Source organism: Dendrobates tinctorius, unplaced genomic scaffold (genome assembly GCF_039654945.1).
Source record: "Dendrobates tinctorius isolate UK_male_01 unplaced genomic scaffold, ASM3965494v1 ptg000214l, whole genome shotgun sequence".
Taxonomy (NCBI): domain Eukaryota; kingdom Metazoa; phylum Chordata; class Amphibia; order Anura; family Dendrobatidae; genus Dendrobates; species Dendrobates tinctorius.
This window is the reverse complement of record NW_027361881.1, coordinates 4,165,347-4,630,000: the sequence shown is the minus strand read 5'-3', so window position 1 is coordinate 4,630,000 and position 464,654 is coordinate 4,165,347. Positions and strand designations below refer to the sequence as shown.

The window sequence follows — 464,654 nt, the reverse complement described above, 5'->3', positions numbered from 1 at the left end:
GTGGTGGCTGCAGACAGGAGCTTATCATGTATCTCTGTATACAGGGAGCTCCCCCTAACGGTGACTGCAGACAGGATCTTATCATGTATCTCTGTATACAGGGAGCTCCACCTAGTGGCGGCTGCAGACAGGATCTTATCATGTATCTCTGTATATAAGGAGCTTCCCCTAGTTGTGACTGCAGACAGGATCTTATCATGTATCTCTGTATACAGGGTGCTCCCCCTAGTGGAGGCTGCAGACAGGATCTTATGTATTTCTGTATATAGTGAGCTCCCCCAGTGGTGACTGCAGACAGGATCTTATCATGTATCTCTGTATACAGGGAGCTCCCCCTAACGGTGACTGCAGACAGGATCTTATCATGTATCTCTGTATACAGGGAGCTCCACCTAGTGGCGGCTGCAGACAGGATCTTATCATGTATCTCTGTATATAAGGAGCTTCCCCTAGTTGTGACTGCAGACAGGATCTTATCATGTATCTCTGTATACAGGGTGCTCCCCCTAGTGGAGGCTGCAGACAGGATCTTATGTATTTCTGTATATAGTGAGCTCACCCTAGTGGTGACTGCAGACAGGATCTTGTGTATTTCTGTATACAAGGCGCTCTCCCTAGTGGTGACTGCAGACAGGATCTTATCATGTATCTGTATACATGGAGCTCCCCCTAGTGGTGGCTGCAGACAGAATCTTGTGTATCTCTGTATACAGGGAGCTCCCTGTTATGATTGGGTCACCGAGGAGGAAAGCAAGACCAGGCTAAGCCACAGAAAACCAGAGAGGTTGGTAACTATGCAGATTGCAGATCACTGATTGTATCCACACAACTAGCAGTAGCCGTGGAGCGTACCTACGATGATCCTAGACGCCTCAACACAGCCAGAGAACTAAATAAGCCTAAAGCAAGAAAGGGGAAATCTAAACTGCCCCAGAGCAGACCCCAAAGGAATAGATAGCCCCCAAACATATATTGTCGGTGAGACAAGATGAAAACACAAACGCAGGTAGGAAAATAGACTGAGCAAACGATGGGGCCCACACTAGCTAGACAGGACAGGAAAGGAAAGACTCTGTCTGCAATCACACAAAAAACCCTGCAAAAAATGCCCAACACGTCTGATAGAAAAATACTGAAGTCACTAGACTTCTCCCAGTATGTCAGCACTCTGGTATATTCTGAAAGCAGAGCAAAAAGAGGCCAATCTAATAAGGGACAAAAACAAACTGGCACAAGCAGTAACATAAGGATGGAAATTCAGCACAGCCCCAGCCGGGGCTGGCTGACCACACAAAACTGAAATAGACAAAACCAGATCAAATGTGAACAATAGCAAAAGAACACTTAGCTGAGCATGCAGGGACTGAGCTGGAAACTAAGACTCCAGTACTTGGTCAAATGGAAGGGTTATGGCCAGGAGGATAATTCTTGGGTCTCTGCTTCTGACATTCATGCTGATAGATTGGTTCGTGCTTCTCACCGGGCCCATCTTGATCGGCCTGGTCGCGTGGATGAGGGTTCGGTGACCCCTCCTCAAGGGAGGGGTACTGTTGTGAATTTGCTTTCTGGCCTACCTCTGGTTACTAGTGAAGGTAGTGGAGCTGGTTATATTGACAGAGGGGTCACGAGTTCTCTTTCCGGGCTCCCTTTGGTGGTTACTGGAGGTAATGGAGCTGATCTAATTAACAGAATCCTGCCACCTGATAATGAGAAGGATGACTGGAGATCTCAAGTTTCTGACTGGATTTCAGACAGCTGACTCCCTCTATCCCTGCTGGTGATTTTTTCTGCCTCCTGAGGTCTTAGTTTCCAGCTCCCTCCCTGCATGCTCAGCTAAGTGTTCTTTTGCTATTGTTCACATTTGATTTGGTTTTATCTATTCAGCTTTGTGTGGTCAGCCAGCCCTGGCTGGGGCTGTGCTGAATTTCCATCCTTATGTTACTGCTTGTGCCAGTTTGTTTTTGTCCCTTATTAGATTGGCCTCTTTTTGCTCTGCTTTCAGAATATACCAGAGTGCTGATATAGTGGGTGAAGTCTAGTGACTTTAGGGTTTTTCTGTCAGATGTGTTGGGCATTTTTTGCAGGGTTTTTTTGCATGATTGCAGACAGAGTCTTTCCTTTCCTGTCCTGTCTAGTTAGTGTGGGCCCCATCACTTGCTCAGTCTATTTTCCAACCTGCGTTTGTGTTTTCATCTTGTCTCACCGACAATATATGTTTGGGGGCTATCTATTCCTTTGGGGTCTGTTCTGGGGCAGTTTAGATTTCCCCTTTCTTGCTTCAGGCTTATTTAGTCCTCCGGCTGTGACGAGGCATCTAGGATCATCGTAGGCACGCTCCACGGCTACTGCTAGTTGTGTGGATAGGATCAGGGGTCTGCAATCCGCTTAGTTACCAACCTCTCTGGTTTTCTGTGGCTTAGCTTGGTCTTGCTTTCCTCCTCGGTGACCCAATCATAACAGCTCTCCCTAGTGGTGACTGCAGACAGGATCTTATCATGTATCTCTGTATACAGGGAGCTCCCTCTAGTGGTGGCTGCAGACAGGATCTTATCATATATCTCTGTATACAGGGAGCTCCCCCTAGTGGTGGCTGCAGACAGGATGTTATCATGTATCTCTGTAAACAGGGAGCTCCCCCTAGTGGTGGCTGCAGACAGGATCTTATCATGTATATCTGTATACAGGGATCTCCCCCTAGTGGCGGCTGCAGACAGGATCTTATCATGTATCTCTGTGTATGGGGAGCTCCCCCTAGTGGTGACTCCAGACAGAATCTTATCATGTATCTCTGTATGCAGGGAGCTCCCCCTAGTGGTGGCTGCAGACAGGATCTTATCATATATCTCTGTATACAGGGAGCTCCCCCTAGTGGTGGCTGCAGACAGGATGTTATCATGTATCTCTGTAAACAGGGAGCTCCCCCTAGTGGTGGCTGCAGACAGGATCTTATCATGTATATCTGTATACAGGGATCTCCCCCTAGTGGCGGCTGCAGACAGGATCTTATCATGTATCTCTGTATACTGGGAGCTCCCCCTAGTGGCGGCTGCAGACAGGATCTTATGTATCTGTGTACATGGAGCTCCCCCTAGTGGTGGCTGCAGACAGGATCTTACCATGTTTCTCTGTATACAGGGAGCTCCCCCTAATGGTTGCTGTAGACAGGATCTTATCATGTATCTCTGTATACAGGGAGCTCCCTCTAGTGGTGACTGCAAACAGGATCTTATCATGTATCTCTGTATACAGGGAGCTCCCCCTAGTGGTGGCTGCAGACAGGATCTTATCATGTATCTCTGTATACAGGGAGCTCCCCCTAGTGGTGGCTGCAGACAGGATCTTATCATGTATCTCTGTATACAGGGAGCTCCCCCTAGTGGTGGCTGCAGACAGGATCTTATCATGTATCTCTGTATACAGGGAGCTCCACCTAGTGGTGGAGGCTGACAGATATATAGATCATTCGTAGTTCTGCGTTGGAAAATATCTCTCTAACCACTCCCCTTACACCCCGCCCCTAAAGTATATATATTCTGCGCACACTGTTGCATTTGATAAAATAGTATCAGTTTTCCTTTCACCCTGTGAAGACTGGAGCAGGAAGCAGAGTCTGGCACAATCGCCTTCACAGCGACAGTTTCATTACAACATTGTGATTCCGGCAGCAGCACAGATCAGTGACCGTTTCTTTCTTTTCTGATCGGTTGTATGATAATAACGATGTCTACAACCCACACAGGAAACTTAGTGAGATGGCTGCGGATTCATACTGAAACCAAGGAATATAGGGGGACTGTGATAGGTAATAATATAGGGGGTCTGTGGTGGGGAAATATAGGGGGACTGTGATAGGTAATATAGGGGGGCTGTGATAGGTAATAATATAGGGGGGCTGTGATAGGTAATAATATAGGGGGGCTGTGATAGGTAATATAGGGGGTCTGTGATAAGTAATAATATAGGGGGCTGTGATAGGTAATTAGGGGGGGCTGTGGTGGGGAAATAATATAGGGGGCTGTGATAGGTAATATAGGGGGTCTGTGATAGGTGATAATATAGGGGGCTGTGATAGGTAATAAAGGGTGGCTGTGATAGGTAATATAGGGGGCTGTGATGGGTAATAATATTGGGGGACTGTGATTGGTAATATAGGGGGACTGTGATAGGTAATAAAGGGGGCTGTGATAGGTGATAATATCGGGGGGACTGTGATAGGTAATAATATTGGGGGACTGTGATAGGTAATAAAGGGGGCTGTGATAGGTGATAATATATGGGGCTGTGATAGGTAATATCGGGGGGACTGTGATAGGTAATAATATAGGGGGGCTGTAATAGGTAATATAGGGGGCTGTGATAGGTAATATAGGGGGGCTGTGATAGGTAATATAAGGGAACTGTGATAGGTAATAATATAGGGGTCTGTGATGGGTAATATAGGGAGCTGTGATAGGTGATAATATAGGGGGACTGTGATAGATAATAAAGGGGGCTGTGATAGGTGATAATATATGGGGCTGTGATAGGTAATAATATCGGGGGGACTGTGATAGGTAATAATATAGGGGGGCTGTAATAGGTAATATAGGGGGGCTGTGATAGGTAATATAGGGGGGCTGTGATAGGTAATATAAGGGAACTGTGATAGGTAATAATATAGGGGTCTGTGATGGGTAATATAGGGAGCTGTGATAGGTGATAATATAGGGGGACTGTGATGGGGAAATAATATAGGGGCTGTGATAGGTAATATGGGGGACTGTGATAGGTAAAAATATAGGGGCTGTGATGAGGAATATAGGGGGACTGTGATGGATAATATAGGATCTGTGATAGGTAATAATATCAGGGGATTGTGATAGGTAATATAAGGGGACTGTGATAGGTAATATAGGGGTCTGTGATGGGTAATAATATAGGGGGACTGTGATGGGGAAATTAAATAGGGGGCTGTGATAGGTAATAATATAGGGGGCTATGATGGGAAATGTAGGGGCAGTGATAGTAATATAAGGGGGCTGTGATAGGTAATAATATAAGGGGCTGTGATAGGTAATAATATAAGGGGCTGTGATGGGGAAATAATATAGGGAGGCTATGATGGGGAAATAATATAGGGGGCTGTGATGGGTAACAATATAGGGGGCTGTGATAGGTGATAATATAGGGGGACTGTGATGGGGAAATAATATAGGGGGCTGTGATAGGTAATATGGGGGGCTGTGATGAGTAATAATATAGGGGGACTGTGATGGATAATATAGGGTCTGTGATAGGTAATAATATCAGGGGATTGTGATAGGTAATATAAGGGGCTGTGATGGGGAAATAATATAGGGGGGCTGTGATAGGTAATATAGGGGGCTGTGATGGGGAAATAATATAGGGGGGCTGTGATAGGTAATATAGGGGGCTGTGATAGGTAATATAAGGGGACTGTGATAGGTAATAATATAGGGGGCTGTGATGGGTAATATAGGGGGGCTGTGATAGGTAATAATATAGGGGGACTGTGATGGGGAAATAATATATAGGGGGACTGTGATGGGGAAATAATATAGGGGCTGTGATGGGGAAATAATATAGGGGGGCTGTGATAGGTAATAATATAGGGGGGCTGTGATGGGGAAATAATATAGGGGGCTATGATGGGGAAATAATATAGGGGGGCTGTGATGGGTAATATAGGGGGCTGTGATGGGTAACAATATAGGGGGCTGTGATAGGTGATAATATAGGGGGCTGTGATGGGGAAATATAGGGGGGCTATGATGGGGAAATAATATAGGGGGGCTGTGATGGGTAATATAGGGGGCTGTGATGGGTAATAATATAGGGGGCTGTGATAGGTGATAATATAGGGGGCTGTGATGGGGAAATAATATAGGGGGGCTATGATGGGGAAATAATATAGGGGGCTGTGATAGGTAATACGGGGGGCTGTGATGAGTAATAATATAGGGGGACTGTGATGGATAATATAGGGTCTGTGATAGGTAATATCAGGGGATTGTGATAGGTAATATAAGGGGCTGTGATGGGGAAATAATATAGGGGGGCTGTGATAGGTAATATGGGGGGCTGTGATAGGTAGTATAAGGGGACTGTGATAGGTAATAATATAGGGGGACTGTTATGGGGAAATAATATAGGGGGGACTGTGATGGGGAAATAATATAGGGGGGCTGTGATGGGTAATAATATAGGGGGGCTGTGATGGGGAAGTAATATAGGGGGCTATGATGGGGAAATAATATAGGGGGCTGTGATGGGTAATATAGGGGGCTGTGATGGGTAACAATATAGGGGGCTGTGATAGATGATAATATAGGGGGCTGTGATGGGGAAATAATATAGGGGGGCTATGATAGGGAAATAATATAGGGGGGCTGTGATGGGTAACAATATAGGGGGCTGTGATAAGTAATAATATAGGGGGGCTGTGATAGGTAATAATATAGGGGAGGCTGTGATAGGTAATATAGGGGGTCTGTGATAAGTAATAATATAGGGGGCTGTGAAAGGTAATAATATAGGGGAGGCTGTGGTGGGGAATTAATATATGGGGGCTGTGATAGGTGATAATATAGGGTGCTGTGATAGGTGATAATATAGGGAGCTGTGATAGGTAATAAAGGGGGATGTGATAGGTAACATAGGGGGGCTGTGATAGGTAATATAGGGGGCTGTGATGAGTAATAATATTGGGGGACTGTGATAGGTAATAAAGGGGGCTGTGATAGGTGATAATATATGGGGCTGTGATAGGTAATAATATCGGGGGACTGTGATAGGTAATAATATAGGGGGGCTGTGATAGGTAATATAGGGGGGCTGATAGGTAATATAGGGGGCTGTGATAGGTAATATAGGGGGCTGTGATAGGTAACATAAGGGAACTGTGATAGGTAATAATATAGGAGGCTGTGATGGATAATATAGGGAGCTGTGATAGGTGATAATATAGGGGGACTGTGATGGGGAAATAATATAGGGGGCTGTGATAGGTAATATGGGGGGCTGTGATAGGTAATAATATAGGGGGACTGTGATGGGGAAATAATATAGGGGGCTGTGATAGGTAATAATATAGGGGGCTATGATGGGAAATGTAGGGGCAGTGATAGTAATATAAGGGGGCTGTGATAGGTAATAATATAGGGGGCTGTGATGGGGAAATAATATAGGGAGGCTATGATGGGGAAATAATATAGGGGGGCTGTGATAGGTAATATAGGGGGCTGTGATAGGTAATATAGGGGGCTGTGATGAGTAATAATATAGGGGGCTGTGATGAGTAATAATATAGGGGGACTGTGATGGATAATATAGGGTCTGTGTTAGGTAATAATATCAGGGGATTGTGATAGGTAATATAAGGGGCTGTGATGGGGAAATAATATAGGGGGGCTATGATGGGGAAATAATATAGGGGGCTGTGATAGGTAATATGGGGGCTGTGATAGGTAATATAGGGGGCTGTGATAGGTAGTATAAGGGGACTGTGATAGGTAATATAGGAGGCTGTGATGGGTAATATAGGGGGACTGATGGGGAAATAATATAGGGGGGACTGTGATGGGGAAATAATATAGGGGCTGTGATGGGGTAATATAGAGGGGCTGTGATGGGGAAATAATATAGGGGGGCTGTGATAGGTAATATAGGGGGACTGTGATGGGAAAATAATATAGGGGGCTGTGATGGGGAAATAATATAGGGGGCTATGATGGGGAAATAATATAGGGGGCTGTGATAGGTAATATGGGGTCTGTGATAGGTAATATAGGGGGCTGTGATAGGTAGTATAAGGGGACTGTGATAGGTAATATAGGAGGCTGTGATGGGTAATATAGGGGGACTGTGATGGGGAAATAATATAGGGGGGACTGTGATGGGGAAATAATATAGGGGGGACTGTGATGGGGAAATAATATAGGGGCTGTGATGGGGTAATATAGAGGGGCTGTGATGGGGAAATAATATAGGGGGGCTGTGATAGGTAATATAGGGGGACTGTGATGGGAAAATAATATAGGGGGCTGTGATGGGGAAATAATATAGGGGCTATGATGGGGAAATAATATAGGGGGGCTGTGATGGGTAATATAGGGGGCTGTGATAGGTAATAATATAGGGGGACTGTGATGGATAATATAGGGTCTGTGATAGGTAATAATATCAGGGGATTGTGATAGGTAATAATATAGGGGGCTGTGATGAGTAATAATATAGTGGGACTGTGATGAATAATAATATAGGGGCTGTGATAGGTAATATAGGGGGCTGTGATGGGTAATATAGGGGAGCTGTGATAGGTAATAATATAGGGGGGCTGTGATGAATAACAATATAGGGGCTGTGATAGTTAATAATATAGGGGGCTGTGATGAATAACAATATAGGGGCTGTGATAGTTAATAATATAGGGGGACTGTGATGGATAATATAGGGTCTGTGATAGGTAATAATATCAGGGGATTGTGATAGGTAATAATATAGGGGGCTGTGATGAGTAATAATATAGTGGGACTGTGATGAATAATAATATAGGGGCTGTGATAGGTAATATAGGGGGCTGTGATGGGTAATATAGGGGGGCTGTGATAGGTAATAATATAGGGGGGCTGTGATGAATAACAATATAGGGGCTGTGATAGGTAATAATATAGGGGGCTGTGATGGGGAAATAATATAGGGGGCTGTGATAGAAAAATAATATGGAGGAAGGTGTGAAATGCCATATTAGGGGCAATGTGTACATCCCTGATACGTCCCTTGCTATATTGGGTACATTTATGGGGTCCTGTGTTCGGTTTGATGATTGCACGCAGGGGTCCCGGCTATTGGGGCTCTGTTATGTGGCAGCCTCCATGTTGGGGGCACTAATATGTAATTTCATAGCAGCCGATGGGCGCTGGCTCTTTTGTCTCCTGATACAATTTCTGGAAATCATTAGTTGTACTCAGTTTTACAAGACAAAAATGAACTAAATGATGCTGAAGACAATGGTGATGGTGATGATGATGGTGATGATGATGGTGGTTGTGATTCTCTAGATGTCATGTGACCTGAATACCATGTGATGAAATGTAATATTGAGGGGGTGAACATGGATGTGAAACCATTAACCCCGTGTGGTGAGTGGACGTCACAGTCACATGGAGCCGCTGATTTGCTCACATGGTGGATTTCAATAGATGTTCCAAAAAGAGAAGTGTCGGGGGCAGCCCTATTGTAGCCATGTAATTACCGGGGGTCTCCCTGTGCGGAATCTTTGTGTTGTTACATTTTACTGATGTCTGATTGCGACATTCAGATTCACCCAGGAATTTACAGAGATAAAACGCGCAATAAAGCAACAGATCGGCCTCATCCCACCACCCTTACATGGGGCTTCCGCTACTTCTCCACATTTCTTCCCTTTCTGAACACTTACATAAGGATTGTCAATCCCGGTATTAGGTGTGTTGCTCTATTTCTGCTGTGCAGGCAGCGACCTTGTGATTTCGCGGCTCCAGCCGATGATTTCTCCTTTCAATGTGACAACACTCAGGCTGCCGCCCCAATGGACGACAACATTGACCTCCACAGCCACAATAAAGCAGCGATTCTCAGGAACTGATTGTGACGACACAGCATTGTATCTTTATGAACCAGACGTCTATTCTTAGCAATCCCGGAGGAATAGACTGTTATCTATATGTTGACTGTTGAATTTATGCATTTTTCCTTCAGTAGGTCAAGAGTCTGAAATGTTGAAACTTTTTTTCATGCAGGGTCATTGCACAATGATGTTTTCTGATATTTTGATTACACATTGTCCAGACCAGCCAGTTTGTTGACTTGCAAAACAGAGGAGGAAAAACTATGCAAATAGATTACATAATCAAACCATGCAAGTTGGTCTCCTCACCATTCTTCCCCTTTACCTGAGAATGCTGGCTTGAAGGACATTTGTTAACTATAAAAAGGAGAGATGTCTCCAGATATACAGAGAGAGACATCCAGTCAGTCAAGAGATCCAGACATCCAAAGAACCAGAGACTGTCTACAGGACAACAGTCAAGACATTATGGCTCCACCACGAGGGATACAAATTTGACATTCTACAAAATGCCAATTTAGGGGATCACAGCCTCAGCTGGAAGAGCACAGATCTGCTCCATTGACCATTGTGAATCTATGGATACGTTTGTGGTAGTCAGAATTTCAACCCACCGTTGGCCTGAGCCCTATGGATACCTTTGTGGGGGCCAGAAATGGGGCAGGCCGGTCGCTTGGCTTCAGGATATGTTGGGAGAAGCCAGGTTGTGACCCTCCGGTCACCTGGCCTTGTACCTGAATGGACTGCCATCTTTCTACGCTTGTCGTTACCTCCTCTCTGTGTGCGTGCCACAGGTGGGGTAATCGGCCCTGGAAGCTCAAAAGTAGCAACTGCTGTTATCCCCGCGAGTCTTCGGAAGGGTGAGACTGTAATTTGCACCATCTTGGGGTATTTTGCTGGGACTGTTCTATCTGTTATCTGCCTGTTTGGTGATTCAATAAAGAATTGCAACACTACCTCACCCTGTGTTGTCTGAGTAGTGTTATGCCCACGGTAAAAGGAGGGCGGGTGTTCGGTGGGGTGATCTCAAGTCCATGCAGTTTTGGCTAGCGGACCATGGCGTCCACTGACCCCCCCCCCCCCACACACACACACACACACACACACACACACACACACACATACCCGTGTCTCCACACTGATCTTATTCTCTTTGTTGGCATTATGGTTATGGAGCAAGATAGAATTGGGTTTAGGTTATGGCTGAGATTAGGATTGGGTTATGGCTGAGATTAGGATTGGGTTATGGCTAGGATTAGGATTGTGTTAGGGTCCTGATTAGGATTGGGGAAATGGTTGAGATTGGGATGGATTATGATTAGGATTGGGCTATGGTTGGGATTAGTATTGGATTATGTTTGGGATTAGGATTTTGTTATGATTGGGATTAAGATTGGATTATGGTTGGGATCAAGATTGGATTATGGTTGAGATTAGAATTGAATTATGGTTGGGCTTAGGATTGGATTATAGTTAGGATTAGGATTGTGCTATGGTTAGGATTAGGATTGTGTTATGGTTGGGGTTAGGACTGGGCTTTGGTTAGGATTAGGATTGGGTTATTGTTGGGATTAGGATTGCATTATGGTTATGATTAGGACTGGGTTATGGTTGGGATTAGGAATGTGTTATGGTTGGGATTAGGAATGTGTTATGGTTGGGATTAGGGTTGTGTTATGGTTGGGATTATGATTGGATTATGGTTTTGATTAGGATTGGGCTATGGTTGGGATTAGGATTGTATTATGGTTGGGATTAGGACTGTGTTATGGTTAGGATTAGGATTGTGCTATTGTTGGGATTAGGACTGTGTTATGGTTAGGATTAGGAGTGTGTTATTGTTGGGATTACGATTAGATTATGGTTTTGATTAGGATTGGGTCATGATTGAGATTTAGGATTGTGTTATGATTTGGATTATGATTGAGCTACGGTTGGGATTAAGATTGTGCTGTTAGGATAAGGATTGTGTTATGGTTGGGATTAGGGTTGGATTATGGTTATTGTGAAGAAACCAGATTATATCTTCATTAACCAGATGACTATTTTTAGCAAACCATAAAGAATATGTTATTATCCTTTTGCTTGTGTAAGCGTGTAGTAGTGACTTGTAAGATGATATTCCATATAACATATTGTCCTCTTATCTTTGATGACTAGTGATGTTTGCTGTTATGATAATTATGCATGGCGATATGGAGTCAGTTTGTTGACTTCGAAAGCACCATAAGGTGGAGACACGGGGGATAGGCGGGCGCCCAGGTCCGCTAGCTTGGAACCACATGGACCAGGGATCGTCCCGCCTAACGCCCGGTCTCCCTTACAATGTGTGCGTAACGCTACTCAGACAACACAGGGTGAGGGTAACACAGTGCGGCAATGCTTTATTGAACCAAAAAACAGGCAGATAACACGTAGAACAGTCCCAGCAACATCATGGGATGGTGCACATTAGAGTCTCACCCTTCCGCTGACCCGCCAGGATAATGGCAGATGTTACTTCAGAGCTTCCAGGGCCGACTACCCCACCTGTGGTACACAGAGAGGAGGTAACGAAAAGCATAGAGTGCTGACAGTCCATACGTGGTACAAGGACAGTTTACACGAGAGTCACCACCTGGCTTATACAAACATCTCCATGGAACCACTGGAAAATGATTGTCCTTGGTTAGATCTGAACCAATAACCCGAGCAGTGGAAACCTACAGTGCTAACCTGTCGGGATAATGTTTATTATTCCATATATTACAGCTACTATGTGCTACTGTTTATTGGTGCAGGAGTCTCTGTCTCCAACAATAGTGTTATATTGTCAATAATACACTGTCTAAAAAAAAGAGCACCAGGACGTTCCCGCTCACTGTTCACACTGTGTGTAGCTGGAGCAGGTTCTGCTGTCACTTTACAAGCTGGCAGACGAGATGCTAAGATCCCGAGCTGTAAGAAATAACAGTTGTAAGCTGCCTTATCTGTGTCCATGAATAAATATAGCATCACTGTTGAACAGCTGGACTGTACACAGACTAATCCACTGGCAACATAACCACCCAGCCACCGTGCTGTCCAAGAGCTGCTTACTGGCTAAGTGATGAAAATGTCTTCCAACACCTATGAGAAGGGTGTGAGGAGAGAAACTAGTTCCCATTGCAGCCACTCACTTCAATTATTAGTGTGCCTGAGAGGTGGAATCTCAGCGTGCTCTGTCCAAGCTGAACCCATGACTTCAACAATATTACTAACCACTGAGCCACCATGCTGCCCAGGAGATTATTTATAGGCAGGTTATCAATATGACTACCAGCAACAATAGCAAAATCATGAAAGAGAAAGCTAGACGCCCAAGGCAACAAATCAGTTAATTGATTTTAATTTCTGAAGTGTACCTGAGAGGTGGAATCTCATTCTTGTGGGTCAGAGTTGAACCAATCACTCCAGTGCTAACCACTGAGCCACTGTATTATCTGGCAACAGCCACTGTATTACCCAGCAACTGCCACTGTGCTATACTATAAGCATCACCAAGCCACCACCATGCATCACTGTAGGAATCAATAAGCTCCCACTATGCTTCACTGTAAACATCCTCAAGCCCCCCGCCATGCTTCACTGTAGGCAGGATGTTCCTTTCAGTGTATGCCTCATTTTCCCTTCTCCAAACAGTAAATAAGGACACTGACACTTGGGTTACTGCATAATTACACTAACACTTTGGGTACAGGGTAGTGACACTGATACCTTGAAAAGGGAGTAATGATGCTGACAATTATGGAACAGAATAATTACACACTGATTCCTGGGATATATGATAATGACACTGACATTTGGGGTTCTCCTCTTTCTGGCTGGATCTTCATCTAGTTCTCATCACCCATTAGAGACAATAACCCTGAGTGAAGAATGAAGCTACATTGCATCTCGTTGTTTGTACCTCCCCTTACTGGTTGAGCATGGTGAATCTTCTGATTTTTCTTCTCTGTAGTTTATGCTCATCCTGGAGCTGGTCATGCTGATGATGTGATCTTCTCCTCTTTGCACAGTGATAATTATCAACAATCTAAATGTAGACAATTTTTTTTTTTTGAGGTGTGATATTTATACGAGGTCGAGATCTATACTGTCCTGCAGTCCAGAAAATTATCTACTATAGCAATATGTAGTATATAACCGCAGCTCACATACAAACCTGCACTGGAGAATAAAGATATGGGACCGGCCGGACCCGGTGGTGAACCGCCCACTGACCCAGTGCCAGGATAAGGCGGTGTCACCATCCAGTTTTGGATTCGTGGCAGCTCGGGTTCCACTTTGATTTATATGGAGCTTTTTTCCTTTCAGGACCAGCGGGGGTTAATAACAGTTTCCCTTGCTGGAACCCTGCTGCAACTGCAGAGTGTCTAGGTCAGCTGATGTGGGTGGTCACCACTTCCACATCCTTTACATAGTCACCTGATGCATCAGCTGACTGTCGGTGATAGAGCATTCTATAGTGACCAAGCCTGGAGGAAGGAGCTCTCTGGCTGCTGTGGTGTTACAGCTGGTTTTGTGGTCTGGGTGCCTTTCTTCTGCTGTGCAGCTTTGTTTGGTATTTTTGTCCTCATCTGTCTCGTGTTTGTCACTGACCCCTGTGTCGTTCCATCTGCAGGGATGATGCTAGCGCCCTTGTCGGCCAGTGCAGAAGCCAGGGCAGTGCTAGGTGACAGCGATGGGCGAGGTTCCTGACGGCGGTGGGGGGAAGGACCCACTTAGGGTGTTAGAGGAGAGCAGGGTCAGTCTCAGGTTTGAGCAGGAGGTGTCCATCCCTCATTTCCCTATCAGTAGGGCCTTCCTCTCCCCATTTCCATCCCGTTGTGTGTGTGTCATGCCATCTGCTGAGCTACACCCTGTGGGGTCAGTACACAGTGTGACAGGCGGCCGCAGGGTACAGCGCTTTGTATATGGCATCATACATATGCATTTGCAGGACTGGATTGCTTGACATAAATAAGGCAAAAATGGTAAACTGGGAAGGAATACCCATTTAATCATTTAATTATTGTGATATCAAAAGTTCTCTGCTTCATTCCTATCTGTCCATAATGCTTCCATCACCCATCTACATCATCTATCAGCCATCCATCTTACGGAGCCTAGTGCGGCTGTAGAGGACCTGACTGTCGTCTCTCGGTCCCGTTTTGTCCCTCTTTCTCCCATATACATTTATACCAGTTTCTCTTTGCTTCTCTTGGCACCGCTGGGCATGAACACGACTGATGGAGATGATCTTGTTGAAGCTGCTTCACACCTCTTTCTTATTCATCTCATGCGCTGTGCACAGGCTGCAGCTGGCAATAAGAGACAGTCTGCAAGAGGGACATCTTGGAACTCTGACTAGCGAAGTGAGGAATTTGGCTATTGCTGCCAGAACCCATAAAATTGATCCCATCTTGAAGAGACGTGCTGGGAAAGGGGCAATTGTGGATAAAGCCACTCGGTGAGGCAGCGCCTATTTAATGATTGAGCAATTGCTTGAGCTGAAACCCTTCCAACCCTCAGGTAACACTGCATGAAGGTCAATGGGCACAGGTGGCTGAACTGAAGGGATTCATCACCCATTTACAGCGACTAAAAAGTTACGAGCTGAGGATTTAACTCCTGGCATTTTTATAAGGGAGTGGAAGAACTTGTTGTTTTGCCCGTCCCAAAGAGGAGGTTTAATCGCAGATGGCATTACTGCTTCAATGAAGCGGAGACAGACACTGCTATTAGAAAATAAAATTCTTCTGGCCGCTGTTTATGTGGACCCGAGTCATCGTATACTGCTTGATGATCAACAGTTTACTAAAGGAAAAGAAGCTCTGAATGAGGGAGCAGTTAGGATGAGTGGCCTACAGGACGGCCAAGAGCAGGAGGACTCGGGTCCTGCCAGTGCTGCTGCTGCAGTTCCTTTATCCTCATCAGATGAGGAGTTTGATTTCCACAAGTATTTGGATGACATGGAGCAGGCAAAGCGTTGCCGCAAGGAAAAAGATTCCACTCCCATAGAAACAGATTGACCAGATTTCAAACATTTTTCACTTACTCTCAAAGAAGTAGAAGAGTTCAATCGTTCATCACAACTGACTGTGCGCGAGGCGATTCCTCTACACCCTGACATTGTTAGAGATGTCCCCTGTGGTCACGGCTTTACCACCAGCACAAGTTACTGTAGAGAGGTTGTTCTCTGGCCTTAAAATACTGAGGTCCGATGTGAGGTCATCTATGGAGGAGGATCTGATGGAGGCGATACTATTCCTCAGAACAAATTCAGGACGTTAATGTTGAAAACTTTTTTCCCACTTACTGCATAGTGTATAATAAATTGTAAATATGCAAAAGTTTTTTGTTCTAAAGTTGTATTCCAATAAATGTATTTTATGTTCTATCTAAACGGCTTCATTATTGCATCATAATAATGATTAACAGCCTGATGTCACCATTTCACTACAGGGAATTTATCACTTATGAGCCCTGTATGAGGGAGTCGGAGTCGTGGAGTCGGAGGTTTGGCTTACCGACTCCACAGCCCTGATTTTGTGTGACTGTGCGGGTTTCTTCCCATGTTCTGAAGACAGACCTGTAGGAGATATGACCCCTGATGGGTGCAGTGATGTCTGTAAAGTGCTGCACAATCAATAGGCTTATTTATTATGCTTCATAAGAACCGTCTCACTTTGCAGACATTATTACCCCATCATGACTCACATCCTATCAGTATGTCTTTTGAAGTGGAGCTGCTCATACTCTGCTCCATTCATTGTTTATGGGACCATATGAGAAAGCAGAGCTGCATTATTTCCAGACAGTCCCATTGACAATGAATGCAGTGGAGGATAAGCCTGCGCACCTCTGCTCCATTCATTGTTTATGGGACCGTCTGAAAATGCAGCGCTCCATTACTTCCAGACAGTCCCGTAGACAATGAATGCAGTGGAGGATAAGCCCGTGCACCTCTGCTCCATTCAAGAATGGGATGGATCTAGGACGCTTGTGCACCGAGCTCTGGAGACCGTGTCATGGAGATTATTACGTGATGTTTTCTAGTACGTGGATGTGTCAGAAATGTCCCACAGTGAACGGCCGCCCTCGCCGGTCTCTTGTCTGAGGACACAGAGACTAAAAGCCTTTTGGTCCCATCCCATAGATCAGTGCACAGCCTGCTGGTGCTGGTGGTGAAGCTCCCGTGGGGCAGCATGGTGACACTGGGACTTTCTTTGTCTTGTTGCTGTTTTCATTGGTTCATCTCTGACCAAGAACAATGAGATTCCTCCTCTCAGACCCATCTCAGATAATGAAATCAGTGACCACAAGGGAACCTGCTCTTCCTTCTCCTGACCTGTCGGTGGGCACTGATAGACATATTGATGACCAGGCCATCAGGTAATGCTATGGTGGCTCAGTGGTTAGCTCAATTACCTTCCAATGCTTGGGTCCTTTGTTCTACTCTGACTGAGGTCGGAGTAATTCCTCCTCTCAGGTCTTCTTTAGAAATTGCACATGGAGCTGCTCTAGTTTTTCCTGATCTTCCCATTGGAGCTGCGAGTCATCAATGATTTTGCCGGTGGTTCTCTCGTGAGCAGCACGGTGGCTCAGTGGAAAGTGCAGGTGATCTGCAGCATGGGAGTCCAGGGTTCAAATCCCACCATGGATGACATCTGCAAGGAGCCTGTATGTTCTCCCTGACTGAGCTGCCACCCGTGCTCCAAAGACATATAATGGTGGTGTTACCTGTGCAGCATCCAGGAGGGCTGCTTGCCTGCCCCCTTCATTGGGCAAGTAGCCTGAGTGGTGTCAGTCCTTATTGGATGAATGTCCTGATACAAGAAATTGTCTTGTATATATGCGGCTCAGCGGTGCCTGAGCTGTGAAAAGGAGTTTTTTGGACTTAGTAAAATTTTAGCCCCCTCATGTCCCTAGATGCAAATGTTCCTCCAACCCTCAGAATACAGGTAACACCATCACTGGCCCCTACCTGTAGGGCTTTGGAGCATGGGTGGCAGCTCAGTCAGGGAGAACATACAAGATCCTTGCAGATGTCATCCATGGTGGGATTTGAACCCCGAACTCCAATGATGCAGATCACCAGCACTTTCCACTGAGCCACCGTGCTACCTGGGTGTTACATGATGGCTAGGTCATCAACAGCCAGAACTGAACTAAGGACCCACTCAGCTCAGTGGTTAGCTTGATCACCTTTTAACGCTTGGGTCCTTAGTTCAATTCTGACTGAGGTCGGAGTAATTCCTCCTCTCAGTTGTACTTCAGAAATTGCACATGGAGCTGCTCTAGTTTTTCCTGATCTTCCCATTGGAGCTGCGAGTCATCAATGATTTTGGCGGTGGTTCTCTTGTGAGCAGCACGGTGGCTCAGTGGAAAGTGCTGGTGATCTGCAGCATGGGAGTCCAGGGTTCAAATCCCACCATGGATGACATCTGCAAGGAGCTTGGGTGCAGTCAGGGAGAGTATACAAGCCAGTGATGGTGTTACCTGTATTCTGAGGGTTGGAGTAACATTTGCATCTGTGGACATGAGGGGGCTAAAATTTTACTAAGTCCAAAAACTCCTTTTCACAGCTCAGGCACCGCTGAGCCGCATATATACAAGACAATTTCTTGTTTCAGGACATTCATCCAATAAGGACTGACACCACTCAGGCTACTTGCCCAATGAAGGGGGCAGGCAAGCAGCCCTCCTGGATGCTCACAGGTAACACCACCACTGTATGTCTTTGGAGCATGGGTGGCAGCTCAGTCAGGGAGAACATACAAGCTCCTTGCAGATGTCATCCATGCTGGGATTTGAACCCTGGACTCCCATGCTGCAGATCACCAGCACTTTCCACTGAGCCACCGTGCTGCTCACAAGAGAACCACCGGCAAAATCATTGATGACTCGCAGCTCCAATGGGAAGATCAGGAAAAACTAGAGCAGCTCCATGTGCAATTTCTAAAGAAGACCTGAGAGGAGGAATTACTCCGACCTCAGTCAGAGTAGAACTAAGGACCCAAGCGTTAAAAGGTAATCGAGCCACCGTGCTACCTGGGTGTTACATGATGGCCAGGTCATTAATAGCCAGAACAGAACTAAGGACCCACTCAGCTCAGTGGTAAGCTCGATCACCTTTTAATGCTTGGGTCCTTAGTTCTACTCTGATGGAGGTCGGAGTAATTCCTCCTCTCAGGTCTTCTTTAGAAGTTGCACATGGAGCTGCTCTAGTTTTTCCTGATCTTCCCATTGGAGCTGTGAGTCATCAATGATGTTGCCGGTGGTTCTCTTGTGAGCAGCACGGTGGCTCAGTGGAAAGTGCTGGTGATCTGCAGCATGGTAGTCCAGGGTTCAAATCCCACCATGGATGACATCTGCAAGGAGCTTGTATGTTCTCCCTGACTGAGCTGCCACCCATGCTCCATAGACATACAGTGGTGGTGTTACCTGTGCAGCATCCAGGAGGGCTGCTTGCCTGCCCCCTTCATTGGGCAAGTAGCCTGAGTGGTCTCAGTCCTTATTGGATGAATGTCCTGATACAAGAAATTGTCTTGTATATATGCGGCTCAGCGGTGCCTGAGCTGTGAAAAGGAGTTTTTGGACTTAGTAAAATTTTGGCCCCCTCATGTCCATAGATGCAAATGTTCCCCCCACCCTCAGAATACAGGTAACACTATCACTGGCCCCTACCTGTATGTCTTTGGAACATGGGTGGCAGCTCAGTCAGGGAGAACATACAAGCTCCTTGCAGATGTCATCCATGGTGGGATTTGAACCCTGGACTCCCATGCTGCAGATCACCAGCACTTTCCACCGAGCCACTGTGCTACTCACAAAAGAACCACCGGCAACATCATTCATATGACTTGCAGTACCAATGGGAAGATAGGAAAAAATAGAGTAGGTCTACGTGCAATTTCTAAAGTAAAACTGAGAGGAGGAATTACTCCAACCTCAGTAAGAATAGAACTATGGACCCAAGTGATGAAAGGTAATCAAGCTAACCACCGCACCACCATGCTGCCTAAGCAATGCCATATGGCTAGATCATCAATATGTAAATCATTGCCCACCAACAGGTCATGAAAAACTAAAGCCGGTCCATTTGCAATTTCTAAAGAAAACTGAGAGGTAGAATAACTCCGACCTCAGAAAATGAAATCAGTGACCACAAGGGAACCTGCTCTTCCTTTTCATGACCTGTCGGTGGGCACTGATAGACATATTGATGACCTAGCCATCAGGTAATGCTATGGTGGCTCAGTGGTTAACTCAATAACCTATTCAACACTTGGGTCCTGAGTTCAATCCTGACGGAGGTCGGAGTAATTCCTCCGCTCAGTTGTACTTTAGATATTGCAGATGGAGCTGCTCTAGTTTTTCCTGATCTTCCCATTGGAGCTGCGAGTCATCAATGATTTTGTCGGTGGTTCTCTTGTGAGCAGCACGGTGGCTCAGTGGAAAGTGCTGGTGATCTGCAGTATGGGAGTCCAGGGTTCAAATCCCACCATGGATGACATCTGCAAGGAGCTTGTATGTTCTGAGCTGCCACCCATGCTCCAAAGACATACAGTGGTGGTGTTACCTGTGCAGCATCCAGGAGGGCTGCTTGCCTGCCCCCTTCATTGGGCAAGTACCCCGAGTGGTGTCAGTCCTTATTGGATGGATGTCCTGATACTAAAAATTGTCAGCTGTGAAAAAGAGTTTTTGGCCTTAGTAAAGTTTTAGCCCCCTCATGTCGCTAGATGCAAATGTTCTTGAGACCCTCAGGATACAGGTAACACCATAACTGGCCCCTACTTGTAGGTCTTTGGAGCATGGGTGGCAGCTCCTTGCAGATGTCATCCATTGTGGGATTTGAACCCTGGACTCCCAAGCTGCAGAGCACCCATGCTTTCCACCAAGCCACTCAATGGCAACTTTTATTCCCCATTGACTTGCATTGGGGTCGGGTTTCGGACGAAACTCCAACTTTTTTTTTGCCCTAGTCGGACCAGTTACATCTGAAACAAATTTTGTTTTGTCAAACCCGATCCGACCAAAGTCGCTCAACTCTAGAGGTAGCCACTGAACTGCCCGAGAGTTTATTTCTGCCCAAATCATCAACAGGACTCTCAGCATTTATGGGACGGTCAGAAAAAACTAGAACAGGTCCCATTACAATCACTGATTACAATTTCTAAAATACACCTGAGAGGAGGAATCTTATCACCTTCAGTCAGAGATGAACCCAGGACAGCAGCATTAGACAGCGGCAATGCTAACCACTGGGCTATCACACTGCCTGAGCACTGACCTCTGGGTAAGTCATCTATATGACTCCCTGCACCTATGGGAAGGTCAGAAAAAAATAGACATAGCTGCCCGACACATCTAACCAATCTGCTAATTGATTTCAATTTCTAAAGTGAGCTGGAGCAACCAGCGGGTCCCAATCCTGGCTTTCTCCAAACGTATCCATAGTTCAGCGATGGTCAATGGAGCAGATCTGTATTTTTCCAACCGGAGCCAAAACCCCTCTAGGTTGTTTCCTGTAGAATACTAGATCCGTGTCCCTTGTGATGGAACCATGATATTGGCTGGTGTCCTTCTCTGGTCCTTTGGATCTATATGTCTTGGCAGAATCTCTGGCTGTCTCTCTCTTCCCCTCTCTCCGTCTCTTTATACCAAGGCACGTAATCTATTTTTATAATTACCCAGTGTCCTTCAGTCCAGGCTCACCGAAAAGGGGAACAATGGAGATGAGATCAAGTAGCATTACTTGATTATTTACTCTATTTGCATAGTTTTTCCCTCTCTGCTTTCGGAGTCAACAAACTGGCTCCATAACGCCATGCATATTATCATATCAGCAACCATCACTAGTCATCAAAGATAAGCGCACACCGCATTATATGGAATATCAGCTTACAGGTCACTACTACAGGCTTGCACAAGGATAGATAACATATAGATAACATATTCTTCTTGGTTTGCGAAAAATGTCATCTGGTTAATTAAGATATAATCCGGTTTCTTCACAGTTATGATTAGGATTTGGCTATATGGTTGGGAATAAGATTGTGTTAAGGTTGGGATTAGTATTGGATTATGGTTAGGATGAGGATTGTGTTATGGTTAGAATTAGGATTAGGCTATGGTTGGGATTAGTATTGTGTTATGGTTGGGATTAGGATTGGGTTATGGTTGGGATTAGGATTGTATTATGGTTGGGAATAGGATTGGATTATGGTTGGGATTAGGATTGGATTACGGTTGGGATTAGGATTGGATTATGGTTGGGATTAGGATTGGGCTATGGTTGGGATTAGGATTGGGCTATGGTTGGGATTAGGATTGGGCTATGGTTAGGATTAGGATTGGATTACGGTTGGGATTAGGATTGGGTTATTGTTGGGATTAGGAATGCATAATAGTTGGGATTAGGATTGGGTTATTGTTGGGATTAGGATTGTATTATGGTTGGGATTTGGATTGGGCTATGGTTGGGATTAGGATTGGGCTATGGTTGGGATTAGGATTGCGGTTTGGTTGGGATTAGGATTGTATTATGGTTGGGATTAGGAATGGGTTTGGGGCTTGCACCAGTTTGAGGTTTCAGCCTCTGGAAAGTTGGAGGAACCTGCGGTTTTGTAATTGAAGTTTCTTCCAGTGATGGAGGCGTCTGCACCGATCACTTCTGCTTTCCAGGAATTAACTAAAGTGCAGCACATCCGCTGTACAGGGAGTGCGGAGGTGTCCGGCCATTATAGTGACCGCTGCTCTGTAATATTCCCAGTCCAGGCTATGGGATCCTCGGACGGGGCCGAACCTGGTCTGAAATTCTGCCATGACTGCCCCATGATGGTCTCACACTGCCACTTACCTAGTTGGGGGTCTCCATGACAAATACAAGGTATTTTACCTAAATACTTCTGTATATACTGCACAGTACCACTCCTGTATATATACACTGCACAGTACCACTCCTCCTGTATATATAAACTGCACAGAACTACTCCTGTCCTGTATACATACACTGCACAGTACCACTCCTCCTGTATATATATACTACACAGTACCACTCCTCCTGTCCTGTATATACACACTGCACAGTACCACTCCTCCTGTTCTATATATACACACTACACAGTACCACTCCTCCTGTATATATACACTGCACAGTACCACTCCTCCTGTATATATAAACTGCACAGAACTACTCCTGTCCTGTATACATACACTGCACAGTACCACTCCTGTATATATACACTGCACAGTACCACTCCTGTCCTGTATACATACACTGCACAGTACCACTCCTGTCCTGTATACATACACTGCACAGTACCGCTCCTCCTGTCCTGTATATATACACTGCACAGTACTCCTCCTGTCCTGTATATATACACTGCACAGTACCACTCCTCCTGTCCTGTATATATACACTGCACAGTACCAATCCTCTTGTATATATACACTGCACAGTACCACTCCTCCTGTCCTATATACACTGCACAGTACCGCTACTCCTGTATATATAAACTGCACAGTACCACTCCTCCTGTATATATACACTGCACAGTACCACTCCTCCTATATATACACTGCACAGTACCACTCCTCCTGTCCTGTACATATACACTGCACAGTACCACTCCTGTATATATACACTGCACAGTACCACTCCTCCTGTATATATACACTGCACAGTACCACTCCTCCTGTCCTGTATACATACACTGCACAGTACCACTCCTCCTGTATATATACACTGCACAGTACCACTCCTCCTGTAAATATATACTGCACAGTACCACTCCTCCTGTATATATATACTGCACAGTACCACTCCTCCTGTCCTGTATATACACTGCACAGTACCACTCCTCCTGTATATATACACTGCACAGTACCACTCCTCCTGTATATATACACTGCACAGTACCACTCCTCCTGTATATATACACTGCACAGTACCGCTCCTCCTGTATATATATACTGCACAGTACCACTCCTCCTGTCCTGTATATACACTGCACAGTACCACTCCTCCTGTCCTGTATACATACACTGCACAGTACCACTCCTCCTGTATATATACACTGCACAGTACCACTCCTCCTGTAAATATATACTGCACAGTACCACTCCTCCTGTATATATATACTGCACAGTACCACTCCTCCTGTCCTGTATATACACTGCACAGTACCACTCCTCCTGTATATATACACTGCACAGTACCACTCCTCCTGTCCTGTATATATACACTGCACAGTACCACTCCTCCTGTATATATACACTGCACAGTACCACTCCTCCTGTATATATATATACTGCACAGTACCACTCCTCCTGTCCTGTATATACACTGCACAGTACCACTCCTCCTGTCCTGTATATATACACTGCACAGTACCACTCCTCCTGTATATATACACTGCACAGTACCGCTCCTCCTGTATATATACACTGCACAGTACCACTCCTGTATATATACACTGCACAGTACCACTCCTCCTGTCCTGTATATATACACTGCACAGTACCACTCCTCCTGTATATATACACTGCACAGTACCACTCCTCCTGTAAATATATACTGCACAGTACCACTCCTCCTGTATATATACTGCACAGTACCACTCCTCCTGTCCTGTATACATACACTGCACAGTACGGCTCCTCCTGTATATATACACCCTGCACAGTACCACTCCTCCAGGAAATATACACTGCACAGTATCATTCCTCCTGTCCTGTATATATACACTGCACAGTACCACTCCTCCTGTATATATACACTGCACAGTACCACTCCTCCTGTATATATACAGTGCACAGTACCATTCCTCCTGTATATATACACTGCACAGTACCACTCCTCCTGTATATATACACTGCACAGTACCACTCCTCCTGTCCTGTATACACTGCACAGTACCACTCCTCCTGTATTTATACACTGCACAGTACCACTCCTCCTGTCCTGTATATATACACTGCACAGTACCACTCCTCCTGTATATATACACTGCACAGTACCACTCCTCCTGTCCTGTATATATACACAGCACAGTACCACGCCTGTCCTGTATATATACACTGCACAGTACCACTCCTCCTGTATATATACACTGCACAGTACCACTCCTCCTGTATATATACACTGCACAGTACCACTCCTCCTGTATATATACACTGCACAGTACCACTCCTCCTGTCCTGTATAATTCAAATTCAAAGAAGCTTTATTGGCAGGATTAAATTCACATTAGTTTTTGCCAAAGCAGGTGTACAGAAGGGAATAGGGATAGGGACTGTAGGGATTTTGGGAAGGGGCTGTAGGAAAGGTGGATGGGGCAGATCCAGGATGGGGCTATAGAAGTCCATGGCATATGGAAGGTGGATGGGGGCAGATCCAGGATGAGCTCACTCAGCCATTAATGTCTAAACTGCTATCAAAAGTGAGTACACTCCTAAATGAAAATGGCCAAATTGTGTCCAAGGTGTGACTATTTTGTATGGACACCATCATTTTCAAGCACGGCCTTAACGCTCTTGGGCACAGAGTTCTCTAGAGCTTCATCGGCGGCCACTGGAATCATCTTCCACTCCTCCATTCAGCCGATGGATGTTAGTGACCTTGCACTCCTCCACATTCAGTCTGAGTAGGACTCAATGATGCTCAATAGAGTTCACATCTGGAAATATGCTTGGCCGGTCCTGCAGCTTTACCCCTCCAGTTTTAATATATATATATATATATATATATATATGAAGAGGCTATTATACTGTATGGAGGACTATGTGGAATGCATTATACTGTATGGAGGATTATGTGGGCACATTAAACTGTATGGAGAACTATGGGGAATGCATTATACTGTAAGGAGGACTATGTGGGCGCATTAAACTGTATGGAGAACTATGGGGAATGCATTATACTGTAAGGAGGACTATGTGGGCGCATTAAACTGTATGGAGAACTATGGGGAATGCATTATACTGTATGGAGGACTATGTGGGTGCATTAAACTGTATGGAGAACTATGGGGAGCGCATTATACTGTATGGAGAACTATGGGGAGCGCATTATACTGTATGGAGAACTATGGGGAGCGCATTATACTGTATGGAGAACTATGGGGAGCGCATTATACTGTATGGAGAACTATGGGGAGCGCATTATACTGTATGGAGGACTATGTGGGTGCATTAAACTGTATGGAGAACTATGGGGAGCGCATTATACTGTATGGAGAACTATGGGGAGAGCATTATACTGTATGGAGGACTATGTGGGTGCATTAAACAGTATGGAGAACTATGGGGAGCGCATTATACTGTATGGAGGACTATGTGGGTGCATTATACTGTATGGAGAACTATGGGGAGCGCATTATACTGTATGGAGGACTATGTGGGTGCATTAAACTGTATGGATAACTATGGGGAGCGCATTATACTGTATGGAGAACTATGGAGGCTATTATACTGTATGGAGGACTATAGGGAACGCATTATACTGTATGGTGGATTATGGGGAACACACTGTACTGTACGGAGGACTATGGGGAGCAGATTATACTATATGGAGGCTAATACACTTGGAGGGTTAGGTGGGAGCCCTTATACTGTATGGAAGCAATTATACAGTGTGAAGGTTTGTACGGGTCCATCATATTGTGTGGAGAGGTGTGGGGCCATTATTCTGTTTGTAGACCCATTATACTTTGGGGAGGGCTGTGTGGGGGTCAGAGTTGGGGGATTGTACCATGTTGGGGTCACCATACTTTGTCAGGGTAGTTGAGGGCTGGGTTACAGTAGGGTCATCATACTGTGTGTGGAGGATTACACTGTGGGGGGATCATACTGCGCTTGTGGAGCACTTTCATTGCACTCAAAGTACGATGTGAACAAAAGAGGAAAATTGGTCTCCAGTAGGGGGGAAAAATAGAGGACACACAGGAGGGTCAGTAATGGTGACACATACTGCAGCGGTGCCTCTGTATTGAGGTATTAGCAAGATGAGGGGTTGTGAATATTGGGGATACATGGGGACGGTGCAGGAAATATGAGAACTCAGACGTGTCTGTGCTGTAATCTCTGCAGATGAGTCCTGGCTGGAGAAGTCGTCATGTCGGTCTGGGCCAGATGGAAAAGTTAACGATTCCATCAGAAAGATCATCAGCTTTAAGTCCCCATCTATAACTGTGCAGTAATCTCCTAAATGTGCTGCAGGACTGGTATCTACCACTGACCATATGGCGGTAATGTCAATGTTGGTCTTTGTACAGAGACTTTTTTTAGTAACAGAGCTGTCATCTGCTGAGGTTCTCCTACATCCACCATTAGGGGGCACCACCATAGTTGTAATCAGGGTGACCTGGTTATGACTCCTCTACGCCTCTGACACTGCACAGCATCGCATCTATAAGATGACACTGAACAATCATCGTTTTTTGAAAATTGTTACATTTTATTTTTCTTTAATTAGATACACAAACGTCAAATGCAAAACTCAGCGGTGAGAAGACGACGCAGGTGACGGACAGCACCGCGCCATTCTGATATCACAACGTGACAAACAATAAATAATATAAACCTCAGCACAACTTCATATATTAAATATTATTAAATAATTAAATAAATATTTATCTGCTATATTGTTAAAAAATAAATCACGTCTCCTCTCCCCGGGACCCTGATCCAGAGACGAGCGAGAAGAGATTAATGGCAATCAGCTATATTATAGCAGTAAAGTTTCCGAAAATGGAGATCACACTGTGCGCCTCACGGGGGGGGGGGGGTTCAGCAAATGCTGGGAGTTATAGTTCCACAACAGCTGCCAACCTATGGAGGCTTAATAAACATGACATTTACGTATTGAATCAAGGTAACAAAGATTCGACCTGCGAATCATCCTGGATGTAAGGGTTCACTTTACACTGATAGCAGGGAATTGCTTAACTAGCAACTCCCTACTGGGAATCCTATATAGTGGGTAATTGAAATACCCAAACACAAGTTATTAGGGAATTGCTAATTCAGCAACTTCCCCCGAATACATTACACAGTGACGATCAGACATATCGTGTTCTAAAACAAACAAACTTTGTGTGACATAGTCACGACCGGGTGTCTGGATAAGTCGTAGGATCAGGGCTCCATAGGAGCAGATTAGTCGTACCGCGGCACGGAGCAGGTGCACGCCACCGGGACACTGATGTATTCCAGCGCAAAGGTGGACAGGGCGTCGTCGTGCGGACAGCTCTTCTTACGCAGAACCAGCATCGTCTGCTTCACCAACACCGAATTCAAGGCTGACGTTTCGATCCCGGATTCGGAGCTGATGCAGTAATTGCAGAGGCAGTGAGCGAAGGCCAACTTCTGAGGATAACGACTCTCATCGGTGTCAATCCTGCGGACGTGAACGAGAGCGGTTAGAAGAGATGGACCTTATACTACTACAGCTGCAAACATCTATTAGTTCATCCCCAGAGACCTAATCCCATTTACTGCTACCCAATGCCAAGCTGTAACTAGCTAAAGCCTCCAGGATAAATGTCGTGGCTTACACCGATTTCTGTGGAGGGTACGTACCGGTAGGTCCATGGTGAGATGGAGCGCTCGTTGGTGGTTAGTCCTTTTTGCAACGTTTTCAGTTCTGGGCAGGTGGCTTGTGAGGCTCTCCGGCGTCTCTTTCTTCTACTCTCCAAGTTCTCCAGATGAGACACCATGTTCACGGCGGTGTATCTGTCCCAGCGCATCTTGCCGCTAACAAAGTGATTGAGGACCTCTGATGGTTTCTCTTCCAGGTCTTCTTCGCTGAAGCAGTAGCTGCTCTCCGGCTGGGTATGGTGGTGATTATGGTGGTGGTTATGTTGGTGCTTCTTGGGCTTCGAATGCTTCGCATTGCAGACGGTGATGGAGCAAAGTGCCAACAATAAGATGACCCACTGGAGAAAAAAAAAAAAAAAAGCAGAAATAACAAAAAATTAGAAGAAGTCCTTTACTTCCCCCCCAAACCTCAATATGTAAGATCTGAACAGCAAACTTTTCCTCCCTTAAATATTCTGACCCCAAATGTGCATCGCTCGGAATATAGCACATGAACAAAAAACGTTTTCCTAAAAAAATGGTGTAATTCCAAATGTGGCCTCTAGATGTCACAATCTACATAACGTTAACATAATTCCTGCCCAAGGCTCCATCATTTTGCATAGACCCCATATCCGGCGAGGGGCGTCTGATGGGGATCCCACTGATACAGGGGGAGAGCGGTCGCTTACCAGACTGTGCATGGTGGCTGCGGTCTTCTCCCGGAGTCTCGCTGGTGCAGCAGATGTGATGCTCTGGGTTGGTTTGGGATGCTCAGTTGAGTTCTGCTGTTGTCCTGTGGCTCTGACATTTTATATACAAACCTGAATCCTCCCTTGGAAAATCCAGGTGAAGAGAAGTCTCCACCTCCACCTTACGTAAAAGGGAAGTTTGATTTTACACTCATGCGACTTCCTTGTCACTCGCAGGTAAAGCTTCGGATAAGAGAACTCGCTGCATTCCATTCACTGCAGCCGCCTCGTCTATTTATAATTTAGCTGAATATATATTTTTTTTTTTCCGCTTTCCTCAATGAGGCAGTTTGTAAATCTCCCTGCAGGCTGCAGTGTCGTTCCCCCGACGAGCCCGGCGTAATGACCCTGGGAACTCTGCGGGGCAGAGAGAATTTCCAATCACAACAAACAATTGGGACATTTTGGTTTTGTAAAATGAGGCCATAAAACAAATACAAAAAAAAACAAAACTATTTATAAAATAAAGAAGCAAAGAAAGCTGGACTAAAACAAAGAAAACAAACCAAAAACTATACAGAAAAGAACAAAAAAAAAAAAGTTTGGAAAAAGTTATGAAAAAGTTTAAAAAAAACAAAAAAACAAACAGCAGCAAATACAAGATTAATTTTTTTTTTCTAAAGGAAAACTTTTGGGATTTTGCCGTCGTTTCAGCTTTAAAGGAGTCAATTTGTAACCTTTTTGGATTCCGCAGAGACCTCGGAGCGGCTCCATTTTGCGGCTCTGCTCTAATAACGTTTTTTTTTTTTCTTGTTCGCCGCCTCCAAATTTATAGGGTGAAGACAAAAGTGGGGTTTGGGCAACTTTTAGTAAAATCTCCATTGTTTAGAATTTTAATTTTTGCCCCGTTGACGCCTTTGCAAGCGGAGCGGCCGTGCGGTGGAGACGCCGTCATAGGGACTCAGGAAAAGTCCTTATAGGAGCACAAATCATGCGAAAACCCTTCCCCCCCATTTTTTAAGCTATTTTGGACTCCCCCCCCAGGATCGGCGGCTTTGGGCAGAAGACCGGTTTTTCTGGTAGACCACAAATGAGGCCAGCTATGGCCAAACACCAGGCAAACGATCTTCCGGTCTGTGACGTCAGTGGCCCCATGGCAACACTTCCTGCATTGGTCACAGCTTTTTAAGCCCAAGTTACCACCTGGCACTACTATGGGAATTTTTCTGAATGTGGCTTTAAGTTGTGACTTATAAGTAGGTATTAAAAATAAACTTTTTTTGGTGTAACTACAACTCCCAGCATGTCGTCATAGCCTGCGTAGAATACGTTTTCACACATCGGATTGTCCAATGTATTTTTTTTTTTACGTTTCCAAGTGTTGATTGTGTCCCTCTGCCAACACTCCCCGTCCATCATCATGCCAGTCCGGGTGCCATGTGCGGCGTTAATTAGGGTCAGCGATTAGTGTTTGTCATCGGGTAACACAATGAAATAGCTGTGACCTAGCCTGGCATTTCCAAATACCTCGGGGCCAGGCCTCCGCTATGAGAACACTTCCTGAGGGCAGTGTAATGAGGGGCGGCTCGCCTACAAACAGAAAACTTTTTTTTTTTTTTTTTTTAAATCAATATTCCAGGTCGGTCTGGCCGCAGTAGTCAACAAATATTAAAATGTAGTGCAGAGATTGTACTTTGCAATAACATTTTACGACTCTGCGTTCATAGCCTGTGGTTGATCCAGAAGTGGTTAGAAATTTTCCACCATTTGCCTTCTGAACAGAAGGAGCTAACTGAATACCTGTCAGTGAGCTCGTTCTGAGCTATTTCTCTGAGCTTCCTGCAATGTTCAGAAACCATATCTTTGGTCCAAGTGTTGTCAGTGGAAAAAAACTGATAGAGCCCGAACATATGTTATTCATTATGAGTGTTTTTTTTTTTTTTTTTTCCATGTACCACCTTTAAGAAAAAAAATTAAAAAAATCGCAGCATCCTGTAGTCTTACCCATTAAAGTTTTTTTAAATTAAAAAAAAAAAAATTGGATCCTGTACACATTACTCATATAACATTTGATTTTCTTTTTTGTATTTTGGAGGTAATGTCCCTTTAAATTGGGAAGGTTAAAGGCATTTTCCTTTTGGGGATTTTGTGATGGGTCCCACAGATTGGGGCTAAGGTGGGTGCTGGTTACAGATGTGTGGAGGGGGACCAAGTCTTATAAGGAGCCCCGCCGCGGACAGTCTGGATCTGAGCCGTGAATCGAGGATGTAGAAACGGCTTTACAAAAAGCTGACAGTAAATTGTGCAGTTGTAGTGACTAACTCAAGATGCAATAGCAAAAACAACCTGAGGCCGGGAGTGGCGCTATTTCAGAAATGGCGTCTATTCCGTTGGCTGCTGCAAGGAAGACCTGAACATTCTTATCTTCCCTGAACCCTTCGGGGGTTAATCAGTGCCGCCGACCCCTCTGTACCCCAGTATTTTAGGAACCCTCAGCTGCTTCCTCCTGGAGGTAGAGGGTGATTACATTAGGAATGAGTCTGGGATCGGACAGGAAATCTCAAAATTCTTCATTCGTGTAGCGGACCATTACCGGGATTCTGAAAGGTTCTCTCCTTCAGTTATTTCTCCCGTTCTTACGATGGTGGTCTCCCGTCTGGCCGAGACCGCCCGAACACTGAATGGAGTCATTGTTATTTCCTACATATGGAGCAAGGTAAACTGAATATTTCACAGCAGGAAATGTTTTATCAAAATACTTTATTTTATGGATAAATCTCCTGTCCCCCCCTCCCCAAAATGTGAACAGGCAGACGGATCCCACCGACAGAGCACTGCACCGGCTGTTGCACCGCGCCGCTCGCTCTGGTCCTCACCGGATAAAACGGGCAAACTTCTACAAATAAAAACCTCAAAATTCTCATCAAATAAACCGGGGAGGGGGAGAGTTAACAGGTGATGGAGACCCTCAGATCGCATCATCTTAGGGGGCAATCAGACAGATAAAGAGACAGCGTCGGGGGAGACTTGCAGCAGTTTTGGGATTGGGCCGTAAGACCAAAAAAAACGAAGTAACCCAGAAAATAAAAACTTCAACGACTCCTCCGGAAGAGTGACGTCACATCGGTCACGCTGCGTCTGCTGGATGCCCCTGCTCCACATATCGCCGCTTCGCTTGCTGTAGGTTCCTAGTGGCCAGACTCAATCAGTGGCTCCAAACCACAACGGCACATGTAGGAAAAAAAAAAAAAGTGTCTCTGTGGACGTTCCTGGGGGCCCAGGGCCCCGCCGCTATACTTTTCCGGGTATTTTGGCTCTCTTGCGAGCGATGGCGTCTTCCACGGCTTTGAGTTGTTTGAGAAGCTCCTCTCTGCGGGATAACGTGCTCGACTTGCCGGCTTTGGCAGCGGCGGCAGAAGGGGCCACCTCTGGAGCTTTCCCTGGGACGCTGGTGACTTTGCTGGAACCCTTCATTGGCGGAGAAGCCGGACGTTTCCTGCAGCAGAGAAAAAAAAAAGAAAACAAAAGCACGAATTACGGTTAAAAACAAAATAAATCTTAATCCGTTAACTGCTCAACTAGCAATTCCACAACATATCAAGATGCAGCCATGTAAACATCTAAGCTGAGGGTTTGCTACAAGTCTACAGTCTAGAAGGACAGGGCAATCGCGCACACGCAGAAAGGCCAAGCAGCAATACTGCGTACAACCTGTGCACAGGGGAGGCGCTGTGTGGGGCACCTTTCACGTACCTGTCTGGCTGAGTGAGAGGCGGCTTGAGACTGGGCATCCGCTGGCGATCAAATTTCGGCGATGGTGGTTTTCCCATTTGCTTACGGTCTCGCGTTGCTGCTGAAAAGAGGACAAGGAAAAAAAATTATTAACGCATCATGGCTGGAAAAATGGTAAAGGCGGCTCATGAAGCATGTGATCAAGACGACAATAGTGCCAGTGCACGTCTGCTTTCCTCCTGCAGCAGGTATGGACCCCGTACATGGTAACGTCTCCGCAGTACAGGTGATAACTCCCCGATCGCTGGGGGGGGCGGCCTTGCTCGGTCATTGTATATGGGACGACTGGCAGATAAAGCGCAGCCATGACGTAGACAATGAATGGAGCGTTTGTTCTCTGTATCAGTGGGGGTCACAGCAGATGGGCATCCCCCATTAATCCGCATCTTTTTATTGATCCTGTGCACAGCTGAAGACCCCTTGTAGGAGACCCCTGCACCTCGAACATCACACAGGCACAAGATAACGTGTGTGACACGTCCTGACAATCTGCGCCCGGATCTACTTCTAATTATAGAAATCTTCCGCTTTCTATATATACTCCGCGCTCCGGATTTAGTACAGGAACCTTTCCTTTCCGGGTGACAGGAGCTTATTTTATCCTCTGCAGATTTCACGTAGCGGAGAAGACCCCCCCCCCCCTCCCCCGCTGTGTAAACTGCACAGAAATCACAAAAGGAGAAAAATAATCACATCGGCCCCATGTCTGCTCCTCCTGAGGAATCCAGTAAGACGAGAGCCGCCATCTGTGCAAATCAGGATCGCAGAATGTCAGGGTCTATGTTACAGTCCCGACTCCCCACCATCCGCACGTCTGTCCAGTCCTGCCCTTGCTGGCCGCCATGATGTATGGAGGTCTCCTCCCTACACAGGGGCTCAACAGGTGCGACGGCGAAAGCTCCAGAATCAGCGGATCTGCACAGGGAGACTATCTGTCCGTCACTGTAGGTGGGGGGCACTTTTCTCCAAAGGCTCCTGGGCAGTCAATCGCTGTAGATGGGGGGCACTTTTCTTCAAAGGCTCCTGTGCAGTCAATCGCTGTAGATGGGGGGCGCTTTTCTTCAAAGGCTCCTGGGCAGTCAATCGCTGTAGATGGGGGGCACTTTTCTCTATAGGCTCCAGTGCCTTCAGTCACTGTAAATGGGGGGCACTTTTCTCCATAGGCTCCTGGCCGTCCGTCGATGCGCACTTACCTCCATAGGCTCCTGGCAGTCCGTCGATGTGGTGGGGGGTATTTTTCTCCATAGGCTCCTGGCCGTCCGTCGATGTGGTGGGGGGCACTTATCTCCATAGGCTCCTGGCCGTTCGTCGATGTGGTGGGGGGTATTTTTCTCCATAGGCTCCTGGCCGTTCGTCGATGTGATGGGGGGTATTTTTCTCCATAGGCTCCTGGCCGTTCGTCGATGTGATGGGGGGCACTTATCTCCATAGGCTCCTGGCCGTTCGTCGATGTGGTGGGGGGTATTTTTCTCCATAGGCTCCTGGCCGTTCGTCGATGTGATGGGGGGTATTTTTCTCCATAGGCTCCTGGCCGTTCGTCGATGTGATGGGGGGCACTTATCTCCATAGGCTCCTGGCCGTTCGTCGATGTGGTGGGGGGTATTTTTCTCCATAGGCTCCTGGCCGTTCGTCGATGTGATGGGGGGTATTTTTCTCCATAGGCTCCTGGCCGTTCGTCGATGTGATGGGGGGTATTTTTCTCCATAGGCTCCTGGCCGTCCATCGCTGTAGGTGGTGGGCACTTTTCTTCATAGGCTCCTGCGCCGTGTGTCGCTGTATACGGGAGGAACTTTTCTATAGGTTTGTGCCCCGTTTAATGCAGAGCACAGTACGTGTCGGTCCCATCGCTCCTGAGGACTTCACCTGAAGATCTTTCTATGACATTACTTTGCACATTTCATACCCACTTTCCAATGTTCCTTCTATCGATTCGCCTCCTTGGACCCCCATCGATTCTCCTAGAAGGCCGTCGACAGCTCAATCAGTCGGACGTTTCGTGATCACATTTTTAAGTGTTGAAGCTGCAGCGGTCAGGGATGTCATCGCCTTTAGACTGCTTGTGCTTGGTGATCATAACATGTTTAATCTGACCGCTTGTTATTGTGAATAAGAAACCAGGACACAAACTGCATGAAAACTCCCCCCAACGGCCGATTACAGCCATGTGAACACGGACTGATGCAGATTAATCTCAACAGCAGCGACATTTGGTTTCCCGTTTTGTCTTGTTTCCTGACAAGTTTTCTGTATCAAACATTTGCTTTATATTGGTGTTGACCCTGGTCGAGCAGGCACCACCTGTTCCCACATTACACCCCCCATATCTTACCTCGCTCGGGGGATATGTTGGCTTTCTTGGTAGGGGGCGAGCCCGGCCTCTCCTTGTCTGAGGGCTCATACCGCTTCCTGTTTCCCTTATCAGTGTTCTGTATGGAGACACAATGATGAGAGTTATGATCCGGTATATCGGTCACAGCTTATGGACCGAATCTGATCCCGGGGCCAAAAAGATGGAAATTACCTCAAATTGTTATTGCTGGTTTGCTGTGACCCACCAAGTTCAGAGTGATAAATCCTTGGGGGACTACTACCCTCATTATTGCAGGGGTTCGGTGTACGACTGAGTCCAGCAATATTAAACATACAGTGGTGTCCTAAGAACTAAAACCGCTGCGACAAACACGTCTGACTTGGAATTGAGCACCAATATGGCCGCCACAAAACTTTCCAAAACTTTGTACAGAAAGTTTTGCTGTAACGCAGTGGCCATATTGACGGTCACCAGGGTTTCCTAAGAGGAGATTATCGCTCCGACTACTTTGAGGATTTGGATACGAGACTGGAGCATCAGAGACTTTCCCCGTTGTCATGAGGATGGAGCAGGAAAGTACGGGCCGCTGCTCGGCGCATCAGTGATGTAACGGGATTTCTGTGCAGTACATCCTCCCGCTTGGCCAACAGCCAGCGAATCCTCCGTTGAATATTTCTGCTCTGGTTAATGGGAAGTTACTGACGTAACGTAAATGAGGAAACGTAACCCTGCGGAGGCCGAAGAATTGCAGGAATGTCATAACTTCTGTAAATGTGTGACTAACGGCAGTGCCAGGCGCGTTACATCACCTTGCTCAGAAGCGTCAGCTTGATGTCCTTGTGGGCGCTGAAGCCGCTCTGGGGCTGGGATGGTGCCACCGGGGGCTGGGGAACCATTTTGCTGCTGCTGATGGGTTTCGGCAGTTTTACTGGAGCAGCTTTTGGCGGCTGTGCTGCAGGGATGATGGCGGCAGCCGTGGGATCGCGGGTTCTTTTGTCTTCCTTAGGCCGCGGATCGTTCTTTTTGTTTTTTTCAGATGCTACAAAGAATGGAGAGAATGGCAACATTAATGAACTGGAGGGAGCAATGACTATGGAGGAATGTGGGTGGGCTATCCGGGGGTAGTAAGTTACCTTTTTCCTTTTTCGGCTGTGAAGGCGTTGGGGATCGGGAGCTGGCGGAGGAGATGGGACTGGCGAGGTCGGCGTACATGTCTTCGGAGTCGGCGCTGCGCACAGAACTGCTGGAGGAGGAGACGCTGGAGACAGACGACACGCTGCTGACGCTCAGAGACCTGCGGGCAGAGACCATGCCATTACCCGTCATCTCGCGCCCCTAGGAGGCACGTGTCGTCTGCACCAACCGCCAGACGAAAGATTACACTTTGCAATTCAATTCTTCACCATTATCCACACATCCGCTTGCTGTCAGTGAATATGAAACATACATCAAATGTGAATGGGTGTAAAAACAATGGAGAAACCTTAATAAGTGAGGACTAGGACGCCCACAATCGCCGGGCCCGCTGCACTGCAGAGGGATCACTTTCCTGCCCGTCTCTTTCCCTTCTAACAACATTTTGCTGAATGAATAATGTTTACAGTTTTCTCCACCCCAGATGGCGAGCGACCTTCATTCCTCCCAGTTTTCTTCCTGGACTCCCAAATTATACAATGGTTTTCTATGAAATTCCCCAATTTATTCTTTATGAAACGATGCAGACAAAGCAGATCGGCGGCGCAGGGAGCGGCAAAATTCACTGGTGTTTTCCTGGTGATGCATCTGACACCGGAGAGAGGAGTGTTACTTGTACCCAGTGTGTTCCCCTACACAAGACTACAACTCCAAACCTCTCCTGCATGGGAACTACTTTTCATGCACTGCCCAGGTTGTTTTTCCTTGTGTCTTCATGCTGGGAGTTGTAGTTCCACACCACCATATTAACGCATAAATGTATTGATGTCTGATAGAGATCACAAGGGTGGGAAACAAAAAAAACAAACATACCTAAATTTATACCAACGCAGGGAAAAACTGACAAGAAAAGGAAAGTGACGATATTCTTGTATATTTCTAAGATATATAGCAGCGGAATAAAGTGCGGGAGACGCGACAGGTAGAATGCCCCATTACAAAGCACACAGCTGTTGAGGACACGCTCACCTGGATTTCCTGCTCGTGTTTCCAGATGTGAAGCAAAAAAAAATAAAGACAAAACACAAGAGAAGCGATTACAGCGAGCGTAGAAAAGCGGATCACAGTAGATCCTTTATGATCACAGGGATCTAGGACACGCGTCTAAGATCTCTGTGACAGAGCGGCTCTGGTCACATCAGAAGAGACACTTCCTAATAATGTACAGGCAATCGCTTAAGTGGTAACTGCTTAACACGGCCATGATTAACTCAACGCCCCTAATAATATGGCTCCATCCTATTACTACCAGGCTCTTACCGCGGGGGTCGCCCCTCACCCGATATTCGGTGTAGAGGGTAATATTTAGGGGACGATGGCGGCGGAAACTCCACCAGTATCATCAGGTCCATATACAATGAAGGTCCAGAAATCCCGGACACACGTCACTGGTATCATCACTGCCACGTTATACTAACTGGCTCCATCCGTGGACTCCTCTACAGTCTACAGTCTGGTCCTGCCATCATACCTGGATTTTCGAGACGCAGATGGAGAAGGCGAGAGTGATGCAGACGTGGAACGTGATGATCTGGAGAGCGAACGAGACCCGGAGCTGGAGCCGCTGTAGCTGCTGCCGCTGATGCTGCCGCTGACGGTCCTCCTGCAGCAGATGACAGTGTGATACATTGGACGACAGGTCAGTAAATCACTTGGGTGGTCGTTACGTTTCTTACCTTCTTGGCGGCGCTTTCCTTTTTGGCTCTTTCGTTCTGCCGATTCTTTTCTCGCCAGTCTTGGCCGCTTCTGGTCCGACCTTTGGAGGTTTTACTGTTGCAGTGGTGGGGGCGGCAGCAGTGGCGGTTGTGGGGGCAGTGGCGGTGGCGACGGTGGCAGCTGCTGCCGGAGGGGGGGCAACCTTCTTCACAATTAACTTCTCCCTGAACACAGAAATATATTACAGCCTTCTGGCGACCATCTAATGTGTACAGACCACCAGCTGGTGACGTCAGCAGAGGGAAGGATTGCGCACGTTTCTGTTTGCTTTCTGTGAAAGATAGGCCATGTCCGTCAGTGGTTTACTCCTTCTGCTCACAGATACACGTGCACGATCAGCTGAGTCGAGCGTTCATCTAGATATGGATAAACTAAAGGAAAGGTAAATGGAGACCAGGAGACTCAGCCGGAGTCCTAGAAGTGCGCCCATAGCTTAAGAAATACAACCGCATTTCTATTGCACTGGTGCATCCTGCAGTGTAAAGAATGGAGGTTTTCATGACTACACTGAGCAGCATGCCTCCAGTTATCCTCAATATACTTCCATTCTGCACATTACTGTATCTGCTGTAGGTTAGAGGATGCAATGTATGCCATGGGGGGATACAGATGGTGAGTACAGCCATGAAGTATGTACCTAATACAAAGCATGATGGCTGCTGCTGTGCATGCGAGCTCGGTTCTCCCTTATTTCGGACTCACCCTTTAGCGGCGGGGGTGGCAGCTGGGGTAGGTTCTCCCTTGCCTTTTGTGGTGGCTTTATGTGGAGATGGCCTCGGTGATGGAGATGGCGATGAGGAGAAAGATCTAGACCTAAAGATGGAGAAGCAGGTGACAAAACAAAGGTGGTAACTCAGCAGCAAGTGCGAAGGTTATGTAACGAACTGGGGAAGAAGAGATGTATAAGGTATTAAGGCAACGAAATCTGCAAAGTGCAGGAAACACGGGGCTGCACTCACTGCAATGTGTACGAGGCGACAAACACCGGCGGCTGGGTGCTGGAGAACACGACATGAGGCTCCAGATCAGCTCTGCCTGTACTACAAGCTGAGGAAGACCCCGTTATAGAGGAGAAACAATCGACATAAAGGAATCAGCTACAAAAAAGGGGTTGAAAGAGAGTCTCATGGGGGCGAGTGGTGCAAGTGACGTGTCTGCCATCAGTACAACGTCATTGGAAAAAGCTCGCCTCTGATGTGGAAGTGAGCGGATGTCGATGGCACCGAGTGACCCCTTTATACTGCATGGGGTAGCCCTTCACTACACAACTGCCCCCAGTTAGGCAGCAATCTATAGCCACACACGGTGGCGTAGTGCCTTCCTAGTGTCAGTGCACCCCCTGCTATGTGTCCGTCATACAACGCCCTACTTAGCGATTGGGGGTGAAATCCTACTCACCGCTTAAATTAACAAAAAAAATAAATTAATAATAATAGAAAAAAGTTGACAAGTTTATGCAGAAACCAGGAATACAGGCTTCACACCTGAAGTGTCAGTTGCCGGTAACCAGGCAGACCTGTCGGACCGGCATTATTTTCACAGCGAAGATTTTGCCTTTTAGATTCTGAGTTATACAAACAGCAAAAAAAGAAGGAAAAATGTAAACATTACCTGGAACGGCTGCCGGAAAACGAGCTGCGGCTGGAGTAAGAGCTGTACGATGAGGAGCGAGAATTCGAGGATCCCGAGTATGAAGACGAGCGAGAAGAGGATCTGAGAAAGAAACGTCACAAATCATCAAATCAGTACAGGAAAGGAGAGGACTTCATGTTTTACTCCTGCGCTTGCAGTCAATAAATGGAAACTTCAGCGGCAAGGATGCCACATATCTCCCAGCTGAGGGTTTGGCCCATTAACAGCATGGACTCCGAACTGATACACTGCAGGACATTTACCAGGGCTGTGTACAATTGTAGCAAACGCTCAGTTGTGAATAACACTTCGCTATGGCACAAGTCTTGTCCAGGGTTCAAGCTATTGCACGCAGGTGTCAGTCGGCGATATATAACGACATGGTGATGTGACCACAAGGTACGGATCAGATCAGACCAGACTGAGCACCGCAGAGCGATCAGCGCACATTTACCTGGATGAATTGGATCCAGAATCGGAGGACCCTGAGGTGCGGCGCCGCCTGCGCCCCCTGCTTGGAGAACCAGACATGCCAAGTTTCCTTTTTGGGGATTTTGATCGACGCCAGGGGTCCTTCCACTCATCGGCCCTTTTTACGGACGTGGGACCAGATAAATTAGGGGCCACAGCAGATGCAGAGGGATTAGCAGCTGATAAAGTAGCAACAGCAGGAGAATCTTTCTTCAGGGCTTCATTAGGGCGACTGTGGGAACAGAAACAAGAAAACAACATTTCAGTATATTTCTATATTATGTAAGAAATCAAAGCGGCGACATCCCAGAGAACAGCCGCGACATCCCAGAGAACAGCCGCGACATCCCAGAGACCAGCCGCGACATCCCAGAGACCAGCCGCGACAACCCAGAGACCAGCCGCGACAACCCAGAGACCAGCCGCGACAACCCAGAGACCAGCCGCGACAACCCAGAGACCAGCCGCGACATCCTAGAGACCAGCCGCAACATCCCAGAGAATGCCTCCTACCCATCACTAGAGATCAGCGGTGACATCACTGAGAATGTCTCCTACCCATCACTAGAGATCAGCGGTGACATCACTGAGAATGTCTCCTACCCATCACTAGAGATCAGCGGTGACATCACTGAGAATGTCTCCTATCCATCACCAGAAATCAAAGGTGACATCACTGAGAATGTCTCCTATCCATCACTAGAGATCAGCGGTGACATCACTGAGAATGCCTCCCATCCATCACTAGAGATCAGCGGTGACATCACTGAGAATGCCTCCTATCCATCACCAGAGATCAGAGGTGACATTAATGAGAATGTCTCCTATCCATCACTAGAGATCAGCGGTGACATCACTGAGAATGCCTCCCATCCATCACTAGAGATCAGCGGTGACATCACTGAGAATGCCTCCTACCCATCACTAGAGATCAGCGGTGACATCACTGAGAATGCCTCCTAGCCATCACCAGAGATCAGCGGTGACATCACTGAGAATGCCTTCTATCCATCACTAGAGATCAGAGGTGACATCACTGAGAATGTCTCCTATCCATCACCAGAGATCAGAGGTGACATCACTAAGAATGCCTCCTATCCATCACCAGAGATCAGCGGTGACATCACTGAGAATGCCTCCTATCCATCACTAGAGATCAGAGGTGACATCACTGAGAATGCCTCCTATCCATCACTAGAGATCAGCGGTGACATCATTGATAATGCCTCCTATCCATCACCAGAGATCAGCGGTGACATCACTGAGAATGCCTCCTATCCATCACTAGAGATCAGAGGTGACATCACTGAGAATGCCTCCTACCCATCAGTAGAGATCAGCGGTGACATCACTGAGAATGCCTCCTAGCCATCACCAGAGATCAGCGGTGACATCACTGAGAATGCCTCCTATCCATCACTAGAGATCAGAGGTGACATCACTGAGAATGTCTCCTATCCATCACCAGAGATCAGAGGTGACATCACTGAGAATGCCTCCTATCCATCACCAGAGATCAGCGGTGACATCACTGAGAATGCCTCCTATCCATTACTAGAGATCAGAGGTGACATCACTGAGAATGCCTCCTATCCATCACTAGAGATCAGCGGTGACATCACTGAGAATGCCTCCTATCCATCACTAGAGATCAGAGGTGACATCACTGAGAATGCCTCCTATCCATCACTAGAGATCAGCGGTGACATCACTGAGAATGCCTCCTATCCATCACTAGAGATCAGAGGTGCCATCACTGAGAATGCCTCCTATTCATCACTAGAGATCAGCGGTGACATCATTGATAATGCCTTCTATCCATCACTAGAGACCAGCGGTGACATCATTGATAATGCCTCCTATCCATCACTAGAGATCAGAGGTGACATCACTGAGAATGCCTCCTATCCATCACTAGAGATCAGAGGTGACATCACTGAGAATGCCTCCTATCCATCACTAGAGATCAGCGGTGACATCACTGAGAATGCCTCCTAGCCATCACCAGAGATCAGCGGTGACATCACTGAGAATGCCTCCTATCCATCACCAGAGATCAGAGGTGACATCACTGAGAATGCCTCCTATCCATCACTAGAGATCAGAGGTGACATCACTGAGAATGCCTCCTATCCATCACCAGAGATCAGCGGTGACATCACTGAGAATGCCTCCTATCCATCACTAGAGAACAGCGGTGACATCACTGAGAATGCCTCCTATCCATCACCAGAGATCAGCGGTGACATCACTGAGAATGCCTCCTATCCATCACCAGAGATCAGAGGTGACATCACTGAGAATGCCTCCTATCCATCACTAGAGATCAGAGGTGACATCACTGAGAATGCCTCCTATCCATCACCAGAGATCAGCGGTGACATCACTGAGAATGCCTCCTATCCATCACCAGAGATCAGCGGTGACATCACTGAGAATGCCTCCTATCCATCACCAGAGATCAGAGGTGACATCACTGAGAATGCCTCCTATCCATCACCAGAGATCAGCGGTGACATCACTGAGAATGCCTCCTATCCATCACTAGAGAACAGCGGTGACATCACTGAGAATGCCTCCTATCCATCACCAGAGATCAGCGGTGACATCACTGAGAATGCCTCCTATCCATCACCAGAGATCAGAGGTGACATCACTGAGAATGCCTCCTATCCATCACTAGAGATCAGAGGTGACATCACTGAGAATGCCTCCTATCCATCACCAGAGATCAGCGGTGACATCACTGAGAATGCCTCCTATCCATCACCAGAGATCAGCGGTGACATCACTGAGAATGCCTCCTATCCATCACTAGAGATCAGAGGTGACATCACTGAGAATGCCTCCTATCCATCACTAGAGATCAGAGGTGACATCACTGAGAATGCCTCCTATCCATCACTAGAGATCAGAGGTGACATCACTGAGAATGCCTCCTATCCATCACCAGAGATCAGCGGTGACATCACTGAGAATGTCTCCTATCCACCACTAGAGATCAGAGGTGACATCACTGAGAATGCCTCCTATCCATCACTAGAGATCAGAGGTGACATCACTGAGAATGTCTCCTATCCATCACCAGAGATCAGCGGTGACATCACTGAGAATGCCTCCTATCCATTTTCTGCTAGGCCTCATTTCTAGGACTGTCCTCTTGCCCGCATCATGTATGTATATAGGTTTCATACTTGGCAGATGCTCGCGCTGTTTCTGCAGAACTCTTTGCTGCTTATCTCCGCACAGTTTTGTCATTCAAGTCACAGGCAAATTTACTATTTTGTGGGCGAGCGGTGACTCCCGTATTCCTCACAGGGGTCCTGTGGGCCACAGCTTTTTGCAGGTTGAGGAGATGATGTTTCCTCTGCAGTGATGTAAGAGCTGATTGTCAGGGGAAGCTCTTACATCACCCATGGAGGGAAGGAAACAATTCCCGGGAAGCTGCGGTGACAACATCACATAATTACCTGCCGCATCGACACCGACAATATGCAAATACTGATTGTGTGGGCAGGTCGCCTCCGCACTATGGCTGCTGAGCCTCCTCTGTCTGCCTCTAGGTGCAGGGATACTTGCCCAGTATTAGAAATTGGGACAATGAGACACTGCTATCTATGGGGGCTGATATGTGCTGTATAGGCCTTGTGCTCTGTTATCTATGGGGGCTGATATGTGCTGTATAGGCCTTGTGCTCTGCTATCTATGGGGGCTGATATGTGCTGTATAGGCCTTGTGCTCTGCTATCTATGGGGGCTGATATGTGATGTATAGGTCTTGTGCTCTGTTATCTATGGGGGCTGATATGTGCTGTATAGGTCTTGTGCTCTGTTATCTATGGGGGCTGATATGTGCTGTATAGATCCTGTGCTCTGCTATCTATGGGGGCTGATATGTGCTGTATAGGCCTTGTGCTCTGTTATCTATGGGGGCTGATATGTGCTGTATAGGCCTTGTGCTCTGCTATCTATGGGGGCTGATATGTGCTGTATAGGCCTTGTGCTCTGCTATCTATGGGGGCTGATATGTGATGTATAGGTCTTGTGCTCTGTTATCTATGGGGGGCTGATATGTGCTGTATAGGCCTTGTGCTCTGCTATCTATGGGGGGCTGATATGTGCTGTATAGGCCTTGTGCTCTGCTATCTATGGGGGCTGATATGTGCTGTATAGGCCTTGTGCTCTGCTATCTATGGGGGCTATGTGCTGTATAGGTCTTGTGCTCTGCTATCTATGGGGGCTGATATGTGCTGTATAGGTCTTGTGCTCTGCTATCTATGGGGGCTGATATGTGCTGTATAGGCCTTGTGCTTTGTTATCTATGGGGGCTGATATGTGCTGTATAGGCCTTGTGCTCTGCTATCTATGGGGGCTGATATGTGCTGTATAGGCCTTGTGCTCTGCTATCTATGGGGGCTGATATGTGCTGTATAGGTCTTGTGCTCTGCTATCTATGGGGGCTGATATGTGCTGTATAGGCCTTGTGCTCTGCTATCTATGGGGGGCTGATATGTGCTGTATAGGCCTTGTGCTCTGCTATCTATGGGGGCTGATATGTGCTGTATAGGCCTTGTGCTCTGCTATCTATGGGGGCTGATATGTGCTGTATAGGTCTTGTGCTCTGTTATCTATGGGGGGCTGATATGTGCTGTATAGGTCTTGTGCTCTGCTATCTATGGGGGCTGATATGTACTGTATAGGCCTTGTGCTCTGCTATCTATGGGGGGCTGATATGTGCTGTATAGGTCTTGTGCTCTGCTATCTATGGGGGCTGATATGTGCTGTATAGGTCTTGTGCTCTGTTATCTATGGGGGCTGATATGTGCTGTATAGGCCTTGTGCGCTGTTATCTATGGGGGCTGATATGTGCTGTATAGGTCTTGTGCTCTGTTATCTATGGGGGCTGATATGTGCTGTATAGGCCTTGTGCGCTGTTATCTATGGGGGCTGATATGTGCTGTATAGGTCTTGTGCTCTGCTATCTATGGGGGCTGATATGTGCTGTATAGGTCTTGTGCTCTGTTATCTATGGGGGCTGATATGTGCTGTATAGGCCTTGTGCGCTGTTATCTATGGGGGCTGATATGTGCTGTATAGGCCTTGTGCTCTGCTATCTATGGGGGCTGATATGTGCTGTATAGGTCCTGTGGTCTGCTACCTAGGGGGGCTGATATGTGATGTATAGGCCTTGTGTGCTGTTATCTATGGGGGCTGATATGTGATGTATAGGCCTTGTGCTCTGTTTTCTATGGGGGCTGAAATGTACTGTATAGGTCTTGTGCTCTGCTATCTATGGGGGCTGATATGTGCTGTATAGGTCTTGTGCTCTGTTATCTATGGGGGGCTGATATGTGCTGTATAGGTCTTGTGCTCTGCTATCTATGGGGGCTGATATGTGCTGTATAGATCCTGTGCTCTGCTATCTATGGGGGCTATGTGCTGTATAGCGTCTTCTGCTCTGCTATCTATGGGGGCTGATGTGCTGTATAGGTCTTGTGCTCTGCTATCTATGGGGGGCTGATATGTGCTGTATAGATCCTGTGCTCTGCTATCTATGGGGGCTATGTGCTGTATAGGTCTTGTGCTCTGCTATCTATGGGGGCTGATATGTGCTGTATAGGTCTTGTGCTCTGCTATCTATGGGGGCTGATATGTACTGTATAGGTCTTGTGCTCTGCTATCTATGGGGGCTGATGTGCTGTATAGGTCTTGTGCTCTGCTATCTATGGGGGCTGATGTGCTGTATAGGTCTTGTGCTCTGCTATCTATGGGGGCTGATATGTGCTGTATAGGTCTTGTGCTCTGCTATCTATGGGGGCTGATATGTGCTGTATAGATCCTGTGCTCTGCTATCTATGGGGGCTATGTGCTGTATAGCGTCTTCTGCTCTGCTATCTATGGGGGCTGATGTGCTGTATAGGTCTTGTGCTCTGCTATCTATGGGGGCTGATGTGCTGTATAGGTCTTGTGCTCTGCTATCTATGGGGGGCTGATATGTGCTGTATAGGTCTTGTGCTCTGCTATCTATGGGGGCTGATGTGCTGTATAGGTCTTGTGCTCTGCTATCTATGGGGGCTGATATGTGCTGTATAGATCCTGTGCTCTGCTATCTATGGGGGCTATGTGCTGTATAGCGTCTTCTGCTCTGCTATCTATGGGGGCTGATGTGCTGTATAGGTCTTGTGCTCTGCTATCTATGGGGGCTGATATGTGCTGTATAGGTCTTGTGCTCTGCTATCTATGGGGGCTGATATGTACTGTATAGGTCTTGTGCTCTGCTATCTATGGGGGCTATGTGCTGTATAGCGTCTTCTGCTCTGCTATCTATGGGGGCTGATGTGCTGTATAGATCCTGTGCTCTGTTATCTATGGGGGGCTGATATGTGCTGTATAGGTCTTGTGCTCTGCTATCTATGGGGGCTGATATGTGCTGTATAGATCCTGTGCTCTGCTATCTATGGGGGCTATGTGCTGTATAGCGTCTTCTGCTCTGCTATCTATGGGGGCTGATGTGCTGTATAGGTCTTGTGCTCTGCTATCTATGGGGGCTGATATGTGCTGTATAGGTCTTGTGCTCTGCTATCTATGGGGGCTGATATGTACTGTATAGGTCTTGTGCTCTGCTATCTATGGGGGCTATGTGCTGTATAGCGTCTTCTGCTCTGCTATCTATGGGGGCTGATGTGCTGTATAGATCCTGTGCTCTGCTACCTTTGTGGGCTATCGGGGTCTTGCAATGTATCCTAGTAGAGGACTTTCCCAGGTCAGATGCTCTTTGGAGCCGCTCACGTGGTGCTGTTGTGATCACATGCGGCGGCTGCCAGCATTATATGGCTGCATTGATAGTGAAGAGCTGTGACAGTGCCGCGCTGCGAGCGGCCGCGACAGTGGACGGGGTGGATGAGGGCGCTGCACAAACAATCTAATTCCTCCAGGAAGAAAAATAATAGTCAGAAAAACAAGTGAAGGTGAGTAATTAGCAGAGGAAACAGCCGTCAATCATTCACTGCCTACGTAAGCCCGAAGGAGCAGAGCTGGGGCTGCGATCGTTATCTTCGGGCGCTGCGCAGAATACGCGCCGAGTCTTAAGAAGTTCCTTCATAAACAATAGATGTTGACGTCCATCGCTTGGCGCTGGGCAGGAATACGACACAACATACCGGCATTACATAGACAAGCGCGTCAACAAAGGCAGAAGAATCACAAGTCATGGGCGGTAATCAGCGCGCGGGACAAGATTACATGAATTATCAGTGTTTTATGGTCCGAGGTGGCGGCAGATCAATCCCTCATCACATCCCGAGTACACGGCTGCAAAACACCAATAATCACCGTGTCCGCAGGCCGCTCGCCATCTGATGAGACAACATGGCGGAGCGAGCGTGCATAACTGCGAACATGTGCAAGGAAGCGAATCCTGAAGCTGCACGCTCAGGACAATTACTTGCATGGCAATTGCACGTTTCACCAATCTAGATTACTGACCTAGAAATGTGCAAGCTTCATGGGAAAGATGGGGGGAGAATGGCTTGACTAGCAATCCCATATATTCAGGCCTTTATCTAAACTCCTCGACCAGCATTATGCAAACTCAAAGCTAATGAAAAAATTCCTCATGTGGTTATTACCTAATTCCACCAGATCCCAACGGTTTGATTGGTAATTCCCCAATTTCTCTATATATCCGCTCCAATTCACATCCGCTGAATCGATTCCCACCGATTAGAATTGCTAATATGGCAATCGCATTTCACTGCTCTATCGAAGAAAAGATTTGCATTTCTCCGGAGAGGTAGAGATGCTGAAAATTCCCTAATCCGATGCCATGGTCAGGACAGTAAGGTCACATACAAGATGCAAGCGACAGAAAATGCAAAAATTGTCGCAATGTGACAGTATCGGAAAACATTGCACCCGATGCGGCAAGACGAGACGGCTGTGATACACGGGGGTGAAGCCGCGCATCTGAGCAGAGCGACGTTGCCAATACTGCAGCGCGAAGGATGTGTCATTTACTGCTGCACAGAGGAGCCGCCGCCACGCTGATCGCTGGGATTCTGAGAGCGGAGCGCTTACTGCACCAATGAAGGAGCATCCACCCCCCCCCCCCCCTCCAATGCTGTGCCGCCATCACTCTGCTTTGGCATGGGCTTTGGGGCTGAACTCCCCACACTGCCGAAAATTTCTGCCACTTTGTTAGTTCCACTTATCTGAATGGGACTGTACCAGAACTGCCCTAAATGAGGGGCTTATAGGGGTCCGAGAGATCAGCAAGTTACCACCTATTCTGTAGACTGGAGAGAAGTCACTAATTTTGGAAAATCATTTATTTTTTTTAAAATCTCACATCTAATAATCCGGAAAGTCTGTTAATCTGGCACGGAACAAGCAGCAAAAAGTTGGAAAAAGTGGCAACCAACCAGAGGACTCGGGTGCAGACCGCACAGTTACATTACACTTTGGGTCATTTTGCTAATAAATCTGATAATTGAGAATATGTGATGACCCCGGGGCCGATCACTCTCACACGAGATGAAGATGAGGCAATTAATCGTGCACTAGTACGGGTTTACTGCCATGTTTATTGCTCTGTCAATACGTCCCGAGCGGAGCGGATATCACGGCTGTAAATTCTGATAAACAGGAGCATCAGCGAGGAACATGGGTGCAGACACTGCGTCCAACTATCTACCCGACAATAGTAACTACTCGTCTCCCCCGCAGACCAGCCATGTCCACTGTGTCCCTGCGTGTTCATTCAGACACTGAGGGGGGTTTCCGCCAATGACAGTTATTACCTTGTAAAGTTTACAGATTACCTGCGTTATTGGTCTGGGTCACTGCCAAATTTATGTCTTTACTGTAGATTGTATAGTCGTGTTTATTGCTGTATCCTGGGACATGGACACTGCAAGATCTCAGAATACAACTACAGCCACACTGCTGAGGGGTACCTGCCTGCTAGACCAACACTGCTGGGGGAGAACCCTGCCTGCTAGCCCCACACTGCTGGGGGGTACCTGCCTGCAAGCCCCACACTGCTGGCAGGGAACCCGCCTACAAGACCTCCACACTGCTGGGGAGAACCCTGCCTGCAAGACCCCTCACATTGTTGGGGGGGGGGGGGGGACCTGCCTGCTAGCCCCACACTGCTGGGGGGTACCTGCCTGCAAGACCCCCCCACACTGCTGGCAGGGAACCTGCCTACAAGACCTCCACACTGCTGGGGGGGAACCTGCCTGCTAGCCCCACACTGCTGAGGGGGGAACCTGCCTGCTAGCCCAACACTGCTGATGGGGAAAACCTGCCTGCAAGACCCCTCACACTGCTGGGGGGAACCTGCCTGCTAGCCCCACACTGCTGAGGGGGGAACCTGCCTGCTAGCCCCACACTGCTGAGGAGGAAAACCTGCCTGCAAGACCCCTCACACTGCTGGAGGGAACCTGCCTGCTAGCCCCACACTGCTGGGGGGGAACCTGCCTGCTAGCCCCACACTGCTGGGGGGGAACCTGCCTGCTAGCCCCACACTTCTAATGGGGAACCTGCCTACTAGCCCCACACTGCTGGGGGGGGGGGAACCTGCCTACTAGCCCCACACTGCTGGGGGGGGAACCTGCCAAGACCCCCCATACTGCTGGGGGGAACCAGCCTGCTAGCCCCTACACTGCTGGGGGGGGACCTGCCCGCTAGCCCCACACAGCTGGGGGGAGGACCTGCCTACTAGCCCCACACTGCTGGGGGGTACCTGCCTGCTAGCCCCACACTGCTGGGGGGGTACCTGCCTGCTAGCCCCACACTGCTGGGGGGGTACCTGCCTGCTAGACCCACACTGCTGGGGGGGGAACCTGCCTGCTAGACCCACACTGCTGGGGGGAACCTGCCTGCTAGACCCACACTGCTGGGGGGGAACCTGCCTGCTAGCACCTACACTGCTGGGGGGGAACCTGCCTGCTAGACCCACACTGGTGGAGGGGGGACCTGCCTGTTGGCCCCACACTGGTGGGGGGGGGACCTGCCTGCTAGCTCCACACTGGTGGGGAGGGAACCTTCTTGCAAGCTTTTTAACTGCTGGGGGGGTACCTGCCTGCTAGCCCTACACTGCTAGGGGGGAACCTGCCTGCTAGCCCCACACTGCTGGGGGGGGGTACCTGACTGCTAGACCCACACTGCTGTGGGGGGAACCTGCCTGCTAGCCCCAGACTGCTGGGGGAAACCTGCATGCTAGTTCCACACAGGGAGGGGGAACCTGCCTGCTAGCCCCACAATGCCGGGGGGAACCTGGCTGCTAGCCCCAGACTGCTGGGGGGAATCTGCATGCTAGCTCCACACTGGTGAGGGGGAACCTGCCTGCTAGCCCCACAATGCCGGGGGGAACCTGCCTGCTAGCCCAACACTGCTGGGGGGAACCTGCCTGCTAGCCCTACACTGCTGGGGGGGGGGAACCCGCCAGCTTACCAAACACTGCATCATTGCCGAGGGTGGTGCATGGCACAATCCGGTCAGACGTACCCCAGAAGAGAGACCCATCACCAGCACAACAGTAGCAAAATGAAGAAAGGTTATCAACATGACGGAAAGATTTATATGTTTATAATAAATTCTACATATTTCCATCACATTTTCTGGATCAATCCCTCGAGGCTTGTGAGGCCTCTGCTTGCTGTCAGTTAATAGGAATCTTCATGAATTGCTCTTGATCCGGATCGGTCCTGGACATACGGTGTGTTACAGTTATCAGTTGTGCCTTGTAACGAGCTGCGTGTCCATCATATGATCAGAGCAGATTCCTATCCAGTGGGATACAAAGAAAGCAAGCAGAGATCTTGAAACCCTTATCTTCATAAATGGTTATTTGTCATAAAAGGGTCTTAAATACAAGCAATTTTGTAATTCAATGTTTATGAAAATATTCAGCCATTTTTGAGATAACACTTGTTTACAGTTCGTCACCTTGGAAACCGACCGCTGCTGGGAAAATATGTGCAGTGCTTACAAACTTTTGTATTGCTTTTGTAAGCATGGTTCTGAAGCTGGTGAGATTGCTGGAGCATGCAGTTATCTCCTAATCTTGCCTGGCTTCATAGTCGTGCTTACAAGTTAAGACAGTAGCAGTGGTCGGTCTCCTAGGTAACGAGAACAAAAAGTGTTAAAATCTCATGAATGACTGCAATTTTTGATAAGTAGCAAATTACAAAATTGCTCGTTTTTACAAGGACTATCAGACCTCTGATCCCTCGCTCACATTATGCTACAGAGACGCAGGATACTAAATCATGCTCTAGAATGCGGCCTCTTCTGCAGTCACACGAATTGCTAGAACTGAATGGCAGGACACGATTACAGCCGCAATGCTCAGAGGCGGCTGTCTGCACAGGGTTCACGTCAGGATGATGTGAGCCCGCAGCGTACCTGCACACAACGCCCCCAGTGGTCAGCTGCAGCATGGCGGTGACATCACATGGGTGCTGTGAAGTGAGAATTTCCACTGATGTAGGTGGCCTGCATTCCTGCACTGCTCAGAGAGATGACATTTTATCACGTAGACAGATATTTGATCCAAGTAAATTGAATGCAGCTAAAAAAAACAACAAATAAGCGACAAAGGAGCGAAAGAAATGACATTACATGTGAGCCAGCCACGACCACGTCGCGCCCCAGACACAACCATACACACGTGCAGTCGGCAGCGCATCTATAGAGGGAAATGGGTAGCTCATCCTCACACTGTCTATTAATTCCCACCCATCCTCTACAGCGGGAGAACGAGGCAAATAATTAGGGATTCCATCAGAAGCCGTGGCTCCAAAGGTATCTACATCATAGCAATAAAGAAAAGGACAGGAGTCTAAGAACTGATGTGGGAAAGGAGGTGTCAAGAGTAGAGATGAGGGAATTTGTTTGGATTCCCTCTTATTCAGTAAGCTATAGTGCTCACCGAATAAGCTGCAGAGGGAACCCGGCCTCCTGGATTGCGACGGCTGATCAGGTGATCAGCGCCGCAGCTGCACGTGTCAGGGCACTGCGGGGGGCACAGATATACAATGACATCAGTGGTAATCACTGCGGAGTGATAACTGCGCGGGGACAGATATGCGATTGGATCAGTGGTGATCGCTGCGGGGGGGACTCAGATATACAACAATGGCATCAGTGATTTTGCACACCCCACTACAGAAGGTGTGAAGACCAAAACAAGGTCAATTTCCGTGGCCCCAATGGAGGCAGGAGAGTCCGGACGCCATTGGATTATGAGGGGTAACATGCCCACTGGCCACATTCGGTATACAGGGGGGGCACACTTGTTGCAGATCATCTATGCAGAAGTCACAGGAAAAATATCGTTGGCACTGATTCACGCTGTTTTTGGAACAATAAATAAAATGACGGGAAAATCTCTTTATAACACTGGTGCATTCACCGGAAACGTGCTGTAAGCTGCAGTGAGACATACGACCTGTACTCCGGAAGCAGCACATCAATGTCATGCAGCATGGATGCCACGCAGCATGGATGCCACAGGCCGAGCATTGTTCTGCCAGCCGATATCTCCCCCCGATGGCGTCACGCTGCGTGTTACCAGATAACATTTGATCGCTGCTTGTTCCTGAAGGAATCATTTCCTGTGTTTACAAAGTAATCGCTGAGCGGCTTGGAAATAAACTCCATCCAAAACGCTGGACCCTCCACTGAGCACGCAGCAATGAGCGTACCGGCCCTTTAAGTAAGCACACCAAGGGTCACGGAGGTTACTGTGCTCCCGAGTGACCGGGACACAACCGGGTGCCCGTCCACACCTGCCGACGTCACCGCTAAATATTAACTCGTGCCAGGCTGCTATTTTTACCCATCTATATCAGCCCAGTGATCTCACGCTGGAACCATCTACGTCCTGGATGAGATCCAGACCCGATAATAATCCGCCCCGCCTGCGTTACAGCAGACGTCTGATAATCCAGAATGAATGGGCCCGGAGGACACACTCAGGATTATCGGCATTACCGGCTCCAGGCCCGCCGGCACTAATGGCTCTGGGCCCCCCGGCACTAGTGGCTCCAGGCCCAGGGCCGAGGTACTGCCGTGTACTGGAACGTCCAGTCCTCACTGTGCACAGGAGGAAACAAGTCATGTAATAAACTCCGCAAACAATTATTTCATAGAGAAAACAGGAAGTGGAAAGATCGGATTTTACTCCAATGTCATCGCCCGGGCAGGAGGAGCGGCCATGTGTCCGACGCCGTCCACACATCCTCCCTAAGAAAAGCTGGTGAAATCCCAGATTGGTCAACAGTGGACGAGGAACAGGCTGCAGGCTAAATAGGAGGCACACGCCCTGATGTCACACTGTGCCCGCTGCTACGGGGCGAGTATATAACACAGGGCGAGCGGTGCCAGCAGCAACAAACCGCACATCCCTCTGTCAGTCACCATAAACGTCAGCCACGTCCAGAAAACACGGACCTGGAAGTGTAAGAAAAAGACAGCCCATAATAGTTATTCCAACACTATACCCCATATACAGTGCAGCCACCGCATACCTCAGAGCTGCACTCACTATTCTGCTGGTGCAGTCACTATGTACATACAATACATTACTGATCCTGAGTTACATCCTGTATTATCCTCCAGAGCTGCACTCACTATTCTGCTGGTGCAGTCACTGTGCACATACATTACTGATCCTGAGTTACATCCTGTATTATACCCCAGAGCTGCACTCACTATTCTGCTGGTGCAGTCACTGTGTACATACATTACTGATCCTGAGTTACATCCTGTATTATACCCCAGAGCTGCACTCACTATTCTGCTGGTGCAGTCACTGTGTACATACACTCACTGGCCACTTTATTAGGTACACCATGCTAGTAAGGGGTTGGACCCCCTTTTGCCTTCAGAACTGCCTCAATTCTTCGTGGCAGAGATTCAACAAGGTGCTGGAAGCATTCCTCAGAGATTTTGGACCATATTGACATGATGGCATCACACAGTTGGCGCAGATTTGTCGGCTGCACATCCCTGATGCGAATCTCCCGTTCCACCACATCCCAAAGATGCTCTATTGGATTGAGATCTGGTGACTGAGGAGGCCATTTGAGTACAGTGAACTCATTGTCATGTTCAAGAAACCAATCTGAGATGATTCGAGCTTTATGACATGGCGCATTATCCTGCTGAAAGTAGCCATCAGATGCCTGTTCTTAGCTGAGAGGAGTGGTACCCAGTGTGGTCTTCTGCTGCTGTAGCCCATCTGCCTCAAAGTTCGACGCACTGTGCGTTCAGAGATGCTCTTCTGCCTACCTTGGTTGTAACGGGTGGCAATTTGAGTCACTGTTGCCTTTCTATCAGCTCGAACCAGTCTGCCCATTCTCCTCTGACCTCTGGCATCAACAAGGCATTTCCGGCCACAGAACTGCCGCTCACTGGATTTTTTTTCTTTTTCGGACCATTCTCTGTAAACCCTAGAGATGGTTGTGCGTGAAAATCCCAGTAGATCAGCAGTTTCTGAAATACTCAGACCAGCCCTTCTGGCACCAACAATCATGCCACGTTCAAAGGCACTCAAATCACCTTTCTTCCCCATACTGATGCTCGGTTTGAACTGCAGGAGATTGTCTTGACCATGTCTACATGCCTAAATGCACTGAGTTGCTGCCATGTGATTGGCTGATTAGAAATTAAGTCTTAACACACAGTTGGACAGGTGTACCTAATAAAGTGGCCAGTGAGTGTACATTACATTACTGATCCTGAGTTACATCCTGTATTATACTCCAGAGCTGCACTCACTATTCTGCTGGTGCAGTCACTGTGTACATACATTACATTACTGATCCTGAGTTACATCCTGTATTATACTCCAGAGCTGCACTCACTATTCTGCTGGTGCAGTCACTGTGTACATACATTACATTACTGATCCTGAGTTACACCCTGTATTATACCCCAGAGCTGCACTCACTATTCCGCTGGTGCAGTCACTGTGTACATACATATTCAGGATTGAGAGTCCTCAGTAGTTGATACCTTTTAATGGCTAACTGAAAAGATGGTAATACATTGCAAGCTTTCGAGACTACTCAGGTCTCTTCATCTGAATCAGGTCTCTCAATCCTGAATATTTTTCTATCCACTGGCTAACACGGTACAAAGATATACATCTTTCCTGTGTACATACATTACATTACTGATCCGGAGTTACATCCTGAATTATACTCCAGAGCTGCACTCACTATTCTGCTGGTGCAGTCACTATGTACATACATTACTGATCCTGAGTCACATCCTGTATTATACCCCAGAGCTGCACTCACTATTCTGCTGGTGCAGTCACTGTGTACATACATTACATTACTGATCCTGAGTTACATCCTGTATTATCCTCCAGAGCTGCACTCACTGCTCTGCTGGTGCAGTCACTGTATACATACATTACTGATCCTGAGTTACATCCTGTATTATACTCCAGAGCTGCACTCATCATTCTGCTGGTGCAGTCACTGTATACATACATTACTGATCCTGAGTTACACCCTGTATTATACTCCAGAGCTGCACTCACTATTCTGCTGGTGCAGTCACTATGTACATACAATACATTACTGATCCTGAGTTACATTCTGTATTATACTCCAGAGCTGCAATCACTATTCTGCTGGTGCAGTCACAGTATACATACATTACTGATCCTGAGTTACACCCTGTATTATACCCCAGAGCTGCACTCACTATTCTGCTGGTGCAGTCACTGTGTACATACATTACTGATCCTGAGTTACATTCTGTATTATACTTGAGAGCTGCACTCACTATTCTGCTGATGCAGTCACTGTGTACATACATTACTGATCCTGAGTTACATCTTGTATTATACCCCAGAGCTGCACTCACTATTCTGCTGGTGCAGTCACTGTGTACATACATTATATCACTGATCCTGAGTTACATCCTGTATTATACCCCAGAGCTGCACTCACTATTTTGCTGGTGCAGTCACTGTGTACATACATTATATCACTGATCCTGAGTTACATCCTGTATTATACCCCAGAGCTGCACTCACTATTCTGCTGTGCAGTCACTGTGTTCATACATTACATTACTGAGTTACATCCTAAATTATACCCTAGTTTAGTCCATAACAATGAGTGCAGCTCTGGAGTATAACATACGATGTAACTCAGGATCAGTAATGTAATGGATGTACAAAGTGACTGCACCAGCAAAATTGTGAGTGCAGCTCTGGAGTATAATACAGGAGGCAACTCAGGTTCAGTAATGTATGTACACAGTGACTGTACCAGCAGAATAGTGAGTGCAGCTCTGTAGTATAATACAGGATGTAACTCAGGATCAGTAATGTAATGTATGTACACAGTGACTGCACCAGCAGAATAGTGAGTGCAGCTCTGGAGTATAATACAGGATGTAACTCAGGATCAGTAATGTAATGTATGTACACAGTGACTGCACCGGCAGAATAGTGAGCGCAGCTCTGGTGTATAATACAGGATGTAACTCAGGATCAGTAATGTAATGCATGTACACAGTGACTGCACCAGCAGAATAGTGAGTGCAGCTCTGGAGTATAATACAGGATGTAACTCAGGATCAGTAATGTAATGCATGTACACAGTGACTGCACCAGCAGAATAGTGAGTGCAGCTCTGGAGTAGAACACAGGATGTAATTCAGGATCAGTAATGTAATGTATGTACACAGTGACTGCACCAGCAGAATAGTGAGTGCAGCTCTGGAGTAGAATACAGGATGTAACTCAGGGTCAGTAATGTAATGTATGTACACAGTGATTGCACAAGCAGAATAGCGAGTGCAGCTCTGGAGTATAATACAGGATGTAACTCAAGATCAGTAATGTAATGTATGTACATAGTGACTGCACCAGCAGAATAGTGAGTGCAGCTCTGGAGTATAATACAGGATGTAACTCAGGATCAGTAATGTAATGTATGTACACAGTGACTGCACCAGCAGAATAGTGAGTGCAGCTCTGGGGTATAATACAGGAGGTAACTCAGGATCAGTAATGTATGTACACAGTGACTGCACCAGCATAATAGTGAGTGCAGCTCTGGAGTAGAATACAGGATGTAACTCAGGGTCAGTAATGTAATGTATGTACACAGTGATTGCACAAGCAGAATAGCGAGTGCAGCTCTGGAGTATAATACAGGATGTAACTCAAGATCAGTAATGTAATGTATGTACATAGTGACTGCACCAGCAGAATAGTGAGTGCAGCTCTGGAGTATAATACAGGATGTAACTCAGGATCAGTAATGTATGTACAGAGTGACTGCACCAGCAGAATAGTGAGTGCAGCTCTGGGGTATAATACAGGAGGTAACTCAGGATCAGTAATGTATGTACACAGTGACTGCACCAGCATAATAGTGAGTGCAGCTCTGGAGTAGAATACAGGATGTAACTCAGGGTCAGTAATGTAATGTATGTACACAGTGATTGCACAAGCAGAATAGCGAGTGCAGCTCTGGAGTATAATACAGGATGTAACTCAAGATCAGTAATGTAATGTATGTACATAGTGACTGCACCAGCAGAATAGTGAGTGCAGCTCTGGAGTATAATACAGGATGTAACTCAGGATCAGTAATGTATGTACAGAGTGACTGCACCAGCAGAATAGTGAGTGCAGCTCTGGGGTATAATACAGGAGGTAACTCAGGATCAGTAATGTATGTACACAGTGACTGCACCAGCAGAATAGTGAGTGCAGCTCTGGAGTATAATACAGGATGTAACTCAGGATCAGTAATGTAATGTATGTACACAGTGACTGCACCAGCAGAATAGTGAATGCAGCTCTGGAGTATAATACAGGATGTAACTCAGGGTCAGTAATGTAATGTACACAGTGACTGCACCAGCAGAATAGTGAGTGCAGCTCTGGGGTATAATACAGGATGTAACTCAGGATCAGTAATGTATGTACACAGTGACTGCACCAGCAGAATAGTGAGTGCAGCTCTGGGGTATAATACAGGATGTAACTCAGGATCAGTAATGTAATGTATGTACACAGTGACAGCACCAGCAGAATAGTGAGTGCAGCTCTGGAGTAGAATACAGGATGTAACTCAGGATCAGTAATGTAATGTATGTACACAGTGACTGTACCAGCAGAATAGCGAGTGCAGCTCTGGAGTATAATACAGGATGTAACTCAGGACCAGCACAGCTTTTCCCCTCGGACAGCAGATATTAATAACGTTTGGTTGCTCCTCCTGGGGATGATCTGGAGATAAGACCTTGATGATTTTATCCATTACATCTACATTTCTTATCTGCACTTGTGTAACGACTTCCAGGATTGATCTGGTTTTGGTGACTTTGACGACAACAAGATACAAAATAACGTTATAGTCTTTTCTATTATTCGATTATGCAATAAGGGAAATGACTCACATCCGGCCGAGCGGAGAGAAAAAGTAGATTTCTACACTAAACAATTCCAGGTCAGTCTGGTTCACTGCCACCTTCCAAGGGGGCGAATAAAAAACACATACAAGATAAAAATATCACTAAAAACTTACTGAGAAGGTATCAAAAGGCAGTAATGGTAACAAAAGCAACCAGGAAAATGGACGGATCAGTGACGTCCTGCACTGATGCCAGAGGAGCGCCGACGTCCTGCACCGACGCCGGAGGAGCGCCGACGTCCTGCACCGACGCCGGAGGAGCGCCGACGTCCTGCACCGACGCCGGAGGAGCGCCGACGTCCTGCACCGACGCCGGAGGAGCGCCGACGTCCTGCACCGATGCTGCTCACATAGCCATTTGCTACACAACCTGGCAGCAGGTTACTAGTCCTCTGGTGATAATCTCCAGTTTATAAACTGACTATCAGAAGTGCAGCAAGCAGCCCCATTAGTGACATTGCTGGAATCAGGGTCTCCATCTCTATATTATGCTGCTGTCAGATTAGGTGACAATAAATAGGCAGACAGATTGCTTTAACACCAAGCAGCACGCTCCATGAGTGACACAGAACACACAGATCCACGGCACACGGCCACGCCTGAGCGCAGACACTTCCTAGGCTATTATTAGCTCCATCTATTAATAGATGCACGGCTGAACAGACCAAAGGCGAGAAGTGCTGAGCTGGAAAGCTGAGCGAGCAGGTCAGGAGCCGCCGCTGCCACGCAGGGAGAAGCGCCCGTATCACCGAGGATGATAACTATACAGATCAATGCACAGCCGGCACCGACACCAGGCTGAGAGTGTGCAGCCACAATACATTATCAGACAAGTGAGCAAACGAGCGCTCAGCCAACCGCTGGGCAAGGAAACGCTTGACCAGTAAGTGAGCAAACGGCTCAGCTGACCGCAGGGCAAAGAATCGATCAATCGACCAATAAGTGAGTAAATGAGCGCTCAGCCAACCACAGGGCAAGCAAATGATTGCTCGACCAATAAGTGAGCAAACAACGGCTCAGCTGACCGCAGGGCAAGCAAACAATCGCACGACCAAAAAGTGAGCAAACAACGGCTCAGCTGACTGCAGGGAAAGCAAACGATCGTACAACCAATAAGTGAGAAAACAACGGCTCAGCTGACCGTAGGGAAAGCAAACTATCGCACGACCAATAAGTGAGCAAACAACGGCTCAGCTGACCGCAGGGTAAACAAAGGATCGCACGACCAATAAATGAGCAAACAACGGCTCAGCTGACCGTAGGGAAAGCAAACGATCGCACAACCAATAAGTGAGCAAACAACGGCTCAGCTGACCGCAGGGAAAGCAAACGATCGCACAATCAATAAGTGAGCAAACAACGGCTCAGCTGACCGTAGGGAAAGCAAACTATCGCACAACCAATAAGTGAGCAAACAACGGCTCAGCTGACCGCAGGGTAAACAAAGGATCGCACGACCAATAAATGAGCAAACAACGGCTCAGCTGACCGTAGGGAAAGCAAACGATCGCACAACCAATAAGTGATCAAACAACGGCTCAGCTGACCGCAGGGTAAACAAACGATCGCACGACCAATAAATGAGCAAACAACGGCTCAGCTGACCGCAGGGAAACATGGATTTTTGTGAGTACTCACCGTAAAATCCTTTTCTCCGAGACACTCATTGGGGGACACATACTGTGGGTGTATGCTTCTGCCGCTAGGAGGCTGACACTAAGTGAAAAAAAGAGGTTAGCTCCTCCGCAGTATACACCCTCGCCCCTATTGCGGGCGGAAATCAGTTTGGTGCCAAAGCTGTAGGAGAACAACAAATCATACAGGTACAACATGTCCAAAGGAAAACACCACCCTTATATCAAATAGGTGAACAGATATTCATTTAAACAAAACAAGAGCCAACTGGCTAATAGGGTGGGTGCTGTGTCCCCCAATGAGCGTCTCGAAGAAAAGGATTTTACGGTGAGTACTCACAAAAATCCATGTTTCTCCTTCGTCTCATTGGGGGACACAGATACTGTGGGACAGCCTAAAGCAGTCCCTGGGTGGGAGATTGACTCACCGATCCAAGCTACATGCACCTCTTTTTTAAAGGTGCGCCACCGTTGCTTGGAGAATCCTTCTACCCAGACTCGCATCCGCAGAGGCCTGAGCACAGATATTATAATGTTTGGCAAATGTGTGCAGGCTGGACCAGGTTGCTGCCTTGCAAACCTGTTCCGTCGAAGCCTGGTGCCGAAGCGTCCAAGAGGCGTCCACTGCCTGGGTAGAGTGCGCTCTGATCCCTGCTGGAATCGGCGTGCCTCTAATGCGGTAGGACTCCTAAATAGTCAAATAAATTCATGTGACTATGGTCGACTTTGAGGCAGCGAGTCCCTTCCTGCGCTCTTCAGGGAGCACGAACAGCATGTCCGTCTGGCGAAAGGGTGCCGTCCGCGACACGTACCTCCGGAGGGCTCTTACCCGGGTACAACGTGTGAAGAGCCTTTTTCCACCCGGTGCCCTGGTGCTGGACAAAATGAAGGCAAAACAACGTCTTCATTAATGTGAAAAAGAGAACACGACTTTCGGCAGAAAAGGAGGGCTGGTCTGAGGACCACCCTATACTTATGGAAAGTGAGGAACGGAGCTCGGCAAGATAGAGCTGCCAGCTCACAAACCCGCCTGATGGAAGTGATGGCCACTAGGGAAACAACTTTCCAGGAAAAGTACCTAAAAGAGATATCCTAAAAGCGGTTCCAGTGGAGCTTCCTGCAGACACTTAGGACCATGTTAAGGACCCAGGCGTCCATAGGCGCCTTATAGGGAGGGTATCAAGTGCGATACTCCCTGGATGAAAATTCTTCACCTGCAAATTGGTAGCAATTCTGCACTGGAACAGGACGGATAAGGCCGATATTTGTCTTTTGCGGGAACCTGGGGCAAAGCCCGAGTCTAATGCTCTACCGACTGAGCTATCTGGGCTCTCTAAGCCCGACTGGAGAAAAGCCAAGATGTCAGGGATCGAGAATCTCAGTGGAGAAACACCGCGGCCTCGACATCAAGCAAAGAACACCTTCCAGGTGTGGTGGTAAATTCATGCTGAAGCAGGCCTCTGGGCGCTAGTCATTGTAGCGACCACCTTGCTCCCGAACCCTGCCTGGGTTAAGATCCCAGATTCAACGGCCATGCAGTCAAACACAGGGTCCCTGAGTTCGGGTGGCACATCGGCCCTCGAGACGGTAGATCTGGGCGCTCTAGCAGGCGCCAAAGAACGTCGACGAGCAGCTGCATTAGATCTGCGTACCACGCTCGACGGGGCCAGTCTGGGGCCAGCAGAACCGCCGGCCCCCCTTCCGTCTTGATCCCTTTGCTGACTCTCGGGAGTAGTAGCAGTGGGGGAAATAGATATGGGAGGCGAAACTGGTTCCATGGCAGAACCAGCGCGTCCACCGCGACTGCCTGCGGGTCCCTGGCCCGAGCGACATATGTGGGCACCTTGGCATTCACTCTGGAAGCCATCAGGTCCACATTCGGAGCTCCCCACAGTTGACAAATCCGCTGAAGAACTTCGGGATGTAGAGACCACTCTCCGGATGCAAGACCCTGCCAGCTGAGGAAGTCTGCTGCCCAATTTTCCACGTCAGGGATGTGGACAGCCGAAATCACTGAGTGGTTTGCTTCGGCCCACTTAAGAACGTGCCCCACCTCGCGCATGCTGTTCTGGTGCGGGTGTCCCCCTGACGAATTATGTAAACCACCGCCGTGGCATTGTCCGATGGAATCCGGACGGGGCGGCCTGCTAGAAAGTGATGAAACTTCTGCAGAGCCAGCTGAATTGCTCGTATCTCCAATAAGTTGATCGGGAGACGTGCCTCCTGTGGCGACCACCATTCCTGGGTTGTGTGGTGGCGAAACACCGCTCCCCAACCGAGGAGACTGGTGTCGATTGTCATTGTCAGCCCATGACCTGAAGGGAAAAATTTCCCCTAGGGCGGAGAGGGAACTGGTTATCCACCATCCGAGTGACTGCCTGACTTGAGAGGACAGTTGGCACCGCCGATCGAGCGTGAAAGGATTCTTGTCCCAGGCTGACACTAGGCGTGCTGCAGGGGGTGAAGATGGAACTGGACGAAAGGTATCGCTTCCATTGCTGCCACCATTTTCCCTAGGATCTTCATCCCGGATCGGATGGTATGAGGGACTGGTTGGCGTAGTGTCCGGACACCCTGCCGAAGACTAGCACCCTTACCCTGAGGAAGAATTACCAAACATTGGCAAGTGTCGAAGATAGGAAGGAGATCCTCTGAGCTGGGACGATTTCTTTGTATTAACCAACCATCTAAGCGGCAAGAGTAGCGTGGCCCTTGACCAAGAGGATGTCCAGACAAGGCAACACGCCTAAGGCTCGAAAATGCAGTGTAGCCATGACAATTGCCATAACCTTTGTGAACACTCTGGGAGCTGTGGCTAACCCGAAGGGTTGCGCTACGAACTGAAAATGTTGAATGCTGATGGCGATGAGGAGGAAAAAATGGGAATATGCAGAGATGCATCCTGGTTGTCTATTGAGGCCAAGTATTCTCACTGCTCCATGGCCGATATGACTGAACGGAGAGACTCCATCTGGAAAGGTCTGATCCTGATGAATTTGTTCAGAAGCTTCAGGTCCAAAACAGGCCTGATAGACCCGTCCCTTTTTGGGAACCGCAGAACGGTTGGAATAGAACCCCTGAGCTCTTCCGTGTTCCGGCACTGGAACAATGACTCTGTTGTGCAGGAGCGACTTGATGGCTCCCAATAGAGCCCTTACCTGGGCATCCATCCTGGGAAGCCGGGAAAGAAAAAAAAAAAAAAAAACATCTTGGAGGGTGTCTGACAAATTCTATTTTGTAACCTGAGGACACCAATTCTTTTACCCATACGTCGTGAGCGATGTTGGCCCAGACGTGGCGAAAACAGAATAGGCGGCCGCCCACCTTGCTGGTGTCGTCTGGTAAAGACCTCGAGTCATTTGGCCGATGATCTTTAGGATCTGGGTCCCCTCGATCTGGCCTGTTGAGCAAGCATTTCCCTAATGGGTTGGCGCTACAGGAGACCTGCCGCTCCCTATCCTAGTTGGGGGGGCCCGAGGTGGCGGAATTGGCCCCGTAGTCCACCCGGAGTCTTTAAACGCATGACTCCGGACCGGTCTGCTATTCGGGTCCCGGACCAGGCTCAGGCTGCTTAGCGGCTGCCTCCTGACGAGTGCAGTCACGCTCGGCCTAGAATGGCCGGTGGCACTGGGAAAGGCCCGAAAACGTGCCTGAACCGGGTGACGAAAACCGGTTTAACCTTCTGTTGATGGAGAAAACCGCTCTTTTCTCCTGTGGAGTCGAAGATAAGTTGATCCAACTTTTCTCCAAATAGGCGGCCGCACTGATAAGGCAGGGAAGTCAAGGACTTCTTGGAAGTAGAAACGGCCAGCCATGTCCTCAACCATAGGGAGCGAGTGCAGACCCTGACGCCTCATATACTAAACGAGCTAGGCTCTCAAAAAGGCAGTCCGTGGGATCTTTAATCGACAAAACCCTAGGGACAGATAACAGGGTCTTAGTGGCCCGGCGTGAAACCGGAGGATCCACTATCGGGGATTCCATCCATTGTTTATGGAGGTCTGGAGCAAATGTATACCTCGTTTCGAGTGCCTTCTAACCCGAAAAAACGCCGGTCTGGACGTTCTCTGTGCCGCTGCACTATGTCCTCAAACTCAGGGTGAGAGGGAAAAATTCTGTGCGGCCGCTTCACTCGTTTACATGCCACTTTATGCCCCGTAGCCGCTGCGGGATCATCCTCAATCCCCAGGGTCTGATTGACGGCTTCTATGAGGCTGTCCACTGTTTACGTGACCCTGGAGTGTCCAGGTCAAGAGGCTCGTCTGAGTCGCAATCTGAGGTCTGCTTGCTATCAACCACTGGTGACGGGGAGCGAGAAGCAGAACTTAAGGATGCCAAAGGCACCAGATGGGCTGGGCAACACCGTGTGGATTCATTTCCCCCGGGTCTGCCTGGAGTGGGAGCGGCCCCTGCAGGCCGGAGCCTCCTGTGAGGTGGAGGTTCCCTCTAAAGGCGGCGAGACACTGTCCCTGCCCCTATCTGGGGCTTGAAGGGATTCTATTGCTCTCGTAAGCGACGCCATGTACTGTGACAGTGATCGGACCCAATCCGGGGGATTTGACATATTGGTCGCGGTCGCAGGGGAGGGCTCCTGGGCGCGTTTGGATTCTCAGGCTTCGCATAAACGCTTGCTCTGCGCCCGCGGAAACGCAGCCCGACAAGAGATGCATGCAGCGTAAAAGAACGCGCGTCTTTGCTTTTTTCGGACATGCTGTATCTGTCCACTGCTGGGGATATGGGGAAGAGGTAGCCCCTCGTTTTTCCCTATAGCGTGGCCTCTCGGGCAGCACTTACCCCAGTCCTGCGCCCCCCCCGACCTGGATGCTTCCTTTAAATCGCGCACCAGACATATGTGGGCACCTTGGCCTGTAAAAACCGCTCTAGGGGCGGCACTTCCGCTTTGTGGCCTAGCCCGTGTTCCGAAGCCAGGGCCTCGATTTTACCGCCGCCCAGTGCGGGGGGGGGCTGCCAGAAGTGACGCGCGGCCCTGAGGGTGCAACTTCCGGCCGCGGCTTAGCTCCGGCTGAAGCCGCGGGCTCAATTTTTCCCTTACCCGACCGGGGGGGGGGGGGGGGACGGTACCAAAAAATGGCGCTTAACGGCGCGGCGTTCCTCTAGGCTGCCGCCTGACAATCCAGCCCTTCTCTTGCAGAGTTAGTGGTCGCCGAGCTGTGGGCTCCAGCCCGAAATCTTCGCGGGAGCCCTCCCCGACCCTCTCCTCACTGATGATCCTCTCAGTCCGCAGGTATGTGAGGGGGTCTTTGATAAAAAATAGGATGATGCAGGCACCCTAACTCCATCTAACCCCTTCAGGGGTGAGGAGAGGGACCGTCCGCACTAGTCTTGTGCCTCTGTGCAAGCCCATGGTTTCAATACCTAGGGGTGGACAGGGCTAAGTCTGGCATAATGTCCCACGTCGCGGGAAAGGTTACGTGGAGGGATACTTGCACATGCTCGCCCGTTGATGGTTTAGGGAAATCGGATCCTTTCAATAGGATGCGTTGCCCCTGTCTAATCTTCATAAAATAACAAATAAAAATAGAAGTCTGGGGAAAAGTCCCAGATATGTCCCTTGGTGCGGGAAAGTATACACGGAGGCGATACTCAACGCGTGCTCGCCCGTTGATAGTTTGGGGAGATCGGACCCTTTCAATAGGATCCTTCGCCCCTGTCTCCTCTTCATAGTAAACTAGAAAAAAATAGTCTGGAGAGATCCAGACTGTGTGTGCCTCCATAGGACACTAAGCAAAAAACTGATTTCCGCCCGCAATAGGGGCGAGGGTGTATACTGCGGAGGAGGAGCAAACCTCTTTTTTTCACTTAGTGTCAGCCTCCTAGCGGCAGAAGCATACACCCCACAGTATCTGTGTCCCCCAATGAGACGAAGGAGAGAAAACAATCGATCACACGACCAATAAGTCAACAAACGACAGCTCAGCCGACCCCAGGGCAAGCAACTGATTGCTCACTTATCAGTCCAACAGCCACATAGCCGACTGATCGTTTGAAAAAAAAACCCTAAATAAATAATTGTGTCAACATTAGATCCAAGGAATCAGTAAAGGTTTGGAGGGGATCAGACGGCCCCGAGATGCCCAACCGGCAGCAGAACAAAATCATCATCTGTAAACCAGCAGTGTACAGTTACGACGAGGCTGCAACCCAGGACCATGTGCTATACATTTGTGTCAAATGGTGCCAAGCATGCTAATATATACGTTTTTGGGTTTTTTATGTATAACAACTGTACAAAAAACGTGACATTTGAAGCTTCTCCTCCCATAGAAAAGCAAAAAGAAGAAAATGTCAGAGTGTAACCAGAACTATAAGAGACGCTACATAATACAGGAATTTCATACACGGAGGAAACGCCGCACAGAAATCAGTACGAGGAAAGCGCCATCAGCTTTACCAGCGCACGGGTAACGCGCCATCGGCTTTACAGCGCACGAGACAAGCACCATCGGCTTTACCAGCGCACGAGGAACGCGCCATCGGCTTTACCAGCGCACGAGGAAAGCACCATCGGCTTTACCAGCGCACGGGTAACGCGCCATCAGCTTTACCAGTGCACAAGGAAAGCGCCATTGGCTTTACCAGGGCACGAAGAAAGCACCATCGGCTTTACCAGTGCACAGGGAACGCGCCATTGGCTTTACCAGCGCACGAGGAAAGCGCCATCAGCTTTACCAGTGCACAGGGAAAGCACCATTGGCTTTACCAGCGCACGGGTAACGCGCCATCGGCTTTACCAGCGCACGAGGAAAGCACCATCGGCTTTACCAGCGCACGAGGAAAGCGCCATCAGCTTTACCAGTGCACAGGGAAAGCACCATCGGCTTTACCAGCGCACGGGTAACGCGCCATCGGCTTTACCAGCGCACGAGGAAAGCACCATCGGCTTTACCAGCGCACGAGGAAAGCGCCATCAGCTTTACCAGTGCACAGGGAAAGCACCATCGGCTTTACCAGCGCACGGGTAACGCGCCATCGGCTTTACCAGCGCACGAGGAAAGCACCATCGGCTTTACCAGCGCACGAGGAAAGCGCCATCAGCTTTACCAGTGTACAGGGAAAGCACCATCGGCTTTACCAGCGCACGGGTAACGCGCCATCGGCTTTACCAGCGCACGAGGAAAGCACCATCGGCTTTACCAGCGCACGAGGAACGCGCCATCGGCTTTACCAGCGCACAGGGAACGTGCCATCGACTTTACCAGCGCACCAGGGAACGCGCCATCGGCTTTACCAGCGCACGAGGAAAGCACCATCGGCTTTACCAGCGCACGAGGAAAGCGCCATCAGCTTTACCAGTGCACAGGGAAAGCACCATCGGCTTTACCAGCGCACGGGTAACACGCCATCGGCTTTACCAGCGCACGAGGAACGCGCCATCGGCTTTACCAGCGCACGAGGAAAGCACCATCGGCTTTACCAGCGCACGGGTAACGCGCCATCAGCTTTACCAGTGCACAAGGAAAGCGCCATTGGCTTTACCAGGGCACGAAGAAAGCACCATCGGCTTTACCAGTGCACAGGGAACGCGCCATTGGCTTTACCAGCGCACGAGGAAAGCGCCATCAGCTTTACCAGTGCACAGGGAAAGCGACATTGGCTTTACCAGCGCACGGGTAACGCGCCATCGGCTTTACCAGCGCACGGGTAACGCGCCATCGGCTTTACCAGCGCACGAGGAAAGCACCATCGGCTTTACCAGAGCACGAGGAAAGCGCCATCAGCTTTACCAGTGCACAGGGAAAGCACCATCGGCTTTACCAGCGCATGGGTAACGCGCCATCGGCTTTACCAGCGCACGAGGAAAGCACCATCGGCTTTACCAGCGCACGAGGAAAGCGCCATCAGCTTTACCAGTGCACAGGGAAAGCACCATCGGCTTTACCAGCGCACGGGTAACGCGCCATCGGCTTTACCAGCGCACGAGGAAAGCACCATCGGCTTTACCAGCGCACGGGGAACGCGCCATCGGCTTTACCAGCGCACAGGGAACGCGCCATCGGCTTTACCAGCGCACCAGGGAACGCGCCATCGGCTTTACCAGCGCACCAGGAAAGCGCCATCGGCTTTACCAGCGCACGGGGAACGCGCCATCGGCTTTACCAGCGCACGGGGAACGCGCCATCGGCTTTACCAGTGCACGGGGAACGCGCCATCGGCTTTACCAGCGCACGAGAAAAGCGCCATCGGCTTTACCAGCGCACGGGGAACGCGCCATCAGCTTTACAAGCGCTCAAGGAAAGCACCATCAGCTTTACAAGCGCTCAAGGAAAGCGCCATCAGCTTTACCAACGCACGGGGAAAGCGCCATCGGCTTTACCAGCGCACGGGGAAAGCGCCATCGGCTTTACCAGCGCACGGGGAACGGCAGCCCAATGTTTAACTTTAATAAGCGAGGCCGGGTCTCTCCCCACCACACCAAATACTACATAATGCAGAGACGTCTGCTAAAAGGGGTTCAGAATAAATTGGCAGGCACAGGAGGGTGGGTTTGGGGACTGCAGACCCCCTAATACATGGCTGTTGCACTAGTAATGTAAAAATATGATTACTATATTCCCTTTATGAACACTCAAGTGCACACCTGAAAATGAATACTTTAGACCAGCGGCATAGTGGAGCGTCAGCCCAAACAGTGCACTTCCAACACCGCACACAGAAGCAGCTTTGACTTTTGCAGCATCAGAGGAACATAGCTGAAGAGTAAAGAGCTTGTAAGCGCTGCGCTCCTTACCTGGCCGACAGACCAGCCGCCTCTGCAAATAATAAAAAAAAAACCATTCCTCCGCTCTTGACAGCAGAGAGGATTTTTGCTTTTTTTTTCCTCAAGAACTTTACAATTTTACCCCATTTAAAAAAAAAAATTAAAAAAAATCCAGTTTAAGAATCACAATCAGCCTGCCTGCTGACTGTTTCTGTGCAAGATTAAATACATATCTAAAGAACTCCAGTCTGGGAAGAAGAGAGGGCTCAGCGGATTAGCAGATGAATACCATGAAAGCTTCAATAGATGTTAGGTAATGTGTATCTGACTTGTGACTGTGATGGAGAGGGGGAAACAAAGAGAAAAAACAAGCCGGGCAGGTCGTAAACTCCTGTCAAATAAAGAATAAAGCACACGTGCGGAGGGGGAACCACGCACTGAAAGAGGCAGTGTCACAAAGAGCAGGTAAACCAGAGGAAAGTACAAGGGCCGGCTGATGCACGGCTTGGGAAAGTTTCCTGTAAGCTCCTTTAGCCTCATTACAACCAAGTTTACGACTGAAAATAGAAAAGAAAAAAGTAAAAACCAAGAGGGAGCCCGAGGCGCTGATCCACCTCAGTACAGAGAAGCTCTACACAGCTCGCTGCAAGCATACGACAGGAGCGCTCCGCGGTGTTAAAGGGAAGGTGCCATCAACCCCTGCCATCTTTTATTTTTGCGCTTTCATTTTTTTCCTACCCAAGAGTCATAACCATTGTACTGTGGACATTGACGTGTGAGGCCTCTTTATAGCCTCAGCTGTGTTTTCGAACGAGACCAGTCATCTTAATACACCATCATGACCGAAAGTGTCGGCACCTTTGAATTTGTTACAAAAATGAAGTATTTTCCCAGAAAATTATTGCAATTACCCATGTTTTATTATACACGTTTATTTCCTTTGTGTGTATTGGAACAACACAAAAAAAACAAACAGAAAAAAGCAAATTGGACATAATTTCACACAAAACCCCCAAAAATGGGTCTCACAAAATTCTTGGCACCTTTTCAAAAGTGGATAAATAACTGTTTCCAGCATGTGCTGCTCGTTCACACTCACCTGTGGCAAGTAACAGGTGTGGGCAATATGGAAATTACACCTTAAACCAGATAAAAAGGGGAGAAGTTGACTCCACCTTTGCATTGTGTGTCTGTGCTTGCTGCACTAAGCATGGAAAAAAGAAAGAGAACTGTCTGAGGACTTGAGAACCAAAATGGTTGAAAAATCTCAAAAATCTCAAGGTTACAAAGTTCATCTACAGAGATCTTGATGCTCCTTTGTCCACAGTGTGCAACATAATCAAGAAGTTTACAACCCATGGCACTGTAGCTAATCTCTATGGACTTGGACGGCAGAGAAAAATTGATGAAAGGTTGCAATACAGGATAGTCCGGGATGGTGGGTAAGCAACAACCAAGGTCAAAAGAAATCCAAGCAGTCCTGCAGGCTCAGGGTGCATCAGTATCAGTGTGGACTATTCGTCCACATGTGAATGAGAGTAAACGCTAAGGCACGAGACCCCGGAGGACCCCACTGATGGCAGAGAGACATAAAGCCAGACTGATGTTTGCCAAAACGTACAAAATAAGCTAAAATCCTTCTGGGATAGCATCTTGTGAACAGATGAGAAGACAGAGCTTTTTGGTAAAGCACATCATTCTACTGTATACCGAAAACTGAATGTGGCCTACAAAGAAAATAACACAGTACCTACAGTTAGGTATGGTGGAGGGTCACAGATGTTCTGGTGTTGTTTTGCTGCCTCTGGCACCGGGTGCATTGACTGTGTGCAAGGCATCATGAAATGTGAAGGTTACCAAAGGATTTCGGGTGGCAATGTAAGTCCTTTTTTGGAGTTTTGTGTAAAATTAAGTCTAATTTGCCATTTTTTCCCCTCTTTTTTGTGTTGTTCCAATACATAGAGGAAATAAACCAGAGTAGAACAAAACGTGTAATTGTAATAATTTTCTTGGAGATATACTTAATTTTCTGGAACAATTTCAAGGATGTCAACACTTTTGTCATGACTGTGTAATGTACTGAAAAACAGCAAAAAAAATTAAAAAAAAAAATCGTAAGTGGGGTGAAATTAAAGAAAAACAATCGAGATTTCACCCTATATGGTTTGTTTTCCTTGCCTTTAAATCAGTCAGTTGACATTTTCTGAGAGCTAGAACTATTTTTCGGAGTTGTACTCAGGACTTGTTATATTTTTGCCTTTTGAGATGTATTTTTTTTTATACCATTTAGGTGTCAATACGACTTGATGATCTCCATTTATTACATTTCTTGGGGGGATGTAAAATTGTCATCTTTGCCAGGTGGCTCCTTGTTGGCACACACCAGATTAAGAGCCCAGCAGTCTAGTCTGTAAATGCAGCTCCGCACCTGGCAGCACAAATGAATCTGGCAGGAGACGACCACTAACCTCGGCAGCAGTGGAGACTTTGTCCTCGCTTTGTCCTTTTCCTTGTCTTTTTCTTTCTGCCGCTCCTTCTCGTCCCTTTTGCTTCGATCTCTCTCCCATTCATCTTTTCGCTTCTGCCGATCCTTCTCTCGCTCCCGTTCTCTATCGCGCTCTCTTTCTCGTTGGCGGCGACGCTCTCGATCTATGTCCCTCTCGCGGTCTCTGTCTCGTTGTCTGTCTCTGTCCCTATCACGATCTCGCTCCCGCTCTCTTTCCTGCATAAAAAGCAAAAAAATAAGTATAAAGAGATCAGAGTGCAAAAAGCCATCTACATCAAGAGACTGCAAAAGTCAGCGGCTCAGGAAAGCAAGGAAGCAATCTGCCTCATGTACAGTGACTGCCCAGTAGAATAGAGAATGCAGCTCTGGAGTATAAAACAGGATGTAACTCAGGATCAGTAATGTAATGTATGTACACAGTGACTGCACCAGCAGAATAGTGAGTGCAGCTCTGGAGTATAATACAGGATGTAACTCAGGATCAGTAATATAATGTATGTACACAGTGACTGCACCAGCAGAATAGTGAGTGCAGCTCTGGAGTATAATGCAGGATGTAACTCAGGATCAGTAATGTAATGTATGTACACAGTGACTGCACCAGCAGAATAGTGAGTGCAGCTCTGGAGTATAATACAGGATGTAACTCAGGATCAGTAATGTAATGTATGTATACAGTGACTGCACCAGCAGAATAGTGAGTGCAGCTCTGGAGTATAATACAGGATGTAACTCAGGATCAGTAATGTAATGTATGTACACAGTGACTGCACCAGCAGAATAGTGAGTGCAGCTCTGGAGTATAATACAGGATGTAACTCAGGATCAGTAATGTAATGTATGTACACAGTGACTGCACCAGCAGAATAGTAAGTGCAGCTCTGGAGTATAAAACAGGATGTAACTCAGGATCAGTAATATAATGTATGTACACAGTGACTGCACCAGCAGAATAGTGAGTGCAGCTCGGGAGTATAATACAGGAGGTAACTCAGGATCAGTAATGTATGTACACAGTGACTGCCCAGTAGAATAGAGAATGCAGCTCTGGAGTATAATACAGGAGGTAACTCAGGATCAGTAATGTAATGTATGTACACAGTGACTGCACCAGCAGAATAGTGAGTGCAGCTCTGGAGTATAATACAGGAGGTAACTCAGGATCAGTAATGTATGTACACAGTGACTGCCCAGTAGAATAGAGAAGGCAGCTCTGGAGTATAATACAGGAGGTAACTCAGGATCAGTAATATAATGTATGTACACAGTGACTGCACCAGCAGAATAGTAAGTGCAGCTCTGGAGTATAATGCAGGATGTAACTCAGGATCAGTAGTGTAATGTATGTACACAGTGACTGCACCAGCAGAATAGTGAGTGCAGCTCTGGGGTATAATACAGGAGGTAACTCAGGATCAGTAATGTAATGTATGTACACAGTGACTGCACCAGCAGAATAGTGAGTGCAGCTCTGGAGTATAATACAGGATGTAACTCAGGATCAATAATGTAATGTATGTACACAGTGACTGCACCAGCAGAAAAGTGATTGCAGCTCTGTGGTATAATACAGGAGGTAACTCAGGATCAGTAATGTAATGTATGTACACAGTGACTGCCCAGTAGAATAGAGAATGCAGCTCTGGAGTATAATACAGGAGGTAACTCAGGATCAGTAATGTAATGTATGTACACAGTGACTGCACCAGCAGAATAGTGAGTGCAGCTCTGGAGTATAATACAGGATGTAACTCAGGATCAATAATGTAATGTATGTACACAGTGACTGCACCAGCAGAAAAGTGAGTGCAGCTCTGTGGTATAATACAGGAGGTAACTCAGGATCAGTAATGTAATGTATGTACACAGTGACTGTACAGCAGAATAGTGAGTGCAGCTCTGGGGTATAATACAGGATGTAAATCAGGATCAGTAATGTAATGTATGTACACAGTGTTTGCACCAGCAGAATAGTGAGCGCAGCTCTGCAGTATAATACAGGAAGGTAACTCAGGATCAGTAATGTAATGTATGTACACAGTGACTGCCCAGTAGAATAGTGAGTGCAGCTCTGGAGTATAATACATGATGTAACTCAGGATCAGTAATGTAATGTATGTACACAGTGACTGCACCAGCAGAATAGCGAGTGCAGCTCTGGAGTATAAAACAGGATGTAGCTCAGGATCAGTAATGTATGTACACAGTGACTGGACCAGCAGAATAGTGAGTGCAGCTCTGGGGTAAAGTACAGGATATAACTCGGGATCAGTAATGTAATGTATGTACACAGTGACTGCACCAGCAGAATAGTGAGTGCTGCTCTGGGGTATAATACAGGAGGTAACTCAGGATCAGTAATGTAATGAACACAGTGACTGCACCAGCAGAATAGTGAGTGCAGCTCTGGGGTATAATACAGGAGGTAACTCAGGATCAGTAATGTAATGTATGTACACAGTGACTGCAGCAGCAGAATAGTGAGTGCAGCTCTGGGGTATAATACAGGATGTAACTCAGGATCAGTAATGTAATGTATGTACACAGTGACTGCACCAGCAGAATAGTGAGTGCAGCTCTGGGGTATAATACAGGAGGTAACTCAGGATCAGTAATGTAATGTATGTACACAGTGACTGCACCAGCAGAATAGTGAGTGCAGCTCTGGGGTATAATACAGGAGGTAACTCAGGATCAGTAATGTAATGTATGTACACAGTGACTGCACCAGCAGAATAGTGAGTGCAGCTCTGGAGCATAATACAGGATGTAAATCAGGATCAGTAATGTAATGTATGTACACAGTGACTGCACCAGCAGACTAGTGAGTGCAGCTCTGGAGCATAATACAGGATGTAAATCAGGATCAGTGCATAGAGATGAGAGAAGAGTGACTGCAGAGGATTGTTGCAGCCACTTTGCTGTTACGTACTCTATAGCGATACGGCTCTGCCTCTGTGTACTGTACACGGAAGTTTTCATACTGCCCGCCACGCCAGTATCTCTCCATGTCCAGGTCATAGTAGGGATCAGCAAAGGGATCGGGGCTGAAACAAAAACAATAATAGACAGAACAGTTAAGGAAATGTAAAGCAATGTACATTACAAGAAGAGGTTCAGCCCACGGCACATGTCGTGTCATCAGCACAAAATAAAACTGTAAAATGGTCACGAGGTGTAAACAAAACAGTCTAAGCATTTCCTCCATGTGTCCCTGTGGAAAGTTTTTGACCCTCGGCTATTTACAAATGCCTCCTGGTCCATAAAATAATATGGCTTCTACAAGAAGATGCAAAAAATAGACATCATCATAAAAGGATTTATACGGTGTCCCATGCTGATAAACAGCTGTAAAGAGGCAGTGACTGGATGCCGTAGACGACGGTGGAAGTTTACTCCACACCCTCTATAGTAAATCCACGTGGTTAAAGCTCTGGGTAATTTCCAAATCCTAAACATTGTACGTCAGAGGTCTGGTGAGTGCAAACCAAGCGTAGGATCTTGCCTGTGTGAACTGCGGCTAACAAGTCCAACACTCAGAGGCCATGTGGATGCACAGTCTGCAGTGCGGGGGCTTCACAGAAGGATTACCCCCCCCCCCCTTGAATGTGACCAAAAAGGAACCATTTCGCAACTTTTTCTCCATATCCGGCCACTCTGAGAAGCGGGAAGAACTTGTCTCTAAGTAGAAAGGTCAAGAACGCCCAAATTTATCATGCTTTGCACCCCTGAAGTGCCTGAGTTACGATAGATGTGGGCGCCAGACCCGGAGCGTCGCACATATCTTGTCGCGGTGCACGCCTCTTACTCCATCAAGATGCCAGTCTTCAGGAGTCAGGTCTGGACACTGCTCTCAGCAGCAAACAATTTGGAAAGCATCTGGTGGGGGTCTCTGTATCCGGCCCCCCACGATCTGTGGCATCTGTATCAGCAGCCACGCACATCAGAGTAAAGACGGCTGACACCATTGATATCGGCTTATAGGTGTAAGTATATAGCGGTCCATGTAGCTATGTTACTGACAGCAGCCACTTACCCTTGTGTCACAGTTTCTCGAAATTCTACTTCTCTGGAAAAGAAAAAAATAAAGATTAAAATATAGAAATATGTAATATTTTATCTTTTATATATGTGCACTACAAGTACCAGCAGCAGCTTGTGGGTAGAAGCGTGGTCGGTTCTTGTTACTGAGCCCCGTCACCTTACAGATTATTGGAGGGTAATGCGGCCATGTAAACAGGAATCTTATGTTACGGACCTTAATAAGATAAACATATACTGAACCCAGACACGGCGCCACGTGTGAGCGCAGATCGTCTGTAGACACAGGACATTACTTGTCCTTTCAGAGAAAACAAAGAAAAGTTTATGTGAGATGAGAATCCTGGATTGTCCGTCACACTGATGTGTTTGGGTCGTTATTCCCATGGTTAACAGCATAACTGCAGAGATCCCCTCCAGGACCTAAGAGCAGTAATGTGCGGCAAGGACACAAAGTGGAGAAAACTTCAAGAAACACTACCGGGTCCTCCAGCGACATTCGAATGGTAATTAGCCAATGGTCCGAGTCAGCAGATTCCAGCAGCCGCACCAGGAACCTGTGAACTTTCTTGGCCGGCATCCGATGCATTTATGGCGTCTACAAGGCCCCCTGAGACGACATGACCTCATGTGGGCACGTAAACGCCAAAATGTTGGCCTCCAAGCGTCAATTGGGACAGCTGACAGGTCCCCAGCGCGGCTGCCACAAAATACCCATGTGGACACTGCACTGGGGTCCTGCAGACCTTTTTTCTCTTATCAATGGCAGCTTCACCATTTTTTTTTTCTTATTCAAAATTTTATTGTTTTATAACACACAAAGAAAACAAACATAACAGGTTCAAAAGAACACACCATACGGAATAGTAACTACAGAAATAGAGAATTGTGTAGTAACATGAAAACAAACAACCCTATCAACAGGAGTCTGCAAAAGACAATTCAACCTGTTACACTAAATAACAAGAGGAGGAGAAAAATAGGGACCGTGAGGACGAATCACTAAGGCAGACAGAGCATGAATACCGGCACATTAAAAATCGTAAAAGGGTAAGATAGCAATTATCTTAGCATATTTTGGTACATTGATGAGGATAAGAAGGATTCCCAATGAAACCATTTTGCAGCCACTTTGTTAGCTGCCTAGGGTCACAGGACTTCCAGTGTCCTGGAATTACCACCTTAGCAGCCTGAAGAAGGTGCCTCAGTAACGATTTCTTAAAGGCATTCCTAGGTATGGGAAACATAAATAGTAGAATTGCTTCCGGGCTTTTAGGGATTGACACTCCCCTCTCAGAAGGCCGCGCCCGCCCGCCATACATGCGACATCGAACCCACATGGGCCCCACATCACCAGCACAAGTTGAATACTCCCGGGAACCATTTATGTAAGACAAAAGGAACACGACACCATCTAGATACTATTTTATAACTGGTTTCCTGAGCTTTAGTGGCTACATTAGATTTATGAGATGGACACATTTATACCATTGTTCTCTTGTAAAGGTTTGATGGAGCTCCCTTTCCCATACCTTACAAAAAGGGGGAAGCATATCCGGATCACTATCTAATAGAAGCTTATAGATACCGGAAATTGCATGCGCAGAATTAGTGGGAGCCATACACAGGGACGCAAACGAAGAAAGGGGGCGCACCCATTCTAAACGAATGGCAAATGTAGAGAAAAAAGGCCCTAGTTGAATATTTTCAAAAGAATATCTCGCTTTCGGTGGACGATCACCTAAAATTGCTGAGAGGGGATGCAATACACCCTGAGGGGCCACAGTATAAAGATGCAAGGGGTTTTTCTTGGAGCTACCCAGAAAAAGACTTGAGGAGACACCGGACGGAAATTTTGGGTTATCTGTTATTGGGGTCAGTCAAGGGGAGTGGGGAGAAGACGTCGGGGGTTGCATCAGACTAGTCATCCAAGATGCATAGTCCCTGACTGGTTCCCTTTAATCGGAGGAGGTTCCTGCCTGTTTCTCTCCTCTCGGCCTTCTGCTCATGTGAGATGCCACTCTGGATTATAGCTCTATTCTGGATACACGTTCCAGATGATAAAACTTTATTACGGAACTATAAATTGCCAGATTATGATAATAAAACAATGAACTTTTATTTTCATTGCTTTGGTTCTATGCAAGAATTCATCGGCATCTTAAATATCCGAGGGCAATGGGAAAAAGAGACCACAACGGGGGAAAAAAAAAAAAACGGGAAAAAGAGACCAAACTGATGATTTATAAAGAATAAGTGAATAGAAAACAAAAAGGACAGTGTAGAAAGAATCCGTGGCACATATGGTGGGACATACACACCCAGATACATGGCACATACAGTGGGACATGCGCACCCAGTTACGCGGCACATGCGCAACCAGTTACGTGGCACATAAGGTGGGACATACGCAACCAGTTACGCAGCACATACGGTGGGACATGTGCAACCAGTTACGTGGCACATAAGGTGGGACATATGCAACCAGTTACGCAGCACATACGGTGGGACATGCGCAACCAGTTACGCGGCACATAAGGTGGGACATACGCAACCAGTTACGCGGCACATACGCAACCAGTTACGTGGCACATAAGGTGGGACATACGTAACCAGTTACGCGGCACATACGGTGGAGCATGCGCAACCAGTTACGCGGCACATAAGGTGGGACATACGCAACCAGTTACGTGGCACATACGGTGGGACATGCGCAACCAGTTACGTGGCACATACGGTGGGACATGCGCAACCAGTTACGTGGCACATACGGTGGGACATGCGCAACCAGTTACGTGGCACATACGGTGGGACATGCGCAACCAGTTACGTGGCACATACGGTGGGACATGCGCAACCAGTTACGTGGCACATACGGTGGGACATGCGCAACCAGTTACGTGGCACATACGGTGGGACATGCGCAACCAGTTACGTGGCACATACGGTGGGACATGCGCAACCAGTTACGTGGCACATACGGTGGGACATGCGCAACCAGTTACGTGGCACATACGGTGGGACATGCGCAACCAGTTACGCGGCACATACGGTGGGACATGCGCACCCAGTTACGCGGCACATGCGCAACCAGTTACGTGGCACATACGGTGGGACACGCACAACCAGTTACACGGCACATACGGTGGGACACGCGCAACCAGTTACACGGCACATACGGTGGGACACGCACAACCAGTTACACGGCACATACGGTGGGACATGCGCAACCAGTTACGCTGCACATACGGTGAGACACGCGTAACCAGTTACGCGGCACATACGGTTGGACATGCGCAACCAGTTACGCGGCACATACGGTGGGACACGCGCAACCAGCTACGTGGCACATACGGTGGGACACGCGCAACCAGTTACGCGGCACATACGGTGGGACATGCGCAACCAGTTACGCGGCACATACGGTGGGACATGCGGAACAAGTTACGCGGCACATACGGTGGGACATGCGCAAACAGTTACGCGGTACATACGGTGGGATATGCGCAACCAGTTACGCGGCACATACGGTGGGACATGCGCAACCAGTTACGCGGCACATACGGTGGGACATGCGCAACCAGTTACGCGGCACATACGGTGGGACATGCGCAACCAGTTACACGGCACATACGGTGGGACATGCGCAACCAGTTACGCGGCACATACGGTGGGACATACGCACCCAGTTTCACGGACTTCTCTAGTGATCCGATAATTCCAGTCCCGTAAATAGTCGTTCTCCTTATCAAACTCCCTCTCGTCTTCCCCGATGGTGACGGTGAGACGCTTCTCCTCAAAGTCGGGCTCCTGCTCTTTTCTCATTGTGGCTTTCTTCAACACCTAAAACACAGATAAATATTAAAAAAAAAATAAACATTTTTAAGGGAAACCAAACTCTCCAAATCTCAGACCCGGCTGATGATGGCTTATCTATTCAGCCATCATCTGTCTTCAACAGCCACGGGTGGAGCAGAGCGCCCGTGATGGGATTACGGGGCAGCAATGGGATGTCATGACAGCTGGGGGACTTCTGATGACCCCCATGCCTGTCATTACAATACTCCTGTGAAAGCCAGCTCATCTCAGAGACAGTGATTTTCTCTATACATAATGATGCTGAAGCCCTGCTGTGTATAGTACAAGCAATCCTATGATCACAGCTTAAAATCCCCTAAGGGGACTATTAAATCCAGCAAGAAGTGAAAAACAAAGCTTTTAAAAGTATGAATATATACAAAAGCTCAAGAAAATTTATATATACACACACATATTTGGTATTGATGCGTTCGCAAAAGTTTGACATATCAAACTATGATATAAATTAAATATACGATTGCTGTCTACGTACTCATATATTTAATTTACTCATATAGCCAGGTCAGTTTTACTGTATAGCGAGCATGGAAAATAATAATTGAAAATCAGGGGGAAAAAAATGTGGAATTGCACTTTTTTTTTTGCAATTTCAATGCACTTGGAATTTTTTTCCTTCTTCCCAGTGCATGACATAATAAAATTAAAGGTGTCATCCAAAAGTACAAGTTGTCCCGCAATAAACGAGTCCTCGTACGGTTATATTGATGGGGGGGGGGGGGGGGAGAGTTCATGATATGAGAAAAAAAAAAACTGCCTGGTGGTGAAGGGGTTAACCAGTCTGTGCTCCCAAGAACAGAGGGATTTTCACATTTTCTTGTTACGACTCATGATCTATGTTGCCGGCCACCTCTGCAGTCCAACAGCGGTGGCCGACCAAGTGTAGTGCTTACAAGTTCTTTTCTACATCTCTTATGACTTCTGCTCTGAAGTTCGCCGGATCAAAAAACTCAGCCAACTTCAGTGCAGAGGTAAAGCGAGGGCCTCCATGAACCGTCCATCGAGCAGGAGCGGGAAGGAAGGCTTGGGAGCAGAGCGCCCCCGGTGGTGAAGAGGACAACCCCTTTAAGAGTTTTTGTAAAGTTCCTTTATTTCTACACTATAGAAACCCTGCCGCATCGGCGGATTCACTGCGCTCTTTATCTGCAGGAGAGCATGCGAACCCGATGACAGGATCAGTTAATCTGTCACAGAAAAAACAACCGTAAAGTCGTCATCAGCATTAAAAAAAAAATTACTTTACCTCTTTGGCGTGACGGAGGCCTCTCTCCCAGGCACTCTCTGTCGGGGGGTCCAAGACTGGGGGGAGTAGTAATTCCTCAGAGGCTGGAGCCCCCTGAAGAAGAGAAATATACAGTTACATAAAGTAAAGACTCAATGCAAAAAAAAAAAAAAAAAATCACACTTCTGCTCAAAGGACAACCCTCCATGGCAATGTGTGGGGGCGGCACAGAATATTACCATGGAGGTGAACTGCGGTCCCCGAAAATTTCGAAAGTAAGGAGCTGCACCCCGTATTAGCCCAAATGACAGGTCCTAGGTCCGCAGGGGGTACGGACACTTACCCAGGGGTTCGGAGCCAGCGGCGCCCCTCCAGCAGAGGTGCCGTTCGTGGAGAAGGGGTCGGGTTTGGTGATGAGTGAGTAATTCCCCTTATCGTTCATGCCGGGGTGTAAGAAGCGACAGCTCATCCCCCACGTGCAGTTTCCTAGAAGAGACACAGGTAATAAAACATGCAGTAAAGTTCCTGTAGTCCGGCACCGACCAGACCCAAAAGGCACTAGGTTATCAAAGATTCTGGATTATCAGACACTACCTGTTTCCTCGCCGGTTCCTCCGCTCCTATGAAATTTCCTATAAAGTTGCAACTCAGGACTGGAAACGAGTTCCGGATTATCAGACTTTCTGGAGTACTGGGTTCCAGATTAAAGGGCACTGGCCGGATAAATGCGATGGACCTGGCTGAACCAGAGGCCCATCGCGTCTCATACTCCGATCACAACCAAAGCTGCACCTGGACCCTCGCAGACGTCCCCTTCTAGGTCACTTCCAATTAAAGTTTCAGCTGCAGCTTTGGATGTGTCTAGTGAACACAACACCTCTCTATCTGTAGCCAATGAACGGGTTGCGCCCCTCGCTGGGTTTTCTCTACACGAACCAGCAAGAAATATGTTTTTACGTTATGCTTTTAATATTTTACCATATTATGCCTGCAGTACCAGACATGACCATGGTGAAAAGTGGTGCCATTTCTGGAGGGGGAATAATACGGGATGTTTGGTGAACCCAAATAATGGCTGCAGCCAATCACTGGCCTTTAAAGCGATACAGGTGTATGCCAGGGACTGGCTGCAGCGGTCGTGTGGTCGGCTGTCTTTGCCCATTGGCCAAATTCCTTTCATTAGGAACCACTCCTGTAATTTGGGGATTTCTGGATGAATCCATCTCCGGGACACAAATAGACACACACATCATGACAGTTTTATTCTAGTAAATGGAAACAGTCAGCAAGGGTGACGACAGACCCGCGCCCAATCAGTGGCAGCGATCGGCGGGACGCGTCTGTGGGTGACTCAATTACAGGTGACTTCATTTAATTTTCATCTGAATGGAGAAACAAGGTGCAAAAGTGAAGTAACCCTAAAATTCGGGATGAAGCGTCTCTCTAGAAACCGGGTGTGACGTCACCGGCATCGTACATGAAGTGTCGGCTGAGTCACGGGCCGGTGTCACAAGAGCGTACATTACTACCTGGCAGGACAGGATATTGCGCCACCGCACAGGTATGTCCAGTAATCACCAGAGGCAGCACACTGACAGCACAGATTTCCCCAAAAATCAGAAACTGTAAAACAGTCTAAAAATATACAGGCCATCCACGTGCTGCAATCGGACGCCGTCGTCATGGTATAGGGTGACGTAAACGGGGGATTTCAGGAGACAATAGGCAGCGTCGGCTCCCAAGTGGCTCCTGAGGGCCCATCTGCCCTCAAACATCTTCAGGGGAGGCTCCTGCCAAAATAGGGAGCAGATTTCACCGACAAAAAGCAGGAAAAGGCTCCAAAATCCCACCCATACTCAGCTACACCGTGCCGACTCCCAAGGGATCAGTGAGCTCATCTCCTGAAATACTCTGTGCTGCACAAAGGACCATGCTTATATGTAACTCTCAGTCCATAACCACCCTCAGAAAATACCCCGTGCTGCTGTGAGGCCATGAACCCTATTAGTCTTCAATGTCCCAAAAACTCAGCTAGCTCATCTCCTGAAATACTCTGTGCCGCTACAGTAACCCTGTTCACGCTGCGACTTCACTCAGAACACTCTGTGCTGCTGACAGGACCCAACTATTATCCAACTCTCAGGCTGCCATTTCCCACATTTCTCTCCTGAAATCCTCTGTGCTGCTGGTGCTCCTTATCAGAGAGCAGGCAGTCCTCTGCACTGGAGCAGGTAATATAAGTATATGCTGCACATTCTAGTTGAAGGTCACCCAATCGCCCCCTTGTTGCCGGAGGCAGACTACAATTTGTTAATTGATGATGTCTCCCACAGTAAAAAAAAAAATCCCAGAAGGTGAGAAGTGTGACCTGAGGCGACGTTTCCTGCCCCCTGTGCCGACGTCTCCTGCACCCTGTGCCCTGCAGCTACGTCCCCTGCACCCTGCGGCGACGTCTCCTGCACCCTCTGCCCTGCAGCTACGTCCCCTGCACCCTGCGGTGACGTCTCCTGCACCCTGTGCCCTGCAGCTACGTTCCCTGCACCCTGCGGCGACGTCTCCTGCACCCTGTGCCCTGCAGCTACGTTCCCTGCACCCTGCGGCGACGTCTCCTGCACCCTGTGCCCTGCAGCTACGTTCCCTGCACCCTGCGGCGACGTCCCCTGCACCCTGCGGCAACATCTCCTGCACCCTGCGGCTACGTTCCCTGCACCCTGCGGCTACGTCTCCTGCACCCTGCGGCTACGTCTCCTGCACCCTGCGGCTACGTCTCCTGCACCCTGCGGCTACGTCCCCTGCACCCTGCGGCTACGTCCCCTGCACCCTGCGGCTACGTCCCCTGCACCCTGCGGCTACGTCCCCTGCACCCTGCGGCTACGTCCCCTGCACCCTGCGGCTACGTCTCTTGCACCCTGTGCCCTGCAGCTACGTTCCCTGCACCCTGCGGCGACATCTCCTGCACCCTGCGGCGACGTCTCCTGCACCCTGCAGCATTTCCTGCACCCTGTAGCTACGTCCTCTGCGCCCTGCGGCGACATCTCCTGCACCCTGTGGCGACGCCCCCTGAACCCTGCGGTGATGTCTCCTGCACCCTGTGGCGGCGTCTCCAACACCCTGTGCCCTGCAGCGACGTCTCCTGCACCCTGTGCCTTGCGGCAACATCTCCTCCACCCTGTAGCGACGTCTCCTGCACCCTGCGGCGACATCCCCTGAACCCTGCGGCGTCTCCTGCACCCTGCGGCGACGTTTCCTGCACCCTGTGCCGATGTCTCCTGCACCCTGCGGCAACATCTCCTGCACCCAGTGCAGTGCGGCGATGTCTTCTACACCATGCCCTGTGGTGACGTCTCCTGTACCCTGCCGCCCGTCACTTTTACTCTCCCAGCATTCAGACAGCTGATAATAATGTCCAGTGGTGACTGAGGCAGAGGCGGCTACAGGACAGGGCTAGAAATACTGCATAATCAGGCAGAGCAGTCAATTAGTGTCCTTGGAAAGATGGGGGACAGGAGCCCATGTTACCAATTCAATGATGACGCCAAGAACCCCAGAACTGGAGCATCAATCTGAAATCGAAACATGGGGAGTGGCAAGAGACGGAATCTATCAGCAGCTCTCAGCCAATCAACAAGTCTAAGAACTGCTGATTGGCCAAGAACAACTGCTGCATAGTCCAGCCCATAACGGGCGGCCAACTGTCCTTTCCAGCTGGATGCCAGTCACCGAATACTCCAGCTACGACTGGCAATATTCATAAAGGAGAAGCCAGAGCACTGGGCTGACACAGAGCGCAGAGGCTGGAATGACGAGGAGTTGTAGGAGGTGGGACAAGGGTTAATGTGGGAGGGTTATTGTGTGATGGGACATATATAAGGGAGTTTAGGGCTGTCGTTTGCCACTTTCCTGCTCCCTGGGTCACACAGCAAGCCACCCTGTTATTTTACCTCAAGAGGTCATCGGTGGATCAGCTCCTACAATCGTTGAGGATGGCTGCCAGCGGTCACCCCCTGAGCTAGTTAGACGAGAAGGTGGCATGGAATATTGGAGGTGGAGTCAGTATGGCAGCGACTTCATCGCCGCTAAACCAGCGCCCTCGTCAGTCTCGGCCCCCCACTCAGCTGTCCCCTGACTAGACTTCACGGGCTAGGCATAGGAGACCCTCTGCCACGTGCGCCACGATCCAGCCTCCCTGCCAGGCCCTGCAGGAATCAAGGTGCACGGCCTAGCAGTTAGAATGCGCTTGCTCGCGATGGGAATCATCAACGGCCTGCATCTACCAACAGTGAGGACACGGTCCAAAGTCACCCTTCAGCGATATCAGACTGCAGGCTAGCTGCCAGTGGTTCCCCCTTGGTACCCCAGCTTGTTGGTCTACCCTCTACCTTAGGGCCATTCCCCCAGGGTCCCCCATGTTTTACAAGACCCCTTCACTTGTCTACATCTGCTGGGGATCCATCTGCTGGGACTTGTGGCACTGAAGTACACAACAGCTGTCTGGATGCTGGCCAGTGATGTGAAGAGTAGTTTGGGCAGGGGGGGGGGGGGGGGCGGGCGGTGGTGGCACCTATTAAGATCGGACGGAAACCAATAAGGGCGAGAAGATTCATTTGGATGATAAAATGCGGGGCGAAGTTTGTGTTTGCTTCGAAGGCCCCATAGGTGCCCAACCTTAAAAAAAAAAGTCAAGAGAAAAGTTTTGGAAAGACGAGTATGTCAAAATTTTCTCCCTTGTACCCCTTATGAAGTTTAATTTGGACAAAGGAAAAAAGGACGATAATAAAAAAAGAGAAGCGTAGAAGGCGATGGATTCCGCAGACATTCACTAACTGGATACAAGCTTTTGGGATTTTAGCAAAGTGTTACAGGGAAGAAGGCGTCAGAGTTGTTCCCTTTTTTATTTTCATTCCATAGGTGAAGCGTATAGGGTTTTATGGGGGTCAATGGTGATCCGTGCGGCTGGAAGCGGAGGAGAAAGGGTTGGGGTGCCCTCCTCAAGTAAGGACTGGAATGCGGAGGAGAAAAGGTTAGGGTGCACGCCTCAGTTATGGACCTGGGTGTTCGGGCAGCCGTCTTTCTGCCGGCATGTGGACGCCATACTAGTCTGTGTGGGAGTCATGGAAAGGATCATTTGCTTGGGTGTTGTCTGAGGATGATCACGAAGAATTGTGGTTGCTATAGTTGAGAGGGATCAAAAAAGGTGGTCGATGTCAAAGGTAAATCGTGTGATCTCTGGGTTGGCCTTTGGTTTCAAATTATGGGGTTACAGGGATGTAATAAGAGAAATGAAGCATGATTGTTTACGGCTTTGGACATTCTTTTCCGGGATCAACACGGTTTGGTCCAAGATCGGTCCCCAGACGAAGCGGCGAAACGCTCGGTCAGTTAAGTTAAACAAGGCTCCAATAAAGGTGATCAGGGCAATTTCACACTTTGTTTCTCATAATGAGGCGTGGCGGTGCCGCATTGTTATGTAGAAAGTGGTAACGACAAATTTTGGTTAGCGGACGGGGCACATCTGAATCCTGTGGGTATTCATTTACGGGCTATGGCGTCAGAAGAAGGCATCGAGAATTGAAAGATAAGGAGGTCTCGAGCACTTGAGGGTTCATTACTCTCATGGTGGCATGTATCGGGGTCCTTGAAGTTGGTTTTAACTTGTTATGGGGGACTCATCAGGACACAGATCCCAGTGTCACGAGTTTGTTGTTTGGTCTGGTGAATGGTGCGGCTTACGGCAAAAGGATGTCGAGTCCCGGGTTACCAGTTATCCGCTAATGAACCTTTGGTGCTCCTGAGCCTGTGGGTCGCGGCTGGGAGCAATCATGGTTCTTGGCTTATGGTCATTTTGGGGTCACCAAATCTTATGACTTTATCACGCCTTAAATATGGTTTATATGTGTTTGTAATGTTTGTAATAAAGGCGGCAATGGCCAATACTATCCAACTTGTGCCAGTTGTGGCTAAGGGTGGGAGGCTATCCGGACCACCCCAGAGTCGACCATACCTCAGAAACGGGGAGAATGTCACGGGCACCGTGTGGTGCAATTTAGGACACTCATCCCTTTCCCCTGTAATGGCCGTCCTGACAGCAGCTGCAAGGTGAGACACACGACTGGTCCTATCTGCACTTACACTTACAGCGCCCGGAGGCAGCGAGCTCTCGTCAAAGTTATGTCTGCCGGCCGACCAGTTCCTTACCTTTCATGAAGAAGCGGCAGGTTAGCCGGGGTCGGGTTTTTCTATCGTTCGGATCTTTCACTTCGCCTTCCTCCAGGTCGTCATCCTGCGGTAAGAAATGAATTGTGTGAAGGGTCTGGATATAAGAAAAAATAGCAAAAACGCTCAGGACACAGATGAGACTGTTCACACCTGGTTACAAACAAAAAGTGTAATTTGCCCAGTGTATGCAAAAAATACACTATTTGGGGGTGTGGAGAGCTAAGGAGACGTCAGGGAATACTCCCATCATCCACAAAAATGAGGAGTGAACATCACCAGTACAGCCGCTCATTACACCAGCCACATAGCATATGTATAGAATGACAACTCCTGAAATACTCTGTTCTGCTGACAACCCTGCTCCATCCAGTAATTCACTCTGTCCTTATTACTGAACAGGTAACTTCCCGCCATAACCCAGATCTTAAATACTCTGTGCTGCTGTGAATTTTTAATCTGCCTAGTTAACAATCAGAAGACATGTGACAAAGTGATGAAACGTCGGGGTGATTTACAGCCGTCTAAGATCACAAACTGGTCCGAAGGGTAAAGAGTAAAAAAGAAAAAACAAAAAACTTTCCATCACTAGATCCCTCCACTACCGCTTTCATGGTGACAATACTGACACCTGGTGGCACAAAAATCAACAGCCCCATCAGTGTGTCTCTACCGAAATTGTGAAGTCTTGAGCGGCCCCTGCTGCTGAAATCAGGAACTGCACCAGTAATAAAAAAAAATTACATTCTATATTAACCCCTTAATTAACGGAGCTTTTTTCGGTTTTGCGTTTTCATTTTTCACTCCCCTTCTTCCCAGAGCCATAACTTTTTTATTTCTCCATCAATATGGGCAGGTGAGGGCTTATTTTTTGCAGGACGAGTTGTACTTTTGAACAACATCATTGGTTATAGCATGTCGTGTACTCGAAAACGGGAAAAAAAATTCCAAGTGCGGTGAAATTGCCAAAAAAGTGCAATCCCACACTTGTTTTTTGTTTGGCTTTTTTGCTAGGTTCACTAAATGCTAAAACTGCCCTGCCATTATGATTCTCCAGGTCATTACGAGTTCTTAGACACCAAACATGTCTATGTTCTTTTTCACGTAATTCGTGAAAACAAAATTCCCAAGTTTGCCAAAAAATAAATAAAAATTTGCGCCATTTTCCGATACCCGTAGCGTCTCCATTTTTCGCGATCTCGGGTTGGATGAGGGCTTATTTTTTGGCGTCGAGTTGACATTTTTAGGGATGCTGCCATCTCCCATGGTGGCTTACAATTCACCCATTCTCCGAGACCCACGAACAAACATGGTGGTGGAGTCGGCATACTCCTGTCCCCACAATGCACTTTCCAGGTCATCCCCCAGTTCCATCACTCTCATTCCCTTCTTTTGAGGTCCACACCATCAGGCTCTTCCCTCCCCTCTCCCTCAGAGTAGCGGTCATATACCGGCCCCCAGGCTCACCCACCCAATTCCTGGACCATTTCTCTGCCTGGCTGCCGCACTTCATGTCCTCAGAACTACCAACCCTTATCCTGGGAGACTTCAACATCCCCATTAACAGCCCCAATTCCACATCTGCATCCCAGCTTCTATCACTAACCACCTCTCTAGGCCTCTCACAGCTCTCAACCTCTGAGACACACAAGGACGCCTACACCCTTGATCTGGTCTTTGTCCGGCTTTCCTAAATCTCCTATCTAAAAAACTCACCGCTTCCACTCTCTGACCACAACATTCTCTCCTTCACGCTCACAAATCCTCGTCCCACCCCAGCTCACTCCTACCTACCACACATTCAGAAATCTACAAGCCATTAACCCTCAGACACTCTCAGACTCCCTACACTCAGCACTGTCCCCAATCTCCTCTTTTTCCTGTCCTAATCTGGCTGTTCATCACTACAATGACACTCTTAGAAGCACCCTTGACCAAGTAGCTCCCCTCACCCTCACAACCTCCAAGCACCGAGTAAAACAGCCCTGGCTCACATCGCAAACTCAACTTCTCCAGCGATGCTCTAGGTGTGCTGAACGCCGATGGAGAAAAACCCGCACACCAGAAGACTTCATCCACTTCAAATTTATGTTAAGAACCTATAACGCTGCCCTTCACCTCGCCAAACAGACCTACTTCACCACACTGATCTCCTCACTAGCCAACAACCCCAAGAAACTTTTTGACACCTTTCACTCCCTCATCAGGCCAAAAGCGCAAGCCCCTTAATTCAGACATTTGTGCAAATGACCTGGCCTCCCATTTTATAGAGAAAATAGATAATATCTGTCAGGAAATCCGCTCCCAACCACCAAGTGCTGTGACTCCATTCCCTACCTGCATCTCCCCTAGCTCACTTTCCACATTTGATTCCATCACAGAAGAAGTCTCCAGACTCCTCCTCTTCTCGTCCGACTACATGCACTACCGACCCCATTCCCTCACATCTCCTCCAGTCGTCACAACTCACCTAACCACAATCTTTAATCTCTCCCTCTCCTCGGGCATTTTCCCATTCTTCTTCAAACACTCTATCATTACTCCATTATTAAAGAAACCTGATCTCGACCCATCCTGCACAAACAACTACAGACCAGTCTCCAATCTCCCCTTCATCTCTAAACTTTTGGAGTGCCTAGTCTACTCCTGCTTTACCCATTACCTCTCCACTCCCTTCTACACCCTTCAAAGTCCGGCTTCCGAACCCTACATTCAACTGAAACTGCACTCATCAAAGTGACCAATGACCTTCTGACAGCAAAATGTAACGGAGACCACTATCTGCAGCTTTCGACACTGTTGACCACCGTCTCCTACTCCATAGGCTCCAGTCACTAGGCATTAAGGACATCGCTCTCTCCTGGTTCTCTTCCTATCTCTCTGACCGCTCCTTCAGTGTTTTGTTCGCTGGCTCTACGTCATCTCCTCTTCCTCTCGCTGTCGGGTACCTCAGGGCTCAGTCCTTGGCCCCATTCTCCTCTCTCTACATGGCCCGAATTGGACAGACCATCAGCAGATTTGGCTTTCAGTACCATCTTTATGCTGATGATACACAACTATACACGTCATTCCCCGACCTTACCCCCGCTGTACTACAGAACGCCAGTGACTGTCCGCAGTCTCCAATATCATGTCCGCTCTGTATCTGAAACTCAACCTCTCCAAAACTGAACTTCTGCTCCCACCGTCTATTAACCTCCCTAAATCTGACATTTCCCTCTCCGTGGGTGGCACCATAATAACACCCCGGCAGCAGGCGCGCTGTCTGGGTGTTATGATTGACACCAATCTCTCCTTCAAATCCCATATACAATCTCTTACCCGCTTTTGCCGCTTACACCTAAAGGACATCTCCAGAATTCGCCCTTTTCTCACCATGGAAACAACAAAAATCCTCAGTCGCATTGATCCACTCCCGCCTGGACTACTGCAACGCTCTATTAACTGGCCTCCCCGCTACTCGACTTTCCCCTCTCCAGTCCATACTTAATGCAGCAGCCAGGGTCATCCATCTGGCTGATCGGTACTCGGATGCGTCCGCTCTTCGCCAATCGTTACACTGGCTGCCCATTCATTATAGGATCCAATTCAAAGTACTTGTTCTCACACACAAAGCTCTGCACAGTGCGGAATCCCCCTACATCTCCTCCCTCATTTCTGTCTATCGGCCTAGCCGACCGCTGCGCTCTGCAAACGACTCAACTATCCTCTGCCCTAATCCGTACCTCCCACTCCCGACTCCAAGACTTCTCCCGTGCTGCGCCAATCCTCTGGAATGCTCTACCCCAAGAAATTAGGACTATACACAATTTGCACTGTTTTAAGCGCTCTCTCAAAACACATTTGTTCAGAGCGGCCTATCACGTTCACTAATCAAAGTCATTCTATGTGTAAGTGTGCGTGTGTAGCCCATTCACTATCTCCAGCCATCCCTCACGATGGCTGGACCATCATTGTAAATACACCATTGTAAATACACACCTGTACTTTGTATCTCCCCCACCTCATTGTAGATTGTAAGCACTCACAAGCAGGGGCGGCTTATTTCGTCTTATTTTACTTTAATTACTGTATTGTTAACGTTGTTACTTATGACTTGTGTTTTGAAACTGTTTAACTGTAAAGCGCTGCGGAATATGTTGGCGCTATATAAATAAAGATTATTATTATTATTATAAGGATATCATTTTTGTGCAGATACGATCTTTTGATCGCCCGTTATTGCATTTTAATGCAATGTCGCAGTGACCAAAAAAATGTAATTCTGGCGTTTCGATTTTTTCCCGCTACGCCGTTTAGCGATCAGGTTAATCCTTTTTTCATTGATAGATCGGGCGATTCTGAACTCGGCGATACCTAATATGTGTGATTTTTTTTGTTGTTGTTTTATTTTGAATGGGGTAAAAGGGGGGTGATTTAAACTTATATTTTTTTTATTTTTTAAAACATTTTTTTTTTAAATTTTGGCATGCTTCAATAGCCTCCATGAGAGACTAAAAGCTGCCATAGCCTGATCGGCTCTCCTACATATATATAGGCGATGAGCCGATCACCTGTATGTATCTGAATTACAGCATTGCTATGAGCGCCGACCACCAGGTGGCGCTCATAGCAATCCAGCATCAACATCCATAGAGGTCTCCAGGAGACCTCTGGTTTTTATGCCAAAGCATCACTGACCCACGATCCCATGACGGGGGTCGGCGATGTGCGTATTTCCGGCCCGACAGCCGGAAGCGCTGGTTATATGCCGCTGTCAGTGTTTGACAGCGGCATTTAACTAGTTAATAGGCGCGGATGGTTTGCGATTCCACCTGCGCCTATTACGGGCACATGTCAGTTGTTGAAAACAGCTGACATGTCCGAGCTTTGATGCGGGCTCACCGCCAAAGCCCTCATCAAAGCGGGGGATCAGAAAGGGGTTAAAAATATAAAATTAAGAATGCAGACGGATATAAATACAAATTTATACAGCAATTTTAAAAGCTTGCTTATATATTAAAAAAAATTGAAAGAAAAGATGTATGTGAAGAAGTTTCTTGGGACGCGTTCATTTCCTTTCTTTACCGTGTGATCGGTTTCCGTCCCTCCCAGGGACCAACTCTCAGCACAAAGAAACAGAGAAGCTCCTGCGAGCATCCTGACCCTTCCGGGATTATTCGCTTGCCCTTTACGTGGGATAAGTAAGTATGGCTTAGCTGATGTGTCTGGATGTACACTAAAGAGTCGACAGTGGGGTATGGGGGGCTTGCACCCCACCCGATCACACTTTTACTTGCACCAGGGCTTGATGGCAGCTGTGATTTTTGATATATCACAGCTGACATCAACCACAACCATCACTGCCCCAATTGCCACCACACCAGGGCAATCGGGAAGAGACGGGCAAAGGTCCAGAAATGGAACATCTCATGCTATGCGCCATTTCTGGGGCGGCTGTGGGTTGGTATTTAGGCTGGGAAGGTCCCAATAACCAGAGACCTCCCCAGCCTGATAGTATCAGACCACAGCTGTCTGTTTTACCACTGCTGGTTATCAAAAATAGGGAGGGACCCCATGTCGTTTGTTTCATTTAATTATTAGCTTCATACATTTACAAAAAGTTACAAGTGCAAGGCCCTAATTATTATATATAATGGATATCTATTTGCCTAAGTAGAAATATCAAAAATCACAGCTGAAATCAGCATCGAGGAACTGCAAACTGTACATGATCTAAGTAATTCAGCACTAGAGGGAAAAAGGAGGAAGTCTAGCGAGTCTGCGCATGTGTCGGCCATATTGGAGACCAACAATGAACAAATACGAGCAAAAACGGGAAGACTAGAGCATGTCTGCACATGCGTGTCGGCCATGTTGAAGACCAGCAGCCACGTTCTTGTGTCCCAATCCGTCATGCATGCCCGCACACGCGACATCAGAGTCTGGATTTTGCACATGCGCCATGTGCTTTATGCGGAAGAACCAACATGGGACTGAGGCCCGCATCAATCATCACAGGTTCCCGATAAGAAGAGACTTTATTTATCGGGGTCTAAACACTTTTTCAAATTTGGACATAAAGACAGACTTGAGACGTCGCATTACAGATCATGTTCCCCCTAGAGAAGAGGCGAGAACAGGGAAAAGCTTCCAAAAATAAAAGACTTGGAATGGAATCATGAGTTAGATACGTTGGATGCAGACAAGATACAACCCATTCTGTGCGTCTTTGTTTCTTGGATTATTTTAGGTGATATAGTTTCTATTTTTGCAGGTTTTTTTGTATATATTTTATATTTACTTATTTTTATTCTTTTCACAGATCACCCAGACTGATGGCGCGAGTGCGGACATACGTAATGGATTGGGACATGAAAAGATGGCTGCTGCTCTCCAGTATGGCAGACACACATGTGCAGACATGCTCTAGTCTTCTCCTGTATTTATATATTGCTGGTCTCCAATATGGCCGACATGCATGCACAGACATGCTAGACCCTTCCTTTTTCCCCTCTAGTGCTGGCTTACCTTGATAGATTGATTTTGGCGGGTATTTCGATAACTAATTGCGTCGTGTGCAAGTCTTACTATAATCACTGACACGTAAGGACAATGGAGACATGGATGTATACATGGATGTAAGCCCGCAGTGTGTGCACTGCTCTGCATGCAATTAACCCATTGTATTCTCTACGAGTTATGGATGTAACTGATGTTTGGATTGATGCATGTCACCACTGCTGGAGAAATGTCCTCAATTGGACAGAAAAGTTTCCGTCACTATGGGCTATTGCCTTTTTTCCAATTTTCTTTCACTGCTGCATTGTACTCCGGTACACGTCACATGGACGGCACACAGATGACACCGGTGCTGGTTTTTCCCAGTACCGGACGTGTGAGGAGGACCTTACACGGAGCGTTCCTTAACGTTTCCCACCAGTACCTAACAGGATAATCTTACCTTGTCCATTCAGTCTCTTTTGAAGCGGCCACAAGTGATCGGGGCTATGGAAGTAACAGGTCGGGGCACAGTGTTATCTTAACTCCTTCAGTAATCAGTTCCCCCTGTGGCTGCCCCGTTCACAGCACTAATAGCGGAGCTGGAATAACTGGGCTTACCCCAATACTGTTGGAAACCCATGAAATAGTGAGGTGTAACCCTCCAGCCACTCACATCAATCTCCCCTTCATCGATCTCTCCGTCGTCATCCTCCTTCTTCTTGTCCTTCTGCCCCTCGTCCTTCTTATTGAGCGGAGATCCTTCTCTGTCTTTCTCTTCTTCGTCGTCAGCCACAAGTTTCTCTTGGTCGTCTTCCAGGTTGGGTCCTGCCGGTTCTTCTGGGACTTCTTCGTCATAGTCCAGTTCGTGCTCATCCAGTTCTCGAGTCACAGAAGAAGCCTCATCGTGAAGGTCGTTGCCTCGTTTGTGGTCATCATCGTCCTCGTTCGGAGAATGCGGAGCGTCTCGGATGCGTTCGTTCTCGGAGCCCAGAGACTTGGTCTCACTCAAGCGATCCTCGTCGTCGGAGGGGAGAGGGGACTTCACAGGGCGGCTCTCAGGCTCTTCTGGGCCATCTTGGTTCCTTTCGGTAAGGTCTATGCTGCCTTTCTCCACTGGAGGGGAATCGGGGGAATCTTGGAGGGGCTCAGAGTTGGACACAGACATGGCTTTATCCTCCGGGAAAGACTTTGGCGAATTCTTATTGTTTGAGATGGGGGAAGAGTAATCTCCGGAGCCCGAGAAAGGTTCGGACAAGTCATTGAGAGGGCTCATATCTTCCGCTGGGCCCCTGTGGCTGTCTGCATTCTCCTCCTCCTCCTCCTCTCCGTCCAGCTCATGGTCTGAAGACTGATCCCCGTCATCGTCATCCTCTTCATCTGTCAGCTCAGGTAAGATTTCTTCAGGAGAAAGTGGGTCCCGTTCAGGACTATCCGGGGAGGCCATTTATCCAACGTACCTGGAAAAAACAATATGAAAGCATAAAATAGAGGAATGCCGGATCCAGATACGTCTCAGCCATTACCGAAATATATGCTTGCTGTCAGTGAATGGAACATTTCCTGTTTCAATGGAACTGAAAAGTAGTTTGCTGTAAAAAATATCAGAGCAGGAAAAATGTTAGTGCAGCTTCTATCACAGGGGAATGTCCAGACCGGATGCAGCTGGAGCAAACCCTCAGCTGTGCAAAGTATTACGTTTTCAGTGCATCCATTCATTAAACTTTGCACACAACAGTTAATACATGCAGCTCCTTGCAGACTTGTGTCTCCATGATTGCAGACTTGGCTTATGGCTGAAAATTAGAACAAAAGGACTGCAGAATCCTTGTCCAGCGGCCATGACAGTAGTCGGTAACTTCTGGGTTAGAGTCCTGGTATCCTCCCCCTACCTGCCGCCATTTCCTCTGATAAGCAAGCCCAGTGGTGCAACACGTGCACAACGTATCACTAATCGTACTCCAGCACTGTCTCGCTGCGCCGTTGTGCAGTAATACCCAGCGCAGCATGCAGGCAGAGCAGCACTAGCAATGCGCCCCCTACAGCCAAGGACAAACACTGTCCTGACACTAAAGGCCTGTCCTAAGGAACGTCCCCTTAAAAACGTTCCTTCTCCCTGAAGGTGATGGACATAAAAGAGAAAGCGCAGGGTTTGCTTGTTGTCTGAGGGCACACAGGTGTGCACAGGGGCAGACAGGGGTCTCTGCTGACAGGTAATAGCTGCACCCATCCTGTGAACATGACAGGTGTGTCCCTGTACCGAGGGGACATGTTTGCTGTATTTTTCTATGCTGTGATGGATAACTTACATCCAGAGATCCGGCCACCGATGAAACAGTCAAGCAAAAAAAAACAAAAAAACAAAACAGGAATTACTATTGTGAGATAATTGATCCCGATGGGAAATTAATCCAAGGAAGCAGCAAAACCCCAGACGCACCGAAGCCAAGAGCGGGGAGGGGAACAGTGCCAGACAGGGGGTCACAGTCGCCCGATAGCAGCAGGGAGGGTACACATGTACTGCTCATCCGCCATGCCGGTCAGCGGTGCATCAGAGGTGATGAGCCCTGCACCACATGCGCACAATCACGCCGTGTATCAGGGATGTATGCGCAGGAGCAGGGCAGGCTTCACACCGTGTGTCAGGGGTGTATAGTAAATGCGCAGGAGCAGGGCAGGCTTCACACCTTGTGTCAGGGGTGTATAGTAAATGCGCAGGAGCAGGGCAGGCTTCACACCATGTGTCAGGGGTGTATAGTATGTGCAGCACAATCTGCGCAGGAGCAGAGGAGGCTTTACACCGCGTGTCAGGGGTGTATAGTATATGTGCAGGAGCAGGGCAGGCTTCACGCCGTGTGTCAGGGGTGTATAGTATATGCGCAGGAGCAGGGCAGGCTTCACACCATGTGTCAGGGGTGTATAGTATATGCGCAGGAGCAGGGCAGGCTTCACACCTTGTGTCAGGGGTGTATAGTATATGCGCAGGAGCAGGGCAGGCTTCACATCTTGTGTCAGGGGTGTATAGTATGTCCAGCACAATCTGCGCAGGAGCAGGGGAGGCTTCACACCATGTGTCAGGGGTGTATAGTATAAGTGCAGGAGCAGGGCAGGCTTCACACCGTGTGTCAGGGGTGTATAGTAAATGCGCAAGAGCAAGGCAGGCTTCACGCCGTGTGTCAGGGGTGTATAGTATATGCTCAGGAGCAGTGCAGGCTTCACGCCGTGTGTCAGGGTGTATAGTATATGCGCAGGAGCAGGGCAGGCTTCACGCCGTGTGTCAGGGGTGTATAGTATATGCGCAGGAGCAGGGCAGGCTTCACATCTTGTGTCAGGGGTGTATAGTATGTGCAGCACAATCTGCGCAGGAGCAGGGGAGGCTTCACACCATGTGTCAGGGGTGTATAGTATAAGTGCAGGAGCAGGGCAGGCTTCACACCGTGTGTCAGGGGTGTATAGTAAATGCGCAAGAGCAAGGCAGGCTTCACGCCGTGTGTCAGGGGTGTATAGTATATGCGCAGGAGCAGTGCAGGCTTCACGCCGTGTGTCGGGGTGTATAGAATATGCGCAGGAGCAGGGCAGGCTTCACGCCGTGTGTCAGGGGTGTATAGTATATGCGCAGGAGCAGGGCAGGCTTCACGCCGTGTGTCGGGGTGTATAGTATATGCGCAGGAGCAGGGCAGGCTTCACACCATGTGTCAGGGGTGTATAGTATATTGCCAGGAGCAGGGCAGGCTTCACACCTTGTGTCAGGGGTGTATAGTATATGCGTAGGAGCAGGGCAGGCTTCACACCTTGTGTCAGGGGTGTATAGTATATGCGCAGGAGCAGGGCAGGCTTCACAACATGTGTCAGGGGTGTATAGTATGTGCAGCACAATCCGTGCAGGAACAGGGCAGGCTTCACACCGTGTGTCAGGGGTGTATAGTATATGCGCAGGAGCAGGGCAGGCTTCACACCGTGTGTCAGGGGTGTATAGTATGTGCAGCACAATCTGTGCAGGAACAGGGCAGGCTTCACACCGTGTGTCAGGGGTGTATAGTATATGCGCAGGAGCAGGGCAGGCTTCACACCGTGTGTCAGGGGTGTATACTAGTATGTGCAGCACAATCCGTGCAGGAACAGGGCAGGCTTCACACCGTGTGTCAGGGGTGTATAGTATATGCGCAGGAGCAGGGCAGGCTTCACACCATGTGTCAGGGGTGTATAGTATATGCGCAGGAGCAGGGCAGGCTTCACACCATGTGTCAGGGGTGTATAGTATATGCGCAGGAGCAGGGGAGGCTTCACACCTTGTGTCAGGGGTGTATAGTATATGCGCAGGAGCAGGGCAGGCTTCACATCTTGTGTCAGGGGTGTATATTATGTGCAGCACAATCTGCGCAGGAGCAGGGGAGGCTTCACACCATGTGTCAGGGGTGTATAGTATAAGTGCAGGAGCAGGGCAGGCTTCACACCATGTGTCAGGGGTGTATAGTATAAGTGCAGGAGCAGGGCAGGCTTCACGCCGTGTGTCAGGGGTATATAGTAAATGCGCAAGAGCAAGGCAGGCTTCACGCCGTGTGTCAGGGGTGTATAGTATATGCGCAGGAGCAGGGCAGGCTTCACGCCGTGTGTCGGGGTGTATAGTATATGCGCAGGAGCAGGGCAGGCTTCACGCCGTGTGTCAGGGGTGTATAGTATATGCGCAGGAGCAGGGCAGGCTTCACGCCGTGTGTCAGGGGTGTATAGTATATGCGCAGGAGCAGGGCAGGCTTCACGCCGTGTGTCGGGGTGTATAGTATATGCGCAGGAGCAGGGCAGGCTTCACGCCGTGTGTCAGGGGTGTATAGTATATGCGCAGGAGCAGGGCAGGCTTCACACCTTGTGTCAGGGGTGTATAGTATAGCTCGCTGCCTCGGAGTAATCCTTGATGCTGATCTCTCCTTCAAACCACATATCCAAACCCTTTCCACTTCCTGCCGACTTCAACTCAAAAATATTTCACGCATCCGTTCATTCCTCACCCAAGAATCTGCAAAAACCCTAGTCCATGCCCTCATCATCTCTCGCCTTGACTACTGCAACCTCATGCTCTGCGGCCTCCCCTCAAACACTCTCGCACCCCTCCAATCTATTCTAAACTCTGCTGCCCGACTAATCCACCTGTCCCCCCGCTATTCCCCAGCTTCTCCCCTCTGTCAATCCCTTCACTGGCTCCCAATTGCCCAGAGACTCCATTACAAAACCCTAACCATGACATACAAAGCCATCCACAACTTGTCTCCTCCATACATCTGTGACCTCGTCTCCCGGTACTTTCCTGCACGCAACCTCCGATCCTCACAAGATCTCCTTCTCTACTCCCCTCTTATCTCCTCTTCCCACAATCGCATACAAGATTTCTCTCGCGCATCACCCCTACTCTGGAACTCTCTACCACAACATATCAGACTCTCACCTACCATCGAAACCTTCAAAAAGAGCCTGAAGACCCACCTCTTCCGACAAGCCTATAACCTGCAGTAACCACCGATCGACCAAACCGCTGCACGACCAGCTCTACCCTCGCCTACTGTATTATCACCCATCCCTTGAAGATTGTGAGCCCTCGCGGGCAGGGTCCTCTCTCCTCCTGTACCAGTTATGACTTGTATTGTTTAAGATTATTGTACTTGTTTTTATGTATACCCCTCCTCACATGTAAAGCGCCATGGAATAAATGGCGCTATAACAATAAATAATAATAATAGTAATAATAATAATAGTATGTGAAGCACAATCTGCGCAGGAGCAGGGCAGGCTTCACACCTTGTGTCAGGGGTGTATAGTATATGCGCAGGAGCAGGGCAGGCTTCACACCTTGTGTCAGGGGTGTATAGTATATGCGCAGGAGCAGGGCAGGCTTCACACCTTGTGTCAGGGGTGTATAGTATATGCGCAGGAGCAGGGCAGGCTTCACACCTTGTGTCAGGGGTGTATAGTATATGCGCAGGAGCAGGGCAGGCTTCACACCTTGTGTCAGGGGTGTATAGTATATGCGCAGGAGCAGGGCAGGCTTCACACCTTGTGTCAGGGGTGTATAGTATGTGCAGCACAATCCGTGCAGGAACAGGGCAGGCTTCACACCGTGTGTCAGGGGTGTATAGTATATGCGCAGGAGCAGGGCAGGCTTCACACCGTGTGTCAGGGGTGTATAGTATGTGCAGCACAATCCGTGCAGGAACAGGGCAGGCTTCACACCGTGTGTCAGGGGTGTATAGTATATGCGCAGGAGCAGGGCAGGCTTCACACCTTGTGTCAGGGGTGTATAGTATATGCGCAGGAGCAGGGCAGGCTTCACACCGTGTGTCAGGGGTGTATAGTATGTGCAGCACAATCTGTGCAGGAACAGGGCAGGCTTCACACCGTGTGTCAGGGGTGTATAGTATATGCGCAGGAGCAGGGCAGGCTTCACACCTTGTGTCGGGGGTGTATAATATATGCGCAGGAGCAGGGCAGGCTTCACACCATGTGTCAGGGGTGTATAGTATATGCGCAGGAGCAGGGCAGGCTTCACACCTTGTGTCAGGGGTGTATAGTATATGCGCAGGAGCAGGGCAGGCTTCACACCATGTGTCAGGGGTGTATAGTATATGCACAGGAGCAGGGCAGGCTTCACACCATGTGTCAGGGGTGTATAGTATATGCACAGGAGCAGGGCAGGCTTCACACCTTGTGTCAGGGGTGTATAATATATGCGCAGGAGCAGGGCAGGCTTCACACCATGTGTCAGGGGTGTATAGTATATGCACAGGAGCAGGGCAGGCTTCACACCATGTGTCAGGGGTGTATAGTATATGCACAGGAGCAGGGCAGGCTTCACACCTTGTGTCAGGGGTGTATAGTATATGTGCAGGAGCCGGGCAGGCTTCACACCATGTGTCAGGGGTGTATAGTATATGCGCAGGAGCAGGGCAGGCTTCACACCTTGTGTCAGGGGTGTATAGTATATGCGCAGGAGCAGGGCAGGCTTCACACCATGTGTCAGGGGTGTATAGTATATGCGCAGGAGCAGGGCAGGCTTCACACTTGTGTCAGGGGTGTATAGTATATGCGCAGGAGCAGGGCAGGCTTCACACCTTGTGTCAGGGGTGTATAGTATGTGCAGCACAATCCGTGCAGGAACAGGGCAGGCTTCACACCGTGTGTCAGGGGTGTATAGTATGTGCAGCACAATGCGTGCAGGAACAGGGCAGGCTTCACACCTTGTGTCAGGGGTGTATAGTATGTGCGCAGGAGCAGGGCAGGCTTCACACCATGTGTCAGGGGTGTATAGTATATGCGCAGGAGCAGGGCAGGCTTCACACCTTGTGTCAGGGGTGTATAGTATATGCGCAGGAGCAGGGCAGGCTTCACACCATGTGTCAGGGGTGTATAGTATATGCGCAGGAGCAGGGCAGGCTTCACACTTGTGTCAGGGGTGTATAGTATATGCGCAGGAGCAGGGCAGGCTTCACACCTTGTGTCAGGGGTGTATAGTATGTGCAGCACAATCCGTGCAGGAACAGGGCAGGCTTCACACAGTGTGTCAGGGGTGTATAGTATGTGCAGCACAATCCGTGCAGGAACAGGGAAGGCTTCACACAGTGTGTCAGGGGTGTATAGTATGTGCAGCACATTCCGTGCAGGAACAGGGCAGGCTTCACGCCGTGTGTCAGGGGTGTATAGTATATGCGCAGGAGCAGGGCAGGCTTCACACCTTGTGTCAGGGGTGTATAGTATGTGCAGCACAATCCGTGCAGGAACAGGGCAGGTTTCACACCGTGTGTCAGGGGTGTATAGTATGTGCAGCACAATCCGTGCAGGAGCAGGGCAGGCTTCAAACCGTGTGTAAGGGGTGTATAGTATATGCGCAGGAGCAGGGCAGGCTTCACACCGTGTGTCAGGGGTGTATAGTATGTGCAGCACAATCTGCGCAGGAGCAGGGCAGGCTTCACACCATGTGTCAGGGGTGTATAGTATATGCGCAGGAGCAGGGCAGGCTTCACACCTTGTGTCAGGGGTGTATAGTATGTGCAGCACAATCTGCGCAGGAGCAGGGCAGGCTTCACACCATGAGTCAGGGGTGTATAGTATATGCGCAGGAGCAGTGCAGGCTTCACGCCGTGTGTCGGGGTGTATAGAATATGCGCAGGAGCAGGGCAGGCTTCACGCCGTGTGTCAGGGGTGTATAGTATATGCGCAGGAGCAGGGCAGGCTTCACGCCGTGTGTCGGGGTGTATAGTATATGCGCAGGAGCAGGGCAGGCTTCACACCATGTGTCAGGGGTGTATAGTATATTGCCAGGAGCAGGGCAGGCTTCACACCTTGTGTCAGGGGTGTATAGTATATGCGTAGGAGCAGGGCAGGCTTCACACCTTGTGTCAGGGGTGTATAGTATATGCGCAGGAGCAGGGCAGGCTTCACAACATGTGTCAGGGGTGTATAGTATGTGCAGCACAATCCGTGCAGGAACAGGGCAGGCTTCACACCGTGTGTCAGGGGTGTATAGTATATGCGCAGGAGCAGGGCAGGCTTCACACCGTGTGTCAGGGGTGTATAGTATGTGCAGCACAATCTGTGCAGGAACAGGGCAGGCTTCACACCGTGTGTCAGGGGTGTATAGTATATGCGCAGGAGCAGGGCAGGCTTCACACCGTGTGTCAGGGGTGTATACTAGTATGTGCAGCACAATCCGTGCAGGAACAGGGCAGGCTTCACACCGTGTGTCAGGGGTGTATAGTATATGCGCAGGAGCAGGGCAGGCTTCACACCATGTGTCAGGGGTGTATAGTATATGCGCAGGAGCAGGGCAGGCTTCACACCATGTGTCAGGGGTGTATAGTATATGCGCAGGAGCAGGGGAGGCTTCACACCTTGTGTCAGGGGTGTATAGTATATGCGCAGGAGCAGGGCAGGCTTCACATCTTGTGTCAGGGGTGTATATTATGTGCAGCACAATCTGCGCAGGAGCAGGGCAGGCTTCACACCGTGTGTCAGGGGTGTATAGTATATGCGCAGGAGCAGGGCAGGCTTCACACCGTGTGTCAGGGGTGTATAGTATGTGCAGCACAATCTGTGCAGGAACAGGGCAGGCTTCACACCGTGTGTCAGGGGTGTATAGTATATGCGCAGGAGCAGGGCAGGCTTCACACCGTGTGTCAGGGGTGTATACTAGTATGTGCAGCACAATCCGTGCAGGAACAGGGCAGGCTTCACACCGTGTGTCAGGGGTGTATAGTATATGCGCAGGAGCAGGGCAGGCTTCACACCATGTGTCAGGGGTGTATAGTATATGCGCAGGAGCAGGGCAGGCTTCACACCATGTGTCAGGGGTGTATAGTATAAGTGCAGGAGCAGGGCAGGCTTCACACCATGAGTCAGGGGTGTATAGTATATGCGCAGGAGCAGTGCAGGCTTCACGCCGTGTGTCGGGGTGTATAGAATATGCGCAGGAGCAGGGCAGGCTTCACGCCGTGTGTCAGGGGTGTATAGTATATGCGCAGGAGCAGGGCAGGCTTCACGCCGTGTGTCGGGGTGTATAGTATATGCGCAGGAGCAGGGCAGGCTTCACACCATGTGTCAGGGGTGTATAGTATATTGCCAGGAGCAGGGCAGGCTTCACACCTTGTGTCAGGGGTGTATAGTATATGCGTAGGAGCAGGGCAGGCTTCACACCTTGTGTCAGGGGTGTATAGTATATGCGCAGGAGCAGGGCAGGCTTCACAACATGTGTCAGGGGTGTATAGTATGTGCAGCACAATCCGTGCAGGAACAGGGCAGGCTTCACACCGTGTGTCAGGGGTGTATAGTATATGCGCAGGAGCAGGGCAGGCTTCACACCGTGTGTCAGGGGTGTATAGTATGTGCAGCACAATCTGTGCAGGAACAGGGCAGGCTTCACACCGTGTGTCAGGGGTGTATAGTATATGCGCAGGAGCAGGGCAGGCTTCACACCGTGTGTCAGGGGTGTATACTAGTATGTGCAGCACAATCCGTGCAGGAACAGGGCAGGCTTCACACCGTGTGTCAGGGGTGTATAGTATATGCGCAGGAGCAGGGCAGGCTTCACACCATGTGTCAGGGGTGTATAGTATATGCGCAGGAGCAGGGCAGGCTTCACACCATGTGTCAGGGGTGTATAGTATATGCGCAGGAGCAGGGGAGGCTTCACACCTTGTGTCAGGGGTGTATAGTATATGCGCAGGAGCAGGGCAGGCTTCACATCTTGTGTCAGGGGTGTATATTATGTGCAGCACAATCTGCGCAGGAGCAGGGGAGGCTTCACACCATGTGTCAGGGGTGTATAGTATAAGTGCAGGAGCAGGGCAGGCTTCACACCATGTGTCAGGGGTGTATAGTATAAGTGCAGGAGCAGGGCAGGCTTCACGCCGTGTGTCAGGGGTATATAGTAAATGCGCAAGAGCAAGGCAGGCTTCACGCCGTGTGTCAGGGGTGTATAGTATATGCGCAGGAGCAGGGCAGGCTTCACGCCGTGTGTCGGGGTGTATAGTATATGCGCAGGAGCAGGGCAGGCTTCACGCCGTGTGTCAGGGGTGTATAGTATATGCGCAGGAGCAGGGCAGGCTTCACGCCGTGTGTCAGGGGTGTATAGTATATGCGCAGGAGCAGGGCAGGCTTCACGCCGTGTGTCGGGGTGTATAGTATATGCGCAGGAGCAGGGCAGGCTTCACACCTTGTGTCAGGGGTGTATAGTATGTGAAGCACAATCTGCGCAGGAGCAGGGCAGGCTTCACACCTTGTGTCAGGGGTGTATAGTATATGCGCAGGAGCAGGGCAGGCTTCACACCTTGTGTCAGGGGTGTATAGTATATGCGCAGGAGCAGGGCAGGCTTCACACCTTGTGTCAGGGGTGTATAGTATATGCGCAGGAGCAGGGCAGGCTTCACACTTGTGTCAGGGGTGTATAGTATATGCGCAGGAGCAGGGCAGGCTTCACACCTTGTGTCAGGGGTGTATAGTATATGCGCAGGAGCAGGGCAGGCTTCACACCTTGTGTCAGGGGTGTATAGTATATGCGCAGGAGCAGGGCAGGCTTCACACCTTGTGTCAGGGGTGTATAGTATGTGCAGCACAATCCGTGCAGGAACAGGGCAGGCTTCACACCGTGTGTCAGGGGTGTATAGTATATGCGCAGGAGCAGGGCAGGCTTCACACCGTGTGTCAGGGGTGTATAGTATGTGCAGCACAATCCGTGCAGGAACAGGGCAGGCTTCACACCGTGTGTCAGGGGTGTATAGTATATGCGCAGGAGCAGGGCAGGCTTCACACCTTGTGTCAGGGGTGTATAGTATATGCGCAGAAGCAGGGTAGGCTTCACACCTTGTGTCGGGGGTGTATAATATATGCGCAGGAGCAGGGCAGGCTTCACACCATGTGTCAGGGGTGTATAGTATATGCGCAGGAGCAGGGCAGGCTTCACACCTTGTGTCAGGGGTGTATAGTATATGCGCAGGAGCAGGGCAGGCTTCACACCATGTGTCAGGGGTGTATAGTATATGCACAGGAGCAGGGCAGGCTTCACACCATGTGTCAGGGGTGTATAGTATATGCACAGGAGCAGGGCAGGCTTCACACCTTGTGTCAGGGGTGTATAATATATGCGCAGGAGCAGGGCAGGCTTCACACCATGTGTCAGGGGTGTATAGTATATGCTCAGGAGCAGGGCAGGCTTCACACCATGTGTCAGGGGTGTATAGTATATGCACAGGAGCAGGGCAGGCTTCACACCTTGTGTCAGGGGTGTATAGTATATGTGCAGAAGCCGGGCAGGCTTCACACCATGTGTCAGGGGTGTATAGTATATGCGCAGGAGCAGGGCAGGCTTCACACCTTGTGTCAGGGGTGTATAGTATATGCGCAGGAGCAGGGCAGGCTTCACACCATGTGTCAGGGGTGTATAGTATATGCGCAGGAGCAGGGCAGGCTTCACACTTGTGTCAGGGGTGTATAGTATATGCGCAGGAGCAGGGCAGGCTTCACACCTTGTGTCAGGGGTGTATAGTATGTGCAGCACAATCCGTGCAGGAACAGGGCAGGCTTCACACCGTGTGTCAGGGGTGTATAGTATGTGCAGCACAATGCGTGCAGGAACAGGGCAGGCTTCACACCTTGTGTCAGGGGTGTATAGTATGTGCGCAGGAGCAGGGCAGGCTTCACACCATGTGTCAGGGGTGTATAGTATATGCGCAGGAGCAGGGCAGGCTTCACACCTTGTGTCAGGGGTGTATAGTATATGCGCAGGAGCAGGGCAGGCTTCACACCATGTGTCAGGGGTGTATAGTATATGCACAGGAGCAGGGCAGGCTTCACACTTGTGTCAGGGGTGTATAGTATATGCGCAGGAGCAGGGCAGGCTTCACACCTTGTGTCAGGGGTGTATAGTATGTGCAGCACAATCCGTGCAGGAACAGGGCAGGCTTCACACAGTGTGTCAGGGGTGTATAGTATGTGCAGCACAATCCGTGCAGGAACAGGGAAGGCTTCACACAGTGTGTCAGGGGTGTATAGTATGTGCAGCACATTCCGTGCAGGAACAGGGCAGGCTTCACGCCGTGTGTCAGGGGTGTATAGTATATGCGCAGGAGCAGGGCAGGCTTCACACCTTGTGTCAGGGGTGTATAGTATGTGCAGCACAATCCGTGCAGGAACAGGGCAGGTTTCACACCGTGTGTCAGGGGTGTATAGTATGTGCAGCACAATCCGTGCAGGAGCAGGGCAGGCTTCAAACCGTGTGTAAGGGGTGTATAGTATATGCGCAGGAGCAGGGCAGGCTTCACACCGTGTGTCAGGGGTGTATAGTATGTGCAGCACAATCTGCGCAGGAGCAGGGCAGGCTTCACACCATGTGTCAGGGGTGTATAGTATATGCGCAGGAGCAGGGCAGGCTTCACACCTTGTGTCAGGGGTGTATAGTATGTGCAGCACAATCTGCGCAGGAGCAGGGCAGGCTTCACACCATGAGTCAGGGGTGTATAGTATATGCGCAGGAGCAGGGCAGGCTTCACGCCATGTGTCAGGGGTGTATAGTAAATGCGCAAGAGCAAGGCAGGCTTCACACCGTGTGTCAGGGGTGTATAGTAAATGCGCAAGAGCAAGGCAGGCTTCACACCGTGTGTCAGGGGTGTATAGTAAATGCGCAGGAGCAAGGCAGGCTTCACACCGTGTCTCAGGGATCTATAGTATATGCGCAGTAGCAGGGCAGGCTTCACACCGTGTGTCAGAGGTGTATAGTAAAATGCGCAGGAGCAAGGCAGGCTTCACACCGTGTGTCAGGGGTGTATAGTATATGCGTAGGAGCAGGGCAGGCTTCACACCTTGTGTCAGGGGTGTATAGTATATGCGCAGGAGCAGGGCAGGCTTCACACCTTGTGTCAGGGGTGTATAGTATGTGCAGCACAATCCGTGCAGGAACAGGGCAGGCTTCACACCGTGTGTCAGGGGTGTATAGTATATGCGCAGGAGCAGGGCAGGCTTCACACCGTGTGTCAGGGGTGTATATTATGTGCAGCACAATCCGTGCAGGAACAGGGCAGGCTTCACACCGTGTGTCAGGGGTGTATAGTATATGCGCAGGAGCAGGGCAGGCTTCACACCTTGTGTCAGGGGTGTATAGTATATGCGCAGAAGCAGGGCAGGCTTCACACCTTGTGTCGGGGTGTATAATATATGCGCAGGAGCAGGGTAGGCTTCACACCATGTGTCAGGGGTGTATAGTATATGCGCAGGAGCAGGGCAGGCTTCACACCTTGTGTCAGGGGTGTATAGTATATGCGCAGGAGCAGGGCAGGCTTCACACCATGTGTCAGGGGTGTATAGTATATGCACAGGAGCAGGGCAGGCTTCACACCATGTGTCAGGGGTGTATAGTATATGCGCAGGAGCAGGGCAGGCTTCACACCTTGTGTCAGGGGTGTATAGTATATGCACAGGAGCAGGGCAGGCTTCACACCATGTGTCAGGGGTGTATAGTATATGCGCAGGAGCAGGGCAGGCTTCACACCATGTGTCAGGGGTGTATAGTATATGCACAGGAGTAGGGCAGGCTTCACACCATGTGTCAGGGGTGTATAGTATATGCGCAGGAGCAGGGCAGGCTTCACACCTTGTGTCAGGGGTGTATAGTATATGCGCAGGAGCAGGGCAGGCTTCACACCATGTGTCAGGGGTGTATAGTATATGCACAGGAGCAGGGCAGGCTTCACACCATGTGTCAGGGGTGTATAGTATATGCACAGGAGTAGGGCAGGCTTCACACCATGTGTCAGGGGTGTATAGTATATGCGCAGGAGCAGGGCAGGCTTCACACCTTGTGTCAGGGGTGTATAGTATATGTGCAGGAGCCGGGCAGGCTTCACACCATGTGTCAGGGGTGTATCGTATATGCGCAGGAGCAGGGCAGGCTTCACACCTTGTGTCAGGGGTGTATAGTATGTGCAGCACAATCCGTGCAGGAACAGGGCAGGCTTCACACCGTGTGTCAGGGGTGTATAGTATGTGCAGCACAATGCGTGCAGGAACAGGGCAGGCTTCACACCTTGTGTCAGGGGTGTATAGTATGTGCAGCACAATCCGTGCAGGAACAGGGAAGGCTTCACACCGTGTGTCAGGGGTGTATAGTATGTGCAGCACAATCCGTGCAGGAACAGGGCAGGCTTCACACCGTGTGTCAGGGGTGTATAGTATATGCGCAGGAGCAGGGCAGGCTTCACACCGTGTGTCAGGGGTGTATAGTATATGCGCAGGAGCAGGGCAGGCTTCACACCTTGTGTCAGGGGTGTATAATATATGCGCAGGAGCAGGGCAGGCTTCACACCTTGTGTCAGGGGTGTATAGTATATGCACAGGAGCAGGGCAGGCTTCACACCTTGTGTCAGGGGTGTATAGTATATGCGCAGGAGCAGGGCAGGCTTCACACTTGTGTCAGGGGTGTATAGTATATGCGCAGGAGCAGGGCAGGCTTCACACCTTGTGTCAGGGGTGTATAGTATATGCGCAGGAGCAGGGCAGGCTTCACACCATGTGTCAGGGGTGTATAGTATATGCGCAGGAGCAGGGCAGGCTTCACACCTTGTGTCAGGGGTGTATAGTATGTGCAGCACAATCCGTGCAGGAACAGAGCAGGCTTCACACCGTGTGTCAGGGGTGTATAGTATATGCGCAGGAGCAGGGCAGGCTTCACACCGTGTGTCAGGGGTGTATATTATGTGCAGCACAATCCGTGCAGGAACAGGGCAGGCATCACACCGTGTGTCAGGGGTGTATAGTATATGCGCAGGAGCAGGGCAGGCTTCACATCTTGTGTCAGGGGTGTATAGTATATGCGCAGAAGCAGGGCAGGCTTCACACCTTGTGTCGGGGTGTATAATATATGCGCAGGAGCAGGGCAGGCTTCACACCATGTGTCAGGGGTGTATAGTATATGCGCAGGAGCAGGGCAGGCTTCACACCTTGTGTCAGGGGTGTATAGTATATGCGCAGGAGCAGGGCAGGCTTCACACCATGTGTCAGGGGTGTATAGTATATGCACAGGAGCAGGGCAGGCTTCACACCATGTGTCAGGGGTGTATAGTATATGCGCAGGAGCAGGGCAGGCTTCACACCTTGTGTCAGGGGTGTATAATATATGCGCAGGAGCAGGGCAGGCTTCACACCATGTGTCAGGGGTGTATAGTATATGCACAGGAGCAGGGCAGGCTTCACACCTTGTGTCAGGGGTGTATAGTATATGCGCAGGAGCAGGGCAGGCTTCACACCTTGTGTCAGGGGTGTATAGTATGTGCAGCACAATCTGTGCAGGAACAGGGCAGGCTTCACACCTTGTGTCAGGGGTGTATAGTATGTGCAGCACAATCCGTGCAGGAACAGGGAAGGCTTCCCACCGTGTGTCAGGGGTGTATAGTATGTGCAGCACAATCCGTGCAGGAGCAAGGCAGGCTTCACACCGTGTCTCAGGGATGTATAGTATATGCGCAGTAGCAGGGCAGGCTTCACACCGTGTGTCAGAGGTGTATAGTAAAATGCGCAGGAGCATGGCAGGCTTCACACCGTGTGTCAGGGGTGTATAGTATATGCGCAGGAGCAGGGCAGGCTTCACACCGTGTGTCAGGGGTGTATAGTATGTGCAGCACAATCCGTGCAGGAACAGGGCAGGCTTCACACAGTGTGTCAGGGGTGTATAGTATGTGCAGCACAATCTGCGCAGGAGCAGGACAGGCTTCACACCATGTGTCAGGGGTGTATAGTATATGCGCAGGAGCAGGGCAGGTTTCACACCTTGTGTCAGGGGTGTATAGTATGTGCAGCACAATCTGCGCAGGAGCAGGGCAGGCTTCACACCATGAGTCAGGGGTGTATAGTATATGAGCAGGAGCAGGGCAGGCTTCACGCCGTGTGTCAGGGGTGTATAGTAAATGCGCAAGAGCAAGGCAGGCTTCACGCCGTGTGTCAGGGGTGTATAGTAAATGCGCAAGAGCAAGGCAGGCTTCACACCGTGTGTCAGGGGTGTATAGTAAATGCGCAGGAGCAAGGCAGGCTTCACACCGTGTCTCAGGGATGTATAGTATATGCGCAGTAGCAGGGCAGGCTTCACGCCGTGTGTCAGAGGTGTATAGTAAAATGCGCAGGAGCAAGGCAGGCTTCACACCGTGTGTCAGGGGTGTATAGTATATGCGCAGGAGCAGGGCAGGCTTCACATCTTGTGTCAGGGGTGTATAGTATGTGCAGCACAATCTGTGCAGGAGCTGTGCAGGTTTCACACCGTGTGTCGGGGTGTATAGTATGTGCAGCACAATCTGCGCAGGAGCAGGGGAGGCTTCACACCATGTGTCATGGGTGTATAGTATATGCGCAGGAGCAGGGCAGGCTTCACGCCGTGTGTCAGGGGTGTATAGTATATGAGCAGGAGCAGGGCAGGCTTCACACCTTGTGTCAGGGGTGTATAGTATGTGCAGCACAATCCGTGCAGGAACCATGCAGGTTTTACACCTTGTGTCAGGGGTGTATAGTATGTGCATCACAATTCACACAGGAGCAGGGCAGGCTTCACACCGTGTATCAGGGGTGTATAGTATGTGCATCACAATTCACACAGGAGCAGGGCAGGCTTCACACCGTGTATCAGGGGTGTGTAGTATGTGCATCACAATTCACACAGGAGCAGGGAAGGCTTCACACCGTGTGTTAGGTGTGTATAGTATGTGCAGCACTATCCGTGCAGAAGCAGGGCAGGCTTCACACCGTGTGTCAGGGGTGTATAGTACATGTGCAGGAGCAGGGCAGGCATCACACTGTGTGTCAAGGCAGTGCAGCACAATCTGAGCAGGAGAGGTTTCATTCCGTGTGTCAGGCGTGTATAGTATAAGTGCAGGAGCCAAGGAGGCTTCACACCGTGTGTTAGGGGAGTATAGTATGTGCATCACAATCCGCGCAGGAGTCGGGGAGGCTTCACACCGTGTGTCAGGGGTGTATAGTATGTGCAGCACAATCCACGCAGGAGCCAGGGAGGCTTTACACCGTGTGTCAGGGGTGTATAGTATATGTGCAGGAGCCGGGCAGGCTTTACACCGTGTGTTGGGGTGAATAGTATATGTGCAGGAGCAGGGCAGGTATCACGCCGTGTGTCAGGGGTGTATAGTATATGTGCAGGAGCCCGGGAAGCGTCACGCCGTGTGTCAGGGGTATATATTATATTCTATACTCTTCACCCAGAGTGGCCGATATATTACTGCACAACCAACTATTTTTCTCCGTTTTAAGGCCTTCTTTTTTAGCAAACTTCTTCTTTAAGATGCGCCTACTTAGAAGTTTCTTGTCGGTTGTTCTCTGTTCGCCATTTGTGGTTGATTCATCATTTATGACTTTTGCAAAACTCCCCAAATTTGAGTGCAAATCTGCCGTCCTCCCCTCAGGATGATTGTTTTTATTGTTTGAATGCCAGACATTTTTGGCTTAAATGTTAAAACCAGGGGGGTCATTAACACCGGGGGGACCTCGACACCGAGCTGGTAATTAACATGAGGGAGGACCCCAACACCAGACAGGTCATTAACACCGGGGGAACCGCAACAACGGGCTGGTCATTAACATCAATGAGGGGGGACCCCGACACAGGGCAGGTCATTAATACCGGGGGACCCTGACACCAGGCAGATCATTAATACTGGGGGGAACATGCAAAACACAATTAATTCACATTAATACTGGGGGGGACACTCACACCAGGCAGATCATTAATACTGGGTGGGGGGGACACTGACACCAGGCAGATCATTAACCCCTTCACGACCAAAGACGCCACATAGGCGTCATGAAAACTGGTACCAATCTGACCAGTGACGCCTATGTGGCGTCATAACTTTAAAGCCCCCCTGCGGGTCGGGTGACCTAGGTCACTGAAAGGTCACCCGACCAGATACAGGGGACTTTGTACTTCACCACAGGGGGTGTGGCTTTGCCCCCATGTGGCTAAGATCGCTCTGATTGGCTGTTAAAAGTGAAACAGCCAATCAGAGCGATAGTAATATTTCATCAATGAAAATTGATGAAATATTACTATCCAGCCATGTCCGACGCTGCTGTAGCATCGGACATGGCTGGTGACACCGATCCGACCCCCCCACGGTTAACGGGGGCCATCTGCCCCCTGCCACTGAATGACAGCGGCGATGTGCTGCCGCAGTGATCATTTGTCCCCCGCCTTCCCTCCGCTCCCCCTGCCTTCCGATCGCCCTCCCACCCCCCGGTACCAGACAATGGGTGCCACCATATTGGAAAATGGCGGGCGCATGCGCAGTGCGCCCACCGGCTGCAATTTCCTTTCATTCATTTTGATCACTGTGATAAACTCTCACAGTGATCAAAATAGAATGAAAAGTAAATAAACCCCCTGTTTATCACCCCCATAGGCAGGAACAACTAATAAAATAAAGAATTTATTTTTCCATTAGGGTTGGAAAGAGGGTGAGGGCTAGGGTTGGAATTAGGGCTAGGGTTGTGGTTAGGGGTGTGTTGGGGTTAGGGTTGAAGTTAGAATTGAGGGGTTTCTACTGTTTAGGCACATCACGGGGGTCTCCAAACGCAACATGGTGCAACCATTGATTCCAGCCAATTTTGCGTTCAAAAAGTCAAACGGTGTTCTCTCCCTTCCAAGCCCCGACGTGTGCCCAAACAGTGGTTTACCCCAACATATGGGGTATCAGCGTACTCAGGAAAAATTGCACAACAACTTTGGGGGTCTAATTTTTCCTGGTACCCTTGGGAAAATAAACAATTGGGGGTTAAAATATTTTTGTGAAAATTTTTTTTTTTTTTTTTTTTTTTTCACGTCTCTGCGTTATAAACTTCTGTGAAGCACTTGGGGGTTCAAAGTGCTCACAAGGCATCTAGGTAAGTTCCTTGGGGGGGGTCTAGTTTCCAAAATGGGGTAACTTGTGGGGGGTTTCTATTGTTTAGGCACATCAGGGGCTCTGCAAACGTAACGACGACCGCAGACCATTCCATGAAAGTCTGCATTTCAAAACGTCACTACTTCCCTTCCGAGCCCCGACATGTACCCAAACAGTGGTCCCCACCCGCACATGGGGTACCAGCGTACTCAGGACAAACTGGACAACAACTTTAGGGGTCCAAATAATCCTGGAACTCTTGTGGAAAAAAAAAAAATTGCTGGCTGAAAATCATTTTTTTGAGGAAAAAAAAATATTTTTTATTTTCACGTCTCTGCGTTATAAACTTCTGTGAAGCACTTGGGGGTTCAAGGTGCTCACCCCACATCTAGATAAGTTCCTTTGGGTGTCTAGTTTCCAAAATGGGGTCACTTGTGGGGGGTTCCACAGTTTAGGTACATCAGAGGCTCTGCAAATGTAACATGATGCCCGCAGACCATTCCATCAAAGTCAGCATTTCATAACGTCACTACTTCCCTTCCGATCCCCGACGTGTGCCCAAACAGTGGCTCCCCCCCACATGTGGGGTACCAGCGTACTCAGAACAAACTGGACAACAACTTTTGGTGTCCAATTTATCCTGGTACCCTAGTGAAAATAAAAAATTGCGCACTAAAAAATAATTTTTGGAGGAAAATTTTTTTTTTTATTTTCACGGCTCTGCATTATAAACTTTTGTGAAGCACTTGGGGGTTCAAAGTGCTCACTATGCATCTAGATAAGTTCCTTAGGGGGTCTAGTTACCAAAATGGGGTCATTTGTGGGGGAGTTCCAATGTTTAGGCACACAGGGGCTCTCCAAACACGACATGGTGTCCGCTAACAATTAAAAATAATTTGCATTTCAAAAAGTCAAATGGCGCTCCTTCCCTTCTGAGCCCTGCCGTGCGCCCAAACATTGGTTCCCCCCCACATATGGGGTACCAGCCTACTCAGGACAAACTGGACAACAACTTTTGGGGTCCAATTTCTCCTGTTAGCCTTGTGAAAATGAAAAATAGCGTGCTAAAAAATCATTTTTGAGGAAAAAAAATTATTTTTTATTTTCACTGCTCTGTTATAAACTTTTGTGAAGCACTTGGGGGTTCAAAGTGCTCACTACACATCTAGATAAGTTCCTTAAGGGGTCTAGTTTCCAAAATGGGGTCACTTGTGGGGGAGATCCAATGTTTAGGTGCACAGGGGCTCTCCAAACGTGACATGGTGTCCGCTAACGATTGGAGCCAATTTTCAATTCAAAAAGCCAAATGGTGCTCCTTCCCTTCTGGGCCCTGCCGTGCGCCCAAACAGTGGTTTATGACCATATATGAGGTATCAGTGTACTCAGGAGAAATTGCTCAACAAATTTTAGGATCCACTTTATCCTGTTGCCCATGTGAAAATGAAAAAACTGAGGCTGAAAGAAAATTTTTGTTGGAAAAATTAAAATGTCCATTTTTTCTTTCCACGTTGCTTTAGTTCCTGTGAAGCACCTGAAGGGTTAATAATCTTCTTGAATGTGGTTTTTGAGCACCTTGAGGGGTGCAGTTTTTAGAATGGTGTCACTTTTGGGTATTTTCTGCCATATAGACCCCTCAAAGTGACTTCAAACGTGAGGTGGTCCCTAAAAAAATGGTTTGTAAATTTTGTTGTAAAAATGAGAAATCGCTGGTCAACTTTTAACCCTTATAACTTCCCAACAAAAAAAATGTTTCCAGAATTGTGTTGATGTAAAGTAGACGTGTGGGAAATGTTATTTAGTAACTATTTTGTGTCACATAACTCTCAGGTTTAACAGAATAAAAACTCAAAATTTGAAAATTGCGGAATTTTCGCCAAATTTCTGATTTTTTCACAAATAAATGCAAAAATTATCGACCTAAATTTACCACTAACATGAAGCCCAATATGTCACGAAAAAACAATCTCAGAATCGCTAGGATGCGTTCCTGAGTTATTACCTCATAAAGCGACACTGGTCAGAATTGCAAAAAATTGCCTGGTCATTAAGGTCAAAATAGGCTTGGTCATGATGGGGTTAATACCGGGGGGACCCCGACAACAAGCAGGTCATCAATACTGGGGGGGACCGTGACACCGGGCAGGTCATTAATACCGGGGGGACCCTGACACCGGGCAGGTCATTAATACCGGGGGGACCTGACACCGGGCAGGTCATTAATACCAGGGGGGACCCTGACACCGGGCAGGTCATTAATACCAGGGGGGACCCTGACACCGGGCAGGTCATTAATACTGGGGGGACCTGACACCGGGCAGGTCATTAATACCGGGGGGACCTGACACCGGGCAGGTCATTAATACCGGGGGGACCTGACACCGGGCAGGTCATTAATACCGGGGGGACCTCGGCAACGGGCAGGTCATTAATACCGAAGGGACCCTGACACCGGGTAGGTCATTAATACCAGGGGGGACCCTGACACCGGGCAGGTCATTAATACTGGGGGGGCCTCGGCATCGGGCAGGTCATTAACACCGAGGGGACCCTGACACGGGGCAGGTCATTAATACCGAGGGGACCCCGACACCGTGCAGGTCGTTAATACTGAGGGGACACTGACGCCAGGCAGGTCATTAATACCAGGAGGACCCTGACACCAGGCAGGTCATTAATACCAGGAGGACCCTGACACCGGGCAGGTCATTAATACCGGGGGAACCCTGACACCGGGCATGTCATTAATTCTGAGGGGACCCCGACACCGGGCAGGTCATTAATACCGGGAGGACCCTGACACCAGGCAGGTCATTAATACCAGGGGAACCCTAACACCGGGCAGGTCATTAATTCTGAGGGGACCGCGACACCGGGCAGGTCATTAATACCGGGAGGACCCCGACACCGGGCTGGTCATTAATACCGGGGGGACACGGACACCGGGCAGATCATTAATTCTGAGGGGACCCCGACACCGGGCAGGTCATTAATACTGAGGGGAACCCGATACCAGGCAGGTCATTAATACTGAGGGAACCCCAACACCGGTCAGGTCACTAATACTGAGGGGAACCCCGACACCGGGCAGGTCATTAATACCGGGGGGACCCTGACACCGGGCAGGTCATTAATACCGGGGGGGACCCTGACACCGGGCAGGTCATTAATACCAGGGGGGAGCCTGACACCGGGCAGGTCATTAATACCGGGGGGGACCCTGACACCGGGCAGGTCATTAATACCGGGGGGGGGACCCTGACACCGGGCAGGTCATTAATACCGGGGGGGGGACCCTGACACCGGGCAGGTCATTAATACTGGGGGGGGACACTCACACCGGGCAGGTCATTAATACTGGGGGGGGACCCTGACACCGGGCAGGTCATTAATACCGGGGGGACCCTGACACCGGGCAGGTCATTAATACTGGGAGGGACACACACACCGGGCAGGTCATTAATACCGGGGGGGACCCTGACACCGGGCAGATCATTAATACTGGGGGGGACACTGACACCGGGCAGATCATTAATACCGGGGGGACCCTGACACCGGGCAGATCATTAATACTGGGGGGGACACTGACACCGGGCAGATCATTAATATCGGGGGGACCCTGACACCGGGCAGGTCATTAATACTGGGGGGGACACTCACACCGGGCAGGTCATTAATACCGGGGGGGGGACCCTGACACCGGGCAGGTCATTAATACCGGGGGGGGACCCTGACACCGGGCAGGTCATTAATACCGGGGGGGGGACCCTGACACCGGGCAGGTCATTAATACCGGGGGGGGACCCTGACACCGGGCAGGTCATTAATACTGGGGGGGAACCCTAACACCGGGCAGATCATTAATTCTGAGGGGACCCCGACACCGGGCAGGTCATTAATACTGAGGGGAACCCGATACCAGGCAGGTCATTAATACTGAGGGAACCCCAACACCGGTCAGGTCACTAATACTGAGGGGAACCCCGACACCGGGCAGGTCATTAATACCGGGGGGACCCTGACACCGGGCAGGTCATTAATACCGGGGGGGACCCTGACACCGGGCAGGTCATTAATACCGGGGGGGACCCTGACACCGGGCAGGTCATTAATACCGGGGGGGAGCCTGACACCGGGCAGGTCATTAATACCGGGGGGGAGCCTGACACCGGGCAGGTCATTAATACCGGGGGGGACCCTGACACCGGGCAGGTCATTAATACCGGGGGGGGACCCTGACACCGGGCAGGTCATTAATACTGGGGGGACCCTGACACCGGGCAGGTCATTAATACTGGGGGGGGACACTCACACCGGGCAGGTCATTAATACTGGGGGGGGGACCCTGACACCGGGCAGGTCATTAATACCGGGGGGACCCTGACACCGGGCAGGTCATTAATACTGGGAGGGACACTCACACCGGGCAGGTCATTAATACCGGGGGGACCCTGACACCGGGCAGATCATTAATACTGGGGGGGACACTGACACCGGGCAGATCATTAATACCGGGGGGACCCTGACACCGGGCAGATCATTAATACTGGGGGGGACACTGACACCGGGCAGATCATTAATATCGGGGGGACCCTGACACCGGGCAGGTCATTAATACTGGGGGGGACACTCACACCGGGCAGGTCATTAATACCGGGGGGACCCTGACACCGGGCAGGTCATTAATACTGGGGGGGACACTCACACCGGGCAGGTCATTAATACCAGGGGGACCCTGACACCGGGCAGATCATTAATACTGGGGGGGACACTGACACCGGGCAGGTCATTAATACCGGGGGGACCCTGACACCGGGCAGGTCATTAATACTGGGGGGGACACTCACACCGGGCAGGTCATTAATACCGGGGGGACCTGACACCGTGCAGGTCATTAATATTGGGGGGACCCCGACACCAGGCAGGTCATTAATACTGGGGGGGGACCCTGACACCGGGCAGGTCATTAATACCGGGGGGACCCTGACACCGGGCAGGTCATTAATACTGGGGGGGACACTCACACCGGGCAGGTCATTAATACTGGGGGGACCTGACACCGTGCAGGTCATTAATACCGGGGGGATCCTGACACCGGGCAGGTCATTAATACTGGGGGGAACACTCACACCGGGCAGGTCATTAATACCGGGGGGACACTCACACCGGGCAGATCATTAATACTGGGGGGGACACTGACACCGGGCAGATCATTAATATCGGGGGGACCCTGACACCGGGCAGATCATTAATACTGGGGGGGACACTGACACCGGGCAGGTCATTAATTCCGGGGGGGACCCTGACACCGGGCAGGTCATTAATACCGGGGGGGGGACCCTGACACCGGGCAGGTCATTAATACCGGGGGGGGACCCTGACACCGGGCAGGTCATTAATACTGGGGGGGGACCCTGACACCGGGCAGGTCATTAATACCGGGGGGACCCTGACACCGGGCAGGTCATTAATACTGGGAGGGACACTCACACCGGGCAGGTCATTAATACCGGGGGGACCCTGACACCGGGCAGATCATTAATACTGGGGGGACCCTGACACCGGGCAGATCATTAATACCGGGGGGACCCTGACACCGGGCAGATCATTAATACTGGGGGGGACACTGACACCGGGCAGATCATTAATATCGGGGGGACCCTGACACCGGGCAGGTCATTAATACTGGGGGGGACACTCACACCGGGCAGGTCATTAATACCGGGGGGACCCTGACACCGGGCAGGTCATTAATACTGGGGGGGACACTCACACCGGGCAGGTCATTAATACCAGGGGGACCCTGACACCGGGCAGATCATTAATACTGGGGGGGACACTGACACCTGGCAGGTCATTAATACCGGGGGGACCCTGACACCGGGCAGGTCATTAATACTGGGGGGGACACTCACACCGGGCAGGTCATTAATACCGGGGGGACCTGACACCGTGCAGGTCATTAATATTGGGGGGACCCCGACACCAGGCAGGTCATTAATACTGGGGGGGGACCCTGACACCGGGCAGGTCATTAATACTGGGGGGGACACTCACACCGGGCAGGTCATTAATACTGGGGGGGACACTCACACCGGGCAGGTCATTAATACTGGGGGGACCGGACACAGTGCAGGTCATTAATACCGGGGGGACCCTGACACCGGGCAGGTCATTAATACTGGGGGGGACACTCACACCGGGCAGGTCATTAATACCGGGGGGACACACACCGGGCAGATCATTAATACTGGGGGGGACACTGACACCGGGCAGATCATTAATATCGGGGGGACCCTGACACCGGGCAGATCATTAATACTGGGGGGGACACTGACACCGGGCAGGTCATTAATACCGGGGGGACCTGACACCGGGCAGGTCATTAATACCGGGGGGACCCTGACACCGGGCAGGTCATTAATACTGGGGGGGACACTCACACCGGGCAGGTCATTAATACCGGGGGGACCTGACACCGTGCAGGTCATTAATACCGGGGGGACCCTGACACCGGGCAGGTCATTAATACTGGGGGGGACACTCACACCGGGCAGGTCATTAATACCGGGGGGACCCTGACACCGGGCAGATCATTAATACCGGGGGGGGACACTGACACCGGGCAGATCATTAATACTGGGGGGGACACTCACACCGGGCAGGTCATTAATACCGGAGGGACCCTGACACCGGGCAGATCATTAATACCGGGGGGGACCCTGACACCGGGCAGGTCATTAATACTGGGGGGGACACACACCGGGCAGGTCATTAATACCGGGGGACCCTGACACCGGGCAGGTCATTAATACCGGGGGGACCCTGACACCGGGCAGGTCATTAATACTGGGGGGGACACTCACACCGGGCAGGTCATTAATACCGGGGGGACCCTGACACCGGGCAGATCATTAATACCGGGGGGACCCTGACACCGGGCAGATCATTAATACCGGGGGGGACACTGACACCGGGCAGATCATTAATACTGGGGGGGACACTCACACCGGGCAGGTCATTAATACCGGAGGGACCCTGACACCGGGCAGATCATTAATACCGGGGGGGACCCTGACACCGGGCAGGTCATTAATACTGGGGGGGACACTCACACCGGGCAGGTCATTAATACCGGGGGGACCCTGACACCGGGCAGATCATTAATACTGGGGGGGACCTGACACCGGGCAGGTCATTAATATCGGGGGGACCTGACACCAGGCAGGTCATTAATATCGGGGGGACCTGACACCAGCAAGGTCATTAATATCGGGGGGACCTGACACCAGGCAGGTCATTAATATCGGGGGGACCTGACACCAGGCAGGTCATTAATATCGGGGGGACCTGACACCGGGCAGGTAATTAATATCGGGGGGACCTGACACCAGGCAGGTCATTAATATCGGGGGGACCTGACACCAGCAAGGTCATTAATATCGGGGGGACCTGACACCAGGCAGGTCATTAATATCGGGGGGACCTGACACCGGGCAGGTCATTAATATCGGGGGGACCTGACACCAGGCAGGTCATTAATACCGGGGGGACCTGACACCGTGCAGGTCATTAATATCGGGGGGACCTGACACCAGGCAGGTTATTAATATCGGGGGGACCTGACACCAGGCAGGCCATTAATATCGGGGGGACCTGACACCGGGCAGGTCATTAATATCGGGGGGACCTGACACCAGGCAGGTCATTAATATCGGGGGGACCTGACACCAGCAAGGTCATTAATATTGGGGGGACCTGACACCAGGCAGGTCATTAATATCGGGGGGACCTGACACCGGGCAGGTCATTAATACTGGGGGGGACCCTGACACCGGGCAGGTCATTAACACCGAGGGGACCCTGACACCGGGCAGGTCATTAATACTGGGGGGGACCCTGACACCGGGCAGGTCATTAATACTGGGGGGACCCTGACACCGGGCAGGTCATTAATACTGGGGGGACCCTGACACCGGGCAGGTCATTAATACTGGGGGGGACCCTGACACCGGGCAGATCATTAATACTGGGGGGGACCCTGACACCGGGCAGGTCATTAATACTGGGGGGGACCCTGACACCGGGCAGGTCATTAATATCGGGGGGACCTGACACCGTGCAGGTCATTAATACTGGGGGGGACCCTGACACCGTGCAGGTCATTAATACTGGGGGGGACCCTGACACCGGGCAGGTCATTAATACTGGGGGGACCCTGACACCGGGCAGGTCATTAATACTGGGGGGGACCTGACACCGTGCAGGTCATTAATACTGGGGGGACCCTGACACCGGGCAGGTCATTAATACTGGGGGGGACCCTGACACCGGGCAGGTCATTAATATCGGGGGGACCTGACACCGTGCAGGTCATTAATACTGGGGGGGACCCTGACACCGTGCAGGTCATTAATACTGGGGGGGACCCTGACACCGGGCAGGTCATTAATATCGGGGGGGACCTGACACCGTGCAGGTCATTAATACTGGGGGGGACCCTGACACCGTGCAGGTCATTAATACTGGGGGGACCCTGACACCGGGCAGGTCATTAATACTGGGGGGACCCTGACACCGGGCAGGTCATTAATACTGGGGGGGACCCTGACACCGGGCAGGTCATTAATATCGGGGGGGACCTGACACCGTGCAGGTCATTAATACTGGGGGGGACCCTGACACCGTGCAGGTCATTAATACTGGGGGGACCCTGACACCGGGCAGGTCATTAATACTGGGGGGACCCTGACACCGGGCAGGTCATTAATACTGGGGGGGACCCTGACACCGGGCAGGTCATTAATACTGGGGGGGACCCTGACACCGGGCAGGTCATTAATACTGGGGGGGACCCTGACACCGGGCAGGTCATTAATACTGGGGGGGACCCTGACACCGGGCAGGTCATTAATACTGGAGGGGACCCTGACACCGGGCAGGTCATTAATACTGGGGGGGACCCTGACACCGTGCAGGTCATTAATACTGGGGGGACCCTGACACCGGGCAGGTCATTAATACTGGGGGGGACCCTGACACCGGGCAGGTCATTAATACTGGGGGGGACCCTGACACCGGACATAACGTGACCTCTGAGCCCCATAACCTGCACCCCACTATCTACAGGTACTGACCCCAGGACACAGACTCCCAAATACTGAGGCTGAGAGCAGTCGAGGAGGCCAAGATGAGGAGTCTCCCAGAGAGAGCAGCCCCGGACTGTGGCAGCGGCCATGACAGGAGCGCCCCGGAACAGCACGGGCCGCCGCCTCCAAACATCCCGCTTACCTGAGGCCGGAGGGCCGGCGCCGGGCTCCTCGCTCACACACAGGCGACACCGAGTGACGGGATCCCGCTCCTGGTGCGGGCGGCCACACAGACGTCATCAACCGGCGCCGGCTGCTCTGGAGAACCAGCGCCGTGTGGGAGCTGTGACGTCACCACGTATGCAATGCATGGCGCATGTGCGAGCGGAGGCTGGCGGGAAATCCCTCAGCCCGAAGAGCCCAGCTCTCTCCAGGATCCCCAGACGCGGAGGGTCTACAGCTAGTGCTGTGAGGATAGGACTGTGCTGGAACCGCTAGCTCCAGCAAATCCTGCCCCGCCATCCCCGGGGCGTCTCCAGCACCGCTAGACTCGGCAACACCAGCCCCGCTATCCCCGACATCTCCAGCACCGCTATCCCCAGCGTCTCCAGCACCGCTATCCCCGGCGTCTCCTGCACCGCTATCCCCGGCGTCTCCTGCACCGCTATCCCCGGCGTCTCCTGCACCGCTATCCCCGACATCTCCAGCACCGCTATCCCCGGCGTCTCCAGCACCGCTATCCCCGGCGTCTCCTGCCCCGCTATCCCCGACATCTCCAGCACCGCTAGACTCGGCAACACCAGCCCCGCTATCCCCGGCGTCTCCAGCACCGCTATCCCCGACATCTCCAGCACCGCTATCCCCAGCGTCTCCTGCCCCGCTATCCCCGACATCTCCAGCACCGCTATCCCCAGTGTCTCCTGCCCCGCTATCCCCGACATCTCCAGCACCGCTAGACTCGGCAACACCAGCCCCGCTATCCCCGGCGTCTCCAGCACCGCTATCCCCGACATCTCCAGCACCGCTATCCCCAGCGTCTCCTGCCCCGCTATCCCCGACATCTCCAGCACCGCTAGACTCGGCAACACCAGCCCCGCTATCCCCAGCGTCTCCAGCACCGCTATCCCCGGCGTCTCCAGCCCCGCTATCCCCGGCGTCTCCAGCCCCGCTATCCCCGGCGTCTCCTGCACCGCTATCCCCAGCGTCTCCAGCACCGCTATCCCCGACATCTCCAGCACCGCTATCCCCAGCGTCTCCTGCCCCGCTATCCCCGACATCTCCAGCACCGCTAGACTCGGCAACACCAGCCCCGCTATCCCCGGCGTCTCCAGCACCGCTATCCCCGGCGTCTCCTGCACCGCTATCCCCGACGTCTCCTGCACCGCTATCCCCGACATCTCCAGCACCGCTATCCCCGACATCTCCAGCACCGCTATCCCCAGCGTCTCCTGCACCGCTATCCCCAGCGTCTCCTGCACCGCTATCCCCGACATCTCCAGCACCGCTATCCCCGACATCTCCAGCACCGCTATCCCCGGCGTCTCCTGCACCGCTATCCCCGGCGTCTCCTGCACCGCTATCCCCGGCGTCTCCTGCACCGCTATCCCCGGCGTCTCCTGCACCGCTATCCCTGACATCTCCAGCACCGCTAGACTCGGCAACACCAGCCCCGCTATCCCCGGCGTCTCCTGCACCGCTATCCCCGGCGTCTCCAGCACCGCTATCCCCGACATCTCCAGCACCGCTAGACTCGGCAACACCAGCCCCGCTATCCCCGGCGTCTCCTGCACCGCTATCCCCGGCGTCTCCAGCACCGCTATCCCCGACATCTCCAGCACCGCTAGACTCGGCAACACCAGCCCCGCTATCCCCGGCGTCTCCAGCACCGCTATCCCCGGCGTCTCCAGCACCGCTATCCCCGGCGTCTCCTGCACCGCTATCCCCAGCGTCTCCTGCACCGCTATCCCCGACATCTCCAGCACCGCTATCCCCAGCGTCTCCTGCCCCGCTATCCCCGACATCTCCAGCACCGCTAGACTCGGCAACACCAGCCCCGCTATCCCCGGCGTCTCCTGCACCGCTATCCCCGGCGTCTCCAGCACCGCTATCCCCGGCGTCTCCAGCACCGCTATCCCCGACATCTCCAGCACCGCTATCCCCGACATCTCCAGCACCGCTATCCCCGACATCTCCAGCACCGCTATCCCCAGCGTCTCCTGCACCGCTATCCCCGACATCTCCAGCACCGCTATCCCCAGCGTCTCCTGCACCGCTATCCCCAGCGTCTCCTGCACCGCTATCCCCGACATCTCCAGCACCGCTAGACTCGGCAACACCAGCCCCGCTATCCCCGGCGTCTCCTGCACCGCTATCCCCGGCGTCTCCAGCACCGCTATCCCCGGCGTCTCCAGCACCGCTATCCCCGGCGTCTCCAGCACCGCTATCCCCGACGTCTCCAGCACCGCTATCCCCGACGTCTCCAGCACCGCTATCCCCGACGTCTCCAGCACCGCTATCCCCAGCGTCTCCTGCACCGCTATCCCCGACATCTCCAGCACCGCTATCCCCGACATCTCCAGCACCGCTATCCCCAGCGTCTCCTGCACCGCTATCCCCAGCGTCTCCTGCACCGCTATCCCCAGCGTCTCCTGCACCGCTATCCCCGACATCTCCAGCACCGCTAGCCCCAGCGTCTCCTGCACCGCTATCCCCGACATCTCCAGCACCGCTATCCCCGACATCTCCAGCACCGCTAGACTCGGCAACACCAGCCCCGCTATCCCCAGCGTCTCCTGCACCGCTATCCCCAGCGTCTCCTGCACCGCTATCCCCGGCGTCTCCTGCACCGCTATCCCCGGCGTCTCCAGTACCGCTAGCCCCGGCGTCTCCAGCCCCGCTATCCCCGACATCTCCAGCACCGCTATCCCCGACATCTCCAGCACCGCTATCCCCAGCGTCTCCTGCACCGCTATCCCCAGCGTCTCCTGCACCGCTATCCCCAGCGTCTCCTGCACCGCTATCCCCGACATCTCCAGCACCGCTAGCCCCAGCGTCTCCTGCACCGCTAGCCCCGACATCTCCAGCACCGCTAGCCCCGACATCTCCAGCACCGCTAGACTCGGCAACACCAGCCCCGCTATCCCCAGCGTCTCCTGCACCGCTATCCCCGGCGTCTCCTGCACCGCTATCCCCGGCGTCTCCTGCACCGCTATCCCCGGCGTCTCCTGCACCGCTATCCCCGGCGTCTCCTGCACCGCTATCCCCAGCGTCTCCTGCACCGCTATCCCCGACATCTCCAGCACCGCTAGCCCCAGCGTCTCCTGCACCGCTATCCCCGACATCTCCAGCACCGCTAGCCCCGACATCTCCAGCACCGCTAGACTCGGCAACACCAGCCCCGCTATCCCCAGCGTCTCCTGCACCGCTATCCCCGGCGTCTCCTGCACCGCTATCCCCGGCGTCTCCTGCACCGCTATCCCCGGCGTCTCCTGCACCGCTATCCCCGGCGTCTCCAGTACCGCTATCCCCGACGTCTCCAGCCCCGCTATCCCCGACGTCTCCAGCCCCGCTATCCCCGACGTCTCCTGCACCGCTAGCCCCGGCGTCTCCTGCACCGCTAGCCCCGGCGTCTCCTGCACCGCTAGCCCCGGCGTCTCCTGCACCGCTATCCCCGGCGTCTCCAGCCCCGCTATCCCCGACGTCTCCAGCCCCGCTATCCCCGACGTCTCCAGCCCCGCTATCCCCGACGTCTCCTGCACCGCTAGCCCCGGCGTCTCCTGCACCGCTAGCCCCGGCGTCTCCTGCACCGCTAGCCCCGGCGTCTCCTGCACCGCTATCCCCGGCGTCTCCAGTACCGCTATCCCCGACGTCTCCAGCCCCGCTATCCCCGACGTCTCCTGCACCGCTAGCCCCGGCGTCTCCTGCACCGCTATCCCCGGCGTCTCCTGCACCGCTAGCCCCGGCGTCTCCTGCACCGCTATCCCCGGCGTCTCCAGTACCGCTATCCCCGACGTCTCCAGCCCCGCTATCCCCGACGTCTCCAGCCCCGCTATCCCCGACGTCTCCAGCCCCGCTATCCCCGACGTCTCCTGCACCGCTAGCCCCGGCGTCTCCTGCACCGCTAGCCCCGGCGTCTCCTGCACCGCTAGCCCCGGCGTCTCCTGCACCGCTAGCCCCGGCGTCTCCTGCACCGCTAGCCCCGGCGTCTCCTGCACCGCTAGCCCCGGCGTCTCCTGCACCGCTAGCCCCGGCGTCTCCTGCACCGCTAGCCCCGGCGTCTCCTGCACCGCTAGCCCCGGCGTCTCCTGCACCGCTAGCCCCGGCGTCTCCTGCACCGCTATCCCCGGCGTCTCCTGCACCGCTATCCCCGGCGTCTCCAGCACCGCTAGCCCCGGCGTCTCCAGCCCCGCTAGCCCCGACGTCTCCAGCCCCGCTATCCCCGACGTCTCCAGCCCCGCTATCCCCGACGTCTCCTGCCCCGCTAGCCCCGGCGTCTCCTGCACCGCTAGCCCCGACGTCTCCTGCACCGCTAGCCCCGGCGTCTCCTGCACCGCTAGCCCCGGCGTCTCCTGCACCGCTAGCCCCGGCGTCTCCTGCACCGCTAGCCCCGGCGTCTCCTGCACCGCTAGCCCCGGCGTCTCCTGCACCGCTAGCCCCGGCGTCTCCTGCACCGCTAGCCCCGGCGTCTCCTGCACCGCTAGCCCCGGCGTCTCCTGCACCGCTAGCCCCGGCGTCTCCTGCACCGCTAGCCCCGGCGTCTCCTGCACCGCTAGCCCCGGCGTCTCCTGCACCGCTAGCCCCGGCGTCTCCTGCACCGCTAGCCCCGGCGTCTCCTGCACCGCTAGCCCCGGCGTCTCCTGCACCGCTAGCCCCGGCGTCTCCTGCACCGCTAGCCCCGGCATCTCCAGCACCCCAGTCCTAGCATCTCCAGTACCGCTAGACTCAGCAACTCCTGCACTGCTAGTCCCAGTGTTATGGAAACTTGGTTAGTTTAAATCTATCCCTGTGTGTGCTGCGGCCATTCCCAATTAAAACTGAGTATTTTGAGCGCTCAAAGAAATGACACTGTACACATAGTTACAGGATAGCATTCCCTCAATACTCTGCAGGTTTATTGCACATACATGGTTTTATAATTACTTATAGAAAGGGGTGGTTAGTCAATTAACCTAAGGTTGAGCTTCAATATAATTGGTTGTTTGAGTATATGGAATATATTGTGAACAATGCATGACAGAAGGCTGGATAAGTAACTAAAGTGTAACACTTGAAGCCAGGACAAAATTGAGACATCAGCTTGGACATCTGGTGTTACTTCCTCTTTTTCGATGTCTGGAAAATACCAAAGAGCTAGTCTGGTTTGAGCTAGCTGGGTCATTCTGAGCAATTGATTATAGGGTACATGTTAGCTGTGATTATATATGCAAGTGAGATCTATATGGAATGTATATTTTCCATCACACCGGCATCTCCTGCACCGCTAGTCCCAGCACCGCTAACCCCAGCGTCTTCTGCACCGCTAGCCCCAGCATTCCTGTTACAGCAAGTCTCAGTAGCACTACCAGTTCCACTATTCCCAGCACTACTAGTCTCAGCTGAACTAGACATAGCCCATAGTAGTACTGGTGGCACATGTCCGTCCACTCAGACCCCGTGCATTATTACAGGTGCATGTTCACCCTGATCCGTCCATGTACGAGGCCAAAGATTGTTTGCTTTTTGGCAGCAGATATACTAAATGATGAATTTTGTGTCTTCTCATTTTCTTGGTGCTTTCCACAGACCTGTCGTCGCCCAATAATTTTTCCTTTTGCACCTTTTTTTTTGTTTAGTTCTCACCTGCTTTCATCCACGACTTATTCTTTTTTTTATTTGCAACTTTTTTTTTCTTTTTTAAAACCGTCTTTATTGAGTGTAATACAAAGTATACATATAATGTCCAATAACCAAACGGAAGAACATTTATGCAATATTATTAACATTAGACGGCATTTTTCAACTATAACACCCCCACTCCCCCGGGCAGACTCCATAACTTCGTAACACAATTTCAATCGAGTCTAACAGGGATATTACCTGCAAGCCGCTCTCTCATATACCAGTTGGTGAGCTGGAAACAACTATGTATCGCCTGGCGTGTGGAAGATGTCTGAGTATTGATAAAAGAGGACCATGTGAAAAAAAAAGCGTTCAGTGTCTTTTTCTTTATTAAAGGGAATCTGTCACCCTTTTTTTGGCATTGCAGCTGCTGGCATAGACATCGGGGGCTTATCTGCAGATTTCTGTAATGCTGTAGATGAGCCTCCGATGTAACCTGAAAGAGAAGGAAAACACGTTATATTATACTCACCGAGGTGGACGGTCCGATGGGTGTTGCCGTCCCGTCCGGCGCCTCACTTCATGGAATGACATCCTCTTCTCCCATCCTGTAATGGCGCAGGCGCATTGCTCTGCCCTGTTGAGGGCAGAGCAGAGTCCTGCAGTGCGCAGGCGTCGGAAGAGGTCTCGTGCCTGCGCACTGCAGAATTCTGCTCTGCCCTCAATAGGGCAGAGCAATGCGCCTGCACTGGAGCCATTTCAGAATGGGAGAAGAGGACGTCATGACATGAAGAAGGGAGGTGCCGGACCGCCCACCTCGGTCAGTATAATATAACGTGTTTTTCTTCTCTTTCAGGTTACATCGGGGGCTTATCTACAGCATTACAGAATGCATTACAGAAAGCTGTAGATAAGCCCCCTATGTCTATGCCGGCAGCTAATAAGGGATAAAAAGGGTGACAGATCCCCTTTAAGTAAGGGTACCGTTACACCTAGCGATCCCGACCAGCGATATGACGCGGTCAGGATCGCTGGTGCATCGCTAGGTGGTCGCTAGTGAGCTGCCACACAGGCAGATCTCAGCAGCGACATCGCTGGGGACGGGGATCGCTACTTACCTGTCAGACGCGGCAATCCTGCGTCCTCCCGCCCGGCTCCACGCGTCGCTCGCCAGCGCCGCAGGAAGTGACCGACGAGGAATGGTCCAGGAGCTTCTCGTGCGATCAGCGATAACCAGCGGGGGAGCCAGTCGGAGGTAAGTATCACATGCAGCAATATCGCTATAACGTCACAAAATCGGTGACTTTACAGCGATATTGCTAGCGATATCACAGTGTGTAACGGGGGCTTAAGGCCTCTATCTAATCCATTTTGAAGAGATATGTTACTTTTGCAGTAAATAAGCTTAAAGAAGGTGTTACATCCTGTGCCCACAAATGGAGAATGAATGCTTTTACGTGTGGCTGCCGCCCATATGAACAGTATGTGGCGCTGCTGGACAGAAAGCCTCACCAACTGGTCCTGTGCGAGAAAAATGAATATGGCCCACTCCGGGGAGAGATAGATATGACGAAAGTGTTGATGAGATGTTGCAGAAGTGTATCCCACACCTTCTTTATTTTTGGGCAGTCCCAAAGGCAATGGAAAATATCAGCTGGAGAGTGTAAGCATTTAGGGATAGTCCCCTGAGGGGGACATTTTAGACTTTACCTCCGGGGAGATGTATGCTCTATGAAATATCATAAGAGACATGGTTATGTAACTGTCATATGATAATATAGAGTTAATACGCAGAGTGGCTTTCAAAAGGTCATTTACCTGACAGTTTGTTAATTGAGCAACCCATTTTCCTGGGCCTGGTGAAGAGTCTGACCAATGTATAGAAGGCTTTAATGATTTATATATAAGACTCATAGAATAAGTTCCCATTTGGGCTTTAATGGATATTAAATTTAGAGGGCGTGTTGTAGCATCATCCGGTATGTCTCGCAATATTGAGCTTACGTAATGCCTAATTTGAGAGGTAGTAAACTTGTCTTCTGTAAGGATTGGGTATTTGAAAACCATGTCCTCTAAGGTAAGAAGGCATTGATTATTTGTTAACGTATCTCGGACCAGTCTACACCCATTGTTTCCAAGCACCTTGTAAATGGGAGGTGACTTGCCTTGTAGAAAAGTGGGGTTACCTTGAAAAGGAAGAAACATCGAGATGTGGGGGTCAAGACCACTAACTCGTCTAGCTTGACGTCATCCCAAGATTACCGACCATAATAGAGGATTATCTCTAACCTCCACTGGAATTTCAGCATTTCGTAGGTGAAGCAATGCTGGGAGGCTGAAGGGTCTACACATGGCCTCACCTATTGGGGTATTAGTGAAGCGATTAAAGGCGTATATCCAATCAAGGGAATGGCGAAAATCAGCCGCTATACTGTAGAGACGTAAATTTGGGAGATTAAGTCCACCCAAAGATTTGGGTTGCTGTAGCTTAAAAACACTAATTCTAGAGCCCCCTTCTGAGCCCCAAATAAATTGGCGGAAGGCTCGTGTCAGTACCCAATCATCAGCTTTAGAAAGTAGAACCGGGAGTGTCTGTAAAGGAAAGAGTATTTTAGGGAAAGAGATCATTTTAATTAGATGGACTTTACCTACAAAGGATAATTTAAGGGATTTCCAGGATGGAATTTCTTGTATAACTACAGAAATAAGAGGCTGAACATTTAATTTATAGATATCATGAGGATTTGATGGTAGGTCAACGCCAAGAAAAGGTAAAGAATTTATCCTCCACTTAAAGGGAACGGCCACTGTTTCTGAGCAGTTTTAAAAATAGCTAAAGAATGAGATTTATTAAAGTTTATACAAAAATCCCGAAACTGTTCCAGATTCATTAACCCCTTCATGACCCAGCCTATTTTGACCTTAATGACCTGGCCATTTTTTGCAATTCTGACCAGTGTCGCTTTATGAAGTAATAACTCAGGAACGCTTCAACGCATCCCAGCGATTCTGAGACTGTTTTTTCGTGACATATTGGGTTTCATGTTAGTGGTATATTTAGGTCGATAATTTTTTAGTTTATTTGTGAAAAAATCAGAAATTTGGCAAAAATGTTGAAAATTTCGCAATTTTCAAATTTTGAATTGTTATTCCGTTAAACCAGAGAGGCATGTGACACAAAATAGTTACTAAATAACATTTCCCACATGTCTACTTTACATCAGCACAATTTTGGAAACAAAATATTTTTTGGTTAGGAAGTTATAAGGGTTAAAAGTTGACCAGCGATTTCTCATTTTTACAACAAAATTTACAAAACCATTTTTTTTAGAGACCACCTCACATTTGAAGTCACTTTGAGGGGTCTATATGGCAGAAAACACCCAAAAGTGACACCATTCTAAAAACTGCACCCCTCAAGCTACTCAAAACTACATTCTAGAAGATTATTAACCCTTCAGGTGCTTCACAGGAACTAAAGCAACGTGGAAGGAAAATTTTTTTAAATTTTTCCAACACAGATTTTCTTTTAGCATCATTTTTTTTCATTTTCACATGGGCAACAGGATAAAATGGATCCTAAAATTTGTTGGGCAATTTCTCCTGAGTACACCGATACCTCATATGTGGTCATAAACCACTGTTTGGGCGCACGGCAGGGCCCGGAAGTGAAGGAGCGCCATTTGACTTTTTGAATGGAAAATTAGCTCCAATCGTTAGCGGACACCATGTCGCGTTTGGAGAGCTCCTGTGTGCCTAAACATTGGAGCTCCCCCACAAGTGACCCCATTTTGGAAACTAGACCCCCCACAGAACTTATCTAGATGTGTAGTGAGCACTTCGAACCCCCAAGTGCTTCACAAAAGTTTATAAAGTAGAGCAGTGAAAAAAAATCATTTTTTTTTCCTAAAATATTTTTTAGTCCACAATTTTTTATTTTCACAAGGGTACCAGGAGAAATTGGACCCCAAAAGTTGTTGTACAGTTTGTCCTGAGTACGCTGGTACCCAATATGTGGGGGGGAAATCACTCGTCGGGGCTCAGCAGGGAAGTAGTGACATTTTGAAATGCTGACTTTGATGGCATGGTCTGCGGGCGTCATGTTACATTTGCTGAGCCCCTGTGTGCCTAAACATTGGAAACCCCCCACAAGTGACCCCATTTTGGAAACTAGACCCCCAAGGAACTTTTCTAGATATGTGGTGAGCACCTTGAACCCCCAAGTGCTTCACAGAAGTTTATAACGCAGAGCCGTGAAAATAAAAAATCATTTTTTTTCCTCAAAAAAAAGATTTTTAGCCCGCAATTTTTTTTTCACAAGGGTAACAGGATAAATTCGACCCCAAAGGTTGTTGTCCAGTTTGTCCTGAGTACGCTGATACCCCATATGTGGGGGATGACAATTGTATGGGCACACGTCAGGGCTCGGAAGGGAAGTAGTGACATTTTGAAATGCTCACTTTGATGGATTGGTCTGCGGGTGTCATGTTATATTTGCAGAGCCCTTGATGTACCTAAATTGTGGAAACCCCCCACAAGTGACCCCATTTTGGAAACTAGACCCCATAAGGGATAAGGAATATATATATTTTTTTTTATTTAGCGATTTTTTTAAAATTATTTTTACACTTTTTTTTTTTTTCACTTTATTATGTTGTCCCAGGGGGGATATCACTGTACTATGAAAGATCGCTGATCTGTCACAGTGATCTCTGATGTGACAGATCAGCGATGTCCCCCCTGGGACAACCTAATAAAGTTAAAAATAAAAAAAAGTGTAAAAGTAATTTAAAAAAAAAAATATTCCCTAATTCATTTTTTGGAAAAAAAAAAAAAAAGTGCACATATTTGGTATCGCCGCGTCCGTAACGACCCGCCCTATAAAACTGTCCCAATAGTTAACCCCTTAACCGAACCCCTTAAAAAATAAAAAACGAAGCAAAAAATGATTTATCATAATGCCGAACAAAAAGTGCAACAACGCGCGATCAAAAAGACGCATATAAATAACCATGGTACCGCTGAAAACGTCATCTTGTCCCGCAAAAAACGAGCCGCCACACCGCATCATCAGCGAAAAAATAAAAAAGTTATAGCTCACAGAATAATGCGATGCAAAAATAATAATTTTTTATATAAAATTATTTTCATTGCATAAAAGCGCCAAAACATTAAAAAATTACATAAATGAGGTATCGCTGTAACCGTACTGACCCGAAGAATAAAACCGCTTTATCAATTTTACCGCACGCGGAACGGTGTAAACGCACCCCCCAAAAGAAATTCATGAAACGCTGGTTTTTGTTCATTCTGCGTTCCAAAAATCGGAATAAAAAGCGATCAAAAAATGTCACGTGCCCGAAAAATGGTACCAATAAAAACGTCAACTCGTCCCGCAAAAATTAAGACCTCACATGACTCAGTGGGTCAAAATACGGAAAAATTATAGCTCTCAATATGTGGTGATGCAAAAACTATTTTTACAATAAAAAGCGTCTTTTAGCGTGTGACGGCTGCCAAACATAAAAACCCGCCATAAATAGTAAATCAAACCCCCCGTTATCACCCCCTTAGTTAGGGAAAAATAATAAAATTAAAAAAATGTATGTATTTCCATTTTCCCATTAGGTTTAGGGCTAGAGATAGGGCTGAGATTAGGGTTAGGGCTGAGATTAGGGTTAGGGGTGTGTTGGGGTTAGGGTTGGAGTTATAATTGGGGGGTTTCCACTGTTTGGGCACATCAGGTGCTCTCCAAACACAACATGGCATCTGATCTCAATTCCAGCCAATTCTGCGTTGAAAAAGTCAAATGGTGCTCCTTCCCTTCCAAGCTCTGCCATGCGCCCAAACAGTGCTTTACCCCCACATATGGGGTATCAGCCTACTCAGGACAAATTGCAAAACAACTTTTGGGGTCCAATTTCTCCTGTTGCCCTTAGGAAAATAAAAAATTGGGGGCAAAAATATCATTTTTGTGGAAAACAATGATTATTTTATTTTCACGCCCGGGCGTTATAAACTTCTGTGAAGCCCTTGGGGGTTCAAAGTGCTCACCACACATCTAGATAAGTTCCGTGGGGGGTCTAGTTTCCAAAATGGGGTCACTTGTGGGGAGTTTGAATAGTTTAGGCACATCAAAGGCTCTCCAAACGCATGACACCCGCAGATCATTCCATCAAAGTCTGCAGTCCAAATGTCACTCCTTCCCTTCCGAGCCCCGACGTGTGCCCATACAGTAGTTTTCTTCCACATATGAGGTATCAACTTACTCAGGACAAATTGGACAACAACTTTTGGGGTCCAATTTCTCCTGGTACCCTTGGGAAAATAAAAAATTGGGGACTAAATGATCATGTTTGTGGAAAAAATACGATTTTTTTATTTTCACGCCCGGGCATTATAAACTTCTGTGAAGCACTGGGGGGTTCAAAGTGCTCACCACACATCTAGATAAGTTCTTTGGGGGATCTAGTTTCCAAAATGGTGTAATTTGTGGGGGGTTTCCGCTGTTTTGGTACATCAGGGGCTTTCCAAACGCAACATGGTGTCCGATCTCAATTCCAGCCAAAACCGTCAAATGGCGCTGCTTCCCTTCCGAGCTCTGCCATGCGCCCAAATAGTCGTTTACACCCACATATGGGGTATCAGCCTACTCAGGACAAATTGCACAATAACTTTTTAGGGTCCTGTTACCCTTGGAAAAATAAGAATTGAGGGTGAAAAGATCATTTTTGTGGAAAAAATATGATTTTTTAATTGTACGGCTGTACGTTATAAACTTCTGTGAAGCCCTTGGGGGTTCAAAGTTCTCACCACACATCTAGATAAGTTCCTTGGGGGGTCTAGTTTCCAAAATGGGGTCACTTGTGGGGGGGTTTCCTCTGTTTATGTACATCAGGGGCTCTCCAAACGTGACATGGCGTCCGATCTGAATTCCAGCCAATTTTGCATTGAAAAAGTCAAACGGCGCTCCTTCCCTTCTGAGCTCTGCCATGCACCGAAACAGTCGTTCCCCCCCCACATATCAGGTATCAGCGTACTCGGGAGAAATTGCACAATAACTTTTGCAATCCAATTTCTCCTGTTACCCTTGGTAAAATAAAAAAAATTGAACTTGAAATATTTTTTTTGTGAAAAAAAGTTTAATGTTTTTTTTTTTTTTTTAAATATTCAAAAAATTCCTGTGAAGCACCTGAAGGGTTAATAAACTTCTTGAATGTGGTTTTGAGCACCTTGAGGGGTGCAGTTTTTAGAATGGTGTCACTTTTGGGTATTTTCTATCATATAGACCCCTCAAAGTGGCTTCAAATGTGACGTGGTCCGTAAAAATAAAGTGGTGTTGCAAAAATGAGAAATCGCTGGTCAAATTTTAACCCTTATAACTTCCTAACAAAAAAAAATTTTGGTTCCAAAATTGTGCTGATGTAAAGTAAACATGTGGGAAATGTTACTTATTAAGTTTTTTGTGTGCCGTATCTCTGTGATTTAAAAGCATAAAAATTCAAAGTTGGAAAATTGCGAAATTTTTGCCAAATTTCAGTTTTTTTCACAAATAAACACAAGTTATTTAAATGAAATTTTGCCACTAACATGAAGTACAATATGTCACGAGAAAACAATGTCAGAATTACCGAGATCCATGGAAGCGTTTCAGAGTTATTACCTCATAAAGGGACAGTGGTCAGAATTGTAAACATTGGCCCGGGAGTTAACGTGCAAACCACCCTTGGTAGTGAAAGGGTTAAACAACAAAAGGTGACAGAGGACATCCCTGCCTTGTCCCCCTGAAGATGGAAAAGGGTTGACTGGATACCATTAAGCCAAATCGAAGATTGGGAGTTAGTGTAAATTGTGCGTATGAAATTAAAAAATGTAAAACCAGTCTATACTTCAGAGTTGTGATAAGATGAGACAGGACACACGGTCAAAAGCCTTAGGCCTGTTTCACACTTCCGTTTTTTCAAATCCGTCAAAATCCGTTGTTTTCCGTAAAAAAACGGATCCGCCATTTTTTGCAGGATCCGTTTTTTTTGTCCCATAGACTTCCATTACGGTTACCGTGGATCCGTCAAAAAAACGGATCCGTTTTTTTAAAAACGGATCCGTTGGCATCCGTTTCCGTCAAAAAAACGGAAACGGATCCGTTTGGCGGACACAAAAACGGAAGTGTGAAACAGGCCTTATCAGCGTCGAGGCTGACCAGTATATTCTGCTTGGCCTTAGCCTGATAACTATGTGTGATGTCCGCTAACGCCGTCGTGATATTGTAAGTGATAGACCAACCATGGACAAAGCCTGTTTGAGATGAGGTAAGAATATCAGGAAGCATAGACTGCAATCTATTAGCCATGATTTTGGTGAGCAATTTAACATCAACATTTAAAAGGGAAATCGGGGGGTACGAGGCAGGGAGAAGCGGACCTTTGCCCGGTTTTAGTAGTAATGACAGACAGGCTTCATTAAATCGATCCGGCAGAGAACCCGAGTCCAAAGTATGGTTAAAAAGAGAGGTGAGGTGTGGAGTTATTAAGGGTTGTAATAGTTTATAAAACTCTACCAAGAACCCATCCAGGCCAGGGGCTTTATGCAGTTTTGAAGATTTAATGACTGATCTTACCTCCTCAGAAGAAATTGGTTGGTTTAGGATCTTCCGCTGAGAGTCAGCAAGTCTTGGTGGGCAAGTCTTGTGTAGGAATGCATATCCATCCTCCCGAGAGTCTAGGGATGGGCCATAAAGATCTGCATAGAAGTCTCTAAAAAATGCACAAATTTGGGTTGGGTCACGAGTGATAGAGCCATCGGGTAAGGCAATATTGGGAACCCTAGTAGCTGCTTTGAATGGCTTTGTTAAAGATGCCAGGAGACGGCCTGGTTTGTTACCCCAACTAAAATAATGGTTACGTTGATGAGCTAATTGGTTGTGTGCCTGCTCATGTAATAGGGTATTTAAATTATAAACCCATATTCCACAGAGACCACAAATTGAAAGGCATAGTCCCAGAACTACCATTTCTCTCCTACAAACAACCCCCTAACTTAAGGAATCTCCTTGTCAGAAGTGTGCTCTCATCACCATCAATGACTGGCACATTCCCATGTAACAATAAAAAATGCAAAACTTGTACCCACATATTACCAACAACTATAGTCCGCGTACCAAACACAAATCAGGACTATAACGTCATGGGTTCCTTTTCATGTACATCCTCCAATGTGGTGTACATGATACAATTCACAAGGTGCCCTGCAACTATCTATATTGGGGAAGCCATGCAAAAACTACAAACAAGGATGAATTTAGTGACACAGACATACAATCAGGAATGAAATGGACACGCCTGTGGGAAAACATTTCTCTGGAACTGGACATTGTATGACAGACTTAAAGGTCTTAATACTAAAAGGTCATTTTAAGAATGACAGAGAGAGAAAAATTTGGGAATTCAAACTTATAAGGATGTTCAATACTTTGACACTAGGACGCAACTTAACACCGGGATTTATGACTCGCTACATGGACACAGTTCACACTTCCACCAGAAGGACTCCAGATAACTAAAGGCCCCGTCACACTAAGCGAGATCGCTGCTGAGTCACAAGTATTGTGACTGTAATGTAAAATGTCTGTAAGGTAGGACTTTCTAGAATCCTCAATTCTTTCCAGAAAATCGCCTTGTCACACAGCAGCATCCCCCCTCTCCTGATCAGCTGTGTGCCCGCACTGGTAATAGGACACTTCCTCTATAACCATTTGGCCCCTCTCCACAGAAGGGAATGCTAATTAGTTAAGGGAAAGCATTTCCTTTGTTCTCACATCTGTGGCTGAATGAAACTATGGGTGATATTAAAGAGACTGTACTGCAAAAACCATACACCGTCGAGATATAATAATCATATCACTGTGTAGGCAATGAAGCCACCTTTCTAAACCCCTAAGTTTCACGATTCTCGGACTTCCAGAAACTGAGATATGGATTGCTCCCAAATGGAGGGTCTTAATTATGGCATGCTTGGTGTCTTCGGATTCTATTCGGTAAATCACAAACAATGATGCTCTCTCTATGTGTGTTGGTACGGGCTTTTCTCGTTTAGATATAGTTATTCTAAGTTTTGTAGCCAAATCATAACTTGAAGAGAGGGAGGTTGGACCTCTCCAGACCGCCCATTTCGTGAGGTCACAGACCCTAGGCTATAGGTATTCCATAACAAATTCGAGTCAGGTCAGCTGGAGTCCTCCTGCCAGAGAGACGTGCCGATGAGTGGGAACGTTTGGTTAAGCGCTCCTCCCCCAGCCACATGGTCTGTCTAATACCAACTACGCACATGTGAGTGTTACTTTCTGTTCTTTCATCCACGTTGTTTTATATTTGTATTTGTACATATGTAATGTCTCAACTTTATAGCAACTTTTATCTAAGTAATTACTGCCCACATTTTGGGAATAAATGATAAAAAATCTATTAGCTCTGTCTCCATGCTCTAAGAAACGAACTATGCGCCTTTTTTAGATAATCGCTACTAATTTGGGGTTTGTCACGGACCCTCTTAATTAACTCTTTGATTAAGTAAAGCGTGGCTGGTGGCAGCGTGGTGTGCATGGCTGGCTAGGCTAGCTGGCAGTACGGATGGGTGTTATGATTGAGTCACCATAGGAGGCAAAAACAGAAATGCTAGCTAAGTCCTGAAAACCAGAGAAGTTGGCAATTATCAAATTGCAGACCCCTGAACCTATCAACACAACTAGCAGTAGCCGTGGGGGGTTCCTACGATGACCTAGACCCCTCGATCACAGCTGGAGAGATACATAGGCCTAAAGAAGGAAAGGGGAAATCTAACTGCCCCAGAGCAGACCCCAAAGCAATAGGCAGCCCCCCACATATAATGACGGTGAAGCAAGATGAAAACACTTACACAGACAGAAAGACAGGCTGAGCAAATACGGGGCCCAAAAACTACCTAGATAGGAACGGATAGGAAGGCTGTTGTCTGCAATCTGCCAAAACCCTATCAGAGACAAAAGCCAACAAGCTGATATAAAAATGGCCCTGAAGCAACTAAGCTTCAAAAACTAAATCAGCACTCAGGTACTTTCAGAAGACAGAGCTCAAGGAACACTGCACACTCCAGCAGGGAGTGGCAGAATCCAAAAAGCAAGAAAAACAAATCTTAGATGCAAAAAGGCAAAACAGAAAACTTAGCTTTAGGAGAGCAGGAATCAGACTGGTGTCCAAGAGTCCACAGAGAAATCACCCGCAGGGCAGAAAGGGCGTGGGCTGCCTTAAATCCAGTCAGTGACTCCACTCAGCCAATCGTCTTCATTAGTCCCAGGTGCCTGATAATCAGGCTCACTACCTTCCTTCACTAGAATAGGGAGTTCACCAGGCCTCAGTGACGGAGGGGAAAATGAACTCACAACAGATGTGTCTTACATGCTGAATGAGGGGCTGCGGCCACAGCATTGATAATTCCCTTACTGCAGTAGTCTAGTGGCCCGTGCACAACAAGCAGCCTGTCCGGCGACTAATTATCCTAGGTGCAGTTCCCTGACTGACCTGAGGGTAAGGGGGCACCGGAGAGCTACGAATTCCAAAGTGGAACTGAGAAAGTGGGATATACATAAATCCCCGCAGTTCTTGGAAGGTTGTTAGCAGTGGTGGGGCATCCAAAATACCCCCCTGCGGTAAATTGTTAGAGCAAGATTAGCTTGCTGTATTTTTGTCATGTGGTGCCGGTGGTGGGATAACTAAGATAAGCCCCCACTGTGCCTGTGATAGTCGTGTGCCGGCAGTGCGTCACGTCCCTCTGTCCGCTGACAAACCCGTGTCGGTGGTGGGATCGTGACGTTTTGGTGGCACCGGCTGCGCCGTTCGTCACAATTTGGTGGCAACGGCGTGCCTCCTGCTTGCGTTCACATATTGGTGGCAGCGGTGGGCTGTTCGTCACATATTGGTGGCAGCGGTGGGCTGTTCTTCACATATTGGCAGCGGTGGGATTCGAACCCACGCCTCCAGAGAGACTGGTGGGCTGTTCGTCACAGTGACGTAATAGCGATCTCACCAACAATATCGCTGTGCATGACACGGATCAGCAACCAGCCCCCCTGCCGGGTATCGCTGATCGTGCCGGAAAGGTCTGGACATTTTTTTGGTCGCTCATGTCCCACAGCGTAGCATGCATCGTCATGTTTGACACCTAGCCCAACGACCTCGTTAGCGACTCAGAAGTGAGACAAAGGCGTGGATTTGTGTTCCCGTTTCCACGCCTCCCTCTGCTCCGATTGGTGGTCGCTACAGCATCCTGATTGGCGGGCTTGCTTTTAAAAGAAGGTAACATAATAGCGCTTCAGTTCTTTGTTCCTGACCCGGGTGGGTCCTAGTTCAGATCCTGTTTGCGTTCAACGGCTATGACTCCACATTTTCTCATCTACTTTTTCATCTGTATTCAAAGGTGATTCTATAGCCTGTGTTTATGGTAGGCATATTTTTTTGGGTCTCAACAGCGTTCCACTTCTTTTAAAGGCAAGGCCGCCAATCAGGACGCTGTAGCGACCACCAATCAGAGCGAAGAGGGCGAGAAAAAGGGAACGCAATCCCCGCCTGTGTAAATACAGCGTCTCACAATCCATCCCTCATCGATCTGTGAATCATCAAGAGAGCCTGCAATGTGACAGGGTCCCAACGACCGCCGACATCGTTACAAAGCTCACTACGGCACGCCAGATCGTTGCTCCGTCGTTGGGTACATCGGACTGTTTGACAACTCAATAACGACCACATAGCAATGCGGCAACGATCCCTGCCATGTCGTATCGTTGTCGGGATCGTTATAGCGTCGCTATGTGTGACGGGACCTTTAGAACATCATTCCCACTGCCTCTCCATTTGTAAGAAAATGCTAATTCGATTTCCTTGACTCATCTTTAGGAGGCATCACACCTCCCACCTAATGAACAAATGTCCTACTGTAGTATCCCTTAAATGTTGTGCTTTTTTCTTATTAATCCATTTGTTATCTTGCCTGAAGAAGGCGCCTCTGTGCTCTGAAAGCTTGCAAACATTATTTTCTGGTTAGCCAATAAAGGTATCACTCTGAGAATACTTTTGTCATCATTGGGCGGAAAAGTATTCACTTCGATTTTTCAGAAAATTCTTAATTTGGGGTGTGACATTTAAAAAAAAAAATAGTTTTCTGCTGCCTATTACAGCTCCATCAAAGCAGATCAGATTCATGTAAAATTTCCGCCCGCTCTTGAGTTTTCTTTACACTGCGGAAATCAATCGGCTCTAATATAATCTGAATTCAGACCGTTTTTTTCATGGGCCCATACACTTGCATTGCCGGTTTTGAGCTGACTCTTGGATCGAAATTAACATGTCTGCAATATTTTCCGCAGAGCACTCGGTACGAGTAATAAATCGCCCGTGTTCCTTGCCCCGTAGACTATCACACGTACAGGTGGAAACCACGGATAGCACTCGTACACGAAATCGGACGTGTGAATGCGCCCTATGTTGTATTTTTTTTTTTTGCAATAGTCGCATTTCGGTGGCAAGTCACAGTAAAATCCCTTAAACATCGTTGGTCTCTGCTGCACTGCGACATCTATTACTACCATGTGGCGCTGCACTAATACGTTCCACCACCCCATGGAATCGCTTGAATTGGGGAACATTGTTACCTCGTCCTCCTTTGTGATAAGCGCTTGCACCTGCCAAATATCCGTCTCCTTGATAAGTGGAAAATGAGGGTTGGTCGCTCCCTTGGGCGCCTTGGCATCTTTTCCTAGCAGATCTCCAGAGGCTGTACAGTCTGCCGCTCTCTTTGTTTTTCATTGTTGACCTGTAAAAGCCAAACGTGGAGCACAAACTAATGATTCCGTGCAACAACCTCACGAGGGAGGTATGAGTTATCGAGTGAGCGAACAATACTGCACACAGGGACACTGGTTGTAGCAGGGAAAGGAAACATTTACAATTCCATTGATCCACGAGTGATTTTGTGCCGTAATCACTGATGTATGGACGCCCAGCAGGAATGTGCCCACGTAGCGGATTGTGGGATTGCCTGCCGTTCCCTGCGGTGGATCATAGAAGCCAAATTCACATTCTGTGAAAAACAATCTGCAGCATGACCTTCACATTCATTCAGCAGCGCAACAGTTTCTGCTGCAGATTTCATCCTTTACCGAGCGACGTCGGCAGCGTTTGTGCAACAAAGATTATGACAAAAATAGTACAAATTTGGAAACTTTGTGACTGCGGAGGACGTTGCAGCCAAAAAACGTGCAGCTTTTTGTGCCGTCCCTTAAAAATTTAAAGAGGGTCTGGCTTTGTAAAATGGGTACGGGGTCGTCCACTGCACCACTAAATTACCAGAAAACTGCCATACTTTGTAGCCAAAATGTACTGCATCTCATAGCGGCACAGGCAGCCTAGAGATGAGGTGGACCGCTCAGTAAATTCAGCGCACCGTACTTCGGCAGCTTTTAGTTCTCAGAGGACTAAAAGGTGTAAAATTTTCCATCTTGGGTTTACCACCAGTTTATGACCAAACTCAATACTACTGCACCTTGTAAATAGAATGTAAAAGTTGTAGCAAACCCAAGAAGGCCAGGGATAAATCATAGCTCTGCAGGTACATGTGCTTGGCTGGCTCTGCATGTAACCAGGCTAGATGTTCTTAGTGTAAGCTGGGGAGAAGCTGACCAGACTGGATTTGTGTTGGAGCCAAAGAGAGACAAACCAGAATCTCGAAGAATAGTGTGCACCAAACAAGTTATATTCTTGTACATAGGAGCAGTATTATAGTAGTTATATTCTTGTACATAGGGGGCAGTATTATAGTAGTTATATTCTTGTACATAGGAGCAGTATTATAGTAGTTATATTCTTCTACATAGGGGGCAGTATTCTAGTATTTATATTCTTGTACATAGGGGGCAGTATTATAGTAGTTATATTCTTGAACATAGGAGCAGTATTATAGTAGTTATATTCTTGTACATAGGGGCAGTATTATAGTAGTTATATTCTTGTACATAGGGGGAAGTATTATAGTAGTTATATTCTTGTACATAGGGGGAAGTATTATAGTAGTTATATTCTTGAACATAGGAGCAGTATTATAGTAGTTATATTCTTGAACATAGGAGCAGTATTATAGTAGTTATATCCCTGTATACAGTGAGCAGTATTATAGTAGTTATATTCTTGTACATAGGGGGAAGTATTATAGTAGTTATATTCTTGAACATAGGAGCAGTATTATAGTAGTTATATTCTTGAACATAGGAGCAGTATTATAGTAGTTATATCCCTGTATACAGTGAGCAGTATTATAGTAATTATATTCTTGTACATAGGGGGTAGTATTATACTAGTTATATTCTTGTACATAGGGGGCAGTATTATAGTAGTTATATTCTTGAACATATGGGCAGTATTATAGTAGTTATATTCTTGTACATAGGAGCAGTATTATAGTAGTTATATTCTTGTACATAGGGGGAAGTATTATAGTAGTTATATTCTTGAACATAGGAGCAGTATTATAGTAGTTATATTCTTGAACATAGGAGCAGTATTATAGTAGTTATATTCTTGAACATAGGAGCAGTATTATAGTAGTTATATCCCTGTATACAGTGAGCAGTATTATAGTAGTTATATTCTTGTATATAGGAGCAGTATTATAGTAGTTATATTCTTGTACATAGGGGCAGTATTATAGTAGTTATATCCCTGTATACAGTGAGCAGTATTATAGTAGTTATATTCTTGTACATAGGGGCAATTTTTATTATAAAACCCAAACATAAATACAATTATAATAAAACAAAAATCATCCAGTATTACAAAACACAAACCACTTAGGTAATATATACACAGCACTAATAATCAGATCATATTCATAAATAAATTAAAGTGTCCACACCTGGGGATGGAAAAAGTTAGAGGAAAAACAAAAAAACAAAAAAAACATTATCATATTTTCTAACTGAATTTTACGTTTCTCCATAACGTTATGTTTCTTAGACTCCTTCCAACTTCTAGTGATTTTATCCACCGGAGTTCTGACATAACCTGATTGGCTGCAGCGGTGTGATCGAACGGCTCATTGTGCAGTGACACCCGGGTTCTCATGTGCCAGTGATAGTATTTGATGACACTGATTATAATGTACATTGTCTCTCTGTTGATGTTACTAACAGTGGAGGGGACACCATAGATTATGTCAGGATACTTTAGGGACCGCAGTCTGATTTTTAGATTATCTGACACTTCCTCCCAGATCTTCCTCCCTCCCCAGCAATCACATATAAAGTGTTCCATAGTTTCCTCCTGCTGACAACCAAGGGGACAATTCCGATCAGAGACACACAGATGTTTCAGGTTCCCTCTGACAAAGAGCCGACTATGCAGTGAAAGCCAAGTGACATCAAACAGTTTAGGAGGAAGCAGTTTCCCGTTTAGGAACCTAAGGCTTTCCTGCAGGGTGGTGGTGACACAATCTCTCAGGGCCAGTGGAGAGTAGAAGAAAGTCCTACATACACGAGCATACAGGTCTCTTCTCGTACTGCTCTCAATGTAAGACCTCTCCAGTCCCCACCTCCTAACACACTTCAGACCATAGTCCAGATACTTGGGGAGGTGGTCACCTGTCCATCTCCTCCTCTTGAGACTGCCGCCCCGCACCCAAGATTCTGCAAAAGGCAATATCCAGTACCTGATACTATTTACCCACAGGAAGCTACTGTTTGAGTCCATGTTCCCAAAATTCACCTTTAGAAACAAGGAGTCAAAGAAAACCCTTGGATTCAACATATCCAGCCCACCCTCTCTCCGCCATAGGTATGTTATTCCCCTCTTTATCAGGTTCATCCTATTCCCCCACAAGTGCTGGAAGAACAGGCTGAAGAGCCTCGCTGAGAAAGATTCTGGTAAAGGGAAAATGACAGAGACATACAAGAAAACGGGGACCAGGTAAGTCTTCAACATTGTGACCCTTTCTCTGTAGGTCAGCCTCCAGTTCTTCCATCGCTGAACCTTTGCATTTCCGGTTTCCAATTTCTCCTCCCAATTTAGCGTGGCATTATCATCCCTCCCAAATTTAACCCCTAGGATCTTAATATGGGTGGAGGCTTTGGAAAACTGCGGCAGATCAAAGCTGGGCTCAGTATCTAATGTCCACAGAGCTTGACTCTTTTCAAGGTTGACCAGAGACCCGGAGGCCTCTGAGTAGCTTCTGATGGACGCAGATAACATCTGCACCTCACGAGGATTGGAGATCACCAGCGTCACATCGTCCGCATAGGCAACAACATTCAGAGGCGGGCAGTGGGGGACCGGCACCCCCTGAAAATCGCACTCCTGCAGTGACCTCAGAAACGGGTCTAGGGCAAAAACATACAGGAGCGGACTCATTGGGCAGCCCTGTCTCACCCCCGCCCCAACTCCAAAAGTGTCACCCTGCCAACCATTAATCAGAGGAAAGCTCACCGCCTCTCTGTACAACGTCTTCACCCAATCCACAAATTGTCCCGGAATACCGTACTTTGACAAAGTGGCCCACAGATAGTCATGATCAACCCTGTCAAAGGCTTTAGCCTGGTCCAGACTAACAACATATCTCCCACACCGCAGAGCTTTACATCTCTCAAACATCTCGTATCGAGATGACTGCTCCAGAGATGTTCCGCCCTTTTACTGTGCCAAACTGAGAGCCTGCCAACAGTGCCGGGGACAAACAGACTAATCTAGAAAATAGGATCTTTGCTAGAATCTTCCTGTCCACATTCAAGAGGGCAATCGGCCTCCAGTTCTTGATGTCACTCGGCTCTTTACCTTTAGACAGCAGAATTAACGAGGACACTCTCATGGATGGAGGCATCAGGTGATTTTCTAGACAATTTCTATACACATCCACGAGAATTGGAGCCAGGAGGTCTCTGAATTTCTTATAAAATTCTGCTGTTATACCATCTGGACCTGGTGCCTTCTTCAGATATAACTTATCAATAGCCTCCTTAACTTCTTCCACCGTTAATTCTGCTGTCAAAGGAGAAAAGTCCAGATCATTAGTATCAGGCGCTGGAGTTGCCTCCAAGAATTGAGTCATCTTATCTTTATCCAAAACTTTCCTCTGAAACAAGTCAGCATAGTAAGATCTCACCACCTCCAGGATACCCTCCCGTGAATCCTGCAATACACCCTGGGAGTCAATGAGACCCATGACCATTTTTTTGGCCACCCTCTCCCTGCAATTCTCAAAGGGATCAGGGGCCCCTAAGGACCCATAATCCCGTTCAAGAACCAGGGAGGTATACCTGCTATACTGATATTGCTTTATCTCAGATTTCAGCCGGTCGATCTTCACTTTGTCATCCCCGCCCGCCGAATACAGTGACTCCAATTCTTTGCGCAGCTTCAGGTACTGGCTGTACTTATTCCTCCCTTTATTAACTGACAGTCTCTTTAAGAGGGATCTGATATACTCCTTGACGTCCTCCCACCAGTCGGTCATGTTGTCATAGAAGTCAACCCTGTCTAGATGAAGCTGGATAAGGGAGTGAACACGGCTCTGAACATAGGCATCATCCAGGAGACTGGAATTGAGCTTCCACAACCCTCTACCAATGTCCGGACGGTTAGAGGAACCCAAAGAGAAGCACAAGGCGAGGTGATCAGAGTAAGAGACGACCTTCTCACTCAGGGCGCCGACAGCCTCAGTAGGACTGACAAAAGCAAAATCTATCCTACTGCTCCTGTTGGAACATGAATACGTGAATTTTGGCTGTCGCCCACCCTGTGTGAAAACGTCGGTCAATCCTGCCTGCATTATGACGTTATGTAGGACCTTACCGTCCCTGGTCACTGCCCTGCCCGAGAAGCTGTCACCTGATGTCATTATGGCATTAAAGTCCCCCGCCATCACCACTGGAAGAGAAGTGAAGAGGTAAGGCTTGACGTCATTAAACAGCTGGATCCTGTCAGTCACTGTCTGTGGCCCATAGATGTTAATAAGCCGGAGTCGCCTCCCATGGACAGTGACTTCCAGGACCAGACATCTTCCCATGACCACCTCCGTCATCCTATGCACAGTCACATCATTGGTGTTAAACAGGACAGCGACCCCGGCGTAAGGCTCCACAGCCAGTGACCAGAAAGAAGGACCGGACCGCCATTCCCTCTCAGCCTCTCTCATAAGCCCCAGAGATGTCAGTCGTGTCTCCTGCAGGAAGATGACATCTGTGTCCAGATATTTGAGATGTTCATACACCGTGTGTCTAGTTCTCCTCAGCTTAATGCTATTCACATTGCTCGATGTCACTGTCAATGAGAACCCCGCCATCACAACACAATATAGAAGGAGCAGAGTAACAGCCATCATCATGAGTCAGAGATGTTCTGTCCACCACTAGTGTCCATGTCAGACTCTACCTGAGGGTCCACAGATAAGGGCTTCCGCTTTGGCGGGGGATGGTCCTCTATGTCCCTGTCACACTCAGCATCAACTTTCCTCAACTCTTCCTCATAATCGTCACCATTGGAGTCAGATAAAACTCCATACTTGTTGGACACGACCATCACTCCTGCAGAATTCTGAACCTTCTTACTAGCAGTCTGACCAGTGTCAAATTCTGCCTCAGGTTTACGGGAGGATGTGTTCTTTTTCTTCCTTTTATTATTATTAATGCTCCAGTCATCAGATACAGACAGCGATGCTGAAGGGGGGGCTATCTGAGGCTGCTGGACCTGATGGACGACCTCCATGTTCCCCTCTGCACCCTGCTTCTCTGGTACTGCCTGAGTGGACTCCTGGTGGGCATCTGAGCTGGTCAGCATCTCTCCTGACATTAAACACTCCTCCTCATGTGTCCCTGCCACCACATCCTCATCCTCCTGAGCCTCTGCCCCTGCCATCACTAACTCATCAGGGAAGACTCTGCAGATGTTGTGCCAGGCATCTGGACAGTCCCTGTGAGGGTGGCCCATCCTACCACAGAGGTTGCACCTGACGTCCCGGCAGTCCGCAGCGACATGGCCGATTGCCCCACACAGACTGCACTTCACCACAGTACAGGCGTTAGCCAGATGACCTTTCCCACCACATTTGAAGCACTTTCTGGGTTGCCCGGGATAATAACACCTTCCCTTCTCCCTCCCAATGAAGAAGGAGTTGGGTAAGTGGGCAGTGATGTTATTACATTGCCGCAATTTTACCAAGATCCTCCACCCCATTGTCCAGATACCATCCTCATCTCTGACCTTGGTGAGTCCAGAGACGAGGTCACAGTGTCTCCGGAGCCACACCTCGATGTCCTGTGGAGGAACGGCCTCATTCCAGAAGGTGATATTCACTGTGACAGTGTCCGGCATGGAGATAGGAACCAATACAAACTTATTCCAGCCCTCAGCATCTCTGAACTCGGGGTAATTGGCCCAGAATCTATCCTGGTCAGACATGAGCTTGAAGCCGACCTCGTAGCCCTGCCTGTCCTGAAGATTAACAGCCGCGGAGACACCATCACATGTTTCTCAACGCAAGCAATGACTAGCCAGGTCTTTCCCCGGGAAGGAACAACCACGGGAAGGGCAGTCTCCAATGAAGGAAACCACCTATGCCAAAACATGGTATCCATCCACAGACAGCTGTTTCGGGGTATTGCCCCTCATCAGTGTGGAGTAGGAAACTGGCTAGTAGGAGCAATGCCTAGTGAAAGGCTATGAACATAAGGATGAGTGACCTCATGGAGATCAACATCCAACACTGCGGAGACACCATCACATGTTTCTCAACGCAGTGATCTAGAGCAATGCCCCCATCCCTTATGGGAAATATGCAAAAGCATGTAAATCAACAGCCGCGGAGACACCATCACATGTTTCTCAACGCAAGCAATGACTAGCCAGGTCTTTCCCCGGGAAGGAACAACCACGGGAAGGGCAGTCTCCAATGAAGGAAACCACCTATGCCAAAACATGGTATCCATCCACAGACAGCTGTTTCGGGGTATTGCCCCTCATCAGTGTGGAGTAGGAAACTGGCTAGTAGGAGCAATGCCTAGTGAAAGGCTATGAACATAAGGATGAGTGACCTCATGGAGATCAACATCCAACACTGCGGAGACACCATCACATGTTTCTCAACGCAGTGATCTAGAGCAATGCCCCCATCCCTTATGGGAAATATGCAAAAGCATGTAAATCAACAGCCGCGGAGACACCATCACATGTTTCTCAACGCAAGCAATGACTAGCCAGGTCTTTCCCCGGGAAGGAACAACCACGGGAAGGGCAGTCTCCAATGAAGGAAACCACCTATGCCAAAACATGGTATCCATCCACAGACAGCTGTTTCGGGGTATTGCCCCTCATCAGTGTGGAGTAGGAAACTGGCTAGTAGGAGCAATGCCTAGTGAAAGGCTATGAACATAAGGATGAGTGACCTCATGGAGATCAACATCCAACACTGCGGAGACACCATCACATGTTTCTCAACGCAGTGATCTAGAGCAATGCCCCCATCCCTTATGGGAAATATGCAAAAGCATGTAAATCAACAGCCGCGGAGACACCATCACATGTTTCTCAACGCAAGCAATGACTAGCCAGGTCTTTCCCCGGGAAGGAACAACCACGGGAAGGGCAGTCTCCAATGAAGGAAACCACCTATGCCAAAACATGGTATCCATCCACAGACAGCTGTTTCGGGGTATTGCCCCTCATCAGTGTGGAGTAGGAAACTGGCTAGTAGGAGCAATGCCTAGTGAAAGGCTATGAACATAAGGATGAGTGACCTCATGGAGATCAACATCCAACACTGCGGAGACACCATCACATGTTTCTCAACGCAGTGATCTAGAGCAATGCCCCCATCCCTTATGGGAAATATGCAAAAGCATGTAAATCAACAGCCGCGGAGACACCATCACATGTTTCTCAACGCAAGCAATGACTAGCCAGGTCTTTCCCCGGGAAGGAACAACCACGGGAAGGGCAGTCTCCAATGAAGGAAACCACCTATGCCAAAACATGGTATCCATCCACAGACAGCTGTTTCGGGGTATTGCCCCTCATCAGTGTGGAGTAGGAAACTGGCTAGTAGGAGCAATGCCTAGTGAAAGGCTATGAACATAAGGATGAGTGACCTCATGGAGATCAACATCCAACACTGCGGAGACACCATCACATGTTTCTCAACGCAGTGATCTAGAGCAATGCCCCCATCCCTTATGGGAAATATGCAAAAGCATGTAAATCAACAGCCGCGGAGACACCATCACATGTTTCTCAACGCAAGCAATGACTAGCCAGGTCTTTCCCCGGGAAGGAACAACCACGGGAAGGGCAGTCTCCAATGAAGGAAACCACCTATGCCAAAACATGGTATCCATCCACAGACAGCTGTTTCGGGGTATTGCCCCTCATCAGTGTGGAGTAGGAAACTGGCTAGTAGGAGCAATGCCTAGTGAAAGGCTATGAACATAAGGATGAGTGACCTCATGGAGATCAACATCCAACACTGCGGAGACACCATCACATGTTTCTCAACGCAGTGATCTAGAGCAATGCCCCCATCCCTTATGGGAAATATGCAAAAGCATGTAAATCAACAGCCGCGGAGACACCATCACATGTTTCTCAACGCAAGCAATGACTAGCCAGGTCTTTCCCCGGGAAGGAACAACCACGGGAAGGGCAGTCTCCAATGAAGGAAACCACCTATGCCAAAACATGGTATCCATCCACAGACAGCTGTTTCGGGGTATTGCCCCTCATCAGTGTGGAGTAGGAAACTGGCTAGTAGGAGCAATGCCTAGTGAAAGGCTATGAACATAAGGATGAGTGACCTCATGGAGATCAACATCCAACACTGCGGAGACACCATCACATGTTTCTCAACGCAGTGATCTAGAGCAATGCCCCCATCCCTTATGGGAAATATGCAAAAGCATGTAAATCAACAGCCGCGGAGACACCATCACATGTTTCTCAACGCAAGCAATGACTAGCCAGGTCTTTCCCCGGGAAGGAACAACCACGGGAAGGGCAGTCTCCAATGAAGGAAACCACCTATGCCAAAACATGGTATCCATCCACAGACAGCTGTTTCGGGGTATTGCCCCTCATCAGTGTGGAGTAGGAAACTGGCTAGTAGGAGCAATGCCTAGTGAAAGGCTATGAACATAAGGATGAGTGACCTCATGGAGATCAACATCCAACACTGCGGAGACACCATCACATGTTTCTCAACGCAGTGATCTAGAGCAATGCCCCCATCCCTTATGGGAAATATGCAAAAGCATGTAAATCAACAGCCGCGGAGACACCATCACATGTTTCTCAACGCAAGCAATGACTAGCCAGGTCTTTCCCCGGGAAGGAACAACCACGGGAAGGGCAGTCTCCAATGAAGGAAACCACCTATGCCAAAACATGGTATCCATCCACAGACAGCTGTTTCGGGGTATTGCCCCTCATCAGTGTGGAGTAGGAAACTGGCTAGTAGGAGCAATGCCTAGTGAAAGGCTATGAACATAAGGATGAGTGACCTCATGGAGATCAACATCCAACACTGCGGAGACACCATCACATGTTTCTCAACGCAGTGATCTAGAGCAATGCCCCCATCCCTTATGGGAAATATGCAAAAGCATGTAAATCAACAGCCGCGGAGACACCATCACATGTTTCTCAACGCAAGCAATGACTAGCCAGGTCTTTCCCCGGGAAGGAACAACCACGGGAAGGGCAGTCTCCAATGAAGGAAACCACCTATGCCAAAACATGGTATCCATCCACAGACAGCTGTTTCGGGGTATTGCCCCTCATCAGTGTGGAGTAGGAAACTGGCTAGTAGGAGCAATGCCTAGTGAAAGGCTATGAACATAAGGATGAGTGACCTCATGGAGATCAACATCCAACACTGCGGAGACACCATCACATGTTTCTCAACGCAGTGATCTAGAGCAATGCCCCCATCCCTTATGGGAAATATGCAAAAGCATGTAAATCAACAGCCGCGGAGACACCATCACATGTTTCTCAACGCAAGCAATGACTAGCCAGGTCTTTCCCCGGGAAGGAACAACCACGGGAAGGGCAGTCTCCAATGAAGGAAACCACCTATGCCAAAACATGGTATCCATCCACAGACAGCTGTTTCGGGGTATTGCCCCTCATCAGTGTGGAGTAGGAAACTGGCTAGTAGGAGCAATGCCTAGTGAAAGGCTATGAACGAGGGGCAATACCCCGAAACAGCTGTCTGTGGATGGATACCATGTTTTGGCATAGGTGGTTTCCTTCATTGGAGACTGCCCTTCCCGTGGTTGTTCCTTCCCGGGGAAAGACCTGGCTAGTCATTGCTTGCGTTGAGAAACATGTGATGGTGTCTCCGCGGCTGTTGATTTACATGCTTTTGCATATTTCCCATAAGGGATGGGGGCATTGCTCTAGATCACTGCGTTGAGAAACATGTGATGGTGTCTCCGCAGTGTTGGATGTTGATCTCCATGAGGTCACTCATCCTTATGTTCATAGCCTTTCACTAGGCATTGCTCCTACTAGCCAGTTTCCTACTCCACACTGATGAGGGGCAATACCCCGAAACAGCTGTCTGTGGATGGATACCATGTTTTGGCATAGGTGGTTTCCTTCATTGGAGACTGCCCTTCCCGTGGTTGTTCCTTCCCGGGGAAAGACCTGGCTAGTCATTGCTTGCGTTGAGAAACATGTGATGGTGTCTCCGCGGCTGTTGATTTACATGCTTTTGCATATTTCCCATAAGGGATGGGGGCATTGCTCTAGATCACTGCGTTGAGAAACATGTGATGGTGTCTCCGCAGTGTTGGATGTTGATCTCCATGAGGTCACTCATCCTTATGTTCATAGCCTTTCACTAGGCATTGCTCCTACTAGCCAGTTTCCTACTCCACACTGATGAGGGGCAATACCCCGAAACAGCTGTCTGTGGATGGATACCATGTTTTGGCATAGGTGGTTTCCTTCATTGGAGACTGCCCTTCCCGTGGTTGTTCCTTCCCGGGGAAAGACCTGGCTAGTCATTGCTTGCGTTGAGAAACATGTGATGGTGTCTCCGCGGCTGTTGATTTACATGCTTTTGCATATTTCCCATAAGGGATGGGGGCATTGCTCTAGATCACTGCGTTGAGAAACATGTGATGGTGTCTCCGCGGCTGTTGATTTACATGCTTTTGCATATTTCCCATAAGGGATGGGGGCATTGCTCTAGATCACTGCGTTGAGAAACATGTGATGGTGTCTCCGCAGTGTTGGATGTTGATCTCCATGAGGTCACTCATCCTTATGTTCATGTCCTGAAGATTAGACACCGCCAGTATCTCATTTGCCACAAACCCCATCTGGCCGCAGAGCAGCTCTCTGACCACATACCTGCGTTGTGGCAGATCCTCCTTGGCACCTATGTATTTAAACCGCACCACATTAATGCGTTTGAATGTCTGGCCGGTATACCTGGCGCTGGAAGTGAAGGATGGGGCGCCGCGGCTCCAGGCATTCCTGGGGGGCACCTGCCGGGTCACACTGGGCTGACTGACAGGGAGAGGGCCTGCAGCGGGGGGGCTGTCACACCTTGTGGACTAGATGGCAAAGGGGGATAATCACACATATCTTGCACATTATCATGAGCAGCATCATTATCATCAGACAGTGCGACGTCCAATACAGCATGTGAAACCCCTCCAACCCCCGACCCCATGGGCACAGCATCCCCAGCCACAGTCTGTGCCTCAGCCTCATCAGCACAAACAGTCTCAGAAATACTGTCCTGCTCCTGTGTGGGGCATTCTGGGACCTGTGGTGCCTCTGCTGGAGTCTGCAGTGTGTGCTCCTGTTCACACTCGGCTGCCTCAGCAGCACAAACAGTCTCACATACACTGTCCTGCTCCTGTGTGGGGCACTCTGGGACCTGTGGTGCCTCTGCTGGAGTCTGCAGTGTGTGGTCCTGTTCACACTCGGCTGCCTCAGCAGCACAAACAGTCTCACATACACTGTCCTGCTCCTGTGTGGGGCATTCTGGGACCTGTGGTGCCTCTGCTGCAGTCTGAAGTGCGTGCTCCTGTTCACACTGAGCTGCCTGCTGCCGCAGTTGTTTTCCCTCCTGGAAGCAGAAGCGGGCAGCCTGTAACACTGGCCGTGTCCGCTGCTGGGGGGTCCCGTCCTGAACATCAGGGGTCCTGGCCTCTACAGCACAGTCCTGCTTATAGGAGGCGAACCGCTCGTGGTTCCTGTAGGTCTCTGCCAGGGGCCCCATGCTCTCCAGCACAGATTCAGTGTCCTGCACAACACTCGCCAGCTGTACACCCAGTGTGTTCAGTCTCAGGTCATACGCCTCATTACTGGCAGGATTAGTGATCGTTAGGCTATAGATGAAGTCTACCTCCATTTGCAGCGCTTTTTTTTGCTGCTGTAACTCACCCAGTTTTCGGACAAGTCCCAGTATCTCATCCGCTAGCTGCAGCTCGGGTGCACGCGCCGGCCCCACAGGTTTAGTCTTGACCATGGGTACAGGGGTTTTAAATCCTGTCTTGTGCGGGTCCACCACGGATGGTTTTGTGGCCCCTTGGCTGGATTCAGGCTCCGCAGCAGGTTTATCGCTGTCACCTGACTGTGACCGTGTGCGTCCTGACCGCGCCATACCGCCATGCTGCTGTAGGTTCTCCTGCATTGTCTGCCTTTCCAAAGACGTCCGTCTCTGCCTGGAAGCAGCAGAGGTGATCAGCACAGCTGGGGCCGATCTCACCTGTGCACCTGGCAGGAGCTGCTTACTGACTGGGGAGCTACAATGCTTCACATTCTGCTGGTTTCCATCACTCACAGAGACTTTTCCTTCTTGCTTCTTTGCTGGAACTGGAGAAGGTTTTCCTCCCAAAACTTTGGTCACAACCTTTTCCTCCTTCACAGAACTGCTGCAGCTTTGACTCGCTGCATTCACTGGTCTCACAGCGGCTTTGGGATTAACATTCCCATTAGTAGAAGCCTGAGAGGCTAGTCCCAGTGTAGGCCGGGAAGCCTGGGCCTTGCCAGGGGAGCTTCCCCGCCCAGGGTGGCCCCTCCCTGGGCTTGCTCCAGACATCAGGAGAACCACTGACACACAACCTCACAGCTAGGAGGCAGTATTATAGTAGTTATATTCTTGTACATAGGGGGCAGTATTATAGTAGTTATATTCTTGTACACAGGGGGCAGTATTATAGTAGTTATATTCTTGTACATAGGGGAAGTATTATAGTATTTATATTCTTGTACATAGGGGCAGTATTATAGTAGTTATATTCTTGTATATGGGGGCAGTATTCTAGTAGTTATATTCTTGTACATAGGGGGCAGTATTATAGTAGTTATATTCTTGTACATAGGAGCAGTATTATAGTAGTTATATTCTTGTATATAGGAGCAGTATTATAGTAGTTATATTCTTGTACATAGGAGCAGTATTATAGTAGTTATATTCTTGTACATAGGAGCAGTATTATAGTAGTTATATTCTTGTACATAGGAGCAGTATTATAGTAGTTATATTCTTGTACATAGGGGGCAGTATTATAGTAGTTATATTCTTGTATATAGGGAGCAGTATTATAGTAGTTATATTCTTGTATATAGGGGGCAGTATTATAGTAGTTATATTCTTGTACATAGGAGCAGTATTATAGTAGTTATATTCTTGTACATAGGGGGCAGTATTATAGTAGTTATATTCTTGTACATAGGGAGCAGTATTATAGTAGTTATATTCTTGTATATAGGAGCAGTATTATAGTAGTTATATTCTTGTACATAGGAGCAGTATTATAGTAGTTATATTCTTGTACATAGGGGGCAGTATTATAGTAGTTATATTCTTGTATATAGGGAGCAGTATTATAGTAGTTATATTCTTGTATATAGGGGGCAGTATTATAGTAGTTATATTCTTGTACATAGGAGCAGTATTATAGTAGTTATATTCTTGTACATAGGAGGCAGTATTATAGTAGTTATATTCTTGAACATAGGAGCAGTATTATAGTAGTTATATCCCTGTATACAGTGAGCAGTATTATAGTAGTTATATTCTTGTACATAGGGGGCTGTATTATAGTAGTTATATTCTTGTACATAGGGGGCATTATTATAGTAGTTATATTCTTGTATATAGGGACCAGTATTACAGTAGTTATATTCTTGTACATAGGAGCAGTATTATAGTAGTTATATTCTTGTACATAGGGGGCATTATTATAGTAGTTATATTCTTGTACATAGGAGCAGTATTATAGTAGTTATATTCTTGTACATAGGAGCAGTATTATAGTAGTTATATTCTTGTACATAGGGGGCAGTATTATAGTAGTTATATTCTTGTATATAGAGGGCAGTATTACAGTAGTTATATTCTTGTACATAGGAGCAGTATTATAGTAGTTATATTCTTGTACATAGGAGCAGTATTATAGTAGTTATATTCTTGTACACAGGGGCAGTATTATAGTAGTTATATTCTTGTACATAGGGGCAGTATTATAGTAGTTATATTCTTGTACATAGGGGGCAGTATTATAGTAGTCATATTCTTGTATATAGAGGGCAGTATTACAGTAGTTATATTCTTGTACATAGGAGCAGTATTATAGTAGTTATATTCTTGTACATAGGAGCAGTATTATAGTAGTTATATTCTTGTACATAGGAGCAGTATTCTAGTAGTTATATTCTTGTATATAGGGGGCAGTATTCTAGTAGTCATATTCTTGTATATAGAGGGCAGTATTACAGTAGTTATATTCTTGTACATAGGAGCAGTATTATAGTAGTTATATTCTTGTACATAGGAGCAGTATTATATTAGTTATATTCTTGTACATAGGGGGAAGTATTATAGTAGTCATATTCTTGTATATAGGAGCAGTATTATAGTAGTTATATTCTTGTACATAGGAGCAGTATTATAGCAGTTATATTCTTGTATATAGGAGCAGTATTATAGTAGTTATATTCTTGTACATAGGGGGCAGTATTAGTGCTGATCCTGAGGCTTGAATGTTACCTTCATGCTGATTCTTGTCCTGTGTGGACACTTTCTTGTTGGCAATGCAGTTTGTTTTTTTCTCCAGCAGGGGGCAGACTGTGCACACACCTGTGCTGGGTGCAGGTGATGTAAGATTTCTGTGCACTCTCGCTTTCTCGGTAATACAATAATTTCTGATTATTGGCAGGATTTACTGTGTGGCCTCTGAGACCCAGTAGTGATGATGGATAAGCACAATGTAAAGCAGGTCACACAGTCTGGTAACCGGATTAGTGCGGACGCTGGACATCTGCTGCTCTTCTGCCAGCTCTATTACAACTTTCCTTCTTATAAAGACGACACTTACAAATGTTTTTAGGAGTTTATTGTCTAATATACCCGTCGAATATACAGATAAGCTATAAATCAGCAATTATCGTCACACGTCATCTCAGAGCTGAGAGTTTGTTACAATTGAATCCAGCCTAGACATCCATCTGTGAGTTTAGATGGGCTGTTTCGGGGGGGGGGTCTTCTTTCAGCATGCCCCTCGGATAGGTCATTAATATCTGATATCCAGGTGCCCCCATTAACATCAGGTGTCGGACCCCACTGATCTGATATTGATGACTTATCCTATATTTACCAGCCTGAAATCTTGACTGATACATTGTAGCAAACCATCAGGAAAATGGTGAAAAATTGAAGCAAGTTGTATCAAAAAAGCAAAAAACCCACATCTCGATCTGTTGAGATTTTTTGGATGTTCAGTGGAATCTGCGGATTTCGGTACATGGCGGCGCCGTCTGGCCGCACGAGCTTCTCCCTCTGACTCCTCGGGGGGATCTGCGGCTTCTCTTCAGTCCTCCACCATCTAGATAATTTCTGCCACAACAAAGGTGCCATCAAAGGGACATTTTTCACTTTGCTCTTACAGAAGTTCTCCGCCTCTCGCTCGCACTCACCGCCAATTTTCACAATATCAGAGGGGGCCGCGGAGGGACACAATTGGACGCGTTTTGCTTTTTCTTTGCTCCAAAAAGGTGCATTAATGTTGCTAAGAGACAAATCATCAGCGAGTTTCGAAATGGCGCCTGACAGCTGGCAGGCAAATCCTCTGGCATCTGGAGCGCTGCACTGTGTTAGAGACAGTAATCAGCCTCCTCTCCTATTGTTCCCTGTTATCAGCCACTTGGGAGTCTATGAAGTCAGCATTTGTGTGGATTTTCAGCTCCTTTAATTCTGCCATTAGGAGTTACCGGAGGCCCCAGAATTTCAATGTATGGTAGAGTTTTCTATAGTCTTGTGTCCTCAGGACAGTAGTTACAGTGCGGTGACCAGCAGGGGGCGAGAGAGCGCAGGACATGACTCCTCCAAGGGAAATCAGCTGTTCCACCCCAAGGCATGCTGGGAGGAAAATTCTTAACGAAATATCTGGGCTAGCACACCCCATTTTATAAAACGGGTGACACTGAGAGGTGGTCTGTGACCAAGAAGCCATTCCGCCACCACTATTGTTAAAATTACATGCGACCGGCGATGCCCTTTAAGGTCTATGGTCCAGGCCGTGACATAGGTTTTGTTTGTTGTCAGAGTGAGGACTATTTTCCTGTCTCTGACAGTCAAGATTAATTACCAGGAATATTACCGCTAATCAGAGCGCTCTGCGTCTCAGTGCTACAATTACAGAGCCGAGCTGGGTAATTAACTGGTAGCATATTTACATCAAAAATCGCTTGTCTCCTCCGAGCGGCGGATGATTGCATGTTCCCCTGAGGCGGAGGATGACAGCTTCACCTGCCAGGGACTCCACAGGTTTAAAGGGGCCCGGTAATGATGCGTGCAGGACGGCGCGCGTCAGAGTATACAGGAGCGGCGGCACCATAAACTAGATTCTGCTTTGCAAAGATCCCTGCTGATAGTGAATGGAGACTTTGCTTAAGGCATAAGGACAAGTATCTAAAGATCTGCCATGTGCCAGACTGCTACATTTTACCTGCACTGATACACTGTAACAAAATGAAGATTGAATAGACATGTTCGCTGCTGATGTGAAGCATATAGTGATGAGCGAGTATACTCGTTGCTCGGGTTTTCCAGAGCATGCTCGGGTGCCCTCCGAGTATTTTGGCGTGCTCGATTTCCTTTTCGTCGTCTCAGATGCCTGATTTGCGGCTGCTGGACAGGCTGAATACATGTGAGGAATGCCTGTTTGTTAGGGAACTCCCTCATGTATTCAGGCTGTCCAGCACCCGCAAATCATGCAGCTGAGACGATGAAAACTAAATCTCCGAGCACGCCAAAATACTCGGAGGACACCCTAGCAACGAGTATACTCGCTCATCACTAGAAGCATATTATTGTGTAGACTGGATACATTGTAAAAAACCCTCAGCTGTGAGGAGTATCAGATCAGGAGGCCTGGATGCAAACAAGAAATGCCTGATTCATTGCATTATTTTGCATTACTTTGTTGTCTAGTTCTTCCCATTTTTTTTTTTCTGCGTGAGCTTTTTTATGCAATTGCTCGCCATTTTAAGGGTAGAAAACTTTTTTTGCACACATGAAGACCATCGTGCGACATTGTGAGGGATTTTGCAACTTTTTGCTCTCAAAAGAGGCAAAATAAAACAAAAGATAGCATCTTTTCTTTTGCACAAAAATTCATCAAAAGCGCGCCAGCTTTGGAAAATTTGGCACAAACAAAATATGACAACGAATAACAGAGCAAAAAAAGAAAAAGTCAACTGATAAGTCGGCACCAAGCATTATACAAAAGATGCAGGACTTTAGTGAAACTTCCCTACAACTTCGGACTCCGATTTAAGAAAACTAATGACATATGTCAGGGCTTTGATGATCGAAGGCTCTAGTGCCGAGACCCCACCAACGGCTGATATAAGGGGGTTGTGTTTGGCTCTGCACCAAAACTTTATTACGGCGCCAAAAATCTTACAATAGATGCCATTGTAAAAAAAAGTTGCTTTGGAGACCTTGACACCCTGACGCACGTCGGATTTACAAAGCAAACGCTGACATAAAGACCGATGGTTAATAATAAAGGAAGCGGGAAAGTTGTAGAACACCATTAGACGACGCAGAAGCCGCCTCTTCTGTCTCCGCGCTCGGCGTTCTCCGCCAGGCGAGATGTGACATTCAGGATGGGTTAATGAAGATCAGATTACTCCGCTCAGACACCGTGCTAATTTTCATCATTAAATATTGACCTTTACAAGTTCAGCCGTGCATTAAAGGGAAAGTTGACGTCGAAGAAAGGGATTATTGTCAGGAAGGTCACGGATATACGAAATCTGCTTAAAGCGAGTTTCCCTGCATCTATAAATAACCATTAAATGGAAAGTTTTCTAACTTTCTAATAGACATTGGATGTTAGTTCGTCACCATTTTGCAAGAACTCTGCTTCCTGTCATGGCATAGGAATGAATCATAGTATCGTAGAGTTGGAAGGGACCTCCTGGGCCATCTGGTCCAACCCCCTGCTCAAAGCAGGATTCGCTAAATCATCCCAGTCAGATGTCTGTCCAGCCTCTGTTTGAAGACTTCCATTGAAGGAGAACTCACCGCTTCTCGTGGCAGCCTGTTCCACTCATTGATCACTCTGTCAAAACGTTTTTTCTAATATCTAATCTGTGTCTCCTCCCATTCAGTTTCATCCCATTGCTTCTAGTCTTTCCTTGTGCAAATGAGAATAAAGTTGATCCTTCTACAATGTGACAGCCCTTTAGATATTTGTAGACAGCTATTAAGTCTCCTCTCAATCTTCTCTTTTGCAAACTAAACATTCCCAAATCCTGCAACCTTTCCTCATAAGACAGGGTTTGCAGACCGGTCACCATTCTGGTCGCTCTTTTCTGAACTTGCTCCAGTTTGTTGATGTCTTTTTTAAAATGTGGTGCCCAAAACTGGACACAATATTCCAGATGAGGTCTGACCAAAGAGGAGTAGAGGGCAATAATGACTTCACGTGATCTAGACTGTATGCTTCTGTTAATACATCCTAGAATTGCATTTGCCTTTTTTGCTGCTGCATCACACTGTTGACTCATATTCAGTCTGTGATCTATTAGTATACCCAAGTCTTTTTCACATGTGCTGTCACTTAGCCCTATTCCTCCCATTCTATATATGCTTTTTTCATTTTTATTACCCAGATGTAGTACTTTGCATTTCTCCCTGTTAAAAACCATTCTGTTAGTTGCTGCCCACTTCTCCAGTTTATTTATATCTTTTTGAATCCTCTCTCTCTCTTCTCTAGTATTAGCTATCCCTCCTAGCTTTGTGTCATCAGCAAATTTAATCAGTTTACCCTCAATTCCTTCATCTAAATCGTTGATAAAGATGTTGAACAATACAGGGCCCAGGACAGAGCCCTGTGGTACCCCACTTGAGACATTCATCCAACTGGATGTGCAGCCATTTACGACCACTCTTTGGGTCCGATCACTAAGCCAGTTATGAATCCACCTAACAGTTGCCTTGTCCATTCCATACTTAGTCATTTTTTCAATAAGGATTGTATGAGAGACTTTGTCAAATGCTTTGCTGAAGTCAAGATATACTATATCTACAGCATTTCCTTGATCCACCCAATCAGTGATACCGTCATAGAAGGAAATTAAGTTAGTCTGACATGACTTATTAGTTACAAACCCATGCTGACTCTGTTTAATCACTTCATTCTTATCCAGGTACTGACATACATGTTGTTTAATAATTTGTTCAAAGATCTTTCCTGGTATAGAAGTCAGACTCACCGGCCTATAGTTGCCTGGGTCCACCTTCTTCCCCTTTTTGAAGATAGGAACAACATTTGCTCTTCTCCAGTCTTCTGGCACTTCTCCTGTTCTCCAAGAATTTTCAAAGATTATGGAGAGGGGTTCAAAAATTTCTTCTGCTATCTCCTTCAGTACTCTGGAGGACCATCTGGACCTTATTGTTTGCTGCAGTAACATCACTATAGACCCCATACTTCTCACAGATGAGAGTTTGCTACAATTGTATCCTATCCTCTGTGAGCTACAGCAGAATGATGGGATCTGTACTGTTACATTGTAGCATATCATGTGCAGCTGGTAGAGGACTGGGGGCTTCCAAATTGTGTGATCACGGATGTAGCCATTCATTCACAGCAAGCAGAGCTCCTGAAAATCGCAGGTAGTTAAAGGGTTATTAGCAAAAAAAGTTATTTCCCATACACAGGATGGGCGATAACATGCAGATCACAGAAGATCTGACTACCGGGTCCCCATAGATCCCAAAAACGGGCGATATTAAGAGGGGTGGAAGTGCAAATGTTTGGCCTCTGCTCCAGGTCTAAAAATCTGACTACGGAATTTGCTCCGGAAAAATTTGCTCCTTAATCCGCAGCAAAATCCGAGGCTTAAACTCAATTTTCCTCAACAAATTTGCAGTTTAAACTGCGGCAGGTTTAGATGACCAGGAAAAGAAAACACTTATAAGAAAAATGGGGCTCGCTTTGTTGCAAATTTTGCACTGAAATCCACCTAGAAATTCTCTATCATCTACAAATTAGGGTAAAATCAGGGCCCTTGGAACAAGCGGATCACATTCCCGGAAGCTGTTCATTTTCTCACTTGGTTAAATCCTTTATTTTTTCATCTTTCAAGATTTTCTAGACAGAAAAGTCCTGATTTAATCTTCCCGTCACTGAGGATTTACTTACAGTAGTTTCAGCACTCGGCGGTAGAATCCTTGCTGCGCAGCCCCCCGGACGCCATTTCTCTGCCCGATTTTACGTCCCCCGAGGCCCTTGAATAATAGAATGTTTCATACACGCCGGCACAATTTTGTGACCATTTGAGCTGATTCTCATTTCTGAGGAAGCGGAAAGATCAGCGTCAGGATTACAGCAGTGATGGCGCCGCTTCTCTCCTCACTTAGGTGCCTTTAATAAGCTGGGTGACAATCAATATGGGTGACACTGTAGCCACAGAAGGATGTCACCCGGCTTCCCTGGGCTCCTGAATGTCATGTGTGCTTATCTATTCAGAGGGGATTATCAGCAGGAAGGTTTGTTATTCAGGAGCTTGTAAAAGTTGGGTGACAACTCCCACCTTCCTGCGATATGTAGTTTATGGAACAACCCCTTTAAGAAAGCTCTACGACTTATTGATGATATTTCCGTGTTCTTTTATTTTCAGAGGCAGATGTGCGCTGACATACGCTGATGGACGCTGCTCTCCTTCGGTATGTGGCTTCATTATGACTCTCGGAGTTTATTAGATTCTCCTCAGTTGCAGTAATCAGAGTGTAATCAGCAGCGACAGTCATCAGCACAAGGATCCGAGACTGCGACCGTCTGTGAGAGATCAGCATATTCCTCACGGCTCCAGTGACACTAAACAAAATCCGCCACTCTGTAGCTCCGCAGAGAAACAGACCTTGTCAATCGGTAAGTGAGGAAAGCCACCCCGGAATAGCTCCTAAATAATGGTGATGTCCAGCGCCTATGTAATGGTCATTTTTAGTGCCAAAATAAATGATGTACAATGCCCAGAACAATGGTGATGGACGGTGTCGGATCAGTAGCGATGTACAGCACCCAGAACGATGATGATCTAAGGGCCCAGATAAATGGCAATATAAAGGGCCCGGATTATGATTATTATTTATTATTTGGCAATGTACAGCCCCCCAGATAAATGGTGAGGAACTGTCAGATCAATGGTGATGTACAGCACCCAGATCAATGATGATGTAGAGTGCCCCAGATAAATAATAATCTTTATTTATATAGTGTCAACATATTCCGCAGCGCTTTACAGTTCAACAGTTTCAAAACACAAGTCATAAGTAACAACGTTAACAATACAATAATTAAAGCACAATAAGCCGCCCCTGCTGGTGAGAGCTTACACTCTACAATGAGGTGGGGGAGACGCAGAGGACAGGTGTGTATTTACAATGGTATATTTACAATGATGGTCCAGCCATCTTGAGGGAGTGAGGGATGGATGGCGATAGTGAATGGGCTACACACGCACACTTACACATAGAATGACTGTGATTAGGGAACGTGATAGGCCGCTCTGAACAGATGCGTTTTGAGGGAGCGCTTGAAACTATGCAAATTGTGGATAGTCCTAATTTCTTGTCAGATCAATGGTGATGTACAACACCCAGATAAATGATGTACAGTGCCCAGATAAATGGTGATGTACAGCATCATGCTAAATAGTCATGTACAGTGCATAAAGTGATATACCATATCCAGAGAAGTTGCGATGTACAGCACCCTGCTGAATAGTCATGTACAGTGCCCAGATAAATGATGTTTCATACCCAGATAAATGGTTTTGTACAGCGCCCAGATGGATGGTAATATGCAGCGTCCAGTGCACATGTAGTGTAATCCTGTGCACAGACACCGACTCTATAGGGCTATACATAGTCCCTGGTTAGTGATCTGCAGTTCTCAGTTACATCGGATGTAGTGCAGCTCGATATTGTCATATAGGCTCACATGATAGCAACCAGTGTGGAGAGCCAAGGAAATCACAGAGCTATAAAGAGCCCACATCCGACCAAACACTGTCCCATAGTGCTGTATTGTGCCCTGGTAGAGCCTCAGTTATCACATGCTGCCACTTTGTGCTGATGTATCGCCATAAGGAGCCATATAGTAATTACATATCTGGTTCCAGAGATTTCAGAAGTGGCCGGTAACAATGTATCGAGTGTCATCTTTTTGGGGTCCTGACATTGATGACATTTGCTGGAAATACTCAGGTCACTGCTCCCACCAAGGTCAGCGCAGTCCTCTGCTGCTGAGGGCATGTCCAGGAGCCTTTTCTTCATTTGATAACTGCAGTTATCGCCCTCTGGTCCCAGGGACCACCCATGTGTGTCGCCACGTGATGAGCCCCCCCGGGGAGCCCCCATTAGTCTATCATGTCTTCCCCTCTCCATCCCTTCGGGCCACGACGCAGAAAGCTCTATTATTTATGCGCTTCTGCATTTTGCTATTTTTCGGCCCAGCGGAAGCAGCGTCAAAGCTTAAATATTAAATTTACTGCTCCGTGAACCTTTGTGCCTGGAAAATGAGGCCTTCAGGACACCAGGAGTGCCGCACATCTTCTATTTATAGTCAAATTCACATAGTTTCACTCTATTTAGGGATCCGCCATAAAAATAACCCGAGAGAGGAAACTCAAGAAAACAGGCATCCAGAAAAGTACAATCTGTGCTCGAAATCACTTGTTACTTTGGTTTCAAAGAAACTTTGGCTGTTTTATTGGAATAAGGTCTTGAGGGGGCAGTAATGTGTCACCTAAGTGTGACCACTGGGGGCAGTATTCCACTGTATTACATAATGATGACCACTGGGGGTAGTATTCCAATATATTACATAATGACCACTGGAGGCAGAATACCAATATATTACATAACGATGACCACTGGGGGCAGTATTCCAATATATTACATAATGATGACCACTGGAGGCAGTGTTCCAATGTATTACATAGTGATGACCACTGGAGGCAGTATTCCATTATATTACATAATGATGACCACTGGGGACAGTATTCCAATATATTACATAATGATGACCACTGGGGGCAGTATTCCAATATATTACATAATGATGACCACTGGGGGCAGTATTCCAATATATTACATAATGATGACCACTGGGGGCAGTATTCCAATATATTACATAATGATGACCACTGGGGGGCAGTATTCCAATATATTACATAATGATGACCACTGGGGGCAGTATTCCAATATATTACATAATGATGACCACTGGGGGGCAGTATTCCAATATATTACATAACGATGACCACTGCGGGCAGTAATGTGTCATGAAAGTGTGACCACTAGGGGCCGTATTCCAGTGTATTACATAATGATGACCACTGGAGGCAGTATTCCAATGTATACAATAATGGAAGACAGATGGGGCAATGTCCTTCTGGCATCACCTGGGTATGTTATGTCACCTACCTATACAGTCGCCCTTCATGGCAGCGGGATTGTTGTATGTCAGCGCCTCCATTTGCAGGAGAATGGTATGAGAAACAAGACAAAGAAATCAAGTTGATGACTTTTCTCCAAAGTCTGATCCATGGAGGCCGCAACGAGCAACGCATAGGACAGTAGGATGCCAGATATGACCTCTGAAGGTGTCCAGTGCTGAGAAGTCACGGCATTCAGGAGCCTGAGAGAGCTGAGTGGCAGCCACTCTGGGAGCTGTGGTGGTGGATATATGGGTTGTCACTTAGTTATTGCAGACTTGTCCATGTATCTCCCTGTTCTCGTGAATCCAGTTTAAAAAAAAAATCCCAGAGAGCATAGCAGGAATTAGACTGGTATTTTTCTTGACAATGAAGGGGTTAACTTGACTGTGGTCATGTAAGGAAGGATGCAATGCTCTGCAGAGAGTTTAGCACCATGGACAGGGGTCCTGGGGACGGATCAGCACCATGGACAGCACAGAAGCTCAGCCAGGACTGCAGGTCATCAAATGGAGAATGATGAGGTTATATACCAGGTAGGGGTTACTGGGGCACCTCAGCTCCTCCACAAGGTGATCTCTCAGTTATCCACCCAGTAGAGCAGAGTATAATGGGTATATACTAGCTGGGGCTCTCAGAGAGGAGGACAGGGTTACTGGGGCACCTCAGCTCCTCCACAAGGTGATCTTTCAGTCATCCACCTCCTAGAGCAGGGTATAAGGGGTATATACCAGCTGGGGCTCTCAGGGAGGATAGGGTTACTTGGGCACCTCAGCTCCTCCACAAGGTGATCTGTCAGTCATCCACCCCCCTAGAGCAGGGTATAGAGGTTATATCCCAGGTGGGGCTCTCAGGAAGGAGGACAGGGTTACTGGGGCACCTCAACTCCTCCACAAGGTGATCTGTCAATCATCCACCCCGTAGAGCAGGGTATAGAGGTTATATCCCAGATGAGGCTCTCAGGGAGGAGGAGAGGGTCCCTGGGCACGTCAGCTCCTCCACAAGGTGATCTGTCAGTCAACCACACAGTAGAGCAGGGTATATGTCAGGTGAGGAGGACAAGGTTACAGAGGTACCTCAGCTTCTCCACAAGGTGATCTGTCAGTCATCCACCCCTAAAGCAGGGTATAGAGGTTATATCCCAGATGAGGCTCTCAGGGAGGAGGACAGGGTTACAGAGGTACCTCAGATTCTCCACAAGGTGATCTGTCAGTCATCCACCCCTAAAGCAGGGTATAGAGGTTATATCCCAGGTGGGGCTCTCAAGTATGAGGAAGGAGATCATTGGGGTCTATCAGCTGCTTTTGAGTAGATCTGTCCATCATTCTTACACTACAGCAGTATATATTGATTTTTTTTTATCAGGTGGTAAGGAGATAGCTCTCAAGAGAGTAGACCTGTCAATCATCCACTCATTAGAGGAGGGCACAGAGTTGGGACCATGATATAAGTACTGGATCACAGGGTTTTTCAGCTGATTCAGAACAACTAAATGAAACAGCTGTCAGTCATCCATTCATTATAGCTAAGTGTATAGGGGTTGATCATTCTGCCACTACAGCAGAGGCTGTGTGATCATCAAGCCCTAAATGAGAGTTACAGTGACTTGCAAAAGTATTTTACCCCACCCACCCCCCGGCATTTTTTGTGTTTTGCTACCTAACAACTTGGAATTTCACTGTTTTATTTGTTTTGCATCAGTTCATGTAGAGAACGTGCCAACAACTGTGAACATTTGGTTTTGGGTTTTTTTTTAAGCAAACAACAAATAGGACAAAATAACTGAAAACTTAAATGTGCATAACTATTCACCCCCCTAAAGTTAGTACTTTGTGAAGCCTCCTTCTTTTAGTGGCAGTTACAGCTTCAAGTTGCTTTGGATAAGTCTCTATGAGCTTTCCACATCTTGCTACTGGGATTTTTGCCCATTCCTCAAGGCAGAACTGCTCCAGCTCCTTCAGGTTCAATGTTTCCTCTGCTGAACGTCAAAGTCTGACCACAGATTCTCAACTGGATTAAGGTCTGTGCTTTGACTAGGCCACTCCAAAACATTTACACGTTTGCCTTTAAACCAATCAAGTGTTGCTTTAGTCCCTGACTTGTTTGGAGATGTCCTTGGAGATGTATAGAGATCTCCTTGATCTTCATGGTGGTGTTTGGAGATCTCCTTAGTCTTCATGGTGGTGTTTGGAGATCTCCTTGGTCTTTGTTGTTTTGATTGGATATCTCCTTGGTTCTTGTGGTGTTGTTTGGAGATCTCCTTAGTCTACGTTGTTGTGATTGGAGATCTCCTTGGTCTTCATGGTGTTGATTGGAGATCTCCTTGGTCTTCATGGTGGTATTTGGAGATCTCCTTTGTCTTCATGATGGTGTTTGGAGATCTCCTTGGTCTTCATGGTGGTGTTTGGAAATCTCCTTTGTCTTCATGTTGGTGTTTGGAGATCTCCTTGGTCTTCCTGTTAGTGTTTGGAGATATCTTTGGTCTTTGTGGTGTTGTTTGGAGTTGTACTTGGTCTTCCTGGTGTTGTTTGGAGATCTCCTTGGTCTTTGTGGTGTTGTTTGGAGATCTCCTTAGTCTTTATGGTGTTTCGTTACTGGTGCCTTTTAGAAAAGGTAAAGTGTATATACTGACCCACATATGGCACTTAGATTGCACACAGGTGGAAGTCCTGTCATTAAGCATGGGACTTATGAAGGGAATCGCTTGCACCAAAAAATTTTTAGGGGCTTCATAGAAAAAGGGATTAATACATATGCACATACCAATTTTTAGTTATTTGATCCCATAAATTTAATTCATGCCTATATTTTTCTCACTTCACCAACTTAGACTATTTAGTGCTGATGCATCACACACAAATCGGATTACAAAAATATTTAAACACAGGTTGTAATTTAGCAAAATAGGTAAAAATCCAAGGGAGTTAATACTTTTGCAAGCCACTGTATGTCACAAGTGTGCAGGCAGCTTGACGATCTGCTGGAATCCTGCATGTGATCCAGTGCACTCTTGTATTCCCCATACTCCATGCTCAGTAGCATACCCATACACATCATGTGCTCTCTCAGTCATACAGATTAGCCTCCTGCAGTCTCGGTAGTGACCCCCTGATTGAGCATGGTGGAGGGAGGGGGTGAGGACTCTGCGCTCCTATAGGCTGTTGTGCAGAGGAGAACCATCAGCTGGTGTGAAGCCCCCTTATAACTGTCAGCGCAGAGCATGAGGACGGGGAGAGGGAGCGCTGGAGGCAGCAAGCAGCAGCTCCGACTCTGCCCAGCGAGAGAAGCCACGGACAGGTAAGGCAGATTGACTTTCCTTCAGTCCCAGCGCCTTTCCCCCCCATCCTGCAGGACTCATCATCCACTTCCTCTCTCCGCAGCAGTTGTTCGGTACTTGGATGTTGTGGAGTTTTGAGCTTTTTAATTGAATACATTTTTTATGATCCTTCTCCCCGTTCACATTTGCTTCACAGAGAGATTGGAATAGAAAACCGCTCAACCCGGTAATGATCCTTGCCGTCTCCCCCTCCCCGTCACCCATCACGCTGCTTTATGGAAATTGTTTTATGCCCCTCGCTGTGATAAAACGCAAGGCTTCTGCGTATTCTCCAACATTATGGGGGGGGAGCGAACATTGGGGTCCATGTGCCGGAAAGTGATTCATCCCTCCATTCCCTACAGACAAGCAACAGGCTCCGTCCTGCCCGGAAAGAGAGGACTCAGCTTATACTGGGACGGGGTAGAGGTGTGATGGGGCCATTTTACCCACCTTCTTCCATTAATACTGAGTCAGACCCAATCATTATAGGTCTGGGAAGAAAAATAATGCAAAAAAATAGACAAAGGGAATGGACTCTGTGATCCTACGGTCGGAATGTTGTTAACTAAGAGACTCCATTACTTGTGGGTGAAGTGATCTAAGTCCCCTAATGCCCCTGAACATTCAATACCCAGATAAGAATATTCACAGAATGCGTCCATTCATTGGAGACACAGCCGAGGGAATGCCTGCACTTCTCTATGAGTGATGGAGTCGGAGCAGATACAGAGGATTCCAGTCTTCTTTCCTTCCCTCCATCTCACATTTCACAAGAGGCTAATGCAGACTTGATCAAAGATGTTCTGCAGTTGCCAGATGACTAACAATTGCACAGTGTCAGTAGTCACACGAGTCATCCCCGGACTCCCCATGTAACATGCATTTCACTAATGACAAGTGGATGCCAGAGGATCTGAGCACTGCTTATCTCCATGGATGACATCCAGCCTTATGGATCCTTATTTCCACCCCACATCAAGAGGTGGCGCTATAGAGTTTGTCATTGTACCCGGAAGCTACAGGGGGTCCCTCAGCCTCATATGAGACCAGCACTAGAACTGTGATTGTCATCAGAAACATCACAGATAAGTCAGTCCTTGCTCGGTGCTCTGTTTTCTGCAGCGTTTTATAATCCACCATGAGTACTTACAATTGTCTTCCTTACCGTTGATTTGTATCACTGCGTGCAGCTCTGTGGAGAATGGTGGCACCATCCAAATACTAGACCTAGCAGGTTTTTCTAGTTTCAGAAAACGCCTGTCCACAGGCTTTAATAAAAAAAAACAAAAAAACCCCCAAAGTTTTTTACTCACCCTCCCCAGGTCCGATGCTGAGTATTTGCTGCTGCACTCTGTGCCTGTTACTGTCTGCAGCGCTGACAACCGGTTGGCAGCCAATCAATGGACTCAACGACCCTGAGCAGCTAATACCGTCATCTCCGGCAGAGCTGTTGAGCTCCCCGATTGTCTGCAGCACTGTCAACAATAATAGGCAATGAATCAATTGCAACTATTTGAAAAAAGCTTTGCTCAAATTTATGTCAGTCTTACTTTTTTGAGCAAATGTATGCAACATTTTAGCGAAATATGTGACTTTTTGCTCTAGAAAGTTACCAAAAAAAATAAACTGACAAAAATAAAAATTTTTCCTTTTGTGCAAAAATCATGAACCATGTGCTCCATTTTGAAGAATTTGGTGCAACAAATGACGAATATCACAAGAGAGATAAGGAAAAAAAAAAAAACACAAATGGTCAATCAGTCCCTTTGTTTCTGCCCTTATCCCATGGAGATATTGAGAAACCTATGATCAACGGTATGTGGACACTTATTCTTTGCATTACCCCCATATATTAGATTGTCAGATGCCAACACTCCATACCACAGTGCCCTGGTTCCCTCATCCTCGATCTTGGTAAAACCAGCTGTTAATCCTGAGCCTCCTGGTTCATAAATGTACCGCTAGTACTGTGCTGACATGTATGCCTGTGAAAGTTACAAGAAGACCATGTATATCATAAGGCTTGCGAAGGAGAAGGCTTTTGAGAGACCTATGTCTGTCCCAATGTTCTAATTCTGCATCATAAAGAAGCGGGACCCTCCTGCCAACCAAGTTAGTGAGCCATTACAAACAGCAGCCTTTTGCACTTGATTTATATATTGTAAGAATCCCTGAGCTCCCCTGATTCTGACTCTCTTTTCCGTTTTGTGCTGCGTCGCTCCATTGCAGAGATATTCACATTTATATCTTTTGGAGCGCAGTACAGGAAATCTCTGATTGTAGTCCACGCTTGTAGTGCTTTTCATCAGAGTCTTCTTCTATGATTTGACCCATCTCTCCCAGATGGTGCCAATTAGAGCTCAGAAGCGTTTAAGACTGAGAGATCAGCTGTCAATCTGCAATTCTCAGCCTCTTGAAGAGAGGGGTAAAAAAAGATGACTGAAGAAATGCAAAGTTGCGCTACAAGCAGAGATTTCCCATACTGTGATCCAAAAGATATAACTATGAATATCTCTGCAATGGAGCGACACAGCACAAAATGGAAAAGAGTGACAGAATCAGAGGAGCTCAGGGATTTTTGCAAGATATTTACTTCAATTTTTTTTCGCAAGTGACATCAACACGCGACCTGACCATGACTGGAGAAGCGGAGATGAGAAACTGTCTGAAAACAGTTTTCCTAACCTAAACCACAGAGAAACGAGGATGAGTTGACAGATCGATAATTAACAAGCATATGGTTCTGACATTTAGCGCGTCTCCATTGCCTTCAGCATTGGGGCTGTCAGGAGTGGAGTCAGGCGAGGTGCAGCTCTGGAGCGGTGCTTAATTAACTGGAGCTGAATTAAGTGGCGCTGTCACCGCGCGCAGGTAGGAAACTTGTCATGAGGCCGCCAGTCAAAGCCTGTTAAAGTATTTATGAAGTGATATGTCATCAGAGTGTGGAGAATGAGTCCGGATGGACGGCCGCGACGGTGAAAATCAATGGCGTTTGTGTTAAAGGGCAATGATTGAAACCTTGGAATCAATGCTCCTGCCGAATCTCTGCCGTCGGTTACGAGCAGCAGCTGCGACTACAACAAATGTGAGATTTCCATTCTTATGTCAAGTATCAGACACCATAAAACACGGACTGTAGATATAAGATCCTCGGGCGTCCTCGTGGGTCTAACAGGAATATTCAATTTCAAAGGTTTTCTGGATTCTTGTATAATAAAATGGAGCTAATGTAATTTCAATCGATTGTCGTTTTAAAGATCTCCGCTTGCTGTAACTGAAGGGAAACAAAAAGTCTAGTATGCATTATATTATATGTCCAATAGTTTTACCAGCTAAGGTTTGGGATAATCCTCTTTGATGTAAGCTGCCCGGATCCTAGACGTCTAATCTGCACCGATACATTGTAACAAAGTAATAACCAGGAGAAAGAGATGAGCTCATTAGGAGGCCCAGGATGAACGTGGTCATAAATCTGAGCCGGAGAGTAAATAATCATTATCAGCGATGCCACATCTATGGAGCGCCTGCTATCGGCTGTTATACTGTCTGTTTTCTACCAACTTGGCCAATGGTTGGCATCTCTGCTCCTGGCACGTTTGCCCAGCTGGTGTAGGGGTCTTGAAGGTAATGCACATATTCTCACACTGCACAGTGGGGTATTTCTGCATCACAAACAATACGTTATGAGTCATTACTGCAGCCTGAGAGTTATCTGGAAAGCAGCAAATTTACAAAAAAGTGTCAATGGAAATTATTTCTGCTGTCTCTCTAGCGCCCCCCTACAGGCAGTGAGCCAGTAACTCGGTGTCCAGCACCCTCTGTAGTCGGCTGTTTCGGTGCTGCTGCTCATGGTCGGTGCACGGTCGGGCAGTAGTGGGCCGTTGACGTACGATTGGCGCAGTCTTTGGAAGGCCGGTATCTCCTAGCCTCACCGCATCCTCTGTATTATTGCACAGATTTTGGCTTCTCTGTATTAACCCCTTATTGTCCACAATGCAGACAGCTCATGAAGGGTTAGATAAGATCTAGCGTGCAGATCACCGTGCCTTCTCGCCGCAGACTGACGTATTGGGATCACATCCTTGGTCGATGCGCAAGATGTGTGTGTGAAATACGGATTATGTCACCATCGAAGAAAATAAAGAAAAAAACAAGATAAAATAGGAGAGAAGGTTTCTACCCAGAAGACAATCAGTGCGCTGCCCTCTGACATATAATTCCATGTTTCATGTACGCCAACCGCTGTGTGACAAAACTGCGCCAACCCCTAGAAAAAAGCGGGATTATCTGCTGACGAGCCATGGTCCTGCGGTGGATGTTGGCCGAGTGTACGGCTGCAGACGACATATTGTGAAGAGTGAAGCTCTGGGTACAAACACTTTACCTGGACCCACCATATTCTGCCTGTCATGATCCAGAGTGGATCTGACAGGTTAAATGTACATAATGAACTTTTTTCCTTTGGCTGTGAACCAAAGTGGTGTGATTGCCCCCCGGTGGCCATTAGAATTATTGCACTGTGGTGTTGTTTGTTCTAAGTTGCCCCAGTGGTGGTGAGTGGTATCGCACTTTAGTTTTTTGGTTTAATGTGCACGTAATTACCAATCAGGTGTGAGGCTCTATAAGAGTGTCAGGTGTGTTTGGTCACCGTTGGTGATATTGTGAGTTCGTCATTTGGGAAGCAAGCCTGGGTGATGAAGGAGCGGAACAAGAGTCCTGGGCAGCCCAGCCAGAGGGGCTGAGTCAGCTATGGAGTCTGCAAGGAGTGCTGGCATGGATTGGTGGAGTTCAACAATGGTGTCTGGAAGAAGGGCTGGCATAGCGTGGTGGAGTCGTAGTTTATGGTGTCGGCAGGAAGTGCTTGCATGGCTTGGTGGAGTGGCGACTATAGTGAGAGTTGCACTCAGCATGCTGGACTTTGTTGCTGAAAACTGGACTCAAGCATGCTGGACTTGTTGGCAGATAAGTTGGACTCAAGCATGCTCGACTTTTTGGCAGAAGCTGGACTCATTTTTGGGACTCTGTTTACTGGGAAGCTGCAACTGGTGGTGGACTCTGCTCCAAGGCTGCACTATGGTGATGGATCCGGTTATGGTGATGGATCCTGTTGGAGAAGATGCACACAGGTGGTGGGCTCTGTTGCTGGGAGCGTAAGCAACAGAGCAAAGCTAAGTGGTGTTCCCCCTGTATTGTCATTTTCCCTTATGTGTGTTTAGTGCAGTGGTGGGATTAGTTTCCGCACCGACCAATTCCCTAGTGAGGGTTTTGGTGCAGGGCGAGCTAGGGTTAAAAGGTATCCTGTGCGTCGCCCGGTGCGGATCCGGCATAGGGAACGTTAGGAGTGCAGGGACACTGGCTCAGGGGAGTGCAGGAGGTCTCCACTTCCCCGTTTCCCTATCGCAGGGTCCTCCATTGTTAATGTTACCCAGGTTTCCCCTTTATTATTTAAATTTGCCTTACTGGAGGCGGGGTTTCCAGATTTACGTGTAATACCTAAATTCGCCAGTTGGAGGCGGTGTATCCAGCTGCACGTCTTATTATTTAAATTCGCCCCACTGGAGGCGCTGTATCCAGGGTCACGTGTGTCATATGGGTTCGCCTTGCGGTACTCGCTGCGTCCAGACACACGTGATCATGACACTGCCATCTGAGATTACATCTCATTGTATAGGTTCTAAATAAGAGGCTTTTCCTGTGTCCAGGGGCATACATAGAATCATGGGGACCCCGGAAACAAAAACAACCTTAATATTCGTCAGGATCACAGAAGAGGATATTTCACAACTTTGCAGCCCTTACAAAATAATTTTCCTTCTATATAGTCCTCCATACAGTATTATATACACCCCAAAGTCCTTAATACGGGCACCACATAGTCCTCCATACAGTATTATGGGCACCACATAGTCCTCCATACAGTATTATGGGCACCACATAGTCCTCCATACATTATTATGGGCACCACATAGTCTTCCATACAGTATTATGGGCACCACATAGTCCTCCATATAGTATTACGGGCACCACATAGTCCTCCATACAGTATTATGGGCACCACATTGTCCTCCATATGGTATTACGGGCACCACATAGTCCTACATACAGTATTACAGACACCCCAAAGTCCTCCATACAGTATTATGGGCACCCCATAGTCCTCCATACAGTATTATGGGCACCACATTGTCCTCCATATAGTATTATGGGCACCCCATAGTCCTCCATACAGTATTATGGGCACCACATAGTCCTCCATATAGTATTATGGGTACCACATAGTCCTTCATACAGTATTATGGGCACCATAGTCCTCCTTATAGTATTATAGACACCCCATAGTCATCCATACAGTATTATAGACACCACATCGTCCTCCATACAGTATTATGGGCACAACATAGTCCTCCATACAGTATTATGGGCACCACATAGTCCTCCATACAGTATTATGGGCACCACATAGTCCTCCATACAGTATAATGGGTACAAAATAGTACTCCAAGCCAAGTCCATGTCTCATCAGAGCTTCTTTATATACTTTGCTGAGGTCATTTTTATACCTTCAAGGACCATAAAGGGGCTACCAGCTCCCCCCCATGATTCTGTCCCCTCTGTACTGCCATGTGGGGAGACGGTGATCGTCCACAACCATCCATACTTATATTTTCATGAAACATCTAATGTTTTCACACCTTGTCCGAGGCATCGCACTATGTGACACTTTTCAGCTCGGCAGCAGAGATCCTTTCTTTCCCATATTGCTTGAATTCTGCTGCTCCTTAATAATGTGGATAGTCCTTCATAAGAAGTTTTACTTATATTAGGCACCTGGGAAACTAATTATCACAGGGGTCCGAGATTGATGTCAGTGATCCAAAGACCCTGAGACACAAACCATCCCAGAGGATAAGGGGAAAACAAACAAAATTACTTCTTTATGACACATAAGTCCAATCTGTATAATAATTTTGAATGTGGTGTATTTGGGGCCCCTTTGGTGGTTTGGTTTTACATTGTGGCCCATAAGCTTCATGTTAGAAGGAAACGACTTTGACTCCAGAACTTTAACGATGCGGACCCCGAGCTGACGCCGCATCTGTCTGATACAATCTTAATAATTGATCTAATGGGGGATACTATGTAACTACCCTGAATACTCACTCTTGGAATCGGTATTGCCATAGGGTGATGTTTAGGTGCAGGGATGGGACTGTCGTATAATGCAGACATATAGCTTCAAGGGAAGAGAATGGCTTAACTAGGAAAGAAAGAAAGATCCGTATGAGAGCGATCATCGGATTCAAGAAGAATAAACCCATCAACCGGGGAAAAGCTCAGGACAAGATGGACAATGACAGCCCGATATAGGAGCAAAGAGGCGCCATATGCATGCTGTCCGTCCCATAGGTTCAGATTTGCACTATGATGGAGACTATTGTCCAGAGTCACTGAGTCTTATATGAAACCAGGACGAAAACCTGCACAATGCAGTGTAAGGGTTAACGGGAGGTGTAGAAAAGAAATCTATAAATGGTGAAGTGTCCGGATTCTAAGAGACTCATCGTTAGTAATAAATCTCTCAAGTGCCAGCAGCCGAGCTCCTCACTGATCCTGATCTGGTCTTCTCCGCAGTGCGTACGTAGCGTGAAGCCTGACAAGGCCGCAAATGTCACAGATGGCGAGGAAAACAATTGCATCTTCAATAGCACAAGTGATGATGTTACGTCACACCCAGAACTGTTCTCCCTGCTGGTTGCCCTTGGAAACAGACTACAATGTATTTGTGTAGTCAGACATGTGACCCAATGGCTGAGAGCTATGGAGGATCTAAGCTGCCATCAGGCACTGAAGCAAGTAGAAAACTGTAATTGCAGCTTTGGATGTCACTGGAGCTTAGAACATGCTGCGGCTTTGGATGTCACTGGAGCTTAGGACACGCTGGGGCTTTGGATGTCACTAGAGCTTAGGACACGCTGCAGCTTTGGATATCACTGGAGCTTAGGACACGCTGCGGCTTTGGATGTCACTGGAGCTTAGGACACGCTGCGGCTTTGGATGTCACTGGAGCTTAGGACACCCTGCGGCTTTGGATGTCACTGGAGCTTAGGACACGCTGCGGCTTTGGATGTCACTGGAGCTTAGGACACCCTGCGGCTTTGGATGTCACTGGAGCTTAGGACACCCTGCAGCTTTGGATGTCACTAGATCTTAGGACACGCTGCAGCTTTGGATGTCACTGGAGCTTAGGACACGCTGCGGCTTTGGATGTCACTGGAGCTTAGGACACCCTGCGGCTTTGGATGTCACTGGAGCTTAGGACACCCGGCGGCTTTGGATGTCACTGCAGCTTAGGACACCCGGCGGCTTTGGATGTCACTGGAGCTTAGGACACGCTGCAGCTTTGGATATCACTGCAGCTGAGGACACCCTGCGGCTTTGGATGTCACTGGAGCTTAGGACACGCTGCGGCTTTGGAAGTCACTGGAGCTTAGGACACGCTGCGGCTTTGGATGTCACTGGAGCTTACACTGTGTTCCAAATTATTATGCAAAACATATTTCCTCATATTTTCTCTACATTACCTATATGAATTGCAGTCATTGTTATTTTCCAGTCATCTAATATTCTAGTATAATTTCAATGTTTTTGAACAAACTGCCTATGAAAACAGTATATTTTTAAAAATAAGAAACACTCAAAATGCATGTTCCAAATTATTATGCACAGCAGAGTTTTCAACCTTTTTATTTTTAACAAAAAAATGGTGAATTGTGAAATTAGAAGCATTATCAGCTTATTACAAAATGAAATCAAACAGTTTTCAAGTCAAAACTTTCTTCTCGGTGATGTTACATTTGCACATAGGAGCCCTTGTTGGAAAGAAGCTTCTGAACTCTCGTCCATTGAATTTGTCAGTTTTTGGATGGTTTGTGCTCACTTGTTTTGCATGTGGACAGAATCCCCTCCCAGAGCTGTTGCTTAGATGTGACCTGCCTCCCGCCATCATAGACACTCCTTTTGAGGATGCTCCAGAGGTTCTCAATGGGGTTGAGGTTAGGGGATGATGGTGGCCACACCATAAGTTTGTCCTCTTTTATGCCCATAGCAGCCAGAGATGCAGATGTGTTATTTGCAGCATGAGACGGTGCATTATCAGGCATGAAAATGATCTTGCTGCGGAAAGCACGGTTTTTCCTCTTGAACCATGGCAGGAAGTGCACATCCTTTTTCTTTCCCATTTTGGCAAAAAATGTAGGCTGCTTAATAATGTGGAACAGCCTTCTTAAGTAGTCTTGCCTTTATTTGGACACACCTGCCAAACTAATTTGCACAGGTATCTGCAATTGCTTTCAGTGATATAAAGAGCACTGACACACATCACCATCAATGAGTTTACATGACAAACAAAAAAATTCTAACCTTATCACTCTGAAACTCTTTTTGCATAATAATTTGGAACACAGTTTAGTCCAGAGAGGAGAATAAATAGGGACTTTTTACACTTTGAGATACTACTCCTTACTTTTCCCCACACAGAAAACTAAGAAAATTAATTTGCTTTATTTGGTGCTTCATCATTTCTTCTTTTATTATTACACTTTATATAACTTAGGGTTAAATTTGTCTCTAAATCTTAGAAAATGATTCCAGATTTGAGCCAATAACTATTTTGCTTTTCCTCTTCCCAGGTGTTGACTTGTTGGATCGGTATGTCCGCCCCATCCATCTCCCAGGACTCGCCATGACATGGCCGTTCTCCAGTTCCGACCCTGAGTCCGCCATGGAGGTCGTATCATAGATCAGTCTTGAGAATCAATTATCCATCAGGTTACAACATGGAGAACGGCAGCAAATTCGACAACCCGACCAACATCTCCTTGGCCAACAAGGACTTGGTTTCCAGCATGATCGAGTACAAAGCCATATCTGTCTTTCTTGTCCTGCTGATCTGTGGCATTGGTATAATAGGGAATATTATGGTGGTCCTGGTGGTCTTCATAACCCGGGACATGAGAACCCCAACCAACTGTTATTTGGTCAGCCTGGCGGTGGCTGACTTGATGGTCTTGGTGGCGGCTGGACTACCCAACGTGTCAGACAGCCTGGCAGGAACGTGGATCTACGGGCACGCTGGATGCCTGGGGATCACCTACTTCCAGTATTTGGGGATCAACGCTTCGTCCTGCTCCATCACAGCCTTCACCGTAGAGAGGTGAGTCCATACCTGACGTGTGAGACTACTATGCTCCTCCAGGTCGGTGGTCTCCAACCATCCATGGTGATATCATATGTTTTATCATCCCTCTATAGGTACATCGCCATCTGCCACCCGATAAAAGCCCAGACAGTGTGCACGGTGTCCCGTGCCAAGCGCATCATAGCCGTCGTCTGGTTCTTCACTTGCATTTACTGCATGCTGTGGTTCTTCCTCGTGGATATTCAGGTGAACAAGGACCAACAGGTGGAATGTGGCTACAAGGTCTCCCGCAACCTCTACCTGCCCATATACTTGACAGACTTTGCCATCTTTTACGTCATCCCGCTGTTCGTGGCCACCATTTTGTATGGACTGATTGGTCGGATCTTGTTTCTCAGTCCGATCCCCAATCACCCGGAGAGCACCACGGAAAGATGGCGGGAGAAAAGCAGCAAGGAGAAGAACGGGACCGAAACTGACAGCGGCAAGACGAACAATCGGAATCGACCTAAGGGGGCACTGTCCTCAAGGAAACAGGTACGTCCTAAACTTCTAGGCAGAAACGGTCGCTCTTTCTACAGAAAGTCACGGTGTAGGGGACACAGTGATGAATACTATCATGGTGCACCCCACGGGACAGCCAGAGGTCTGTATTATATGGCCGCTCCGTGGGAGGACTGTGCATTATTCTTAGGCAGGCATGGAAACAATCATGCAAAATAGAAGTGACCTTTCCATAATTTTTCATTGTTTGATTTCCAGTCCGCCGTCGATCCTTCGTCCGCTTGTTGCTTTCCTAATCTACTCCATAAGGCCCTCGCAAGAATATTCATCAGAGTTTTGTTCCTTCTTTTGCCTCGTTATTGCCGTGTGACAATCACAGATCGGGACAATGGCCTTTTCCTGCATACAATTACCATTTATGAGTCACAATCAGTCATTGGTGGCCATGAATATGGATGAGGTGCAATATTGGATATTATTCCGCCATTGTTATCCGTCTTTCATGTCAGACCCCGGCCGGGATGGAAACTTTTTATAATGTCAAGACAATTTCTAAGCAGTGAATGCAGAGCGGTAAAGCCACAAGTGATTGACTCATAAATTACCGCCGAGGGTGATAATCGGGCGGATGCGTCACTTCTGGGGATAATTGTACATTTAAGGAGAACTTGCTGCACTAAACTCCCCCATTACCCTCTCACATATTTTACCAATGACCATTTACCCCCAATCAACCTCCAATATATCTTTCCAAATTGTGAGCAGGAGGAGTCGGAAGAGACACAGATGTGAGTGTAAGGCCCAGGAGAAGATGAGTCTGTGCACGGCACAGCTGCTGCAGCACCTCGCAGGCCCTCAGCTATCTTCAGCCCCCTAAAATAAAGTGCTCACTAAAGCACTATTCTCCCCAGGTCCATAGAGCCCGTCTTTAGGGGAAATCAGCACCAGGACCGACACCGATGTGGTAGTTATTGGGGTGAATGAGTCACCCTTTAGGACATCCATGTGCAGTAATAGAGCATCCTGACTTCTGCATTAACCATCCGCCACGCTTCCACAATACTCGTCAATGAGAGGCCAGTCTCACATTGTGTCGGGACGTTTCCATGGAGGAACGCGCGTTGCGCACACATCCTGTCCTCATCTCTATTTAACAAGCTCCATTACAGTGGGGTTGGCCGCCATTGATTTCCTGGTTTCTGCTCCTGTGCCGCATTTTATATTGGAGCCCAGCAAGGTCGTCCCCATTATTTCCACCAGGGTAAACCATTGACTTTTAGGAAATAAACAGAAATTACACAATAGAAGTTCCAGCACCTGAAAGCAGATGGCGGCCAGCAGCGAGACCCTGGCCCCTCCAAACAACCAGTAATGCGGATTAAATGGGGCACGTGAGGTTCACTTCTAACAAAGAGCCGCGCGTTATCAGTCATTGAACAGGAGGAGGAGGGGAGCTGTGACATCTCCTATTGTGAATAGTGGATCCTGTGTTATCTGCTATATATAGAGGTTTTATCAGTCATTGTACAGGAGGAGGTGAGCTGTGACCTCATCTATTGTGAATGATGGATCCTGTGTTATCTGCTGTATATAGAGGTGTTATCAGTCATTGAACAGGAGGAGGAGGTGAGCTGTGACATCACCTATTGTGAGTAGTGGATCCTGTGTTATCTGCTATATAGAGGTGTTATCAGTCATTGAACAGGAGGAGGAGGAGGGGAGATGTGACATCATCTTGTCATGATCACGTGTGTCAGGACGCAGATGTTTCCGCAAGGCGAACCCATAACACACGTGACCCTGGATACACCGCCTCCAGTGGGGCGCATTTAAATAATAAAACGTGCAGGTGGATACGCCGCCTCCACCTGGCGAATTTGGAAATTACACGTTATACATAAAATCTGGAAACCCCGCCTCCAGTAAGGTGAATTTAAATAATAAAGGGGGAACCTGGGAAACTTTAACAATGGTGGGCCCTGCGATAGGGAATGGGGGACGTGGAGACCTCCTAAGCTCCCCTGAGCCAGTGTCCCTGCACTCCTTACGTTCCCTAAACAGGCTCCGCACCTGTTGCCGCACGCGTACCTTAACGCCCTTGCTCACCCTGACCCTAAACCCTCACTAGGGAATGGGTCGGTGCGGAGACTAATCCCACCACTGCACTAATAACACACATGAGGAAAGAGACAATACAGGGGAAACACCACTTAGCTTTGCTCTGTTGCGTGCGCTCCTAGCAACAGAGCCCACCACCTGCGTGCGTCTTCTCCTCCACCCGGATCCATCACCATAACAGGACCCTTCACCTTAGTGCAGCCTTGGAGCAGAGTCCACCACCAGTTGCAGCTGCTTAGTACCAGAGTCCCAAGGATGAGTTCAGCTTCTGACACGAAGTCAAGCATGCTTGAGTCCAGCTCAGCGGCCAAGTCCCACATGGTGAGTGCCACTCTCCATAGTAGCCACCCCACCAGACCATGCAGACACTTCCCGCTGACACCATCACTGCGACCCCACCACGCCATGCCAGCCCTTCGTCCAGACACCATAGCTGAAACACGTCCCCCCAGGCTAAGCTGCGCAGGACTCCTCACCAGCTCCATCCTTCCTCCAGGCTCTCCAACTCAAAGTCACCACAAACTCACAATATCACAGGCAGTGATTGCACACCCCTAGCACACCTTTATAGGGTGTCACACCTGATTCATAATTAAGTGCACAAACCTAACCTAAGGTGCAATACCACAACCACCACCGGGGACAGCCAAGACACCTTGGAACTTTCCAAAGTAAAAAAAGTTCACCCAGTGCAATTTAAAACTGTCAGATCATGACAGTACCCCCTCCTTAATGAGGGGCCTCTGGACCCTCAAGACCACCCCTCATTAGGAAAACACCTACAGCGGGGACGCCCAGACCCTGAGTTCACCCCACCATTACCTGACACGTCAGGTTTATGACAAACGCACCGCTGGTATTGGCAATAAAGTTCATTTTGGAGGCACCACTCATCTCCACAGCGCCGACCTGGGGAATGAGTTTATGTATGTGTATGTTTGTTTGTTATGAGCTGATCAGGCTCCACAACACACTTCCACAAGATGTTTTTTGGTGGCACCCATACATGCTCGTTCACACACAGGTCCGGACCTGAACGTTTATTGCACACATACATATGTCATAACTTGGTGAACTCACTCCGGACTCAACAGAGGCGTCCCCCTGTGTCACCACACTCACACCCCCACTATTCACCAAGGGACACCACCCTCCAACCCTTTCACCATGAGGACTGCGCCTCCCAGGGTTGGTTAATGGCGAGGGTTGAGACTTGTCCCTACTCCCCCGCAGCACACCTGCTGCACACACCAGGAGGAGAAGGGGACGGGAAATGGAGGAAATATACACTCGCTGGTCGCCTCCATACGACCAGGAGGGGCGGCTTCTTCGATGGTATAGAAGATTTGGCGTAAACCCCGCGGACTATCACACAGTCAGCTCACCACAGGGGCGTACCCCTTCACCTCGGGGAATACCAGGCAGCTCCGTGGGGCACCATTCCTCCCACCTGCCTGGGTGCGCCCGCATGCATGAACCAGTCCTGCTCCCCAGCAGCGACTCTAGGGGGCTTTTAGCCAGACCGCAGCCGCCATTTTTTTATTTTCTGGTTAGCTGAGCAGAAGCCCCAGACCCTGATAACTGCTGCTGCAGCGGCACTAACAAACCTTGCCGCTCCCCACAACTCAGTGAGGCCCGGCAGCAAATACCATAGGTCTCCACATGGCCAAGGCTCACCAGAAAAAAAAAAACTGTATGGCCTGTGATAATGTCATGATCACGTGTGTCAGGACGCAGATGTTTCCGCAAGGCGAACCCATAACACATGTGACCCTGGATACACCGCCTCCAGTGGGGCACATTTAAATAATAAAACGTGCAGGTGGATACGCCGCCTCCACCTGGCGAATTTGGAAATTACACGTTATACATAAAATCTGGAAACCCCGCCTCCAGTAAGGCGAATTTAAATAATAAAGGGGGAACCTGGGAAACTTTAACAATGGTGGGCCCTGCGATAGGGAATGGGGGACGTGGAGACCTCCTAAGCTCCCCTGAGCCAGTGTCTCTGCACTCCTTACGTTCCCTAAACAAGCTCCGCACCTGTCGCCGCACGCGTACCTTAACGCCCTTGCTCACCCTGACCCTAAACCCTCACTAGGGAATGGGTCGGTGCGGAGACTAATCCCACCACTGCACTAATAACACACATGAGGAAAGAGACAATACAGGGGAAACACCACTTAGCTTTGCTCTGTTGCGTGCGCTCCTAGCAACAGAGCCCACCACCTGCGTGCGTCTTCTCCTCCACCCGGATCCATCACCATAACAGGACCCTTCACCTTAGTGCAGCCTTGGAGCAGAGTCCACCACCAGTTGCAGCTGCCTAGTACCAGAGTCCCAAGGATGAGTTCAGCTTCTGACACGAAGTCAAGCATGCTTGAGTCCAGCTCAGCGGCCAAGTCCCACATGGTGAGTGCCACTCTCCATAGTAGCCACCCCACCAGACCATGCAGACATTTCCCGCTGACACCATCACTGCGACCCCACCACGCCATGCCAGCCCTTCGTCCAGACACCATAGCTGAAACACGTCCCCCCTGGCTAAGCTACGCAGGACTCCTCACCAGCTCCATCCTTCCTCCAGGCTCTCCAACTCAAAGTCACCACAAACTCACAATATCACAGGCAGTGATTGCACACCCCTAGCACACCTTTATAGGGTGTCACACCTGATTCATAATTAAGTGCACAAACCTAACCTAAGGTGCAATACCACAACCACCACCGGGGACAGCCAAGACACCTTGGAACTTTCCAAAGTAAAAAAAGTTCACCCAGTGCAATTTAAAACTGTCAGATCATGACACATCTATTGTGAATGGTGGATCCTGTGCTGTCTGCTGTATATAGAGGTGTTATCAGTCATTGTACAGGAGGAGGTGAGCTGTGACATCTCCTATTGTGAATAGTGGATCCTGTGTTATCTGCTGTATATATAACACTTTAGTTATTTCCTAGTACATGTTATAGAAGGAGCAAGGAGGCAAAGCAGACAAGTCCACTACACCTTTCCTATCCCTATGATCCTGCACAGCAAATGCAGCAGCTTCAAGGTTATGTTCACCCAGCATTTAGGGCATATTCCAGGCAATGCCCTGACTGTGAAGCCCTGGCAATATATCATATATGTCATAGATGTCATCTATAGGCACCATTGAAACAAGAGCATAACGTTCCGCTGCAGGACAGGGCTTACGTTTCTCCCTAGCCTCCTCACTTCTCCATCCAATTTCTTTACCCCGTTTTTCGCCTTTACCGCCTTCGCTCTGCCCTGATTTGCCTCGTTTACACTTTTTGTGCATTTTTTTCTTTAATGACCATCTAATTTCCTACACACACAATATCTTTTCTTTGTCCTCCTTCCCGTCCTCCTTTAGGGGCTTTCTTCTCTATACATTGACTTCCTCTTTAGCCTTTTTGCAGCATTCTGTCATTGTACCCCCTTTTTCTTGGTTTTTGTACCTTGAGAAGGCTGTGAAACGCATTGATTACAAATAAATCCCTTTTCTTTCTATGCCAAGGCTCCTTCTTCACCGCAGCGCTGCCCACCTAATGGGACAAGGCCTACATCTGTCAGCTCTATAGGGGTCCGGTATATGTGGGGTGAACAGAGGCTACGTGAGCAGCACAGTTATGCTGCCATATAAGTAGGGGTGAGGAATGTGCAGCCAGGGCTGGTAGGGTGTCCCACTCAGATCCACGCCTAGGGCCCCCACTAGTGTCTGGACGCCGCTGAACACAATTCTTCCTTAATACTCCTATATTCCGCACACGTAGACTGGATGATTCCCTCTGCCGGCGCGGAAGCAGATTCTCATCCCCCACATACAGTTCCAGCTGGCCGCAGCGAGGGGCTGCGCGGAAGACACCGAGCAGTGGGATTGTTTCTGCAGCGTTCAGTGGATGACTTCCAAGTCTGACAGATAAATATCAACTCGGCTTTAATGGAGTGTTTGATCAGCGTCTTATAATGGGGCAGTGCCGACGCGCAGGGTCATAGCTGGTCCAGGAAATTAGTGGTACAGCTATGGTCTTCGGGGGGGCGTACACGCCTTGCAGGAGTTCAGTGCTGGTACATATTTTGGGTACTGCCTGGCTTTTTGTGTCCCAGCAGCGGAGTCCTATATCTACTCTATATCCAGGTACGTTACTGTATATAGAGTAGAGATGAATAACAGGACGCCGATCCAACAGGAATGCCATAAGTCCATGGTCAATGGACCGCAGCCAGGCCAACCTTCTACCACCGGCATCCCGTGTGCATTGCGGCGCCAAGACTTCCAACCAGAAGAGGCGTCAGAAATACTGACGTCCGCAGGACTCTGGTCTGGTGGCCATGGAACATCCACTTGGCTGCTGTACCGGGGGTCGTGCAGATGTTTTTGCTGAGCCCTCCCATGGAGCGACTCCCTGATTGTCTCATAAGACTAGGAGGAAAAACAAAGGCGGAAAATCTGTTTTTCACTTGATTTTGGACGGCACAAAACATTTCTCTTTCTCGACTTTCGTGCTGCTTATATCTCCTCGTGGGCGCTGCAATGTCAGCCAGCTTCCCTGCTACTCATTACTGTGATCTTCAAAATGTAGCGGAGAAAGGGTCCTGGAGACAATGTGAAGCCCCCAGAGACAGTGCAACATGTGATACATTACTAGTAACCTTATCACCAGCACGGTCTCTTGGGCCAGAATGGTGCTATCAAAATTACTCTCGCCTTGTCTCTCTGATTTTCCGAATGACCTGTGGCAGGAGAATTATCGGAGGGAAGGCATATGCCAGGTTGAATTTCCATGAGGCCTGGAGGGCATCCAGTATGTCTGGATGATCTGACGGAGACAGGGAAGCAAACACTTTTATCTGTCTGTTCTCTTTCGTGGCAAAGAGGTCCACCTGAGGTTGCCCCCATAGAGCTACTATGTCCTTGAAGACTCGGCGATTGAGGCACCACTCCCCTTGCCAAAGTGTGTGACAGCTTAAGAAGTCTGCCTCTTGGTTGTTCTCTCCCCTGATATGGAGGGCCGAGAGGGACAACAAATAATTTTCAGCTAAGTTTAAGGTTCTGGCTGCAGAAGACATCAGAGTCTCTGATCGAGTACATCCCTGTCTGTTTATGTAGGCCACTGTAGTGGTGTTGTCCGACAAGATCCTGACATGCTTCTGTTGGAGCGGTGGAAGAAAATGGTGTAGAACGTAATATACCGCCGTTAATTCCTTTAAATTAGACGAGTAGCCCCTTTCATCTCTATTCTACCTTCGTTGACAAAAGCTATTCCCCATATGGGCTCCCCAACCGTGGGGGCTAGCATCGGTGGTTAGGATACAGGATGGTACTATGACCCATGGAACTCCTGAGGACAGATGGTTATCATTTCGCCACCATTCTAGAGAAGCCAAGACCTCCTGTGATAAGGTTATCTTGCTCTCGAGGTGACCACCATGTCGCTTGTCCTCTTGGAGGATCTGATGCTGCAGTGTGCGGACGTGATACTGGGCCCACCGGACTGCTGGGGCACAAGAATTGAGCGACCCCAATAGCGACATTGCCCCTCTCATAGACATGCGTGGTCTACTTATGGCTGCCTCCACCTTCTCTTTTGTGAGTGTAATTTTTACCTGAGGGAGTAGACATCTCTGGATTGTGGAGTCTAACTGGAACCCTAAGAACATCTGAATGGAATGCGGAACGAGTCTGGACTTCTGAAAGTTGATGATCCAGCCTAGATCCTGCAAAGATGAGATTGCGTCAGCCACGCGTCTAGTACACTGGGTGACCGAGTTCCCGATAATTAGGAAGTCATCTAGGTAAGGTACGATTAGAGTGTCTTTCTGACGGAGATAGGCCATGACCTCTGCCATTACTTTGGTGAAGATTCTCGGCGCCGTAGATAGGCCTTATACTGAAAATGACGGATCTTGCCTTTGAATACCACAGCCACTCTTAGGTACCTTTGGTATCTATCATGAATAGGAAGATGATAGTAAGCATCCTTCAAGTCAATCCCCGCCATTACACAGTTCGGAAAGAGAAGCTTTATGGTGGATCTGATTGATTCCATTTTAAACTTATAATTTTTTATAAACGTATTAAGCTTCCTCAAATTTATAATTGTCCTAAACGTACCACCTGGTTTGGAAATGAAAAACAAAGGAGAGTAGAACCCTCTACCTTCCTGTCCCTCTGGGACTTCTACTAAAACCCCATTAGATAGTAGGCTCCGAATCACTACTTCGAGGGCCTCTTGTTGAACTATAGAGTTAAGGCGGGTTATGATAAAGAAATCATAAGGGATCTGAAGGAATTCTATTTTCATTCCCTCTTTAATTATACTTAGAATCCATGGACTCGAAGTTATTTGTTCCCATTTTGAAGAAAAAAAATTTAATCTACCCCCTACCAGGGGGACTGATTGTTCAGTATTTATTTTCCGTTCGGAATGTTGAACCCCTAAACATGCTACCCTTCTACTTTTCTTCCTTTGTGGGCCATCTTCCAAACGGTCGCCTTTTAAAGGTTCTCCTGTAGAAAGGGATAGAAGAATCAGGGAAGGCCTTCTTCCTTTCTTTCGCTTTGGCGAGTATATCATCTAGGGCTTTCCCAAAGAGAAACTCACCCTCGCACGGGGTTGCGCAAATCTTAGATTTTGATTGCGCGTCCCCCTTCCGGCTCTTCATCCATAGTGCCCGCCTGGCGTTGTTTACAAGACCCGCCGATCTTGCTGCCAGCAGCAGAGTGTCTGCCGATGCATCGGCCATGAAGGCTGCCGCCCCTCTAATTAATGGAATAGCGGCCCGTAGTTTTTCCCTAGACACCTTCTGCTCGATTTGTTGATCCAGTTGGTCCAACCATATGAGCATAGACCTGGCGGTGCATGTGCTGGCTACTGCTGGTTTAAAAATGCCTGTGGTAGACTCCCAAGACCTTTTTAATGATGACTCCGCTTTACGGTCTAGCGAGTCCGCCAATAAGCCTGCGTCCTCTACCGGAATAGTAGACTGCTTCGAGGTAGAGGCTACAACGGCATCAGCCTTTGGAACTTTGGTCCATTTTAATAGCTCGTCATCGCTAAATGGATATTTCCTTTTTGAGGCCGATGGGAGAAAACTTCTCTGATCGTGTTTTTCCCACTCTCTCTTTATTAGGGCCTTAACTGCCGGTATTACTGAAAACGCTCTCCTCTTTTTTTCCGCCAACCCCGCAAACATTATTTCTTGTGTGGTTTGGGCACCCCTTGTCTCCTCGCACCCCATAGTGTTCCTCACGGATTGACTAAGTTATCCACACAATCCAGGGGAAAACATGATCATCCCTCAATATCCGATGATGACGATGTTGTGAGTGAAGAATCAGAGATTACCCCTTGTTCTTCCTCTGACTCTGAGGGTCACTTGTTTCTTGCTCCTAGTTTCTGGGGGAGTACTGGCATGGGTGATAGCCTGTATTTCCTCCCTATTTATGGCCCGGATGTCCTTTGATGACACTGCCGACCCTTGTCGAGTCTCTCTGGTGCATTGTTTACAGAGCTTTTTGGGGTAGGAGTCAGGGAAAGGCTCAGCGCATAAAGCGCATTCCATGTGTTTGGATTTCTGTTTTTTCTTCCCCTGGAAGAGGGGAGACATGGCGAAGGGAGGTGGGGAGGGAGAGGTCAGCTTAATAGGCTGAGTATATATATTGCACACTCACCCATGAAGCTTTTTATTACCGGATCAGATGGCTGAGATTCTGTCCTAGGTCTTGACTCTCCCACCTCGCTAATGCGGGCGGTGTCTATCCTGGTAGCGCGGTCCCTGGAGGAGCTGCCCCCTGCAGAGTCTCCTGCTGGAGCGTGCGCTTCTGCTGGGGAGGACATGGCTTCCTGCCGCTGAACTGCGGCGCTTGTTTAAATAGATCTCTTTCCTCTCTCTTTTTTTTTTTTTGTGTCCCGGAAGCTTCTCCTCCTCCCCGGGTTCCCACGCATGCGCCGTCGCGCTCCTCAGCCATCCTGCCCCGGAAGTTCACTCATTACTTCCGGGGCTTAGGAGCCTCTGCGCGGTCGGCTACCGCGCCGCCGCACTTGTATGCGGCCCGCCTCTCTCCACGCTGCCGCCACCGCTGCCTCTCCTCTTTTTTTTTCTCTTCGCGCCACTGGCGCACTTACCCTGCAGCGGCAGCTTCTGTGCGCTTGGTGCCACCTGGTGCGCTCCTAGGTGAGAACGGGCGGCCCCTCCCGGACCCGGTCATCACCTCCAGCTGTCAGACGAGGGGGGGAGCCGTCTAACGGAGACTCCCCCGACGCTGCTTCCGAACCGCAGCCCCTGCCATTCTCAAGGACACAGCACAGGCGGCGTGCCTTTGGCCCAGGTATGTTCTTTCTGAAGGATCATCCTAAGGTTCCCTGGGAACAGGAAACCAAAACTGAGGACGTAAGGCGGACCGCCCCCTTTTATCTTTCTGTAGGGTTTCCTGTTCCAAATGGGGCGGATCCGATACCTCCAGTGGGTGCTGTCGTGGCGAAGGGTAAAAGTGAGTGCAGCTCTGGGGTATAATACAGGATGTAACTCAGGATCAGTAATGTAATGTATGTACACAGTGACTGCACCAGCAGAATAGTGAGTGCAGCTCTGGAGAATAATACAGGATGTAACTCAGGATCAGTAATGTAATGTATGTACACAGTGACTGCACCAGCAGAATAGGGAGTGAAGCTCTGGGGTATAATACAGGATGTAACTCAGGATCAGTAATGTATGTACACAGTGACTGAAACAACAGAAGAGTGAGCGCAGCTCTGGAGTATAATACAGGATGTAACTCAGGATCAGTAATGTATGTACATAGTGACTGCAGCAGCAGAATAATGAGTGCAGCTCTGGAGTATAATACAGGATGTAACTCAGGATCAGTAATGTAATGTATGTACACAGTGACTGCACCAGCAGAATAGTGAGTGCAGCTCTGGAGTATAATACAGGAAGTTACTTAGGATCAGTGCAGGAGCATATCCCTGAACACTCCCCCCTCCAAAACTGAATTTAGACGTATGTGCAGCAGGCGTACACACTTGAATATGAAGCATGGCAGCGTGCATTGTCACTCCACCGACATCATTATACAGTGGCATGTAAAAGTTTAAGCACCCCTGGTAAAAATGACTTATTATGAGCACTTAAGCAAGGTGAAAATTAAATTATCTCTAAAAAAGCCTAAAGTTAAGGATGACACATTTCCTTTGTATTTTAGGCAAAACATTTTTTATATATTTTCATCTTTCAAATGTTAAAAATTACAAATGAAAATGGGTCGATGCAAACGGTTGTGCACCCTTGGAGATTTGTGTGCTCAGATAACTTTGACCAAGGTTTCAGACCTTAATTAGCCTGTTAGGGTTATGGCTCCTTCACTATCATCGTTAGGAAAGGCCAGGTGATGCAAGTTTCCTGTCTTTGTAAAAGCCCAGCCTCTTCTAACCTTGTGCCAAAAAACAGCAGCCATGGGGTCTTCAAAGCAGCAGCCTAGCACTCTGAGAATGAAAAGTGTGGAGGCCCACAAAGCAGAAGTATATAAGAAGATAGCAACGCGTTTTCAAGTTGCCCTTTCCGCAGTACAAAATATAATTAAGAAATGGTCAAGCTGAGGTTTGGAAGATCAAGCAAAATTTCAGTGAGTTGCTCGTAGGATTGCTAAACAGGCAAATCGGAACCACCACTTGACTGCAAAAAAACTTCAGAAAGATTTAGCAGACTCTGGAGTTGTGGTTCATTGTTCTACTATTCAGAGACACCTGCACAAATATGGTATGGAGTTGTGGTTCATTGTTCTACTGTTCAGAGACACCTGCACAAATATGGCCTTCATGGAAAAGGCATCAGAAGAAAACCTCTTCTGTGTCCTCATCATAAAATTCAGAGTAAGCAAAAGAACATTTAAACAAGTCTGAGGCTGTCACAATGTAATAGTTTGAAGGGAAAGAAGCCTGAAACTGTCCCTGGAACTGGAAGCCTAACTATCCCTCTCAAGGGGGTACTCTTGATAGTAGAGAGGCCTGGGTCTCCAACCTTACTATGATCCTGTTAAACCCTAATCTGTCCCCTCCCCCACACTATGAGGCATGGGACAGAAATGTAAGGGAAACAATACACAAAGACAGACAAGGATAACTAAAATTCACTATCCTACAAAAACACTCAACAAAAAATAGGGAGGAACAAACAAACTAAATAGGAATAAGGATGAGGAGATAAACACTCAAAGACTACTGCACACATAACACTTTAACTACTCAGCTCAACAATTTCCAGGAAGAAGATTCTTTCACCAGCTAGGAAGAAATGCCCAGAGCTAGTATATATAAAGAGAGTAAATCCACTGCAGCTGAGAATCAGGCATAAGCCCTGACAGAACGCAGTGTGAAGGCACCGTAACAAACTCGTTCTTATATTTTGGGGCTAGAGAGACACATTTGGTGGAATATTTCTCCTGTCCTTCATTACCGAGTGGTGCTGGAGGATGGGCCGATGTGTGGTCTATCCCGCTAAATGCTTGGCTTAATGTAGGGATAAAGATGTAGGACAATAGAAACAAGGAGTTTTCCGGCGCTTGCAGGTCACATGCGGAGCACAAAGCTTTTCCGACAGTTGCCCGATCCCCTGAAATCAGTTCATGAGAGGTCGGCCGCAACAGAGCGCTCGATATCATGTCCCCGGGGACGGAGCAAACAGGAGATTAATGTGGAGAAGATCCAAGAGCTGAGTCAATCGATTACCCCAGAGCTTTCCTCATTCCCCGCAATGTCCTGATTGTTGTTCTGTGGACGCACAAATCTGCGCCTGGAGCTTCTGATGAAGCTTCTCTTGGTGGCTTATCTTGGGTGACACTTATTGACTTGGGGCCCTGGATTCGGATCAGAACAAGGCCAACACCTGCTTGGATCCTGCACGTTCTCCCGGTGTTTGCATGGAATACCTCCAGGTTTCAGTGTTTCCTCTCATACCCCAAAACATACGGATATGTAATTGGGAAACTTAGATTGTGAGAACTGGAGCTGATGTGATAGACTCCCATCTCTGTACAGTTCTGCAAAATATGTGGTTGCCATATAGATCAGCAATATAAGCAAGATCAATCTAACACCCTCTGCCATAACATTGTATATGGACCTGGATTGACTTTAGGGTGCTACCCCTTTAAGTAGAAATTTTAATGCACTTTGCATAAGTTAATACTATTTCTTTACAGTAAAATCAGCTTTTTTTCTCCACTTATGAGCCACTTTTGCTTCCCACCTCCTGGAGTATTTTTTCTTTCTGAAATACTGCTAAAATCCAATCTGCTCAAGACAAAACACACTGTCCGCTAAATGAGGGGGTCAGATTACAGCTCCCTGCTGAGATGACAGGAAGGGGAGTGAAAGAAATAAAAGAAAGAAACACAAAAGTTGCTGCTGTTTTTTTGTATGTGGCTTACCCCAGAGCTGGATTCACGGTTACACCTCCCCGTATTGCTGCATAATGTTCTCCATGTTGATGCTATGTAGTAAGTGTTTATTTCAACTTAGAGTTAGAACTTAGAGCTGGATTCACGGCTACACTGCTCCCTACTAGTATATAATGTCCTCAATGGTGATGCTTTCTAGTAAGTGTTTATTTCACCTTAGAGCTAGATTTACAGCTACACTGCTCAGCACTGCTGTATAATGTCCTCTATGGTGATGCTTTCTAGTAAGTGCTTATTTCACCTTAGAACTGGATTCACAGTTTCACTTCTCAGTGCTGCTGAATATCGTTCTCCATGCTGATGCCTTCTAATAAGTGTTTATTTCACCCCAGAGCTGGATGTACAGTTACGCTGCTCAGTAGTGCTGGGTAATAACCTAAATGCAGCAGCTTTCTAGTATGTTTTCCCTTACTCCAGTGCTGAAATCACAGCTGCATAGCTTAGTTTAGAGAGAGGAAAGTAGGAGTCTATTGTCTTCGTGTGCTGTGTATGGGAGACATCATAGCAGGGAGTCTCTTCCCACTAGCTCAGAGGAAGGTGAAAATTATAGAGAGTCCGCAGAGGGGGAACCATTGGAAAAGCAAAATGGAAGTCATATAATAGCCAAAAATGCTCAAACCCTAATGTACACATGAAGCAGCTAATTCTGAAAAGTCACGGAAATCTACATCTTAAAGGGGCAGTCACATGTCTCCCAACAATCAATGACCAATCAGTCAGAAGTATCTAGAAAACCTTCCTGCACCTCCTCCAGAGATAAAGGCTTTGATTGAAACCAGATCTTCACTGCTGCAGGATCTCCAGAAACCCTGTGGGTTCTACAATGGCAGCTATTAATATTTTCCTGTGTCGGAGCCTTGGATGCCATGGAGTCGGTTCCTGGTATTGCAGGACAATATTGGTATTCTCCAGTTGTAGTTATGGTGAGATTCAGGATTCAGGCGCTGCAGGATATGTGGAGAACATTATGGACATTCCCATCTCCAGGCTGCACTGAGGTTCTGCTGCTCTCCGGCAAGGAACAAGTTAAAAGGAAGCCGAGATTCATTTCAGACCTCACATAGAAGACGTAGATTTATCTGCAGCCCATCAAAGAAAATACTGAGGAGGACGGGACCCCGCGGGATGGAGCCAATCAATTCTGGGCTCCATGTAATTACAGAGGCAGAAAGCATGACTGTATAGAAATGGAAGAAAGTCCAGAATTCACCCCACGTCCATCCATCTGTCTCATATCTGTCTGTCATCTCTAAAAGTCCACTTACATATAATGTGACATCACTGGTTCTGATGACATCATACAAGAGTCCGTTTTGTTGAGTTGTTATGGCCTTTCGACTTCCTTGTGTCTCCACCATTGATGTCCCTTTCTCTGCTTCCTTCGTAGGTCACTAAGATGTTGGCGGTGGTGGTTGTGCTCTTTGCGCTCCTTTGGATGCCCTACCGAACTTTAGTTCTAGTAAATTCCTTTGTGGAGAATCCATACTTGGACCCCTGGTTCCTTCTGTTCTGCCGCATCTGTGTTTACGCCAACAGTGCCATCAACCCCGTCATCTACAACCTTATGTCTCAGAAATTCCGCACAGCTTTCAAGAGGTTGTGTAAATGTGGCCAAGTGGAGACCCAGAGGAGGAACACATACATGACCACCACTAACTACAGCATGGTGAGGGATCCCAGCAACGCCAGGTCCGAGATCATGGAGAAGCCACCACTAGAGAACCCAACCGTTATCCCCAAACAGTCAAACAACCCAAAGGTGGAAGGGGAATTGTATTATAGTATTGTCTAAGGTCACTGCGCGCTCCATGCTCCATTCCACCAGTAAAGGGGACGATCTATTGTAGGTCCAACAAGACATCAGTGACTAAAGAACCACAGGGTCCAGGACTCTCAGCTAAACCCAGTAAAACCAAGCCACAGTTCTGACATCCTTGCGAATCCTGACAATGTGTGCAACTATTGTTATAGCCACACATTATAGCTACACACAGCTTTAAAATGTCCTGATGTTAACTCATAGAGTCAAGAAGGTGGCCTCATGTCATTGGGTTGCCCATGGGGTCAGGTGGGTAGCCTCATGTCATGGCATTGCTCATGGTTTCAAGCGGGTGGTGTCAAGTCATAGGGTTGCACATGGAGTTAGGCGAGTGGCCTCAGGTCATGAGGTTGCCAATGGCTTCAGGTTGGTGGAGTCAGGTCATGGGGTTGCACATGGAGTCAGGTAGGTGGCTTCCGGTCATGAAGTTGCCCATGGGGTCAGGTGGGTGGACTCAGGTCATGGATGTGCCCATAGGGTCAGGTGATGGGGTTGCCCATGGAGTTAGGTTGGTGGCGTCAGGTCATGGTGTTGCAAATGGAGTCAGGCGGGTGGCCTCAGGTCATTGGGTTGTACATGGGGTCAGGTGGTGAAGTCAGGTCATGGGGTTGCCCATGGAGTCAGGTGGGTGACCTCATGTCATTGCCCATAAGGTCAGGTGGGTGGCCTCAGGTCATGGAGTTGCCCATAGTCAGGTGATGGGGTTGCCCATGAAGTCAAGTGGGTGGCGTCAGGTCATGGTGTTGCAAATGGAGTCAGATGGGTGGCCTCAGGTCATGGGGTTGCCCGTGGGGTCAGGTGAGTGAAGTCAGGTCATGGGGTCGCCCATGGAGTCAGGTGGGTGGCTTCAGGTCATGGAGTTGCCCATGGGGTCAGGTGGGTAGCCTCAGGTCATGGCATTGTCCATTGGATCAGGTGGGTGGCGTAAGGTCATGGGGTTGCACATGGAGTCAGGCGGGTGGCCTCAGGTCATGGGGTTACCCATGGGGTCAGGTGGGTGAAGTAAATCAGGTCATGGGGTTGCCCATTGAGTCAAGTGGGTGGCCCCAGGTCCCCCCTCTATTAACACATCAACAGCTCTATGGTCACTGAGGATTGATGGCATTTGAAGGCTTCAGTGCTTTTGTAGGAATGTGACCCATCATGGGCACCATTTGGGACCCGCCTTGATACCAGCAGGATATGGGTCCCTGACTGATTTTGCTACAGGTCCGAACTCTTCAGTGTATGTTCTTAGTGACCAATATTTTGTCTCCTCTGACTAGTTCCTACGGGGAATGTTTCGTGTGCATTAAAGTCTTCATCTACCGGAGCTCAGGTCAAATACGGTGCAAATTGGTGAGACCTTACATCACGTGTCAGGGATTCACCCACCAAAAGTCCTGGTGTCCTGTGATCGCCCCCTGCCCTGCTGAAGGACTGAAGAGCTGCATTGAGGCATCTGCTATTTTCTATTCCTTAAATTTCACTTAAGAAGCAATTTCAGGAGATTTTCTCCCTTATTTCAGATTTATTAGGGTCTTTATAGAAGTTAATGCTGGTGACAGATCTCTTTAAGATTCTCATGTCGCCCCTGGAACGTTTTGTCCACTTAAGATGCCCGACCCCAGACCTTGTAGCTGGACTATACCTCAGAGACGTGGAAGGTGCCTCCATGTATTGTCCAGGACACGGCAGTCATGGATTTTTAATTTTTTTATTTTGCTTAAAGAGTCCAGTGGGCGGTCCAATCTGTGATTGGCAACCTTCCTTGTATAGGTATGCTTACAGAAATAGCGGTCACTGATTAGGACCGCCCACTGGACTCCCAAGCTTAGAATAGGCACAGAAAATACAAGCTATGCCCCACATATACATTAGATACCTGTGGGCCAAACGATCGTTAGGGGGTTATCCAGAGCCGCGTGGTTTTGGCATTCTTTTTGTGATTCTTTCATTCACTGCAACATTAGACCAAAGATATTAAATCTAATGAAGAGCTCCCATCTTGGCCGCAGACAGGTTACACAATACAAAAGCCTCAAAGTGTTCTCATGTGTCCAAGTGCAAGAGGGTGTAACTGTAATGTTAAATCAGGTATTCATGGACAGTTACAAGAGATGATTATTCGTTAATTGGCATAGATACATCTCTCATAAATTGTTACTTTGACCTTGAGCAAGTAAATAAATCTCCTTATCCTACCCTGAAACCATCAACAAGCTGCTGTTTACGGATCCATAGTCATCTTTAAGTTTCTCCTTTTGCTACTTGAGTACATTGTGAAGATTCTTTTTATAGCCGAGATGCTTTAAAGCAGTTCAGGCTCTTAGGTTTCTACCAAGTCTTGGATGCACAGTAAGGTATTTTCTCACCTTTGTGCACTCAAAGTACTAAGTAGAGATACAAGTTTCGGATCCCTTAACAGTAGCTTGTAGGTGGATCGGGCATTTCTCTTGTTCTATACAGTATAGTAGGACCAAAGAATGGCTGTACCGACGCGGAGACTTTTGTGTATTCATTTTGTTTTTATGCTATGAAGAATTCAACCATGACGGGGATGAAGCTTGGTGTCCGAATATAGTAAAGACAACTGTATGTAGCTGCTGCCTATATTTTTAAGTATTAATACGATGTCATGTAGTTCCTGTACATATTATATGAGAAGCGGTGTCTTTAAAAATAAAAAGTTTTCCCTCTGTTACATCTGCGGGTATTCATTTCACATAAAGGAACTCCACAAATATGACAGAATGTTCGACTCATTCCATCCCCTCCAGCAAAGCAATGGTGGAAGCGTAAAGTGAAAATGTATAAATCCCTCAGTTCCCCATAACAGCAACATCCAGTGCCCCCATAATAAGTGATATCCACAGTGCTCCCCATAATAACAGTAATATCCAGTGCACCATAATAACAGTGATATCCACTGGGCCCCATAATAACTGATATCCACAGTGCTCCCCATAAAACAGTGATATCCACAGTGCCCCTATAATAGTGATATCCACAGTGCCCCCATAATAACAGTAATATCCACAGTGTTGCCATAATAACAGTAATATCCACAGTGCTCCTATAATAACAGTAATATCCAGTGCCCCATAATAAGTGATATCCACAGTGCCCCATAAGTGATATCCACAGTGCTCCCCATAATAACAGTAATATCCAGAGCCCCATAATAACAGTAATATCCAGTGCCCCTATAATAACAGTAATATCCAGTGCCCCTATAATAACAGTAATATCCACAGTGCTCCCATAATAACAGTGATATCCACAGTGCCCCATAATAACAGTGATATCCACAGTGCCCCCCATAATAACAGTGATATCCAGTGCCCCATAATAAGTGATATCCACAGTGCTCCCCTTAATAAAAGTAATATCCAGTGCCCCATAAGTGACATCCACAGTGCCCCATAAGTGATATCCACAGTAATATCAAGTGCCCTATAAGTGATATCCACAGTGCCCCATAATAACTGTGATATCCACAGTGCTCCCCATAATAACAGTAATATCCAGTGCCCCATAATAAGTGATATCCACAGTGCCCCGTAATAACAGTGATATCCACAGTGCTCCCCATAACAGTAATATCCAGTGCCCCATAATAAGTGATATCCACAGTGCCCCATAATAACAGTGATATCCACAGTGCTCCCCATAACAACAGTGATATCCCTAGTGCTCCCCATAATAGTGATCTCCACAGTGCCCCATAATAGTGATATCCACAGTGCTCCCCATAACAGTGATATCCACCGTGCTCCCCATAATAGTGATCTCCACAGTGCCTCCATAATAACAGTGATCTCCACAGTGCTCCCCATAACAGTGATATCCACCGTGCTCCCCATAATAACAGTGATATCCATAGTACCCCCATAATAACAGTGATATCCACAGTATCCACGTAATAACAGTGATATCCACAGTGCCCCCCATAATAACAGTGATATCCACAGTGCTCCCCATGATAACAGTGATATCCACAGTACCCCCATAATAACAGTGATATCCACAGTACCCCCATAATAACAGTGATATCCACAGTACCCCCATAATAACAGTGATATCCACAGTGTCCCCAGATCAGTGATAGCAATGAACTGCCTTACACAGGAGTTTGTTCTTCTCCATTGATCTCTATCATTATTGATGACCGCCGCGTTGACCCCTGGTGGCTGAAGGGTTAAAACCTCAATCAAAACAATTTTGTGAAATCTGCTCCAATATCTGAGAACAACATAGAATTAATGAAACAATTCAGACGCTCGACATGAAAGGGCTGAAATGTTTATTAATGACAGATCCCAGCGCTAATAATCTCAGCACGCTCGTCATTAATTCATTTAATCGCATTAGTCACTAGAGCTAAGGGAATCCAGGCAGGAGGCGAGCGAGGAAGTATTCACAGCAGTGCTCAGTGAGCGCGGAGACTTGAGCTCAGTCCTGCCATGGGAGGAAATTCACATAATGGAAGATTGTTCAGGGCCAGTATCACAGACGAGAGGCTTAGGCCGGGGTCACACTAGAGAGGAATACGGACGAGTGAGAGGCGATAAAAGCACGCATTACACACGGACCAATGATTCTCTATGGGGCAGCTCCCAACAGCCGTATAATTCCCGTCCATATTCTACGGTGCGTGCCAATCGCAGCATGCTGCGATTGTCAGCGTACTACGCCCGCACTACGCCAATGAACGTATGGGTGCGATAAAAATACGCTTTACACACGGGGACCACACATGTGACTTGCGAGAAATACGCACCCGGTGTCTTTTAGAAAAGCCGGCAATTCAGTGCGCGATACAGTAAAATCACACTGACAGGTTTAATAAAGAAACAAAAGAATAGATATATACACATAGATACACATAGAATACACACATATATATATATATATATATATATATATATATATATATATATATATATTGTGAGGTAGCGCTGTCATTCAGGGTTGGGGAACAAGTGCTTGGCAGCGAATAATCACGTCTGGCACAGGTTTTCATAAAGCAATATCACAGTCCATGAGGTTTACTCATTATCATAAACCAAAACGATATGCAACAGTCTTACAGCAGGGGATCTTCACACTAGAGCTCTGCTCCCCTATAGCCCTCCTAGTCACACAGGCTGTGCTTCATCTAACCAAAAGGCCATACAGTCTCTCAGTTGCAGTCCCATCTCCGGGTTACCTTGCATGCTGCTTTACCCTGCAAACGTCTATCCCTTACTCTCAGGGAACTGTCAGGCACACATCGCCATTAGTCACAGCGTCCAGACGTGCTGTCAAGCAGGAAGCCACACGAGACCTTCCAAACAGACCTATCAGGTCTCTGCGACCCCCCATGTGACCAGACCTCAGGTACCTTATATGGTCCATACCCACACCCACAGGTGATCACATGGCTATGACCTCACCCAAGGTACTATTGCACACAGCCACACACAGGCTTCCCTGACACATTGTAACAGAACGTACTAGTCAGCAGTACCTCTGATGATCATTATGATCTTTCAGTATCCTACACCTATCAGGGCAATGGAAATGTTTATACGGCTGTCCTGGGACACCCACACAGCGCCCCCTAGCGGACACAGCGGTCACTGCACCACTATATATATATATATATATATATATATATATATATATATATATATATATATATATAAATAAACTGTGTTACAAATTATTATGCAAAAAGAGTTTCGGAGTGATAAGGTTAGAATTTTTTTGTCATTTAAACTCATTGATGGTGATGTGTGTCAGGGCTCTTTATATCACTGAAAGCAATTGCAGATACCTTTGCACATTAGTTTGACACATGCCCCCCGATGAAGCCTAGCGCGAAACGTGCGTAGGGGCTTTGGGGCTGGACGCTACGCACATGCACTTCTTTTATGGGTAAGCATGATCACTTTTCTACAAAATCCCCCATGCTTTTTTTGCACATAGCACTTTATTGCAAAGCATTTGTATGAATTCCCCATGCTTTGTGCTATGCACTTTATTCTGATAGTAACACTTGACGTTTAAGTGTGAGACTTTTCTGCGTGGGCACTAGTTTTCATGCATTTTCTTGGGGCTTTGAAAACTTTTTTGTACTATTGCATTTACCATACATGTGCGGTGCATCCATCCCCTCTTTTTTGTAGTGTCATATCCGACATCTGATCATATGATTGTATTTTGTAATGTACACTTTTTATGCACCTGTATTAATAAAGAGCGAATAATTTTTGACATTATAACCAATTATTTTTATTGACTCCATGGCGTCATACTCCGTCTTCTATGTAGGTCTATATATTTCCAAGGGAGTTGCCTTTTTGTTCATTCCATTATGAACGTCCTTTTTTCTAGATAGGAAAAAGTACCATGTTCATTGCTATGTTGGACTATGTTAAAATATATATATATATATATATATATATATATATATATATATATATATATATAAACTGTGTTACAAATTATTATGCAAAAAGAGTTTCGGAGTGATAAGGTTAGAATTTTTTTGTCATTTAAACTCATTGATGGTGATGTGTGTCAGGGCTCTTTATATCACTGAAAGCAATTGCAGATACCTTTGCACATTAGTTTGGCAGGTGTGTCCAAAGAAAGGCAAGACTACTTAAGAAGGCTGTTTCACATTATTAAGCAGCCGACATTTTTTGCCAAAATGGGAAAGAAAAAGGATGTGTCGGCTGCTGAGAAGCAACAAATTGTGGCGTATTTAAGTCAAGGCATGACTACAATCAACATTGCCAAGACACTTCATCGTGATCATCGCACAGTCAAGAAGTATGTCGCTGATTCCCAGCACACACGTGTGCGTGCTGATAAGGAAAAAGTGAGGACTCTTTCCAACAGGCAACTGCGTCAGGTTAAAAGAGCAGCTGCAAAAATGCCTTGTCATAGCAGCAGACAAGATTTTGAAGCGGCTGGTGCCTCCAACGTCCCCCGAACAGCAAGATGCAGGGTCCTTCAGAGGTTTGCAGCTGTGCGTAAGCCATCCTGTCGACCACCTCTATCCACTGCACACAAGCAGAAACGGCTCCAGTGGCCAAACGACACCTGAAGACTGATGAGTGCCGTGCAACGCTCGATGGTCCAGATGGATGGAGTGGAGGATGGCTGGTTGATGGACACCCCATGGAAACACGGCTAAGGCGCCAACAAGGAGGAGGTGGAGTAATGTTTTGGGCTGGAATCATGGGGAGAGAGATTGTCGTCCCCTTTAGGATCCTAAAGATGAACTCCATAATCTATATGGAGTTTCTAAAACAGCACTTCCTGCCATGGTTCAAGAGGAAGAACCGTGCTTTCCGCAGCAAGATCATTTTCATGCCTGATAATGCACCGTCTCATGCTGCAAATAACACATCTGCATCTCTGGCTGCTATGAGCATAAAAGAGGACAAACTTATGGTGTGGCCACCATCATCCCCTGACCTCAACCCCATTGAGAACCTCTGGAGCATCATCAAAAGGAGTGTCTATGATGGCGGGAGGCAGGTCACATCTAAGCAACAGCTCTGGGAGGGGATTCTGTCCACAGGCAAAACAAGTGAGCACAAACCATCCAAAAACTGACAAATCCAATGGATGAGAGAGTTCAGAAGCTTCTTTCCAACAAGGGCTCCTATGTGCAAATGTAACATCACCCAGAAGAAAGTTTGGACTTGAAAACTGTTTGATTTCATTTTGGAATAAGCTGATAATGCTTATCATTTCACAATTGACAATTTTTTTGTTCAAAATAAAAATAAAAAGGTTGAAAACTCTGCTGTGCATAATAATTTGGAACATGCATTTTGAGTGTTTCTTATTTTTAAAAATATACTGTTTTCATAGGCAGTTTGTTCAAAAACATTGTAATTATACTAGAATATTAGATGATGGGAAAATAACAATGACTGCAATTCATATAGGTAATTTAGAGGAAATAGGAGGAAATATTTTTTGCATAATAATTTGAGATATATATATATATATATATATATATATTTCACAGAGTTCTTCATAGCAGAATAGCTGCTAATTCAATTGCTTCTGTAAAATCATTCCCCAACCCGACATGAAATGACACATGGTCACATACAGTAAACCATTTCATTTACTGTTTTTTTTTTTATATGTCCCTGACTAATAATTAGATGAGGGTTTGTGTGCAAAATTTGGGAGGTGTTGGTGTCAATTTAAGGGGTTAATTCGCTGTAAAAAAATGCGTGTGCTCCCGCTGTAATTTGTCAACCAGAAAGGTTAAGCAGGTGAGTGAGGGCAGATTTTAATAGCAATGAGAGGGACCATTGTTTTTGCCCCTAAGGCTACAAAAATCTGGTCCCTCTCATGGCTATTAAAATCTGCCCTCACTCACCTGCTTAACCTTTCTGGTTGACAAATTACAGAGGGAGCCCACGCATTTTTTAACAACAAATTAACCCCTTAAAATAACATCTACGCCTCCCAAATTTTGCACACAAACCCTCGTCTAATTATTAGTCAGGGACATATAAAAAAAAAAAACATGAAATGAAATGGTTTACTGTATGTGACCATGTGTCATTTCATGTCAGGTTGGGGAATGATTTGAACAGAAGCCGGCAATTGAATTAGCAGCTATTCTGCTATGAAGAACTCCGTGAAATATAAATATATATAATATAGTGTATCTCAATGACATGTATGTATATATATATATATATATATATATATATATATATATATATACACACATTCTATGTGTCTAGATCTATTCTTTTGATTCTGTTAGAAACCCTGTCATAGGGCTCCATTATATGTACATATTGCAAGCCGGCAAGAAAATCTCGGCATACGGATGCCATACGGATGCTGACATGCGCAAAATACGTGACCACACTTTGCTTACGGACGACATACGGAACACTATTTAGGGGTCATTCACCCGTATTACGCATGTAAAATACGGACCGTATTTTGCGTTGGTTATTGTGACCCCGGCCTTAGATACAGAATACCGTATCACACAGGAGAGGATTGGATACACAGCTCAGCAGTCAGTATCACACAGGATAGGATTAGATACATGGCTCAGCAGTCAGTATCACACAGGATAGGATTAGATACACGGCTAAGCAGTTGGTATCACACAGGATAGGATTAGATACACGGCTCAGCAGTGGGTATCACACAGGATAGGATTAGATACACGGCTCAGCAGTCAGTATCACACAGGAGAGGCTTAGATACACGGCTCAGCAGACAGTATCACACAGGACAGGAATAGATACATGGCTCAGCAGTATCACACAGAAGAGGATTAGATACATGGCTCAGCAGTCAGTATCGCACAGGAGAGGCTTAGATACACGGCTCAGCAGACAGTATCACACAGAACAGGAATAGATACACGGCTCAGCATTATCACACAGAAGAGGATTAGATACATGGCTCAGCAGACAAGTATCACACAGGATAGAATTAGATACACGGCTCAGCAGACAGTATCACACAGGATAGGATTAGATACATGGCTCAGCAGTCAGTATCACACAGGAGAGGATTAGATACACAGCTCAGCAGTCATTATCACACAGGATAGGATTAGATACACGGCTCAGACATTATCACAAAGAATAGGATTAGATACACGGCTCAGCAGACAGCATCACACAGGAGAGAATTAGATATACGGCTCAGCAGACAGTATTACACAGGATAGGAAGATACACGGCTCAGCAGACAGTATCACACAGGATAGTCACACAGGAAAGTATTAGATACACAGCTCAGCAGTCAGTATCACACAGGAGAGGATTAGATACACAGCTCAGCAGTCAGTATCACACAGGATAGGATTAGATACACGGCTCAGACATTATCACAAAGAATAGGATTAGATACACGGCTCAGCAGACAGCATCACACAGGAGAGAATTAGATATACGGCTCAGCAGACAGTATTACACAGGATAGGAAGATACACGGCTCAGCAGACAGTATCACACAGGATAGTCACACAGGAAAGTATTAGATACACAGCTCAGCAGTCAGTATCACACAGGAGAGGATTAGATACACAGCTCAGCAGTCAGTATCACACAGGAGAGCATTAGATACAGGGCTCAGCAATCAGTATCACAAAGGACAGGATTAGATATACGGCTCAGCAGTCAGTATCACACAGGATAGGATTAGATACATGGCTCAGCAGTTGGTATCACACAGGAGAGTATTAGATACAGGGCTCAGCAATCAGTATCACAAAGGACAGGATTAAAAATAGGCTCAGCAGTCAGTATCACACTGGAGAGGGTTAGATACACAGCTCAGCACACAGTATCACACAGGATAGGATTAGATACATGGCTCAGCAGTTGGTATCACACAGGAGAGTATTAGATACAGGGCTCAGCAATCAGTATCACAAAGGACAGGATTAGATATACGGCTCAGCAGTCAGTATCACACAGGAGAGGGTTAGATACACAGCTCAGCACACAGTATCACACAGGCTAGGATTAGATACACAGCTCAGCAGTTGGTATCACACAGGAGAGGATTAGATACACGGCTCAGCAGTCAGTATCACACAGGAGAGGATTAGATACACGGCTCAGCAGTCAGTATCACACAGGAGAGTATTAGATACACAGCTCAGCAGTCAGTATCACACAGGAGAGGATTAGATACACAGCTCAGCAGTCAGTATCACACAGGAGAGTATTAGATATACGGCTCAGCAGTCAGTATCACACAGGAGAGGGTTAGATACACAGCTCAGCACACAGTATCACACAGGATAGGATTAGATACAGGGCTCAGCAATCAGTATCACAAAGGACAGGATTAGATATACGGCTCAGCAGTCAGTATCACACAGGATAGGATTAGATACACGGCTCAGCAGTCAGTATCACACAGGATAGGATTAGATACACGGCTCAGCAGTCAGTATCACACAGGAGAGGATTAGATACACGGCTCAGCAGTCAGTATCACACAGGAGAGGATTAGATACACGGCTCAGAAAGTATCACACAGGATAGGATTAGATACACAGCTCAGCAGTTAGTATCGCATATGAGAGGATTAGAAACACGGCTCAGCAGACAGTATTACACAGGAGAGGATTAGATACACGGCTCAGCAGTCAGTATCACACAGGAGAGCATTACATACACAGCTCAGCAGTCAGTATCACACAGGAGACTATTAGATACAGGGCTCAGCAATCAGTATCACAAAGGACAGGATTAGATATACGGCTCAGCAGTCATTATCACACAGGAGAGGGTAAGATACACAGCTCAGCACACAGTATCACACAGGATAGGATTAGATACATGGCTCAGCAGTTGGTATCACACAGGAGAGTATTAGATACAGGGCTCAGCAATCAGTATCACAAAGGACAGGATTAGATATACGGCTCAGCAGTCAGTATCACACAGGAGAGGGTTAGATACACAGCTCAGCACACAGTATCACACAGGCTAGGATTAGATACACAGCTTAGCAGTTGGTATCACACAGGCTAGGATTAGATACACGGCTCGGCAGTCAGTATCACACAGGATAGGAATAGATACACGGCTCAGCAGTATCACACAGAAGATTAGATACACGGCACAGCAGTCAGTATCACACAGGACAGGAATAGATACATGGCTCAGCAGTATCACACAGAAGAGGATTAGATACATGGCTCAGCAGTCAGTATCGCACAGGAGAGGCTTAGATACACGGCTCAGCAGACAGTATCACACAGGACAGGAATAGATACACGGCTCAGCAGTATCACACAGAAGAGGATTAGATACATGTCTCAGCAGTCAGTATCACACAGGATAGAATTAGATACACGGCTCAGCAGACAGTATCACACAGGATAGGATTAGATACATGGCTCAGCAGACAAGTATCACACAGGATAGGATTAGATACACGGCTCAGCAGTCAGTATCACACAGGAGAGGATTAGATACACAGCTCAGACAGTATCACACAGGAGAGGATTAGATACACAGCTCAGCAGTCAGTATCACACAGGATAGGATTAGATACACGGCTCAGACATTATCACAAAGAATAGGATTAGATACACGGCACAACAGACAGCATCACACAGGAGAGAATTAGATACACGGCTCAGCAGACAGTATTACACAGGATAGGAAGATACACGGCTCAGCAGACAGTATCACACAGGATAGTCACACAGGAAAGTATTAGATACACAGCTCAGCAGTCAGTATCACACAGGAGAGGATTAGATACACAGCTCAGCAGTCAGTATCACACAGGAGAGCATTAGATACAGGGCTCAGCAATCAGTATCACAAAGGACAGGATTAGATACATGGCTCAGCAGTCAGTATCACAGGATAGGATTAGATACACGGCTCAGCAGTTGGTATCACACAGGATAGAATTAGATACACGGCTCAGCAGTTGGTATCACACAGGATAGGATTAGATACACGGCTCAGCAGTCAGTATCACACAGGAGAGGCTTAGATACACGGCTCAGCAGACAGTATCACACAGGACAGGAATAGATACACGGCTCAGCAGTATCACACAGAAGAGGATTAGATACATGGCTCAGCAGTCAGTATCACACAGGAGAGGATTAGAAACACGGCTCAGCAGTCAGTATCACACAGGAGGATTAGATACACGGCTCAGCAGTTAGTATCACACAGGATAGGATTAGATACATGGCTCAGCAGTCAGTATCACACAGGAGAGTATTAGATACACAGCTCAGCAGTCAGTATCATAGAATTGTAGAGTTGGAAGGGAACTCCTGGGCCATCTAGTCCAACCCCCTGCTCAAAGCAGGATTCGCTAAACCATCCCAGTCAGATGTCCGTCCAGCCTCTGTTTGAAGACTTCCATTGAAGGAGAACTCACCACTTCTCGTGGCAGCTTGTTCCACTCATTGATCACTCTAACTGTCAAAAAGTTTTTTCTAATATCTGATCTGTCTCTCCTCCCATTCAGTCGTCTGCTTCCTACCTTTCCGGCACCACTACATCCCAGTGCCAACCACATCTACACTGCCCTGGGACTATAGATTCACCTGTGGGGAGCTTTTACATCTTTGCTGCACCATACCATCAGTCCCAGCGGATCTGCATGCAGCGTGGGCTTAACACCTCCCTTGCCGAGCACCACAGGTGGCGTCACAAACTATTCATCTAACTACATTCTACCATTCACATCTTCCTATTACTTGGGCGCCCAGGGCCACGGTCCGGGTCACCGCTGCTGTGACACATCCCACTGATACCGGCCCGGTACCGAGTACCCCACATCCCTGGGAGGGCGACCCAGAATAAATTCTTCAGGCTGCTCAAACGGGCAGGGAGAAAGTTCATCATGCTCTGAGAGCGGAAGGACATGGGACTCAGCGGGGACCATGGCCTGAGGAAACTGTCACGCTCGCGTCTGGGCAGGTTGGTGCAAGCCGGGGGGTTGTGGCCCCACTGTGCCACAAACCAGACTACCCTGGAAGGGGCGTGAGTATGACAGCTACCTTGGTCTTCACTGGTGCCTCTGATGAGCCAGCTGCCTGGTGCCACTCCAGGGTGGTGTCTGGCTGTGGCTGCTGATCCCACTAGGGGACAAGGCACTTGGACTGGTGCGACTGACAGGCAGGTAGGCACGGCAAGCACTGCTGGTACCCACGCAGGCACGGCTGAGACACAGGGTATGCTGGCACGGTTTGAGACACAGGGTAGGCTGGCACGGCTTGAGACACAGGGCAGGCTGGCACAGCTTGAGACACAGGGCAGGATGGCACGGCTTGAGACACAGGGCAGGCAGGAGTGGTATATGAAGGAACAGGTAGACACCTGTTGACACAGCGGGTGCCAGTTCTGATAGAGGCAAGAATGACTGGAATATGAAGGAACAGGTTTTGGGCCTGTTCACACAAGAGATGCAGGTATGGATACAGGCAGGAGTGCGGAGTAGGCGGAGCCGCAGGAGTGCGGAGTAGAGCAGGAGAGCAGCAAGAGGTTCTGCAGATGCTGGTGCCACAGAGGAGTCACGGCTCAGCAGTCAGTATCACACAGGATAGGATTAGATACATGGCTCAGCAGTCAGTATCACACAGGATAGGATTAGATACACGGCTCAGCAGTCAGTATCACACAGGAGAGGATTAGATACACGGCTCAGCAGTCAGTATCACACAGGAGAGTATTAGATACACAGCTCAGCAGTCAGTATCACACAGGAGAGGATTAGATACACAGCTCAGCAGTCAGTATCACACAGGAGAGCATTAGATAAACGGCTCAGCAGCAGTATCACACAGGATAGGATTAGATACAGGGATCAGCAATCAGTATCACAAAGGACAGGATTAGATATACGGCTCAGCAGTCAGTATCACACAGGATAGGATTAGATACATGGCTCAGCAGTCAGTATCACACAGGATAGGATTAGATACACGGCTCAGCAGTCAGTATCACACAGGAGAGGATTAGATACACGGCTCAGCAGTCAGTATCACACAGGAGAGGATTAGATACACGGCTCAGAAAGTATCACACAAGATAGGATTAGATACACAGCTCAGCAGTTAGTATCGCATAGGAGAGGATTAGAAACACGGCTCAGCAGACAGTATTACACAGGAGAGGATTAGATACACAGCTCAGCAGTCAGTATCACACAGGAGAGCATTAGATACACAGCTCAGCAGTCAGTATCACACAGGAGAGTATTAGATACAGGGCTCAGCAATCAGTATCACAAAGGACAGGATTAGATATACGGCTCAGCAGTCAGTATCACACAGGAGAGGGTTAGATACACAGCTCAGCACACAGTATCACACAGGATAGGATTAGATACATGGCTCAGCAGTTGGTATCACACAGGAGATTATTAGATACAGGGCTCAGCAATCAGTATCACAAAAGACAGGATTAAAAATAGGCTCAGCAGTCAGTATCACACAGGAGAGGGTTAGATACACAGCTCAGCACACAGTATCACACAGGCTAGGATTAGATACACAGCTCAGCAGTTGGTATCACACAGGAGAGGATTAGATACACGGCTCAGCAGTCAGTATCACACAGGAGAGGATTAGATACACGGCTCAGTAGTCAGTATCACACAGGAGAGTATTAGATACACAGCTCAGCAGTCAGTATCACACAGGAGAGGATTAGATACACAGCTCAGCAGTCAGTATCACACAGGAGAGCATTAGATATACGGCTCAGCAGTCAGTATCACACAGGAGAGGGTTAGATACACAGCTCAGCACACAGTATCACACAGGATAGGATTAGATACAGGGCTCAGCAATCAGTATCACAAAGGACAGGATTAGATATACGGCTCAGCAGTCAGTTTCACACAGGATAGGATTAGATACACGGCTCAGCAGTCAGTATCACACAGGATAGGATTAGATACACGGCTCAGCAGTCAGTATCATACAGGAGAGGATTAGATACACGGCTCAGCAGTCAGTATCACACAGGAGAGGATTAGATACACGGCTCAGAAAGTATCACACAGGATAGGATTAGATACACAGCTCAGCAGTTAGTATCGCATAGGAGAGGATTAGAAACACGGCTCAGCAGACAGTATTACACAGGAGAGGATTCGATACACGGCTCAGCAGTCAGTATCACACAGGAGAGCATTAGATACACAGCTCAGCAGTCAGTATCACACAGGAGAGTATTAGATACAGGGCTCAGCAATCAGTATCACAAAGGACAGGATTAAAAAACGGCTCAGCAGTCAGTATCACACAGGAGAGGGTTAGATACACAGCTCAGCACACAGTATCACACAGGATAGGATTAGATACATGGCTCAGCAGTTGGTATCACACAGGAGAGTATTAGATACAGGGCTCAGCAATCAGTATCACAAAGGACAGGATTAAAAATAGGCTCAGCAGTCAGTATCACACAGGAGAGGGTTAGATACACAGTTCAGCACACAGTATCACACAGGATAGGATTAGATACATGGCTCAGCAGTTGGTATCACACAGGAGAGTATTAGATACAGGGCTCAGCAATCAGTATCACAAAGGACAGGATTAGATATACGGCTCAGCAGTCAGTATCACACAGGAGAGGATTAGATACATGGCTCAGCAGTCAGTATCACACAGGAGAGTATTAGATACAGGGCTCAGCAATCAGTATCACAAAGGACAGGATTAGATATACGGCTCAGCAGTCAGTATCACACAGGAGAGGGTTAGATACATGGCTCAGCAGTTGGTATCACACAGGAGAGGATTAGATACACGGCTCAGCAGTATCACACAGATTAGATACACGGCACAGCAGTCAGTATCACACAGGATAGGATTAGATACACGGCTCAGCAGACAGTATTACACAGGATAGGATTAGATACACGGCTCAGCAGTCAGTATCACACAGGAGGATTAGATACACGGCTCAGCAGTCAGTATCACACAGGAGAGGATTAGATACACGGCTCAGCAGTCAGTATCACACAGGATAGGATTAGATACACGGCTCAGCAGTCAGTATCACACAGGATAGGATTAGATACACGGCTCAGCAGACAGTATCACACAGGATAGGATTAGATACACGGCTCAGCAGACAAGTATCACACAGGATAGGATTATATACACTGCTCAGCAGTCGGTATCACACAGGATAGGATTAGATACACGGCTCAAGCAGTTGGTATCACACAGGATAGGATTAGATACACGGCTCAAGCAGTTGGTATCACACAGGATAGGATTAGATACACGGCTCAGCAGTCAGTATCACACAGGATAGGATTAGATACACGGCTCAGCAGACAGTATCACACAGGATAGGATTAGATACACGGCTCAAGCAGTTGGTATCACACAGGATAGGATTAGATACACGGTATCCCATAATACAGTGTACAGTATCCCGATGCGCCATGGCATCAGTCACACGTATGTCAGGACGGAGGTTTCTCCTTCTCGTGTCCCTGTTTCTCCCATTTTCTCCTCCCTTTCTCACCGACTCCCGGTGTCTCGGAGCTTTTCTTGTCCTTTGACCTTCAGCGATTGATCAGTGACAGCGGACGACCCTGTTTTTTGTCTTCCGCCCGTTTTACACGGATCCCGATAGACGTTATTGGCGGAGTGTGATCCGCCAGACGGACGAGGACATGGACCGGAGCCGCTCTGACAGCCGGTGTGTGCGGATCGGTGAGACTCTAAGCATCCCACAGAAGCAGCAGGGCGGGATATGTACGAATGGTCCACGTCGCAGCATTGGGCCACGTTCACCCTCATTGGGTGCAGATTCTGCAAGTGAATTTTTGTTTTCTCGGCAGCATCTTCCAGGAGCAGCGAGGCAGAGGCAGACCTTCCATTATCACATTATTTTGGGTTCAGGAAATTGACTCGTTTCATTTTTATAGATCTGAATATTTGGGGCTGATTCTTCACATCCATTTTGGCGAAGGCCCGAAATCTGCAGGTAAAACCAGCGGCCTGTAACAGCTTCTTTCACAATTTGTTCTATTTCCACAATAAAAAAAATAAGAGAAATCAGACATAAAAGTTAAGGAATAAAAGGGGAAAATCTGCGCGGACTCAGAGCTGCGGAAACAAACGCTGCGGATTGTAGTCTACAAAACGGCACCAAGAACGCAACGTGAGAACATGAACCTGCAGTGCTGCACCTGGAGCTACAGGGGGCGACACCTGCACCTGTGATACCTCATGTGGGGGGGCTGGTGCACTGGTCCAAGTCATCTGCAGCTCGTATCTTTTATTTTAACCTTTTTCTGACTCTGCAGAGTTATCGAAAGATGGAGACATATCAAGAGAAGAGAAGCAACACGTCAGAGAAACGTGCTTAATAATAATGGCGACAGTTAAACATTCATGATGCTGAAGGCTGACTAACATCATCTATATAATCTGAGGAGAACTGCTCCTTAGCTACAGGGGAACTACAAGTCCCAGCAGTCACTTACATAGGTGCGCCACCCATCCTCTCATGTAAAAGAGCTCGCCTCCACAGTCCGCATCAATTGATCACGCAATGATTTCTGGGATTCGTAGTTTAACTGTCGCCGTCTAGCGTTTGTTACAGCATTCTTTGGACAACAGTTCCCAGAAACCATTTGCGGTACATGGATCTCTGGGAACTGTAGTTCACTTCTGCTGATATCTAATGCGCATAAGTGATTATTAAACTACGACTCCCAGCAATCATTGCGAAAACTGCTGGCTTGCCTCAGATTCTGTACTATTTCTAGGCGGGAAATGCTCCTGAGGGTGAATGATGCCCAGGTGGTTCTTCTCTCTTTGTGGTGAATGGTGCTGATAATAATGGTTTCTGAGGTAAATGTCACCTTTATTGTTTTTTATTTGTGTAATCTGCCTAAGAATGTGAAAACACAACTGATATCATTGGGTATACCTGTGCTGTGAAGTAAGTGTCCCCCATAAATGCATCCCACAGCCCCAAATGCTGGAGCGCCCCCATTAACTCCTTCCCAATGCAGCAGCCATTTTTAATTTTTGTTCATTTTACCATAAAATCTAAAAAATGGAAAAATAATTCACAGTGCAGTGAAATGATTGAATAAAAAACTTTCGCTGTTTTTTGTTTTTTTTTCACCACCTATTTATGACATTCATTGTGTGGTAAAAATGACCTGGTGACACGATTCTCTGGGGTGGTACAGCTATGGCAATACCAAATTTTAATTTTTTTTTTGTGGTTAAAAAAGAAAAAAAAAAAAGTCACCATTTTCTGGCACCTGAAACTGTATATATATGTATTCAAAAAAGTTGAGGCGGCACACCGAAGCAAAGATGCAAACTGCTCTTGTTAATAGCCCCCGTGGCGACCTTTCTCCAGAACTTACAGAAGTGCGGGTGCAGAGGATTTAAGGAATAAACATAATTGATCATTTCAACTATCTGTCCATTAGTCAGAGGACATGACTCACCCCATCCTGTCATGGCACAGTACGCCAGAAGCTGGCGACCTGCAGCAAGCGAGGCGCACATCATAGAAAAAGCTAGACCATCAATCCCAATCGTGCAATTATTATAACCGCAATTTTACCTCAGTGTTTGGTCAGTATTTTACCTCAGTGTTTGGTCAGTATTTTACCTCAGTGTTTGGTCAGTATTTTACCTCAGTGTTTGGTCAGTATTTACCTCATTATTAGGTCAGTATATTACCTCAGTGTTTTACCTCATTATTAGGTCAGTATTTTACCTCAGTATTAGGTCAGTATTTTATCTCATTATTACGTCAGTATATTACCTCAGTGTTTGGTCAGTATTTTACCTCATTATTAGGTCAATATTTTACCTCAGTATTTGGTCAGTATTTTACCTCATTATTACGTCAGTATATTACCTCAGTGTTTTACCTCATTATTAGGTCAGTGTTTTACCTCATTATTAGGTCAGTATTTTACCTCATTATTAGGTCAGTATTTTACCTCATTATTAGGTCAGTATTTTAGCTCAGTGTTTGGTCAGTATTTTATCTCATTATTACGTCAGTATATTACCTCAGTATTTTACTTCATTATTAGGTCAGTATTTTACTTCATTATTAGGTCAGTATTTTACCTCATTATTAGGTCAGTATTTTACCTCAGTATTTGGTCAGTATTTTATCTCATTATTACGTCAGTATATTACCTCAGTATTTTACTTCATTATTAGGTCAGTATTTTACTTCAGTGTTTGGTCAGTATTTTACCTCATTATTACGTCAGTGTTTTACCTCATTATTAGGTCAGTATTTTACCTCATTATTAGGTCAGTATTTTACCTCATTATTAGGTCAGTATTTTAGCTCAGTGTTTGGTCAGTATTTTACCTCATTATTAGGTCAGTATTTTACCTCAGTATTTGGTCAGTATTTTATCTCATTATTACGTCAGTATATTACCTCAGTATTTTACTTCATTATTAGGTCAGTATTTTACCTCAGTGTTTGGTCAGTATTTTACCTCATTATTAGGTCAGTGTTTTACCTCATTATTAGGTCAGTATTTTACCTCATTATTAGGTCAGTATTTTAGCTCAATGTTTGGTCAGTATTTTACCTCATTATTAGGTCAGTATTTTACCTCAGTATTTGGTCAGTATTTTATCTCATTATTACGTCAGTATATTACCTCAGTATTTTACTTCATTATTAGGTCAGTATTTTACCTCAGTGTTTGGTCAGTATTTTACCTCATTATTAGGTCAGTATTTTATCTCAGTGTTTGGTCAGTATTTACCTCATTATTAGGTCAGTATATTACCTCAGTGTTTTACCTCATTATTAGGTCAGTATTTTATCTCATTATTACGTCAGTATATTACCTCAGTGTTTTACCTCATTATTAGGTCAGTGTTTTACCTCATTATTAGGTCAGTATTTTACCTCAGTGTTTGGTCAGTATTTTATCTCATTATTAAGTCAGTATTTTACCTCAGTATTAGGTCAGTATTTTATCTCAGTGTTTGGTCAGTATTTTACCTCATTATTAGGTAAGTATTTTACCTCATTATTAGGTCAGTATTTTACCTCATTATTAGGTCAGTATTTTACCTCAGTATTTGGTCAGTATTTTATCTCATTATTACGTCAGTATATTACCTCAGTGTTTTACCTCATTATTAGGTCAGTATTTTACCTCATTATTAGGTCAGTATTTTACCTCAGTATTTGGTCAGTATTTTATCTCATTATTACGTCAGTATATTACCTCAGTATTTTACCTCATTATTAGGTCAGTATTTTACCTCAGTGTTTGGTCAGTATTTTACCTCATTATTACGTCAGTATATTACCTCAGTGTTTTACCTCATTATTAGGTCAGTGTTTTACCTCATTATTAGGTCAGTATTTTACCTCATTATTAGGTCAGTATTTTACCTCAGTATTTGGTCAGTATTTTATCTCATTATTACGTCAGTATATTACCTCAGTGTTTTACCTCATTATTAGGTCAGTATTTTACCTCATTATTAGGTCAGTATTTTACCTCATTATTAGGTCAGTTTTTTACCTCATTATTAGGTCAGTATTTTACCTCATTATTAGGTCAGTATTTTACCTCATTATTAGGTCAGTATTTTATCTCATTATTACGTCAGTATATTACCTCAGTGTTTTACCTCATTATTAGGTCAGTGTTTTACCTCATTATTAGGTCAGTATTTTACCTCATTATTAGGTCAGTATTTTACCTCAGTGTTTGGTCAGTATTTTATCTCATTATTACGTCAGTATATTACCTCAGTGTTTTACCTCATTATTAGGTCAGTGTTTTACCTCATTATTAGGTCAGTGTTTTACCTCATTATTAGGTCAGTATTTTACCTCATTATTAGGTCAGTATTTTACCTCAGTGTTTGGTCAGTATTTTATCTCATTATTACGTCAGTATATTACCTCAGTGTTTTACCTCATTATTAGGTCAGTATTTTACCTCAGTATTTGGTCAGTATTTTACCTCATTATTAGGTCAGTATTTTACCTCATTATTAGGTCAGTATTTTACCTCAGTGTTTGGTCAGTATTTTACCTCATTATTAGGTCAGTATTTTACCTCAGTGTTTGGTCAGTATTTTACCTCATTATTAGGTCAGTATTTTACCTCATTATTAGGTCAGTATTTTATCTCAGTGTTTGGTCAGTATTTACCTCATTATTAGGTCAGTATATTACCTCAGTGTTTTACCTCATTATTAGGTCAGTATTTTACCTCATTATTAGGTCAGTATTTACCTCATTATTAGGTCAGTATTTCACCTCAGTGTTTGGTCAGTATTTCACCTCAGTATTAGGTCAGTATTTTACCTCAGTGTTTGGTCAGTATTTTACCTCAGTGTTTGGTCAGTATTTTATCTCAGTGTTTGGTCAGTATTTCACCTCAGTATTTTTCTTTTTTATTGCAATTAGTGCAGTTTCTCTCAGGATCAAATGTCTTTATGTGCAATATAATCACTATAATGTGTGATAACTAACTGATAGGAACTGAAGGAGTTAAATTGAGTTCTGTCTATGTTGCATTCTCTTGTTTAAAACCTTATCTGTTCTTCGAGGAGATGTCTCAGACATCTCCCTTGTGAACCAAGGTCAAATACCTCTGCTTTTTCGCCTAAATGACTTTCTTTGTCTAAAACAAGTTGTAAAATCATTTGTACTGCGCATGTCTGTAAAATGTTTAAATTCTTTACTATAAAAGACGGAAGCCTAACTGATAAGCCAGAGGCGTCTTGGAGGCATCCTGAGTTGTACCATACAGCTGGTGTCTGTGTAGTTCTTCTCCACGGAGCTGATTTAATTAGAGACATATGATGCTTCACACCCAAGAACATCGGTCCTTCAGATGAAAGAGTAATCTGAGGGATCCCGACAGTTTCCTGGCGCCCGAAACAGGGACCTGATATAGGCACCTCTCCAAGACTACCCGATCTACAGACCACTCCAGTTACTGATGAAATTGTGAACAGCAGACCTAAACACCTGGCCAGGTAAGAGATCAATTTTTCTCTTCTCTGCTCTTCATAATCTATCATTATAACTAAGGTCCGTATAAAGGGGAATCTAGTAGAGGAGGGGGCCGTAAAATCAGGTCCATATAAGAACTCTGAGGAAATCGGGTGTGACACGCATATGTAATTTCTGCTCGAATGAGAGGTTACTGTAGGTTCTGTGTGTGCACAGCTATTTTTAGAAAAAGAGCTGATGCAAATCAAAATGGGAGAGGTCTGACATTATGGAATATAAGGCTGGGTGAACAGTTCATACTGCGCAGCCCGGACGGACAAGTTTTTCACAATAGACGGTTCCGCACTAGGAATAGAGGAGGTTGTTGAATGGCTACTTTGATTTGAAAGGTTGTGGAAAGTAGACAAATAAGCTGCACAGTAGGTATTCGTTCAAAGAGTGGTGATATTGCCTAACTGGGCCATGTGACAGCGTCCTTTCGGGGAGGTCACCGCCTAAGCTTAAATCAACACCCTTTACGAATAAACCTTGTGACAGATAAGAGTGTGACCGAATGAGCACAGGACCGTGAAATGAGCCTGTGACAGGATATGACTGAAGAACCCCAGTAGATGGACACTTTATTTACAATCCTGTGTGTTGTGGGAGTATTTCTGTTCGGATGCTACATAGCATATAAGTACACGAAACACGTAGTACACCGAGGAACAGACACTCCATTTAGCCTGTTAGCACCTTAGGAAGAAGGTAACGAGGTATAGTAGAGCCTAGTCTTGAGCTTACCCAATACACCACCTAAGGCAGGGGACTAACAGGAAGACAACAAGAGAGACAGGATAAGAATAAAAGATAAGATGGGGAACAGTCAGGGAAAGATACCTGAAGAAGGAAATCGGTTATGTGATATAATTGAGGATAGATATGGAAGTAGTGCAGCAAAGAACCTGGAAAAAGTATTAATCAAATCCAAAGTGCAAGATAGGCAGGCTGTGTGAATCCTTGTATATATGTCTATGAGAACCTCTGAATAAGATGAAAGATGAGTAATTGAGTAAAAAAAAAAAAATCAGTGAATGAGCACGTATGAATGAATCATCACACATCATTTTTGTGTCAAGAGATTTGTGACCTTTCTAGTTGTGGTGGAATCCCGGACAGATGCGTTATAGATATTTCAAATCTACATCTGAGACTGAATGAATTGAGTAATGATATAGTTCGTGTTATATGTGGCATTACATTGTAAAGTTTCCTGAATGCATTTGGCCAGAAAAAGGGCAAGGCATGGTTAATCTCATTATACAGTTATCTGCCCTTACAGTGAAATCCCGTGATTTTGAGTTTCTTTGTAGAAATTGATTTTGATAAGTCTAAAGAACTACAGAATTCTGTGAAGGACGACGCTGCATTCTGATGGGAGGGGGGAATGATACCGCTGCGTAGTTTTTCTTCTCCCTTCGCTCTTATCTCTGCTGAGTGTGAGCTGTGCTCAAAATTCTCTGTAATTCTATCCGTAAGGTACAAGCTGAAAGATTTGTGCATTTTAAAGCAACAGTACTTAATTGAAGATTGGAAGTTAAAAGTAAGATTTGGTGCCTAATTTAGAAGGGAATTGTAAGTGATTGCTTGGTCATTAATGTGTTTGAACCTGCTTCTAGTTGTGTGATTGATTTGTATAGCAAATTGTGTCAAATTACAAAAGACAGAGAAGGAAGGAAGCAGTAAAACAAGTGGGACAAATATTGAAAAAGGCAAAAATACCAGAGTGTGAATGTTTGGATGTACAAAAAGGCACAGACAAGGGAAGAAAATAGCAAGTGAATAAATGATGCTTGAGAATGTGCAGCAGTGTGGAAGGTGTATTATGAATGTTTGATTGACAAAGTGTAACCAGAGACCCAGACAAAACAGATGGACTTGTAAACACTGTGGTCAGACTCAGACAAACCCAGACTGAATAGCTACTTGTGTGACCTGTGCTACTGACCTAAGAGAATTGCACTAAATCCTATCCAGACAAGATCATAAGAAGCTGACATAATAGTGTGGATAGTGGGTAGTAGGGACATTGGCCCTTGAGGAGTAAGCTGACAGTAGACATCAGACGGCCAACCCCATCAGGACCTAGAAGTGTGACTAGAATAAGAAAGATACAGGTGTATTATCCCTGGAGCCCCTCTGACCAGCTAGCTTTGCTGAAGCAGCTGCCTGCCCCTGAAGACCAACCATTCCCGTTTTACAGACACATAAAGGAAGTACAGCAAACATATAAGTGTACCTGGGCAGACCTAGAGAGGTTGATGAGTTTAAAGGCAGGTGACGCACTAGATCATATAATTAAGACACATACAGATGTGACAAAGAATCAGGCTTGGGGCATGGATGATAAATCTGCACGATCTGGGGAGACGTACTGTGAGTCACTAAGACAATGGGCTGCAGTGGAACAATCAGAGCAGTCTGTACTCCTGACTAATGTGACACAGCAAAGAGGAGAGAGAGTAGAGATATACCTTGGACGGTTACAGCTGAAATGGGCAGACATGTGGTACATCTGCATAAACCCACTTGATGTTAGAATACTGGTGGATGCATTCATTGACGGTATGAACAAAGACTTACGAGACGCAGTACAGACAGCCAGACCTGAATGGAGACATGTAGATCCGAAAGACCTCCTTAAGGTAGCTAAAGAAATTGAGCAAACAAGGACAATAAAACGACCTGTCATGTATGCTGGAGCACAAGGAAAAAAGTGGAGACGTAATAGGGAAGGCATGTGAGATGACACTGACGTTTCTTTTGACAATCTATTCCCCACATGACATCCATGCCATACTCCTACAAGTTCAACCAAAACATCTGTCTATGGCCAGACAGCTCAGACTTGAGTGTGCTCGACTAATTCCTGAGTATGTCACTCCTCAAAAGATGTAACGTTCTGAATCCAGCCACCCTCCTGCCTGTGGATTCAGAAAAGGGGGAATTGGTGACCGTATTGGCAAGTGAGGAAGGATACTTTGACATGACGCATGAACATGTCTGCATAGAACTGATGAGTCAGGAGACAGTTGGGTTTGCACACATTCATGAAAAACCTGTTCCTAATGCAGACTTTGAGTTTCTTTTTTGTAGATGGCCCCAGATACCACCAGGATGGACGATTCTACACTGGATATGCAGTAGTATCCTCACATGAGGTAATCCGAGCGGAACCACTCTCTCCTCACATGTCGGCGCAGGAGGCAGAGTTGAAGGCACTCACTGAGGCGTGTAGAGCCGCTGCAGGTAAAGTCGCTAATATTTTCACAGATTCGAAGCCCATTAAAAATGCAGAGCTGTTGAAACAATTGATGGAGGCATTGATGTTACCAGTCCAGGTTGGCATTGTCAAGGTAAAAGCACACACAAAGGTGACTCCGTGGAGGTAGAGGGCAATAGAAGGGCGAACGAGGCTGCTAAAATAGCACAAGGCGGCCTAGAGAGAGCAGTGGACGGTGGCGGGGAGTCAGCGTATTCCAGCCACATTGGGTCTAGATGTCCTGAAATCCCTCCAGCAAAAGGCTGCCCAAACAGAGAAGGTACACCGGGGGAGACTGGGAGCTGAGCTGAACTCAAATGGAGTATGGGAGAATAAGGATAAAATGTGCCCACCAAAGTCCCTGTTCCCAATCATGGCGCAAGCAGCACATGGCCCCAATCACACCTCAAAAAGTCACATGTGTGCCATGGTAGATGCCTTCTGGATCGCTCCTGGCTTCAGTTGCGCAGCCGCGAAACTTGTACAATCATGCCTCATCTGTGCACAGCACAACCCAGGTAAAACAGTAAAAGTCCCTAAGAAAGCGACACCTAGGCCTCTCTACCCGTTTCAGAGACGGCAGATTGACGACATACAGCTACCAAGGTAGGAGTGTATGCAAATATCCTAGTATGTGTAGATCTCTTCTCTGGATGGCCAGAGGCCTACCCGGTGAAAACGGCTACAGCTCGAGCCACTGCAAAGAAACTGGTGATGGAACTAGTACCACGATTCGGTGTCCCTGAGACAATTGAATCAGACAGAGGTACACATTTCACTGCTGAGGTAATGCAAAATGTCATGCAAATGATAGGTGTAGAACAGGCATTTCATACACCCTACCACCCACAGAGTTCAGGGAAGGTAGAAAGAATGAACGGGACACTAAAATTGAAAATACAGAAAACCATGGAACAAACCCATAGACCATGGCCAGAGTGTCTCCCATTAGCATTATTCTCAGTAAGGTACACACCCACGGGGAAAACTAAACTGTCACCCTTCGAGATACTGTTTGGAAGACCACCGAACACAGGGTTGTACTACCCACAGGTCTTAACACTCAATGTGGATAATTTGACAAGTTATGTAATCCAGTTGCAAAAGCATTTAACTCAAATGCATTCTCTAGTTTTCTCTTCCATTCCAGATCCAGATAGTGTGGAAGGAACTCACTGTCTACAACCTGGTGATTACGTATATGTCAAGAAACACTCCAGAAAGACCCTTGAACCCCGATATCAAGGACCTTACCAAGTACTCCTAACAACGCCTACTTCTGTTAAGTTGGAAGGACGACCAACCTGGATCCACGCATCGCATTGCAAACTAGCCACAGGAGTTAACAAAGCATAAGAGTGCATAATGTTTTGGTTTGGTTTTGTTGCATTATCTGTAATAATGGTAGCTGCGTGGGACAATCTAAATTCTCCAATGTCCTTGAATAATAAGTTTATACAACATCATGAAAAATTACTGAATGATTGGTCAAATCATTTGCTGGATCTGCACACATTCACCAGTATCAGCCACTAGTATTCCGTTCCTTGTTATTCCTATGCCACCCGAGGAATTATTTGCCTGGACCAGTTGTTCTGATACACTTGCTAATAATGCCACAAATAATGTGAAGTTATGGAACACAACTGTTGGTATACCTATTGTGGGATGGGTAGGATACCCTTGGTGGCAGGGTAATCTTTCAGGAAGTAATACATACCTTCAATATCTGGCATATAAAGGGGGGGCTTGGGTACCCAGGAATAGAACTCGATTAACCTACCTGGGGCAAATTCCAATGTATGGCCTACAAGTTAGTTTTAATGTAACTTCCCACTCTACTGATGCCTTCAAACCAATACTGCTAGAAAGAAGGTTGCATAACACGTCCTGGGAGTATTCCAATTTATTTCCCCAGGGCAATAATGAAACTTGTTTTAATATTTCAGGTAATATACCTTGCAACGAGTCATCTGGATATGAGAAAGGAACTCCCACCTGTGGAAATCCCGATGTAGGGTATTGTAGCCCTTTAGGACAACTTCCAAATTGGTGTATGCTTCAGAATGTATCTGCGTTCATAGATTTAGTTCATAGACTGGTATTACAACATTCAGCCCTATGGGACCTACCTAGTGACATGTTCTGGGTATGTGGAGACAATGCATATAAATGGTTGCCAGTAGGGGTAAAAGGTGCTTGTACTCTGGGTCGTTTGACTCCAGCTACCTTTGTTATTCCGAATGACCAGTTGAGTACTCAGAGCATACCTAAACACACGTTGTACAAAAGAGCTGCTGACAATACACCTCACCTCTCTGGGAGACCACATATAGTGCAGATGAGTGTGGCTAATAAAATTGTCAGCTCTATTTTTATTTATCCTATGATTACTCAAATGTGGGATAAATTAGTCAGGGCTACAGATTACTTAGATGACCAAATATGGGATATATTGGATATATTGAACACCACCGTTGCTGTCCAAAATCAGCTCATCATAGCCACTAATCAGCATACCATAGTATTAGATTATTTAACTGCAGCGCAAGGAGGTATGTGTCAGGTCATCGGACCAGCTTGCTGTCATTATATAGATCCCAACAGCATTATAAAGTTAAAATTAAAAATAGAGGATGTTCAAAAACTTAGAGATCAGTACGATAAAGACAATGATCGTACTAAGGATAGTTGGTGGTCAGATACATTCTCCTTTCTTAATCCAGCTAATTGGTTTAAGGGTATTGGAGGCTGGATAGCTGGGATTATACTAAGTCTATTACGTATTGTTGTTTGTATCTTCGTAATATATGTGCTATTGAAACTTGTTTTTTGGTGTATCTCTGTATGCAAGAAAAGATGTAGAAATAGATAAGGAAGTTTGACTGTAAACAACAAGAATTTAACTATTATTCCTTTGAGTCCTAGATTGACATCTCATTTCTGGCATGAAGGAGCGTACTCTTGCAATGATGGACGTGGCTTCAGTATCTGGGGGATGGAGAAGGTAGAAGACCTGTCTCCCTCAGGCAACCCGTCGGCCTGGGATAGTACCTGGTGAACGAGCCACTATCCGCTGTTGTTGCAGGATCCAGTGTTCCAGATTGTGGAAAATGAAGATGTCAAAGGGGGGAATGATAGGAACTGAAGGAGTTAAATTGAGTTCTGTCTATGTTGCATTCTCTTGTTTAAAACCTTATCTGTTCTTCGAGGAGATGTCTCAGACATCTCCCTTGTGAACCAAGGTCAAATACCTCTGCTTTTTCGCCTAAATGACTTTCTTTGTCTAAAACAAGTTGTAAAATCATTTGTACTGCGCATGTCTGTAAAATGTTTAAATTCTTTACTATAAAAGACGGAAGCCTAACTGATAAGCCAGAGGCGTCTTGGAGGCATCCTGAGTTGTACCATACAGCTGGTGTCTGTGTAGTTCTTCTCCACGGAGCTGATTTAATTAGAGACATATGATGCTTCACACCCAAGAACATCGGTCCTTCAGATGAAAGAGTAATCTGAGGGATCCCGACATAACCTTAGTTACTTTGCTTGGGCAACACCGGGCTCTAAGGCTATGTGCACACGGTGCGGATTCTGCTGTGGAATTTTCTGCGCAGATTTTGCTAAATCTGCAGGTAAAATGACCTGCGTTTTACCTGCAGTTTTAGTGCAGTTTTTATGCGGATTTCACCTGCAGATTTCTATAATGGAGCAGGTGGAAAACTGCAGCAAAACCGCACAAAAGAAGCGATATGCTGCTTCTTTTATTCCGCACCAAATCTGCACGGAAAAATCTGAAGCAGGTGCACAGCGTTTTTTTGTTTTACATAGCCTTAAATGGTACTGCCCAGAATCCGCAGCGTGTGCACACAGCCTTAAGCTAGTTAAAAATAAAAGTATCGATTGATTGACATAATGTATCAGATGTGAAGCGAAATCCCTATAAACCTTGCAACGTTGCGGAATCTGCTGCGGATTTGCCTAAATCCGCAGGTCAAAAGACCTGCGTTTTACCTGCGGATTAGCCTGCAGTTTTCCCCTGCGGTTTGACACCTGATCATGGAACAGGTGTCAAACCGCTGTGGAATCCGCACAAAGAAGTGACATGCTGCGGATTTAAAACCGCAGCAAATCTGCGTGGAAAAATCCGCAGCTTGTGCACTGCGGTTTTTGTTTTGCATTGAATATAATGGTACTGTACAACGCAGCAGAAACTGTTGCGGATCCGCAGGGGCAAAACCGCTGCTGATCCGCAGCAGTATATGCAACTTGTGCACACACCCTAAAGGTCGACTCCCTGACCGCGGACATACAGCTCACAGACAACATTAATAAAAAAAAAATTCATTGCAAACCAAAATAGCTGATAAAAATGCAAGAAAATCAGATTTACGGTATGCAGAATTCCCGTATGTGATGCAGATTATCTGCCACTCATCACAATCAGGAGCAGAAAGGGCACATATTGTTCTGTCACATTCATATCTCAGCTTCAATTAGTTTTTAAATAACCTGTCAGCTTAGTCCTATCTCTTCTTCTATAAACACAAAGTTTAGAGAGACTTGAATTGATCTAAAAAAAAAAAAAATTATACAGCTTTAAGGGGGTCTTTTAGACACTACTGTAATACTGCCCCCTATGTACAAGAATATAACTACTATAATACTGCCCTCTATGTACAAGAATATAACTACTATAATACTGCCCCCTATGTACAAGAAAATAACTACTATAATACTGCCTCTATGTACAAGAATATAACTACTATAATACTGCCCCCTATGTACAAGAATATAACTACTATAATACTGCCCCCTATGTACAAGAATATAACTACTATAACACTGCCCTCTATGTACAAGAATATAACTACTATAATACTGCCCCCTATGTACAAGAAAATAACTACTATAATACTGCCTCTATGTACAAGAATATAACTACTATAATACTGCCCCCTATGTACAAGAATATAACTACTATAATACTGCCCCTATGTACAAGAATATAACTACTATAATACTGCCCCTATGTACAAGAATATAACTACTATAATACTGCCTCTATGTACAAGAATATACCTACTATAATACTGCCCCTATGTACAAGAATATAACTACTATAATACTGCCCCTATGTACAAGAATATAACTACTATAATACTGCCTCCTATGTCCAAGAATATAACTACTATAATACTGCCCCCTATGTACAAGAATATAACTACTATAATACTGCTCCTATGTTCAAGAATATAACTACTGTAATACTGCTCCTATGTACAGTCATATGTAAAAGTTTGGGCACCCCTATCAATGTTAACCTTTTTTCTTTATAACAATTTTGGTTTTTGCAGCAGCTATTTCAGTTTCATATATCTAATAACTGATGGACTCAGTTATATTTCTGGATTCAAATGAGGTTTATTGTACTAACAGAAAATGTGCAATCTGCATTTAAACAAAATTTGACCGGTGCAAAAGTATGGGCACCTCAACATAAAAGTGACATTAATATTTCGTAGATCCTCCTATTGCAAAAATTATAGCCTCTAGTCGCTTCCTGTAGCTATTAATGAGTTCCTGGATCCTGGATGAAGGTATTTGTGACCATTCCTGTTTACAAAACAATTCCAGTTCAGTTAAGTTTGATGGTCGCCGAGCATGGACAGCCCGCTTCAAATCATCCCACAGATGTTCAATGATATTCAGGTCTGGGGACTGGGATGGCCATTCCAGAACATTGTAATTGTTCCTCTGCATGAATGCCTGAGTAGATTTGGAGCTGTGTTTTGGATCATTGTCTTGCTGAAATATCCATCCCCTGCGTAACTTCAACTTCGTCACGGATTCTTGCACATTATTGTCAAGAATCTGCTGATACTGAGTTGAATCCATGCGACCCTCAACTTTAACAAGATTCCCGGTGCCAGCATTGGCCACACAGCCCCAAAGCATGCTGGAACCTCCACCAAATTTTACTGTGGGTAGCAAGTGTTTTTCTTGGAATGCTGTGTTTTTTAGCCTCCATGCATATAACGCCTTTTTGTATGACCAAACAACTCAATCTTTGTTTCATCAGTCCACAGGACCTTCTTCCAAAATGTAACTGGCTTGTCCAAATGTGCTTTTGCAGACCTCAGGCGACTCTGTTTGTGGCGTGCTTGCAGAAACGGCTTCTTTCACATCACTCTCCCATGCAGCTTCTCCTTGTGCAAAGTGCGCTGTATTGTTGACCGATGCACAGTGACACCATCTGCAGCAAGATGATGCTGCAGGTCTTTGCAGGTGGTCTGTGGATTGTCCTTGACTGTTCTCACCATTCTTCTTCTCTGCCTTTCTGATATTTTTCTTGGCCTGCCACTTCTGGGCTTAACAAGAACTGTACCTGTGTTCTTCCATTTCCTTACTATGTTCCTCACAGTAGAAACTGACAGGTTAAATCTCTGAGACAACTTTTTGTATCCTTCCCCTGAAAAGCTGTGTTGGATAATCTTTGTTTTCAGATCATTTGAGTGTTGTTTTGAGGAGCCCATGATGCCACTCTTCATAGGAGAATCAAATAGGAGAACTACTTGCAAGTGGCCACCTTAAATACCTTTTCTCATGATTTGATACACCTGGCTATGAAGTTCAAAGCTCAATGAGGTTACAAAACCAATTTAGTGCTTCAGGAAGTCAGTAAAAAGTAGTTAGGAGTGTTCAAATCAAGAAAATGATAAGGGTGCCCATACTTTTGCACCGGTCAAATTTTGTTTAAATGCAGATTGCACATTTTCTGTTAGTACAATAAACCTCATTTGAATCCAGAAATATAACTGAGTCCATCAGTTATCAGATATATGAAACTGAAATAGCTGTTGCAAAAATCAAAATTGTTATAAAGAAAAAAGGTATAAAGTGCTCTCAGTGAGAGAAACAAAATAGGAATCTTGTGGGTATGATACCTTTTAATGGCTAACAAATAATAGTGAAGCCATTAAAAGGTATCATACCCACAAGATTCCTATTTTGTTTCTCTCACTGAGAGCACTTTATATATTTTTTTCTACTGGCTAACACGGTACCAAACCACTTTTTTCGTTTTAAAGAAAAAAGGTTAACATTAAAAGGGGTGCCCAAATGTTAACATATGACTGTACAAGAATATAACTGCTATAATACTGCTCCTATGTACAAGAATATAACTACTATAATACTGCCCCTATGTACAAGAATATAACTACTATAATACTGCCCCTATGTACAAGAATATAACTACTATAATACTGCCCCCTATATACAAGAATATAACTACTATAATACTGCTCCCTATGTACAAGAATATAACTACTATAATACTGCCCCCTATATACAAGAATATAACTGCTATAATACTGCTCCTATGTACAAGAATATAACTACTATAATACTGCCCCCTATATACAAGAATATAACTGCTATAATACTGCTCCCTATGTACAAGAATATAACTACTATAATACTGCCCCCTATATACAAGAATATAACTGCTATAATACTGCTCCTATGTACAAGAATATAACTACTATAATACTGCTCCTATGTACAAGAATATAACTACTATAATACTGCCCCCTATATACAAGAATATAACTGCTATAATACTGCTCCTATGTACAAGAATATAACTACTATAATACTGCTCCTATGTACAAGAATATACTATAATACTGCCCCTATGTACAAGAATATAACTACTATAATACTGCTCCTATGTACAAGAATATAACTACTATAATACTGCCCCCTATATACAAGAATATAACTACTATAATACTGCCCCCTATATACAAGAATATAACTACTATAATACTGCCCCCTATGTACAAGAATATAACTACTATAATACTGCCCCTATGTACAAGAATATAACTACTATAATACTGCCCCCTATATACAAGAATATAACTACTATAATACTGCCCCCTATATACAAGAATATAACTACTATAATACTGCCCCCTATATACAAGAATATAACTACTATAATACAACTTATTTGCAAGAAACAGACTTGATAAACGAGGAGGGGGTGTCGCATTGTATGTTAGAAACGCGTATATCTGCACAGAGATTGAAGCTTCAGAGACTGGGAGTTCTGTGGAAACTGTTTGGGTAAGAATACAAGGACAGAACAATGGAAAGGACACCATTGTAGGCATTTACTACAGGCCGCCTGTGCAAGCTGAAGCTATGGATGAACTCTTTATGCATCAAATGGCCAAGTTCTCCAAAAAATATGACATAGTTGTCATGGGAGATTTCAACTATCCAGACATTTGTTGGGAATCTCTCTCAGGCAAAACTAACAGGTCAAGGAAATTCTTATCCTCTCTTGCTGACAACTTTATCTTCCAAAAGGTAAGGGAGAAAACAAGGGGAACTGCTACCTTGGATCTAATCCTTATAAACAGGGAGGAAATGGTTGAGGAGGTAAAAGTGGCTGGGACCCTAGGAGGTAGCGACCATGCTATTTTAGAATTTTGGATAACTAGAGGCGGAAGACCTGTGAAGACTCAGACGTCAAGGTTAGATTTCAGAAAGGCAGATTTCAAGGGATTCAGAAAGAGAATTGGAGGGATCCAATGGCTGGATATCCTTAAAGACAAAAATGTCCAGGAAGGATGGGAAATCTTGAAAAATGAAATTCTCAAAGCACAGTTGTTAACAATTCCGAAAAGAGGGAAGAATAGGAAGCAGTTAAGGAAACCAGGATGGATGAACACAGAACTTAAGCACATGCTAAAAAGGAAGAAAAAAATGTTTATAAAATGGAAAGAGGGAGGCATATCTAAAGAAGAATATAATGCTGTCTGCAGAACCTGCAGGGCACAAATCAGATTAGCTAAAGCTGAAAATGAATTGAGGCTTGCAAGAGATGTCAAAAGCAATAATAAAGGATTTTGGGGATATGTCAAAAGTAAAAGAAAAGTCAAAGATGCTATAGGATTTTTACAGGATGAAAATGATGAAATGGTAAGACAGGATGTTGAGAAGGCTGAACTTTTAAATTCCTATTTTGCATCTGTTTTCTCTCAGAAAGGAAATGTAACATCAACTGTTATTCACTGTCCTATTAAGGGAATAGAAGAATCCAGGATATCTATAAACAGAAAGATAGTGAGGAAACACTTAGCTAGCCTAAATGAATTCAAGTCTCCAGGTCCAGATGAATTACACCCCAGAGTACTGAAGGAGATAGCAGAAGAAATTTTTGAACCCCTCTCTATAATCTTTGAAAATTCTTGGAGAACAGGAGAAGTGCCAGAAGACTGGAGAAGAGCAAATGTTGTTCCTATCTTCAAAAAGGGGAAGAAGGTGGACCCAGGTAACTATAGGCCGGTGAGTCTGACTTCTATACCAGGAAAGATCTTTGAACAAATTATTAAACAACATGTATGTCAATACCTGGATAAGAATGAAGTGATTAAACAGAGTCAGCATGGGTTTGTAACTAATAAGTCATGTCAGACTAACTTAATTTCCTTCTATGACGGTATCACTGATTGGTTGGATCAAGGAAATGCTGTAGATATAGTATATCTTGACTTCAGCAAAGCATTTGACAAAGTCTCTCATACAATCCTTATTGAAAAAATGATTAAGTATGGAATGGACAAGGAAACTGTTAGGTGGATTCATAACTGGCTTAGTGATCGGACCCAAAGAGTGGTCGTAAATGGCTGCACATCCAGTTGGAAGAATGTCTCAAGTGGGGTACCACAGGGCTCTGTCCTGGGCCCTGTATTGTTCAACATCTTTATCAACGATTTAGATGAAGGAATTGAGGGTAAACTGATTAAATTTGCTGATGACACAAAGCTAGGAGGGATAGCTAATACTAGAGAAGAGAGAGAGAGGATTCAAAAAGATTTAAATAAACTGGAGAAGTGGGCAGCAACTAACAGAATGGTTTTTAACAGGGAGAAATGCAAAGTACTACATCTGGGCAATAAAAATGGAAAAAGCATATATAGAATGGGAGGAATAGGGCTAAGTGACAGCACATGTGAAAAAGACTTGGGTATACTAATAGATCACAGACTGAATATGAGTCAACAGTGTGATGCAGCAGCAAAAAAGGCAAATGCAATTCTAGGATGTATTAACAGAAGCATACAGTCTAGATCACGTGAAGTCATTATTTCCCTCTACTCCTCTTTGGTCAGACCTCATCTGGAATATTGTGTCCAGTTTTGGGCGCCACATTTTAAAAAAGACATCAACAAACTGGAGCAAGTTCAGAAAAGAGCGACCAGAATGGTGACCGGTCTGCAAACCCTGTCTTATGAGGAAAGGTTGCAGGATTTGGGAATGTTTAGTTTGCAAAAGAGAAGACTGAGAGGAGACTTAATAGCTGTCTACAAATATCTAAAGGGCTGTCACGTTGTAGAAGGATCAACTTTATTCTCATTTGCACAAGGAAAGACTAGAAGCAATGGGATGAAACTGAATGGGAGGAGACACAGATTAGATATTAGAAAAAACTTTTTGACAGTTAGAGTGATCAATGAGTGGAACAGGCTGCCACGAGAAGTGGTGACTTCTCCTTCAATGGAAGTCTTCAAACAGAGGCTGGACAGACATCTGACTGGGATGATTTAGCGAATCCTGCTTTGAGCAGGGGGTTGGACCAGATGGCCCAGGAGGTCCCTTCCAACTCTACGATTCTATGATTCTATGATTCTATGATTCTATGCCCCCTATATACAAGAATATAACTACTATAATACTGCCCCCTATGTACAAGAATATAACTACTATAATACTGCTCCTATGTACAAGAATATAACTACTATAATACTGCCCCCTATGTACAAGAATATAACTACTATAAGGCTACTTTCACACATCAGGTTTTCGGCGTCAGGCGCGATCCGGCGTCGTGCCGGAGCGCCGGATCCGGCAAATATTTCGTAAAACCGGATGTGACGGATCCGTTTTTCTGCCGGATCCGTCTTGTTCTTGACAGACAAAACCGGATCCGTCTCATCCGGTTAATCCGGTTTTTGTTCCGTTTTTTGACGGATTACGCCGGATCCGGTTTTTAAAATTGACCCTTGTGGCCTTCCGAACGGGATTGGCTACTGAAAAACTATATATAGCGTGTTCCTACAGCCCTTCTTTGACAGATTGTAGAGGAGAAAGTGCAGGTTGGAGAGAAGAGCAAGTGACTGGCGAAGATGGATGTTGTCATTGGAAATATTTTGAAGAATTTGGCGGATTTTACAGCGGAGGCGAATCGTTTGAGGGTGATTGTTCTGGAGAAGGAGAGAGCGAGACAGCAGCGCATCAGGCATCGTAGACGACGTTTGTGGATCCACCCCATCACAGCCAAGAGAATGACGCGTGGGGTCTATTCTACACTCTGTATGGACCTTAGACGAAACCCGGATAAATTTTTTGGATATGTTCGGATGAAAATGGAGAATTTTGATTACTTGGTGGAGCGCATTGCACACCTCATAAGAAAAGCAGACACCTATTGCCGCTTCTCTGTTTCACCCGCAGAGCGTCTGATGGTGACTTTAAGGTAAGCCACATTTATTGGATGTGATTGCATCAGAGCACACTTTCACTGCAATCTTGTTGGTGGTAGTTTGTATCTCCAAGTGTTATAGCTGAGTTTTGGTATGTAATGCTGTGATTTTAAACTAATTTATTGTTTTTTAATTCCCCACAGATTTCTTGCAACTGGAGAATCCCTTTCGTCACTGCATTTCCAGTACAGACTCGGGATTTCCACCATATCTGGAATAGTGAAGTACACATGCCGTGCACTGTGGGACTCCTTAGCTGAAGAGTTTTTACCAGAGCCCACAACAGAGAGGTGGATTGAAATTTCAGAAAAGTTTCAACAGATATGTCAGTTTCCCAACTGCTTGGGCGCTGTGGACGGGAAACGTATCTGCATTGTAAAGCCAGCCGGATCGGGATCGGAATATTTCAATTACAAGAAATATTTTTCCATTGTCCTCATGGCCATCGCTGACGCGGAATACAAATTTATTGCTGTTGATATCGGGGCCTATGGCCGCTCCAATGACTCTCAAGTTTTCAAACTGTCTGCCATGGGGCGTAAACTGTATGGAAACACCTTCCTGTTCCCACCCCCTAGACCGCTGCCGCAAACATCTGGTCCACCTATGCCATTTGTCTGTGTAGGGGATGAAGCCTTCCAGCTGTCAGAACACCTTTTGAAACCGTACTCTAGCAGAGGATTGTCAAGAACAAAACGCATTTTTAATTACCGCCTCACAAGAGCAAGAAGAATGGTTGAATGTACCTTTGGTATTCTGACAGCCAAATGGCGGGTCCTACTGACTGCGTTCAACCTCAAGACAGAAACTGTGGACGAGGTGATCAAAGCTTGCGTGGTACTCCACAATTTTGTTATCTGCAAGGAACCCATTTCCATTGAGGACACCTCTGAAGAAACCACCTTGCAAGATTACCATGACATTACCACTAGAAGTTCTGTGACGGTTTCAGTAATGAGGGACAATTTTGCACTATACTTTATGTCACCTCAAGGCAGAGTACACTGGCAGGATGACAGAGTGTGAAAGATTTGTGCCCTAACCAAACTTGTGTACCTTCTGTACCAACAGTATATACCTTTGCCAACCAAAGTTGGCTATCTTGTCATGGTCTTACTATTTTTACCTTTAGGCCACAGGTGTGTACCTGGTTGTGTTTTATGCAAAGTATTTCACCTTGTAACAAAAGTTGTGTACATTGTTAGGAAATCACCAACAATAAACACAACTTTTTAGGTGAAATACTTTGCTTCAAACACAACCAGGAACACAACTGTGGCAAAAAGGTAAAATGTACCCACATTTATATACCTGGTTTTGAATACCTTTTTACCTTTGAAATACCCTGTATTTAACCTTTTTTTTTTAAACATAGTTCGCCGCAGAAAGAAATGACAGACAACCATTGTGAAACGATAATTTAACTTTTATTTAAAATATTTTTTTTTTGTAAAATGTTTTTAATGTGCAAAAAACTTTTTTAATAAAGGTTTTAAAACCAATAGGCATTTTTATTAAAAAACACATTACAAATCTGTGTAGTGTGGGGTGGAAATACTGCTGGAGGGGCTGCGGGACACTTCGACACTGGGAGTGTGGAGAGAGGACTGGGATCGTGGTGGGGAAGGAACAGTTAGAGGTGAAGGTGTGGAAAAAGCTACAGAATGGGTGGACATGTGGGAGGCAGAAGAGGTGGTGGGCGGTGGAGTGGAGGGTTGGGCAGGGACTGTAGGAGCAGATGATGTTGATGGCAAGTTGTATGGGGAAGGAGTTTGGTACGGGGAAGGAGTTTGGTACGGGGCAGGTTGCTGGAAGTGGGGAGGTTGCTGGAAGTGGGGAGGTTGCTGGAAGTGGGGAGGTTGCTGGAAGTGGGGAGGTTGCTGGAAGTGGGGAGGTGGCTGGTGCTGGGGAGGTGGCTGGTGCTGGGGAGGTGGATGGTATGTAATAGGAGGGGGAGGATGGAAAGTGGCTGGAGGAGGTGCAGGTGGAGGAACTACTGTGGTGGGAGGAGGAGGTTGGGAGGTAACGTGCTGGAGAGCACCGTGGCATGAATGCATTACATGCATCTGCTGGGTAGGAGAGAGCGTTTCCATGCGCTCCACAACAGACCTGAAAAAGGTGTGGTTTGGCGAAGATCTTGCTTCTGAATGCATGGTTTGCAGAAGTGTCTTCACCTCCAGAATGCTGGAGTTGATCTGCTGAAAGCCTGCGGAGATTTGCTCTGACAAGACTTTTGGACAGTTCTGGAAAGATGCATTCAGATGCAAGAACTCTGGCGCATAAGTCTTTTCCTGACCCCTCTGCCGCTGCCGCCCAGTACCCGCAGGTGTACTAGAGGTGGCAGGGGCAGAAGGGTGGGGTAAAGGGAAAGCGATCTCCTCACCAGCAGCTTCATGTAATGTAGGCGGCCATGATGCTCCTGTGCTGGTGGATGGGACAGATGGGTCGAATGTGTGGGAAGGCTGGGAAGGTGCAGATGTACCGGGGCAGTCGAAGTGTCCCTCGGTGCCGGTCTCCTCAGGGATCGCCTCAGAAGGGTCCAATCGTGCAGGCTCCCGAGTGCTGCTCACCGTGCTGTGGAATAAAGAGAAAAAAAAACAATTAAAATAGTGACATGGTATGGCCCTGGCTGAAAAAAAAAGTTACATCTAAACATTTTTTTTCACATGTGCTGTGTAATATTTACCTTCTGGTGACCATTGTTTCCCGGAGGAACGACAGGGCTTGTGCGTACTTGTACTTGCTCCTGCGTCCTCCAGATACACTCGGGGCCCGCATCTCTTTATTGAACTCCTTCTTGAAACGATCCCTCACAGACCGCCACCGCTTCACAATTCTATCCCCTGAAACGAGAAAGGAGTGGTTAGTATACAACATCAGTGTTTCCCAAACTCCAGTCCTCATGGTCCCCAGGGGTCATGTTTTCAGGATTTCCATAGTAAATGGAAATCCTGAACACATGATCCGTGGGGACCACGAGGACTGGAGTTCGGGAAACACTGGTTTACATCAAGCAACCGGTACTGTATATACTTACGCTCATTAATCTGGGCCCGAGCATCGAGGTCCTCCCAGCGGTCCACAAGGAGCGAACAGATTTCCTCCCAGAGTCGTCGGGTAACGATCAGGTCAGCATGGCGGCGGTCAGCCATATTCCATAGCGGCTCCCTTTTTCTGACGAGATCGATGAGGTGGTCCACATCAATCCCTCCATCCTCACCGTCAGAGTCGGGAGCACGCTGTGAAGGCTGTTAAAGAAAAAGACAAAAATAACATAATTAGCCTCCACAAAAGAAATGAAATAAGTGCAAAAAAACAAAGCAAAAATATTTATACTTACACGCTGGTGACCGCCGCGTTGCTGTCGCCGACGACCCTGGGAGGCACTGCGAGGACCTCTTGGCCGAGCACCAGATTGGGAAGACTAGAGAAGAAAACAAAAAATGTTATGTCTTTGGATGTAGGCATTTGTTTGCTGTGTGTGGTCTGCAGAACATGGTTTTCTATGTGTTGTGTGTAGTGTGATGTTGTGTTTCTGCGTTTGATGCAAAAAACTTACCAATTGTGAGCCCACTCCAGGTGTCTGTCCACCCCTTCCTTCTTCTTCTGGGAGCTCCTCTTCATCTTGTGATTCCTGTTTTGAAATAAAAGGCAATGAATAGACTTATATTACAGAGATGATGGATTTTGGAAATAAAAACTTACCGTCAAACGCTGACGATGCGAGGGAGGGCTCCCAGAAGAAGATGTGCTGTCTTCCTGCTGCCAGACTCCATGCCTGTGGGTGGTGTTACTGCTGCTGCCAGTGCTGCCAGTGCTCCCACTGTTGCTGCTGCTGCATCTCTTGGGCGGCTGTTGAATAAAGAGAAACAAAGGGCCAATGAATATCTTGATATTCCATGGCCCTAGTTTGGAGGAATGAGGGATTTGATAATTACCATCTCTCATCTGCTGCTGGACTCCCCTCCCGTTGTTCAGCATGCTGCTCCATTTGGGGTGGTGGTGGTGCTGATGGTGCTGCTGCAGTGGTCTCCTGCCTTCTCCTGCGCCTGGTTGCTGTCTTGGGTGGCATGTTGGGTGTGGCTGAGGGTCCCACTGTCATGCTTTTATATATGTGTCTTGTGGGCAGAGCTACTGAGCATGCTCAGACCAAAAAAACCGGATCCGGCGCATTGCGGCGCTCATAGGCTTTCATTGTGTGAAAAAGCCGGACACGCCGGATTCGGTGTGTCCGGCTTTTTCGCCGGAGACAAAAAACGTTACAGTAGCCGTTTTTTCCAGACGCCGGATCGCGACACATTGCCGGATCCGGCGAAAACCGGATGAAACGCATGGCCATCCGGCTCGATCCGGCTCTAATGCAATTCAATGGGGGGGAAAACGGATCCGGCATTGCATTTCGCCGGATCCGGTTTTTGTCAAAAGCGCCGGATCGCGCCTGATGGCGAAAACCTGATGTGTGAAAGAGGCCTAATACTGCCCCTATGTGCAAGAATATAACTACTATAATACTGCTCCTATGTACAAGAACAAAACTACTATAATACTGCTCCTATGTACAAGATGTGAGGTAGCGCTGTCATCTAAGTAGGGGATACTCGCTTGCAGCCACAAAAAAAAAAAAAAAAACAGATCCGGCACGGGTTTTCCACAAAACAATCAGTCCCTTCGGTTTATTCAGCATCATAAACCATCACAGCAACAGAAAATAGCATATAATCAGCATAGCGTCTATTACAGAGTTTCCCTCTGTTATCCTGTAGTCATATAAGTTATGCACTGTTCAATGCGCAGGCTTCCTAGCCCCAAGTTCTCTCACCCTGTCAGGGCTCCTCATGCTGCTTCACCCTGCTGCACACGTTCATTCCCTCCAGGGAACTAACAGGCACACGTCGCCATTACTCACAGCCACTTCACAGACTGTTAGCCAGGAAGCCCCATCTCAACGGGACCATCCACACTGGACCAACCGGGCCCCAGCATTCAACCCATGTGACTCACAATGGCCACATTATATGGTCCATAGCCACGCCCACCGGGTCATATGACTATGACCTCATCACAGGTCCTTCAACCACTCACACTCTTTACAACAGTGTTCTTTAAACACACCCCCTGGGTGGGTTTGTAGGTAACCAGGCTCGCTCATCTCTCTAGTTACCTGGAGACTTCTCCCTGACACCTTGAAGCAACACCTCAGTAATGTCCTTGCTGATCAACACACATACATAAGTCTCCATCTCAAGGCCACCCACCTTGAGATACATAACCGTCCTTCAGGATTCTGCCACTCATCCTCTCTCTTGGGACATCCACACAGCGCCTCCTAGTGGACACAGTGGTTACTACACCACAAAGAATATAACTACTATAATACTGCCTGTTGTGAGTTCATTCTCTGGTTCACCAGTTATGAGTTCTCCTTCCAGACTCCCTCTGGTGGTAACAGGAGGTAGTGAGGCTGATTTGATCGGTGGAGATCTGCCACCTGAGAATGAGGATGATGATTGGACCTCAGGAGTCTCAGATTGGATTTAAGACAGCCGACGCCCTATTCAGTTGCTGGTGATTCCTTCTGGCTTGTCAGCTCTTGGTTTTCAGCTCTGTTCCATTCATCTAAAGCTAAGTTTTTCTGCTAATGTTCACGCTTGATTTTGTTGGTCTATTTAGTTTTTTGTGTGGTCAGCCTGCCCCGGCTGGGGGCTGTGCTGAATTTCCACTCTTATTTATCAGTATTTTGCCAATTTGCTTTTTGTCCCTTACTAGTTTGGTCTCTTTTTGCTCTGTCTCAGAATTCAGAGTGCTGATATAGTGGGAGAAGTCTAGTGACTTCAGGGTTAATTTTGCTATCAGAAGTGTTGGACATTATTTTTGTAGGGTTTTTTGCAGGTTGCAGACAGTGTCTTTCCTTTCCTTTCTAGTTAGTTTGGGCCCCATCGTTTGCTCTGCCTATTTTCCTGCCTGTGTTTGTGCCTTCATCTTGTTTCACCGTCAATACATGTGTGGGGGCTATCTATTCCTTTGGGGTCTGCTCTGGGACAGTTAGTTTTCCCCTTTTCATGCTTCAGGCTTATTTAGTCCTCCGGCTGTGACGAAGAGTCTAGGAACATCGTAGGTACGTTCCACGGCTGCTGCTAGTTGTGTGGTAGGATCAGGGATCTGCAATCTGCATAGTTACCAACCTCTCTGGTTTTCTGTGACTTAGCTTGTTTTGCTTTTTTCTCCTCGGTGACCCATTCATAACAACTTCCCCTATGTACAACAATATAACTACTATAATACTGCTCCTATGCACAAGAATATAACTACTATAAGGGTGTGTGCACACGCTGCGGATTCTGCTGCGGTTCCGCAGTGGATTTGGCCGCTGCGGGTCCGCAGCAGTTTTTGCTGCGGTGTACAGTGCCATTATTCCCTATGGGAATTAAAAACCGCAGTGCAGGCGGTGCGGATTTTTCCGCGCGTTTTTTCTGCGGTTTTAAATCCGCAGAAAGAATTGACATGTCAATTCTTTCTGCGGATTCCGCTGCAGTTTGCCATCTCCATTGAGGAGATGAAAAACCGCAGGGAAAAACCGCAGAGCAATCCGCAGGTAAAACTGCAGGTCTTTTGACCTGCAGATTTACCTGCGGATTTTACTAAATCCGCGCAGTCAAATCCGCACCCCAATCCGCAGCGTGTGCACGTACCCTAATACTGCCTCCTATGTACAAGAATATAACTACTATAATAGTGCCCCTATTTACAAGAATATAACTACTATAATACTGCCCCCTATGTACATGAATATAACTACTATAATACTGCCCCCTATGTACAAGAATATAACTACTATAATACTGCCCCCTATGTACAAGAATATAACTACTATAATACTGCTCCTATGTACAAGAATATAACTACTATAATACTGCTCCTATGTACAAGAATATAACTACTATAATACTGCCCTATGTACATGAATATAACTACTATAATACTGCCCCCTATGTACAAGAACATAACTACTATAATACCGCCCCCATGTACAAGAATATAACTGCTATAATACCGCCCCCATGTACAAGAATATAACTCCTATAATACTACCTCCTATGTACAAGAATATAACTACTTTAATACTGCCCCAATATTGACATTTTAACTATTTATTAACATTTATGTTGTATAAGTCAGTGAAAGTATTAATCGGAGAAGGTCCGTTTGTAAGTTATTGCAGTATTATACATTTCTGTACATTGGTTGAGATGTTGAGATCTTAGATGAATGTAAAGGTACGTTTTCAATGAGATTTGGGTATTTTTCTGGTTTCAGTGTTTTTACTTTTTTTTTCCCCAGACCCAACATTCTCTGTTTTTCCACCATTTTCCCATGGTAGCCGGGTACCTGGGCTTCTTTAGTCAATGTGCAAATACCAACATTAGCGATAGAGTACTAAGAGTTAATCTCTTCACCTCTTGGCGGTAATCAAGCAATTATTTTTTATAATGGAGACTTGACTTTCGCGATTGCACTTAAGTAAAGTGTACAACCACGTCTCCATGGCAACCGGCGCGCGTTCCTCTGGGCGATCAATACCGTCCCCTTTTCATTGACAGATTCCAACCATAACAATAACGACGTTGCGTTGAATCTTCCCTCCTTATTTAGGCAGATGATGGCGGCGTTATCTCCCGCTCGCTGGCTATTATCCAAGACTTCCTTTAATACTGTTGCTGCTTCTTCCAAGTGCATGGACACACCCCTGATGCACTTTCATCCTGATTTGCATATGACTTTTAATCTTGATTTCCCATGAGTAGCACATTGGTCCATAGTCTGTGAGATAAGTCCCCAGAATCGGCGCCGCTCCTCTCCCCATTGTCCCTGCACGTAAATTGTGCCGCTCTCCATGGGGGTGGGGCAGTATCACATTGATGGATGAACCCTGGGCGCCGCCACACTTGCCCTCTCACGGATGGCAAACAAAGCCATCTATGAAGCTGCTCTGCCAGCTAATTAATTAGGCGCTGGGTAATTTGCATGTTACGCATAATAATTAAGGTACGGTGACATTCTTCAGGTTTTATTGGAATTACCATGCCTCTAAGCCCCGCCCCCTGCCACGCCTCCTCCGGTAGCTCCGCCTACCGGCGCATGACGCTGCATGCGTCCCCTATCGTTATCACTGGGGACGCAGGCCGTGCGCAGTATGCGTTTGTCGGCGCATGTGTCCTTTTGACAGTGCGCCAAGCGCAACCAAATTGCAACAGGTTGCGTTTGGCGGTGGTCGCCGCACCGTCAAAAGGACGCATACGCCGCCAAACGCATACTGCGAACGGACTGCGTCCCCAGTGATAAAGATAGGGGGCGCAGGACGCATGCAGCGTCTTGCGCCGGTAGGTGGAGCTACCAGAGGAGGCACGGCTGGGGGCGGGGCTTAGCGGCGGCCGTGCGCAGGCCGTCGCTGCGCCCTGAAACGCAAATGTGAAACTAGCCTTATTCTTCAGCGGTTTTTATTATTCCGTTTTTTTGTTTTCATTCTGTTGGTTTGGAAATCGCTTAGAAAGAAGATGGAGAAAAATCCAAAAAATTGCAACATTTTTATGTACAGCTTTTTAACGTCAATTTTCTGGAAAAAAAATCCTTTGTTTTTGTTCTTTTCCTTTTCCATAGTCTCTGTTTGCTGTCAGTGAATGAGAACCTACAGTACTTGTGTAATCCTTTACTTCCCACAGATACTCGAGTGTCTGTTACAGTGTATCCAGGTCTGACATTCCTCTGTGAGAGAAACCTCCAGAATATACATTCTATCTGCAATGATACATTGTAATGTAGTGGAAACACATTTGGGAAGGTTTAGGAGAAACTCAAAAGGTTTCAAAAGTTTGCCAGCTTTGATCAAATCAGGGAGTCGATCCATTGGAGACAAGAACACATAAGCAGGATCTCTTGGTGTACGGACTTGTCTGATCTCAGAAGCCAAGTCACAAGTTTTTATTACAAGTACAGAGATAAGAAAAGTGGAAATGGCTTCTTTCACTACATTACCTAAGGCAGAATATATTTTTATTTGGGAAAAACAAAATCATAAATTATGGATTCTGTCAAAATTCCTTTCTAGCCAGTTCTACCCAGCTTTCTATACTATCAGAGACAGGATTTTTAAGGCTATGTGCACATGTTGCGGATTTGCAGCATTTTTTTCATGTGGAATTGCACGAAATCCGCAAATTGCTCAAGCAATAACAGACATCAGGAGCCGTGGAGGCTCAGCACTAGACCGGGGGAGGGGGGTAAAGAGAAATTTGTTTTTGTAAAAAAAAAAAAACCCAAACATACTGCAGCAGGGTGACAGGTCATCCAGCCCCGAGCCACCAGCACTCCCATCATCCAACTTCCAGAGAGTGATCCCCAGGAATCAAGCGGTTGGAGCAACTAAATATATTTTTTCTCCATTAAAGGGATCCATCACATTAAAGGGATCACATAGACAGCACATAATGAACACGCATTGGATTATGGCATATTTTATATTTTTGGACCCTCAGGAAGACCCCAAATAAGTGTTTCCACAACCTGCTGGGATGATAGGAGTGTCTGTGCTCCTCAGCTGCTTCATTACTGCAGCCCCCAGAAGTCGTGAAGACGAAGCACAGGAGCCCAAGGGGTTTATGCTTCCCACCGATAGCGAAGAGCTGAGGCTTCCAGTCCCACAGGGAAGAGCGAGCTGCCCATCACCCGTCTGACAGCCCTAATCTGCAGTCCATGGGGCTTCATGGAGATGTCACCTCTGCTCCCAGCTTTGTGCTCAGTCCAGAGAGAATAAATCTGGCAATCAGTAATCTACGGTGAGAATTGTAAGTGGACCAGTCATCCTTCCAGCTTCTGGCCAAAGCCCATGCAACCAGCTAGCGTGATTAACACTATAGAGCCCAACACTGTCATGAAATGGTGCCCCATAATGTCACGTATATGTCAGAGGCTACAGACTGTTGCACTGCATCTGTCTGCAGAAGGTCTCAGTAGTTTGCGTTGCAGCCTAGTGGCCACCTTCCCCAACTAATGGCCACATCTGGTCCTGGGTGTTTATAACTTCCAACTTCCTGTTGGGAGTTGCAGGTGATAATTTCTATTTCCATTTTCCCTGTTGAGGCTTGGGGCTATTGCAGTCGGCTATCTTCCTCCTTGGTGTTGCTGAAGGACATCTGCGTTTCCCTCTGAGTCTACTCAAGATAAGTGTCCCCCTTGTTTGTGCATCCCATCTGTCTTTAGCCGTAGTGGGGATTGACTAGCGCTTATCATGTCCTTCCTGGTGCAGGGCTTATCGCCAGGGTCAGGCAAGGATTAACTATTCAGCTTGGTGATAGATGTGGAACCTTTATAGGGATGACAGGGCAATGTTAGATCTGTCCTGGGGTCTTCACTCCACCCTTCCCTAGTTTTTGGTTCCTTTTGCCTTATCCCTAAATGTTGCACTTAGTCTCCCTTCACTGTGCGTGACACATAACAATCTATGGTGTGTAGTGGTCGCTCTCACCGCGTAGTGGCCATTGTAAGGTACCGCAGCTCTGCTATGTGCACCACGTAGTGGCGATTCTAAGGTACCACAGCTCGGCTTCATACACCGCATAGTGGCTGCTCTCAGGTACCGCAGCTTGGCTATGTGCATCGCGTAGTGACCATTCTCAGGTACCACAGCTCGGCTCCATAAACCGCATAGTGGCTACTCTCAGGTATCACAGCTCGGCTACGTACACCATGTAGTGGCCATTCTCAGGTACTGCAGCTCGGGTCCATACACCGCATAGTGGCCGCTCTCAGGTTCTGCTCATATTAACACTAAAGGTCAGTTTCTTAACATCTCTGCTCTGTTATAAACGTATAGCTGGAGCACCCCTTTAACCTGTGCTGTAAGCTGCCCGTTCTATTCATATTACTAAAGAAGAATAAGGCGCCGTTTGTCCGTACTGTCTCCTCTTGGATAAGGAGGCCGAGGGGCTCATCATCGGGGGCTCACGTCTGTTACGGCGGTGGAACACGCTTAAAGAAATATAAATAAAAGTGTTCGCTGCCCGGGGTCCACCGTGCGGCAGATGGAAAAACCGCAGCTAGAAGACACAGAGCACTGTGGCGGTAATGTGCACGGGGTTCTATATCACCCAGGTGCAGTCAAGCAGTCTCTGTTAAGTGCACAGAGCTGCTACAGGAAAAATAGCAAAGTAACGCTGAGCCTGTTAGTAACACAGGGACTCAGCGACACACATGCGGTAGGCAAAAACCGGAGTAGTTAAAACGTCACTACGTCCGACACCTACCGTAGTAACAAGTGTGCTGGCGTCGCAACCGCGGACGCAGAAATAAGCTGCAACTGCAGCGCGGCGTGAACAGAGCCGCAAGCAAGGCGCTGCAAGGACGCTGGCACAACGCAGGACGCTTAGCTGCTGCACAAGGTATGGCTGGAGCGCGCTGACGCTAGCGCTGCTATTGGCGGCTGCCCAATCACTCACGCAATCGTAATGTCAGAGGGAAGGGGTTTCATAACAAGTCATCCACCAGTCCAAGCATACAATACCATACACACAGCAGCAGTATGAAAATACTAGCGCATGGCGGAACAGCCATGTGCACTTTTTTTGTACGGGACCTTCCGGAAGTCTCCATAACCCTGAGCTGGACCAATGGAATCAGGAGCAGGACCTGAGCACCTGACTCCTGAGCTCCAATGGCAGGTTGTCCCAGGAGCATGCTCAGAGTATGGGGTGAAGGACTTGGCCTCCGGAGAGAGTTGCTGAAAAGCAAACTCTTCTGCAATCTCTCCTGCAGTGGACGGATAGCAGGAGACTGCAGTATGTAAGGATCTAGATCTCTGCATAGCCAGGACAGAAATCTGACTCCTAACAACGTCTCAGTGGGGGCTGTGGTGTCACGAACGGCACCAGGTAGAGGCTTCAATGATTTTTTGTTTTAGGGTCTCTTCATGGAAGCCCCTTGGGTGATAACAAAAAAAAAGGTCTGATCTTGCCGCATCCCCGCAATGTGTCACAATCTGGCCGGACCTCATTCTGCACTATTACGTGTGACACATTATCTAAAGTCCTGAAAGTTCGAGATAAGGAAATATCTGTATCCGGGCAGCGAGAAAATCCTGAATCCAAACAATCACCGATCTGATTTTATTGATGGTGATATGATGGCAGCGAGAGTCTTTCTGTGGATGATAGTCGGGTACATTGATGACGTCCTTCAACCTTGTATCTGCCAAATACCAGGTCACCGCATCCGTCCATTCCTACCTCTCACAATATCCGATTCTAAAATTATTTGGACACCCCCCCTATAATGATGTTATACCCAAAACTCATGTCATAAATTACATTACCAAGTAGACCACACCCATATAGTGCTGTCATACTCTAAACTGACGTCATCCATGGCGTTACCGGGTAGACCACACCCATATAGTGGTGTCATACCCAAAACTGATGTCATCCATGGTGTTAGCGAGTAGACCACACCCATATAGTGTTGTCATATCCAACTCTGTTGTCACCATTCCTTGTCCCACTTGGCCACAACCTCCTCTTCCTTTTTTATGCCACATATTTTTCAGGGATTTAAGGGTTTTTCCACAGGAAAGTGGGTGACCTTTGGGGGTCCGACCTCTAAAACCTCCACAGTTCCAAAGAACAAGGGTCCCAAAGTCCCCTGTGTGGCAGTAGCGCAGTGCGTCACCAGAGCAGCATACACCTATATGGGAATGATGGGACTGCTATCTCCGGCTGTATGACTGAAGTGAATTTGGAAATGGCCGGAATATCCCATAATGAGGCGGCACACGGTGTGTCTATAGGTTAGTCATGTACTAGCAAATTTTGACGGCTGCCAACGAAGTACTTGTAGTGTCGGCCATACTGATTGCTACCCAGATTTGCCAGAGACAGATAGAACTTTGCATGTAGGACGTCTGATGGACGGATAATTCTAGGGATTTGCTCATTATCATTTTTGTTGGCCCCCAGACAACGTGAATATCTCTGGATTCCAGACGTCCTCCGTCTTCTCTTCCTCTGGACGTTCAAAGAAATGATTAAAAATTATTTAAATATTGGAGATGATCCCCAGCGGCCGCGAGCCGCCATTGTGTTCAGATAAATCTTCGTTGGATGTGAGAATAAGCCCCGGGGGTCCTGTTTCCTACGCAGAGAGTGGGGGGTGTGGAGGAAGCTGAGCGCAGACCGCCTTCTGGGCCCTATATACCGCCATGATGTAAGACGCAGGGAATTCTCTCTGAAGTGCAAATAGAGCTGTCTCCTGGAGATAGACACGAGAGCTCAGGGCCCCGGCTGTCTCGCTGCTCTTATAGAAACCAATAAATGGAAAAGCTTTTAATGTTTGACTCACGGCAGATTTCAAAGCTTGCGCCATCCTGCAGCCCCCGCAGGTTGCACTGATGACACAGACCCCCATCAGCCCAGCGTCCGGCCATTACCTGAGCATTCTCCATAGATGCACTTGGATTGTAAAGTGTTTCCATTAGTTGGAAGTCGTCGCTTATATTACCTTTGAATTTCACTAGCGTTGTCCTGGCAGTGCAGCTGGGTCTGTATCTGTGTAATGAAAAGTTCTGCAACTTTCTAATGTACCTTGTAAGATAAAGTTAAGCAACAGTTCAGTTGATGGTATGTCTCATGAAAGGATTAGATGGAGCAGCTCAGCAGATGGTATTGCATGTGATGGGCTTAGATACAGCAGTATTGCAGAAGTGTTATACTGAGGTGCTATGTTGGTGCCTTCTGCTGTTATATTTCTGATTTCTCTGCTGTCCCTTATCTGCTATGTGCAGGGTGAGGGGCGATTAGTCACACAATGGAGCTGGATTCACAGACGCTCCAACACATGCTCACAGCTCCCATCCAAAGGGGAGAGATCCAGATCAGCAGAGAGAGTGCGAAAGCACCTCTTATATCCTCATCTCCTGCCTGGACTATATCGCCCCACCTTCCCTATTACTGACAAACAAAAAGCTCCTCATCCCCCACTCATCCTCCCCATAGAGGCACAAGTGAAAGTGCACTGTGAACACTAAGGCTGGGTTCACACGTGGCGTTTTCTTTTGCGTTTCCGCGGCGGTTTTTACCGCGCCATTTTGCCGCGAAAACGCGAAAAATAAGCATCCCATGCATTCCTATCGGATTCCGCAATGCTGTGCTAATGCTGCGGTTTTTACCACGGCGGAATTGCTTCGCGGTAAAAAACGCAGCATGCTCATTAATTTTGCGGAATCGCGGCGATCCCGCACCCATAGGAATGCATTGTTCTGCTTACTTTCTGCATGTGGCTGTGCACACCATGCGAAATGTAAGCAGAACATTTGCGGATGGTACCCACGGTCCAGAGGAGAGGAGACTGTCCTCCGGGCTTTGGGTACCATATCCCTGTAAAAAATAGAATTTAAAATAAAAAATATTGATATTCTCACCTTCCGACGTCCCGCGCAGCCTTTCCGCCTCTCTCCACGCTCCCGGTCCCAGTAAGCCTTTGCGAGCGATGACGTCCGTTCTCGCGGGATCGCGACGTCATCGCGAATGACTGCGAGACGTCGCGATCCCGCGAGAACGGACGTCATCGCGGTAATTGTTGCAAAGGATTAGTGGGACCGGGAGCGTGGAGAGAGGCGGGAAGGCTGCGCGGGACGTCGTAAGGTGAGAATAACAATATTTTTTTTTTTATTATTATTTACATTCTATCTTTTACTATTGATGCCGCATAGGCGGCCTCAATAGTAAAAAGTTGGTCACACTCGTCAAACACTATGTTTGACGAGTGTGACCAATCTGTCAATCAGTTCTCCAAGCGATGCTGCAGATTGCTTGGAAAACGCTAGCAATTCTGCAAGCTAATTACGCTTGCAAAATGCTAGTTTTTCCGCGGGAATTTAAAATGCGATTTTCCCGCGGAATGGAATTCCGGAACTCTCGCGGGAATTTCCGCAAGAGTTTCGCTACGTGTGAACCCAGCCTAAATGGCGGCAGGTGTGACTGTCACCGGAAATTACTGATCACAGATAGAGGCGCAAAATACTGCAGGACGAACATAGCAGACGTGTGTGTGTATATGTAATACTGTATGTATATGTACACTGGGGGCAGAATTATTGGGCAAATTAGTATTTTGATCACATCTTCCTTTTTATACATGTTGTCCTACTCCAAGCTGTATAGGCTTGAAAGCCAACTGCCAATTATGTAATTCAGGTGATTTGCATCTCTGTAATGAGGAGGGGTGTGGTCTAATGACATTAACACCCTATATAAGGTGTGCTTATTTATTAGGCAACTTCCTTTCCTTTGGCAAAATGGGTCAGAAGATAGATTTGACGGACTCTGAAAAGTCAAAAATTGTGAGATTTCTTGCAAAGGGATGCAGCAATCTTGAAATTGCCAAACTTTTGAAGCGTGATCACCGAACAATCAAGCGTTTCATGGCAAATATCCAACAGGGTCGCAAGAAGCGTGTTGATAAAAAAATACGCAAAATAACTGCCCATGAATTGAGGAAAATCAAGCGTGAAGATGCCATTTGCCACCAGTTTTGCCATATTTCAGAGCTGCAATGTTACTGGAGTATCAAAAAGCTCAAGGTGTGCCATACTCAGGGACATGGCAAAGCTAAGGAAGGCTGAAAAACGACCACCTTTAAACAAGAAACATAAGAAGATAAAACGTCAAGACTGGGCCAAGAAATATCTTAAGACTGATTTTTCTAAAGTTTTATGGACTGATGAAATGAGAGCGACTCTTGATTGGCCAGATGAATGGGCCTGAGGCTGGATCAGTAAAGGGCAGAGAGCTCCACTCTGACTCAGACCCCAGCAAGGTGGAGGTGGGGTACTGGTATGGGCTGGGATCATCAAAGATGAACTTGTGGGACCTTTTCGGGTTGAGGATGGAGAGAAGCTCAACTCCCAGACCTATTGGCAGTTTCTGGAAGACACCTTCTTCAAGCAGTGGTACAGGAAGAAGTCGGTATCGTTCAAGAAAAACATGATTTTCATGCAAGACAATGCTCCATCACATGCATCCAAATACTCCACAGCGTGGCTGGCTAGTAAAGGTCTAAAAGAAGAAAAAATAATGGCATGGCCCACTTGTTCACCTGATCTGAACCCCATAGAGAACCTGTGGTCCCTCATAAAATGTGAGATCTACAGGGAGGGAAAACAGTACACCTCTGGGAACAGTGTCTGGGAGGCTGTGGTGGCTGCTGCACGCAATGTTGATCGTAATCAGATCAAGCAACGACAGAATCTTTGGATGGAAGGAAGGTGAGTGTCATCGTAAAGAAAGGTGGCTATATTGGTCACTGATCTTTTTTGTTTTGTTTTTGAATGTCAGAAATGTTTATTTCTAAATTTTGTGTCGCTCTATTGTTTTACCTGGTGAAAATAAACAAGTGAGATGGGTATTTTTTTGGTTTTTATTAAGTTTACTAATAATTCTGCACTGTAATAGATACCTGCACAAACAGATATCCTCCTAAGATAGCCAAATCTAAAAAAACCCACTCCAACTTCCAAAAATATTACGCTTTGATATCTATGAGTCTTTTGGGTTGATTGAGAACATAGTTGTTATTCAAAAATAAAAACAATCCTGTCAAATACAACTTGCCTAATAATTCTGCACACGGTGTATATACACTGCTCTAAAAAATAAAGGGAACACTTAAACAACAGATTATAGCTCCAAGTAAATCAAACTTCTGTGAAATGAAACTGTCCACTTAGGAAGCAACACTGATTGACAATCAATTTCACATACTGTTGTGCAAATGGAATAGACAACAGATGGAAATTATTGGCAATTATCAAGATACCCTCAATAAAGGAGTGGTTCTGCAGGTGGGGACCACAGACCACATCTCAGTACCAATGTTTTCTGGCTGATGTTTTGGTCACTTTTGAATGTTGGTTGTGCTTTCACACTTGTGGCAGCATGAGATGGACTCTACAACCCACACAAGTGACTCAGGTAGTGCAGCTCATCCAAGATGGCAAGAAGGTTTCCTGTGTCTGTCAGCGTAGTGTCCAGAGGCTGGAGGCGCTGCCCGGAGACAGACCAGTGCCCCAGGAGACTTGGAGGGGGCCGTAGGAGGGCAACAACCCAGCAGCAGGACCGCTTCCTCAGCCTTTATGCAAGGAGGAACAGGAGGAGCACTACCAGAGCCCTGAAAATGACCTCCAGCAGGCCACAAATGTGCATGTGTCTGCACAAACGGATAGAAACCGACTCCATGAGGATGGTCTGAGTGCCCGACTTACACAGATGGGGGTTGTGCTCGCAGCCCAACACCGTACAGGACGCTTGGCATTTGCCACAGGACACCAGGATTGGCAAATTCGCCATTGGCGTCCTGTGCTCTTCACAGATGAAAGCAGGTTCAAACTGAGCACATGTGACACCTGACAGAGTCTGGAGACGCCATGGAGAGCAATCTGCTGCCTGCAACATCCTTCAGCATGACCGGTTTGGCAGTGGGTCAGTAATGGGGTGGGGTGGCATTTCTTTGGAGGGCTGCACAGCCCTCTATGTGCTCACCAGAGGTAGCCTGACTGCCATTACAGGTACTGAGATGAGATCCTGAGACCCCTTGTGAGACCATATGTTGGTGCGGTTGGCCCTGGGCTCCTAATGCAGGACAATGCCAGACCTCATGTGGCTGGAGTGTGTCAGCAGTTCCGGCAAGATGAAGGGATTGAAGCTATTGACTGGCCCTCCCGTTCCCCAGACCTGAATCCGACTGAGCACATCGGGGACATCATGTCTCGCTCCATCCACCAACATCATGTTGCACCACAGACTGTCCAGGAGTTGGCGGATGCTTTAGTCCAGGTCTGGGAGGAGATCCCTCAGGAGACCATCCGCCGCCTCATCAGGAGCATGCCCAGGCATTGTACAGTAGGGAGGTCATACAGACACGTGGATGCCACACACACTACTGACCCTCATTTTGACTTGTTTTAAGGACATTATATTCCACTATAATTTTGTGTGTGACTCCAAATCCAGGCCTCCATTGGTTAATAAATTTGATGATTTTTGTGTGATTTTTTTTTTTGTCAGCACATTCAATTTTGTACAGAACAAAGTACTCAATGAGAATATTTCATTCATTCACATCTAGGATGTGTTATTTGAGTGTTCCCTTTATTTTTTTGAGCAGTGTATTAATTATGCATGTACAGCAGATATAACCTGGGCATCTCCTGTATATTATATATGTACAGCCGGTATAACCTGGGCATCTCCTGTACATACTGATAGGGATCATGCTGGTATAACATGGGTATTTTCTTGATTAGACACTGTTATATCCTGTTACACTTCTTGCTGTGAGTCATTTGGTGGCTCGGACTGAGCTCATCTCATTAGTGACATTATTACGGAGTAGTTTAATTTGCGGGGAGTGGAGCTGTCATTGCCAGAAATCTATTCTATGGATCCAGACTGATGACTCATCCAGAAATAACGTGTAGACCGGATGATTGTGTGTGCGGACGTTCCTGATAGATGTTTTATTGTCTCCGCGCTGTGATGACCCATAGAGACTGTCAGCAGCAGTAATGTCCTATATTTAAAGAGTTATTGTCATCTTTTACATTAATAGTATATATCTGGGAGTTCTGTGGAAACTGTTTGGGTAAGAATACAAGGACAGAACAATGGAAAGGACACCATTGTAGGCATTTACTACAGGCCGCCTGTGCAAACTGAAGATATGGATGAACTCTTTATGCATCAAATGGCCAAGTTCTCCAAAAAATATGACATAGTTGTAATGGGAGATTTCAACTACCCAGACATTTGTTGGGAATCTCTCTCAGGCAAAACTAACAGGTCAAGGAAATTCTTATCCTCTCTTGCTGACAACTTTATCTTCCAGAAGGTAGGGGAGAAAACAAGGGGAACTGCTACCTTGGATCTAATCCTTATAAACAGGGAGGAAATGGTTGAGGAGGTAAAAGTGGCTGGGACCCTAGGAGGTAGCGACCATGCTATTTTAGAATTTTGGATAACTAGAGGCGGAAGACCTGTGAAGACTCAGACGTCAAGGTTAGATTTCAGAAAGGCAGATTTTAAGGGATTCAGAAAGAGAATTGGAGGGATCCAATGGCTGGATATCCTTAAAGACAAAAATGTCCAGGAAGGATGGGAAATCTTGAAAAATGAAATTCTCAAAGCACAGTTGTTAACAATTCCGAAAAGAGGGAAGAATAGGAAGCATTTAAGGAAACCAGGATGGATGAACACAGAACTTAAGCACATGCTAAAAAGGAAGAAAAAAATGTTTATAAAATGGAAAGAGGGAGGCATATCTAAAGAAGAATATAATGCTGTCTGCAGAACCTGCAGGGCACAAATCAGATTATCTAAAGCTGAAAATGAATTGAGGCTTGCAAGAGATGTCAAAAGCAATAATAAAGGATTTTGGGGATATGTCAAAGTAAAAGAAAAGTCAAAGATGCTATAGGATTTTTACAGGATGAAAATGATGAAATGGTAAGACAGGATGTTGAGAAGGCTGAACTTTTAAATTCCTATTTTGCATCTGTTTTCTCTCAGAAAGGAAATGTAACATCAACTGTTCTTCACTGTCCTATTAAGGGAATAGAAGAATCCAGGATATCTATAAACAGAAAGATAGTGAGGAAACACTTAGCTAACCTAAATGAATTCAAGTCTCCAGGTCCAGATGAATTACACCCCAGAGTACTGAAGGAGATAGCAGAAGAAATTTTTGAACCCCTCTCCATAATCTTTGAAAATTCTTGGAGAACAGGAGAAGTCCCAGAAGACTGGAGAAGAGCAAATGTTGTTCCTATCTTCAAAAAGGGGAAGAAGGTGGACCCAGGCAACTATAGGCCGGTGAGTCTGACTTCTATACCAGGAAAGATCTTTGAACAAATTATTAAACATGTATGTATGTCAGTACCTGGATAAGAATGAAGTGATTAAACAGAGTCAGCATGGGTTTGTAACTAATAAGTCATGTCAGACTAACTTAATTTCCTTCTATGACGGAATCACTGATTGGGTGGATCAAGGAAATGCTGTAGATATAGTATATCTTGACTTCAGCAAAGCATTTGACAAAGTAGCTCATACAATCCTTATTGAAAAAATGACTAAGTATGGAATGGACAAGGCAACTGTTAGGTGGATTCATAACTGGCTTAGTGATCGGACCCAAAGAGTGGTCGTAAATGGCTGCACATCCAGTTGGAAGAATGTCTCAAGTGGGGTACCACAGGGCTCTGTCCTGGGCCCTGTATTGTTCAACATCTTTATCAACGATTTAGAAGAAGGAATTGAGGGTAAACTGATTAAATTTGCTGATGACACAAAGCTAGGAGGGATAGCTAATACTAGAGAAGAGAGAGAGAGGATTCAAAAAGATATAAATAAACTGGAGAAGTGGGCAGCAACTAACAGAATGGTTTTTAACAGGGAGAAATGCAAAGTACTACATCTGGGCAATAAAAATGAAAAAAGCATATACAGAATGGGAGGAATAGGCCTAAGCAACAGCACATGTGAAAAAGACTTGGGTATACTAATAGATCACAGACTGAATATGAGTCAACAGTGTGATGCAGCAGCAAAAAAGGCAAATGCAATTCTAGGATGTATTAACAGAAGCATACAGTCTAGATCACGTGAAGTCATTATTTCCCTCTACTCTTCTTTGGTCAGACCTCATCTGGAATATTGTGTCCAGTTTTGGGCACCACATTTTAAAAAAGACATCAACAAACTGGAGCAAGTTCCGAAAAGAGCGACCAGAATGGTGACCGGTCTGCAAACCCTGTCTTATGAGGAAAGGCTGCAGGATTTGGGAATGTTTAGTTTGCAAAAGAGAAGACTGAGAGGAGACTTAATAGCTGTCTACAAATATCTAAAGGGCTGTCACATTGTACAAGGATCAACTTTATTCTCATTTGCACAAGGAAAGACTAAAAGCAATGGGATGAAACTGAAGGGGAGGAGACACAGATTAGATATTAGAAAAAACTTTTTGACAGTTAGAGTGATCAATGAGTGAAACAGGCTGCCACGAGAAGTGGTGAGTTCTCCTTCAATGGAAGTCTTCAAACAGAGGCTGGACAGACATCTGACTGGGATGATTTAGCGAATCCTGCTTTGAGCAGGGGGTTGGACCAGATGGCCCAGGAGGTCCCTTCCAACTCTACGATTCTATGATTCTATGATCTATCAGATATGTCATCAATATATTGTAAATGCAGATCCCACTAAAAGGACCGGCATCTAACTAAAAAATGGGGCTCATCACAAGCTGCTGATGGTGGAGATGTAGTCGGAACACAAATGAATGGGAATTGTGTCCACGTCTATACCAACAGAAGTATTTGACGTGGCTCCATTCACGGGCTTATGTCATAAATGAATAACATGGGACTACCCCTTTAAATATGCTGTCAGCATTAGGACACGATGGGTGTTATGTGTCTCTATGTATGAGCTGGTAATACCGCTTAGAGTTGGCAATGGTGGTGGATTTCAGACCACCTAAGACTCCAATATAGAACCTATATATATGACATACACTGCAATAATTCACTAAAATATCAAATCTTTATTTATATCATATTATCAAGAATAAAATCGTCAAAGCTCAGGCGACACGCACAGTGGGGAAAGTAAGTATTTGATACTCTGCCGTTTTTGTAAGTTTTACACCTACAAAGAATAGAGAGGTCTGTAATTTTTATCGTAGGTACACTTCACTTGTGAAGCCTAGATCCCAGTCTGTGCATACGCCACTTCTGGTGACCATTTTCCTGAAGGCCACTACTGGGAAATCGATGCAAACAGCTGGGACTCAACCCCTGTCTCATCGCCCCACTTCTGCCGCCACCAGCTTCCTGCAGCAGGGACCCTGCCTCCCGTAGCCCCGCTACACCACCACCGCACACCCCCGTGAGTTACATTCGGACTATAAGACGCACCCCAATTTTCCTTCCAAATTGGGGGGGGGGGGGGGAGTGCGTCTTATGGCCCCAAAAATATCGAATATACCTTCCTAATGTTAATAATCACATTATCAGGTTAGCGTAACCTTTATTCATTTATCCGAATGTAAACCTGATAAGACTTTGTTGGGCTATTATCTCCCCCCTTAGTGAATCCGTACAATGGCGTATGTCCTTTATTGCAGTGAATGAGCCCCAGATGCAATACCACATATGACCTGTGGACAGGGGTAGCGCTGTTTTTTTTTTTTTTTTTTTTCCCCTACAATAAATATGACCGTTTTCTGTTTTCTTTTTTGGTCCGTGTAATCGCTCTAGGACTGGGCTGTAATACTTATATAAATAGATATAACGGGTGGCGAGGGGTAACATAGTTTTGAAGGCTGAAGGAAGACCTTATGTCCATCTAGTTCAGCCTATTTTTAGTGCAGCTGTTCTGCATTGTTGATCCTGGGGAAGGCAGAAAACCCACAGAGTAGAAGCCAATTTTCTCCATAGGGAAAAAAATTCCTTCCCCTAAGCTGGGTCAACCATCTACTTTTGATATTATGTTATTCAAAACCTTCTATACTGTTACTCACAAGAAAAGCCTCCATTCCTTTCTTACATTCAATCAGTGAGTTGGCCATCACCACTTCCTCAGGAAGAGAATTCCAGAGCCTCACTGCTCTTACCGTGAAGAACCCTCTTCTATGCTGGTGCAGAAATTGTCTTTCCTCCAAATGAAGAGAATGCCCCCTTGTTCTTGTCACAGTCCTTGGTACAAACAGTTCATTGGAGAGATCTCTGTACTGCCCTCTGATATGCTTGTACATATATATTAGGTCTCCCCTAAGTCTTCTCTTTTCTAGAGTAAATAGACCTAATTTTGATAACCTTTCTGGGTATTGTAGTGAACCAACTCCATTTATCATTTTAGTAGCCCGCCTTTGAATCCTTTCAAGTTCAGTAATGTCTTTCTAGAGCACCGGCGTCCAAAATTGCACACAATCCTCCAAGTGTGGTCTGACGAGTGATTTGTACAGAGGGAGAATTATGTTTTCATCTCGTGTCCCCAGACCTCTTCTAATGCATCCCATGACCCTATTTGCTTTGGTGGCAGCTGCCTGACACTGGGCACTCCAATTTAGCTTCTTATTGACTAAGATGCCTAAGTCTTTTTCTATGTCTGATTTCCCCAGCAGTTTCCCATCTAGTAAGTAATTGTAGCATCTGTTTCTCCTTCCCATGTGCATAACCTTACACTTATCTGGGTTAAACCTCATTTGCCATTTTTCAGCCCAATTCTCCAATTTACTCAAATCTGTCTGTAGTTGCAAACTGTCCTCCTTTGTGTTAACGACCTTACATAGTTTTGTATCATCTGCAAATACTGATATGTTACTGTGTAAGCCATCCACTAGATCATTAATAAATATATTAAATAGTAGGGGGCCCAATACAGAACCCTGTGGTCCCCCACTAGAAACCCTGGCCCAATCTGAGGATGCCCCATTAATATCCACTCTTTGGTCACTAAGCCAGCTACCTACCCATCTACACACATTTTCCCCTAGCCCAAGCTTTCTCATCTTACTGACCAATCTTTTATGTGGGACAGTGTCACATGCTTTAGAGAAGTCGAGATAAATGACATGCAATGATTCTCCTTGGTCCATTTGAGAGCTTACATCCTCATAGAAGCTGATCAGGTTAGTTTGACAGGAGCGATCCTTCATAAATCCATGTTGATATGAAGTTAAACATTTATTAACATTGAGATATTCCATAATGGTATCCCTTATAAGTCCTTTTGGATAAGTATCTATCTCAGGCTTACTGTGCGCTGCTTGACCAAGATAAAATTACTACCACATGAGAAGTTTAACCATTTAATCCCAACGCGTTTCAAAGTGTATACCACTTCTTCTTCAGGGAATGACATGTCATCCCCTGAAGAAGTGGTTTACACTTTGAAACGCGTTGGGAATAAATGGTTAAACTTCTCATGTGGTAGTAATTTTATCTTGGTCAAGCAGCGCACAGTAAGCCTGAGATAGATACTTATCCAAAAGGACTTATATTGGTGGTCACGGAGTGGACCTTCGGGCGTGCAGCAAGCTGACATTGGTTTATATGCCTATATCCTTCTTGGAAAGGGTGAGTAGATTTCATCAGCTTTTATTCCATTTTCTACCCAGATAAGACCCTATTGCGCTTTTCCTTTTTCCTTAGTTTTTATAATAATGGTATCCCTTAGAAACCCTTCAAAAATTTTACCCACAACAGATGTTAAGCTTACCGGCCTATAGTTTCCAGGTTCCCTTTTACACCCCTTTTTGAATATTGGTACCACATTTGCTTGCCGCCAATCAAAAGGAGCAGACCCTGTTTCTATAGAGTCTTTAAATATAAGGAATAGAGGCCTGTCTATCACATTACTTAACTCCCTTAATACCCGAGGGTGAATGCCATCAAGGCCTGGTGATTTGTCAATTTTAATCTTACTAAGGCGGTTCTGCACTTCTTCCTGGGTGAGGCAGGTAATACTTAATGGGGAATTTACTTTATCACTCTGCATTTCCCCTGGCAAATCCTTTTCCTGTGTGAACACTGTTGAGAAAAAAGTATTTAAAACATTTGCTTTTCCCACAAATGTCACATATGTAACGCGGCCACCAGTTCTAGGTCCTCAGGCAGCTCCAGGGTTAACAGCTCCAGTATAAATAATCTAGTATTGGGGGCAGGTGATGCTGCCAGGAGCCCGGGGGCCTCTTATTTTAGCAGCTGCAAATCTGTATCGACATTTGGAGCCAGCGGGCATCCGACAATAATGACACTTTTTTCCCTTTCTCCATAAATTCTTTCCATTTATTGGATGTTTGGTCCCGGCCTCACGTGACGATGCTGACGACTGACTCCTCTGAATTGTGAAAGGAGGCGGTATGTGTCGGCGATACAGAAAGACTATTATTATTGTGTTAGTAGTTGTTCTTCGCTGAGGACGTAGATCCGGTGTCACTGCTCTCTAATCAGCCTGTGGTTATTATAATTATACATCCACATAATTGGCATCATTTATTATTACAGGCGGCGCAGTGAGTGTTGCATTATTAGGCTTCACATGATGTGATGCCCAGAATCTTCATACTACGTACAGGCCCACGGGAAAGCACTGTGGTACTGTGCAGTGTATATATACACAGGAGGAGTGGTACTGTGCAGTGTATATATACACAGGAGGAGTGGTACTGTGCAGTGTATATATACAGGAGGAGTGGTACTGTGCAGTGTATATATACAGGAGGAGTGGTACTGTGCAGTGTATATATACATGACAGGAGGAATGGTACTGTGCAGTGTATATATACAAGAGGAGTGGTACTGTGCAGGGTATATATATACACAGTGTAGGAGGAGTGGTACTGTGCAGTGTGTGTGTGTGTGTGTGTGTGTATATGTATATATATATATATATATATATATATATATATATATATATATAGGACAGAAGGAGCGGTACTGTTCAGTGTATACATACAGGAGGAGTGGTACTGTGCAGTGTATATATACAGGACAGGAGGAGTGGTACTGTGCAGTGTATATATACAGGGGGAGTGATACTGTGCAGGGTATATATACGGAGGAGTGGTACTGTGCAGGGTATATATACAGGACAGGAGGAGTGATACTGTGCAGGGTATATATACGGAGGGGTGGTACTGTGCAGGGTATATATACAGGACAGGAGGAGTGGTACTGTGCAGTGTATATATACAGGAGGAGTGGTACTGTGCAGTGTATACAGGAGGAGTGGTACTGTGCAGTGTATATATACAGGACAGGAGGCGTGGTACTGTGCAGTGTATATATACAGGAGGCGTGGTACTGTGCAGTGTATACAGGAGGAGTGTTACTGTGCAGTGTATATATACAGGACAGGAGGAGTGGCACTGTGCAGTGTATATATAACGGACAGGAGGAGTGGTACTGTGCATTGTGTATATATACAGGAGGAGTGGTACTGTGCAGTGTATATATACAGGGCAGGAGGAGTGGTACTGTGCAGTGTATATATACATGACAGGAGGAGTGGCACTGTGCATTGTGTATATACAGGACAGGAGGAGTGGTACTGTGCAGTGTATATATACAGGAGGAGTGGTACTGTGCAGTGTATATATACAGGAGGAGTGGTACTGTGCAGTGTATATATACAGGAGGAGTGGTACTGTGCAGTGTATATATACAGGAGGAGTGCTACTGTGCAGTGTGTATATACAGGAGGAGTGCTACTGTGCAGTGTATATATACAGGACAGGAGGAGTGGTACTGTGCAGTGTGTATATACACAGGACAGGAGGAGTGGTACTGTGCAGTGTATATATACGGAGGAGTGGTACTGTGCAGTGTATATATACAGGACAGGAGTGGTACTGTGCAGTGTATATATACAGGAGGAGTGGTACTGTGCAGTGTATATATACAGGAGGAGTGGTACTGTGCAGTGTGTATATACAGGACAGGAGGAGTGGTACTGTGCAGTGTGTATATACAGGACAGGAGGAGTGGTACTGTGCAGTGTATATATATGGAGGAGTGGTACTGTGCAGTGTATATATACAGGACAGGAGTGGTACTGTGCAGTGTGTATATACAGGAGGAGTGGTACTGTGCAGTGTGTATATACAGGACAGGAGGAGTGGTACTGTGCAGTGTATATATACAGGACAGGAGGAGTGGTACTGTGCAGTGTATATATACAGGACAGGAGGAGTGGTACTGTGCAGTGTATATATACAGGACAGGAGGAGTGGTACTGTGCAGTGTATATATACAGGAGGAGTGGTACTGTGCAGTGTGTATATACAGGAGGAGTGGTACTGTGCAGTGTGTATATACAGGACAGGAGGAGTGGTACTGTGCAGTGTGTATATACAGGAGGAGTGGTACTGTGCAGTATATATACAGGAGGAGGAGTACTGTGCAGTGTGTATATACAGGAGGAGTGGTACTGTGCAGTGTATATATACAGAACAGGAGGAGTGGTACTGTGCAGTGTATATATACAGGACAGGAGGAGTGGTACTGTGCAGTGTATATATACAGGAGTGGTACTGTGCAGTGTATATATACAGGACAGGAGGAGTGGTACTGTGCAGTGTGTATATACAGGAGGAGTGGTACTGTGCAGTGTATAGACAGGAGGAGTGGTACTGTGCAGTGTATATATACAGGACAGGAGGAGTGGTACTGTGCAGTGTATATATACACAGGAGGAGTGGTACTGTGCAGTGTATATATACACAGGAGGAGTGGTACTGTGCAGTGTATATACACAGGAGGAGTGGTACTATGCAGTGTATATATACAGGAGGAGTGGTACTATGCAGTGTATATATACAGGAGGAGTGGTACTGTGCAGTGTATATAGAGGAGGAGTGGTACTGTGCAGGGTATATAGAGGAGGAGTGGTACTGTGCAGGGTATATATACAGGACAGGAGTGGTACTGTGCAGTGTATATATACAGGACAGGAGGAGCGGTAATGTGCAGTGTATATATACAGGAAAGGCGGAGTGGTACTGTGCAGGGTATATATACAGGACAGGCGGAGTGGTACTCTGCAGGGTATATATATACGGAGGAGTGGTACTGTGCAGGGTATATATACAGGACAGGAGGAGTGGTACTGTGCAGTGTATATATACGGAGGAGTGGTACTGTGCAGTGTATATATACAGGACAGGAGGAGTGGTACTGTGCAGTGTATTATACGGAGGAGTGGTACTGTGCAGTGTATATACACAGGAGGAGTGGTACTGTGCAGTGTATATACACAGGACAAGAGGAGTGGTACTGTGCAGTGTCAATATACAGGACAAGAGGAGTGGAACTGTGCAGTGTATACAGGAGGAGTGGCACTGTGCCGTGTATATACACAGGACAGGAGGAGTGGTACTGTGCAGTGTATATATACACAGGAGGAGTGGTACTGTGCAGTGTCTATATACAGTACAGGAGGAGTGGTGCTGTGCAGTGTCTATATACAGGACAGGAGGAATGGTACTGTGCAGTGTATATACAGTGCCTACAAGTAGTATTCAACCCCCTGCAGATTTAGCAGGTTTGATAAGATGCAAATAAGTTAGAGCCTTCAAACTTCACACAAGAGCAGGATTTATTAACAGATGCATAAATCTTACAAACCAAAAAGTTATGTTGCTCAGTTAAATTTTAATACATTTTAAACATAAAAGTGTGGGTCAATTATTATTCAACCCCTAGGTTTAATATTTTGTGGAATAACCCTTGTTTGCAATTACAGCTAATAATCGTCTTTTATAAGACCTGATCAGGCCGGCACAGGTCTCTGGAGTTATCTTGGCCCACTCCTCCATGCAGATCTTCTCCAAGTTCTCTAGGTTCTTTGGGTGTCTCATGTGGACTTTAATCTTGAGCTCCTTCCACAAGTTTTCAATTGGGTTAAGGTCAGGCGACTGACTAGGCCACTCCAACACCTTGATTTTTTGCCTCTTGAACCAGGCCTTGGTTTTCTTGGCTGTGTGCTTTGGGTCGTTGTCTTGTTGGAAGATGAAATGACGACCCATCTTAAGATCCTTGATGGAGGAGCGGAGGTTCTTGGCCAAAATCTCCAGGTAGGCCGTGCTATCCATCTTCCCATGGATGCGGACCAGATGGCCAGGCCCCTTGGCTGAGAAACAGCCCCACAGCATGATGCTGCCACCACCATGCTTGACTGTAGGGATGGTATTCTTGGGGTCGTATGCAGTGCCATCCAGTCTCCAAATGTCACGTGTGTGGTTGGCACCAAAGATCTCGATCTTGGTCTCATCAGACCAGAGAACCTTGAACCAGTCTGTCTCAGAGTCCTCCAAGTAATCATGAGCAAACTGTAGATGAGCCTTGACATGACGCTTTGAAAGTAAAGGTACCTTACGGGCTCGTCTGGAACGGAGACCATTGCGGTGGAGTACGTTACTTATGGTATTGACTGAAACCAATGTCCCCACTGCCATGAGATCTTCCCAGAGCTCCTTCCTTGTTGTCCTTGGGTTAGCCTTGACTCTTCGGACAAGCCTGGCCTCGGCACGGGAGGAAACTTTCAAAGGCTGTCCAGGCCGTGGAAGGCTAACAGTAGTTCCATAAGCCTTCCACTTCCGGATGATGCTCCCAACAGTGGAGACAGGTAGGCCCAACTCCTTGGAAAGGGTTTTGTACCCCTTGCCAGCCTTGTGACCCTCCACGATCTTGTCTCTGATGGCCTTGGAATGCTCCTTTGTCTTTCCCATGTTGACCATGTATGAGTGCTGTTCACAAGTTTGGGGGGGGGGGGTCTTAAATAGTCAGAAAAGGCTGGAAAAAGAGATAATTAATCTAAACATGTGAAGCTCATTGTTCTTTGTGCCTGAAATACTTCTTAATACTTTAGGGGAACCAAACAGAATTCTGGTGGTTTGAAGGGTTGAATAATAAATGACCCTCTGAATAAACTTTTCACAATTTAAAAAAAAATTAAACAAAGAAATAACATTCTTTTTTGCTGCAGTGCATTTCACACTTCCAGGCTGATCTACAGTCCAAATGTCACAATGCCAAGTTAATTCCGAATGTGTAAACCTGCTAAATCTGCAGGGGGTTGAATACTACTTGTAGGCACTGTATATACAGGAGGAGTGGTACTGTGCAGTGTCTATATACAGGACAAGAGGAGTGGTACTGTGCAGTGTCTATATACAGGACAAGAGGAGTGGTACTGTGCAGTGTCTATATACAGGACAAGAGGAGTGGAACTGTGCAGTGTCTATATACAGGACAAGAAGAGTGGAACTGTGCAGTGTCTATATACAGGACAGGAGGAGTGGAACTGTGCAGTGTATATATACAGGACAGGAGGAGTGGTACTGTGCAGTGTATATATACAGGAGGAGTGGTACTGTGCAGTGTGTATATATACAGGAGGAGTGGTACTGTGCAGTGTGTATATATACAGGAGGAGTGGTACTGTGCAGTGTATATATACAGGAGGAGTGGGACTGTGCAGGGTATATACACAGGAGGAGTGGTACTGTGCAGGGTATATATACAGGAGGAGTGGGACTGTGCAGTGTATATACACAGGAGGAGTGGTACTGTGCAGTGTATATATACAGGAGGAGTGGTACTGTGCAGTGTATATATACAGGAGGAGTGGTACTGTGCAGTGTATATATACAGGAGGAGTGGTACTGTGCAGGGTATATATACGGAGGAGTGGTACTGTGCAGGGTATATATAAGGACAGGAGGCGTGATACTGTGCAGGGTATATATACAGGACAGGAGGAGTGGTACTGTGCAGTGTTTGGTGACCAGAAATGCCCACACGGAAAATTGCCCACACAGAAAATTGCCAATTGCATCATCACAAAGTTTCAGAGCTATGATATTTGAGGTGCAAGGTGAGGATGTTCACATGATATGTGAAAAATGCCCACAGAAAATTGCCCACAGACATGAATACCCACAGGAAAACAGTAGCGAGTTATAGTTGAGATGCTCTGCAAGACAGAGAGTAGCCTTGATCTACTGTATAGGTTAAATACTCTGCAGGACAGAGGGATAGAATGCAAGTATACGTGAGATGCTCTGCAGGACAGAAGAATCATCTAGAATTATAGTTAAGATGCTCTGCAGGACAGAGAATAGTATAATTATTATAAGTTAAATGCTCTGCAGGACAGGGGGATAGTATACAGGTATAGGAAAGATGCTCTGCAGGGCAGAAGAATAATAATCTAGAATTATAGGTGAGATGCTCTGCAGGACAGAGAATAATTATTATAGGTTAAATGCTCTGCAGGACAGGGGGATAGTATACAGGTATAGGAAAGATGCTCTGCAGGGCAGAAGAATCTAGAATTATAGGTGAGATGCTCTGCAGGACAGAATAGTAAAGAATTATAGGTGAGATGCTCTGCAGGACATAAGAATAATATAGAATTATAGGTGAGATGCTTCCCAGGACAGGGGGATAGTATGCAGGTATAGGTGAGATGCTTTGCAGGGCAGGAGAATAATATAGAATTCTAGGTGAGATGCACATTTGCTTCTGCTTTTTGAGGGCAGGAGTCATGACAATGTTCTGTTGGTTCTTGAACTACGTTGTCATCTTTTGTTTTGAGAATTGAATGGCACTTTGAAGAGCGATGCAGTTGGCATTTCCAAGTCACCACTGCGTTGATAGTGTGAAATGCAAGAGAGAGAGAATTTTTTTCTGCCGCCAGAACAGGATTTGGGGTTAAATTCCTGGCAAGGAAATCCTTCCGGGCATGCTCAGTGTAAAAAAGCGGATCCATGCAGAGAATAAACGTTTCATTGTCAGTCTACTCAAGTCAGCGGACGCCAAAATTTTGGCGGATCCGTCAATCAACGGATGACCATCCGTCAAAATCCGCCGCTAATGCAAGTCAATGGGAAACAAAACGGATCTGCCAAAAAAATGGCGGATTTTGACTGATGGAAACAAATGGAACAGGCCTAAATGGAACATGTGAAACAGGCCTAAATCATAACTTTGTTGTTCCTCTGGCTAGAATACTTTAGATGAACTCAAAATACACTTTTATTGAAAAGAAATGAAAAAAATATGGGGATAGATCTATTAAAGTAAATGCTTTAACTAACCAAAACACAATTGGCTGGCACAGTAGGAAAGCCATTGTTCACTGGATTTGTACCAAAAGGAATGACATGATTGCCAATTTGAAACAATGGGGGTGGGGAAGCGCTGGAAGGAACATGTGAAATAATGTCAACAAGGAAACCCAGTTGACTTCCATGGGCTCCATTGAAATACAATACAGCACAACACAGGCAGCAAAGAAAATGCAGAATGGATTTCACCACAGGTCTCTGCGCCCAGTTTACTTCTCTGGGTTCTACAGGTTCGGTTCACGCATACCTAGTCCCAGAGTACAGATTCTGGTCTTACGAGCTGTCAGTCCACTGTGCTAAAAATAATTCCACGCTCAGTGTGGTGTATATGAGCCTAGAGACCCTTAATCAAATCCATTCTGCATTTTCTTTCATCCTATGCCTGCCTTCACCTGCAGTATATGTGTATGATACATAACTACGTAGGATCTGTTCACTCTTACTCTTGGTAGTCCTAAGTGGACAGGGAAGGAAGTGCAGGCACCAGATTCACTGCCACTGAAATCAATAGGAGAGCGGCGCTGCTATGGCACTTTCGGCTTCTGTGTTGGTCAGTGACATCACTATGGAGACACATGGGTCAGTGGATTCCCTTGTCTGCTGACCTGGCTGTCTTTCGAGAGCCCGCAAAAATCAGGGCTCATCCCACTGAACGCCCGCACTAGATCCCCACAGGTAGAACACCACTCAGGCAACACAGGGTGAGGGGAACACACATTGGTAAGACTGTTGGTTCACCAACAGAAAAAAACACAGCGGTGCAACGACTGTGGTTGCAGCGATGAAGGCCACGAGCAGGCATGGGGGTACAGATGCCTGCTTCTGCTGGATCTCCGTCCTCACTGAAGACGCAGATCCAGAAGACATGCATGGTATTGCAGAGACCCATCGGGTCCCTGCACTGCGATACATGCTGCACTGCGACACATGCAGTGGCTGTGAGCTGATGTCGGAGGTGCAGCCACAGGGAGCGGCGCATGACAATGGCGCACACTCTGATGTCAGCTGCTTGGCTGTTCGGTGGATACAAAAGACCCTGGGCGACGTGGGAGCAGAGGAAAGGTGAGTACAATGTTTTTGTTTTTAATTATGCATTAGGGGCAGAACGGGGACACATACACTAGGATTGGGGACCATGTAAACCAGGATGGGGACATATATACCAGGAAGTGGGCATATATACCAGGATGGAGACCATGTGGACCATACATTCCAGGATGGGGACCATATATACCAGCATTGGGACATATACTGTATACCAGGATGCGGACATTCACCAGGATGATGGGCATATATACCAGGATGGTATTTCAGCATTTGACTACATAATGAAAGGGGCAATTCATAAGTCTTTATAGAATTTAGAACACTACAGGGGCCCATTCATCTAACCAAAGTGTGTGTGGGGGGGGGGCAGGGGGCAGGTCCAAATCTGGCACTCGGGCCCATCGGACTCCAGTTACACCACTGCAAAAATAAACATTCTCAGCAAGTTCCCAAGGTGGTACAAGTGGCAGAATGTCACCTTTCTGCTGTGCCTTCTGGGCTTCCAGGAACAACTATCTCTGCCAGCAGCTCCCTGATTTTGGTGGGCTCCCACTGAGATAATAATGTATTAGATGTGTCCTGCAGTCCCATGTAACTCCACAGATAATACAGTGATACTTTTGTGAGTACTGATAGCAGTGATAGCTCCTCTGGATCACAATGCTGCTGGTTCTGCATGTGCTGCTGTTTTGGGCTGGTGGGAGGAGTAAGGCAGAATCAGTGAGAGATGAGAGCAGACTATATCTATCTATTGCTGATAATGACAGACTGCTACAAACCACAGATCTTTATTTTTGCCGTTTTGCACTAGATCAACTGTAAGTTAATCACATATCATGTGAACATCCTCACCTTGCACCTCAAAAATCATAGATCTTAAACTTTGTGATGCTGCAGTGGGCAATTTTCCGTGTGGGCAATTTTCTGTGTGGACAATTTTCCTGTGGGCATTTTTCAGGGAACCGCAGTGTATATATACAGGACAGGAGGAGAGGTACTGTGCAGTGTATATATACAGGACAGGAGGAGCGGTACTGTGCAGAGTATATATACAGGAGGAGTGGTACTGTGCAGTGTATATATACAGGAGGAGTGGTACTGTGCAGTGTATATATACAGGACAGGAGGAGTGGTACTGTGCAGAGTATATATACGGAGGAGTGGTACTGTGCAGTGTATATATACAGGACAGGAGTAGTGGTACTGTGCAGAGTATATATACGGAGGAGTGGTACTGTGCAGTGTATATATACAGGACAGGAGGAGTGGTACTGTGCAGTGTATATATACAGGACAGGAGGAGTGGTACTGTGCAGTGTATATATACAGGAGGAGTGGTACTGTGCAGTGTATATATACAGGACAGGAGGAGCGGTACTGTGCAGTGTATATATACAGGACAGGAGTAGTGGTACTGTGCAGTGTATATATACGGAGGAGTGGTACTGTGCAGTGTATATATACAGGACAGGAGGAGTGGTACTGTGCAGTGTATATATACAGGAGGAGTGGTACTGTGCAGTGTATGTATACAGGAGGAGTGGTACTGTGCAATGTATATATATACAGGAGGAGTGGTACTGTGCAGTGTATATATACATTAGGCGTGGTACTGTGCAGTGTATATATACAGGACAGGAGGAGTGGTACTGTGCAGTGTATAGACAGGACAGGAGGAGTGGTACTGTGCAGTGTATATATACAGGAGGAGTGGTACTGTGCAATGTATATATACAGGAGGAGTGGTACTGTGCAATGTATATATACAGGAGGAGTGGTGCTGTGCAGTGTATATATATACAGGACAGGAGGAGTGGTACTGTGCAGTGTATATATACATTAGGCGTGGTACTGTGCAGTGTATATATACAGGAGGAGTGGTACTGTGCAGTGTATATATACAGGAGTGGTACTGTGCAGTGTATATATACAGGACAGGAGGAGTGGTACTGTACAGTGTATATATACAGGACAGGAGGAGTGGTACTGTACAGTGTATATATACAGGACAGGAGGAGTGGTACTGTGCAGTGTATATATACAGGACAGGAGGAGTGGTACTGTGCAGTGTATATATACATTAGGCGTGGTACTGTGCAGTGTATATATACAGGAGGAGTGGTACTGTGCAGTGTATATATACAGGACAGGAGGAGCGGTACTATGCAGTGTATATATACATTAGGCGTGGTACTGTGCAGTGTATATATACAGGACAGGAGGAGTGGTACTGTACAGTATATATACAGGACAGGAGGAGTGGTACTGTGCAGTGTATATACACAGCATAATACTGATACTAAGAATTACACCCAGTATCGTCACTTAGACTTCCATGTCGGGATACATTAAGTACTATATAATGTCTGGATTTTTCTTGCGTTTCCAGGTGTCACATGGAATTTGGGGCAGTCGCAGCTGGATGTCCCAAATGTCCGATGTCTCAGCACTAGCAGGGGATCTGTTCAGGAGATTGCTCCCTGATTTCTGCACCTGGGGCTTGTATTATTCTTAGTCTTAAGTGCATTTTAATGCCTTTCCTGGAAAATCCTAATTATTTATGAATTCTCAATGTTGTGACTAAATGACCCGTTCCCTTCACTTACAGGCTCAGCGGTGTACTTAAAGGGGAACTTTGTTTCTGAAGATTCTCCAAGAAAAGGTAAGAATATGTCTCCAGGTTGAGTCCTGAGGAAAGCTATAAGGTTTATGTCAATTACTACATCACAACTATCAGAGACAAAACTGACAGCAGCCAATCAGAACCCTGCTTATAAATTCCACAGGAAATGAAACAATCAGTTGTCGTTGGCAGTGAGACAGAAAGTATTTAAAAGTTCTTACACTTAGAACTTACTGTACAATGGCAATATAAGGAATCAGCGATACAGAGGGTCAGACAGTCAGATCGGTGACCCCATTTCAACTTTATTTTGCAGCAGATCAACTCCAGTTGTGGCTCCATTAACTAGTAAATTAATTAGTCAGCGGAGCTCAGCCTCACACCCTCTCGATGAAACTATACCCCTTTTTTAATAAGTTTTGGGACCTGACCGTGATTGGTGTGAAAATGGCAAAAGTCACAATTTTTGTACGAATTTAAGTTGCACAACACTTTTGCCCAATGAATGGGAGCTGTGAGGTAGCGCTGTGATTCGGATAGGGCATTCTCGCTTGGCAGCACAATAATCACATCCAGCACCGGTTTTCCATAAAACCATTAAGAGTCCCCACGGTTTATTAGGCAGCATACACCGTGACCAATAATATACAGTTCTTATCACCAGCATAGTGTCCATTACAGAGCTTCCCTCTGTTAAGCCTGTGGTCACACAGGGTCTCAATGTCCAGTACTCGGGCTCTTCAGCCTCACAGATTTCTCACCCTGTCAGGGTTTACCTCATGGCTGCTACAGCTCACTGCAGATGTTCCTTTCCTTCCTCTGGGAACTCTCAGCCGCTGGCAGCCATTCCACAGCCACTTCTCATGCTGTGTGCCAGGAGACACATCTCCTAGCGGGACCTTCCACACTGGACCAACCAGGTCCCTAAATTTACCCCATGTGACCTACCCTGGCCACCATATTGGTCCGTAGCCACGCCCACCGGATCACATGGCTATGACCTCATCACAGGTCTTTCACACTCTGTCTTTTACTATAGTGCACTAAACACACCCCCTGGGTGGGTTTGTAGTTCACTAGGCCCCCGCCCGTCTCCCTAGTTACCTGGAGACTTCTCCCTGACACATTGACTCAGCACCTCGCAGTATCACTGCTGCTCAACACACGCACCAGTCTCCATCTCAAGGCCACCCACCTTGAGATACATAACAGTCCTTCCATATTCTGCCACTCATCCTCTCTCTTGGGGCATCCAAACAGCGCCCCCTAGCGGACACAGTGGTCATTACACCACAGAGCTTAATATCGACAATTTGTCCCTCTATAATACGATAATTCAGAATTTTAGTGCTTTCCCCACACATACTTTAGAATTAGTATATGATGGTGTTTTTGCTTTCTAATCTCCCAGTTAAATGAGCTCAAAGCTGGAGTAAATGGCATTTTTCAAGGGCTGCGTTTATGACTTTGATAGTAAGCTTCGAGGTGTTAAAGTTCTCTGTGTGATCTGCAGACATGGAACAAAATTATTAATCAGGGTGAGAATACAAATCCCTCTAACAAGGAACGTGCGATAGAATGAAGCAGCTGCAGAAAACTGCTAGAGGGTCTCCACGCCTGCTCAGATCTGGGTGGCAAAGATGTGAGGTCACTGGAGTGAAAATCAGCTCCGCGGGCAAGTGAACCAAATGTATTGGTGTATGTACGATGTGAGAATGAGGACTGAAGAGCAAAGATAAGTCTGCACAGCAATTTTTACAATGCCTGAAGGAAGAAATGAAAGAAACCTTTTTATTAGAGCATTCTATTCTCCAGCCCCCCCACCTCCACCGAAAGTACAGATTATTGTTATCACGGAAATAATGTACAAATGTACAAGAATATAACTACTGTAATACTGCCCCTATATACAAGAATATAACTACTATAATACTGCTCCTATGTACAAGAATATAACTACTATAATACTGCCCCCTATGTACAAGAATATAACTACTATAATACTGCTCCTATGTACAAGAATATAACTACTATAATACTGCCCCCTATGTACAAGAATATAACTACTATAATACTGCCCCCTATGTACAAGAATATAACTACTATAATACTGCCCCCTATATACAAGAATATAACTACTATAATACTGCTCCTATGTACAAGAATATAACTACTATATTACTGCCCCTATGTACAAGAATATAATTACTGTAATACTGCTCCTATGTACAAGAATATAACTACTATAATACTTCCCTATGTACAAGAATATAACTACTATAATACTGCCCATATGTACAAGAATATAACTACTATAATACTGCCCCCTATGTACAAGAATATAACTACTATAATACTGCCCCCTATGTACAAGAATATAACTACTATAATACTGCCCCCTATATACAAGAATATAACTACTATAATACTGCTCCTATGTACAAGAATATAACTACTATAATACTGCCTCTATGTACAAGAATATAATTTCTGTAATACTGCTCCTATGTACAAGAATATAACTACTATAATACTTCCCTATGTACAAGAATATAACTACTATAATACTGCCCATATGTACAAGAATATAACTACTATAATAATGCCCCCAATGTACAAGAATATAACTACTATAATACTGCTCCTATGTTCAAGAATATAACTACTATAATGCTGCTCCTATGTACAAGAATATAACTACTATAATACTGCCCCCAATGTACAAGAATATAACTACTTTAATACTGCCCCTATGTATAAGAATATAACTCCTATAATACTGCCCCCTATGTGCAAGAATATAACTACCTTAAGGCTAAGTGCACACGTTGCAGAAAATTTCTGCTCAAAAACCTGAATCCCTTCCCAGAAACCGCACCTATTTTTCCGCGGCGGTTTTGATGCGTTTTTTTCCGCAGCGGTTTCAAAACGCATGGATGAAGCCAAAACCGCGGAAAAATCCGCAAAATTAATGTACATAAAAAACAAAAAAATAAATAACAAATCTGAACTGAGAAAGTAAGTTAATGTGTATGTACAATGTAAGTGCATATTAACACATGACCATTAACCAGAGAAAACAAAAAGCAAAAAACACAAATATCCTGAACTAAAAAGTAAAAAATATACTGCAAATAATGCATAAAGGTAGTAATAATAATAAGGGTATTTAGTAAACATAATTTTGATCAAAATAATGTACAAGCCATCCCGCCACGTCACGGCAACCCTTGTGGGACAGTCCCTACTCTAGTATTTAAAACCTTTTCACTTGCCAAGTGACGTGAATGTGAATAAGGATCGAGCGGCTGAACCACTAGTAACAGCTTAGTCCAGACTGGATGGCTTTCCCAGCTCAGAAAAAGGGCGGTCACACCCATATATGCACTGAATGCACAATGAAATGAATAAAAAACAAATCTGAACTGAGAAAGTAAGTTAATGTGTATGCACAATGTAAGTGCATATTAACACATGACCATTAACCAGAGAAAACAAAAAGCAAAAAACACAAATATCCTGAACTAAAAAGTAAAAAATATACTGCAAATAATGCATAAAGGTAGTAATAATAATAAGGGTATTTAAATACAAGAGTAGGGACTGTCCCACAAGGGTTGCCGTGACATGGCGGGATGGCTTGTACATTATGTTTACTAAATACCCTTATTATTATTACTACCTTTATGCATTATTTGCAGTATATTTTTTACTTTTTAGTTCAGGATATTTGTGTTTTTTGCTTTTTGTTTCCAAAATTAATGTGCCTGCTGCGTTTTTTACAGCGATGCGGTTTTTTCGGGGTAAAAACGTATCAATGTGCACAAAAAGTGCAAAATGCATAGACATGACTGTGAAGCTTATTTTTAGCGGTTTTATAGTGAAAACCGCGGTAAAAACTGCTAAAAAAACGCTGTGTGTGAACACAGCCTTATACTGCTCCCTATGTGCAAGAATATAACTACTATAATACTGCTCCTATGTACAAGAATACAACTACTATAATACTGCCTCCTAGCTGTGAGGTTGTGTGTCTGTAGTTCTCCTCATGTCTGGAGCAAGCCCAGGGAGGGGCCACCCTGGGCGGGGAAGCACCCCAAGCAAGACCCTGGCTTCCAGGCCTACACTGGGAGTAAACTCCCAACCTTCTCATGTGGATGGAAATCCCAGAGTTGCCTCTGGGGAAAATAAACCTCAGAATGGAAGTCCCAGCAGCATGGAGAAAGATCCTGTGTTGAAGCTCAGTACTGGAAAGCAACAAGAGAAAGTTTTGTTTGTGTGCAAGGATGGTGCAGTTAAACAGTCGGCCAGTCAAGGCAAACAGTGTCCAGAGCCTGGAAGGAAATCCCAGAAGGCATCTTCTGCTGAGAACCTGAGTGCTGGAGGGCAGGTGGCTGCACAGAAGGTGAGGCAGAGTCCATCACCAGCTTCAGGTGTTCAGCTCACTCCAGGCAGACAGAGACGGACATCTCTGGAGAAGCAAACACTCCAGGAGAACCTTCAGCTGGGACATGTGGTGACCAGCATGGCGAGCTCTGGACGCACGAGGTTGCAGGCTGGTGGCAGCGGTAAAATTGTTGCGGAGGCTGGAGTCACAAAACCAGCGACATTAAAAACCAACGTGTCAACCCCTAAAGCAAGACCCCAGAAGGAGCCGCCGCGTGCCCCAGAGCTACAGCTGGCAGAGGAGATACCAGGACTGGTCAGGAGGATGGGTGAGTTGCAGCAGCAGAGGAATCTTCTGCAAATTGAAATTGACTGCATTTACAAGGTGAAGGCTGCTAATCCTTGGGATCACTCTGTATATGACCAGAGACTGAATGCACTGGGGGTAGAGCTGGCAACTGTGGTGCGGGACATAGACTGTGTGCTGGCGAGGATGGGGCCCCTGGCAGAGACATATAGGAACCAGGAGCGGTTTAGGTCCTGCGCGCAGGACTCTGCTGGTTCCCGCACAGACATTGTCCCAGGGGGGACCCGGCAGCAGGTACGGCCGGTGCTGCAGCCCGCTAGCTTCTGTTTTAAGGAGGGTCAGATACTGCACCAGCAGCCGCAACTACCTGCGGCAGACCCCAAGCAGGAGGCTCATCCCAGCGGTACCACAAGTCCCAGTGTGCCCAGCACAACAGCAAGACAGTGGACATGAGACTGCATCTACTGTTGGTGTCCAGGAGAGCACTAATTCTGGGGATATTGATACTGTTCATGTGGGGTTGGGGGCTGAAGGGGGTACAGAGACTGTGGTGGACATTGCGCATCCTGATGACGCTAATGAGATTGATGATGTTGATAATAATGTGCAAAATGTTTGTGATTTCCCCCCTTTGGTTTCCAGCACACAAGGTGTAACAGGCCCCTCCGCTGCAGACCCTCGCCCTGTCAGTCAGCCCAGTGTGGCCCCACAGGTCCCTCCCAGTAATGTTTGGAGCCGCGGTGCTCCGTCTTTTACCTCCGGCGCCAATTACACCGGGCAGGCTTTCAAGAGGAGGAATGTGGTGCGGTTCAGGGCTCAGGCACAGAGGTGCCAAGGAGGATCTGCCGGACAGGAGGCTGGTGGTCAGGGAGCTTCTGTGCCGGCAGATGGGGTTTGCGCCGGTTAATATCTTGGCGGTCATAAATCTGCCAGACAGACAGGGCTATGATATCAGCTTTAAGCTTATGTCTGATCTGGACAGATTCTGGGCCAATTTCCCCAAGTACAGGGACGCTGATGGCTGGAATAAGTTCAGCTTCATTCCAATATCTAAGCCGGATACCGCCACGGTTAATATCATCTTTTGGAATGAGGCTGTTCCCCCGCAGGACATTGTGGTGTGGCTCCGGAGGCATTGTGACCTTGTCTCCGACCTCACCAAAAACAGGGTTGAGGACGGTATATGGACCGGTGGATGGAAGGTGCTGGTGAAATTGCGCCAGCACAACAACATCACGGCTCACTTACCCAACTCCTTCTTTATCGGGAGGGAGAAGGGGGTTTGCTTCTACCCTGGGCAGCCACGAAAGTGTTTTAAGTGTGGTAAAGTGGGTCACCTGGCAAACACCTGTACCGTGGTAAAGTGCAGCCTGTGTGGGGAAGTCGGCCACTTAGCGGCAGATTGCCAGAACATCAAGTGCAACCTCTGTGGGGAGGTCGGCCACCCTCACAGGGACTGTCCAGATGCCTGGCACAATATATGCAAGCTCCTTCCTGATGAGGAGTTAGTGACAGGGACAGAGGCTCAGGAGGAGGAGGCTTTAATGTCAGGGACAGTACTGACCAGGTCAGAGGTCCACCAGGGGTCCCCTCAGGTAACATCAGAGCAGCTTTGCACAGAGGGTACAGAGGGGAGCATGGAGGTCGTCCCTCAGGTCCAGCAGCCACATATAGCCACCACTTCAGTATCACCATCTCTAGCTGAAGAAAGTGGCTGTAATCAGGTAAAAAGGAAAAAAAAGGACAAGGCCTCCCGTAAACCTGAGGAGGAGTATGTCACTAGGCAGGGTGGCAGGAAAAAAGTCCAGAGTTCAGCAGGTGTGATGGTCATGTCCAATAAGTTTGATGTTTTGTCTGAGTCTGATGGGGACTTGGAGGAAGAGATAAAAAGAATAGAGACTGAGTATGACAGGGACGTAGCGGACCATCCCCCTACAAAACGGAAGCCCGTACCTGCTGACAATGAGATACAGTCTGACATGGAGACCGGTGGTAGTCAGAACATCTGTGACCCAGACTTATGATGGCAGCTTTTACATCTCTGCTCCTCTGTTGTGGTATTGTGATGGCAGACTTCTCATTAAAAGTAACATCCAGTAATGTGAACAGCATTAAGGTGAGGAGGACGAGGCACGCTGTCTATGACCATCTCCGATACCTGGACGCAGATGTCATCTTTCTGCAGGAGACGCGGCTGACGACTCAGGGGCTCATGAGGGAGGCTGAGAGGGAATGGCGGTCTGGTCCCTCTTTTTGGTCACTGGCTGTGGAGCCGTACGCCGGGGTCGCCATTCTGTTTAATGCCAGGGATGTGACAGTACATAGGATGACGGAGGTGGTTATGGGAAGGTGTCTGGTCCTGGAAGTCACTGTCCATGGGAGGCGACTCCGGCTTATTAACATCTATGGGCCACAGACGGTGACTGACAGGATACAGTTATTTAATGATGTCAAGCCTTATCTGTTCACCTCTCTTCCAGTGATAATGGCGGGGGACTTTAATGTCATACTGACATCTGGTGACCGCTCCTCAGGTAGAACCGTGACGAGGGATGGTAGGATCTTGAATAACATAGTCCTGCAGGCCGGATTAAGTGACGTCTTTAAACGGGGAGGACGAAAGCCAAAATTAACGTATTCCTGCTCCAGTAGAGGCAGTAGAATAGATCTGGCTTTTGTAAGTCCCATGGAAGTCATTGGTGCCATGAGTGAGAGAGTCGTCCCATACTCAGACCATCTTGCCCTATATTTCTCCCTAGGGGCCACAAAGAGAGCTGATGTTGGTAGGGGGTTATGGAGACTCAATTCTAGCCTCCTTCATGATGTCTCTGTCCAGAGTTGTGTCCACTCCCTTTTGCAGGGTCATCTACAGAGAGCGGACTTCTATGACAACATGGCCGACTGGTGGGAGGACGTCAAGGATGATATCAGATGCCTCTTGAAGAGACTGTCAGTTAAAAAGGGCAGGAGTAAGTATAGCCAGTACCTAAGGCTGCGCAAAGAATTGGAGTCACTCTATTTTGAGGGCGGGGGTAACAAAGAGAAGATCGACCGGTTTAAATCTGAGATAAGGCAGTATCAGTACAGCAGGTATACCTCCTTGGTTCTTGAACGGGATTATGGGGTCTTAGGGGCACCTGATCCCTTTGAGAATTGCCGGGAGCAATAAATTGGTCACAGGTCTCATTGACTCCCAGGGTGTATTGCAGGAATCTCGGGAGGGTATCCTGGGGGTTGTGAAATCTTATTATACTGACTTGTTTCAGAGGAAGGCTTTGGATACACATAAAATGACTCAATTCTTGGAGGCAACTCCAACGCCTGATACTAATGATCTGGACTTTTCTCCTTTGACAGCAGAATTAACGGTGGAGGAGGTTAAGGAGGCCATTGATAAGTTACATCTGAAGAAGGCACCAGGTCCGGATGGTAGAACAGCAGAATTTTATAGGAAATTCAGAGACCTCCTGGCTCCAATTCTTGTGGATGTTTACAAAAATTGTCTAGAAAATCACCTGATGCCTCCATCCATGAGAGTGTCCTCATTAATTCTGCTGTCTAAAGGTAAGGAGCCGAGCGACATCAAGAACTGGAGGCCAATTGCCCTCTTGAATGTTGACAGGAAGATTCTGGCGAAGATCCTGTTTTCTAGGTTAGTCTGTTTGTCCCCGGCACTGTTGGTAGGCTCTCAGTTTGGCACGGTAAAGGGCGGAACATCTCTGGAGCGGTCATCTCGATACGGGAGATGTCTGAGAGATGTAAAGCTCTGCGGTGTGGGAGATATGTTGTCAGTCTGGACCAGGCTAAAGCCTTTGACAGAGTTGATCAAAGTACGGTATTCCAGGACAATTTGTGGATTGGCTGAAGACTTTGTACAGAGAGGCGGTGAGCTTTCCTCTGATTAATGGTTGGCAGGGTGGCACTTTTGGAGTTGAGGTGGGGGTGAGACAGGGCTGCCCGCTGAGTCCACTCCTGTATGTTTTTGCCATAGACCCGTTTTTGAGGTCACTGCAGGAGTGTAACTTTTGGGGGGTGCCGGTCCCCCACTGCTTGCCTCTGAAGGTTGTTGCCTACGTGGATGATGTGACGCTAGTGATATCTAATCCTCATGAGGTGCAGATGTTGTCTGCGGCCATCAGAAGTTACTCAGAGGCCTCCGGGTCTCTGGTCAACCTTGAGAAGAGTCAAGCTCTGTGGACATTGCAATCTGACCCAGACTTTGATCTGCCACAGTTTGTTAAGGCCTCCACCCATATTAAGATCTTAGGGGTGAAATTTGGGAGGGAAGATAATGCCAGCCTAAATTGGGAGGAGAAATTGGAGACCGGAAATGCAAAGGTTCAGCGATGGAAGAACTGGAGGCTGACTTACAGAGAAAGGGTTGCTATGTTGAAGACTTACCTGGTCCCCGTCTTCTTGTATGTCTCTGTCGTTTTTCCTTTGCCAGAATCCTTCTCTGCGAGGCTCTTCAGCATGTTCTTCCAGCTCTTGTGGGGGAACAGGATGAACCTGATAAAGAGGGGAATAACGTACCTACGGCGGAGTGAGGGCGGGCTGGATATGTTAAATCCAAGGGTTTTCTTTGACTCCTTGTTTCTGAAAGTAAATTTTGGGAGCATGGATTCAAACAGTAGCTCCCTGTGGGCGAAAAGTATCAGATATTGGATATTGCCTTTTGCGGAATCTTGGGTGCGAGGCGGCAGTCTCAAGAGGAGGAGATGGACAGGTGACCACCTCCCCCAGTATCTGGAATATGGTCTGAAGTGTGTCAGGAAGTGGGGACTGGAGAAGTCTTACATTGAGAGTAATACGAGGAAAGATCTGTGTGCTCATATATGTAGGACTTTCTTCTACTCTCCACTGGCCCTAAGAGATTGTGCCACCAGGACCTTTCAGGACAGTCTCCGGTTCCTCAACTAGAGGCGACTTCCAGCAAAGTTTTTTGACATTGCTTGGCTGTCGCTACATGGGAAACTCTTTGTGAGGGGGAACTTAAAATATTTAACTGTTTCGGATCGGAACTGTCCCCTTGGTTGTCAGCAAGAGGAAACCATGGAGCATTTTATTTGTGATTGCTGGGGAGGTAGGGAAATATGGACGGAAGTATCGACCAAGCTGAAAATCCCCAGACTGCTGTCCCTGAAATACCCTGACATTATCTATGGAGTCCCATCCACTGACGGTAACATCGACAGGGGGACAATGTACCTGATCATTACCACCATTAAGTATTACCACTGGCACATGAGAACCCGAGTGTCCCTCCACAGCGAGCCCTTCCATCCCGTCACCGCAGCCACAAAGATACTGTCAGAGCTCAGATGGATAAGAGCGATAGAGATAAAGAAAAGTCAGAGTAATGAGAGACTATGGAGGAATGTGTCTGTGGGATAATAACATGATCGTGTTACTAAAAGTGTTTATTTCATATTCTTCCTTCCACAGGAGTGAACTCTAATTTACCTTTATTCCTAATGTATTAATTTAGTTCTATAATTATTGTCTGATGCATTCATGAGAATTTATATTTTGTATTAAGGAAGAATTCTGTTTATTTTAATTGTATTTGTTGGTTTTATACAATAAAAATTGCCCCCTTATGTACGAGAATATAACTACTTTAATACTGCCCCCTATGTACAAGAATATAACTACTAAAATACTGCTCCCTATGGACAAGAATATACCTACTAAAATACTGCTCCCTATGGACAAGAATATACCTACTAAAATACTGCCCCCTATATACAAAAATATAACTACTATAATACTGCCCCCTATGGACAAGAATATAACTACTATAATACTGCCCCCTATGTACAAGAATATAACTACTATAATCTTTTTATTTAAAAACTGGCAACCATATATTACAAAAATGTTACATTAAAATCTCAAAGCAATAAATAGTAAAGGAGATAAATGTTGTTACATCACTTAAACAATAGCATTAGCAAACATTGACAAATCCCGATACATGAATGTTCCTCCAGAATATAACTACTATAATACTGCTCCTATGTACAAGAATATAACTACTATAATACTGCTCCTATGTACAAGAATATAACTACTATAATACTGCTCCTACGTACAAGAATATAACTGCTATAATACTGCCCCCTATGTACAAGAATATAACTACTATAATACTGCCCCCTATGTACAAGAATATAACTACTATAATACTGCTCCTATGTACAAGAATATAACTACTATAATACTGCCCCTATGTACAAGAATATAACTACTATAATACTGCTCCTATGTACAAGAATATAACTGCTATAATACTGCCCCCTATGTACAAGAATATAACTACTATAATACTGCCCCCTATGTACAAGAATAAAACTACTATACTGCTATATTATATAATGTACAAGAAGTAGCGGGTTCTAGTATTAGTATCTTGGTTGTGTTAAGAAAATAAGTTTTTTTTTGCTTTAATACTTGGAGATTTTGATATTTGCCTTTTTATGATTGGGATACAGCGAGAGAATTCTCCATGTTAATCTGATCCTTCTTAGCCGTCAGCTTAGATCCGTAGTTGACATTTCTTAATCCTCCTCATTTAGTACATTGTTTGAGTCTCACATATGTGCGTAGAGCTGGAGGTGTTATACAATGGCGCAGCCTCAAAGGATTCCTGGAAAATAGTGGTAATTGTCAGCATAGAAAGCAGCCAGATAAGAGAGCAGACTGGAGTGTATGTAAATGTGAGGACACAAAGCCACAGATGTGCGAAACGTCTGACAAGTGAACACCTGTAATGCAGCAAATACTGCAGAATTAAACGTGGGGGCGTCATAAATTGGATCCTGAAATATCAACTTCCCCCTGATAAATAGTCGTCCCATCTGTCACGGTTACTAAAATTAAATTCAATCCTGTAATTGTTTTGGAAAACTGTATGACAACCATATGGACACCATTGTTGCACAAAGAAGGTTGTCGGCCAACTTTCCAAATGTCAGATGATCGTAATTCTGCAGAGATCCATTATACTTGCACAAGGGTCTTCTTCACTCTGTGTTCGCACCTGACAATGGGATTTGTAGCTTTGCAAGAGCTGAAGATTGCAAGACTGGATATCAATGTTTAGCATGCAGAGTTGTGACCATGTCTCTATTACATGGGACTGCCTAAAGGCATTACCTAGTTGCATTCTAGAGTTTTCCATCATGTTGCTGTGCGGGTGGGATGTTGCCTTGGGGCAGTGAGTTGCATTTTTTCTACATCATTCTCACCTGGTATTTTTGTTATTTTTGAGCCTGGAGGAGTCTGACACCTCACATGACAAATACATTAATTTCACAAGTTGTCAGCTGCTCTGGAGCCTCAGGATAAATCCCTCGCCAACTGTTGTTTAAACCCCTTCCCATATATACTGTGACCAAGGTCTTATAAAATTCTGAAACACAAGTCTGCTTAGTGAAATAGGAAGCCATGTTCTCATGTAGCTTAAATGCTGCAGTTTTCTGCTGCTTTTTTTGCAAAAAATCTGCCAAGTTTCACAATTCAAGCGAAGTAAATGAGATTTTATGAAACCTCATGGCCATTGTGCAGCTCGGACTGGCCCACTGGAGAACAGGTGAATCCACTGGTGGGCCCCTATACATAAGCGAGTCCATGGCCACTGTGCAGGCTCAAGCTGGTCCACTGGAGAACAGGCAAATCCTTCGGTGGGTCCCTCTCCATTAGCAAGTCCACAGCCACAGTGCAGGCTTGAACTCGCCCACTGGAGAACATGTGAGTCCACCGGAGGGCCCCTCTCCATAAGCGAGTCCAAAGCCACTTCTTAGGCTTGGACTGGCCCACTGGAGAACAGGCAAATCCTTCGGTGGGTTCCTCTCCATAAGCAAGTCCACAGCCACAGTGCAGGCTTGAACTCGCCTACTGGAGAACATGTGAATCCACCGGAGGGCCCCACTCTATAAGCGAGTCCACAGCCACTTCTTAGGCTTTGACTGGCCCACTGGAGAACAGGCGAATCCTTCGGTGGGCCCCTCTTCATAAGTAAATTCCCTGTGTGAGCAGTAGCTGGCACAACGCAATTAATTTACTATGTGCAAAGACCGAATCTCATCATTTATGTAACAAACTCCCAGTATATTACTATATGGAAGAAGAGGTGAATTAGTGACTGAGAGTACGGTAATATTTGCATGTATATGAACATTGGGCCCTCAGCTGCTCAGCCAGACTGTGCATGTAAGGCTGAGTGCAGACGGAGTTTTGAGCCCTGCAGAGTTTTCCGTGCAGAATGGAAGAAAACCGCAGGTCAAATGACCTGCATTTTTCCTGCGGATTTCTTCCATTTTTCACGCGGTTTTCCATTGCGGTCTTCCCCCTGCGGATTTGGTGACAGGGGAGATAGAAAACCACACAAAAGAAGTAACATGCTGCGGATTTTGTACCGCAGGAAAAAATCCGCAGCGTCTGCACAGCATTTTTTTTTTTTCATTCATTTTAAAGGTACTGTACATCACAATGCGGATATGCAACGTTTCTGCGCGGTAAAATCCGCTGCGGAAACGCTGCAAATCTGCATCGTGTGCACATGGCCTAAAGACGCTGCAGAACTCTGCATCTTCATGCTTTTCTTTCTATATGAAACGTAAAATAAAAAAATAAATGCAAAAATCACAATTGGTTTATTATAAGTATGGAGTCCCAGTATTTCTGCAGTAAAAACTCCTAAATAAAAAATAAAGTTTCTTAAAAAAGGGCTGTAAAAAATAAAACGGATCAAAATGCATCAAAAATGTATACGGGAACATGGCCAAGAACTAAATTGCCATGCTGCAGAATTGTATCAAGTTCCATTCATGCAACTTTTTTTGATTATTGCGATCGCTCTAGGACTGCGTCACCAGATCTGCAATGTGTGCATGGTCCCTGACGTCTTGGAGTTGCCCCATCTTCTGCAGTTGGTGTCTCATTTTCAGAGCGCAGTGTATTCTGTGTATCCTGCAGACAATCAGATCTGCGGGTTGCGACTAATTACAGCAATTTATGTAATGAATTAATTGGATTCTCTATATGCCCCGGCAGATCAGCGGTGCCCACTCTCGGCGGTGTTCTGCTGTTCCGCGCCTTTATGCTGGTAGTAATTAACTCTTTCTTGTATCTACAAAGATCTTTTATTTTTATCATTGAAGCTTGTACAGATAAGAAGCCGGTTACTGTTGTCCTTCCCGCTGGGTCTACAGCCGCCCCCATCCCGTAACACTGTCCAGACACGACTAAGCTGATACCAGAGAGCACTCGCTCAGAGATCTCATTTCGCTGTTAGGTTACCGCCACTTAACAGAAAAATGCTGTCAGTGATGGAAAAACAATCAAGGGTTATTCTTGGGATTTTACCTTTATAGCAGGTGGAGGGGTACGCATTCACTGCAGGTGGGGGTCTTATGATTGCAGAATAGGATGATGGGATCTTATTTACAGCAGGTGGAGGCTCATGTTTTTCAGTGGAGGGGGGGGCTCACATTTTGAAGTGGAGGGGGGGGCTCACATTTTGTAGTGGAGGGGAGGCTCAGATTTTGCAGTGCAGAGTGGGGGCTCACATTTTGTAGTGGGGGGGCTCACATTTTTGCAGTGGAGAGGGGGGCTCACATTTTTGAGGTGTAGTGGGGGGCCATATTTTCAGTGCAGAGGAGGGTCACATTTTGCATTGGAGAGGGGGAGCTCACATTTTGCAGTGGAGGGGTGTCACATTTTACAATGGAGAGGGGGGCTCACTTTTTGCAGTTGAGGGGGGCTCACTTTTTGCAGTAGAGGGGGCTCACTTTTTGCATTTGAGGGGGGCTTACTTTTTGCAGTTGAGGGGGGGTGGCTCACATTTTGCAGTGGAGAGGTGGGCTCACATTTTGCATTGGAGAGGGGGCTCACATTTTGTAGTGGAGATGGGGTCATATTTTCAGAAATAAAGGTTCACTTACAGACAGAGTGTCTCCTATTATAAGCATGGGTTTTATTTACAGCCTGGGGGCACTCCTTTTTACTGAACAGGACTCTGATATGATTATTCGGTAATAATTTTTCCTTCATGCTCTTCACTAGGTCTCCAGCAGGGGGCGCTGATGTGTACAGGCCCCATAGCTCTGTTCTATGTAATGGGAGCTGTCCTGGTGCTGAATCTCATCATCCAGCCTTTAGACACCTGCAGATTGTTCGTGCCCCTGCATGATCCATCTCTGCCCCGGACATATAACTGAAAGCTCCTGAATCCCACTGCAAAATCTGTAAAATTCAATTTATTAAACCAAAGTTTTCTTATGTGGCCTCCTTGGTACAAGGGTTCTGGTTCTACCTCTGCAACCCCTACAGCTACGACCTTGTATCCCCCCCCCAAAAAAAAAAAAAAAAATCCTTGTCGAGTTCCCGCCTCCCTGGTTAGGCACCAGTATGTTCCTCACCTATGGCCCCTGGACACATACCCTCTCTACAGCCACCCCCTCTCATAGATCCATTGCTGGCCCCTGTGGCACTAGTGTGACAGCTGCTGTAGTCGCTAGCAGAGGTAACTCATCCTGAAGTCACTTCTGATTCGGTCGTTTTCGTCCTTGATGCTGCTTGCTTCTATTACCTCAGTGCAGCTGTCGCCTGGATTGCAAGAGGTTGACGTGATGAAGACGCTCTTACCACCTTTTGGGGGGCAGACACCGATCAGAGATGCTGGAGCCAGTGCAGGGGTTACGTAGTCCTGAAGTGCGGGGCTGAGACTGGCCCAGGCAAGAAATTGCTGGGGGTTTTGGGGATTCTTGGAGGTCGTCTCAAACTGAAACCAAACTATAATGGACCATTGGATGGTTCTCTAGTATAAGGGACCCAACTATCAGCTCCACATAGCTTCTTGTAACTGTGTGACATGCTGGTGAGTAGGGGTGTATGCTGATAAAAGGGTTTTTTGAGAAATGTAAAAAAAAAAAGGATTTTTTTTCCAGAAGCAGCACGACCTCTGTCTACAGGCTGTATGTGATATTGCAGCACATCCTCATTCACTTCAATGGAGCTGAGCTGCAATACCAGACATAACCATGGACAGGTGTGGCGGTGTTTCTCAGTTCCTGAACAACTGCTTTCAGCTGAGAGAATTCTTGGATGGGTGTGAGAAGGGAGCAGTATACAAAATCTCCTATGTTTTCTTTTATTGCACATGAATTCCTCCTCCTTCTCTGCGAGTACTGGTGCATATGAAATTGGAAGGGCCGGGGGTAACAAAGGTGCTTTTTCCTTGGCTGGGAAGCATTTAATGCAGCAAAAAATCTTCCCCCTTTGCAGTCTGCAGTTGCAACGAACAGGCTGAGCTATCCTGGTACTACAAGTTTCAGCCATCCCTTGGAGAGAGACCCCATTGTTCTCTTCCTGCTCTACAAGACACACAATAGTTGCCCAATTTCTATTTGGTCACCGTATTTGCACCGTTAATCCACAGTCCTTTACTTTCTGCTGTGGAAGTACTTTTAGATTTTACGTTGCGCGAGCACTGCTCCGTGGGTGGAACGCAGCCAATTCTGTAATTAGACCAGGTCATCAGAAATTGTCTGTAATGAGGACGTGTGCGGATCGTCACAGTGGATCTGCAGAGTCGGGGTGAAGGGGGATTATTCTAGTGATAAAGAGGTTACTAGAATTGAAGGCCGATGATGTCACTACTGACATTTATAAATACGGCGTGTGTACTGTATAGACGTAAGAGACTTTTATATTTGTCAGTTTCTTATAGCAGTCAGGTAAATTGTCTGCACCTGAAATGTTAATCCCCATGATAAATTAACATCAAGTGAGAACTCCGCAGGGGCTGTGCCTGGTTAAGCAGGGGAGCAGCTTAAATCTATTTGGGCTTTTATGTTTAGTGCTGCTCATCTGTCCTAGCTGCAGCGCCGTGCTCTGTTCCTTCCTTCCCCTACTCGCCACTTCCTGTGATAATCCAGCATGCGCCTCTGATATTATCATTGCTGGCATTTTAAGCCTATCTCAGGTGGCTGTGCACTGCCTGAGTGTTCAGGTAGTAGAGCACTCTTAGGCTACGTGCACACGCTGCGGATTCCGCTGCAGTTCCGCAGCGGTTTTGGCCGCTGCGGACCCGCAGCAGTTTTAGCTGCGGTGTACAGTACCATTCAAATGAATGGTAACCAAAAACCGCTGTGTAGATGGCACGGATTTATCCGCGCGGTTTTCCTGCGGTTTTGAAACCGCAGAAAGAGTTGACATGTCAATTCTTTCTGCGGAATCCGCAGCGGTTTCCTATCTCCACCATTGTGGAGATGGTGAAACCGCAGGACCAAACCGCTGGCTAAACCGCAGATAAACTGCAGGTCTTTTGACCTGCGGTTTTATCTGCGGTTTTTGCAAAATCCGCGCGGATGAATCCGCAGCGGATTCCGCAGCGTCTGCACACACCCTTACGCATGCTTTCCAGGAGTCGATGCTCTGCTTCAGTCAGTGGTGTGATTGTCTAATCAGCTACTGCTGACTTCTATCCTGCAGCCAGATTCTACTACCAAACTCGGTTCTGCTATTCCTAGTGCTGTCACACCCTCGGCTCTGCTGAATCTAGAGATCTGATCACTAACTCATCTCAGCTATTCTAGGTGTATTATGCGACTCCAACTCTATTGAGCTGCCTGATAACTGAATCTTCTCCGATAGTCTTGGTGCTGTTTGCACCCTCAGCTCTAGTGAACTAAGATACTAACTCGTTTCAACCATTTGCTGTGTTGTCCACACTCTCATCTCTGCGGTTTTGTGTTACTACACTCTTGCAAACAAGGTATTAGATTCCCTACACTTCTGTTCTGGCACTGTCCGCCCATGTGGTCCTGCTGCATCTGGTGCTTCCAGCTCTGCAGATCCACCTAGCATCCTGCATATTCAGATCTACTGGTGCATGCTGTTTCACAAACCATACAGCTCTGCTACATCAATGCCTCCGGTCCGTGCTGTCCACTTTGTCATAAAGCTTAGTGACTTCACCTCCCCCGGTGAGCCCGTACAACTTGGGAATAGATGTGTACGTTGGTATTTTCCTTGAGTTGCAATGAGGCCCTGAAGCCAGAAAGAGCAAGGAGCCGACCAGCCATTGATGGGTTCCTGGCAGATAATGTCCGCTGCAAGAAGGCTGATGAGATTCACCTCGCTACCTGTAATGGGGTCTGAAGGTCGGATAATTGGATGGAAAATGCCCTTTAATAATATTATAAATCACAAAGTCCACCCTAGGAAATGAAAATAACCGGGCTCCAGACCAATTGGTATTATTAAAAAAAATATATTTTTATTTATCAAAACATTAAAAATATATATGAAAAGAGAGAAGTACATATCAATAAAAAGGGATGTCATTACCCCATAAGGTTTCTCACAACTATCCACCACCAAAAGGATTTTTACATTGTCAACAAAATTGTGAATAAATGCCGCTTCAAAAGTTGTGTCTTATGAAAAACACCTACATAACAGTAATACAACAATAGTTAATATGGCGCGGTATAAGAGTTACCATAAACAGGATTATAAAATGATCACTCCCAGATGTCTCATTACTATAACATGCTAGAATCACCCTACATTTGATAACCTAAACTGTACCAAGGCACATATATTCCACTATCTAAAGACATATGTGATCGCTGTCAGAATGGCAGTGACATCTTGTATTTGCGGTATAAAATACCGCTAACAGAAAAGGCCCAAAAAGTCGGCCTTATGTGCATAATGACAGACTCAAGGTATCATGATGGGAACCAGCCATGTAGTAGTAATCACGGAGCGGTGATCAAATAATCATGTGAAAAGAAGCAGCCCTACCATGTGATAGATGCGGAGTCCCCCGGGCGTCCCTCTGCCCCGACGCGCGTTTCGCTTTTGCTTCAACGGGAGTCGGGGCAGAGGGATGCCCGGGGGACTCCGCATCTATCACATGGTAGGGCTGCTTCTTTTCACATGATTATTTGATCACCGCTCCGTGATTACTACTACATGGCTGGTTCCCATCATGATACCTTGAGTCTGTCATTATGCACATAAGGCCGACTTTTTGGGCCTTTTCTGTTAGCGGTATTTTATACCGCAAATGCAAGATGTCACTGCCATTCTGACAGCGATCACATATGTCTTTAGATAGTGGAATATATGTGCCTTGGTACAGTTTAGGTTATCAAATGTAGGGCGATTCTAGCATGTTATAGTAATGAGACATCTGGGAGTGATCATTTTATAATCCTGTTTATGGTAACTCTTATACCGCGCCATATTAACTATTGTTGTTTTACTGTTATGTAGGTGTTTTTCATAAGACACAACTTTTGAAGCGGCATTTATTCACAATTTTGTTGACAATGTAAAAATCCTTTTGGTGGTGGATAGTTGTGAGAAACCTTATGGGGTAATGACATCCCTTTTTATTGATATGTACATCTCTCTTTTCATATATATTTTTAATGTTTTGATAAATAAAAATATATATTTTTTTAATAATACCAATTGGTCTGGAGCCCGGTTATTTTCATTTCCTAGGGTGGACTTTGTGATTTATGAATTGTTGATGGTATTTTATTCATTATTATAGAGGCATTTCATAGTGATTTACCTTTAATAATATTGTTTGGTCCGGGACGACTAGGACTGAAAAGCTGGAAGCATCGTGAGACAATGTGCCCTTTGAGACAAGCGGACGCGCTGCCACCATGTTCCTGTCATAATATTGCCGCCTCCATATGTCACGGCACCTGGCGAGTTTCATATATGGAGTCCTGGAAAAGATACGAGCGGCGCCACGTCAAAAACCTTAGTGGAGACACCAGGAGGGTTGGGTGCAGGCGCCCGCAGACTGCACCAGTGACGGTGGAAGTAAAATAACAAAATGGAGACAAAAGGTGATGGTCAAGGTTCGCTGTGGTTGGAGTGGCGGATCGAAGCGACAATCAAAAACATATCTAAGGACGGGGTATGTGTGGGTGGCAGGTTGTCCCCTTACACCGCTCTGTGCGGGGCCATTCCTGGTTATTTTTGGGACATTGGCGACTTGTGTTGCTCTATTTCCAAGAGACTCTTAAATAAAATCGCAATAAACTTCCCAAGCGGTGATATTGTCGCGGTTACTGGATTCTGAGGAACCTGGTGACCCGGGCAGCGGACAAGATCCATCCTATGTGATGATCTATACACCGACAGCAAGCGGAGATTCTGAAAAGTGAAGAACTGATAGATGAAGTAGAAGTTTCCATCAGTGATTCCTGTGATGTTTCGTTACTGGTGGTTCACAGATGGATTTCTTGTATAATGATGGGGGCTGTAGTCGCCGTCATGGCTTCTCTGCTCCTGACGTGGTTACTGCTGCGGTTCGGTGCCATTCCCCAGCTGATGCCCACACGACACGAAGATGAGCCCCAAAGGTGCCTGTGCCAAAGCGATAACTGCTTAAAATTCATAGAGTTTCTGCAGCTGTGGAGCTCGAGTGGCGATCATCCCTGTCCGGCCGCCTCACCGCCTCCATCTAATACACAAGCGGATCTGGTTGTCATCTGCCCTCCAGGCCTGCCTGTGACTGGTTCACCAGAAAGTGCTGGATTATCACATATTCTGGATTATTGGACCATCCTAGACAAGTCTCTAGATTTTTTTTTTTTCCTACAACTCCCTGTGCCGGATTATCAGAAGCCAAGTTCTTTCCATTTTCTTTTTCCATATTTTCTCTTTTTGGTTTCCAGCTTTTTCTGATGACTGCCGCGATATGAGCGGAGGTCATTAGCCTAGCGGCGGAGGATGGGAGTGATAGATCGTGTGCGGCGCACCACTGCTGTCATCTGGATAAGAGTCCATTACCGTGAAAGCTTCATTCATGTCTCGTCTCCACAGGGGAAGAATAAAATGTGAATGACAGATCAACAATATCGCGCTGGATTCCGTATTAATGGCGGTTGCCAAGGAAATGAGCAAAGGCTTAATTAAATTCAGGTGAGAGGATGTTTGCAGTAATTAGAGTGTGACAGGGTTAAGTGACTTGTAATCAATGATTAACCTGCAGCGATGGAGATCAAAGGCACAGCGGATTAAAGAAGAATTCAGCACATATCATAGGGACGGCGGATGCCACACCAGAGGAATGGGCCACAAGTCTTGGCCGACAGGACACATTCTGATCTCCGCACCGGAGCTGTCGTGGACATTGACGGCGGCCGTTTATGGAGCTTTCAGGTCTAGCATCTTAAAAACTTTTTAATAAGAATTTTTATTTATATAGCTCGAACATATTCCGCAGTGCTTTACAGTTCAACATTTCATATACAACAGTCATAAGTAACAACGAAAAAGCTAATACAATAAAGCAAAGATAATGACGATTGAAGATTTAAGCTTTTTTTTTCATCCATCCTTTCATCGCTCCTTCTTTCAACCTATCCAGCCTTCCATCCATTCTTTCTTCACTTTTTTCTCCTTCCCGTTTTATCCTTTATTTCTCCCTTTCATCTCCTTTTCTTTTTCCATTTATTTATAACTTTATCCTTTGTTCGCTTTATCTGTTTATTCATCTGTCATCTCTATTTTACGTCCTCCCATCCAGTAATGTCATTCCTTCTTTCCTTTGTCTACCAATTTACCCCATCCACCTTTCCTTTTTTCCTTTTTAGCCTTCAATCATTCTTTGTTCACTGATTTCCTTTCCTTTTATCTTCCTTTTTTAGTCTATTTATAATTCCTTCCTTCTTTCCATTTTTCATCCTTTTTTCTATCCATTTTAACTTTTTTCTCCTTTCACCCATTTCACCCATTCTTCTTTTCCTCCCTCTACTTATAATAATCTTCTTCCTTTTTTCCATCCATTCTTTACCCACTTTTTTCTCCCTTCCTTTCTTCTTTGGATACATAGTGACTGTGTCTGGTCTTAGTCATATTGATGAGAATGCCGACGCCATAGACTGATATCCACCGCCATTGCTGCCGCGGCAGCCACACATAATCCCACCAGTGTGAAAGGTCGTGTAGTTGGATGGTGTCGCTTATTGATTGCAGAAAATCAATGCGGCTTTCTATAATCTCTGAATCCAATTTTCCCATGCCGCTGTGTAATAATTCATAGCAGTGTATGGAGAGGTGTTTGGCGCCATTTAAATGCCAATGACAATTTAATACAGTCAGGAATATTGTCTCAGAACGGTAGGAAGGCTTGGAGGATTGATGTTCTGCACCTCCATCTTGCAGCGTTTGCTCCGCACAGAACCTGAGATTAGAGACTTCATAAATGTAGAAATGAAACATCTCCAGAAGGTGGCGGATTTAACTGTTTCTATGTTATAGTATTTTTAGGACTTCTCTTTGATGCACACCCTCTTTTCTGAAATACTCTGTGCTGCTGGGAGACCTTGCTCTCCCTCCTAGCCAGGCTTCTTTGTATTTCTCTGGTTTGCTAGTTGGCAGGGGACGATTAATTAGTCTCTAATTCAGGGATCAGAGGAGGCCGAGGCTGCACCGTCGCCTCGTTATCTGATTAGTCACGTCCGTGGCTAACATGAGACTCTGCGGGGACTTGTGGCGCGCGTCGGGGCCGCCGCTGATATGCTGCGTTGTTTCAGAAAAGTGATATAATGAAGCTGATGGAATGTGACACTGGCGGAGCGATCAGTAAGTGTCGCCCCCTCCTGCACCAGACACGGCCATATGCCGCTCATCACTGACGGGGGATCCACAGCTGATGAGTCCGCGGTGGGATTCCTAGTAATGGATCATGGTGGAAGACCCCAGAGCTTGTAGATACATGGATGCAACATTCAGGAGACCACAAGATGCACCAGACCATAGGAAACTGCATAAAAGACAACTCCCTCATGTAGTGGAATGTGTCCAGTCTGCACCTCTGCACGGATACATTGTATCACTCCGGAGTCCGGGCTGTTCCTATCGGAATTGTCCGGACTAGATACAACTGTAACATATCCTCAGCTGTGAGAACTGATGTGCACAGACCTCCATATTGACCTAAGCATTGGCCTTTCATTGACCTTCGTATTGACCTCCGTATTTACCTCCACCCTCCTGACTTTTGTTTAGATCTCACTATTCAAATTACTTCCTATGACGCTATGTGCCCATGTATCTCATGCAGAATAAACCTGATCAGAATCGCACACCTTGCTCCCGGGAAAACGCATGCGTTTTTTGACGCGCTTTTGTAAGCGTTTGCCAAGCGTTTTTGCATGTGTTTTCCTAAGCGTTTTTGCCCATATAATTGATGGTATGCAGAATTGCGTGCGATTCCGCAAAATTAGTGAACATGCTGCGTTTTTAACCGCTAAGCGTTTTTGCAGCGGTTAAAAACGCACCATTAGCACAACATGTGTGTTTTCCATTACAAAACCATTGGATGCTTTTCTTAAGCGTTCCTGCAGCAGAAACGCACGTCTAAAAGCGCTGCAGAAATGCTTAAAAACGCTACGTGGGCACACAGCCTAAAGCTTCATTTTTTTTTCTCTGTTTCTGATAAATTAGAAATTCACTTTAAGGCTATGTGCACACGTATGCAGAAAATTTCTGCATAAAAATAGGACTCCTTCCCAGAAAACGCGCGTTTTTGCAGCGCGTCCCCAGACACATAGAAAATGGCCAGAAATGCGGAATTTACAGCGAAATTAATGAGCATGCTGCCTTTTTTTTTTACCGCAAAGCATTTTTTTTTGCGGTAAAAGACGTATCAATATGCACAAAAAGTGTAAAATGCATTAAAATGAATGGGAAGCTTCTTTAAAGTGTTTTTTGAGCGGATTTTTTGGTAAATCCGCGGGAAAAACGCAAAAAAAAAACCGCTGTGTGAACACAGCCTAATGATTATTACCTTTTCTTCCTGGAGCTCTGGACTTTATAATGGACGCATTGTTATTAATGTGTCCGTGTGACAAGGGGTTAAGGCTATGTGCACACGCTGCGAATTGGTCTGCGGATTTTGCAAAATCTGCAGGTAAATCCGCAGGTCAAAAGACCTGCGGATTAGCCTGGGGTTTAGCCCTGCGGTTTCACACCTCTACAATGGAGCAGGTGTGAAATCGCTGCGGATTCCGCACAAAGAATTGACATGCTGCGGATTTGAAACCGCAGCAAATCTGCGTGGAAAAATCCGCAGCATGTGCACAGCGTTTTTTGTTTTTCATAGATTATAATGGTAGTGTACAACACAGCAGAAACTGCAGCGGATCCGCAGGGCCAAATCCGCTGTAGAATCCGCAGCGTGTGCACAGACCCTAAGGCGTCTGTGACTGCGGCACGTCCAGCCACAGCTGACAGCGTTCCGGGGGGAGGGGGGAGGTGAAGAGTCACCGGGCCAAGAAATGATATTTCCAGAACTGCTGACCCTCTGCTAATTCCCAATTACCCTGTGGCTGATGCACAGCTGAGTCTCCGCCGCCTGCAGCCCCAGATGAAAACACAAAACCCAATCAGCTCTTCTTCGTCTCTGCCACACTATGATTGCCAGTCCCTTAATAGGGGTGTCCGCTCTTTTGGGTGTTGTAGCAGCGGCCATTATGCAGCTCTTACAGGGTCACATCATCGTCCCCTTCTCACTTAGGCACAGCTGTATATATGTATCTTGCTTACTGTCAGTCTTCACTGTAGTTCTGGCATTCCATTCATGAACCAGGAGGAGGCACAGGATGTGCAGAGCTGTACATCACAGCCCCGTAACAGAATGCGGCAATGCTGGTATATACGTATGTATCCGATTCCTGACTTCTATGTGAGCAGGGTCAGCAGGTGCTGGGCAGCCAGGAGTTAATCCGCCTCTCGTTGTAGTGAATATTCACTGACAAATCGGCGACTTTTGTACTCCAGCTAATACGCAGCTGGTCACCGGATGCGGTCGCCGTTGCCATAGCGCCTATCGATTTTAATGAGGGCTGAATTTGCCACACAATAGAAAATCGTACAGATGGCAGTGACCGCCAGCATCTCCACGACGTGTCCTGTGGCATTGTGACACGGAGCGGGGGGGTTGCCACCATAAATATGTCTCTGTAGGTTCCTAGATACAGAATATACAGGAAACCGATAACGGGACACTGGGAATTCACCGATAAGGGATTGAACCTGCGCAGAACTCCCTATATATAGTACGGGGTTTTAGCCATAGGCAGGGGGTCTACGGCTCCCATATTGTTTGCTGGGGTTGCAGCGTCCCCTGAAGAGGAGAGACCTTCCAATACAGAGGAGATGGGCCCTTCGTCTCTCTCAGGAGGCCCAGTCACCGCTGTGGACAACCGGTTAGGCTTTTTAACCCATTACAATTAGCAGCAGGCAGGCGCAAAATGCTGTGCTGACCCCAGTAATGGCGGACCCCTGGGAAGGGAATGTACTCTGGGACTAATTCCAGTGATTAGCATGATGGGCGCTCACAATCTGAAATGATTAAACTGAGTTATCCCTTTAACCCCTTCACAACCTTGGTATTTTGCGTTTTTGTTTTTTTGCTCCCCTTCTTCCGAGAGCCATAACTTTTTTTTTTATTTTGCCATAAATTTGGCCGTGTGAAGGCTTGTTTTCTTGGGACGAGTTGTACTTTTGTACGACACTATTGGTTTTACCATGTAGTGTACTGTAAAATGGGAAAAAAAATCTAAGTGCAGTGAAATTGCAAAAAAAAAAGTGCAATTCCACAACTGTTTTTTTTTTCTTTAAGCATGCTCACTAAATGCAAAAACTGACCTGCCATTATGATTCTCCAGGTCATTACGAGTTTGCAGATTCCAAACATGTATAGGTTGTTTTTGTTATTTATGTGCATTTTTTTATTTATTTTTTACTTTTTCCAATAGTCTCCTTAGGAGATTTGAAGTGGCTTGTGCTGCTACACATTGCAGGGCTTCAGCCCTGCTGGGTGTAGCAAAAATCACCATCTTCTATGAATGCCGGCCATAGGGCGACGTTCATAGCAGATCAGGAATGACAAGCATGGGGGTATTCTGCAGAGCCTGAGGCCGGAGATCACCGTAGAGGGAATGAAGCCGCCGATTGGGCCTCGTGAAAGTTTTGATCTTTGAAGTTTTACATCCAACTCTGGCCAAGAACAAAATATGTTTAAAAAAAAATCCACTTTCTGCTAAATCCGGCTAATCCCATGTGTACTGCAGATGCCAGAATTATGGATAGAAGCATAAACTACAACAGGGGTATCCAACTACAATTCCCAGCAAGCTCAGTGGAGACCATTGCCCTTGCATAATAAATACAGACTAATAATAGTCACATGGATCTAGTTATTATGGTCATGGCAGATGCATTGCCGCATTGCTAGTATTGCAGTTTCCCATATTGACTTACACCCAGCTCTCCCAGTAACTGATGACCCTCAGGTCAACCCACGATGAGCCTGGGCTGAGTAGGAACATTTCGGGTGGACTCTGCCAGGACATATATCCCATATTTCCTGTAGTTGTATGGAGCCTCACTTTCTGTATAGTCTGCAGGAGGAGGCCCATGGGCCCTGAGTACTGCCGCAGCAAGTAATGTGGAATCTGCTGTCTGTATAGGTGCTGGCTGGGTATTTGCTTTTGCATCACATCACACGGATACAGGACATGGCAGATAAAAGCTGGCACAACATCCAGAGTTGGGCAGCAGGGCATTGTTATCCTGGCATATGGCAGCTAAGGCACAATGATGCAGAATAACGGCTTATATTCTGGCACAATAGACTGGCACATCAGGAACGGACACAGGATGGGCACAGACCCCGCACAATAGGATAATAAAGCAAAATCACTTAAGGGGCAAAAACTGGACAGATGCAAATCTGACATCGGACTAAATGGATTGTACAGTGCTGCTTTCTTGTGTTTCTCAAGATCTCCGAGAACTGACTCTCAGAATCTGGATTTAACCCCTGAGTGACAGAGCCAAATTTTAAAAATCTGACCAGTGTCCCTTTATGTGGTAACTCTGGGACGCTTCAACAAATTCCAGTGATTTTGAGAATGTTTTTTCGTGACACATTATACTTTATGATAATGGTAAATTTAGGTTGATAAGTTTTGTGTTTATTTACAAAAAAAAATCAGAAATTTGACAAAAATGTAAAAAAAAATAGCAATTTTTAAACTTTGAATGATTATCCCTTTAATTCAGATAGTCATACCATAGCAAAAAATTAATAAATAATAATTCCCACATGTCTGCTTTACATCAGCACCATTTGTAAAATTGTACTTTATTTTGTTAGCATTTTAGGAGATTTAAAAATGTAGCAGCTATTTTTCCTTTTTTTCAAGGAAATTTACAAAATTATTTTTTTTAGAGACCTATCCAGGTTTGAAGTGACTTTAGGGGTCCCATATAATGGGAAACCCCACAAAGTTAAACCATTTTAAAAACAACACCTCATGACATACTGAAAACTGCTATCAGACAGTTAATTAACCCTTCTGATGCGTTTCAGGAATTAATACAAAGTGACATGATAGGAATGAAAAAGTTGATTTTCACGTCCTAATTGTCACTGACTTTTGAACATGTTACTATAGCCGGCAGACTCTAAAGGTACTGTCACACTTAGCGATACACCAGCGATCCCGACCAGCGATATGATGCGGTCAGGATCGCTGGTGCATCGCTAAGTGGTCGCTAGTGAGCTGCCACACAAGCAGATCTCACCAGCGACATCGCAGGGGTCGGGGGTCGTTACCTGTCAGACGAGGCGATCCTGACGTCCTCCCGCCCGCGTCCACGCGTCGCTCGTCGGCGCCACAGGAAGCCCAGCAGGAAGCTGACGACGAGAAACGGTCCAGGACGTTCTCGCGCGATCAGCGATAACCAGCGGGGGAGCCGGTCCGAGGTAAGTATCAGACATAGCGATATCGCTAGCAATATCGCTGCTAAGTCACAAAAACCTGTGACGTTATAGCGATATTGCTAGCGATATCGCTTAGTTTGACAAGCCCTTAAGTCTGCTATTTGCTAGTGAATTGCCATGGCAAACATCAGGACCACACAATCATGATCTTAGGGTGCCAATAGGGATAAAGAGCGAGACGCCACACTCTTTTAAAGATTTATATGAAGTAGTCAGTATTGGCAGCAGCATCTAAGGGGTTAAACAGATATGAACGGTGACAACACTGATCGTGGCTGATGCAGCAAGTTGTCAGCTATAGTGTACAGCCGACAGCTGCTGGATTGTTACTTGTATGGGGATGCGCTAGTCTCTTATATCTCAGGTCCGTTCAAAGACGTATTGACGGTCATTAAGGGGTTAAACTATTTCCATTCACCAGCAATAAGCAGAGATCCTAAACTTGTTGAGGAGTTGAAAAAAGTGAATTAAAACGATGCAGACATTTTCTTTGGATTTAAGTTAAGTAAAATCAGAAAATCTTCAGTATAAGAGAAGGTGATTATTCTTTACCGGAACATTGTGTATGAGGCCGCAGGACAGTCAATTTCTTGCATCTAAGTTATTCCCATCCCTCCCTGCATACCTGCAGAGGGCGCTAAGCAAATTACATAACCAGTAATGTAGCAATATTTAATTGTAGGGGGTTTGTGGATCAAGCCCCCCCCCATGCACAATAGATGGCGGTCTGCTGAATGATTGTTAGGCTATCTCCCCCACTTCTTCATTCAAAAGAACATGCAACTGAGTGCTCCTGTACGGTCTATGAGAGACTCCTCTGTCCTCTTAACCCCTCCATCCACCCTCCAGACTCCTTTGTCCTCCTCCTCTTCCTCCAGACTCCTCCGTCCTCTCCTCCTCCAGACTCCTCCTTCTCCTCCTCCTGCTCTTCCTCAGTCTCCTCCGTTCTCTCTTCCCCTCCTCTTCCTCGAGACTCCTCCGTCCTCTCCTCTTCCTCTTCCTCCAGACTCCTCCGTCCGCTCCTCCTCGTCTTCCTCCAGACTCCTCCATCCTATCCTCCATCATCTCCTCCTCCTCTTCCTCCAGACTCCTCCATCCTCTCCTCCTCTTCCTCCAGACTCCTCCATCCTCTCCTCCTCATCTTCCTCCAGACTCCTCCGTCCTCTCCTCCTCCTCTTCCTCCAGACACCTCCGTCCTCTCCTCCTCCTCTTCCTCCAGACTCCTGTGTCCTCCAGACTCCTCTGTCCTCTCCTCTTCCTCCAGACTCCTCTGTCCTCTCCTCCATCATCTCCTCCTCCTCTTCCTCCAGACTCCTCCTTCCTCTCCTCCTTTTCCTCCAGACTCCTCCATCCTCTCCTCCTCATCTTTCTCCAGACACCTCCGTCCTCTCCTCCTCCTCTTCCTCCAGACACCTCCGTCCTCTCCTCCTCCTCTTCCTCCAGACACCTCCGTCCTCTCCTCCTCCTCTTCCTCCAGACACCTCCGTCCTCTCCTCCTCCTCTTCCTCCAGACACCTCCGTCCTCTCCTCCTCCTCTTCCTCCAGACACCTCCGTCCTCTCCTCCTCCTCTTCCTCCAGACACCTCCGTCCTCTCCTCCTCCTCTTCCTCCAGACACCTCCGTCCTCTCCTCCTCCTCTTCCTCCAGACACCTCCGTCCTCTCCTCCTCCTCTTCCTCCAGACACCTCCGTCCTCTCATCCTCCTCTTCCTCCAGACACCTCCGTCCTCTCCTCCTCCTCTTCCTCCAGACTCCTGTGTCCTCTCCTCTTCCTCCAGACTCCTCTGTCCTCTCCTCCTCTTCCTCCAGACTCCTCTGTCCTCTCCTCCAGACTTCTCTGTCCTCTCTTCCTCCAGACTCCTCTGTCCTCTCCTCCTCCGTCCTCTCTTCCTCCTCCTCCGTCCTCTCTTCCTCCTACTCTTCCTCCATCCTCTCCTCCTCTTCCTCCAGACTCCTCTGTCCTCTCCTCCTCCGTCCTCTCTTCCTCCTCCGTCCTCTCTTCCTCCTCCGTCCTCTCTTCCTCCTCCTCCGTCCTCTCTTCCTCCTCCTCCGTCCTCTCTTCCTCCTCCTCCGTCCTCTCTTCCTCCTCCTCCGTCCTCTCTTCCTCCTCCTCCGTCCTCTCTTCCTCCTACTCCGTCCTCTCTTCCTCCTACTCCGTCCTCTCTTCCTCCTCCTCTTCCTCCAGACTCCTCCGTCCTCTCCTCCTCCGTCCTCTCCTCCTCCGTCCTCTCCTCCTCCGTCCTCTCCTCCTCCAGACTCCTCCTTCTCCTCCTCCTGCTGTTCCTCAGTCTCCTCCATTCTCTCTTCCCCTCCTCTTCCTCCAGACTCCTCTGTCCTCTCCTCCTCTTCCTCCAGACTCCTTTGTCCTCTCTTCCTCCTCCTCTAGACTCCTCTGTCCTCTCCTCCTCCGTCCTCCTCCGTCCTCTCTTCCTCCATCCTCCCCTGTCCTCTCCTCCTCCCCTGTCCTCTCCTCCTCCGTCCTCTTCCTCCTCCATCCTCTCTTCCTCCTCCTCCTCCTCTGTCCTCTCTTCCTCCTCCTCCTCCTCTGTCCTCTCTTCCTCTCTTCCTCCTCCTCCGTCCTCTCTTCCTCCTCCTCCTCCTCCGTCCTCTCTTCCTCCTCCTCCTCCTCCTCCTCCTCCTCCGTCCTCTCTTCCTCCTCCTCCTCCGTCCTCTCTTGCTCCTCCTCCTCCTCCGTCCTCTTCCTCCTCCTCCTCCTCCGTCCTCTCTTCCTCCTCCTCCTCCTCCTCCTCCGTCCTCTCTTCCTCCTCCGTCCTCTCTTCCTCCTCCTCCTCCTCCGTCCTCCTCCTCCTCCGTCCTCCTCCTCCTCCGTCCTCCTCCTCCGTCCTCCTCCTCCGTCCTCCTCCTCCGTCCTCCTCCTCCTCCGTCCTCCTCCTCCTCCTCCTCCGTCCTCCTCCTCCTCCTCCTCCGTCCTCTCTTCCTCCTCCTCCGTCCTCTCTTCCTCCTCCTCCTCCTCCGTCCTCTCTTCCTCCTCCTCCGTCCTCTCTTCCTCCTCCTCCGTCCTCTCTTCCTCCTCCTCCGTCCTCTCTTCCTCCTCCTCTTCCTCCAGACTCCTCCGTCCTCTCCTCCTCCAGACTTCTCCTTCTCCTCCTCCTGCTGTTCCTCAGTCTCCTCCTCTTCCTCCAGACTCCTTTGTCCTCTCTTCCTCCTCCTCTAGACTCCTCTGTCCTCTCCTCCTCCATCCTCCTCCGTCCTCCTCCGTCCTCTCTTCCTCCATCCTCCCCTGTCCTCTCCTCCTCCGTCCTCTTCCTCCTCCATCCTCTCTTCCTCCTCCATCCTCCTCTGTCCTCTCTTCCTCCTCCTCCTCCTCTGTCCTCTCTTCCTCCTCCTCCGTCCTCTCTTCCTCCTCCTCCTCCTCCGTCCTCTCTTCCTCCTCCTCCTCCTCCGTCCTCTCTTCCTCCTCCTCCTCCTCCTCCTCCTCCTCCGTCCTCTCTTCCTCCTCCTCCTCCTCCGTCCTCTCTTCCTCCTCCTCCTCCTCCTCCGTCCTCTCTTCCTCCTCCTCCTCCTCCTCCTCCGTCCTCTCTTCCTCCTCCTCCTCCGTCCTCTCTTCCTCCTCCTCCTCCTCCTCCTCCTCCTCCATCCTCTCTTCCTCCTCCTCCGTCCTCTCTTCCTCCTCCGTACTCTCTTCCTCCTCCGTCCTCTCTTCCTCCTCCTCTTCCTCCTCCGTCCTCCTCTTCCTCCTCCGTCCTCCTCTTCCTCCTCCGTCCTCCTCCTCCGTCCTCTCTTCCTCCTCCTCTTCCTCCAGACTCCTCCGTCCTCTCCCTCCAGACTTCTCTGTCCTCTCCTCCTCCTCTTCATATAAATACTATATATCTATTAATTTGAGACTATATAACCAGTTTTTTAATCTCCATTTTGCCCATATCACCCCCTTAGGGTGTGTGCACACGCTGCGGATTCTGCTGCGGATCCGCAGCGGAATTGGCCGTTGCGGATCTGCAGCAGTTTCTGCTGCGGTGTACAGTACCATAATATCCTATGGATATTCAAAACTGCAGTGCAGACGGTGCGGATTTTTCCGCGCAGATTTGCTGCGGTTTCTAAACCGCAGAAAGAATTGACATGTCAATTCTTTCTGCGGATTCCGCTGCGGTTTACCATCTCCTCCATTGTAGAGATGATAAACCGCAGGCTAATCCGCAGGTAAACTGCAGGTCTTTTTACCTGCGGATTTTACAAAATCTTCGTGGCCAAATCTGCAGAGCAATCCGCAGCGTGTGCATGTACCCTTACAGACACCTCTTCGGGCTCTGTTTGCACTGCAGTTGCCTTTGGAATCGTCCTGCAGTTTAAGGGGGCATGGTAGAACCTGTGCAGCATAGTCTCTCTCTCCTCTCCTCTCCCTCTCCATAGCTGCACTGTTTCTAGAGCGAGCTTCTACTGTGACTGTGAGAGATGATGTCATATAAAGGTGAGGGGCCTCCAGCATTATACTGCAGAGCTCACACAAGGAAGCAGTGGTGCAGGTGTGCGATTAACTAAGAGCTATGTACTACAGAATAAGGCTGTATACAGGGGGCTGAGAGGAGAGAGATGCTGTAGAAGGGGCTCTATACAGAGGATGACAGGAGACAAACTGAAGGATGTGGATGATACATTAGGGGGCTGAGAGGAGAGATACTACAGAATGAGGATGTACAGTAGTGGGTGAGAGTGGATATATACTGCTGGAGGGGGCTGAAAGGAATGATATAGCTGTATGGGGCCTTGTATAGAGGGGGTGAGATGATATACTATGGCATCCCATAGTATATCCTCTTACCCCCTCTATACGAAGGGGGTGAAATACAGAGACTGAGATTAGTTGAGCTGGGTTTAAAAGCTTCTAAGACACCAGTGATGTGAATCTGAAAATGTCACTCTGTTGATGCAGATGATTATCTTGTGCAGCAGTTGTGCTATATGTATCCATAAAGTGGCAGTTTCTCAAAGCTGATCTGTCAGCAGCAGGCAACAAATAGAGCATTACACTACTCTTGGGAAGGAGATTTGAATTCACTGAGTTCTTCTAGAATCAGCTAATACTTTAACACCAACAGGCTGCTGTACTGATGTAGATGGCAATAGATAAAATCAGTCAGGCTGGGTGCTGTTCAGGAGCAAAGAGTGCTCAGAAGTAAAAGAACAATTCTACACTTAGCTTCAGGACAACTGAGATTAGTGGGATTAGGCCTCTTTCACACTTCAGTTTTTTGCATCAGTTCAAATCCGCCAAAAAGTCAGACAAGCGGATCCGTTCTTAACTGATGTGAACGGATGGCACAGGATCCGTTTTTAGACGGATCCTGAAAATGAGGAAATTTAAAGGAATCGCTGGCTGGGAAGGAGAGAGAGAAAAACGGATGCAACGGACAGCAATCCGTCACAATCCGCCATTAATGCAAGTCAATGGGGGAAAAAACGGATCCTCAAAAAAAATTGAGGATCCGTTTTTTTTTCAAAACCTGGCGGATTGTGACTGATTGTAAAAAACTGAAGTGTGAAAGAGGCCTTAGGCGAGCACGGTAGAGGGAGCGAGAGGTCTGCAGCATGAAGGAGAAGCAAGGGGCTGCTGAGAAGTGTAGTTTTAGCACATGAGAATGGAGCTGCTGAGTGAAATTGTCTGCAGCCACCACTAGGGGGAGCTCCCTGTATACAGAGATACATGATAAGATCCTGTCTGCAGTCACCACTAGGGGGAGCTCCCTGTGTACAGAGATACATGATAAGATCCTGTCTGCAGCCACCACTAGGGGGAGCTTCCTGTATACAGAGATACATGATAAGATCCTGTCTGCATTCACCACTAGGGGGAGCTCCCTGTATACAGAGATGCATGATAAGATTGTCGGGATCCCTCAGATACTTCTTTCATCTGAAGGACCGATGTTCTTGGGTGTTGGGCACCATATGTCTCTAATTGATTGCCCCGTCGAGAAGAATTACACAGACACAAGCTGTATGATACAACTCGGGATGCCTGCTGAGCGCCTCTGGCCCCTCAGTCAAGCTTTCCCCTTTTATGATAAAGAATTTAGATATTTACAGACATGCGCAATAAAGAAAAATAGTTACACAACTTGCTCTCCTACACCAACTTTGTCACGTAAGCAGGAAATATTTGACCTTGGTTAATAAGGGAGATGTCTGAGACATCTCCTCAAAGAAAAGATAAAGTTCAGCATGAATTCATTTAACTCATTCAGTTCTTATCAAGATCCTGTCTGCAGCGACCACTAGGGGGAGCTATAAAAGGTGATGGAAGGGCTCCTTTTCGGATGTCACGTTGTGTTACAGAATTAGAATTCTTTAGTTCCTATTTTTCTCTGTTTCTTGTTGGGTGACATCAGGTAATAGTACTTTACATTGCTACAGCTCTGAATGCTATCAGCAGATTAGTATAAGCCAGTCTATAGGCATCTAGTTACATATGACCTCTATTCTTGGCCCCCAGGACCCTTTTTATCCTCTGCAGGGCCTCATAGTGTTGTTTAGTAGAAGTACTGAACGTCGTGTTCTTTCTCTCCACACACAATGTTTTCTTTGTGTCGTTAGATATTGTAACGTTTCCATAATGAGCAGTAATCAGAGCGATTCTGGTCTACGCCGTCCACAGCCTAAGCCCAGGTACAAGAGGTGGAGGCAGCGACGAGACCCTCTTATCTGCGGTACCCAGGCCCACACAATACTCCACAGCTCATTCAAGTGCTGCTGCAATCGCCTGGATTTATTCTAAAAGTTTCACATAAGAAGGAAATATCGGGTAATAATATTTCTCCTCTGCGCTCAGGGCTGATCAAGATTGCCCATGCCAAAGATTGTAATAAAGTACAGAATAGACTTTCTGAGACAATAACAAGTAAATAGGGCTAATATGTGCCTTCTGCTACTGTACAGTGTGTCCAGGGCTAATAAGGGATGAAGGGCCCGCACATCCACTGCGCTTGGGGTTTTCATGACTAAGACAGTGACTAGTAAGTAATGCAACTCCATGAATAGAATGGGGGTTTCTGTCTTCTTAGAGTAAGGTCACTCAGCTGCAGAAAGGTCCAGAAAAGGAGCAGGTATTTCCCATAGTCAGGAAGCCACCGACAAAATATATTAGTGCTAGATAAACAATGTAATATGTTTATACCTTATGCCCCACACAGATAACTGTTGGATTGTTGGCTGAGTGATGGGTCAGCCTACCCCTTTCTTTCTCAAATTCCCCATACACATTAACTGTTGGCTCAACCTAGTGCTCCTACAGTGGGTACGGAAAGTATTCAGACCCCCTTAAATTTTTCCCTCTTTGTTTCATTGCAGCTATTTGGTAAATTCAAAAAAGTTCATTTTTTTTCTCATTATGTATACTCTGCACCCCATCTTGACTGAAAAAAAACAAAACAAAAATGTATACATTTTTGCAAATATATTAAAAAACAAAACCTGAAAAAACATCTCGCCAACCATAAAGCATGGAGGTGGCTCAGTCATGCGGCTTTTGGGCTCTGTTGCAGCCAATGGCACGAGGAACATTTCACGGGTAGAGGGAAGAATGGATTTAATGAAATGAAAATAAATTCTTGATGCAAACATAACACTATCTGTATAAAAAGCTGAAGTTGAAAAGAGGATGGCCTTCAAAAATGTATAATGATCATAAACAAACGTCTCAATCCACAATAGACGACCTCAAAAGGTGCAAGCTGAAGGTTTTACAATGCCCCTCACAGTCCCATGATCTGAACATCATTGAAAATCTGTGGCTAGACCTGAAAATAGCAGAGAATGGAAGACGCCCCAGGAATCTCACAGAACTGGAAGAATGGATGCAAATCCCTAAAGCAAGAATGAAAGTCTCTTGTCTGCTACGAAAAGTGTTTACAAGCTGTGATACATTCAAAAAGTGGGCACTACTACCCGTAGGTCGGGTGGTCTCGGAGAGGTGCCTATTTCAGGTCCCTGTTCGGGCGCCAGGAAACTGTCGGGATCCCTCAGATACTTCTTTCATCTGAAGGACCGATGTTCTTGGGTGTAGGACACCATATGTCTCTAATTGATTGCCCCGTCGAGAAGAATTACACAGACACAAGCTGTATGATACAACTCGGGATGCCTGCTGAGCGCCTCTGGCCCCTCAGTCAAGCTTTCCCCTTTTATGGTAAAGAATTTAGATATTTACAGACATGCGCAATAAAGAAAAATAGTTACACAACTTGCTCTCCTACACCAACTTTGTCACGTAAGCAGGAAATATTTGACCTTGGTTAACAAGGGAGATGTCTGAGACATCTCCTCAAAGAAAAGATAAAGTTCAGCATGAATTCATTTAACTCATTCAGTTCTTATCATTCCCCCCTTTGACATCTTCATTTTCCACAATCTGGAACACTGGATCCTGCAACAACAGCGGATAGTGGCTCGTTCACCAGGTACTATCCCAGGCCGACGGGTTGCCTGAGGGAGACAGGTCTTCTACCTTCTCCATCCCCCAGATACTGAAGCCACGTCCATTATTGCAAGAGTACGCTCCTTCATGCGAGAAATGAGATGTCAACCTAGGACTCAAGGGAATAATAGTTAAATTCTTGTTGTTTACAGTCAAACTTCCTTATCTATTTCTGCATCTTTTCTTGCATACAGAGATACACCAAAAAACAAGTTTCAATAGCACATATATTACAAGGAGACAAACAGCAATACGTAATAAACTTAGTATAATCCCAGCTATCCAGCCTCCAATACCCTTAAACCAATTAGCTGGATTAAGAAAGGAGAAAGTGTCTGACCACCAACTGTCTTTAGTGCGATCATTGTCTTTATCGTACTGATCTCTAAGTCTTTGAACATCCTCTATTTTTAATTTTAACTTTATAGTACTGTTGGGATCTATATAATGACAGCAAGCGGGTCCGATGACTTGACACATACCTCCTTGCGCTGCCGTTAAATAATCTAGCACTATGGTATGTTGATTAGTAACTATAATAAGCTGATTTTGGACAGCAACAGTGGTGTTCAGTATATCCAATATATCCCAGATTTGGTCATCTAAATCAGTGGTTTTCAACCAGTGTTCCGCGGCACACTAGTGTGCCGCGACACATGGTCGGGTGTGCCGCGTGTCCGCATGGCTAATTTACATGCGATGCAAATTAGCCATGTGGAGGCAAGCAGGGCGGCGGGTCGGAGAGGCAGCAGTCCCGTGTTCCTGTGTCGCTTCCTCCCTGACACAGCAGTCAGCGGCGCGGCTGGATGACATCATCATTCAGCCCCGCGGCTGCTGTGCCAGTGAGAGGAAGCTGCCGGTGAGGAGAGGTGAGGGGTGTGTGTGTGTGTGTGTGTGTCTAGGTGAGAGGTGTGTGTTTGTGTGCGTGTGTAGGTGAGTTGATGGATGTGATGAGAAGCAATGATGGGAGTCATGGAGAAGGCGGTGATGGGGAGAGGGCAATGGAGAAGGCGGTGATGGGGGTGATAAGAAGGCGGTGGTGGGGAGAGGGCAATGATGGGGTTGTCGAAAGGGCAATAATGGAGTGGTGGGGAGAAGGAAATGATGGAGGTAGTGGAATGGGCAATTTCTACATGAAGGGGATTATGATGGGGCATATTACTACAAGAATGTGATAATGATGGGGCATATTACTAAAAGAAGGGGATAATGATGGGGCATATTACTAAAAGAAAGGGATAATTATATGGCTCATATACTGCAATATAAAGGGGTACAATGAGAAATACTATGGCCATGAGGCTGGAGTACATTTTGGTTGGTGGTGTGCCCCGGGATTTTTTACGTATAAAAAGTGTGCCGCGGCTCAAAAAAGGTTGAAAATCACTGATCTAAATAATCTGTAGCCCTGACCAATTTATCCCACATTTGAGTAATCATAGGGTAAATAAAAATAGAACTGACAATTTTATTAGCCACACTCATCTGCACTACATGTGGTCTCCCAGAGAGGCGAGGTGTATTGTCAGCAGCTCTTTTGTACAACGTGTGTTTAGGTATGCTCTGAGTATTCAACTGGTCATTCGGAATAACAAAGGTAGCTGGAGTCAAACGACCCAGAGTACAAGCACCTTTTACCCCTACTGGCAACCACTTATATGCATTGTCTCCACATACCCAGAACATGTCACTAGGTAAGTCCCATAGGGCTGAATGTTGTAATACCAGTCTATGCACTAAATCTATGAACGCAGATGCATTCTGGAGCATGCACCAAGGTGGAGATTGTCATAGAGGACTACAATAGCCTGCATCAGGATTTCCACAAGGGGAGGTTCCTTTCTTATATTCCGAGGACTCGTTACAAGGCATATTACCGGGAACATTAATACAAGTTTCGTTAGTGCCCTGGGGAAATAAATTGGAGTACTCCCATGACATATTATGTAACCTTCTTTCTAGCAACATTGGTTTGAAAGCGTCAGTAGAATGAGAAGTTACATTAAAGCTAACTTGTAGACCATACGTTGGAACTTGCCCCAGGTAGGTTAACCGAGTTCTATTCCTGGGTACCCAAGCCCCTCCTTTATATGCCAAATATTGAAGGTGTGTACTACTTCCTGAAAGGTTACCCTGCCACCAAGGGTATCCTATCCATCCCACAATGGGTATACCAACAGTTGTGTTCCATAACTTCACATTATTTGTGGCATTATTAGCAATTGTATCAGAACAATTGGTCCAGGCAAATAATTCCTCGGGTGGCACAGGAATAACAAGGAACGGAATACTTGTGGCTGATACTGGTGAATACGTGCAGATCCAGCAATCTGTCGGAGACTGGGTATCACTTGACCAATCATTCAGTAATTTTTCATGATGTTGTATAAACTTATTATTCAAGGACATTGGAGAATTTAAACTGTCCCACGCAGCTACTATCATTAATATAGAAGATGTAAAACCAAACCAAAGCATTATGCTCTTTTATGTACTATTTACTCCTGTGGCTATTTTACAATGTGATGCGTGGATCCAGGTTGGTCGTCCTTCCAACTTAACAGAAGTAGGCGTTGTTAGGAGTACTTGATAAGGTCCTTGGTATCGGGGTTCAAGCGTCTTTCTCAAGTGTTTCTTAACATATACGTAATCACCAGGTTGCAAGCAGTGAGTTCCTTCCACACTATCTGGATCTGGAATGGAAGAGAAAACTAGAGAATGCATTTGAGTTAAATGCTTTTGCAACTGGATTACATAATTCGTCAAATTATCCACATTAAGTGTTAAGACCTGTGGGTAATACAACCCTGTGTTTGGTGGTCTTCCAAACAATATCTCGAAGGGTGACAGTTTAGTTTTCCCCGTGGGCGTGTATCTTACTGAGAATAATGCTAATGGGAGACATTCTGGCCATGGTCTATGGGTCTGCTCCATGGTTTTCTGTATTTTTAATTTTAGTGTCCCGTTCATTCTTTCTACCTTCCCTGAGCTCTGTGGGTGGTAGGGTGTATGAAATGCTTGTTCCACACCTATCATTTGCATTACATTTTGCATTACCTCAGCAGTAAAATGTGTGCCTCTGTCTGATTCAATTGTTTCAGGTACACCGAATCGTGGTACTAGTTCCATCACTAGTTTCTTTGCAGTGGCTCGAGCTGTAGCCGTTTTCACCGGGTAGGCTTCTGGCCATCCAGAGAACATGTCAACACACACCAGAACATATTCATATGGTCCACTTCTGGGGAGTTGAATGTAGTCGATCTGTAGTCTCTGGAAGGGATATAACGGCCTAGGACTGTGTTTCCGTGGAGTTTTCACTACCTGTCCGGGATTGTGTGCTAGGCATATGGGACAGGTGGTACAGTGTAGCTGCGCCACCTTCCCAAACCCAGGAGCAATCCAAACCTTCGTGACTAGGCGCGTCATTCCATTGGCGGACATGTGAGTTGGAAGATGAACTACTTCTGCCATCCTTGGGTACAAAACCCTAGGCAAGCAGTACTTCTGATCTTTCTTCCATATTCCGTTCGTTTTTTCGGCACCCATCTTCTCCCAAGTTTCCTTGTCCGTCTGGGCGGAATCATCTTGGAATTTTTGTAAGTCCGTAAACAATCTTGATGCATCCTGGTGCACTATGTTTACCTTTTCTGGAGTCCCCAAGGCAGCTTGCTTTGCCGCCTGGTCTGCTTTTTCATTGCCTTTCGCTTCCATATTGTCTTTTCTGGTGTGTGCTGGCACCCTCATAACGGCTACCCCCTGTGTCTGGGCCACGTTCTCGAGGATGTCTCTGATCAGTGTGGCATGTTTTATGGGTGTTCCTGCTGCTGTCATGAAACCCCTTGTGTGCCACAAAACCCCAAAATCATGTACTATCCCAAAGGCATATCTTGAGTCAGTGTAGATATTTGCTGTTTTTCCTTTGGAAAGTTTTAATGCTTCATTCAGAGCTGTTAGTTCAGCTTCTTGTGCAGACATATGAGGTGGAAGTGCCTTTGCCACAATAGTCTCATGTGGTGACACCACAGCATATCCTGTGTGGAATTTTCCACTTTCATCGGCATATCTGCTGCCATCCACAAAAAGTACAAAGTCTGGATTTGACAATGGTGTGTCAGTGACATTGGGCAAGCCAATAACTTCTTGCTGCATCAGTTCTATGCAATCATGTTCAATCTCGTGTGGAGGCTCAAAAGAAAGTGATAGTGTTCTCATCTATATCCCCCCCTTCAGAATCTACAATTGGCAACAATGTAGCCAGATTCAAATTCTGAGTTTTGGTAAACGTAACATTAGGAGGCATAAGCAAAGCACATTGCAATCTGAGTTGCCAGGCCATAGAAATATGTTTAGAAGAAACCTGATTCAGGATACCGTATATATCATGTGTGGTACAGACAGTTAGTGGGTTGTCCAATACAATGTCAGAAACTTTGTCAAGTAGTAATGCAATTGCAGAAACTGCTCTAACACAGGATGGTGTTCCTTGTGCTACAGAGTCTAACTTGGCAGAATAGTATGCAAGGGGTCTATTCTTCTTGTCATGTTTCTGTGTCAGAATGCCAGTAGCATGTCCTCTAATTTCAGCGGCCGTAAGTTGAAAAGGCATATCATAATTGGGTATACCCAATGCGGGGGCTGACACTATGGCCTTCTTCAGGTACTGAAATGAGGTGCGTGCGATATCAGTCAATTGGAAAGGTGTTGTGTTGATGCAATCATACAGTGGCTGCATGTGTTCACTAGCATGTATGACCCATTGGCGGCAAGAAGAAACTAAGCCCAAAAATGCGCTCAACTGCTTATGGGTTGTCGGTTCCTTCATCTGTTGAACAATTGTGATTCTGTCACTAGTTAGGTGTCGGGTACCATGAGATAGGCAATGTCCTAAAAATATGACTTTTGGTTGACAGAACTGTAATTTCTCTCTGTTGACCTTATATCCATTATCTGATAAAAACATCAATAGTGACAATGTATGGATTTTACAATTAGTCTCATCAGGTGCACAAAGCAACAGGTCATCCACGTATTGTAAGAGCACAATATCAGGTGGGTGTGGCCAGCCGGCCAACACAGACTGCAATGCTTGCGTGTACAATGTGGGTGAATGCTGCATGCCCTGTGGTAGTCTGGTCCAGGCATATTGTTTGCCCTTAAATGTAAACGCGAACAAATGCCAACAGCTTTTGTGGAGGGGCACTGAGAAAAATGCGTTCGACAAATCAATCACTGAAAAACATTTCGATTGACTAGGGATTTTTGCCAATAGCGTGTGTGGGTTAGGTACTACTGGTGTCAAAGGAACAAGGACTTTGTTTATTTCTCTTAGATCATGTACCATGCGATATTTCGGGGCATCACCTGGTCCTCCTTTCTTTTTGACAGGAAACAATGGGGTATTAGCTTGTGATTTAATTGACACCAATGCTCCATTGCTTACAAGATCAGTGACTTGTGCCTCAATGGCAGCCTCTTGTTGGGCACTAATGGGATACTGTCGCAGCTGAGGCAACCTTGTGTCCACAGGTACCTCCACCACAACTGGGGATACGGGAAGTAAGCCAATATCCGCATTCCCTTTTGCCCATAAGGTGTCAGGCAATTTATCTAGGGCTGGATCCCATGGTTGTGATGTGGTGTCATCAGGACTTTGTGACTCGAGAGCTTGAATTATCATGCAAGCCTCAAGAGCATCCTCATCCTTATCTGGGATAGTAAGATGTACCGTACCATCTTCTGCAAATTTAATATCTGCCTGCAGTTTCTTTAGTAAATCTACTCCCAATAGGCAAATTGGTGCTCTTTTGACAAACAAAAATTTATTCAGGAACATCTTAGGTCCTATCTTGACTGGTAAGGGTTTGCTAAAAGGAATTAGGCTAGATTGTCCACTGAATCCTGAGATAAAGGTCGAGTATTCTGAAAGGAGATCTGGAGTTATTACCTTGTCATTGACCACCGAAGAGGTTGCTCCGGTGTCTACTAGAAAGGGTACCTTTTTCCCATTTACTTGAATTTTAACTACTGGTTCCCTAGAGTCGAGTTTCATTCTAATTGCATCTAGTCAGTCAGTAGTTTCCTCCCTTCTAGACTGAGATTCCCTATCCGCTTTTCTCTTACGGCAATCTCTCTGAAAATGACCGGGTTTCTTACAGTAATGGCAAGTAAAAGTCTTTCTCCTTGTTCTCCCTACCGGGTCTTCTAAATCTAGTGTGAGAAACACTTTCCCTTTTTCTTTTTTGTTTTCCCGTAAGTCCATTTCAATTCCCATGGCTCTCTGCCTTAGACCATGGGCGTCATCTGCTGATCTCCAGTCAGGAGTACAATTTTTCAATTTCAGTTTTATCTCTGATGTTAACCCATCTACGAAGGATTTAGCAACCAGTCTCTGTACCCCCGGGCTGGTTAGATCTAGTCCTTCATCGCTAAATCCCATTTCCAGTGTCTGATAAAAGTCAGCTACTGTTTGTCCAGGCTGTTGTGAAACAGCCGTCTGCGAACCTCGCTGTCTCTGTTTACCTCCCATAAAAGTATCAAGAACCTCTAAAAATATCTCTACTGATGCTTGTGTACGGGGGTTGTTTTCTGCATTTTCTGCTGGTTTTCTAGGTATCAGAGCCTGCCAGAGCTCGTGCTGAAGTGGCAACGGTAGCTTTAATCTAAGCATATCTTCTCCATCATTCCAAGTACCCCTGTGTACCACTAATACCTGTCTCAAATAAGCAGCAAATCGGGCTGGATTAATAATCGGGTCGGGAGCGTTGGACAACAAAGCCATACATTCAGTTGCAGTCCAAGGCTGATAATGGGTAGTGTGTATATACCTTGTTACAGGTTCCCCATCTGGTCCGGCTTCTCTAAAAGGTCTGGTGGAGGTTCTAACCGGGGCTAATAATTTGGGTACATGATGTCGGGGTGCACCACAGGAAAAGCAATTCTCCCTCCAATTGGGGTTTTGTTGACCACAATTACTACAGACCCATCCAGGTTCATTACTGCCACTAGGTGGCATAACAGCTATCTGCGTCTCTGGATACAGCTTAGCCGGTAGTGGAGGTGTCATAGGTACTGGTGGTGGCACTGACAAAGGGGCTGGATAGGGTGGAGGCTCATGCATTTTCTCCACTGGGTCATCTGTCATTCTGACCTTCTTTGGACGTATCCATTTCCCTGTCTTCTCGTTATATGCCCACTTTTCCCTCTGAGCAACTTGTGAACACTTTAAACATGCTTCAACCTGTTCTCCCCATCCCGCATCTGCAATTTTTCCTGATTTCGTGTCTTTTATCACCTTCCATTTGTCCTCATTCAAAGCCTCTTTCCCTTCTACCTTGAATTTTTTTAATACCTTTTCTAGGTCCCTTGCTGCACTTCTTCCATATCTATCCTCAATTATATCACATAACCAATTTCCCTCCTCAGGTGTCTTTCCCTGACTGTTCCCCATTTCTTTATCCTGTTTCTCTTGTTCCTTCCTGTTAATCCTCCCTTCCTTAGGTGGTGTATTGGGTAAGCTCAAGACTAGGCTCTACTATACCTCGTTACCTTCTTCCTAAGGTGCTAACAGGCTAAATGGGGTGTCTGTTCCTCGTTGTACTACGTGTTTCGTGTACTTATATGCTATATAACATCCGAACAGAAACACTCCCACAACACACAGGATTGTAAACAAAGTATCCATCTATCGGGGTTCTTCAGTCATATCCTGTCACAGGCTCATTTCACGGTCCTGTGCTCATTCAATCACACTCTTATCTGTCACAAGGTTTATTCGTAAAGGGTGTTGATTTAAGCTTAGGCGGTGACCTCCCCGAAAGGACGCTGTCACATAACCCAGTTAGGCAATATCACCACTCTTTGAACGAATACCTACTGTGCAGCTTATTTTTCTACTTTCCACAACCTTTCAAATCAAAGTAGCCACTCAACAACCTCCTTGATTCCTAACGCGGAATCGTCTATTGTGAAAAACTTGTCCGTACGGACTTCGCAGTATGAACTGTTCACCCAGCCTTATATTCCGTAATGTCAGACCTCTCAACGTATTACTCAATGGGATATGTGTATTTAATGCTAACAACATCCACCAGTCATCTCCTTTACGTATGTGGTGAAATTTTTGTATATTCACGCCTGGGACTGTTCCCGCAAACGTCCATTCACCATGCCCATTCCGATTTGCATCAGCTCTTTTTCTAAAGATAGCAGTACACAGGCAAAATCTACAATAACCTCTCATTCGAGCAGAAATTACATATGCGTGTCACACCCGATTTCCTCAGAGTTCTTATATGGACCTGATCTTACGGCCCCCTCCTCTACTAGATTCCCCTTGATACGGACCTTAGTTAAAATGATATATTATGAAGAGCAGAGAAGAGAAGAATGATCTCTTACCTGGCCAGGTGTTTAGGTCTTCTGTTCACAATTTCATCAATAACCGGAGTGGTCCGTAGGTCGGGTGGTCTCAGAGAGGTGCCTATTTCAGGTCCCTGTTCGGGCGCCAGGAAACTGTCGGGATCCCTCAGATACTTCTTTCATCTGAAGGACCGATGTTCTTGGGTGTAGGACACCATATGTCTCTAATTGATTGCCCCGTCGAGAAGAATTACACAGACACAAGCTGTATGATACAACTCGGGATGCCTGCTGAGCGCCTCTGGCCCCTCAGTCAAGCTTTCCCCTTTTATGGTAAAGAATTTAGATATTTACAGACATGCGCAATAAAGAAAAATAGTTACACAACTTGCTCTCCTACACCAACTTTGTCACGTAAGCAGGAAATATTTGACCTTGGTTAACAAGGGAGATGTCTGAGACATCTCCTCAAAGAAAAGATAAAGTTCAGCATGAATTCATTTAACTCATTCAGTTCTTATCATTCCCCCCTTTGACATCTTCATTTTCCACAATGTGGAACACTGGATCCTGCAACAACAGCGGATAGTGGCTCGTTCACCAGGTACTATCCCAGGCCGACGGGTTGCCTGAGGGAGACAGGTCTTCTACCTTCTCCATCCCCCAGATACTGAAGCCACGTCCATTATTACAAGAGTACGCTCCTTCATGCGAGAAATGAGATGTCAACCTAGGACTCAAGGGAATAATAGTTAAATTCTTGTTGTTTACAGTCAAACTTCCTTATCTATTTCTGCATCTTTTCTTGCATACAGAGATACACCAAAAAACAAGTTTCAATAGCACATATATTACAAGGAGACAAACAGCAATACGTAATAAACTTAGTATAATCCCAGCTATCCAGCCTCCAATACCCTTAAACCAATTAGCTGGATTAAGAAAGGAGAAAGTGTCTGACCACCAACTGTCTTTAGTGCGATCATTGTCTTCATCGTACTGATCTCTAAGTCTTTGAACATCCTCTATTTTTAATTTTAACTTTATAGTACTGTTGGGATCTATATAATGACAGCAAGCGGGTCCGATGACTTGACACATACCTCCTTGCGCTGCCGTTAAATAATCTAGCACTATGGTATGTTGATTAGTAACTATAATAAGCTGATTTTGGACAGCAACAGTGGTGTTCAGTATATCCAATATATCCCAGATTTGGTCATCTAAATCAGTGGTTTTCAACCAGTGTTCCGCGGCACACTAGTGTGCCGCGACACATGGTCGGGTGTGCCGCGTGTCCGCATGGCTAATTTACATGCGATGCAAATTAGCCATGTGGAGGCAAGCAGGGCGGCGGGTCGGAGAGGCAGCAGTCCCGTGTTCCTGTGTCGCTTCCTCCCTGACACAGCAGTCAGCGGCGCGGCTGGATGACATCATCATTCAGCCCCGCGGCTGCTGTGCCAGTGAGAGGAAGCTGCCGGTGAGGAGAGGTGAGGGGTGTGTGTGTGTGTGTGTGTGTCTAGGTGAGAGGTGTGTGTTTGTGTGCGTGTGTAGGTGAGTTGATGGATGTGATGAGAAGCAATGATGGGAGTCATGGAGAAGGCGGTGATGGGGAGAGGGCAATGGAGAAGGCGGTGATGGGGGTGATAAGAAGGCGGTGGTGGGGAGAGGGCAATGATGGGGTTGTCGAAAGGGCAATAATGGAGTGGTGGGGAGAAGGAAATGATGGAGGTAGTGGAATGGGCAATTTCTACATGAAGGGGATTATGATGGGGCATATTACTACAAGAAGGTGATAATGATGGGGCATATTACTAAAAGAAGGGGATAATGATGGGGCATATTACTAAAAGAAAGGGATAATTATATGGCTCATATACTGCAATATAAAGGGGTACAATGATTGCCCCGTCGAGAAGAAATACACAGACACAAGCTGTATGATACAACTCGGGATGCCTGCTGAGCGCCTCTGGCCCCTCAGTCAAGCTTTCCCCTTTTATGGTAAAGAATTTAGATATTTACAGACATGCGCAATAAAGAAAAATAGTTACACAACTTGCTCTCCTACACCAACTTTGTCACGTAAGCAGGAAATATTTGACCTTGGTTAACAAGGGAGATGTCTGAGACATCTCCTCAAAGAAAAGATAAAGTTCAGCATGAATTCATTTAACTCATTCAGTTCTTATCAAGATCCTGTCTGCAGCGACCACTAGGGGGAGCTATAAAAGGTGATGGAAGGGCTCATTTTCAGATGTCACGTTGTGTTACAGAATTAGAATTCTTTAGTTCCTATTTTTCTCTGTTTCTTGTTGGGTGACATCAGGTAATAGTACTTTACATTGCTACAGCTCTGAATGCTATCAGCAGATTAGTATAAGCCAGTCTATAGGCATCTAGTTACATATGACCTCTATTCTTGGCCCCCAGGACCCTTTTTATCCTCTGCAGGGCCTCATAGTGTTGTTTAGTAGAAGTACTGAACGTCGTGTTCTTTCTCTCCACACACAGTTTTCTTTGTGTCGTTAGATATTGTAACGTTTCCATAATGAGCAGTAATCAGAGCGATTCTGGTCTACGCCGTCCACAGCCTAAGCCCAGGTACAAGAGGTGGAGGCAGCAGGGAGACCCTCTTATCTGCGGTACCCAGGCCCACACAATACTCCACAGCTCATTCAAGTGCTGCTGCAATCGCCCGGATTTATTCTAAAAGTTTCACATAAGAAGGAAATATCGGGTAATAATATTTCTCCTCTGCGCTCAGGGCTGATCAAGATTGCTAGACTTTCTGAGACAATAACAAGTAAATAGGGCTAATATGTGCCTTCTGCTACTGTACAGTGTGTCCAGGGCTAATAAGGGATGAAGGGCCCGCACATCCACTGCGCTTGGGGTTTTCATGACTAAGACAGTGACTAGTAAGTAATGCAACTCCATGAATAGAATGGGGGTTTCTGTCTTCTTAGAGTAAGGTCACTCAGCTGCAGAAAGGTCCAGAAAAGGAGCAGGTATTTCCCATAGTCAGGAAGCCACCGACAAAATATATTAGTGCTAGATAAACAATGTAATATGTTTATACCTTATGCCCCACACAGATAACTGTTGGATTGTTGGCTGAGTGATGGGTCAGCCTACCCCTTTCTTTCTCAAATTCCCCATACACATTAACTGTTGGCTCAACCTAGTGCTCCTACAGTGGGTACGGAAAGTATTCAGACCCCCTTAAATTTTTCCCTCTTTGTTTCATTGCAGCTATTTGGTAAATTCAAAAAAGTTCATTTTTTTTCTCATTATGTATACTCTGCACCCCATCTTGACTGAAAAAAAACAAAACAAAAATGTATACATTTTTGCAAATATATTAAAAAACAAAACCTGAAAAAACATCTCGCCAACCATAAAGCATGGAGGTGGCTCAGTCATGCGGCTTTTGGGTTCTGTTGCAGCCAATGGCACGAGGAACATTTCACGGGTAGAGGGAAGAATGGATTTAATGAAATGAAAATAAATTCTTGATGCAAACATAACACCATCTGTATAAAAAGCTGAAGTTGAAAAGAGGATGGCTTTCAAAAATGTATAATGATCATAAACAAACGTCTCAATCCACAATAGACGACCTCAAAAGGTGCAAGCTGAAGGTTTTACAATGCCCCTCACAGTCCCATGATCTGAACATCATTGAAAATCTGTGGCTAGACCTGAAAATAGCAGAGGATGGAAGATGCCCCAGGAATCTCACAGAACTGGAAGAATGGATGCAAATCCCTCAAGCAAGAATTAAGGTCTCTTGTCTGCTACGAAAAGTGTTTACAAGCTGTGATACCTTCAAAAAGGGGGCACTACTAAGTACTAACTAAATTTTTTTTGCGATTTTTCAACTTGCTCTAACTGTTCCTAATAACAGTAATTCTGACTAGGGGTGCCCAAACTTTTGCATGCCACTGTATCTATTGTATATGGGGGGGGGGGGCTTCAAACCCAGTTCACATAGCTTTTCTGAAGTGCATTCAGAGGTATTCCGCCTGGTTCCACAGACTTTAGTCTAATGTATGTGGGGGGGGGGGTTTTTAGATCAAGTAAAACAGATCTGTCAACTGAAAGCACTTCATATATGCTTTGGTATGATTTCTAAACACAGAGTATACGCTTTTTATGGCGCTCCCTGTTCTTCTGATTCTTTCTCAGAATGTCCACCTAAGGGCTCATTCCCACTTGTGATGAATTCGGACGAATGCAATCCGATAAAAAAATCAGATTGAATTCGGACCATTGTTATTCTATGATTGTGTCTTCATCTGCATTTTTTTTTTCCTGCTCGGATTGGATCACGATCGGACTGGAAAAACGTTGAAGCATGCTGCGATTGTAATTGGAATTTGGATCGCATCCTGCAATAGAAGTCAATGGGTGCAAGAAAAAAAATCACACAGCTCTCGGACCATGCGAGTGCTGTCCGATTTTTACACACCTATTGCATTTGAAAAGCCGGCAATTCATATGCGGGTACAGTAAAATCACACAGACAGGTTAGAATAGAATAGATATGTACACATAGAATATGTGTGTGTCTGTTTATGTGTGTATATATAATATATAAAGCTCAAGTGTGTGTATGTATGTATGTCCGGGATTGGCATCCGCACCGTCGCAGCTACAGCCACAAAATTTGAGCAAACAAAAGGAAAAAAGGGGGGGAAAACAGCAACTAAACAGAATATTCTCTCAGACCAAGTGGTATATGTTCAGCCGAGATCCCCACAGACTATGTAATACCTCTTAGGACAGTCAAAAAACTGAACAAAGCATACCAGAAAAAACATATGACCATAAGTCCTGCTATAAAATTGTATATTTTATTAATAATATAATAAAAACAAGATTTTTTTTTTTATAAAAAGCAAAGCAGCAATGTCAAGATAATGTTATAATCACTACATAAACAGAGGGGGCAGTGCTGTCCACTTTTATGGGACCTTACCTAATACAATAAAAACTTTGCTGGAAATAATATTTTATACACTTGTGTTGCACTTTATGTGTCAATATATCAAATAAGTGTCCTGGACGCCAGGGATAGCTGCCCCTCCCCAACGCACGTTTCGGCCTGTAGCCTTCGTCAGGGGCAGCTATCCCAGGCATCCAGGAGCTCTATAACCTGTAAGTTATAATTCTATATATATATACTAATCCTGAGCTTAGATAGGTCCTGCCTATATATTTATACTGATTGCTGTATGCGGGTAGTTTGATTGGTATCACTTTTCTTTAAGTAAATAATTTTTGTTTTCTTTGCATGTATAGGTGGTAAACACTTTTTCTGTGGCAACACTTATTTGATATATTGCCACATAATATTTTATACACTTGTGTTGCACTTTATTTCCAGCAAAGTTTTCATTGTATTACTGCCCCCTCTGTTTATGTAGTGATTATAACATTATGTTGACATTGCTGCTTTGCTTTTTATAAAAAAAAAACTCTGCTTTTATTATATTATTAATAAAATATACAATTTTATAGCAGGCCTTATGGTCACATGTTTTTTCTGGTATGCTTTAGCCACAAAATTTGGCAAAGTCACACATCTGGACCCCGAGAGCGTCCTAAGCTATGTTGTGAGGTGAAATTTTAACCCCGCGCGTTCCAATTAACCAAACAATTTTGCCCCTATCTACATAATGAGGAAAAAGTGTGTGTGCATCAAGCCCCGCCCTTCATTATGTTATAATGGTTGCCATGGCGACGCTGATGTCATCATAGGTTGCAATCCCCGCCGCTCATTATGATGTCATAATGGTTGACTATGGGATGGAGGATGTCTGATGGGTATATGGGCACTGGACTATGGGATGGAGGATATGTATGATGGATATATGGCACGGGACTATGGGATGGCGGATATGTTTGATGGGTATATGGGCCCGGGACTATGGGATGGAGGATGTGTGATGGGTATATGGGCATGGGACTATGGGATGGCGGATATGTATGATGGGTATATGGGCACGGGCATATGGGATGGTGGTTATGTATGATGGGTATATGGGCACTGGACTATGGGATGGCGAATATGTATGATGGGTATATGGGCACGGGACTATGGGATGGAGAATATGTATGATGGGTATATGGGCATGGGACTATGGGATGGAGAATGTGTGATGGTTATATGGGCACTCGACTATGGGATGGAGGATAGGTATGTTGGGTATATGGGCATGGGACTATGGGATGGAGGATAATTATAATTTGTTATAACTATCCACAGTTAGTTTGTATGGCCGGGCTCTTCAGCTAGTGTGTTTGTGTGTGTGTGTGTGTGTGTGTGTGTGTGTGTGTGTGTGTGTGTGTGTGTGTGTGTGTGTATATATATATATATATATATATGTATGTGTGGGTGTGTCACTTACACTTTATATATATATATATATATATATATATATATATATATATATATATATATATATAGTGTAAGTGACACACCCACACAAAGTGCCTTGCGAGAGTATTCAGCCCCCTGGAACTTTTCAACCTTTTCCCAAATATCATGCTTCAAACATAAAGATACCAAAATACCAAATGTAAATTTTTGGTGAAGAATCAACAACAAGTGGGACACAATTGTCAAGTAGAATGAAATTTATTGGTTATTTTAAATTTTTGTGGAAAGTCAAAAACTGCAAAGTGGGGCGTGCAATATTATTCGGCCCCTTTAACTTAATACTTTGTTGTGCCACCTTTTGCTGCGATTACAGCTGCAAGTCTCTTGGGGTATGTCTCTATCAGTTTTGTACATCGAGAGGCTGAAATTCTCGCCCATTCTTCCTTGGCAAACAGCTCGAGCTCAGTGAGGTTTGATGGAGATCTTTTGTGAACAACAGTTTTCAGCTCTTTCCACAGATTCTCGATGGGATTCAGGTCTGGACTGTGACTTGGCCATTCTAGCACCTGGATACGTTTATTTGTGAACCATTCTGTTGTAGATTTTGCTTTATGTTTGGGATCATTGTCTTATTGGAAGACAAATCTCCGTCCCAGTCTCAGGTCTTTTGCAGACTCCAACTGGTTTTTTTTCAAGAATGGTCCTGTATTTCGCTCCATCCATCTTCCCATCAATTTTAACCATCTTCCCTGTCCCTGCTGAAGAAAAGCAGGCCCAAACCATGATGCTGCCACCACCATGTTTGACAATGGGGATGGTGTGTTCAGGGTGATGAGCTGTGTAGCCTTTACGCAAAACATATTGTTTGGCATTGTTGCCAAAAAATAGGTATTAGACCTACCAGTAATGATGTTTCCAGGAGTCCGTCCTGGCAGCACCATGGAGGATGCCCTCCTCCTCCTTACAGGGACAGGAAAGCACACGATAGGTTAAAAGGTCCCGTCCCACCCCCTTTCTCTCAGTGATTTAACAAGTACCACAGCGTGGATAATGCAATAACACTTTAATGATACAATCATATTACAGCATATGACATAACATGAACAGGGAGGGAACTACCCGTGCTGTCAGGATGGACTCCTGGAAACATCATTACCGGTAGGTCTAAGGCTACTTTCACACTTGCTTTTTTTTTTGCGCTGCGTGCGCAGTGCCAACGCGCATAAAAACGCATCATGCATTTTTAATGCGTTTTCTTGTTTTTTGCGCATGGTTTTTGCAAAAAAAAAGCATGCTTTTTTTGCGCTGACGTGCGCATGACCATGCGCACGTCAGCGTTCCCATAGACTTTAATGGGTTTTTTTGTGAATTCCGTGCGCATGCGTTTTTTTTTTTAGACAGGTCGGAGGCACAAAAAATGCAACAGGATGCATTTTGTGTGCCCGGGCGCACACTACAAAAAACGCATGCGCATACAAACGCATGACAATGCGCACACGTTAAATATAGGGGAAAAAAAGCCTGCGCATTTATGGGCGAAAGAGCAGCGCAAGAAAACGCAAGTGTGAAAGTAGCCTAATGCCTATTTTCCAGGAAGTCCACCTGACAGGACCATGGAGAGTACCAAAGCATCTCCTCAGGGTGGGATTACCGCCTGAATAACTTTTCTCCCAAATGCGGTCTGTTGACCAGATAGCACATCAAGCTTGTAGTGCTTGAAGAATGTATTAAGTCTGGCCCAGGTTGCTGCTTTACAGATTTCATCAACTGAGGCGCCCGCTCGCTCGGCTCAAGAGGCCGATATTGCCCTTGCTGAGTGGGCCCTTAGGAACTCTGGCAGGTTTGCGCCCTCCTACTGATAGGCGTTTGAGATTACTGAAATAATCCATCTTGCGATGGATGCCTTAGAGGCTTTTTTCCCCTTGTTTTTACCCCCAAAAAGGATGAACAGGTATTTCCTGCCTCGATCCTGTCTGTCCGCCGAGATCTCTTCTTTCTCCTCTGGATCCGAGTCTCGGAAGTCTAAACCCTCGATAGAGCTTGGTTCAGAAACTGGCTCTGCCTCCCATCTCGGACGATTGCGGCTCGGCCCTGGACTGGGGGACTGCTGCCATGAGAGGCTGGACCTGGAGGCTTGGACTTCCTCCCGTATCATGGATCTCATCTCCGAGAGGAGGGATGGCTGCTCATCTCTTATCACCCTTGATGTACAGGGTCCACAGAGTGTTTTGACATGGGTGTCTGGCAGCTTTACCCTGCATACAGGGCATCTGACCGATTTGGATGCGGCCTTGGCGGGGTCTTTAGTCACTGTCGGGGGGCTGCCGGGGTTCGCTTATCCTATTGATGTAAGATAAGGGTAAGTCAGGTCAGTCATCCTGGGCTGCAGGGATGGCTGTGGGGAGGGTGGTCTGCGCTAGGTGCACTTACCCCTCCATTCGCCGGAATCTCTGCATCCATCACTGCTGCGATCTGCGATTCCAGAGAGACGCTGAGCCCTGGAGCGCGCGCTGAGATTCAAACCCGACGCGTGACGTCACCGGAAGTGACGCGCATCCTCTCGCGATAGGCCAGTAATCGCTCCGTCCGCTTCCGCTTCCTGCCTGGACGCTAGCCCCGCCTGCGCCCCTGACGGCGCTATGCTCGTGACACCGGTGCCCGCCCAGCCAGCTGCCTGCGGAGGACCGAACTCCATCTGACACGGCGGCCGCTGTCTGGAGCCGAGAGCCTCCCACCTGGAGGAGCGGCTCCCTCCAGGAGCGTCGTCCTGCTCCTGGCCTTTGGGGTTATTTGGAAGTCACTTTACCATCTGAGTGGGCACCACCTGTGGAGCTGAAGATTTGCTACAATTCTATCCAGTCACAACCAATAAATACTGTATTCTGTAGGTAAAATGTATCAGACTGGATGGCCAAAATTCTAAGTTCCCACAGACACATTGTAGCAAACAAGACTAGAAAGATTTTGTTTGACTCTAGTTTGGACACTTTGTAAACAAACAATCAGATGTCCAAACAGTTAAGCTGGGACCTTATTGTGATCACATCTGCATAAAGCTACAGCCAGGTAAAATATAATAGGAACAATATAGTTTAATCAAAATTCTACAAAATACTAATCACACATTGTGTTTTCAATTAGTCTCTTTTTTTTTACCTGATTGTTTTGTACAATGTGTCCTTGCAGGCAAGACCAGTTGTCTCTGAGTTAGTGGATAAAGACTTCCTGCTATGATGTCTCCTATTACACAGCATACACAGACCCAGGAGAACAAGAGTCCTTAACGTCTATGTAGAACATATATACAAGCAGCAGCATGGAATACATTACACAGCAGTACTATATAAAGCGGAGCACAAAGGTGGCAGATGCAAAAGTAGTTCGCTCTTAGTGAGGGCAGCCTGTGGTGTGAACGACATGTTTTGTGTCAGCAAATTCTAACAGTAAAAACATTTACACTGTCAAAGGTTGTAATGTTTGGGGTTTTTTTTTTTTTCATTATTATATGACCCCTGGCATATTTACTATGATGGATTTATTTTATTTTTTTTTTGTGGAAAAAAAGTATACTGAGGAAAAAAAAAAATAACAAAATGGGGATTTTTCTTTATGGCAACCATGACATCATACCACTTTGATGCTATAGTCACTATTGATTGTGGTGTCTTTAAGGGTTTAAACATCCAGGATCAGAATTATCTGCAATACTGACAAATAGAGCACAGTGGAGGCTGTATACACCCTCAAGTGATGGAAGCTATAACCCCAAATTGACAGAATATTTTTGTACATAGAAGCAATATTAGGCTATGTGCACACGCTAGCATTTTTAAACGCTCAGGAAAAGGATCCCCTTCCCAGAAATCGCGCGTCTTTTTCCGCGCGTTTTTTGCGCGATTTTTGACACGCGATTTCTGGGATCATTGGGGATGGCTAAAAACGCTCAGCAATGCGGTAATTAATGAGCATGCTGCGTTTTTAGCCGCTAAGCGATTCCTGAGCGGTTAAAAACGCATGCATTGGCACAGAAAGCCAAAAACGCATGCTGATTAATTTGATGCATCTTTTAAGCGTTTCTGCAGCGTCTGAGCCGGCTCAAACGCTGCGGAAACGCTTAAAAAAAACGCATCGTGTGCACACAGCCTTATAGTACTTATATTCTTGTACATAGGGAGCAGTATTATAGTAGTTATATTCTTGTATATAGGGGCAGTATTATAGTAGTTATATTCTTGTACATAGGGGCAGTATTATAGTAGTTATGTTCTTGTACATAGGAGTAGTATTATAGTAGTTATATTCTTGTATATAGAGGGCAGTATTATAGTAGTTATGTTCTTGTACATAGGAGCAGTATTATAGTAGTTATATTCTTGTATATAGGAGCAGTATTATAGTAGTTATATTCTTGTATATAGAGGGCAGTATTATGGTAGTTATATTCTTGTATATAGAGGGCAGTATTATAGTAGTTATATTCTTGTACATAGGAGCAGTATTATAGTAGTTATTCTTGTATATAGGAGCAGTATTATAGTAGTTACATTCTTGTACATAGGGGGCAGTATTATAGTAGTTATATTCTTGTATATAGGATCAGTATTATAGTAGTTACATTCTTGCACATAGGGGCAGTATTATAGTAGTTATATTCTTGTACATAGGGGCAGTATTATAGTAGTTACATTCTTGTACATAGGGAGCAGTATTATAGTAGTTACATTCTTGTACATAGGGGGCAGTATTATAGTAGATATATTCTTGTACATAGGAGCAGTATTATAGTAGATATATTCTTGTACATAGGAGCAGTATTATAGTAGTTACATTCTTGTACATAGGGAGCAGTATTATAGTAGTTATATTCTTGTACATAGGAGCAGTATTATAGTAGATATATTCTTGTACATAGGAGCAGTATTATAGTAGTTACATTCTTGCACATAGGGGCAGTATTATAGTAGTTATATTTTTGTACATAGGGGGCAGTATTATAGTTGTTATATTCGTGTACATAGGAGCAGCATTATAGTACAGTGCTGTGCAAATTAATTGGGACAAAGCGTTTTTTTAAGTAAAATCGTAAGTTGGTTACCAGTCTGTGATTCAAACAAGTTTTAACTGCTTTGAACAAGTGTGAGTGCCTGTTCAAAGCAGTTAAAACTGGTTTGAATCACAGACTGGTAACCAACTCATGATTTTACTTAAAAAATGCTTTGTCCCAATTAATTTTCACAGCACTTTTGTTATATTCTTGTACATAGAAGCAGCATTATAGTAGTTGCATCCTTGTACATAGGGGGCGGTATTAAGTTGTGTGCACACGTTGCGGATTCTGCTGCGTTTCCGCAGCGGTTTTGGCCCTGCGGAAACGCAGCAGTTCCGCTGACATGGTACAGTACCATGTAACCCTATTGCTTTTCAAAACCGCTGTGCTCACGCTGCGTTTTTTTCCACGCGGTTTTGCTGCGGTTTACAAACCGCAGCATGTCAATTGTTTGGGCGGTTTCACACCTTTAACATAGTAGAGGTGTGAAACCGCAGGCCACTTTACCAGGGTTTTACCTGCAGATCCGCACCTAAAAACCCGCAGCTGAATCTGCAACGTGTGCACATAGCCTTATAGTAGTCATATTCTTGTACATAGGAGCAGTATTTTAGTAGCTATATTCTTGTACATAGGGGCAGTATTTTAGTAGCTATATTCTTGTACATAGGGGCAGTATTATAGTAGTTATATTCTTGTACATAGGGGCAGTATTATAGTAGCTATATTCTTGTACATAGGGGCAGTATTATAGTAGCTATATTCTTGTACATAGGGGCAGTATTATAGTAGTTATATTCTTGTACATAGGGGCAGTATTATAGTAGTTAGTCATATGTAAAAGTTTGGGCACCCCTATTAATGTTAACCTTTTTTCTTTATAACAATTTTGGTTTTTGCAACAGCTATTTCAGTTTCATATATCTATTTACTGATGGACTCAGTTATATTTCTGGATTCAAATGAGGTTTATTTGACTAACAGAAAATGTGCAATCTTCATTTAAACAAAATTTGTCCGGTGCAAAAGTATGGGCACCCTTATCATTTTCTTGATTTGAACACTCCTAACTACTTTTTACTGACTTCCTGAAGCACTAAATTGGTTTTGTAACCTCATTGAGCTTTGAACTTCATAGCCAGGTGTATCAAATCATGAGAAAAGGTATTTAAGGTGGCCACTTGCAAGTAGTTCTCCTATTTGATTCTCCTATGAAGAGTGGCATCATGGGCTCCTCAAAACAACACTCAAATCATCTGAAAACAAAGATTATTCAACATAGCTTTTCAGGGGAAGGATACAAAAAGTTGTCTCAGAGATTTAACCTGTCAGTTTCCACTGTGAGGAACATAGTAAGGAAATGGATGAACACAGGTACAGTTCTTGTTAAGCCCAGAAGTGGCAAGCCAAGAAAAATATCAGAAAGGCAGAGAAGAAGAATGGTGAGAACAGTCAAGGACAATCCACAGACCACCTCCAAAGACCTGCAGCATCATCTTGCTGCAGATGGTGTCACTGTGCATCGGCCAACCATACAGCGCATTTTGCACAAGGAGAAGCTGTATGGGAGAGTGATGCGAAAGAAGCCATTTCTGCAAGCACGCCACAAACAGAGTCGCCTGAGGTATGCAAAGCACATTTGGACAAGCCAGTTACATTTTGGAAGAAGGTCCTGTGGACTGATGAAACAAAGATTGAGTTGTTTGGTCATACAAAAAGGTGTTATGCATGGAGGCTAAAAAACACAGCATTCCAAGAAAAACACTTGCTACCCACAGTAAAATTTGGTGGAGGTTCCATCATTCTTTGGGGCTGTGTGGCCCATGCTGGCAACGGGAATCTTGTTAAAGTTGAGGGTCGCATGGATTCAACTCAGTATCGGCAGATTCTTGACAATGTGCAAGAATCAGTGACAAAGTTGAAGTTATGCAGGGGATGGATATTTCAGCAAGACAATGATCCAAAACACCGCTCCAAATCTACTCAGGCATTCATGCAGAGGAACAATTACAATGTTCTGGAATGGCAATCCCAGTCCCCAGACCTGAATATCATTGAACATCTGTGGGATGATTTGAAGCGGGCTGTCCATGCTCAGCAACCATCAAACTTAACTGAACTGGAATTGTTTTGTAAACAGGAATGGTCACAAATACCTTCATCCAGGATCCAGGAACTCATAAATAGCTACAGGAAGCGACTAGAGGCTGTTATTTTTGCAAAAGGAGGATCTACAAAATATTAATGTCACTTTTATGTTGAGGTGCCCATACTTTTGCACCAGACAAATTTTGTTTAAATGCAGATTGCACATTGTACAATAAACCTCATTTGAATCCAGAAATATAACTGAGTCCATCAGTTATTAGATATATGAAACTGAAATAGCTGTTGCAAAAAACAAAATTGTTATAAAGAAAAAAGGTTAACATTAATAGGGGTGCCCAAACTTTAACATATGACTGTATATTCTTGTACATAGGGACAGTATCATAGTAGTTATATTCTTGTACATAGGGGCAGTATTATAGTAGTTATATTCTTGAACATAGGAGGCAGTATTATAGTAGCTATATTCTTGTATATAGGAGGCAGTATTATAGTAGTTATATTCTTGTACATAGGGGGCGGTATTATAGTAGTTATATTGTTGTACATAGGGGCAGTATTTTAGTAGCTATATTCTTGTACACAGGAGCAGTATTATAGTAGTTATATTCTTGTACATAGGAGCAGTATTATAGTAGTTATATTCTTGTACATAGGGGCAGTATTATAGTAGTTATATTCTTGTACATAGGGAGCAGTATTATAGTAGTTATATTCTTGTACATAGGGGCAGTATTATAGTAGTTATATTCTTGTGTATATAGGAGGCAGTATTATAGTAGTTATATTCTTGTACATAGGGGCAGTATTCTTGTACATAGGAGGCAGTATTATAGTAGCTATATTCTTGTATATAGGAGGCAGTATTATAGTAGTTATATTCTTGTACATAGGAGCAGTATTATAGTAGTTATATTCTTGTGTATATAGGAGGCAGTATTATAGTAGTTATATTCTTGTACATAGGGAGCAGTATTATAGTAGTTATATTCTTGTACATAGGGGCAGTATTATAGTAGTTATATTCTTGTACATAGGAGCAGTATTATAGTAGTTATATTCTTGTGTATATAGGAGGCAGTATTATAGTAGTTATATTCTTGTACATAGGGGCAGTATTCTTGTACATAGGAGGCAGTATTATAGTAGCTATATTCTTGTATATAGGAGGCAGTATTATAGTAGTTATATTCTTGTACATAGGAGCAGTATTATAGTAGCTATATTCTTGTATATAGGGGCAGTATTATAGTAGTTATATTCTTGTACATAGGAGCAGTATTATAGTAGTTATATTCTTGTACATAGGAGCAGTATTATAGTAGTTATATTCTTGTACATAGGGAGCAGTATTATAGTAGTTATATTCTTGTACATAGGAGCAGTATTATAGTAGTTATATTCTTGTACATAGGGGCAGTATTATAGTAGTTATATTCTTGTACATAGGAGCAGTATTATAGTAGTTCTATTCTTGTGCATATGATGTGATAGGGCATTAAGGAACTTCTTCACTTTTACAGCACTAAATTATATGAAAATTGTTAGATTATAGAAAGTGGATAGTCGTGTAGTATAATGGATGGGATGTATAAATGTACAGTTACCTTCATCTTTGAACTTAAAGCTGTTGTACACGCTTAGAGAAAAAACCCATGTTTGTTTTTTTTTAAAAATCAGCACTCTACTGTTTACCAGTTTGGTGTAGTATTGCAGCTCCACCTTATTCACTACATCTGAGCTTGTAATACTAGATGCAACCCATAGACAGAGGTGGCGCTGTTCTGGGTAGAAAGCAGCCCTTGGTGAACATAGTGTGGGGGGGGATTGGGGAAAGGTGTTATACATGTAGGTTTTGTTTGTTTTTTTGAGTGTACCCAATCCACTTTAAAAATAAAAGTTGCACCAGTGGGTGTGGGGTTTAGTGATTGATCCTGTAACCTTCCACATTACACTGTGTGCTGTTCTTCAATCAAGACTAGAGGAAAACATGTTACACAGAACAGCGTCTGTCATTCTTGTTCCCCTTTATTGTATGCTCTTCCATCTTTTTTTTTTTTTTTTTTGGACAATGGATCAGAGAGTGAATAAATAAAGTTTCTACTGTTGCTTTTCTGGCACAGGATCAATAGACACGCGAGTATACAAAGCGGGTGAAGGCCAAGGAACAATTCTGATGAGAGAAAGAGCCGACTTTCCAGTGACGCTCTTGATTTAATAAACATCACAGAAGGGTGCTCACAAGCCGATAATCAGATTCATCTGAAGACAAAAGCGCCTCTTAACAATGAATAAAGCGAGGAATATCACGCTGCTTCCTGCCGTCCCTCCACCCCTTAATGTAATCAGCAATAATGGTTACAATTATACTGTCATTATTACTACAATGCCGAACCGCACTAATACAACATAATTGTAGTATTATCAGGATGTCAATATAGGAATGTGCTGGGAGATGGACAAGCGTGCAGCATAGGATATCTGCACCCAAACGCGGCTGACCAGGTTGTAGTCGGCATCTCACACGGTCATCACAGGGCAATCGGGCAGCTCAACAACACTGCAATCCCTCTCTGATCATTGACATTTTACTGCAATAAGGTCCCTGCATTGCTTTATGTAAAGGGGAATGAGTGAGACTGAATAGACAGAGCCAAAAAAAGAGCATAGAAATAATAAAATGATTAAAAACCCTTCTGAAACGTCCATCTAAAGAAATATTGTGCTTATGGTACCCAGGTTGGAGGATGCTACTGCTGGTTCTAGTGATAGAACACTGCCCCCTATTGGCCAATATGAAGACCACAGGAGGAGACACCTTTTACAAAAGTGGATCCAAAAATAATTAGATACTAGTAAAAATGAGTGAACGCAGATAATTCTCAACCTCCCCCGGTCCAGCAACTGATTCAAATGGAGCAGAGGCCGAGCACTGGCACTTGTGCTCCATTGAGGGAAAAAAAAAGTTGCTGAGTCCTCCTTCCATCTCCCCAGGTGCAAGAGCCCCTATTTCAGAATGGCAAGTGGTTGGACAAAGGGTGGTCTACAGGTTAATCCCTATCCCATGGATTAGGGGGATGACTAGGGAATAACTTGATTTTTTGGATATATCCCTTTAAAGGGGTTTTGTTGCCACCATTTCATCAAAGGGAATTGCACCAATCCTCTAAATCTTGATTATCATCACATAGCAATAGTAGATCTTATAACCACTGATTGTGGAGAGTGACATTATGTCTATTTCCAGCGTATGTTTGTGTAAGGGCGGTGTGGTTTTGTTTTGTTTTTTAGTTACGGTATATAAAACAAAATTAAATGCATTTCTACTGCCCCCTAGTGGTTCTTTGCAGTAATGTCTATTTAAGTCAATTAGTAATTAGAATGGTATTCCTTTTCCACCAATTAATGGCATAGCCATATGATCTGTTGTAAGTGCAGCCTCGCCTCTTGGGAGCAGGGGTGTCATGATATTCAGAGTGGCTGCTTGTCCCCAAACATATCCGGATGATTGGTGTTACAGGACCATGTCATAGGGATCCTCAGCCGATCGCTCACTTAAGCAACATCCCATGTTTAGGCAATGACTGTTTTAGATGCACTTACAAGTTAAACTCTCCAGATGGGGAAACCTTACTGATCACAGTGGATCAGACTGATGGGATCTGAATCATCAGTAAATATTACAGCTGGCCACATACAAGTTTAGGATTGGCCCGAATACGGCTGATTAGTGGTAGTGGGATTGTTCATGTGGATGATCCGATGTACAACATGACAGACGAAGCTAGCAGATCAGAGACATTCAAAAAGAAAATGTGCTTATGTAAGGGGACAAATACCAAAGAGAAGAGATATTGACAGGTGCATACTACAAGTAGCTATCTCCATAGGTAACTAACGATGTAGCACTCTAACGCTGTAGCATGCAAACATGAGATAGATGAAATTGGAATTACATTCCTGCTCTAGGAAAAAAGATACTTAGCGCTTAAATTGGCAAATTCACGTATGATCGATCGCCTTGTATACATGAATTGGCCGATTTATGAGTTTAGTTCCTTCATTTTTGTTCGTAGAGCAGTAATGCAATTCCAATTTCATATATTTAATGTTTGCCTGCTATAGCGCTACAGCGTTCGACTTTGTTAAGTAAGGGGACAACAGCTCAGACTTTGATCCCATACATGTCTAGATTCCGCTACTAACTGGCAAAAAAAAATCAGAACACTTTTTAAGATTGTTTTAAACAGTTTTCTATGTGTCGTTTTCCATGTTTTAAAAACAAGGTTTTTTTCCCCATCGGCTAATTCACGCTGCATGAATCACGGGTGGCACAAATCAGAGCCTGGGTGCGTTAATGCACCGTGTCTGTTTTGCTCTGATACACTGCGGCATTTAAAAAAATTATAATAATTTAAGAGGCAGACATGGACTTAGCACCTCAGGTATCTAAGTCAGATCCCCCGGCAGTTTCTACCTGCCCCACTGCTCATGACTGACAGGTCTGTCTCTTTACAACCACATAGAATGTGATCTGTTAGTCATGGGGAACAGAACAGCGAGAAGCCACAGGGGGCTGTCTCAGACCAGTCGTCCATTACAAAGTTTCCTCTGCAGCAATCACAGTAAATCATGTAGTCCAGGCAGCAAGAGGAGTTATTTAAAAAAAAAAAAAAAAAAAGTGTAATTTTACTGCAAGTTTTACAGTGAAATTACTCACACTAATCTTTAATGTATCATAGATCTAATCTGCCATAAGGGTTTTTGTTTTGCTATTTGCACAAATGTTTCCATACCCCCATATGTCAAAACTGGACTGTTTTCTATCTTGTGTCATCCGTATTGTATTTTTTTTCTCATCTGGTTTTCAACACTGGAGGTAAATTATCTGAAGAATTTTTCATTGACATTTTGCAATGGATTAGTTAAAATCGTAGGTAAAACTAATGTCTTCAGACTCTGCTATTAAAGTCTATAGGGATCCCTAAAAAATTGTTCTTCAAAAAGACTGATAATAAGTAATGCTCAGTTTAATGGAACAAACAGATAACCTTTTTTTTTAACTGATGTTGGAATGATTTAATTAAACTCTGTCAGTGTTTTGCCAGGTTTAACAAACAGACGGCACATGGATGAGAAAAATAAGGCAGATTTTAGACTAATGTATTATGGACATTTTTGGGCACCCCAATTAGGGATGCAAGTCCCAGCACAAACGTGGGCCTGGCAGCTGTAGGCCTCTTTCACACATCAGTGTCTCCGGTATGGTACGGGTGGTGACAGTTTTCACACATACTGGAAAAACTTACACACGTAGACCCATTCAAGTGAATGGGTTTGTGCACACGTCATTGTGTTTCCACGACTGTGTGTCCATTGGCAAAACATGCTGACATGTCCCGCACACGTGCAAACTGCTGGCACACAGATATGTGTGTGTGATCAGTGTGACTCCTACCGGCACCTGGGAATCAGCGGTGCTGTTCACGCTGTTGCCCGGTGATGAACACAGCTCACATCGCTTTCCCCTGCTTGCGCTGCGATCAGCGCTATCCGAAGAAAATGTTGAGCGTTGTATTCAGCCCATGACAGCTGCTGAAGGGAGTATTTATCAGCCGCCACCTGCACTGTCAAGAAATACTTTTTTTTTTTTTTTTTGTAATGATGTGGGTTTCTCTGTATTTTTGTTAACCAGTCAGCCAAAACGGACAGCTACGGGCTGCAACCCTCAGGCTAGTTTCACACTAGCGTTTATGAGCGCAGCGACGGCCTGCGCACGGCCGCCTCTAAGCCCCGCCCCGCCTCCGCCGGTAGCTCCGCCCACCGGCGCATGACGCTGCATGCTCCCACCATCTTTATCACTGGGGACGCAGGCTGTGCGCAGTATGCGTTTGGCGGCGCATGCGTCCTTTTGACGGTGTGCCGACCTGCGCCAAACGCAACCTGCTGCAGTTTGGTTGCGTCGGCGCACCGTCAAAAAGGCGCATGCGCCGCCAAACGCATACTGCGCACGGCCTGCGCCCCCAGTGATAGATAGGGGACGCAGGGCGCATGCAGCGTCATGCGCCGGTGGGCGGAGGCGTGGCAGGGGGCGGGGCTTAGCGGCGGCCGTGCGCAGGCCGTCGCTGCGCTCATAAACGCTAGTGTGAAACTAGCCTCAGCTGTCAGCTTTAGCAAGATTGGTTATCAAGGACGGATCCCCATGCTATATTTTTAAATTAAATAAAATGCAACAATAGCACTAACCTGTCTGTCGTTCTGTTTTCAGCCTGGATTGTGCTAAAATGCAACCGTCCAGGCTGACAACCATTGAGGAATGAGCTGCTGCGAGCACATGATCCGTGACCAGAGATTACCTCATTGAGGTTACCGCAGGTCACTGAGGCAGCATTCCCAGCCAGGCTGAAGTGCAGTCAACTCAATGACTTTTTCTCACAGTGCTGAGGTCACTTAAGTTCAGCCCAGCTGGGAGTGTAGCCTCAGAGACCCGCAGTAACCTCAATGATGTCACCGTTACTTACGGACACTGTGCTCGCAGCAGCTCATTCATCAGTGGTTCTCAGCCTGAAAGGTCGCATCTTGGCACCATCCAGGTTGAAAACTATTTATCCCCAGACATGGATTACAGTGTGGGACAGAACGCCGTACAGGCGAGGAATATGGTTGGTTATTTTTGTTTTATTACAGGAGACGAGGGATTCTGTGGAATGGGTGTTAGGTGAGTAGAACTGTGTTTGTTTTTAAATAAAAAAAGGATGTGTTTTGTTTTTATTTCAAATAAAAGACTACATTCTGGCTGTGTCTTTATTTACAATACAACTATAGGATTAGTACTGGATAGAAGCGCCTTTTGTGGATGGCTGCGGGCTGCTATTTTTAGGCTGGGGGGCAATATCCATGGCCCTTTACCAGCCTGGGAATACCAACCCCCAGCAGTGTGCTTTAGCTTGGCTAGTTGTCAAAAAATGGGGGGGACCCCATGCCATTTTTTAAATTATTTAAATTATTTAAAAAATATGGTGTGGGGACCCCTCTATTCTTGATAACTAGCCTTCCTGAAGGTTGCAGCCAGCCCACAGCTGTCAGTTTTTCCTGGCTAGTTAACATAAATTCAGTACGTGTGATACTGATGCGGCACATGGTTGCCACACATATTCAACACACGTATACTGTTATCTCCGGTACTGGTTTTTCCCAGTACCGGACATATCAGGACGTGTGAAAAAGCCCTAATAGAGATCTAGGAAGTAGGAGTCCTCAGATTCAGGATTTGAATCTGCAATGTCACACTGACCTTGGATGAAAAATGCAAAAAATAAAACTTACATTATAAAAAATGTCAGGCAGATCCTGCAGGAAAAGTTTTACCAAATCTCATCCACAAATGGAAAAGTTTTTGAGCGACCCATGATCAGTTGATTCCTGCTTGTAGACGTTTGCGGCTGTGGGGACGACACAGACAGGACCCCCCCCAAATCCTGCCCGTGAGCAGATGAACACAAGGACAATGCGAGGTGAGGCGGTAATATACACAGGCTTTATTTCTGTACACAATTATACACACTTGTTAGTCACCAGAAATGTGTGTTTATTTGTAAATCAGTGCTCTCCGTATCTATATTAATATATAAATATATTTAAGGACTATTTTTTACCACAATTGTCTGTTTGTGTTTTTTCCAGTTTTTGTCATGTATATAATGCCATGTAAAAAATACAAAAAAAAGTGGAGCAGGGATTAGAAGGCAAGGGGGCAAAAACCAACCCGTTACCTGCAGATAGTGCTAGTTACCATCCCTCCTCTGCGCTACCGTCACATCCTCCTAACGGTGACTCAATCGTAGGACGCGACGCGTTTTGTAAACTTAAGTGCCCCAATATTTGACAAATCTGGAACATTCCAAAATGCACCACTCTCATTGGCTTTTTCATGTCTAAGGGGTACATCAATTGCCTTCATATTAATAGGGTCAGGGAGGCCTAATTAATGTATTCTTGTGATGTAAATGGGCCACCTCCCTTCCTGCAGTATCTGACAACCAAAAGGTATAAAAGCAACGTACAGTACTGGGATACAAAGCGAAACACTGACCTTGTGAAATCTAAGAAAAGGGAGCAGTGCTTTCCAGATGGAAAAAAACATCTGGACCTTAAGATCCCCTGTGTCCAAAAATTGTTTTCAGGTATAGGACATAGTATTTTTACCAATTGTCTCTAGGACAAAGACAGGACCGATGAGTTTTCTGTTCAAAACTTTATAAAACTGTCAGAAAGTAAATAACTTTCCTCCTCTCCGGATAAAATCTTAATTTTTTTTTCCGCTGGAAACATTAAGGGAATTTATTTTATGAACTTTTCATTATATAAAAAAAGAAAACATTTTTTTCTTCTTAACTTTGCATTAAATACATCTGAGAAATAACTTACGAAAAAAAAATGCATTCCCTTCCCCCGCCCTGTAACAAAGACACCCGCGCGCTCGTCTTCATGGTTTTCATTGGCTGTAACAGTTATTGTGCTTCACAATCAGAAGGCGATCACTACAGAGTCCGGACTCTGAGTCTTACAGTTCTTGTGTGTTGGTGACTGACAGTGCAGTTGTGAGATGCGTGGGAGATGAAAGCTGGGTTGCACCCGGACCGAAACGCATACTGTCGTCACTGAACGGATCAGAGGAGCGAACCTGTGTTTCCTCTCCATGGGTAGCACACAGATACCCTCTTGGGGTATTCTCTCTCTCGAGTCTTGTTAAACAGATTGGTGGCCATGCTCCCCGGCACTGCCACAGATTCATTTCAAGTGTCAATATGACAGCGAATCCTTTGACTAATTTGCTAATCATGTGGCTGCATGTTGTAGCACAGATGCCTCATGGAGTCACAACGACCTTTATTGTCCCTGGATCTCTCAGTCACTTTAGTGCTTTATGACAAATTCAAGCAAAGTCTCTGGACCGGGTTACTTCACGTGCTCGGCTGCATGCGATGAACAGTAGTATTTTTTGTGGGCGATGAACGTGGACAGGCTGCTGAACTTGATATTACAGAGGCGACAGTACCTGTGGTTGCCATTCGGTAATGGAGTAGCCAGACCGGGCTTCGGAGGTTGCAGGAGAGCTAATGTGGTTGCCCTGAGTCCGTCTTCTCTTCGTGTATCTACCAAAGAATTTAGAGGGAGGGCTGGAGAGTTTGTCAGCAGTGGTCTGGGGGTGCTGGTTAACACCGGCCGGGGAGCAGTGTTTGAAACAGGACTACCATTGGCCGAGGACGATGAAGACGAGCTATCTTTGCTATTTGTATTTTCTCTTGGCATTTGCAATGGAGAAGCCGATGACACCGGAGGACTGGGCAAGCTGCCCTCTGACACAGTACTTGGTTGTGCTCTCGCCGGTAGGATCACTTCCATGAATGTGCCTTGTACACGGTGGCCTGGGGTGGCTTTTGCCAAGAGCAAACCATGGACACTCCTGAAATGTTCGAGTAAGTCTCCTCGGATGACCACATTCGGAGGGCAATATGGGCATGAGGCTGTAGAAGATGGCGATGCCTCTGAAGCGGGGGAGTACTGCACGATAGGTTTAGTGTCTGGAATGGAGCTAAAGGGCACAGCAATAGACTGGGTGGGCTCATTCACAGATCCCGGACTCTGTCTCTCTACTTTCACCTTCACTGTGTCTTCTCCCATCTTTGCAGTTGTGTTGACTGGAGTTTTAATTTTCTGAAGTTGCTGCAAAGCCTTTTGCTGTAATGGAGCAGCGGGGCAAGAAAACTTCTTGTGTGCCAGGTAGCTTTCAAGGCTGTTAAAGCTGAGCCGGCAAGCGGTGCACTCATGGTAGTCTGTTAATGGGACAACTGCTGTGGCCGGAGATGGCACCGGAGCTTCAACCAGAAGACGAGGTTTCTTGCTCAAGTCTATTGGCCCATCAGAAGCATCAGGGCTGGAACTCGGGGAAGGTACAGCGGGAGCTGCGATGAGGCCTTGTATGAGGGGCAGCGCTTCTATCCTATTTAGCGGAAGCGATGCTGATGGCGTCACCTCTGCAGGGGTCATTCCATGGATTTCATAGAGCTTCCTTCTTTTACGTGTGCGCGGAGTGGGCTGAGGTGTGTATGGCGGCCCTGACTTGGCTATGCCAGTCCGGCGCAGGGGAGGGTCATGCCGGGAGGCACAGTAGTAACGTTTGTGGACCACATAGGTTTCATGTCTACTGAATCGGATATTACACGCCTCACACACTGTGCGGGTTGGATCTTCGTCTGTGTCATCTAAGGAGCTAGGGCTCTGGCTGCCTTCACTAACATGCCCGCTCCCCATGGGTTCACTCTCTGTGCCCGCACCCTCTTCGACTTTCACGGCTATCACAGGGGCACTGCTTTCTCCTCCGGCTTCTTCCTTGGGTAGGACAGTCCCTTGGTCATCAATGGCCGGTAATGTGGAAGTGCCAGGGGCCACGGTGGCTCGTACTGGTGTCACTTTAATTTTGCGTCCAATGGCTGGGCTCTCGTCGGACACATGCCTCCCTGAGCAATAAAGTCTCTTGTGCACATAATAATTATTGATATTATTAAAGGTGATTTCACACTCAAAACAAGTAGCGCCCTTCGGTGCTGCATTCCCTGAAAAGCCAGCCGGACTAACAGCTTGCCCCTGTTTCAGCCGGCTGTGGACCAGCTCCGACATCTTTGCCAGAATCTCTGAAGCTTGTGGTACAATGGCAGGAGCTACTTCATGTCCAAAGACATATTGTGGCATGATGATTGTGCCACCGCCGGCTGCTGCTCCTGATTCATTGGGGACAGGGCTAGACCCCGGAGTGGGACTTGAGATTTCAGTTTTTACTTTGACAGCTGGTGATGACATTAGTGCTGCTGCATCTGCGGTCTCAGCGCTGGCAGCGCCAGCCTCGCTGATGGGCATTTGCGGCTCTGGTTCCTCTTTAATCTTTATTTTGAGCGGAGGTTCCTCACTTCCTGACAGAGAGGAGACTGGAGATGAAGCATCACCATTTTTTAGGACTTCAGGTGGCAGCTCTTTTTCAGGCTCCGGAGGGGACTGAACGGACTGTGTGATGATGGGGATGGGAGATGTAGTGTGCAGGATAGCGTGCTGCTGGAGACTGGTCAGTCCATCTGCCAAAAATCCACACAAGCTACACTTTAGGACACCGGAGGACGAGCTCTGATTTACTGCTGTGGAAACAAAAGAACACTTCATTAATATGAGGGACATGGCTGGCTGTAAGAAAAGGTACACACGCAAGCATTAAGTGTCACTATATACTAGAAATCCTGAACAAGGGGTCCTGTCAGTAAGGGGTCACTAAAGTCCATAGTGTATATCTGAGTGTTGAGGAAGGGTGTACACCAGACACAGTCATAAATTTCAATGGATGATCACTGATTATGGGGGCCAGAAAGGTTTCTGCACTTTACACTGGCATGTAAAAGTTTGGGCACCCCTGGTAAAAATTACAGTTAAGCAAGTTGAAAATGAAATGATCTCTAAAAGGCCTAAAATTAAAGATGTCACATTTCCTTTGTATTTTATGAAAAAAAAAATTTTTTTTCATCTTTTACATTTTAAAGATTACAAAAAAGGAAAATGGGCCGATGCAAAAGTTAGTACCTAGTAGCACCTCCTTTTGCAAGTATCAAGGCTTGTAAACGCTTTTTGTACTCAACCAAGAGTCTTTCAATTGAAGTTTGCAGGATTTTTATCCATTCTTCCTTTGGTGAATTCTTCCAATTCTGTGAGATTCCTGGGGCATCTTGCATTCTCTGCTATTTTCAGGTGTAGCCACAGATTTTCAATGATGTTCAGATCAGGGGACTGTGATGGGCATTGTAAAACCTTCAGCTTGCCCCTTTTGTATTCGTCTATTGTGGATTGTGACGTGTGTTTAGGATTGTTATCCAATTGTAGAAGCCATCCTCTTCCTCTTTTCAACTTCAGCATTTTTACAGATGCTGTTATTTATGTTTGCATCAAGAATTTGCTGAAATTTCATTAAATCCATCCTTCCTTCTACCCGTGAAATGATCCCTGTGCCATTGGTTGCAATACAACCCCCCAAAGCATGATTGATCCATGCTTAATGGTTGGTGAGATTTTCTTTTCCTGAAATTCTGTGGCCACAATGATCAGAGGTATGTGTGTAGTTAAAAGGGGAAAGAGGTCTATTTAACTTCATTAGTCCACAGGAGTTTGTTTCCAAAAAAAATTTGGCTTGTTGAGAAGTCCTTTTGCTCATTCCTGACGCTGAATTTTATGATGAGGATGCAGGAGAGGTTTTCTTCTGAAAAATCTTCCATGGAGAAGAGGACAACTTGAAGATTTGATATTTTCTTATATCCTTCTCCTGGTTTGTGGGCCTCCACCATTTTCAGAGTGCTAGGCAGCTGCTCAGAAAAACCCATGGCTGCTGTTTTTTTGGCACAAGGGTAGAGGAGACTCGGTTTTTATAAAGCTTGGAAATTTGCATCACCTGGCCTTTCCTAACAATGAAAGTGAATAATCCATAACTCTAACAGGATAATTAACGTCTGAAACCTTGGTCAAAGTTATCGGAGTACACAAATCTCCAAGGGTGCACAACCTCTTGCATTGGACCATTTTCCTTTTTGTAATTTGTAAAATGTAAAACACGACTTTATTTTTGCCTAAGATTCAAAGGTAATGTGTCATCTTTAAGTTTAGGCCTTTTAGAGAACACATAATCTTCAATTTTCTTAAAGGGGTTGTCTGGGCTTTTCACATAATCTCAGTACATATCTGGGCTGCAGAATTATGAAAATAAGTAATTTACTTTGTTACTAGTTTGCACGATTTTCTAGATATTCTGAACAGAACGTCCAAAGGGGAAGGGGGTGTTATGGCATTGAAATGAGAACTAGTCGTAACCTCCTACTCTACTCCAAACATGCCCTCTATAGCAACAACCCCACCCTCCATAGCTACAGGCCCTCCCCGTCCACATGAAGCAGCCCTCATCACACAGTAACAAATTCTTCCCCTCCAGCAGCCTCAGTGCAGAGAGCAGAGCGCTGCTCCTCACCCAGACACACACTGAACAGTGATCTATGGAAAGTGAAACTAGTGAGGAGTGAAAATCGTCCTGTATTCTGGGCCACTCCAGGATTACAATACATAACTCATTATCAGTAATTCCTTCCCTCACTGTCCCAGGCTGCTGGCAGCAGTGAGAACAGACTGTGTGATGGCCAGTGATGGGTGTCTGCAGCTTCTAATCTGCACAGGGGATGGCAGTCACTGATGTAATATGTTGTGTGACAAAGCCTCTGCTGTGTGAATGAGACAGCTCTGTGTCACTGATGTCTTCACACAGCAGCAGATTTGGTGCAGTGTATGTGCGAAGCTCCACCAAACTCCCAGCAAGCTCCAGTGACCAGCACCACCCACTGCCCACTCATTGGCTGGTAGTAAACTGCACCAGCACTCATCTTTATCATTATTCCAACATTGGAAAGAACACAGCAGTGATCCTGTATTTGTGAAAGCAGCACAATACATACATACATACATATATACACCCCCCAACACTTCACACTGTTACAGCTGCTGATTGGACAGGCTGCTCCCATCAGTATTTGTGTCATTAGAGACACAGTGCTCACACATACACTGCACCAAATCTGCTGCTGTGTGAAGACATCAGTGACACAGAGCTGTCTCATTCACACAGCAGAGGCTTTGTCACAGAACAGATTACATCAGTGACTGCCATCCCCTGTGCAGATTAGAAGCTGCAGACCCCCATCACTGGCCATCAGACAGTCTGTTCTCACTGCTGCCAGCAGCCTGGGACAGCGAGGGAAGGAATTACTGATAATGAGTTATGTATTGTAATCATGGAGTGGCCCAGAATACAGGACCATTTTCCCTCCTCACTAGTTTCACTTTGCATAGATAACTGTTCAGTGTGTGTCTGGGGGAGGAGCACCTCTCTGTTCTCTGCACTGAGGCTGCTGGAGGGGAAGAATTCGCTACTGTGTGATGAGGGCTGCTTCATGTGGACGGGGAGGGCCTGTAGCTATGGAGGGTGGGGTTGTTGCTATAGAGGGCATGTTTGGAGTAGAGTAGGAGGTTACGACTAGTTCTCATTTCAATGCCATAACCCCCCCTTGGACGTTCTGTTCAGAATATCTAGAAAACCGTGCAAACTAGTGACAGAAAGTAAATTACTTATTGTCATAATTCTGCAGCCCAGATATGTACTGAGATGATGTGAGAAGCCCGGACAACCCCTTTAACTGATCAAAATAACAATTTTTGAGCAGGGGTGCCAAAACATTTGCATGTCACTGTATTGACACTCATCCCGTCAAGGATCAGTACAGTGGATCATGTGCACAGATCAGAACAATGCACTGACTGGCTGCATGCAGCTGTCACATTTGGCTCGGCAGAGCCACCAGCTAGTCCGTGCACTGCGTTCCAATCTCTTTCAGAGTTATACGTCCATCTGACTGTGCCCGTAGCATAGGACATCAATGTTGGATTGTAGTGGTACAACACCCCACTCCCTCACCGATAAGCCGTTCTGAGCTCAGTGTTTAGTAAATGACACATTCTGGAAATATTGGAATCTGTGCATCTACAGGCAACCTATGGTCTCACTGACCGCGGATTACTACAGACGCAGCAACAATGGTCTGTACACGCACCAGAGCTTCCAGACTTGACGGTAGGTAGTGTTTTAACAACGGGAAACACATCGACCTTGGATCCTGGTTGGCAAATCATATGATTGGTCACCAGGTGGCTGTAGAGAATGTCGCGGGTGGTGGAGATGAAGCCGCATCCATGGCACACACCTGCAAAAAAAGGAAGGAAATTTAGAAAGTGACGATCTCTCTTGTATTATTGCATATTAGTAAAGTCAATGATGAGTGGTATATGCAAGAGCGGATTATCCCAAATTTACATGGGTAACACTTGGTCACATGATCGCGGGTCACCAGTGCGTTGGCATGACAACCGGAGATCTCCTGGAGACCTCTATGGTTGTCAGTGTCGGCTTGCTGGAAGCGCCACCTAGTGGTCAGCGCTCGTAGTAAGTGAGTAAATTTGCTATATAGAGGCAATCTGACAATCGCCTCTATGTAACAGAGCGGATCGGGTTGTGGCAGCTTTTAACCTCCTATGGAGACTATTGAAGCATGCCAAAAGTAAAAAGAAAATGTTTTTAAAAATATATATAAAAGTTCAAATCACCCCCCTTTCGCCCTATTCAAAATAAATCACATATACACATTTGGTATCGCCCGATCAATAAAAAAAAGGATTAACCTGATCGTTAAACGTAGAGCCGTGAAAATGAAAAAAATCATTTTTTTCCACAAAAATGATCTTTTTGCCCCCAAATTTTTATTTTCACAAGGGTAACAGGAGAAATAGGACCCCAAAAGTTATTGTGCAATTTGTCCTGAGTACGCTTATACCCCATATATGGGGTAGAACCACTGTTTGGGCTCATGGCAGAGCTCAAAAGGCGAAGGAGCGCAGTTTTGGAATGCAGACTTTGATGGAATGGTCTGCGGGCGTCATGTTGCGTTTGCAGAGCCCCTGATGTGCCTAAACAGTAGGAACCCCCCACAAGTGACCCCATTTTGGAAGCTAGACACCCCCCCCCCCCCCCCCAAGGAGCTTATCTAGATGTGTGGTGAGCACTTTGAACCTCCAAGTGCTTCACAGAATTTTATAACATAGAGCCGTAATAATAAAAAAAAATCTTTTCGCCCCAAAATTTTTATTTTCACAAGGGTAACAGGAGAAATTAGACCCCCAAAGTTGTTGTGCAATTTGTACTGAGTACACTGATACCCCACGTGAAGAATTGGCTTTATTTTTTATGCCGTTCCTCGTGCGGTATTAGTGATTAGGTGACTTTATTCTGCGGGTCGGTGCGATTACAGCAATAGCAGATTTATACTTTTTTTCATGTTTAGCTTCTGTCACACATTAAAAGACGCTTTTTTGAAGAATTTTTTGTAAGAAATTTTTGTATCGCTGTATTTTGAGAGCTATGATTTTTCTTTATTTCGGCCGACAGTCATGTGCGGGCTTGTTTTTTGCAGGACGAGCTGACGTTTTTTTGGGTACCATTTTCGGGCACAACGTTTTTTGATCGCTTTTTATTCTGATTTTTGTGGAGGCAGAATGAACAAAAACCAGCAGTTCAGGAATTTTTTTTTTCTCCATTCTGTGTGTGGTAAAATTAATATGGCAGTTTTTTTCTTCGAGTAACTACAATTATAGCAATACCTCATGTATATATATTTTTTTTGTGTCTTGGCTTTTTTTACACAATAAAAACTTTTATAGAAAAAAATTATTTTTGCATCACTTTATTCTGCGAGCTATAACTTTTATTTTTCCGCTGATGGAGCTGTATGGCGGCTTGTTTTTTGGGGGACAAGATGACGTTTTCATCGGTACCATGTTTATATCTTGTCTTTTTTATCACGTGTTATTGCACTTTTTCTCCTTCGCCTCATTGGGGGACACAGGTACTGTCGCCTGGAGGCTGACACTGAGTTCACACGTACCGTTTTTTTCGCGCTTCCGCGACGGTATTTTCCGCGCGTTTTTGCCGCAAAAACGCGAAAAATAAGCATCCCATGCATTCCTATGGGATTCCACAGTGCTGTGCTAATGCTGCGGTTTTTACCGCGGCGGCATCACTTTGCGGTAAAAAACGCAACATGCTCATTAATTTCACGGAATTGCGGCGATCCCGCACCCATAGGAATGCATTGTTCTGCTTACTTTCTGCATGTGGCTGTGCACACCATGCGAAAAGTAAGCAGAACATTTGCGGGTGGTACCCACGGTCCGGAGGAGAGGAGACTGTCCTCCGGGCTTTGGGTACCATATTCCTGTAAAAAATAGAATTTAATATAAAAAAGATTGTTATTCTCACCTTCCGACGTCCCGCGCAGCCTTCCCGCCTCTCTCCACGCTCCCGGTCCCAAGTAAGCCTTTGCGAGAGATGACGTCCGTTCTCGCGGGATTGCGAAGTCTCGCGTTCATTTGCGCGACGTCATCGCGAATGACCGCGAAACGTCGCGATCCAGCGAGAACGGACGTCATCGCGGTAATTCGCGCAAAGGAATACTGGGACCGGGAGCGTGGAGAGAGGCGGGAAGGCTGCGCGGGATGTCGGAAGGTGAGAATAACAATTTTTTTTAAATTTTTTTTTACATTCTATCTTTTACTATTGATGCCGCATAGGCGGCCTCAATAGTAAAAAGTTGGTTACACTGGTCAAACACTATGTTTGACGAGTGTGACCAACCTGTCAATCAGTTCACCAAGCGATGCTCCAGATCGCTTGGAAAACGCTAGCAGTTCTGCAAGCTAACTACGCTTGAAAAATGCTAGTTTTTCCGCGGGAAAATCGCAGGAATTTAAAATGCGGAATGGAATTCCGGAATTCTCGCGGTAATTTCCGCGAGAGTTCCGGTACGTTTGAACCCAGCCTAAGTGAAAAAAAGAGGTTAGCTCCTCCGCCGTATACACCCTCGAACCGATTGCGGGCGGCAACCAGTTTTTGCTTAGTGTCTGTTGGAGGCACACGTCGGTCTGTCTCAAGACTGATTCTTCTTTTTCCCCATGAAGATAAGACAGGGGCGACGGACCCTATTGAAAGGGTCCGATCTCCCCAAACCAACAACGGGCGAGCACATGCGAGTGTCCCTCTACGTATTCTCTCCCGCAACGGGGATTTTTTTCCGGATGCTCCATTTTTTCACATCAAGATGAGATAGGGGCGACGGATCCTATTGAAAGGGTCCGATCTCCCAAAACCAACAATGAGCGAGCATGTGCGAGTGTCCCTCCACGTATCCTCTCCCGCGACGTGGGATATTGTCAGACCATGGAGGTGAGATACGGGCGACGGACCCTATGGAAGGGGTCCAATCTCCCCAAACCAACAACAGGTTAGCACGTGCGAGTGTCCCTCCACGTATCCTCTCCCGCACCGTCGGACATAATGGAGACTTAGCCCTGTCTACCCTAGGGTATTGAAACCCTAGGCTGCACAGAAGCACAAGCGTAGTCCGTGCGGCCCCCACTGCCCCACCAATGCTAAAGACTGCGGTGGGGCAAGGTGGCGGACGGTCCCTCTCCTCACCCCTTGAAGTGGTTAGATGGAGCTAGGGTGCCTGCACCGTCCTTACTTCACATGGCCCCCCTCCCCTCTACCTGAGCTGAATGGAGGTGGATGGCCAGGGAGGGCTCCTGCAGCGGCGGATCCGGTCTCGGCCGTGATTCTGGGGTCTGGCGGTACCCGCCCCCCGTGGCCTTGGTGGATGCCAAAAGAAATTTAGGCCCCAACGGGAAGTACCGCCCCCCAGGATCCTTTTTTTCTTCCGGGGGCCAGCCTGCAGTGGTGGCGCTCAGATTGAAGCGACGCCTCGCACGCTGAGGACACAGGACTAGGGTAAGTGCTGCCCCCCAGCCCCACGGAGAGGCCATGCTAACAGGAATAACGATTTTCTTTGCTTGGTGTCGAGACCGCTGTTATTCTCCACTGAGAGTCTCTATTCCCAACATCTTGGCCTTTCTCCAGTCTGGCCTAGACTCAGGGTTGGCCACGAGCTCCCTTAGAAGACAAATATCGGCTTTATCCGTCCTTTTTCAGCGCAGAATTGCTACCAATATGCAGGTGAAAACTTTCATCCAGGGGGTCTCCCACTTGGTACCTCCTATAAGGCAACTAAGGACGCCTGGGACCTTAACCTGGTCCTAAGTGTTCTGCAGGAAGCTCCATTTGAGCCGCTACAGGAGATCTCTTTGTCATAACTTTCCTGGAAGGTGGTGTTTCTGGTAGCTATAACATCAATCAGGCGGGTCTCGGAGCTGGCAGCGTTATCTTGCAGAGCCCCGTTTCTGACCTTTTACAAAGACAAGGTGGTTCTTAGACCAGCTCCTCCTTTTTTGCCAAATGTCGTTTCCTCGTTTCATATTAATGAGGATATTGTCTTGCCCTCTTTTTGTCCAGCACCAGTACACCGTGTGGAAAAGGCCCTGCATACGTTAGACCTGGTGAGAGCACTCAGGAGGTACGTGTCGCGGATGGCACCCTTTCGTCATGTCAGACGCGCTGTTCCTGCTCCCTGAAGGTCGCAGGAAGGGACTCGCTGCCTCAAAGTCGACCATAGCCAGATGGACCCGCCTAACTATTCAAGAGGCTTACCGGATTAGAGGCGCACCAATTCCTGCAGGGATCAGAGCGCACTATACTCGGGCAGTGGGCGAACCTGGGTAGAAGGATTCTCCAAGCAGCGGTGGCGCACCTTTAGACTTGAGGTACATGGAGCTTGGATCAGTGAGTCAACTTCCCACCCAGGGACTGCTTTAGGACGTCCCACAGTACCTGTGTCCCCCAATGAGGCAAAGGAGAAACATGGATTTTTGTGATAACTCACCGTAAAATCCTTGTCTCCGAGACGGTCATTGGGGGACACAGCACCCACCCTGTTAGCCAAGTTGGCTTCGGTTTATTTAATTAATATGCTCTCTGTATGAGATTAGGGTGGTAATTTTCTAGACATGTTGTTACCTGCATTAAGGTTGATGTCTGATTTGTTTGTTCTCCTACTGCTTTTGCACCAAACTGGTTTACGCCCGCAATTGGGGCGAGGGTGTATACGGCGGAGGAGGAGCTAACCTCTTTTTTTCACTTAGTGTCAGCCTCCAGGCGGCATTAGCATACACCCACAGTACCTGTGTCCCCCAAAGAGCGTCTCGGAGAAAAGGATTTTACGGTGAGTACTCACAAAAATCCATGTTTCCAAGCGGTATGATGATACCACACTTTTTCGTGTGTTTTTTTTTTTTTTCTACGGCGTTCACTGAAGGGGTTAACTAGGGTGACACTTTTATAGATGGTATTTTTATGGACGTGGCGATACCAAACGTGTATTTTTTTTTACATAATGTGTTTTTTAGGGGAATTTTTAATTTAATTTTTTTTTTACATATTTTTTTTTTTTTTTGTACCTAGTCCCTTTATGGGACTTTCACTTTTGTTGCAGGTATAATACATTGCAATGCTTCAGCATTGCAATGTATTATACCTATGGAGAAAGCTGCTGAGACCATGCTGTGAGCATGGTCTCAGCGGCTTTCCGTAGCTGGATGACCCGGAGGTTGTCATGTAATCGCGGGGACGCCGATCTGGGGCAGAGGGAGCCTCCGACCCTCTGCCTCCCCCCGAACACTGCGATCGCAGCAGTCAGGGGGTTAACAGCCAGGGGCTGCTGTCAGTGCAGCATGCTCAGCCACTGCAGCCCTGAGCTCCTGCACTCACTGTGTTTGGTCAGTCAGATCGATTGCAAGGGTCCCTGCACCTCATCCTGTGCCTGTCAGTTGTCATAGACAGTTGTGTTTACACGCAGTGACAGTTCAAATGAATGATGTGCACAGTCCGTCATGGTGCGGGAAGTTACACCCAGCCATGACGGACTGTGCACGTCAATAGACGTTGAGGGGTTAAAGTGCCGGGAACGGTCTATGACCGCTCCTGGCACTAAGTGCTGGGTGTCAGCTGGGAGAATGATGTACTATTCCATCCATGGTCAAATTGTGCCAGGTCACATGGACGGAATAGTACGTCGGCTGTCAGAAACCAGTTAAAAATTTAAAGAGAATGAATCCAATTGGTAAACGGTGTAACGAGAAAAAAAAAAATTCTCCAGAATTGTTTTTTGGCCGCCGCAACATTGCATTAAATGCAATAACAGCACATCAACACATCGTATCTACACCAAATGGTATCAACAAAAACGTCACCTCTGCATGCAAGAAATAAGCCCTCATCCAGTCCAGATAACGAAAAATGGAGGCGCTACGGGTCTCGAAATATGGCGACATTTTATATTTATTTTTGACAAATTTTGTATTTTTTTTTACCAATTAAATAAAAAAAGAACCTATACATGTTTGCTATGTAGCATTTAGTGAACATAGTAAAAAAGAAAAAAAAAATTGTGAAATTGCTCTTTTTGTCCCAATTTCACTCACTTTGAATTTATGTATTTTTTAATAACGTGCAGATGATCTGGGATTTTTGCCCTTATAAATGTAATAATTTTTTAATGCATTTTTTTTCTGGTTCCACATAGTTAAAAAAAAAAAAAAAAAAAGCAGCAAAAATATAAATGGAATAATTAAAATATCAAAGCTCCACTGGCACTATACTCAGTATGTGGAGTATTGGCTTTCAGCAGCCTGATAGGAAGGCAATAACCACCTGTTGTCGATAAATATAGGCACCTGACCCCTTTGGCAAAAATTTGCTACTCAACCATCTCTAAAAGTACTTCTATAGCAACGTGTCCCTTTTTTTTTATATATATATATATATATATATATATATATATATATATATATATATATTTGTGACATTCAAGGAGTGTGCATTTTTTAATCATATGGTATCTATTCTAAATAAACAACAAAAAGCAACCATCAGACCAGGGTGTTGACTGTGATTTGTGGCTATCAGCACCTTAATCCTGTCATACAAAGCACCTCCTCTACTGGGATTTATTTCCCACAATAGCCTACTGATAGTGCTTCTGTAATTTTATGCTACAGTTAAGGCCCCGTTACAAATAACGTTGTCCCAGCGATCCCACCAACTATCCGACATGGATGGGATCGCTGGTACATCGTTAGACAGCCCCTCCAGCGATCAGGACCTGCGAGCAAGCGGGTAACTAAGGTTAACAGTGGGTTTCTAAGAGCCGCGTGGCTCTTAGTTACCTGCTGTTTACCTTAGATACCAGCGTGCAGCGTCGCTGATCGTTGCTCTCCCGCTGCCACACGCAGCAATGCATGATGGCCAGCGGGAGACCAACGATCAAAAAACGGCCCAGGACGATCCTGCACGATCAGCGATACCCGGCGGGGGGAGTGGTCGCTGTTGTGTGTCACACACAGCAATGTCGCTGACGAGATCGCTGATGCGTCACAAAATCAGCGATCTCGCTGTGTGTGACGGGGCCTTAAGACATTGAAATTGGTTTTCAAGCGCCATGGGACTTTATTTAGTAAAGAGTGGTCGTAAATGGCTGCACATCCAGTTGGAAGAATGTCTCAAGTGGGGTACCACAGGGCTCTGTCCTGGGCCCTGTATTGTTCAACATCTTTATCAACGATTTAGATGAAGGAATTGAGGGTAAACTGATTAAATTTGCTGATGACACAAAGCTAGGAGGGATAGCTAATACTAGAGAAGAGAGAGAGAGGATTCAAAAAGATTTAAATAAACTGGAGAAGTGGGCAGCAACTAACAGAATGGTTTTTAACAGGGAGAAATGCAAAGTACTACATCTGGGCAATAAAAATGAAAAAAGCATATATAGAATGGGAGGAATAGGGCTAAGTGACAGCACATGTGAAAAAGACTTGGGTATACTAATAGATCACAGACTGAATATGAGTCAACAGTGTGATGCAGCAGCAAAAAAGGCAAATGCAATTCTAGGATGTATTAACAGAAGCATACAGTCTAGATCACGTGAAGTCATTATTTCCCTCTACTCCTCTTTGGTCAGACCTCATCTGGAATATTGTGTCCAGTTTTGGGCACCACATTTTAAAAAAGACATCAACAAACTGGAGCAAGTTCAGAAAAGAGCGACCAGAATGGTGACCGGTCTGCAAACCCTGTCTTATGAGGAAAGGTTGCAGGATTTGGGAATGTTTAGTTTGCAAAAGAGAAGACTGAGAGGAGACTTAATAGCTGTCTACAAATATCTAAAGGGCTGTCACATTGTAGAAGGATCAACTTTATTCTCATTTGCACAAGGAAAGACTAGAAGCAATGGGATGAAACTGAATGGGAGGAGACACAGATTAGATATTAGAAAAAACTTTTTGACAGTTAGAGTGATCAATGAGTGGAACAGGCTGCCACGAGAAGTTGTGAGTTCTCCTTCAATGGAAGTCTTCAAACAGAGGCTGGACAGACATCTGACTGGGATGATTTAGCGAATCCTGCTTTGAGCAGGGGGTTGGACCAGATGGCCCAGGAGGTCCCTTCCAACTCTGCGATTCTATGATAAACGGGTTGTCCAGTACTCTATATTGATGGCTTGTGACCATCCTGTGAGGGGTACGACACCCGACACCCCGGCTATTCCCAGCACCGATGGAACTGCTCAGTTGCGAAGCTGCACAGCACAGCAAGCTCCCATCAACTTTTAGTGTCCACAGCTGGGCAATGCATATCCTCCCCCTATTTGAATAAAGGGGATTGAATATACCTGGTTTTGGCCATTATTCCCTCAACGGAGCTGCACAGGTCCGTAAGTGAACAGTTCTACTAGTGCAGACAGCAGGGACCAGCTGATCCTCTTCGGTGATGGGTGTCGTACCCTCATTGAGCAGATATTGATGACCGTATAAATCAGACCAAGATCAGAACACAGTGCACGGACTGGCTGGCGGCTCTCCTGACCCAAACACACTGACTGGCTGGCAGCTCTCCTGACCCAAACACACTGACTGGCTGGCGGCTCTCCTGACCCAAACACACTGACTGGCTGGCGGCTCTCCTGACCCAAACACACTGACTGGCTGGCAGCTCTCCTGACCCAAACACACTGACTGGCTGGCGGCTCTCCTGACCCAAACACACTGACTGGCTGGCAGCTCTCCTGACCCAAGCAGGATAGCTGCATTAAAATACATGACATTGTCACCATCGGAATGTAGCAGAGTGTGATCAGCGGGTTTTCTCAGGACTGAGAAAATGCCTGACCCAGTGAGCTAGCGCCGGGCACATCGATCACAAAACCTGATCAGCTCTGCTACATCTCCATCTAGAGAAAATCACAGAATTTGCCCGAAACATGTTAGGAGTGTGACAACTGATAGATACAGAGAAGCCCATTGCTCACCGTTCAGGGTGTCTGTGTGAACCTTCAGGTGACGCTCGCAGTTCGCCTTGGTGGTGAACGCGGACAGACAGATCAGGCACACGAACGGTCTCTCGCCTGCGAAAAGATAAGTGTCAGGGTTATTTAGCCTCTCGCTGCAGTACCTTGGGCTCCTCGTTATCACAAAGCGATGCTAGCCACTTGTGCTAATAGAGAGGAGTGCGCTGCTCTCTGATTAAGATGGCGAGATAACGTCCTATGATGCTATTAATCTGAAGGGGATACTTTGAACAAATGGATTGGAGCCTATTATAAAACAGAGGAGACGGCAGATTAAATATCTCCCTCTCCGGAGCGCAAAATAGTTCTCAGATCAGATTGTTGCAATGAGATGCTTTACATTAACCCTCTGGTTACTAGACGTCTGTTGCTATGTATCAGGGCAGTAAGGGTTAACCAGGCCGCTTGCATTTAAAGACGCAGGAGTCGTCTTATACCGTCATCCCGATTAGATCTCGAGATAAGCTGCACGCCGTATCCTTAATTCACCTGAATTCCTCCATTCTGTGTGGACAGGATTCCTTATCAGCGCTGGAAAGTATGTAGATATTTTTGTTTTATTTGGTCTCTTCCAGAGCAATATCTAAAATATGCCTGCCTAAGGCCGATGTGCAATATCTAGTTTGATTTTACGGAAATGTAGAGTTCTTTTTAATTACTGTTTGTTACAATGTATCAGTCTGCAGTCCAGGCAGTATAGGAGGGGAGTGGATACAACTGTTACAAATACTCAGCATCTAATTATAAACCAATATTTTAAAGAGTTTGTCCACTACGGGCTCCAGGGGGCAGCATACAATAAAAAACGGACCCGTTCCTCTGACCTCAGTGTCATGTCCCCCATTGGTCACCTGACATAAACATCACATGGCTGCTAAGAAGCTGCAGAAATGATGTTTTGAGCTGCAGAGGTAACATGACAGTAAGGAAGGTGACCACCAAGGGTCATCGTGCTAAGATCGGAGGAATGAAACCAGCCATGCTGTGCCCTGGGGGTATTAAGGGTTGTCTTATTTAGGGTTTTGTTTTTTTTGTAGGGTACAGCCTATATCCAATGAACTTGACAGATATGCTTAAAAGTGTACATTTCTGATATGCTGGAACCCCTTAAAAGCCCTGTGGATCATTTGGAGTCTGGACCCTGAGAACTGCACTGATGGTTCAGCTTCTATGTGTACACAGCAGCGTTCGCACCCATAGACTTTCTATTAGGTCTGTACACTGCAGTGTGCAAGAGTACAGTGCTTCTGCCCTATAGTCTGTGTGGATTTCACGACTGGGACCCTCCATTAATTGATACTGCTGCTCCTTAAAGCCTTGTCAAACACTTTATAATGCCCCTTTGATATATATAAAAAAATCTGCGGGAATCTCTTCCGGTACTTACCGCTATGACTCCTCATGTGAATCTCCAGGGAGCTTGCACTGGGGCAGCTTTTCTTACATTGGGGAAAAGGACATATTCGCTCATTGGGGTAGGAGTCTTTGGGCTTTTCTTCAACCGATGGAGAGGTGGAGTTCTGCCGGCTGGCGCAATAATACATGAGATGTGCCTGCAAATTCCGCTCACTCCGATACCAAATGCCACAGTCCTTGCAGGGAAACACGTCCTCTGGAATAGACAGAATGCAACAGATATCAGGGAAAGCAGTAAAGCAACTAATACATAATATTCTATATAGACACACGATTGTATGAGTCAGTGTTTTCTCCTCGCCCTATGTATACAGATCGGTAAACTAGCGCCAAACATCATATAGGCAATCAGCGTGCATTGCTGGCCTAAAATCGGCCCATGTAAAAGGGGGGAAAGTGTCTCTGCCTTTTAGCTGTTTTGCCCACAAATAAGAATGATGAAATGCATGCAGAATTGCAAACACCATGCTCCTAAATGTAATGTATGCCCAACCTGAAGTAATGCCAAGGATTCTGTGTATTCTGAAAATGACGATTTCTACAAGACACTGGGGACGTCACTGGTGACAGGAGAGTGCTACAAACACATCACTTACTGTTGACAACCGCCGTGGCCAGTATCGCAGCCATGCCGGCTTGTTGGGGGAGTAGGGGAAATTCTGTGTGGATGGGGGTCTCCTGGGATGGTTCGCAGGGTTCTTCTTTTACTTTGAAGTTGAGGATGGCCTGAGGCTCGGCCATAAGGAAAGCTTTGACCACATCCCCTTGCTGTATGTCTTGTGAGGTCTTGCACCAGATCTGGTCACCTGTACATGGAGGTTACAGGGGAGGATGGTTTAGAGACTGGCCTGGGATTGGAAGCCCTGACCTTATACATTATGACTTACTCACCTTTCCGATATATAACGGAGTTGGCTTCTAGTTCACAAGGGACTAAAGTCAAGTTCCTCAGCCAGCAATCACTTTCCACTTCCAGAGACAGGGAGGTGTTCTGCAAAAGACACGAGAGAGGTCGTTATAAAATCCAGCACTCCATATTTTACGGTAAATTATTTTATTTGTAAATGTTAATGTTCTGAAAATACTATGTGCTTCTGGGACCTTTTGCTCCTCTCACCTATTCAAGGACAGATTAAAACCCCCCATAAACTGCCATTAGAGTCAGTGGCCACCAGGTGGCGGTCTCTCCCTTCAGTTGCAGATTTTGCAGCTCGGGGCATCCTTGTTGCTGAGACTTATCAGACGATTCGAGTGTTATTCTGAGAAATGTCACCGCGCTTCACTTTGCGAGGGACTTAACACGCTCAGCGCTTCTCAGATGCTTTCTGCACCCAGTTTAATGCTGTCAGCGGCTACAACCATCTCATCACTGCGGTCAATGGCCTGTAAAGCCCTCTACTACGAGACCATGCTGCAAATATAGGTGAAACCGCTATGGAAAATTTTAAGAATGGTGTTACAATGTGAATTTTATGTTTCTAATCACATTTACAGGAAATCTTTGGAAAAAAAAAAAAAGAGGCTATGCCTCCTGCATCGCTCATGGCCACAAAGGTGAATTCTATAGATAATTATATTTGCAGTAAGATCTTACAGGTTAAACGTCACAAAAATCGTTTGGACCCTAAACATTTCAGGACCACAGAACACCAACGCCGTGAGCCCTGAGTCTTCCCGTAGAAGCCACTCTGCTCAGGACCGAGTCCTTCCATGTCTCTAATGAATATTAATGAGCGCAGAGAAAGAGAAATTAATCTGCCTGATCCTCAGATGGCTGCGTCAGTAACGATATGAAATCTAATTATTCCTTCCAATATTTCTAAGACCCTCGAACAGAGCGCTGGCGCTAGTCAGCTCTGGCTTATCGCTGCGATGGGCCGCGTGTTCCCGGCACGATAAAGAGCCGGGCACTGCTGATGATGCAGAAAAGCCCTCATTGTCAAACACGAGCTGCCTGCCTCCTTCACCTTCTCCTGGTGCTGCTCAAAATGCTTTCTGGAAAGTACGAGGGCTGTGATGTCACAAGCAATTAGGAAGAACTGGGGAAGAATCGTTGTCTGCACTCGGGAAGAGACTCGTTTGCATTTGTGAAGATTTGGAAATATAACATTATTCATTTTTCTTGATGGTATAAAAGTGGCGCAGCGTAGAGACAACAGATCCGGTGACTGCGGTGCATTGTGTGGGTACAATGCCCATGTACCTCTGCAGCTGCCTATATCACCACAGACGCACACAGGACACCTGTGCATCTGCCGGAAAATAGCGGGACCCTTTTATAGGACATTGTGGATAACTTATTATTGGGACCTGGTGTCTAGTAAATATACAACCTAAATCAATGTGCACGTTATTATAGATGACAATATACTAGAGATAAGCAGAATTATTTTTACTACCTTGGTCTAGTGTCCAGTCCAGTCCTCTGGGGTGTATGGACCACGACAGTGTTTCTGAGCCAGCGATCCTCACCCCATCATCCTGGGCACATTTGCCACTTACTACATCCTATACTATGACATATGCGGGGTGCCGGGGACGACGGGCAGAGGATCGCTGGGTCAGAATTGAACACCGCCCTGATCCGGCTACCAAGAAAAGTCAAATTAGACGCCAAGTGAGGGTAGTCCGAATCATTCTGCCCATCTCTATACCCAGGATCCTTGGAGGGGTGGAAAAATACTTGCAGGAGTGCAGGATGGGGAAGCTGTATCTTTAAACCTTCCCCCATCTCAATGTCTGTGACAAGATGTGTTGTTTTCTTCTGGAACAAAGAGGTCAGTGTCTCTGCTCTGAACTTTGTCTGATACCATCAGAAACTCTATCTAGACTGCATCCGCTGCGCGGCTTATCCAGGGAAGGGGCTTCTGAAGCCTGGCACAGTTTCCAGGAGCCAGCGCTGCAAAGGATGACCCAGAGGGAGGGGGTACGGCCCATTTTACATATATGTAGGGCAACTACAACAAAAAATGAAGTGATGCTCAGCAACTTCATGTGCAGTAGATAGTCATTGCTCCAGAGAATGGTCGCAATTCATCCATTTAGACCATTCATCTATAGCGGCTACAACGAGAGGCACATTGTGCTAAAATACGGCCATAGTGACCTCCCGACATTAGAGAGAGAGACCTACAGGGGTCTCTCTAAAACGGGAATGAGATTCTAAACCCTGAAAGGAAAAAAATGCCCAATGGAAAAGGATACCAAGCACCAGTCCAAAACTTATAAGGCTCCCTTCAAATTTTGTCCCGAGGCAATCATCTATGTACGTACAATCCCACAAACGAGTAGTACAACCCACAAATTTCATGTCAGCAAGTCTCTTGTAATGTGAACAGTGGCTGCCAATCTCAAACCTGCAGCCAATATTGTGCAATGAAATGGAAATGTGTCACTGCCACAGATCAGAGGATTCAGGTGCAGAAGCAAATGATAAACATGTATTTCCAGAGGAAATAATTTCCAGATATACAGCGGAGGATGTGGTACAGAGATTTCCTGATTCCACCATTTCTTATGGTGCACGGCTTTTCCTAAATCGCTCAATAAAGAGACTTTTGCTGTTTATCCAAAGCACCGATCGGCCGAAGTCTGTGCCAAGGGTTGCACTAAACTAGACGGCGTCCTGGTCCGAGCTGCTATAAGATCCTAGGACGCTCCCTTCACAATAAAGATGGCAGCTAAAGGCAGGACACAGCCCAGTGTAGTGCAACCCTCAGCACAGACTTCGGCCGGACTCTGCGGTGGATAAACCACAAGAAAAGAACGAATAAGAAAAACAATTACACTACAGAGTCATTCAATGGAAATGAACCTTAACTTTCTGCACTTTCTAGAAGGATGGCATCATGTCTTATGGCTGTGATATACTATTGCAATGCAGTTCTTCAAAATTAAGGCAAAATTGCAGCATTTTTTGCTTCTAATCTTTAAAAAAGAATGGCAAAACAATGCCCCCCATGCTCACAATGTGTGACCCCACATGAAGTCTATAGTAGATTTTTGCAGAATTATAGATAGGACAGAGTCCCTCTAAGTGGCTGTAAAAAATGGGTTAATGTGGACCCTGGCAACCTGTGAACAGGGCTATCTCATCAGAGGATGTGCGACAATTAGAGAAAATGGTTTTCTGCCAAGAAGGAGAGCGAGAGAAGCAAAGGAGGAAGTTTAAAGATACTTAAAGTGTTAAGGATGGCCCTTCTCCATCCTGCCTCTCCTAGGAAAGCAGGGGGGGGGAAATGATGAGCTGCAAACCATCAAGACACCCGATAAGGGCCGGGGCGAACGCTGAAAACACCAGTGAAAATATTTAGACAATAAATGAAGTATCGTGACGGCAGGACATTATCAGAGAGGAATCAATCACTTGGCTGTCTTATGTCTCGACTAGTGGCGCCACAAGATCATAACACCCCGAACAGGGGAGATAAGGGGTTAATGAAGGATTTCATTCTGAGCAGATAACGGACTCAATCGCTATCACAAACCCAGCTTGCTCTCGTCTAAAATTTCGAGCTTTAACCTTAAAGCGGCGGAGATAACGCCCCCCTCCCCTCCTCGTCTTCCCCCTCTTTGTGCCAGAGATCGAGAAGCTCAGATTTTGTTTTATATTTGACTTATTTCACCCCATCAGCTGACATTCAGGTTCCCTCCCACAACCCCCCCAAAAAAATAATTTGTATCTGGAGATATCGTGCCCCCGCAACAACAGAAGCATTTAGTTCTTAATTGGGACATTGCGGATGTTCTGGCGCCAGATGGAAATATTCAGAGTCCCTTTCAGTGTTGCACACGTCCACATGACACAGTTGGGAGAGGGAGGACATTGCTAAAGAGAACAATATTCATGTGTTACCGAATACTTGCATCTTAATTAAATGCAATCATTATAAGAAAGACGCATTAAATGCTCCCGAGCTGAGCGACATCTGAAGATACAAGAACTAGGGGTGCAATGTTTGGGTGTGTTCACACAGCACACACTTTCCATCCAGATTTTTTTGGGCGGATTTTTCTGCGGAGTTGCAGCATTGAGGATGCAATTTTGCAAAATTTAATCTACAGGAGGCAGAGAAAATCCACAGAGGAATTTGACCTCCACAATATGAAAGTACAAAGTGCACGCATCTTACAAACGTCAAAAATGTTTCTCCAGTTGGGGCACAGCGCCCATTTTTGGCATTATTTACGCCACTTTTTATCCATAAATTATGTTGAATTTTGGGAACGGGTTTCCTTCCCCATGGTCCGACCCAGCTCATTTCGCTTTGACAGAATAGGCAAGGACTAAAAATGTCAAGTCACAACATTTTTTGTGCAACTTCGAGTTGTGCAAAAACATTGACATTTCAAGGTGTTTTGCAGCAGAATTTCCGGGGGCTATGTTTGCAGCCAGGAAAATGTACCCATAGCAGGAAATTCACCTGATGGGGGGGGAAACAATGTCATCTGACTGGTAGACTTCGGTATAATGTTTTTTTTGTCCCTGCATAGAATAACAATCTGCTGCACTCTCCATGTGGATGAATATTTTGGAGGTGTACGTCAGGAAATCTTCAATGCACTGCAAATGCAATGTGAACAGACCCTAAAGACCCAATATAGTTTACATAGCTGTCAGATGACCGATCGTTAGGCCGGCAGCTATGTAGCATGACTATCTATGAAAGAGACACTGTCAGACATCTCTGGCGAAAGCTTGTGTCGCCAACACAGTTCAAAATCAGATATTCCGCCAACATCACTGGTCATTAGAGAGTCAGGGGGCCCCCAAACAGACTGTCTGATGAACTCGTGGATATTGTTGGATTTGGCCAATGTTACTCTAATGTGTACGGGGGCATTAACGCGGTAAACCGATGGATGGAGTGTCCTCTACAATTATGTGCAGAACAACCCAAATTTGTGTCTCCTTGTATCCGGCAGCTGACCACTGAGATTGGAGCGTGGTCAGAAGATGGCACACAGGCAATCCCTTTATCGCCAGCCTCACCAGTATCTAGTAATCACTCTCGCGCAGGTCCAGGTCCCTTCCAGGCTGTTCACTCCTACGCTGCGTCCATTACCCATCGCTGTGTGATTGCACCATGTCTTACCAGGTCTGTCCGGTCTGGAGAAGACGACGCACCGCTGAAGCTTCCTCTGTACGGCCCCCATGTAAAGCCTCTGAGGATGTTGCTCTCGGCTCGAACCTGACTGATGCCATCGGGCGATGGGATCTCCAAAACCAACTCCTCTGTGAAAAAAGAAGAAGCAGGGTGAGCATTTTACCACCTATATAAGCAGCCATGTGGGGTTATACTGTGCGAATAGAAAATCCATCACTGATCATGCAGGGAAATAAGAACACTGCAATGAGCAAATCCCTTTAACAGGCCGAAAGGGTGGGGGGCTGATTATTATTGCAACATCACAATTACAGCTGAGCGTAAAATATCAATGTGAATCCTTTGTTAACATTAGGTTAACAGGAGAGCAGCGAGGTCGGGGAGCTCATGTCCAGCTGATAAGGCTCCTGGCCTGACACTTTCCATGTCAAAACATCCATCTATCTTCTCTATATCAAACCCCACCAAGGAAAATACACAGAGGCCCAGATAAGGCGGGCTGAGCGAGCTGGAGGACACCTAACAAACAGGGCCGCCGCACAGTAGCAACCGCAGCAGTTCGGTTCCCAGGCTGCTTGGGTGCAGAGACACGATTGTCAGCTCCTCGGTGCCTCTCTGTAGCGTATGGAGAAAGCACGGCGGTGGTAAATGCACGAGTAATGGAGGGCTGGTGAATAACATTGTGGATTTATATCATTATTACGGCACAACGATTGCAAAAAATTTTAATGAATTGCGAATAGTAAAACAGAATTTCTTCCTAGAAGATAAAAATCCTGTACGGGGAAAGCTGGGTGACAATAAGCGTGGCCGGCAAAGAGACTGTCACCCTGTTCAAAAGTCACCCGCAAAAGTCTGAAAAAGCAAGATGGTGGCCATAATCATTGTCAGCACAGCTTTCTCAGAATATTACGTGATATTAGATAGTATTTTTATGCATTTTCCGTCACGTGGCGTTCAGTAAACTGTATCCGTGTAAGAGTTGGAAAAAGTGAACATCACCTGTCAGCATTATCTTCCGCTTTCACGGTCTCAGTGCACGATATGGACGCCCCGGAGTGCTGGAACGACCGCAGCTTTATCCAAGATAGGCTAATACCGCGGCTCTGCACGAAGCGCTGACCCCCCCCCAGACCTTCGCTCTCTGATCCCCCTGATAGTTATTTTTCTCTGAGCTTGTAAAGATAACGCTGATCTCGCCGTCATTAATATTAAGAGCACTCAGTGAGCGAGTAGTTAAAAATAATCTTTTTTTCCCCCGATTATCACAGGAGGCAAAGTCCGCTCTGAATCCTATCTCTGTATCAATAGTGTTGGTTCTCGGTGACTCCGAACCACAACAAATACAGTCCCCCGTAATCTAATCTCCCATCGCACTCCAGCATCTGATTGGCCAGCGCCAGCCAGCTGGTCTGCGTATTATCAGACTATTTCCTATCACTGGAATCATTAAGTAAATGTTGCAGGTAACTGGGGCTGTTTGTCACTGATAAGTCGCTCTGAAATGAAATAATAAGAGAGTCAGACTATTAGCGGGTTTCCTGGGAGAGGCAGAAGGTCACTGGGAGCCTTGGTATAATGCTGACGCCGCGTTTACCGCTGGGTGGGGGGGGAGCAATGATCAATCAGGAGGAGGACGAGCGGCGCTGATCGTGTCCGGGTTTAATAAGACAATGGGTTTCACTTGTAAGACATGGAAGTGGGAATCAACATGCTGCAAAACAAGCAAGTCAAAGCGAGAGTGCAGTGCTGACTTCTACCACTAGGTAGCACTATTGGTTGCCACTGTCAAAAAAAAAAAGAAAAGGGAATTGGGGTAAATATCCAGAATATAAGAGGTTCATTTCTATAACACGTTTGACTTTATATGAGATGAATGATCAGTTCTACCAGGGATTAGAGGTCCCTTTGAAAATGCAAATTGGACAGACTTTTCCAAAACCCATTCATGCACCTTACGTGGAAAAAATAATCTGCAATTGATTTTAGGCTATAAGTATTTTCAGATTCGCAGCATGCCTGATATGTGGACGAATTTAGCAGTAGTTTTTTTTAATTTTAAAACCAACAGATTCAGCAGGTGAAGGGTTAATTCCAAAGAGGTAATGGCGCAGGATATTCCCAGGAGGGTTGTATTCGGCGGGGCATTTGCTGCGTTATTTAAAAAGAATCGGTCTGGTGTTCCCTATCAGGTAATTAGCTGCCCAGGTAGAGGGAAACAATGGAGACGGGCAGAGGACTAACAGCCCAATTACACTTCCCCAGCAACAGATGGAGCATGAAGGAAGAAGGCACCAACAGTGCTGGGGCAGCGCCAGGAACAGGCACTTAAAGGGACAGGATCCCAGCGGCATAAACTTTTCTATAGATAAGGGGGATAGATTTTTTTTATTTATTTATTTTACTCATTTACATAGCGCCATTAATTCCACAGCACTTTACCGACATTATTGACACTGTCCCCGATGGGGCTCACAATCTAAATTCCCTATCACTATGTCTTTAGAGTGTGGGAGGAAACCCAACCAAACACAGGGACAACATACAAACTCCTTGCAGATGTCCTTGGTGGGATTTGAACTCAGGACCCCAGCACTGCAAGGCTGCAGTTTTTTACTCATTACCACGGATATCCCCCCCCCCAATATCATACACTCTAACCTGCACGTCTGCCGACAGGAGGAACCGGACTCCCACATGTGCTGTATGGAGCGCCAGTGACTGCTGCGCCATACAATTCCTCCCCATGGATGAGCTAGCAGGAACGCGTGGGCTAGTGGGTCAGCCGAAAGAGAGGTCCATCCAAAATTGCTTTAAAGGGAACCTGTCATGATGAAACTAGTCTGTGCTCTGCAGGCAGGATGTTATGGTGCAAGAGGAGCTGATCAGATCAATATAGAGGTTTGTGGCAAAAGTTTTAAGTAAAACTTATATTTTCTACACTGAAATCCTGGATATTTGTACGGTTAAGTCCAGTGGGTGGTCCTAGTCATTTATTGACAGCTATATCTACATGCAGAGTCCTACAGGAATGACTGTCAATTACAAAGTAGGACCACCCAGTGGACTCCTCCATACAAACACCAGGGATTTCAAAGTGTAATATACAAGTTATAATGAATCTTTTTCAGCAACCGCTCGGCTCCTCTATACCCGGCTGCCCACAGATTGGACCGCAAGTAAAACCTGACAGATTCCCTTTAACCCCTTTACTCCTGAGGGTGGTTTGCACGTTAATGATGGGCCAATTCTTACAATTCTGACCAGTGTCTCTTTATGAGGTAATAACTCTGAAACGCTTCAACAGATCTTGGCGATTCTGAGATTATGTTTTCTTGACATATTGTACTTCATGTTAGTAGTAAAATTTCTTTGATATGACTTGCGTTTTTCTAAATAACAGAAATTTGGCAAAATTTTGCGGTTTTCAAACTTCGAATTTTTGTGCCCTTAAAACAGAGAAATTTGTCTCAAAAAATAGTTAAAGAATATTTCCCACATGTCTAATTTACATCAGCACAATTTTGGAAACATTTTTTTGTTAGGAAATTATAAGGGTTAAAAGTTGACCAATTATTTCTCATTTTTACAACAAAATTTACAAAACCTTTTTTTATAGGGACCGCCTCACATTTGAAGTCACTTTGAGGGGTTTATAGGGCATAAAAATCCCAAAAGTGACACCATTCTAAAAACTGCACCCCTCAAGGTGATCAAAACCACATTCATGAAGTTTATTAACCCTTCAGGTGTTTCACAGGAGCAGAAGCAACGTGTAAGGAAAAAGTGAACATTTAACTTTTTAGTCACAAAGATGATCTTTTCGCAACATTTTTTTTTACTTCCACAAGGAACTTATCTAAGATGTGTGATGAGCACTTTGAACCCCCAAGTGTTTCACAGAAGTTTATAATGCCTGGGCTTAAAAATATAAAATCATATTTTTTCCACAAACATGATCTTTTAGTCCCCAATTTTTTTATTTTCTCAAGGGAAACAGGAGAAATTTGACCCCCAAACCTGTTGTCCAATTTGTCCTGAGTACGCTGATACCACATATGTGGGAAAAAAACTACTGTTTGGGCACACAACGGGGCTCGGAAGGGAAGGAGCGCCGTTTTGGAATGCAGACTTTGATGGAATGGTCTGCGGGCGTCATGTTGCGTTTGCAGAGCCCCTGATGTCCCTAAACAGTAAAAAAAAAAACACATCATTTTGGAAACTAGTAAGTACATTAGTAGTGCATGGAGGTATGGTACAGTTTGAAGCAATCTTTCATACACAGGCCAGGTTTGTGGGGGCAGGTGTCACATTGATAAATGGAGTCCTTGCGTACTCCCCTTTTGTAACACACACGGTACCTCTTTTGCAACCTTCCTTTTTTTCCCCAGTTTGCGGGACCTTCCCGGGAAATGCTGACCTGGTACGATACTAGCACCTTCATTTCCGGAAGTACTGGGGCCTTTCTGATTTCCAAAGATTAAGGCCTTAATTACTACCTACTGGAACTGAAGGTACGACGTATCGGTTTGGCGATAGGAAAGCGTTAAGCATTGCCATTTGTACGATGTGCACTGACAGCTTTTTGTACCACATCTTGGCCTTTTTCAAAGCACTGTACGGCTGCAAGAGTTGATCGGAGAGATTAACGCCCCCCATGTTTTTGTTGTACCCCAGTACACAGTCCGGTTTGCTGACCTGTGTAGAGGTACCTCGTACAATGCCGAGAGTGCTGCCATCACCGTATATGGTGGTCAAGAAAAATACATCCCTCTTGTACTTGACTACCAGCAGGTGGTCGCTACATTGGACTCTGCTGTCACCTCTTCTGAGCATCTGCCCAAGTAGCGTTTTTGGCATGCTTGTCTGATTTTTGCGGTATCTCGCGCAGAGAGGGATTTGAAGACTGGGACGCTGGTATAAAAGTTATCAGTGTAGAGGTGATAACCTTTATCCAGCAGTGGGTGCACCAAATCCCACACAATTTTCCCACTCACTCCCAGGACAGGTGGGCATTCAAGGGGTTCAATCCGGGTGTCCTTCCCTTCATAAACTCTAAACCTGTGGGTGTACCCTGAGGTGCTCTCACACATCTTATAGAGTTAAATTCCATACCTGGCCCTCTTGCTGGACAGGTACTGACAAAATCTGAGCCTTCCCTTAAAATGAACTAAGGACTCATCCACGCAGATGTCCCTTTCGGGAACATATACTTAAGCAAACTTTTTGTTGAAATGTTTGACTGGCCGAACTTAGAACAGATGGTCAAAGGTGGGGGTCATCTCGTGTGGGACACTGCATTATCGGTATAATGTAGGAATTTGTGGATGGCCTCAAAACACGTCCTGGCCATGAACATTCGGAACACTGGAGTGTTGTACAAAATATCAACACTCCAATATTGCCCAAAGTTCTGGCTTCTTCAGGATCCCCATGTGAAGGACCAGGCCCCAAAAATGCATAATATCAACTACATCTACAGGAGACCAGTTGGAAAATGATGAACCGGGTTTTGTGTCAAAAATTGTTGAGCATACAAATTAGTTCGGCCCACCATGAGGTTAACAAAATCCTCAGGGAAAAAGACTTTGAAAAAGTCTAGTTCTGTGAGGCCGGTGGTGTCAAACCTGATTCTGCTACAAAATCAGGAATCGGTGGCTCATAATTTTCGGGAGGTGAGGTCCATACGGGGTCCGCTGGATCAATTTCTGGAATGGTGGTCGCTGCTTCATCTTCTGTCCTGGGACGTCTGCGTGGCGGTTCAGCAGGACCTGAGGAAGAAGATGAGGAGGAGGAAGAGAACGACAAATCTGAAAAGTAAAGTAATGTGGGATCCTCTCTCTTGCTATCAGTGTCGGAGGCAAGGAAAGCATATGCCTCCTCCACTGAGTAGCGCTGTTGGGATGACCGGAAGGGACTTTTTTTTTTATGAATATGGTGATTGTGTCAGTACTTTATTTTTAACTGTGTGTGTGAAGGCGATAGTGCTTGGTGTAAACTTTTTTCTGAAAAGAAAAAGCTAAAAGAAAAAAAGCAACCAGGGAGAAAAAAAATGTCTGTGAAAAAAAAGTGTAAAAGAGCAGACACGAGCTCAGATGAGTGAACTGCATCACTTATCAAAGTTCGGCGGCTCCTGGATGTGCCACAGGGGGTGGATGAAGAGAGAACGGCAGGGATCGGGGGTCAAAACACTTAATTGTTGTCTCTCTTCGTTCTTCTGTTCTTTTGAAAAAGGGATTGTGGTGTCACAGGCTTCTGTGGCACCACAAGTCCCAGCAAAGCAGCAGATCCTGTCGTGTGACCGCTCTGCAAGAATCCTCAGCTAGTGTGAGGACCTGCAGTGCCACAGACCGGACATACCACTGCTCTGACCTGTCATTGGTGTGACTGATGATGACATGAATTACACCAATCAGAGCTGGCCCTGGTGACCCTGGAAACAGCCTAGGATCGGGGCTCACAGCTCCAGTCTTAGGCAGGTCACAGTGGGGTCACACCGCGGCTGTGGCCTGTGATTGGCGAGAGCGATGTAATCAATAATTGTGCCAATAAGCGGCTCCAGGCCATGCCTAGGATCGGTGCTCTAAAGGGCTTGTCTCACATAGCAAGATCACTAATGCGTCACTGATTTTGTGACGCAACAGCGCCTGTTTGGCAGCTTACTAGCGATCATTTAGTGACGCACCAGCGATCCCTACAGGTCGTATTGTTGTCGGGATCGCTGGTACGTTGCTAAGTGAAACGGGACCCTTACAGCTCTGATCAGAAAAAGGGGATTTTGACAGATGTTCAATAGAAACATTTAAAATTGTGTGTGTATATATATATATCTCTATCTATATCGCCTAGTGGAATATTGGTCAGGTAACCCGCTATGGGGTAAACGGGTCACTGCTATGCCCGAACTTATTTAGTCTGCATCTTTGTAGATGGTCTGGACAACTCGTAGACAAGAAACAAACAAGAAAAAAAAAAGCCTTTTAATTAAAAGTAAACTTTCCACGCGGTGGGTGTTCAGTATTAGCGGGGTACATCTGAGTGCAATTTTTCCTTTCCTCTTGGGTCAGATAATCCAGCACAAAACTGCAAGATAATAATATAAAATCTCACCAGAGCAGAAGGTTAGGTTCAGACGAGCACTGAACTTTATGGACGTGACTGGCTCCATGTTCTTGTCAGATGGGTGAAGGAACTGCCTAATATTTACATGCACTGGTCTAGTCTGTAAAATGGAGCAGACTTGTGCATACTGCACTTTTTTTCCCTTAGTACACTGACTAGAATTGATCCATGTGCCTTCAGGGTGCGGATGAGGACTGTAAATATATTTGTGTGAACATACTCCAAGGTGGAGTGGGGTGCGGGGTGATGTGGCATGAATAGATGCTGTTTTGCGGTCATATAGCAGAATAGGGCCTCTGTGCAAGAACAGTATTTGGGACATTTGCAGTCAAAACATTTTACCTCTTGGATCTCAATGGGCTTCACAGGTTGCACCAATGACATGTCCGACCCTGCATGCGGCACAATATTGCTGATCCCAGCCTCATAGATCTCTTATGATTAACAGACATTCTGGATACAAGTTATAGTCATTAATTATGTGTTAGTGCAGAGACTCTCCGCCATGATCTTCACCCCAGAGGAGGAGATGGAGATGATGAGATCAATACTTTAGGCAGTGAGTTTGTAGACATCACAATGTGCCTCCTTGGGGGACTTGTGTTTGGAGTCACCCCCGCTCCGCCTCGGCTGTGATCACAAAGCTTAGAAATCACAATTCACATTTATTGATTTTTTTTGACACAGCACAAACTGAAATGTTTATCAGCGCTGAACTGTGACCTCCACTAATAGCTCCGAGATCTCCGCACCATGAGAAACGCGGCACAGATAGTACAACCGGATTAGGTAGAATTTTTTACCTGCATGGGGGAGGGACAAATAAAGCGGAACAAGCAAAAAAGTAACGAGCTAGTGAGATTATATAATAGCAGAAATCAATATGCGTTCAGAGTGTTATTAATGATGGTCGTGAATGTTACGGAGAAGCAGTGTTCATTGATTATGGGTGGAAGATCTGCCTAGTTGTACAGTCACTGAGTAAATATCCAAGGAAGAGACTACTGATCTACAGTGAATGTTCAGACATGATGTCCAGACATTGCCATTACACTGTCACAATAATGCAAAGATTTCTATCATTTGTGACTCCCCCCTCCCCCTCATATCTCTCTTTAGGACCCTCCACTACTAATGGCAGAATATTTCCTCAACCTGCTTACTGGTACAGAAAGCAGAAGACATGGCTGATGGGGGCTGGCCTTCCAAGGATAGCAGAGCCTCTATTCCCAGGAAACCGGGGCAGGAGAAGGAAGCAAGTGCAGAGCGATTAGCTCCGTGCCAGATACGATGAGCAGTCCTGATATCCTGTGCCGGAAAGGGGGAACCACATCTCTGATGTCACCCCAGCTGTTGATAGCCAGAGGATGACTGTGAAAAATGGGACTTCAGATTGTGAGAGCCGGCTGCCAGCGGGGCCTTGGACACTCGAGGGTGCCTGGTCCTATTGTCCTTAGCATTGATATGGACTCCAGATAACTTGGTCATATTCAGGGGACCGAGCAGCACATGGTTATTCTTCATCCTGAAAACTATGGGGTTAAAACCAGCATACTGTGACCTGGCAGTCATACACAAGTGGGGCTTCCATACATGGTATAGGATGTACCCAACCCTGACAACGTGCACACATCGACCCATGATATCACACTTGCAGTCTCTAATTACGCTGGTAGCTACAGTCCTGGAGCAAGTGACTTCTGGGGATCAGTAGCCAAGCTTCAACCACTAACTGGTTTACAATGCTCCCCATTAACAATAATAATAAATTTTATTTTTATAGCGCCGACATATTCCGCAGCACTTTGCATTTCAGAGGGGATTTGTACAGACAATAGACATTACAGCATAACAATAATCACATAGATCATAACAGATACCAAGAGGAATGAGGGTCCTGCTCGCAAGCTTACAGTCTATGATGAAAAAAGGGAGACACGAAGGGTGGGTGGTAACAGTTGCCCTGATTGTAGGGACCAGCCATAATGTTAAGTGTGTAACAGTACAAACACAGAGGGCTAATGGATGCATAAAGCATGTGGGAACATGATGCGGGAAATCTGGTTATGGTAAAACTTTTGGCTGTGCCACACAGGGATAGATTAGGTTAATGTGTTGAGGCGATAGGCGAGTCTGAATAAATGCGTTTTCAGGACACGCTTAAAATTGTGGGGATTGGGGACTAATCGTATTGACCTGGGAAGTGCATTCCAAAGAATTGGCGCGGCACGTGTAAAGTCTTGGAGACGGGAGTGGGAGGTTCTGACTATTGAGGATGCTAACCTCAGGTCATCAGCAGAACGGAGGGCGCGGGTAGGGTGGTATACTGAAACAAGGGAGGAGATGTAGGGTGGTGCTGAGCTATGGAGGGCTTTGTGGGTGAGGGTAATAAGTTTATACTGAATTCTGGAGTGGATGGGTAGCCAGTGTAATGACTGGCACAAGGTAGAGGCACTAAGCATTTCCATGAGAATCCCTCTGCGCTGCTTCTAAACATACAACAAACAAAAAGATCATCGGGTGATCGTGTGACTTTTAAGCTTTCTTAAAAATCATTATTCTTGCCTGCACATTGCCATGTGAAAGCAGGACACGTGCTGCCGAGAACATGCTATTCTACACAAAGAACGATCACACTGACGATCATTCTGTGCCCTTGAAGTTGTGGTCGGCCATCGAATCAGGCTATTAAATGACCCACGATCAGCTTTCATGCAACACGTCGTCATTTAACGTCCACGATAATGTGTATACCATTGTGTATATCCAGTAGTATACAACCACACAGAAGACTTTCATACAGCAGAGGAAAAGGAGGGCATATGGGTAGGTTCAACTGTAAGTGCAAAACTGTACCTACCCCAAAAAACCCGAGGTCATTGAGATAATCGATTGTTATTTTATGTGTTCCTGCCATGACTTAAAGCTAATTTTGCATGTTGGGCATTTGGAGCAGATTTTTCTGCATCAAAATCTCTGCTTGTTGCATGTGGATTTTCATGCAGATTTGTCCAAACTTTTACCCTTTCCGTTCCATTAAAACGCACCCTGGTTCTGCACAATGAATTGACATGCTGCAGGTTGTAAAATCTGCACTGTAGGTTAATTTCCATGAAGAATTTTTCAGCAACAAGAAGTTGCAATCTCACTTCACTGCACACAAATCTGGACCGAATACACCATAAGTGAAAGTGATTGGGATCAATGCAGATGAAATCTGACTTCTATATAAAGAGGTTTTGCCTCCCTATTAAAAGTTTCTACACGTAATATCCCACCATGTCAGACCCATTACAGAACTACACAATGACTTGTGCACTGCTATGGCTGCTGCTAAATTGCCTTCTAACCTATGAATTCAGCAGAAGAATAGTTTCCCTGCTTTTCCAGGCTCCCGAATGGTAATTCTGCTTTTTTTTCTACTGTATTAATGCTAACAGTACAAAGTATTCAGGAGTCTGTGGCAGCCATATTGCTTCGGACTCAGCTTTCCAAGAGACAGATATACCAAGATATGGCTGAAGGGAATTATCTGAAAACCACAGGGTCTTTAAGGGGCCGTCACACAAAGCGATATCGCTAGCAATATCGCTATAACGTCACTGGTTTTGTGACGCAGCAGCGATATTGCTATCGCTATGTGTGATACCTCCGACCGGCTCCCCCGCTGGTTATCGCTGATCGTGCGAGAACGGCCTGGGCCATTTCTCGTCGTCAGCTTACTGCTGGGCTTCCTGCTGTGGTGACGAGCGACGCGTGGACGCGGGCGGGAGGACGTCTTCATCGCCTCGTCTGACAGGTAAGTAGTGACCGCTGACATGTCACTGGTGAGATCTGCCTGTTTGGCAGCTCACTAGCGACCACTTAGCGATGCACCAGCGATCCTGACTGGGTCACTTAGTGTGTGACAGTACCTTTACAGGAGATTTTTCTTGAGGCTCATGTAGGAATCTACTAAGTTTTATAAAGTTATAGGCGTATTCACAGCTGAAAGTTCCCCCTTTATTTTTTGGATATGGAGTGTTAATCTAAAACAAATACTTCTATCTGCCGTCAAAGCAAGCTCTGTCCGATAAGGAGCAAAATAACTTAAATTATTCTCCCCACCCACACATACCAAAAAAAGTGACGTTATCAGCGGCATCTCTTCCCTCCCATGTCCATCAGAACACTCTGTGCCTCCGTTGTGTGGAGTTCTGGTCCCACAGATAGCGAGACCTTGAGGTTTTTACCCAAACTCCAGGCATTTGGAGATTAGGGAGGCAGGAGAACTGGGGGGAGATAAAATTAACTGAAACCGGTTTTCATCACATTTGAATGAAAGCTCTTTGAAATTATAAATAAAAAACAAGGAGAACTTTTTTTTCACATGAGAGAAGGAGATGTCACACTCTTAGGGGAGAGGGAAGGATTTATCCCTGGATCGTAATGCAAGAGAAACGCAAAAAGATAAGGATGGGGGGGGGGGGGTAAGAATCTTTAATCTGAGCAGGTTTAGGGGGACGCGATGACCCAGCTCAAGGCTTCAGACAAAACAGAGAAGGTGCGGGTTAAAACATAAATGTCCTCCAGAGCAAAGTTAGCACTGTATGTTCATCCATGGCCGCTCCCAATAGTCCTAACAGCTAAGCAATAGGGTAACATTTATTAAAGGGCTATTCCCATATGGGCAAGTTATTTACTCACAAGGATGGGCGAATACACGCATGGTCAAAATTGTTGGTACCCCTCGTTTATAAACCGAAAAACCCACAATGGGCACAGAACTAACTTGAATCTGACAAAAGTAATAATGAATAAAAAAATCTATGAAAATGAACAAATCAAAGTCAGACATTGCTTTTCAGCCATGCTTCCACAGAATTTACAAAGAAAATTAATAAATAAAAAAAACTCATGAAATAGGCCTGGATAGAAATGATGGTACCCATGAAAATAATGTGACAAATGGGACATGTTAAATCGCGGTGTGTCCACTAATTAGCATCACAGGTGTCTACAATCTTGAAATCAGTGAGTGGCCTGTATAGAGAGGCTACAGATACTCAATGTGCTGTGGGGTGACATGGTGGGTATCACACTCAACATGGACCAGAGGAAGCGAAGAAAAGAGTTGTCAGGAGAAGGAAAATTATAGACAGCATCTTAAAGGTAAAAGTTATAAGACCATCTCCAAGCAGCTTGATGTTCCTGTGACTACAGTTGCACATATTATTCAGAAATGAAGCTCCATGGGACTGTAGCCTCCCTGGACGTGGCCGCAGGAGGAAAATTGATGATAAATCAAAGAGACGGATAATACGAATGGTAACAAAAGAGCCCAGAAAACCGTCTAAATAGATTAAAGGTGAACTTCAAGCTCAAGGAACATCAGTGTCAGATTGCACCATCCGTCGTTGTATGAGCCAAAGTGAACTTCATGGGAGGCGACTAAGGAGGACACCATTGCTGAAAAAAAAAAAATCATAAAAAAGCCAGACTGGAATTTGCCAAACTACATGTTGACAAGCCACAAAGCTTCTGGGAGAATGTCCTATGGGCAGATGAGACAAAAATGGAACTTTTTGGCAAGGCACATCAGCTCTATGTTCACAGACGGAAAAATGAAGCATATCAAGAAAAGAACACTGTCCCTACTATCAAACATGGAGGAGGCTCTGTTATGTTCTGGGGCTGCTTTGCTGCATCTGGCACAGGGTGTCTAGAATCTGTGCAGGGTAAAATGAAATCTCAAGACTATCAAGGGTTTCTAGAGAGAAATGTGCTGCCCAGTGTCAGAAAGCTTGGTCTCAGTCGCATGGCATGGGTCTTGCAACAGGATAAAGACCCAAAACACACAGCTAAAAACACCAAAGAATGGCTAAGAGGAAAACATTGGGCTATTCTGAAGTAGCCTTCTATGAGCCGTGACCTAATAATAATAATAATAATAATAATAATAATAATAATAATAATAATAATAATAATTAATAAATTTTATTTCTATAGCGCCGACATATTCCGCAGCACTTTACATTTCAGAGGGGGTTTGTACAGACAATAGACATTACAGCATAGCAATAATCACATAGATTATAACAAATACCAAGAGGAATGAGGGCCCTGCTCGCAAGCTTACAGTCTATGAGGAAAGAGGTAGACACGAAAGGTGGGTGGTAACAGTTGCCCTGGTTGTATGGACCAGCCATAATGTTAAGTGTGTAACAGTACAGACGCAGAGGGCTAATGGATGCATAAATCATGTGGGAACATGATGCGGGGAACCTGGTTATGGTGAAACTTTTGGCTGTGCCACACAGGGATAGATTAGGTTAATATGTTAAGGCGATAGGCCAGTCTGAATAAATGAGTTTTCAGGGCACGCTTAAAATTGTGGGGATTAGGGGACTTATCATATTGACCTGGAAAGTGCATTCCAAAGAATTGGCGCAGCACGTGTAAAGTCTTGGAGACGGGAGTGGGAGGTTCTGATTATTGAGGATGCTAACCTCAGGTCATCAGCAGAACGGAGGGCGAGGGTAGGGTGGTATACTGAAACAAGGGAAGAGATGCAGGGTGGTGCTGAGCCATGGAGGGCTTTGTGGGTGAGTGTAATAAGTTTGTACTGGATTCTGGAGTGGATGGGTAGCCAGTGTAATGACTGGCACAAGGTAGAAGCATCGGTGTAACGATTGGTGAGGAATATGATCCTGGCAGCAGCGTTCAAGACAGATTGGAGAGGGGAGAGTTTGGTAAGAGGGAGACCGATTAGAAGGGAGTTACAATAGTCGAGACGAGAATGAATAAGAGAAACAGTAAGAGTTTTTGCAGAGTCAAAAGTAAGAAAAGGTCGAATTCTAGAAATGTTTTTGAGATGCAGATAACAAGAGCGAGCCAGTGATCGGATGTAGGGGGCAAAGAAAAGCTAAATCCTATTGAGCATCTTTGGAAAGTGCTGAAACATGCCGTCTGGAAAAGGCAACCTTCAAACACCAGACAGCTGGAACAGTTTGCTGTTGAGGAGTGGGCCAAAATACTTGTCAAGAGGTGCAGAAGTCTCATTGACAGTTACAGGAATTGTTTGATTGCAGTGATTGCCCCAAAAGGTTGTGCAACAAAATATTAAGTCACGGGAACCATCATTTCTGTCCAGGCCTATTTCATGTTGTTTTTTTTTTTAATTCTGTGGAAGCATGGCTGAAAAGCAATGTCTGACTTTCATTTGTTCATTTTCATAGATTTTTGATTTATTATTACTTTTGTCAGATTCAAGTTATTTCTGTCACCATTGTGGGTTTTTCTGTCATTAAACGAGGGGTACCAACAATTTTGACCACATGTAAACATGGTTACTGTGAGGACCCTGACTAATCCCAGCTCTCAAGTGTCTCATTAAGGCCGCCATACACATTGCATGAGCATTGGCCAAACCCACCGAAATTGCCAGGACTGGATGACAGTCTGTGTAGGGGGGCTTCACAACTCTCTCCAGACAATGAAGTTGGGAGAGAGAAGGATCCGGAACATTGGATTTCAGATGACCAATTGTTTTGTTCTTCACGAGATAAGTCGCTGCCAAGAAAGCCAGGAAGAGGCGGAGGCGAGGGCCAGAAGAGTGTGGGAGTGGAGGAAGCAAGGGCCAGAAGAGTGTGGAAGAGGTGGAGGCAAGGGCCTGTTCAGAGCTCCATTTTCAAGATTGGTGGGGTTCCAGGAGTCAGTGAGTTGTCGTTGATCCACAGGAAGCAGACAATATACATACCAGTTACCACTTGCCATTTATATTACCACCAGTCCATTGGAGCACAGCTGTGATCAATGAGTCCGAGTTAGCTGTCCTGTCATAAGGCAGATTTACACTACCAGATTATCAGGAAAGAGCGCTCGTAGGAAAGCTAGTTTCTCGATAATCTGACATTGTGAAAAAAAATAAATGCTTGTTCGACAGATGAAATTATTTTGAAGCTGATCATTCTTGGCAGCACCTTAACCCGTATGAGCAAGAATTGCTGCCAAGAACAATGGCGGTCCATGCACACAGAATGATCTACTAATGATTGCTCGCTGCACATCCCGACTGCAGCCTGCCATTCCAAACAGGCTATTTAACGAAGGCCGATCAGCAAACATGGGAGTCGTGGGTCAGTCTGTATAAAGCTGGCCTAAAATGGTCTGAAAGCTACCCTCCTACTTTAGAAGAGGATCACACTGCTGTAATAAAAATGTACCCTCTAGGAGCTAAAAAAAAGCAGAGCTGTAGGGTAAAGCATAGTGGCAGAAAAAGAAAACAGCAAAGTAAGAAGGAATTTAAACTTGAAGCAACTGAAACAAAGACGGAAAGAAGATCGGGAACAACTGCATCAAACCATGCCGGCATTCTGCGCCTCCTCAATATACATAAAAGGAGACAGGGATGATTAATTGCAGAAAACAAGGCTACTTTTAGTTCTTTTCGTCTTACTCCATCAGACAAAGGTCATGTCAGGTATAACTACATCAAATGACGGAGAGCAGTAATCTTACTCCTCGACCATCGCCTATATTAAAGTAACAGATTCACAAAAAGTGCATGATCCATCCTGCCAGACCTAGGTGTCTTGCAAACCGCTAATGTGTTGCTGCAAGAAACGGTTAACCCAAAGTCATCACGAAAATTAGAAAGCTTAAGGATAAAATGTATGAATTATGGTAAGAGCATCCAATAAAAGTAATAGAAGCCTATGAGGTAAAAGCGCTAATCCTGGTGCACTGTCATCACATACCGAGAGCAAAAACACGGCCGAGTAATCTGCTGCAGTCCTTCCTCGGCAATGGAGACACATCATGATTACATCTCTGCCCCATGCGCAGTAATGAACTTTTAATTTTTATGCTTCCAGGCAAAATAATATAAAGCCCATAAAAAGGGACAAGGCGCGGCATTAAAATGGATTTAATTAAAGAGATGTGAAAGAAACGAAAAACGGATCATTAAATGTAGCACAGAGAGAAAATGTAACCAGAGCTTAAGAAAAGCTGAGGAAAGCAAATAAACCTACAAACTATGGGGGCAACCTGCAAAGTGGACACGCTCCTATTATAAATAATGGCTTAAAGGACAATTCCCCATAAACAAGAAGTATTACAGAAGTACACTCCTGCAGAATGGATGATTTGTAATTCAGGATCCCAAAGGGGGACTTGTTCCACGGTTTTCTCAGGCGCATGGGTGTCAGCTTGTTTTATTTTATTTTTTTTTCAGGATTTTCGGAAAGTTGGGAGACTTTGCACATAAACCTCATATTACTTGTCACTCATCTTTCCTAGAATCAGATAAACGCTGGCAGACCCTCAAGGAGACGAATTAGGGGGTAAATTCTCTTTACTGAGGCTCAACACCCTGCACAGAGAACTACAAGGTGTCACGCGTGGAGTCTGCGCTGAAAATCCCCAGGAGGGTCTGTGTCTGGGGATCAGGGGTGAAGGGTTGGACGTTTTCAGGGAACAGTTTGCTCATCAATTTGTAAAAGCAAATGAACCAGCCCTCCATCTGTAAATGCTCCATCTGTAAGTGCGACCAAGTTGAGGATTATAGATTATAGTTATCAGCTATTTGCATATCAGAATTTTAAGCAGACAAACCCCTCCAGCAAACAAGGTCATTCCAAAGATAAAAATTCAGTTTTTTTTTTTTTTCTTCTTCTTTAATTCCCAGCCTCAACTTGTCTTGCTGAAAGTGACATTACAAAATTAACCCTGGAGGTGCTGGAAGATCAAGCACTTCACCAGAACACCTTCACTGCCAGCGCACACATCATAGAGGAGCAGATCACAAAGCCGTTCCAGTGCCCCCTGCAAACTCACAACATAACCTCTTTGTTTATTTTACATTTTTGAAAAAAAGCAATAAATAAAATAACACCTACACAGTTACATTGTATATTTCCATCTGTGAAATGAGATGTAAAAAAAAAAAAAAAAAAATGCTCCAAATTACCTGGAGCAAAATATGGAGCCAAGGCATGATGGGAGTTGTAGTTTTACAATACTTGTCTGCGCAATTAGTTTGTCTCTTTTCTTTTTCTTGCTTTTGATGGGGTCCAAATAAAATTGTAGAGAGGGTGGTGGAAGGTATAGGCAGGGGTAATGGTCTTCCAGATGAGAGAGCTTACACCAGACATTACTTAAAGGGAACGTCCACGTATTAAATTAAATCAAGCCCATGTTAAATATGGGCACAGTCAGGCTCAGGGGCTGGAGTTAATTTCGGCTGACTACTACATGCCCCCCACACCCGTATTTTAGGTCGCACTGTAGAACGTCGTCTTCATTCTTGGAGTTGGGTAATATGTTGGCACTGCCAGCCTGTTCCAGCTGTATTAGTCATGTCAGACAGATCTCTGATAGAAGCACAGACTGAATGGTTATTACTGCACGGGAATTCCTGCAGTCAGTCCACAACCATAATAACTATTTTGTGTTATCTTTTAGATTTGTAGATGGGCCTTGGGATGTGCCAGGGTGTTGGTTGCTAATAAGCCCATCTGCCATGGTAAAGGTAGATACATAGCACCAGGGGAGCAAAGTAGAAAACTACAATTCGCCAACTGTGAAAGGAAACTTAGGCTGCTCATGGGTGACAACCAATGTGACCGCCATTACAGCTCCCATAGAAGTTGTTGCTTACTTATAAGCACAGCCGCATGGATAACTGCTCACGGAGCCAACAGTGCCACTCTGGGGATGGGCCACCATGCCACAGAGGAACAATTGAGGCGACAAAGACACAGAGGTGTAGTCATCAGGTTGTGCACCCTCAAACATTGGCATAAGGGGCCCTGGGGCAGTTTTTGGAATAGTCTCATGTATCGAATGTCTTCCTCGCCACAAATGTCACCTAAGTAGACGTCGCGTGAGCTCCCGGTCATGTTTTACAAGCTGTGTGATGCAAACAGCAGGGATCCCATGGCTGCTCCAGTGATGGAGAATACTAGGGACCGAGATAGCAATCTGAGCCTAAATTATTCACCAGTGCGAGGCAGAAAGGCCGGGCGGACAAAGGAGGGGGCAGACTGCGAACAGAGACGCAAAGGGCTCGCTGTAAACTAATCCGCACTGGCTGCCATCAATAGCCTATAGCGTCTGGGGAGGGAGAGGAACAGAGACATACAAGTGGGGGGACAAGAGAAATTGATTCTGAAGATGAAACCAACTGCACCACGTGAACTGACCAATATATAGTATCGTAAGGGGAAACTACAGAGCAGCCGCCTAAAACTCCGATGAATGGGAATTGGATTCAGACTATCAGAAACACAAAGAACATGTAGTAAAACACAGTTACTGCTCCTAGCTGCTTCCTAAAAGAGCAAAACTGTAGTGTAAAGCATGGTGAATAAATAAATCAAGGCTCTTGTGACATAATTGTGCACCATAGAGCAATGAACCGTGGTCAGGAGGGCGCCAAGGACAAGAGGGAGGTCTGTTTGACCTATTTATTTTATTCCACAACACGTTTCAACAGCAGGACGCTGTCTTCCTCAGGTGGGTACTCAACGAGGGTCTGCGGCTAGTGCTGCCTTGGGCTCATCATCTACCGTCCTCCCTACTGGTGTCGCTCACGCCAGCACTCCATTGAGACCGCTTTCAATTGCTCCCATTGACAATTGTGCACCAGTCACATTAGCTTCATTACTTACTGCTGCGGGCACAGACCAGAAATGACCAATGAGCTCAATAGATGGGCCATTTGCAGTCCAATAGCTCCTCATAGTGCACAATTCCACCTGCTTTGGAGGTGGCTGTGGCCCCTTTACTTCTTCTTTGGCCCCTCTGCAGCTGCACAGGTTGCACCAATGATAACTCCGCTGTGGACGACCATCTGCAGTAATACACCATGCAGCATCAATGATGTCACAGGTACCAGACCTATGATATATCCGGCTTCCATGATCATCATGGCACAGGGCCGGGACCACAAATTTTCCAGAAATATCAGACGTGTGGCTGTAAGTAGAAGGTATAGTAGCTGCAGGGGGAGGGATGTGGAATATTGGCCTTTTTCTGTAGTTTTGGCACCGAATGTAATTCCGCGGTTCCCATGTTAACACACTGTATGTACAGTGGATGTGGGTGATAAAATGAAGGAATTCAGTGTCTCCTCCATTTCCTTCTCTGGTCTTTTCACCAGTGCTGTCCCTGATAAGTGCACTGTCTGCACAGGAGCAGATAGAAAGCCTATCAGTCGGGTATGTGTGAGCGAAGTCCCCTATCACTATTTCATCGCTGGCGCTGCCATCTACTCCCAACCACACAGAAATTAATAACACTCCAATTACCGGAACAGAGCGAGGCTGAAGGCACATGATAGGGAAGGATCTCATACGTGGAGAGGAAGCATGAAATGAAGAAAAAAATAGGACAGGTTGGAAGGACAGAAAAAAGAACTAGTATTATACATTCAGCCCAAAATAGTTGTAGCAGTTAACAATAGACTATATCCACCAGCTTGCAATGGCTGATACAAGAGAACAATAGACTGCCATTAATTGGTAATGGACGCCACATCCACATAGACTGCTGTAATGTGGTGTCCTAGGATAGTTTACAGTCATGGCCAAAAGTTTAGAGAATGACACAAATATTATATTTTCACATGATCTGCTGGCCTCTGGTTTTTATCTGTGTTTGTCAGATGTTTTTATCACATACAGAAATATAATTGCAATCATATTATGAGTAGCAAAAGGTTATATTGACAGTTAGAATGAGTTAATGCAGCAAGTCAATATTTGCAGTGTTGACCCTTCTTCTTCAGGACCTCAGCAATTCTCCCTGGCATGCTCTCAATCAACATCTGGATCAAATCCTGACTGATAGCAGTCCATTCTTGCAAAATCAATGCTTTTATTTTGTCTGAATTTGAAGGTTTTTGTTTGTCCACCCGTCTCTTGATGATTGACCACAAGTTCTCAATGGGATTAAGATCTGGGGAGTTTCCAGGCCATGGTCCCAAAATCTCTATGTTTTGTTCCCTGAGCCATTTAGTTATCACCTTTGCTTTATGGCAAGGTGCTCCATCAGGTTGAAAAAGGCATTGTTGATCGCCAAACTGCTCTTGGACGGTTGGGAGAAGTTGCTCTTAGAATCATAGCATCATAGAATCGTAGAGTTGGAAGGGACCTCCTGCGCCATCTGGTCCAACCCCCTGCTCAAAGCAGGATTCGCTAAATCATCCCAGTCAGATGTCTGTCCAGCCTCTGTTTGAAGACTTCCATTGAAGGAGAACTCACCACTTCTCGTGGCAGCTTGTTCCACTCATTGATCTCTCTGTCAAAAAGTTTTTTCTAATATCTAATCTGTGTCTCCTCCCATTCAGTTTCATCCCATTGCTTCTAGTCTTTCCTTTCGCAAATGAGAATAAAGTTGATCCTTCTACAATGTGACAGCCCTTTAGATATTTGTAGACAGCTATTAAGTCTCCTCTCAGTCTTCTCTTTTGCAAACTAAACATTCCCAAATCCTGCAACCTTTCCTCATAAGACAGGGTTTGCAGACCGGTCACCATTCTGGTTGCTCTTTTCTGAACTTGCTCCAGTTTGTTGATGTCTTTTTTATAATGTGGTGCCCAAAACTGGACACAATATTCCAGATGAGGTCTCCATAAAGAATGGAGGACATTCTGGTACCATTCTTTATTCATGGCTTTGTTTTTAGGCAAGACTGAGAGAGAGCCCATTCCCTTGGCTGAGAAGCCACCCCACACATGAATGGTTTCAGGATGCTTGACAGTTGGCATGAGACAAGACTGGTGGTAGCGCTCACCTGGTCTTCTCCGAATAAGCAGTTTTCGAGATGTCCCAAACAATCGAAAAGGGGATTCATCAGAGAAAATGACTTTACCCCAGTCCTCAGCAGTCCACTCCCTGTACCTCTTGCAGAATATAAGTCTGTCCATGATGTTTTTTCTGGAGAGAAGTGGCTTCTTTGCTGCCCTCCTTGAGACCAGGCCTTGCTCCAAGAGTCTCCGCCTCACAGTGCGTGCAGATGCACTCACACCTGCCTGCAGATGCACTCACACCTGCCTGCTGCCATTCCTGAGCAAGCTCTGCACTGCTGGAAGCCCGATCCCGCAGCTGAAACACTTTTAAGAGACGGTCCTGGCGCTTGCTGGTCTTTCTTGGGCGCCCTGGAGCCTTTTTAGCAACAAGGGAACCTCTCTCCTTGAAGTTCTTGATGATGCGATAGATTGTTGACTGAGGTGCAATCTTTCTAGCTGCGATACTCTTCCCTGTTAGGCCATTTTTGTGCAGTGCAATGATGACTGCACGTGTTTCTTTAGAGATAACCATGGTTAACAGAAGAAAAACAATGATGCCAAGCACCAGCCTCCTTTTAAAGTGTCCAGTGGTGTCATTCTTACTTAATCATGACAGATTGATCTCCAGCCCTGTCCTCATCAACACCCACACCTGTGGTAATGGAGCAATCACTGAAACGATGTTAGCTGGTCCTTTTAAGGCAGGGCTGCAATGATGTTGAAATGTGTTTTGGGGGATAAAGTTCATTTTCTAGGCAAATATTGACGTTGCAAGTAATTGCTGTTAAGCTGATCACGCTTTATAACATTCTGGAGTATATGCAAATTGCCATTAGAAAAAATGAAGCAGTAGACTTTGTAAAAATTAATATTTGTGTCATTCTCTAAACTTTTGGCCATGACTGTACACTCAATGTACATACCAGCACGGGCACTCCTATCCTGCACCACAGCAGAAATTTATCAGGTGCCTTTAAGATCAAGGCTGTGATGAATACATTGTTCCTACAGTTGGATGATACAGTTTCACAACTAACAATTACAGCAGAGTTTCATAGCCACCACCTGGCACGGCTAGTGCCCACAGGATGCCTGGCATCCAACACCGTAACCATAGCAGAATCACCGGCTGCTAGAATGGTGCGAAACAGTTGGAGGTAACTCTGCGTTACTATGTATGGGAAGAAAAAACACTCATGAAGGTTTTTGGTTCACAAAGATTTTGTGGAAATTAATACTAGGGTCAAGAGGACCTACAAGAGTGGCGCTAGGTCTGGAAGACGGGGCCATTCATTTCGGTGGAAGCCTTGCAGGACTTCAGCATGTGGGTAAATAATGTGGAAGAGAGTCCATCACCCCCCCGATGTGACCAGCGACATTTAATTCTACAGGTAACGCTATTACCTGGGTGTGTAGTTCAGATATACGTTACAGTATCTGAACAGGATGTTTTTCACACCGAAAGCACAAGTGGAAATCTACCACACAGCATCTCTCATCAGCAATTAATCAAGGCAAGCGATTAGCTAATCTGGTGAACTTTGCATGTGTCAGTTTAGTCATCGCTGGGTGCAGAGGGGTGCTACGTGTGACCCTGCTGATCAGATCAAGTGTATATGTCAAGGGTGACAGGATAGGTGACATGCTGATGCGGCCAAGTTTACCAGGACACGGATAACACAACACTAGGAGGTCACCGAGCAAAGAACTGGAATTTGACGTTTTCAGGTAGGTGCCCACGATCGGGAACTGCTGCGGGTTTGACCCTGTGATGGCATAGTGGATGGGATTTCTAGAAACCCCATGTCCACTATGCGTCCACAGACACCTACAGATCACCCGTGGAGACGGACATGTGGCACGTCTCTCCAGACCGCAGCATGTCAACTTCTCTGGCAGAGAAATGACATCTAAAGAATGTATTGGGCGTGGTATATCGCACGGTTCAGTGAACACATGCAGATTTACCTGCGTTCCATAGACGATGCATTGGACACAGCGACCATATGCTTAATCCTCATAGGTGAGACAACCTGTAACAAGTTATTAAGATGGTGCGATATTTGTCAAGTTAGACATCGCTACATCTGTAAGCCAATCATCCCCAACCTACCGGCAACTATCAGGCTATGTTCAGACATGGCCTTTTGCAGTTTTTTTTTTATATCAGAAAAGAAGCTGCATATTAGCAAGAGTTTTAAGATCTCAGAAATCTCCTTCACTCACATGTTTTTTTTCACTGACTGAATTTGAGTACTGCAGCTTTTTTGAAAATTTGCAGCTTATCAGTTCTTTCAGCATTTTTTCCTCCTACAGGAGTAAAAAAGTGCAAAAAGGCTGCGAAATGCAGCTAAACATTTGTGCTGCGTTTTTGTAGTATTTTTGGAGACTAAAATTAACTTTATTAACATGCAACAGTCCAAACGATAGCCAGCACTCACTATTTTCTTAAAAGAATTGCTTTATTGATCCAGTAGTATAAAAAGCATAAAAAATGGTTGAACGCAATGGCACAAAAATGAGAAAGGCAGAAAATAAATATCCGCTGTGCTCCCAGGCAACACATTTCAGACCTGCATGTTCTTGAGGATTAAGCATTTTTTGTGCCTTTTACTAATGGATCAATAAAGCAATTCGTTAAAGATGTGAGTATCGGCTGTTGTTTGGACTGTTGCTATTACTGGAGTTTTTTGCCATACACCCAGACAGGTGAGCAGATTGCTCCTTTTTCACATTTTTTCCTTAACGTGTACTAGACAAAAGTAAACGTGAACATGCCTGAAAAAACGCAGCATAAAAACACAGCAAAAAAGGAGCAAAAAGGCAACAAATAGGTGAGTTTTATTGGAAGCATTTTTACTGCCAACAGTAAAGGCTGCTGAATAAACGCTAAGTGTGAACTTAGCCATAATAGTACACATACAGTTACAATCAAAATATTACATTTAATAATTATTTAATAGATTCAATGTAATAGCTGGAAATACTCAGGGAAAACAAAAACAACTTAAGCGAGGCGCTGAAGCTTGGGCATCATTGGAGCTTCCAACAGGACAATGATCCTCAGCATTTCTCACTACTACCTCACCGCCCAACAAGACTCTGTGTCAAACGAAGTCCTGGAAGACTTCAGTCGTCTGACCTGAACTGCAGAGAAAAAGATCTTTGGTGGGATGTGAAGGCGGCGGCTGCAGAAGCATACCCAAGAATATTAGTGACCTTGAGATTCTTGTCCATGAAGAATAGGCTACATTTCCTCAGGAATGCTGCCCGAGGCTAGTGTCTGACTATAAATCATGTCTGCAGCAGGTTATAACAACCTGAGGGGTCTACTGAGCTCTAAAGTCGCAAGTCATGAAAGGGTGAATAATTGTGTAACTAAAGGAGAAAGGAAAAGTGACATTTTGTGTTCCGAATTCAGAGAACTCACTTGTTATATAATAGTTGTGGTCAGAGATTTATATTGTTCTTGTTTCATGTTAATGAGAGTGTCTAAGTGACGTATCTGATGAACTACTGCAGCAGAAAACCGTGTAATCCCTTTCCTATGAGCGCCGGCTCCCACCTAGGATCAGTCCCGTGGCCTCTTCTGCCTGCGTACGTGCCACCTATTTCCTATCTGACATTTCACTTCCTGTTTATGTTATCTTGCACAATTCCAGAGCATTCCAGTGCGGCTCCGTCACTCCACGGACAGTTCTGCTACCAGAATCCCTGCACGGTCAATTCAGTCCTCACATCTTATTTAAAATAAAAAAAGGAGGATGAAGTGAGCCCATGTGTCCAAGCCAAAGTGATTTGGCAGTCAGTGTTAACCCCTTAAAGACTGGAGCTTTTTTCGATTTCGCCTCCCTCCCTTCCCAGAGCCATAACTTTTTTTATTTTTCTGTCAATATGTCCATGTGAGGACTTGTTTTTGCGGTACGAGTTGTACTTTTAAACGACACCATTGGTTTTAACATGTCGTGTACTCAATAACAGGAAAAAAATTCCAAGTGCGGTGAAATTACAAAAAAAAGTGGAATCCCACACTTTTTAATTGGCTTTTTCGCTAGGTTCACTAAATGCTAAAACTGACCTGCCATTATGATTCTCCAGGTCATTTCGAGTTCATAGTCACCAAACATGTCTAGGTTCTCTTTTATCTAAGTGGTAAAAAAAAATTACAAAGTTTGCTAAAAAAAATTAAAAAATAAATGGCGCTATTTTCCAAGACCCATAGCGTCTCCATTTTTCGTGATCTCAGGTCGGGTGAGGGCTTATTTTTTGCACACCGAGCTGACGTTTTTAATGATACCACATTTGTGTAGATACTATCTTTTGATCATCCGTTATTGCATTTTCATGCAATGTCGCGGTGACCAAAAAAACGTAATTCTGGCATTTCGTTTTTTTGTCTCACTACGCCGTTTAACAACCAGGTTAAATCTTTTTTTTTTATTGCTAGATCGGGCGATTATGAATGCAGCCATACCTAATATGTGTATGTGTGATATTTTATTAATGTTTTATTTTGAATGGGGCGAAAGTGGGGTGATTTAAACTTTCTATAATTTTTTTTTTTTACTTTTGGAATGCTTCAATAGCCTCCATGGGAGGCTAGAAGCTGCCATAGCTCGATCACCTCTGCTACATAGAGGTGATTCTCAGATCACCTCTATGTAGCAGAATTACAGCATTACTATGAGTGCCAACTACAGGGTGGCGCGCAATGCAATCCGGCATCAACAACCATAGAGGTCTCAAGGAGACCTCTGGTTGTTATGCCGACGCACCTATGACCCCCGACCGTGTGATTGGGGTCAGCAGTGCACGTATTTCCGGCCCGGCGGCGCCATTTAAATGCCGCTGTCAGTGTTTGACAGCGGCATTTAACTAGTTAATAGGAGCGGACAGAGCGCGATTCCACCCACACCTATTGCTGTGAGCACTCATCAAAGCGTCCAAGGGTCGTAAGGGTTTAAAGGGGACCGCCAGTCTTGGGCACAAAGATCTCAATTACAGTATAAGTAGTTCTGCAAAGTTCTAACAAACTTTCTCTTTATTTTCAGGCTCACTACTTGCTGTCAGTGATTTGCGCAGCCCTAATGAACACTGTCACACCTATCATTTGCTACACGTGACTGTATACAACTGTAACACTAATCTCATGTGTCCTAAAAGTTGGTACAAAGTATCAATGTGGGTAAAACGCATTATAAAACTGTAGCAAACTCTTAGCTGTGCGACATAGTGGGTCTTATAAGTCTCTGGATGGAAACAAGTATTTACCACTCACTAATAGCAAGCAGGTGTGTTACATTGTGAGAAACGTATCATAATGTACAGACAATACGGAAAACTTGTATCCTGACAAGAAAAACTTTAAAGCAACCTCCCAGTAATGGAGAACTTATTAAACTAGTCATTTACCGTAAATGCCTGCTGTCTATATAGTTTACCCTGCACACCCCTGTAACCTGAAAAGACTAGAGTCATATCAAAATACAGGTACCAAGAGGAATACGTTATTTGTTTTCCTTCTATGATCCTTCAAGGGAAAAAAACAACTTCTCTTTGGTGACAACTAGTGAATTTTCTGTACAGTAAAACATAACAAAGCCATTTACAGGTAAAAACTACATATAGTGACACAGACCTGGACCGTTCCACCTGAGCGGCTCTTCCATGTTTTCCACGCTGGAAGGAGACTCTGATGCTTTGTAATTCGGACTCCCCGCATCCTCTGGAGATTGGACCGATGCACCCAGAAAAGAAAATTCAAAGCTCTTTATCAATTAAGTGCAGGCACAGAATTCTCAGAAAACAGTATTATTTATTTACTTATTGCCCATCTCGGATACGATGCCAGTCCATGTGTGGCAGGAAGGAATTTCAAAATATTCAGAAAGTCTTAGGGTATGTGCACACCACGTCTTTACCGGAGCCGGCCGGCCTGAAAAAGTGCTTAAAAATGCTAGAAAGATGGCTCAGATGTATTGCAATGTCAAATTGACTGGCTGTGCATATGATGTCTTTCTGAACGTCTTTTAACCGCTTCTGCTCAATAGCTTGTATCAAAATGACCAAATAATTAAAAAAAAAAACAGGTAAATATGACAAAAAAAAAAAAAAATATTGAAAAGAATTTGCAGGACCCGGGTTTGGCAGCCATGTCTCGAGCCTGTGAATGTTCACCTACTTAGAAGCATCGAGGGCAATACTTTTGATTAGTAGGCCAAACATCATCATGAAGTGGCGGGGTCCTACTAGTCAGAAGTAGAGCCAAGGATGCCGGCAGCTAGTAGAACGTTCAGTCACGTCCATTGATGCTACATTCCCAATGGGTCCACTGATTGCACTTTAAAGTTTTTTTTCTTTCTGTACGAGGCTGTAGCACTTGGGTGGTCCGTGATTGTGGGAAGTGTGAAACTGGCCTTATGGTTAGTATGGATTATTTTGGGGGCTATAGAAGAAAATTCTAACTCGGGGCATCGTCATTTCTGGAGCACAGAAGACAGAAGGTGATAAAACAAGTCTTCAAAACAACAATCGCTCTGGGGGGAGGGTGTTAGGGACCTTGCTGCTAAACAATTGTAGGACTTGCTTGGAAATAATTAAAATAGGAAAACATTGATATATAATTATGAATAAATGTTGGCCTTAACCTTACAGGGGCTATAAACATCTCAATCATACTCTGTTCATCAGGTTCTGACCTTCCCATCTGATTCTACAGCAGCTCAGAGGTTAACATGGAGCAGAGGCCTGGGCTTTTCACTCGGCCTATTCCTAGCAACTGAGCTGATAATATTTCTCCCCATTAACAGCAGTTAAAGATGGCGTGATAAGCCTATCTGCATATGACAGTGCTGCTGATTACTGCACAAAGTGCATGTTTGCATATTGTCCTGCAACGATAACCACAACAGTTGAGATCGATAATGCCCATAAAAGCTGACGTCAGAATTATTAATAGCTGCCCGGGAACACGATTACCATCGGATCGATGGGAATTAAGGCCGCACCCCAACACGTTTTCTAGGGAGCAGCTGCCTCGCGCGATAAATGCGTTTTGTAAAGGGACTTAATCACTATCTATTTTTCAGCTTTTCCACTGATGAAGACGATTTCAGAACAAGTGGACGCAGGGGAAGAGTCTCATTTATTGTCTTATTTTAATAGGCTGAAGTTCAGTACATCAGTCAACCATGCTCAGCTCCATGTCAATTTAAGCTAACTCCTTTAGTCCAGCATACAATAATCTGGAATTTGTTGTGATTGGATGTTCATGCTCATTATACCAGTTCTAACGTTTTACTATAGATACATTGACCAGCTGTACCCATTTACCACCAGAACGTTGATGAAAATAAAAGGCTACAGAACAAAAATACATTGAGATTGGTATCTTGTACCAATTTGTATATCTCAAAAGTGCATTTTAAAATACCAAAAGTTGGGCAGTGTTATGACTGGGTAACCGATGAGAAGAGCAGAAAACCAGACAGGTTGGTAACTAAGCGGATTGCAGACCCTGATCCAATCCATACAACTAGCAGTAGGCGTGGAGCGTACCTACGATGATCCTAGACGCCTCGGCACAGCTGGAGAGCTAACTAAGCCTAAAGCAAGAAAGGGGAAATCTAAACTGCCCCAGAGCACCCCAAAGGAATAGATAGCCCCCAAACATATATTGTCGGTGAGACAAGATGAAAACACAAACGCAGGCAGGAAAATAGACTGAGAAAATGATGGGGCCCACACTGACTAGACAGGACAGGAAAGGAAAGACACTGTCTGCAATCACGCAAAAAACCCTGAAAAAGTCCAACACGTCTAATGCACAAAAACACTGAAGTCGCACGACTTCGCCCCACTATATCAGCACTCAGGTATATTTTGAAAGCAGAGCAAAAAGAGACCAACAGGGGACAAAACAAACTGGCACAAGCAGTAACAGATGGGCGGTGATCCAGCACAGCCCCAGCCGGAGCTGGCTGACCCCCTAAAAACAGAGAGAGACAAAACCAGATCAAATGCAAACAGAATAGCAAATGAATCACTTAGCTGAACATGCAGGGACAGAGCTGGAGGCACAGGAAGAAAATTACCAGCAGGGATAGAGGGAGTCGGCTGTCTTAAATCCCAATCTGAAACCCCAGATCTCCAATCACCATCCTCATTATCAGGTGGCAAGCCTCTGTCAATCAGATCAGCTCCATTACCTCCAGTAACCACCAGAGGGAGCCCCGAAAGATAACTTGCAACCCCTCTGTCAATCTGACAAGCTCCACTACCTTCAGTAATAACCAGAGGGAGGCCAGAAAGCAAATTCACAACAGGGCAGACTCAATCATATTCTATATATCCACCACTATTTCTTTAGGTCTTAGATTGCTTAATCGTAGACATGTTTCACCAACAAGTCTGCATAATTAGGGATACAATAGGGCAATGACCCCTGAAGATGTATACTTATCAGCGAAACATGTTGGAAATGGGATTTGTGATCAAACGCTAATCGATGACTAAGATCTACAGTAAATAGTGGTTGAAACGGCAGACCACGGCTAATGTTCCACACTATTGCCGCAGAACAGTAGTTTCAGCACATATTAAATGATATGAATAAAGCGGCCCAATCTTTGGGATTTTAAAGTAGATTTTTGAAAGCTAAGTATTGTCAAAAAAACAATTTTTAGGAATAATCAATAAAAGTTTTAATTAAAAGGTGGAAGTCATTGGGTAACGGATTGTGTCAATATATGATTTAATGTACCACACCAACTATTGGGGTCTTTTGAGAATATATGTAGAAGAGAAGACCAATCTTCTTTAGGTACCTGAGATGCGTGAAAGAGAAGACTCCTCGGCGAGTTTGCTCAGGTTAGGCATCGGGTCTGGTTCTTCCATCTCTTGGTCCAATGTCTGCAGCATCGGACTGCATCGTTCTCCTGGTAGTAAAGATAACAGGTCATGATGGAAACATTACATCAGATACGAGGAGTATAGTATCTGAGAATCCTAAAAAAAAAAAAAGGTACCTAACAAAACTGGTCATATCTAGGATATGTAAGCCTTGGCAAAATAAATTATACTGTATATATTTATAAGAGTGAAACATCAGCACATAAAGCTCACCTTCTGTGCCGTCACTGTAGGATGTATGAGAAGAGCCACAATCTGACAAATCTTCTGGGTCCGATGTGGTTCCATCTTTTTCGGAAAGGGCAGACTCTGCTGCTAAGTTCTCATCTGTCTCTTCCATTTCACCAAGAGAACCTTAAAAAAAAAAAAAAAAAAAAAAAGAAGAAGATTACTTCAAATATAGTTATAAAGTAGTGACAAAAATAACTTATTCCTCTGTTGGAAAGTACTGACGTCACCCACGTAAAATATAACCTGACACTTGGCTCCTGGTGAAAGTGCACAATAACAAAATATATCATTATCACCAAGTCATCAGTTATAAGGATGCCTATGGCAGAAGATACACTGGCCATGAGGATCTGACCACACGTGATTACATGGGCTGCACAATGGTTCAGTGATTGGCACTGCTATATAACATTAAAAAAAGACGACTGACACATTCAGGGTCTTTTCTTTTTTTCCTTAAATGCTTATACACTGGGCTACAAATATATTTTTTGCAATTGGGTTACATCAAAGAAATTTGCAGTGTTTGGATGTTATAAGCTTTTTGTTTTGCTGCACATTGCTGGCTGACAATGAGTTAATGGAGTATCAGTCCGTGTGGCATTTGTGTTTTTAACTCTCATCTCACTTTTTCTGAGCCCATCTCACTTACAAAAGTTCAAATTGGACGTGGTCTGTGGTCATTGGCACCTTGAAAAAGAGGCACCTTGAAAAAGAGGCAAAACGCGCGTCGGTGGCGGCGCTGCTTGTGGTCCTTGGATAAGTTCAGTATGGGTAAGCACTATGGCTTGGGATAGTGATTTTTTCAGGATGCGCACCTGTTAGGATCTCTTTTACCTTTATATCCCTCAAATATGGCCCATATTTGTTACAGGCACTAAGCACTTTATTTTGTTAATTTTTAGGACTAACAAGCAGCAGATACTTATCTGATCCTTTATATATTTTCTGTCATTTATGTAATTGTCAGTATTATATGTTTAATAAACTTTGCTTATTATTTTTATGTGATTGGACTTGTACTTCCCTTTTTTCCCTGTTTAATATGTTATGCGGGAGTGTCCATTTCCCAGTGAGACGGCACTACATAGTGGGCGACTCTACTGGGATTTACATTTGGTTCCGTATGGTTTTGTTTTATATGTCTGTGGTCATAAATCAGTGCAAAGGATTGCCGAAAAATTTAAAAAAAAAAAAAAAAGTATCTACATTGTCTCCGTCAGTACCAGCTCACTGACAGATTCTCAGCGAAGTCCTTCTGCACCCAGACTTAAAGTGATTGTAAAAGCCAAATGGTGCAGCATTTTATAATTACGGTAAACCCAATTTCATAATTATTTTTTAATGTAAAATGCTCACAATTATTTATTTTTTTATATTTTAAAGTCTCCTAAGGTGTCCATATCTATTAACTTTGCCTAATTTCCCTGTGTTACCATGAATTTTCCCCAGGCTGCCTATAAAAACACGCCACTAGAGATGTGTTATGACAAATGAACTGTGAGCTCCAGGGGACAAGACCACAGTGCACCAAGGTACGCAGCTGGTTACCACTAGACTTGATGAGCATGGTGCGACTATCACATTTAAGGGCGACTGATTTCAGCATATCATTTTGCTCATCGACATTGCACGACAATGATCTATTGGCCGGATTCTGACCCTAATATGCTTTGGAAATGGTCGCACTTGGCGATGATAGAAGTCGAAGACATTTTTAGCCGAGGTTTTGGGCATGAGATAGAGAGTGGCACGGCGTTCAGACCTCATAGGCTCCCTGACTGCAGGCATGTATATTTACGCAGCGAGAACAAAGGCTCCATAATCTATACATAGCGCACAACAATAAGCGTGGAGAAAGCCACTGCCAGACCCTGCACAGGCAATTTTTCTAATTCTGCTAATTTCAGTTCCAGCACAATTAAAGTCTGCACTGATAATGCTGAGAAACAATCAGCAGCTAACAAATCGCTTTTCTCCTCTTGTAAATGTAACATCGTTAAGCTAATTTCTTCGTTCACGGCTGCACGGCTCCTGGGTGTCTGATAAAATTAACCCCTTGGCTGCCTGGTCACATGGGCTGCCTTACTTGCCAGTGAGTCTGGAGGCAGTGGCACTTGGTGAAGCAGAAATGAATGGACTAGGAGATAAAGTAAGGACATTTTTTGCATACCTCGGTATCATTTCTGTGCATCCTAATGAGACCAAGAACATGTTACACAAGCTACACCATTACAGGTACCACGGTTAACAAAAAGTGGGCGTCCTGGAACCTTTACCACGTGGAGAGGATTGCAGATAAGCACATGTAGAAATTGTACTATTTCACAAGAAGTGACCAACTAAATAACTTACCTAAGCTACTTTAGGCATCATGGATGAAATAAGACGAAGTAACAGAAAACGCATTGCTCTAAATATATGACGTCAACAAAAGGTCTGCAGAATCCACAGACCACACAGTCCAAGAATTGCTGGGTCACCCAAGGAGTAAATCTGCCTGGATTTCACCTGGCATTTGCAATGATGTGAGGGCAGAAAAAGACTAGGAGAGAAATACTTGGATATCACGAACTGAACAACCCCAGCACCATGATCACTTGACCATAGTCTCTATCAAGACACAGAGATGCCCAATCTTACATTTATGACCAACCATAACTATATATCTAAAAGAAAGCGGCTCTATACACAACACAGTCATTTATGCCAAGGACGGGTTAATTAACATTTTATAAAAGCAATATTTTCACACCCAGTTTAGATTCCTGCCCATGAAACCGCATGCATGAAAAGTGCCCTCAGAGGCTAATGGAAGAGCCCCGGTTAGGGAACAAAGGATCTTTTCAGCAAACTTTAAATTCTCTCCCGATAACAATCTGAGATCAAACGCCTGCCGTTCAGGCCCAAGATCAATGCAATGAATTTAGTCTTCTGGCAGGCGTAATAAAAAAAAAATAAGAAAAAGATTAAAAAGGAAAATGTTGATATCTGACCCAAATTTCATCCCCTTCCTTTTTTCACGCTGCCTCGTGTTGTCTTAACCGTCTTGACGTTATAAGCTGAAATACTACAACCCAGCGTGAGGCCAGGCCACGGAAAATCCTCATTTTTATACGGAAGAACAATACTATCAATGTCCTCTCTGATGGAGGCAGCAATGTAGGCGAAATGCCGCATGTCCCACATGGAGAATTGACTCTATACCGACTGCATAGTTTACCAAGTTTTGGAGATGCTCTAGGGCATTATCTAGGAGTGTGCACTAACCGAGCGGGTACATTCCTGGTTGCAGGCTTTAGGATGAGGTATTGGAGGGGCCATTATCTGGTTATTACAAGCTTGGCAGTGGCTTCTGCATAGTGTTGCATCCCTGCTCTCTGCAGCCTTCGATATCACAGCATAGACAGATCAGAGGGCAATGAGCCTACTGCAGTCATGCAAGGCCTTGGCAAAACCTCAAAGACCTAATTTGGGAACGGAGCGCCTGACTTCATTATTTTTTCCCCCTTTACATAGGAATGCTCTCCACTTGCATATTATCAGGTTCTAGGCGTCTAAGCCATCGACCATTCTGCATTCACTGAAACTGGGCTACAGGCCACCAGGGCTGCCAACATGAAGCGAGTCGCCAAGGCTAGGGCTGGTGTTGGGGGCAGGGAGAAATGCCTGTCTGTGCTGCCTTTGCTGGGATAGCTGGCACTTATCACCTCTCGCAGGCATCCTCCAACAGACTGATCTGTCTATTCTTCATTAAGCAAATGCGCTGGGAAGGGAATGAGCACATAATAGCCATTTGATTTGCTGAGAGATATTTTGCATATTGGTTTGTCGCTGATAGCGAAATTTCATCAGCATCCTTTTTTCATGGTTTAAAAATGGAATTACTCGGCCGGTCACTGAAATGTAGAGAAATGGGAGAGCTCAAACCATTACACACAATCTCTCGCTATTATTATTAGATTGTAACAAGGGAGGGGAGGGAAATATGTGGCAATATATGTTACAGTGATGGCATCCCGGGAGTTAAATCCCACCGACAAGACCCAATTAAACTCCTTGTAGGGGAATACTATCCATGATCAGCCATACAGTCACGTATTAACATGGAGATGAAGAATTATGGCTGAAGGTGATAAGAGTCTCTGGGGATATCTGGCCATTTCTATAGGGGAGAAGACGATAAAGTGAAATGTAAAAGAAGGAGACAATCAGAGTCCAATCTAGATACGGCGCATAAGGAAAGAAAATTGGAGAAGATTTCTCCCATAATAAAACTGAAAATGTTAAAGAGGTATTCCCATTTCCAACATCCTACTCCAATATGTAGTAGGTGTAATAATAGTAATGTTAGAAAATACCTCCAATTAGAAATGTTGTATAGTTCTCCTGATTAGCTATATCGCTTACCCCATGTGCAGGGCATTACAGTAGTTTAGATATCCATGGTTACGACCACTAGCAGTCACTATATGAGTGGCCGTAACCATGGATCTTCAAGCTATTGCAATGCCATGCACAAGAGGTAAGCAATAAAGCTAATCAGGGTGCACTTTAGGGTCCCATATGTTTCAATACCAGGCTATAAGAGAGCCTCTTCCATATCAAAAGCGTCACACTTCCTATATAAACAAATGACTACCCCACCCAAATGTATGAGGACGGGCAGCGACCAGATGAGTCTGACTCTTCGAAACCTTTGTGATCTTCCATAAGGACTAAAACATTGTCAATTTTTGTAAATGTCACCAAATATCCAAATCTGTCATTGAATGCAGAAATTCAATGCCTAGAAGAGGCACAATAATGAGATACTAGGTTCACCCGTGTTCATCAGTAAGTATAGAACCCAGCAAGTGCCGGATTATCAAATATTCCCATATCAAAAATCAATGGAGGAAATAAAATATTCTTAATACAGGAGAATGCTAGTTTTCACATTGGGGATACCCTGAATCCACATTTTTTTCTTGCTTTCCTTCCAGACTCAGGAGTTTTGCACCTAAACGGTTGTAACAATGTTATGGTGCAGTACAGAGAGTCTATGAAACCATGGGAGACAACCTACAACTCTTCAGAAGAATGGAGCAAGGAGCCGACGCGTCACCTGATCAGGTCAAATCATCCTCTTGTCAGGCAGCTAATTCCCAGCACTTCCAGCTCTCCGCTGCTCACTCAGTGGATTGAGATACAATTTATCCCTAAATCCCGTCATCACACTACAGTAGTGCAATCTCTGAAGCGATGGTGTGCTGCAGGTTGCATCTCATCAGCCTTTATGGAACAACCACCTTCTGCATGCCCGGATAGCCTGAGACTGTCAAGGTTTCCAAACAGCTGCATTTTCACATAAATGGTGCAATCTTCAATATTTGGAGTACTCGGAGGAAACCCAAGCAAACACGGGGGACATGCAAACTCTCTACAGATGGTAGGATTTGAACCCAGGACCCCAGAGCTGCAAAGCAACAGTAATCACTGAGCCACCATATTTTCAAGAAGCCAAAAAGTGACCCAAGTGCGAGGCACTTAACAATAACTCTTCCCGCAACGGGTATCATAACGTATAATATGGAAGATTTGTTAGTTTGGAGTCAGGAAAAGTTGGTCAACTAACAATCCCTTGCGCAAGTTGCAAAAGAAGCCACAACAATTGTCGCCCACTGGGTCGGAGTCATCTTGATCAGCACAAGTAACGAGTGGCAGAAGGTTAGGGGATGGTAAAGGAGACGATCCAAACAAAGGATAGGGGGAGAAAAGCTACGGTTCAAAGGAGAAAAGGATTCCAAGTGATTGTCTGAGCGCTTCGTCCAAATTAAAGGCCGAATTAACTTCTTTCAACAGTGAAATAATAAACCGTTTCTAAAATGCTCCTCGTTTATCCACTAAATTAAAAAAAAAAAAAAAAAAAAAAGTGGTTTAAAGAGAAAGAATTTCAGGCTGGCAAGTGAAAGACCATGCCATATCAGAACTCAGGCATGCAGACAAGAGCAGGCCGATAAGGAAAGCCGATAACAGAAAATAGTAACACATCCGAACTTTCCCACCAGCCTGGAGATCATGGGAGAAGGATAGCGCTGCCCTCCCCACCTTCGGCACAGCTATCTGCTGCAGCCCTCATGCACGGCACACATACAATGCCACTTAACCCTTGAGTGCCCTGCAGGAGGTAGTTGCACAAAGAGGTCACTAAAGGGTTATACGCCCAAAAAAAAAGTAATGTTTCTAGAAATTTCTATAGGATTGGCTATGCTGCTAAATTCATGACCATGATATGATATTTTGGATCAGGTGTACAGAGACCGAAAAGACAACCATAATTGTGCCACTTGCTGCTCGGGGGTGTGGCTATGACTACTATATCCGCCCATGCAGAACCAGCTCACAACATCAACAATCCTTCCATGCCTGCATAAAGTCACCATTTACACAGCCTTATTTGCCTCCAGATCCAGAATAATGCCCAATAGAGAATGACACCCTAATGTGCTGCAGTTTTATAAGCAATAAACCTGAATTTAATCCATCTGCTGCTGCACCATCCGTCTTGTGGCCAGCTTGTTGGTGAGCCAAGTCATCAAAGCTGAAAAATAACTATAAATCTGTATGAGCATTTATTAATATGGATTCACCACCTCTCACGGATGAGACTACTGGCGTGTATTAAATTAGCGGCCTCTGAAAAAGGTAAGGTTATGTAGGAAAAATGGACACCTGTGTATACAAGATGAGGCTACTAAAGATTCACATATGTAGGGATTATCATCACATACCAAATCCCAACCTCCAAGGCTTGTTAAACAGTGTCCATCTCTCATTTCCAATATGTAATTCTGATTGGTTGCCATAGGGAGGAAGGAAACAAGGCGCAAGAGCAAATAAATAGGAATCTGTGAATTGCTACGAAATAAAACCCTTTCCTTGTCTCCCAATCTCCAGGTTGCAGAACACAAAGCAGTGATATTTAATGAATTTACCACAGCTGAATAGATCACGGTCTCGCATTTCAACTGTTGTTTATTTTCCTAAATATTATTAAATAATTATCCTTTCTGCGTTTTGTTTTTTTTTACATACAGAATGGTGCAAGAATTACTAAAAAAAAAAAAAAAAAATAAAAAAAATGCAAAAGTAATCATTCAATCATACTACAATTACGATATTTGCCTTTTCTTCCATTTATAAATTAATATAAAATAAATTCTGGACCATGTGCAATAATATGTAGCACCGGTCCTGTAGAAATCTATGTGGTGCAACTCCTATGTCTCAAAGGTTTTCTTCTAGTTGTCAAGATTCCTTATTGAAGGATGCAGCAGGCTCCATCGGACGCGATGTTAGGGTGTGTGCACACGTTGCGGAATCTGCTGCGGATTTGTCCGCATCCGCAGGTCAAAAGACCTGCGGTTTTAGCTGCAGATTAGTCTGCGGTTTGACACCTGATCATGGAGCAGGTGCCAAACCGCTGCGGAGTCCGCACAAAGAAGTGACATGCTGCGGTTTTAAAACCGCAGAAAATCAGTGCAGAATATTCCGCACCGTGGGCACAGCGGTTTTCATTGACTTACATGGTACTGTGGATCCGCAGGGCCAAATCTGCTGCGGATCCGCAGTAGAATGCGCAACATGTGCACACACCCTTACCAGCCCACATGGAGGAGCAAAAACTCCTTACGGATCAGTTTGAATTTTAAAGGGGTTGTCCACCACTGGACAACCCCTTTTTAAAGGAGTTCTCTAGGAATGAAAAGTTATAGATCATTGAGCATCTGACCGCTGGGACTGAAAACGGATTGGCAGAACAGAGCACTTTTACCCCCATTAGAATAGAGTTGTGGTGCGCATGCTCATTCTCTATGGGGCTAGAGGAATAAGCCGAGTGCAGCATTAGGCAGCAGGTCCATAGTGAATGAATGAAGCAGTGGTTTGACATGCGCACTGCCCGCTCCATTCTAACGCCCCATTCTGCAGATGGGTGTGGTCCCTGCGTTCAGACCCCTTGATGATCGGAGTTCTCACTTCTGTACAACCCCTTTAACTGCTAAAGTGCCCCACATAAAATAAAAAAAATATACTCACCTAATGGACTGGCACTCACCAATCACTTAAAATTGCTCATGTTACAAGACCGCTGCAGTCGATCAGCGGACACTAATCAGCTGCAGTCTTCACTATTCTCTCAGAGAAAAAAATCTGATACATTGTCTCACTTTTTAGATGTATTTTACACAAACAAGCAGAAAAGTACAGCAGTTTTAAGAACAAACAAATCCGGAACTTATCAGAAAGCAGATAATACAGAATCAGATGAGGAAGGAAGAGTGGAGGAAGGTTTTCCCAATGCACTCAGCATTTCCTTTGCTCCATCTACCACAAGTGATATCATCTGGATAGTGATTATTAGATAATACTTAACAAATATGTTGTGAACCTAAAGGCCGATCATACAGTAAGAGCCTCCAGTAAATTACTGGATACAGATGCACATAGTTGGTCTGGAACGTCAGTAGTTGACACTACAACTCTCAGCAAGAAGTAAAAAGCAGAGATCGTCATGGAATGGTGAGCGTTGTAGTCTATGAGTAGTTGGTGAGGTTGCAGGTTGTTAATCTACAGTAGATTTGTGTGAGAATGTAGAAAAATCTATAGAGAATATTCTCAGATTTGCTTCAAAGTCTGTGACCCTGAGCAGTCCGGAGATTAGTGAACTCTTAGGAATGAAGGGGAAGCTCCCCCCCACCCCAAAGTGACTGATATAAGCAGATAATGGCAGGTCCTCGCCCTCTTCAGAGACTGTCAGTTCCTCCATAGGCCATGACCCTGAATTCATCTTCACATTAGACTGAGGAGAGCCAGGATCCAGCAGGCAGATGCTTCCTATCAAGCCCTTGGGAGCATAAATGAGGCTCCACAGCTTGTAAAACAAGGGTCTGATGTTTATCAATCACTCTACAATTAAGGGTCTGGGGGAGAGGTATTATCAGAGGATGAACCACTCCTGCCAAACACTGCAGAGAGGGGTCAGAGGCTTCTGATCCGCTTCCATGGATGATGAAGCAGCAGTACTGGCCTACCTGCCTGCTGGACATGTAAAAGGGTAGCATAAAGCTGGGTTCACACGTAGCGGAACGCTCGCGGAAATTACCGCGAGAATTCCGGAATTCCTTTCTGCAGGAAAATTGCATTGTAAATTCCCGCGATTTTCCCGCGGAAAAACTAGCATTTTGCAAGCGTAATTAGCTTGCAGAATTGCTAGCGTTTTCCAAGCGATCTGTAGTATCACATGGAGAACTGATTGACAGGTTGGTCACACTCATCAAACATAGTGTTTGACGAGTGTGACCAACTTTTTACTATTGAGGCTGCCTATGCGGCATCAATAGTAAAAGATAGAATGTAAAAAATAATAATAATTAAAAAAAAAAAAAAAAAAGTTATTCTCACCTTCCGACATCCCGTGCAGCCTTCCCACCTCTCTCCACGCTCCCGGTCCCAGTAATCCTTTGCGACAATTACAGCGATGATGTTCGTTCTCACGGGATCGCGACGTCTTGCGGTCATTCGCGATGACGTCACGCAAATGACCGCGAGACTTCGCGATCCCGCGAGAACAGACGTCATCGCTTGCAAAGGATTACTGGGACCGGGAGCGTGGAGAGAGGCGGGAAGGCTGCGCGGGACGTCGGAAGGTGAGAATAACAATATTTTTTATTTTAAATTCTATTTTTTACAGGGATATGGTACCCAAAGCCCGGAGGACAGTCTCCTCTCCTCCGGACAGTGGGTACCATCCGCAAATGTTCTGCTTACTTTTCTCATGGTGTGCACAGCCACATGCGGAAAGTAAGCAGAACAATGCATTTCTATGGGTGCGGGATCGCCGCGATTCCGCGAAATTAATGAGCATGCTGCGTTTTTTACCACGAAGCGATTCCACCGCGGTAAAAACCACAGCATTGCGGAATCCCATAGGAATGCATGGGATGCTTATTTTTCGCGTTTTCGCGGCAAAATCGCTGTTAAAACCGCAGCGGAAACGCGAGAAAACCGCCACATGTGAACTCAGCCTAAAGATATGTTCACATGTGGCCTTTCTGCTGCATTTTTTACAGTACTGTCATGATCAATGAGATTTCTGAACTCATGCACACGCTTTTTTTTTTTTTTTTTTAGATGAGCTCGGTCACATTTTTGCTAGGTCAATTCTTTTAGCCTTTTTTTTGTTTTTTTTATGTACAATACAAAATAACATTACATAACATCATGGTACCGTATTATCCAGAAAAATCGATGTGTGTACTATATATGTTATTACATACACATCAACTGACGTTGCACTGTAGAAAAGTTTTTTTTTTCCTAATATCTTCTCCCTTTAAGTTTCATCCCATTGCTTCTCGTGTTTCCATGTGCAAATGAGAATAATGATCCCGCTACACTATGACAGCCGTTCAGATATTTGTAGACAGCTATTAAGTCGCCTCTTAAGTCTTTTTTGAAAGCTAAACATTCCCAGATCCTTTAATCGTTCCTCATAGGACATAGTTCGCAGTCCGCTCACCATCCTGGTTGCTATTCTCTGAACACTTGCTCCAGGACTAAAGGGGGATAATTACTTCACATGATCTAGACTCTTATGCCTCTGTTAATACATCCTAGAACTGTGTTTGCCTTTTTTGCTGCTGCATCACACTCTTGACTTTTGTGCAGTCTGTGACCTATTAGTGTACCCAAGTCTTTTTCACACATGCTGTTACTTAGCGTTTCACCAAGATTCATCAGGGGTACAAGGTTTTAGAGCCTAATAGTTTCTGCACCACTGATGAAGCCAGATTCAAAGTAAAACTTGTTGAAAGACTTGTGCCATATGTTTAAACAATTGTGGTGGCTGTGCCTGACACAAGTTGGGTGGTATATACTGCAGAGACATCATCAACACAACTAGTGCAGCAAGATGAGAGTTAAGGAATAGTGATGAGCGCGTATACTCGTTGCTCGTGTGTCCTCCGAGTATTTTGGCGTGCTCGGAGATTTAGTTTGTGTCGACGCAGCTGCATAATTTGTGGCTGCTTGTCAGGCTGAATACATGTGAGGAATGCCTGTTTGTTAGGGAATCCCCACATATATTCAGGCTATCTAGAAGACGCAAATCATGCAGATGCTTTGACACAAACTAAATCTCAGAGCATGCCAAAATACTCAGAGGAAACCCGAGCAACGAGTATACTCGCTCATCACAATTAAGGAAGAGCTTTCTCAACTAGATGGCAATATTGGATAATGTGCACTTTAGGGACTTCATGGTGGGAATATCACATTATTCAGTTTAAATAATACAGTGGGGAAAAAAGTATTTAGTCAGCCACCAATTGTGCAAGTTCTCTCACTTAAAAAGATGAGGGGCCTGTAATTGGCATCATAGGTAGACCACAACTATGACAATCAAAATGAGAAACCAAGTCCAGAAAATCACCTTGTGTGATTTGGCAAGATTTATTTTACAAATTGTGGTAGAAAGAATTTGGTCATTAACAAAACTTCATCTCAATATTTTGTTATATATCCTTTGTTGGCTGAGAGAGAATTCAAATGTTTTCTGTAAGTCTTCACAAGGTTGGCACATACTGTTGGTTTGTTGGCCCATTCCTCCATGCAGATTTCCTCTAGAGAAGTGATGTTTTGGGCTTGTCGCTGGGCAACACGGATTTTGAAATCCCTCCAAAAGGTTTTCTATGGGGTTGAGATCTGGAGACTGGCTAGGCCACTCCAGGACCTTCATATGCTTCATATAAAGCCACGCCTTGTTACCCTGGGGGTGTGCTTGGGATCATTATCATGACATGTATGAAATAAAGTGGGCACCACCAAAAGATAATCCAGCTCATTATCATGCTGAAAGACCCATCCACGTTTCATCTTCAATGCCCTTGCTGATGGAAGGAGGTTTGCAATCAAAATCTCATGATACATGGCCCCATTCACTGTCTCATGTACACGGATCAGTCCACCTGGTCCCTTTGCAGAGAAACCACCCCAAAGAATGATGTTTCCACCCCTATGCTTCACAGTAGGTATGGTGTTCTTTGGATGCAACTCAGCATCTGTCTCCTCCAAACACGACAAGTTTGGTTTCTACCAAACAGTTCTACTTTGGTTTAATTAGACCATATGACATTCTCCCAATACTCTACTGGATAATCCAAATGTTCTCTGTCAACCTTCAGACAGGCTCGGACATGTACTGACTTAAGCAGGGGGACACATCTGGCATTGCAGGATCTGAGTCCCTGGCGGCGTAGTGTGTTGCTGATGGTAGCCTTTGTTACGTCAGTCCCAGCTCTATGCAGTTTATTCACTAGGTCCCCCTTGTGGTTCTGGAATTTTTGCTAACCATTCTTGTGATCATTTTGACCCCACAGGATGAGATCTTGCGTTGAGCCCCAGATTGAGGGAGAGTATCAGTGGTCTTGTATGTCTTCCATTTTCTTATTATTGCTCCCACAGTTGATGGGATCACACCAAGTTGCTTGCCTAGTGCAGATTCAGTCTTCCCAGCCTAGTGCAGGGCTAAAATTTTGTTTCTGGTGTCCTTGGACAGCTCTTTGGTCTTCACCATTGTGGAGTTTAGAGTGTGACTGTGTGAGGTTGTGGACAGGTGTCTTTTATACGGATAACAAGTTCAAACAGGCGCCATTACTACAGGTAATGAGTGGAGGACAGAGGAGCCTCTTAAAGAAGAAGTTACAGGTCTGTGAGAGCCAGAAATCTTGCGTGTTTTTAGGTGACAAATACTTATTTTCCACCATAATTTGCTAAATAAATCTTGCCAAATCAGACAAGGTGATTTTCTGGATTTGTTTTCTCATTGTGACTCTCATAGTTGTGGTCTACCTATGATGTCAATTACAGGCCTCTCTCATTTTTTAAGTGGGAGAACTTGCACAATTGGTGGCTGACTAAATACTTTTTTCCCCACTGTGTCTAATAAAAAATAATGTAAAATACAAAAAGGTAATAAAAGGTAATGTTTTCTTTGTTCAGTCGTTTTTATTGAATTTTCTCAAATTTCTAACAAACAGACATTTACAAGAAACATAAAAATCCTGGCCGCGCAGGGCTCTAAAAGTGATGTTTTAATGAAAGCAGTGAATATGGTAGAAGAAAGAAAAGATGGACAAATCGATTGTAGGTGGTCAGACAATTATTCTAGGGTGAAGATGATCCTGCGACAGACATTTCTGCAACTGTCCAACCCATCTGAACAGGGCTTAGAGAAATCTATGCACTGGCTGCAAACAGTTAATTTTAGATGTATGTATTTATCAGTTGCAGAAATTCTTGCAATTAATCTGCTGTGTGTGAATATGTCCTTCCGGTTTTCTTTGATAGAAAACTAGTTAAGCAACAAAAAAAATAGCAGATTTTGATTGCCAAATGGTATGAACACCTAAACCAGATGTTTAGCCTCAGTACCTGCTAAGCCTTTACCCAGCAATCATCAGCATAGCTTGGCTAGGGGATAGGATACCACTTTATTATTCCTCTTCAACTTTTAATTATGTAATTATTAACAGCGAGGAAGGAAATTGTATAACAAATCTGACTTTTCTAAGCATTTTCTTACAGTATTAGTTAAAAATAAATAAATTAAAAAAACCGACTTGAAATCCAGGAGGTAATGTAGCTCACATAGCCTAGATGGGCCAAGTTATCATGTTGAACTAATCCTGTAATCAAAAGTAAATCGGTATTTCCTTCTGAGACGTTAAATAAATTGTGTTTACTGCCACTGATCAGCGCTCTAATGATACTTCACACAGAGTTATTAATGAGGAAGGAGAAATAGATTCTTCACCAAAATCAACATCAAAATCCCCTCTTTGAACAACATTCATCTAATTGTTTTTAATGCGAAAAAGCTCCGAACATGCACACGATGCGGGTTTCTTTACAATATTTTGAGCATTTCCAAATAAAAAGGACCCTTTCACAAAATTGAATTTTTTTGGTGTATTTATTTTTTATTCTCTACATTGCAGAGATTTGGGCTCCTGAAGTTCACCAGTGTTGTACGCTAGCACCAGAAATATTACATTTCGTGCAGAATTTACATCAGTCAAGTGGTGTAAATTTTGATGAATTTGCCAGATGGGTTTCAAAGCACTCCGTCCCAGGTGCATACACTCAATGAAACTGCCAGGGTCTGGAGTAAAATGGCAAAAGTCAATGAAGTTTTGCACAACTTTGCAAGAGTGTTTTATGCCCACAATTCTAGTGTATCTTGATGATTCGGACCCAAAGTATATTAGAAAGCTGTAGAACTTCTTGTTATGCACAATTCATACTTCCTTTTCTTATTAAAAAAAAAAACACACTTTTGAAACTATCCCCAAACGCTGCCTGTAGCTACATCCTAAGATTTATTTCCTTGCCAGGGACACAAACCTGGTAATAACCACGTCTCCCCGGCCTCTATGGCCTTATCTACCAAGAGATCTGGTTACTGCCTCATAAAGTGAGAGCGCTGGGTTTAGTTATCTGCAGAGAGACCACAAGTGGGACATAATCTCCAGCAGACACACAGTCCGCCTGGCACAAGGGTGTGAGTTATGAGGCTTTCCTCTCCTGCAGAATAAACATGGCATTACTGCGGCTATAAAAGATCACTTCCACCTTAACACCACTTAAAACAAACAGGCTGCTGCAACTTTCCTTTATGTGATCCCCCGGCTGGAGAATTAATGGTCTTACAAGAGCAATGGCCACAGTTCTCCTGATCTTAGCCGGTAGCAATGTGTACAGATCCATAACAATTAGCTCTACTGTGTCTTGTTTTCATGGTGCCTAAGCACAGGATAAGAAGCAGGCGCTTGATGAACATAGACAGACCAAAACCCCCTTGTTGTGTCACCTTCATATATATTATAGATAGATATAGCTAGAGAGACTGATTTACAAAAAGCCTCAAAATTCACAAAGACGAACGTTAAAAATCATATTTACATGCAAGCTACTAAAAAATTCTGACCGATGACTACCGCTGTCGGCCAAAGTCAAATTACCTACTGATGTATTTTATCTTAAAGGGTTTGTCCAGGATATTGACTATAATAGCAGCAATGTAATATCACATTACCTTTAAATCCTCTGCCGGTCATGTGCTGCAGGTGAGCGCTGCAGCCAATCACTGGCTCCAGTGTTTATGTGTCATACATGACAGCATCAACACTAAAGCCAGTGATTGGCTGCAGCGGTCACTTAAGCGGTAAAGCAGGAATGGTGAGATTTCGTGTCCCCACAAGAACTGCTGTTAAGTACGTTTTATTCAAGTCTAGAAAACTCATTTAACCCTTTCAAGACGTATAGGTACGTCATAGGTCGTATCCCTGTATTTTGATCTGACAGCGGCATTTAACATGAGCGTGTCATAAACCCCGTTCATTGGCGCCACTGTCACATGAACATGGGGTGCCAATGGGTTGGCATGACAATCAGGCGTCTGCAGTAGACCCCCACGCTTGTTATTGCAGATCCGCTATGAGCGCCGCCCTGTGGCCGACAATCATAGCAGATCAATCTTGCTAGTTAAATGTGTAGCACAGGAGATCGGATGATTGCACCTTCAAGTCTCCTAAATAGGCTATTGATGTTTAAGATAAAATATGTGTTCAGAAACACCCGATCTATCAAAATATAAAAATAAATCTAATCTGTAAACTGCGTAACGGGAAACAAAAAATCAAAATTCCACCACACTCTAATAAAATGCAATGACAGGTGATCAAAACATTGTACGTATATACAGTGTATATACCCCAAATGATATCAATAAAAACATCAGCTAGGCGAGCAAAAAATAAATCTTCAGCCAGCCCCAAATCCTGAAAAATGGTGATGCTACAGGTCTCCGAAATTTTTTTTTTTCTTTCAAACTTTGTAATTTTTTTCACCATTATACGTGTTAGGTGTCTTCAAACTCGTACTGACCTGGAGAATTATAGTGGCAGGTCAGTTTTTAGCATGTATTGAACATAAGTGTGGAATAGCACTTTCTTGCAATTTCACCACACTTTAAATTTTATCCCGTTTTCCAGTACACTACATGGTGAAATCAATGATGTCGTTCAAAAGTCCCGCAAAAGGAAAACCTTCAAACGGCCATATTGACGGAAAAATAAAAAAAGTTATGGCTTTGGGAAGAAGGTGAGCAAAAAACAAAACCGCAAAAACTGAAATAAATGGTTAATAAAAAGGGAATTACTTGTTCAAGACTTTACCTATCAACAGAGGAGAGTGGATGCAAAATGGATGACCCAGCAGCACCATAAAATGTAGAGGCAGGCTATTAATGTGTGTTGCTGTACACGACCTGTGAAGGTTCTTCTGGAGAGAGATTAAAAAATCGCTCCCATCTAAATGTATATCCTCTTAATTTATTGCAGTCATATTATAAAGCACTGAGCACTTACAATTGCTCATTTTTCATTTCTACCAAGTTAATTCCTCTCTTTTCCATTAGGTCTATGACATCACGTGTTTAGCTGAATCCTTCAAAGCTAGATGTAGAAACATGAAGTCTCTTTCTTGCATGAGTCACAACTGCAAAAGTCCCTGGCAGGGGGAGGAGCAAGCAGTTGGGTGAGGAGTTGAAGACAGAAATTACTCATGCAGGAAAAAAGACTTCCTGTCTCTCTACAGAGCAGAGAAAAAAAAGCATCAACTGGGTAGAAAGACAAAATGAGCAACTGTAAGGCCAGGTTCACATAGCGTTAACACAGCCCTTTCAACGCATAGCGTTGACGGGCTGCGTTAACGCTATAGCATAACGCGATATGCGTTATGCTATACCGCCATGCTGATGATTCATCAGTGCTAGCGGTGACGGAGCCTCAGACGCTGCAGCCCGCGTCCGAGGCTCCGTCAGTGAATGACGGCACGTCGCGAATGTGTGCCACTTTACGGCATGCGTCGCGATGCGCCACATAATGGGGGTCAATGGCAGTGTTAACAGACTGCCATAATGCAGTGTGACCCCAGCCTAAGTACAAATTGCTATACAATATGATAATTGAAATACAATAACAGAATACATTTTTCATTTGACTGCTTCCGCCTCCAACCCTCAAACTTTCCAGTCCCACCGTCCACTCATAGAAAAACTCCACATTTGCACCAAGGGATGAGTGACAGAAGTGCGGAAACCTTCCTGACCCAGTGATCACCAATTAATGTCACATATCTCCAGCGCTGAGACACTGACATCATATGTGCGACTGATCTTAGCAGCTGCTTTTATAACGTTCTCACATGTCGCGGCGTCAGGCCTAAGAAAGCTGCCATCTTTACCACCACGTGAGCAAACTTTGATGTCATTACTGAACCAAGAGACTGCACAGCTCTGATACAGGCGATTCGCACCGACACATTCAGATATCTGTTCCGCGTTGGACTCCTGAGCACGTTACTTGCCGAGCAGCGTGTAGTTCTTTTTGTCTTTTTCTGAACCAAACACAAAGAAAAAGCCATGTGAACGATTATGAGCACATCAGCTGCCGGGCAGGGGAGGGGGAGACACATCACGACGCCTTACATAAAACATGTATTGTTCTCAAAAGTTATTTATTTTTAGAGTGAGATCTTATACAGACAACTATTGGCAGAGATGATCGTGGTTCCTGCAGGCGCTTTCTGCATCCTCTGCACACCTGACAGTAAGCAATACGTGTAGAAATAGTTCTCAACAATCCATCTTTTCTTCTTCAAATGAAAAAAATAAAGACATTCACTTCCATACACATGGGAAGGGGATGATTAAAGGGTGATCATATTTCATTATATAAGGCCTGGACTGGGTTCTGAGACCCCCTACAAATCACAGACTGTAGAGAAGTAGCAGTTTGGAAGCACCTCTGACTTTCTTACTGGATCCATACTCCGCTCTGTACTCCCTGAACTCTGCACTTTTCAGCTGAATTTTGAACACTCGTGGGGGTCTCATGAAACCGCCCCCCAACAATCTACAAACTATTAAAGGATCTATAGGGAATCCTACACAATAGTTATTTGTTGGCCATACCATGGTTCACTCAGTAGCTAGCTCTCCCGACCGCTACATACACTGGAGCGTACGTTCTCTACAAGAGGACCACTGCCAGACAGGTCTTTTTTCCCTGAGAAGAAAAGGATGGAAAGTCCAAAATTAGTTATGTCAGATCTTTATCTTCCCCAACATTATCTGTCAGGGGAGAGTTGGGATGCCCTCTACATTAGACTGTCGGCTGAGCCCCCTGCTACTGGCAAGTTTGGCTGACGTTAGTCTAATGTGTATGGGGCACTAAAAATCCCCCATTAGTCAAAAATTCTGTTACTCCAACTGTTCTACAGAGGTCAAAAGACCCACAATCAATTTATCTTAATATTTCTGATAAATTATTATCAGGTATTAATCTCCTGTGTCTCGAAAGGGCACCATGCCCTGCGGACCAGGAAGTCCAGCTACTACTGCCCCCCATAAGATTGCCTGACCCCCATGGATGGACTAATATAAAATACTATTTATATAGCACCAAAATAGTCTACAGCACTTTACAACTAATGATGCATAATTGCATAAACTATAAGCAAAAAGCCTGGAAATTATGTGGACTACTTCTATTTTCAGAACAGCAAGGAATTGTAGTATGGATATTGGTTTATGTAAACCTGCTGTGAGCTACGGTGGGGGCGTGTTCTTCTCTCCTGTGAGTGTTGCTGCCTGCTTATGATTGGTCAGCAACATACAGGGAGAAGGAGGACACGTCCCAATGAAAACTGTATGATAACTCATTAGGTGCAAATACTTTTATGACTAATATCTATGCAGTGGAGTGGCCATATTAAAAAAGGGGGTTGTTCTTCTCTCCAGCCACTATTACATTGTGTCCAGTTCAACATGAAATGTTTGGTGACAAGTCCTCTTAAGGAGATGCATTTTTTAATTTCATTGTAGCTTTGTAAACTTTGACATGTTACAATGTATCTTACCATACAATGTGTCCACTTCCTTGTTGTAATCAGAAATCTTTATCAATTTTTTTATTATCCGGATGGATCTGCCATAACAGATCAGACTGGAGAATAGTAACCAACTGCCTGGGAATCTCCCCAATGGTTCGGCTCATGTAGTATCCCAGCACCCTGGCTGTACCCCCCACTCTCGAGGCAGCCCCTTGAGATGGATTGCATTGTGCATCTGCTGTAGAAAGCTGATAGAGATGTTGTTGGCCTTGTCCTAATGCTGAGCAGTGCCTCTAATTAGTAACCCTTTTCTATCCAGATAAGATAAACTCCTGCTGACCTTCTCTATCGGTTGCTATGGAGACATCGTTGCCCTCATCATTAATAATTTTAGAGATTAAAATAATAAATGGCAGTGGGGGGGGGGATTACAAGAATGGGTGGTAGGGAGGGAGGCATTGATGGGGTGGGGAGCAATGATGTACCTTTCCTGCTTTGGAAGGACATGTGATCGAGCGTTATGCCCACGCAGGTGGTATCATTCACACGTGTGGCGGGGACAGTCACAGACGTGTGCAAAGAGGAAGGCAGGCTTGTTTATTTTCTCCTTTTTATGGACATAAGAGATTAAGAATTAGGGTGAATTGTGAAAGGAAAAAAAACATTAATAAATTTGCAAAATGGATTAAATTTTTTTGAAAATGTGACCCATTATGTGATAACAACCACCCCGCAATTAACTAAAATAAAGTCTGGCACTCAGTCACCCGAAAATGACACACAGATTCCAATGCTATTAGGGCCATCATACAAAGGAGCTACCAGCAGGTCGAAAAGGGGTGTCCCACAATGGGTATTGTAGGGGAAAGTCCTCCATCTGTGCATCGGAGAGAAGAGTAAGTGCTTTGGCCAATACAGCGGGACATGCATTACATCAGAATATGTGAGGCTTGCCTTCAGCAATAAGCTAATCATCTGGAGTAAGAAAAGCCGGACACCTAGGCTATAAGCTACTGGCTTCTTTTCGTTGACTTCCCAGGACTATCCTTATAGAGGATGAGAAGTTGTACGTCACAGCAAAGTTAGGTCTCTACTGTGCCAGTTACTGTCAGGGCATGTAGAGTCATAGCTTCACAATAGTTGGCGAGCCACAGGATACAGACCAGTACTCTTCTAGATGAATGCACATGAGAAAGAACGAGGCTACCTAATGAGAACACTTCATAGTCAAACATTGCCCTCCACCATCCATTACTGGCACAAGAACTTTTTATAAGAATTTTACAGAACCAAATTCCTCCATCCAAAAATCTCACCAAAAGGCCAAACCTATTAAATGAATGGACAGTAAAGAAAAAAAGAGGAGCATTCAATGCAAGACAGAAGAGACGGCGCAAAACAATAAGAAAAGAGACACGCTGACGGAGCAGGAAGATAATGTGGGGGGAAAGCTAAAAAAAAAACTGCTAAGAAAGGAGGGAGACACAGAGGGGGGAGATATAGAGACAGAGGTAGGATGCAGAGAGAGGGAGCCTGAGAAAAAACAGCTCCAATGATATCTGGGAGATTGGTTTCAGACGAAAATGCTCTCCTTGCCAAGTCTCTATCCCATGTAACTGGCGTGTACTCACTCAACATTCATCACTGCCTGAACTCTGAAACTTTATCAGCTCCGCAGCATGGCGCCATCTCCAGGCCCGGCCATTCTCAGCTCTCTGATAAAGCAGATAAAAGTCTGATAGATTACAGCAGATTGTTACACTTCACGGCACACAATTACTAATACTAATAGTGAGCCTGCGTTCTCCGGAGCAAGGCTGGGGGGGCTTCTAAAGGAGGAAGAAGAGCCAAGGAAAGACACCGCACTTAGTGCAAAGGACATGAAAATAACTAGAAAAAAAAAAAAAATATCGAAAAACTGTGTGCATGTCCTCACTGAGCAATGGCAGATTTATGGGGCCGAGGTGGCAGAGATAAAGAGAAAAACAGGAATTAAAAAATTGCCAGAGATAAATCTACAGTCGCCAATTTATTAATTACTGCTTGAAAAACAGGTGATACCATAAACGCAGGGAATTCGCAATAAATACGAAATTCTGCTTGGACTAAGGCTTTGTTCACACTGATGTCAGCAGTGTCACAAATTTCACTCTATGCATTTGCAAATGAAGAAATCCCCCTTTCCATCCCTCCCTACGATTGTGTGCCCCCACTAAGTTTCTGAAATCCAACATTCAGTGGTTACATCTAGTGATGAGTAGAGTTGGGCGAATTTGTTCAGTTTCAGTCTAATTCGGCAAGCTATATCGCCCACCGAATAAGCTACAGAGAGAATCCGGCTTCCTGGCTCGCCGCTCCATGTGTCACAGCACATGCATGGAGAGGCTGTTTGTTGGGCAATCCCTGCATGTGTCGCGGCTGTCGAAGAACACAAGACATGCAGGTGCAGGGACTCTAACATATTTTTTGAGCTCGCCGTAGACACTCAGCACACGCGCATAACACCTTATCCGAGCACGTTTGCTCATCACTAGTTACATCCACTGATAGCAATAAATAATCTTGAAAATGTAGCTCATGATTGCAGGAAGCCCCACTTAAGGCAGTGACTTCTCACCACAGGTGAGAGTGTAATATAGGTACATGAACCAGACTCTATGTAAGGGTGTGCTCTGCACAACTGTACACCGGTTCACTGGATGTGTCTGATTAGATGCATAATGTGCACAAGAACAGAAATCTCAGAGACTGACCCGCATTTTACTTGACACTCGATGTGTTTTCAACTTGGGCCAAGTGTACACTGCGTTCTTCCACTTGGCCGAAAGCATATAAGCAGGAAAAAGCTCCTGGCGTATTATTTTAACAATCCCATAGGCCCCATTAACCAGACGGAGTTATGGCCCTTGTCTGGCCTTTATGCACCCGCACACCATATATTTATCTGTGTCAGATACTAGGCTTTGTAATACAAAGAGACCAAAAAAAAAAACAAAAAACCGCATAAAAATACTATGTGCTTTTTAACATTTGCAATGAGTGCCTGTGGTGGATGAATAATAAATACCATGGCCTCCACTCAGACTGTGGCTGTTGTTGGGCACATACGGCAACTCCTTAGCATATGCACTTGACAATAGCCACAAACAATGTATGAACGTAACCCAAGAGTGACACAATATGACAATCTTAGCTCGACTTTTAGCCACAAATACATTCTTTTAAATAAAAAAAAGAAAATTTTTGTCCTCAATTGTAGACGATTCCTTTAAAATAGATGGCACCCAGACAGCCTCTTGTCTTTTCCCATTCATCATCTTCCAAATAAAAAAAGCTTAACATGAGATCTGACCAGGCACTGGGATTGTAAAATTGGCCACCTCAGTCACAAGGCCGGGTTTAGACAGCCATACTAAATCGTAGTGGACGAGTGCAGGAGCCGCCTGCTAAATCATAAATCGGACTAGTGCATCCTACGATTGCTTTCCATGCAGACCGATGGCCCATGTGGAAACTCGTCATGGGCATTGGCTATATGGGGCATAACTGCAATCACACAGGCTCTAGAGACTAGGGGGGCCAAAAGACTATTAAAGTAACAGTGATGGTTTTGGGCCCTTTGGGACTTTTGCATTGGAGCCCACAAGCTTCAATTCCGCCAGTGTTGGCTATAATGGACCGCAGAGCTCACACATGGACAGCACACATCTGTATGATACGCTCGTCTGAACAAGCCCTAAAGCCATTTCTTTTTTTTTTTTTTTTTTTTTTTATCTGCAGAGGCTTACACATTATAATATATAATTACCCGCACAACACACGTTCTTTTCTTCAGATGCCTTGTAGCCCCAGCCATATACACAAATGGGAAGCAGAATATATTGTGGATTTTCTGCCGCAATTATTAACGTACATAAGCTGAATTTGTTAAGAGAACAAAGAGCAGCGGAGAGAGAGAGAAAGCAGCTGCATATTTCTTAATTTATTGTTAACATTTTATCATGGGCTCCATGAATTATCAGAGTGGCTATTCTCTGTTCCTGGCATTTTGGTGGAGCGAGATAAGGTAAAAACAACAGCAGTACTGGAAGAGTGAGAACAGGCAGATAGATAACATTGATAGAACTCCTACACCAAACAGCCCCCATGCTTATCTTGGCTTTTTATCTTCCCTTCCCTTCCCCTTCGATTCCCCCCTTCCCCCTCCTCCTGAGGAGCCCCATCAGGACTGGACCAAAGCCTTACAGCTGAACTTTACTCTGCTTCTGATACCGAGGTGCAAATAACATGGAATGATCGCCCTGTGATAAGTGGAAGATTAATTGTAATGGTGCGAGATAATAACAAGTTTCCACACTTCCCCTGATTGTGTCCTGTGACTCTGAAAGACTTTAGCATGGACGGGGTTAATAAAGTGCCACATCACCAGCTGCCATGGAAAGCAGCTGTATCTCCCAGCATGCTATGCTGATGGGAGAAGATAGGGGTTATAGTTCTCATATACGTGATCAATACCGAGTTATTGGTGGATCTGTTAAAAAGTAAAGGCGGCGTTACTGTCGCACGAAGCTTCACCTGTGTCATTGGGGATAATGGGGCAGGTGCGTGGTCCTCAGTCTACAGGAACGGCTCACATGATGGCGCCAGAGAGCACAGCTCTTCTATGTAAGAACTAGAACAGAAGTGATGCCCCCTTTTAGTGACTTAATAATCTTTATTTATAATAATCTTTATTTTTATATAATCTTTATTTTTATGTAGCGCTAACATATTCCGCAGCGCTTTACAGTTTGCACACATTATCATCACTGTCCCCAATAGGGCTCACAATCTAAATTCCCTATCAGTACTGTATTTCAGAAGAAAAGAAGAATTGGGTGATCCAGTGACATGAAGGTTTGATAACATTTGCCTTAGAAGGGCAGCTCTAATCACCAGAAATTATTTGGGCATATGGTATTGATGACCTACCCAAATAATGGGTAATCAATAGCAGATGGTGGACTCAGACACCCAGCTCCCCTACTGATCAGCTGGTTCTTTTGCTGTGGCCAGATGTAAACAGTTTGAATGGAGCTGTTGAGCCTGATCCCATCACTGGGTATAGGACATTGTCAGGTGTTGACAGCTACTGCAGGACAGTCTTTATACAAGTGAGTAGGTGCTACACAGCAGTAACCAACAACAGCCACTACACTATGATCAGAGCTGCACTGCAGTAACCAGCAACGGCCACTACACCATCAGAGCTGCACTGCAGTAACCAGCAACGGCCACTACACCATCAGAGCTGCACTGCAGTAACCAGCAACGGCCACTACACTATGATCAGAGCTCTCACGGCAGTAATCAGCAACGGCCACTACACTATGATCAGAGCTGCTCTCACGGCAGTAATCAGCAACGGCCACTATACTATGATCAGAGCTGCACTCACTGCAGTAACCAACAATGGCCGCTAAACTATGCTCAGAGCTACAGTGTAGTAAACAGCAACGGCCACTACACTATGATCACAGCTGCACTGCAGTAACCAGCAACGGCCACTATACTATGATCAGAGCTGCACTCTCTGCAGTAACCAACAATGGCCACTACACTATGATCAGAGCTACACAGCAGTAACCAGCAACGGCCACTACACTATGATCAGAGCTACACAGCAGTAACCAGCAACGGCCACTACACTATGATCAGAGCTACACAGCAGTAACCAACAACGGCCGCTAAACTATGATCAGAGCTGCACTCACTGCCGTAACCAACGGCCGCTAAACTATGATCAGAAATGCACTCACTGCAGTAACCAGCAATGGCCACTACACTATGATCAGAGCTGCACTCACTGCAGTAACCAACGGTTGCTACACTATGATCAGAGCTGCACTCACTGCAGTAACCAGCAACGGCCACATATATACACAGGAATGCTCGGCCAAGTGCTCCTGGGCTCTCCATTTATGTGTCGTGGCTGTCACACAGCCACGACACATACAGCTGATCAGCCGGAACGATCCAGGAAGCCGGGTTCCCTTTGCAGCTTATTAAGTAAGCGCTATAGCTTGCCGAATAAGCCCTGACCCAGTCAAATTCGCTCATCTCTATTAATGATCTCAAGGCAGCTGGGACCCCAGTCACCAAGAAAAATATTGCCAACTTAAAGGTTTAAAATCCTGCAGTGCCCGCAAGGTCCCCCTGCTTAATAAGACACATGTGTAGGCCCGTCTTAAGTTTGCCAATGATCACCTGGATGATTCTGTGAGTGATTGTGAGAAGGTGCTGTGGTCAGATGAGACAAAAATTGAGGTCTGTGGCATTAACTCAACTTGCCGTGTTTGGAGGAAGAGAAATGCTGTCTATGACCCAAAGAACACTGTCCCCACTGTCAAGCATGGAGGTGGAAACATTATGTTTTGGTGGTGTTTCTCTGCTAAGGGCAGAGGACTACTTCACCGCATCAATGGGAGAATGGATAGAGCCACGTACAGTAAAATACTGAGTGACAACCTCCTTCCCTCCACCAGGACATTAAAAATTGTTCATGGCTGGGTATTCCAGCAAAACAATGACCCAAAACATACAACCAAGGCAACAAAGGAGTGACTCAAAAACAAGCACATTAAGGTAATGGAGTGGCCTAGCCAGTCTCCAGACCTTAATCCCATAGAAAACTTATGGAGGGAGTTGAAGCTCCGAGTTGCCAAGCGACAGCCCTCAAAATCTTAATGATTTAGCGATGATGTGCAAAGAGGAGTAGACCAAAATTCCTACTGACATGTGCGCAACCCTCATCATCAACTACCAAAAACGACTGCTGTGCTTGTCAACAAGGGTTTTGCCACCAAGTATTAAGTCTTGTTTGCCAGAGGAATCAAATACTTATTTCTCACTGAAAAATGCAAATACATTTATATAATTTATACAATGTGATTTTCTGGATTTTATTTTGGATATTATATCTCTCAATGTTAAAATTAACCCACCCTTAAAATTATAGACTGTTCACGTCTTTGTCAGTGGGCAAACTTACAAAATCAGCAAGGGATCAAATACTTATTTTCCCCACTGTATACAGTGAGTTGGATATGCAAATACAGTAGTGGTAAGAAAAAAAAAAAATAAAAAGATGGATCATGTCAATTACTGTGTTGATGTTCGACCATGTGTGCCCTGGGCCGCAGGTGGCATGGGCTGCCAGCTGGCTCCTAGGTCCTTCACAGAATGCTTGTCAACGTGACCTCCTTTCGAAGTAGACCGAATGCATACCAGAGAGAGACCACATGGCCTTACATTAGACTTTATCCCCTTTGGGCCACACCCCTCCTGCCTTCTGGGCTGCACCTAAATGTCCTTCTCGTTCCTCTAGCAGCTAAAAACTCCACAACATAAGAGGAGTCATATCTTTTTAATGGACAGTGCTAGTGAGGTGGTTTTGTTACCGTCAGATCCGGCCAGGCCCTCCTATGCATTGAGACTAAACACATCTTTGCTGGTTCCTACTGTTCATTCTACGTGTCTCCCCTCCCTGGGGTGCCAGAACAGATCAAGACCCTGGAAGGCGTTTGCCATGTTCTGGAGATCTCGGAAATATACACAATGTACAGCTATGATATATAGTATCTCCATAACTCCTTATGGAATTATGTTTCTGGAAGGTTCTTTGACAGTTTCAGCATGACTCTATTGCAGTCAAGCCTTTGTCCTGCTCTCAGATGGCTCAAGGTGTGATCTGTCACTCACAGCCTTCGCAGACTTGACCCCACTGCTGAACTAGGTCAGCTTTCTCCTTGAGGCTTTGGGAATATTGTACATCCTGCTGAGTCCCTGCTGGACAAAGGATAGGGGGTTTTATAATCCCAGGCCAATGGGATATAAATGATTGGCATAAAATTAAAATCTCTAATAATCTTTACAGTAGTGTGTACAGCACCAGTCAAAAATTTGGACACGTGTTTATACAATGGTTTTCATTGCGCTTATTTGAACACGCAGACTAGAGGGAACAGAAGCACGACAGATCATATATGAAAACCAGGGGTTAAAAAAAACACTTGTAAAACAAACCAAAGTTCGTGTTACACCTTAGATTCCTCACAGTACCCACTTTTTAATCCAATGACATCTTTGCACTACCCCTGCCATTCTTTCAAGCAGGTTTATCAGGTCTTCCAATGAAGAGGTCGCCTCATCGAGAGCGGATTTGTGCAATCACCAAGTTTGAAAAAGTGTTATGGACCATCAAGGTGTGTTTTTCAGAGGCCGTGTTGGTTCACAGCTCCATAAAGTGCGGAGCTTTATTCCTCAACTGCTTAAACCAGAAGATGGGAAGAAACACTAAGTAGATAGAAAGAACAATCCAGCAAGACTTTAAGACACAAAATTTAGTAAATCTTGTAAACTGCAAGTACTTTGAAGGTATCTTCAAGTGCAGTCATGAAAACCAGCAATCGCTGTGATGAAACTGGTTTTTCAAGTGGACAGCCACTGGAAAGGAAGACCGAGAATGACTTGAGACTGGTAACTTTGATGAACTTAATGTCTGCAGCAAACTGCAAATTGACAGCACCACACAAACAGCCCTCATTAATTATGCAGACATCAAGTGGCAGACACATCCAAACATCAACTGTCCAGGGGAGACTATGAGAAGCAGGACTTTATGGTCGAACTGCTCCAAATAATCACTATTGAGGAACACAAACAAGAAGAGACTTGTTTGGGCCAAGCAAAACAAGGACTGGATATTTCATCGATGAAAATCTACACTGTGTGCAGAGTTATTAGGCAAGTTGTATTTGAGAGGATTTCTTTTTTATTATTGAACAACAACTATGTTCTCAATCAACCCAAAAGACTCATAAATATCAAAGCATAATAATAATTTTGGAAGTTGGAGTGGGTTTTTTTTTAGATTTGGCTATCTTAAGAGGATATCTGTTTGTGCAGGTAACTATTACTGTGCAGAATTATTAGGCAACTTAATAAAAATAAAAAAATAAATATATACCCATCTCACTTGTTTATTTTCACAAGGAAAACAAATATAACACAAAATTTACAAATAAAATATTTCTGACTTTCAAAAACTAAAAAAAAAAATCAGTGACTAATATAGCCACCTTTCTTTACGATGACACTCACCTTCCTTCCATCCATAGATTGTGTCAGTTGCTTGATCTGTTTACGATCAACATTGCGTGCCGCAGCCACCACAGCCTCCCAGACACTGTTTGGAGAGGTGTACTGTTTTCCCTCCCTGTAGATCTCACATTTTATGAGGGACCACAGGTTCTCTATGGGGTTCAGATCAGGTGAACAAGGGGGCCATGTCATTATTTTTTCTTCTTTTAGACCTTTACTGGCCAGCCACGCTGTGGAGTATTTGGATGCATGTGATGGAGCATTGTCCTGCAGGAAAATCATGTTTTTCTTGAACGATACTGACTTCTTCCTGTACCACTGTTTGAAGAAAGTGTCTTCCAGAAACTGGCAGTAGGTCTGGGAGTTGAGCTTCACTCCATCCTCAACTCGAAAAGGTACCACAAGTTCATCTTTGATGATACTAGCCCATACTAGTACTCTACCTCCACCTTGCTGGCGTCTGAGTTGGAGTGGAGCTCTCTGCCCTTTACTGATCCAGCCTCAGGCCCATCCATCTGGCCCATCAAGAGTCACTCTCATTTCATCAGTCCATAAAACCTTAGAAAAATCAGTCTTAAGATATTTCTTGGCCCAGTCTTGACGTTTTATCTTCTTATGTTTCTTGTTCTAAGGTGGTCGTTTTTCAGCCTTCCTTACCCTGGCCATGTCCCCGAGTATGGCACACCTTGTGGTTTTTGATACTTCAGTAACGTTGCAGCCCTGAAATATGGCAAAACTGGTGGCAAATGGCATCTTGGCAGCTTCACACTTGATTTTCCTCAATTCATGGGCAGTTATTTTGCGCCTTTTTTTATCAACACGCTTCTTGCGACCCTGCTGGACATTTGTCTTGAAACGCTTGATTGTTCGGAGATCACGCTTAAAAAGTTTGGCATTTTCAAGACTGCTGCATCCCTCTGCAAGACATCTCACAATTTTTGACTTTTCAGAGTCCGTCAAATCTTTCTTCTGACCCATTTTACCAAAGGAAAGGAAGTTGCCTAATAATTAAGCACACCTTATATAGGGTGTTGATGTCATTAGACCACAACCCTCCTCATTACAGAGATGCAAATCACCTGATTTACATAATTGGCAGTTGGCTTTCAAGCCTATACAGCTTGGAGTAGGACTACATGTATAAAAAGGAAGAAGTGATCAAAATACTAATTTGCCTAATAATTCTGCACACAGTGTAGTGATCGAATGAGTCAAAATTTGAGATGTTTGGTATCAACATCCATGTCTTGGTGAGATGCAGAAAAGGTGAATAGATGGTTTCTACGTTTGGTACACGCCATGAAGAATGGACTGGCGGGGAGCTGTCATGGTATGGGGGTGCTTTGCTGGTGACACAGTTGTAGATTTTTTCCAAATTTAATACACATTTACCAAGCATGGTTACCACAGCATTCTGCAACATCATGCCATCCTATCTGGTTTGTACTTATAGTAGGGCTTGTATTTGTGTTGCAACAGGACAATGACCCAACACACACCTACTATGCCTCCCATCCGACCATGTAGGAGAGGGATGGAGGCTGCATCAGGGGACATAACCTCCACCAAATTTTAATCCAATTTAGATGGTTTGGATTGAGTTGGTCACAGAGTGAAAGCGAAGCAGCCAAAAAGTGATCAGCACCTCTGGGAACTCCATCAGGACTCTTGTAAATTAATTTCAGGTGATAACCTGATGAAGCTGCTTGAGAGACTGGCTATGGGGTGTAGAGTTGGTGTCAGCGTAAAATGCGGCACTAAGAGAAATCTAAGGTTTTAACAGTCTGATTTGTGTCACACTTTTTTTGTACTGTAGTTTTCTTATGTTGGAAGAAAAGTTCTGCTCCAGCTGCTATTAAAATCTTCTTTAATGAAAAGCCATTAAAACATGCAATGGTGAAGACTCTCCAAATAACCACACCACAACAGAGATGACAGGCTACGCGTTTCGACCAAATAACCTTCACCATTGCATGTTTTAATGGCTTTTCATTAAAGAAGATTTTAATAGCAGCTGGAGCAGAACTTTTCTTCCATGGTTTATGGCGTTGGTCCGCACGGAGCTCCGAGTTTCTGCGTTTGATCTTTGGTGAGCTGGCTATTTCTTTCTATTTGGACAGTTTTCTTATGTTCCTTCATATTTTAAGGGTATGTGCCCGCAATCAGCAATTGCTGCGGGTTTGACGCTCCGTATATATGCATTAAATCCGCAGCTGCCAGCTGTGACCGCACAGTGGATGGGATTTCAAGAAATTCCATGTCCACTATGCGTCCACAGAAGTCTGCGGATCACTCGAGGAGACTGACATGCGGTGTCTGTCCAGACCGCAGCATGTCAATTTCTCTTGAAATTGACATGTTGCTCTACATAATGATGGCTGAAGTTATAAGAAGATTGCCGACACCCTGACACGGAGCTATAGCATGGTGGCCAAGACCATGCAACAGTTTAACAATACAGGTTTCATTCAGAACCAGCCTCGCCATGGACGACCACAGAAGTTTAGTGCACAAGCTCAGCATCATATCTACAGGTTGTCTTTTCAAATCAGACATATGAATGCTGCTAGCATTACTGCAGAGGATACAGGGGTGGAGGGTCTGCCTTTCAATGTTCAGACCATACACATTGCTGCTGAGGTTACAGGGGTGGGGTGTCTGCCTGTATGTGCTTAGACCATACACATTGCTGAGGAGGTTACAGGGGTGGGGGGTAGGCCTGTCAGTGCTCAGACCATACGCCACCGCATCAAAGTGTTCTTCATGGCTGTTGTCCCAAAAGGAAGCCTCTTCTAAAGATGATGCACAAGAAAGTCCACACACAGTTTGCTGAACATATGTAGACTAAGGACATGGCTTACTAGAACCATGTCCTGATAAGACTAAGATAAACTTACTTGGTTCAGATGGTGTCAAGCTTATGTGGCAGCGACCAGGTCAAAAGTACAAAGACAAGTGTCATGCCTTTAGTCAAGCATGGTGGTGGTAGTTTCATGTTTAGGGGCTGCATGAGTGGTGTCTGCTGTGGAGAGCTACTGTTCATTGAGGGAACTATGAATGCAAACATGTAATGTGACATTCTGAAGAAGAGCATGATCCTCTCCCTTTGGAAACTGGACCGAAGGGCAGTAATCCAACAAGTTAACGACCCCAAACACATCCCCAAGACCACCACTGCCTTGTAAAGAAATTGAGGGTAAAAATACTAGACTGGCCAAGCATGTCTCCAGACCTGAACCCTATTGAGCATCAGTGAGTCTTCCTCAAACGGAAGGTGGAGGAGTGCAAGGTCTCTAACATCCACCGGTTCCGTAATGTCATCATGGAGGATTGGAGGACGATTCCAGTGTAAACCGATGAAGCTCTAGTTAACTTCATGCTCAAGAAAATTAAGGCAGTGCTTTAATGGTGGCCACACAAAATAGGCACACATTGGACACAATTTTGCCATTTTCACTTAGGGGTGTTCTCACTTTTGTTGTCAACGGTTTTGACATTGACTATGGAGTTATTTAGAGGGCACCAAATTTACACAGTTATACAAGCTGTACACTGACTACTGTACATGCTATCAAAGTGTCAGATCTTCAGTGTGGTCTAATGAAAAGATATAATAAAATAGTTACAAGATTGTGAGGGATGTACTCCCTTTTGTAACATACTTTATATTGCTTTTAGAATCATGTACAGTGTTAGACCATCATGCTGGGGGTTGCTTCTAGGTTTATGCACTAAAACAATGCAGTTTTAAGATTGACAGGGATAATGTGAAAAACAAGCCATTAAATCTATGTTGTAGCATCTCCATTACAGATGGGTATTTTGGAAACCAACAAGGTCAGGTACTGAGCTAGCTGCACTTGGCTCAGGGTCACAATAAAAATGGCTTCCTCACTAAAAGGTTTCCCCGTCTCTCACATAAACATCCACACGTACAGATTTACATGTATTATTTACATGGAGCCAGTTTGGCCCCAATGCGGAGGTTAGGCAAGGCGAAGATACGGCACAATGAATTATATTCACGGAGAGGGTAACATTAGCTCCTCAGAGATATTATCACGTCACACGGCGGAATTGCGTGGAACAGGATTTATCGAGCAGCGAGAGTCCTGAGAGCTCAGCCAATCTGCATCTCCGTTTAGCCCGTCTTACATGATATAATATCAGTCATCTACAGTGTCAGGCTCAGCAGAGACGTACAGCACAGCTGCAGGAGATCGGAGACTACAAGCTCCAGCAAGTCCAGCCACACTGTGTGAATCCTAGTTTCCCAGCCACTAAACCTACAAATACCGTCACTATAAGGGAAGTCAAGACGTGATACTTAAGAGACTGGAGACATAAGAAAACTTCAGATTTAACATTTATTTCTAAGTTTTAACTAAGAGTTTGTCTGCTGACTGTGCGCAGTTCAGTTCTACAGCCCAAACCCATGAATGGGCCAAACAATGGACACAAAGGGGGAAAATAATTACTGACTGGTCGCAAGTAGAGAAAGAATCAGCACAGTGTGACACCTGGCGAAACCTTAAGAGCCTGTGCAATTTTGAGATTAGTCAGGGTATGTGCACGTTGCGGATTCGGCTATGGAATTTTCCGCGCAGATTTTGATAAATCCGCAGGTATAATTACCTGTGTTTTACCTGCGGATTTAGTGCAGATTTTCTGCAGTTTTTGGGCGGATTTCCCCTGCGTTTTGACACATGCAGATTCCTATAATGGAGCAGGTCTCAAAAAGCAGCGGATCTGCACAAAGAAGTGACATGCTGCAGATTTGAATCTGCAGCAAATCTGCGTGGAAAAATCCACAGCATGTGCACAGATGTTTTAATTTTGGCTTCACTTTAATGGTACTGTACACAGCAGCAGAATCCGCAACGTGTGCACACACCCTCAAGTTTCTTCTGCGCAGATTTTGTCACAAAACTTGAACACAGTGTCCAGATGCTGGAAAAGAGAATGATGATCCTGAAGTCTCATGCACATATTGCTAATTTTTTCCTTGCAGATTTATATTTGCTTCATGCAAGTTCTGTCAGCGTTTTTGCTGCATTTCTGATTTCACTTATACCGAGTGGGGAAAAATCTTCACCAAAAACACATAAAAAACACGCAGCATTTTACCTGCCAAAAGATGCAGACATTTTGACACTTAATACCATAATACGTGCTGCAACATTGTAGCTCCCATTCACCCATCACAGGAAGAAAGTAAAGAAGTAGCGCAGTTTGATTCATTTTGTAGGAAAGTGCAGCAGACTATTCTTAGGAAAGCTTAGGATATTTTGCATTAGCAAAAAAAAAAAATTTAAAATTGTGTAAGCCTTCGTTTTTCAAGTATTCATTGGTTTCTGCAAGTCTGTATTCTCCATCCGTGTTGTTAGTTTTTCTAGCTTTAACTCATTAGTGACCGAGCCAATTTAATAATGACCAGGCAAATTTTAACAATTCTGACCACTGTCATTTTATGAGGAACGCTGCAATGGATCCCACTGATTCTGAGACTCTTTTTTTCTTGACATATTGTACTTCATGTTAGTGGTAACATTTCTTCGATTTGACTTGTGTTCATTTGTGGAAAAAAAAACAACGGAAATTTGGCAAATATTTTGAAAATTTAGCAATTTTCAAACTTTTAGTTTTTACACCCTTAAATCACAGAGTCATGTCACACAAAATAGTTAATAAAGAACATTTCCCACATGTCTACTTTACATCAGCACAATTTGGGAAACAATTTTTTTTTTTGTTATGACGTTATAAGGGTTAATCGACCTGCGATTTCTCGTTTTTCCAACAAAATTTACAAAACCATTTTTTTTTTTTTTCTAGGGACCCCCTCACATTTGAAGGGAGTTTAGGAGGTCAGTAGAACATAAAATACCCAAAAGTGACACCATTCTAAAAACTGCACCCCTCAAACTGCGCAAAACCACATTCAAAAAGTTTAACCTTTCAGGTGCTTCATGAGAACTAAAGCAATGTGATTGAAAAAAACAGGGAATGCCACTGTTTGGGCGCATGAAATGGGCGCATGGAATGGCTCAGAGGGGAAGGAGCACAGTTTTGACTTTTTGAACACAAAATTGGCTGGAATCACTGGTGGCGCCATGTCGCGTTTGGATACCCCCTGATGTACCTAAACAGTGGAAACCCCCCCTATTCTAATTCCTACCCTAACCATAACCCCAACCCTAATAGAAAAATGAAAAAAAAATTACTGGCATTTTATTTTTACCTAACTAATAAAAGGGGAGGTTTGATTATTTTTTTTATTTTGATCACTGTGATAGACTATCAAAGTGATCAAAATTAACCAATAGGAAAAATGTCCTATTGTTGCCGGGTGCTAGCCAGCAGGTCTCAGTGGGCGCACTGCGCATGCGCCCGCCATATTCTTCCCAAAAGAACACGCCGAAGTACACAGCTGGAAGGACTGGGGGACCTGGGATGGCTTGAGGGACCCCATTTCTCTCTCCTCTAATGTGCTAGATCATATCAGAGGAGAGAAAAATAAATGGGAAATCTGACTTTTTTTTCCGGTCGCCATTATTCCCTGAATAACAGTGATCGCAACACTGGGGGTCAGTAAAAACAAACCCGAATCATGTTCCCCAAGGTCTCGGCTACCCCCGCTAGTCGAGACCCCAGAGATTTTCCGAACGGTGGAGGGCGCTATAACCTTATTTTTCAGCGCCGTTAAAAAGCGGCTCTGAGGAATAAGTACCTTTAACTGCCGCTGTTAAAAGGCGTATTGGATGTCATTAAGGGGATACAAAAATATATAACAAAGATTTTTCATGCATTTCCCATTAACTGGTGTATGAAAAAAAAAAACTATAAGCAGAGCTGCCATCCACATGCTCACTGTTGTATTCATGAGCAAATTCTGCCCATGAAATAGACCATAATAGAATATATCTGTTTCTTTTATATACACTCCCATCCAAGTTTTTATACTTTTAATATATTGCAGTCATCATCATATTTCTCTTCAATTTTCTCTGCACAAGTCATAAGTCACTGTCAAAGTCCCTGAGCTGCCAGTGACTTTGCCATGATATAGGATTGTAGTTCTGGAGATGACTCATGCAGGGAAACCGAGACTTCCTGTGTACACATTGGAGCTTAGAAGGATTCAGTTCAACTGTTTTTAATCATGTGATGTCATAGATATAATGGAAAAGAGAAGACTTAACTGGGTAGAAGGGAAATGTGAGTAATTGTAAGTACACAGTGCTATATAATATGATGATTGCAATATATTAAAGAGGATAAAGACTTTTATGGGAATGCTTCTTTAAAAAACAGACCACTGGTCCTCAAAACAAAAAAAAAAAAAGAAGAACAGCCAAACACATGACTATAGAATATAACATGTTCGTGTGCTGTCCGAGGAACAATTAGCACACAGATGCTAAACGCTGGCTAAGAAATGTGGCAGCTATGATACGCTTTTGGCGACATTGGACAATGTCCTTCAATCCCATCATTTTCTCTTTGAAAGGGAATGACCACATTACTTCTGCGTCTTGCATCAGTCTCCTCTCCTATGCTTGGGTTTATGGAGAAGAAACTATCCAGAACTGGTGACAGGCATCAGACGGCAAATAAAAAGTGATTTCCCCAGTATTCCCTACTACCATATATACATTTGGCAGCCGTTATCCCTGCAAGATTAAAAAAAAAGAAAAAAATCACAGTGGTCAGATCCTTGTTTGGCTGCCCATATTCCCAGCTTTCTTGCATCAGGGATCTCATGATTGACCAGTGCATTATTTCTGGTAAATGAGAAGGTTTTGAACTCTGTGCTAGGAAATGTTGCAAGTAACAGCGGTGATTCAGTGTGAAATGTCAGAACTATGGCCCCGCAGCCATCTATCTGCTATCCAGAGTTATCTGAAGATACAGCCATCAGACTGCGTGACCCAGAAAAAAAAAAAACCCATCATCTCCAGCCATGTTCCCACATACTGTAAACGCTGCATTTCTTCTTTTGTGCACTCAGCTTCATTTAACAATTAAAGTGAACGATTTAATGAAAACTCATGCTCATTGAAGGTTTTTGGAGTATTTTTTTTCCTCTATGTGCTTCTATGGGGAGCAGGAAAAAAAATACGTAAACAATTTGTGTTATTCAAGTGAAGAGTCCCAGGGTCTGATTAATCATCCGCGCTTTTTTTTTTTTTTTTTTTTAAGTCTTTTTTTGGTATTCATTGATGTTTATTGTGCCAAATTCATCAAAACGGTGCAGGCAGTTCATTAACTTCACACAGTTAAAAATGGTATTTTTTGCAATTCTTTAAAGATAAAAAATTTCAGGTGTAGACAAATAAAAAAAGATACATTTCAAACAATTTTTGTGACAATGAAAAGTTGCAAATTAGTAAACTCAGGTGGAACCCCCCCCCGCCCCCAGCAGACTCTAAACCATGGCCATAGTGGCAAAATTAATGCAGAAAAAAAATGACAACATATAATAATCTTTATTTTTATCTAGTGCTAACATATTCCGCAGCGCTTTACAGTTTGCACACATTATCATCACTGTCCCCAATGGGGCTCACAATCTAAATTCCTTATCAGTAGGTCTTTGGAATGTGGGAGGAAACCAGAGTACCTGGAGGAAACCCGCGCAAAAAACGGGGAGAACATTCAAACTCCTTGCAGATGTTGTCCTTGGTGGGATTCGAACCCATAACTCCAGCGCTGCAAGGCTACAGTGCTAACCACTGAGCCAGCGTGCTGCCCCCAACATACAAAATAAACTTTAAAAAAAAAAAAAAGTGCACGTGGAAGAATGTGTTTTGTGCAATGAAAAAAAAGGTGCAAAATAGCAAAACCTATACAAAAAAAAGGAGCAATAATAAATCAGGCCTCCAGCGTTTCTGTAGTAAAGTTCAAAAACAAACAACAGAACACTGCTCCCTATCTGCACTAAAAAAGATGCTATTACAGCAGCCACAATGTCCTGACACCTCGACATCTCTAATTCTGTATAACTAGAAAGTGAAAACATGTAGGCAGTTAAAGTGTTCCGGTCTATGTACTTTATCCCCCATGCTTTGGACAGCTGGCAATTGTTATATCGTCCAGGATGAGCAGAATGGTGCATCTGGTGGCACGTGCGCCCTGAAGCTCTGGTTTTAGTCAATAGCCATGAAGATACGAGGACATCCAAGCACAGTCCCTGTTCTGGTAATTTATTAGAGCTCCAGACATGAAATTTACACTGATCCAATAATTATCACCTGTTCAGTAGGTAGGTGAACATTTCTAGAGATTGGATTACCACTAAATTGGTAAAAATGTAGGAGCGAGTGCGGACAAATCCATGACCAGACCAAAAGAGTCCAGATCTCAACCCCATCTAATATATTTTGGATGAACTAGACTAGAGATAGGCCTCCCGGCAATATCAGAGTCTCACGTCACAAATGGTTTTCTAGATGAAGGGGCAAAAATGCCCACAGACGCCTCCAAATCTTGTAGAAAACCCAAAAAAAGTGGAAGCCATTAAATCTGCAGAAGGGCGACTCCATACTGATGTCTCTGGATGTCGATGGAGGACAGAAAGGCTTGTGGAGGTGAAAGGCTTGGTTCCCGTGATAATTTTTTTGACGCTTCATATTTTTGAATAAAATGCATGTAACCTATTTTACTGAATGGGTGCAACATAAAAAAAAAAAACAAAAAAAAAAAACACCAAAAATCTGAATGTGGGAATGTAACCTAATATGCAGGTGTCCCAATACTTTTTTCCATAATTAAGACATTTTTGAGGTGGATATTCTAAAAAAAACCCTAAATCTTACAGTTGTTATCCAGCTACCTATAGGGCATTTTTTATTATTTTTTTTTTTAGTGCAATGAAAAGGAAATGTAAGCAAAAAACAATTTGAGTATCAGCAGAAACAGCCATTAATGTTCGTGCTAATATTTTTATGATAAGATTACACCGAGCTAAAGGACACTGACAACATTGAGAACAGTCTGCCCTGCAACCTTTACAGCCCCGATAGCTGCGCAATGGCGACCATGAACAGATAGGATTCCCACTTTATGAAGAATGGGAAATATCATACCTTTCATCCGTCCTACACTCACGTTCTATTTCCCTCATTAGGCTGCGGTGTGATAGTATGAACACAGCGGAAAATAAAAGCGTTAAAATAGAAAAGAGCTCGCACAGCTGACACGGCTCACAAGGTAAATGAAGATGGAGGGAAAGCAAGAAGCACAGAGAGGCGCCGGCCATCCATCATGACAAGGGCCGAGGCACAGCCGGAGATTGGTACATGGCATGGAGATAACAGTTTCCTGGCAGGACGGAATCCTAATAGGATCATCATATGGATCACACCGCAGCCATCTTTACTGATCAGTTACATTTATTTGGATAGGATAAAAGGAAGCAGAAGAATCCATAAGAACGGGATTTATCACATCATTGTCCGACCTTAGTCAAGAATACCTCAACTTCTCTCAAACAATCAAAAACACACTTTTAGGGTATGTTTCCACAGGCCGGAATACTTCAGTATTTGCTGCGGATTGGACGATGCGTGCAGCCGCAGCGTCCAATCCGCAGCATCCAGCTGTTAGAGCATAGTGGAGGGGAGTTTATGAAATAACGTCTCCACTATACGCGCATCGGCGGCCCTGCATAACTGGACATGCGGTGTGTCTTTCCAGACCGCAGCATGTCTATTTGTCTTGCGGAGACGCTCCGTCTCCGCAAGATAAATAACCCAGTCTATGAATACGATGCGGTGATTCTGCATGCGCACGTTCAACACATGCGGAATCACCGCTCACGTGTACAACAGGGGTTGGCGCTTTAGGTGGAGTGGGGTATCTGCTGCGTCCAAAGCACAGGGATTACTCCCCGTGGAAACATACCCTAAAAGGTTCATCTCCCAGACACCTAAAAAGCAATTCTGCCGTCTTACACAAGGCGTGTTGCGATAACTCTTATGAGGGGACCCTATAGTCGAACAGTTTTCCAGAAAAAGATGTTAATCTGTTTCCATATAGGATGACAATTACATGGCTACAACTAAAGCTGGCCACGCACAGGAGATCAGATTGTCAGCAGATTTTACCAAATGTAATCAGAGCTGACAATCTGCAGATAGAGAATACACGTGTATGACCAGCCTAAGGCCTCATTCAGACATCCAATATTGCAGCTAGCACTCATACCCAAGATAGTCTATGGGATCATTCATATGATCAAATGTTTTCTCAGACCGAGTGGTTCACTGCAGATATTGCAGACATGTCCGATGTCGAGCAGAGAGGGTTGACATGTCCGATGTCGAGCAGAGAGGGTTGACATGTCCGATGTCGAGCAGAGAGGGTTGACATGTCCGATGTCGAGCAGAGAGGGTTGACATGTCCGATGTCGAGCAGAGAGGGTTGACATGTCCGATGTCGAGCAGAGAGGGTTGACATGTCCGATGTCGAGCAGAGAGGGTTGACATGTCCGATGTCGAGCAGAGAGGGTTGACATGTCCGATGTCGAGCAGAGAGGGTTGACATGTCCGATGTCGAGCAGAGAGGGTTGACATGTCCGATGTCGAGCAGAGAGGGTTGACATGTCCGATGTCGAGCAGAGAGGGTTGACATGTCCGATGTCGAGCAGAGAGGGTTGACATGTCCGATGTCGAGCAGAGAGGGTTGACATGTCCGATGTCGAGCAGAGAGGGTTGACATGTCCGATGTCGAGCAGAGGATTGGCTCAAGATTGGCAATGCAAGTCAATGGGTCCATGAAAAAAAAAAAAAATCAGACTGCAGTAGAAGGACATCACGGACTCTCAGAATGGAGAAGGTGGAGAAATTGAGCTTTTTAATTTCTCCACATATGAGAAAATCAGATGACGCTCGTACCACACTCTGATCAGAATAATCAATACGACTTTCTTGTACGTGAAAAAATCTGACATCTGAATGGTTCTCATTGCCATACTCAATTCTTCGTACTTCTTTATTAGAGAGTGAGCTCTTCTAATTTAGCGGTCCAATTCAGCAAATATCCTCTTTGACATACAAAAAGAAAAAAATAAAAATTCCTGGTACCATAGAATTAAAGAGTTTTTATAAGTTTAATAGGAGACATTTGACTTTTTTGTTTGCCTTTTTTGTACAACCAGCTGTGGATTTGCCACAATTTCAAAATATGGCGGAAAAATAAAGAAATCACAAAAAAATTACTCTGCAATTGCAAATTGCATGGAGACGAGAGGTTTAGTTCTCCACCATAAATTTCTAAATGGTGCATTGGGTAAATTCAAATATCATTTTCTTGCCTTCGATTCAGCACTTTCGGTGCAGGGGGTTATGGTGGGGGAGGGGAGGATTCTTATTATATATGTGGATCAGGCAAAATGGAAAAAAAAAAAATGTCCTTTTTATTTTATTTCACTCCCTTTCCTTACCTCTCTTTGAAAAACATAATTTATCTGTGTATTATCAAGAAAGCCAGACACTTTAATCAGTGAGCTATGAAGTCAGTGTTTCCAGCCTTATCTGGTGGAGGAGTGGAAACGGAGCAGATAGGCAGCTCCCAGGCCGAGCACTGGTGGGGAATGTTAATAGGAGGAACAGCAGAGAGATTGGCTGCGGAGGCCTGCCTATCTCCACCATTATCAAGGCCTTATCAATGCAACCATCACAGCTCAGTAATGGGGCCGGTTCAACTTTCTGCTTTATCAGGGAGACTGATTCGAGCCAGAGGGACACAAGGCTGCGAGACGACCGGGAGAGTAGTGAATAAGCATCCAGTGTATTTAGAAAATCAAGGCGATTACTTATTGCCATTTGCGTTGATACAGAGTGTTAACCCTACGCACTGCGAGTGGGAATCAAGCGATTTGTGGCAAAGGAATGTACATAGTAGTATATTTCTGCAATGGTGTAGCTACATTTATATGCCACCGTTGTTCCACAGCATAGTATATAGCAGAAGTCAACGGATCTGGACTCTCAGCTGTATTAATATGGCAGACTCTAGGGTAATCTGGGGAACGAGGACGCTGAAGGTCGGTCAAGTCACAGCTGACACGAGAGAAGTCACCAACGATGTGACCAGAGTGCCCAGGAAGACTTTTTAAGGCTATGTTCACAAGTCCAGTAATCATCCACTAGAATGGAACCAGTAACAATCCGTTGCCAAAAAAAAGTTGTGCAGACACGACTTTTGTGTGGAGTTAAAAATAATTTCAGCTGGATCAGTTTTATTAACACTGAAGTCTATGGAAAAGGGATCCATTAAGTAGCCATCCATTATCTTCCATTTGGAACTGATCCAGCAAGAAAAAAATGGATCCTTTTCAAATGGGAGAAAACCGGATGGCTAATTACAAATTCATTTTCCATAGACTTCAATTTTTAAAAAAAAAAACAAACAAAAAACTGAGCGAGTTGAAATCAGTTGTTTTTTTCTCTTTTATTTTTAAAAACGGACAAAAAAGTTTGTTTGCACAGAGAATCAATTGATGCTGGATCCGTTCTGATGGATGATTATTGGAAATGTGAACATGGCCTTAGAAGTCTAAGTACATCAAGGCTTCCAAATTGTAAATGATATATCTGCCATCAACTAAACTTTTATCCAAACTTTCTGGTTCTTATCAAGACAACAGTCAGCTGATAATTTCCCACCTTGATAAAGTTTACAATTTTGCAACCAAAATGGATTTTCCATGTACGGTATCTTTCCACCTGATGCTCAGTTTGGGATTAGAAATACAGTGAATATTTCACTTTTTTGCAATTACCAGACATTCACATGTACCTGGGATGGAGAACTCGGGACGTCTGGTAATGTCATTTAGCTGCTCCCTACTCTTATCCTAAATGTCTCTGGCAGGAAGAGCGTTTTCAGATTGGTGATAATTTGAGAACACTGAGCGAGATTTGTTTCCAATCCCTTGGGCATCTTGAAGTATACAGGGTACCGAGAGACTGTGAAAGTGGCTGTACACAGGCACAAATAAAAGAAGTTATTCAGCAAAATTCATTTAGTTAGAAGTTAAGGCAAATCTTATCCAATTAAGGCCCCATACACTTGGCAAGTTCATGGAGCCTATGGAATCCCTACCGTCCCATATCCTACATGTGTTGCCATACAGTGCCTCATTATGGCATCATAATTGCACCTATAAGAAATGCTTTTAATGAAAAGTATCTGTGTAGATGACATCGATACCCTTTTAGGAATACAATTGTGTGCACAAGGCCCAAAGAGAGAGTCTGAGAAGGGAGACACAATAGGTAGCCCCTTGTCGGCTGCTTTTCCCTTTACATCCTATGGATACAGTGACAATCCATTTCTGAGTCATTGGCCTTACATATATTATTATGTAGAGGATATTAATAAGACCATCAGATCCATAGCCAAAGCACCAATATAATGCATTCTCAAGAACTGAATCAGGATTCAAAGCAGCCAACAGCAGCTTGTTGATGGTTTCCATGCGAGAGATAAAGATAGACAGAAAAAAGGTCATTAATAAATTAAACAAATGCTGGAAATCATGTAAAAGCAGAAACTATAAAAATTGATAGAATATATTCACACACTGCACCTTATAGAAAATGCACCGAGAAGGAAACAGCCTCTTCATATTCTAAAATAATGATTAGATCTGATCTCTGTTTCTATGCTAAGGGAGAAAGCTTTTATATCCTATAGATTAACCCTGCACTACACATATAAAAGATCCCATATCTGGCCAAAAACGTAAGATGAAGGTCAAGGGGATTCTCATTTTTCATATTTCCCAGGAAATTTAAAGATGTGATCACTACAGGAAAAGCCCATATTAAAAGGCCCAGATTGGGGGAAAAATATAATAGTTTTTTTTTTCCTCTTACACTGTATCCCTGGTTGGACTGCTGAGATCAGCGTTGCGGAATATGTTGGTGCTATATAAATAAAGATCATCATCATCATCATCATCATCATCAATAACACAGTTCCTTCCACTTGGACAAAATGTGACCGATGCAGCTGATCACAGTCTGCCGATTGGCCTGCAATGCTCTCATGACGCCCCTGCCCAGACAATGATCCCAGCAGGCTGGCGGGGGACACATTCCCCGACTACAGAGCACTGCTGGTCAGGGAGGGGAGAATTAGTTTATTTTATTACTTACCTCCCTGGGCCTATTAGAAGGGGTTATCTACTGTAGTTCTAGGCAAAATAAAATCCTTTGAGAACAAAAAGATTGGTCACGTTAGCTGAAGATTCTCTTCACTCTCTCCAACTTCTGCTGTATGGGGTCAAGTTGGGACATTTCTAGAGGACTTACAACTGTTGTCAGGTCCCACTAACATCGGGTGCGCTCAGCCCACCTTCATTAAAAATATGCCTTCACTTGTGAGCATGTAATGTGGAAAAAAAACAACCATGTACCAGCAGCCCTGGTGGACTACAGCAGGGGAAGCCAAAACTGTCCCCAAAGGATCCTGTTCTTCACAAAGACAACAAGTGCACAACCAAGAGGATGACACATGTTGTTGAACTTGGAACAGAATGCACAAATATCCCAGCATTACCCCTGTATTACCACCATTAAAAGTAAAGGTATGAGCTGCAAAGACGAGTAAGTTACAAATATTATATTACATATATGCAAAGGTAGAACTAGTCCCCCACCCCCATCAGCACTCAATCACCTCCCCCAGCTGATAAGTCAGTGGATGGCATTAATCATATCCAGGCAGTGACCCAGCAGAGCGGAGCCCTTGTGTCTTTGCCTCTATTCACCGATTGTTATTATAGCTGAATCCTTCTCCAGTCTGCTTGCTGGAGATAAGGGTCCTTTATCTGCCTGTGAGATCTTTATCAGGGAGCAGATCAGCCCAAAGACCTTATCTGAAACTTACATCTAGTCAAGAGCCTGAGCAGAGAGGAAAAACAGGCATACCAACTTCTTGAGAACAGACCTGACTTCATGCTTCCTCTTCTCATTTGTTTAGTTGATTGGAAATGTTTTGCCTCAGTTGGCAAATTCCTGGCTTAAGGGTTAACTTGAACTTTACACAAGCAACAGAGAAAACAAGGGGTCAAAGCAAAAGGAACATAAAACCCATTGTTCATCCAGATGTCCATGCCAAGGAAAACAGGGTACTCCCATGCCCAAGACCTCCCTTATGTTACAGCTGTATAAAATTGATCTAGTCTATTAGTAGTATGGTCCTAGCAGGGTGCTGGTCCTTTCAGCCACGCCGCACACTGATCTGCACACTATTAGTAAGGTCCTAGCAGGGTGCTGGTCCATTCAGCCATGCCACACACTGATCTGCATGCTATTATTACAGTCCTAGCAGGGTGCTGGTCCATTCAGCCATGCCGCACACTGATCTGCTCAATATTAGTATGGCCCTAGCAAGGTGCTGGTCCATTCAGCCATGCCGCACACTGATCTGCATGCTATTAGTATGGCCCTAGCAGGGTGCTGGTCCATTCAGCCATGCCGCACACTGATCTGCACACTATTAGTAAGGTCCTAGCAGGGTGCTGGTCCATTCAGCCATGCCGCACACTGATCTGCATGCTATTAGTATGGCCCTAGCAAGGTGCTGGTCCATTCAGCCATGCCTCACACTGATCTGCACACTATTATTACGGTCCTAGCAGGGTGCTGGTCCATTCAGCCATGCCGCACACTGATCTGCTCAATATTAGTATGGCCCTAGCAAGGTGCTGGTCCATTCAGCCATGCCGCACACTGATCTGCATGCTATTAGTATGGCCCTAGCAGGGTGCTGGTCCATTCAGCCATGCCGCACACTGATCTGCACACTATTAGTAAGGTCCTAGCAGGGTGCTGGTCCATTCAGCCATGCCGCACACTGATCTGCATGCTATTAGTATGGCCCTAGCAAGGTGCTGGTCCATTCAGCCATGCCTCACACTGATCTGCACACTATTATTACGGTCCTAGCAGGGTGCTGGTCCATTCAGCCATGCCGCACACTGATCTGCATGCTATTAGTATGGCCCTAGCAGGGTGCTGGTCCATTCAGCCATGCCGCACACTGATCTGCACACTATTAGTAAGGTCCTAGCAGGGTGCTGGTCCATTCAGCCATGCCGCACACTGATCTGCACACTATTAGTAAGGTCCTAGCAGGGTGCTGGTCCATTCAGCCATGCCGCACACTGATCTGCACACTATTAGTAAGGTCCTAGCAGGGTGCTGGTCCATTCAGCCATGCCGCACACTGATCTGCATGCTATTAGTATGGCCCTAGCAAGGTGCTGGTCCATTCAGCCATGCCTCACACTGATCTGCACACTATTATTACGGTCCTAGCAGGGTGCTGGTCCATTCAGCCATGCCTCACACTGATCTGCACACTATTAGTAAGGTCCTAGCAGGGTGCTGGTCCATTCAGCCATGCCGCACACTGATCTGCACACTATTAGTAAGGTCCTAGCAGGGTGCTGGTCCATTCAGCCATGCCGCACACTGATCTGCATGCTATTAGTATGGCCCTAGCAAGGTGCTGGTCCATTCAGCCATGCCTCACACTGATCTGCACACTATTATTACGGTCCTAGCAGGGTGCTGGTCCATTCAGCCATGCCGCACACTGATCTGCATGCTATTAGTATGGCCCTAGCAGGGTGCTGGTCCATTCAGCCATGCCGCACACTGATCTGCACACTATTAGTAAGGTCCTAGCAGGGTGCTAGTCCATTCAGCAATGCCTCACACTGATCTGCACACTATTATTACGGTCCTAGCAGGGTGCTGGTCCATTCAGCCATGCCGCACACTGATCTGCACACTATTAGTAAGGTCCTAGCAGGGTGCTAGTCCATTCAGCCATGCCGCACACTGATCTGCACACTATTAGTAAGGTCCTAGCAGGGTGCTGGTCCATTCAGCAATGCCGCACACTGATCTGCATGCTATTAGTATGGCCCTAGCAAGGTGCTGGTCCATTCAGCCATGCCTCACACTGATCTGCACACTATTATTACGGTCCTAGCAGGGTGCTGGTCCATTCAGTCATACCGCACACTGATCTGCACACTATTAGTATGGTCCTAGCAGGGTGCTGGTCCAGTCAGCCATGCCTCACACTGATCTGCACACTATTAGTAAGGTCCTAGCAGGGTGCTAGTCCATTCAGCCATGCCTCACACTGATCTGTACACTAATAGTATGGTCCTAGCAGGGTGCTGGTCCATTCAGCCATGCCGCACACTGATCTGTACACTAATAGTATGGTCCTAGCAGGGTGCTGGTCCATTCAGCCATGCCTCACACTGGTCTGCTCACTATTAGTATGGTCCTAGCAGGGTGCTGGTCCAGTCAGCCATGCCGCACACTGGTCTGCTCACTATTAGTATGGCCCTAGCAGGGTGCTGGTCCATTTAGCCATGCCGCACACTATTAGTATGGTCCTAGCAGCCATGCCTCACACTGATCTGCACGCTATTAGTACGGTCCTAGCAGAGAGCTGGTCCATTCAGCCATACCACATACTGATCTGCACACTATTAGTACGGTCCTAGCAGGTCCATTCAGCCATGCCGCACACTGATCTGCACACTATTAGCATGGACCTGGCAGGATGCTGGTCCATTCAGCCATACCGCACACTGATCTGCACACTATTAGCATGGACCTAGCAGGATGCTGGTCCATTCAGCCATGCCGCACACTGATCTGCACACTATTAGCATGGTCCTAGCAGGATGCTGGTCCATTCAGCCACGCCGCACACTGATCTGCACACTATTAGCATGGTCCTAGCAGGATGCTGGTCCATTCAGCCACGCCGCACACTGATCTGCCCACTATTAGCATGGACCTAGCAGGATGCTGGTCCATTCAGCCATGCCGCACACTGATCTGCACACTATTAGCATGGACCTAGCAGGATGCTGGTCCATTCAGCCATGCCTCACACTGGTCTGCTCACTATTAGTATGGCCCTAGCAGGGTGCTGGTCCATTTAGCCATGCCGCACACTATTAGTATGGTCCTAGCAGCCATGCCTCACACTGATCTGCACGCTATTAGTACGGTCCTAGCAGAGTGCTGGTCCATTCAGCCATACCACATACTGATCTGCACACTATTAGCATGGACCTAGCAGGTCCATTCAGCCATGCCGCACACTGATCTGCACACTATTAGCATGGACCTAGCAGGGTGCTGATCCAGTCAGCCATGCCGCACACTGATCTGCACACTATTAGCATGGACCTGGCAGGATGCTGGTCCATTCAGCCATGCCGCACACTGATCTGCACACTATTAGCATGGACCTAGCAGGATGCTGGTCCATTCAACCATACCGCACACTGATCTGCACACTAAGTGTATGTGCCCACGCCGTTGATTGGGGTGCGGGTTTGGCCGCGAGGATTTTGTAAAATCCGCAGGTAAATCTGCAGGTCAAAAGACCTGCGGTTTTACCTGTGGATTGCTCTGCGGTTTTTCATCTCCACAATGGAGGAGATGGCAAACCGCAGCGGAATCCGCAGAAAGAATTGACACATCAATTCTTTCTGCGGTTGCAAAACCGCGTGGAAAAATCTGCACCGTCTGCACTGCGGTTTTTTATTCCCATAGGAAAAACTGCTGCGGACCCGCAGCGGCCAAATCCGCTGCAGAACCGCAGCAGAATCCGCAGCGTGTGCACACACCCTAATAGTATGGCCCTAGCAGGGAGCTTGTCCAGTCAGCCATGCCGCACACTGATCTGCACGCTATTACAACTTCTGGCAAAAATTATGGAATCGCCGGCCTTGGAGGATGTTCATTCAGTTGTTTAATTTTGTAGAAAAAAAAGCAGATCACAGACATGGCACAAAACTAAAGTAATTTCAAATGGCAACTTTCTGGCTATAAGAAACACTAAAAGAAATCAAGAATAAAAAAAATTTGTCATCAGTAATGGTTACTTTTTTTAAACCAAAGCATAGGGAAAAAATTGTGGAACCACTCAATTCTGAGGAAAAAAAAACTATGGACTCATGAAATACAAACCAGCAAAAAAAAAAAAAAAAAAAAAACCACTCCAACACATCACTAGTATTTTGTTGTACCACCTCTGGCTTTTCTAACAGCTTGCAGTCTCTGAGGCATGGACTTAAGTGTTAAGCGGGAGTCACACACAGCAATCTCTCTAGCGATATCGCTGCTGAGTCACAACTTTTGTGACGTAACAGCGATCTCACCAACGCACCAACGAGATCGCTGTGTGTGACAGCGATCAGCGAGCGCCCCCCCTGCCGGTATCGCTGATCGCTGTAAGAAACCTCTGGACATTTTTTTGGTCGCTGGTCTCCCGCATCGCTGCGTGTGACAGGCGGGAGACCAGCGATCAGCTGTAAAAAAAATAGAATTAAAATAAAAAATATTGTTATTCTCACCTTCCGGCGTCCTGCGCAGTCTTCCCGCCTCTCTCCACGCTCCGGTCCCAGTGATCCTTTGCACGAATGACCGCGAGACTGACGTCTCGTGGTCATTCTGGCAAAGGATTACTGGGACCGGAGCGTGGAGAGAGGCAGGATGGCTGCGCGGGACGTCGGAAGGTGAGAATAACAATATTTTTTTATTTTAATTCTATTTTTTTACAGGGATGGCAAGCGATGCCGGGCGCTCGGCATCGCTGTCCTGATCGCTGGTGAAGCTGTCTGTGTGACAGCTCACCAGCGATCACATAGCGACTTACCAGCGATCCTGACACCTTGATATCGGTGTCGGTATCGCTGGTAAGTCGCTATGTGTGACTCCAGCTTTACACAGAACTCTTCATCAATCTGGCTCCAACTTTCTCTGAATGCTGTTGCCAGATCAGCTTTGCAGGTTGGAGCCTTGTCATGGACCATTTTCTTCAACTTCCATCAAAGATCTTCAATTGGATTGAGATCCGGACTACTTGCAGTCCATGACATTGACCTTATGTGTCTTTTTTCAAGGAATGTTTCCACAGTTTTTGCTCTATGGCAGGAAGCATTATCATTTTGAAAAATGATTTTATCATCCTTTCAATTGATGGGATAAGAAAAGTGTCCAAAATATCAACAAACTTGTGCATTTATTGAAGACGTAACGACAGCCATCTCCCCAGTGCCTTTACCTGACATGCAGCCCCATATCATCAATGGCTGTGGAAATTTGCATGTTCTCTTCAGGCAGTCATCTTTACAAATCTCATTGGAACGGCACCAAACAAAAGTTCCAGCATCATCACCTTGCCCAATGCAGATTCGCGATTCATCACTGAATATGACTTTCATCTAGTCATCCACAGTCCATGATTGCTTTTCCTTAGCCCATTGGAACCTTGTTTTTTTCTGTTTAGGTGTTAATGATGGCTTTCGTTTAGCTTTTCTGTACGTAAATCCCATTTCCTTTAGGCGGTTTCTTACAGTTCGGTCACAGACATTAACTCCAGTTTCCTCCCATTCGTTCCTCATTTGTTTTGTTGTGCCTTTCCTGTTTTGGAGACATATTGCTTGAAGTTTCCAGTCTTGACGCTTGGATGTCTTCCTTGGTCTACAAGTATGTTTGCCTTTAACAACCTTCCCATGTTTGTATTTTGTCTAGATTTTAGACACAGCTGACTGTTTACAACCAACATCTTGCAACATTGCGTGATGATTTACCCTCTTTTAAGAGTTTGATAATACTCTCCTTTGTTTCAATTGACAACTCTCGTGTTGGAGCCATGATTGATGTCAGTCCACTTGGTGCAACAGCTCTCCAAGGTGTGATCACTCCTTTTTAGATGCAGACTAACGAGCAGATCTAATTTGATGCAGGTGTTAGTTTTGGAAATGAAAATTTACAGGGTGATTCCATAATTTTTTCCCTATGCTTGGTTTAAAAAAGTAACCATTACTGACTACCACATGTTTTGTTCTTGATTTCTTTTAGTGTTTCTTAAAGCCAGAAAGTTGCCATTTGAATTGACTTTAGTTTTGTGCCATGTCTGTGATCTGCTTTTTTTTCTACAAAATTAAACAACTGAATGAACATCCTCCAAGGCCCGTGTTTCTATCATTTTTGCCAAGGGTTGTATTAGCCATGAAACAATGAGTTGGGACTCACTGTCAGGATGCCCCCTGCTCCCAGAGATGTTTGGCACCTACACAAGTTGACTCTTTGACGTGGCTAGTCAGTCTGCTTAAAACATGCAGCTGGTGACTAAGGCTATGTTCACATGTCATCGGTGACAACGGATCCAGCAGCAATCCGTTGACAAAAAAAGTTGAGCAGACATCTTTTATTTGTCCAACTAAACGAAAAGCAGTGAAAGAATTCTAATATCGCATGGTAAAGTGCAAAATAGGTTTTATTGAAGGGTGAAAAAAGCAGAACATGGCTAAAAAGTGACATTGGCAAGAAACGACAGGCCGGGTGACAATGGCTGCTCCAAATAAATAATCATGAAAATTACATCATCATTGTAAAGTGCCTCATTATCTAGACATAGGTAGTGTTCACCCATGGACGTGACCATGTAATAAAGGGAAAAGTCCCTAACAAAATAATGTCAAACAGAAGCGTAAAAGCAGTAATCTGGGGAACACTTACACAATGAAGGAGCAGCAAAACCAGCAAAAGGGACCACGGCCGTACCCCAACGCGCGTTTCCCCCTGAGGAAGGCACAATTGCCGAAACGCGCGTTAGGGTACGGCCGTGGTCCCTTTTGCTGCTCCTTCATTGTGTAAGTGTTCCCCAGATTACTGCTTTTACGCTTCTGTTTGACATTATTTTGTTAGGGACTTTTCCCTTTATTACATGGTCACGTCCATGGGTGAACACTACCTATGTCTAGATAATGAGGCACTTTACAATGATGATTTAATTTTCATGATTATTTATTTGGAGCAGCCATTGTCACCCGGCCTGTCGTTTCTTGCCAATGTCACTTTTTAGCCATGTTTTCGTTTAGTTGGTATATTTAATATGCAGTGTGTTCTGCACTGTCCATTTATGTGCTGGAATCTTGGTTGTGATTACCAGCACATCTAGATCATTATGATTTTGATAAACCACTCCAGCACATTTTGCTGTCTTTCGCTTTTATCTTTTATTTGTCTGCCTGAAAAAAAAAACTGATTTCAATTGGTTCCGTTTTTTTATTTTTTTTTTAAACACTGAAGTCTATGGAAAACAGATCCATTAATAAAACATCCATTTTTCTCCCAATCGAAAAGAATCAGGTTTTTTTGCTTACTCGATCAGTAAACTTTAGGGTTTTTTCAAGCAGACAAAAAGTTTTGTCTGCACAACTTGTTTTGTCAAGCGATTGCTGCTGGATCTGTTCTAACAGATGGTTACTGGACATGTGAACTTAGCCCAAAATGGACTGTTTTTAAAAAAGCCTAATTAAATGTCAGTCTGGAAGATAATCACTACAGTATTCTGCCCAGTCTGACTCTAGGTATGTACACCCGCCCTTGGGCTCAGTGGGTAATGCTCATGCCCTGAGGTACTGGAAGGTCATGAGTTCAAGTCCGACCTACAGAAACTTCACATGTAGGTGAGCGTATAAGGTTTCATAAACCCCAACACAAGAGAATGTCACTGGTTGTACACATCTGCTGCTGGTTTATGAGACAATGGTATTTGTAAGATCCATTATTGAAAGTGAAGCATTGGAGAGTCCCATGTGTCTCCTTGTCAGCAGATATTCCAGGTAATGTACCAATAGAGGGATGAAGACCATCCATAGCACATAATCACTTCACCCACCAGTACACAAGGGCAGGAGTCTGGCATGCAGGTGTATCAGGATCACATCACTCCACCTGTCACTATCAGCCACTACGATCTGTAAACTCCCTGCACAATGAGAACAAAGGAAGCAGGAAGATATAAAACCATGATTATAAATCAATTCAACACACAGCATTGTTTTCATCTTTAGACTGTAAGCTCTGGTGGTGCAGAGTTCGCTCACTACCTAATCGGCACACTAGAGCATGAAAAGATATTACCAGCAGTAAATAACACCATTCATGTATATCAATTCAAAAAATACACTACAAAATAAGGAGAACCTGAGTCACCATATACTATGAAACTTGATATTTGTTTTTACAAAAGTAATTTCATAAAAAGTAAAACATACAATAAAAGGTTTTTTGTCTAATATGTATGGATACAAATATAATGACCCACAAGAATAGTGGCTGAAGACTATGGGCAAAGAAGCATAACAAGACATATAAATGATGTATGCGATATAATTAGACAATAGCAGCCAAATAACTGACCAGTAGAAATCCAGACAGCTAGCCTTTAGGTAATGAGACAACTTGGGTTAGACAGCTAACCCTTAGGTAATAAAACTGACTGGATGTACCCAAATCAAAAACACACCACTGTGATACCAGTAATAGAATAAAACACATACACAGTGCCTGCTATGCTTAATATATAAAAAGTAAAGGAAGGGACGATACAGCTCGCAAAACGCGCATCAGGGTATGTGGCCACAGCACGGGCAGTAACCACTGCATTAATGGGTAATTAATCCTCTTACTTTTTAAGAGGTCGGTTAGGCTGATAGACAGAAATGAGGGAGGAGATGTAATGGGGTGCCACACAGTGGAGAGCTTTGTGGGTGAGAACAAGTACTTTGAATTGGATCCTATAATGAATGGGCTGCCAGTGTAACGACTGGCGAAGAGCGGACGTGTCCGAGTACCGATTAGCCAGGTGGATGACCCTGGCTGCTGCATTAAGTAAGGACTGGAGAGGGGAAAGTCGAGTGATGGGGAGGCCAATTAATAGAGCATTACAATAGTCCAGACGGGAGTGGATCAGGGCGACAGTGAGGGTTTTTGTTGTTTCCATGGTGAGAAAAGCGGATTCTAGAGATGTTCTAGAGGCTAAAGATCGACCCTGGCAAAACGCTGATGACAAGCTGTTCAAAAACACTGATGAAACAGATTTTTGTGCTTGAGATAAATCACTGATGTCTGAATGAGCCCTTATAATGTACATGAGGTTAGATAATTTCCATAAGTCAGTAATCATATATAAGTCTATGAGGGACATCACTATGTATGACTTACAATAAATAGGAAGTGACATCACAGCTCTCCACACGTCCGTCCTAGAACACAGTGACATCACGGCTCTCCACACCTCCGTCCTAGCACAGCGACATCACAGCGCTCCACACATCTGTCCTAGCACAGTGACATCACAGCGCTACACACATCTGTCCTAGCACAGTGACATCACAGCGCTCCACACATCTGTCCTAGCACAGTGACATCACAGCGCTACACACATCTGTCCTAGCACAGTGACATCACAGCGCTCCACACCTCCGTCCTAGCACAGTGACATCACAGCGCTCCACACATCTGTCCTAGCACAGTGACATCACAGCGCTCCACACATCTGTCCTAGCACAGTGACATCACAGCGCTCCACACGTCCGTTCTAGAACACAGTGACATCACGGCTCTCCACACCTCCGTCCTAGCACAGCGACATCACAGCTCTCCACACATCCGTCCCAACACAGCGACGTCACAGCTCTCTACACGTCCGTCCTACCACAGTGATATCACAGCTCTCCACACTTCCGTCCTAGAACACAGTGACATCACGGCTCTCCACACCTCCGTCCTTGCACAGCGACATCACAGCTCTCCACACGTCCGTCCTGAAACACAGTGACATCACAGCTCTCCACACGTCCGTCCTAGAACAGTGACATCAAAGCTCTCCACACGTCCGTCCCAACACAGCGACGTCACAGCCCTCTACACGTCCGTCCTACCACAGCGACATCACAGCTCTCCACACCTCCGTCCTAGCACAGTGACATCACAGCGCTCCACACATCCGTCCTAGCACAGTGACATCACAGCGCTCCACACGTCCGTCCTAGCACAGTGACATCACGGCTCTCCACACGTCCATCCTAGCACAGTGACATAACAGCTCTCTACATCTGTCCTAGCACCGCGACATCACAACTCTCCATATAACATATGATGGTTATATGATGCAGGAAATGACATCACTAATATGTGTTATATTGTGCTGCTGCAGTGACCATCAGCAAAAAAGATGAAAAGTTTTTATGCACCCTTTAAAGTAATTAGGAATACCACCAAGTCACAAGGCATGCCTGAATTAGGACGAATACTATTTCCTACCCAGAAAATAGCTGCCATTGAAGCGTGCATATAATTGGAGCACTTTAAAACTTTAGGAAGGAAGAGGAATATATAAATAAGGGAAGTTTAATATGGAGGGCATGAACTGTGCGATACCATCAGAACACAGCTCCTCAAAACAGGAATAATATATTCAAGTGCAGCTTGACCTCTGGTTTCCTTGCAGCTGAAATACCATTTGCACAAAGTTCTGCACTGAACGAGTTAAAATTAAAACCGTGCAAATACATTCTCATTATAGAAAGGTCCTGCTCCCTGGCTGCAATCTCTGGTCTGATCAGTTCCCAGTTTTTATCTGCTGCATCTAACAGACAACAATAAGAACAAAGGACATGGAAACTGCGCCCCCTCACCACCTCCTGTGCCCAGCACAGCAGCAAAACTGGCCCCTCAGACAAATGTGGTGGCACAACAGGATCAAAGAACAGTCCCTGACCAGATCACGGCTCTCAAAGGAAGTGACATCACAGGATTTACCTTCACATGAATAGAAAACTTCATATATAGACCTAGAAGATATGAGATCATGATAACACAGCAGGACCGTAGATCAGATTATAGAGACAAAGACTGGAGGAAGTAAATGAGGCTGAGAAAAGTAGTGTCTGCAGAACACATGGCCACCTGCTAAATGGAGTCTGAAATGTTTTTAACGAGCTTGTATAGAAGTGTCGTATCGGCTGCAGAATTCGGAGAAGTGCAGTAGATTTGCTACACATTTCTACTTTTGTTGGAGAAACCCGAGGACATGTCCGAAGCATGAAGTTGAGTAAAATTTCTAATCTGTGCTTGTAAGTTTACTGCTACTAGAACATTCACCAAATTTTCAATCCAGATACTCTACACACCCCTCCAAAAAAAGCATTTAAAAAGGTTGTCCACTACTCAGACAACCCCTTTTCAATCCATATGTTTGCCCCCAGTAAAACAATAACACCTATACATGGTTCTGGTTCCCTGACAGAGGTATTGACACTGGCTCTCCCAGGGCTCGCGTGACACTTATTGTCATGCGATTCATGAGGCAAATCAGCAGCCGCTTCACTCTCCCAGCTTTTGGACAAATCACATACATCCGGAGGAAGAGCTGCTGCTTACCTTTTTCAAGATTTGTTAGTTTGTCTTTACAAAGCTTGAAGGAGCACTAATGAGAAATTCTGATGGCAACATATTTCCATCAAATGCCATGGAAGACTTGTATGGATCCAAACCACCATTTACATCAAGGCCTCCATACACATTTAATTAAAGTTGCCCAGACCTGAAGATATCATGCAAAAGCCTAATGTGTATGGCCTTCCGACTCTCTCCAGACAGATGATACCAAGCCACTGAAGGATCCTGTTGATGAAATTTAAATGATCTTTTTGTTTGGCGTTAATATAAGTGGCTTATAATAGGAGTATAACAGCGGCTTTCTCATGGCGGACAGAAGAATTATCGGCTGAGCTGTGTGTTCCTCTATTTTGGGGAGGTGGAAGAGAGCTGAATGATCATGCATGGCGGCCTTCAATGATGACACATCTTCCACTGTTTAGCCACTGATCTGGATGGGGATTTGATTCCACACAAGCTCACAATGACATCACTGTCTTCAATCAGATGGGACACTTTATCTCTGGCATCTCTCTTACACAGCGTCAGGATTTGACCCATAACTTCCTATGATCTTCAGGTTATTTCACAATTTCTTTAGCCCTATTAAGGCACCTTATATAAATGGTTTGTGGAATTAGTATAGTTCATGTCACAAGCACAGACAGGGTTAAAATGAAATTTCTTTCTGCATTTTAATCTCTTCATAACATTTTGCTAAGTTCTGAGTTTCAAAAGGGAATTGCAAATGTGACAAGTTAATCAGATAGATGAACAGCCTTCACTGAGGCATAATAAGCAAAAGTGACATCTATCAGTAAAAAGGGGGGATTTAATGGCAAAGGAGAGGTAACCCCTAATACGATCAAGGCGGCCACATCTCAGGTGATACAATGTATCCATTCAACCATTACAAGAAGATCAAAGCTATGTAAGGAACCGGGGTATGCCAAAGGGACACAGCGCATGATGGCCAAGCTACAAGACCTTCTACTACAGGATAAGATCCCTACCAATGACTCGGGCTGTGGACACCTCCATAGTGGCCTTTTTTTCTAAGTCATCTGCATTAAATGATAAACAACACTGGCAGCGGTTTATGATGCCAATTGCATCAAGACAAAAAAAAAGTTGCTAAAATGACAGAGCAGTATGCATTTATGTGTTTAACGATACATGTTACATGGGTCAACTCCTGGGTGTGCTTTTACCATGGCATAGGATTAGTCTCTATGGAACAGATGGTACCTGCCAAGGGACTCCGGCCCGGGCTGCAGGATACCTGCCTCGCTTCCTTCCGTAAGAACCTTTTCCTTATCGCACCGGAGATCGGTATTGTATTTCAGCAGCTGAGTCTTTGAAAAGCATTAACAGCAGACAGCGTGGCTGCCCGCCTCCATGGCAGACCTGGTACAATAAACGCGTGGGAGGCACGTTAACCCCTCTCCCACTGGCACAAAAAGTTCCTTGTTAGATGGCGAAAGACTAGGTCACCATAGTTTACCTACAAAACATCACCACCAAATGTTTTGCCAGTAAATAAGAGTTTCATGCATATGGACAAAAAAGGGTTAAAAGGTGGTGAGGAAGTTGGGATGAGAGAAAAATGGGAGCAAAGAGAGAAAAGGGAAAGACTCAGATTTATCAATTTAATAATCGCTTCTGGAAAAACCCAGACAGGTAGATAGAACTTCAGGCTTGCAATTACTTCCCCCGTCAGATAAACCAGTTTTATCAGGCAGTTATTTCTGTCATCCTCAAATCAGCTCTTTATCTGCAGCCTAGATCTGTGCAGAGCAAACAAGGTGCGAGATGCCCACGGAACACTGTCAGAAAGTTCTGGGAGAAGCAGGTCACCCCCCACTCGTCACCCAGCTGACACCCCCACAAAAAAAAGAGAGCTTAGAATATAAAAATTATTATTAGAAGCCGCAATCTAATTCCATTCCACCATCTGCTCCCACAACCAGAGTCCAGTTCATTTTGCATTTTCCCGTTATCTATGTTCAGAATCATCATCAGGAAAAAACCCTATATGTCTGCTGGCTGCAAAGTAATATCTAGTGAGGGCGAGATAAGATCATAGCAGCTGCGAGATCTCAGAAGAAATACTTTGCAACACACGTGATCCTTTTAATACAATGAATGTGAGAGTCACAGGAGATAAGATCTCGCATTCAGGCCTGTCCCGACACACTGATTGTATCAGGATGTGACTGCATAATAGGATATTTTCAGCTTATCTGCCTGCTGATCACAGCTCTGGCTCTTATCCTGCCCAGCATCTGGGTGGGAGCTGGGGCCTCAGAAGATGCACAAGTAGCTTCTCACCTTTCACATCAGCCCTTCCCCCTATCACAATAATCTGCATAAAAGCAAGCAGAGTAATGAGCTCCCAGTCCAGGCAGTCTCCATCAACTCCATGTATCTGGACTGGGGAAATAAGGTTACATGTGACCGTATGGATGTGCAATATTCCGGACGCTAGCTTCATTGGTGGAGAGTCCAAAAAGCTAAATGCAAGTCTATAAAAAACCCTCTTGGGAGTTCTGCCTCCAATTTACTGCAGAGAATGTATATGCTTTATGATTAGTCCACAAGCTCAGCCGAGATATTGCCAGCCATTACCTCATATAATTGCTCCCGTTATGATAAACAATACGAATTATACAGCTATATATTCTAAGCTGGTATAGCCTGGGCATCTCCTGTATATAATTATATATGTACAGCCGGTATAAATTGGACATCTCCTGTATATAATTATATATGTACAGTTGTGGCCAAAAGTATTGACACCCCTGCAATTTTGTCAGATAATACGCAGTTTCTTCTTGAAAACGATTGCAAACACAAATTCTTTGGCATTATTATCTTCATTCAGGCTATGGGCCCACGTAGAGTTTTAAAACGCACAATGAAAACCGGACTCCTTCCCAGAAATCGCGCGTTTTTTTCCGCGCGATTTCACCGCGATTCTGTTCGCGATTTTGCCACGATTTTCTCAAGCACTTTCCAAGCGATTTAAAGCATCGCTTGGAAAGTGATTGACAGGTTGGTCACACTCGTCAAACATAGTGTTTGACAAGTGTGACCAGCTTTTTACTATTGAGGCCGCCTATGCGGCATCAATAGTAAAAGATAAAATGTTAAAAATGATAAAAAAGTTTAAAAAAAAAAAATTAAAAAAAATAAAAAAAAAAAATCGGGGTATATTTACCTTCCGACGTCCCACGCTGCCATCCCGGGCCTCAGCGTTCCCAGCGATGCCTTGCGAGACCTGTGATGACGTTGGTCTCGCGTTACTATAGCGATCTCGCGAGACCACGTCTTCACAGGACCTTGCCGCAAGGCATTACTGGGAACGCTGAGGCCTGGGAATGCAGCGCGGGACGTCGGAAGGTAAATATACCCCGATTTTTTATTTTTTTACAGGGGTATGGTACCCAGGGCCTGGAGGACAGTCTCTTCTCCTCCACACCATGGGTACCAACCACACATGAGACGCTTAACTTCCCGCATGGTGGGCATAGCCACATGCGGGAAGTAAGCGATTCTCATGCATTCCTATGGGTGCGGAATCGCGGCAATTCTTTGAGATTCCGCACAAAAGAATGATCATGCTGCGACTTTTTCCGCGATGCGATTCCGCCGCGGAAAAAAGCGCAGCATTAGCACAGTATGTGCAGAATGCCATAGGAATGCATGGGGTGCGTCATATACAAGATTTTTAAAATTTTTTGCAGCGTTTTCGCGCCGAAAATCGCGGCAAAAACGCTTAAAAAAAAAAAAAAATCGTGGGCACACAGCCTTAATTTGTCTTAAATGAAAAAACAGAAAAGAGAATGAAGCAAAAAGCAAAACATTGATCATTTCACACAAAACTCCAAAAATGGGCCAGACAAAAGTATTGGCACCCTCAGCCTAATACTTGGTTGCACAACCTTTAGCCAAAATAACTGCGACCAACGGCTTCCGGTAACCATCAATGAGTTTCTTACAATGCTCTGCCGGAATTTTAGACCATTCTTCTTTGGCAAACTGCTCCAGGTCCCTGATATTAGAAGGGTGCCTTCTCCAAACTGCCATTTTTAGATCTCTCCACAGGTGTTCTATGGGATTCAGGTCTGGACTCATTGCTGGCCACCTTAGAAGTCTCCAGTGCTTTCTCTCAAACCATTGTCTAGTGCTTTTTGAAGTGTATTTTGGGTCATTGTCCTGCTGGAAGACCCATGACCTCTGAGGGAGACCCAGCTTTCTCACACTGGGCCCTACATTATGCTGCAAAATTTGTTGGTAGTCTTCAGACTTCATAATGCCATGCACACGGTCAAGCAGTCCAGTGCCAGAGGCAGCAAAGCAACCCCAAAACATCAGGGAACCTCCGCCGTGTTTGACTGTAGGGACCGTGTCTTTTTCTTTGAATGCCTCTTTTTCTCTCCTGTAAACTCTATGTTGATGCCTTTGCCCAAAAAGCTCTACTTTTGTCTCATCTGACCAGAGAACATTCTTCTAAAACGTTTTAGGCTTTTTCAGGTAAGTTTTGGCAAACTCCAGCCTGGCTTTTTTATGTCTCGGGGTAAGAAGTGGGGTCTTCCTGGGTCTCCTACCATACAGTCCCTTTTCATTCAGACGCCGACGGATAGTACGGGTTGACACTGTTGTACCCTCGGACTGCAGGGCAGCTTGAACTTGTTTGGATGTCAGTCGAGGTTCTTTATCCAACATCTGCACAATCTTGCGTTGAAATCTCTTGTTAATTTTTCTTTTCCGTCCACATCTAGGGAGGTTAGCCACAGTGCCATGGGCTTTACACTTCTTGATGACACAGGAACATTCAGGTCTTTGGAGATGGACTTGTAGCCTTGAGATTGCTCATGCTTCCTCACAATTTGGTTTCTCAAGTCCTCAGACAATTCTTTGGTCTTCTTTCTTTTTCTCCATACTCAATGTGGTACACACAAGGACACAGGACAGAGGTTGAGTCAACTTTAATCCATGTCACCTGGCTGCAAGTGTGATTTAGTTATTGCCAACACCTGTTAGGTGCCACAGGTAAATTACAGTGGCTGATAATTACACAAATTAGAGAAGCATCACATGATTTTTCGAACAGTGCCAATACTTTTGTCCACCCTCTTTTTTATGTTCGATGTGGAATTATGACCAATTTGGCTTTAGGACAAATCTTTTTGTGTTTTTTTCATTTAAGACAAATTAAATGAAGATAATACCAAAGAATTTGTGTTTGCAATCATTTTCAGGAAGAAACTGAAAATTATCTGACAAAATTGATAGGGTGTCAATACTGTTGGCCACAACTGTACAGCCGGTATAACCTGGGCATCTCCTGTATATAATTATATATGTACAGCCGGTATAACCTGGGCATCTCCTGTATATAATTATATATGTACAGCCGGTATAACCTGGGCATCTCCTGTATATAATTATATATGTACAGCCGGTATAACCTGGGCATCTCCTGTATATAATTATATATGTACAGCCGGTATAACCTGGGCATCTCCTGTATATAATTATATATGTACAGCCGGTATAACCTGGGCATCTCCTGTATATAATTATATATGTACAGCCGGTATAACCTGGGCATCTCCTGTATATAATTATATATGTACAGCCGGTATAACCTGGGCATCTCCTGTATATAATTATATATGTACAGCCGGTATAACCTGGGCATCTCCTGTATATAATGATATATGTACAGCCGGTATAGCCTGGGCATCTCCTGTATATAATTATTGTATATATATGCAATTACAGGCAGATCGGTCTTCACTTCTTTAAAGACCTTTTTTGTGGTTTCACTAATATGTGTTCTAAACTGATCAAGCACTTAGGCTATGTGCACACGCTGCGGATTGTCCTGCGGTTTATCATCTCTACAATCGACATGTCAATTCTTTCTACGGATTCAAAACCGCACCTTTTCCGCAGTTAAAAATCCGCAGCATGTGCACAGCAGAATGTAAATCCCATAGGATAACATGCTACTGTACACTGTCTGCAGAACTGCTGCGGCCAAAACCGCAGCGTGTGCACATAGCTTAACAGGGCAGGGGGTTTTTTTTTGGTTTTTTTTTTTTTTAAATCCCCCCAGGACATTTGGACCAAACTTGGTAAACCCACACTCTCATTCCGCTGTCATCCATCCATTCTTCCTCATGAACGTGCATGATGACTCCTCGTAGGATTGCATATTTTTTCTTCTGAAGATGAGCATTGGTGGCAGTTACGTGCCATCGGCACAGCAGGACAACACAATGGTGTAATGTTTTTTTTCCATGTTGTGCTTTTTTTAAGGTACTGTCACACTTAGCGATGTACCAGCGATCCCGACCAGCGATATGACGCGGTCAGGATCGCTGGTACATCGCTAAGTGGTCGCTAGTGAGCTGCCACACAGGCAGATCTCACCAGCGACATCGCAGGGGTCGGGGGTCGCTACTTACCTGTCACACCAGGCGATCCTGCGTCCTCCCGTCCGCGTCCACGCTCGTCTCTCCACAGGAAGCGTTGCAGGAAGCTGACGATGAGAAACAGTCCAGCCTGTTCTCGCGCGATCAGTGATAACCAGCGGGGGAGCGGGTTGTAGGTAAGTATCAGACACAGCGATATCGCTAGCAATATCGCTATAACGTCACTAGTTATAGCGATATCGCTTAGTGTGACAGGCTCTTTAAGGTTACAGTTTTGGCACACCTGACATCTACAGTCCTGTTAGATAGCACATCAAAGGTTAGAGGGACTTCATCCATATTCCCAATCTGGCCTTTTTCAAAATTATTTTTATTTCTGGTATTAAGTATGAATTTGTGATAAGACATGATCTTGGCTTCATATTCTTGTGGCATTTCTAGCGCAATTCTTGTTTTGGTGCGCATAGCAAGGCCACATCGCCTCATAAATCTGAAGCACCATGATGGTGATCCAGTAAAGTCATCAATGCCTTTCTCAGCATTTTCGTTGACACTGAAAGGCCATCATTTCTGTACCATGTGAATCACTCTTATTTTTCTCATTTATTTTTATTTATTAGTATTATTTTTATTCTCATTTATTTTTCTCATTAATTCCACAGCGCTTTACTGACATTATTGCCCATTTAATGCCAATGTCTAACTCTGGCCACTTTGCTCCACGCCCATGAAGACCATATTTGCTTTTTTCCACTTTTTCCGGCTCCTCCTCCTCTTTCCTCCACTCGCTTATTATTTTTTCAGTTGGAGGCGACCCAAAATGTCTCTCCGCTGCTCTGTTCCCATGCTCTTTAGCATATTTTATAACCTCCAGTTTAAAGCCAGCCTTTTCTGCTTTGACAATCTTGAAAAATGCAGAATATGCAACAGCAGCCAACAATATGGTATTTTTCTGCAACAAAATACAGTATTGAAACAACTGTCAGCACTGTGTCCTTCATAGTTATGGGGCATTGCAACAGAGAACATGCATGAATGCCATAGCTGAAGAGAAGACATGGGCCGCACATCCAAAAATCACAAGTTGATCTGGTGCCACTAGGCAAAAGTTTACCTTATAGAACTGAACAAGAGGTTATTAGTTTAACATTCTGATCAGACTGTATGAACCTCGCAGTGGATCCCTACCTTTAAATACTGTAGCCCTGAAGGTGCGGTGTCAAGCGCCGACCACCTCCACAGCGACTATGAACCAGCAAGGTGGGTACCTGGTGCCCCACAGCACCCATGCAGCAAGGCTGGAGACTGCAAGAGGGGTTTCGCCTATTTTTAATCACCAAGAGGCTCGACGGGACATGGCAGCGGCTTCATACAGTTTAAGCAGAATATTGAACTAAAAACCTACCTCATGTTCAGCTTTATTAATTTTTGCAAGTGGCATTAGATCAACTTGTGATTTTGGATATGTGGCCCATGTCTGTTTCTACAGCTATAATGAATGAATAATATTATTATGGGGGATCTACAGGCTACACACTTATGGGGGTTCTACAAGCTACACACTTATGGGGGTTCTACAGGCTACACACTTATGGGGGTTCTACAGGCTACACACTTATGGGGGTTCTACAGGCTACACACTTATGGGGGTTCTACAGGCTACACACTTATGGGGGTTCTACAGGCTACACACTTATGGGGGTTCTACAGGCTACACACTTATGGGGGTTCTACAGGCTACACACTTATGGGGGTTCTACAGGCTACACACTTATGGGGGGGATCTGCAGATGACGTGCTTTTATGGAGGATTTGCGGATGGCACTTTATTATAGGGGGATCTGTGGATGATAACGTGCTTTTATGGGAGTTCTGTGGAGCATGCTCTGTTATGGGGGGGGGGGGGGGGATCTGTGGATTACAGTACAGTGCATGCAGTACCGTATATTGTGACTACCACCCCCCTCATCCTTAGGAATACACTCACTTACTGTATATATGAATGTATTCTGAAAGATGAGGGATTTGCAATAATCACTTAGGCCACTACAGTACAGTGTATATTAACACTAAATATGGCCAGAACCCCCATCATCCTTCAGGATATACACACTGAAATAGTATATTCTGAAGGATGATGGGGGTTGTTTGCTCACCTTTTCTAAAAGGATCCCAGACTTGTGAGTACCGTAGTTGCAACATTAAATAGTGTGCAGGGACAGATACGTGATTGGTGGAGGCAGCTAAGCAACAGATCCCTCCACCATTCACTACCCATCCCTGCAGAGGAGGAGAATCACTCTTCTCTCCCTGCTCTGCTTCAGGGCCCCGTCTGCAGCGAAGCATTGCCTAGACCCTGCCGACGGATGCAGCGCATGCGTAGATTGAGAGCTTAGTAAGTTTGTGGCCATTTTCCTACAGACATCGCGTAGAGGCAGGCGATGGTTGGAGATCTCGGCTTTCCTCCATCTGCGCCGAGTGAGAAGCCAGACCCTGGAAGAAGAATGGCGGCCGCCGCAAGGCCACTGTACCACCACTGCACCCCTCGGTAAGAACAGGTCATTTTCCCCTTAATTTTGGGGATCATAAAAGTGCGTCTTATAACACGAAAAATACGCTAAGTTGACCAAATGTTTCTCAAAAGCTAGACATCATGCCGCGATCAAAAGAAATTCTGGAACAAATGAGAAACATAAGTAATTGAGACCTATGAGAACTTTTGGACTCCAGCGAAGGACAGCGAGCCATTATCCACAAATGGCAAAAACTTGGAATAGTGGTGAACCTTTCCAGGAGTGGCCCGCCAACTAAAATTACCCAAGAGCGCAGCGACGACTCATCCAAGAAGTCACAAAATACCCCACAACAACATCCAAAGAACTGCAAGCCTCACTTCCCTCAGTTAAGGTCAATGTTCATGACTCCACCCTAAAAAAGACTGGGCACAAATGGCCTGCATGGCAGAGTTCCAAGAAGAAAACCACTGCCGAGCTCTAAGTACATAAAGCCTTGTCTCAGTTTTGCCAGAAAACATCTAGATGGTCCCTAAGACTTTTGGGAGAATACTTCAGGACCCTGAAGACCTGACGTGGTAAATGGAACCATGAATTCTGCTGTCTACTAAAAAATCCTGAAGAAGAATGTCCGGCCATCTGTTCTTGACCTCAAGCTGAAGCGCACTATGCAGCAGGACAATGATCCAAAACTCAACAGCAAGTCCACCCCTGAATGGGTCAAGAAAAACAAAATTAAGACTTTGGAGTGGCCTAGTCAAAGTCCTAGCCTTATTCCGATTGAGATGCTGTGGCATGACCTTAAAAAGGCGGTTCATGCTCGGAAACCCTCCAATGTGGCTGATTTTCAACAATTCTGCAAAGATGAGAGGCCAAAATTCCTCCAGAGCGTTGGAGAAGACTCATTGCCAGTTATCACAAAGGCTTGATTGCAGTTGTTGCTGCCACGGACAGCCCAACCAGTTATTAGGTTTAGGGGCAATCACTTTTTTCCCCACACAGGGCCCTGGAGGTTTGGATTTATTTTACCCTTAATAATAAAAGACCTTCATTTAAAATCTGCATTTGTGTTCACTTGTGTGATCTTTTTTACATTTGTGTGACAAACATGCAAAAGAATAGGAAATCAGGAAGGGGAAAACACTTTCACACAACTGTGTTTGTACACAGTTAGTGGAATTATCACAGGTTAAAATGAAGCATTTGAAATTATGGCAAAATTGCAACACTTGTTTTTGCACTCCAAAAAGAAAGCTGTAAATATGGTCGTAAGCGAATTTATTAAGTCAGTTAGGTGTGGGTCCTGCTCAGTCCCCATCTATATTGAAGTCTGCTGATAAGTAGCGAGGTGAGATACTACAGTCAGGGACCATTCTGACTGGGTACACCTTGTCGTGGTGGGATGGCTTTTACACATTTTTGTATTTATATGTGGCAGCATCTTGTCAAATATCATCCATGGATTGATAATCACCTCAATGATCGATACTGACACAATTACAATCTTGGTGACATCCTGTGGCTGTTCAGTCAATGAGTCATCTCCTGTTATCTCCTGAATGTGACCAGCACTGAGCATTTGCAGGACTTCGGTAAGTCCCCACATTACAGGTGAACTTCCCTACATCAATGCTGTGTGCACTCCTACAGCTCATCACAGACATGACACAGACATCATCGAAAACCCAGGATTCGTCAAATTCAGAAAGTCAGAAAGTGTGAGATTTCTCCAACATGCAACGTAACCGGTTATGACTAAGTCCAAACGACTGCAATATCTGCCCCCAATCTGGGACACTCTGCCAGACTACACCAAAGTAGATTATAGCAATTGCAGATAGGTTTTCCAATTGTGAAAATCATGGTGAAGTCTTCTGTCAACCTTTTCAGAAGTCTTAAAACCCCCTAATACACCTTTGGACGAACCTGCTGATATTAGTGGGCTTGGACGAGAGTCTAATGTATAGGGGGCCTCCTAACTCTCCCAAGACAGATAATATTGGGGGATATAAGGTACCGGCTTCTCTGATTTCGTAATACCGCCTCTTTTGTTCTCAGAGACAAACCGCCACCAGAGAATAGTGATATGATGTGGTCAGGATCGCTGGTGCATTGCTAGGTGGTCGCTAGTGAGCTGCCACACAGGCAGATCTCACCAGCGACATAGCTGGGGACGGGGATCGCTACTTACCTGTCAGACGAGGCGATCCTGCGTCCTCCCGCCCGGCTCCAGGAATGGTCCAGGAGCTTCTCGCGCGATCAGCGATAACCAGCGGGGGAGCCGGTCGGAGGTAAGTATCACATGCAGCGATATCGCTAGCAATATCGCTGCAACGTCACAAAATCGGTGACTTTACAGCGATTTTGCTAGCGATATCGCAGTGTGTAACGGGGGCTTAAGTCTTGTAGAAAACACAGGCAAGAGGAGAGGAGCTTGGAATTTTTGTTTGCATGAACGAGAAATGGATGCTAGACGGATATTAAGAACAGAAGCAAAGATAAAAATATCTTAAGACCTTATACACCTGGCAGTATTTTGCATCACAACTGTAAACCAAAATGAAGTATAGATCCGAGGGAAATCTATAATCGAGAGATGTTTTGGATGTTGGATAATTTTGCATTAATGATGAAACACAGACTAAAAATACAAAGCCTAAAAGATTTGTAATTTAACGTTTCCTATTCAAAATATCTAAAAAAATTTGAAAACAATGGGGGGAGATTTTCAAAAATTTAGACAGTGTAAACGTAGACGAGAAAATTTATGTTAAAATGGACCAAATTTAGCTAAGTGACTCAAGAAAAATGTGCATTTATAGATTGTCAGGTCTAATCTTACACCAATAACTAATAGCAGAAATTTCCTCCAAAATGTTGGCCCCTAATGTTGTGTGAGCTCACAAATGATGTGTTGCATCACAAGCTACAACCCCTTGCACACAAAACCAAACCCTCTTGTCATATGAGCAGGAAAACGTGTCAAACACAAACCACATTTAACATGTACAAATCAAGCCAATATTTACACAGATGAGCAAAAGGGTAACAATGTTTTCAACTTTTGACTTTCAGGCTCCATATCTTAACATCCACTACTGCTTTGAATGCAAGACTACCATCATTTTATAGACAGACAATCATCTTGGCTCTCATACATAAATTTGACTTGCACTATTTATAGCGCATGATTAGTTATGCAGATCAGATTAATGTCACATCACTGCTGTGTTATTGACTTTCATAAAAATCTAAATTTTAATTTTTATTATTTTGTAAATACACTTTTGGCTTTCAACACTGCTCGAATCCTTCTGGGCATGTTATCGATCAGATTCAAGCACGTCTCAACCGAAATCCAAGCCAAAGTCTCTTCTACACGTTCCAAAAGTTGGTGCATACTTGTCGACTCACTTGGCTATGTATACAGCTTTTTCGTCAACTCTACCCACAAGTGTTGGATTGGGTTGTGGTCTGGGGACTGTGGTGGCCAATCCAGCATATCTACTTCATGGTCAATGAACCATTTCTTCACCAGTCTCAACATATGCTTCAGGTCATTGTCCTGATGGAACACTATGTCGTCCTTTTCATACCTATAGTACTCGAGTTTACGAAGTAACTAACTTTGTAGTTATACAGGTCAGCATTAAAACCACCATCAATCCTTGTCAAGTATCAAAAGCCTTTCGCTGTGATACAACCACATATCATCAGGCTTCCTCCATCGAACCTAACAGTTCATTCAATTTCTCAATCTGTTAACCCCTTTTTCCCCTTGTTTATTCCAGATCCATCTGCACCCATCAGAGTCTAGCCTATTGACTTTTGTGTCATCGCTCCAAATCACCATTTCCAATCTTTTACTGTCCACTTATCGTACTTTTTTGGTAAACTTGAGCAGACGCTTTTTAAGACGACATTGAAGTTGAGGTGTCTTCATCTTTTTTGAGGCCACTATTCCAGACATGTGTAACGTGCATCGCACGGTGACTGCATGGACATCTGGTTCTCACTATTATGAAGCATACGACCCACCTCCACTGCCGTGTTTGTCGCACCAGAACGGATAGACCTTGGGATGAGTAGACTTGCTGACTCCCGACATTTTGCCGGGATGTCCACTTCTTGGCTTTTGAATGGATAGACGGACTTCATTTCGTATTCTTCCAACTGTCATGGCACTCACATGATGCAGTTTGGCAATTTTCTTGTCCGGGAGACCGCTATTGATGAGCTGAATGATGTAGTTTCTCTTTTCTTGGGAAATTTTCACCATGGCTGCTCCTCAATTCAAACCAGTGATCTTTCACTTGTGAATCAACATAATAACACACTGAGCTAATACAGACTAGGAGAACAAGTATTGAATTTTGCAGTATACAGGAAGAAAAAGATTTTTCCATCACTAGGAGCAAAACAGTAAGAGTGCACTGACAGGACAAGAATCATCATGACTAATCAAATGCTAAATAGTTGCAAGTCAAATTTATGCAAAAGATAGCCAAGATGATGGTCTATAAAATGATAGTAGTCTCACAATCAAAGTAGTGGATAGTGAGATATGGAGCCTGAAATTCAAAAGTCCAAAACATTGTTACCCTTTTGCTTCAGAATAACTTTAACAAATTTCTCCCAATGAGTTTGAACGAATGATTTGTGGCACAAAAAAATAGCCATGACTCAAAAATAACCTTACTTATCAAATGCGTAGCATTGTAATCAAAATATGATTTAAAATAGCAGTTTGTCAGCAACAAAAACATCTACAACCCTGCCAGACCAAGTGGAGCCCTAAAAGGGGTAAAGGTGGTCACATAAGGAAACGCTGGGTCCATATGACCAATCAGAGCATATGGACATCAAATGGAACGGATACTGAAACATTATCTGGCCCCCAATCGATTAAGGCTGCATTCACACATCTATATGAGCGCAAGGCTATGTGCACATGATGTCTTTTAGGCCGGTTTCACATTTGTGGTTGAGTCTGCAGCGTCTGATATGCATACATCCCAAGTATGCGTTCGGGTGCGTTTGTGTACGGTTGCGTCGTTTCGCGGTATGCGGTGATCGCATCGTGTTTCAATTTTTACGGCATCAAATATCCGCAGTCACCCGCATGCGGATGACATGCGTAAAAAAACCTCATTACCGGCTATGGTAACGCAAGCATACTCAACGACATGCATATGCAAGAATTGACATAAAAGACACGCCCATTGGGTGTGGCTTGTGTCAATTCAGACTTCACCGGGAAATAGCATTTGCCTATTATCCGCAACCACAAACGCAGGCATGCTTTTTGCATGCGGTTGCGGACAATACGCTGCGGACTCAACCGCAAAGGTGAACCTAGCATTAGACTTGTGCGTACCCAGGATGTTTTACAGGAGGAATACTATTCAGGACACGCTAGAAATGTAAGCAACTGTGCATATGTTCATTCCTTTTAGCGTATATTTAGCACTTTTACAGGATAGTTTAGGAGCATACCCGTTGTTTGTTTGTTTTTTTTACACTGAAGCAAGTAGATTGTCTGAACGTAACAGGGTAGCAGTGGTAGAAACTTGCATGTACCACTGAAGTACCAAGCGATCGGTCAGTTATCCCCTATTCTATGGATTCTTTTTAGAAACCAATCCATTCCTTATTATAATTATAGATTTTATAGCCAGGCCACAAAAGTCACAGAAGCTTTATACAGTCATGGCCGAACGTGCTGGCACCCTTGAAATTGGTCCAGAAAATTAAGTATTTCTCCAAGAAAGTTATTGCAAATACATGTTTTGTTATACACGTTTATTTCCTTTGTGTGTATTGGAACACGAAACAAACTGAGAAAAAAGAGGCAAATTTTACAAAATTTCACACAAAACCCCAAAAGTGGTCTGGACAAAATTGTTATACTTTTCAAAAATTGTGCGTAATCAACTTTGTTTCAAGCATGTGATGCTTGTTTAAATTCACCTGTGGCAAGTAACATGTAGGAGCAATATGAAAATCACACCTGAAATCAGATAAAAAGGGGAGAAGTTGATGCAATCTTTGCATTGTGTGTCTGTGTGTGCCACACTAAATATGGAGAACAGAAAGAGAAGAAGAGAACAGTCTGAGGACTTGAGAACCAAAATTGATGAAAAAAAATAAATAAATAAAAACAATAAATATATAGACAACTTGAAGATTGCAAGTTAATCTACAGAGATCTTGATGCTCCTTTGTCCATGGTGCGCAACATAATCAAGTTTACAACCCATGGCGCTGTAGCTAATCTCCCTGGACATGGACAGCAGAGGAAAATTGATGAAAGGTTGCAACGCAGGATAGTCCGAATGGTGGATAAGCAACAACCAAGATCCAAAGAAATCCAAGCTGTCCTGCAGGCTCAGGGTGGATCAGTGCAAACTATCAGTCCACATGTGAATGAAATTAAATGCAATGGCAGGAGACCCAGGAGAACCCCACTGCTGACACAGAGACTTAATAAAAGCTAGGTTCAAAGATATTTTGGGGTTGTTTCTCTGCCTCTGGCACTGGGTGCCTTGACTGTATGCAAAGCATCATGAAATCTGAAGATTACCAAAAGGATTTTGTGTGGAAATGTACAGTACTGCCCAGTGTCAGAAAGATGGGTTTGTGTCCTATGTCATGGGTCTTCCAGCACGATAATGACTCCCAAACATACTTGAAGACAAAGCGCTGGAGAGTTGTGAAGTGGCAGTAATGAGCATGGATCTAAATCCCTTTGATCACCTGTGGAGAGATCTTAAAATTGCTGTTGGGAGAAGGCACCTTCACATATTAGAGACCTGGAGCAGTTTGCAGAACAAGAGTGGTCCAAAATTCCAGCTGAGAGGTGGAAGAAGCTTTTAAATGGTTATAGGAAGCGACTGATTACAGTTATTTATTCCAAAGAGGGTGCAACCAAACATTAAGCTGAGGGCGTCATCAATTTTGTCCTGCCCATTTCTCGAGTTTTGTGTGAAATCATGTCCAATTTACCTTTTTTTCTGTTTTTTTTTGTTTGTAGTGTATTTTTCCAATACATAGACAGCAGATAAACATGTGTAATTGCAATAATTTTCTGGAGCAATTTCAAGGGTGCCAATACTTTTGGCCTTGACTAAGCAGCGTGACTGGTTGCTTAAAGGGTTTGTCACAAATCTGCTTGTGTAAGAAATAAAATATATATATATATATATATATATATATATATATATATATATATATATATATAAAAAAAAAAGAAATAAGCATTACCCACTGAGAAGCCCTTAAGCCCCCTTCACACATAGCGAGATCACTAGCGATATCGCTAAAGCATCACCGATTTTGTGACGCAACAGCGACATCGCTAGCGATCTCGCTACATGTGACACTTACCTCAGACCGCCCCCCTCCCCCCGCTGGATATCGTTGATTGCGCGAGATCGTCCTGGTCCATTTCTTGTCGTCTGCTTCCTGGACGCGGGAGGAAGTCGTCAGCAGAGCTGCTGTCTGACAGGTAAGTAACGACCGCTGCTGCATCACTGGTGAGATCTGCCTGTTTGGCAGCTCACTAGCGACCATTTAGCGAGGCACCAGCGATCCTGACCGGGTCGTATCATTGTCGGGATTGCTGGTGCATGGCTAAATATAACGGTACTTTTACTCCAGTTGTCCCCATCTACCAGTCAATCAGTAACTTTACTAATGAAGCCAACCACTGGTCTTCATGTGAGGTTTGCTTTTTTGGCACATGACCAGTGAGGTCAGTGATTGGCTGATGCAGTAAGGTGACTGACAAAACTACCGGTATTCAGTTGAGAACCTTTGAGGAGAATCGTTGTACTGAAACACGGTGTTTTCAGAGGTAAGCAAGGCATAATTATATATTCTATTTTATACCGTTACCTACCCTAGCACAGGTTTTTGGAAATGATGGAACATCTCTAACTCTGCAGTATTCATGCTACCGCCATCCTGACCATAATCTGAGCACAACTATCTATTACATATCAACCTGTAATAAAGCTAGATACAGCCCAAAAGGTTAAAAAAAAAACAAACAATCATATAGCATAACCATGTGCTAGCAATAAGGAATATTAGAAGAGTTGTTCAGCACCTCTGACGTCTTCTACGGGGGGGGGGGTGAAATGCGCAGAGGACATAGCGTCCAATGGGCACTGCCAGCTATTGGCAACTATCCCGCAAGGTCCGATGTAAGTATACAGATGGCAAGATCAGACAGGAGCACCATCCACCTTTCCATATGGAAATGAGAGGTGCGGGATAGGCTCTATTAAATGGGTTTTCCTACAAAAAGTAACTGACAGCATATGGATTGGATACACCACCACCAATTAATTGTTGGAAGTTTGACTTTCCTTTAGTCCTTCATTATATTTCAGAGGTCAGACCACACCACTGTAAATAATAATTTTACTTCTAAAGTGCCAACATATTCCACAGCACTCTACCATTCAGAATCCAGCAGAACGTCATGTCCTATAGTAGTCACTCTGAACCCTCTTAAGGCCATCATTCCAATTCACCTGCCTTAACACTAGCAGTCCAGCACTTTTCATCAATGGTGAATAGACATGAACTGGCAGATACCTGAAAGGACGGGAATGACTTTCCACATGAAAATTATTTTTCTATAGTTTAGCACAATGGATATATCAATAGTAATTAAAAATGGGACATTCAGGAAACTAATCTACCTGGGCATTTATTGTATTGGTGAAACCTGTGACCTCAGGCCATCATTAATGTAAGTGCTCCTCCTGAGACTGGAACAAAAGGGAAAGTCGATTGTAGATTGGACCAGATGGCCCAGGAGGTCCCTTCCAACTCTACGATTCTATGATTCTAGATGGTCAGCTCCTGGGAATAGGAAGTGGTGCTGTCATGTGTACAATGTTACAGAATATATTGGTGCTATAGACAAGGAATCTGTCATACTAAAGATGCCTTTTCTAAGTGCAGCATTTCTAATAATCCATAAGAACTCGATATTAATAGTAAAGAATAAAGACATTAAATCAGGTCACTGGAAAAAACTGCTGGACTATAGACCCCAATGACCGCAGCCTAAGGGGTAGAAGACATCACTGCTATTCCACAGCAGGTAATGAAAAGACAGTATTAATGACCCACATGACTAGAAGCAGATGATAGAAGGCTCTGGAGGGTTCACAGACGGCCCTCTGGGCACAAATCGGGGCGGACACTGTACTATCCACAGAAACCAAATAAACTTTTTGCCATTGTCTGAAGGCCCGGCTTCCAGTTTCTCCTAAGTACACAAATACAGCAAACCCCAGCTATAAACCGCTCACCTTTTATTAGCGCTTTGTGTTGGCAAGTGATAATCTGAGTATATTTATCAAGGTGTCAAGTATTGTGTACTGTGCCCAACAGAAAGAAAAAGAATGTGATAGTCAGCCAGACTGTGCGGCATTTACAAAGAAATACACACGGAAAAAGAAAGATAAGCTGTAGCGTTCTATGAGAGAATAACTGCAGTCTATAAGGAGACGGTCAAAGCAACGTGTCTCACCCTACTGTACAAATCTGAGCCCATCACGAAAGCCTGCGCCTGGAGGTTGTGTCCCACAATACTGTCAGAAGTGGAGACATCATGGAAGACTGAAACACTGACAAAAGAGGTCTATCCCACAGAGAGAAGTATGGGTCTCCATCTATCACTGGAGTATTACCACAAATGCTATCTTCAGGGCACGATGGGAGCAGTAGTACTACAACCTGGCACTCAGGTCCTGATAATGGGCTGTCAGCGGTTCACAAATGTCGCTGTGTGTGCAGGAGCTAATCAATGACATGGAAACTACAGTCAGGGGAGATTCTATTATCTTATATGCGCACAGAGAAGTCACCCACAAAGTATCAGCATGGTGGGCGCTCTAATGCCGGCAGTAGCAGCAGCGCAGCAGTACTCACGTTTAATCTGCCTGGGATTACTCTGTTTGCGCCTGGACATCTCTCTGTGCTGGGCTAGGAGGGGTCACTCTGTCCTCATGCCCCCTCAGTCCTTGGATTCAGCAGTAGACCCCCTGATCCTCAGCTGCATGAAGGCTCCTCACACAGGTCGGGCTGCTCCAGGTGTAGTTCCCACAGATGAGGCCAGCTCCCCCTTCACCAGCCCCCCTGGGATAACGGGGTCATCCTACTTCCAGCCCCCGGCAGCTGCCCGGAGAGCAGAGGTGAGAGCCTCTCACCTGTCTGAATGACAAGTCCTACAGTCTCTGGTGTGGTGGAAAATCCCTCCACGCGTGTAATCCGCCCCGAATCCCAGCCCCAGCTCTGCAGAGAAGTCCAGTGCTGAGGGCTCCGCTCTCCCCGGAGCAGACGCGCCACGGCTCTCACTTTTTCTCAATGGAACGCTGAAATGTATCAAAGCGGCCGCAACATTCCAAATGGGGCGTGGTCACGACAAAGGGGGCGGCGCCAAGAAACCCCCTGGTACACACCGAAGTGTCACCGCCCCTTCTGCAACGTCATGACGCACGCACCAGCAGAGGCATAGACGACTCATTACCTGCTGCCAGGCCTACGGGGACGTGCAGGGGACAAACTTCCTTCACCACAGGAGAGTGAGGAGACAAAAAAGGATCAACATGTCGATCTGAAGAAGGCTCAGGATTAATAGTGTCTCTGTAGCAGGTGACAGTCCTCGGTGGTCTGCAGGATCAGGCTCTGTCGCCTCAGCCGGTCTCACAGTGGTGCACAGAGCAGGTCTGCCACTAGTGATCCCATCTCTGCTGTGTATTGTGTGGGGCCCTGAGATCAGATGCACCAAGAGATGTTATCTGCCCAGATCATATCTGCAGCTGCTGCACACACCCCGCTCCTCATTTCTTTACAGACACAAAAGGGAGAAAAATAGCATCAGGCGTTACTCTGTAAATAGAACTTGAACTTGTGTGTGATGACTGCGCCCGGTGCTGGATCTATGCAGTATGGGTCGTGTCTTCTGTGGGATACGGTCTATTAAGCTGCGTATCTGATCTGCAAACTTATGTACACTCGGAGACAAATCAAGTCCCAGCCCGTGATACCCCGGGGCGTAACGACCATGGTGGCAGAGGTCGTGACCACAACCGCTCCCGTGCAGGTGGAGTCTCGCTGATGCCAGCAGAAACTTCATCTGGTTGTGTGTCCTCAGAGATGCACATCCAGTTGAAATGTATTGCAGCACACAGACCGACAGGTCCATGAGTGGCAATACACACTGCCGGCCAATCGGAAGCCAGCAGCTGATGTCTGCATGCACGTAACTGGTAAGGTCCCCTCACTTGCACGCTGAAGTCAGCTGCCGGCTTCAGAAGAGGACCCCACACGGCATGGGAGCGGATGGGAGGCGAGTATAATTATTTTTTTCTATGCATAAAAGAACAGCGGAAGAGCATATATCAGGAAGGGGGATATATATTCCAGGATGGGGCCAGGACATATACCAGGAAGAAGGATATGTAATCAGGAAGGGGGATATATATTCCAGGATGGGGCCAGGACATATACCAGGATGAAGGATATGTATATTCAATCTCTTCACTGGCTCCCAATTGCCCAGAGACTCCATTACAAAACCCTAACCATGACATACAAAGCCATCCACAACCTGTCTCCTCCATACATCTGTCACCTCGTGTCCCGGTACTTTCCCGCACGCAACCTCCGATCCTCACAAGATCTCCTTCTCTACTCCCCTCTTCCCACAATCGCATACAAGATTTCTCTCGCGCATCACCCCTACTCTGGAACTCTCTACCACAACATATCAGACTCTCACCTACCATCGAAACCTTCAAAAAGAGCCTGAAGACCGACCTCTTCCGACAAGCCTACAACCTGCAGTAACCACCGATCGACCAAACCGCTGCACGACCAGCTCTACCCTCGCCTACTGTATTATCACCCATCCCTTGAAGATTGTGAGCCCTCGCGGGCAGGGTCCTCTCTCCTCCTGTACCAGTTATGACTTGTATTGTTTAAGATTATTGTACTTGTTTTTATGTATACTCCTCCTTACATGTAAAGCGCCATGGAATAAATGGCGCTATAACAATAAATAGAATCTATGATTCTATGATTCTAAATAATAATAATAATCATAATGTATATACACCTCTGGCAAAAATTAAGAGACCACCACATCCAATCCCTGTCATGGCCGCCCAATCTCCAGAGCTGAACCCCATTGAAAACCTCTGGAATGTAATAGTCACAAGCCATCACACAAAGAACTGCTTACATTTTTGCGCCAGAAGCAGTGTGAAAGACTGGTGGAAAGCAGCCAAGACACACGAAAGCTGTTTTTAAAAATCATGGTTATTCCACAAAATATTGATTTCTGAACTCTTCTTGAGTTAAAACATTAATATTATTGTTTCTAAATGATTATGAACTTGTTTTCTTTGCATTAGTTGAGGTCTGAAAGCACTGGGTTTTCTTTTAATTTTGACCATTTTTCTTTGTCAGAAAAAAATACAAAATTTATTGTTTGGAAATTCGGAGACATATTGTCAATAGTTTATAGAATAAAAGGGCTATTTACGTTTTACTCAAAAATATAGAGAAAAATCAGACAAACTGAACATTTGGAAGTGGTCTCTTAATTTTTGCCAGAGCTCTATATATATATACAGTATATATATATATACACACACCAGGATGGGGGACAAATAGACCAGGATGGGGGATATGCAGGTGCAAATCACTCTACGGTAATTAATCATCAAAAAGGGTGTGAAGCAGCAACTTTTTTTCTTCAAAAACTGGGAGTTTATGAAGATACTCAAATTGATTTCATTGGGAAAAGCATTGAATTTATTCTTACCCATAACTATTTTCTGTATGAAAAACAATTTTATTTTCAGATATGTGGTACTGCAATGGGTACGCGGTTTGCGCCCAGTTATGCCAACACTTATGTTGGCATGTGGGAACAATCAACCATCTATACCAAGGATGGTCAATTGAGAAAGGGACTGGGTTTATGGTGTCGCTTCATAGACGACATTTTCTTTGTCTGGGAGGGCTCAAAACTAACACTGGAAGACTTCCTCAAAAGCCTAAATCAAAATCAGTATGGCCTGGAATTTACACAAACCGTAAGCCAAACCAGTGTCAATTTTCTTGACCTCACAATTCTTGTTGAAGACCATAAACTAGTAACCAAATGTCATAGA

General features: G+C 45.7%; 4 protein-coding genes and 2 long non-coding RNA genes across 9 annotated transcripts; 3 read left to right on the top strand and 3 right to left on the bottom strand.

Annotated features, from left to right (window-relative positions):
- Window positions 1-27,102: 27,102 nt before the first annotated feature.
- On the bottom strand, window positions 27,103-31,503 carry IL17C (interleukin 17C). The gene is made up of 3 exons (XM_073554948.1): window positions 28,885-31,503; window positions 28,196-28,551; window positions 27,103-28,013 (listed from the first exon to the last, which is right to left on the bottom strand). Exons 1-3 carry the CDS (start codon window positions 28,894-28,896, stop codon window positions 27,773-27,775), a joined length of 609 nt encoding a protein of 202 aa, XP_073411049.1. The 5' UTR covers window positions 28,897-31,503; the 3' UTR covers window positions 27,103-27,772.
- A 124-nt stretch (window positions 31,504-31,627) lies between these two features.
- On the bottom strand, window positions 31,628-122,004 carry ZC3H18 (zinc finger CCCH-type containing 18). 3 transcript variants are annotated; one of them, XM_073554931.1, is made up of 19 exons: window positions 121,840-122,004; window positions 93,825-94,608; window positions 86,651-86,735; window positions 80,799-80,941; window positions 80,477-80,569; window positions 79,043-79,200; window positions 75,353-75,385; window positions 74,249-74,363; window positions 71,279-71,532; window positions 39,984-40,232; window positions 39,509-39,610; window positions 38,600-38,710; window positions 37,858-38,061; window positions 37,653-37,784; window positions 36,121-36,281; window positions 35,797-36,026; window positions 35,006-35,102; window positions 32,638-32,737; window positions 31,628-32,380 (listed from the first exon to the last, which is right to left on the bottom strand). In XM_073554931.1, exons 2-19 carry the CDS (start codon window positions 94,593-94,595, stop codon window positions 32,176-32,178), a joined length of 3,243 nt encoding a protein of 1,080 aa, XP_073411032.1. In that variant the 5' UTR covers window positions 94,596-94,608; window positions 121,840-122,004; the 3' UTR covers window positions 31,628-32,175. The 3 variants fall into 3 exon arrangements, with proteins under 3 accessions (XP_073411032.1, XP_073411034.1, XP_073411033.1); XM_073554933.1 differs by having other exon boundaries at window positions 32,638-32,734; XM_073554932.1 differs by lacking the exon at window positions 121,840-122,004 and adding an exon at window positions 121,686-121,704.
- Window positions 122,005-162,783: 40,779 nt separating this feature from the next.
- LOC141058735 (thyrotropin-releasing hormone receptor-like) lies at window positions 162,784-197,599 on the top strand. 2 transcript variants are annotated; one of them, XM_073554941.1, is made up of 4 exons: window positions 162,784-162,918; window positions 178,496-179,019; window positions 179,118-179,541; window positions 194,485-197,599. In XM_073554941.1, exons 2-4 carry the CDS (start codon window positions 178,643-178,645, stop codon window positions 194,887-194,889), a joined length of 1,206 nt encoding a protein of 401 aa, XP_073411042.1. In that variant the 5' UTR covers window positions 162,784-162,918; window positions 178,496-178,642; the 3' UTR covers window positions 194,890-197,599. The 2 variants fall into 2 exon arrangements, with proteins under 2 accessions (XP_073411042.1, XP_073411041.1); XM_073554940.1 differs by lacking the exon at window positions 162,784-162,918 and adding an exon at window positions 168,699-168,784.
- A 15,544-nt stretch (window positions 197,600-213,143) lies between these two features.
- Window positions 213,144-365,934, top strand: LOC141058743 (uncharacterized). The gene is made up of 3 exons (XR_012222288.1): window positions 213,144-213,268; window positions 267,646-267,699; window positions 365,268-365,934. It is a non-coding gene; the product is annotated as an uncharacterized lncRNA (long non-coding RNA).
- LOC141058746 (uncharacterized) lies at window positions 218,061-224,116 on the top strand. Its single transcript, XR_012222291.1, has 2 exons — window positions 218,061-222,062; window positions 222,654-224,116. It is a non-coding gene; the product is annotated as an uncharacterized lncRNA (long non-coding RNA).
- On the bottom strand, window positions 333,044-461,876 carry ZFPM1 (zinc finger protein, FOG family member 1). The gene is made up of 11 exons (XM_073554930.1): window positions 461,404-461,876; window positions 387,046-387,186; window positions 386,748-386,858; window positions 383,561-383,647; window positions 357,015-357,154; window positions 351,811-351,910; window positions 351,516-351,725; window positions 350,891-351,115; window positions 349,465-349,560; window positions 340,213-340,362; window positions 333,044-336,717 (listed from the first exon to the last, which is right to left on the bottom strand). The coding sequence occupies exons 1-11, from the start codon at window positions 461,441-461,443 to the stop codon at window positions 334,487-334,489; spliced, it is 3,531 nt and encodes a 1,176-aa protein (XP_073411031.1). The 5' UTR covers window positions 461,444-461,876; the 3' UTR covers window positions 333,044-334,486.
- Between the last annotated feature and the right edge of the window lie 2,778 nt (window positions 461,877-464,654).

What these genes read in the sequence shown, in the direction of transcription:
- IL17C (XM_073554948.1), bottom strand. An exon ending in ATCTCACCATGGACCTACCG is followed by an intron (nt 28,014 to 28,195) that starts GTACGTACCCTC and finishes TCACGTCCGCAG; the next exon opens with GATTGACACCGATGAGAGTC.
- ZC3H18 (XM_073554931.1), bottom strand. Translation starts at nt 94,595, where the DNA reads ATGGCCTCCCCGGATAGTCCTGAACGGGACCCACTTTCTCCTGAAGAA. An exon ending in TTTTCCGGCAGCCGTTCCAG is followed by an intron (nt 38,711 to 39,508) that starts GTAATGTTTACA and finishes CTCCATCTTTAG; the next exon opens with GTCTAGATCTTTCTCCTCAT. An exon ending in AGGAAAGCGCCGCCAAGAAG is followed by an intron (nt 37,785 to 37,857) that starts GTAAGAAACGTA and finishes CATCTGCTGCAG; the next exon opens with GAGGACCGTCAGCGGCAGCA.
- LOC141058735 (XM_073554941.1), top strand. Translation starts at nt 178,643, where the DNA reads ATGGAGAACGGCAGCAAATTCGACAACCCGACCAACATCTCCTTGGCC. An exon ending in ACAGCCTTCACCGTAGAGAG is followed by an intron (nt 179,020 to 179,117) that starts GTGAGTCCATAC and finishes ATCCCTCTATAG; the next exon opens with GTACATCGCCATCTGCCACC. An exon ending in CACTGTCCTCAAGGAAACAG is followed by an intron (nt 179,542 to 194,484) that starts GTACGTCCTAAA and finishes CTTCCTTCGTAG; the next exon opens with GTCACTAAGATGTTGGCGGT.
- ZFPM1 (XM_073554930.1), bottom strand. Translation starts at nt 461,443, where the DNA reads ATGTCCAGGCGCAAACAGAGTAATCCCAGGCAGATTAAAC. An exon ending in TCACATGAGGAGTCATAGCG is followed by an intron (nt 349,561 to 350,890) that starts GTAAGTACCGGA and finishes ATCTTTTCGCAG; the next exon opens with GCGAGAGACCGTTCGTGTGC. An exon ending in CGTCAAGTCTGGAAGCTCTG is followed by an intron (nt 336,718 to 340,212) that starts GTGCGTGTACAG and finishes TTGTTTCCACAG; the next exon opens with CAGTAAATCAGAGCTCGTCC.